This window comes from Mustelus asterias, chromosome 30 (assembly GCF_964213995.1).
Source record: "Mustelus asterias chromosome 30, sMusAst1.hap1.1, whole genome shotgun sequence".
Lineage (NCBI taxonomy): Eukaryota > Metazoa > Chordata > Chondrichthyes > Carcharhiniformes > Triakidae > Mustelus > Mustelus asterias.
The window spans coordinates 19,394,838-19,923,288 of record NC_135830.1 but is presented as its reverse complement, the minus strand read 5'-3'; the positions used below and the strand labels follow the sequence as shown (position 1 = coordinate 19,923,288).

Genomic DNA, 528,451 nt, shown 5'->3' with positions numbered 1-528,451 from the left:
GTGTGGCCTCACCAAGGCCCTGTAGCAGGACATCCCTGCTCCCGTACTGAAATCCTCTCGCTATGAAGGCCAACATACCATTTGCCTTCTTTACAACCTGCTGCACCTGCATGCTTACCTTCAGTGACTGGCGTACAAGGACATTACCCTCTCTCAATGTGTAGCCATCCCAGGAATCAATCTGGTAAACTGTCGCGACACTCCTTCCATCGCAAGAATGCCTTTCCTCAGATAAGGAGACCAAAACTTCATACAATATTCCAGGTGTGGTCTCACCAAGGCCTTGTATAACTGCAGCAAGACATCCCTACTCCCATACTCAAATCCTCTTACTATGAGAGCCAACATACCATTTGCCTTCACCACCTGCTGCACCTGGGTGCTTACTTTCAGCAACTGGTATACAAGGACACCCAAGTCTCGTTGTACATTCCCCTCTCTCAATCTACGGCCGTTCAGTTAACCTGCCTTCCTATCATTGCTACCAAAGTAGATAACCTCACATTTATCCACATTTGCCATACATTTTCCCACTCACTCAACTTGTCCAAATCGCACCGAAGTATCTCTGCGTCCTCCCCACAGCTCACCCTTCCACCCAGCTTTGTATCATCTACAAATTTGGAGGTATTACATTTAATTCCCTCATCTAAATCATGAACAGACATTGTGAATAGCTGGGATGCTCGCACTGGTTCCTGCAGTACCCCATTCATCCCTGCCTGCCTCTTGGAAAAAGACCCATTTATTCCCACTCTGTTTACTGTCTGCCAACCAGTTTTCTCTCCATCTCAATGGACTACCCCCAATCCCATGTGCCAATCCCATTTTACACACTAATCTCTTATGTGGGACCTCGTCGATAGTCTTCTAAACGTTCAAGTAAACCACATCCATTGGCTTCCCCCTCATCAACTCTACTTGTTACACCCTCCTTTTGAAGGGCTCTCCCTCACCTCTGTCATCTCCATCTGCACCTCCAACAACAACTGTGAGGAGATAATAGAGTTTCTTCTGGTCGCTTAGATTGAGGCAATCCAACCAGCTGTCTCTGCTGCTTCCCTCCTTCCCACTATCCCACAGGATTAAACTGTCACTAAAGTGCCCCACCTTTCTAATCACTCATCTTTCTCTGAGACCTGTCTTTTGTCCATCTTCTCACTAAACTGCTGACCATTCAACTTCTCCATGTTCGCTGATGTTAAACATAGAACAGTACAGCACAGAACAGGCCCTTCGGCCCACGATGTTGTGCCGAGCTTTATCTGAAACCAAGATCAAGCTATCCCACTCCCTATCATCCTGGTGTGCTCCGTGTGCCTATCCAATAACCGCTTAAATGTTCCTAAAGTGTCTGACTCCACTATCACTGCAGGCAGTCCATCCCACACCCCAACCACTCTCTGCGTAAAGAACCTACCTCTGATATCCTTCCTATATCTCCCACCACAAACCCTATAGTTATGCCCCCTTGTAATAGCTCCATCCACCCGAGGAAATAGTCTTTGAACGTTCACTCTATCTATCCCCTTCATCATTTTATAAACCTCTATTAAGTCTCCCCTCAGCCTCCTCCGCTCCAGAGAGAACAGCCCTAGCTCCCTCAACCTTTCCTCATAAGACCTACCCTCCAAACCAGGCAGCACCCTGGTAAATCTCCTCTGCACTCTTTCCAGCGCTTCCACATCCTTCTTATAGTGAGGTGACCAGAACTGCACACAATATTCCAAATGTGGTCTCACCAAGGTCCTGTACAGTTGCAGCATAACCCCACGGCTCTTAAACTCCAACCCCCTGTTAATAAAAGCTAACACACTATAGGCCTTCTTCACAGCTCTATCCACTTGAGTGGCAACCTTTAGAGATCTGTGGATATGGACCCCAAGATCTCTCTGTTCCTCCACAGTCTTCAGAACCCTACCTTTGACCCTGTAATCCACATTTAAATTAGTCCTACCAAAATGAATCACCTCACATTTATCAGGGTTAAACTCCATTTGCCATTTTTCAGCCCAGCTCTGCATCCTATCTATGTCCCTTTGCAGCCTACAACAGCCCTCCACCTCATCCACTACTCCACCAATCTTGGTGTCATCAGCAAACATTAGCATTAAAAACTAGAAGCAGGAGTAGGCCATTTGGGTCTTTGAGCCTGCTCTGCCGTTCATTTTGATCATGGTTGATCATCGAATTCAACATCCTGATCCTCCCCGCCCCCATGTTGAAGGTTCTCTCTCTCATTTGGTTCTGTTGCCATCTTCCCATATCCTGAACCAAAAACCTTAATGCCACCGTCTTTGCAACCAACCAACCAACCCATCTCCAACCTCCCTTTCCTCTCCAAATTCCTTGAACTTGATGTCCCCCAAGGCGCTATCCTTTGCCCCTCCTATTTCTGACGTATGTGATGCCACTACCTTTGTTCTCCTCACAAGATGACACAAAGAGTGTGGGTCAGACAGTCATCCAAAAGCACCGTGTTAGTTTTCACATGGACACTGACAACGGCCAGCCCTACCTCACCTCCATCACTCTCCATTCCTCCACTGTTAGTAAATTCTCAAACTGATTATCTGACATCCAGTACTGGAATCAGACAATCCCTAGAGTGCAGTAGGGCGGCACGGTAGCACAGTGGTTAGCATCGCTGCCTCACAGCGCCAGGGACCGGGGTTCGATTCCCGGCTCGGGTCACTGTCTGTGTGGAGTTTGCACATTCTCCCCGTGTCTGCGTGGATTTCCTCCGGGTGCTCCGGTTTCCTCCCACACTCCAAAGATGTGCGGGTTAGGTCGATTGGCCATGCTAAATTGCTCCTTAGTTTTAAGGGGATGTCAGGGGGATTAGCTGGGTAAACACATGGGGTTACAGGGACAGGGTGAGATTGTGGTCGGTGCAGACCTGATGGGCCGAATGGCCTCCTTCTGCACTGTAGTATTCTGTGAGGCCGTTTGGCTCATCGAGCCTGCACTGACTCCGAAAAAGCATCTTACCCAGGTCCTATCCCTGTAACTCCACGTATTTACCCCACTAATTTCCCTTACCTTGGGACACTAAGGGACAAGTAAAGGCCAATGAAACTAACCCGCGAATCTTTGGAGTATGGGAGGAAACTGGAGCACCTGGAAGAGACCCGTGGAGTCACGGGGAAAACTTGCAGACTCCACACAAGCAGTCACTCAAAGCTGGAATTGAACCCAGGTCCCAGGTGCTGTGAGCTCACAGTGCTAACCACTGTGCCAACGTGCCACCTGAAGAGCAGAAATTTCCCTCCAATTAAGAGTTGGGAGGATGAAAGCCATTGATTTCCATCACCCATACAAATTCTGTTCCCTAACTATCGAGTCCATCCCTCTCTTTGGGAACTGTCTGAGGTCGATGCACAGTCTTCACAATATTGGTGTCATCTTGTTGGGAAAACAAAGAATCACAGATTACTACAGCGCAGAAGAGGCCCTTCGACCCATCGAGTTCGCACCGACACATGAAAGGCCCTGACCTGCCCACCTGATCCCACTTGCCAGCCTTGAATGTTATGGTGTGCCAAGTACTCATCCAGGTACTTTTTAAAGGATGTGAGGCAACCCGCCTCCACCACCCTCCCAGGCAACGCATTCCAGACCCTCACCACCCTCTGGGTAAAAAAGGTTTTCCTCAAATTCCCCCCTAAACCTCTCACCCCTCACTGTTAACTTGTGTCCCCTCGCAACTGACCCTTCAACTAAGGGGAACAGCTGCTCCCTATCCACCCTGTCCATGCTCCTCATAATCTTGAACACCTCAATCAGGTCGTCCCTCAGTCTTCTCTTTTCCAACAAAAACAACCCAAGTCTATCCAAACCCTCTTCTTAACTTCAATGTTCCGTCCCAGGCAGCATCCTGGTGAATCTCCTCTGCACCCCCTCCAGTGCTTCCTACAATGTGGCGACCAGAACTGCAAACTAACCCACACTAAAGCTAGCTTTGAGGAATTATGTTTGTACTGGTAAAATTTAAAAATAAGATATCATTTTAAATGGGTTTAATTTAATGTTTCTATGCCTGGGAGGGTAAACGTATTGTTAGATTCATGCTGGACAAAGGTATTTGCATGTGTGGGGGTTGGCTCTGTTCCAACTATGCTTCTATTGTGCTTAGAGGGTGTTACAACACGAAGAGTTGACCATTGTGACCATTCCTTAGCAACTGGGGGCCTTTTAAGGTAGAAAGGCTATTTTGAATTTTGTTTTAGCTGGATACACTGCAGTTGTAGACAGGAGGAAGTCTCACAAAACCAGGTTAAAGTCCAACAGGTTTATTTGGTAGCAAATGCCATAAGCTTTCGGAGCGCTGCTCCTTCGTCAGATGGAGTGGAAATGTGCTCTCAACCAGTGCACAGAGACACAAAATCAAGTTACAGAATACTGATTAGAATGTGAATCCCTACAGCCAACCAGATCTTAAAGGTACAGACAATGTGGGTGGAGGGAGCATTAAACACAGGTTAAAGAGATGTGTATTGTCTCCAGACAGAACAGCTAGTGAGATTCTGCAAGTCCAGCAGGCAAGCTGTGGGGGTTACTGATAATGTGACATAAATCCAACATCCACAACAGCTCCCAGTTGTAGACAGGACCAGGGAGCGAACATCGCTCAACTCTGCCAGAAGAAAGACTGGACAGGGAGCTGCGAAGATGCCGACTTCCCAAAGAACCAGATGCAGTCCAGATAACCAGGTAATTGGGACAGAGAGAATGTCATAGGAAGACTGAAACGTAAGAGAACTGAGACTAAAGTATTGTTCAGAATTCACGGGTGAAGCAGGCTGTGAGCGAAAGAGACAGCTCCAGCAACCTGAACTAAAGTGGTAAAGCAGAGGCAAATCAAAAGTTTGATACCATCTTAATTGACTCTGGGAAAGCAATTACAAACTGTTTGTACAACAGTCGCAGCAAAGAAATCCCGAAGGGGAAGTGGTAAAACCTGGGTTCTGGAAACTTTGTTAAAAGTGGGGTGGAAGCTTTGTTTAAGAGACATTTTGAAAACCTGGAGCAGACTTGGGAAATGCAAACCACTGATGCAAAGCATTATTGTGAAGACGTTAAAACTTGTATTTTTGGGGGCGGAACTCGGAAATTCATGGGGCAATCGTCTGGGGGGGGGGGGATTTTGAGGAGGCACTCAAGACATTCAACTTGGCTTCAGACCACAGCCAGTCTGAGTGCCGAAAGGGACTTTGTGTTCCTGAGACCATTTTCGCTTTAGATGTATATTGTAATCCGTGTTAGCCTCAAAATCTATGTGCATTTGTGAATCTGAGGGGGAAGTAAAGGTGTATTGTATCACAATCCAACTTTTTATGTTTAATAAATGTTTTGTTCTTGTTAAATCTAATTACCGATTCTGTGATTTTGTTCCTCAATGTTTTAAAGAAAAGTAAAGTTAATAAGATATAGGAGCAGAATTAGGCTATTTGGCCCATTGAGTCTGCTCTGCTATTCGATCATGGCTGATATGTTCCCCCTCCATTTTCCTGCCTTCTCCCCATAACCTTTCAACCCATTACCAATTAAAAATCTCTCTAACTCCTTAAATTTATTCACTGTCCCAGCACCGGGACTTGATGGTTTGAGTTATAAGGAGAGGCTGGATAGACTGGGACTTCTTTCTCTGGAGCGTAGAAGGCTGGGGGATGATCTTATAGAGGTCTATAAAATAATGAGGGGCACAGATCAGCTAGATAGTCAATATCTTTTCCCAAAGGTAGGGGGGAGTCTAAAACTAGAGGGCATAGGTTTAAGGTGAGAGGGGAGAGATACAAAAGTGTCCAGAGGAGCAATTTTTCACACAGAGGGTGGTGAGTGTCTGGAACATGCTGCCAGAGGTGGTAGAGGCGGGTACAATTTTATCTTTTAAAAAGCATTTAGATAGTTACATGGGTACGATGGGTATAGAGGGATATGGGCCAAATGCGGGCAATTGGGATTAGTTTAGGGGTTTTTAAAAAAAGGGCGGCATGGACAAGTTGGGCTGAAGGGCCTGTTTCCATGCTGTAAATCTCTGTGACTCCATCCAACGCACATTGGGGTAGTATAAAGGTTACGGTCTTTTGAGCCAGAGTTCCCTTCTGGAGTCTTGCGATCGTAATAATATTTTATCCCAAGATGAGTTTCTGACCACATATCCACACTGTCACGAATGCCAGAGATTTCAGCCCCCATAACATCGCCTGTCTCCGCCCCACCCCAGCTCATTTGCTGCTGAAACTCTCACCCACGCCTATCTCATCTTTAGACTTGACAATTCCAATACATTCCTGACCAGCCTCTCACATTCACTCCATAGAATCATAGAAACCCTACAGTACAGAAAGAGGCCATTCGGCCCATCGAGTCTGCACCAACCACAATCCCACCCAGCTCCTACCCCTGCATATTTTACCCACTAATCCCTCTAATCTACGCATCCCAGGACACTAAGGGGCAATTTTATCACGGCCAATCCACCTAACCCGCCCATCTTTGGACTGTGGGAGGAAACCCACGCAGACAATGTGCAAACTCCACACAGACAGTGACCCGAGCAGGGAATCGAACCCGGGTCCCTGGAGCTGTGAAGCAGCGGTGCTAACCCACTGTGCTACCGTGCCGCCCCAGAGATTTACACCACTTGGAAACTTCAGGAACTGAAAGCTGCAAAGCTCCCAAAGGATGTAGCAACGACTCTTAATCAAGGGTAGGCACAGTGGTTGGCACGGCTGCCTCACGGCGCCAGGGACCCGGGTTCGATTCCCGGCTCGGGTCACAGTCTGTGCGGAGTCTGTATGTTCCCCCTGTGTCTGCGTGGGTTTCCTCCGGGTGCTCCGGTTTCCTCTCATAGCCCGAAACGTTTGCAGGTTAGGGTGCATTGGGCCGTGCTAAATTCTCCCTCAGTGTAACCCGAACAGGCGCCAGAAGTGTGGCGACCAGGGGGATTTTCACAGTAACTCCATTGCAGTGTTGATGTAAGCCTACTTGTGACACTGATAAATAAACTTTAAACTTATAGGGGCGGCACGGTAGCACAGTAGGTTAGCACTGCTGCTTCACAGCTCCAGGGTCCCGGGTTCGATTCCCGGCTCGGGTCACTGTCTGTGTGGAGTTTGCACATTCTCCTCGTGTCTGCGTGGGTTTCCTCCGGGTGCTCCGGTTTCCTCCCACAGTCCAAAGATGTGCGGGTTAGGTTGATTGGCCAGGTTAAAAATTGTCCCTTAGAGTCCTGGGATGCGTAGGTTAGAGGGATTAGTGGGTAAAATATGTGGGGGGAGGGCCTGGGTGGGATTGTGGTCGGTGCAGACTCGATGGGCCGAATGGCCTCCTTCTGCACTGTAGGGTTTCTATGTTTCTATGTTTAATCAGAGGTCTGTCCTGTTGGTTGAGGATGATGTTTTGATTTGATTTATTATTGTCACGTGTATTAGTACACAGTGAAAAGTATTGTTTCTTGCGCGCTATACAGACAAAGCATACCGTTCATAGAGAAGATGTGTATGAAGATTTTAAAACAGGTATTTTGGTGGTGGAGTTTGGAAACTCTCATGGGACAATCATCTGGAGGGATTTTCAGGAGCCATTCAGGCATTCACTTGGGTTCAAAGTGGAGAGTATATTTGACCACAGCTAGTCTGCACGCTTAAAACTCTGCCGACCATGTGTTTTCTCACATCCAGCTCATCCCTGTGCTCACTGACCTACATCAGCTCCGAGAGTCATAGGGGTTTATAGCATGGAAACAGGCCCTTCGGCCCAACTTGTCCATGCCGTCCCTTTTTTTTTAAACCACTAAGCTAGTCCCAATTGCCCGCCTTTGGCCCATATCCCTCTATACCCATCTTACCCATGTCATAGAAATCATAGAAACCCTACAGTACAGAAAGAGGCCATTCGGCCCATCGAGTCTGCACTGACCACAATCCCACCCAGGCCCTACTCTCATATCCCTACATATTTACTCACCAATCCCTCTAACCTACGCATCTCAGGACACTAAGGGGCAATTTTTAGCGTGGCCAATCAACCTAACCCGCACATCTTTGGACTGTGGGAGGAAACCGGAGCACCCGGAGGAAACCCACGCAGACACGAGGAGAATGTGCAAACTCCACACAGACAGTGACCCAAGCCGGGAATCGAACCCAGGTCCCTGGAGCTGTGAAGCAGCAGTGCTAACCACTGTGCTACCGTGCCGCCCCAACTGTCTAAATGCTTTTTAAAAGACAAAATTGTACCCACCTCTACTACTACCTCTGGCAGCTTGTTCCAGACACTCACCACCCTGTGTGAAGAAATTGCCCCTCTGAACCCTTTTGTACCTCTCCCACCTCACCTTAAACCTATGCCCTCTAGCTTTAGACTCTCCTACATTTGGGAAAAGATGTTGACTATCTCACGGTAGCACAGTGGTTAGCACTGCTGTCTCACAGCTCCAGGGACCTGGGTTTGATTCCCGGCTTGGGTCACTGTCTGTGTGGAGTTTGCACATTCTCCTCGTGTCTGTGTGGGTTTCCTCCGGGTGCTCCGGTTTCCTCCCACAGTCCAAAGATGTGCGGGTTAGGTTGATTGGCCATGCTAAAAATTGCCCCTTAGTGTCCTGAGATGCGTAGGTTAGAGGGATTAGCGGGTAAATATGTAGGGATATGGGGGTAGGGCCTGGGTGGGATTGTGGTCGGTGCAGACTCGATGGGCCGAATGGCCTCTTTCTGCACTGTAGGGTTTCTATGATTTCTATCTCCCTTATTTATGCCCCTCATTATTTTATAGACCTCTTTAAGATCACCCCTAAGCCTCCTATGCGCCAGGGGAAAAAATCCCAGTCTATCCAGCCTCTCCTTATAACTCAAACCATCAAGTCCCGGTAGCATCCTAGTAAATCTTTTCTGCACTCTTTCTAGTTTAATAATATCCTTTCTATAATAGGGCGACCAGAATTGCACACAGTATTCCAAGTGTGGTCTTACCAATGTCTTGTACAACTTCAAGAAGATGTTCCAACTCCTGTATTCAATGTTCTGACCGATGAAACCAAGCATGCCGAATGCCTTCTTCACCACTCTGCCCACCTGTGACTCCACTTTCAAGGAGCTATGAACATGTACTTCTAGATCTCTTTGTTCTATAACTCTCCCCAACGCCCTACTATTAACTGAGTAAGTCCTGCCTGGATTTGATCTACGAAAAAGCATCACCTCACATTTATCTAAATTAAACTCCACTAATATTGATCTCCCTCAGTTCTTCCCTCTCACTAAATCTTCCATTCTCCAACATTTCTGGCATCTGATTTGTGTTGTCTTTTGTGAAGACAGAACCAAAGTATGTATTCAGTTGCTCGGCCATTTCTTTGTCCCCTATTATACATTCCCCCATTTCTGTCTGTAGGCGACCCACATTTGTCTTCACCAACTTCTTTCTCTTCCCGTATCTATAGAAACTCTTAGTGTCAGTCTTTATGTTCCCTGCAAGCTTACTTTTGCACTGTATTTTCCCCTTCTTAATCAATCCCTTGGTCCTTCTTTGCTGAATTCTAAACTGCTCCCAATCCTCAGACCTATTATTTTTCTTGGTCAATCTGTGTACTTCTTCCTTAGATCAGATACTCTCTCTAATTTCCTTTGTAAGCCATGGATTGGTCCTCTTACCCATTTTGCTTTGGTGCCAGACAGGAATGAGCAGATGTTGCCCCCAAACAGACACCTCAAGAGTGAAATGACACAGGAGACACGAGACAGAAACAGACCATTGAACACAACCGGTCCAACTCAGTGTTTCATAGAATCGTACAGTGCAAAAGAAGGCCATTCGGTCCATCGAGTCTGCACTGACCACAATCCCACCCAGGCCCCATCCTCACAACCCCATGCATTTGCCCTAGCTAGTCCCCCTGACACTCAGGGGAAATTTAGCATGGCCGATGCACCTAACCGGATAGGGCTAACGGGAGGACTTTGAATAGTGTGGAGGAGCAGAGGGATCTAGGTATATGTGTGCATAGATCCCTGAAAGTTGGGAATCAAGTAGATAAGGTTGTTAAGAAGGCATATGGTGTCTTGGCGTTTATTGGTAGGGGGATTGAATTTAGGAGTCGTAGCGTTATGTTGCAACTGTACACAACTCTGGTGCGGCCGCACTTGGAGTACTGTGTGCAGTTCTGGTCCCCACATTACAGGAAGGATGTGGAGGCTTTGGAGAGGGTGCAGAGGAGGTTTACCAGGATGTTGCCTGGTATGGAGGGGAGATCCTATGAGGAGAGGCTGAGGGATTTGGGATTGTTTTCGCTGGAAAGGCGGCGGCTAAGAGGGGATCTTATTGAAACATATAAGATGATTAGAGGTTTAGATAGGGTGGATAGTGATAGCCTTTTTCCTCTGATGGAGAAATCCAGCACGAGGGGGCATGGCTTTAAATTGAGGGGGGGTAGTTATAGAACCGATGTCAGGGGTAGGTTCTTTACCCAGAGGGTGGTGAGGGATTGGAATGCCCTGCCAGCATCAGTAGTAAATGCGCCTAGTTTGGGGGCGTTTAAGAGATCCGTAGATAGGTTCATGGACGAAATGAAATTGGTTTAGGTTGGAGGGTCACAGTTTTTTTTTTTAACTGGTCGGTGCAACATCGTGGGCCGAAGGGCCTGTTCTGCGCTGTAATGTTCTATTCTATGTTCTATGTTCTATGTCTTTTGGACTGTGGGAGGAAATCGGAGCACCCGGAGGAAACCCGCGCACACACGGGGAGAACGTGCAGACTCCACACAGACAGTGACCCGAGGCCAGAATTGAACCCGGGTCCCTGGCGCTGTGAGGCAGCAGTGCTGACCCAACTGTACCACCGTTTCAGCCCCAAAGGAGCCTCCTCCCATCTTTCCTCATATCATTGTAATCATCTATTCCCTTCTCCCTCTGGTGTTTGCCTAGTTTCCCTCAACTACGTCCATACTGTTCACTTTGCCCACTCCCTGTGGGAGTTCCACATTCTCACCATTCTCTGGGTGAAGTGGTTTGTCTTTCTGCGTTCTGCATTGGGTTTCTCGGTGACTATCTTATATTGATGGCCTCTAGTTTTGCTTTTCCCCACAAGAGAAAACAGTCTCTCTCTTGAAACATTCAATCATTTTAAAGAGCTTAAAAATAGGAACAGGAGGAGGCCATTCTGTCCTTCGAGTTTGCTCTGCCATTTAATGAGATCATGGCTGACAGAAACATAGAAACATGGAAGATAGGAGCAGGAGGAGGCCCTTTGGCCCTTCGAGCCTGCTCCGCCATTCATCACGATCATGGCTGATCACCCAACTCAATAGCCTAATCCTGCTTTTTCCCCATAACCTTTGACCCCGTTTCCCCCAAGTGCTTTATCCATTGAATACATTCAATGTTTTGGCATCAACTCCTTCCTGTGGTAATGAATTCCACAGACTCACCACTCTTTGGGTGAAGAAATGTCTGCTCATCTCTGTCCTAAATGGTCTGCCCTGAATCCTCAGACTGTGACCCCTGGTTCTGAACTCCCCCACCAAAGAACAATACAGCACAGGAACAGGCCCTTCGGCCCTCCAAGCCCGCGCCGCTCATGTGCCCATAGAACAGATGTGGAGATGCCGGCGTTGGACTGGGGTAAACACAGTAAGACGTTTAACAACACCAGGTTAAAGTCCAACAGGTTCATTTGGTAGCAAAAGCCACACAAGCTTCGAAAGCTTGTGTGGCTTTTGCTACCAAATAAACCTGTTGGACTTTAACCTGGTGTTGTTAAACTTCCCATAGAACAGTACAGCACAGAACAGGCCCTTCGGCCCATGATGTTGTGCCGAGCTTTATCTGAAACCAAGATCAAGCTATCCCACTCCCTATCATCCTGGTGTGCTCCATGTGCCTATCCAATAACCACTTAAATGTTCCTAAAGTGTCTGACTCCACTATCACTGCAGGCAGTCCATTCCACACCCCAACCACTCTCTGCGTAAAGAATCTACCTCTGATATCCTTCCTATATCTCCCACCACGAACCCTATAGTTATGCCCCCTTGTAATAGCTCCATCCACCCGAGGAAATAGTCTTTGAACGTTCACACTATCTATCCCCTTCATCATTTTATAAACCTCTATTAAGTCTCCCCTCAGCCTCCTCCGCTCCAGAGAGAACAGCCCCAGCTCCCTCAACCTTTCCTCATAAGACCTACCCGCCAAACCAGGCATCATCCTGGTAAATCTCCTCTGCACTCTTTCCAGCGCTTCCACATCCTTCTTATAGTGAGGTGACCAGAACTGCACACAATATTCCAAGTGTGGTCTCACCAAGGTCCTGTACAGCTGCAGCATAACCCCACGGCTCTTAAACTCCAACCCCCTGTTAATAAAAGCTAACACACTATAGGCCTTCTTCACAGCTCTATCCACTTGAGTGGCAACCTTTAGAGATCTGTGGATATGGACCCCAAGATCTCTCTGTTCCTCCACAGTCTTCAGAACCCTACCTTTGACCCTGTAATCCACATTTAAATTAGTCCTACCAAAATGAATCACCTCACATTTATCAGGGTTAAACTCCATTTGCCATTTTTCAGCCCAGCTTTGCATCCTATCTATGTCTCTTTGCAGCCTACAACAGCCCTCCACCTCATCCACTACTCCACCAATCTTGGTGTCATCAGCAAATTTACTGATCCACCCTTCAGCCCCCTCCTCTAAGTCATTAATAAAAATCACAAAGAGCAGAGGACCAAGCACTGATCCCTGCGGCACTCCGCTAGCAACCTGCCTCCAATCCGAAAATTTTCCATCCACCACCACCCTCTGTCTTTGATCAGATAGCCAGTTACCTATCCAATCGGCCAACTTTCCCTCTATCCCACACCTCCTTACTTTCATCATAAGCCGACCATGGGGGACCTTATCAAACGCCTTACTAAAATCCATGTATATGACATCAACTGCCCTACCTTCATCAACACACTAGACCATTCTTTTGTAACCATTGGGAATATCCTCCCTGCGTTTACCCTGTCTAGTCCGGTTAGAATTTTATAAGTCTCTATGAGATCCCCCCGTCATTTGTCTGAACTCCAGTGAAAACAATCCTAACCTGGTCAATCTCTCCTCATACATCAGTCCCGCCATCCCCGGAATCAGCCTGGTAAATCTTCAGTTTGTTATAGTTCAGGTTAGAACCTACTTTATGGAGACTGCCCAAACCATAAGTTTTGTATCTTGAATTTGGCTAGGATGAGCATGATATGTTTACACTTCAGGTGTGATTCAACAACCCACTAGGGAGCTTTTATCAAACAAAGTTTATTTAAGACTATTGTTAACTTGTATAGAAAAAAAATTAGCAATACCTTTTATCAATTACAAACAACAAAAAGAAGAAAGAAAACAACCTCAATAATGTATTAACCCTTAATTGAACATTGAAGGTGTTCCAACAAACCAAAACCTTTCATAGACAAAACCCTTCTCAAAGGCTTAACACGGCGTAGATTAAAATTTCAATTGACTGGAGTTGAGTCTTTTCGAAGGCTGCACTTTCCTTCCGGAAAGCAAAATGTTGCCTTGAGATAACCAGCAGACTTTCCAAATAGGACAGGGAGATGGAGAGAGAGAGAGAGACTTCAGCTTCTTTCTTGCTTGATGCCCCTGCCAAAACTTAAAAACTAAACTGCAGCCTCAGAACTCTCCAAACTGAAACCTTAAACTCACTGGGGGAAAAAAACTGTCCAAAATCACATGACCCTTTCTCCTAACAATGCAGGATCGTAAAACTGATCCCAGAATAAAGATAAACAACCCCCATTTAAGCTATTGAAGTGGCAATAAAAGGATTCCTCATAGTCAGCCCGGCTAATGACATCATTGAAGCTGTGTCATGTTTTTTTTAAAAAAACCTTTCTTAAAGGAATACTAACATCATGGGTGGCACGGTGGTTAGCATTGTTGCCTCACAGCATCAGGGACCCGGGTTCAATTCCAGTGAGGCCACACCTGGAGTATTGTGTGCAGTTTTGGTGTGCTTATCTGAGGAAGGATGTCCTTGCTACAGAGAGAGTACAGTGAAGATTTACCAGGCTGATTCCTTGGATGGTAGGTCTGTCACATGAGGAGAGACGGGGAAGCACGATGGCACGGTGGTTAGCACTGCTGTCTCACAGCGCCAGGGACCCGGGTTCAATTCTGGCCTCGGGTCATTGTCTGTGTGGAGTCTGCACGTTCTCCCCTTGTCTGCGTGGGTTTCCTCCGGGTGCTCTGGTTTCCTCCCACACTCCAAAGATGTGCGGGTTAGGTTGATTGGCCATGCTAAATTGTCCCTGAGTGTCAGGGGGATACACAGTAAGAAGTTCAACAACACCAGGTTAAAGTCCAACAGGTTTATTTGGTAGCAAAAGCCACACAAGCTTTCGGAGCTCCAAGCCCCTTCTTCAGGTGAGTGGGAATTCTGTTCACAAACAGGGCATATAAAGACACAGACTCAATTTACATGATTAATGGTTGGAATGCGAATACTTACAGCTGATCAAGTCTTTAAGTTACAAACATGGTTAGACAGGGTAGATTCAGAAAGGATGTTCCTAGTGGTGGGGGAGTCCAGAACCCAGGTTCCTGGTGCTGTGAGGCAGCAGTGCTAATCACTGTGCCACCATGCCGCCCTTGTATCTTAAAGACTTGATTAGCTGTAAGTATTCGCGTTCCAACCATTATTCATGTAAATTGAGTCTGTGTCTTTATCTGCCTTGTTTGTGAACAGAATTCCCACTCACCTGAAGAAGGGGCTTGGAGCTCCGAAAGCTTGTGTGGTTTTTGCTACCAAATAAACCTGTTGGACTTTAACCTGGTGTTGTTAAACTTCTGACTGTGTTTACCCCAGTCCAATGCCGGCATCTCCACGTCAGGGGGATTAGCAGGGCAAATGCACGGGGTTATGGGAATAGGGCCTGGGTGGGATTGTCGGTGCAGACTCGATGGGCCGAATGGCCTCCTTCTGCACTGCACAGATTCTACGATCACACTGGTCAAACACTCACTAAGTCTGCTTTCCTGCCTTACCTCTGTAATCCTTAATTCTCTGATGGATAAAAAAACCTATTGATCCCAGCCTCGAAAATGTTCAAGGACTCAGCCTCCACAGCTGGGGGTAAAGAATTCCAAAGATTCACCACTCTTTGAGAGAATAAATTTTTCCTCAAATCCAGCTTAAATGAGCACCCCCTTGTTCTGCGATTATGTCCTCTGATCCGACACTCTCCCATGAGTGGAAACATCCTCCCAACATTTACCCTGTCTAACCCCCTAAGAATCTTCTATGTTTCAATCATAACACCTCTCCTTCTTCTGAACTCTCAAGGAGTACAGACCTAAACTGTTTAATCTTTTCTCATATGGCAGTCCCTCTATACCCGGGATCATCCCAGTAAACCTTCTTTGTAGCTCCTCCAATGACAATATATCTTCCCTTAAATAAGTTTAAAGTTTATTTATCAGTTTTCACAAGTAGGCTTACATTAACATTGCAATGTAGTTACTGTGAAAATCCCCCAGTCGCCACACTCTGGCGCCTGTTCGGGTTACACGGAGAGAGAATTTAGCACGGCCAGTGCACCCTAACCAGCACATCCTTTGGACTGTAGGAGGAAACCAGAGGAAACATGCGCAGACACAGTGACCCAAGCCAGGAATCGAATCAGGGTCCCTGGTACTGTGAGGCAGCAATGCTAACTACTGTGCCGCCGTGTTGTCCCCAGGGACAAAAACTGCACAGTATTCTAAATTCAGTATTCCCGGGTGGCACGGTGGCACAGTGATTAGCACTGCTGCCTCACAGCAGCAGGAACCTGGGTTCTGGACTCCCCCACCACTAGGAACATTCTTTCTGAATCTACCCTGTCTAACCATGTTAGAATTTTCTAAGTTTCTATGAGATCCCCTCTCATAGAAAGAATCATAGAATCATAGAAACCCTACAGTGCAGAAAGAGGCCATTCGGCCCATCGAGTCTACACCGACCACAATCCCACCCAGGCCCTACCCCCATATCCCGACATATTTTACCCACTAATCCCTCTAACCTACGCATCTCAGGACACCAAGGGGCAATTTTAGCATGACCAATCAACCTAACCCGCACGTCTTTGGACTGTGGGAGGAAACCGGAGCACCCGGAGGAAACCCACGCAGACATGAGGAGAATGTGCAAACTCCACACAGACAGTGACCCGAGCCGGGAATCGAACCCAGGTCCCTGGAGCTGTGAAGCAGCAGTGCTAACCACTGTGCTACCGTGCCGCCCACTCTTCTAAACTCCAGTGAATATAATCCTGACTTAGTCTCTCCTCAGATGACAGACCTGCCATTCCAGGAATCAGCCTGGTAAACCTTCGCTGTGCTCCCTCTATAGCAAGGGCATCCTTCCTCAGATAAGGACACCAAAACTGCACACAATACTCCAGGTGTGGCCTCACCAATGCCCTATACAATTGGAGCAAAACATCCCTATCCCTATATTCATATCCTCTCGCTGTGAAGGCCAATATACCATTTACCTTCTTTACTGCCTGCTGTACCTGCATGCCTACTTTCAGCGACTGATGCACGAGGACACTGAGGTCTCGCTGAGTATCCACCTCTCAGCAGATGATGCAGAGTGAATGCTGTTTTCTGCAGCTGGTGGCCCCAGTTTCTACTGAACCGTTAAGGGAGAAAGTATTTCTGCAATATTCCGTAAATTTTGAAGATTTTACAAGTCGACTGTGATTTCTCAGTCCTTTACTAGGGTTGAACTTGTATCCATTCCTGTGCCAAGATTTCTGGACCAAATGGGTGAGGTAACATTTGGAGACTGTGGGATTCTCCACCAATTCCCATTCCCCTTCTTTCTGATGGATAACTGTGGTGTCACTGTATACAATTTGATCTGATTTGATTTATTATTGCCACATGTATTAGGATACAGTGAAAAGTATTGTTTCTTGCGCGCTGTACAAAGCATACCGTTCATTGAGAAGGGAAGGAAAGGAGAGAGTGCAGAATGTAATGTTGCAGTCATCGCTAAAGTTTTTAGTTTATGTAATAGTGTCACAAGTAGGCTCACATTAACACTGCAATAAAGTTACTGTGAAAATCCCCTAGTCGCCACACTCCAGCGCATGTTCGGGTTACACTGAGGGAGACTTTAGCACGGCGAATTCACCTAACCAGCACGTCTTTCGAACTGTGGGAGGAAACTGGAGCACCCGAAGGAAACCCACGCAGACACGGGGAGGATGTGCAGACTCCGCACAGACAGTGACCCAAGCCAGGAATCGAACCCGGGTCCCTGGCGCTGTGAGGCAGCAGTGCTAACCACTGTGTTACCATGTCGCCCCTAGAGTGTAGAGAAAGATCAACTTAATATAAGGTAGGCCCATTCAAAAGTCTGATGGCAGCAGCAGGGAAGAAGCTGTTCTTGAGTCAGTTGGTACGTGACCTCAGACTTTTGTATCTTTCTCTCAATGGAAGAAGGTGGAAGAGAGAATGTCCGGGGTGCGGGGGTCCTTAATTATGCTGGCTGCTTTTCCGAGGCAGCGGGAAGTGTAGACAGAGTTAATGGATGGGAGGCTGGTTTGTGTGATGGGACTGGTTTTCATTCACGACCCTTTATAGTTTCTTGCGGTCTTGGGCAGAGCAGGAGCCATACCAAGCTGTGATACAACCGGAAAGGATGCTTTCTATGGTACAAGTCAGCAAGGATTAATCAGCACTTTCTTAATCGAAGATGTTAATCAATGGAACTTCTCTGACGCTGAATCGTAGAGTTTGTATCAAAGATCACTTTAGAATTGAAAAGTTTACCCAAAGAGTGGTGAGCCCTGTGGAATTCATGACGACAGGAAGTAGTTAAGCATCCGGAAATGGAAGGGTCATCCGGACTCAAAATATTATCTCTCTGCAGATACTGTCAGACCGGCTGGGATTTTCCAGCCATTTTCTGCTTTTGTGTCACATCTTTCCTATAGCTTGGCGACCAGAACTGCACAGCTATGGGCGGCACATTGGTTAGCACTGCTGCCTCACAGCGCCGGGACCTGGGTTCGATGCTTGGGCCACTGTCTGTGTGGAGTTTGCACATTCTGCCCCGTGTCTGCATGGGTTTCCTTCAGGTGCTCCGGTTTCCTCCCACAGTCTGAAAGACGTGCTGGTTAGGTTTATTGGCCATGCTAAATTCTCCCTCAGTGTAACCCGAACAGGCGCCGGAGTGTGGCGACTGGGGGATTTTCACAGTAACTTCACTGCAGTGTTAATGTAAGCCTACTTGTGACACTAATAAAAAAACTTTAAACAGAAGTTGCTGTTGGACTGTATCCCTGAGATCTTGTTTCACAACAATCTCTTATCCCTGGTTTAAAAACAGAAAATGGTGGGAAAATCTCAGCAGGTCTGACAGCATCTGTGGAGGGAGAGAGAGAGAGAGAATAACATTGGCTCTATTCTCTCTCCACAGATGCTGTCAGACCTGCAATTTCCAGCATTTTGTTTCTTTTTCAGGTTCCAGCATCCTGTACCTGGGCGGCACGGTGGCACAGTGGTTAGCACTGTTACCTCACAGTGCCAGAGCTCCGGGTTCAATTCTGGCCTCGGGTCACTGTCTCGTGTGAAGTTTGCACATTCTCCCCGTGTCTGTGTGGGTTTCCTCTGGGAGCTCCGTTTTCTCCCACACGCCAAAGATGTGTAGGTTAGGTTGATTAGCCATGCTAAATTGCCTCTTAGTGTCGGGGATTAGCAGGGTAAAAACATGGGGTTCCAGGGATAGGCTCTGAGTGGGATTGTTGTCAGTGCAGGCTAGATGGGCCAAATGGCCTCCTTCTGCACGGTAGGGATTCTATGATCCCCAGTATTCAGCCTTTTGGCGAAGATTAAGCATCTGATTAAGCGTAAGATGGGGTGCAATGCCTCATCTTGTCAGCTTGGATCTTATTTGTCTCCCTTGTAGCGGCCTTGAATTGGATTCATTTGGATTTTGCATTTGGGTTTTGTGGAGCAAGGAATGGATTTGGGTTTGCCTGGTCATTCTCACCATTGGCTTTGTAACTGGAGTGTAACTGAATCATAGAATCCCTACAGGGCAGAAGGAGGCCATTCGGCCCATCGAGTCTGCACCGACCACAATCCCACCCAGGCCCTACCCCCACATATTTTACCCGCTAATCCCTCTAACCTACACATCTCAGGATTCTAAGGGGCAATTTTTAACCTGGCCAATCAACCTAACCCGCACATCTTTGGACTGTGGGAGGAAACCGGAGCACCCGGAGGAAACCCACGCAGACACGAGGAGAATGTGCAAACTCCACATAGACAGTGACCCGAGCCGGGAATCGAACCCGGGACCCTGGAGCAGCAGTGCTAACCACTGTGCTACCGTGCCGTCCTAGTGAAGTGTTTTGCCTTTATCTCTGCTTTGCTGCTCCCCCCTGTAAGTCATTCATCTGGGTTTGTTTCCCCCCTCCCCTCCTCACGCATGCGCCCTGTCGCTCCCTTGCCGGCAGTAGCGCATGCGCTTTCCTGCCTTGCTCCCAAGATGGCGGCCGGCAACCGCGGGGCCCATTTTGGTAAGAAAGGCCGCGACACGCAGCCCGCTCCGCTTCGTTTAAAAAACGCGGGGGGGGGGGGGACGCCGGATTATTTTTCAGGGGGGGGGGGGGAGTGTATTTACGAAGCTTCGCCACCCACTCTGTCTCCGTTGACGGGTTTTCACTTTCAGGTCCTGGAAGGAGCTTGTGATTCGGTCTCTTGTTCAAAACAACGACCTCCATTTTGAACAAAGCTCGCTCGAGCCGCCTTGACCGCCTGCGCGCATGCTCCGGTTGACAACGGCCCCGGAGCGTGACTGACAGCAGCACCCGACCAATAGGGGAAGGGCTTGAGGGAGGGGGGGGAGGAAACCTGTACGCATGCCTGTAAGGGGGAGGGGGCAGGGATGGAAGAATGCCGACGGGGGGGGGGGTGGGGGAGGGGGACCTGAACGCATGCGCGCGTGGATGGGGACTTGCGCGCGTGGATGGGGACTTGCAACATGGATGGGGACTTGCGCGCATGCGGTGGGGACTTGCGCGCATGCGGAGCGCGGGGGGGGGAACCGGGCTTGAGTGGGGAGGGGACCTCCAGGCATGCGCGGTTCCGCCGTGTTACGAGCATGCGCAGGGTGAGTGCTGGTGTCGGCGAGACTGGGCTTTGTTGCTAGGCGGCCAAGGGGACGGGACGGGACAGGCCGGGACGGGGGAGGTTTGGCCAACACCCGGTTCAGACCGCAAACCCCGGAAGGAACAACCGTAGTTGCCGACGTTTGCAGTTTTCAGGGGTTTCCCCGCCCAGGTTGGGGCGGAGTGGGCGGGGCCTGAGGAGCTCAGTGAGCCACAGTCCGGCACCTGTTCGGGGTTGCACCGAGGGAGGATTTGACACGGCCAATGCACCCTAACCCACAACAAAAACAGACAATGCTGGAAAACCTCAGCAGGTCTGACGGCCTCTGTGGGGGAGCGAATGGAGCCAACACTTCCAGTCTGGATGACCCTTCGGTCAGAGCATCTAGACTGGAAACATTGGCTCTCGTCTCTCCCCCACAGACCTGCTGAGATTTTCCAGCATTTTCTTTTTTTTTTGCTTCAGATTCCAGCATCTGCAGTATTTTACTTTTATCTCGGCACCCAACCTACACATCTTTGGACACTAAGGGGCAATTTAACATGGCCAGTGCACCTAACCAGCATGTCTCGTTAGCCGTGGGAGAAAACCCATGCAGACACGGGGCGAACGTGCAGCCTCCGCACAGACAGTGACCCAAGCCGGGAATTAAACCTGGTTCCCCTGGCTCTGTGAGGCAGCAGCGCTAACCACTGTGCCACCGTGCGCCCCACTTATGAGAGGCATGGACAGTCAGAAGCTTTTTCCCAGGGTTGAAGAGTCAATGACTAGGGGGCATAGATTTAAGGTGCGAGGGGCAAGGTTAAAAGGGCATATGTGAGGGAAGTTTTTTTTACACAGAGAACAAAGAACAGTACAGCATAGGAACAGGCCCTTCGGCCCTCCAAGCCCGCGCCGCTCCCTGGTCCAAACTAGACCATTCTTTTGTATCCCTCCATTCCCACTCCGTTCATGTGGCTATCTAGATCAGTCTTAACCGTTCCCAGTGTGTCCGCCTCCACTACCTTGCCCGGCAGCGCATTCCAGGCCCCCACCACCCTCTGTGTAAAATACGTCCTTCTGATATCCGTGTTAAACCTCCCCCGCCTCCCTCACCTTGAACCTATGACCCCTCGTGAACGTCACCACCGATCTGGGAAAAAGCTTCCCACCGTTCACCCTATCTATGCCTTTCATAATTTTATACACCTCTATTAGGTCACCCCTCATCCTCCGTCTTTCCAGGGAGAACAACCCCAGTTTACCCAATCTCTCCTCATAACTAAGCCCTTCCATACCAGGCACCATCCTGGTAAACCTCCTCTGCACTCTCTCTAAAGCCTCCACGTCCTTCTGGTAGTGCGGCGACCAGAACTGGACGCAGTATTCCAAATGCGGCCGAACGAACGTTCTATACATCTGCAACATCAGACCCCAACTTTTATACTCTATGCCCCGTCCTATAAAGGCAAGCATGCCATATGCCTTCTTCACCACCTTCTCCACCTGTGACGTCACCTTCAAGGATCTGTGGACTGTGAGTGCCTCAAACCCACAGCCGGGGGAGATAGTGGAGCAGATGTGACAGTGACTTTTGAGGGGTTAGTGACTTTTAACATGAATGGGATGGGAATGGAGGGATATGGTCCCAGGAAGAGTAGGGTGTTTTAGTTCAGTTGGGCAGCATGGTCGGTGCAGGCCTGGAAGGCCGAAGGACCTGTTCCTGTGCTGTAATTTTCTTTGTTCTTTGAGAACACACACCAGCCGACTCGAGAACAGCTTCATCCCTGCTGCCATCAGACTTTTGAATGGATCTACCTTATATTAAGCTGATCTTTGTCCACACCCTATCTGTAACTCAACATTATATTCTGCACTCTCTCCTTTCCTTCCCTCGCCCTTTGTACTCTATGAATGGTATGTTTTATCTATATAGCGCACAAGAAACAATACTTTTCACTGTATCCCAAAACATGTGACAATAATACATCAAATCGAAGGAAACTGTGAGGGGAGGAAACAAATGGTGGAGATAGAACATAGAACAGTACAGCACAGAACAGGCCCTTCGGCCCACGATGTTGTGCCGAGCTTTATCTGAAACCAAGATCAAGCTATCCCACTCCCTATCATCCTGGTGTGCTCCATGTGCCTATCCAATAACCGCTTAAATGTTCCTAAAGTGTCTGACTCCACTATCACTGCAGGCAGTCCATTCCACACCCCAAACACTCTCTGCGTAAAGAACCTACCTCTGATATCCTTCCTATATCTCCCGCCACGAACCCTATAGTTATGCCCCCTTGTAATAGCTCCATCCACCCGAGGAAATAGTCTTTGAACGTTCACTCTATCTATCCCCTTCATCATTTTATAAACCTCTATTAAGTCTCCCCTCAGCCTCCTCCGCTCCAGAGAGAACAGCCCCAGCTCCCTCAACCTTTCCTCATAAGACCGACACTCCAAACCAGGCAGCATCCTGGTAAATCTCCTTTGCACTCTTTCCAGCGCTTCCACATCCTTCTTATAGTGAGGTGACCAGAACTGCACACAATATTCCAAAGGTGGTCTCACCAAGGTCCTGTACAGGTGCAGCATAACCCCACGGCTCTTAAACTCCAACCCCCCGTTAATAAAAGCTAACACACTATAGGCCTTCTTCACAGCTCTATCCACTTGAGTGGCAACCTTTAGAGATCTGTGGATATGGACCCCAAGATCTCTCTGTTCCTCCACAGTCTTCAGAACCCTTCCTTTGACCCTGTAATCCACATTTAAATTAGTCCTACCAAAATGGAGTTTGTATTTCAGCACAGAGACCAGGGAGAGTGTATGTGGGATAAGGATTTACGTTTTTGAGGGGAGAATTTACTGCAGATACTTAGAATAGTCTGTTCTGAATTTCTACGCTGTACTTCGTGATGACCTGTGTAACACATTTTATAGGGTTCAAGCTACCAGGGCAGGAATGATCGATTTATTAATCTTATTCTGACTTTGCATACAGAGGCTGGAGAACTGAACTCAGCCAGTATGGACGGGAGGGAGAAAATCTAGAGTGGCGAAAATAAATGGTGGCTATGGTGTGATTGATTTGCTTTTCAGGAGAGGGTATGGGTCTGTGTGAGAGACGGGTTTTACAGCTTTGGGGGAATGAGGGAAGGAAACCTAAGATAAACGCAAAATACTGTGGAATCTGAAACAAAAACAGAAAATGCTGGAAAACCTCAACAGGTCTGACAGCATCGGTGGAGAGAGAATAGAGCCAACGTTTCGAGTCGAGATGACCCCTCGTCAGAGCTGCAGAGGGAGGGAAATTTTCCAGAGCAACTGAAATTGCCTGTTCTGATATTTTTTCCACCTGTACTTAGAGTACTGACTTTTGTTAATGCATTTTACAGGGTGGTTAGAAGGGAAGGATACACAGACAGAAAACTCAAACCAAACAGTACGTCAGCATCTGACAGTCACTTGATTCATCAGGAGCTGAATGTTTGAACGTGGAAGGAGAAACCTTGCTCTGTTGTGTCTCTAACCAGCCTGAAAGAACATCACACCGCAAGAAACTACAAAGGGTCGTGAATGTAGCCCAATCCATCACGCAAACCAGCCTCCCATCCATTGACTCCGTCTACACTTCCCGCTACCTCGGCAAAGCAGCCAACATAATCAAGGACCCCACGCACCCCGGACATTCTCTCTTCCACCACCTTCCGTCGGGAAAAAGATACAAAAGTCTGAGGTCACGTACCGACCGTCTCAAGAACAGTTTCTTTCCATCAGACTTTTGAATGGATCTACCTCGTGTTAAGTTGATCTTTCTCTACACCCTCGCTATACAGTAACACTACATTCTGCACGCTCTCCTTTCCTTCTCTATGTACGGTATGCTTTGTCTGTATAGCGCGCAAGAAACAATACTTTTCACACTAATAATTAAAAGTGTAACAAAGAGCAAAGAAAAGTACAGTACAGGAACAGGCCCTTCTGCCCTCCAATCATGTGCCAATCATGATGCCCTAACTAAACTAAAAACAAATCTTCCGCCCTTACTCAGTCCATATTCCTCTTCCCTCCCTATTGCTAAGGTGCCTGCTTCCACCACCTCCTCTGGCAGTGCGTTCCAGGCATCCACCACTCTCTGTGTGAAAAACTTCCCCCGCACACATCTCCCTTAAACATTCCCCCCCTCACCTTGAACCTGTCCTCCCCCGCCCCTTGTAATTGACACTTCCACCCTGGGAAAAAGCCTCTGACTCCCCACCCCTGTCTACGCCTCTCATACTTTTGTAGACTTCTATCGGGTCTCCCCTCAGCCTCCGTCTTTCCAGTGAAAACAATCCCTTGTTTATTCAACCTCTCTCCTCGTAGCCAACACCCTCGAGACCAGGCAACATCCTGGCGAACCTCCTTTGCACTCTCTCAAAAGCTTCCCTGTCCTTCTGGTGGTGTGGCGACCAGAACTGCACGCAATACTCCAAAATCAAATCAAACCAAAATCACCGCGGGGAGATATCGTACACGTGTTCCGCGTGTGGACAAGACCTTAACTGCGCTGTTCAACCTGGAGAGACACACCGGCACCATGGAGAAACCGTGGAAATGTGAGGACTGTGGGAAGGGATTCAATTATCCGTGCCTCCTGGAAACTCATCGACGCATTCACACCGGGGAGAGACCGTTCACCTGCTCTGAGTGTGGGAAGAGATTCACTCAGTCAGCCGGCCTCATGTTACACCAGCGAATCCATACCGAGGACAGACCGTTCCGCTGCACTTCCTGCGGGAAAAGGTTCCGGCACTCGTCCACCCTCACCGCGCATCGGCGGGTGCACAGCGGGGAGAGACCCTTCACCTGCTCCGTGTGCGGGAAGGGATTCACCCAGTCGGCCGGCCTCATCTTACACCAGAGAATCCACACCGAGGAGAGGCCGTTCAGCTGCTCTTCCTGCAGTAAGAGGTTCAAGTCTCCCTTCAGCCTCACTGTGCACCAGCGAGGGCACACCGGGGAGAGGCCGTTCACCTGCTCCGCGTGCGGGAAGGGATTCACTCAGTCGTCCAACCTGCTGACGCACCGGCGGGTTCACACCGAAGAGAGACCCTTCACCTGCTCCGCGTGCGGGAAGGGATTCACTCAGTCAGCCAGCCTCGCGTTACACCGGCGCGTCCACACCGGGGAGAGGCCGTTCACCTGCTCCGTCTGTGGGAGGCGGTTCACTCAGTTGGCCAGTCTGCTGAGACACCAGCGCGGTCACGCTGAGGAGAAGCCAGTCAGCTGTAATCTCAGTGGAAAGAGGTGCCAGAACTCATCCACCCTGAGCGCACAGCAGTAAGCTCACTCCGGGAAGAGACTAATTCCCTCCCCACCGACTGTGTGTATGAAGTGATTCACTCAGTTACAATATCTGCTGAGATGCCTGCAAGTTTATTAGTGTCACAAGTCGGCTTTCATTAACACTGCAATGAAGTTACTGAGAAAATCCCCCCCCCCCCCCGTCGCCACACTCCGGCGCCTGTTTGGGTAACACTGAGGGGAGAATCTAGCACGGGCCAATGCGTCTAAGCAGCACGTCTTTCGGACTGCGGGAGGAAACCGGAGCATCCGGGAAGAATGTGCAAACTCCACGCAGACGGTGACCCAAGCCGGGAATCGATCAGATCCCCTGTCAGCCTTCTAAACTCCAGCGAGTACAAGCCCAAGCTGTTCATTCTCTCCTCGTTCGTCAACCCCTTCATCCCCGGGAATCAATCTGGTGAATCTCCTCTGAACTGCTCCAGTGCCACCACATCCTTCCTCAAAATATGGAGACCAAAACAGGATACAATACTCCAGATGTGGTCTCACCAACACCCTATACAATGGCAAAAACTCTTCTCTATTTTTATACTCCAGTCCCTCTGCAGTAAATACCAACATTATATTTGCCTTTTTTTATGATGTGTTGCGCTTACATACCAACTTTCAATGAGTCATGAACATTGACACCCAGATCCCTCTACCCAGATGCATTTTGAACATTGGGTCAGTCTACGAATCATAGAATCCCTACCGTGCAGAAAGAGGCCATTCAGGCCATCGCGTCTGCATCCACAACAATCCCACCCAGGCCCTGTCCCCGTAACCCCCCCATTTTTAACCCGCTAATCCCTTTAACCTGTGCATCCCAGGGACACTAAGGGGCAATTTAACATGGCCAGTGCACCTAACCCGCACATCTTCGGACTGTGGGAGGAAACCGGAGCACCCGGAGGAAACCCACGCGGACACGGGAGGAATGTGCAACTGACAGTGACCCAAGATGGGAATTGAACCCGGGTCCTTGGCGTTGTGAGGCAACAGTGCTAGCCACCGTGCCGACCCTATGTCGAGAAATCCAAACTGCCTGTGACGATGATTATGCTATGTATGATGGGATCAAGAGGGCTCTCGGTCCTCCCATCACCAAAGTTGCCCCCCTGAAATTGGCAAATGGTGAAGTTCTCACTGACGGAAGTAAACAGATGTCTCGCTGGGTTGGACATGACTGCGAGCTTTACTCCCGTGAGACGGACATCTCCCAGTCTCTGTTTGACTCTCCTGCAGCTTCTTATCATGGCTAAGTTAGACAAGGAATGCTCATCACTTAAGACCAGTGATGGCGCCGGGCAAGCAAGGAATTCCAGCTGAACTGCTCAGACATGGAGTCCCAGAGACCTGTCATGTCTTCTTGACCACCTCCTCCTCCTCTGGTGACAGGATCAGTTCCACAGGAAATACGTGAGGCAGTCATCATTACAATGTAGAAAAACAGTGGTGATTGCAACAATTACAGGGACCTCTCACTCCTTAGCATCACTGCAAAGGCTTTCACTGGGGTTATGTCGAAAAGACTCCAGCTACTTGGAGTGTATCCAGAAGCACAGTTTGGTTTCTGTGCTGACAAACTCTACAGTCATAGAAATCATAGAAATCCTACAGTACAGAAAGAGGCCATTCGGCCCATCGAGTCTGCACCGACCACAATCCCACCCAGACCCTACCCCCATATCCCGACATATTTTACCCGCTAATCCCTCTAACCTACACATCTCAGGAAACTTAGGGGCAATTTGTAGCATGGCCAATCAACCGAACCCGCACATCTTTGGACTGTGGGAGGAAACCGGAGCACCCGGAGGAAACCCACGCAGACACGAGGAGAATGTGCAAACTCCACACAGACAGTGACCCGAGCTGGGAATCGAACCCGGGTCCCTGGAGCTGTGAAGCAGCAGTGCTAACCACTGTGCTACCCTGAGTGAACATGATCTCCACACACTAGCTATAAGATATAGGATCAGAATTAGGCCATTCGGCTCATCGAGTCTGCCTTGCCATTTGATCATGGCTGATAAGTTTCTCAATCCCATTTTCCCACCTTTTAGAATCCCTACAGTGCAGAAGGAGGCCATTCGGCCGGTCGGGTCTGCACCGACCACAATCCCAACCAGGCCCTATCCCCATAACTCCCAAGCATTTACCCTAGCTAGTCCCCCCCTGACACTAAGGAGCAACGTAGCATGGCCAATCAACCTAACCCGCACATCTTTCGGACTGTGGGAGGAAACCGGAGCACCCGGAGGAAACCCACGCAGACACGAGGAGAATGTGCAAACTCCACACAGACAGTGACCCGAGCCGGGAATCGAACCCGGGTCCCTGGAGCTGTGAGGCAGCAGTGCTAACCACTGTGCTACCGTGCTGCTTCAATCTCCTTACCAATCAAAATCTGTCTCTGTCTTAGAAGACACTCAATGATGTGGCCTCCTCGATGGCAATGAATTCCACAGATTCACCACCTACTGGCTGAAGAAATTCCTCCTCATCTCGGTTCTAAAGGGTCATCCCTTTACTCTGAGGAGGTGAACAATTGGAATTTAATCTAAAATGCTGCCGGCTTCTGCGCTGAGAAAAGTGAAGCATAATTATGGAGTGGAAGTAGACCTTTTGGAGTGAACTACTGTTTACTTGGAACAGTGGTTAGCGCTGCTGCCTCACAGCGCCAGGGACCTGGGTTCGATTCCCAGCTTGGGTCACTGTGGAGTTTGCTCGTTCTCCCCGTGTCTGCGTGGGTTTCCTCTGGGTCCGCCGGTTTCCTCCCACAGCCCAAAGATGTGCAGGTTAGGCGGATTGGTCGTGCTAAATTGCCCCCTTAGTGGCCAAAGATGTGCAGGTTAGAGGGATCGGCCAGGCTAAATTGCTCCTTAATGTCACAGAGGAACTAGCTTGGGTAAATGCATGGAGTTATGGGGACAGAGCCTGGGTGGGATTGTTGTCGGTGGAGACCTGATGGGCCGAATGGCCTCCTGCACCATAGGATTCCATGATTCTATGAATTGGAAAGGGCACTCAAACACTTGATTCCCTGAAGATAATCTTCAGCCTTGAAGTTATGTTTTGAAGCTCAAAACTGATTTGGTTCCAGGAGAAATGAATTAATCCCCAAGATCCTGGAAGGTATAGCGGAACGTTTGGGTCGGAAACGTCGATAGAACAGAGAGCGACCCATCGAGGTTTTGACTGAAAGAATAAGTCTTTACTAATTGTAGTGTTAAGGTAGTACTTGCCATGTTTAATTCTTGTACAGTAAACATTTTTGGTTAAAATACGAAGCTTTTTGGTGCAAATCTTTTAATTATTAGTGTTACAAGTAGGCTTATATTAACACTGCAATGAAGTTGCTGTGAAAATCCCTGAGTCGCCACACTCTGGCGCCTGTTTGGGTACAGTGAGGGAGAATTTAGCACGGCCAATGCACCTAACTAGCACGTCTTTCGGGCTATGGGAGGAAACCGGAGCACCCGGAGGAAACCCACGCAGACACGGGAGAACATGCAGACTCCGCACAGTCACCCAAGCCAGGATTCATAGAACCTTGACAGAAGGGGTTCAGCCCTTTACGTCCGCACTGACAACAATCCCACCCAGGCTCTATCCCTCTAACCCCTCGTAACCCTCCAACACTAAGGGGCAATCCCACCCAGACCTGTTCCCCGTCACCCAAAGTATTTAGCCTGCTAATCCCTCCCCCCCTAACCTACACATCTTGGGACACCAAGGGGCAATTTAGCATGGCCAATCCCACCTAACCTGCACAGTGTGGGATGAAACCGCAGCACCCGGAGGAAACCCACCCAGACACGGGGAGAACGTGCAGACTCCGCACAGACACCGAAGCCGGGAATCGAACCCGGGTTCATAAGAAATAGGAGCAGGAGTAGGCCATCTAGCCCCTCGAGCCTGCCCCGCCATTCAATAAGATCATGGCTGATCTGATAGTGGTTTAGTTCCACTTACCTGCTCCCCATAACCCTTAATTCCCTTAATTCCCGGCCCCGTGAGGCAGCAGCGCAATTGGGATTTCAAATTTCTTTTTGAAAGTTAATAGTCTCTCTTGAGGTCACACCACAATGCCGCATAGATGGGCCGAATAGCCTCTTTCTGTGCTGTAGGGTTTCTAAGATCTAAGACACTAAGCAGTAACCTGTTTGGCCCCTTGAGCGTACTCCACCATCCAATAGCATCATGGCTGATCCGATGATCTTCCTCATGGCCATGTTCCTGCTCTTTTTCCCGTGATCCTTGATTCCCTGTCTGATTAAAAATCTCTTTCTCAGCCTGAGATATAAACAAGACTTTGTCCCCACAGCTCTCTGTGACAGTGAGTTCCAAAGACTCACAACCCTCAGTCAAGAAATTCCTTCTCACCTCAGTCTTAAATATAGATAGATATAGATGGATTGGAGACTTGGGCACAGAAATGACAGATGGGAGTTTAATCCAGACAAGGGCGGCACGGTAGCACAGTGGTTAGCACTGCTGCTTCACAGCTCCAGGGTCCTGGGTTCGATTCCCGGCTCGGGTCACTGCCTGTGTGGAGTTTGCACATTCTCCTCGTGTCTGCGTGGGTTTCCTCCGGGTGCTCCGGTTTCCTCCCACAGTCCAAAGGTGTGCGGGTTAGGTTGATTGGCCAGGTTAAAAATTGCCCCTTAGTGTCCTGAGATGTGTAGGTTAGAGGGATTAGCGGGTAAATATGTGGGGGTAGGGCCTGGGTGGGATTGTGGTCGGTGCAGACTCGATGGGCTGAATGGCCTCCTTCTGCACTGTAGGGTTTCTATGATTTCTATGAAGTGCGAGGTGATGCATTTTTGGAGGATCAAATTTAGGTATGAATTATACTGTAAACGGCAGAACCATAGAAATCATTGAAACCCTACAGCACAGAAAGAGGCCATTCGGCCCATCAAGTCTGCACCGACCACAATCCCACCCAGGCCCTACCCCCATATCCCTACATATTTACCCACTAATCCACACATCTCAGGACACTAAGGGGCAATTTTTAGCATAGCCAATCAACCTAACCCGCACATCTTTGGACTGTGGGAGGAAACCGGAGCACCCGGAGGAAACCCACGCAGACACGAGGAGAATGTGCAAACTCCACACAGACAGTGACCCAAGCCGGGAATCGAACCCTGATCCCTGGAGCTGTGAAGCAGCAGTGCTAACCACTGTGCTACCCTTAGGAACATTAACATACAGAGGGATCTGGGCGTGCAGATCCACAGTTCCCTAAAAGTGGCAACACAGGCGGCCAAGGTGATTAAGAAGGCATATGGCACGCTTGTCTTCATCAGCCGGGGCATTGAGTACAAGAGTTGGGAAATCATGTTGCAGCTGTATGAAACATTGGTTAGGCCACATTTGGAGTATTGCGTGCAGTTCTGGTCACCACACTACCAGAAGCACGTGGAAGTTTTGGAGAGAGTGCAAAGAAGGTTCACCAGGATGTTGCCTGGTCTCGAGGGTGTTGGCTCTGAGGAGAGGTTGGATAAACCGGGATTGTTTTCACTGGAAAGACAGAGGCTGAGGGGAGACCTGATAGAGGTCTACAAAATGATGAGAGGTATAGACAGGGTGGACAGTCGGAGGCTTTTTCCCAGGGTTGAAGTGTCAATTACAAGGGGGGCACAGGCTCAAGGTGAGAGGGGGAAAGTTTAAGGGAGATGTGTGCGGGGGAAGTTTTCCACGCAGAGAGTGGTGGGTGCCTGGAACGCCCTGCCAGGGAAGGTGGTGGAAGCAGGCACATTGGCAACATTTAAGAGGCATCTGGATGGGTGCATGAATAGGGAGGGAATAGAGGGATACGGTCTGAGTAAGAGCAGAAGGTTTTTTTTTAGTTTAGTTAGGACATCATGATCAGCACGGGCTTGGAGGGCCGAAGGGCCTGTTCCTGTGCTGTACTTTTGTTTGTTTGTAAATTGGCGCCCCTTTATTCTGAGACTATGTCCTCTGATCCTCGACTCTCCCATGAGGGGAAACCTCCTCTCAGAATTTATCCTGTCAGGCACCTTTCAATGAGATCAGCGATCATTCTTCTGAATCCCAATTGAGTAAAATCCCAACCTGTTTAACTTTTCCTCATAAGACAATCCCTCCGTAGCAGGGATCAACCTTCTCTGAACTGCCTCCAATGAAGTTGTATCTTTCCTTAAATAAGGGGACCCAAACTGCTCTCAGTACTCCAGATACCTTGTGCAGATGCAGCAAGACTTCCTTACCCTTATTCTCCAACCCCTTTGAAATAAGGGCTAAAATTCCATTGGCCTTCCCAATTTCCTGCTGCACCTGTGTGCTAGCTTTCCGTATTTCATGCACAAGTACATCCAAGTCTCTTTGCATTGCAGCTTTCTGCAGTTTATCTCCATTTAAATAACACTCTTCTTCCGTTCTCCCTTTCAAAGTGAACCACTTCACATTTTCCCACATTATAAGGGTGGCACAGTGGTTAGCACTGCTGCCTCACTGCGCCAGGGACCTGGGCTCAATTCCGGACTCGGGTCACAGTCTGTGTGAAGTTTGCATGCTCTCCCTGTGTCCATGTGGGTTTCTTCCAGATGCTCGGGTTTCCTCCCACAGTCCAAAGATGTGCGGGTTAGAACAAAGAACAATACAGCACAGGAACAGGCCCTTCGGCCCTCCAAGCCCGCGCCGCTCCCTGGTCCAAACTAGACCATTCTTTTGTATCCCTCCATTCCCACTCCGTTCATGTGGCTATCTAGATAAGTCTTAAACGTTCCCAGTGTGTCCGCCTCCACCACCTTGCCCGGCAGCGCATTCCAGGCCCCCACCACCCTCTGTGTAAAATACGTCCTTCTGATATCCGTGTTAAACCTCCCCCCCCACCTCACCTTGAACCTATGACCCCTCGTGAACATCACCACCGATCTGGGAAAAAGCTTCCCACCGTTCACCCTATCTATGCCTTTCATAATTTTATACACCTCTATTAGGTCACCCCCTCATCCTCCGTCTTTCCAGGGAGAACAACCCCAGTTTACCCAATCTCTCCTCATAACTAAGGCCTTCCATACCAGGCAACGTCCTGGTAAACCTCCTCTGCACTCTCTAAAGCCTCCACGTCCTTCTGGGTAGTGTGGCGACCAGAACTGGGCGCAGTATTCCAGTTCCAGGTAGGTTGATTGCCCATGCTAAATTGCCCCTTAGTGTCAGGGGGATTAGCAGGATAACTAGACGGGGTTACAGGGATAGGGCCTGGGTGGGATTGTTGACGATGCAGGCTCGATGGGTCACATGGCCTCCTGCGCTATGGGCTTCTTTGATACCCCATCTGCCAACTTTTTGCCCACTTACTGAACCTATCACTATCTCTTTGTAAACTGTTTGTATTTGTCCTTTATCAGAATATAATGGTTGGACTTTATAAACATCAGCAGCAACAGGCCCCAATGGACATGGTTCAGTTCTGGAATGATAAAAATCAAAATCCAATCAATCCCTGTTATTGTTCATGAACTCGCTGGAGTCTCCGCAAGTCCAATGAAAATGTAAATTTCACCCCGCCATTGATGCTGGTGAATGGCCTCTCCCTAGTGTGAACTCCCTGGTGTTTCACCAGATGGGATGATCGAGTGAATTCCTTCTCACACGCTGAGCAGACGATGGTCTCTCTCCAGTGGGATTTCGCTCGTGTAGAGCGATTTGAGATGATCGCCTGAACCCTGTCCCAGTTTTATTTCAATTCATTCGAGGGACATGTGTGTCACTGGCTGGGCCAACATTTATTGCCCATCCCTAGTTGCCCTTGAGGGGCAGTTGAGAGTCAACCACATTGCTGTGTGGCTCTGGAGTCACATGTAGGCCAGACCAGGTAAGGACGGCAGATTTCCTTCCCTAAAGGACATGAGTGAACCAGATTGGTTTTTCCGACAATTGACAATGGTTTCATGGTCACCAGTAGATTCTTAATTCCAGATATTTTTCATTGAATTCAAATTCCACCAGCTGCCGAGATGGGATTCAAACTCAGGTCCCCAGAACATTAGCTGAGGATCACTTGAGCACATCAGTGAGAGCACCTGAATGGTCTCTCATCAGTGTGAACATGTTCACGGGTCATTAGTTCCCCAGAACCTTTATAGCATTCCTCGCAATCTGGACATTTGAAAGGTTTCTCAGTGTTAGAGCAGGTTGGGTAAATTAGCAAATTCTTTCCCACACACGGAGCAGATGAACGGACCGTGTGACGACGTCGATGGGTTTCCAACTCAAACGGATAATTGCATCTCTTCCCGCAGACACCACACTGATACGGTTGCTCCCCCGGTGTGAGAGCGCTTGTGTCTCGACAGGCTGGACGATTGGCTGAAGCTTCGTCCACACACAGAACACCGTGTACGACCTCTCCCCGCTGCGAATGCTGCTTTTCCCTTCCATGCTCAAAATGCTATGATATTCGGGTTAGGATAAATCAGTCACCTCTGTCAGATCCTGATGAGATCTTCGAGTTTCCTTGTGATATTCCTCAAATGTCCTGCACAAAAATGGGGTGTGAGAGAAAACACAAAGGCGGTTTGTGAAATGGAGCTGAATGAATCTGGTCATTTGTGGGGCCGGCACTGGGAAAAAGTGACCATGAAAACTGCTGGATTGTTGCAAAAACCCAACTGGTTCACTCATGTCCTTCGAGGAAAGGCATCTGCTTCTTGTTTTGGACTCACGTGAATCCCGAGCCTCTATCGGAAGGGAGAGAAAAAGGAAAGGGATTTTATATCTCCACATCTCATAGTCATAGAGTCATAGAACTTTATAGCATGGAAACAGGCCCATTGTCCATGCTGCCCAGTTCTTACCACTAAGCCAGTCCCAATTGCCCGCGTTTGGCCCATATCCCTCAATAGCCATCTTACCCATGTAACTGTCTAACTGCTTTTTAAAATACAAAATTGTACCCTCCTCTACTACTACCTCTGGCAGCTCATTCCAGAGAGTCATCACACTCTGTGTGAAACAATTACCCCTCTGGACCTCTGGGCGGCACGGTAGCACAGTGGTTAGCACTGCTGCTTCACAGCTCCAGGGACCTGGGTTCGAATCCCGGCTCGGGTCACTGTCTGTGTGGAGTTTGCACATTCTCCTCGTGTCTGCGTGGGTTTCCTCCGGGTGCTCCGGTTTCCTCCCACAGTCCAAAGATGTGCAGGTTAGGTTGATTGGCCATGCTAAAAATTGCCCCTTAGTGTCCTGGGATGCGTAGATTAGAGGGATTAGCAGGTAAAATATGTAGGGAAATGGGGGTGGGGCCTGGGTGGGATTGTGGTTGGTGCAGACTCGATGGGCCGAATGGCCTCTTTCTGTACTGTAGGGTTTCTATGATTTCTATGATGACCCTTTTGTATCTCTCCCCCTCTCGCCTTAAACCTATGTCCTCTAGTTTTAGACTCCCCTACTTTTGGGAAAAGATGTTTACTATCTACCTTATCTATGCTCCTCATTATTTTATGGACCTCTGTAACATCACCCCTAAGTCTCCTGCGCTCCAGGGAAAAAAGTCCCAGTCTATCCACAGTAAGTAGTCTCACAACACCAGGTTAAATTCCAATAGGTTTATTTGGTAGCACGAGCTTTCAGAGCGCTGCTCCTTCATCAGGTGAGGCATTCACCTGATGAAGGAGCAGCGCTCCGAAAGCTCGTGTAACCAAATAAACCTGTTGGACTTTAACTTGGTGTTGTGAAACTAGTGAGAGCAAGGGATGAAGTGTGGAAAGATGTGGCACTTCAAAGAGTAGAGAGAAGGCAAGAGAGGAAAATAGTAATGTGGGAAATGGGGGTCAGAGAATGGCAGGAAGGGACAGAGAGGGAAAATAAACCTAAGAATCAAGACTAGGCATTACAAAGGCAACAAAACTAACTAAAGGCTTTGTAGCTGAATGCTCATAGTGTTCATAGTGTTCACAGTGCAGAGGGAAGTGGCAGGTTACAGAGGGACATAGATAAGCTGCAGAGCTGGGCTGAGAGGTGGCAAATGGAGTTTAATGCGGAAAAGCGTGAGGTGATTCACTTTGGAAGGAGTAACAGGAATACAGAGTACTGGGCTAATGGTAAGATACTTGGTAGTGTGGATGAACAGAGAGATCTGGGTGTCCATGTGCATAGATCCCTGAAAGTTGGCACCCAGGTTGATAGGGTTGTTAAGAAGGCGTACGGTGTGTTAGCTTTTATTGGGAGAGGAATTGAGTTTCAGAGCCAGGGGGTCATGCTGCAACTGTACAAAACTCTGGTGCGGCCGCATTTGGAGTATTGCGTACAGTTCTGGTCGCCGTATTATAGGAAAGATGTGGAAGTGTTGGAAAGGGTGCAGAGGAGATTTACCAGGATGTTGCCTGGTATGGTGGGAAAATCGTATGAGGAAAGGCTGAGGGGCTTGAGGTTGTTTTCGTTAGAGAGAAGAAGGTTAAGAGGTGACTTAATAGAGGCATACAAGATGATCAGAGGATTAGATAGGGTGGATAGTGAGAGCGTTTTTCCTCGGATGGTGATAGCTAGCACGAGGGGACATAGCTTTAAATTGAGGGGTGAGAGATATAGGACAGGTGTTAGAGTTAGGTTCTTTACTCAGAGAGTAGTAAGGGTGTGGAATGCCCTGCCTGCAGCAGTAGTGGACTCGCCAACATTAAGAGCATTCAAATGGTTATTGGATAAACATATGGATGATATTGGAATAGTGTAGGTTAGAGGGGCTTTAGATTGGTTGCACTGGTCGGCGCAACATCGAGGGCCAAAGGGCCTGTACTGCGCTGTAATGTTCTATGTTCTATGTACTTACTGTGCCTACCCCAGTCTATCCAGCCTCTCCTTGTAACTCAAACCATCAAGTCCCGGTAGCATCCTGACAAGATCTTCAAGATCTTTTCTGCACACTTTCTTGTTTAATAATACCCTGAACCAGAGGTTGATAGAACATTCCAAACCCTCAACCTCCAAGCACTTAAAAGGACCAGGGTAGCGAGTGTATGTGAACAACATCACCTCCAAGTTCCTCCTCAAGTCACCCGTTGTCCTGATTTAACTGGTGTTCCATATTGATTAAATAGAACTTTCCTCTATTTAAATACAGGGAAGGCTGAAGCCATTGTCCTCAATCCCTGCTACAGACCACAACCTAATCATGCACTTCATCTCATTCCCTGGTAACTGTCTAAGGTTGACATATCTGCTCACAATCCTGGTAAGAAGTCTCACAACGCCAGGTTAAAGTCCAACAGGTTTGTTTGGTAGCAAATACCATAAGCTTTCGGAGCACTGCTCCTTCGTCAGATGGAAATGTTTCCACTCCATCTGACGAAGGAGCAGAGCTCCGAAAGCTTATGGTATTTGCTACCAAACAAACCTGTTGGACTTTAACCTGGCGTTGTGAGACTTCTTACTGTGTTCACCCCAGTCCAACGCCGGCATCTCCACATCATGACAATCCTGGTGTCATACTTCACCTGAGTGTCTGATGAAATATCCACAACATCACAAAAAATGTTTGTTTCCACTTTAGTGACACCGCACAATATTTTCTTAATCAGCTACTTGGTAATGATACCCACAGCCCTAAAATAAATTAAAATATCTGCATATGTAAAATGGATTAAAACCTGAGCAGAAATCCCTGCTTCTGAAAACATATTCTTTTACACTGGAGGGACAATTGTGATGGTACTGCGCCTTTAGGAAATATACATCATGATTCTCACAAGGGGTATGTTTAGAATTCACATGTTTTGCAGGGTGCCAATTTATCTCAGAAAGTTTTAAAACTAATAGCTGGGAACACAGGATAATTATTCATTTTAGACCTGGAGTGTTTGTTTTAAGCTGCACTAATGCATTTGTGTTTACTTGGGTCTCCCCAGGGGGGGGGGGGGGGGTTTCAGTGCAGAGGTTTGATTAGGTTGACTGACAGGGACAGAGTCATGTGCTTAATAGGAGGAGCTAAGGTTGCAGGGAAGACGCACTGTTTTAAGTTGCATTTTCTATAAAATACAAGCAGTTGCTGTTTGGACTGTCAGAAGAACCAGGTGTCTACCTACCTCTCTCTCTCTCTTCAGAGGTGTTCTGAAAGCTCTAGGACTGTTAAGCTGAGACAAGCAAATATACCTGTGTTTTGTTAACTAATTCTAAAGAGAGGTTTTAAGTCTATGAGAGGAATATTGCTTGAATTGGAACTCACAGTGAGAGGTTAGCGGTTAAGAATTGTATCTTGTCTTGCTTAAGTACTGTTCAGTTGTTAAAAGTTATGCTAATTCATTTGTTATTGTTAAACTGTGTTGTCAAATACAATTTGTTTTGATAAAAGCTTCCCAGTGTGTCAGTAGAATTGCACCTGGAGAGAAACATCATATCTGCATAATAATGCCAAAATAGCAAATTGTTGGGGTCACGTCTGACTTCATAATATACTTTTGGGTTTCTAACCTGGTGTCCTAACACAATGTATGTTGAACAACCAGATCTCCCTGAGAATCCACCTTCCCTGTTAGTCCCATACTGGGAATGATGGACCCTGCTACTCTCAACCCAGCGGCTCCTCCTCTATCTCTGACCCAGCTCAGACTGAAACAAAAGAAAATCCTCACTTGAGGCCAGAACTGACTTCCTCATCAACCGTCAGGGCAGCGCGGTGGTCCAGCGGTTAGCACTGCTGCCCCACAGCACCAGGGATCTGGGTTAGATTCCCGGCTTGGGTCACTGTCTGTGCGGAGTCTGCACGTTCTCCTCATGTCTGCGTGGGTTTCCTCCGGATGCTCCAGTTTCCTCCCACAGTCTGAAAGTCGTGCTGTTTAAGTGCATTGGCCGTGCTAAATTCCCCCTCAGTGGAACCCGAACAGGCGCTGGAGTGTGGCAACTAGGGGAAACTTCATTGCAGTGTTAATGTAAGCTGACTTGTGACACGAAAAAGTAAACTTCCTCTCCACTCTGAGACAATCCAGCTCTTAGGTTTCTAGATAAAAGCAAATTGCTACAGATGCTGAAATCTGAAACAGCTCTGTCAAAGGTTCATCCACACTCGAAACATTAATTCTATTCTCTCTCCACAGATGCTGTCAGACCTGCTGGGATTTCCAGCATTTTCTGGTTTTGTGTCTTATGTCTCGAGACTCTGTTCAGTGAGTAATCCCTGCAATAAAACAATAGCAACAAAATGGCAGATAGGGGAATTGGAAGTAAAAAGGATGCAATGCTGGAGTGCCTCAGCAGTTCAGGCAGTATGTGTGTACAGAGAGACAGAGTGAATGTATCAGCTCTCAGTCAGTAACAATCTTCTTCCCTCCAGCCACTGAGGGGCAGTGGGGGGAGGGGGCGGGAGATTTCATAGGAAGCTATAATGTTCTAACAGGACTAGGCAGGGTAGATGCTAAGATATTCTCGATAGTTGGAGCGTCCAGAACCAGGGGTCACAGTCTGAGGATACAGGACAGACTGTTTTGGACAGAGATGAGTAGAAATGTCTTCACCTAGAGAGTGGTCAGCCTGTTGAATTTGCGACCTATCTTTTAGTTTATTTATGAGTCACAATTAGGCGTACATGAACACTGCAGTGAAGTTACTGTGAAATTCCCCGAGTCGCCACACTCCCGCACCTGGGCTCCTGTCAATTGTCCTCCCGCTCGCGGCTCCTGTCTATTGTCCCCCCGCTCAGGGCTCCTGTCTATTGTCCCCCCGCTCAGGGCTCCTGTCTATTGTCCCCCCGCTCAGGGCTCCTGTCTATTGTCCCCCCGCTCAAGGCCCCTGTCTATTGTCCCCCCGCTCAGGGCTCCTGTCTATTGTCCCCCCGCTCAGGGCTCCTGTCTATTGTCCCCCCGCTCAGGGCTCCTGTCTATTGTCCCCCCGCTCAGGGCCCCTGTCTATTGTCCCCCCGCTCAGGGCTCCTGTCTATTGTCCCCCCGCTCAGGGCTCCTGTCTATTGTCCCCCCGCTCAGGGCTCCTGTCTATTGTCCCCGCTCAGGGCTCCTGTCTATTGTCCTCCCGCTCAGGGCTCCTGTCTATTGTCCCCGCTCAGGGCCCCTGTCTATTGTCCCCCTGCTCAGGGCCCCTGTCTATTGTCCCCCTGCTCAGGGCTCCTGTCTATTGTCCCCCCGCTCAGGGCTCCTGTCTATTGTCCCCCCGCTCAAGGCCCCTGTCTATTGTCCCCCCGCTCAGGGCTCCTGTCTATTGTCCTCCCGCTCGCGGCTCCTGTCTATTGTCCCCCCGCTCAGGGCTCCTGTCTATTGTCCTCCCGCTCAGGGCCCCTGTCTATTGTCCCCCCGCTCAGGGCTCCTGTCTATTGTCCCCCCGCTCAGGGCCCCTGTCTATTGTCCCCCTGCTCAGGGCCCCTGTCTATTGTCCTCCCGCTCAGGGCCCCTGTCTATTGTCCTCCCGCTCAGGGCTCCTGTCTATTGTCCCCCCGCTCGCGGCTCCTGTCTATTGTCCCCCCGCTCAGGGCTCCTGTCTATTGTCCCCCTGCTCAGGGCTCCTGTCTATTGTCCCCCTGCTCAGGGCTCCTGTCTATTGTCCCCCCGCTCAGGGCCCCTGTCTATTGTCCCCCCGCTCAGGGCTCCTGTCTATTGTCCTCCCGCTCAAGGCCCCTGTCTATTGTCCCCCCGCTCAGGGCCCCTGTCTATTGTCCCCCCGCTCAAGGCCCCTGTCTATTGTCCCCCCGCTCAGGGCCCCTGTCTATTGTCCCCCCGCTCAGGGCCCCTGTCTATTGTCCCCCCGCTCAGGGCTCCTGTCTATTGTCCTCCCGCTCAGGGCTCCTGTCTATTGTCCCCCCGCTCAGGGCTCCTGTCTATTGTCCCCCCGCTCAGGGCCCCTGTCTATTGTCCCCCCGCTCAGGGCTCCTGTCTATTGTCCTCCCGCACAGGGCTCCTGTCTATTGTCCCCCCGCTCGCGGCTCCTGTCTATTGTCCCCCCGCTCAGGGCCCCTGTCTATTGTCCCCCCGCTCAGGGCTCCTGTCTATTGTCCCCGCTCGCGGCTCCTGTCTATTGTGCCCCCGCTCAGGGCCCCTGTCTATTGTCCCCCCGCTCAGGGCTCCTGTCTATTGTCCCCCCGCTCAGGGCTCCTGTCTATTGTCCCCCCGCTCAGGGCTCCTGTCTATTGTCCCCGCTCAGGGCTCCTGTCTATTGTCCCCCCGCTCAGGGCCCCTGTCTATTGTCCCCCCGCTCAGGGCTCCTGTCTATTGTCCCCCCGCTCAGGGCTCCTGTCTATTGTCACCCCGCTCAGGGCCCCTGTCTATTGTCCCCGCTCAGGGCCCCTGTCTATTGTCCCCCCGCTCAGGGCCCCTGTCTATTGTCCCCCCGCTCAGGGCTCCTGTCTATTGTCCTCCCGCTCAGGGCCCCTGTCTATTGTCCCCCCGCTCAGGGCCCCTGTCTGTTGTCCCCGCTCAGGGCTCCTGTCTATTGTCCTCCCGCTCAGGGCCCCTGTCTATTGTCCCCCCGCTCAGGGCCCCTGTCTATTGTCCCCGCTCAGGGCCCCTGTCTATTGTCCCCCCGCTCAGGGCTCCTGTCTATTGTCCTCCCGCTCAGGGCCCCTGTCTATTGTCCCCCCGCTCATGGGCCCTGTCTATTGTCCCCGCTCGCGGCCCCTGTCTATTGTCCCCTCGCTCGCGGCCCCTGTCTATTGTCCCCCCGCTCAAGGCCCCTGTCAATTGTCCCCCCGCTCATGGGCCCTGTCGATTGTCCCCGCTCGCGGCCCCTGTCTATTGTCCCCGCTCAGGGCCCCTGTCTATTGTCCCCCCGCTCAGGGCCCCTGTCTATTGTCCCCCCGCTCAGGGCCCCTGTCTATTGTCCCTGCTCAGGGCTCCTGTCTATTGTCCCCCCGCTCAGGGCTCCTGTCTATTGTCCCCCCGCTCAGGGCCCCTGTCTATTGTCCCCCCGCTCAGGGCTCCTGTCTATTGTCCCCCCGCTCAGGGCCCCTGTCTATTGTCCCCCCGCTCAGGGCCCCTGTCTATTGTCCTCCCGCTCAGGGCCCCTGTCTATTGTCCCCCCGCTCAGGGCCCCTGTCTATTGTCCTCCCGCTCAGGGCTCCTGTCTATTGTCCCCCCGCTCAGGGCTCCTGTCTATTGTCCCCCCGCTCAGGGCTCCTGTCTATTGTCCCCCCGCTCAGGGCCCCTGTCTATTGTCCCCCCGCTCAGGGCCCCTGTCTATTGTCCCCCCGCTCGCGGCTCCTGTCTATTGTCCCCCCGCTCAGGACCCCTGTCCATTGTCCCCCCGCTCAGGGCCCCTGTCTATTGTCCCCCCGCTCAGGGCCCCTGTCTATTGTCCCCCCGCTCAGGGCTCCTGTCTATTGTCCCCCCGCTCAGGGCTCCTGTCTATTGTCCCCGCTCAGGGCCCCTGTCTATTATCCTCCCGCTCAGGGCCCCTGTCTATTGTCCCCCCGCTCAGGGCCCCTGTCTATTGTCCTCACGCTCGCGGCTCCTGTCTATTGTCCCCCCGCTCAGGGCCCCTGTCTATTGTCCCCCCGCTCATGGGCCCTGTCTATTGTCCCCGCTCGCGGCTCCTGTCTATTGTCCCCCCGCTCAGGGCTCCTGTCTATTGTCCCCCCGCTCAGGGCCCCTGTCTATTGTCCCCCCGCTCAGGGCTCCTGTCTATTGTCCCCCCGCTCGTGGCTCCTGTCTATTGTCCCCCCGCTCAGGGCCCCTGTCTATTGTCCCCCCGCTCAGGGCTCCTGTCTATTGTCCCCCCGCTCAGGGCTCCTGTCTATTGTCCCCCCGCTCAGGGCCCCTGTCTATTGTCCCCCCGCTCAGGGCTCCTGTCTATTGTCCTCCCGCTCAGGGCCCCTGTCTATTGTCCCCCCGCTCAGGGCTCCTGTCTATTGTCCTCCCGCTCAGGGCCCCTGTCTATTGTCCCCCCGCTCAGGGCCCCTGTCTGTTGTCCCCGCTCAGGGCTCCTGTCTATTGTCCCCCCGCTCAGGGCTCCTGTCTATTGTCCTCCCGCTCAGGGCCCCTGTCTATTGTCCCCCCGCTCAGGGCCCCTGTCTATTGTCCCCGCTCAGGGCCCCTGTCTATTGTCCCCGCTCAGGGCCCCTGTCTATTGTCCCCTCGCTCGCGGCCCCTGTCTATTGTCCCCCCGCTCAAGGCCCCTGTCAATTGTCCCCCCGCTCATGGGCCCTGTCTATTGTCCCCGCTCGCGGCCCCTGTCTATTGTCCCCGCTCAGGGCCCCTGTCTATTGTCCCCCCGCTCAGGGCCCCTGTCTATTGTCCCCCCGCTCAGGGCCCCTGTCTATTGTCCTCACGCTCAGGGCCCCTGTCTATTGTCCCCCCGCTCAGGGCTCCTGTCTATTGTCGCCCCGCTCAGGGCCCCTGTCTGTTGTCCCCGCTCAGGGCTCCTGTCTATTGTCCCCCCGCTCAGGGCTCCTGTCTATTGTCGCCCCGCTCAGGGCTCCTGTCTATTGTCCCCGCTCAGGGCCCCTGTCTATTGTCCTCCCGCTCAGGGCTCCTGTCTATTGTCCCCCCGCTCAGGGCTCCTGTCTATTGTCCCCCCGCTCAGGGCTCCTGTCTATTGTCCCCCCGCTCAGGGCCCCTGTCTATTGTCCCCCCGCTCAGGGCCCCTGTCTATTGTCCCCCCGCTCGCGGCTCCTGTCTATTGTCCCCCCGCTCAGGACCCCTGTCCATTGTCCCCCCGCTCAGGGCCCCTGTCTATTGTCCCCCCTCTCAGGACCCCTGTCTATTGTCCCCCCGCTCAGGCCCCCTGTCTATTGTCCCCCCGCTCAGGGCCCCTGTCTATTGTCCCCCCGCTCAGGGCTCCTGTCTATTGTCCCCCCGCTCAGGGCTCCTGTCTATTGTCCCCGCTCAGGGCCCCTGTCTATTATCCTCCCGCTCAGGGCCCCTGTCTATTGTCCCCCCGCTCAGGGCCCCTGTCTATTGTCCCCCCGCTCAGGGCTCCTGTCTATTGTCCTCCCGCTCAGGGCTCCTGTCTATTGTCCTCCCGCTCAGGGCTCCTGTCTATTGTCCCCCCGCTCAGGGCCCCTGTCTATTGTCCCCCCGCTCAGGGCTCCTGTCTATTGTCCCCCCGCTCAGGGCTCCTGTCTATTGTCCCCCCACTCGCGGCTCCTGTCTATTGTCCCCCCGCTCAAGGCCCCTGTCTATTGTCCCCCCGCTCAGGGCTCCTGTCTATTGTCCTCACGCTCGCGGCTCCTGTCTATTGTCCCCCCGCTCGCGGCTCCTGTCTATGGTCCCCCCGCTCAAGGCCCCTGTCTATTGTCCCCCCGCTCATGGGCCCTGTCTATTGTCCCCGCTCGCGGCCCCTGTCTATTGTCCCCGCTCAGGGCCCCTGTCTATTGTCCCCCCGCTCAGGGCCCCTGTCTATTGTCCCCGCTCAGGGCTCCTGTCTATTGTCCCCCCGCTCAGGGCTCCTGTCTATTGTCCCCCCGCTCAGGGCCCCTGTCAATTGTCCCCCCGCTCAGGGCCCCTGTCTATTGTCCCCCCGCTCAGGGCCCCTGTCTATTGTCCTCCCGCTCAGGGCCCCTGTCTATTGTCCCCCCGCTCAGGGCCCCTGTCTATTGTCCCCCCGCTCAGGGCTCCTGTCTATTGTCGCCCCGCTCAGGGCTCCTGTCTATTGTCCCCGCTCAGGGTCCCTGTCTATTGTCCTCCCGCTCAGGGCTCCTGTCTATTGTCCCCCCGCTCAGGGCTCCTGTCTATTGTCCCCCCGCTCAGGGCCCCTGTCTATTGTCCCCCCGCTCAGGGCCCCTGTCTATTGTCCCCCCGCTCGCGGCTCCTGTCTATTGTCCCCCCGCTCAGGGCCCCTGTCCATTGTCCCCCCGCTCAGGGCCCCTGTCTATTGTCCCCCCGCTCAGGGCCCCTGTCTATTGTCCCCCCGCTCAGGGCCCCTGTCTATTGTCCCCCCGCTCAGGGCCCCTGTCTATTGTCCCCCCGCTCAGGGCTCCTGTCTATTGTCCTCCCGCTCAGGGCTCCTGTCTATTGTCCTCCCGCTCAGGGCTCCTGTCTATTGACCCCCCGCTCAGGGCCCCTGTCTATTGTCCCCGCTCAGGGCTCCTGTCTATTGTCCCCCCGCTCAGGGCCCCTGTCTATTGTCCTCCCGCTCAGGGCTCCTGTCTATTGTCCCCCCGCTCAGGGCCCCTGTCTATTGTCCTCCCGCTCAGGGCTCCTGTCTATTGTCCCCCCGCTCAGGGTCCCTGTCTATTGTCCCCCCGCTCAGGGCTCCTGTCTATTGTCCCCCCGCTCAGGGCCCCTGTCTATTGTCCTCCCGCTCAGGGCTCCTGTCTATTGTCCCCCCGCTCAGGGCTCCTGTCTATTGTCCCCCCGCTCAGGGCTCCTGTCTATTGTCCCCGCTCGCGGCCCCTGTCTATTGTCCCCCCGCTCGCGGCTCCTGTCTATTGTCCCCCCGCTCAGGGCTCCTGTCTATTGTCCCCCCGCTCAGGGCCCCTGTCTATTGTCCCCCCGCTCAGGGCTCCTGTCTATTGTCCCCCCGCTCGTGGCTCCTGTCTATTGTCCCCCCGCTCAGGGCCCCTGTCTATTGTCCCCCCGCTCAGGGCTCCTGTCTATTGTCCCCCCGCTCAGGGCTCCTGTCTATTGTCCCCCCGCTCAGGGCCCCTGTCTATTGTCCCCCCGCTCAGGGCTCCTGTCTATTGTCCTCCCGCTCAGGGCCCCTGTCTATTGTCCCCCCGCTCAGGGCTCCTGTCTATTGTCCTCCCGCTCAGGGCCCCTGTCTATTGTCCCCCCGCTCAGGGCCCCTGTCTGTTGTCCCCGCTCAGGGCTCCTGTCTATTGTCCCCCCGCTCAGGGCTCCTGTCTATTGTCCTCCCGCTCAGGGCCCCTGTCTATTGTCCCCCCGCTCAGGGCCCCTGTCTATTGTCCCCGCTCAGGGCCCCTGTCTATTGTCCCCCCACTCAGGGCTCCTGTCTATTGTCCCCCCGCTCATGGGCCCTGTCTATTGTCCCCGCTCGCGGCCCCTGTCTATTGTCCCCTCGCTCGCGGCCCCTGTCTATTGTCCCCCCGCTCAAGGCCCCTGTCAATTGTCCCCCCGCTCATGGGCCCTGTCTATTGTCCCCGCTCGCGGCCCCTGTCTATTGTCCCCGCTCAGGGCCCCTGTCTATTGTCCCCCCGCTCAGGGCCCCTGTCTATTGTCCCCCCGCTCAGGGCCCCTGTCTATTGTCCTCACGCTCAGGGCCCCTGTCTATTGTCCCCCCGCTCAGGGCTCCTGTCTATTGTCGCCCCGCTCAGGGCCCCTGTCTGTTGTCCCCGCTCAGGGCTCCTGTCTATTGTCCCCCCGCTCAGGGCTCCTGTCTATTGTCGCCCCGCTCAGGGCTCCTGTCTATTGTCCCCGCTCAGGGCCCCTGTCTATTGTCCTCCCGCTCAGGGCTCCTGTCTATTGTCCCCCCGCTCAGGGCTCCTGTCTATTGTCCCCCCGCTCAGGGCTCCTGTCTATTGTCCCCCCGCTCAGGGCCCCTGTCTATTGTCCCCCCGCTCAGGGCCCCTGTCTATTGTCCCCCCGCTCGCGGCTCCTGTCTATTGTCCCCCCGCTCAGGACCCCTGTCCATTGTCCCCCCGCTCAGGGCCCCTGTCTATTGTCCCCCCGCTCAGGACCCCTGTCTATTGTCCCCCCGCTCAGGGCCCCTGTCTATTGTCCCCCCGCTCAGGGCCCCTGTCTATTGTCCCCCCGCTCAGGGCTCCTGTCTATTGTCCCCCCGCTCAGGGCTCCTGTCTATTGTCCCCGCTCAGGGCCCCTGTCTATTATCCTCCCGCTCAGGGCCCCTGTCTATTGTCCCCCCGCTCAGGGCCCTGTCTATTGTCCCCCCGCTCAGGGCTCCTGTCTATTGTCCTCCCGCTCAGGGCTCCTGTCTATTGTCCTCCCGCTCAGGGCTCCTGTCTATTGTCCCCCCGCTCAGGGCCCCTGTCTATTGTCCCCCCGCTCAGGGCTCCTGTCTATTGTCCCCCCGCTCAGGGCTCCTGTCTATTGTCCCCCCACTCGCGGCTCCTGTCTATTGTCCCCCCGCTCAAGGCCCCTGTCTATTGTCCCCCCGCTCAGGGCTCCTGTCTATTGTCCTCACGCTCGCGGCTCCTGTCTATTGTCCCCCCGCTCGCGGCTCCTGTCTATGGTCCCCCCGCTCAAGGCCCCTGTCTATTGTCCCCCCGCTCATGGGCCCTGTCTATTGTCCCCGCTCGCGGCCCCTGTCTATTGTCCCCGCTCAGGGCCCCTGTCTATTGTCCCCCCGCTCAGGGCCCCTGTCTATTGTCCCCGCTCAGGGCTCCTGTCTATTGTCCCCCCGCTCAGGGCTCCTGTCTATTGTCCCCCCGCTCAGGGCCCCTGTCAATTGTCCCCCCGCTCAGGGCCCCTGTCTATTGTCCCCCCGCTCAGGGCCCCTGTCTATTGTCCTCCCGCTCAGGGCCCCTGTCTATTGTCCCCCCGCTCAGGGCCCCTGTCTATTGTCCCCCCGCTCAGGGCTCCTGTCTATTGTCGCCCCGCTCAGGGCTCCTGTCTATTGTCCCCGCTCAGGGCCCCTGTCTATTGTCCTCCCGCTCAGGGCTCCTGTCTATTGTCCCCCCGCTCAGGGCTCCTGTCTATTGTCCCCCCGCTCAGGGCCCCTGTCTATTGTCCCCCCGCTCAGGGCCCCTGTCTATTGTCCCCCCGCTCGCGGCTCCTGTCTATTGTCCCCCCGCTCAGGGCCCCTGTCCATTGTCCCCCCGCTCAGGGCCCCTGTCTATTGTCCCCCCGCTCAGGGCCCCTGTCTATTGTCCCCCCGCTCAGGGCCCCTGTCTATTGTCCCCCCGCTCAGGGCCCCTGTCTATTGTCCCCCCGCTCAGGGCTCCTGTCTATTGTCCTCCCGCTCAGGGCTCCTGTCTATTGTCCTCCCGCTCAGGGCTCCTGTCTATTGACCCCCCGCTCAGGGCCCCTGTCTATTGTCCCCGCTCAGGGCTCCTGTCTATTGTCCCCCCGCTCAGGGCCCCTGTCTATTGTCCCCGCTCAGGGTCCCTGTCTATTGTCCCCCCGCTCAGGGCTCCTGTCTATTGTCCCCCCGCTCAGGGCCCCTGTCTATTGTCCTCCCGCTCAGGGCTCCTGTCTATTGTCCCCCCGCTCAGGGCTCCTGTCTATTGTCCCCCCGCTCAGGGCTCCTGTCTATTGTCCCCGCTCGCGGCCCCTGTCTATTGTCCCCCCGCTCAGGGCTCCTGTCTATTGTCCCCCCGCTCAGGGCCCCTGTCTATTGTCCCCCCGCTCAGGGCCCCTGTCTATTGTCCCCCCGCTCAGGGCCCCTGTCTATTGTCCCCCCGCTCAGGGCTCCTGTCTATTGTCCCCCCGCTCAGGGCTCCTGTCTATTGTCCCCGCTCAGGGCTCCTGTCTATTGTCCCCCCGCTCAGGGCCCCTGTCTATTATCCTCCCGCTCAGGGCTCCTGTCTATTGTCCCCCCGCTCAGGGCCCCTGTCTATTGTCCCCCCGCTCAGGGCTCCTGTCTATTGTCCCCCCGCTCAGGGCCCCTGTCTATTGTCCCCGCTCAGGGCCCCTGTCTATTGTCCCCCCGCTCAGGGCTCCTGTCTATTGTCCCCCCGCTCAGGGCTCCTGTCTATTGTCCCCCCGCTCAGGGCTCCTGTCTATTGTCCCCCCGCTCAGGGTCCCTGTCTATTGTCCCCCCGCTCAGGGCCCCTGTCTATTGTCCCCCCGCTCAGGGCCCCTGTCTATTGTCCCCCCGCTCAGGGCTCCTGTCTATTGTCCCCCCGCTCAGGGCTCCTGTCTATTGTCCCCGCTCAGGGCTCCTGTCTATTGTCCCCCCGCTCAGGGCTCCTGTCTATTGTCCTCCCGCTCAGGGCTCCTGTCTATTGTCCCCCCGCTCAGGGCTCCTGTCTATTGTCCCCCCGCTCAGGGCTCCTGTCTATTGTCCCCCCGCTCAGGGCCCCTGTCTATTGTCCCCCCGCTCAGGGCTCCTGTCTATTGTCCCCCCGCTCAGGGCTCCTGTCTATTGTCCCCCCGCTCGCGGCTCCTGTCTATTGTCCCCCCGCTCAAGGCCCCTGTCTATTGTCCCCCCGCTCAGGGCTCCTGTCTATTGTCCTCACGCTCGCGGCTCCTGTCTATTGTCCCCCCGCTCGCGGCTCCTGTCTATGGTCCCCCCGCTCAAGGCCCCTGTCTATTGTCCCCCCGCTCATGGGCCCTGTCTATTGTCCCCGCTCGCGGCCCCTGTCTATTGTCCCCGCTCAGGGCCCCTGTCTATTGTCCCCCCGCTCAGGGCCCCTGTCTATTGTCCCCGCTCAGGGCTCCTGTCTATTGTCCCCCCGCTCAGGGCTCCTGTCTATTGTCCCCCCGCTCAGGGCCCCTGTCAATTGTCCCCCCGCTCAGGGCCCCTGTCTATTGTCCCCCCGCTCAGGGCCCCTGTCTATTGTCCTCCCGCTCAGGGCCCCTGTCTATTGTCCCCCCGCTCAGGGCCCCTGTCTATTGTCCCCCCGCTCAGGGCTCCTGTCTATTGTCGCCCCGCTCAGGGCTCCTGTCTATTGTCCCCGCTCAGGGCCCCTGTCTATTGTCCTCCCGCTCAGGGCTCCTGTCTATTGTCCCCCCGCTCAGGGCTCCTGTCTATTGTCCCCCCGCTCAGGGCCCCTGTCTATTGTCCCCCCGCTCAGGGCTCCTGTCTATTGTCCCCCCGCTCGCGGCTCCTGTCTATTGTCCCCCCGCTCAGGGCCCCTGTCCATTGTCCCCCCGCTCAGGGCCCCTGTCTATTGTCCCCCCGCTCAGGGCCCCTGTCTATTGTCCCCCCGCTCAGGGCCCCTGTCTATTGTCCCCCCGCTCAGGGCCCCTGTCTATTGTCCCCCCGCTCAGGGCTCCTGTCTATTGTCCTCCCGCTCAGGGCTCCTGTCTATTGTCCTCCCGCTCAGGGCTCCTGTCTATTGACCCCCCGCTCAGGGCCCCTGTCTATTGTCCCCGCTCAGGGCTCCTGTCTATTGTCCCCCCGCTCAGGGCCCCTGTCTATTGTCCCCGCTCAGGGTCCCTGTCTATTGTCCCCCCGCTCAGGGCTCCTGTCTATTGTCCCCCCGCTCAGGGCCCCTGTCTATTGTCCCCGCTCAGGGCCCCTGTCTATTGTCCCCCCGCTCAGGGCTCCTGTCTATTGTCCCCGCTCAGGGCTCCTGTCTATTGTCCCCCCGCTCAGGGCCCCTGTCTATTGTCCTCCCGCTCAGGGCTCCTGTCTATTGTCCCCCCGCTCAGGGCTCCTGTCTATTGTCCCCCCGCTCAGGGCTCCTGTCTATTGTCCCCGCTCGCGGCCCCTGTCTATTGTCCCCCCGCTCAGGGCTCCTGTCTATTGTCCCCCCGCTCAGGGCCCCTGTCTATTGTCCCCCCGCTCAGGGCCCCTGTCTATTGTCCCCCCGCTCAGGGCCCCTGTCTATTGTCCCCCCGCTCAGGGCTCCTGTCTATTGTCCCCCCGCTCAGGGCTCCTGTCTATTGTCCCCGCTCAGGGCTCCTGTCTATTGTCCCCCCGCTCAGGGCCCCTGTCTATTATCCTCCCGCTCAGGGCTCCTGTCTATTGTCCCCCCGCTCAGGGCCCCTGTCTATTGTCCCCCCGCTCAAGGCTCCTGTCTATTGTCCCCCCGCTCAGGGCCCCTGTCTATTGTCCCCCCGCTCAGGGCTCCTGTCTATTGTCCCCGCTCAGGGCTCCTGTCTATTGTCCCCCCGCTCAGGGCCCCTGTCTATTGTCCCCCCGCTCAGGGCTCCTGTCTATTGTCCCCCCGCTCAGGGCTCCTGTCTATTGTCCCCCCGCTCAGGGCTCCTGTCTATTGTCCCCGCTCGCGGCCCCTGGCTATTGTCCTCCCGCTCAGGGCCCCTGTCTATTGTCCCCCCGCTCAGGGCTCCTGTCTATTGTCCTCCCGCTCAGGGCTCCTGCCTATTGTCCCCGCTCGCGGCCCCTGTCTATTGTCCCCCCGCTCAGGGCTCCTGTCTATTGTCCTCCCGCTCAGGGCTCCTGTCTATTGTCCCCCCGCTCAGGGCTCCTGTCTATTGTCCCCCCGCTCAGGGCCCCTGTCTATTGTCCCCCCGCTCAGGGCTCCTGTCTATTGTCCCCCCGCTCAGGGCCCCTGTCTATTGTCCCCCCGCTCAGGGCCCCTGTCTATTGTCCCCACGCTCAGGGCTCCTGTCTATTGTCCCCCCGCTCAGGGCCCCTGTATATTGTCCCCACGCTCAGGGCTCCTGTCTATTGTCCCCCCGCTCAGGGCTCCTGTCTATTGTCCTCCCGCTCAGGGCCCCTGTCTATTGTCCCCCCGCTCATGGCCCCTGTCTATTGTCCCCCCGCTCAGGGCTCCTGTCTATTGTCCCCCCGCTCAGGGCCCCTGTCTATTGTCCCCCCGCTCAGGGCTCCTGTCTATTGTCCCCCCGCTCAGGGCTCCTGTCTATTGTCCTCCCGCTCAGGGCCCCTGTCTATTGTCCCCCCGCTCAGGGCTCCTGTCTATTGTCCTCCCGCTCAGGGCTCCTGTCTATTGTCGCCCCGCTCAGGGCCCCTGTCTATTGTCCCCCCGCTCAGGGCTCCTGTCTATTGACCCCCCGCTCAGGGCCCCTGTCTATTGTCCCCGCTCAGGGCCCCTGTCCATTTTCCCCCCGCTCAGGGCTCCTGTCTATTGTCCCCCCGCTCAGGGCTCCTGTCTATTGTCCCCCCGCTCAGGGCTCCTGTCTATTGTCCCCCCGCTCAGGGCTCCTGTCTATTGTCCCCCCGCTCAGGGCCCCTGTCTATTGTCCCCCCGCTCAGGGCCCCTGTCTATTGTCCCCCCGCTCAGGGCCCCTGTCTATTGTCCCCCCGCTCAGGGCTCCTGTCTATTGTCCCCCCGCTCAGGGCTCCTGTCTATTGTCCCCGCTCAGGGCCCCTGTCTATTATCCTCCCGCTCAGGGCTCCTGTCTATTGTCCCCCCGCTCAGGGCTCCTGTCTATTGTCCCCGCTCAGGGCTCCTGTCTATTGTCCCCCCGCTCAGGGCTCCTGTCTATTGTCCCCCCTCTCAGGGCTCCTGTCTATTGTCCCCGCTCAGGGCTCCTGTCTATTGTCCCCCCGCTCAGGGCTCCTGTCTATTGTCCCCCCGCTCGCGGCCCCTGTCTATTGTCCCCCCGCTCAGGGCTCCTGTCTATTGTCCCCGCTCGCGGCCCCTGTCTATTGTGCCCCCGCTCAGGCCTCCTGTCTATTGTCCCCGCTCAGGGCCCCTGTCTATTGTCCCCCCGCTCAGGGTCCCTGTCTATTGTCCCCCCGCTCGCGGCCCCTGTCTATTGTCCCCCCGCTCAGGGCTCCTGTCTATTGTCCCCGCTCGCGGCCCCTGTCTATTGTCCCCCCGCTCAGGCCTCCTGTCTATTGTCCCCCCGCTCAGGCCTCCTGTCTATTGTCCCCGCTCAGGGCCCCTGTCTATTGTCCCCCCGCTCGCGGCCCCTGTCTATTGTGCCCCCGCTCAGGCCTCCTGTCTATTGTCCCCGCTCAGGGCCCCTGTCTATTGTCCCCCCGCTCAGGGTCCCTGTCTATTGTCCCCCCGCTCGCGGCCCCTGTCTATTGTCCCCCCGCTCAGGGCTCCTGTCTATTGTCCCCGCTCAGGGCCCCTGTCTATTGTCCCCCCGCTCAGGGCTCCTGTCTATTGTCCCCGCTCAGGCCTCCTGTCTATTGTCCCCCCGCTCAGGCCTCCTGTCTATTGTCCCCGCTCAGGGCCCCTGTCTATTGTCCCCCCGCTCAGGGTCCCTGTCTATTGTCCCCCCGCTCAGGGCTCCTGTCTATTGTCCCCCCGCTCAGGGCCCCTGTCTATTGTCCCCCCGCTCAGGGCTCCTGTCTATTGTCCCCGCTCAGGCCTCCTGTCTATTGTCCCCCCGCTCAGGCCTCCTGTCTATTGTCCCCGCTCAGGGCCCCTGTCTATTGTCCCCCCGCTCAGGGCTCCTGTCTATTGTCCCCCCGCTCAGGGCTCCTGTCTATTGTCCCCCCGCTCAGGGCCCCTGTCTATTGTCCCCGCTCAGGGCTCCTGTCTATTGTCCCCCCGCTCAGGGCTCCTGTCTATTGTCCCCCCGCTCAGGCCTCCTGTCTATTGTCCCCCCGCTCAGGGCTCCTGTCTATTGTCCCCCCGCTCAGGCCTCCTGTCTATTGTCCCCCCGCTCAGGGCTCCTGTTTATTGTCCCCGCTCAGGGCTCCTGTCTATTGTCCCCGCTCAGGGCTCCTGTCTATTGTCCCCCAGCTCAGGGCCCCTGTCTATTGTCCCCGCTCAGGGCTCCTGTCTATTGTCCCCCCGCTCAGGGCTCCTGTCTATTGTCCCCCCGCTCAGGGCCCCTGTCTATTGTCCCCGCTCAGGGCCCCTGTCTATTGTCCCCCCGCTCAGGGCTCCTGTCTATTGTCCCCCCGCTCAGGGCTCCTGTCTATTGTCCCCCCGCTCAGGGCTCCTGTCTATTGTCCCCCCGCTCAGGGTCCCTGTCTATTGTCCCCCCGCTCAGGGCCCCTGTCTATTGTCCCCCCGCTCAGGGCCCCTGTCTATTGTCCCCCCGCTCAGGGCTCCTGTCTATTGTCCCCCCGCTCAGGGCTCCTGTCTATTGACCCGCTCAGGGCTCCTGTCTATTGTCCCCCCGCTCAGGGCTCCTGTCTATTGTCCACCCGCTCAGGGCTCCTGTCTATTGTCCCCCCGCTCAGGGCTCCTGTCTATTGTCCCCCCGCTCAGGGCTCCTGTCTATTGTCCCCCCGCTCAGGGCCCCTGTCTATTGTCCCCCCGCTCAGGGCTCCTGTCTATTGTCCCCCCGCTCAGGGCTCCTGTCTATTGTCCCCCCGCTCGCGGCTCCTGTCTATTGTCCCCCCGCTCAAGGCCCCTGTCTATTGTCCCCCCGCTCAGGGCTCCTGTCTATTGTCCTCACGCTCGCGGCTCCTGTCTATTGTCCCCCCGCTCGCGGCTCCTGTCTATGGTCCCCCCGCTCAAGGCCCCTGTCTATTGTCCCCCCGCTCATGGGCCCTGTCTATTGTCCCCGCTCGCGGCCCCTGTCTATTGTCCCCGCTCAGGGCCCCTGTCTATTGTCCCCCCGCTCAGGGCCCCTGTCTATTGTCCCCGCTCAGGGCTCCTGTCTATTGTCCCCCCGCTCAGGGCTCCTGTCTATTGTCCCCCCGCTCAGGGCCCCTGTCAATTGTCCCCCCGCTCAGGGCCCCTGTCTATTGTCCCCCCGCTCAGGGCCCCTGTCTATTGTCCTCCCGCACAGGGCCCCTGTCTATTGTCCCCCCGCTCAGGGCCCCTGTCTATTGTCCCCCCGCTCAGGGCTCCTGTCTATTGTCGCCCCGCTCAGGGCTCCTGTCTATTGTCCCCGCTCAGGGCCCCTGTCTATTGTCCTCCCGCTCAGGGCTCCTGTCTATTGTCCCCCCGCTCAGGGCTCCTGTCTATTGTCCCCCCGCTCAGGGCCCCTGTCTATTGTCCCCCCGCTCAGGGCCCCTGTCTATTGTCCCCCCGCTCGCGGCTCCTGTCTATTGTCCCCCCGCTCAGGGCCCCTGTCCATTGTCCCCCCGCTCAGGGCCCCTGTCTATTGTCCCCCCGCTCAGGGCCCCTGTCTATTGTCCCCCCGCTCAGGGCCCCTGTCTATTGTCCCCCCGCTCAGGGCCCCTGTCTATTGTCCCCCCGCTCAGGGCTCCTGTCTATTGTCCTCCCGCTCAGGGCTCCTGTCTATTGTCCTCCCGCTCAGGGCTCCTGTCTATTGACCCCCCGCTCAGGGCCCCTGTCTATTGTCCCCGCTCAGGGCTCCTGTCTATTGTCCCCCCGCTCAGGGCCCCTGTCTATTGTCCCCGCTCAGGGTCCCTGTCTATTGTCCCCCCGCTCAGGGCTCCTGTCTATTGTCCCCCCGCTCAGGGCTCCTGTCTATTGTCCCCGCTCAGGGCTCCTGTCTATTGTCCCCCCGCTCAGGGCCCCTGTCTATTGTCCTCCCGCTCAGGGCTCCTGTCTATTGTCCCCCCGCTCAGGGCTCCTGTCTATTGTCCCCCCGCTCAGGGCTCCTGTCTATTGTCCCCGCTCGCGGCCCCTGTCTATTGTCCCCCCGCTCAGGGCTCCTGTCTATTGTCCCCCCGCTCAGGGCCCCTGTCTATTGTCCCCCCGCTCAGGGCCCCTGTCTATTGTCCCCCCGCTCAGGGCCCCTGTCTATTGTCCCCCCGCTCAGGGCTCCTGTCTATTGTCCCCCCGCTCAGGGCTCCTGTCTATTGTCCCCGCTCAGGGCTCCTGTCTATTGTCCCCCCGCTCAGGGCCCCTGTCTATTATCCTCCCGCTCAGGGCTCCTGTCTATTGTCCCCCCGCTCAGGGCCCCTGTCTATTGTCCCCCCGCTCAGGGCTCCTGTCTATTGTCCCCCCGCTCAGGGCCCCTGTCTATTGTCCCCCCGCTCAGGGCTCCTGTCTATTGTCCCCGCTCAGGGCTCCTGTCTATTGTCCCCCCGCTCAGGGCCCCTGTCTATTGTCCCCCCGCTCAGGGCTCCTGTCTATTGTCCCCCCGCTCAGGGCTCCTGTCTATTGTCCCCGCTCGCGGCCCCTGTCTATTGTCCTCCCGCTCAGGGCTCCTGTCTATTGTCCCCCCGCTCAGGACCCCTGTCTATTGTCCCCGCTCAGGGCCCCTGTCTATTGTCCCCCCGCTCAGGGCTCCTGTCTATTGTCCCCCCGCTCAGGGCCCCTGTCTATAGTCCCCCCGCTCAGGGCTCCTGTCTATTGTCCCCCCGCTCAGGGCTCCTGTCTATTGTCCCCGCTCGCGGCCCCTGTCTATTGTCCTCCCGCTCAGGGCCCCTGTCTATTGTCCCCCCGCTCAGGGCTCCTGTCTATTGTCCTCCCGCTCAGGGCTCCTGTCTATTGTCCCCGCTCGCGGCCCCTGTCTATTGTCCCCCCGCTCAGGGCTCCTGTCTATTGTCCTCCCGCTCAGGGCTCCTGTCTATTGTCCCCCCGCTCAGGGCTCCTGTCTATTGTCCCCCCGCTCAGGGCCCCTGTCTATTGTCCCCCCGCTCAGGGCTCCTGTCTATTGTCCCCCCGCTCAGGGCCCCTGTCTATTGTCCCCCCGCTCAGGGCCCCTGTCTATTGTCCCCACGCTCAGGGCTCCTGTCTATTGTCCCCCCGCTCAGGGCCCCTGTATATTGTCCCCACGCTCAGGGCTCCTGTCTATTGTCCCCCCGCTCAGGGCTCCTGTCTATTGTCCTCCCGCTCAGGGCCCCTGTCTATTGTCCCCCCGCTCAGGGCCCCTGTCTATTGTCCCCCCGCTCAGGGCCCCTGTCTATTGTCCCCCCGCTCAGGGCTCCTGTCTATTGTCCCCCCGCTCAGGGCTCCTGTCTATTGTCCTCCCGCTCAGGGCCCCTGTCTATTGTCCCCCCGCTCAGGGCTTCTGTCTATTGTCCTCCCGCTCAGGGCTCCTGTCTATTGTCGCCCCGGTCAGGGCCCCTGTCTATTGTCCCCCCGCTCAGGGCTCCTGTCTATTGACCCCCCGCTCAGGGCCCCTGTCTATTGTCCCCGCTCAGGGCCCCTGTCCATTGTCCCCCCGCTCAGGGCTCCTGTCTATTGTCCCCCCGCTCAGGGCCCCTGTCTATTGTCCCCCCGCTCAGGGCTCCTGTCTATTGTCCCCCCGCTCAGGGCCCCTGTCTATTGTCCCCCCGCTCAGGGCCCCTGTCTATTGTCCCCCCGCTCAGGGCTCCTGTCTATTGTCCCCCCGCTCAGGGCTCCTGTCTATTGTCCCCGCTCAGGGCCCCTGTCTATTATCCTCCCGCTCAGGGCTCCTGTCTATTGTCCCCCCGCTCAGGGCCCCTGTCTATTGTCCCCCCGCTCAGGGCCCCTGTCTATTGTCCCCCCGCTCAGGGCCCCTGTCTATTGTCCCCCCGCTCAGGGCCCCTGTCTATTATCCTCCCGCTCAGGGCTCCTGTCTATTGTCCCCCCGCTCAGGGCTCCTGTCTATTGTCCCCGCTCAGGGCTCCTGTCTATTGTCCCCCCGCTCAGGGCTCCTGTCTATTGTCCCCCCGCTCAGGGCCCCTGTCTATTGTCCCCCCGCTCAGGGCTCCTGTCTATTGTCCCCCCCGCTCAGGGCTCCTGTCTATTGTCCCCCCGCTCGCGGCCCCTGTCTATTGTCCCCCCGCTCAGGGCTCCTGTCTATTGTCCCCGCTCGCGGCCCCTGTCTATTGTGCCCCCGCTCAGGTCTCCTGTCTATTGTCCCCCCGCTCAGGACCCCTGTCTATTGTCCCCCCGCTCAGGGCCCCTGTCTATTGTCCCCCCGCTCAGGGTCCCTGTCTATTGTCCCCCCGCTCAGGGCCCCTGTCTATTGTCCCCCCGCTCAGGCCTCCTGTCTATTGTCCCCCCGCTCAGGCCTCCTGTCTATTGTCCCCCCGCTCAGGGCTCCTGTCTATTGTCCCCCCGCTCAGGGCCCCTGTCTATTGTCCCCGCTCAGGGCTCCTGTCAATTGTCCCCCCGCTCAGGGCTCCTGTCTATTGTCCCCCCGCTCAGGCCTCCTGTCTATTGTCCCCCCGCTCAGGGCTCCTGTCTATTGTCCCCCCGCTCAGGGCCCCTGTCTATTGTCCCCCCGCTCAGGGTCCCTGTCTATTGTCCCCCCGCTCAGGGCTCCTGTCTATTGTCCTCACGCTCGCGGCTCCTGTCTATTGTCCCCCTGCTCAGGGCCCCTGTCTATTGTCCCCCCGCTCAGGGCCCCTGTCTATTGTCCCCCCGCTCAGGGCCCCTGTCTATTGTCCCCCCGCTCAGGCCTCCTGTCTATTGTCCCCCCGCTCAGGGCTCCTGTCTATTGTCCCCCCGCTCAGGGCTCCTGTCTATTGACCCGCTCAGGGCTCCTGTCTATTGTCCCCCCGCTCAGGGCTCCTGTCTATTGTCCACCCGCTCAGGGCTCCTGTCTATTGTCCCCCCGCTCAGGGCTCCTGTCTATTGTCCCCCCGCTCAGGGCTCCTGTCTATTGTCCCCCCGCTCAGGGCCCCTGTCTATTGTCCCCCCGCTCAGGGCTCCTGTCTATTGTCCCCCCGCTCAGGGCTCCTGTCTATTGTCCCCCCGCTCGCGGCTCCTGTCTATTGTCCCCCCGCTCAAGGCCCCTGTCTATTGTCCCCCCGCTCAGGGCTCCTGTCTATTGTCCTCACGCTCGCGGCTCCTGTCTATTGTCCCCCCGCTCGCGGCTCCTGTCTATGGTCCCCCCGCTCAAGGCCCCTGTCTATTGTCCCCCCGCTCATGGGCCCTGTCTATTGTCCCCGCTCGCGGCCCCTGTCTATTGTCCCCGCTCAGGGCCCCTGTCTATTGTCCCCCCGCTCAGGGCCCCTGTCTATTGTCCCCGCTCAGGGCTCCTGTCTATTGTCCCCCCGCTCAGGGCTCCTGTCTATTGTCCCCCCGCTCAGGGCCCCTGTCAATTGTCCCCCCGCTCAGGGCCCCTGTCTATTGTCCCCCCGCTCAGGGCCCCTGTCTATTGTCCTCCCGCACAGGGCCCCTGTCTATTGTCCCCCCGCTCAGGGCCCCTGTCTATTGTCCCCCCGCTCAGGGCTCCTGTCTATTGTCGCCCCGCTCAGGGCTCCTGTCTATTGTCCCCGCTCAGGGCCCCTGTCTATTGTCCTCCCGCTCAGGGCTCCTGTCTATTGTCCCCCCGCTCAGGGCTCCTGTCTATTGTCCCCCCGCTCAGGGCCCCTGTCTATTGTCCCCCCGCTCAGGGCCCCTGTCTATTGTCCCCCCGCTCGCGGCTCCTGTCTATTGTCCCCCCGCTCAGGGCCCCTGTCCATTGTCCCCCCGCTCAGGGCCCCTGTCTATTGTCCCCCCGCTCAGGGCCCCTGTCTATTGTCCCCCCGCTCAGGGCCCCTGTCTATTGTCCCCCCGCTCAGGGCCCCTGTCTATTGTCCCCCCGCTCAGGGCTCCTGTCTATTGTCCTCCCGCTCAGGGCTCCTGTCTATTGTCCTCCCGCTCAGGGCTCCTGTCTATTGACCCCCCGCTCAGGGCCCCTGTCTATTGTCCCCGCTCAGGGCTCCTGTCTATTGTCCCCCCGCTCAGGGCCCCTGTCTATTGTCCCCGCTCAGGGTCCCTGTCTATTGTCCCCCCGCTCAGGGCTCCTGTCTATTGTCCCCCCGCTCAGGGCTCCTGTCTATTGTCCCCGCTCAGGGCTCCTGTCTATTGTCCCCCCGCTCAGGGCCCCTGTCTATTGTCCTCCCGCTCAGGGCTCCTGTCTATTGTCCCCCCGCTCAGGGCTCCTGTCTATTGTCCCCCCGCTCAGGGCTCCTGTCTATTGTCCCCGCTCGCGGCCCCTGTCTATTGTCCCCCCGCTCAGGGCTCCTGTCTATTGTCCCCCCGCTCAGGGCCCCTGTCTATTGTCCCCCCGCTCAGGGCCCCTGTCTATTGTCCCCCCGCTCAGGGCCCCTGTCTATTGTCCCCCCGCTCAGGGCTCCTGTCTATTGTCCCCCCGCTCAGGGCTCCTGTCTATTGTCCCCGCTCAGGGCTCCTGTCTATTGTCCCCCCGCTCAGGGCCCCTGTCTATTATCCTCCCGCTCAGGGCTCCTGTCTATTGTCCCCCCGCTCAGGGCCCCTGTCTATTGTCCCCCCGCTCAGGGCTCCTGTCTATTGTCCCCCCGCTCAGGGCCCCTGTCTATTGTCCCCCCGCTCAGGGCTCCTGTCTATTGTCCCCGCTCAGGGCTCCTGTCTATTGTCCCCCCGCTCAGGGCCCCTGTCTATTGTCCCCCCGCTCAGGGCTCCTGTCTATTGTCCCCCCGCTCAGGGCTCCTGTCTATTGTCCCCGCTCGCGGCCCCTGTCTATTGTCCTCCCGCTCAGGGCTCCTGTCTATTGTCCCCCCGCTCAGGACCCCTGTCTATTGTCCCCGCTCAGGGCCCCTGTCTATTGTCCCCCCGCTCAGGGCTCCTGTCTATTGTCCCCCCGCTCAGGGCCCCTGTCTATAGTCCCCCCGCTCAGGGCTCCTGTCTATTGTCCCCCCGCTCAGGGCTCCTGTCTATTGTCCCCGCTCGCGGCCCCTGTCTATTGTCCTCCCGCTCAGGGCCCCTGTCTATTGTCCCCCCGCTCAGGGCTCCTGTCTATTGTCCTCCCGCTCAGGGCTCCTGTCTATTGTCCCCGCTCGCGGCCCCTGTCTATTGTCCCCCCGCTCAGGGCTCCTGTCTATTGTCCTCCCGCTCAGGGCTCCTGTCTATTGTCCCCCCGCTCAGGGCTCCTGTCTATTGTCCCCCCGCTCAGGGCCCCTGTCTATTGTCCCCCCGCTCAGGGCTCCTGTCTATTGTCCCCCCGCTCAGGGCCCCTGTCTATTGTCCCCCCGCTCAGGGCCCCTGTCTATTGTCCCCACGCTCAGGGCTCCTGTCTATTGTCCCCCCGCTCAGGGCCCCTGTATATTGTCCCCACGCTCAGGGCTCCTGTCTATTGTCCCCCCGCTCAGGGCTCCTGTCTATTGTCCTCCCGCTCAGGGCCCCTGTCTATTGTCCCCCCGCTCAGGGCCCCTGTCTATTGTCCCCCCGCTCAGGGCCCCTGTCTATTGTCCCCCCGCTCAGGGCTCCTGTCTATTGTCCCCCCGCTCAGGGCTCCTGTCTATTGTCCTCCCGCTCAGGGCCCCTGTCTATTGTCCCCCCGCTCAGGGCTTCTGTCTATTGTCCTCCCGCTCAGGGCTCCTGTCTATTGTCGCCCCGCTCAGGGCCCCTGTCTATTGTCCCCCCGCTCAGGGCTCCTGTCTATTGACCCCCCGCTCAGGGCCCCTGTCTATTGTCCCCGCTCAGGGCCCCTGTCCATTGTCCCCCCGCTCAGGGCTCCTGTCTATTGTCCCCCCGCTCAGGGCCCCTGTCTATTGTCCCCCCGCTCAGGGCTCCTGTCTATTGTCCCCCCGCTCAGGGCCCCTGTCTATTGTCCCCCCGCTCAGGGCCCCTGTCTATTGTCCCCCCGCTCAGGGCTCCTGTCTATTGTCCCCCCGCTCAGGGCTCCTGTCTATTGTCCCCGCTCAGGGCCCCTGTCTATTATCCTCCCGCTCAGGGCTCCTGTCTATTGTCCCCCCGCTCAGGGCCCCTGTCTATTGTCCCCCCGCTCAGGGCCCCTGTCTATTGTCCCCCCGCTCAGGGCCCCTGTCTATTGTCCCCCCGCTCAGGGCCCCTGTCTATTATCCTCCCGCTCAGGGCTCCTGTCTATTGTCCCCCCGCTCAGGGCTCCTGTCTATTGTCCCCGCTCAGGGCTCCTGTCTATTGTCCCCCCGCTCAGGGCTCCTGTCTATTGTCCCCCCGCTCAGGGCCCCTGTCTATTGTCCCCCCGCTCAGGGCTCCTGTCTATTGTCCCCCCCGCTCAGGGCTCCTGTCTATTGTCCCCCCGCTCGCGGCCCCTGTCTATTGTCCCCCCGCTCAGGGCTCCTGTCTATTGTCCCCGCTCGCGGCCCCTGTCTATTGTGCCCCCGCTCAGGTCTCCTGTCTATTGTCCCCCCGCTCAGGACCCCTGTCTATTGTCCCCCCGCTCAGGGCCCCTGTCTATTGTCCCCCCGCTCAGGGTCCCTGTCTATTGTCCCCCCGCTCAGGGCCCCTGTCTATTGTCCCCCCGCTCAGGCCTCCTGTCTATTGTCCCCCCGCTCAGGCCTCCTGTCTATTGTCCCCCCGCTCAGGGCTCCTGTCTATTGTCCCCCCGCTCAGGGCCCCTGTCTATTGTCCCCGCTCAGGGCTCCTGTCAATTGTCCCCCCGCTCAGGGCTCCTGTCTATTGTCCCCCCGCTCAGGCCTCCTGTCTATTGTCCCCCCGCTCAGGGCTCCTGTCTATTGTCCCCCCGCTCAGGGCCCCTGTCTATTGTCCCCCCGCTCAGGGTCCCTGTCTATTGTCCCCCCGCTCAGGGCTCCTGTCTATTGTCCTCACGCTCGCGGCTCCTGTCTATTGTCCCCCTGCTCAGGGCCCCTGTCTATTGTCCCCCCGCTCAGGGCCCCTGTCTATTGTCCCCCCGCTCAGGGCCCCTGTCTATTGTCCCCCCGCTCAGGCCTCCTGTCTATTGTCCCCCCGCTCAGGGCCCCTGTCTATTGTCCCCCCGCTCAGGGCTCCTGTCTATTGTCCCCGCTCGCGGCCCCTGTCTATTGTCCTCCCGCTCAGGGCCCCTGTCTATTGTCCCCCCGCTCAGGGCTCCTGTCTATTGTCCCCCCGCTCAGGGCTCCTGTCTATTGTCCCCGCTCGCGGCCCCTGTCTATTGTCCCCCCGCTCAGGGCTCCTGTCTATTGTCCCCCCGCTCAGGGCTCCTGTCTATTGTCCTCCCGCTCAGGGCTCCTGTCTATTGTCCCCCCGCTCAGGGCCCCTGTCTATTGTCCCCCCGCTCGGCTCCTGTCTATTGTCCTCCCGCTCAGGGCTCCTGTCTATTGTCCCCCCGCTCAGGGCCCCTGTCTATTGTCCCCGCTCAGGGCCCCTGTCTATTGTCCCCCCGCTCAGGGCCCCTGTCTATTTTCCCCCCGCTCAGGGCCCCTGTCTATTGTCCCCCCGCTCAGGGCTCCTGTCTATTGTCCCCCCGCTCAGGGCTCCTGTCTATTGTCCCCCCGCTCAGGGCTCCTGTCTATTGTCCCCCCGCTCAGGGCCGCTGTCTATTGTCCCCCCGCTCAGGGCCCCTGTCTATTGTCCCCGCTCAGGGCCCCTGTCTATTGTCCCCCCCGCTCGCGGCCCCTGTCTATTGTCCCCCCGCTCAGGGCCCCTGTCTATTGTTCCCCCGCCCGCGGCCCCTGTCTATTGTCCCCCCGCTCAGGGCTCCTGTCTATTGTCCCCGCTCAGGGCCCCTGTCTATTGTCCCCCCGCTCGCGGCCCCTGTCTATTGTCCCCCCGCTCAGGGCCCCTGTCTATTGTCCCCCCGCTCAGGGCCCCTGTCTATTGTCCCCGCTCAGGGCCCCTGTCTATTGTCCCCCCGCTCGCGGCCCCTGTCTATTGTCCCCGCTCAGGGCCCCTGTCTATTGTCCCCCCGCTCAGGGCCCCTGTCTATTGTCCCCCCGCTCAGGGCCCCTGTCTATTGTCCCCCCGCTCAGGGCTCCTGTCTATTGTCCCCCCGCTCAGGGCCCCTGTCTATTGTCCCCCCGCTCAGGGCTCCTGTCTATTGTCCCCGCTCAGGGCCCCTGTCTATTGTCCCCCCGCTCGCGGCCCCTGTCTATTGTCCCCCCGCTCAGGGCTCCTGTCTATTGTCCCCCCGCTCAGGGCTCCTGTCTATTGTCCCCGCTCAGGGCCCCTGTCTATTGTCCCCCCGCTCGCGGCCCCTGTCTATTGTCCCCCCGCTCAGGGCTCCTGTCTATTGTCCCCCCGCTCAGGGCTCCTGTCTATTGTCCCCCCGCTCAGGGCTCCTGTCTATTGTCCCCGCTCAGGGCCCCTGTCTATTGTCCCCCCGCTCAGGGCTCCTGTCTATTGTCCCCGCTCAGGGCTCCTGTCTATTGTCCTCCCGGTCAGGGCTCCTGTCTATTGCTCCCGGTCAGGGCTCCTGTCTATTGTCCCCCCGCTCAGGGCTCCTGTCTATTGTCCCCCCGCTCAGGGCCCCTGTCTATTGTCCCCGCTCAGGGCCCCTGTCTATTGTCCCCCCGCTCAGGGCTCCTGTCTATTGTCCCCGCTCAGGGCCCCTGTCTATTGTCCCCCCGCTCAGGGCTCCTGTCTATTGTCCCCCCGCTCAGGGCTCCTGTCTATTGTCCCCGCTCAGGGCTCCTGTCTATTGTCCCCGCTCAGGGCCCCTGTCTATTGTCCCCCCGCTCAGGGCCCCTGTCTATTGTCCCCCCGCTCAGGGCTCCTGTCTATTGTCCCCCCGCTCAGGGCTCCTGTCTATTGTTCCCGCTCAGGGCTCCTGTCTATTGTCCCCCCGCTCAGGGCTCCTGTCTATTGTCCCCCCGCTCAGGGCTCCTGTCTATTGTCCCCCCGCTCAGGGCTCCTGTCTATTGTCCCCGCTCAGGGCCCCTGTCTATTGTTCCCGCTCTCACTGCGCCTGCGCCGAGCCCGGAGCCGCACCGCGCATGGTTGCGAAATGGCGGTGGAGAAACGGCTGTGCTTCGGATGCACGAGCGGTCGGAGGGTCGCGCGGCGCGGCTGGTGCGATGGATCTGACGGATGGACGGGGAAGGTTCCCAAATTCATTGTGTCAAGGGAGAACCCTTAAAAAAAAAGCTACCTTTCCCCCCCCATCCATACCCCGCCTTCGGTTTGCACCAGTCCCAATGTGGGGTTAGAGGTAACGGCCGCCATCTTTTTGGGGGGCAAGGTGCAGAAGAGCGCATGTGTAGCCGGCCCCCTTTATGGGCTATTACGAATGGGTGCGCGTGTGGCGGCCATCTTTGTAGGGGGCAAAGTTGTCAATGAGTGGGAGGGGCTGATCCCTATTGTTCAGAATGGAGACAACTTGTCCATCAACCTTCATCAACCCTCTGAGTCCCAATGTCTTATTGATATGGACAGTAAGAAGTCTCACAGCACCAGGTTAAAGTCCAACAGGTTTATTCGGTAGCACAAGCCACAAGCTTTCGGAGCGCTGCTCCTTCATCAGGTGAGTGGGAGTTCTGTTCACAAACAGGGCATATAAAGACACAAACTCAATTTACAAAATAATGGTTGGAATGCGAGTCTTTACAGGTAATCAAGTCTTAAAGGTACTGACAATGTGATTTGAGAGAGCGTTAAGCACAGGTTAAAGAGATGTGTCTTGTCTCCAGCCAGGACAGTTAGTGAGATTTTGCAAGCCCAGGCAAGTCGTGGGGGGTTACGGATAGTGTGACATGAACCCAAGATCCCGGTTGAGGCCGTCCTCATGTGTGCGGAACTTGGCTATCAGTTTCTGCTCGGCGATTCTGCATTGCTCGTGTGTCGTGAAGGCCGCCCTGGAGAACGCTTACCCGAAGATCAGAGGCTGAATGCCCGTGACTGCTGAAGTGCTCCCCAACAGGAAGAGAACACTCCTGCCTGGTGATTGTCGAGCGGTGTTCATTCATCCGTTGTCATAGCGTCTGCATGGTCTCCCCAATGTACCATGCCTCGGGACATCCTTTCCTGCAGTGTATCAGGGAGACAACGTTGGCCGAGTTGCAAGAGTAGGTACCGTGTACCTGGTGGATGGTGTTCTCACGTGAGATGATGGCATCCGTGTCAATGATCTGGCACGTCTTGCAGAGGTTGCTGTGGCAGGGTTGTGTGGTGTCGTGGTCACTGTTCTCCTGAAGACTGGGTAGTTTGCTGCAGATAATTGTCTGTTTGAGGTTGTGCGGTTGTTTGAAGGCAAGAAGTGGAGGTGTGGGGATGGCATTGGCGAGAAGTTTGTCTTCATCGATGAAGGCTCCGGAGAAGATGTAACTTCTCTGCTCCGAGGAAGTACTGGACGACGAAGGGTACTCTGTCCGCCATGTCCCATGTTTGTCTTCTGAGGAGGTCGGTACGATTTTTCGCTGTGGCGCATCGGAACTGTCGATCGATGTGTCGAGCGCCATATCCTGTTCTTATGAGGGCATCTTTCAGCGTCTGTAGGTGTCCGTTGCGATCCTCCTCATCCGAGCAGATCCTGTGTATTCGGAGGGCTTGTCCCTCGGGGATGGCTTCTTTAATGTGTTTAGGGTGGAAGCTGGAGAAGTGGAGCATCGTGAGGTTATCCGTGGGCTTGCGGTACAGTGAGGTGCTGAGGTGACCGTCCCTGATGGAGGTGCGTGTGTCCAAGAATGCAACCGATTCCGGAGAGTAGTCCATGGTGAGTCTCGGATGTCTCAGCACTCTACACCAACATCCCCCATGATGACGGCATTGCTGCAACGGCCTCAATACTCAACGCCGACAACTGCCAAACTCCAGATGCAATTTTACAACTCATCCGCTTCATTCTGGACCACAATATCTTCACCTTCAACAACCAGTTCTTCATCCAGACACACGGAACGACCATAGGCCCAAATTCGCACCTCAATATGCCAACATCTTCATGCACAGGTTCGAACAAGACCTCTTCACTGCACAGGACCTTCAACTGATGCTATACACTAGATACATCGATGACATTTTCTTCCTTTGGATTCATGGTGAACAATCACTGAAACAACTCTATGATGACATCAACAAGTTCCATCCCACCATCAGACTCACCATGGACTACTCTCCGGAATGGGTTGCATTCTTGGACACACGCATCTCCATCAAGGACGGTCACCTCAGCACCTCACTGTACCGCAAGCCCACGGATAACCTCACGATGCTCCACTTCTCCAGGTTCCACCCTAAACACATTAAAGAAGTTATCCCATACGAACAATCCCTCCGTATACACAGGGTCTGCTCAGATGAGGAGGATCGCAACAGACACCTCCAGACGCTGAAAGATACCCTCATAAGGACAGGATATGGCACTCGACTCACCGATTAACAGTTCCGATGCTGCACCACAGCGGAAAACCGCACCGACCTCCTCAGAAGACAAACACGGGACACAGTGGACAGAGTACCCTTCGTCGTCCAGTACTTCCCCGGGGCGGAGAAGCTACGGCATCTCCTCCGGAGCCTTCAACATGTCATCGATGAAGATGAACATCTCGCCAATGCCATCCCCACACCCCCACTTCTTGCCTTCAAACAACCGCACAACCTCAAACAGACCATTGTCTGCAGCAAACTACCCAGCCTTCAGGAGAACAGTGACCACGACACCACACAACCCTGCCACAGCAACCTCTGCAAGACGTGCCGGATCATCAACACGGATGCCATCATCTCACGTGAGAACATCATCCACCAGGTACACGGTACATACTCTTGCAACTCGGCCAACGTAGTCTCTCTGATACACTGCAGGAAAGGATGTCCCGAGGCATGGTACATTGGGGAAACCATGCAGATGCTATGAAAATGGCACCGCTCGACAATCACCAGGCAGGAGTGTTCTCTTCCTGTTGGGGAAGACTTCAGCAGTCACGGGTCATGAGTCGAGCGCCATATCCTGTCCTTATGAGGGTATCTTTCAGCGTCTGGAGGTGTCTGTTGCGATCCTCCTCATCCGAGCAGATCCTGTGTATACGGAGGGAATGTCCGTATGGGATAACTTCTTTAATGTGTTTAGGGTGGAAGCTGGAGAAGTGGAGCATCGTGAGGTTATCCGTGGGCTTGCGGTACAGTGAGGTGCTGAGGTGACCGTCCTTGATGGAGATGTGTGTGTCCAAGAATGCAACCCATTCCGGAGAGTAGTCCATGGTGAGTCTGATGGTGGGATGGAACTTGTTGATGTCATCATAGAGTTGTTTCAGTGATTGTTCACCATGACTCCAAAGGATCAGCCTCTGGTCTTCGGGTAAGCGTTCTCCAAGGCGGCCTTCACGACACACGACAGCGCAGAGTCGCTGAGCAGAGACTGATAGCCAAGTTCTGCACACATGGGGACGGCCTCAACCGGGATCTTGGGTTCATGTCACACTATCTGTAACCCCCACGAGTTGCCTGAGCTTGCAAAATCTCACTAACTGTCCTGTCTGGAGACAGTACACATCTCTTTAACCTGTGCTTAACACTCTCTCCACTCACATTGTACCTTTAAGATTTGATTACCTCCTGGGTGGGATTGTGGTCGGTGCAGACTCGATGGGCCAAATGGCTTCTTTCTGCACTGTAGGGTTTCTATGATTCTATAACCTGTAAAATCTCGCATTCCAACCATTTTGTAAATTGAGTTTGTGTCTTTATACGCCCTGTTTGTGAACAGAACTCCCACTCACCTGATGAAGGGGCAGCGCTCCGAAAGCTAGTGGCTTGTGCTACCAAGTAAACCTGTTGGACTTTAACCTGGTGCTGTGAGACTTCTTACTGTGTTTACCCCAATCCAACACCGGCATCTCCACATTACTGATATGGCACAGTGGTTAGCACAGCTGCCTCACAGCTCCAGCGACCTGGGTTCGATTCCCGGCTCGGGCCACTGTCTGTGCGGAGTCTGCACGTTCTCCCCATGTCTGTGAGGGTTTCCTCCGGGTGCTCCGGTTTCCTCCCACAGTCCAAAGGTCATGCTGGTTAGGTGCATTGGCCGTGCTAAATTCTCCCTCCGTGTAGCCAAACGGGCATCGGTCGGAGTGTGGCAAATAGGGGATTTTCACAGTAACTTAATTGCAGTGTTAACGTAAGCCTCCTTGTGACAATAATTATTAAACTCCAGAACTTTAAAAAAGAACCAAATTCTGCTCTTCGGATCTCACTTAATCATGGGACATTCTGCCCCCTGTATCCAAACATTTGCGGGTATGATCAGTCGCGAGGAAACTAGAAGCAGGAGGAGGCCATTCGGCCCTTTGAGTCTGCCCTGACGTTCATTTTGATCATGGCTGATCATCAAATTCAATATCCTGATCCCCCCCTCCCCACCATATCCCTGGATCCCTTTACCCCCAAGAGCTAAATTTAATTCTTCCTTGAAATCACAGAACGTTGTGGCCTCGACTACATTCTGTGGTGGTGAATTCCACACATTCACCACCCTCTGGAGAAATTTCTCCCCGCCTCTGAAAGGTTTACCTCTCTCTCCCAATGTCTGACTTCCTCTGTCTGTTATAATGGGTATGTTTTGGCTCTGTTTCATGTTGTTACTTCTGCTGACTTGATTTCCACATTCTGCCTTTGTGTTTTTGTGAGTTCTCTCTCACTCCCTTTTTTTCCTGTTTTAAACCCCAACTTCACAGGCTATTAGAAGGGGAGGGATTGCAGTCAGGAAACTGAAACTGAACGTCACATCAGGATCCGACTGTCACCCGTTTGATCATAACCTGAATATTATGGCATTTTGAACATGGAAGGAAAAAGCACTGTTCACGGTGGGGAGAAACCGTACACGCGCTCCGTGCGTGGACGAGACTTCAACCAATCATCTGACCTGTCGAAACATAAATGTAGTCGCAACGGTGAGCAGCCGTGGAAGTGCCGGGACTGCGGGAAGGGATTCAATTGCCCGTCTGACCTGGAAACCCACCGGCGCAGTCACACCGGGGAGAGGCCGTTCACCTGCCCGGAGTGCGGGAAGGGATTCACTACCTCGTCCCACTTACTGACACACCAGCGAGTCCACACCGGGGAGAGGCCGTTCGCCTGCCCCGAGTGCGGGAAGGGTTTCACCCAGTCCGCCCACCTGCTGACGCACAGGCGCACCCATAGCGGGGAGCGGCCGTTCACCTGCTCCGTTTGTGGGAAGGGCTTCACTGATTCATCCAACCTGCTGACGCACCGGCGATTCCACACCGGGGAGAGGCCGTTCGCCTGCCCCGAGTGCGGGAAGGGGTTCGCCCAGTCCTCCCACGTGCTGAGGCACGAGAGGGTTCACGCGGAGGAGAGGCCCTTTAAGTGCCCGGACTGCGGGAGGTGCTACAAAAGTCCCGGGCAACTGATGTGCCACCGACGTGTCCACACCGGGGAGAGGCCGTTCCGGTGCTCTCGCTGCGGGGCCGGGTTCAAGGAGTCATCGCATCTCGCCGTACACCAGCGCACTCACACTGGAGTGAGGCCGTTCTCATGCACCGTGTGCGGAAAGAGATTCAGTCATGCATGCACCCTGCTGAGACACCAGCAGGTTCACACAGGGGAGAAGCCCTTCGCCTGCACCGAGTGTGGGAAGCGATTTGGTCGACCATCCACCCTGCTGAGACACCAGCGAGTTCACAAGTGACTGCGGTGATTGGATTTTGCTGTTTGACTACAGCAAGGACGGGAACCACATTCACGGCATCTTCTTTAGCTCATGTCAAACTCCAGCCCTGTGATGGTGGTTAACATTCTGGATAAAAATCAAATAAATAAATCAGTTTTGTTTTAATACGGCGTTTCAATGCTTTTTAATATTTATAAGAAATAGGAGCAGGAGTAGGCCATCTAGCCCCTCGAGCCTGCCCCGCCATTCAATAAGATCGTGGCAGATCTGAAGTGGATCAGTTCCACTTACCCGCCTGATCCCCATAACCCCTAATTCCCTTACCGATCAGGAATCCATCTACCGTGATTTAAACACATTCAACGAGGTAGCCTCCACCACTTCAGTGGGCAGAGAATTCCAGAGATTCACCACCCTCTGAGAGGAGAAGTTCCTCCTCAACTCTGTCCTAAACCGACCCCCCTTTATTTTTGAGGCTGTGCCCTCTAGTTCTAGCTCCCTTTCTAAGTGGAACGAATCTCTCCATCTCTACCCTAACCAGCCCCTTCATTATAGAACATAGAACAGTACAGCACAGAACAGGCCCTTCGGCCCACGATGTTGTGCCGAGCTTTGTCTGAAACCCAAATCAAGCTATTTCCTCCCTATCATCCCGAAGTACTCCATGTGCCTATCCAATAGCTTCTTAAATGTTCCTAAAGTTTCTGACTCCACTATCCCTGCAGGCAGTCCATTCCACACCCCAACCACTCTCTGAGTAAAAAACCTACCTCGGACATCCTTCCTATATCTCCCACCATGAACCCTATAGTTATGCCCCCTCGTTACCACTCCATTCACCCGAGGAAATAGTCTTTGAACGTTCACTCTATCCCCCTCATCATCTTATAAACCTCTATCAAGTCTCCTCTCAACCTCCTCCGCTCCAAAGAGAAAAGCCCAAGTTCCCTCAACCTTTCCTCATAAGACCTACCCTCCAAACCAGGCAGCATCCTGGTAAATCTCCTTTGCACTCTTTCCAGTGTCTCCACATCTTTCTTGTAGTGAGGTGACCAGAACGGCACACAATATTCCAAATGTGGTCTCACCAAGGTCCTATACAGTTGCAGCATAACCCCACGGCTCTTAAACTCAAACCCCCTGTTAATGAACGCCAACACACCATGGGCCTTCTTCACGGCTCTATCTACTTGAGTGGCAACCTTCAGAGATCTATGGATATGAATATATATTATTAATTCAATATCTATATTATCTTATAGGTCTCTATAAGATCCCCCCTCAGCCTTCTAAATTCCAACGAGTACAAACCCAATCTGCTCAGTCTCTCCTCATAATTTCTTATCAAGGGAGTCAGGATGGCCGAGCAGTCTAAGGCGCTGCGTTCAGGTCGCAGCCTCCTCTGGAGGCGTGGGGTCAAATCCCACTCCTGACGTTGATTTCGTGGGTTTCCTCTGGGTGCTCCGGTTCCTCCCACAGTCCAAAAGATGTGCGGGTTAGGTCGATTGGCCAAGCTAAATTGCCCCTTAGTGTCCCGGGATGCGTAGATTAGAGGGATTAGCGGGTAAATAGGGTTAGAGAGATTAGCAGGGTAAATATGTCGGGATACGGGGATAGGGCCTGGGTGGGATTGTTGTTGGTGCAGACTCGATGGGCCGAATGGCCTCTTTCTGCACTGTAGGGGTTCTATGGTTCTAAGTTGCTACTTTTTGAAATGCTCTTGCTCTCTTAACAAGCGTGAGGAACTCTTAGAGCTTTTTTTAAACTCATTCCTGGGACATGGGTGTCGCTGGCTGGGCCCAGCATTTATTGCCCATCCCTAGTTGCCCTTCGAGGACAGTTAAGAGTCAACCACATTGCTGTGTGGCCCTGGAGTCACATGTAGGCCAGACCGGGTAAGGACGGTAGATTTCCTTCCCTAAAGGACATTAGCGAACCAGATGGGTTTTTCCGATAATGGTTTCATGGTCATCAGTGATACTTTTTATTGAATTCCAATTCCACCATCTGCCGTGGCGGGATTCGAACCAGAGCATTAACCGAGTTTCTGGATTAATAGTCCAGCCATTATACCACTAGGCCGTCGCCTTTGTCACTAAGATTGAGACAATCTGAGCAGCTGGCTCCCTCTCTTCCACAAGCCCACCTGGGCAAACTGACCTTGGAAGTTCCCCGTTGCCCCCCAGCCCTGAAATCACATCTTTCCCGATTTTCCCCGATGTATCCTCATGCTTCTCAGAGCTCATCTTGTCCATGAGATCCAACTCCTCCCTCGATCCTTTTCCCACTGAACTGCTGATCACTTAACTTGCACTGATGTTCACTGATATTGTTTGTGTGGTTCTCTCAGCTCAGACACCAGGAACAATAGAACATGGAAACTAGGAGTTGTCCACTTGTTCCACTGTGCCTGCTCCACCAATCAATAAGATCATAGCTGATCTGACTGGCCTCAACTTCACTTTCTTGCCTGTCTATGATAACCCTGGATTCCCTTGTAGGTCAAAGGTCTTCTAATTCAGCCATAGAACATAGAACACAGAACTTTACAGTGCAGTACAGGCCCTTCGGCCCTCGATGCTGCGCCGACCTGTGAAACCAATCTAAAGCCCCTCTAATCTACACTATTCCAATATCATCCATATGTTTATCCAATGACCCTTTAAATGCCCTTAATGTTGGCGAGTCCACTACTGCTGCAGACAGGGCATTCCACGTCCTTACTACTCTCTGAGTAAAGAACCTACCTCTGACATCTGTCCTATATCTATCACCCCTCAATTTAAAGCTATGTCCCCTCGTGCTAGCTATCACCATCCGAGGAAAAAGGCTCTCACTGTCCACCCTATCTAATCCTCTGATCATCTTATATGCCTCTATAAAGTCACCTCTTAACCTTCTTCTAACGAAAACAGCCTCAAGTCCCTCAGCCTTTCCTCATAAGACCTTACCACCATACCAGGCAACATCCTGGTAAATCTCCTCTGCACCCTTTCCAATGCTTCCACATCCTTCCTATAATATGGCAACCAGAACTGTACGCAATACTCCAAGTGCGGCCGCACCAGAGTTTTGTACAGCTGCAACATGACCTCCTGGCTCCGAAACTCAATCCCTCGACCAATAAAAGCTAACACTCCGTACGCCTTCTTAACAACCCTATCAACCTGGGTGCCAACTTTCAGGGATCTATGTGCATGGACACCGAGATCTCTCTGTTCATCCACACTACCAAGTATCTTACCATTAGCCCAGTACTCTGCAATCCTGTTACTCCTTCCAAAGTGAATCACCTCACGCTTTTCCGCATTAAACTCCATTTGCCACCTCTCAGCCCAGCACTACAGCTTATCTATGTCCCTCTGTAACCTGCAACATCCCTCCGCACTGTCCACAACTCCACTGACTTTAGTGTCATCCGCAAATTTACTAATCCATCCTTCTACCCCCTCATCCAGGTCATTTATAAAAATGACAAACAGCAGTGGCCCCAAAACAGATCCTTGCGGTACACCACTAGTAACTGAACTCCAGGATGAACATTTCCCATCAACCACCACCCTCTGTCTTCTTACAGCAAGCCAATTCCTGATCCAAACCGCTAAATCACCCTCAATCCCATGACTCCGTATCTTCTGCAATCGATTACCGTGGGGAACCTTATCAAACGCTTTACTGAAATCCATATACACCACATCAACTGCTTTACCCTCATCCACCTCTTTGGTCACCTTCTCAAAGAACTCAATAAGGTTTGTGAGGCACGACCTACCCTTCACAAAACCGTGTTGACTATCCCTAATCAAAGTATTCCTTTCTAGATGATTATAAATCCTATCTCTTATAATCCTTTCCAAAACTTTGCCCACAACAGAAGGCTCACTGGTCTATAATTACCAGGGTTGTCTCTACTTCCCTTCTTGAACAAGGGGACAACATTTGCTATCCTCCAGTCTTCTGGCACTATTCCTGTAGACAATGACGACATAAAGATCAAAGCCAAAGGCTCTGCAATCTCCTCCCTAGCCTCCCAGAGAATCCTGGGATAAATCCCATCCAGCCCAGGGGACTTATCTATTTTCACACTTTCCAGAATTGCTAACACCTCCTCCTGATTAACCTCAATCCCGTCTAGTCCAATAGCCTGTATCTCAGTATTCTCCTCGACAACATTGTCTTTTTCCTGCGTGAATACTGACAAAAAATATTCATTTAGCGCTATCTCTTCAGGCTCCACGCACAACTTCCCACTACTGTCCTTGACTGGCCCTAACCTTACCCTAGTCATTCTTTTATTCCTGACATACCTATAGAAAGCTTTAGGGTTTTCCTTGATCCTACCTGCCAAAGACTTCTCATGTCCCCTCCTGGCTCTTCCTAACTCCCTCTTTAGGTCCTTCCTGGCTAACTTGTAACTCTCAAGCGCCCTAACTGAGTCTTTACGTCTGATCTTTACATGGGTGGCACGGTGACACAGTGGTTAGACCAGCAGGCTGAGAACAGAGAGGCAAGAGTGGGAGTGAGGCGTAGAATTATATTGGAAAATGACTGGAAGTTCGGGGTCAAATTTGTAGAAAAATGGTGCTGCTCCACAAAGCAAAGTTAAAGTTTATTTTTTAGTCACAAGTCAGGCTTACATTAACACCGCAATTAAGTTACTGTGAAATTCCCTTAATTGCCACACTTTGGCGCCTGTTTCGGGTCAATGCTCCTAACTAGTGGTTCGCACTGCTGCCTCACAGTGCCAGGGATCCGGGTTCAATTCCGACCTCGGGTGACTGTGTGGAGTTTGCACATTCTCCCCGTTTGATTTGATTTATTATTGTCACATGTATTGGGATACAATGAGAAGTATTGTTTCTTGCATGCTATACAGACAAAGCATACCGTTCATAGAGAAGGAAAGGAGAGGGTACAGAATGTAGTGTTACAGTCATAGCTAGGGTGTGAAGAAAGATCAACTTAATATAGAATAGAATAGAATCCCTACAGTGCAGAAGGAGGCCATTCGGCCCATCGAGTCTGCACCGACCACAATCCCACCCAGGCCCTACCCCCACATATTTACCCGCTAATCCCTCTAACCTACACAGCTCAGGACTCTAAGGGGCAATTTTTAACCTGGCCCCAATCAACCTAACCCGCACATCTTTGGACTGTGGGAGGAAACCGGAGCACCCGGAGGAAACCCACGCAGACACGAGGAGAATGTGCAAACTCCACACAGACAGTGACCCGAGCCGGGAATCGAACCCAGGACCCTGGCGCTGTGAAGCAGCAGTGCTACCCACTGTATAAGGTAGGTCCATTCAAAAGTCTGACGGCAGCAGGGAAGAAGCTGTTCTTGAGTCGGTTGGTACGTGTCCTCAGACTTTTGTATCTTTTTCCTGTGTCTGTGTGGGTTTCCTTGGGGTTCTCTCGTTTCCTCCCACAGTCCGAAAGGGGTGCTGGTTAGGTGTGTGGCCGCGCTAAATTCTCCCTCAGTGTCCAAAGATGTGTGGGTGAGGTTGATAGGCCATGGTAAATTGCCCCTTAGTGTCAGTGCAAATGGAGGGTTATGGAGATAGGGCCTGAGTTGTGTTGTTGTCGGTGCAGGCTTGATGGACAGAATGGTCTCCTTCTGCACTGTAGGGATTCTACGAATATATTCAGTTATCCAATCTCCACAGCTCTCTCGAGAAGATAATTCTAAAGACTAATAACTCGTTGAGGGGAGAAACCTCCTCATCTCCATTGTCAATGAGAGACTCCTTATTTTGAAACTGTACCCCCTAGCTCTGGCTCAAGGGAAGATAGTGGAGGTGGTGGTACTTTCACTGGACTTGTAATCCACAGACACAGGGTAAAGATCTGGGGACCCAGGTTCGAATCCCACCACGGCAGATGATGATATTTGAATTCAATGAAAAAATCTGGAATTGAAAGTCTAAACATGACCATGAAACCATTGTCGATTCCCCGCTTAGGTCACCGTCTGTGCGGAGTTTGCACGTTCTCCCTGTGTCTGCATGGGTTTCCTCCGGGTGCTCCAGTTTGGGAGGTGAAAGATGTGCTAGTTAGGTGCATTGACCCGAAACAGGCGCCAAAGTGTGGCGACGAGGGGAATTTCACAGTAACTTAATTGCAGTGTTAATGTAAGCCTTACTTGTGACTAATAAATAAACTTTAACTTTGCTTTGTGGAACGGCACCATTTTTCTACAAGCTTGACCCCGAACTTCCAGCCATTTTCCAGTATAATTCTACGCCTCATTCCCACTCTTGCCTCTCTGCCCTTGGCCTTCTGCTCTGTCTCAATGAAACTCAACAGAAGCTCGAGAAACAGCAGCTCATCTTTGATCAGAGACTTTCCAACCTTCCAGACTCAACATTCATTTCAACAATTTCCAATCAGAAAGACCATTCGCTTTTCTTCAAACAATAGGAGCTGGTAAATGTTTGATTTGATTTATTATTCTCACATGTATTAGTATACAGAGAAAAGTATTGTTTCATGCGTGCTATACATGCAAGGCTTCTCGAAAAAGTGAGAGGGCATGGGGTCCAAGGGGCTGCTGCCCTGTGGATCCAGAACTGGCTTACCCAAAGGAGGCAGAGAGTGGGTATAGATGGGTCTTTTTCTAATTGGAGGTCGGTCACCAGTGGTGTGCCCCAGGGATGTTGTTCTGTGGGACCCTTGCTGTTTGTCATTTTCATAAATGACCTGGATGAGGAAGTGGAGGGATGGGTTGGTAAGTTTGCTGACAACACGAAGGTGGGTAGGGCTGTGGATAGTCTGGAGGGATGTCAGAAGTTACAGAGGGACATAGATAGGATGCAAGACTGGGCGGAGAATGGCAGATGGACTTCAACCCAGATAAATGCGTCGTGGTCCATTTTGGCAGGTCAAATGGGATGAAGGAGTACAATATAAAGGGAAGGACTCTTAGTACTGTAGAGGATCAGAAGGACCTTGGGGTCCGGGTCCATAGGACTCTAAAATCGGCCCCGCAGGTGGAGGAGGTGGTTAAGAAGGCGTATGGTGTGCTGGCCTTTATCAATCGAGGGATTGAGTTTAGGAGTCCGGGGATAATGATGCAGCTATATAAGACCCTTGTCAGACCCCACTTGGAGTACTGTGCTCAGTTCTGGTTGCCTCATTACAGGAAGGATGTGGAAAAGATTGAAAGGGTGCAGAGGAGATTTACAAGGATGTTGCCTGGATTGAGTGGCATGCCTTATGAGGATAGGCTGAGGGAGCTCGGTCTTTTCTCCTTGGAGAGACGTAGGATGAGAGGAGACCTAATAGAGGTGTATAAGATGTTGAGAGGCATAGATCGGGTGGACTCTCAGAGGCTTTTTCCCAGGGTGGAAATGTCTGCTACGAGAGGACACAGGTTTAAGGTGCTGGGGTGTAGGTACAGGGGAAATGTTGGGGGGAAGTTTTTCACACAGAGGGTGGTGGGTGAGTGGAATCGGCTGCCGTCAGTGGTGGTGGAGGCAAACTCAATAGGGTCTTTTAAGAGACTCCTGGATGAGTACATGGGACTTAATAGGATGGAGGGTTATAGGTAGGCCTAAAAGGTAGGGATATGTTCGGCACAACTTGTGGGGCCGAAGGGCCTGTTTTGTGCTGTAGTTTTCTATGTTTCTATATTTCTATACAGACAAAGCATTCCGTACATAGAGAAAGAAAGGAGAGGGTGCAGAATGTAGTGTTACTCTTCTGTTCTGGCACAGTGGTTAGCACTGCTGCCTCACAACGCCAGGGACCTGAGTTCGATTCCTGGCTCGGGTCACTGTCTGTGCAGAGTCCGCACGTTCTCCCCGTGTCTGCGTGGGTTTTCTCCGGGTGCTCCAGTTTCCTCCCACTTTCCAAAGACGTGCCGGTTAGGTGTCACTGACCATGTTAAATGTGTGGCACGGTGGCACAGTGGTTAGCACTGCTTCCTCAACTATAAAAGAAGATTTCCCTAAGAGGGGAAGCACCTCCTCAGTCTCTACTCTGTCAAGCCCCTCCAGAATCTCATACGTTTCAATAAGATCATCTCTCACTTTTTTTAAACCCCAGAATGAGTCAGTTCCTGACCCGCCCCACCCTTCCTCACAAGACAAACCCTTCATTCCAGCAATCAGTCCATTGAACTTTCTCTGAACTGTTTCCAATGCAAGTAGGAACATTGAAACAGGAGTAGGCCATTCAGTGCTCTGAGCCTGCTCCATCATTGGCACTATCCTCATATCCTTTTTATGTCATTGGTATTTAGAAATTTGTCAATCTTCGCTTTAAACACATTCAATGACTGGGCTTCTCTGGGCTTCTGGAATGTCGAATTCCAAAGATTTACAACCCTTTGATTTAAAATAAAATCCTCATCTCCATCCTTAATGGTTCCCCCTTATTTTGAAATCGTGGCCCCTGGTTCTAGACTCCCCAACCAAAGGGGAAACATCTTACCTGCATGTACTCTGTTTGATTTGATTTATTATTGTCACATGTATTAACATGCAGTGAAAAGTATTGTTTCTTGCGTGCTATACAGACAAAACATACCATTCATAGAGAAGGAAATTAGAGAGTGCAGAATGTAGTGTTACAGTCATAGCTAGGGTGTAGAGAAAGATCAACTTAATGCGAGGTAGGTCCATTCAAAAGTCTGACAGCAGCAGGGAAGAAGCTGTTCTTGAGTCAGTTGGTACGTGACCTCAGACTTTTGTATCTTTTTCCCAAAGGGAGAAGTGGAAGAGAGAATGTCCGGGGTGCGTGGGGTCCTTAATTATGCTGGCTGCTTTGCCGAGGCAGCGGGAAGTGTAGACAGAGTCAATGGATGGGACGTTGGTTTGCGTGATGGATTGAGCTACATTCACGACCTTTTGTAGTTCCTTGCAGTCTTGCGCAGAGCAGGAGCCATACCGAGCTGTGATACAACCAGAAAGGATGCTTTCTATGGTGCATCTGTAAAAGTTGGTGAGAGTTGTAGCTGACATGTCAAATTTCCTTAGTCTTCTGAGAAAGTAGAGGCGTTGGTGGGCTTTCTTAACTATAGTGTCGGCATGGGGGGGACCAGGACAGGTTGTTGGTGATCTGGACACCTAAAAACTAGAAGCTCTCGACCCTTTCTACATCATCCCCATTGATGTAGACATGGTCTATGTGGGGCATGGTCTCTATCTCATTCTTGTACTCTGTCTCATGATTGTTTGAGATCCGACCCACTACGGTGGGTTGGATCTGTCTATACATTTAAGTATTTTATACATTTCAATGAGGTCACCTCTCATTCTGGAAAGTACAGGGGCAGCGCAGTGGTACAGTGGTTAGCACTGCTGCCTCACAGCGCCAGGGACCCGGGTTCAATTCCAGGCTTCGGCCACTGTCTGTGTGGAGTCTGCACGTTCTCCCCGTGTCTGCGTGGGTTTCCTCCGGGTGCTCCGGTTTCCTCCCACAGTCCGAAAGACGTGCTGGTTAGGGTGTATTGGCCGTGCTAAATTCTCCCTCAGTGTAACCCGAACAGGCGCCGGAGTGTGGCGACTGGGGGATTTTCACACTAACTTCATTGCAGAGTTAATGTAAGCCAACCTGTGACACTAATAAATAAACTTACTAATAACCACCCACATATGCGCACACACACATCCAAATCCCTTGGATCTCTAATTTTGGAAACTTATTGTAGCTTCCACACTGAAGACAAACACAGAGTAATCATTTAGCTTCTCTGCCATCTCTCCTGACTCTACGTGTGATGGACCCACATTCGTCTGAGTCAAGCATTTCCTTATTAGATTGTTACAGAAGCTTTTACAAATGTTTTTTGCTTGTTTACATTCATATTCTATTCTCCATTCCTTTTTCAGTTTGGTTCGTTGGTTGATTAATTTTCACCCCCAATTACTGACACAAACTTATCTCATTATCTTAGACAGGAGCGCAAGACATATTTACAAAGTTTCATACTACCCTGTCGTTTGATATTCTGCAATCAGGTATTCAGATCATTTCAAATTTTGAGGCTAATCAGAGTTTGAAAGCCCTGTTGTCAGTACATTTATCTTCGCTGCACAATCTTTAGAATCCATAGAATCCCCATAGGGCAGAAGGAGGCCATTTGGCCTCTCGAGTCTGCATCGACCCTCTGAAAGAGCACTCCACCCATGCCCACTCCCCCACCCTATCTCCGTAACCCCAATCCACCTAACCTGCACATTTTTGGACACTAAGGGGCAATTTTGCATGGTTAACCCACTGATCCTGCATATCTTTGGACACTAAGGGATAATTTTCCATGGTTAATCTACCTAACCTGCACATCTTTGGACTGTGGGAGGAAACCAGAGCACCCGGAGGAAACCGGGCAAAGAAATGGCAGATGGAGTTCAATCCAGATAAATGCCAAGTGATGCATTTTGGTAGAACTAACGCAGGGGGGAGCTATACGATAAATGGCAGAACCATAAAGGGTGTAGATACGCAGAGGGACCTGGGTGTGCAAGTCCACAGATCCTTGAAGGTGACGTCACAGGTGGAGAAGGTAGTGAAGAAGGCATATGGCATGCTTGCCTTTATAGGACGGGGCATAGAGTATAAAAGTTGGGGTCTGATGTTGCAGTTGTATAGAACGTTGGTTCGGCCGCATTTGGAATACTGCGCCCAGTTCTGGTTGCCGCACTACCAGAAGGACGTGGAGGCTTTAGCGAGAGTGCAGAGGAGGTTTACCAGGATGTTGCCTGGTATGGAGGGGCTTAGTTATGAGGAGAGATTGGGTAAACTGGGGGTGTTCTCACTGGAAAGACGGAGGATGAGGGGTGACCTAATAGAGGTGTATAAAATTATGAAAGGCATAGATAGGGTGAACGGTGGGAAGCTTTTTCCCAGGTCGGTGGTGACGTTCACGAGGGGTCATAGGTTCAAGGTGAGGGGGGGGGAGGTTTAACACGGATATCAGAAGGACGTATTTTACACAGAGGGTGGTGGGGGCCTGGAATGCGCTGCCGGGCAAGGTGGTGGAGGCGGACACACTGGGAACGTTTAAGACTTATCTAGATAGCCACATGAACGGAGTGGGAATGGAGGGATACAAAACAATGGTCCAGTTTGGACCAGGGAGCAGCGCGGACTTGGAGGGCCGAAGGGCCTGTTCCTGTGCTGTATTGTTCTTTGTTCTTTGTTTGAAACCCACACAGTCATGGGGAGAACATGCAAACTCTACACAGACTGTCACTCAAGGCTGGAATCGAACCCGGGTCCCTGGCGCTGAGAGGCAGCAGTGCTAACGACAACTCCTATTGCTGTGTACATAAAGTTGCCACCTTTTACGCATACAGCGATAGGTCTTATATTTTTACAGCAAATAAAACTCAAGTCTTTTACCATAACTACTGATTCATTAATTGTAACTCCGTTAAGGTCACTATTTATTCAATGATCTGTTACTGTTAGCTCATTTAATACAGTAATCTTTAGTCAATACATTTGGTTAACACAAGATGGACTGGTTGAAAAAGACACTTTATGGAAGGTAATACTTTTCTTTCTTACTAATCTTAATTGGATTGAACACTGAGCCTTATTCTTCAGTTGTACTTTGGTTGTAATATGATGTCCTGTAGTTTATCAAAATTAGAAAAGAATTTCTTTCTTTAAACAATTTCTGTCAGCTTTTCACATCCAAAGATGTGCGGGTTAGGTTGATTGGCTATGCTAAAATTGCCCCTTAGTGTCCTGAGATGCGTAGGTTAGAGGGATTAGTGGGTAAATATGTAGGGATATGGGGGTAGGGCCTGGGTGGGAATGTGGTCGGTGCAGACTCGATGGGCAGAATGGCCTGTTTCTGCACTGTAGGGTTTCTATGATTTCTATGATTTCAAGGAACAATTCAGGTTCTACGATGTTAAAGTTTGCAGCAGTAGTGGACTTGTCAACATTGAGAGCATTCAAATGGTTATTGGATAAACATATGGATGATATTGGAACAGTGTAGATTAGAGGGGCTTTAGATTGGTTTCACTGGTCGGCGCAACATCGAGGGCCGAAGGGCCTGTACTGCGCTGTAATGTTCTATGTTCTAAAGTTTATTTCTTAGTCACAAGTCAGCTTACATTAACACTGCAATGAAGTTACTGTGAAAATTCCCTAGTTGCCACACTCCGGCGCCTGTTCGGGTACACTAAGGGACAATTTAGCACGGCCAATGCGTCTAACCCAGACATTTTTGGACTGTGGGAGGAAACCGGAGCACTCGGAGGAAAGACACGGGGAGAACGTGCAAACATCACACGGACAGTGACCCAAGCCGGGAATCGAACCCGGGTCCCTGGCACTGTGAGACAGCATTGCTAACCACTGTGCCACCGTGCCACCCTTAATTCTTAAAATAAAGATCTAGCCTTAATAATATAATTATCTATCACATTGAGTCACTAACTTAATCAAGGTTCATTACTGAAAGGTCATCTGTTCCATATGGGTGGCCATGATGTGGAGATGCCGGCGTTGGACTGGGGTAAACATAGTAAGAAGTCTAACAACACCAGGTTAAAGTCTCAAGTTTAATCTCCCACTCCACCTGACAAAGGGGCAGCGCTCCGAAAGCTCGTGGCATTTGCTACCAAATAAACCTGTTGGAAAGTAACCTGGTGTTGTTAGACTCCTTACCATATGGGTGTCACAGTGGTTAGCACTGCTGCCTCAGAGCACCAGGGACCTGGGTTCGAATCCCGGCTCGGGTCACTGTCTGTGTGGAGTTTGCACATTCTCCTCGTGTCTGCGTGGGTTTCCTCCACGTGCTCCGGTTTCCTCCCACAGTCAAAAGATGTGCGGGTTAGGTGGATTGGCCATGCCAAGTTGCCCCTTAGTGTCAGGGGATTAGCAGGGTAATACATGGGATTATGGGGATAGGGTCTGGGTGGGATTGTGGTCGGTGCCAGCTTGATGGGCCGAATGGCCTCTTTCTGCACTGCAGGAATTCTATGACTGCCTTTTAATATGAAATCAATATCTAGTTAATAAAGATAGACTACAGAATGTGAAAAGGCTGCAATAAGCCAAATGTTCAAAATTTAAAATATCTCCCTTGACCTTGTTACTTATAACAGTGAATATAGTATGTTATGGTTCAGGTTAGAAACTCCAAAATGTTCTATGGAGATCGCCTGAATTGTAAGTTTTGCATTTTGAATTTGGCTAGGATAATGCATGGTATGTTTCACTTCAGGTGTGATTCAAGTGACCCACTAGGGAGCTTTTATCAAACAAAGTTTATTTAAGAATATAGTTAACATGTATCGTAAGAAAATTAGCAAGAACTTTTATCAATTGCAAACAAGAAACAAACAATCACAAAAATGTATAACCCTTAACAAAGATCTCTGCAATGTTCCAATCAAACTAATCCCATAGACAAAAGACCCGTTTTACAGGTTTAACACAGCACAGACTAATGTTCACGTGATACTGAGATCGAGGCCCGTTAGTTGAATTCTGCAGTCAAATGTTCTTGAGACTCAGAACAGTTTAAAGACAAGACAGCTTTCCAAAACACCAGAGACGTTCTGGTCCATCCCCCAACATCCACAGGTTTTCACCCTTCAGGAAGACAAGACCTTGTTTTCAGTTAGGCAACAGAATTTTCAAAACAACAAGGAGAGAGGGAAAACATTTCTTTTTAGCTTGCTGTCCCTTCTAAAACTAAAATCTCAATCCTACAGCTCCAAACTGGAATCCCTGTCACCTGAGCTGTCGTGGAGATGCCGGCGTTGGACTGGGGTAAACTGAGCAGAAACTGATAGCCAAGTTCCGCACACACGCGGACGGCCTCAACCGGGATATTGGGTTCATGTCACACTATTTGTAACGCCCACAGTTGCGTGGACCTGCAGAGTTTCACTGGCTGTCTTGTCTGGAGACAATACACATCTTTTTAGCCTGTCTTGATGCTCTCTCCACTCCCATTGTTTTGTTTCTTAAAGACTTGATTAGTTGTAAGTATTCGCATTCCAACCATTATTCATGTAAATTGAGTCTGTGTCTTTATAAACTCTGTTTGTGAACAGAATTCCCACTCACCTGAAGAAGGGGCTTAGAGCTTCGAAAGCTTGTGTGGCTTTTGCTACCAAATAAACCTGTTGGACTTTAACCTGGTGTTGTCAAACTTCTACCTGAGCTGTCCACAGCTTATTTTCTCTTCCGAACAATGACATCACCTAAGGCTGTGAGCATGAATTTTAAAAAAACTCTTAAATGCACACGAACATCACACGTATGATTAAGATTGATTTTTAAAACTGAGTTTTTTTAAGTTTACTTATTAGTTTCACAAGTAGGTTTACATTAACACTGCAATGAAGTTACTGTGAAAATCCCCTAGTCGCCACACTCCGGCGCCTGTTCGGGTTACGCTGACGGAGAATTTAACACGGCCCAATGCACCTAAACAGCATGTATTTCAGACTGTGGGAGGAAACCGGAGCGCCCGGAGGAAACCCACGCAGACACGGGGGAGAACGTGCAGACTCCACACAGACGGTCACCCAATTCGGGAATCGATCCCGGGTCCCTGGCGCTGTGACACCGAGCCGCCCGGTGAATTTGATTACTCAGGTCTGCAGTTTCCACATTGCATCGGTGACAAAACTATTTTATCAACTGCAAAACACTTCAGGAGGTTCTGTGGTCCTGAGAGGTTTATTAACAATTAACATTTGTTAATAAAACTGTCCACAAATTTGGATATATTGCGACCAAACCCCTGATCAAAATTATCGGTGATGATTGAGTTTTAATTTTGTCTTTGATAGAATTTTAAATGTGAATATCCAAACACATGATATCCTGAATTGTTTGTACAAAACACAGCTTATGTGATTCGGAATTCACTGCCTGAAACTAGTACAAGAAACAGATTTGATTCCATCTTTCAAGGGGGAGCTAGACAGACTCTTGAAAGGAGAAGAAAACTGCCGGGCAACTGCATTAATTGGAATTTCTTCCCCCAAAGGGCCAGCTGCATTATCTATTCATTCATGGGACACGGGCGTCGCTGGCTGGGCCCAGCATTTATTGCCCATCCCTAGTTGCCCCTTGGAGGGCAGTTGAGAGTCAACCACATTGCTGTGTGGCTCTGGAGTCACATGTAGGCCAGACCGGGTAAGGACGGCAGATTTCCTTCCCTATAAAGGACGTTCGTGAACCAGGTGGGTTTTTCCGACAATGATTTCACCGTCATCAGTCGGTTCCAGATTATTTTTATTGAATTCAAATCAAGTGACCCACTAGGGAGCTTTTATCAAACAAAGTTTATTTAAGAATATAGTTAACATCTCTAGTAAGGGGTGGCACGGTAGCACAGTGGTTAGCACTGCTGCTTCACAGCTCCAGAGACCTGGGTTCGATTCCCGGCTCGGGTCACTGTCTGTGTGGAGTTTGCACATTCTCCTCGTGTCTGCGTGGGTTTCCTCCGGGTGCTCCGGTTTCCTCCCACAGTCCAAAGATGTGCGGGTTAGGTTGATTGGCCATGCTAAAATTGCCCTTAGTGTCTTGAAATGCATAGGTTAGAGGGATTAGCGGGTAAAATATATGGGGGTAGGCCTTGGGTGGGATTGTGGTCGGTGCAGACTCGATGGGCCGAATGGCCTCTTTCTGTGCTGTAGGGTTTCTATGATAAGAAAATTAGCAAGAACTTTTATCAATTGCAAACAAGAAACAAACAATCACGAAAATGTATAACCCTTAACAAAGATCTCTGCAATGTTCCAATCAAACTAATTCCATAGACAAAAGACCCTTTTTACAGGTTTAACACAGCACAGACTAATGTTCACGTGATACTGGGATTGAATTCTGCAGTCAAATACTCTTGAGACTCAGAACAGTTTAAAGAGAAGACAGCTTCCCAAAACACCAGAGAGATTCTGGTCCAGACCCCATTTGCCGTGGCGGGATTCGAACCCGGGTCCCCAGAACGTTAGCTCAGTTTCCAGATTAATAGTCTAGCAATAATACCACTTGGTCATCGCCTCCTCGTCCTGGGCATTGAATGTGAACTACAAGGGGACCAAAAAACTTGCAGGCAGATTTGCTAGTGTTATTGGGGAGCATTTAAACTAGATTTGCAGGGGGATGGGAACCAGAGTGCCAGAGCAGAGAGTGGAGCAGGGGTAAAAAGACAGGTTAGTTCAAGCAAAATCACAAATGGAAGGGTAGAGTGTGGTGGAAATAATCTTTTGAGGTGTGTCTATTTCAATGCCAGGAGTATTGTGGGGAAGGCAGATGAGCTGAAGGCGTGGATAGACACGTGGAAATATGACATTATAGCCATTAGTGAACCTTGGCTACAGGAGGGGCAGGACTGGCAGCTCAATGTTCCAGGGTTCCAATGTTTCAGGCAGGATAGAGGCAGAGGGATAAAAAGTGGGGGGGTGGCATTGTTGGTCAGGGAAAATGTTACAGCGGTACTCAGGCAGGATAGATTAGGGAGCTTGTCTACAGAGGCCCTTTGGGTGGAGCTGAGAAACAGGAAAGGTATGACCACATTAATGGGGTTGTATTATAGACCACCCAATAGTCAGCGAGAATTGGAGGAGCAAATCAGCGGAGAGATAGCTGACAACTGCAAGAAACACAAAGTTGTGATAGTAGGGGATTTTAATTTTCCACATATCGATTGGGACTCGCATACTGTTAAAGGTTTAGACGGGGTAGAGTTTGTAAAATGTGTTCAGGAGAATTTTCTACATCAGTATATAGAGGTGCCAATGAGAGAGGATGCGATATTGGATCTCCTATTGGGAAATGAGTTAGGGCAGGTGATGGATGTGAGTGTGAGGGGACACTTTGGATCCAGTGATCATAATGCCATTAGTTTCAACCTGATCATGGATAAGGATAGATCTGGTCCTCGGGTTAAAGTTCTGAACTGGAAAAAGGCCAAATTTGATGAAATGAGAAGGGATCTGGGAAGTGTGGATTGGCACAGGCTGTTCTCTGGTAAGGATGTAAATGGAAAGTGGGAGGCCTTCAAAGGAGAAATTTTGAGAGTGCAGAGTTTGTATGTTCCTGTCAGGATTAAAGGCAAAGTAAATAGGAATAAGGAACCTTGGTTCTCGAGGGAGATTGTAACACTGATTAAGAGGAAGAGAGAGTTGTATGAAATGTACAGGCAGCAAGGAACACATCAGATGCTCGAGGAGTATAAAAAGTGCAAGAAGCTACTTAAGAGGGAAATCAGGAGGGCTAAAAGAAGACATGAGGTTGCTTTGGCAGACAGAGTGAAGGAAAATCCAAAGAGCTTCTATAGGTATGTTAGGAGCAAAAGGATAGTGAGGGATGAAATTGGTCCTCTTGAAGACCAGAGTGGTAGACTGTGTATGGAACCAAAAGAGATGGGGGAGATACTAAATGGTTTCTTTGCATCCGTATTTACTGAGGAAACGGGCATGGAGTCTACGGAAATAGGGCAAACAGGTAGGGAGGTCATGGAACCTTTACAGATTAAAGGGGAGGAGGTGCTCGCTGTTTTGAGGCAAATCAGAGTGGATAAATCCCCAGGACCGGACAGGGTATTCCCACGGACCTTGAGGGAAGCTAGTGTTGAACTTGCAGGGGCCCTGGCAGACATACTTAAAATGTCAGTATTCACGGGGGAGGTGCCGGATGATTGGAGGGTTGCTCATGTTGTTCCGTTGTTTAAAAAAGGTTCCAAAAGAAATCCGGGAAATTATAGGCTAGTAAGTTTGACGTCGGTGGTGGGCAAGTTATTGGAAGGTGTGATAAGGGATAGGATCTACAAATATTTGGATAGACAGGGACTTATTAGGGAGAGTCAACATGGCTTTGTGCGTGGTAGGTCATGTTTGACCAATCTATTAGAGTTTTTCGAGGAGGTTACCAGGAAAGTGGATGAAGGGGCGGCACGGTAGCACAGTGATTAGCACTGCTGCTTCACAGCTCCAGGGACCTGGGTTCGATTCCCGGCTTGGGTCACTGTCTGTGTGGAGTTTGCACATTCTCCTCGTGTCTGCGTGGGTTTCCTCCGGGTGCTCCGGTTTCCTCCCACAGTCCAAAGATGTGCGGGTTAGGTTGATTGGCCATGCTAAAAGTTGCCCTTAGTGTCCTGAGATGCGTAGGTTAGAGGGATTAGTAGGTAAATATGTGGGGATATGGGAGTAGGGCCTGGGTGGGATTGTGGTCGGTGCAGACCCGATGGGCCGAATGGCCTCTTTCTGTACTGTAGGGTTTCTATGATTTCTATGAAGGGAAGGCGGTGGATGTTGTCTACCTGGATTTCAGCAAGGTCTTTGACAAGGTCCCTCATGGGAGGTTAGTTAGGAAGGTTCAGTCGCTAGGTATACATGGGGAGGTAGTAAATTGGATTAGACACTGGCTCAATGGAAGAAGCCAGAGAGTGGTTGTGGAGGATTGCTTCTCTGAGTGGAGGCCTGTGACTCGTGGTGTGCCACAGGGATCGGTGTTGGATCCATTGTTGTTTGTCATCTATATCAATGATCTGGATGATAATGTGGTAAATTGGATCAGCAAGTTTGCTGATGATACAAAGATTGGAGGTGTAGTGGACAGTGAGGAAGGTTTTCAAAGCTTGCGGAGGGATTTGGACCAACTAGAAAAATGGGCTGAAAAATGGCAAATGGAATTTAACGCAGACAAGTGTGAGATATTGCACATTGGAAGGACAAACCAAAGTAGAACGTACAGGGTAAATGGTAGGACTCTGAAGAGTGCAGTTGAACAGAGGGATCTGGGAATACAGGTACAGAATTCCCTAAAAGTGACGTCACAGGTGGATAGGGTCGTAAAGAGTGCCTTTGGTACATTGGCCTTTATAAATCGGAGTATCGAGTATAAAAGTTGGAGTGTTATGGTAAGGTTATATAAGGCATTGGTGAGGCCGAATTTGGAGTATTGTGTACAGTTTTGGTCACCTAGTTACAGGAAGGATGTAAATAAGGTTGAAAGAGTGCAGAGAAGGTTCACAAGGATGTTGCCGGGACTTGAGAAGCTGAGTTACAGAGAGAGATTGAATAGGTTGGGACTTTATTCCCTGGAGCGTAGAAGATTGAGGGGAGATTTGATAGAGGTGTATAAGATTTTGATGGGTATAGATAGAGTGAATGCAAGCAGGCTTTTTCCGCTGAGGCTAGGGGAGAAAAAAACCAGAGGGCATGGGTTAAGGGTGAAAGGAGAAAAGTTTAAAGGGAATATTAGGGGGGGCTTCTTCACGCAGAGAGTGGTGGGAGTGTGGAATGAGCTGCTGGATAAAGTGGTAAATGCACTTTTAACATTTAAGAAAAACTTGGACGGGTTGATGGATGAGAGGGGTGTGGAGGGATATGGTCCAAGTGCAGGTCAGTGGGACTAGGCATAAAATGGTTCGGCACAAACAAGAGGGGCCGAAAGGCCTGTTTCTGAGCTGTAATTTTCTATGCTTCTATGGTTCTAATGATCTGTAACCCACTTCCCATGAGGGTGGTAGAAGTAGAGATGATGGAATGATTTCAAAAAGGAATTGGCTGGACACTTGTGGGGAATAAGCCTATAGCACTGCGGGGATGAAACAGGGCAATGGGACTGACTTGTTTGTTCCAGGGAGCTGGCATGCAATCAATGGGCCAAATGGCCCCATTCCCCACCCTAATGAATCTATGATCCAAAGAAAACACTTTCAGCTGTTCCAGTCTCTCCAACTAACTGTGGTCCCTCATCCCTGGAGACATTCTCAGAAATGTCCTCTGCACCCTCTCTAAGAACTTCACATCTTTCCTAAAGTGTGGAGCCCATATATAGGGTTCCATTCCAGAGGGATAGAATTGAAAAGTAGGGAGGTTATGTTCAACTTGTTTAGAACCAGGGTTAGACTACACTGGGAGCACTGTCAACATTTGTGATCTCCATTTAGAAAAAGGAAATAGAGGCACTGGAGAAGGAGCGACAAAGATTCACAAGAATAATCCCAGAACTGAGAGCATTTAACCCTCAGGAAAGGCTGGGGCTGCTTTTCTCTAGAAAAGAGAAGACTGAAGGGTGACCCGATGGAAGTCTTTGTTAGACAGGGTAGATTCAGAAAGAATGTACCCGACGGTGGGGAGTCCAGAACTAGGGGCTCATAGTTTGAGGACTGAGGTGGGGAGAAATTTCTTCACCCAGAGGGTGGTGAATGTGTGGAATTCACTCCCACAGAAAGTAGCTGAGGCCAAAACGTTGTGTGATTTCAAGAAGAAATTAGATACAGCTCTTGGGGCTAAAGGGATCGAGGGATATGGGAGGAAAGGGGGGATCAGGATATAGAATTTGATGATCAGCCACGATCATAATGAATGGCGGAGCAGGCTCGAAGGGCCGAATGGCCTCCTCCTGCTTCTAGTTTCTATTTTTAAGATTATGAAGGGGTTCAATAATCCAATAGGGATTTCAGTGAGAAACCTCTTTACCCAGCGAGAATGTGGAACTCACGACCACAGCGAGTGGTTGAGGTGAACAGCACGAATACATTGAAGAGGAAGCTGGATACATACATGAGGGAGAAAGGAATAGAAGGATATGCTGATGGGGGGAGAGGAAGAGGGGTGGGTGGAGGCTCATGTGGAGCAGAAATACTGATCATAGAAATCATAGAAACCCTACAGTGCAGAAGGAGGCCATTCGGCCCATCGAGTCTGCACCGACCACAATCCCACCCAGGCCCTACCCCCACATATTTTACCCGCTAATCCCTCTAATCTACGCATCCCAGGACTCTAAGGGGCAATTTTTAACCTGGCCAATCAACCTAACCCGCACATCTTTGGACTGTGGGAGGAAACCGGAGCACCCGGAGGAAACCCAGGCAGACACGAGGAGAATGTGCAAACTCCACACAGACAGTGACCCGAGCCGGGAATCGAACCCGGGACCCTGGAGCTGTGAAGCAGCAGTGCTAACCCACTGTGCTACCGTGCCGCCCGTAACCTAGATGTAGACTAATTCAGCTGATTGGCCTGGCCCTGTGCTGTAGGCTCAATGGAACAGAGATCAGTCTACTTGTGGTCAGAAAAGCACTATTTATTATCCATAAAATAAATCTACTTCATCAACTTCTGTGGGTCATTTCAGTGGAAATGTGCTCTCCCCAGGCTCAAAGAGCATCAGCCCCACTGGAAGGAAAGCTGTGAGACCGGCCAGTCCAGCAGAAAGAAACCCTCCGACCCTCCCACTTCACCTACTGTCAGAATGAACATGGTTCAGTCCTGGATGTGGTCAACAGCAGCAATAACAGCAGAATCTCTTCAGAACTTGTTGCTATCTCTGCAGGCTGGATGAATGAATGAATCCCTTCACACGCTGAGAATAGGTGCTGCCCCCTCCCCACTGTGAACTCGCTGGTGCGTCAGCAACTTGTATGAATGACTGAATCCCTTCCCGCACTCGGAGCAGGCAAGCGGCCTCTCCCCAGAATGGACTCGCCGGTGTCTCAGCAGGGTGGACGAATGTCTAAATCTCTTCCCGCACTCACAGCAGGTGAACGGCCTCTCCCCAGTGTGAACCCGCTGGTGAGTCAGCAGGTTGGATGAATCGCTGAATCCCTTCCCGCACTCGGGACAAGGGAATGGCCTCTCCCCGGTGTGAACCCGCTGGTGTCTCAGCAGGTCAGACAGCTGAGCGAATCCTTTCCCACATTCGGGGCAAGCGAACGGTCTCTCCCCGGTGTGAATTCGCCGGTGCGTCTGCAGGGCAGATGAATGAGTGAATCCCTTCCCGCATTCAGGGCAGGTAAAAGGCCTCTCACCGGCTTGAGCTCGCTGGTGCCTCAACAGGCTGGATAACTGAGTGAAACCCTTCCCACAGTCCGAGCAGGTGAACGGCCTCTCCCCGGTGTGGATTCGCTGGTGTGTCTGCAGGTTGGATAACTGCGTGAATGCTCTCCCACACTCGGAGCAGGCGAACGGCCTCTCCCCGGTGTGGACCCGCCGGTGCCTCAGCAGGGCGGACGAACAAATGAACCTCTTCCCACAGTCGGAGCAGGTGAACGGCCTCTCCCCAGCGTGAACCCGCTGGTGCGTCCGCAGGTTGGAGAAGTGCGTGAATGTTTTCCCACACTCGGAGCAGGCGAACGGCCTCTCACCGGTGTGGCTGCGGCAATGGGTTTTGAGGGCAGAAGGGGACTGGAATCCCTTCCCGCAGTCCCCGCATTTCCATGGTTTCCTCATGGTGTTCGGGTCTTTGTGAGTCTCCAGTTTCAACAATCAGTCTACGTTCAGAACAGATGTAGAGTCTCCAAAGGATGTCAATGGTCTGATGGGTTTGTCAAGTTGTGTAACCGGTTAAAGCTTTCTTCACAGAGAGTGCACTGCAACACTCTCACTTGGGTGTGTGTGTGTGTGTGTGTCACAGTGCTTTTCCAGTCACAATTAAGTTGAAAGCCCTTTGATGCAGACAGAACAGACAAACATTTCTCCTTCTAGATTCATGGACTATATCCACATTGTGATGAACTGAGTGACTCTGCCGATCTTGATGCAATGCTGGTTTTGAGATATGTCTGAAAATCCTCCCCTTCTAATATCCTGCAAAATGAGTTTCCAAAGGTCATCACTCTCAGTACAGGATAGAAATTCAGAACAGACAGATGGATACCCTACAGCGCAGAAAGAGGCCATTTGGCCCATCGAGTCTGCACCGACCACAATCCCACCCAGGCCCTACCCCCATGTCTACCCGCTAATCCCTCTAACCTACGCATCTCAGGACACTAAGGGGCAATTTTAGCACGGCCAATCGACCTAACCCACACATCTTTGGACTGTGGGAGGAAACCGGAGCACCCGGAGGAAACCCACGCATACACGACGAGAATGTGCAAACTCCACACAATTCTAGTTTGCACAGAACATTCTTTTCTCTCTCATTCCCCAAAATCTGTCAGCTGATTCCCATAACCCAACCCTTGTGATCAAAAATCTGAGTGGTTCAGTTTTGAATTAGTGATTGGCACTGATGCCTCACGGCGCCAGGGACCCGGGTTCGATTCCCGGCTTGGGTCACTGTCTGTGTAGAGTTTGCACGTTCTCCCCCCCGCTCCCCCCGTGTCTGCGTGGGTTTCCTCCGGGTGCTCCGGTTTGCTCCCACAGTCTGAAAGACGTGCTGGTTAGGTACATTGGCCGTGCTAAACTCTCCCTCAGTGTAACCCGAACAGGTGCCGGAGTGTGGCGACGAGGGGATTTTCACAGTAACTTCATTGCAGGGTTAATGTAAGCCGACTTGTGACACTAATAAATAAACTTGAAACTTTGAATATATTCAATGACCCAGCTCCATTGCTCTCTGTGGAAGAGAATTCCAAAGACTAACAACCCTCTGAGGGAAGAAATTCCTCCTCATCTCCATCTTCAATGGAAGACTCATTATTTTTAAAATTAGGGCGGCACGGTAGCACAGTGGTTAGCACTGCTGCTTCACAGCTCCAGGGTCCCGGGTTCGATTCCTGGCTCGGGTCACTGTCTGTGTGGAGTTTGTACATTCTCCTCGTGTCTGCGTGGGTTTCCTCCGGATGCTCCTGTTTCCTCCCACAGTCCAAAGATGTGCGGGTTAGGTTGATTGGCCAGGTTAAAAATTGCCCCTTAGAGTCCTGGGATGTGTAGGTTAGAGGGATTAGCGGGTAAAATATGTGGGGGTAGGCCCTGGGTGGGATTGTGGTCGGTGCAGACTCGATGGGCCGAATGGCCTCCTTCTGCACTGTAGGGTTTCTATGATTTCTAGATTCTAGATTTCTCCCAAGAGAGGAAACATGCTCTCCAAAGATGTGCGGGTTACATGAATTGGCAATGCTAAATTGACCCTAGTGCCAGGGGAATTAGCAGGGTAAATGAGGGTTACGGGAATAGGACCCGAGTTGGATTGTGGACAGTACAAACTTGATGGGCTGAATGGCCTCCTTCTGTACTGTAGGGATTCTATGATCCTCCCAGCATCTACCCTGTCAAACCCTCTCAGAATCTTATTTGTTTTGATAAGATCATCTCCCATTCTTCTAAACTGCAACGAGTCAAGGTTCAACCTGCTCAACATTTCCTCACAAGAGGAATTCCTTCTTCCTTTGCATTTGGAATACTGCGTCCAGTTCTGGTCGCCACACTACCCAGAAGGACGTGGAGGCTTTGGAGAGAGTGCAGAGGAGGTTTACCAGGATGTTGCCTGGTATGGAAGGGCTTGGTTATGAGGAGAGATTGGGTAAACTGGAGTTGTTCTCACTGGAAAGACGGAGGATGAGGGGTGACCTAATAGAGGTGTATAAAATTATGAAAGGCATAGATAGGGTGAACGGTGGGAAGCTTTTTCCCAGATCGGAGGTGACGTTCACGAGGGGTCATAGGTTCAAGGTGAGGGGGCGGGGGGAGGTTTAACACGGATATCAGAAGGATGTATTTTACACAGAGGGTGGTGGGGGCCTGGAATGCGCTGCCGGGCAAGGTGGTGGAGGCGGACACACTGGGAACGTTTAAGACTTATCTAGATAGCCACATGAACGGAGTGGGAATGGAGGGATACAAAAGAATGGTCGAGTTTGGACCAGGGAGCGGCGAAGGGCCTCTTCCTGTGCTGTATCGGCGAAGGGCCTCTTCCTGTGCTGCTCCTTGGAGGGCCGAAGGGCCTCTTCCTGTGCTGTATTGTTCTTTGTCCAAAGATGTGGGGGTTAGGGTGATTGGCCATGTTAAATTGCCCCTTAGTGTCAGGGGGATTAGCAGGGTAAATATGTGGGGTTATGGGAATAGGGTCTGGGTGGGATTCTGGTCAGTGCAGACTCATTCTGCACTGCAGGGATTCTGTGATTGGCAGGTCCTCCAACCAATCCGACTGAAAGGGAGGCGGGGCCCGTGGCGCCCCGCCTTCACCGCGCATGCGCCCCGACCGCACACCGCCCTTTACAAGATGGCGGCCGTGAGGACGGAACCGCTGAGCTCTGGAGCAGTGCGAGCAGCAGGTGGGTCAACCGTGCGCGAACGGCAGATCCCTGTTCTGGGGGAGGGAGGGGTTAGGCCCTACAGTGGGTGCTGATGACCTTGCAACTCACCAATTGCGTTCACCAATCCCTGCCGTAACGCTCATAACTTAGTCTTTGTAAAGGCACCGAATCAAGCGGTTGTGCGTCGCCGTCACCCCCAGCGGCGGCACTGCGCATGCTCCGAGTTTTCTGCATCAGCGCCTGCGCCCGGTGCGGAAGCGCGCCTGCGCACTGAATCCTTTCTCTATCATTTGGAATGATAGAACCCCTGCAGTGCAGAAGGAGGCCATTCGGCCCATCGAGTCTGCACCGACCACAATCCCACCCAGGCCCTACCCCCATATCCCTACATATTTACCCACTAATCCCACTAACCAACGCATCTCAGGACACTAAGGCACAATTTTTAGCATGGCCAATCAACCTAACCCTCACATCTTTGGACTGTGGGAGGAAACCGGAGCACCCGGAGGAAACCCACGCAGACATGAGGAGAATGTGCAAACTTCACACAGACAGTGACCCGAGCCGGGAATCGAACCCGGGACCCTGGCGCTGTGAAGCAGCAGTGCTAACCACTGTGCTACCGTGCCGCCCACATTTTTGGAATGTTGGGTGCCCAGCCATCATGGCAGGACACGTGGCTTTTTTTTTTCGCCGTGCAGCTTGGTTAGTTTGGATTGTCAATAAAATCAGGGAAAACATTATCCAGAAACCCAAGTAGATTGAACATTATGCAGTAGAGAGAAGCCATGAGGTGGAGCTGCCGGCACAGGTGAGAAGTCTCACAACACCAGGTTGAAGTCCAACAGGTTTATTTGTAATCACGAGCTTTCGGGGTACTGCTCCTTCATCAGGTGAGTCATTTCAAAAGCTTGTGATTCCAAATAAATCTTTTGGACTTTAGCCTGGGGTGAGACTTCTTAATAGAGAAAGGGAATTGGTCACTGTTTAGTTCTGACTTAGACTCATTGAATCCCTAGAGTGCAGAAAGAGGCCCTCCAGCTCATTGAGTCTGCACTGAATTTCTGGAAGAACATCCCACCCAGGCCTTCCCCCTCCACCCTATCCCCGTAACCCTGTGCATTTATCATGGCTAGCCTTCACATTTTTGGACACTATGAATCATAGAATTCCTACTGTGCCGAAGAAGGCCATTTGGTTCATTGTGTTTGCACAAACTCTCTGACCGAGCATCTTACCAGGCCCATCTCCCACCCTATTCTTGTGCCCCATGCATTTACCCTGCTAATCACCCCCTCGCTTACATATCTTTGGACACTTATGGGCAATTGGCCAATTCACCTAACCTGCACATCTTCAGACTGTGGGATGAAACCGGAGCACCCGGAGGAAACCCACACAGACACAGGGAGAACGTGCAAACTCCACACAGATAGTCACCCAAGGCCGGAATTGGACCTGGGTCCATGGCATTGTGAATTCCTGTCCTAGTTTAACAGTGCTGAGTTTTGTAAATTCCATTTACAGGATATTAAAATCACAAATTTGACGGATGGAAAACTCAAAGCAAGCATCCCATCAAGATCTGACAGTCACTCCATTCATTCAAACCTGAATGTCATCAACCTTTGTGGGAGGAAGGCAAAGGGTTTGTCTGTTCAGTTTGTGGGGAAAGATTTCAGGTAAACATCAGAGTAATGAACTCAGTGGGGTAAGAATGGATCCAAATCAAAAGTTGGCAAGCAAAACTGTAACCGAACAATGGGTTGCTTTTAAAGAAGGTATTGTTTGGATACAGTCGTAGAATGCCTACAGTGCAGAAAGAGGCCATTTGGCCCATCAAGCCAGCACTGACAATAGTCCCACCCAAGCCCTATCCCAGTAACCCCACGTATTTACCCAGTTAGTCTCCCTGACACTAAGGGGCAATTTAGCATGGCCAATTCTTTGGACTGCGGGAGGAAACTGGAGCACCCAGTGGAAGCCCACGCAGACATGGGGAGAACGTGCAAACTCCACACAGACGGTCACCCGAGACTGGACTTGAACCTGGGTCCCTGGCGCTGTGAAGCAGCAGTGCTTGCCTCTGTGCCACAGTGCTGCCCCTTCATATATATTCCCAAGCAGGGGAGCTACTATAAGGCGAATAAGTCTGGGAATGGAGGGATGCAAACGAATGGTCTAGTTGGACCAATGAGCGGCACAGGCTTGGAGGGCCGAAGGGCCTGTCTCCTGTGCTGTATTGTTCTTTGGAACTCCCTCGATGACATAAGAGATAATTGTTAAAATTAAGAAGCGGTCTTATGATCGATATCAGGTAGATAATACAACTGATAACCAGGCTGAATAGATATGGTTCAGGGGGAATTTAAAAAGCAAATAAGAGAAGCAATGTGAGGGTGCAGCTGATTTAAAAGAAAATTAAACATCTTCTACAGGCAGCTAATAGTAAAAGGATGATAAAAGTAGGAGTGAGTGCAATTAGGGGTCAAGAGGGAATTTATACACAGAGGCAATGAGAGTAATTTAGTTATTAAATTAATACTTTGCATCTGTCTTTAACAAGGAATCATAGAATCCCTACAGTAGCACAGTGGTTAGCACGGCTGCTTCACAGCTCCAGGGACCTGGGTTCGATTCCCGGCTCGGGGTCACTGTCTGTGTGGAGTTTGCACATTCTCCTCGTGTCTGCGTGGGTTTCCTCCGTGCTCCGGTTTCCTCCCACAGTCCAAAGATGTGCGGGTTAGGTTGACTGGCCATGCTAAAGTTGCCCCTTAGTGTCCTGAGATGCGTAGGTTAGAGGGATTAGCGGGTAAATTTGTAGGGATATGGGGGTAGGGCCTGGGTGGGATTGTGGTTGGTGCAGACTCGATGGGCCGAATGGCCTCTTTCTGTACTGTAGGGTTTCTACGATTTTTTCTACGATACAGTGCAGAAGGAGGCCATTTGGCCCGTCGAGCCTGCACCTAGAACAATCCCACCCAGGTCGTATCCCCGTAACCCCACGGTTTTAACCTGGTAAGCCCCCTGACACTAAGGAGCAATTTAGCATGGCCAATCCACCTAACCCGCACACTGTGGGAGGAAACCCACGCAGACACGGGGAGAATGTGCAAACTCCACACAGGCAGGCACCCAAGGCTGGAATCGAACTCGGGGGGGGGGGGGTCCCTGACGCTGTGAGGCAGCAGTGCTAACCATTGTGCCGCCCTTAAAGAAGATGCTGCATAGTCCATGAGGAAAGAGGAGGTAGGAAGAGCGAGAGTCCAGACAGGCGTGTTGCCTGCCTGGTGCCAGGCGTGGAAGAAGTGGGTTCTAGTTTGTGGGGCACCTGCACCAGCACTGGGGAAAAGTGGAGGCTGTATTGGTGGGACAGTCTATAGCTGAACCGTCATCATTGAATCAGTATTCTTGTGCACTGCATAACTTGGGAAATGGAGAAAGTTTTAAACTAAATAGTGAGAGCAAGGGATGAAGTGTGGAAAGATGTGGCACTTCAAAGAGTAGAGAGAAGGCAAGAGAGGAAAATAGTAATGTGGGAAATGGGGGTCAGAGAATGGCAGGAAGGGACAGAGAGAGAAAATAAACCTAAGAATCAAGACTAGGTATTACAAAAGCACCAAAAATAACTAAAGGCTTTGTAGCTGAATGCTCATAGTGTTCATAGTGTTCACAGTGTAGAGGGAAGTGGCAGGTTACAGAGGGACATAGATAAGCTGCAGAGCTGGGCTGAGAGGTGGCAAATGGAGTTTAATGCGGAAAAGTGTGAGGTGATTCACTTTGGAAGGAGTGACAGGAATACAGAGTACTGGGCTAATGGTAAGATACTTGGTAGTGTGGATGAACAGAGGGATCTGGGTGTCCATGTGCATAGATCCCTGAAAGTTGGCACCCAGGTTGATAGGGTTGTTAAGGAGGTGTACGGTGTGTTAGCTTTTATTGGTAAAGGGATTGAGTTTCGGAGCCAGGAGGTCATGCTGCAACTGTACAAAACTCTGGTGCGGCCGCATTTGGAGTATTGCGTACAGTTCTGGTCGCCGTATTATAGGAAGGATGTGGAAGTGTTGGAAAGGGTGCAGAGGAGATTTACCAAGCTGTTGCCTGGTATGGTGGGAAAATCGTATGGGGAAAGGCTGAGGGGCTTGAGGTTGTTTTCGTTAGAGAGAAGAAGGTTAAGAGGTGACTTAATAGAGGCATACAAGATGATCAGAGGATTAGATAGGGTGGATAGTGAGAGCCTTTTTCCTCGGATGGTGATGGCTAACACGACGGGACATAGCTTTAAATTGAGAGGTGAGAGATATAGGACAGATGTTAGAGGTAGGTTCTTTACTCAGAGAGTAGTAAGGGCGTGGAATGCCCTGCCTGCAGCAGTAGTGGACTCGTCAACATTAAGAGCATTCAAATGGTTATTGGATAAACATATGGATGATATTGGAATAGTGTAGGTTAGAGGGGCTTTAGATTGGTTTCACTGGTCGGCGCAACATCGAGGGCCGAAGGGCCTGTACTGCGCTGTAATGTTCTATAACAATGTAAATTAATTAATAGTGTGCACTGAAGTAAATAAATATGATCTGATCTGATAGGAGATGTGGCTGTGGGATGTATATCTCCTCTATACAGGAAGGAAGGGAGGCAGAAAACAGGAAACCACAGGCCAGAGAGTTTGATGTCTGTGTGGCAGGAGGTGTGAAAAGTCTTTCTTCAAAGAAGTTATAGCTGGGTACTTAGAAAAACTCAAGGTAATCGGGACAAGTCAGCAGAGTCTTGTGAATGTTTAACCAATTTCTTACAGCTTTTTGAAGGAATAGCGCGTGTTGTGGGTAAAGGGGAACCTGTAGATGTCGAGTACTTCTATTCCCAGAAGGCATTTTGTAAGGTGCCACATCAAAGGCAATTGCAGAAAAGAAAACTAATGGTGTAGGAGGTAACATATTAGCAAACTTAAAGTTGATTTATTATACACCAGTCGGCTTACATTAACATTGCAATGAAGTTACTGTGAAAATCCCCTAGTCGCCACATTCTGGCGCCAGTTCGGGTTACACTGAGGGAGAATTTAGCACGGCCAATGCACCCTAACCAGCACGTCTTTCGGACTGTGGGAGGAAACCGGAGCACCCGGAGGAAACCCACGCAGACATGGGGAGAAAGTGCAGAATGGAGGTCGGTCACCAGTGGAGTGCCCCAGGGATCTGTTCTGGGACCCTTGCTGTTTGTCATTTTCATAAATGACCTGGATGAGGAAGTGGAGGGATGGGTTGGTAAGTTTGCCGACGACACGGAGGTTGGTGGGGTTGTGGATAGTCTGGAGGGATGTCAGAAGCTGCAGCGTGACATAGATAGGATGCAAGACTGGGCGGAGAAGTGGCAGATGGACTTCAACCCGGATAAATGTGTAGTGGTACATTTTGGCAGGTCAAATGGGATGAAGGAGTATAATATCAAGGGTAAGACTCTTAGCAGTGTAGAGGATCAGAAGGACCTTGGGGTCCGGTTCCATAGGACCCTTAAATCGGCCTCGCAGGTAAAGGAGGTGGTTAAGAAGGCGTATGGTGTGCTGGCCTTCATCAATCGAGGGATTGAGTTTAGGAGTCGGGAGATAATGATGCAGCTTTATAAGACCCTCGTCAGACCCCACTTAGAGTACTGTGCTCAGTTCTGGTCGCCTCATTACAGGAAGGATGTAGAAATTATTGAAAGGGTGCAGAGAAAATTTACAAGGATGTTGCCTGGATTGGGTGGCATGCCTTATGAGGATCGGTTGAGGGAGCTCGGTCTTTTCTCCTTGGAGAGACGAAGGATGAGAGGTGACCTGATAGAGGTGTACAAGATGTTGAGAGGTATAGATCGGGTGGATTCTCAGAGGCTTTTTCCCCAGGGCTGAAATGGCTGCTCCGAGAGGACACAGGTTCAAGGTGCTGGGGAGTAGGTACAGAGGAGATGTCAGGGGTAAGTTTTTCACTCAGAGGGTGGTGGGTGAGTGGAATCGGCTGCTGTCAATGGTGGTGGAGGCAAACTCGATAGGATCTTTTGAGAGACTTCTGGATGAGTACATGGGACTTAATAGGATTGAGGGTTATAGGTAAGCCTATATATAAGCCTAGGTAGGTAGGGACATGACCGGCGCAACTTGTGGGCCAAAGGGCCTGTTTGTGCTGTAGTGTTTCTATGTTCTATGCAGACTCCACACAGACAGTAACCCAAGCTGGGAATCGAACCCGGGTCCCTGGGGCTGTGAGGCAGCAGTGCTAACCACTGTGCCACTGTGCTGCCCAGATGCGCCCGTGCCACATGGATAGAAGATTGTTTCCTGTCAGAAAGCTGAGTATGCATAAAGGGGTCTTCTTTTTGGTTGGGAAGGTACGGTCGCTCAATTTGCAGATGACACAAAGTTAGGTAGGAAAGTAGGTTGTGAAAAAGGCATGGGGAGTCTTCAGATGGACATAGGTTGAGTGAGTGGGCAAAAATTTGGCAAATGGAGTATGATGTGGGAAAATGTGAAGTTGTTCACTTTATGGAGGAACAATCAAAAAGCAGAGTATTACTTCGAGGTTAGACCATAAGACCATAAGACATAGGAGCGGAAGTAAGGCCATTCGGCCCATCGAGTCCACTCCACCATTCAATCATGGTTGATTTCAACTCCATTTACCCGCTCTCTCCCCATAGCCCTTAATTCCTCGAGAAATCAAGAATTTATCAATTTCTGTCTTGAAGACGCTCAACGTCTCGGCCTCCACAGCCCTCTGTGGCAATGAATTCCACAGACCCACCACTCTCTGGCTGAAGAAATTTCTCCTCATCTCTGTTCTAAAGTGACTCCCTTTTATTCTAAGGCTGTGCCCCCGCGTCCTAGTCTCCCCTGCTAATGGAAACAACTTCCCTACGTCCATCCTATCTAAGCCGTTCATTATCTTGTAAGTTTCTATTAGATCTCCCCTCAACCTCCTAAACTCCAATGAATATAATCCCACGATCCTCAGACGTTCATCGTATGTCAGGCCTACCATTCCTGGGATCATCCGTGTGAATCTCCGCTGGACCCGCTCCAGTGCCAGTATGTCCTTCCTGAGGTGTGGGGCCCAAAATTGCTCACAGTACTCCAAATGGGGCGTAACCAGTGCTTTATAAAGCCTCAGAAGTACACCCCTGCTTTTGTATTCCAAGCCTCTCGAGATAAATGACAACATTACATTTGCTTTCTTAATTACGGACTCAACCTGCAAGTTTACCTTTAGAGAATCCTGGACTAGGACTCCCAAGTCCCTTTGCACTTTAGCATTATAAAGATTACTCTAAGGTTGACACCTGGAATGAGTGGGTTGTCTTCGGAGGACACGTTGGACAGGCTGGGCTTGTATCTGCTGGAGATTGAAAGAGGGAGGGGTGAATTGATTCTGTCATGTCCAGTATGGTCTTGACAATGTGGACGTGAAAACCCTGTTCCTCTTATGGGTGACTCCAGAACTCGAGGAGAAAGCCGTTAAAATTCAGGGGCGCCCTGTTAGAACATAGAACATAGAACAGTACAGCACAGAACAGGCCCTTCGGCCCACGATGTTGTGCCGACCTTCATCTGAAACCGAGATCAAGCTATCCCACTCCCTACCATCCTGGTGTGCTCCATGTGCCTATCCAATAACCGCTTAAATGTTCCTAAAGTGTCTGACTCCACTATCACTGCAGGCAGTCCATTCCACACCCCAACCACTCTCTGCGTAAAGAACCTACCTCTGATATCCGTCCTGTATCTCCCACCACGAACCCTATAGTTATGCCCCCTTGTAATAGCTCCATCCACCCGAGGAAATAGTCTTTGAACGTTCACTCTATCTATCCCCTTCATCATTTTATACACCTCTATTAAGTCTCCCCTCAGCCTCCTCCGCTCCAGAGAGAACAGCCCTAGCTCCCTCAACCTTTCCTCATATGACCTACCCTCCAAACCAGGCAGCATCCTGGTAAATCTCCTCTGCACTCCTTCCAGCGCTTCCACATCCTTCCTATAGTGAGGTGACCAGAACTGCACACAATATTCCAAATGTGGTCTCACCAAGGTCCTGTACAGTTGCAGCATAACCCCACGGCTCTTAAACTCCAACCCCCTGTTAATAAAAGCTAACACACTATAGGCCTTCTTCACAGCTCTATCCACTTGACTGGCAACCTTTAGAGATCTGTGGATATGGACCCCAAGATCTCTCTGTTCCTCCACAGTCTTCAGAATCCTACCTTTGACCCTGTAATCCACATTTAAATTTGTCCTACCAAAATGAATCACCTCACATTTATCAGGGTTAAACTCCATTTACCATTTTTCAGCCCAGCTTTGCATCCTATCTATGTCTCTTTGCAGCCTACAACAGCCCTCCACCTCATCCACTACTCCACCAATCTTGGTGTCATCAGCAAATTTACTGATCCACCCTTCAGCCCCCTCCTCTAAGTCATTAATAAAAATCACAAAGAGCAGAGGACCAAGCACTGATCCCTGCGGCACACCGCTAGCAACCTGCCTCCAATCCGAAAATTTTCCATCGACCACCACCCTCTGTCTTCGGTCAGACAGCCAGTTGCCTATCCAATCGGCCAACTTTCCCTCTATCCCACACCTTAGAAGAGAGATGAGACTCTGTTTGACTCCAAAGGGTCAGTACGTCACTCTGCCTCAGGCATTAGTGGAAGCGGGTCACTGAATGTTTTTAAGGCAGGGTTTTTTTTTCTTATTTTTATTAGTGTCAAAAATAGGCTTGCATTTACACTGCAATGAAGTTACTGTGAAAGTCCCCGAGTCGCCACACTCAGGCGCCCGTTCGAGCACACTGTGGGAGAATTTAGCACGGCCAGTGCACCTAGCCAGCACGCCTTTCGGACTGTGGGAAGAAATCTGAGCACCCGGAGGAAACCCACGCAGATAAGAACTAGGAGCAGGAGTGAGCCATCCGGCCCCTCGAGCCTGCTCCGCCATTCAATAAGATCATGGTTGATCTTTTCGTGGATTCAGCTCCACTTACCCGCCCGCTCACCATAACCCTTAATTCCTTTACTGTTCAAAAATGTATCTATTCTTGCTTTAAAAACATTCAATGAGGGAGCCTCAACTGCTTCACTGGGCAGGGAATTCCACAGATTCACAACCCTTTGTGTGAAGAAGTTCCTCCTCAATTCAGTCCTAAATCTGCTCCCCCTTATTTTGAGGCCATGCCCCCCCTAGTTCTAGTTTCACCTCCCAGTGGAAACAACTTTCCTGCTTCTAATCTATTCCCTTCATAATCTTACATGTTTCTATAAGATCTCCCCTCATTCTTCTGAATTCCAATGAGTATAGCCCCAATCTACTCAGTCTCTCCTCATAAGCCAACCCTCTCAACTCCGGAATCAACCTCATGAATCTCCTCTGCACCCCCTCCAGTGCCAGTATATCCTTTCTCAAGTAAGGAGACCAAAACTGTCCACAGTGCTCCAGGTGTGGCCTCACCAGCACCTTATACAGCTGCAACATAACCTCGCTGTTTTTAAACTCCATCCCTCTACCAATGAAGGACAAAATTCCATTTGCCTTCTTAATTACCTGCTGCAACTGCAAACCAACTCCTTGAGATTCCTGCACAAGGACACCCAGGTCCCTCTGCTCAGCAGCATGCTGCAATGTTTTACTATTTAAATAATAGTCCATTTTGCTGTTGTTCCTTCCGAAATGGATGACCTCACATTTACCAACATTGTACTCCATCTGCCAGACCCTCGCCCACTCACTTAGACTATCTATATCCCTCTGCAGACTTTCAGTGTCCTCTGCACACTTTGCTCTGCCACTCATCTTAGTGTCATCTGCAAATTTTGACACACTGCACTTGGTCCCCAACTCCAAATCATCTATGTAAAACATAAACAATTGCGGTCCCAACACTGATCCCTGAGGCACACCATTAATCACTGATCGTCAACCAGAAAAACACCCATTTACCCCCACTCTTTGCTTTTTGTTCGTTAACCAGTCCTCTATCCACGCTAATACATACGGTGGAGGTGGGGGGGGGGGGGTGGGGGTGGAGTCGTGCAGACAGTGGCCCAAGCTGGGAATCAAACCTGGGTCACCTGGTGCTGTGACGCAGCAGTGCTGTCTTTTCCCTGACACCTTTCTTAAATGATGTGGAGATGCCGGCGTTGGACTGGGGTAAACACAGTAAGAAGTTTAACAACACCAGGTTAAAGTCCAACAGGTTTATTTGGTAGCAAAAGCCACACAAGCTTTCGGAGCTCCAAGCCCCTTCTTCAGGTGAGTGGGAATTCTGTGAATTCCCACTCACCTGAAGAAGGGGCTTAGAGCTCCGAAAGCTTGTGTGACTTTTGCTACCAAATAAACCTGTTGGACTTTAACCTGGTGTTGTTAAACTTCTTACTACCTTTCTTAAATAACAGCACAACATTTACCACCCTCCAGCTTTCCGACACCTCACCCGTGGCTGTCAATGTTACAAATATCTCCACTGGGGGCCCCACAATTTCTTCCCTGGCTTCCCACCATGTCCTGGGATACACTTAATCAGGTCCCAGGAATTTATCTACCTTTATGCGTTTTAAGACCTCCAGCACCTCCTCTACGGAAATGTGGATGCATTTCGAGACATTCCCAACTACCCCCACTCTGGAATCCCTACAGTGCAGAAGGAGACTATTTGGCCCATCGAGTCTGCACCGACCACAATCCCACCCAGACGCTATATCCTGCATACTTACCCTGCTAATTCCCCTAGTGTCACTGTCATAGCTAGGATGTAGAGAAAGATCAACTTAATGCGTGGTAGGTCCGATCGAAAGTCTGACGGCAGCAGGGAAGAAGCTGTTCTTGAATTGGTTGGTACGTGATTTTTGTATCTTTTTCCCAACGGAAGAAGGTGGAAGAGAGAATGTCCATGGTACTGGCTGCTTTTCCGAGGCAGCGGGAAGTGTAGACAGAGTCAATAGATAGGAGGCTGGTTTGCGTGATGGACTGGGCTACATTCATGACCTTTTGCGGTCTTGGGCAGAGCAGGCGCCATACCGAGCTGTGATACAACCAGAAAGAATGCTTTCTATGGTGCATCTGTAAAAGTTGGTGAGAGTTGTAGTGGACATGCCGAATTTCCTTAGTCTTAGAACAAAGAACAATACAGCACAGGAACAGGCCCTTCGGCCCTCCAAGCCCGTGCCGCTCCCTGGTCCAAGTTAGACCATTCTTTTGTATTCCTCCATTCCCACTCCGTTCATGTGGCTATCGAGATAAGTCTTAAACGTTCCCAGTGTGTCCGCCTCCACCACCTTGCCCGCCAGCGCATTCCAGGCCCCCACCACCACCCTCTGTGTAAAATACGTCCTTCTGATGTCCGTGTTAAACCTCCCCCCCCTCACCTTGAACCTATGACCACTCGTGAACATCACCACCGACCTGGAAGAAAGCTTCCCACCGTTCACCCTATCTATGCCTTTCATTATTTTATACACCTCTATTAGGTCACCCCTCATCCTCCGTCTTTCCAGTGAGAACAACCCCAATTTACCCAATCTCTCCTCATAACTAAGCCCCTCCATACCAGGCAGCATCCTGGTAAACCTCCTCTGCAATCTCTCTAAAGCCTCCACGTCCTTCTGGTAGTGTGGCGACCAGAACTGGGCGCAGTATTCCAAATGCGGCCGAACCAACGTTCTATACAACTGCAACATCAGACCCCAACTTTTATACTCTATGCCCCGTCCTATAAAGGCAAGCATGCCATATGCTTTATTCACTACCTTCTCCACCTGTGACGTCACCTTCAAGGATCTGTGGACTTGCACACCCAGGTCTCTCTGCGTATCTACACCCTTTATGGTTCTGCCATTTATCGTATAGCTCCCCCCTACGTTAGTTCTACCAAAATGCATCACTTCGCATTCATCTGGATTGAACTCCATCTGCCATTTCTTTGCCCAAATTTCCAGCCTATCTATATCCTTCTGTAGCCTCTGACAATGTCCCTCCCTATCTGCAAGTCCAGCCATTTTTGTGTCGTCTGCAAACTTACTGATCACTCCAGTTACACCTTCTTCCAGATCGTTTATATAAATCACAAACAGCAGAGGTCCCAATACAGAGCCCTGCGGAACACCACTAGTCACAGGCCTCCAGCCGGAAAAAGACCCTTCCACTACCACCCTCTGTCTTCTGTGACCAAGCCAGTTCTCCACCCATCTAGCCACCTCCCCCTTTATCCCATGCGATCCAACCTTTTGCACCAACCTACCATGAGGGACTTTGTCAAACGCTTTACTAAAGTCCATATAGACGACATCCACGGCCCTTCTCTCGTCAACCATCCTGGTCACTTCTTCAAAAAACTCCACCAGGTTAGTGAGGCATGACCTCCCTCTCACAAAACCATGCTGACTATCGTTAATGAGTTTATTCCTTTCTAAATGCGCATACATCCTATCTCTAAGAATCCTCTCCAACGACTTCCCTACCACGGACGTCAAGCTCACCGGCCTATAATTTTCCTGGTTATCCTTTCTACCCTTCTTAAATAACGGGACCACATTAGCTATCCTCCAATCCTCTGGGACCTCACCTGTCTTCTGAGAAAGTTGGTGGGCTTTATTGACTATATTGAATTCGAGCACTGTTAGAGAGTTTAAGAGAGTTAGAATAAAGTTTTAGGAGCATAGAACAAGAGTAAAGGATAGAATTAGAGGGTATGCTGGGCACAGCTTGCAAAAGGTCGCCACGCCCCGGCGCCATCTTGAAATCTCTGGAGAATTGCAAACATGGCACCTTTTGCTCAATAACCGGTGCAAAGACAATCCCAGCAGTTTCGGGCCAGTCAGTTCAACCTCGGTGATGGGGGAAGATTCCTGAAACGATAAATTGAGGACAAATTCAATAGTCACTTGAGCAAATGTGGGTTAACTTGGAAAGTCAGCATGGATTTGTTAAGAATGGCTGTCATCTTCATGGAGCAGTGCACATATGTGGCCTTGCCTGCGTCAGCCAGCAGCGCGCACGGGCAGTTGTCCACAGGCCTGGCAGACACGCGCATACGCAATCATCGCTTGCTGTCAGCAGGCGGGGAGAATGTTGGGAACAAAGGAGCAGGAATTGGCCATTCAGCCCATCGAGTCTGGATTGGTTCTAAATTACCCTTTAGTGTCCAAAGATGTGCAAGTTAGGTGGATTGGCCATGCTAAATTGTCCTTTAGTGTCCAAAGATGTGTAGGTTTGGGGGGATTGGCCATGCTAAATTGCCCCTTAGTGTCCAAAGATGTGTAGGTTTGGGGGGATTGGCCATGCTAAATTGCCCCTTAGTGTCCAAAGATGTGTAGGTTTGGGGGGATTGGCCATGCTAAATTGCCCCTTAGTGTCCAAAGATGTGCAGGTTAGGTGGATTGGCCGTGCTAAATTGCCCCTTAGTGTCCAAAGATGTGCAGGTTAGGTGGATTGGCCATGCTAGGGGCGGCACGGTAGCACAGTGGTTAGCACTGCTGCTTCACAGCTCCAGGGACCCGGGTTCGATTCCCGGCTTGGGTCACTGTCTGTGTGGAGTTTGCACATTCTCCTCGTGTCTGCGTGGGTTTCCTCCGGGTGCTCCGGTTTCCTCCCACAGTCCAAAGATGTGCAGGTTAGGTTGATTGGCCAAGCTAAACAAATTGCCCTTAGTGTCCTGGGATGCGTAGGTTAGAGGGACTAGTGGGTAAATATGTAGATATATGGGGGTAGGGCCTGGGTGGGAGTGTGGTCGGTGCAGACTCGATGGGCCGAATGGCCTCTTTCTGCGCTGTAGGGTTTCTAAGATTCTAAGATTTCTTCTAAGAAATTGCCCCTTAGTGTCCAAAGATGTGCAGGTTAGGTGGATTGGCCATGCTAAATTGCCCCTTAGTGTCCAAAGATGTGTAGGTTTGGGGGGATTGGCCATGCTAAATTGCCCCTTAGTGTCCAAAGATGTGTAGGTTTGGGGGGATTGGCCATGCTAAATTGCCCCTTAGTGTCCAAAGATGTGCAGGTTAGGTGGATTGGCCGTGCTAAATTGCCCCTTAGTGTCCAAAGATGTGCAGGTTAGGTGGATTGGCCATGCTAAATTGCCCCTTAGTGTCCAAAGATGTGCAGGTTAGGTGGATTGGCCATGCTAAATTGCCCCTTAGTGTCCAAAGATGTGTAGGTTTGGGGGGATTGGCCATGCTAAATTGCCCCTTAGTGTCCAAAGATGTGTAGGTTTGGGGGGATTGGCCATGCTAAATTGTCCCTTAGTGTCCAAAGATGTGCAGGTTTGGGGGGATTGGCCATGGTAAATGTGTGAACTTACAGGGATAGGGCAGGTGAGAGGTTCTGGCTAAGATACCCTTTCAAAGCCTTGGTGCAGACTTGATGGGCCAAATGGCCTCTTCTGCGCTGCAGGGATTCTATGAATGCCTTTTCCCGCACTATCTCCATATTCCTTTACATCATTTAGAAATCTATCAATCTCTACTTTAAACATACTGAACTTCCACAGCCCTCTGGGACAGAGAATTGTAAAGTTTCACAAAGATTCCCTCTGAGCAAAAGAAAGAAATTCTCATCTTGGTCCGGAGTGGCTCTCCCCTTATTTTGAAATTGTGTCCCCCCGGTTCTGGACTCCCCAGCTTGGGTATCCCCTTTAAATAATTTGTAGGCCTCGGTTAAGAGGGTCTTTCATTCCTCCAAAACTGTGGATGGCACAGTTGTCATAATTTTATAAACTTCTATCAGGGTGGCACTGCTGCCTCACAGCTCCAGGGACCCGGGTTCGAGTCAACCACATTGCTGTGTGTGGCTCTGGAGTCACATGTAGGCCAGACCGGGTAAGGACGGCAGATTTCCTTCCCTCAAGGAATTAGTGAACCAGATGGGTTTTTCCCGACAATGGTTTCACCGTCGTCAGTCGATTCTTAATTCCAGATATTTTTAATTGAATTCAAATTCCACCATCTGCCGTGGGCGGGATTCGAACCCGGGTCCCCCAGAACGTTAGCTGAGTTTCTGGATTAATAGTCTAGCGATAATACCGCTAGGCCATCGCCTCCCCCTGCTGTTGAGGATAATACTGTTAATGAAGTGTACATGGACTTCCAGCTGTCATGAGATAAAATGCTGCACAACATACTTGGGAGTGAAGTTATAACTTGTGGAATAAAAGAAGCAGTAGCAGATGGACACAAAATTGAAGGGGGGGGAGGGGACCCATAGAATTCTGGTTAATGGATGTTTGGGAGTTCTTCGGGAGCTGTTAATACCGTTGTCTTTGTAATGTATGCAAATGACCCAGACCCTGGTATTCGAGTACAGTTTTGAAACTTGTGGGCAGTGTTGTATCGGCAGGTTTCCTGTCCTGGAGGACGTGAGTGATGATGTGGAGATGCCGGCGTTGGACTGGGGTAAACACAGTAAGAAGCTTAAACAACACCAGGTTAAAGTCCAACAGGTTTATTTGGTAGCAAAAGCCACACAAGCTTTCGGAGCTGCAAGCCCCTTCTTCAGGTGAGTGGGAATTCTGTTCACAAACAGAGCATATAAAGACACAAACTCAATTTACATGAATAATGGTTGGAATGCGAATACTTACAACTAATCAAGTCTTTAAGAAACAAAACATGTGAGTGGGGAGAGCATCAAGACAGGCTAAAAAGATGTGTATTGTCTCCAGACAAGACAGCCAGTGAAACTCTGCAGGTCCAGGCAAGCTGTGGGGGATTACAGATAGTGTGACATGAACCCAATATCCCGGTTGAGGCCGTCCTCGTGTGTGCGGAACTTGGCTATCAGTTTCTGCTCAGCGACTCTGCTGTCGTGTGTCGCGAAGGCCGCCTTGGAGAACGCTTACCCGAATGTCAGAGGCCGAATGCCCGTGACCGCTGAAGTGCTCCCCAACAGGAAGAGAACAGTCTTGCCTGGTGATTGTCGAGCGGTGTTCATTCATCCGTTGTCGCAGCTATTAACTTGATTAGTTGTAAGTATTCGCATTCCAACCATTATTCATGTAAATTGAGTCTGTGTCTTTATATGCCCTGTTTGTGAACAGAACTCCCACTCACCTGAAGAAGGGGCTTAGAGCTCCGAAAGCTTGTGTGGCTTTTGCTACCAAATAAACCTGTTGGACTTTAACCTGGTGTTGTTTAACTTCTTACTGGACATGAGTGAACCAGTTGGGTTTTTATGACAATCCACGGTTTCCATGGTCACTTTTCCCCCAGATTCATTCAGCTCCATTTCACAACCTGCCTTTGAACAAGAACAAAGAACAGTGCAGCACAGGAACCTCCAAGCCTGCACCGATCACGTTAACCTATCTAGACCAACCGCCTGTATCACTCCATTCCCCGTCTCTTCATATGTCATAAGAACATAAGAAATAGGAGCAGGAGTAGGCCATCTAGCCCCTCGAGCCTGCCCCGCCATTCAATAAGATCATGGCTGATCTGAAGTGGATCAGTTCCACTTACCCGCCTGATCCCCATAACCCCTAATTCCCTTACCGATCAGGAATCCATCTATTCGTGATTTAAACATATTCAACGAGGTAGCCTCCACCACTTCAGTGGGCAGAGAATTCCAGAGATTCACCACCCTCTGGGAGAAGAAGTTCCTCTTCAACTCCTCAACTGGGCGGCACGGTAGCACAGTGGTTAGCACTGCTGTTTCACAGCTCCAGGGACCTGGGTTCGATTCCTGGCTTGGGTCACTGTCTGTGTGGAGTTTGCACATTCTCCTCGTGTCTGCGTGGGTTTTCTCCGGGTGCTCCGGTTTCCTCCCACAGTCCAAAGATGTGCAGGTTAGGTTGATTGGCCATGCTAAAATTGCCCTTAGTGTCCTGAGATGCGTAGGTTAGAGGGATTAGTGGGTAAATATGTCGGGATATGGGGGTAGGGCCAGGGTGGGATTGTGGTTGGTGCAGACTCGATGGGCCGAATGGCCTCTTTCTGTGCTGTAGGCTTTCTATGATTCTATGATTCTCTGTCCTAAACTGACCCCCCTTTATTTTGAGGCTGTGCCCTCTAGTTCTAGCTTCCTTTCTAAGTGGAAAGAATCTCTCCACGTCTACCCTATCCAGCCCCTTCATTATCTTATAGGTCTCTATAAGATCCCCCCTCAGCCTTCTAAATTCCAACGAATACAAACCCAATCTGCTCAGTCTCTCCTCATAATCAACACCCCTCATCTCCGGTATCAACCTGGTGAACCTTCTCTGCACTCCCTCCAAGGCCAATATATCCTTCCACAAATAAGGGGACCAATACTGCACACAGTATTCCAGCTGCGGCCTCACCAATGCCCTATACAGGTGCAGCAAGACATCTCTGCTTTTATATTCTATCCCCCTTGCGATATAGGCCAACATCCCATTTGCCTTCTTGATCACCTGTTGTACTTGCAGACTATCTATCATGTCTATCCAGATAAGTCTTAAATGTCACTAATGTATCTGCCTCAACCACCTCACTGGGCAGTGCATTCCGGGCCCCCACCACCCTCTGTGTAAAAAACTTCCCCCGCACCTCTCCACTCAACCTTTCCCCCCTCGCCTTGAACTTGTGCCCCCTTGTAATTGTCATTCCCACCCTGGGAGAAAGCTTCCAACTGTTCACCCTATCTATACCCCTCATAATTTTATAAACTCCTTTCAGGTCGCTCCCTCAGCTTCCGTCTTTCCAGGGAGAACAATCCCAGTTTATTCAATCTCTCCCCGTAGCGAATACCCTCCATACCAGGCAACATCCTGGTAAACCTCCTCTGCACTCTCTCCAAAGCCTCCACGTCCTTCTGGTAGTGTGGTGACCAGAATTGGACACAGTATTCCAAATGTGGCCTAACCAACGTTTTATACATAGAAACATAGAAACCCTACAGTACAGAAGGAGGCCATTCGGCCCATCGAGTCTGCACCGACCGCAATCCCACCCAGGCCCTACCCCCACATATTTTACCCGCTAATCCCTCTAACCTACGCATCCCAGGACTCTAAGGGACAATTTTTTACCTGGCCAATCAACCTAACCCGCACATCTTTGGACTGTGGGAGGAAACCGGAGCACCCGGAGGAAAACCCACGCAGACACGAGGAGAATGTGCAAACTCCACACAGACAGTGACCCCGAGCCGGGAATCGAACCCGGGTCCCTGGAGCTGTGAAGCAGCAGTGCTAACCACTGTGCTACCGTGCCGCCCTAATACACAACTCTAATATAATTTGCCAACTTTTATACTCAATGCCTCGTCCAATGAAGGCCAGCGTGCCATATGCCTTCTTCACCACCTTTTCCACCTGTGCTGCCGCTTCTAAGGATCTGTGGACCTGTACTCCCAGATCTGTGTGTGTCTATCACCTGATTGTTCTGCCATTTATTTTATAGCTCCCCCCACCTGAATTGGATCTACCAAAATGCATCACCTCGCATTTGTATTTTTGTGGGCTCTCTCTCTCACACCCCTTTTTTTTCTGCTTTAAATCAATTTCACAGGGTTTTAGAAGGTTTGCAGTTGGGAAAGTGAAACCAAACATCACACCAGGAACTGACGAAAGTTGCCAATTTATCACAGTCCGAATATCGCTGGATTTTGAACATGGAAGGAAAGGCCACCGTTCCCAGTGGAGAGAAGGCAGACGCGTGTCCTGTGTGTGGACGAAGCTTCAGCCAGTCAGCTGACCCGTCGAAACATAAATGCAGTCACAGCAGGGAGAAACCGTGGAAATGCGGAGATTGTGGGAAAGGCTTCAAATCCCCGTCTGACTTGGAAAGTCACCGGCGCAGTCACACCGGGGAGAAACCTTTCTCCTGCTTCCTGTGTGGGAAGGGATTCACCCGATCGTCCTACTTGCTGATACACCAGCGGGTCCACACCGGGGAGAGGCCGTTCACCTGCTCCGAGTGCGGGAAGGGATTCATTCAGTCGTCCAACCTGCAGACACACCAGCGGGTCCACACCGTTGAGAGACCTTTCAAGTGTCCAGACTGCGGGAAGCGCTACAAAGGCTCCATGGAACTGATGCGCCACCGACGCGTCCACACCGACGAGAGGCCGTTCCGGTGCCCTCACTGCGGGCTGGGGTTCAGGTGGTCATCCCAGCTCACTTCGCACAAGCACAGCCACACCGGGGAGAGGCCCTACACTTGCTCGGAGTGCGGGAAGGGATTCACTCAGTCGTCTCACCTGCTGAGACACCAGCATGGTCACAGTGATGAGAGGCCGTTCACCTGCTCGGAGTGCGGGAAGGGGTTCACGCAGCAGTCCCACCTGCAGACGCACCAACGGGTTCACGCGGCCGGGACAGTTTTTAAATGCCCGGATTGTGGAAAGTGCTACAAAGGACCTCGGGACCTGATGCTCCACGAGTGCGTTCAAGCCGACGACGGGTTGATCTGGTGTTCTCGTTGCGGGACTGGGTTCGAGAAGCCGTCTCGACTCGACGTGGGCACCGGAGAGAAGCCAGCCCCCTGCCCTGTGTGCGGGAAGGGAATCGCTCGGTCAGCCGATCCGCTGACAGGTCGACAAGTCCACACCGGGGGGAGGCCGTTCACCTGCTCCGTGTGCGGGAAGGGATTCACTCATCCATCCAATCTCCTGAGACACCGGCGAGTCCACACCGGGGAGCGGCCGTTCACCTGCTCCGTGTGCGGGAAGGGATTCACTCAGTCGTCCAACCTGCTGACCCACCAGCGGGTTCACACCGGGGAGAGACCCTTCGCCTGCTCTGAATGTGGGAGGGGATTTGCGTATTTATCCACGCTGCTGAAACACCAGCGAACCCACAGGTATCTACGACCCCAATCACATTTGGGGGTTAAAACGTGTTGACTGGGGTTTGTTTCTGCTGATAAGCTCCCGATCGTTGGTCGTGGATAATATGGTGGATAACGGTCAAACAAGTAGCTTTTGAACAGGCAGCGTTGCCACCTTTTTGATACCTCTGACACAATTCGGATCCTCTTGAAGGTCTTTCCCTCTCCCTGTCTCCCACGTTGAAAGGATCACGGGAGGCTGCTTCGCTGCTGGTTCCAGAGAAATGCCAAAAAGCTGATAATACGGTGGGGTGGAGGGCACGGTGGTTAGCACTGCTGCCTCACAGCGCCGGGGATCCGGGTCCGATTCCAGCCTCGAGCAGCTAATCTGTGTGGAGTTTTCTCCCCGCATCTGCGTGGGTTTTGGCGTTGGCCATGCTAGATTGACCCTTAGTGTCGGGGGAATTAGCAGGGTAAATATGTGGGGGTTACGGCGATCGGGCCTGGGTGGGATTGTTGTCGGTGCAGGCTCGATGGGCCGAATGGCCGCCTCCTTCAATTAATTCGAACCTTCTATATTCTGTAATCTGTGAGGTAAATTTGCAAATCACTGTTCACATATAGAACTACAACTGTGTTGCAAGTACTTTAATGAACACAAGAGAAGCTGTGTATCACTGTCCAGGGAGTCAGGATGTCAAGAATTACTAGTAATGTGTTAGATGATAGTATAAAGGTTGTTAGCTAACGGTTTGAACATGCGTATGTGCATCCTTTTATGATTGAGTATTTAAATTAGGCAAACTAATCAAGGTAGTGACTGGCTAATTGTACCCACGTGGCATAAAGAAAGTGATCAAAACTATTGTTAGTGATTGGTCGCCTCCGAATGAGTATACAGTTTCCAATCGGCGTATGTTAATTACTTTTTGTTGAGCATAAAGGTATAATTGTCATTGTATTCCTTTGTCTGGGGAGTCTATATGCCATGTGTGTGGAAACAGGTTTCCCTGCTATAGTTTGAATAAAGACCAATTTAAAACTCCGAAAAGCTTTGTCTGGTCTCTCTCTCTCTCTCTCTCTCTCTCTCGAGGGAAGCAAAGTACGAGATAAGTTGTGAACATTCCTCTAACGTCCATCCCTGGCCTCCACAGTGTCCGCACGGCTAGCTCAATCGATAGAGCGTGAGACTCTTAAGCTCAGGGTCGTGGGTTCAAGAACAAAGAACAATACAGCACAGGAACAGGCCCTTCGGCCCTCCAAGCCCGCGCCGCTCCCCGGTCCAGGATTGAATCCTGAATCCAGGATCCCCGCCCAATTTTCCAGCCTATCTACATCCTAATATCCTATCCACCGAGCTGTCCCTCACAGCTACGATGCTTTGTTCATCACTGAACCCCACGTTGGGTGCTGTTGTTTCGTGGGTGGCACAGTGGGTTAGCGCTGCTGCCTCACAGCGCCAAGGGGACCCGGGTTCGATTCCCGGCTCGGGTCACCGTCTGTGTGGAGTTTGCACGTTCTCCTCGTGTCTGCGTGGGTTTCCTCCGGGTGCTCCGGTTTCCTCCCACGGTCCAAAAGCCGTGCTGTTTCGGCGCATTGGGCCGTGTTAAATTCTCCCTCAGTGTAACCCGAGCAGGCGCCGGAGTGTGGCAATTGGGTGATTTTCACAGTAACTTCATTGCAGTGTTAATGTAAGCCTCCTTGTGACACTGATAAATAAACTTTCAAAAAAAGTGTGAGGACCTTCTTTGTCCTAAGATTGAGACAATCCAATCCTTCCACTAGTCCATCCTTGACTTCAATGTCCTTCTTCACCCCTGTCCCAGCTGTCTTTCCAGATTCGTTGTCACCTTCCAAATCTCTGCCCATGTGCCTTGAAGTCCAAAGATGTGCGGGTTAGGTTGATTGGCCATGCTAAAATTGCCGTTAGTGTCCTGGGATGCGTAGGTTAGAGGGATTAGTGGGTAAATATGTAGGGATACACACAGGGCCAGTGTGATCTCCTGGACTCGTTTCGATCGCCTCAGGGGGTCGGAGAGGAATTTCCCAGATTTTTTTTCCCCATATTGGCCCTGGGGTTTTCACTCTGGGTTTTCGCCTCTCCCTGGCGATCACATGGTCTGGAATGGGGGGGTGGGGGTGAGTTAATAGGTTGTGATGAACAAAGCATCGTAGCTGTGAGGGACAGCTCGGTGGATAGGATATTGGTATGTAGATAGGCTGGAAAATTGGGCGGGGATCCTGGATTCAGGATTCAATCCTGGACCGGGGAGCGGCGCGGGCTTGGAGGGCCGAAGGGCCTGTTCCTGTGCTGTGTTGTTCTTTGTTGATAGGGCCTGGGTGGGATTGTGGTCGGTGCAGACTCGATGGGCCGAATGGCCTCTTTCTGCACTGTAGGGTTTCTAAGAATCTCCAAATGTGAATCCCTCCAGTGAAATTCCTGCCACAGTATTGAGACTGCTCTTAGCAAAATCACAAGTTACGTCATGTGTGAGTATGACTGAGGTGAACTATCTCTCGCTGTCCTCCTCAGCCAGTCAGCAGTTACTGACACCATTGACCGAACTATCCTCCTCCAGTGCTGTCCAGCTGGGCGGAGCCGCAACACTTCTGATTCATTTCTGATCTAACTGTAGCCAGAGAACCAGCGGTAGCCGTGATTACTGCACACGAGAGCAAGCGAATGGAGGAAACACAGAGTCAATGGAGAAGAGGTAAGACTCGGTCTGCAAGATCAAAAGAGATGAAGGTTGATAAACAGAGAGAGACAGAGACTGGGGTAGACGCTGGTCCGGAGAAAATAGACTTGTGCTTTTCAGACTTCTTGAGCGATGTGGGAATTCAGGGATTCTTCCTGTGTCCCTGGCTCCTTCACGTGCAGGAAGTGCGTCCAACTGCAGCCCCTGTCAGACCGCTTGACGGCTCTGGAGCTGCAGTTGGATTCACTTTGGAGCATCCACGGTGCAGAGGAAGTCGTGGATAGCCCGTTCAGTGAGTTGGTCACACCGCAGATAAATAGATGACTGAGGGAGATGGGGAATGGGTGACCAACGTACAGAGGAAGGGTAGGAAGGCAGTGCAGGCATCCAAAGAACAATACAGCACAGGAACAGGCCCTTCGGCCCTCCAAGCCCGCGCCGCTCCCCGGTCCAGGATTGAATCCTGAAACCAGGATCCCCGCCCAATTTTCCAGCCTATCTACATCCTAATAATTTTTTTTTTGCTGACAGAAGCTGATGACGATGAGGGTGGATATTTTTCGACTTGGATATCATTTGTAGTGGTGTTCCCCAAGTGGATCCATTTCTCTTCGCAATTTTTCTAAACAATCTTGGTTCAGGTCTAAGGAGCAACATTATGAAGTTTGCAGGTGACACGAAACTCAGTGAAGGTGCACCGTACAACAACAAGGACTTATTTTACATCAAGTAATTCATCTTAAACTTTGAGGATAACTCCATGACCAATCAGGAATCACAAATCGAATTCACTTTTAACCGAATCACCAAATTGTTATCACAGAATCTCTACAGTACAGAAGGAGGCCGTTCGGCCCATCAAGTCTGCACCAACTCTCCGACAGAGTACCTTATATAAGAACATAAGAACTAGGAGCAGGAGTAGGCCAAATGTGAGGTGATGCATTTTGGTAGATTGAACCAGGGCAGGACTTACTCAGTTAATGGTAGGGCATTGGGGAGAGTTACAGAACAAAGAGATCTAGGGATACATGTTCATAGCTCCTTAAAAGTGGAGTCACAGGTGGACAGAGTGGTGAAGAAGGCATTCGGCATGCTTGGTTTCATCGGTCAGAACATTGAATACAGGAGTTGGAATGTCTTATTGAAGTTGTACAAGACATTGGTAAGGCCACACTTGGAATACTGTGTGCAATTCTGGTCATCCTATTATAGAAAGGATATTATTAAACTAGAAAAGAGTTACTAGGATGCGACCGAGACTTGATGGATTGAGTTATAAGGAGAGGCTGGTTTGACTGGGACTTTTTTCTCTGGAGTGTAGGAGGCTGAGGGGTGATCTTATAGAGGTCTATAAAATAATGAGGGGCACAGATCAGCTAGATAGTCAATATCTTTTCCCAAAGGTAGGTGAGTCTAAAACTAGAGGGCATAGGTTTAAGGTGAGAGGGGAAAGATACAAAAGTGTCCAGAGGGGCAATTTTTTCACAGAGGGTGGTGAGTGTCTGGAACAAGCTGCCAGAGGTAGTAGTAGAGGCGGGTACAATTTTGTCTTTTAAAAAACATTTAGATAGTTACATGGGTACGATGGGTATAGAGGGAAATGGGCCAAATGCGGGCAATTGGGATTAGCTTAAGGGTTTTATAAAAAAGGGCGGCATGGACAAGTTGGGCCGAAGGGCTTGTTTCCATGCTGTAAACCTCTATGACTCTAATATCCTATCCACCGAGCTGTCCCTCACAGCTACGATGCTTTGTTCATCACAACCTCTGCGGTCATCCCCCTCCAAAACAGATATACCGTTTTGGATACTGTTGACGGAGATGGCTCACGAGGGGAAGGTGGCAGCAGCCAGGTTCATGGCACCATGGCTGCACAGGAGGGCAGAAAAAAAGTGGCAGAGCTATAATGATAGGGGACTCAATTGTAAGGGGAATAGACAGGCGTTTTTGTGGATGCAAATGAGACTCCAGGATGGTATGTTGCCTCCCTGGTGCAAGGGTCAAGGATGTCTTGGAACAGCTGCAGGGCATTCTGGAGGGGGAAGGTGAACAGCTAGCTGTCATGGTGCATATAGGCACCAATAATATAGGTAAAAAAACGGGATGAGGTCCGACAACCTGAATTTAGGGAGTTAAGGTTAAGCTAAGAAGTAGGACTTTAAAGGTAGTAATCTCAGAATTGCTACCAGTGCTGGTCAGAGTAGGAATGATGTGGAGATGCCGGCGTTGGACTGGGGTAAACACGGTAAGAAGTTTAACAGCACCAGGTTAAAGTCCAACAGGTTTATTTGGTGGCAAAAGCCACACAAGCTTTCGGAGCTCCAAGCCCCTTCTTCAGGTGAGTGAAGGGGCTTGGAGCTCCGAAAGCATGTGTGGCTTTTGCTACCAAATAAACCTGTTGGACTTTAACCTGGTGTTGTTAGACTTCTTACAGAGTAGGAATGTCAGGGTGGCGAAGATGAATACGTGGCTTGAGAGGTGGTGCAAGAGGGAGGGATTCAAATTCCTGGGACATTGGAACCGGTTCTGGGGGAGGTGGGACCAGTACAGATCTGCACCTGGGCAGGACTGGAAGCAATGTCCTCGGGGGAGTGTTTGCTAGTGCTGCTGGGGAGGGTTTAAACTAATTGGGCGGCACGGTAGCACAGTGGTTAGCACTGCTGCTTCACAGCTCCAGGGTCCTGGGTTCGATTCCCGGCTCGGGTCACTGTCTGTGTGGAGTTTGCACATTCTCCTCGTGTCTGCGTGGGTTTCCTCCGGGTGCTCCGGTTTCCTCCCACAGTCCAAAGATGTGCGGGTTAGGTTGATTGGCCAGGTTAAAAATTGCCCCTTAGAGTCCTGAGATGCGTAGGTTAGAGGGATTAGCAGGTAAATATGTGGGGGTAGGGCCTGGGTGGGATTGTGGTCGGTGCAGACTCGATGGGCCAAATGGCCTCCTTCTGCACTGTAGGGTTTCTATGATTCTATAATGTGGCAGGGGGATGAGAACCGATGTGGCAAGTAAAGTGGGGACAGAAATAAAGGGCAGGTAAGGGGAAAAGTGGAAGGCTGAGAAACCAAAGACAAAAATCAAAAGGACTCTAAAATCGGCCGAGGAGGTGGTTAAGAAGGCGTATGGTGTGCTGGCCTTTATCAATCGAGGGATTGAGTTTAGGAGTCCGGGGATAATGATGCAGCTATATAAGACCCTCGTCAGACCCCACTTGGAGTACTGTGCTCAGTTCTGGTCGCCTCATTACAGGAAGGATGTGGAAAAGGTTGAAAGGGTGCAGAGGCGATTTACAAGGATGTTGCCTGGATTGAGTGGCATGCCTTATGAGGATAGGCTGAGGGAGCTCGGTCTTTTCTCCTTGGAGAGACGTAGGATGAGAGGCGACCGAATAGAGGTATATAAGATGTTGAGAGGCATCGATCGGGTGGACTCTCAGAGGCTTTTTCCCAGGGTGGAAATGACTGCTGCGAGAGGACACAGGTTTAAGGTGCTGGGGGGGGTAGGTACAGGGGAGATGTTAGGGGGAAGTTTTTCACACAGAGGGTGGTGGGCGAGTGGAATCGGCTGCCGTCAGTGGTGGTGGAGGCAAACTCAATAGGGTCTTTTAAGAAACTCCTGGATGAGTACATGGAGCGTAATAGGATGGAGGGTTATAGATAGGCCTAAAAGGTAGGGATATGTTCGGCACAACTTGTGGGGCCGAAGGGCCTGTTTTGTGCTGTAGTTTTTCTATGTTTCTAAAAAGGGCCACAGTACAGAGTACACAGACTGGAGTACCTCAGTGAATGGGTCCAGTAAGGCTGAGAGAAATAAAACAAAGGGAGAGTGTGCAAACCATGACAGGACACATGGTCTGAGAAAGCAGAGCAGAGAGCAAGGGAAGTCCAGATTAAACTGCATTTATTTCAATGCAAGAGGCCTGATGGACAAGACAGATGAACTCAGGGCATGGATGGGTACAGGGGACTGGGATATTATAGCTATTTCTGAAACTTGCCTAAGGAAGGGGCAGGACTGGCAGCTCAATGTTCCAGGGTACAGATGCGATAGGAAAGATAGAACGATAGCTCCAAGAAAAATAAGTTGGTAATAGTAGGAGACTTTAGCTTTCCCAACATTGATTGGGACAGCCATAGTATTAGGGGTTTGGATGGAGAGAAATTTGTTGAGTGTATTCAGGAGGAATTTCATGTTCAGTATGTGGATGGCTCGACGAGAGAGGGGACAAAACTTGATCTCCTCTTGGGAAATAAGGAAGGACAGGTGACAGAAGTGTTATAGTGAGGGATCACTTTGGGACCATAGAAACATAGAAGATAAGAGCATGAGGAGGCCATTCAGCCCTTCGAGCCTGCTCCGCCATTCATCACGGCTGATCGTCCAACTCAACGGCCTAATCCTGCTTTCTCCCCATAACCTTTGATCCCATTCGCCCAAGTGCTGTATCCAGCCGCCTCTTGAATACATTCAATATTTTGGCATCAACTATAGCAATTATTTGGCACGGTAGCACAGTGGGTTAGCACTGCTGCTTCACAGCTCCAGGGTCCCAGGTTCGATTCCCGGCTCGGGTCACTGTCTGTGTGGAGTTTGCACATTCTCCTCGTGTCTGCGTGGGTTTCCTCCGGGTGCTCCGGTTTCCTCCCACAGTCCAAAGATGTGCGGGTTAGGTTGATTGGCCAGGTTAAAAATTGCCCCTTAGAGTCCTGGGATGCGTAGGTTAGAGGGATTAGCGGGTAAAATATGTGGGGGTAGGGCCTGGGTGGGATTGTGGTCGGTGCAGACTCGATGGGCCAAATGGCCTCCTTCTGCACTGCAGGGTTTCTATGATTTCTATGAACTACTTCCTGTGGTAATGAATTCCACAGGCTCACTACTCTTTGGGTGAAGAAATATCTCCTCATCTCCGTCCTAAATGGTCTACCCCGAATCCTCAGATTGTGACCCCTGGTTCTGGACTCCCCCCATCATCGGGAACATCCTCCCTGCATCTACCCTGTCTAGTGCTGTTAGAATTTTATAAGTCTCTATGAGATCTCCCCTCATTCATCTGAACTTCAGCAAAAACAATCCTAACCCAGTCAATCTCTCCTCATACGTCAGTCCCGCCATCCCCGGAATCAGCCTGGTAAACCTTCGCTGCACTCCTTCGAGAGCAAGAACATCCTTCCTCAGAAAAGGAGACCAAAACTGCACACAATATTCTAGGTATGGCCTTATCAAGGCCAATTGCAACAACACATCCCTGCTCTTGACCATAATTTCATTTGTTTTAAGATGGTTATGGAGTATGATAGTCTGGCCCAAAAGTTAAAATTCTAAATTGGGGTAAGGCTAATTTTGGTTGTATTAGACAGGAACTTTCAAAAGTTGATTGGGGAAAGTCTGTTGGCAGGCAAAGGGACGTCTGGTAAGTGGGAGGCTTTCAAAAGTGTGTTAACCAGGGTTCAGGGTAAGCACATTCCTTTAAGAGTGAAGGGCAAGGCTGGTAGAAGTAGGGAACCCTGGATGACTCGTGATATTGAGGCCCTGGTCAAAAATGAGGCATATGACATGCAGCTGGGATCAAGTAGATCCCTTGAAGAGTATAGAGGTTGTCGGAGTAGGGTTAAGAGAGAAATAAGGAGGGCAAAAAGGGGACATGAGATTGCTTTGGCAGATCAGGCAAAGGAGAATCCAAAGAGCTTCTACAAATACATAAAGGGTAGAAGAGTAGCTAGGGTGAGAGTAGGGCCTCTTAAGGATCAATAAGGTCATCTATGTGCAGATCCACAAGAGATTGGTGAGATTCTAAATGAATATTTCTCACCGGTATTTACTGTTGAGAAAGGCATGGATGTTGGGGAACTTGGGAAAATAAATAGTGATGTCTTGAGGAGTGTGCATATAACAGAGAAGGAAGCGCTGGAAGTCTTAAAGCACATCGAGGTAAATAAATCCCCGGGACCTGATGAAGTGTATCCCAGGACATTGTGGGAGGCTAGGGGGGAAATTGTGGGCCGAATGGCCTCTTTCTGTACTGTAGGGTTTCTATGATTTCTATGATTCTACCCCTTAATCACTTCAGACAGCCTAATCACTTTAGACTCCAAGCAGGGAAAACATAGACAATGGCTCAACTGATTAGATTATGCAAGAAGCTCAAAACACTCCAGAAAGAAATCAGCCCAGGGAAATGGGTTCACATCATCATCAGCCACAGATCAATTCCACCTATCTATAATGGCTTTTTAACATCCTGCTATTGTGCCACTGCTTTGTGTTATTAGCAGGCACCGATCACGTAACTGGTAGTAAATGATGAGCCTATTACCATAGGTTTGACGCGAAGTTCAAAACCCGATAAATTGTAAAGCGCACAATGGCCAGGCAGAGCAGCTGACTAGCAGCTGTCTCTCCCCAAACCAGCCTCCCATCCATTGACTCTGTCTACACTTCCCGCTGCCTCAAGGCCCCCACGCACCCCGGACGTTCGCTCTTCCACCTTCTTCCGTCAGGGAAAAGATACAAAAGTCTGAGGACACGTACCAACCGGCTCAGGAACAGCTTCTTCCCTGCTTCCATCAGACTTTTGAATGGACTTACCTTGTATTAAGTTGACCTTTCTCTACACCTCAGTTATGACTGTAACACTACATTCTGCACCCTCTCCTTTCCTTCTCTATGTATGGTATGCTTTGTATAGTGAGCAAGAAACAATAATTTTCACTGTATACTAATACGTGTGACAATAATAAATCAAATCCTTCTCCCCTGTGTACTCTATGAACGGTATGCTTTGTCTGTACACAGCGCAAGAAACAATACTTTTCACTGTATCCCAATACATGTGACAACAGTATATCAAATCAAATCAGCCATTGAATGGCTGAGCAGGCTTGAAAGGCTGACTTTGTGTGGCACGGTGGCACAGTGGTTAGCACTGCTGCTTTACAGCTCCAGGGTCCTGGGTTCGATTCCCGGCTCGGGTCACTGCCTGTGTGGAGTTTGCACGTTCTCCCCGTGTCTGCGTGGGTTTTCCTCCAGGTCCTCCGGTTTCCTCCCACAGTCCAAAGATGTGCGGGTTAGGTTGATTGGCCACGCTAAAAATTGTCCCTTAGTGTCCCAGGATGCATAGGTTAGCGGGATCAGCAGGGTAAGATATGTAGGGATACAGTAATAGGGCCTGGGTGGGATTGTGGTCGGTGCAGACTCGATGGGCCGAATGGCCTCTTTCTGCACTGTAGGGTTTCTATGATATTCTATGATTGTCTACTTCTGCTAATACTCCTACGTTCCTAGGTTTACGTTCAAAACTAATAAAACTTGGTATTGGAAGGTGGCTTCATGTGCGTCTAGAAAGTTTTAGGGTTAAAAGATATTTTCTTGAGGACAGTTCAGTGGGAGAAAATAGGAATTGTGAGTCTTTTTATAAAGTAAAGGTGTGCCGTGATACAGGAAAGGTTGGGAAAGACTGGTGAAAAGTTCTGGGAACGGTACCTTACAAAGGATAAACATTGACTTTTAAACTTTCAAAGGAGCCACATTGATGGGGTTGGTGGGATTTGGAAATTGAAAATTGTACATCCCGCAACTTGAGGCACTGTTTCACCTCACTGTTCACTACCTGTTCATGTCAGATACACTGGATACTGTTATTGATTGAACAAGTCTTCTGTGCTTTGATTAAACATGCTTTTATACAGCACTCCCTCTTCTGCCATGGACCATATAAAAGTTACAGCACAGAAAGAGAACAGGGGGGTAGATACAGGGGAAATGTTCGGGGGAAGTTTTTCACACAGAGGGTGGTGGGTGAGTGGAATCGGCTGCCGTCAGTGGAGGCAAACTCGATAGGGACTTTCAAGAGACTCCTGGATGAGTACATCATAGAAAGAATCATAGAAACCCCACAGTACAGAAAGAGGCCATTCGGCCCATCGAGTCTGCACCGACCACAATCCCACCCAGGCCCTACCCCCACATCCCTTACACATTTTACCCGCTAATCCCTCCAATCTACGCATCCCGGGACACTAAGGGGCAATTTTTAGCATGGCCAATCAACCTAACCCGCACATCTTTGGACGGTGGGAGGAAACCGGAGCACCCGGAGGAAACCCACGCAGACACGAGGAGAATGTGCAAACTCCACACAGACAGTGACCCCGAGCCGGGAATCGAACCCGGGTCCCTGGAGCTGTGAAGCAGCAGTGCTGACCACTGTGCTACCGTGCCGCCCCAGTCTTTTTATAAATAATGTAAAGGTGTGCCCAACCTTGGAGCTTAACAGGATGGAGGGTTATAGGTAGGTCTAGAAGGTAGGGATGTGTTCGGCACAACTTGTGGGGCCGAAGGGCCTGTTTGTGCTGAAGTTTTTCTATGTTTCTACGTTTAAAGAGGCCATTCGGCCCACCTTGTCCGCGCCAGCCTGAGGATGTCCAGATGCCCTTTCTAAATTTGGAATACTGCGTCCAGTTCTGGTCGCCACACTACCAGAAGGACGTGGAGGCTTTGGAGAGAGTACAGAGGAGGTTTACCAGGATGTTGCCTGGTATGGAAGGGCTTAGTTATGAGGAGAGATTGGGGAAACTAGGGTTGTTCTCCTTGGAAAGATGGAGGATGAGGGGAGACTTAATAGAGGTGTATAAAATTATGAAAGGCATAGATAGGGTGAACGGTGGGAAGCTTTTCCCCGGGTCGGTGGTGACGTTCACGAGGGGTCAAGAACAAAGAACAAAGAACAATACAGCACAGGAACAGGCCCTTCGGCCCTCCAAGCCCGCACCGCTCCCCGGTCCAGGATTGAATCCTGAATCCAGGATCCCCGCCCAATTTTCCAGCCTATCTACATACCAATATCCTATCCACCGAGCTGTCCCTCACAGCTACGATGCTTTGTTCATTACAACCTATTAATTCACCCCCACCCCCCCATTCCAGACCATGTGATCTCCAGGGAGAGGCGAAAACCCAGAGTGAAAAACCCCAGGGCCAATATGGGGAAAAAAAATCTGGGAAATTCCTCTCCGACCCCCTGAGGCGATCGAAACGAGTCCAGGAGATCACAATGGCCCCGATCGGAAAATGCTTCCCAACCCTATTCATTTCCACTTCCACGAACACCATCTGAATTCCCTGCCCCCGAGACAGGTTCCCAACTATCCGCAGTCTCACTCTGTACTGGCACCAGCAAGATGATCATAGAATGAAGCCTTGAAACGAGAAACCAGGAACAATTAGCCCGCGCCGCTCCCTGGTCCAAACTAGACCACTCTTTTGTATCCCTCCATTCCCACTCCGTTCATATAGCTGTCTAGATAAGTCTTAAACGTTCCCAGTGTGTCCGCCTCCACCACCTTGCCCGGCAACACATTCCAGGCCCCCATGACCCTCTGTGTGAAATATGTCCTTCTGATATCTGTGTTAAACCTCCCCCCCTTCACCTTGAACCTATGACCCCTCGTGAACGTCACCACCGACCCAGGGAAAAGCTTCCCACCGTTCACCCTATCTATGCCTTTCATAATTTTATACACCTCTATTAAGTCTCCCCTCATCCTCCGTCTTTCCAAGGAGAACAACCCCAGTTTCCCCAATCTCTCCTCATAACCAAGCCCCTCCATACCAGGCAACATCCTGGTAAACCTCCTCTGTACTCTCTCCAAAGCCTCCACGTCCTTCTGGTAGGGTCATAGGTTCAAGGTGAAGGGGGGAGGTTTAACACAGATATCAGAAGGACATATTTTACACAGAGGGTCGTGGGGGCCTGGAATGTGTTGCCGGGCAAGGTGGTGGAGGCGGACACACTGGGAACGTTTAAGACTTATCTAGACAGCTATATGAACGGAGTGGGAATGGAGGGATACAAAAGAGTGGTCTAGTTTGGACCAGGGAGCGGCGCGGGCTAATTGTTCTTTGTTTCTCGTTTCAAGGCTTCATTCTATGATCATCTTGCTGGTGCCAGTACAGAGCGAGACTGCGGATAGTTGGGAACCTGTCTCGGGGGCAGGGAATTCAGATGGTGTTCGTAAAGCAGAAGAGGAAATGAATAGGGTTGGGAAGCATTTTCTGATCAGGGCCAGTGTGATCTCCTGGACTCGTTTCGATCGCCTCAGGGGGTCGGAGAGGAATTTCCCAGATTTTTTTTTTCCCCATATTGGCCCTGGGGTTTTCACTCTGGGTTTTCGCCTCTCCCTGGAGATCACATGGTCTGGAATGGGGGGGTGGGGGGGAGTTAATAGGTTGTGATGAACAAAGCATCGTAGCTGTGAGGGACAGCTCGGTGGATAGGATATTAGGATGTAGATAGGCTGGAAAATTGGGCGGGGATCCTGGATTCAGGATTCAATCCTGGACCGGGGAGCGGCGCGGGCTTGGAGGGCCGAAGGGCCTGTTCCTGTGCTGTATTGTTCTTTGTTCTAAAGTAAGTAAAGTTTATTTATTAGACACAAATAAGGTTCACATTAACACTGCAATGAAGTTACTGTGAAATTCCCCTAGTCATCACACATCAGCGCCTGTTCGGATCAATGCACCTAACCAGCAGAATGTGGGAGGAAACCGGAGCACCCGGAGGAAACCCACGCAGACACGGGGAGAATGTGCAAACTCCACACAGACAGTGACCCAAGGCCAGGAATCAAACCGGGGTCCCTGGCGCTGTGAGGCAGCAGTGCTGGCCACTGAGCCATCCACCTAATCCCACCTTCCTGCACCCGGCCCATAGTCCTGTAATTTACAGCACTTAAGGTGCAGATCCAGGTAATTTTTCAAAATAGTTTAGGGTCTCTGCCGCCAACACCTCAGGGAGTGGATTCCAGACATGTTGGCATTGCTGCCTCAAAGCAATGTTAATGTAAGCCGACTTGTGACACGAATAAATAAAGTTTAAACTGGTCTAATCTCTATGGGAGGAGGAGAGAGAGAGAGAGAAAGTGGGCGAAGAGGGGATGATTGCGAGAGTCAGGGTGCGAAGGTGAGGGATTTTATATGTCTACCACTGAAAGCAAAATTTGACATAAACACCTAAATTCTTAACCTCCACCACCCGGGGGGGTGGCACAGTGGTTAGCACTGCTGCCTCACAGCGCCAGGAACCTGGGTTCAGTTCCCAACTTGGGTCACTGTCTGTGTGGAGTTTGCACATTCTCCTCGTGTCTGCGTGGGTTTCCCTCCGGGTGCTCCAGTTTCCTCCCACAGTCCGAAAGACGTGCTGGTTAGGGTGCATTGGGCCGTGCTAAATTCTCCCTCAGTGTAACCCGAACAGGCGCCGGAGGGTGGCCACCAGGGAGATTTTCACAGTAACTTCACTACAGTGTTAATGTAAGCCTACTTGTGACGAATAAATAAACTTTTATTTTACGAGAAGGACCAGAGTAGCTGGTGTCTGTGACATCATCCCCTCCAGGTTACGCACCAACTCACACAACAGCCTTACAACCAGTACTGGATGGGCAGATTTTACCTGCATTTTAATATTGGGAAGACTGAAATCAGTACCTTCAATTCACTCTCTAAACTCCTCTCCCGAGCCACCCAGTCCACCCGTCTCTCCATTAACTGTCAGAATCAGACCTGACTCTTATCTTCTCAGCTGGGCTTTCACAGGAAGTGAAGACCAGATAGCTGGAGTTGCTCTAATCTGTGATTTACAATGACACATTCCCTGGTTCCCAGCAGTTATCTTTCTTCACAAATTCTCCAAGGATTTGGGGGGGGCACAGTGTTTACATAGAAAGATAGGAGCAGGAGGAGGCCATTCGGCCCTTCTAGCCTGCTCCGCCATTCATCACGATCATGGCTGATCGTCCAACTCAATAACCTAATCCTGCTTTCTCCCCATAACCTTTGATCCCATTCGCCCCAAGTGCTGTATCCAGCCGCCTCTTGAATATATTCGATGTTTTGGCATCAACTACTTCCTGTGGTAATGAATTCCACAGGCTCACCGCTCACATCCAAAGATGTGCGGGTTAGGTTGATTGGCCAGGTTAAAAATTGCCCCTTGGAGTCCTGAGATGCGTAGGTTAGAGGGATTAGTGGGTAGATATGTGGGGGTGGGGCCTGGGTGGGATTGTGGTCGGTGCAGACTCGATGGGCCGAATGGCCTCCTTCTGCACTGTAGGGTTTCTATGATTCTATGATTTGGGTGAAGAAATGTCTCCTCATCTCCGTCCTAAATGGTCTACCCCGAATCCTCAGACTGTGACCCCTGGTTCTGGGCTCCCCCACCATCAGGAACATCCTCCCTGCATCTACCCTGTCTAGTGCTGTTAGAATTTTATAAGCCCCTCATTCGCCTGGTTAGCACTACTGCCTCACAGCTCCAGGGACCTGAGTTCAATTGCCTGTGTGGGAGTTTGCATGTTCTCCCCTTGTCTGCATGGGTTTCCTCTGGGTGCTCTGGATTCCTCTCACAGTCCAAAGATCTGCAGATTAGGTGGATTGGCCATGCTAAAACAGGGGAGGCAATAGCCTTGTGGTATTATCGCTCGACTATTAATCCAGAAACTTAGCTAATGTTCTGGGGACCCAGGTTCAAATCCTGCCACGGCAGATCATAGAAATCATAGAAACCCTACAGTGCAGAAACAGGCCATTCGGCCCATCGAGTCTGCACCGCCCACAATCCCACCCAAGCTCTACTCCCATATCCCTATGCATCCCTCTAACCTACACATCTCAGGACATTAAGGGGCAATTTTAACACGGCCAATCAACCTAACCCGCACATCTTTGGACTGTGGGAGGAAACCGGAGCACCCGGGAGGAAACCCACGCAGACATGAGGAGAATGTGCAAACTCCACACAGACAGTGACCCAAGCCGGGAATCGAACCCAGGTCCCTGGAGCTGTGAAGCAGCAGTGCTAACCACTGTGCTACCGTTTCTGGATGGTGAAATTTGGATTCAATTAAAAATATCTGGAATTAAGAATCTACTGATGACCATGAAACCATTGTCGATTGTCAGAAAAACTCACGTGGTTCATTGACATCCTTTAGAGAAGGAAATCTGCCGTTGTTACCCGGTCTGGCCTACATGTGGCTCTAGAGCCACAGCAATGGGATTGACTTTTAACTATCCCTTTGTGAAGTTGTACGAACTAAGGAATAGCATGATGGGAAAATTGGTCAGCTATTTGGTACAAAATAAGCAAAGCTGACTCCGCCTAACTTTAAGACTCTATGAGTAAATAAAACAAGATAAGGTCAGGGATGAGGGAGTCACCGACCTTCTCCTGTTCCATCAAAGGACAAGATAAGGGTATGAATGATGAGACAAAGAGTTCTCGGAGGTCAGAAAGTTATGACATGATTAATGACATTGCTTATGATTCTATCTTTATGCTTTATGATGCTTTATGATTCTATGAAGCTTTTCCCCAGGTCGGTGGTGACGTTCACGAGGGGTCATAGGTTCAAGGTGAAGGGGGGGAGGTTTAACACAGATATCAGAAGGACATATTTTACACAGAGGGTGGTGGGGGCCTGGAATGCGCTGCCGGGCAAGGTGGTGGAGGCGGACACGCTGGGAACGTTTAAGACTTATCTGGATAGCCACATGAACGGAGTGGGAATGGAGGGATACAAAAGAATGGTCTAGTTTGGACCAGGGAGCGGCGCGGGCTTGGAGGGCCGAAGGGCATGTTCCTGTGCTGTATTGTTCTTTGTTCTTATTACTAATCGAATTCCTGAATATGCTCTGGTCACGTAAACTGATAATGATTATGTATAAATATTGAACTGATTCTCTGTGTAATTGCGGACTTGTGGAAGAATCAGCAGTTGTACCAACTGCTCTCTGAACTCAAGTTTCAGCCAGATACTGCATGCGGTCTTTCAGAAATAAAGACTAAGTTGTTTTGTTGGAACAAATTTTGTTGAGTCTTTCTATCACAGTCAAGAAGCAGGAAAGTTTCCACTTCAACATTTGGCCCTCCGAAGCAGAAACCAATACCCTGAGTGAATTCCACGGGGGACTAAAGAAGTGATCGAGCCACAACCTGGAGGGAAGAGACGGACGCCGGCACAAGGTAAGATTCACCTTGGTCTCTCTCTCTCTCGGATTGGTGCTACGAACCCTCGTCCCTGACGGAGGACACTAACAGGTGATGGTATTCGAATCTAAATTGGGCTGTGAGTAGGGTATTTAGGGTCAGGGACCCGATAGAGTGTTTAGGGTCAGGGACCCGATTGTGGATAGCCTAAGGTCAGGGACCCCTTGATCTCATTTTACATCCGGATCAGGGTTGCGCAGGCTTAGTTTGAGTCAGGGACCCTGTGATTTGAATAGTTTGGGTCAGGGACCCTGTGATTTGAATAGTTTGAGTCAGAGACCCTGTGATTTGAATAGTTTGGGTCAGGGACCCTGTGATTTGAATAGTTTGAGTCAGAGACCCTGTGATTTGAATAGTTTGAGTCAGAGACCCTGTGATTTGAATAGTTTGGGTCAGGGACCCTGTGATTTGAATAGTTTGGGTCAGGGACCCTGTGATTTGAATAGTTTGGGTCAGGGACCCTGTGATTTGAATAGTTTGAGTCAGAGACCCTGTGATTTGAATAGTTTGGGTCAGAGACCCTGTGATTTGAATAGTTTGGGTCAGAGACCCTGTGATTTGAATAGTTTGGGTCAGAGACCCTGTGATTTGAATAGTTTGGGTCAGAGACCCTGTGATTTGAATAGTTTGAGTCAGAGACCCTGTGATTTGAATAGTTTGGGTCAGAGACCCTGTGATTTGAATAGTTTGGGTCAGGGACCCTGTGATTTGAATAGTTTGGGTCAGGGACCCTGTGATTTGAATAGTTTGAGTCAGAGACCCTGTGATTTGAATAGTTTGAGTCAGGGACCCTGTGATTTGAATAGTTTGAGTCAGAGACCCTGTGATTTGAATAGTTTGGGTCAGGGACCCTGTGATTTGAATAGTTTGGGTCAGAGACCCTGTGATTTGAATAGTTTGAGTCAGAGACCCTGTGATTTGAATAGTTTGAGTCAGGGACCCTGTGATTTGAATAGTTTGGGTCAGAGACCCTGTGATTTGAATAGTTTGAGTCAGAGACCCTGTGATTTGAATAGTTTGGGTCAGGGACCCTGTGATTTGAATAGTTTGAGTCAGAGACCCTGTGATTTGAATAGTTTGAGTCAGAGACCCTGTGATTTGAATAGTTTGAGTCAGAGACCCTGTGATTTGAATAGTTTGAGTCAGAGACCCTGTGATTTGAATAGTTTGGGTCAGAGACCCTGTGATTTGAATAGTTTGGGTCAGGGACCCTGTGATTTGAATAGTTTGGGTCAGGGACCCTGTGATTTGAATAGTTTGGGTCAGGGACCCTGTGATTTGAATAGTTTGGGTCAGGGACCCTGTGATTTGACTTTGGTACCAGGAATTCTTTTTATTAACGCTTTTGCCAGGGGCACAGTATACTGACGTTATGGGACAGAGTTTAGACAAAACAGGGGGCAATTCTCCTTTGCTTTTTACGTGTTTTGAGTCCCCCGCTCAGGAACGTAATGTACGTCGATTAAGTGCCGCATTAAACAGTAAAGTAGGTAATGATATTTGGCCACTAGGTGGCACATGGAACTTAGAAAATTGCGCTGCAGCAGAAAAAGCTATTTGGAAAACAAAATGCAGGTTCCAAGTGGAAAACTTTAATTTCAAAATGGAAAAAAGAGTGGACTAGGCGCCACGAACAATCGTCATTAATGAGTTGGAGGGATAACGCCCGTAAAAGAGGAATTGATGAATGTGTGGACGGGAAATCAAAGGATTGGGAAACTTTAAAATTGGAATGTGAACTTTGGGATAGGAAGCATCAGCTGTTCTCTTTATATATTAACGATCTAGATGACGGGACTGGGGGCATTCTGGCCAAGTTTGCCGATGATACAAAGATAGGTGGAGGGGCAGGTAGTATTGAGGAGGTGGAGAGGCTGCAGAAAGATTTAGACAGTTTAGGAGAGTGGTCCAAGAAGTGGCTGATGAAATTCAACGTGGGCAAGTGCGAGGTCTTGCACTTTGGAAAAAAGAATAGAGGCATGGACTATTTTCTAAACGGTGACAAAATTCATAATGCTAAAGTGCAAAGGGACTTGGGAGTCCTAGTCCAGGATTCTCTAAAGGTAAACTTGCAGATTGAGTCCGTAATTAAGAAAGCAAATGTAATGTTGTCATTTATCTCAAGAGGCTTGGAATACAAAAGCAGGGATGTACTTCTGAGGCTTTATAAAGCACTGGTTAGGCCCCATTTGGAGTACTGTGAGCAATTTTGGGCCCCACACCTCAGGAAGGACATACTGGCACTGGAGCGGGTCCAGTGGAGATTCACACGGATGATCCCGGGAATGGTAGGCCTGACATACGATGAACGTCTGAGGATCGTGGGATTGTATTCATTGGAGTTTAGGAGGTTGAGGGGAGATCTAATAGAAACTTACAAGATAATGAACGGCTTAGATAGGATGGACGTAGGGAAGTTGTTTCCATTAGCAGGGGAGACTAGGACGCGGGGGCACAGCCTTAGAATAAAAGGGAGTCACTTTAGAACAGAGATGAGGAGAAATTTCTTCAGCCAGAGAGTGGTAGGTCTGTGGAATTCATTGCCACAGAGGGCTGTGGAGGCCGAGACATTGAGCGTCTTCAAGACAGAAATTGATAAATTCTTGATTTCTCGAGGAATTAAGGGCTATGGGGAGAGAGCGGGTAAATGGAGTTGAAATCAACCATGATTGAATGGTGGAGTGGACTCGATGGGCCGAATGGCCTTACTTCCGCTCCTATGTCTTATGGTCTTATGAGACAAAACGACAGGGTAGGAATAAGAAAGCATCGGGTGATAGGCAGGCTGGGCTAGCCCATCAGGTTAAACAGGAGGATCCTCCCAGTTGCTCTGGCATGCCGCTGTTTCCCTATTCAGGCGATACGGAGGAAGAGGAGGAGTTAAAAATCTCCTCGATGCTGTTCAGCTTCCTTGTCAATTGGCTGTTATAAAGTCTGCTGTGCGCGCACGAAGGGGCACACTCCTGTGCAATTAGGGAATGCCCGTGCTGATTCAGCTGCTAAGGCGGCAGCTGTATCGGCCTCTGTGATTGTTCCCACTGGAGGTATTCAGGCTCTAAATCGGGGACCTGCATTAGGGACGAAGGGCATGCCAGAGATGACTGAGGTTCAACAATTACAGAGGGACGCCTCTGATTCTGAGCGCACGCTATGGAAGTCAATGGGGTGTTCGCACTCCTTGGCACGGGACCTCTGGCTTACTCCAGTCGGTCAAGTTTGTATCCCGGATTCTTTATTGCCGGTACTTATTGACTATTTGCATTCTTGTACCCATCTCGGCAAGGAGGGAATGGTACAGCTACTTCTAAAGACTTGGTGGCACCCAGATTTGAATACAGCAGTGCAAACGCGGCTGGATCGATGCCTCATTTGCATGAGAAATAATATGGGTAAAGGCACAAAATGCCCTCCCGGAACCACTCCCTTGCCACATGGTCCTTTTGCCTGTATACAGCTTGATTTTATTGAATTACCAAAAGTAAATTGCTATAAATATTGTTTAGTAATAATCGATGTGTTTAGTAAATGGATTGAAGCCTTCCCCACCACGAATTGTACTGCACATACGGTGGTGAAGTTATTGTTGAACCATAGAACCATAGAAAATTACAGCTCAGAAACAGGCCTTTTGGCCCTTCTTGTCTGTGCCGAACCATTTTTTGCCTCATCCCACTGACCTGCACTTGGACCATATCCCTCCACACCCCTCTCATCCATCAACCCGTCCAAGTTTTTCTTAAATGTTAAAAGTGACCCCGCATTTACCACTTTATCCGGCAGCTCATTCCACACTCCCACCACTCTCTGCGTGAAGAAGCCCCCCCCCTAATATTCCCTTTAAACTTTTCTCCTTTCACCCTTAACCCATGCCCTCTGGTTTTTTTCTCCACTAGCCTCAGCGGAAAAAGCCTGCTTGCATTCACTCTATCTATACCCATCAAAATCTTATACACCTCTATCAAATCTCCCCTCAATCTTCTACGCTCCAGGGAATAAAGTCCCAACCTATTCAATCTCTCTCTGTAACTCAGCTTCTCAAGTCCAGGCAACATCCTTGTGAACCTTCTCTGCACTCTTTCAATCTTATTTACATCCTTCCTGTAACTAGGTGACCAAAACTGTACACAATACTCCAAATTCGGCCTCACCATTGCCTTATATGACCTTACCATAACACTCCAACTTTTATACTCATTGACAGAAGTTATTCTCCGTTTTGGGGTACCCAAAATGGTGAGCTCAGATAATGGACCACATTTTGTGGCTCGGATCAAGACTGAATTGTGCGAAGCGCTCGTAATTAAACAACAACTGCACTGCGCGTATCACCCTCAGGCAGCAGGAATTGTGGAAAGAGCCAACCGGACTTTAAAAGAAAAATGATCTAAATTGACTGAAGAAACTGGGTTAAATTGGCTAAAGGTGTTGCCCTTTGCACTGTTTCACACGCGGGTGACTCTCCATTCGCGGACCGGACTGTCAGCTGCAGAGATAGTCTACGGTCGGCCAATGAGGACTCCCTGGGATGCCCATGAAAAACCCCTGGAAGGAGTAGACCTCCATGTGATGGGGGAACAGATGCAGAATTATTTGAAGCAATTAACACTTTCTCTGAAGTTTCTCCACTCACAGGTGAAACAGGCACACCTCCCAGTGACAGCAAGGACAGCCACCCCTCGATATCCAGTGATCGAACCCGGAGACTACGTATTGGTGAAGAACTGGGATAGAAAGAAGCTGGGACAACACTGGAGCGGACCTTTTCAAGTACTACTGACCACCCCGACTTCCGTCAAGCTTGAAGGACGTTCAAGTTGGATTCACCTATCCAACTGCAAGAAGATAGTCTCCAACCCAGATACGAACACAGGATGAAGATCTTCATGATATTTTTTGGACATTCTGGACTATTTGGCCTTAATGGCCACTCGGTAGTGAAAGAGCGAACTACCCGGGGACTGCATGCCAATACCTATCTATATATTTATACTGAAAAATTGAATGTAAGCAAGTGTTGGGTTTGTACCCACATCCCCGTCCATTCGAGGGAAGGAATTCCTCTCCAATCCCTCCCATTCCACATAGGAGAGACAGTTGAATGGATTCTTATGGCCTCAGCATTGGAACAACTGGCAAACGTAACAGCGGCAGAAGCCAGGGCAACTGGACAGGCACTGGCCGAGGTCTCGGCTGAGCTGGTGGCTGTCCGGACCGTGGCCATACAGAATCGACTGGCTTTGGATTATCTGTTAGCCTCGCAGGGAGGAATGTACGCCATTGTAGGTCAGGAATGCTGTACTTATATCCCAGACGCCTCTGAAAATATCACCAACCTGGCCGACCATATTAAGAGACAGGCTGATCAAATTCAAGAGGTTGACCGTGAATTTCATCATTATGACCCACCGGGTTGGTTAGGATGGCTGGGTCACGGATTATTTGATTGGATCTTTAAGGCCTTCATGTTACTACTACTACTGCTACTGGGGATAGGGTTGCTTGGCTGCTTGTGCAAATGCATTTTTAATCGGGTCTTGGATCTACCTATTTAATTAGTTGTCATGATATGACAAAAGGAGGGAATGTGAAGTTGTACGAACTAAGGAATAGCATGATGGGAAAATTGGTCAGCTATTTGGTACAATATAAGCAAGGCTGACTCCGCATAACTTTAAGGCTGTGTGAGTAAATAAAACAAGATAAGGTCAGGGATGACGGAGTCACCGACCTTCTTCTGTTCCATCAAAGGACAAGATAAGGGTATGAATGATGAGACAAAGAGTTCTAGGAGGTCAGCAAGTTATGACATGATTAATGACATTGCTTATGATTCTATTACTAATCGAATTCCTGAATATGCTCTGGTCACGCAAACTGATAAGACTGTTCTCTTCCTGTGGGGGAGCACTTCAGCAGTCACGGGCATTCAGCCTTGGATCTTCAGGTAAGCGTTCTCCAAGGCGGCCTTCACGACACACGACAGCGCAGAGTCGCTGAGCAGAAACTGATAGCCAAGTTCCGCACACATGAGGACGGCCTAAACCGGGATGTTGGATTTATGTCACATTATCAGTAACCCCCACAGCTTGCCTCCTGGACTTGCAGAATTCCACTAGCTGTTCTGTCTGGAGACAATACACATCTCTTTAACCTGTGTTGAATGCTCCCTCCACCCACATTGTCTGTACATTTAAGACCTGGCTGGCTGTAGAGATTTGCATTCTAATCAGTATTCTGTAATTTGATTTCTGTGTCTGTTTGAGAACAGATATCCACTCCATCTGACGAAGGAGCTGTGCTCCGAAAGCTTATGGTATTTGCTACCAAATAAACCTGTTGGACTTTAACCTGGTGTTGTGAGACTTCTTACTGTGCCCACCCCAGTCCAACACCGGCATCTCCACCTCATTGATGTCGACAGGGACATGTTCTCCTTTACGCTTCCTGAAGTCGATGACAATCTCCTTCGTTTTGTTAACATTGAGGGAGAGATTAATGTTGCCGCAGACATATATCAGACATTCAGTGCCATTCAACCCTTTAAATGTGTGAGACATACTGTCTCAAAGCACATCTCACCACGTGCACACTGAGAATCCTAGGGTGGAGAACTGGGACATTCTGTCTCCCAAACTGTTTTGCATGTTGGGGCATGCCCCTTTAGGAGAATGGGTCAGGTGACTCAGGACACAAGCTCCACCTCGGGTGGAGTTTACCATGCCAGTCTTAGAATCATAGAATTCGACAGTGCAATAGGAGGCCATTCGTCCCATGAAGTCTGCACCGACCACAATCCCACCCAGGTCCTATCTCCATAACTCCAGGCATTTACCCTAGCTCGTCCCCCTGACACTAAGGGACAATTTAGCACGGCCAATTCACCTAACCTGCACATCTTTGGATTTTGGCAGGAAACCGGAGCACCCGGAAGAAACCCACGCAGACACGGGGAGAACGTGCAAACTGCACACAGACAGTGACCCAAGCTGGGAATCGAACCTGGGTCCCTGGCACAGTGCTAACCACTGTGCCACCGTGTTGCCCCTTATGCTGACTGTGCTCGAGAATAGACGTGTTAATCAACAGTTTTAGTTGGTTTACTCCCACCTATCTCGTGGTCTTTTATTGGTCCATTTTAGACCTCATAGATAAGATGAAAACATCCAACACTGTTCACACTGAGAATCCAAGGGTGGAGAACTGGGACATCCTGTTTCCAAACATATCCCACCCTGCTCACACTGAGAATTCCAGGGTGGATAATTCTCACATCCATTTATCCATGTGCAAAAATTAATCTACGTCTGTGATAAAAGAGATATTAGGGGTTCACTGGTTAGTTTAACACAGAGAGTACCTGGTAGAGTTTGAACCAATATTTTAAACATCTCACATACGCCAGGAACATTTAAAATGGTCATGTTACCCAATGTGTCCCCAATGTGATAGATCAGATGGATTTGGAAATTCAGAGTAAATACTTTATTATCCTGCAAACCCTCACAACGACCAATTGGCTGGGTTTTGCAATATAAAGAACCATCGAATCCCTACAGTGCAGAAGGAGGCCATTCAGCCCATCAAACCTGCACCGACAATAATCCCACCCAGGCCCTTAACCCCTGCTAGTCCCCCTGATATTAAGGGGCAATTTAGCATGGTCAACCAACCCAACTCCCACATCTTTTGGACTGTGGGAGGAAACTGGAGCACCCGGATGAAACCAGGCAGACAGGGAGAGAACGTGCAAACTCCACACAGTCATAGAATCATAGAAACCCTACAGTGCGGAAGGAGGCCATTCGGCCCATCGAGTCTGCACCGACCACAATCCCACCCAGGCCCTATCTCCACATATTTACTTGCTAATCCCTCTAACCTACGCATCCCAGGACTCTAAGGGGCAATTTTTAACCTGGCCAATCAACCTAACCCGCACATCTTTGGACTGTGGGAGGAAACTGGAGCACCCGGAGGAAACCCACGCAGACACGGGGAGAATGTGCAAACTCCACACAGACAGTGACCCGAGCCGGGAATCGAACCCGGGACCCTGGAGCTGTGAAGCAGCAGTGCTAACCGCTGTGCTACCGTGCCGCCCTGAGGGCCTGAATCGAACCCGGGGTCCCTGGCGCTGTGTGGCAGCAGTGCTAACTGCTGTGCTGGACCCTCTGATTTGTAATGTGGAGCTGCCTGTGTCCAGCGGATTGCATGCCTGCAAATTATGGGCCTTCAGATTGAGGTACGATGTATTTACTCATCGTGTGGAGCAGTTTGGATGGAGATATTACTGGTTTATGCACAACAGGTGAAAAGGGGAGTTTTCCCCGAATTTCTGAATGATTTGGTTTATAATTTTATTGATTTCCAAAGCCCCTGACCCCCATTTCCAGATCTTAGCCAACAGAAGGCTTTCCATTGCAGGGAGATTACCCAGCATCCTGCAGTGGTGCATGTCCTGCACCCACACCATGGGGGAGAGGTGCGCAGGCGCAGTGGTGCCCAGTGTTGGGAGCATGCGCACTGATGGCGATGCTGAGCTTCTGGTCCGTCCGATCTCCTCAATGGTGAGGATGCGGAATCGCGGAGGGAGCCGTGGAGCCGGCGGCGGTACGGGGAAGGTTCCTAAACGCAGGGCGAAGGCCTCCAACCCCGAATCCGAACCTACGGCTCCCTCCTTCGCCACTATGGGTCTTTGTCCCGGGGAAAGACCCGGACTGACGGCCGCCATCTTGGTTCAGCGGGGCGCGGGGCGCATGCGCTACACTGGCAGTGACGTCACCCAGTGGGTGGGACTTCGGGGTCCTAGTGTCCGGCTGAGGTTTCCCCGCCTCGTTGGGTCCGTGGGACATGTTTATTTTCAGTGTGAGAGGTTGCAGCTCCTCTGTAGCTACTTGAAGGAGCTGCTGCTCAATGTTTGGTTACACTTCAGCTGCTAAGTTGTACTTGAAATTCAGCTGCTTGAAGTTGTACAACGTAAGAGTTTTAACAACACCAGGTTAAAGTCCAACAGGTTTATTTGGTAGCAAATACCATTAGCTTTCGGAGCGCTGCTCCTTCGTCAGATGGAGTGGAAATGTGCTCTCAAACAGGGCACAGAGACACAAAATCAAGTTACAGAATACTGATTCGAATGCGAATCCCTACAGCCAGCCAGATCTTAAAGATACAGACAATGTGGGTGGAGGGAGCATTAAGCACAGGTTAAAGAGATGTGTATCGTCTCCAGACAGGACAGCCCGCAAGTCCAGGAGGCAAGCTGTGGGGGTTACTGATAATGTGACATAAATCCAACATCCCGGTTTAGGCCGTCCTCATGTGTGCGGAACTTGGCTATCAGTCTCTGCTCAGCGACTCTGCGCTGTCGTGTGTCGTGAAGGCCGCCTAGGAGAACGCTTACCTGAAGATCCGAGGCTGAATGCCCGTGACCGCTGAAGTGCTCCCCCACAGGGGAGTTGTACAAGACATTGCTAAGACAAGAAGTTGTACAAGACATTGCTAAGGCCACACTTGGAATACTGTGTGCAATTCTGCTCACCCTATTATAGAAAGGATATTATTAAACTAGAAAGAGTGCAGAGAAGATTTACTAGGATGCGAATGGGACTTGATAGTTTGAGCTGTAAGAAGAGCTAGATAGACTGGGACTTTTTTCTCTGGAGCGTAGGAGGCTTAAGCGTGATCTTATAGAGGTCTATAAAATAATGAGGGGCACAGATCAGCGAGATAGTCAATATCTTTTCCCAAGGGTAGGGGAGTCTAAAACTAGAGGGCATAGGTTTAAGGTGCGAGGGGAGAGATACAAAAGTGTCCAGAGGGGCAACTTTTTCATGATGTGGTGTGCCGGCGTTGGACTGGGGTGAACACAGTAAGAGTTTTAACAACACCAGGTTAAAGTCCAACAGGTTTATTTTGTAGCAAACACCATAAGCTTTCGGAGCGCTGCTCCTTCGTCAGATGGAGTGGAAATGTGCTCTCAAACAGTGCACAGAGACACAAAATCAAGTTACAGAATACTGATTAGAATGCGAATCCCGACAGCCAACCAGGTCTTAAAGATACAGACAATGTGAGTGGAGGGATCATTAAATACAGGTTAAAGAGATGTGTATTGTCTCCAGACAGGACAGCCTGCAAGTCCAGGAGGCAAGCTGTGGGGGTTACTGATAATGTGACATAAATCCAACATCCCGGTTTAGGCCATCCTCATGTGTTCGGAACTTGGCTATCAGTCTCTGCTCAGCGACTCTGCACTGTCGTGTGTCGTGAAGGCCGCCTTGGAGAACACTTACCTGAAGATCAGAGGCTGAATGCCCGTGACCGCTGAAGTGCTCCCCCACAGGAAGAGAACAGTCTTGCCTGGTGATTGTCGAGTGGTGTTCATTCATCCGTTGTCGTAGCGTCTGCATGGTTTCCCCAATGTACCATGCCTCGGGACATCCTTTCCTGCAGCGTAACTTTTTCACACAGAGGTTGGTGAGTGGAACAAGCTGCCAGAGGTAGTCATTGAGGGGGGACGGGGTGGTATTTTGTCTTTTAAAAAGCATTTAGACAGTTACATGGGCAAGATGGGTATAGAGGGATATGGGCTAACTGGGACTAGCTTAGTGGTTAAGGAAAGGGGCAGCATGAACAAGTTGAGCCAAAGGGCTTGTTTCCATGCTTAAACTGTATGACCCGATAATCTTTGGCTGCCCAGTGCAGAGGAGGTTGAGTAAGTCAGAGGATCTTCCCACAGACTTGCACTTGGTTAAAACAGCAACTTGTAGATCCATGATGGGTAAGGCAGCAGGTAAACTCTGGCTGTCGGCCTCTCCTACTGTGGTCTTTTCTGTGGCCTAAGAGAGCAGCATGCAATTTTCAAAAAAGTTTTAAAGTGTATTTATCAGTGTCACACAAGTAGGTTTACATTAACACTGCAATGAAGTGACTGTGAAAATCCCCCAGTCGCCACACCCCGGTGTCTGTTCGGGTTACACTGAGGGAGAATTTAGCATGGCCAATGCACCCAACGCTCGGCCTTTTGGCTAAGATCAAGTGTAGTATGGATCGCCTGCACTTGGTTGAGGTCATTAGGTTACACTGAGGCTTCATGTGTTTCATATGAAGCAATTTTTAAAAGCGGCATCTCGGCCTTTTGGCTAAGATGCAAATGAGCTCAAGTCTTGGAGGAGGATCCTCCCCCTTCTCCAATCAGCTTGACTCATGTAGATCAGGCCCAGGACCATAAGACCATAAGACATGGGAGCGGAAGTAAGGCCATTCGGCCCATCGAGTCCACTCCACCATTCAATCATGGTTGATTTCAACTCCATTTACCCGCTCTCTCCCCATAGCCCTTAATTCCTCGAGAAATCAAGAATTTATCAATTTCTGTCTTGAAGACGCTCAACGTCTCGGCCTCCACAGCCCTCTGTGGCAATGAATTCCACAGACCTACCACTCTCTGGCTGAAGAAATTTCTCCTCATCTCTGTTCTAAAGTGACTCCCTTTTATTCTAAGGCTGTGCCCCCGCGTCCTAGTCTCCCCTGCTAATGGAAACAACTTCCCTACGTCCACCCTATCTAAGCCGTTCATTATCTTGTAAGTCTCTATCAGATCTCCCCTCAACCTCCTAAACTCCAATGAATATAATCCCACGATCCTCAGACGTTCATCGTATGTCAGGCCTACCATTCCTGGGATCATCCGTGTGAATCTCTGCTGGACCCGCTCCAGTGCCAGTATGTCCTTCCTGAGGTGTGGGGCCCAAAATTGCTCACAGTACTCCAAATGGGGCCTAACCAGTGCTTTATAAAGCCTCAGAAGTACATCCCTGCTTTTGTATTCCAGGATGGTTTTGGTCTCCCGTCCTGTCTTGTCAGCCTGGGTCTGAAATGTCTCAACTTGTTGAGACTCTGAATTGGATTTGATTTGATTGAATTGGAAAAGTATATTTAAAAAAAATGCACCCAACGCGCACGCATTTCGGACTGTGGGAGGAAACCGGAGCACCCGGAGGAAACCCGCGCAGACACGGGGAGAACGTGCAGACTCCACACAGACAGTGACCTGAGCCGGGAATCGAACCCGGGTCCCTGGTGCTGTGAGGCAGCAGTGCTAACCCCTGTGCCGCCGTATAAAGGTATCCACCGATACCTTTAACGCATTCCACAACCGATGGGCGGCGCCGTGGTTAGCACAGCCGCCTCACAGCAGCAGAGACCCGGGTTCAATTCCAGCCTCGGGTCACTGCCTGCGTGGAGTGTGCACATTCTCCCCGTGTCTGCATGGGTTTCCTCCCTCAGTCGGTAGGGTGGCACGGTGGCACAGTGGGTTAGCACTGCTGCCTCACAGCGCCAGGGACCCGGGTTCGATTCCCGGCTTGGGTCACTGTCTGTGTGGAGTTTGCACATTCTCCCCGTGTCTGCGTGGGTTTCCTCCGGGTGCACCGGTTTCCTCCCACATTCTGAAAGACGTGCTGGTTAGGGTGCATTGACCCGAACAGGCGCCAGACTGTGGCGACTGGGGGAATTTCACAGTAACTTCATTGCAGTGTTAATGTAAGCCTTACTTGTGACTGATAAATAAACTTTTACTTTAATTTATTTAAGGGCGGCACGGTAGCACAGTGGTTAGCACTGCTGCTTCACAGCTCCAGGGTCCCGGGTTCGATTCCCGGCTCAGGTCACTGTCTGTGTGGAGTTTGCACATTCTCCTCGTGTTTGCGTGGGTTTCCTCCGGGTGCTCCGGTTTCCTCCCACAGTCCAAAGATGTGCGGGTTAGGTTGATTGGCCAGGTTAAAATTGCCCCTGAGATGCGTAGGTTAGAGGGATTAGCGGGTAAATATGTGGGGGTAGGGCCTGGGTGGGATTGTGGTCGGTGCAGACTCGATGGGCCGAATGGCCTCCTTCTGCACTGTAGGGTTTCTATGATTCTATGTGGGTTAGGTGGATCAGCCATGCTAAAATAGCCCTTAGTGTCAGGGGGATTAGCAGGGTAAATATAGGGCCTGGGTGGGATTGTTGTCGGTGCAGGCTGGATGGGCCGAATGGCCTCCTTCTGCACTGTATGAAATCTATGATCCTATGTTACGGGGATAGAACAGAGCAATGAGACTGACTGGTTTCCCCTCCAGATAGCATGAAATGGATGGGCCAAATGACCTCATTCTCTACCCTAATGCCTCTATGATCTATACAGAACAATTTCAGCTCCTCCAATCTCTCCAACTGTGTGGGTTTCCTCCGGGTGCTCCGGTTTCCTCTCACACTCCAAAGATGTGTGTGTTAGGTGGATTGGCCGTGCTAAATTCCCCCTTAGTGTCAGGGTAAATGCGTAGGGTTAAGGGAATAGGGCCTGGGTGGGATTGTTTCCGCCGTAGACTTGATGGGCTGAATGGCGTCCTTCTACACTGTCGGGATTCTACGATGGGCAGCTCAGGGTACAGAGTGTTTCATTGATACTGGGAACAACAATCTGTTTTAGTTAGAAAGGTTCTCTTAACCATTGTTTGGACTTTGGTGTGAATTTTCACTGATTTTAACTTCAGGCTGTTTGAGCCACATCTTTGTGGAAGCAAAATAAGGAAGAATGTCCCCTGGAGAGTGCAAAATCCTACCAACCATCCTGGCTTGTGACAATTCACACCTCTTTAACCTGTGATTATCCCTCTCTCCATGCACACGGTTCGTACCTGTAAAGACTCTTTGGAGGTTTTGAAGAGGATACGAAAAAGATTTACCAGGATGTTGCCTGGTATGGAGGGCATTAGCTATGAAGGGAGGTTGGAGAAACTTGGTTTGTTCTCGCTGGAGCGACAGAGGTTGAGGGGAGACCTGATAGAAGTCTACAAGATTATGAGGGGCATGGACAGAGTGGATAGTCAGAAGCTTTTTCCCAGGGTGGAAGAGTCAATTACTCGGGGGCACAGGTTTAAGGTGCGAGGGACAAGGTTTAAAGGAGATGTACGAGGCAAGTTTTTTACACAGAGAGTAGTGGGTGCCTGGAATTTGCTGCTGGGGGAGGTAGTGGAAGCAGATACGATAGTGACTTTTAAGGGGCGTCTTGACAAACACATGAACAGGATGGGAATGGAGGGATATGGTCCCCGGAAGGGTAGGGGGTTTTATCTCAATCAGGCAGCATGATCAGCACAGGCTTGGAGGGGCCGAAGGGCCTGTTCCTGTGCTGTAATTTTCTTTGTTCTTTGACTCACACTCTAACCATTCTTCACATTCCAATCTGTAATTGTTTTGCAATTGCGTCTTTGTCTACCTCTCCACTCACCTGGTGAAGGAGCAGTGCTCCGAAAGCTCGTGATTCCAAATAAACCTATTGGACTTTAACCTGGTGTTGTGAGACTTCTTACTGTGCGCATAGAGACTAGCATTGTCTGTTCTGAACTTTGATCCTGTGCTGAGAGTGACACTGACTCTGTCTATTCCTTTTACAAACATTAGATTAGGATTTGAAAAACTTCCTGGCGATCTGACGTAATCACTGGATTCATCAGGACCTCGGTATCATCGGCCTTTGGATGTTGAAGGAGATATTTCCGTCTCTCCTGTGTAGAAAAACTTCAGACATCCGTGTGACTGGGAAAGCACCAAGACTCTCACACATATACACACACACACCCAAGTGAGAGTGTTCCCATAGAACCATAGAAACTTACAGCTCAGAAACAGGCCTTTTGGCCCTTCTTGTCTGTGCCGAACCATTTTATGCCTAGTCCCACTGACCTGCACTTGGACCATATCCCTCCACACCCCTCTCATCCATCAACCCGTCCAAGTTTTTCTTAAATGTTAAAAGTGACCCCGCGTTTACCACTTTATCCGGCAGCTCATTCCACACTCCCACCACTCTCTGCGTGAAGAAGCCCCCCCTAATATTCCCTTTAAACTTTTCTCCTTTCACCCTTAACCCATGCCCTCTGGGTTTTTTTCTCCCCTAGCCTCAGCGGAAAAAGCCCGCTTGCATTCACTCTATCTATACCCATCAAAATCTTATACACCTCTATCAAATCTCCCCTCAATCTTCTACGCTCCAGGGAATAAAGTCCCAACCTATTCAAGCTCTATCCCGGTGCGGGTGACTGTGGAAACACTGTAACAAGTCGCACAACCTGACAAAACCATCACAGCGCGGAGAAACTGTACACGTATTCAGTGCGTGTGGGTGGACAAGGCCTCAGCTGATCATCCAATTGGAGAGACTCAAGGAAACCGACGCCACGGAGAAACCGTGGAAATGTGGGGACTGTGGGAAAGGATTCCGATCCCCGTCTGTGCTGGAAACCCACCGGCGCAGCCACACTGGGGAGAGGCCATTCGGCTGCTCAGTGTGTGGGAAGGGATTCGCTCAGTCGTCCAGTTGGCGTAAACACCAGACAACTCACACCGGGGTGAGACTGTTCGCCTGCTCCACGTGCGGGAAGGGATTCACTCAGCAAACCCACCTTACCGCGCACCAGCTTGTTCACTCTGACACGAGGCCTTTTAAGTGCCCCGGCTGCGAGAAGAGCTTCAAAAGCAAAAAGAATCTGCTGACGCACCAGCGGGTTCACACCGGGGAGAGGCCGTACGCCTGCCCCGAGTGCGGGAAGGAATTCACTCAGTTGTCCAGCCTCCTGACCCACCAGCGAGTTCACACCGGGGAGAAACCGTTCACCTGCCCCGAGTGCGGGATGGCATTCACTCAGTTGTGCAACCTGTTGGACCACCAGCGAGTTCACACCGGGGAGAGGCCCTTCACCTGCTGTGTGTGCGGGAAGGGATTCGCTCAGTCATCCACCCTGCTGAGGCACAAGCGCATTCACACCGGCGTGAGGCCGTTCACCTGCTCCCAGTGTGGGAAGGGATTCACTCAGTCTGCCCACCTCACCTCGCACCAACGCGTCCACTCTGACGCCAGACCGTTCAAATGTTCAGACTGCGAGAAGAGCTTCAAAGGCAAAATGGATCTGCTGATTCACCAGCGGGTCCACACCGGGGAGAGGCCGTTCACCTGCTCCGTGTGCGGGAAGGGGTTCACTCAGCATTCCCTGCAGGTGAAACACCAGCGCACTCACGCCAGGGAGACGCTATTCATCTGCTCCGCGTGTGGGAAGGGATTCTCCAGTCCATCTACCCTGCAGACGCACCAGCGAGTTCACAAGTTGCAGGAGTTGGATTCTGCTGTTGTTGCTGCTGTTAGTCACAGCCAGGACTGAACCAAATTCTGACAGTCGGAGTTTCTTTGGGTTGCTGTTAATAATCACTGTGACTGGACTGGAGTTTAATATTCTCGATATGGGTTAATTAAATCAGCTTTGAGTGTTTGAGGCCTTGATTTCTCTGTATTGCCACTTTTAGGGAACTGTGGATCTGCACGCCCAGATCCCTCTGTATGTTAATGTTCCTAAGGGTAGCACAGTGGTTAGCACTGCTGCTTCACAGCTCCAGGGATCTGGGTTCGATTCCCGGCTTGGGTCACTGTCTGTGTGGAGTTTGCACATTCTCCTCGTGTCTGCGTGGGTTTCCTCCGGGTGCTCCGGTTTCCTCCCACAGTCCAAAGATGTGCGGGTTAGGTTGATTGGCTATGCTAAAAATTGCCCCTTAGTGTCCTGAGATGTGTAGGTTAGAGGGATTAGCGGGTAAGTATGTAGGGATATGGGGGTAGGGCCTGGGTGGGATTGTGGTCGGTGCAGACTCGATGGGCTGAATGGCCTCTTTCTGCACTGTAGGGATTCTATGATTCCTATGATTTCTCAAAGATTAAAGGAGACTGACTGATGTCCTGTTACCGACTGTTCCACTGTTGGGTCTTTTCTCTTCTGTTAATGGGAAAACCTGTATTTAAATCGCGCCTGTCGCAACTTCGAGAGGTCCCAAAGTGCTTTACAGCCAATGGAGTTCTTCTGAGGCGTACTTGCTGCTGTAATGTAAGAAATGCAGTGGCCAAATTATGCACAGCAGGATCCCATGAATCGAAATGTGATTGTGACCAGGGAATCTATTTAGTGATGTTTGTTGAGGGATAAATATTAAGTGGTAAACCAGGGGGAACTCCCCGGCTCTTTGGAATAACCTCATGGGGACTTTTACACCCGATCGGGAGGACAGATGGGGCCATGATTGATGGTTTCATCTGGAAGATGGGACCTGTGACAGTGCAGTGTTCCTTCAGTACTGGGTTTAACATTTCGTCCCTCATACCTTGAGTTACTCTTATGGACAAGTGTAAGATTTTAGTTCTCTTCGTTCTTAGAAGACACAAAAAAGTGGTTGAAGTCATTGCTAATTTTAAAGCATTTTATTAAGAAGCAACACCTTAGATACGATACACAGGGTAAATAGGCAGAAGACATACAACTTGTAACAGGCGTGAGGATGCATCTTTGCTTATTTTGGGGGAACACTGTGTTAGCTCTATGTGTAGAAGATTTAATTATATTGGGCAATGATTAATGGAGACAACTTGTCTGGGAGAACTGAGAGTTTAGGTCGAGCTGCTAAATGCATGTATTTGTAATGAAGTAAAGTGGATTTATGAGTAACTGTAGAGTTTGGAAATTTGCATTAGGGGATAGACAGAGACTTGACTTCTAACTTGTTAAATTTCAAAGGGGTGTAAAATACTTCTACAGCTTGCAGATGGACTCATTAGTGAACAAGTGAAGGTTATTGCATTTTATTTAACTCAAAAGGGGAGGCAGTAGGGAAAACAGAGAATGTTTATATTTTGGAAAAGTTAAGTTCAAAGCGGGACTAAGTACAATGGAATTGAAGAGAAAAGGGGGAAGAAAATGATATTTAAGAAAAGATTCAGAGTTGCATTGGCTGTGTGAAGAAGACCTTGTGGGAAGAGCTCTCTGCTCCGAGAATGTGTGAGGTTTGAATCAGCCAAGCAAGAAAAAGAAAAGTGGTCTTGTTTCTCTATATTCTTGGATTTCCACAGCAGGGTGAAATCAAGTGAGGCGTCGTCTGCCGTACAAATACTAAAATCACAGTAGTTTTGGCTTGGGTAATATTACTGGATTTTTAAGAGTTAAAAATCAATAATGTTGTCAGAAATCTGTTTGTTTTTGTGAGGAATGTTGGTAAACTATGTTTATTGTGTATATGTAATCTTGTGTGCTTAAGTTTTCTGTTCTCATCAATAAACCCTATTAATTTCTTAAATCCCAAAAGTGTTGCTGGAATTCTATGCTGCTGGGCTCAGTGGGTTTCTCTTATTCTCAGAATACAATTTAAAAGGTTGTGATCATTGAGTCAGGTTTCCCCCTTTGGGATTTGGCTTGTTCAACAATTAAAATCTGCTGAGGCCGTAACACAGGAGTGCGCGCTTTACTGATCCCAGATTGGACACATGGATGGCGAGAAGCAGGAGGATGCTGATCCCTGTGGCTGGACGTATCAGTTCCTTTGGAATGGTTTCCTGAGAAAAAATGTTAGGCCAAATCCAGGATGGATCACATTGAGAAGCTATTTTTGCCTTTAGTAATTTGTCCTCTTTTAAGATCTTTCATATCCCTTATTTATTTTGTCAATCACTTATTCAATTATCCAGGCATTTCCACATGTTAATTACACGACACTTAATATATCACATCTGCACACTTACCGCGGTATCCCAGTATCAGGCCCTGTAGACGGAGGCTTCCTTTCGAGGCTATGTGTAGCTACGGCACGGTAGCACAGTGGTTAGCACTGCTGCTTCACAGCTCCAGGGACCTGGGTTCGATTCCCGGCTCGGGGTCACTGTCTGTGTGGAGTTTGCACATTCTCCTCGTGACTGCGTGGGTTTCCTCCGGGTGCTCCGGTTTCCTCCCACAGTCCAAAGATGTGTGGGTTAAGTTGATTGGCCATGCTAAAATTGCCCCTTAGTGTCCTGAGATGTGTAGGTTAGAAGGATTAGCGGGTGGATATGGGGGTAGGGCCTGGGTGGGATTGTGGTCGGTGCAGACTCGATGGGCCGAATGGCCTCTTTCTGCACCGTAGGGTTTCTATGATTCTAAAGCTAATACAAAGACTCAAAATACAGTGCACTGATGTTGAAGATGTGACTTTATTTAACCAAACGATCGAATGGGAGAATGATATGAGGAAGCCGTGCACTCAAGGTACAGAATGCGGGCAGCCGGATATCAGTCTGAAGAACAATTGTGAAGACAATTATACATTCCCAAAATCATATTCCAGTAAACATTAACACAAATCAGTCAATAATCATCCTGTCATAATAATCAACAATAATCAACTCCAGCCAATAACAACACACATCATGACCCCATGGGTTGTCATTCATTACGAACATTATCTCCCTTCTGTTGCCCAGCAACATGGGACGCTGAACAGTGAAATGATTCCCACCGAATTGAACCCACGTGACTCTCGTCTGACCCTGAGAGATTCTTCATGTCTGCTCGCCAGCTGCATTATCTCTCGGAGTTGTATGACCCTATTCACAGGGCTAACATTGGTAGCCATCTTGTTCCCGTCCATTGCTGATAGCAATTACTTTTTTTAGTGAATCTATTGTTCCTTCCCTCTCCCTGTATTTTGTCACTGAATGAAGTTTCACAAAATGTAATCAAAAGCAAAGCACATGCATCTTGTAAATTCATAATACATGTTTTATACGAGAAATATTTGTTAATTATGCAGAGCTGTCTTCTATGGCAACAGCCCTGGCTGGCTTATGTTCCCATGATCCAAGATCATTTATTCTAAAGTTAGTGTCGTGTTAGTGTTCTTAAATCCATTATGTGTTTATCAGCCTAATTCGCCTCCCTATATCAGTTCCCCCTTTTGGCCATTGGCCAAGGAACAACTAAGGCTACTAAATTGATGAGTCTAAGTAACTAATCTTAGTCCTTACTAAGTGTTTCAACTTTCAGATTCTCTTCTTCTTTACCCTACCTGGAGAGCTGATGCCGTTCCTCCTGTGTGGACTTAGAAAGTTGTGCACTTCCATATTTGATCAGGTATACAATGACTACTAACACCAGGATCACCATGAAAATAATATAATCTCTTCCAGGGTCAACGTTCCCGGTGAGCCAATCCAACCTGAGAGCCAACCACCCAAGGTAAATGGTTCAGGGTCTTTGAGTTTCTCCACCTCCTTCTTGATGTGTACAACCAGATTAGTTAGGTTTACTGAACTGTCTGGTATGAAAGTGCAACACACTGATCTAATTACTGCACATGTCCCTCCCCTTGCTGCCAAGACGCAATCCAATGCCATTATAATCCCTCTGTATGCATGGCAACCATCTCGCCATTGATCATCGCAAGGGCAACTTCTGTATTGGCAACTTGTTCCCAATGGAGCACACAATAATCTCTCACATTGTTCTAACTACTCCATATTGGGTAAATATCATGCCGAAAACCATTCTCCTTCTGTCATAGCTCACCAGCGTCTTGGCAGGCAAGGGAGTTTATACACATGGTCGGCTTATGAAGAAAGTAAGGATGTGTGGGATAGAGGGAAAGTTGGCCGATTGGATAGGTAACTGGCTATCTAACAGAATAAGAAGTTTAACAACACCAGGTTAAAGTCCAACAGGTTTATTTGGTAGCAAAAGCCCCTTCTTCAGGTGAGTGGGAATTCTGTTCACAAACAGAGCATATAAAGACACAGACTCAATTTACATGAATAATGGTTGGAATGCAAATACTTACAACTAATCAAGTCTTTAAGAAACAAAACAATGTGGGTGGAGAGAGCATCAAGACAGGCTAAAAAGATGTGTATTGTCTCCAGACAAGACAGCCAGTGAAACTCTGCAGGTCCACGCAACTGTGGGAGTTGCGTGGACCTGCAGAGCAACTCCCACAGTTGTGTGGACCTGCAGAGTTTCACTGGCTGTCTTGTCTGGAGACAATACACATCTTTTTAGCCTGTCTTGATGCTCTCTCCACTCACATTGTTTTGTTTCTTAAAGACTTGATTAGTTGTAAGTATTCGCATTCCAACCATTATTCATGTAAATTGAGTCTGTGTCTTTATAAGTTCTGTTTGTGAACAGAATTCCCACTCACCTGAAGAAGGGGCTTAGAGTTCCGAAAGCTTGTGTGGCTTTTGCTACCAAATAAACCTGTTGGACTTTAACCTGGTGTTGTTAAACTTCTTACTGTGTTTACCCCAGTCCAACGCCGGCATCTCCACATCATATCTAACAGAAGACAGAGGGTGGTGGTGGATGGAAAATTTTCAGACTGGAAACCGGTTACCAGCGGAGTGCCACAGGGATCAGTGCTTGGTCCTCTGCTATTTGTCATTTTTATAAATGACTTGGAGGAGGGGGCTGAAGGGTGGATCAGTAAATTTGCTGATGACACCAAGATTGGTGGAGTAGTGGATGAGGTGGAGGGCTGTTGTAGGCTGCAAAGAGATATAGATAGGATGCAGAGCTGGGCTGAAAAATGGCAAATGGAGTTTAACCCTGACAAATGCGAGGTGATTCATTTTGGTCGGACAAATTTAAATGTGGATTACAGGGTCAAAGGTAGGGTTCTGAAGAATGTGGAGGAACAGAGAGATCTTGGGGTTCATATCCATAGATCTCTGAAGGTTGCCACTCAAGTGGATAGAGCCGTGAAGAAGGCCTATAGTGTGTTGGCATTCATTAACAGGGGGTTTGAGTTTAAGAGCCGTGGGGTTATGCTGCAACTGTACAGGACCTTGGTGAGACCACATTTGGAATATTGTGTGCAGTTCTGGTCACCTCACTATAAGAAGGATGTGGAGACACTGGAAAGAGTGCAAAGGAGATTTACCAGGATGCTGCCTGGTTTGGAGGGTAGGTCTTATGAGGAAAGGTTGAGGGAACTTGGGCTTTTCTCTTTGGAGCGGAGGAGGTTGAGAGGAGACTTGATAGAGGTTTATAAGATGATGAGGGGGATAGATAGAGTGAACATTCAAAGACTATTTCCTCGGGTGAGTGGAGCGGTAACTAGGGGGCATAACTATAGGGTTCATGGTGGGAGATATAGGAAGGATGTCCGAGGTAGGTTTTTTACTCAGAGAGTGGTTGGGGTGTGGAATGGACTGCCTGCAGTGATAGTGGAGTCAGACACTTTAGGAACATTTAAGAAGCTATTGGATAGGCACATGGAGTACTTCGGGATGATAGGGAGGAAATAGCTTGATCTGGGTTTCAGACAAAGCTCGGCACAACAACGTGGGCCGAAGGGCCTGTTCTGTGCTGTACTGTTCTATGTTCTATGTTCTACCTCTGGAAGTTTCTTTAGGGGAACAAGATCCCTTCCATCCAACAGGGAGCCAAGCACAGGCTCTATCTCCACGAATCCAATGTCCCATTTTTAAGTTGGATATTATGGTTCACTGAAGTAATATGATGTATTACACGACTGGTCATTACTGGGTGGGTTCAGGCATAGCATACTCCTTGGGCTTATTGTATAATCACTTTCACTTACCCCTAAGTTTTCCCAGAACCTCCCAACTTCTCTGTGCAATAGATTTCTCTCGGTGTAGGTGCTGCTTTAAATCTAGACTAGGAACTGATCCTACTAAATTATAAACAAGTGTGTACCTCTACGTACAGTTAGCCTTCCTGCACAGGCCCCACTGTTGTGAAACTACTCCTTTACCTCCTAACTTAAAAATCCTAATATGTAATATTCTCCAGTGTGTGCCAAATATAAGTATTAACCTATGTTTCCTGATGAAGATGCTGAATGATCTTAGATGCTGGTCCCTTTTGAGCCAATATCTGCATATTCAGTACTAGAAAAAATGGAAACACATATATTCATTATAAAAATTGCCACAATTCTCCCTTTACACAAATTTTGACTGCTGGTCAATGTTAAACGAGCAAAATTCAATTATATCCCACATTACAATCACGGTACACTTGATGTGGTCTTCTCGTCATCAATGTTGGGGGTTGTCCCATTGTCCTGCCGCTGGGATATGGACTTGGGCTTGGCTTGTCTTTTTTCAAGAGCTTTCACAACTCTATAAAACATAAGATTTAAGACTTATCTAGACAGCCATATGAACGGAGTGGGAATGGAGGGATACAAAAGAATGGTCTAGTTTGGACCAGGGAGCGGCGCGGGCTTGGAGGGCCGAAGGGCCTGTTCCTGTGCTGTATTGTTCTTTGTTCTTTGTTCTTTGTTCTATAAGCCTGATGCCTCACAGCATTAAGTTAGTTCCTTATCAATTCAATCATTCCTGTCTCTTCCCCTCTAATACCACCCTGATTCTTTTGCACTATTATCTGACTTAACCTAATTTGCTCATCTACAATTTCAAATTACTCCAGCAAAGTTCTCAAGCTACTCCAAGAGCCATTATTACCCCCTGTTCAGGCGGATTATAAATCCACTAGGGCGATCTATTGATACTTACCCCTTCAGGATTATTTATTGAGATAAGGTTTTAACTGAGTCCAGTGTCGCCACCACGGCCTGTGTTTCTCATCAATGAGGACACATGTTTGTCCGGCAATTGAGGACCTCCCCACTTGACTCCCAAACCTTTCCTGTCTGCCATAAGTTTCAGCATTACCCTATCCCCTCGTGTAAGTAACTTAGGAGTTTTCTCCTCTGCTAGTTTTGTCCAGTCTCTGTGCTGCTAAAGGGTAACCACATGTACTTTAAGAGAAAATAAGTGATCAATTAATTCTCTAATGCACTGAAACACTGCACTTCGGCTGATAAGTTCTCCCCCTCCGATATCACATCCCCTGGGAGGCGCATTGCTCTTCCCCTCATCAGTTCAAAAGGGGTTAACCCTGTTCCTCGAGAAGGAGTAACTCTTTGTCGTAACAATATTGCAGGCGAAGCTCGCATCCAATTGTTTTCTTCCTGTAAAATAGCCTTGGTTAGATTGTTCTTTAACATCCTGTTCAACCGTTCTACCATTCCTGAACTCTGGGGGTTGTATGTAAATGAAATCTTTGCTTTATTCCCAATAGTCTACAGGCTTCTCTGAAAGCTTTCCCTGTAAAATGGGTCCCCTGGTCTGAGTCTAACTGAGAAGGCAAAACCCCATCTGGGTATTATCTCATTTGCCAATATCAAAGCCACTGTTTTGGCTGCAGCCTCTTTGCATGGGAATGCCTCCATCCACCGGGTTAGCTGATCAATAATTACCAGGCAATAAGTCTTTCCTTGCACTCTGGATAAAGGCGCTGTAAAAATCCATAACTTTTCCCATGGTCCTTTAGGCCGTGGTTGATGACCCATCTTGACCTTGCAGGGACAACCTGATTCCACTAGGGTGCACTGCAGGCACCTTTGACAAGCTTGTACATGCAGTCCCTGCCCGTGTGTGCTTAATCCATGATATGCCTCCAATAAGGTCTGCTGTATTACTTCTGGGGATATTTTACCTTCCCTTCTCCGTACGCCATCTTGACCTCTTTGTCCTCCATGTTATTCCCATTCCTGTTTTTCTCTTCCTCTGACGCCTGTTCCTGTATCTGTTTCACATTAATGCCTGCGATTCCCTGGCTTGTGCTTCTGCCACACTTGCTGTTTGGATACCTTCCAAATTCTGTTGTGACAGGTTTTTAGTTGCCTTATCTGCTCTCCTGTTTTCTTCTTGGGCCTGGGTAGAAATCAGCTGATAGAAACATAGAAAAACTACAGCACAAACGGACCCTTCGGCCCCACAAGTTGTGCCGAACACATCCCTACCTTCTAGGCCTACCTATAACCCTCCATCCTATTAAGCTCCATGTACTCATCCAGGAGTCTCTTAAAAGTCCCTATTGAGTTCGCCTCCACCACCCCTGACGGCAGCCGATTCCACTCGCCCACCACCCTCTGTGTGAAAAACTTCCCCCTAACATCTCCCCTGTAGCTACCCCCCAGCACCCTAAACCTGTGTCCTCTCGTAGCAGACATTTCCACCCTGGGAAAAAGCCTCTGAGAGTCCACCCAAAAGAACAAAGAACAAAGAACAGTACAGCACAGGAAACAGGCCCTTCGGCCCTCCAAGCCTGTGCCGCTCCTTGGTCCAACTAGACCCGATCTATGCCTCTCAACATCTTATACACCTCTATTAGGTCTCCTCTCATCCTTCGTCTCTCCAAGGATAAAAGACCGAGCTCCCTCAGCCTATCCTCATAAGGCATGCCACCCAATCCAGGCAACATCCTTGTAAATCTCCTCTGCACCCTTTCAATCTTTTCCACATCCTTCCTGTAATGAGGCGACCAGAACTGAGCACAGTACTCCAAGTGGGGTCTGACGAGGGTCTTATATAGCTGCATCATTATCCCTGGACTCCTAAACTCAATCCCTCGATTGATGAAGGCCAGCACACCATACGCCTTCTTAACCACCTCCTCCACCTGCGGGGCTGATTTCAGAGTCCTATGGACCCGGACCCCAAGGTCCTTCTGATCCTCTACAGTACTAAGAGTCTTTCCCTTTATATTGTACTCCTTCATCCCATTTGATGGGCCTGTATTTTGATCACAGCAGCTTCTAAGGGAACGTGAGCAGCCTGAAGTAAATTGCTGATTAGATGTTCATGGTGGGTATGTCCCCGCTAAATGTCACAAATCCCTTTCTTCCCCAAACTGTCATGTAGTCATGGACCACTCCAAAGACATATCAGCTGTCTGTGAACACATTTTCCTTTACCCCCCATTCTAAAGCATTGGTCAAAGTTAACAACCTCTGCAGCTTGTGATGAACTGCTCCCTGGGATTTATTCTCCTGCAATCACTGTTCCTTCATCATTCACCACCACCCATGCCATGCAGGGTTGGCCATTGACATACTGTGGTGAACCATCGTTGGTTCCCACTGGATAGTGCTGAGCTAGGGGCTTGGCCAGTACTACAAGGATGTACATAGGTTACTGTTGGATTGTACTATTATTGCTGTTGGGTTAGGGTGGAGTTGTTACACCTTTGTACTGTAGTGTTGTGGCACATCCCAGTCGGGCTCCACCTCCTGGGAGAGGTATAAGAGTCCCTGCTCTGGCCGGGACCCCTTCAGTCTGGGATAGTGTACATAAGTTCTGATAGCTTCATTAATAGTAAATAAAAGCCTTCATTTACTGAGCTTCGAGCCTCGTGTCTAAATTGATGTGCATCACATACCTCCTGGCTCCACCTACTTACAGATTAATCACTCCCTCCCCGGTGAGTGGTTCCTTTGCTAACCCCCCTTCACTCGCTCCTTCTGTCACTTCCGCTATACATCCTTGCTCTGTTCCTTGCACTGTTAACCCTCCTGCAGGATTTTCTCTTACATCCCTGCTGATCTCTACATGTTTGTCTCCTGGCAAAAGATATGCTTCCCACTTTAAACGTCTTCCGTCAGATATTCTTTTTAATCTCCCTGCTTCTAAAAGCTGAATGCTTGTGCGTGGGCTGCAGAGAATTATTCTTCCTATCAAGGTAAGTGGCTTGTTCACTCTCATGGCCCAGGAGGCACATGCTAAAGCCCTTACACGTGATGCGTGTTATCACACACGAGGCTTGAGAAGCTCAGGAAATAAAGGCTTTTATTTGCTGTTACAACGAAGCTACTAACTATATACACGATCCCAGACTGAGGAGTCCCAGACAGAGCAGTGACCTTTATACCTCTCCCAGGAGGCGGAGCCCGACTGGGATGTACCACAATAACTATAATACAAGGTGTAACAGCCCAACCCTAACCCCAACAGCAACAAGTAGAACAACCCATCCCTAACCCCAACAGTAACATATATACATACTTGCAGTACTGGCCAGACCCTGGCTCAGTACTACCTAGTGGGAACCAACGATGGTTCACCACAACACGTTGATGCATTCTCCTGGCTACTGCATTTATCTATCCATCTATCCCCATGCCGTTGGGTTACTGCTGCAGCTTGCATTCCATCACTCTCCTGACAAAAAATGTGAAATAGCTTGGTAAAATCCGGTAGACCCAGGGCTGGGGCCCTTGCCATGGCTTGTCTTAAATCTGAAAAGGCTTGTGCTTCCGTGTCTCCCTATACTACTTCCTCACTACTCACCTTTCCTCCTTTAATCAGGTTCTGTGAAGGTTTGGCAAGTACAGCATAATCCTCCACAAAATTCCTGCAAGTTAAAAGGCTCCAACATTTGTCTTACCCCTTCCTAATGAGAAGTCTTTGCACATAAAAATCCTCCACTAGTCAATACATTTCTTAAGATTTTACAAGGTAATTGGACAGTGTTTTCTTTTAGAACACCTATTCTAGAGAATCTTGACTTTTCTAAACTGATGTCTATCCAACCCAGCTATTTCTAAGCTATGGACTCTATTGTTCTTTGTTCTACCATCTTCCTGCTCCGTCCCTATATCCCTTAATCGCCTTAGAACCTCCAAATCAGTCGATCCCTACTTATCTGGAGAGACACATGAACAGACGGGGAATAGAGGGATACAGGCGGTTGGTTTAGATAGGACAATGTGATCGGTGCAGGCTTGGAGGGCCGAAGGACCTGTCCCTGTGCTGCACTGTTAAAACAAAGAACAAAGAACAATACAGCACAGGAACAGGTCCTTCGGCCCTCCAAGCCCGCGCCGCTCCCTGCTCCAAACTAGACCATTCTTTTGTATCCCTCCATTCCCACTCCGTTCATGTGGCTATCTAGATAAGTCTTAAACATTCCCAGTGTGTCCGCCTCCACCACCTTGCCCGGCAGCGCATTCCAGGCCCCCACCACCCTCTGTGTAAAATACGTCCTTCTGATATCCGTGTTAAACCTCCCCCCCCACCCTCTCACCTTGAACCTATGACCCCTCGTGAACATCACCACCGACCGGGGAAAAAGCTTCCCACCGTTCACCCTATCTGTGCCTTTCATAATTTTATACACCTCTATTAGGTCACCCCTCATCCTCCGTCTTTCCAGTGAGAACAACCCCAGTTTACCCAATCTCTCCTCATAACTAAGCCCCTCCATACCAGGCAACATCCTGGTAAACCTCCTCTGCACTCTCTCTAAAGCCTCCACGTCCTTCTGGTAGTGTGGCGACCAGAACTGGGCACAGTATTCCAAATGCGGCCGAACCAACGTTCTATACATCTGCAACATCAGACCCCAACTGTTATACTCTATGCCCCGTCCTATAAAGGCAAGCATGCCATATGCCTTCTTCACCACCTTCTCCACCTGTGCCGTCACCTTCAAGGATCTGTGGACTTGCACACCCAGGTCCCTCTGCGTATCTACACCCTTTATGGTTCTGCCATTTATCGTATAGCTCCCGCGTACGTTAGTTCTACCAAAATGCATCACTTCGCATTTATCTGGATTGAACTCCATCTGCCACTTCTTTCTTTCTTTGTTCTCCTCATTTCTTAATGACATATCATGGATAACAAACTAAAGAATTATCAGCTTCGGGAACACAAACTCTTGAGCTGCCACGAAGATAAACATAAAAACCTTTCCACTAAAATCATAGAATCCCTACAGTGCAGAAGGAGGCCATTCGGCCCATCGAGTCTGCACCGACCTCAATCCCACCCAGGCCCTACCCCCACATATTTACCCGCTAATCCCTCTAACCTACGCATCCCAGGACTCTAAGGGGCAATTTTTTTAACCTGGCCAATCAACCTAACCCGCACATCTTTGGAGTGTGGGAGGAAACCGGAGCACCCGGAGGAAACCCACGCAGACACGAGGAGAATGTGCAAACTCCACACAGACAGTGACCCGAGCATCGAACCCTTGACCCTGGAGCTGTGAAGCAGCAGTGCTAACCACTGTGCTACCGTGCCGCCCATAAAAATGCACAAACCATCAACTGAGATTCATCCTCCTCACCCGCAGATTATGTCACACAATTCTAAATTATTAGCATGTTGTAAATACATCTGGTTCAGACAAAGAACAGAGCACAGTACAGCACAGGAACAGGCCCTTTGGCCCTCCAAGCCTGTGCCGATCACATTGTCCTATCTGGACCAACTGCCTGTATCCCTCTATTCCCCGTTTGTTCATGTGTCTATCCAGATAAGTCTTAACTGTCGCCAACGTATCTGCCTCAACCACCTCACTTGGCAGCGCATTCCAGGCCCCCACCACCCTCTGTGTAAAAAACATCCCCCGCACATCTCCACTCAACCTTTCCCCCCCTCACCTTGAACTTGTGCCCCCCGGTAACTGTCATTCCCACCCTGGGAAAAAGCTTCCAACTGTTCACCCTATCTACACCCCTCATAATTTTATAAACTCCTATCAGGACACCCCCTCAGCTTCTGTCTTTCCAGGGAGAACAATCCCAGTTCATTCAATCTCTCCCCATAGCTAATACCCTCCATACCAGGCAACATCCTGGTAGACCTTTTCCGCACTCTCTCCAAAGCCTCCACATCCTTCAAACTAAAGTTCATGCACGTAATTTAAAGGTTCTGCAGCTCTTTGTTCACGTTGTGGACATTTCCCAACGACTGATTGTATATCCCTCTCAGCTTTGATTTCTTGAAAACTTGAAAGTTCCATGGGCGGCACGGTAGCACAGTGGTTAGCACTGCTGCTTCACAGCTCCAGCGACCTGGGTTCGATTCCCGGCTCGGGTCACTGTCTGTGTGGAGTTTGCACATTCTCCCTCGTGTCTGCGTGGGTTTCCTCCGGGTGCTCCGGTTTCCTCCCACAGTCCAAAGATGTGCGGGTTAGGTCGATTGGCTATGCTAAAAATTGCCCCTTAGTGTCCTCAGATGCGTAGGTTAGAGGGATTAGCGGGTAAATGTGTAGGGATATGGGGGTAGGGCCTGGGTGGGATTGTGGTCGGTGCAGACTTGATGGGCCGAATGGCCTCTTTCTGCACTGTAGGGATTCTATGATTTCTCAAAGATTAAAGGAGACTGACTGATGTCCTGTTACCGACTGTTCCATTGTTGGGTCTTTTCTCCTTTCTTGATGGGAAGACTTGTATTTATATAGAACCATAGAAAATTACAGCTCAGAAACAGGCCTTTTGGCCCTTCTTGTCTGTGCCGAACCATTTTTTGCCTCATCCCACTGACCTGCACTTGGACCATATCCCTCCACATCCCTCTCATCCATCAACCCGTCCAAGTTTTTCTTAAATGTTAAAAGTGACCTCGCATTTACCACTTTGTCCGGCAGCTCATTCCACACTCCCACCACTCTCTGCGTGAAGAAGCCCCCCCTAATATTCCCTTTAAACTTTTCTCCTTTCACTCTTAACCCATGCCCTCTGGTTTTTTTCTCCCCCAGCCTCAGCGGAAAAAGCCTGCTTGCATTCACTCTATCTATACCCATCAAAATCTTATACACCTCTATCAAATCTCCCCTCATTCTTCTACGCTCCAGGGAATAAAGTCCTAACCTATTCAATCTCTCTCTGTAACTCAGCTTCTCAAGTCCCGGCAACATCCTTGTGAACCTTCTCTGCACTCTTTCAACCCTATTTACATCCTTCCTGTAACTAGGTGACCAAAACTGTACACAATACTCTAAATTCGGCCTCACCAATGCCTTATATAACCTTGATGTGGAGACATTTCCACTCCATCTGACGAAGGAGCAGTGCTCCGAAAGCTTATGGTATTTGCTACCAAATAAACCTGTTGGACTTTAACCTGGTGTTGTGAGACTTCTTACCTTATATAACCTTACCATAACACTCCAACTTTTATACTCGATACTCCAATTTATAAAGGCCAATGTACCAAAGGCACTCTTTACGACCCTATCCACCTGTGACGTCACTTTTAGGGAATTCTGTACCTGTATTCCCAGATCCCTCTGTTCAACTGCACTCTTCAGAGTCCTACCATTTACCCTGTACGTTCTACTTTGGTTTGTCCTTCCAAAGTGCAATATCTCGCACTTGTCTGCGTTAAATTCCATTTGCCATTTTTCAGCCCATTTTTCTAGCTGGTCCAAATCCCTCTGCAAGCTTTGAAAACCTTCCTCACTGTCCACTACACCTCCAATCTTTGTATCATCAGCAAATTTGCTGAACCAATTTACCACATTATCATCCAGACCATTGATATAGATGACAAACAACAATGGACCCAACACCGATCCCTGCGGCACACCACTAGTCACAGGCCTCCACTCAGAGAAGCAATCCTCCACAACCACTCTCTGGCTTCTTCCATTGAACCAGTGTCTAATCCAATTTACTACCTCTCCATGAATACCCAGCGACTGAACCTTCCTAACTAACCTCCCATGAGGGACCTTGTCAAAGGCCTTGCTGAAATCCAGGTAGACAACATCCACCGCCTTCCCTTCATCCACTTTCCTGGTAACCTCCTCGAAAAACTCTAATAGATTGGTCAAACATGACCTACCACGCACAAAGCCATGTTGACTCTCCCTAATAAGTCCCTGTCTATCCAAATATTTGTAGATCCTATCCCTTATCACACCTTCCAATAACTTGCCCACCACCGATGTCAAACTTACTGGCCTATAATTTCCCGGATTTATTTTGGAACCTTTTTTAAACAACAGAACAACATGAGCCACCCTCCAATCATCTGGCACCTCCCCCATGAATACTGACAGTTTAAGTATGTCTGCCAGGGCCCCTGCAAGTTCAACACTAGCTTCCCTCGAGGTCCGTGGGAATACCGTCCGGTCCTGGGGATTTATCCACTCTGATTTGCCTCAAGACAACAAGCACCTCCTCCCCTTTAATCTGTAAAGGTTCCATGACCTCCCTACCTGTTTGCCCTATTTCCGTGGACTCCATGCCCGTTTCCACAGTAAATACGGATGCAAAAAACCCATTTAGTATCTCCCCCATCTCTTTTGGTTCCATACACAGTCTACCACTCTGGTCTTCAAGAGGACCAATTTTATCCCTCACTATCCTTTTGCTCCTAACATACCTATAGAAGCTCTTTGGATTTTCTTTCACTCTGTCTGCCAAAGCAACCTCACGTCTTCTTTCAGCCCTCCTGATTTCCCTCTTAAGTAGCTTCTTGCACTTTTTATACTCCTCGAGCATCTGATCTATTCCTTGCTGCCTGTACATTTCATACAACTCTCTCTTCCTCTTCATCAGTGTTACAATCTCCCGCGAGAACCAAGGTTCCTTATTCCTATTTACTTTGCCTTTAATCCTGACAGGAACATACAAACTCTGCACTCTCAAAATTTCTCCTTTGAAGGCCTCCCACTTTCCATTTACATCCTTACCAGAGAACAGCCTGTGCCAATCCACACTTCCCAGATCCCTTCTCATTTCATCAAATTTGGCCTTTTTCCAGTTCAGAACTTCAACCTCAGGACCAGATCTATCCTTATCCACGATCAGGTTGAAACTAATGGCATTATGATCACTGGATCCAAAGTGTTCCCTCACACTCACATCCATCACCTGCCCCAACTCATTTCCCAATAGGAGATCCAATATCGCATCCTCTCTAGTTGGCATATATAGTACCTTTCACAACCTTAGGATGTCCAGAAATGCTTTACAGCCAATGGACTTCTTTTGAAGTGCACTCACTGCTGTAATGTACAAAATGCAGTCGCCAAATCATGCACAGCACAATCCCACTAATCGAAATGTGATTGTGACCAGGAATCTGTTCAGTGATGCTTGTTGAGGGATAAATATTAAGTGGTAAACCAAGGGGGAACTCCCCGGCTCTTTGGAATAGCCTCATGGGAACTTTTACACCCGATCGAGAGGACAGATGGAGCCATGATTGATGGTTTCATCTGGAAGATGGGACCTGTGACAGTGCAGTGTTCCTTCAGTAATGGATTTAAATTTAATTTCACATACCTTCAGTTACTCTTATGGACAAGCATAAGATTTTAGTTCTCTTCGTCCTTTGACTCACAGATGACCCAAAAAAGTGGTTGAAGTCATTGCTAATTTTAAAACATTTTATTAAGAAGCAACACCTTGGATACGATACACAGGGTAAATAGGCAGAAGACATACAACTTGTAACAGGCGTGAGGATGCATCTTTACTTATTTTGGCGGAACACTGTTATTCGCTAAAGAAAGCTGTGTGTGTAAGAGATTTAATTATATTGGGGAATGGTTAATGAAGACTAAATATCTGCGAGAGTTGAGAGATAAAATAGGTTGAGCTACTAAATGCATGTATTGGTAATGAAGTAAAGTGGATTTATGAGTAAATATGTAGAGTTTAGAAATTTGCAGTAGGAGATAGGCAGGGACTTGACTTTTTACTTGTTAAATCTCAAAAAAGGGGAGTAAAATACTTCTACAGCTTGCAAATGATTCACGAGCAGACAAGGGAAGGTTATTGCATGTTATTTAACTCAAAAGGGAAGGCAGCGAAAAACAGAAAATGTGTTTACGTTTTGGAAAGGTTAAGTTCAAAAAGTGAGAGCAAACACAATGGAATTGAAGGCTAAAGGGAAAAAGGATATTTAAGGAAAGATGCTTGGCGGGGGATGACCTTGTGGAAAGAGCTCTCTGCTGTGAGAAGGTGCAGAGTTTGAATCAGCCATTCAGTCAAGCAAGAAATGTCTATGTTACATAAAGCAATCTTGTTTCTCTACATTCTTGGATTTCCGCAACAGAGTGGAAGAAAGCGAGAAGCCGTCTATGATGAAGCCGTCCGCTATACAAGTACTAAAAATCACAGTAGTTTTCTCTTGGGTAATATTACTTAGATTTTTAATTCTTAAAAATCCAAAAGGTTGCCACGAAGGTGTTTACTTCAAGGTTCTGACCAAGTGTTTGCGTCAGGAATGTTTTGTAACCCACGTTTATTGTGTAACTGTAATCTTGTGTGCTTAAGTTTCCTATTCTTTGTCAATAAATCATATTATTTATTTATTTTTTAAATCCCAGAAGTGTTACTGGAATTCTACGCTGCTGGGCTCAGTGGGTTTCTCTTATTCTCAGAACACAACTTAAAGGGCTATGATCGGTGAGTCAAGTTTCCCCCCCCCCCTGGGATTTGGCTTGTTCAACAAGTAACATCCGCTGCGGCCATAAACACAGGAGTGCGCGCTTTACTGATCCCAGATTGGACAAAATGGATGGCGAGAAGCAAAGGGACCCTGATCTCTGTGGCTGGAGGGAACAATCTCTCCGGATTGGTTTACTGGTCCCGGATCGGGGAGATCCTGGCCGCCATGTCCGAAAATGGTAGTTCAACTCTTTTCTTAAGCAAAAGATCTTTCATATCCCTTCTTTATTTTGTCAATCGCTTATTCAGTTGCCCATTAGAAAAGAGGCAGATATTCAAGGCAGTCCCTCTTACTTCCATCGGCCATCCATTAAGTCACTTTGTTGTCTATTGCTTGCAACGACATCCTGTTTAAAATGTACTCAGTCTGTAGGTTTTTCTGTGGGTCACGAGATTTCCCCCACCGGATCTGGTTTCAGGGTCTGTGCTCGAGCTGTGTCTTTGGCAGATATAACAGACATAAACTGTCCCGTATTTGTCTTTTCAGGAATATTTTTTAATTAGGGGGAAGTGGGGTGGGGGGGGGGGGGGGGGGGGAAAGGAGATATTCCTCGAATATTCAATACATTTCTTAAGATTTCACCAGGTAATTGGACTTTTCGACTTCTCCAAACTGATTTCTATCGAACCCAGCTATTTCTAAGCTATGGTCTTATTTTTCTAATTTCTCGATGACATATCAGAGATAACAAACTAAAGAATGATCAGGAAAAAAAAAAATAATCGGCAAAAAACAAACCTTTGAGCTGGCCACCAAGAATAAGTGTAAAAACCTTTCCAGTAAAATGTACAAACCATTGACTTAAGATTCATCCTCCTCACCCGCAGATTAATCGCACACAATTCTAAATTATTAGCATGTCGTAAATACATCTGGTTCAAACAAAAGTTCATGCATGCATTTTAAAGATTCTCCAGCTCTCGGTTCACCTTTATCCACCCTGTGGATGTTTTCCAACTCCTGACTGTCTATCCATCCCTCTTTACTTTAATTTTACTCCCTCTGATAAGATACCAGTGCGTTTAGTTCTGTCCTGACTGTTTTAAACTCAGTCTCCCTATGGTGCATGTTCCAATACCTTGGTGATTTTTAACTGCTGTCCCACTCCACGGACCACATTATTCACTCAACGCTGTTCTGTTGTCGGGTAGCTGGGTGTGTCTGGGACCCATTCATCAGTGCACCTTCACCAGGCATTTCCACATGCTAACTTGCACCATACATAATACATTACATCTGCACAGTTACACCGGTATCTCAGTATCAGGCTCCATGTGCCATCTGATACAAGCCACTCACGCGCTTTCAGATCATCTTACCAAAAGCTCAGGGGGGGGGGGGGGGGGGGAAGTCTCTTTCTGAAGATCTTTACTTCTCTTCCCCCCCCGCCCTCTTGCATGGTTCCAACGTTTCAGGTGGTGGCCAGGTCATTAAATTCAGTTTTGTTTTTCCAAAAACACAATTGTCTCCAAGAGGAAGCTATCAATTTGCTCATCCACACTTTTTCACTAGAACGTACATAGATATCAGGTTGATCTATTGAGCTATACCCAGGGTGAGATATTCCAATTCCTATTTGGTGATGTGATTTTTTTATTTTTGTCCAGCTTGTATTCCGAATGGAACATCCCAATAAATCTCATTCAGGAGCCCTGGAGAAACTATGCTATCCGATTCAATATTCACAATATTTGCAGATCAGAGACGGGAGTATTTGCAATCAGTCTGGAGATAACTCCCACATCTCCCGTTTGTCTCGGAAAAAAAGGTAAGAGATGGGAAAAAGCCACAGCTCTAAAAGACAAAGTCTTTCATTCAAATCGTCACTGCGCCGTCAGTGGAAAGGGTCGGCTTTCTCTGCTTGCTTTCAAAAGGGGTCGGAGCAAACATTCTCAGTTGTACAGACTTAACATAACTTTTCTTTTCCGATCAATGATGAACCAACACCATTTTTTAAAAAAAAAACTTTGTTTCTCCGATTCTTGTGTTTTCAGTTTTGATCAATTGTCATTTCTTTACCCCCCCCCCCCTGTCCCCCCCACCTCCTTTCTCTTTCAGGCACCTTTCCAAATGACTGGAATAAAACTAAAGAAAAATGATTTTTAAAAAACAAAAAACGTTAGCTTTCACAGGCAAACTTCAACCCCAAAAAGAGCTAAAGAGGGTGGAGCCTCCCACAGATTGTGAGCTCCGAAGGACAAGGTTGAAGTTTATCTTCAGGGAACCAAACATATTAGGTGCCTTTTCCAAGTGTACAAGTAAATTGTGATTGACACTGAAAGATTTACTTTCACTCAGTAACTAGAACATTTCCGTTTTCTCAGCACAGGAACTGGCAGCATTTTAGATTCAATACCAATTGTTCACTTCTCTTGTAGCTGGTGTGTGGAGAAGGATCATGTTCACTGTAGATCTGTCAGCACAGAAACCGCACGCTGTGCTTCTGGATACACTCAGTCTGCAAGGAGCTGGAGTCTTTTAAACCTGACCCTGGTGAAGGCCTTCCCTGTGACGCTAAGGAGTGAGATGTCCTTATAATTGTTGCAATCTCCTCTGTCACTGCTGGTCTTTTGAATATTGCGATGCTTTTTGCTTTTTCACGGTTGCGGAATGGTGCCTGCCTCCCAGCAGGGGAGGAGGTGGGGACAACAGGTGGGACTTTACGTTTCTGAGCAGTTTGCTGGGTCCTTGCTGGGAGCCTTTCTGCTTGCTCAGCAATCAATGGCCTTTCCCAGCTCGGCTGATGAGGGTTCCTTATCCAACCTTTAACATGACAGGAAGCTGCAGGAGAGAGAGTGTCAAAACACAAGAGACTGGGGAGATGTCTGGTCTCACACGGGAGTACAGCTCACAGTCGTGTTCAACCCAGTGGGACATCTGTTTACTTCTGGTCGGTGAGAAGGTCACCATCTGGTGATTTCAGGAGGGCAACCCTGGTGCCGGTACGACCCAATACCCTCTTGATCCCACCACACGTAGTAAGTACTTAGATATCCCTTGTCAATGCAGTCTGGATTTACTGATGTAAGACAATCCACTGTTTATATGTAAAGTAGCTTCTGTTTCCCCCCCCCCCCCCCAAAAGGCAACTTTCAAGTGTTGCGGTGTTCCAGCGTTGGGTTTATGTTGTACGTCAGGCAGGCTTTGCTCTTTTTTTTTTGCTACAATTACAGATGTCACCTCTGCTGAGTGGGTCGCAAACCAGTCTTTTGTCGCGGGCTCCACCTTCACCAAATGTTGCGGCCGCTGCGTCAGAAATGATCGAACTCCCAGTTTCACCAATAATCAAATGTTGATTGTGGAAGCCTTTACGGTGTGCCTGCGAAATAGTTCACTCTTTTTTTTGTTAAGGCTCCTTCACAATTATAAATCCCTAATGTGTAGCAGTTATCAGCAAGAATTAAATCTAGCGCTTTCTAAGCGGAGGTGTTTTACTAGCGGAACCTTTCGGACAAGTAGATTATGCATTAAAGATCAATTTTGGTTGAAGTCAAAAGGTTCAGAGTTTCATTGTAAGCAAGTTTTCTGTTGAGAGTTCTTGAAGGAGAAAGATCACAGGTGGAGCTTTTTTCTTTTTTTAAAACAAAAGGGACACTGCCGTCCCGAAAAACCAGTGATATCTCCAGAATATGAAATTCCAGTTAGTTACAGAGTTGTTATCAGCAAAAATCAAACCAATATTGTCAAGACTATCAATCCTGGACGTGATTCGCAGCGGCAAATTGCAATCACTTGTGAATCCGCTGGTGTCTCAGCAGGTGCTGTGACTGAGTGAATCCAGCCCCACACACAGAGCAGGTGAACGGTCGCCCCCCGGTGTGAACCCGCTGATGTGACAACAGCTGGGACGACCAAGGGAATCCCTTCCCGCACACGGAGCAGGTGAACGGCTTCTCCCCGGCGTGAGTGTGGAGGTGCTCGTTGAGGTCGGTCGACTGCCGGAAACTCTTGCCGCAGGCGGCGCACCGGAACGGATCCTCCTTGGTGTGTACTCGGTGGTGCGACTGGATGGCCAGTATCTGGGTGAATCCCTTGCCGCACACAAAGCAGATGAACGGCTTGGCGCCCGTGTGAATCCGCTGGTGTTCGGTGAGGAGCGCCGAAGTCTTGAACTTCTCTCCGCAGGTCGCGCAGCCGAATGGCTTCTTCGTGTGAACCCGCTGGTGTAACCGGAGGCCGGATGACTGAGTGAATGTCCTCTCGCACACGGAGCAGGTGAAGGGCTTCTCCCCGGTGTGAACGCGTCGATGGATTTCCAGCCGGGTCGAAGAGTTGAATCCTTTGCCACAATCCTCACATTTCCACGGTTTCTCCATGGTGCCGGCTTCCTTGTCTCCCTCTCTCTCTCTAGATGAGGCAATCAGTTGAAACTCTGTTCACACGCACAGAACACACGTACAGTTTCTCCCCGCTACCAATGGTGTGATTTTTAAAAAAAAAATACAGGCTGTTTAACTGGTTAAAGCTCTTTCCACAGTCAGTTCACTGCAACACTCTCATTCCAGTAAATGTCTTTTAAGGTTTTTTTGCAGTCACACTGATGTTTGAAATGCTGTCACACAGACAGAACAAATATTTCTCTTTCCAAATTCAGACTGTTGTAACGGAGGCCGTAATGCTCAGTTTATGCTTCCCTCTACCCTGGAAATAAGCCCTGGAAGAGAGAGATTACAAACTGTAAATAGAGAAGAGAAATTCTGAACATGCAACTATTTTCCATGAAACATCTTTTGCACACTTGTGCCTTCAAAACAGTAAATCCTAATAGAATCCCGACAGTGCAGAAGGAGGCCACTTGGCCCATCAAGTCTACACTGACCACAATCCCACCCAGGCCCTACTCCCAAAACGCCACACATTTACCCTGATAATCCCCGACACTAGGATCAATTTAGCACGGCCAATCCGCCTAAGCTGCACATCTTTGGAGTGTGGGAGGAAACCGGAGCACCCGGAGGAAAGCCACGCAGACGCGGGGGGAATGTGCAAACTCCACACAGACAGTGACCCGAGGCTGGAATTGAACCTGGGTCCCTGGCGCTGTGAGGCCAGCAGTGCTAACCACTGTGCCGCCAACTCTCTCACTGTGCCATCACCTACTCTCCACCTCCCTGCGCTGGAATAAAAACCCCCATGGTCACTAACCATCCAGTTTTTTTCAGGATTGTCCCGTGTTAGAGACTACTATCTGAGGTTGGATGCAGTTTGTCCTGTAAATTAGACCTCTTTAGTTTTTAGGTGTCCAGATCACCAACCACCTGTCCTGGTCCCTCCCATGCTGACACTACAGTTAAAAAAGCCCACCAACTCCTCTACTTTCTCAGAGGACTCAGGAAATTTGGCATGTCTGCTACGACTCTCACCAAACGTTTACAGATGTATCATAGAAAGCATTCTTCCTGGTCGTATTACAGCTCCTGCCCCGACCAAGACCGCAAGAAACTACAAAGGGCAGTGAATGTAGCCCAATCCATCACGCAAACCAGCCTTCCATCCATTGACACTGTCTACACTTCCCGCTGCCTCGGGAAAAGCAGCCAGCATAATTAAGGACCCCACGCACCCTGGACATTCTCTCTTCCACCTTCTTCCGTCGGGAAGAAGATACAAAAGTCCGAGGTCACGTACCAACCAACACAAAAACAGCTTCTTCCCTGCTGCCATCAGACTTTTGAATGGACCTAACTCGCACTAAGTTGATCTTTCTCTACACCCTAGCTATGACTGTAACACTACATTTTCCACTTTCTCCTTTCCTCCCCTATATATGGTGTGCTTTGCCTGTATAGCGTGCAAGAAACAATATTTTTCACTATATACTAATACATGTGACAATAATAAATCAAATCAAGTTCTGGTTGCATGGAACCATGTCCCCCACTGTTTCTGTATTCTGACAGCTGTGACGGACAAAGCCACCAAACAGCTTTAGCAGCACCCCATCCACCACTCATATGGACTCCCAGGGCAGGCTGGGGCTTCCTTTTCACCATAAGAGTCAGCCAGCCTGTCAAAACTATCATACTATCTTTATAATTCAAGTTGGCACCGGAGCATGGGGGCTTCTTGCGAGCTGTCCACAGAATACCCTCTAAATCTATCTTTCAGACTTGTTTTATGCTTTTAAAACCGTACTCACAACTCACAAACAATGACACCCTGGCTATGGCCACAACACTGCATTCTGCACCCTCGCCTTTCCCTCTCCCCATTGTACTCGATGAACAGTATGCTCTCTCTGTATAGCGCAAGAAACAATACTTTTCTCTCCACCCCAATACATGTGACAATAATAAATCATATAATAAATCATTGGTTAGTACTGGTGCCTCACAGCGCCAGAGACCCGGATTCTATTCCTGGGTCACTGTGTGTGTGTGTGGAGTTATAGAATCATAGAAACCCTACAGTACAGAAAGAGGCCATTTGGCCCATCGAGTCTGCACCGACCACAATCCCACCCAGGCCCAACCCCCATATCCCTACAAATTTACCCACTAATCCCTCTAACCTACGCATTTCAGGACACTGAGGGCAATTCTCTTTTAGCACGGCCAATCAACCTAACCCGCACATCTTTGTGGACTGTGGGAGGAAACCGGAGCACCCGGAGGAAACCCACGCAGACACGAGGAGAACGTGCAGACTCCACACAGGCAGGTGACCCGAGCCGGGAATCGAACCCGAAGGTCCCCGGAGCTGCGAAGCAGCAGTGCTAACCAGCGCGCCGCCAGAGTCTGCACGTTCTCCCCGTGTCTGCGCGGGCTTCCTCCGGAGGCTCCGGTTTCCCTCCCGCAGTCCGAAAGACGCGCTGGTTCGGTGTGCCTGCCATACTAAGTTCCCCCCCCTGGGTGTACCCGAACAGGCGCCGGGAGGATTCCCACAGTAACTTAATTGCAGTGTTGATGCGAGCCTACTTGTGACGTTAATAAATAAACTCTTAAGTAAATCAGATCATTCCTTTCCTTGCAATTTTTCTCCACCCCACCTCACCTCCCTCCCTCCTTGTCCAGCTGCATTTAGTTCTCTGTCCCCTTTGTGAAGCTTGTGAATAACGTCCTAGACTCCCTTACAGGGCAGAAGGAGGGCCCATCGAGTCTGCACCGACCACAATCCCACTCAAGCCCCTATTCCCACACAACCCCACACAAATTTACCCTGCCAATCTCCCTGACACTGGGGCCAATTTATCAATCAACCCAAGTCGCACATCTCTCGACAGCAATGAATGATCCTATCCTCCTGGTCACTTGGCAGCCTGAAGCCCCGCCCCTGTCTTTGTTTCTTCACCAAGATGGCCGCGCAGATGAAGCCCCCAAAATCACCGCAGCGGCAAACCCGGGGAAGCTGACGATGACGCAGAAGGGTTCGCTGCGCGTCACAATGCCCGGGGACTGATTGACGGGCAGCTCCCCGACCAATAGGAAGAAGGGGCGGGGGGCTGGACGACTGAGCAAACAACCTCCAAAGCCTCCATTGAACGTGGGGGAAGCGAGGCTGGGAGGACCGGCCGGTCCTCCAACCAATCCGAGTGAACGAGGAGGGGGGAGCGGGGAGGCGCGCGGGCTGCGCCTGGAGCTCCCTCGGTCTGCGCGCATGCGCGGCACGCATCTACCCGGCCCGCACACTGGAATATGGCGACCGTGCATCCGGGCCTGTCTCTCGCGGAGCGAGGAGGAGGAGAGGGGGGGGGGGGGGAGGGGGTGGTGGAAAAAAAAAACCCCCCGAGCGGGGCCTTCGCCGGTTCGAAATGTCGCGGCGGCGCATCGTAAATCGGTGCTAGGGGGGGGGGCCGACGGGAGGTGTTTACGAAGCCTCGCCGGCTCCATCCCCTCCCTCGCCACTCACCTCGGCGGTCTCCGAGCCGCGCACGATTTCCACCCCGCCGTCCCAGCGCTGGGCTGTTAGTGGCACTGCGCATGCTCCTGATCACAATGCCCGGAGACTGATTGACGGGCGCCTCCGGACGAATGAGAGGAAAGGGTGGGCGGGGCTGGAGGACCGGGCTGGTCCTCCGACCAATCACTTGGCCCAGTCTTGTCAATAGACTGGTGCCTGGAGTGAAATCTATCCCCACATTAATGCCCAAAAATAGCAAATTGTGGGGATCCAGCCTGACTCCACAGTATGCATTGGGGTTTCTGATCTATAATCCTAACACTGAATGCTAAATTCTATCAGGCACTAAATTCTACACTCACCTCAGGGCTCCTTTTTGCTCTGAGATTGTTTTATTAAACCCGCCTTATTACACCTTGTCAGATGCAAAATTAGCCTGATCCCTACTTGGATCCAGAAAACATTGTTCGAGGAACCCTGTTCTGAATACAAATTATTCCTCATGGCTATCCGCCAAATTGATTTTCCCAATCCACACACAATCCCTCCGATGCAGGCCCCTATGGCCCATTGAGCCTGCACCGACAACAATCCCACCCAGACCCCTATCCCCGCAACCCCACATATTTACCCGGCTCATAGTCCCTGACACTAAAAGGGGTCATGATGTGGCCTGTGCCCTGTTTGAGAGCACATTTCCACTCCCATCTGACGAGGGAGCAGCGCTCCGAAAGCTAATGGTATTTGCTACCAAATAAACCTGTTGGACTTTAACCTGGTGTTGTTAAAACTCTTACTAAAAGGGGTGGCAGGGTGGCACAGTGGTTGGCACTGCTGCCTCACAGCGCCAGGGACCCAGGTTCGATTCCCGGCTGAGGTCACTGTGTGAAGTTTGCACGTTCTCCCCGTGTCTCCGTGGGTTTCCTCCGGGTGCTCCGGTTTCCTCCCACAGTCTGAAAGACGTGCTGGTTAGGTGCATTGACCCAAACAGGCGCCAGGTTGTGGCGACTAGGGGGAATTTCACAGTAACTTAATTGCAGTGTTAACGTAAGCCTTACTTGTGACTAATAAATAAATAAACTTTAATTTAGCATGGCCAATCGACCTAACCCGCACATCTTTGGACTGTGGGAGAAAACCGGAGCACCCGGAGGAAACGGCACGGTAGCACAGTGGTTAGCACTGCTGCTTCACAGCTCCAGGGACCTGGGTTCGAATCCTGGCTCGGGTCACTATCTGTGTGAAGTTTGCTTTTGGAGCGCTGCTCCTTCGTCAGATGGAGTGGAAATGTGTCACACATTTCCACTCCATCTGACGAAGGAGCAGCGCTCCAAAAGCTGATGGTATTTGCTACCAAATAAACCTGTTGGACTTTAACCTGGTGTTGTGAGACTTCTTACTGTGTTCACCCCAGTCCAACGCCGGCATCTCCACATTATAAGATTGTGGCCATTAACCTCAGTTTGCGCTGTTAATTCATTTATATTATGCCAAATAAGTGCATTTAAGTAAAGAACCATTAATTTTGCCTTTTTACCATTATTACCTCTTTGATCCTATCTGCTGCACTTTCTTATGTCAGCACGGTGGCACAGTGGTTAGCACTGCTGCCTCATAGTGCCAGGGACCCGGGTTCAATTCCGGCCTCAGGTCTGTGTGGAGATTGCATGTTCTCCCTGTGTCTGCGTGGGTTTCCTCCCACACTCCAAAGATGTGTGGGTTAGGTGGATTGGCCATGCTAAATTGCCCCTGAGTGTCAGGGGGGATTAGTGGTATAATACTTGGGATTACAGGGATAGGGCCTGGGTGGGATTGTTGTCTCAAATCTGGCACAGTTGCAGGCAGGCTTGATGGGCTGAATGGCCTCCTCCTGTACTGTTGGGATTCTATGTCTGTATTTTCTGTCCCTTCCTGTCACACACTGGGGTATCATTACCTAAATAGCTGCCATGAAATGTTGCCATGTCCTTTTGCTTTGTAAGCCTACCTGTCCCCTCTCCAGAACCACCTCCCCTCACCCCGCCGCCACCACCTATTTAGTTTAAAGTCCTCTCTACTCCTGTAGTTATGAGGTTTGCAAGAATACTTGTCCCAGCATGGCTCAGATGGAGGCCAGTCCCCAGTACTGATGCCAGTGTCCTAAAAAACAAAACCCACTTTTTTCCACACCGGTCTTTGAGCCACTTATTAATCTCTCTAATTTTATGCATCCTATTGTTATTTACTTGTGGGTCGGGTAATAATCCAGTGATTATAACCATGGAGGCCCTGTTGTTTAATACATGGCTCCTCAAATGGGCTTGAGCCAATTTCAGCTATGAAGAGACGTTTGTTAGGCTGCGATTGTTTGCTTTGGGGCAGAGAAGGCTGAGGGGGACATGATTGGGGCGTACAAGATTATGAGGGACATTGAATGGACTATTTTCTAAACGGTGACAAAATTCATAATGCTAAAGTGCAAAGGGACTTGGGAGTCCTAGTCCAGGATTCTCTAAAGGTAAACTTGCAGGTTGAGTCCGTAATTAAGAAAGCAAATGTAATGTTGTCATTTATCTCGAGAGGCTTGGAATACAAAAGCAGGGATGTACTTCTGAGGCTTTATAAAGCACTGGTTAGGCCCCATTTGGAGTACTGTGAGCAATTTTGGGCCCCACACCTCAGGAAGGACATACTGGCACTGGAGCGGGTCCAGCGGAGATTCACACGGATGATCCCAGGAATGGTAGGCCTGACATACGATGAACGTCTGAGGATCGTGGGATTATATTCATTGGAGTTTAGGAGGTTGAGGGGAGATCTGATAGAAACTTACAAGATAATGAACGGCTTAGATAGGATGGACGTAGGGAAGTTGTTTCCATTAGCAGGGGAGACTAGGACGCGGGGGCACAGCCTTAGAATAAAAGGGAGTCACTTTAGAACAGAGTTGAGGAGAAATTTCTTCAGCCAGAGAGTGGTGGGTCTGTGGAATTCATTGCCACAGAGGGCTGTGGAGGCCGAGACGTTGAGCGTCTTCAAGACAGAAATTGATAAATTCTTGATTTCTCGAGGAATTAAGGGCTATGGGGAGAGAGCGGGTAAATGGAGTTGAAATCAACCATGATTGAATGGTGGAGTGGACTCGATGGGCCGAATGGCCTTACTTCCGCTCCTATGTCTTATGGTCTTATGGTATATAGGAAGAAACCTTTCCCCTTCGTAGGGAGATCGATAACCAAGGGGCATCAATTAAAGGTAACGGGCAGGAGATTTATAGGAGATTTGAGGAAAGAATTTTTCACCCAGAGGATAGTGGAAATCTGGAATCTCCTGGAATTCCCTCCCTAACGGCATTGTGGGTCAACCCACAGCACATGGACTGCAGCGATTCAAGATGGCGCCTCACCACCACCTTCTCAAGGGCAACTAGGGATGGGCAATAAATGCTGGGCCAGCCAGCGACGCCCATGTCCCATGAATGAATTTTTAAAAAAAATCTGGAACTCATTGCCTGAAAGGGAGGTAGAAGCAAGAACCCTTACAGCATTTAAGCAACAGTGGAAATGGCACAGTGTACAGGGCCACGGGCTCAGTGCTGGAAAATGGGATTACAATAGCTTGCTGACCTGTTGCGGTGGTAGGTGAACCGCAGTGGATCCAGACAATCTGGGAGACCGGAGTTGATGCATGCCACGACTAACCTTTCAAAGCACTTCATAAAGATGGATGTCAGGGCCACTGGGCAGTAGTCATTAAGAAGTTTGTCTCAAACTCCAGGAGAAAACTGGACCTTTCTGTTTGTGGCTTTAAACAGATGGAGGCCCTGTGGGTGCGGAGCAAACACATCAACATTTGTCACTGAGATGGGTTCGTTCAGCATAGACAGCAGGGGATTATTCCAGTAAGAATCTGGCACAGTGGTTAGCACTGCTGCCTCACAGCACCAGGGTCCTGGGTTCAATTCTGGCCTTGGATGAATGTCTGTGTGGAGTTTGCACATTTTCTCCCCGTGTCTGCGTGGGTTTCCTCCGGGTGCTCCGGTTTCCTCCCACAGTCCAAAGATTTGCAGGTTAGGTGGATTGGCCATGCTAAATTGTGCCTTAATGTCCAAAGATGTGAAGGTTAGGGGGATTAGCGGGGTAAATATGTGGAGTTACAGGGATCGGGCCTTGGTAAGATGCTTTTTTGGAGAGTTGCTGCAGACACGAAAAGCCGGATGCCCTCCTTCTGCACTGTAGGGATTCTACGTTGCATTTCTGAATAGTATCATTTAGAGATTAGCATAAAACTGACATAATTTGCACGCTGGCACAGTGGTTAGCACTGCTGCCTCACAACGCCGGGGACCAGGGTTCAATTCCCGGCTCGGGCCACTGTCCATGTGGAGACTGCACGTTCTCCCCGTGTCTGCGTGGGTTTCCTCCGGGAGCTCTGGTTTCCTCCCACGGTCCGAAGATGTGCCGGTTAGTTTGATCGGCCATGCTAAATTGCCCCTAGTGTCGGGGGTATTAGCAGGGTAAATATGTAGGGATATGGGAGTCGGGCCTGGGTGGGATTGTGGTCGGTGCAGACTCGATGGGCCGAATGGCCTCCTTCTGCACTGTAGGGATTCTATGAAGCTTCTATGAAGACTAGATCGGTTAGGGTGATATTCATTGGAGTTCAGGAGAGTAAGAAGGGGTTTCAGAGAAATCTATAAAATTCTAACAGGGTTAGGCAGGGTAGATTCAGAGAATGTTCCCGATGGTGGGGTGAGTCCAGAACTAGGGGGTCATAGTTTGAGGGTAAGGGGTAAATGTTTTTAGGACTGAGATGAGGAGAAAATTCTTCAGCCAGAGGGTGGTGAATGTGTGAAATTCATTACCATAGAAAGTAGTTGAGGCCAAGACATTGTCTGATTTCAAGAAGAAATTAGATACAGCTCTTGGGACTAAAGGGATCGAGGGATTATGGGGGAGGAAGGGGGATCAGGATATTGAATTCGATGATCAGCCATGATCAAAATGAATGGTAGAGCAAGCTCGAAGGGCCGAATGGCCTACTCCTGCTTCTAGTTTCTATGTTAGATGGACAACACCATCCAACCTGATTAAAGTGTTTAAAATATTAGTGTCTTTAAGAATCATAGAATCCCTACAGTGCAGAAAGAGGCCATTCGGCCCATCGAGTCTGCACCAACCACAATCCCACCCAGGCCCTACCCCCTTATCCCTACACATTTACCCACTAACCCCTCTAACCTATGCATCCCGGGACACTAAGGGGCAATTTTAGCATGGCCAATCAACCTAACCCACACATCTTTGGACTGTGGGAGGGAACCGGAGCACCCGGAGGAAACCCACGCAGACACGAGGAGAATGTGCAAACTCCACACAGACAGTGACCCGAGCCGGGATTCGAACCCGGGACCCTGGAGCTGTGAAGCAGCAGTGCTAACCACTGTGCTACCGTGCCGCCCAAGGCCACAATGTTGCAGAAATTCAGGTAAACGGGCTACAAGAAGAATATAATGGAGATCGGGCTGGTACAGTGGCTAGCGCTGCGGCCTCACAGCGCCAGGGACCCGGGTTCGATTCCAACCTCGGGTGTTTGTCTGCGGAGTTTGCACGTTCTCTCCATGTCTGCGCGGGTTTCCTCCGGGTGCTCCTGTTTCCCCCCCACACTTCCAAAGTTGTGAGAGTTCGGTGGATTGGCCATGATAAATTGACACTTGGCGTCAGTTGGGTTAGCAGGGTAAATACGTGAGGTTACGGGGTTAGGGCCTGGGTGGATCGTGGTCGGTGCAGACTCAATGCACCGAATAATGGCCTCCCTCTGCACTGTGGGGATTCTATGATGATATTCTACGAAATGTTTGCACTGATAAGAGAAAAGGTTTAAAGCAGTGGTTCGCAGTGCTGCCTCATAGCACCAGGGACCCGGGTTCGATTCCCGGCTCGGGTCACTGTCTATGTGGAGTTTGCACATTCTCCTCGTGTCTGCGTGGGTTTCCTCCGGGTGCTCCGGTTTCCTCCCACGGTCCGAAAGACATGCAGGTTAGGTGGATTGGCCGTGCTAAATTGACCCTAGAGTCAGGGGGAATTAGCAGGGTAAATGAGGGTTACGGGAATAGGGTATGGGTGGGATTGTGGTCGGTACAGACTCGATGGGCCGAATGGCCTCCTTCCGTACCACAGGGATTCTATTCTATGATTCCACAGAAGGAAGAATTTTCTTGAGCCTCAAGGTGAGGAATGTAGACAGAGGGAGGCCAGCCAGAGAAGATTTGAATAATTTTATTAAACATTGTTCAACAGTAATGCCACTTACACATGTTAAAACTAAAGGACCTGCAATAGCTGCAGGTTTTCAGAAGTAATACTGAGGATAAAATTAGACATCAATTGATGAATGATCTGAAAGGACTGACAATGTACTTTTGTCAACGCTGAGGCAGAGGGTCAGGAGATGGGCTGAATGCAAAGACATTGCTAAGTCATAGGAACAGGAGTGGGCCATTCGGCCCACCAAGCCTGTTCTACCAGTTTTTTTAATACATTCGTGGGACATTGGTGCGGCTGGCCAGCATCCATTGCCCTTTAGAGGGCAGTAGAGAGTCAAACACATTGCTGTGTGGCTCTGGAGTCACATGTAGGCCAGACCGGGTGAGGACGGCAGATTTCCTTCCCGAAAGGGACATTAGTGAACCAGATGGGTTTTTCCGACAATGGTTTCACCGTCATCAGTAGATTTGATTTCTAAGATTCTTAATTCCAGATATTTTTTATTGCATTAAAATTCCAGCATCTGCTGAGGCGGGATTTGAACCCAGTTTTCTAGATTAGATGAGTTTCTGGATTAATAGTCTAGCGATAATATCACTAGGCCATCGCCTCCCCGCAAATGTGATCATGGTTGATCTGTGGCCTAACTCCATATACCTGCCTTTGACCCATATCCCTTAATAACTTTGCTTAACAAAATATTATCTACCTTAGATTTAGACATAGCAACTGATCTGGAATCAGCTGCCAGTTGTGGAAGAGAGTTCCAAACCTCTACCATCCTTTGTGTGTAGGAGTGCCTCCCAACATCTGTCCTGAATGATCTGGTCCTAATCTTTAGACTATGCCCACTAGTTCTAGAGTCTCCAACCATTGGAAAGTTATCTCCATCTACCCTGTCTTTTCCTGTTAGAACATAGAACATTACAGCACAGTACAGGCCCTTCGGCCCTCGATGTTGCGCCGACCAGTGGTACCAATCTAAAGCCCCTCTAATCTACACTATTCCAATATCATCCATATGTTTATCCAATAACCACTTGAACGCTCTCAACGTTGACGAGTCCACCACTGCTGCAAGCAGGGCATTCCACGCCCTTACTACTCTCTGAGTAAAGAACTCAGTATCAGATGTTAGTATCTTGAAGACTTCAATCAGGTCACCCCTTAACCTTTTTGAATTCTAGAGAAAACAAGTCTAATTTATATAATCTCTCCTCGCAACTTCTCCACTGAAATCCAGGTAACATTTTTGTAAACCGCCACTCCTGTCCCTCCAAAGCCAAAACATCCTTCCCAAGTATTTCAGAATGAGATAAGATATTCGGGTAAAAACAATGGGAAAAGCAATGAGAATAACACAGACTCACTGAAGACGATTACATCATTTACCAGATGAATTAATGGGTTAATGTGTTCCATTTTGATAAACAAATAACCAGAATGTGTTGACATTTTATCATCAAGTGAACAAGACGTTACTAAAGTTAAGACGGATGAATACACAAAAGCTCAGGGTCCTTGGCCAGGTCTACCTTTGACCAGACTAATCATAGAATCCCTACAGTGCAGAAGGAGGCCATTCGACCCATTCGAAGGCATATGGCATGCTTGCCTTTATAGGACGGGGCATAGAGTATAAAAGTTGGGGTCTGATGTTGCAGATGTATAGAACGTTGGTTCGGCCGCATTTGGAATACTGCATCCAGTTCTGGTCGCCACACTACCAGAAGGACGTGGAGGCTTTGGAGAGAGTACAGAGGAGGTTTACCAGGATGTTGCCTGGTATGGAGGGGCTTAGTTATGAGGAGAGATTGGGTAAACTGGGGTTGTTCTCCCTGGAAAGACGGAGGATGAGGGGAGACTTAATAGAGGTGTATAAAATTATGAAAGGCATAGATAGGGTGAACGGTGGGAAGCTTTTTTCCAGGTCGGTGGTGACGTTCACGAGGGGTCATAGGTTCAAGGTGAGGCGGGGGGAGGTTTAACACGGATATCAGAAGGACGTATTTTACACAGAGGGTGGTGGGGGCCTGGAATGCGCTGCCGGGCAAGGTGGTGGAGGCGGACACACTGGGAACGTTTAAGACTTATCTAGATAGCCACATGAACGGGAGTGGGAATGGAGGGATACAAAAGAATGGTCTAGTTTGGACCAGGGAGCGGCACGGACTTGGAGGGCCGAAGGGCCTGTTCCTGTGCTGTATTGTTCTTTGACCCATCAAGGCTGCACCAACAACAATCCTGCCCAGGCCCCATCCATGTAACCCCATTTACCCTGCTGATCCCCCTGACACAAAGGGGCAATTTAGCACGGCCAATCAACCTAATCCACAATCTTTGGAGTGTGGGAGGAAACGGGAGCACCCGGAGGAAAGCCACGCAGACACGGGGACAATGTGCAAACTCCACACAGACAGTGACCCAAGGCTGGAATCGAACCCAGGTTCCTGGTGCTGTGAGGCAGCAGTGCTAACCACTGTGCCAGATTCTTCCTGCAAGAGTCCCTGATGTCCCTGCTGAATGAATCCATTTCAGCCACCCTCAGATTAGAATAATGTGCTCACAACTCCATCTGATGAGTCCTCCTGTAAGTGGCGGGGAGGCGATGGCCTAGTGGTATTAGCGCTAGACTATTAATACAGAAACTCAGCTGACGTTCTGGGGGGACCCGGGTTCGAATCCCGCAGATGGTGGAATTTGAATTCAATTTAAAAAAAGCTGGAATTAAGAATCTACTGATGACGGTGAAACCATTGTCGGAAAAACCCATCTGGTTCACTAATGTCCTTTAGGGAAGGAAATCTGCCGTCCTTACCCGGTCTGGCCTACATGTGACTCCAGAGCCACACAGCAATGTGGTTGACTCTCAACTGCAATGGTCCAGCAAGCCACTCAGTTCAAGGGCAACTAGGGATGGGCAATAAATGAAGGCCAGCCAATGTCCCACGAATGAATAAAAAGGTTAATTCTGTAAAAACACAAAAGTATTTTAATTTTTAAGAAGCAATGATCTGTAACAATTTGAAATGAATTCCAGGATCTCGGATAAGTATGAAGTCCGTTTTCAGGAAATGAGTTTCCAAACAGGAAACAGCTGAATAGCTCCGCTCTCCACTTTGTAATTGACATTTTTACAGTTGTGATGATGATCAAATCCTTTGACACAGACAAACACCCTCGATACACGCGCGGAGCACTAGCACAGTGGTCAGCACTGCTGCCTCACAGCGCCAGAGGCCCCGGGCTTGGGTCACCGTCTGTGCCGAGTCTGCACATTCTCCACGTGTCTGCGTGGGGCTCCCTCCAGTTTCCTCCCACGGTCTGTAAAACGTGCTGGTTAGGGTGCGCTGGCCGTGCGAAATTCTTGTCGGGAAACCTTTTTGCCCAGAGGGTGGCGACAGTCCGGAATGCAGAGGGTGGCAGAGGCGGGTTGCCTCACATGCTTTAAAAAAAAAAGTATCTGGAGAAGCACTTGGCACGACATAATATTATCATAGAAATCCTACAGTGCAGAAGGAGGCCATTCGGCCCATCGAGTCTGCACCGACCACAATCCCACCCAGGCCCTACCCCCACATATCTACCCGCTAATCCCTCTAACCTACACATCTCAGGGGCAATTTTTAACCTGGCCAATCAACCTAACCCGCACATCTTTGGACTGTGGGAGGAAACCGGAGCACCCGGAGGAAACCCACGCAGACACGTGGAGAATGTGCAAACTCCACACAGACAGTGACCCGAGCCGGGAATCGAACCCGGGACCCTGGAGCTGTGAAGCAGCAGTGCTAACCACTGTGCTACCGTGCCGCCCTGTTTCAGGGCTAAGTGCTGGTAAATGGGATTAGGTGGGAGGTCAGGTGTCGGTGCTGACTCGATGGGCCGGAGGGCCTCTTGTGTGTTGTGTGATTCTATAGTTACGTGCATGGACCATGTTAAGTTCTCCCTCAGTGTACCCAAAACAGGCACCAGAGTGTGGCGACTAGGGGATTTTCACAGTAACTTCATTGCAGTATGAATGTAAGATGACTTGTGACACTAATAAATAAGTAACTTTAAACGCAGCATGAGTCAGAAGTTTAAAAGACTAAATTCTTTCCCACATGCAGAGGTGAACAGTCCCAGCGCGAACTGGCTGGTTGTGTCCAGAGATTGGATTCATTAATACATCCAATCTCACATTCATATGACCTGCGGAGCTTTTTCCCCCAGTGTGAACATGTTGATCCAGTCATCAGTCAGTTGAAACATTTCCACACTCGGGGCAAATGAATGAATGTCCAACAGCAAACTGTCTGACAGTGAATTCTGACCCTTCCCCAGTGTGATATCACTGCTGTCTCAGACGGGTGCATGTCCGACTGACTCTCTGCTCAAACTCAAAGCAGCAGACACCCCCTCTCCAGTGTGCGTGCGCTGGTGCGTCAGCAGGTTGGATGACTGAGTGAATCCCTTCCCGCACTCGGAGCAGGTGAACGGCCGCTCCCCGGTGTGGACGTGCTTGTGGGTGAGCAGGTGGGACGACTGAGCGAATCCTTTCCCGCACATGGAGCATACGAACGGCCTCTCCCCGGTGTGAACTCGCTGGTGTATCAGCAGGTAGGAGGAGGTGGCGTATCCCTTCCCACACTCGGAGCAGCTGAACGGCCTCTCCCGGGTGTGGCTGCGTTGATGCACCGTGAGGTCGGACGATCGCCTGAAGCCAGTCCCGCAGTCAGGGCACCGGAACGGTCGCTCGTCGGTGTGAACACGCTGATGGGACATCAGTTCCTCTGAACTTTTATAGCACTTCCCACAGTCTGGGCATTTAAAAGGTCTGTCCTCACTGTGAACTCGCTGGTGCCTCCGCAGGTTGGAGGAGTGGGCAAATCCCTTCCCGCAGTTGGAGCAAATGAATGGCCTCTCCCCGGTGTGAATTCGCTGGTGGGTCTGTAGGTGTGAGGAACAAGTGAATCCCTTCCCACACCTGCAGCAGCCGAACGGCCTCTCCCCGGTGTGAGTGCGCCGATGCGTCAGCAGCTGGGACGAGGTACTAAATCCCTTTCCACACTCAATGCAGGTGAACAGTCTCTCCCCGGTGTGAACTCGCCGATGTCCCAGGAAGCTACATCTCTGAGTGAATCTCTTCCCGCAGTCCGAGCAGGTGAACGGCCTCTCCCCAGTGTGAACCCACTGGTGCCTCCGCAGGTTGTGTGAGTGAGTGAACCCCTTCCCACACTGGGAGCAGGTGAACGGCCTCTCCCCAGTGTGAACTCGCTGGTGTCTCAGCAAGTAGGATGTACAAATAAATCCCTTTCCACACTCGGAGCAGGTGAATGGTTTATCCCCAGTGTGGATGCGCTGGTGAGTCAGCAGGTTGGATGACTGAGTGAATCCCTTCCCACACTGAGAGCAGGTGAATGGTCTCTCCCCGGTGTGAACTCGCTGGTGCGTCTGCAGGTGGGATGACTGAGTGAATCCCTTCCCGCACTCGGAGCAGGTGAATGGCTTCTCCCCAGTGTGAATGCACTGGTGTGTCAGCAGGTAGGAAGAGGTAATGAATCCCTTCCCACACTCAGCGCAAGTGAACGGCCTTTCCTTAGTGTGACTGCGTTGATGCACCGTGAGGTCGGACGATCGCCTGAAGCCAGTCCCGCAGTCAGGGCACCGGAACGGTCTCTCGTCGGTGTGAACACGTTGATGGGACATCAGTTCCTCTGAACTTTTATAGCACTTCCCACAGTCTGGGCATTTAAAAGGTCTCTCTGCAGTGTGAACTCGCTGGTGCCTCCGCAGGTTGGAGGAGTGGGCAAATCCCTTCCCGCAGTTGGAGCAAATGAATGGCCTCTCCCCGGTGTGAATTCGCTGGTGGGTCTGTAGGTGTGAGGAACAAGTGAATCCCTTCCCACACCTGCAGCAGCCGAACGGCCTCTCCCCGGTGTGACTGCGCCGATGCGTCAGCAGTTGGGACGAGGTACTAAATCCCTTTCCACACTCAATGCAGGTGAACAGTCTCTCCCCGGTGTGAACTCGCCGATGTCCCAGGAAGCTACATCTCTGAGTGAATCTCTTCCCGCAGTCCGAGCAGGTGAACGGCCTCTCCCCAGTGTGAACCCACTGGTGCCTCCGCAGGTTGTGTGAGTGAGTGAACCCCTTCCCACACTGGGAGCAGGTGAACGGCCTCTCCCCAGTGTGAACTCGCTGGTGTCTCAGCAAGTAGGATGTACAAATAAATCCCTTCCCACACTCGGAGCAGGTGAATGGTTTATCCCCAGTGTGGATGCGCTGGTGAGTCAGCAGGTTGGATGACTGAGTGAATCCCTTCCCACACTGAGAGCAGGTGAACGGCCTCTCCCCGGTGTGAACTCGCTGGTGCGTCTGCAGGTGGGATGACTGAGTGAATCCCTTCCCACACTCGGAGCAGGTGAATGGCTTCTCCCCAGTGTGAATGCACTGGTGTGTCAGCAGGTAGGAAGAGGTAATGAATCCCTTCCCACACTCAGCGCAAGTGAACGGCCTTTCCTTAGTGTGACTGCACTGATGCACCGTGAGGTCGGACGATCGCCTGAAGCCAGTCCCGCAGTCAGAGCACCTGGACGGTGGTGTCATGTCAGTGTGAACACCTTGATGGGACATCAGTTCCCCAGGACCTTCATACCACTTTCCACAGTGTGGCTACTTAAAAGGTCTATCCCCAATTTGAACCCACTGGTGCCTCAGAAAGTTGGGTGAGCGAGCAAATTCGTATTCGCACTCAGAGCAGCTGAATGATCTCTTCCAAGTGTGAACTCATTGGTGTGCCAATAGGCGAGATGAAATAGTGAATGTCTTCCCACAGTCAGAGCAAGTGTCACAATTAAATTTCCACTTCAATGGGTAATAGCATCCCTTCCCACGGTCCACGCCTTTCCACCTTTTCTCCCTGCTGCAACTGCGTTCGTCTTGACAGGGCAGACGACTGGCTGAAGTCTCATCCACAGGCACGACGCACGCAGCTTCACGCCGCTATGAATGGTGTTTTTCTTTTCCTCTCATGTTCAAAATCCGAGGATGAACTGGGCGACTCTGTAAAGTTCTGAGGTGATGTTGGGTTTCAGTTTCCCCGGTATCTCATCTCCTGTGAAATTGACTGAAGACAGAAGAAAAGGGAGTGAGAGAGTGGAATTGAGCCGAATGAATTGGCAACTTGAGGGGCGAGCCCGAGGAAAAAGTGACCATGAAAGCTGCTGGGATCGTCACAAAAACCCAACTGATTCACAAATGTCCTTCAGGGAGTGGAACCCGATACCTGGTCAGAGCCTGGACGAGATTCTGACTTCTACGGGAGGAGGAGAGAGAGAGAGAGAGGTGGGAGAGGCAGGCAATGAAAGAAAGGATTTTTATATATCTACAACTTGACTATTAAGGATATTCATAGAAATCATAGAAACCCTACAGTGCAGAAGGAGGCCATTCGGCCCATCGAGTCTGCACCGACCACAATCCCACCCAGGCCCTACCCCCACATATTTTACCCGCTAATCCCTCTAACCTACACATCCCAGGACTCTAAGAGGTAATTTTTTTTTTAACCTGGCCCATCAACCTAACCCGCACATCTTTGGACTGTGGGAGGAAACCGGAGCACCCGGAGGAAACCCACGCAGACACGAGGAGAATGTGCAAACTCCACACAGACAGTGACCCGAGCTGGGAATCGAACCCGGGACCCTGGAGCTGTGAAGCAGCAGTGCTAACCACTGTGCTACCCCATATATTATCAAACCACAGTGCTACCGTGCCGCCCCATATATTATCAAACTATAAAAGAGTGCAGAAAAGATTGACTGGGATGCTACCGGGACTCGATGGTTTGGGTTATAAGGAGAGGCTGGAGAGACTGGGAATTGTTTCCCTGGAATGTCAGAGGCTGAGGGGTGACCTTATAGAGGTCTATAAAATAATGAGGGGCACAGACCAGCTAGATAGTCAATAATTTTTTCCCAAAGGTAGGGGAGTCTAAAACTATAGGTTTAAGGTGAGAGGGGGAGAGATACAAAAGGGTCCAGTGGGGCAATTTTTTCACACAGAGGGTGCTGAGTGCCAGGAACGAGCTGCCAGAGGTAGTAGTAGAGGCGGGTACAATTTTGTCTTTTTAAAAGCATTTACTTGGGTAAGATGAGTATAGAGGGGTAAGGGCCAAACATGGGCAATTGGGACTAGCTTAATGGTAAAAACTGGGTGGCATGGACAAGTTGGGCCGAAGGGCCTTTCTCCATGCTGTAAACCTCTACGGCTAGAGGAATGACAGAATCTCCCAAACCCCTGACCTCCACGACTCAAAATGACATTGGGTAGCATATGTATGAGAATGCTATCATCTATAAATTCTTCTCCAAGCCACACATTCTCCTGACACTTAGTACTGGATGAGCAGAAATTTTCTGCATCTAAATCATAGAAATCATCATAGAAACCCTACAGTGCAGAAGGAGGCCATTCGGCCCATCGAGTCTGCACCGACCACAATCCCACCCAGGCCCTACCCCCACATATTTTACCCGCTAATCCCTCTAACCTACACATCCCAGGACTCTAAGAGGTAATTTTTTTTTTAACCTGGCCCATCAACCTAACCCGCACATCTTTGGACTGTGGGAGGAAACCGGAGCACCCGGAGGAAACCCACGCAGATACGAGGAGAATGTGCAGACTCCACACAGACAGTGACCCGAGCCGGGAATCGAACCCGGGACCCTGGAGCTGTGAAGCAGCAGTGCTAACCACTGTGCTACCGTGCCGCCCCATTATTGCAATAAAAAAAGGCATTGCCTTCAGTCCCCACTACAAACTCCTCAGTACTGGCTCCAACCCTCTCCCTGACAACTGAGGCTGAATCCTGGTTTACATCCATCCCAAAATATCTTGTCCCAAGATGAGCTTCCAGCCGCATATTCACATCATCACCAAGGTCCCCAATTTCCACCCCAGCAACATGGCCCAGCTCCGCCCTAGTCTCAGCTCACCTGATGCTGAAAGCATCACCCATTCCTTTGTTACCACTGGGCTTAACTATCCTAAGACCATAAGACATAGGAGCGGAAGTAAGGCCATTCGGCCCATCGAGTCCACTCCACCATTCAATCATGGTTGATTTCAACTCCATTTACCCGCTCTCTCCCCATAGCCCTTAATTCCTCGAGAAATCAAGAATTTATCAATTTCTGTCTTGAAGACGCTCAACGTCTCGGCCTCCACAGCCCTCTGTGGCAATGAATTCCACAGACCTACCACTCTCTGGCTGAAGAAATTTCTCCTCATCTCTGTTCTAAAGTGACTCCCTTTTATTCTAAGGCTGTGCCCCCGCGTCCTAGTCTCCCCTGCTAATGGAAACAACTTCCCTACGTCCATCCTATCTAAGCCGTTCATTATCTTGGAAGTTTCTATCAGATCTCCCCTCAACCTCCTAAACTCCAATGAATATAATCCCACGATCCTCAGACGTTCATCGTATGTCAGGCCTACCATTCCTGGGATCATCCGTGTGAATCTCCGCTGGACCCGCTCCAGTGCCAGTATGTCCTTCCTAAAGCACTCCCGGTTGGCCTCCCAGTTTTTTGGATAACTTGAAGTTATCCAATATTCCAGATAACTTTAAGTTACCCAAAATTCCGCTGCTCAGTGCTTAATCACACCAAGTTTTGTTCATGATGCCCTTGTAGTCTTCTCCATGCTCTTGTCTCGCTTACTCTCTGCAATCTCCTCCGTGCCTTTGTCTCTCCGTCTGTGTAATCTCCAAGTATAGGTTTAAGTTGAGGGGGGAGAGATACAAAAGAGACCAGAGGGGCATTTTTTTCATTCAAGAGGGTGGCGAGTGTCTGGAACGAGCAACATGGTGGTACAATGGTTAGCAGGGTAAGTGTGTGGGGTTATGAGAATGGGGCTTGGGTGGGATTGTGGTTGGTACAGACTCGATGGGCCGAATGGTCCTCCAACCAATGGGAGTGAATGAAGGGGCGGGACTGGAGGACGGTGCGGGCGCGGCTGTACTGTAGGGATTCCATAGGGATAGGGATGTTTTCCTGCAATTGTATAGGGCATTGGTGAGGCCACACCTGGAGTACTGTGTGCAGTTATTGTGCAGTTCTTATCTGAGGAAGGATGTCCTTGCTATAGAGGGAGCACAGCGAAGGTTTACCAGCCTGATTCCTGGGATGGCAGGTCTGTCACATGAGGAGAGACCAAGTCGGTTCGGATTATATTCATTGGAAGAATGAGAGGGGATCTCGTAGAAACTTATTAAATTCTAACAAGGTTAGACAGGGTAGATTCAGAAAGATTGTCCCAACTGGGGGGGCAGGAGGGAGGAAAGAGTCCAGAACTGGGGGTCATAGTTTGAGGATTAAGGGGTAGCTCTTTCGGCAGAGGATTAAGGGGTAAACTTTTAAGAAACTGAGGCAAAGAGAAATTTCTTCACCCAGAGGGTGGTGAATGTGTGGAATTCTCTACCACAGAAAGTAGTTGAGGCCAAAATGTTGTCTGATTTCAAGAAGAAATGAGATAGAGCTTGAGGGGCTAAAGGGATCAAAGGATATGGCGGGGGGAGGAAGGGGGATCAGGATATTGAATTCGATGATCAGCCATGATCAAAATAAATGGTGGAGCAGGCACGAAGGGCCGAATGGCCTACTCCTGCTTCTAGTTTCTATGTTCTTGTCTCTCTCGGTCTCTGCAATCTCCTGCAGCTTCACGGTAGCACAGTGGTTAGCACTGCTGCTTCACAGCTCCAGGGTCCCGGGTTCGATTCCCCGGCTTGGGTCACTGTCTGTGTGGAGTTTGCACATTCTCCTCGTGTCTGCGTGGGTTTCCTCCGGGTGCTCCCGTTTCCTCCCGCGGTCCAAAGATGTGCGTGTTAGGTTGATTGGACATGCTAAAAATTGCCCCTTAGTGTCCTGAGATGTGTGGGTTAGCGGGGGGGATATGGGGGTAGGGCCTGGGTGGGATTGTGGTCGGTGCAGACTCGATGGGCCGAATGGCCTCTTTCTGTACTGTAGGGTTTCTAAAAGTTTCTAAACCTCCAAGGTCTCTGCACTCCTCTCATTCTGGCTTCCTGAGTATTCCCGATTTTAATCGCTCCGTGTTTGGTGTCCATGCCTCGAGCTAAGGCCATAAACTTTGGAATTTCCTCCCTGAACCTCTCGTCTGCGCTATCTTCCTTTCCTCCTTTGAGCTACTCCATAAATCCTGCTCTTTGAACAAACCTTTGGCCAAGTGCCCTCATATATCTCCTGTCAAACATTGCTTGTTGACGCACCTACAAGACAATTCAGAATGCTCCTTCACATGGAAGGTGCTACATTAATACAAATTGTTATTGTTGATTTGGAGATATATTGCTGTTCCTCCATCATCACTGGGTGAATAACCAGTATTTCCTTACCTGGCAGCGTTGTGGGAGCACCTTTACCACACGGACTGCAGCAGTTCAAGAAGGTCAAACATCTTCTTCTCCACAGGCAACTTTGGGTGGGGAGTATTTGCTGCTGGGTCTTGTCTGTGGAAGGGCAGGGGGGGAGGGTGGGAGGAGCTGATTTGCTCTTGCAGAGAGAGCTAGCACAGGCAGGACGGGCTGAATGGTCTCAGTCTGTGAGGAGCTGGTTTGCTCTTGCAGAGAGAGCTAGCACAGGCAGGACAGGCTGAATGGCCTCAGTCTGTATGTATTGCAATGATTCAATGATAAAGGAGCGGATATGGAGACCAGCCAGCAGCCTGTGTAACCTATGGCCAACCTGATACAAAGTGGCTCTTCATTGAGCTGGGAGCTGCGGCCCCGCTCAGCGGGGAGGGGGGGAAGGGCTCAGTTGATTCCCGGGGGGGGGGGGGGGTTTGCGCCTTGCACAACATGTTCCCAAATCCACTCCGTCAATCATCCCCCCCCGCTCTTTGCCCATTGTGGACCCGTCCGCCCACCCCACCACCCCGCACTGCGCATGCTTCACTCACCGCCCGGCCCCACCACTCATTCTCCTCCCATTGGCTGGAGGACCAGCCGCGCCCGCACAGCCCCCGCCCCTCCATTCACTCCCATTGGTTGGAGGACCAGCCGCGCCCGCACAGCCCCCGCCCCTTCATTCACTCCCATTGGTTGGAGGACCAGCCGCACCAGCTCGGTCCTCCAGCCCCCCCGCCCCTTCATTCAGTCCCATTGGCTGGAGGACAAGCCGCGCCCCCTCGGTGCTCCCCCCGCCCCCCAACCCGGTCCGGGCCCCGCCCCTCACTTCACACCTGCCGCTCGGAGCGGGCTGCGATGGGAGCATGCGCTTTGCGGGCTCCAGCCTGAGCATTAACTGTGTGGACTCCAACTGGAGCATGCGCGGTATGGGTTGCCACTGGAGCTGGAAGGAGAGACAAGGAATGGTGAGTGGTGAGGAACTGGAGGGAGCAGAATGGGAGGCTTCATAAACTCCCATTGGAGCACTTAAATCCCCAGGGCGTTATATGCAATGTCATAAACTGGAAATGTTTCAGAGGTGAATATTTCATAGAAATCATAGAAACCCTGCAGTGCAGAAGGAGGCCATTCGGCCCATCGAGTCTGCACCGACCACAATCCCACCCAGGCCCTCCCCCCATATCCCTACATATTTTACCCACTAATCCCTCTAACCTGCGCATCTCAGGACATTAAGGGGCAATTTTTTAGCATGGCCAATCAACCTAACCCGCACATCTTTGGACTGTGGGAGGAAACCGGAGCACCCGGAGGAAACTCACGCAGACACGAGGAGAATGTGCAAACTCCACACAGACAGTGACCCCGAGCCGGGAATCGAACCCAGGTCCCTGGAGCTGTGAAGCAGCAGTGCTAACCACTCAAAGTTCTTCTTGAGTTTTGCTTATACAAAATCCTTTTCCTTCACACCCCTTCCTTTCCCATCTCTCTCGATCTGCTCCCCTTGTGTACAGAGTCTTGTGTAGGTCCAGACTGAGCGGCAGGTTCCCTTCCCTCAAGGACATCAGTTTTTTTTAAGTTTAAGTTTTTAAGTTTATTTATTATCAGTGTCACAAGTATATTAACACTGCAGTCATAGAATAGAATCATAGCATCCCTACAGTGCAGAAAGAGGCCATTCGGCCCATCGAGTCTGCACCGACCACAATCCCACCCAGGCCCTATTCCCGTTATCCCACACATTTATCCTGCTAATTCCTCTGACACCAGGGGTCAATTTAGCATGGCCAATCAACCTAACCCACATGCACATCTTTGGACTGTGGGAGGAAACCGGAGCACCCGGAGGAAACTCACGCAGACACGGGGAGAATGTGCAAACTCCGCACAGACAGTGGCCCGAGGCCGGAATTGAACCTGGGTCTCTGGCACTGTGAGGCAGCAGTGTGCCATTGTGCTGCCCCGGTGAATCAGTGAATCAGTCCAAAGATGTGCGGGTTAGGTTGATTGGCCATGCTAAAATTGCCCCTTAGTGTCCTGAGATGCGTAGGTTAGAGGGATTAGTGGGTAAAATATGTAGGGATATGGGGGTAGGGCCTGGGTGAGATTGTGGTTGGTGCAGACTCGATGGGCCGAATGGCCTCTTTCTGTACTGTAGGGTTTCTATGATTCTATGAACCACTTATGCTCCTATCCGGCAACTTTCATTGTTACTTTTCCCTGGCCCCGGTAATTACCAGATTCATTCATTTAGTTCAATTTCACCATCTACCTTTGTGTTTTTTGTGGGTTCTCTTTCATTCCCTATTTTCTGTTTTAAATTAATTTCACAGCATGTTAGAAGGTGAGGATTTGCAGTTGGGAAACTCAAACAAAACACTCTCATCAGGACCTGACGGAGTCAGCCAATTCGTTATATCATTCGATTTTGAACATGGACGGAAAAAGCACCGTTAATAGTGGAGAGAAACTTTACACGTGTTCTATGTGTGGACAAGACTTCGGCCAGTCATCTGGCCTGTCAGCGCATAAATGCAGTCACAATGGGAAGAAACTGTGGAAATGTGGAGATTGTGGGATTTACCCATTCAAAGTGGGAATTCATCGGGGCAATCTTAGTGGGGAGAGGTCATTCACCTGCTCCGTGTGCGGGAAGGGATTCACTACCTCATCGAACCTACTCAAGCACCAGCGCAGTCTCACAGCAGAGAGGCTGTTCCCCTGCTCTGTGTGTGGGAAGGGATTTGCTCGCTCATCCAACCTGCTGAGACACCAGCGAGTTCACACCGACGAGAGACCTTTCAAATGCCTGGACTGCGGGAAGTGCTTTAAAAGTAGCCAGGAACTGACGTCCCATCAACTTGTTCACACGGACGAGAGACCATTCGGCTGTCCTCACTGTGGGACTGGGTTCAAACAGTCATCTGACCTCACTAAACACCAGCGGGTTCACACTGGAGAGAGGCCGTTCACCTGCTCCAAGTGTGGGAAGGGATTCACTCACTCCTCCAACCTGCAGAGACACCAGCGGGTTCACACTGACGAGAGACCTTTTAAATGCCCAGATTGTGGAAAACGCTTTAAAAGTTCCCAGGAACTGATGTCCCATCAACATGTCCACACTGATGAGAGGCCGTACAGGTGCTCTCAGTGTGGGACTGGGTTCAGGCAATCATCTGCCCTGTTGAGACACCGGCGAGTTCACACCGGGGAGAGACCATTCACCTGCTCCCAGTGTGGGAAGAGATTTTCTCACTCATCCAATCTGTTGACACACCAGCGAGTTCACTCTGGGGAGAGACCTTTTAAATGCTCGGACTGCGGGAAGTGCTATAAAAGCTCTGGGGAACTGATGTCCCATCAACGTGTCCACACCGACGAGAGACCATTCCGGTGCCCTCACTGCGGCACCGGGTTCAGGCGATCGTCTGACCTCCTTGTACACAAGCATAGTCACACTGGGGAGAGACCGTTCACCTGCTCTGAGTGTGGGAAGGGTTTCACTACCTCATTCTACCTGCAAACACACCAGCGAGTTCACACTGGGGAGCGGCCGTTCACCTGCCCTGAGTGCGGGAAGGGATTCGCTCGGACGTCCCACCTGCTGATACACCGCCGCACCCACACTGGGGAGAGGCCATTTAATTGCTCTGAGTGTGGGAAGGGGTTCGCTACTTCATCCCAGTTGCAGACACACCAGCGAATTCACACTGGGGAGAGGCCATTCAGCTGCTCCAAGTGTGGGAAAAGATTCACTTGTTTATCCCACCTACTGATGCACCAGCGAATCCACTCTGGCGAGAGGCCATTTGTTTGCTCCAAGTGTGGGAAGGGATTTGCTCATTCATCCAACATGCGGAGACACCAACGAGTTCACACTGAGTAGAGGTCTTTTAAATGCTCTGACTGTGGGACGTGCTGTAAAAGTTCCAGGCAACTGATGTCCCATCAAGATGTTCAGAGCAACTAGAGACTGTTCAGGCACTCTCACTGCAGCACTGGGTTCAGGTGATCATCTAATGCACTCCACATCACTGCACCCACACAGGAGAGAAGCGATTTACCTGCTCTGAGCGCAGGATGGGATTCGCTTGTCTATCCCACTTGCAGACGCACCCCAACAAGTTACCGGGAGCAGTTGGGCAGGCTAGGACATTATTCCTTGGAGTGTAGGAGAATGAAGGGTGACCTTATTGAGGTGTATAAAATCATGAGCGACATAGATAGGATGAACACACACATAGCCTTTTCCCCAGGGAAGGGGAATTGAAAACTAGAGGGCATAGGTTTAAAGTGGGAGGGTAAAGATTTAAAAGGGAGTTGAGGGGCAACTTCGTCAGGCAGAAGGTGGTGCGTATATGGAATGAGCTGCCAGAAAAAGTGATTGAGGCAGGTACAATAGCAACATTTAAAAAGCATTTGGGATAGGGGCCAAATGTGGGCAAGTGGGCCTAATTGGGAGGGAACCATGTTCGGCATAGACCGTGCTGTATTGTTCTAATTCACACTAGAGGAAGGCCGTTCATCTGCTCCAAGGGTGGGAAGGGATTGACTTGACTATCCAACCTACTGAGTCACGAACAAGTTCACAACTGACTGTAGTGATTGAATTCTGCTGTTATTCACACCCAGGACTGAATCATGTTCATTTGGGTCTGTTTTTCTTGATGTTAATAAATTCAAATCCCGTGATGTGTTAATACTCTGGTCAAAAGACAAATAAACCAGCTTTGCGTCAAACAAAGGATCTGGAAGAGATGTTAAAAGTGTGTCGAATCTTTTAACATCTCCAACACCTTTCAGACCCTTTTGAAGGCCTCTCTCTTTCCCCAGTCTCCTCTATCCTCACCTCCAACGACAAGTGTGAGGAGCTCATGAGCTTCTTCTGAACTCCAGCGAGTATTCACTCAATCTCTGCTTATACGTCAGCCCTGCAATCCCAGGAATCAGCCTGATAAACCTTCGCTGCACTCCCTCTTATCCTTCCTCAGATAAGGAGACCAAAACTGCACACAATATTCCAAGTGTGGCCTCACCAAGGCCCTGTACGATAGCATCAAGACACCCCTGCTCCTGTACTCGAATCCTCCCACTATGAAGGCCAACATACCATTGGCCTTCTTTAATTTTTCCCAAACCACCCTCATGCCTATTTCAGCTAAAGCTCGGCACAACATCGTGGGCCGAAGGGCCTGCTCTGTGCTGTACTGTTCTATGTTCTATGCCCATCTTGTCCATGAAACGCACCTTCTCCCTCAAGCCTATTCCCACTAAACTGATTACCACCCAACTTCCCCATCTTCACTGATAATGTTCACAGTTCCCTTGCCTGAGATACTAGGAAAAGAAAGAACATTTAACTAGGAGTAGGCCATTTAGCCCATCAAGCCTGCTCCGCCCTTCAATGAACTGGCCATCATAGTCTTCTGTGACAATAAATTCCACAGATTCACCACCCTCTGGCTGAAGCAATTCCTCCTCATCTCGGTTCTAAAGGGCTGTCCCTTTACTCTGAGGCTGTGGCCTCAGATCCTAGTCTCTCCTACTAAAGGAAACATCTTCTCAACATCCACTCTATCCAGTCCTTTCAGTATTCTGTGTGTTTCAATGAGATCCCCCCTCATTCTTCTAAACTCCATCGAGTACATAGAACAGTACAGCACAGAACAGGCCCTTCGACCCACGATGTTGTGCCGAGCTTTATCTGAAACCAAGATCAAGCTATCCCACTCCCGATCATCCTGGTGTGCTCCATGTGCCTATCCAATAACCGCTTAAATGTTCCTAAGGTGTCTGACTCCACTGTCACTGCAGGCAGTCCATTCCACACCCCAACCACTCTCTGAGTAAAGAACCTACCTCGGACATCCTTCCTGTATCTCCCACCACGAACCCTATAGTTATGCCCCCTTGTAATAGCTCCATCCACCCGAGGAAATAGTCTTTGAACATTCACACTATCTATCCCCTTCATCATTTTATAAACCTCTATTAAGTCTCCCCTCAGCCTCCTCCGCTCCAGAGAGAACAGCCCTAGCTCCCTCAACCTAGGACGCGGGGGCACAGCCTTAGAATAAAAGGGAGTCACTTTAGAACAGAGATGAGGAGAAATTTCTTCAGCCAGAGAGTGGTGGGTCTGTGGAATTCATTGCCACAGAGGGCTGTGGAGGCCGAGACGTTGAGCGTCTTCAAGACAGAAATTGATAAATTCTTGATTTCTCGAGGAATTAAGGGCTATGGGGAGAGAGCGGGTAAATGGAGTTGAAATCAACCATGATTGAATGGTGGAGTGGACTCGATGGGCCGAATGGCCTTACTTCCGCTCCTATGTCTTATGGTCTTATGGTCTAACCTTTCCTCATAAGACCTACCCTCCAAACCAGGCAGCATCCTGGTAAATCTCCTTTGCACTCTTTCCAGCGCTTCCACATCCTTCTTATAGTGAGGTGACCAGAACTGCACACAATATTCCAAATGTGGTCTCACCAAGGTCCTGTACAGTTGCAGCATAACCTCACGGCTCTTAAACTCTTAAATTATACAGACCCAGAGTCCTCGAACACACCTCGTGTGTCAAACCTTTCATTCCCGGGATCATTCTTGGGAATCTCCTCTGGACGCTCTCCAAGGCCAGCACATCCTTCCTTAGATATGGGGTCCAAAACTGCTCACAGTATTCCAAATGTGGTCTGACTGGTGCCTTATACAGCCTCAGCTGTACATCCCTGCTCTTGTATTCTGGTCCTTTCAAAATGAATCCTAAGATTGCATTTGCCGACCTAACTGAACCTGCAAGTTAACCTTAAGAGAATCCTGAACTAGGACTCTCAAGTCCTTTTTTTGCTTCTGATTTCTGAATTCACTCCCCATTTAGATACCACACTGGAAGTTCAGATACCACATTGGAAGTATGGAGCTCAACTTAAAAATAAAGTTAAAGTTTATTTATTAGTCGCAAGTCGGCTGACATTAACACTGCAATGAAGTTACTGTGAAAATCCCCTAGTCGCCACACTCTGGCGCCTGTTTTGGATACACTGAGAGAGAATTTAGCACGGCCAATGACACCCTAACCAGCACATCTTTCGGACTGTGGGAGGAAACCGGAGCACCCAGAGGAAATGCATGCAAATACAGGGAGAATGTGCAAACTCCACACAGGCAGTGACCCAAGCCGGGAATCGAGCGTGGGTCCCTGGCGCTGCGAACCTGTTCTGTAAATCACTGTCTCAAATTTACCCTTTATCTATAAGTTTGTCCGACCTTTATCTTAATGAAGCTGCTCTCCAACTTACCTTTATTGTCGCTTCCAATCCTGTTGTAACAGGTCCAATCTGAACAACGCATGAGTTAGAGACCTATAAGATAATGAAGGGGCTGGATAGGGTCGAGGTGGAGAGATTCTTTCCACTTAGAAAGGAAACCAGAACTAGGGGGCACAGCCTCAAAATAAAGGGGGGGTCAGTTTAGGACAGAGTTGAGGAGGAACTTCTTCTCTCAGAGGGTGGTGAATCTCTGGAATTCTCTGCCCACTGAAGTGGTGGAGGCTACCTCGTTGAATATGTTTAAATCACGGATAGATGGATTCCTGATCGGTAAGGGAATTAGGGGTTATGGGGATCAGGCGGGTAAGTGGAACTGATCCACTTCAGATCAGCCATGATCTTATTGAATGGCGGGGCAGGCTCGAGGGGCTAGATGGCCTACTCCTGCTCCTATTTCTTATGTTCACACCAGGGAGATGCTGCTTCTGTGCTCCATACGTGGGAATAGATTCACTTGTGTACCCAGTCTTGTTGCCTGTCAAGCTGCTCATTCTGATAAGAAACCATTTAATTGTTCTCAGTCTGTGAAGAGTTTTAAAGACACTAATGATCTGATGAAATATCAACTGAGGCACAGTGGTTAGCACTGCTGCCTCACAGCGCCAGGGACCTGGGTTCAATCCCCGGCTCGGGTCACTGTCTGTGTGGAGTTTGCACGTTCTCCCTGTGGGGGTTTCCTCCGGGTGCTCCGATTTCTTCCGGGTGCTCCCAGTTTCCTCCCACAGTCCGAAAGACGTACTGGTTGGGTGCATTGACCCGAACAGGCGCCGGAGTGTGGCGACTAGAACATAGAACAGTACAGCACAGAACAGGCCCCTCGATGTTGTGCCGAGCTTTATCTGAAACCAAGATCAAGCTATCCCACTCCCTATCACCCTGGTGTGCTCCATGTGCCTATCCAATAACCGCTTAAATGTCCCTAAAGTGTCTGACTCCACTATCACTGCAGGCAGTCCATTCCACACCCCAACCACTCTCTGCGTAAAGAACCTACCTCTGATATCCTTCCTATATCTCCCACCACGAACCCTATAGTTATGCCCCCTTGTAATAGCTCCATCCACCCGAGGAAATAGTCTTTGAACGTTCACTCTATCTACCCCCTTCATCATTTTATAAACCTCTATTAAGTCTCCCCTCAGCCTCCTCTGCTCTAGGGGAATTTCACAGTAAGTTCATTGCAATGTTAATGCAAGCCTTACTTGTGACTAATAAATATACTTTTACTTAGAGAAAGCATTCATCTGCACTGAGCGTGGGAAGGGATTCATTCAGCTAGTTGACTAACCAACCATCCTGCCAATGGAGACAATTAATTCCTCCCAATGTCAATGGAAACTGACATATAAAAAAAAACCATTTCAACATCTCTGTTAAATCACTCCTTTCTCTGCCGTGGGGTAAAACAATCCCAGCTTCTCTCTCCCACAGAACTGAAACCCCTCATCCCTGATACTATGGGAATTTTTTCCCGCCCCCTCTCCAAGCCCTGGACATCTTTCGCAAAGTGTGGTGCTCAGAATTGAACGTTTCAGCTGAGGAATAAACAGTAATTCACTCCAACTAACTTGCTTTTGTATTCCGTGTCTCCAATAATAAACCAAGGACCCCGTTAGATTTTTATGAGCAATTTGATCAGCCTGTCCTGATGGATTTTGAGATTTGTGTACAACCACTCCCTGGTCATTCTGTTCCTGAATTCTGTTTAAAATGGTCCCATTTAGTTTATCCTGCCTCTCTTCATTCTTCCAACGCCTCTACTTTCTCAGAAGACTAAGGAAATTTGGCATGTCAGCTATCACCCTAACCAACTTTTACAGGTGAACCATAGAAAGCATTCTTTCTGGTTGTATCACAGCTTGGTATGGGCTCCTGCTCTGCCCAAGACCACTAGAAACTACAAAAGGTTGTGAATGTAGCCCAGTCCATCACGCAAACCAGCCTCCCATCCATCGACTCTGTCTACATTTCCCGCTGCCTCAGAAAAGCAGCCAGCATAGTTAAGGACCCAACACACAACGGACATTCTTCCACTTTCTTCCGTCGAGAAAAAGATACAAAAGTCTGGGGTCTAGTACCAACCGACTCAAGAACAGCTTCTTCCCTGCTGCCATCAGACTTTTGAATGGACCTACCTCGCATTAAGTTGATCTTTCTCTACACCCTAGCTATGACTGAAAGACTCCATTCTGCACTCTCCTCTATGAAAGGTGTGCTTTGTCTGTATAACGTACAAGAAACAATACTTTTCACTGTATACTAAACATATGGGACAATGATAAATCAAATCCTTCTCCCCTCTGTACTCTATGAACGGTATGCTTTGCCTGTATAGCGTGCAAGAAACAACACTTTTCACTGTATCCCAATACATGCGACAATGATAAATTGGTCTGCTACGAGAGGACACAGGTTTAGGGTGCTGGGGGGTAGGTACAGGGGAGATGTGCGGGGGAAGTTTTTCACTCAGAGGGTGGTGGGCGAGTGGAATCGGCTGCCGTCAGTGGTGGTGGAGGCGAACTCAATAGGGTCTTTTAAGAGACTCCTGGATGAGTACATGGAAGGTAATAGGATGGAGGGTTATAGGTAGTCTAGAAGGTAGGGATGTGTTCGGCACAACTTGTGGGGCTGAAGGGCCTGTTTGTGCTGTAGTTTTTCTATGTTTCTAAATCAAATCAAATCAAATCCAAAATCTATCATTGACTGTGAATCACTGAGGGATGTTCTGAGGGAGTGAAAGGTTCCAAATCAACACAAGAACTTTCTTTCTCTTTTACAGCTGATGTAAAGTTTTAGATTTTGCTCCAAACATTAAATCGGGATTGACATTCAAAGTTAATTATTTGACTGACTGATCAGGAACAACTTCAGCTGTAAGTCAGTGAATTAAGAGGAAAGATCCCAGACAGCGGGGTCTTAACGACAAAAACAGAAAGCACTGGAAAATCTCAGCAGGTCCAACAGCATCAGTGGGGAGAGAATAGAGCCGACGTTTCGAGTCTGGATGTTCATAACTGTGTCTCCCCACAGATAGTGTCAGATCTGCTGAGATTTTCCAGCATTTTCTGTTTTTTCAGATTCCAGCATCCGCAGTATTTTGCTTTTTTATATCAGCGGGTTCTTCAAGGTACACCTCAGGCCCGACAGTTCGACCAGATCCACTCTTAGCTCAGGACAGCTCAATAACTCCACGTACTCTCCACAGGGGTGTTCTCCTGCTGTAGTGGCACCAACATTCCTGTTTCAACTAAACACCACCATAAAAACTGGATTAAGAACATAAGAAATAGGAGCAGGAGTAGGCCATCTAACCCCTCGAGCCTGCCCCGCCATTCAATAAGATCATGGCTGATCTGAAGTGGATCATAGAAATCATAGAATTCCTACAGTGCAGAAGGAGGCCATTCGGCCCATCAAGTCTGCACCGACCAGAATCCCACCCAGGCCCTACCCCCACATATTTACCCACTAATCCCTCTAACCTACGCATCCCAGGACTCTAAGGGGCAATTTTTAACCTGGCCAATCAACCTAACCCGCACATCTTTGGACTGTGGGAGGAAACCGGAGCACCCGGAGGAAACCCACGCAGACACGAGGAGAATGTGCAAACTCCACACAGACAGTGACCCGAACCGGGAATCGAACCCGGGACCCTGGAGCTGTGAAGCAGCAGTGCTAACCACTGCGCCACCATGCCGCGATCAGTTCCACTTACCCGCCTGATCCCTATAACCCCTAATTCCCTTACCGATCAGGAATCCATCTATCCGTGATTTAAACATATTCAACGAGGTAGCCTCCACCACTTCAGTGGGCAGAGAATTCCAGAGATTCACCACCCTCTGAGAGAAGAAGTTCCTCCTCAACTCTGTCCTAAACTGACCCCCCTTTATTTTGAGGCTGTGCCCTCTAGTTCTGGTTTCCTTTCTAAGTGGAAAGAATCTCTCCACCTCTACCCTATCCAGCCCCTTCATTATCTTATAGGTCTCTATAAGATCCCCCCTCAGCCTTCTAAATTCCAACGAATACATTACGATTAGTCATCTGATAGCTGTTTGTGGAATCTTATTATGCACAAAATGAGTGCCAATAAACAGTAACACACGTTTATAATCACACATTTAATGTAATAAAACATCCCAAGATGTTTCAGAGAAGTTTCAAAAAGAGAAAAATTGACATGAGTCACATAGGATGATAATATGATGGATGGTCAAAAGCTTGATTAGAGAAGCTGATTTTAACAAACGTCTTTAAGGAGAAATGGAGGAGTTTAGAGGGGGGGGGGGGAATTTCAGTTTCATGACTGGACACAGCCACAAACGGTGATGGAGTTAAAATCAGGGGTGCTAAAGAAACCAGAATGAGGTGAGTGCGGATACATTTTGATTTGATTTGATTTATGATTGTCACATGCTTTCTCTGGGTGCATCTGTAAATGTTGGGCGGCACGGTAGCACAGTGGTTAGCACTGCTGCTTCACAGCTCCAGGGTCCCGGGTTCGATTCCTGGCTCGGGTCACTGTCTGTGTGGAATTTGCACATTCTCCTCGTGTCTGCGTGGGTTTCCTCCGGGTGCTCCGGTTTCCTCCCACAGTCCAAAGATGTGCGGGTTAGGTTGATTGGCCAGGTTAAAAATTGCCCCTTAGAGTCCTGAGATGTGTAGGTTAGAGGGATTAGCAGGTAAAATATGTGGGGGTAGGGCCTGGGTGGGATTGTGGTCGGTGCAGACTCGATGGGCCGAATGGCCTCCTTCTGCACTGTAGGGTTTCTATGATCATAGCGGATATGCCAGATTTCCTTAGCCTCTTGAGAAAATTTGATTTTATTATTGTCACTTGTATTAGTATACAGTGAAAAGTATTGTTTCTTGCACACTATACAAAGCTTACTGTTTATAGAGGAGAGGGTGCAGAATGTACTGTTACAGTCACAGCTAGGGTGCAGAGAAAGATCAACTAAAGTTGATCCATAAAGTAGGTCCATTCAAAAGTCTGATAGCAGCAGGGAAGAAGCTGTTCTTGAGTCCGATGGTACGTGTCCTCAGACTTCTACATCTTTTTCCCGATGGAAGAAGGTGGACAGAGTATGTCCGGGGTGCGCGGGGGTCTTGATTATGCTGGCTGCTTTCTCGAGGCAGCAGGAAGTGTAGACAGAGTCAAAGGGTAGGATGCTGGTTTGCGTGATGGACTGAGCTTCATTCATGCCCCTTTGGGGTGGCATGGTGGCACAGTGATTAGCACTGCTGCTTCACAGCTCCAGGGTCCTGGGTTCGATTCCCGGCTCGGGTCACTGTCTGTGTGGAGTTTGCACATTCTCCTCGTGTCTGCGTGGGTTTCCTCCGGGTGCTCCGGTTTCCTCCCACAGTCCAAAGATGTGCGGGTTAGGTTGATTGGCCAGGTTAAAAATTGCCCCTTAGAGTCCTGAGATGCGTAGGTTAGAGGGATTAGTGGGTAAAAATATGTGGGGGTAGGGCCTGGGTGGGATTGTGGTCGGTGCAGACTCGATGGGCCGAATGGCCTCCTTCTGCACTGTAGGGTTCCTATGATTCTATGATTCACAGCGCCAGGGACCCGGGATTGATTCCCGACTTGGGTCACTGTCTGTGAGGAGTTTGAACGTTCTCCCTCTGTCTGCGTGGGTTTCCTCTGGGTACTCCGGTTTCCTCCCACAGTCTGAAAGATGTGCGGGTTAGGTGCATTGGCCATGCTAAATTCTCCCTCAGTCGCCACCTCCCAAACAGGTGCCGGAGTGTGACGACTAGGGGATTTTCACAGTAACTTCATTGCAGTGTTACTGTAAGCCTATTGTGATTAATAGATAAACTTTCATTTTACTTTTAAGTTGAGCTCCATGCTTCCAGTGTGGTATCTAAGTGGGGAGTGAATTCAGAAATCAGAAGCACAAAAGGACTTGAGAGTCCTCGCTCAGGATTCTCTTAAGGTTTACTTGCAGGTTCAGTTGGTAGTTAGGAAGGCAAATGCAATGTTAGTATTCATTTTGAGAGGACTAGAATACAGAAGCAGGGATGTGCTGCTGAGGTTTTATAAGGGCGTGTGATGGACTGGGCTGCGTTTACAACCCTTTGTGACTTCTTGCGGTCTTGGTCAGAGCAGGAGCCATACCAAGCTGTGATACATCCGGAGAGAATGCTTTCTTTGGAGCATCGGTAAAAATTAGTGAGAGTCATCAGAGGCTGCGCGTGGCTGGAGCGAAGGAGTGACAGGACCATGGAGACATTTGAAAAGAAGGGTGCAACTTTTAAGATAAAGGCAAAATACTGCGGATGCCGGAACCTGAAATGAAAACAGAAAATGCTGCAAAATCTCAGCAGGTCTGACAGCAACTGTGGAGAGAGAATAGAGCCAACGTTTAGGATAACTCTTTGTCCATTGCACTGATTCGATTTAGAACCATAGAACCCGACAGTGCAGAAAGAGGCCATTCGGCCCATCGAGTCTGCACCGACCACAATCCCACCCAGGCCCTATCCCCATATCCTTACATATTTTACCCGCTAATCCCTCTAATTACGCATCTCAGGACACTAAGGGGCAATTTTAGCACGGCCAATCAACCTAACCCGCACATCTTTGGACTGTGGGAGGAAACCGGAGCACCCGGAGGAAACCCACGCAGACACGAGGAGAATGTGCAAACTCCACACAGACGGTGACCCGAGCCGGGAATCGAACCTAGGATTCCCTGGAGCTGTGAAGCAGCAGTGCTAACCACTGTGCTACCGTGCCGCCCGATTTGATTTATTATTGGTCGGGGCGGTTATTATTGGGGCGGCACGGTAGCACAGTGGTTAGCACTGCTGCTTCACAGCGCCGGGGTCCCGGGTTCGATTCCCGGCTCGGGTCACTGTCTGTGTGGAGTTTGCACATTCTCCTCGTGTCTGCGTGGGTTTCCTCCTGGTGCTCCGGTTTCCGTCCACAGATGTGCGGGTTAGGTTGATTGGCCAGGTTAAAAATTTCCCCTCGAGTCCTGGGATGTGTAGGTTAGAGGGATTAGCGGGTAAATATGTGGGGGTAGGGCCTGGGTGGGATTGTGGTCGGTGCAGACTCGATGGGCCGAATGGCCTCCTTCTGCACTGTAGGGTTTCTATGATTGTCATGTGTATGAGGACACGGTGCAAAGTATTGTTTTTTTTTGCGCGTTCTGCAAAGCATACCGTTCATAGAGAAGGAAAGGAGAGAGTGCAGAATGTAGTGTCACAGTCATGGCCAGGGTGCAGCTATAACTAAACATAGATGTAACTATGTGTGTAACTGGGAGTGGAGGCACTGCTCTATGCAAACCCAGAATCTCGTTTTGGGAGGTTTGCCGTCTACACAACATGTTTAGAAAGTCTCCCATCCACCCGCCGTATTCAATTCGCCCCCCCTGCGCCCTGTTGCCCATTGTGGCTTCCAAAGACCCATCTCCCCATCCACCTGGAGCACCCTCGGAGCATGCGCGGGTGAGGCGGCCGACTCGGAGCGTGCGCGGTGAGGCTCCAGGCTGGGCGCAGGCGCAATGAGAGCGAATGTGTGCTCCCAGCGGCCGCGAGGCGTGGGTGGGAACAATAGACAGGGAGCCGCGAGCGGGGACAATAGACAGGGAGCCGCGAGCGGGGACAATAGACAGGGGGCCGCGAGCGGGGACAATAGACAGGGAGCCGCGAGCGGGGACAATAGACAGGGGCCGCGAGCGGGGGCGGACAGTAGACAATATTGAGGGTGGCACAGTGGTTAGCGCTGCTGCCTCACAGCACCAGGAGACCCAGGTTCGATTCCCAGCTCGCGTCACGGTCTCTGCAGGAGTCTGCACTTTGTCCCCGTGTCTGCGTGGGTATCCTCTGGTTTCGTCCTACAGCCCGAAAAAAAATGCTGGTTAGGGTGCATCGGCCACTGCTAAATTCTCCCTCAGTGTAACCCGAACAGGCGCCGGATTGTGGCGACTAGAGGATTTTCACAGTAACTTCATTGCAGTGTTAATGTAAGCCTACTTGTGACACTAATAAATAAATTTAGAAACCATTAAAAACTTTATTCCTGGGATTACCCACAGAACCAAGTCGAGAAGCACAAGCAACAAAAAAACCCCCAGAAAATGCTGGAAAATCTAAGCAGGTCTGACAGCATCTGCGGGGAGAGAACAGGGCTAACGTCTTAAATCTAGATGACCCTTTGTCAGTTCTTTGTCTTTGAGAAGAGCCGGTTTGCATTAGGTTGGGAGGTTGGGTGAAGAAGTCGCTCCCTGGCCTCCTGTGTGGGTTTTACTTGTTTCAGCTTGACCTGGACCCAGAGGCAGAGGAGAGGTTTCTGGGTTTAACCTCCAGCGCTGTTTGAGAGTAGCCGGGCCCATCAATTTCCAATGTGGGATTATCAGGGACGGTGGATTCTCACGGAGATCGGGGTTGTTCAATAGACATTGTCCATTCAGTCATAGAATATCTTCAGAAACAGGTAATTCTATGGAGGTTTTAATCTATATATGTAGATATTTTAATGGGCTTGTGGGTATCATTTACTGGGAGGTGATGGCCTAGTGGTATTATCGCCAGACTATTATTCCAGAAGCTGTTAAAGTTCTGGGGACCCGGGTTCGAATCCCGCCTCGGCAGATGGTGGAATTTGAATTCAATAAAAAAAATCTGGAATTAAGAATCTACTGATGACGGTGAAACCATTGTCGGAAAAACCCATCTGGTTCTTTAAGGAAGGAAATCTGCCGTCCTTACCCGGTCTGGCCTACATGTGACTCCAGAGCCACACAGCAATGTGGTTGACTCTCAACTGCCCTCCAAGGGGCAACTACGGATGGGCAGTAAATGCTGGGCCCAGCCAGCGACGCCCATGTCCCACAAATGAATTTAAAAACCTTAACAAGATAAGATGTCCTGTTAATTCCCTCAGTGGCTAATTGTAAATATGTTGATGGAGCTTCTTGAAGCACAGCGAAGAAGATGCTGATGTTAAATAAGGAGTTACTGGATTCCCCCCACCCCTCACCCGTGGTGATGAAGGGTCAGTAACATGTGCCCACGTTAACAATGTCAACTCACTGTTATTGTGCCTGTGACACTGATTCTAAATCAGCAAGCGTTTTTGAATTTTTTATTTCATGGGATTTTATTTACTATTTCATAGGATTATTTCGTGGATGAAGGGACGGTGATGCATGTCCCGGTCAAGGACATCAGCTTGCATTTCTATAGCGCCTTTGACGCAGCTTCCTTCGTCAGCAAGGTTTTAAAAAATTATTTGATTTGACTTGATTTGATTTGGGCGGCACGGTAGCACAGTGGTTAGCACTGCTGCTTCACAGCTCCAGGGACCTGGGTTCGATTCCCAACCCCGGTCACTGTCTGTGTGGAGTTTGCACATTCTCCTCGTGTCTGCGTGGGTTTCCTCCGGGTGCTCCGGTTTCCTCCCACAGTCCAAAGATGTGCGGGTTAGGTTGATTGGCTGTGCTAAAATTGCCCTTAGTGTCCTAGGATGTGTTGGTTAGAGGGATTAGTGGGTAAATATGTAGGGATATGGGGGTAGGGCCTGGGTGGGATTGTGGTCGGTGCAGACTCGATGGGCCGAATGGCCTCCTTCTGTACTGTAGGGTTTCTATGATTTCTTTCTATGATTTGTTACTGTCACATGTATTGGGGTACAGTGAAAAGTATTGTTTCTTGTGTGCTACACAGACAAAGCATACCGTTCATAGAGTACATAGGGGAGAAGGAAGGGAGAGGGTGCAGAATATAGTGTTACAGCCACAGCTAGGGTGTAGAGAAAGATCGACTTAATATAAGATAAGTCGATTCAAAAGGCAGCAACGGAAGAAGCTGTTCTTGAGTCGGTTGGTATGTGACCTCAGACTTTTGTTATTTTTTTCCCGATGGAAGAAGGTGGAAAAGGATATGTCAGGGGTCCTTAATTATGCTGGCTGTTTTTCCGAGGCAGCGGGAAGTGTAGACGGAGTCAATGGATGGGAGGCTGCTTTGAGTGATGGATTGGGCTACGTTCACGACCCTTTGTAGTTTTTTGCAGTCTTGGGCAGAGCAGGAGCCCCATACCAAGCTGTGATACAACTAGAAAGAATGCTCTCTATGGTGCATCTGTAAAAGTTGGTGAGAGTCATAGTGGACATGCTGAATTTCCTTGGCCTCCTGAGAAAGTTGAGGCGTTGGTGGGGCTTTCTTAACTATAGCGTCGGCGTGGAGGGACCAGAACAGGTTGTTAGTGATCTGGACACCTAAAATCCTGAAGCTCTTGACCATTTCCAGATATTCAGTCCCCCTGTCTCCAAATGCAAACAAGATCAGCTAAAACTAAATGCAAAAGCTTTTCGACCTCAGAAGGGCCTCCAATTACTAACTTCAGACAGTCATCAGGGCATGAGATGGAGTGGGTGATTAGGGAGTGGAGTGTGTAGCAGGGATTGCGGATGGTGGCTTTTGTCTCAACATCCATTCATTTATTTATTTATTAGTGTCACAAGTTGGCTGACATTAACACTGCAATAAAGTTATTGTGAAAATCCCTTAGTTGCCACACTCTGGCTCCTGTTCGGTTACACTGAGGGAGAATTTAGCATGGCCAATGTACCTACCCAGCATGTCTTTAGGACTGTAGTAGGAATCTCGAGCACCCGAAGGAAACCCATGCAGACATGGGGGGAACATGCAGACTCCGCACAGACAGTGATCCAAGCCAGGAATTGAACCCGGGTCCCTGGCGCTGTGAGGCAGCAGCGCTAACCACCGTGCCCCCCATAGAGAAAAATTACACTTTTCCAGTACTGAACATGAGACAGATCAGGACAATGTGCGACTTGAAGAGGAACCTGGAGGTATGGTGTTCACGTACACTTGCTACCCTGGTCCTTCTCAGTGCTCGAGGTTGAGGGGATGAGAGTCTCCAGCAAGTCCTGGTTTAGTTACATAGATTTAAATTTACTCTCCCCTTGCCCCTCCCTCTATTGTTTTCTCTCTCTTCCTACGGAGGTCAGAGTCTTGTGGGGGCCCAGACCGGATGGCAGGTTCCCTTCGCTGAAGGACATGAGTGAACCAGTTGTGTTTTTGCAACAATCCAGCAGTTTTCATGGTCACTTTTTCCCAGTGCGGCCCCACAAATGACCAGATTCATTCAGCTCAATTTCACAAAGCGCCTTTGTGTTTTCTCTCACATCCCATTTTTGTGCAGGACATTTGAGGAATATCACAAGGAAACTCGAAGATCTCATCAGGATCTGACAGAGGTGACTGATTTATCCTAACCCGAACATCATAGCATTTTTGAACATGGAAGGGAAAAGCAGCATTCGCAGCGGGGAGAGGTCGTACAGGTGTTCTGTGTGTGGACGAAGCTTCAGCCAATCGTCCAGCCTGTCGAGACACAAGCGCTCTCACACCGGGGAGCAACCGTATCAGTGTGGTGTCTGCGGCAAGAGGTGCAATTATCCGTTTGAGTTGGAAACCCATCGACGCAGTCACACCGGGGAGAGGCCGTTCACCTGCTCCGTGTGCGGGAAGGAATTTGCTAACTTACCCAACCTGCTGCAGCACCAGCGCAGTCACTCTGACGAGAGACCTTTCAAATGTCCAGACTGCGAGAAACGCTACAAAAGCTCCGGCGAGCTGATGACGCATCAGCGCGTTCACACCGATGAGAGACCGTTCCGGTGCTCTGACTGCGGGACTGGGTTCAAGCGATCTTCTCAACTCACTGTGCACCAGCGGACACACACCGGAGAGAGACCGTTCACCTGCTCAGTGTGCGGGAAGGGATTCACTCGATCGTCCTGTCTGGTGAGACACCAGCGGGTTCACACCAGGGAGAGGCCGTTCACCTGCAGTGATTGTGGGGTGAGATTTACTTTTTCCTCCAACCTGCTGAGACACCAGCGAGTTCACGAATAATGACAGAAATTGGATGTTGCTCATTTGTTGCATCCAGGACTGAACCATGTTCACCGGGGCTTGTTTCTACTGATAATAAACTCCAACCTTTATATTCTGGTGAAGGTCCAGTTTCTTTTTTGTCTCAGAAACTTCAAGATCTTTTATGCTGTCAGCCTAGCCTCAATTTTGTACTTTGAATTTTGGCGCAGGGGATCATGCGATGTTTCACTCTGGGTATGATTCAAACGACCCACTAGGGAAGTTTTATCAAACAAAGTTTATTTAACACATGGAAAGAAAATTAGCAATAACTTTTTACCAATTACAAGCAAGAAAAAAGCAACCGTGTATTCCAGCCAAACAAACACACCCGCCCTAGGTTTCGCACAGAAAAAAATAAGTATTCTCGCGTGTTGCCGGATCTTGCAACTTTCCAAAACCCCTCTTGTGGTTTACTCCTTCGAATGGTGAGTTGAAAACGCTAAGGCCCTTCCGACCCTGGTACTTTCAGCACACTTCCAAGAGACAGGGGCACGCCTTGCCTCAGCTAGTCAGCCACCGGGAGCTAAATTTCCAGGGAGAGAGACAGAAACACACTGCTTTTCAGTCTGGATTCCAAATAGCTTCTCACGAGCCGAACTGGAAGTAACAATGGATTTCCCTATGAAGGAACCACCTGACCCTTGGCCTGTCAAATCAGTGGCAAACCAGACATTTCAAAAGGGTTGTAAACTCAGGACACTGCGTTAGGCCCAAATTAACAATAAAAAAGGCCCATTACATGCCTTTTAGCAGCAATAAAAGGATAGACAGCTCAGTGCCTGCTTATAACTGCGGATATAACATGCGTAAAACACTTCTTAAAGTTGTGTCACAGCAGGATTGTTGGTGCAGGCTTGATGGGCCGAATAGCCTCCCTCTGCACCGTAGGGATTCAATTCTATGAAATGATATCCGATGTGACTGTGACAAAGGCATCTCAATCGCTGCAGCTTTTTAACCACATGATCATTTTACCATTTCTCGCAGCGGTTTGTTGGTCTCTGGAATTCTCTTCCCCCCAGCACAGGGGCGGCACGGTAGCACTGTGGTTAGCACTGCTGCTTCACAGCTCCGGGGACCCGGGTTCGATTCCCGGCTCGGGTCACTGTCTGTGTGGAGTTTGCACATTCTCCTCGTGTCTGCGTGGGTTTCCCTCCGGGTGCTCCGGTTTCCTCCCACACTCCAAAGATGTGCGGGTTAGGTTGATTGGCCATGCTAAAGTTGCCCCTTAGTGTCCTGAGATGTGTAGGTTAGAGGGATTAGCGGGTAAAATATGTAGGGATATGGGGGTAGGGCCTGGGTGGGATTGTGGTCGGTGCAGACTCGATGGGCCGAATGGCCTCTTTCTGTACTGTAGGGTTCCTATGATTGTCACAGTGGTGGCTGGGTTATTAAATATTTTTAAGGCTGAATTAGATAGATTCTTTACAAATCTTTTCTTACTCCCATGTTTAATTCAATTCTGAAACCTTCAGCTACAAGTCCCACCTCCCCCAAACCTGACACTGAATTTTCTTTCTCACTGCCCTGCTTAATCTCACGATTAATCTCAGATGTTGTCTTGTGCTGAATGGATGAAATTCAGTAACAAATGAAAAAGAACAAAAAGCAAGACAGTACAGGCCCTTTGGCCCATCAAGCCTGCGCTGACACATGATGCTGACACACATGGCGGCACAGTGGCTGCCTCACAGCGCCAGGGACCCAGGTTCGATTCCCGGCTCGGGTCACTGCGTGGAGTTTGCACGTTCTCCCCGTGTCGGCGTGGGTTTCCTCCGGGTTTCCTCCCACAGTCCGAAAGACGTGCCGGTTAGGGTGCATTGGCCGTGCTAAATTCTCCCTCAGTGTAACCCGAACAGGCACAGGAGTGTGTGGTGACTCGGGGATTTTCACAGTAACTTCATTGCAGTGTTAATGTCAGCCGACTTGTGACATAAATAAACGAACTTAAAAAAACTTTTGCCTCTATGTGGTCCGTATCCCTCGATTCCCTACCTTTACACGTATCTGTCAAAATGCCTCTTAAACGTTACTCTTGTATCTGCTTCTACCACCTTCTCTGGCACCTCATTCCAAGCAGCAACCACCCTCTGTATAAAAAACCTGCCTCTCACATCTTTTAACTTTCCCCCTTTTACTGTAAACCTATGTAGAACATAGAAAAACTACAGTACAAACAGGCCCTTCGGCCCCACAAGTTGTGCCGAACACATCCCTACCTTCTAGACCTACCTATAACCCTCCATCCTCTTAATTCCCATGTACTCATCCAGGAGTCTCTTAAGTCCTATTGGGTTCGACTCCACCACCACTGACGGCAGCCGATTCCACTCGCCCACCACCCTCTGTGTGAAAAACTTCCCCCTAACATCTCCCCTGTACCTACCCCCCAGCACCTTAAACCTGTGTCCTCTCGTAGCAGACATTTCCACCCTGGGAAAAAGCCTCTGAGAGTCCACCCGATCTATGCCTCTCAACATCTTGTACACCTCTATTAGGTCTCCTCTCATCCTTCGTCTCTCCAAGGAGAAAAGACCGAGCTCCCTCAGCCTATCCTCATAAGGCATGCCACTCAATCCAGGCAACATCCTTGTAAATCTCCTCTGCACCCTTTCAATCTTTTCCACATCCTTCCTATAGTGAGGCGACCAGAACTGAGCACAGTACTCCAAATGGGGTCTGACGAGGGTCTTATATAGCTGCATCATTATCCCCGGACTCCTAAACTCAATCCCTCGATTAATAAAGGCCAGCTCACCATACACCTTCTTAACCACCTCCTCCACCTGCGGGGCCGATTTCAGAGTCCTATGGACCCGGACCCCAAGGTCCTTCTGATCCTCTACCGTACTAAGAGTCTTTCCCTTTATATTGTACTCCTTCATCCCATTTGACCTGCCAAAATGGACCACTACGCATTTATGTGGGTTGAAGTCCATCTGCCACTTCTCCGCCCAGTCTTGCATCCTATCTATGTCCCTCTGTAACTTCTGACATCCCCCCAGACTATCCACAACCCCACCAACCTTCGTGTCGTCGGCAAACTTACCAACCCATCCCTCCACTTCCTCATCCAGGTCATTTATGAAAATGACAAACAGCCCTCTTTGTCCCTTAATAATTGACATTTCTACCCTGGGAAAAAAGACTCCCAATTCTCCATTCTATTCATGCCTCTCACGATTTTGAACTTCTATCGGGTTGCCCCTCAGCCTGTGATGTTCAAGCGAAAACAAAGCAAGTTTGGCTCACCTCTCCTCATAGCCCGGTACTCCAGACGGCACCCTCGCGAACCTTTTCTGTACCCTCTCCAAAGCCTCCACACCCTTCTGGTAGTGTTGTGACGGGAACCGCACGCAATATTTCAAATGTGGACTAACTCAAGTGCTCAACCACTGCAATATGACTTGCCAATTTTTATACTCTACGCTCCAGCCGATGAAGGCAAGTGCCCTCTGACCACTTTATCCACTTGTGTTGCCACTTTCAGGGAACTGTGGGGCTGTACGCCCAGATCCCTCTGTATGTAACTTGTAATTCACACTGAAAGGTTTACTTTCAGCAATTATAACATTCCACTTTTCTCAGCACAGGCGACTATGGGATTTTCACAGTAACTTCACGGCACAGGTGGAGAAGGTGGTGAAGAAGGCATATGGCATGCTTGCCTTTATAGGACGGGGCATAGAGTATAAAAGTTGGGGGTCTGATGTTGCGGCTGTATAGAACGTTGGTTCGGCCGCATTTGGAATACTGCGTCCAGTTCTGGTCGCCACACTACCAGAAGGACTTTAGAGAGAGTGCAGAGGAGGTTTACCAGGATGTTGCCTGGTATGGAAGGGCTTCGTTATGAGGAGAGATTGGGTAAACTGGGGTTGTTCTCACTGGAAAGACGGAGGATGAGGGGCGACCTAATAGAGGTGTATAAAATTATGAAAGGCATAGATAGGGTGAACGGTGGGAAGCTTTTTCCCAGGGTCGGTGGTGACGTTCACGAGGGGTCATAGGTTCAAGGTGAAGGGGGGGAGGTTTAACATGGATATCAGAAGGACGTATTTTACACAGAGGGTGGTGGGGGCCTGGACTGCACTGCCGGGCAAGGTGGTGGAGGCGGACACACTGGGAACGTTTAAGACTTATCGAGATAGCCACATGAACGGAGTGGGAATGGAGGGATACAAAAGAATGGTCTAGTTTGGACCAGGGAGCGGCGGGGGCTTGGAGGGCCGAAGGGCCTGTTCCTGTGCTGTATTGTTCTTTGTTCACTGATTAGTGTATCCTATTAGTGTAAGCCTACTTGTGACACTAATAAATAAACTTTAAAAACTTTTATTGCTGGTGAATGGAGAACATCTGGTTCACTATAGGAAGTGCAGGGAGAAAGTGAATAAGGAAATCAAAGAGAGGGCATGAAAGAAGATTAACAAGTAAAGGTAAAGAAAAGCCAATGATGTTTTACCAAGATATATTATAGTAAAAGATTAGTTCAGGAAAAAGTGGGACCTATCAGAGATGAAGAAGGGAACTTGTGTGTAGATGTAGAGGCTGTGGGAAGGGTAGATGAATATTTTGTCTCCATGTTTAGAAAGGAAAGGGATGATGCAGATGTGGTAGTCCAGGAGGAACACTGGGATAATAGCTCCCTGAGCCACATAAGTAGATAGGGTGGTAGAGAAGGCACATGGCATGCTTGCCTTTATTGGTTGGGGCACTGAGAAGAGTCAGGATGTCATGTTGCAGCTTTATAAAATTTTGGTTAGGCTGCACTTGGAGTATTGCGCTCAATTCTAGTCACCACATTACAGGAAGGATATGGAGGCTTTGGAGAGGGTGCACAAGAGGTTTACCAGGATGCTGCCTGGATTAAAATTATAGAAACCTACAGTGTAGAAGGAGGCCATTCAGCCCATCGAGTCTGCACCGACCACAATCCCACCCAGGCCTTATCCCCATAACCATGCATTTATCCTAGCTAGTCCCCCTGACACTGAGGGGCAATTTTAGCATGGCCAATCCACCTAACCCGCACATCTTTGGACTGTGGGGGGGGAAACCGGAGCACTCGGAGGAAACCCACGCAGACACGGGGAGAATGTGCAAACTCCACACGGTGAGCTAAGCTGGGAATCGAACCCGGGTCCCTGGCGCTGTGAGGCAGAAGTGTGAATGACTGTGCCGTCCAGGTATGAGCTATAAGGAGAGGCTGGACAAGCGAGGGCTGTTTTCTCTGGAGACTGAGGGGAGATTTGATCGATGTCTATAAAATTATGAGAGGAATAGATAGGGTTGACAGTCAGAATCCTTTTCCAGAGTTGAAGTGTCTCATACTAAGGTGCACTTAAGGTGAAGGGGGAAAGTTCAAAGGAGATCTGAGCGGCAGGTTTTTTACGCAGAAAGTGGTAGGTGTCTGGAACGCGCTGCCAATGGTGGCGGTGGAGGCAGATACAACAGGGGCATTGAAGGGCTTTTAGGTAAGCACACAAATATGCAAAGAATATGCAAAGGATATGGACCAAGGGCAGGCAGAAGGGATTAGTTTAATTTAAAGTTTATTTATTATTGTCACAAATGCATTACATTAACACTTCAATGAAGTCTGAAAATCCCCTGGTCGCCACACTCCGGCGCCTGTTCGGGTACACAGAGGGAGGATTTAGCACGACCAATGCACCTAAGCAGCACGTCTTTCAGACTGTGTGAGGAAACCTGGAGGAAACCCACGCAGACACGGGGAGAACATGCAGACTCCACACAGACAATGGCCCAAGCTGGGAATCGAACCCGGGTCCCTGGCGCTGTGAGGCAGCAGCGCGAACCACTGTGCTACCGTGCCGCCCTTTTGACGTCATGTTTGGCACAGCATCATGGGCTGAAGTGCCTGTCCCTGTGCTGTACTGTTCTATGTTCTGTAATCATAAAAAGGGTTGGAAAATTGAATATTCACCAGGATCAGATGGACCCCGTTCCCCTGGCTAGCGAAGGAGGTCAGGAAGGAGATAGCAGAAGCTCCGAGGATGATTTTCAAATCCTCACTAGCTACAGGAGAGGTACTGGAGGACTTGCAGATAGCGAAGAGCATTGTCGGGCAATACAGCAGGATATAGAAAGGCTGGAAAATTGGGCGGAGAGGTGGCAGATGGAGTTTAATCCGGATAAATGCGAAGTGATGCATTTTGGAAGAAATAATGTAGGGAGGAGTTATACAATAAATGGCAGAGTCATCAGGAGTATAGAAACACAGAGGGACCCAGGTGTGCAAGTCCACAAATCCTTGAAGGTGGCAACACAGGTGGAGAAGGTGGTGAAGAAGGCATATGGTATGCTTGCCTTTATAGGACGGGGTATAGGGTATAAAAGCTGGAGTCTGATGATGCAGCTGTATAGAACGCTGGTTAGGCCACATTTGGAGTACTGCGTCCAGTTCTGGTCACCGCACTACCAGAAGGACGTGGAGGCGTTAGAGAGAGTGCAGAGAAGGTTTACCAGGATGTTGCCTGGTATGGAGGGTCTTAGCTATGAGGAGAGATTGGGTAAACTGGGGTTGTTCTCCCTGGAAAGATGGGAGAATGAGGGGAGATCTAATAGAGGTGTACAAGATTATGAAGGGGATAGATAGGGTGAACAGTAGGAAGCTTTTTCCCAGGTCGGAGGTGACGATCACGAGGGGTCACGGGCTCAAGGTGAGAGGGGCGAAGTATAACTCAGATATCAGAGGGATGTTTTTTACACAGAGGGTGGTGGGGGCCTGGAATGCGCTGCCAAGTAGGGTGGTGGAGGCAGGCACGCTGACATCGTTTAAGACTTACCTGGATAGTCACATGAGCAGCCTGGGAATGGAGGGATACAAACGATTGGTCTAGTTGGACCAAGGAGCGGCACAGGCTTGGAGGGCCGAAGGGCCTGTTTCCTGTGCTGTACTGTTCTTTGTTCTTTGACTGGAAAAATGCGAACATAGTTCCATTTTTAAAAAAGTGATCGAAGGAAATACCAAACAATTATAGACCAGTTAGTCTTACATCGGTGGTGGACAAATTAGTAGAATCAATCCTGAGTGATAGGATTAACTGTCACGTAGAAAGGTATGACTTGTCAGGGATGGTCAGTGTGGATTTCTTAAAGGAAGGTCTTGCCTTATAATCTTGACTGAATTCTTTGAGGAAGTGACAAAAAGGGTCGATGAAGGTAGTGCAGTGGATGTTGTGTACATGGATCTTGGGACGTTGTTTGACAAAGGTCTCACGTGGCAGTGGTCAAAATGGTAAAAAGCCCGTGGGATACAGGGTAATGAGGCAAACTGGATCAAAAGTTGGCTTCGTAACAGGAAGCAAAGGTCGATGTATGCCTTTGCAAATTGAAAGTTGATTCAGGCGGTGTTCCACAGGAATCGATGTTGGGATCCTTGCTGTTTGTGTTATATATTAATAATTTGGACGTGAACGTGGGGGACACGATTGGAAAATCTGCAGACAACACAAAGATTGGCCAGGTAGTAGGTAGTGCAGAGAATAGCTATAATCTACAAAACAGTATCGATGTGTTGGTGGAGTGGGCAGTAGTGTGGCAGATGGATTTTAACATAGAAAAGTGTGAGGAAATAAAGTTCATAAGATATAGGAGCAGAATTAGGCCATTCGGCTCATCAAGTCTGCTCTGCCATTCGATCATGGCTGATATGCTCCTCATCCCCATTTTCCTGCCTTCTCCCCATAACTCTTCAACCCGTTACCAATTTAAAAATGTCTAACTCCTCCTCAAGTTAACTCACTGTCCCAGCATCTACTGCACCTTGGGGTAGCGAGTTCCACAGATTCACAGCCCTTTGGGAGAAGTAGTTTCTCCTCAACTCTATTTTAAATTTGCTGCCCCTTATCCTAAGACTATGACAATGAAGACTATGTATTCGTTGGAATTTAGAAGGCTGAGGGGGGATCTTATAGAGACCTATAAGATAATGAAGGGGCTGGATAGGGTAGAGGTGGAGAGATTCTTTCCACTTAGAAAGGAAACTAGAACTAGAGGGCACAGCCTCAAAATAAAGGGGGGTCAGTTTAGGACAGAGTTGAGGAGGAACTTCTTCTCTCAGAGGGTGGTGAATCTCTGGAATTCTCTGCCCACTGAAGTGGTGGAGGCTACCTCGTTGAATATGTTTAAATCACGGATAGATGGATTCCTGATCGGTAAGGGAATTAGGGGTGATAGGGATCAGGCGGGTAAGTGGAACTGATCCACTTCAGATCAGCCATGATCTTATTGAATGGCGGGGCAGGCTCGAGGGGTGAGATGGCCTACTCCTGCTCCTATTTCTTATGTTCTTATTAACCTTTCTATGCTTTGGGCAAATGTATCAAAGACGGCAAACAAGGCTAAGAAGGACATGGAGGGAGAGGTTACCTTTGTCACATTCACAAGGTCATCTGTGGAGCCACAGAAGGTGGGCAAGTTCCGAAATGAATATTTCTCATCAGAAAGACATGGAAGCTAGGGAACCTGTGGGAGTAAATAGTGAAGTATTGAAAAGCGGCCACATTACACAAGAGGAGGGGCCGGAGGTCTTAAAATGCACAAAGATAGATAAACCCCTGGGACCTGATCAAGTGTATCCCCGGACATTGTGGGAAGGTTGAGAAGAATTTGCGGGGCCCCTAGCAGAGATATTTGTATCAACAACCACACATGAGATGCTGGAAGACTGGAGGGAGGCAAATGTTGTACTGTTATTTAAGAAATGCGGCAGGGAAAAGCCAGGGAACTACAGACTGGTGAGCCTAACGTCAGTGGTGGGTAAGTTGTTGGGAGGGGATTCTGAGAGACAGGATTTACATGCACTGAGAAAGGCAAGGACTGATTAGGGATAGTCCGCATGGCTTTATGAATGGGAAATTGCACTTACAAAATTTGATAAAAGTTTTTTGGAGGGTGACCAAGAAAATAGCTTAGGTCAGTGCGGTCGAGGTTGTCGACATGGACTTTAGCAAGGCCTTTGACAAGGTACCGCATGTAGACTGGTCAGTAAGGCGAGATCACATTGGATCCAAGGAGAACTAGCCAATTGGATACAAAATTGGCTTGCCGGTAGGAGACGGAGGGGATTGTTTTTCAGACTGGAGGCCTGTGACCAGTGGTGTACATGATGTGGAGATGCCGGCATTGGACTGGGGTAAACACAGTAAGAAGTTTAACAACACCAGGTTAAAGTCCAACAGGTTTATTTGGTAGCAAAAGCCACACAAGCTTTCGGAGCGCTGCTCCTTCTGTAAGTTTAACAACATCCTGGTGTTGTTAAACTTCTTACCAGTGGTGTGCCACAGGGATCAGTGCTGGGCCCACTGTTGTTTATCATTTATATAAATGATTTAGATGAGAGTATAGCAGGCATGGTAAGTTTGCGGATGACACCAAAATTGGTGTAGTGGACAGTGAAGAAGGTTATCTAAGACTACAATGGGATCTTGATCAACTGGACCGAGGAATGGCAGATGAAGTTTAATTCAGGTAAATCAAAGTGTTGCATTTTGGGAAGACAAACCAGGAGTTACACAGTTAATGGTAGGGCCCGGGGAGTGTTGTTGAACAGAGAGACACATAGTTTCTTGAAAGTATCATCACAGGTAGACAGGGTGGTGAAGAGGGCATTTGGCACACTTGCCTTCATCGATCAGAGCATTGAATAAAGGAGTTGGGACATTATTTTACAAGTGTACAAGGCATTGGTAAGGTCACATTTGGCGTAATGTGTTCACTTCTGGTTGCCCTGCTGTGGGAAGGTTGCTGTTAAACTGGAGAGGGTGCAAAAAAGATTTACAAGGATGTTACCAGGACTGGAAGGTTTGAATTATGAGGAGAGGCTGGATAGGCTGGGGCTTTTTTCCCTCGAGCGTAGGAGGATGAGGGGTGATCTTATTGAATTTTATAAAATCATGAGGGGCATAGATAAGGTGAATAGCCAAGGTCTTTTCCCCAGTGTAGGGGAGTCCAAAACTAGAGGGCACAGGTTTAAGATGACAGCGGCACGATAGCACAGTGGTTAGCACTGCTGCTTCACAGCTCCAGGGTCCCGGGTTCGATTCCCGGCTCGGGTCACTGTCTGTGTGGAGTTTGCACATTCTCCTCGTGTCTGCGTGGGTTTCCTCCAGGTGCTCCGGTTTCCTCCCACAGTCCAAAGATGTGTGGGTTAGGTTGATTGGCCATGCTAAAATTGCCCCTTAGTGTCCCGAGATGTGTAGGTTAGAGGGATTAGCGGGTAAAATATGTGGGGGTAGGGCCTGGGTGGGATTGTGGTCGGTGCAGACTCGATGGGCCGAATGGCCTCCTTCTGCACTGTAGGGTTTCTATGATTTCTGTGAGGTGAAAGATTTAAAAGGGACCTGACAGGCAAAACTTTTCCACACCGAGGGTGGTGCTTGTACGGAATGAGCTGCCAGAGGAAGTGGTAGAGGCGGCTGGTCCAATGACAACATTGAAAAGACAATTGGACAAGTACATGGATGGGAAAGGCTTAGAGGGATAGGGGCCAAAGACAGGCAAATGGAACTAGTTCAATCATAGAAATCATAGAAACCCTACAGTGCAGAAGGAGGCCATTCGGCCCATCGAGTCTGCACCGCCCACAATCCCACCCAGGCCCTACATATTTTACCCGCTAATCCCTCTAACCTACACATCTCAGGACACTAAGGGGCAATTTTAGCATGGCCAATCAACCTGACCTGCACATCTTTGGACTGTGAGAGGAAACCAGAGCACCCGGAGGAAACCCACGCAGACACGAGGAGAATGTGCAAACTCCACACAGACAGTGACCCGAGCCGGGAATCGAACCCAGGTCCCTGGAGCTGTGAAGCAGCAGTGCTAACCACTGTGCTACCGTGCCACCAATGTCGGAAACCTGGTCGGCATGGATGAGTTGGGCCGAAGGACCTGTTTCCGTGCTGTATATCTCTTATGATTCTATGGGACATAATTTGTGGCTTTGGTAAGAGCTGTTTTGATACTGCGGCAAGGACAGCAATTCCCGTGGAGGGATTCATACATGGAGTTTTGGAAAAGATGAGTCTGGGTTGTGGAGGAGACAAGGCATTCGCGAGGAAAGGGAGGTTAGAGGTGGAGGTGGGGATTTGCAAGGACACTGGGGGTCAAGGATGGTCCAGAGAATGGGAGAAAAGCAGCAGAGACATCGAATTGGATTGCCTCAGGTCTTTGTGACAAGGGTTCTTCGCACTTGTTGGAGGCGAGGATGGAGGAGACAGTGGGGAGAAGAGCACTTCAAAAGGAACTGACTGGTGTTCGAGATATTACAAAGACCGGAAACAGTGTTGAACATCAAGTTGATTTGTTTGATCCCCTTTCCACAATATCAAGACCGATGAATGGGCTGGAGCTTAGTATGAATTTGTTGGTGAGATTAACATGCTTGCCTGAACCCGGTTCTGCAGTGAGGGCACTTGAACGCTCTCTCGTCAGTGTGGACAAGCTGAAATCATAGAATCATAGAAACCCTACAGTACAGAAAGAGGCCATTCGGCCCATCGAGTCTGCACCGACCACAATCCCACCCAGGCCCTACCCCCATATCCCTACATTTTCTACCTATTAATCCCTCTCACCTATGCATCTCAGGACACTAAGGGGCAATTTTTAGCATGGCCAATCAACCTAACCCGCACATCTTTGGCACATCAGTTCCCTGGACCTTTTATAGCACTTCCCGCAGTCCGAGCATTTAAAAGGTTCCTCCTCGGTGTGAACTCGCTGTTGTGACAGCAGGTCAGGTGACTGAGTAAATCCCTTCCCACACTCGGGAGCGTCAGCAGAAGAACAGCCAAACAAACATGCTCAGTCCTGGGGATGTGATTCCCAGTAAAATCTAATCATCGCAGTTACTTGTGAACTCGCTGGTGTCTCAACAGGGCGGATGACTGAGTGAAACTCTTGCCGCACACAGAGCAGGTGAACGGCCTCTCCCCAGTGTGAACCCGCTGGTGCGTCAGCAAGTGGGGCGAAGTAATGAAGCCCTTCCCACACTCAGAGCAGGTGAACGGCCTCTCCCCGGTGTGGACCCGCTGGTGCGTCTGCAGGTGAGATGAATTAATGAAGCCCTTTCCACACTGGGAGCAGGTGAACGGCCTCTCCCCGGTGTGAACCCACTGGTGCGTCAGCAAGTTGGACGCGCTGACGAAGCCCTTGCCGCACTCGGAGCAGGCGTATGCCCTCTCGCCAGTGTGAATCCGTTGGTGCGCAGTGAGGTGGCATGCTTGCCTGAACCCGGTGCCGCAGTCAGGGCACCGGAACGGTCTCTCGTCGGTGTGGACACGTTGATGGCGTATCAGTTCCCTGGAACTTTTATAGCACCTCCCGCAGTCTGAGCATTTGAAAGGCTTCTCCCCGGTGTGAACCCGTCGGTGTGACAGCAGGTCAGACGACTGAGTGAAACCCTTCCCACACTCGGAGCAGGTGAACGGCCTCTCCCCGGTGTGAGTGCGCCGGTGCGTCAGCAGGTGGGAGGACCGAGTGAATCCCTTCCCGCATTCGGAGCAGGTGAACGGCTTCTCGCTCGTGTGAACCTGCTGGTGCACTGTGAGATGACATGCTTGCCTGAATCCAGCCCCACAATGCAAGCAGGTAAACGGCCTCAGGTCGACGTGAACACGTTGATGGGTCAACAGGTTCCCAGAACTTTTAAAGCACTTCCCGCAGTCTGGGCATTTAAAAGGCCTCTCGTCGGTGTGAACCCGCTGGTGTTTCAGCAGGGTGCTTGACTGAGTGAATCCCTTCCCACACTGGGGGCAGGTGAATGGCCTCTCTCCAGTGTGATTGCGATGATGGGTTTCCAGCTCTGATGGGTAATTAAATCCCTTCCCACAATCACTGCACTTCCATGGCTTCTCCCCAGTGTGACTGCTTTTATGTTCTGAAAGGCCAGATGATCGGCTGAGGCTTTGTCCGTACACGGAGCAAAGGATGCTTTTTCCTTCCATGTTTAAAATCCCGAAAATGTGCAGGTTGCAATAAATTGGGTGACTGTCAAACACTGGTGAGGTTTGGTTCGAATTTCATGACTGCAAATCTTCCCTCCTGCTATCCTGCGAAACTGATTTAAGAAAGAAATAAGGGTGTGAGAAAGTATCCACAAAAACCCAAAGGCAGATTACAAACCTTGTACACCTATGACAGTGTGGCCAAATCCCCCTCCAACTCGATTCTCAAGTTTGCTGATGACACCGCGTAGTGGGTCAGATGTCAAACAATGATGAGACAGGGTACAGGAATAGGACAGAGAATCTGGTGAACCGGTGCGACAACAATAATCTCTCCCTCAATGTCAACAAAATGAAGGAGATAGTCATCGACTTCAGAAAGCGTAGAGGAGAACATGCCCTCTACATCAATGGGACGAAGTAGAAATGGTCGAGAGCTTCAGGTTTTTAGGTGTCCGGATCACCAACCTGTCCTGGTCCCCCCCATGCCGACACTACAGTTAAGAAAGCCCACCAACGCCTCTACTTTCTCAGAAGACTAAGGAAATTTGGCATGTCCGTTACGACTCTCACCAACTTTTACAGATGCACCACAGAATGCATTATTTCTGGTTGTATCACAGCTTGGTATGGCTCCTGCTCTGCCCAAGACCGCATGAAACTACAAAGGGTCGTGAATAAAGCCCAGTCCATCACGCAAACCAGCCTCCCATCCATTGACTGAATACATTTCCCACTGCCTCAGAAAAGCAGCCAGCATAATTAAGGACCCCACGCACTCCGGACATGCTCTCTTCCACCTTTTTCCGTTGGGAAAAAGATACAAAAAAGTCTGAGGCCACGTACCGACTGACTCAAGAACAGCTTCTTCCCTTCTGCCACCAGATTTTTGAATGCACCTACGTCATACCAAGTTGATCTTTCTCTACACCCTCGCTATGACTGTAATACTACATTCTGCACGCTCTTCTTTCCTACTCTATGAACGGTATGGTTTGCCTCTATGGCGTGCAAGAAATAATACTTTTCACTGCATACGAATACATGTGACAATAATAAATCAAATCAAATCAAATCAAAACTGATCTGATTGAATCAACTCAATTTAAAATTCTCAGTTCTGACGAAGGGTCATATGGACTCAAAATGTTAACTCTGTTTCTCTCTCCACAGATGCTGCCAGACCTGCTGAGTTAATCCAGCATTTTCTGCTTTTATTTAAAATTTTCATCATTCTTTTCTAAGATTAAAGTTTGCTTTAAAGTTTATTTATTTGTCATAAGTAGGCTTACATTCACACTGCAATGAAGTTACTGTGAAAATCTAGTTGCCACATTTTGGCATCTGTTCGGGTAACACTGATGGAGAATTTAGTACGGCCAATGCACCTAACCAGCGCGTCTTTGGGACTGTAGGAGGAAACACATGCAGACACTCGGAGGGGTGGGTGACCCCGGGTCCCTGGCACTGTGAGGCAGCATTGGTAACTCCTGCGCCACCATGCTGCCCTATGAAAATAATATGGACTCGAAACATTAACTGTGTTTCTCTTCACAGATGCTGTCAGACCTGCTGAGTTAAAGCAGCATTTTCTGTTTTTATTTGAAATATTTATTTAAAATATTGCCCTTCCCTATTTCCAGTCACAGTGATCTTTGAAATGTTTTCCACAGACACACTAACATTCAGATCCTGATGGATCCGATGACTCTGTCAGATTTTGATCTGATGTTTAGTTTGAGTGTCCCGCCTTCAAGTTCTGCTAATCTAATGTTCTGTACAAAATAAAGTAATCACTGTCCAGGAATTAAAATTAAGAGACAAACATGGTTTAAATCCATAGAGCTACTTTCAAGAGCGAGGTGACTTCTTGCGAGCTGTCCCCAGCATACCCTCTAGTTCTATTTTTTTCTTTTATTCATTCGTGGGACATGGGCATCTCTGGCTCACCAGCATTTATTGTCCATCTTTAGTTGTCCTTGAACTGCCCTTCACTACTCGGCCATTTCAGAGGGCAGTTGGGAGTCAACCACATTGCTGTGTGGCTCTGGAGTCACTTGAAGACCAGACCAGGTAAAGACGGCAGATTTCCTTCCCTAAAGGACATTAGTGAACCAGATGGGTTTTTCCGACAATCGACTATGGTTTCATGGTCATCAATGGATTCTTAATTCCAGATACATTTTTAATGAATTCAACTTCCACCGTCTGCCGTGGCGGGATTCGAACCTGGGTCCCCCGAACATTAGCTGAGTTTCTAGATTTAATAGTCTGGTGATAATACCACTAAGCCATCGCTTCCCCTTTCACTCTCGTTCTATGCTTTTAAAACTTAGCTCTAACTCTCTTAAACTCTCTAACAACGCTCTACACCCCAGCTGCAACACTACATTCTGCATCCTCTCCTATGTACTCTATGAACAGTATGCTTTGTCTGTTTAACGCGCAAGAAACAATACTTTTCACTGTATACCAATAAGTGTGACAATAATAAATCAAATCAAATCAAAAAAAGTGAAACCCTCCCCTTCTAACACCCTGTGAAAGGAGTTTCCAAAATCTATCATTGTCAATCCAGGATAGAAAAGCACCACATTCTCGCCGCGCATGCGCACGTAGTACTGGAAGGATGTCCATTGCTGCACCTTGTCCTGGATGAAGATGGAAGCCGCGCGTGCGCATTGCTGCACTCGGGCCTGGCTGCAGATGGAGGCCACGCATGCGCCTTCGTTCCCCTTGCCCCCTATAAAGATGGCGGCCATTAACTGCGGCCTGGCGGCGGAGACGGGACCCCGTAATTACCTCCCAGCCTGATGCGGCAACAGGACCGGGAGGCTCTCACTCGGGGCTGAACGCCTCCACTACACTTTGCAAGTCTTCCCACCCACTTCGCCGGCTCCATTACCCACCGAAAACTGGCCGTTTCACCTCCTCCGCGGAGCCCTCACTACCGCCTCTCCGCAGCTGGCTGCGCCAATGCCGCGCATGCTCAGTAAGAGACCGCAATGCGCATGTCCAATTCACAACTTGCTGCTCAGAATTATAGAATTCGTACAGTGCAGAAGGAAGCCATTCGGCCCGTCATGGGATTGTTGTCGGTGCAGGCTCGATGGGCCAAATGGCCGCCTTCTGCACTGTAGATTCGATGGTTCTATTAAGTCTGCACCGACCACAATCCCACCCAGGCCCTATCCCCTTAACCCCACGTATTTACCCTGCTATTCTCCTGACACTATGTGGCAATTTACCATGGCCAACCAACTTAACCCGCACAAAGAAACCCTACCCTACAGTACAGTACAGTACAGAAAGAGGCCATTCGGCCCATCGAGTCTGCACCGACCACAATCCCACCCAGGCCCTACCCCCATATCCCTACATATTTTACCCACTAATCCCTCTAATCTACGCATCCCAGGACACTAAGGGGCAATTTTAGCATGGCCAATCAACCTAACCCGCACATCTTTGGACTGTGGGAGGAAACCGGAGCACCCGGAGGAAACCCACGCAGACACGAGGAGAATGTGCAAACTCCACACAGACAGTGACCCAAGCCGGGAATCGAACCCAGGTCCCTGGAGCTGTGAAGCAGCAGTGCTAACCACTGTGCTGCCGTGCCGCCCCTATATCAAATTATAAAATAGATTGATATAGTAGCCAAAGAGCACAGTCCTTCAACCATAGTCCTATGGTATCATTGCGAGACTATTAATCTAGAAGCTCAGGAATATGTAGAGCAAACACTCCAAATAGAACAATGTCTTTGATGCAAAGCTGAAAGCGTCCAAGTGGTGGATGTAAGCCATGGGCTCAGAAAGTAGAGAAGGGGAAAATCTGCCAATATCTGAAGAATAACTCTAGACCAGGAAAAAAGGCCTATCAGAAATCATGGGTATTTCTGAGACGAGGTTACTGAATCAGAATGCAGTGAAACCCACACTTGAACTGGAGTGTCCACATTGAAAAGCATAATCACAAAATATTTAAATAAAAATTCTTAATGGAACCTCACACTTTCTCTTATAACCTCCCTAGAAAGTGTTAACATAGAAACATAGAAACATAGAAACCCTACAGTGCAGAAGGAGGCCATTCGGCCCATCGAGTCTGCACCGACCACAATCCCACCCAGGCCCTCCCCCTACATATTTTACCCGCTAATCCCTCTAACCTACGCATCCCAGGACTCTAAGGGACAATTTTTAACCTGGCCAATCAACCTAACCCGCACATTTTTGGACTGTGGGAGGAAACCGGAGCACCCGGAGGAAACCCACGCAGACACGAGGAGAATGTGCAAACTCCACACAGACAGTGACCCGAGCCGGGAATCGAACCCGGGACCCTGGAGCTGTGAAGCAGCAGTGCTAACCACTGTGCTACCGTGCCGCCCCGTGTCTACTTATTGGGCTCTTCAAATTTCCTTTCCCTCCTGAGACCAAACCAAAGTGCCACAAGTATTCATAGTGTTTTCCACAAGTATTCACCGTGCCACAAGTATTCACCGTGTCTACTTATTGGGCTCTTCAAATTTCCTTTCCCTCCTGAGACCAAACCAAAGTGCCACAAGTATTCATAGTGTTCTTGCTATCCTCTGAGGTATGACCTTAATTGGGCTCTTCCACCAGGCTCCAGCTAAACAAACCTCCACCATCCCTTAAGCACCTCACAATCGTGGACACTTTCAGCTTCAAATCCAAAGACCATCTGGAAAAAGTCCAGACAATTTCCTGGAATTCCCACCAATGCTTCACCCTGAATCACACATCTCTATGGTAACAGAGGTTAGTTCAGATGTCCAATAGATAATAACATTAAATAACATTTTACCTTCAAAACCAAACCAACCTCCTGATCCTGAGGTCTGTATAAATCATTCACCTCTTTATTATATGCAGGACAATAGCTCACAAACTCCAATTCCAGTTTCCTACCTGGAAGAGCCCACCTGCTCTTTCATATCTTACTCTCTCTCTTATACTGGCCCTATTAAACAAGCACGGCTCAACCTTTGAATTAACATTTGAGATGTCCAGTAATACCCAGAAATGTAATTCCCCTCACCCTATAGTTCACTAATTTTCTTTAGGGAAGGAAATATGCTGTCCTTGTCACCCACATCTAAATCCAGTTCCACAGGTAGATGGCTGGCTCTTAGTTTCCTTCTGAAATGGCTGAACAAGGCATTTATTTTAGTTATTATTTATTAGTCACAAATAAGGCTTACATTAACACTGCAATGAAGTCACTGTTCCCCTAGTCACCACATTCCGGCGCCTGTTCGGGTCAATGCACCCTAACCAGCATGACTTTCGGACTGTGGGAGGAAACCGGAGCACCCGGACAGAACCCATGCAAACACGCGGAGAAAGTGCAAACTCCACAGAGACAGCGGCCCAAGCTGGGAATCGAACCCGGGCCCCAGACGCTGTGAGGCAGCAGTGCTAGCCACTGTGCCCGCCCATTTAGTTCATCGACAATTAGTTTTGGGCAGGAGCTGGCCTTGACGGCGACACCCACATCCCATGAAAAAGTATGAAAATTGAGAAATGAACGTTTTATTCTGAAAATGCTGGGAAAATCTCTGCAGGTCTGACAGCATCTGTCAGGGGAGGGAATAAGAGCCCACGTTCCAAGTCAGGATGACCTTCGTCAGGACCTCTCGTCCTCGCTTCGCGGGCGGTCTGCGCAGGCGCAATTGGATATGGCGATCTGTGCATTGTCGGCTCCGAAAGTCGCATGCGCAGTCTGGGTGCGGCGGCCGCATTCGCAGCGTGGATATGGTAGCCCGCATGCGCACTGTGTAGCTGGGGCAACGGCATGCGCAGTGTCAGCTCCGACAGCCGCATGCGCAGTGTCAGCTCCGACAGCCGCAGGGAGGGGGCATGGTTTGATTCTTGCTTATTATAGAGAAACGACCGTTATTAAGAAGGTAATGGAGGCGCCAGAATGGGTGGGGAGACTTCGTAAACACCCAGTGGAGGACTCAAAACCCAAATAAGACCCGATCGGTCCCGCGTTCGCTCCAATCGAAGCAGAAATAATTTTAACTTTTTAAAAAAAACAATGGGCAGCAGTGCGCATGCGCACTCCTGTCAACAGGCTGATCATAGAATTCCCACAGTGCAACAGGAGGCCATTCTGCCCATTGAGCCTATACCCACTCTGACAGAGCAACTTACCCAGGCCCTATCCCTGTAACCGCAAACATTTACCATGGCTAATCCATCAAACCTGCACATCGTTGGACACTAAGGGGCAATTTAGCACGGCCAATCCACCTAACCTGCACATCTTTGGACACTAAGGGGCAATTTAGCACGGCCAATCCACCTAACCTGCACATCTTTGAACGCCAAGGGGCAATTTAGCATGGCCAATCCACCTAACCTGCACATCTTTGGACACTAAGGGGCAATTTAGCATGGCCAATCCACCTAACCTGCACATCTTTGGACACTAAGGGGCAATTTAGCATGGCCAATCCACCTAACCTGCACATCTTTGGACACTAAGGGGCAATTTCGCACGGCCAGTCCACCTAACCTGCACATCTTTGGACTGTGGGAGGAAATCCATGATGTGGAGATGCCGGCGTTGGACTGGGGTAAACACAGTAAGAAGTTTAACAACACCAGGTTAAAGTCCAACAGGGTTATTTGGTAGCAAAAGCCACACTGTGGTGACTAGGGTGGCATTTGCTACCAAATAAACCTGTTGGAGGAAATCCATGCAGACGTTGGGAGAACGTGCAAACTCCACACGCCGGAATTGAACCTGGGTCTCTGGCACCGTGAGGCAGCAGTGCTAACTACTGTGCCACCCGTAGGAGAGAATGTTGTGAATTTCTATCCTGGAATGACAGTGATGTATTTTGGAAACACCTTTTACGGGGAGTTAGAAGGGGAAGATTTGCACACACAAAACCGAAACCAAGAGAAATGTTTGCCTCTTCTGAATTTTTATTCTTGGACTGATAGTGGCGACTTTTGTTTTCTCCGCAGAACATTGCAGGAGCAGAATTTGAAGGTGGAAAACTCAAAACAAAAATCAGATCAAAATCTAACAGAGTCACTCTAGTCATCAGGACCTAAATGTAAGTATGTCCGTGGGAAAAAGATTCAAACAAATACTCAAGTCTCGGGGTAATAAAAGAATGGATGAGAGCTTCAGAAACATGAGACAGGAGCAAGTGGGGTCCTGATGTTGCAGATGTATAGAACGTTGGTTCGGCCGCATTTGGAATACTGCATCCAGTTCTGGTCGCCACACTACCCGAAGGACGTGGAGGCTTTGGAGAGAGTACAGAGGAGGTTTACCAGGATGTTGCCTGGTATGGAGGGGCTTAGTTACGAGGAAAGATTGGGTAAACTGGGGTTGTTCTCCCTGGAAAGACGGAGGATGAGGGGAGACTCCTCGTGTCTGCGTGGGTTTCCTCCGGGTGCTCCGGTTTCCTCCCACAGTCCAAAGATGTGCGGGTTAGGTTGATTGGCCAGGTTAAAAATTGTCCCTGAGATGTGTAGTTAGAGGGATTAGCGGGTAAATATGTGGGGGTAGGGCCTGGGTGGGATTGTGGTCGGTGCAGACTCGATGGGCCGAATGGCCTCCTTCTGCACTGTAGGGTTTCTATGTTTCTAATAGAAGTGTATAAAATTATGAAAGGCATAGATAGGGTGAACAGTGGGAAGCTTTTCCCCAGGTCGGTGGTGACGTTCACGAGGGGGTCATAGGTTCAAGGTGAGGCGGGGGGGGGGGAGGTTTAACACGGATATCAGAAGGACATATTTTACACAGAGGGTGGTGGGGGCCTGGAATGCGCTGCCGGGCAAGGTGGTGGAGGCGGACACACTGGGAACGTTTAAGACTTATCTAGACAGCCACATGAACGGAGTGGGAATGGAGGGATACAAAAGAATGGTCTAGTTTGGACCAGGGAGCGGCACGGGCTTGGAGGGCCGAAGGGCCTGTTCCTGTGCTGTATTGTTCTTTGTTCAAGTCAGGTGATGTGAATGAGATGGAAGCTCATTCTAGGAGATGGCAGGGACATGCGTTCAGAAACTCAGTTGACGGCTGTAAAGAAGTTATACCGATTCAGAATGTTAACTCTGTTTCTTCCTCCACAGATGATGCCAGACCTGCTGAGTTCATCCAACATTTTCTGTTTTTAATTTCAGATTTCTAGGAGCATTTTGCTTTTATTTTCGTGCAATATTTGTCCGTGGTTCTGGTTCAGCCTCAGACAGTTGTCAGGGAGAGTGATGGAGTCAGTGTCTAGGTTGCAGAGCGTAGACTGCAAAAAATGATTTCAGTCTGCCAACATTGGAATGAAGGACATTTCTGAACATCCAATACTCAATGTCAGATAGATCAGGACAGGGTGTTAGTTGGATGGAAACTTGGAGGTGATGCTGTTCACGCACACATGCCATCCTGGTCCTTCAAGGTGGTAGAGGTTGAGGATCTGGGAGATTCTGTCACGTTTTGCCTGAGTTTTAGATATACACAATCAATCACCATTGTGCTCACAGCTCTTTCTCTCTCTCTCTCCTCCAATAGAGGCTAGTGTCTTGTATAGGCATAGATGTGATGGAAGTGTACAAATAATATGTAATGTACATTGTGTGTTATGTTTCAGAAGAATGTTTTAAAGTTCAGCTTTTTTTCTAGATGGCATGTCTGGAAGTAATACAGCCTGGATGCTAGGAGAGCAGAATAATTACTCATTTCAACCTTGCAAGTGTTTACGTTAAGTAGAATTAATTGAATTTTCACTGAGGTTCCGAAGGGATTTCAGAGTAGGTTGATTGACAGGGTCATGTGATAATGTGGTTTATGAGCAGAGAGAAACAGGCGAAGGCAAGGAAAGGAGTTGGCTGTTCTGGTTGAAGTTAGGAGAAATTTTGCAGGCTTTTGGAAGCTCTATCTCTCTCTAAAAACTCCAAAGCTGCCTACACTCATTATAGCAAGTATATTTGTGATTGCGAACTATATTTTAAATGGGTTTTAAATCTGTAAGAAGAATGTTGCTTATTTGGAACTGAAATAGTGATGTTAAAAATTAGAGTGGTTTCTGTTCATGTTTAAAGCTTGTTCAACTGTTAAGAGTTACGCTGCTTTGTTTTGTTAAGAGTTATACTAAAACTGTGTTATGCATAAAGCTTGTTTTTGATTTTAAAGAAGACCCCTAATTTGTCAGTAGAATTGCTCCTGGAGCGAAGCATCCTTTCCTCATATTAATGCCAAAATAGAAAAATTGTTGGGGTCTAGTCTGGCTTCATAATGCACTTGGGGTTCTAGTCCAGAATCCTAACACAGACCAGTTGGCAAGTTCCCTTTCCTGAAGGACATTAGTGAACCGGTTGGGTTTTTACGATAATTCGGCAGTTTTCACGGTCATATTTTCCCATAGTTGGCCCCACAAATGACCAAGATTCATTCAGCTCAATTTCGCAACCTGCCTTTGTGTTTTTGTGGTTTCACTTTTACTCCTTTTTTCACTTTTCCAACAGGAAACTGAAACCAAACATCACATCGAGATTTGACAGTCACCCAATTTATTGTAACCTGAATATGATCGAAATTTGAAGATGGAAGGAAAAAGCACTGTTCACACTGTGGAGAAACTATGGAAATGTGGAGACTGTGGGAAGGGATTTATTTACCCATCTGCACTGGAAAAGCATCGACGCGTCCACACTGGAGAGAGGCCGTTCATCTGCTCAACGTGTGGAAAGGGATTCACTGATTCATCGACCCTGCTGACACACCAGCAAATTCACACTGACAAGATGTCATTTAAATGTCCGGACTGCGGGAAGTGCTTCAAAGGTTCCAGGAATCTAATGCTCCATCAACGCGTTCACACCGACGAGAGACCGTTCCGGTGCCCTCACTGCGGGACTGGGTTCAGGCGATCATCACAACTCACGGTGCACCGGCGAATTCACACCGGGGAGAGGCCGTTCGCCTGCTCGGAGTGTGGGAAGGGGTTCACTCAGTCATCCGATCTGCTGAGGCACCAGCGGGTTCACACCGGGGAGAGGCCGTTTAAATGCCCAGACTGCATGAAGTGCTACAAAACTTCTGAGGAACTAATGCGCCATCAACGTGTTCACACCGATGAGCGACCCTTTCGGTGCTCTCATTGTGGGACTGGATTCAGGCAATCGTCTGAGCTCACTGTACACCAGAGAATTCACACTGGGGAGAGGCCATTCACCTGCTCCAATTGTGGAAAGAGATTCACTCAGTCATTCAACCTGCTGAGACACCAACGAGTTCACAAGTAACGACAGTGGTTGGGTTAATCACAGCCAGGACTGAACCATATTCATTGGGGTCTGTTTCTGCTGATGTTAGTAAACTCCAGCTCAGTTATCGGGGTTAATATTTTGCATGAAGCCAAATAAATCAGCTTTGTGTTAAACAGTGTGTCGAGTATATTTACTATTCTAACACGTAAGTTCCTTTTTGAAGTGCTTTTTCCCCATCCCCCGTCTCCTCCATCCTCACCTCCAATAACAAATGTGAGGAGTTTCTTTGTCACGAAGATTGAAACAATCTGATCAGCTGCCTCTGCCGATTCCCTCCCTTCCATTAGGGATCTGGTCGTGCAGGTCCGCAGTTCCCTAAAAGTTTGCAACACAGTTGGCCAAGGCACGCTGGCCGTCATCGGCCGGGGAATTGAGTACAAGAGTTGGCAAATCACGTTGCAGCTGTACAAAACCTTGGTTAGGTCGCATTTGGGGTATTGTGTGCAGTTCTGGTCGCCACACTACCAGGAAATCATAGAAATCATAGAAACCCTACAGTGCAGAAGGAGGCCATTCGGCCCATCGGGTCTGCACCGACCACAATCCCACCCAGGCCCTACCCCCACATATTTACCCGCTAATCCCTCTAACCTACACATCTCAGGACTCTAAGGGGCAATTTTTAACCTGGCCAATCAACCTAACCCGCACATCTTTGGACTGTGGGAGGAAACCGGAGCACCCGGAGGAAACCCACGCAGACACGAGGAGAATGTGCAAACTCCACACAGACAGTGACCCCGAGCCGGGACTCGAACCCGGGACCCCTGGAGCTGTGAAGCAGCAGTGCTTCAGGAGGAGGTGGAAGCTTTGGAAAGAAGGTTCACCAGGATGTTGCCTGGCGAGGAGAGGTTGGATAAACTAGGATTGTTTTCACTGGAAAGGCGGAGGTTGAGGGGAGACCTGATATAGGTCTACAGAATTATGAGTGGCATAGACAGGGTGAATAGTCAGAGGCTTTTTCCCAGGGTCAGTTACAAGGAGGCACAGGTTCAAAGTGAGAGGGGGAAAGTTTAAGGGAGATGTGCAGGGGAAATTTTTCACGCAGAGAGTGGTGGGTGCCTGGAACGTGCTGCCAGGGAAGGTGGTGGAAGCAGGCACATTAGCAACACTTATGAGGAAATCTGGATGGGTTCATAGATAGGGAGGGAATAGAGGGATAGGGACTGAGTAAGAGCAGAAGTTCTTTTTGGTTGAGTTAGGGCATCATGATAGGCACAGGGTCGGAGGGCTGAAGAGCCTGTTCCTGTGCTGTACTTTCCTTCGTTCTTTCCTCATTTTCGCCCAAATGTTTTTATTTCTTCTTTCTTCAAGTGTCTTTACAAATAACTGTAATAACTCATGAAAAATGAAACTTAAAAAGTTACAGTTTTCACAGGTAAACTTCGACCTTCTTGGACCAAAAAGAGGTAAAGGGAGTGACAGAGGGAAAGTTTAGAATCATAGAAACCCTACAGTACAGAAAGAGGCCATTCGGCCCATCGAGCCTGCACCGACCACAATCCCACCCAGGCCCTACCCCCATATCCCTACATATTTTACCCACTAATCCCTCTAACCTACACATCTCAGGACACTAAGGGGCAATTTAAGCATGGCCAATCAACCTAACCCGCACATCTTTAAGGGAGATGTGCGGGGTAAGTTTTCCACGCAGGTGGGTGTCTGGAATGTTTGCCAAAAGAGGCATCTCGATTAGAACATAAGAACATAAGAAATAGGAGCCGTAGGCCATCTAGCCCCTCGAGCCTGCCCCGCCATTCAATAAGATCATGGCTGATCTGAAGTGGATCAGTTCCACTTACCCGCCTGATCCCTATAACCCCTAATTCCCTTACCGATCAGGAATCCATCTATCCGTGATTTAAACATATTCAACAAGGTAGCCTCCACCACTTCAGTGGGCAGAGAATTCCAGAGATTCACCACCCTCTGAGAGAAGAAGTTCCTCCTCAACTCTGTCCTAAACTGACCCCCCTTTATTTTGAGGCTGTGCCCTCTAGTTCTAGCTTCCTTTCTAAGTGGAAAGAATCTCTCCACCTCTACCCTATCCAGCCCCTTCATTATCTTATAGGTCTCTATAAGATCCCCCCTCAGCCTTCTAAATTCCAACGAGTACAAACCCAATCTGCTCAGTCTCTCCTCATAATCAACACCCCTCATCTCTGGTATCATCCTGGTGAACCTTCTCTGCACTCCCTCCAAGGCCAATATATCCTTCCGCAAATAAGGGGACCAATACTGCACACAGTATTCCAGCTGCGGCCTCACCAATGCCCTGTACAGATGCAGCAAGACATCTCTGCTTTTATATTCTATTCCCCTCGCGATATAGGCCAACATCCCATTTGCCCTCTTGATCACCTGTTGCACCTGCAGACTGGGTTTTTGCATCTCATGCACAAGGACCCCCAGGTCCCTTTGCACAGTAGCATGTTGTAATTTTTTTCCATTTAGATAATAATCCAATTTGCTATTATTTCCTCCAAAGTGAATAACCTTGCATTTGTCAACGTTATACTCCATCTGCCAGATCCTCGCCCACTCACTCAGCCTGTCCAAATCTCTCTGCAGACCTTCTACGCCCTCCACACGATTCACTTTTCCACCAATCTTTGTGTCGTCTGCAAGCTTTGTTACCCTACACTCAGTCCTCTCCTCCAGATCGTCTATATAAATGGTAAATAGTTGAGGCCCCAGTACCGATCCCTGCGGCACGCCACTAGTTACCATCTGCCAACCAGAAAAGCACCCATTTATTGCGACTCTTTTGGTAGAAATAATGTAGGGAGGAGCTATACGATAAATGGCAGAACCATAAAGGGTGTAGATACGCAGAGGGACCTGGGTGTGCAAGTCCACAGATCCTTGAAGGTGACGTCACAGGTGGAGAAGGTGGTGAAGAAGGCATATGGCACGCTTGCCTTTATAGGACGGGGCATAGAGTATAAAAGTTGGGGTCTGATGTTGCAGTTATACAGAACGTTGGTTCGGCCGCATTTGGAATACTGCGTCCAGTTCTGGTCGCCACACTACCAGAAGGACGTGGAGGCTTTGGAGAGAGTACAGAGGAGTTTTACCAGGATGTTGCCTGGTTGGAGGGGCTTAGTTATGAGGAGAGATTGGGTAAACTGGGGTTGTTCTCCCTGGAAAGACGGAGGATGAGGGGAGACTTAATAGAGGTGTATAAAATTATGAAAGGCATAGATAGGGTGAACGGTGGGAAGCTTTTCCCCAGGTCGGTGGTGACGTTCACGAGGGGTCATAGGTTCAAGGTGAAGGGAGGGAGGTTTAACACAGATATCAGAAGGACATATTTTACACAGAGGGTGGTGGGGGCCTGGAATGCGCTGCCGGGCAAGGTGGTGGAGGCGGACACACTGGGAACGTTTAAGACTTATCTAGAGAGCCATATGAACGGAGTGGGAATGGAGGGATACAAAAGAATGGTCTAGTTTGGACCAGGGAGCGGCACGGGCTTGGAGGGCCGAAGGGCCTGTTCCTGTGCTGTATTGTTCTTTGTTCTTTTTGTTCTCTGCTTCCTGTCGGATAGGCAATCCCCAATCCACGCTAACACCCTACCCCCAACTCCGTGTGGCCCAATCTTCTTCAGCAACCTTTTGTGAGGCACCTTATCAAGTAGTTCATGAATAGGGAGGGAAGAGGGGGATATGGTCTGAGTCAGGGCAGAAGGATTCCTGTGCTGCACTTTTCTTTGTTCTAGCCCACCGAATGAGACATTTTTCTGAGCCCTGAACTCACACCTTTCTCCAGTTTCTCTCCCATCTTCTCCCTTGCCCTCTCAGTGCTCATCTGGCCCACGAGACCCATGATTGACCACATTCCCACTGAACTACTGATCACTCAACTTCCCCATGTTAGCTGGTAATGTCAACGGGTCTCTCTGTTTTCTGGTACTGTCCCGCTTACCTTTAAATCCAGCGTCATCACCCTACCTCTAGAAAGGATCTATCCTTCGCCCCTTCTATTCTCACCTCCATGCTGATGGGTAACATCTTCCAAGAGCACCGTGTTAGTTTACACATGCACACTGGCCACACCCAGCTCTCCCTCACCCCCATCCCTCTCCATTCCTCCACTGTTACTAAATGATCAAACTGCTCATCCCAGATCCAGTCCTGGATGAGGAGAAATTTCCTCAAATAAAAATTGGGAAGACTAAAGTCATTGCCTTCAGTCACCAATATAAAGTCTGTTCCCTAACTACAGAGTCCATCCCTATGAGGTAAGATTGGGATAAGTTTCCTTGCGTTTGTAAAGCCAGGAATTTTTAGTCCGAAGCGAAAGAGAGAGACACACACACACATATCTATTCTTATATTGTTCAATACATGTCTGAAGATTTTATTGGCTTATTAGACAGAAATTTCTAACAGTTCTCCCCATCTTTGAGAAAGGAATATCCTTACTGACTTCTCACGAATTGATTGCTGATTAACCCAGCTATTTCTAAGCTACAAGTTTGTTTCCTTGATTACATACCATGGATAACTTAGTAAAGCTACGATAATGATCAGAATCAGCATTGTAAACCCTTGAGCTGCCGCCAAGAAAACAAGTAAACACTTTGCCAGTAAAATGTGATAGCTATCGATCTTGATTCATTCCCTACCCGCCCTCCCTCCACCAATCTGCAGATCATCTCACACAATTCTAAAATATTGACGTCGTAAATACATCTGGTTCAGACAAAAGTGCATGCACGGATTTTTATAGGTTCTACAGATCTCTGTTCGCCCGTATCCACCTTGTGGATATTTTGAAAATCCACATTCTGGATCCTACTTCACTTTAATTTTACTCCCTCTGATAGATACCAGTGTGTTTAATTCTATCCTGTTTGTTTTAAGGGCAGTTTCTCTGTGCAAGATAGTCCAATGATTTTAAATGCTCTCTCATTCTACTGACCGCGTTAAGCACTCAATGTTGTTCTGTGAAATCATAGAAACCCTACAGTACAGAAAGAGGCCATTCAGCCCATGGAGTCTGCACCGACCACAATCCCACCCAGACCCTACCCCCATATCCCTACATATTTTACCCGCTAATCCCTCTAATCTATGCATCTCAGGACACTAAGGGGCAATTTTTAGCATGGCCAATCAACCTAACCCGCACATCTTTGGACTGTGGGAGGAAACCGGAGCACCCGGAGGAAACCCACGCAGACATGAGGAGAATGTGCAAACTCCACACAGACAGTGACCCGAGCCGGGAATCGAACCCAGGTCCCTGGAGCTGTGAAGCAGCAGTGCTAACCACTGTGCTACCGTGCCGCTAAATGCGATGTGGTTGAATAGCTGAGCATGTCTGGCACCTGTTCTTCAGGATGTGGAGATGCCGGCGTTGGACTGGGGTAAACACAGTAAGAAGTCTCACAACACCAGGTTAAAGTCCAACAGGTTTATTTGGTAGCAAACACCTGTTCTTCAGCGCAGGGTCACCATGTGTTTGCACAAGTTACTCACACTACGTAACATCACATCTGCACACTCACAGCTGTATCCCAAAAGGATGCTCCGTGTACATGCCACTTGTGGATTTTCAAGTGATCTCAAGGTGGTGTCAATATGAAGATGTTTGCTTATCTCTCTCTGCACGGTCCTGGTGTCTTCAGCTACTGGCCAGACTATCAGATGCAGTTCGCTTTTAAGTTCAGAAGCAAGGATATAAACATCTCCATTAGATCAAAAGATATAGGGGCAGAATTAGATCATTCGACCCATCGAGTCTGCAAAGCCATTCGATCGTGGCTGATGAGCGGCACCAGTGGCACAGTGGTTAGCGCTGCTGCCTCACAGCGCCAGCGACCCGGGTTTGATTCCCGGCCTGGGTCACTGTCTGTGTGGAGTTTGCACATTCTCCTCGTGTCTGCGTGGGTTTCCTCCGGGTGCTCCGGTTTCCTCCCACAGTCCAAAGATGTGCGGGTTAGGTTGACTGGCCAGGTTAAAAAAAAATTGCCCCTTAGAGTCCTGAGATGCGTAGGTTAGAGGGATTAGCGGGTAAATATGTGGGGGTAGGGCCTAGGTGGGATTGTGGTCGGTGCAGACTCGATGGGCCGAATGGCCTCCTTCTGCACTGTAGGGATTCTATGATTTCACATTTCGATTTCGCATTTACCTCTTCGAAAAACTCTAAAATATTTGTCAGACCTGACTTCCCGTGCTGACACGGGAAGTGCATGGGCGGCACGGTAGCACAGTGGTTAGCACTGCTGCTTCACAGCCCCAGGGACCTGGGTTCGATTCCCGGCTCGGGGTCATTGGCTGTGTGGAGTTTGCGCATTCTCCTCGTGTCTGCGTGGGTTTCCTCCGGGTGCTCCAGTTTCCTCCCACAGTCCAAAGATGTGCGGGTTAGGTTGACTGGCCATTGTAAAATTGCCCCTTAGTGTCCTGAGGTTTGTAGATTAGAGGGATTAGCGGGTAAATATGTAGAGATATGGGGGTAGGGCCTGGGTGGGATTGTGGTCGGTGCAGACTCGATGGGCCGAATGGCCTCTTCCTGCACTGTAGGGTTTCTATGATTTCTATGTCTGCTTGGGTTTCATCCGGGGGCTCCGGTTTCCTCCCACAGTCCAAAGATATGCAGGTTAGGTGATTGGCCATGCTAAATTTGGCCTTATTGTTCTGAAATGCATAGGTTAGAGGGATTAGCGGGTTTAATATGTGGGGTTATGGGAATAAGGCCTGGGTGCGTTTGTTGCTGGTGGGGACTTGATGGGCCGAATGGCCTCCTTCTGCACTGTAGGGTTTCTAGGATTTTCTATAAGTTTCTCAACTCCATTCTCCTGCCTTTTCCCCATAACCTTTGATCCCCTTACCAATCAAGAACCTGTCTATCTCTGTCTTAAATACACTCAATGACCTGGACTCGACAGCCTTCTGTGGCAATGAATTCCATAGATTCGCCACCCTCTGGCGTAAGAAATTCCTCCTCATCCCAGTTCTAAAGGGTCCTCTTTTCACTCTGAGGCTCTGCCCTCAGATCCCAGTCTCTCCGACTTATGGAAACATCTTCCCCATGACCGCTCTATCCAGGCCTTTCAGTATTCTGTAATTTTCAATGAGATCCCACCCTCATACATCTGAACTCCAGTGAGTATAGACCAGGAGTCCTCAGACATTCCTCATATGTCAAGCATTTAATTCCCAAGATTATTCTCGTGAACCTCCCCTGGACGCTCTCCAAGGCCAGCACAGCCCCAGGGATCTGTTCTGGGACCCTTGCTGTTTGTCATTTTCATAAATGACCTGGATGAGGAAGTGGAGGGATGGGTTGGCAAGTTTGCCGACGACACGAAGGTCGGTGGGGTCGTGGATAGTCTGGAGGGATGTCAGAAGTTACAGAGGGACATAGATAGGATGCAAGACTGGGCGGAGAAGTGGCAGATGGACTTCAACCCAGATAAATGCGTCGTGGTCCATTTTGGCAGGTCAAATGGGATGAAGGAGTACAATATAAAGGGAAAGGCTCTGAGTACTGTAGAGGATTAGAAGGACCTTGGGGTCCGGGTCCATAGGATTCTAAAATCGGCCCCGCAGGTGGAGGAGGTGGTTAAGAAGGCGTATGGTGTGCTGGCCTTTATCAATCGAGGGATTGAGTTTAGGAGTCCGGGGGTAATGATGCAGCTATATAAGACCCTCGTCAGACCCCACTTGGAGTACTGTGCTCAGTTCTGGTCGCCCCATTACAGGAAGGATGTGGAAAAGATTGAAAGGGTGCAGAGGAGATTTACAAGGATGTTGCCTGGATTGAGTGGCATGCCTTATGAGGATAGGCTGAGGGAGCTCGGTCTTTTCTCCTTGGAGAGACGTAGGATGAGAGGAGACCTAATAGAGGTATATATGTTGAGAGGCATAGATCGGGTGGACTCTCAGAGGCTTTTTCCCAGGGTGGAAATGGCTGCTACGAGAGGACACAGGTTTAAGGTGCTGGGGGGTAGGTACAGGGGAAATGTTAGGGGGAAGTTTTTCACACAGAGGGTGGGTGGGCGAGTGGAATCGGCTGCCGTCATTGGTGGTGGAGGCAAACTCAATAGGGTCTTTTAAGAGACTCCTGTATGAGTACATGGGACTTAATAGGATGGAGGGTTATAGGTAGGCCTCGAAGGTAGGGATATGTTCGGCACAACTTGTGGGGCCGAAGGGCCTGTTTTGTGCTGTAGTTTTTCTATGTTTCTTTCCTTCCTTAGATACAGGGCCCAAAATTGCTCGCAATACTCTAAATGTGGTCTGACGAGAGCCTTATTTGCGGAAGGATATATTGGCCTTGGAGGGAGTGCAGAGAAGGTTCACCAGGTTGATACCAGAGATGAGGGGTGTTGATTATGAGGAGAGACTGAGCAGATTGGGTTCGTGCTCGTTGGAGTTTAGAAGGCTGAGGGGGGATCTTATAGAGACCTATAAGATAATGAAGGGGCTGGATAGGGTAGAGGTGGAGAGATTCTTTCCACTTAGAAAGGAAATTAGAACTAGAGGGCACAGCCTCAAAATAAAGGGGGGTCAGTTTAGGACAGAGTTGAGGAGGAACTTCCTCTCTCAGAGGGTGGTGAATCTCTGGAATTCTCTGCCCACTGAAGTGGTGGAGGCTACCTCGTTGAATATGTTTAACTCACGGATAGATGGATTCCTGATCGGTAAGGGAATTAGGGGTTATGGGGATCAGGCGGGTAAGTGGAACTGATCCACTTCAGATCAGCCATGATCTGATTGAATGGCGGGGCAGGCTCGAGGGGCTAGATGGCCTACTCCTGCTCCTATTTCTTATGTTCTTATAAAGCCTCAGCAGTACATCCCTGTGTTTGTATTCTCGTCCTCTCGAAATGAATGCTAACGTTGTATTTGCCTTCCTAACTACCAAGTCAACCTGCAAGTTAACTTTCAGAGAATCCTGAGCTAAGGCTACCAAGTCCCTTTGCACTTCCGATTTCTGAATTCTCTCCCCATTCCGAAAATGGTCTATGTCCCTATTCTTCTGATGTGGAGATGCCGGCGTTGGACTGGGGTGAACACAGTAAGAAGTCTCACAACACCAGGTTAAAGTCCAACAGGTTTATTTGGTAGCAAATGCCACGAGCTTTCGGAGCGCTGCTCCTTCGTCAGGTGGAGTGGAGAAATGCCTTTTCTGTGGAGAATGCATTTCTCCACTGCACCTGACGAAGGAGCAGAGCTCCGAAAGCTTGTGTGGCTTTTGCTACCAAATAAACCTGTTGGACTTTAACCTGGTGTTGTTAAACTTCTTACTCTATTCTTCTGACCAAAGTTCATAAGCTCACCCTTTTCTCCAAGAAAAACTGTCAATTACTTGTCTCATCTGAACTTTCCTTAATTCCACTCGAAAGTCCAGGGCTAGCCAGTTCATCTATTCCATTGAACTGTAGTTTGAGTTAATTTTATTGTCACAATTAAGCTTACATTAACACTGCAATGAAGTTACTGTGAAAATCCCCCAGTCGCCCACACTCCGGCAAATTTAGCATGGCCCAACGCACCGAACCAGCACGTCTTTTGGACTGTGGGAGGAAACTGGAGCACCCGGAGGAAACCCCTGCAGACACGGGGAGAATGTGCAGACTCCGCACAGACAGTGACCTGGGTTCAATTCCGACCTCGGGTGACTGTCTGTGTGGAGTTTGCACTTTCTCCCTCCGTTTGCGTGGGTTTCCATTGGTTTCCTCCCACAGTCCAAAGATGTGGGGGTTCGGTTGATTGGCCATTCCAAATTGACCCTTCGTGTCAGGGGGATTAGCAGGGTAAATGTGTGGGGTTATGGGGATAGGGCCTGGGTGGGATGTGGTCGGTATAGACTTGATGGGCCAAATGACCTCCTTCTGTAGTGTAGGGATTCTATGATTCAAAGCCGGGAATCGAACCCGGATCCCTGGCACTGTAAGGCTCCCCCACTTCTTACCTTCAAACAACCGCACAACCTCAAACAGACCATTGTCAGCAGCAAACTACCCAGCCTTCAGGAGAACAGTGACCACGACACCACACAACCCTGCCACTGCAACCTCTGCAAGACGTGCCAGATCATCGACACGGATAGCATCATCTCACGTGAGAACACCATCCACCAGGTACACGGTACATACTCTTGCAACTCGGCCAACATTGTCTACCTGATACGCTGCAGGAAAGGATGTCCCGAGGCATGGTACGTTGGGGAGACCATGCAGACGCTACGACAACGGATGAATGAACACCGCTCGACAATCACCAGGCAAGAGTGTTCTCTTCCTGTGGGGGAGCACTTCAGCAGTCACGGGCATTCGGCCTCTGATCTTCGGGTAAGCGTTCTCCAAGGCAGCCTTCACGACACACGACAGCGCAGAGTCGCTGAGCAGAGACTGATAGCCAAGTTCCGCACACATGGGGACGGCCTCAGCCGGGATCTTGGGTTCATGTCACACTATCTGTAATCCCCACGACTTGCCTGGGCTTGCAAAATCTCACGGGCTTGCAAAATCTCACTAACTGTCCTGTCTGGAGACAATACACATCTCTTTAACCTGTGCTTAACCCTCTCTCCACTCACATTGTCTGTACCTTTGAGACTTGATTACCTGTAAAGACTCGCATTCCAACCATTATTTTGTAAATTGAATTTGTGTCTTTATATGCCCTGTTTGTGAACAGAACTCCCACTCACCTGATGAAGGAGCAGCGCTCCGAAAGCGAGTGGCTTTTGCTACCAAATAAACCTGTTTGGACTTTAACCTGGTGTTGTGAGACTTCTTACTGTGTTCACCCGAGTCCAACGCCGGCATCTCCCCATGACTGTAAGGCAGCAGTGCTAACCATTGTGCCACCCCAAGCATTCGGAAATGTTTCCACCTGGACCTTCCACGTGAGGCGAATGTGATAACCACTACACTACAGTTTTTGGTCCCCTTATTTGAGAAATGATTTCGTGGCGTTGGAGGCAGTTCAGATAAGGTTCAGTAGATCGATTCCAGAGATGAGGGGGTTTGTCGTATGGAGAGAGATTGAACAGTTTAGGCCTCTGCTCTCTGGAATTTAGAAGAATGAGGGGAGATAAAATTGAGGTACATATGATGGTAAAAGGTTTGGGTAAAGTAGACGTGGAGCGGATGCTTCCTCTTGTGGGGCATTCTAGGACGAGAAGTCATAATCTTAGGATAAGGGGCAGCAAATTTAAAACAGAGCTGAGGAGAAACTACTTCTCCCAAAGGGTTGTGAATCTGTGGAATTCGCTACCCCAAAGGATGCTGGGACGGTGAGTAAATTTAAGGAGGAGTTAGACAGATTTTTAATTGGTAATGGGGTTGAAGGGTTATGGGGAAAAGGCAGGAAAATGGGGACGAGGAGCATATCAGCCATGATCGAATGGCGGAGCAGACTTGATGGGCCGAATGGCCTAATTCTGCTCCTGTACCTTATGAACTCATGAGTTTAATCCGGACAAATGTGAGGTTATCTGAGGAAGGAGGTCCTTGCTATAGAGGGAGCACAGTGAAAGTTTACCAGGCTGATTCCTGGGATGGCAGTTCTGTCATAGAGTCATAGAGGTTACAGCATGGAAACAGGCCCTTTGGCCCAACTTGTCCATGCTGGCCTTTTTAAACCACTAAGCTAGTCCCAATTGCCCGCATTTGACCCATATCCCTCTATACCCATCTTACCCATGAAACTGTCTAAATGCTTTTTAAAAGACAAGATTGTACCGCCTCTACTACTACCTCTAGCAGCTTGTTCCAGACACTCTCCACCCTGTGTGTGAAAAAATTGCCCCTCTGGACACTTTTGTATCTCTCCCCTCTCACCTTAAACCTGTGCCCTCTAGTTTTAGACTCCCCTACCTTTGGGAAAAGATATTGACTATCTAGCTGAACTGTACCCCTCATTATTTTATAGACCTCTATAAGATCACCCCTCAGCCTCCTACGCTCCAGGGGAAAAATGTCCCAGTCTATTCAGCCTCTCCTTATAACTCAATCCATCAAGTCCCGGTAGCATCCTAGTAAATCTTTTCTGCACACTTTCTAGTTTAATAATATCCTTTCTATAATAGGGTGACCAGAACTGCACACAGTATTCCAAGTGTGGCCTTACTAATGTCTTGTACAACTTCGAAAAGATGTCCCAACTCCTGTATTCAATGTTCTGACCACTGAAACAGAGCATGCCGAATGCCTTCTTCGCCACTCTGTCCACCTGTGACTCCACTTTCAAGGAGCAATGACCCTGTACCTCTAAATCTCTTTCTTCTATAAGTTTCCCCAGCGCCCTATCATTAACTGAGTAAGTCCTACCCTGGTTCGATCGACCAAAATGCATCACCTCGCATTTATCTAAATTAAATTCCATCTGCCATTCGTCAGCCCACTGGCCCAATTGATCAAGATCCCATAGCAATCCTAGATAACCTTCTTCACTGTCCACTATGCCATCAATCTTGGTGTCATCTGCAAACTTACTAACCATGCTGACTAAATTCTCATCCAAATCATTAATATAAATGACAAATAACAGTGGACCCAGCACCGATCCCTGAGGCACATCGCTGGTCACAGGCCTCCAGTTTGAAATACAACCCTCTACAACCACCCTCTGTCTTCAGTCATCAAGCCAATTTTGTATCCATTTGGCTACCTCACCCTGGATCCCGTGAAATTTAACCTTATGCAACAACCTACCATGCGGTACCTTGTCAAAGGCCTTGCTAAAGTCCATGGAGACAACATCAACTGCACTGCCCTCATCTACCTTCTTGGTTACCCCTTCAAAAAACTCAATCAAATTTGTGAGACATGATTTTCCACTCACAAAGCTATGCTGACTGTCTCTAATCAGTCCTTGCCTCTGTAAATGCATGTAGATCCTGTCTCTCAAAATATATTCTCAGAACTTACCCACCACAGATATGAGGCTCACCGGCCTGTAGTTCTCAGGCTTTTCCCTGCAGCCCTTCCTAAACAAAGGCACAACATTTGCCACCCTCCAATCTTCAGGCACCTCACCCGTGACAATCGATGATTCAAATATCTCTGCTCGGGGACCCGCATTTCCCCCCTAGTCTCCCACAATGTCCTGGGATACACTTCATCAGGTCCCGGGGATTTATCTACCTTGATGCGCTTTAAGTCTTCCAGCACCTCCTTCTCTGTAATATGTACACTCCTCAAGACATCACTATTTATTTCCCCAATTTCCCTAACATCCATGCTTTTCTCAACAGTGAATACTGATGAGAAATATTCAGTTAGGATCTCACCCATCTCTTATGGATATGAAGAGAGATTAAGTTGGTTAGGAGATAATAAAGAAAGTGAATGGAATATTGGTATTTATAGCTAAAGGAATAGATTATAAAGGTCAGGAAGTATTGTTGCAACTATACAAGGTATTGGTGAGACCGCACCGAGAGTATCGTGAACAGTTTTGGTCCCCCTATTTGAGGAAAGATGTAGTGGCATTGGAGGCAGTTCAGAGGAGGTTCACCAGATTGATTCCAGAGATGAGGGGTTTGTCGTATGACGAGAGATTGAACAGTTTAGAATTTAGTCTGGAATTTAGAAGAATGAGGGGAGATCAAATTGAGGTATACAAGATGAGGAGTGGATGCTTCCTCTTTTGGGCATTCTCGGACGAGAGGTCATAGTCTTAGGATAAGGGATGGCAAATTTAAAACAGAGTTGAGGAGAAACTACTTCTCCCAAAGGACTATGAATCTGTGGAATTGGCTACCCAAAAGTGTGGTAGATGCTGGGACAGTATTTAAGGAGGAGTTAGACAGATTTTTAATGTAATGGGTTGAAGGGTTATGGGGAGAAGGCAGGAAAATGGGGATGAGGAGCATATCAGCCATGATCGAATGGCGGAGTTGGCTCGATGGGCTGAATGGCCTAATTCTACTTCTATGTCTTATGAACTTACAGAAACACGACCCAGACTGAATTATTCCAATTCCCAATCGCTGGTGTGAATTTGTTCTACCTTTGATTCTGTTTCAGGAGACTGCGAAAATGTTACTGTCCAGTTAAACACTCACATAATGAGGTACTTGAAGATCAGAGACAGAAGTACAGATAGTTGTAACTGTAATGTAATGGGATGTTGGCCTACATCGCAAGGGGGATAGAATATAAAAGCAGAGATGTCTTGCTGCATCTGTACAGGGCATTGGTGAGGCCGCAGCTGGAATACTGTGTGCAGTATTGGTCCCCTTATTTGCGGAAGGATATATTGGCCTTGGAGGGAGTGCAGAGAAGGTTCACCAGGTTGATACCGGAGATGAGGGGTGTTGATTATGAGGAGAGACTGAGCAGATTGCGTTTGTACTCGTTGGAATTTAGAAGGCTGAGGGGGGGATCTTATAGAGACCTATAAGATAATGAAGGGGCTGGATAGGGTAGAGGTGGAGAGATTCTTTCCACTTAGAAAGGAAGCTAGAACTAGAGGGCACAGCCTCAAAATAAAGGGGGGTCAGTTTAGGACAGAGTTGAGGAGGAACTTCTTCTCTCAGAGGGTGGTGAATCTCTGGAATTCTCTGCCCACTGAAGTGGTGGAGACTACCTCGTTGAATATGTTTAAATCACGGATAGATGGATTCCCGATCGGTAAGGGAATTAGGGATTATGGGGATCAGGCGGGTAAGTGGAACTGATCCACTTCAGATCAGCCATGACGGGCGGCACGGTAGCACAGTGGTTAGCACTGCTGCTTCACAGCTCCAGGGACCTGGGTTCGATTCCCGGTTTGGGTCACTGTCTGTGTGGAGTTTGCACATTCTCCTCGTGTCTGCGTGGGTTTCCTCCGGGTGCTCTGGTTTCCTCCCACAGTCCAAAGATGTGCGGGCTAGGTTGATTGGCCAGGCTAAAAAAAAAATTGCCCTTAGTGTCCTGAGATGTGTAGGTTAGAGGGATTAGTGGGTGGATATGGGGGTAGGGCCTGGGTGGGATTGTGGTCGGTGCAGACTCGATGGGTCGACTGGCCTCTTTCTGTACTGTAGGGTTTCTATGATTCAATCTTATTGAATGGCGGGGTAGGCTCGAGGGGCTCGATGGCCTACTCGTGCTCCTATTTCTTATGTTCTTATGTATCGGTTCGGGAGGGGGGGGAAATCGAGCTGACATCCCCCATTCTCAGGAACCTTGTCTTCACGTTAACAAATGGGATGAAGTCAAATCTTCAAGAAAACAGAACTTGAAATTGTCACCGCGCTGCTTGATTGTAAAAGGGCGAAGCAAACATTCACCAATGTGCTCAATTGTGTTAACTTTACGTTCAGCTCAAAGATGGAGGGTTATAGGTAGGCCTAAAAGGTAGGGATATGGTCGGCACAACTTGTGGGGCCGAAGGGCCTGTATTTGTGCTGTAGTTTTTCTATGTTTCTATGAACCAAACACCATTTGTTTTTCCAGTTATTTTGGCATTTTTGGCAAATCACATTGCAGCTATATAAAACCACGGTCAGGCCACATTTGTTTAAGGTTCACCAGGATGTTGCCTGGTCTCGAGGGCGTTGGCTATGAGGAGAGGCTGAATAAACCAGGATTGTTTTCACCAGAAAGACGGAGGCTGAGGGGAGACCTGATAGAGGTCCACAAAATTATGAGAGGCGTAGACAGGGTGGATAGTCAGAGCCTTTTTCCCAGGGTGGAAGTGTCAATTACAAGGGGGGCACAGGTTCAAGCTGAGGGGAATTTAAGGGAGACCTGCGGGGGAAGTTTTTCATGCAAGAGAATGGAGGGTGTCTGGAACACACTGCCAGAGGAGGTGGTGGAAGCACGCACATTATTTAGGAGGCATTTGGATCGGTACATGAATAGGGAGAGAATTGAGGGATACGATCTGAGTCAGGGCAGGATTAGTTTAGTTAGGGCATCGTGATCAGCACGGGCTTGGAGGGCCTGTTCCTGTTTTGATTAATTTGTAGGACACGGGTGTCACTGGCTGGCAGCATTTATTGCCCATCCCTAGTTGCCCCTTGAGAAGGTGGTGGTGAGCCGCCATCTTGAATCGCTGCAGTCCATGTGCTGTGGGTTGACCCACAATGCCGTGAGGGAGGGAATTCCAGGATTTTGACCCAGCGACTGCGAAGGAATGGCGATATATTTCCAAGATGTGGAGATGCCGGCATTGGACTGGGGTAAGCACAGTAAGAAGTTGAACAACACCAGGTTAAAGTCCAACAGGTTTATTTGGTAGCAAATACCATAAGCTTTCGGAGCAGAGCTCCTTCGTCAGATGGAGTGGAAATCTGTGATTGTAAAAGAGCTCTGCTCCGAAAGCTTATGGTATTTGCTACCAAATAAACCTGTTGGACTTTAACCTGGTGTTGTGAGACTTCTTACTGTGAATATATTTCCAAGTCAGGATGGTGAGTGGCTTGGAGGGGAACTTGCAGGTGGGGGTGTTCCCATGTATCTGCTCCCCTTGTCCTTCTAGATGGAAGGGGTCATGGGTTTGGAAGGTGCTGTCTCAGGATCTTTGGTGGAGTGCTGTGTTGTACTTTTCTGTTATTTTCTCAGATCTTTTTATTTCTTCAAGTGTCTTTACAAATAACTGTTATAACTCATGAAAATTGAAACTTAAAAACATTACTTTTCACAAGTAAACTTCAATCTTCTTAGGCTAAAAAGAGCTCCCCACAGATTGTGAGCTCCGAAACATGACTGCAAGGTTGAAGTTTATCTTCAGGGAATCAAACATTTTGGTGTCGTTTCCAATTGGACAAGTAAATTGGAGTTCACACTGAAAGGTTCACTTTCACTCAGTAATTAGAACATTTCAGTTTTCTCAGCACAGGAGCTGGCAGCATTTTAGATTCAATACCAATTGTTCACTCCTCTTGTAGCTGGTGTGTGGAGAAGGATCATGTTCACTGTAGATCTGTCAGCACAGAAACCGCACGCTGTGCTTCTGGATACACTCAGTCTGCAAGTAGCTGGAGTCTTTTAAACCTGACCCTGGTGAAGGCCTTCCCAGTGACGCTCAGGAGAGAGATCATAGAAGAATAGAATTCCTACAGTATAGAAGACCATTCGGCCCATCAAATCTGCACCGACAACAATCCCACCAGGCCCTATCCCCATAACCTCCATGCATTTACCCTAGCTAGTCCCCCTAACACTAAGGGGTAATTTAGCACGGCCAATCCACCTGACCCGCACATCTTAAGAATGTGGGAGGAAACCGGAGCGTCCGAAGGAAACCCACACAGGCACGGGGAGAATGTGCAAACTCCACACAGTTGACCCAAGGTTGGGAATCGAACCCGGGTCCCTGGCGCTGTGAGGCAGCAGTGCTAACCACCGTGCTGTCCTGTATGTCTCACTGGCTGTCCTGTCTGGAGACAATACACATCTCTTTAGCCTGTCTTGATGCTCTCTCCACTCACATTGTTTGTATCTTAAAGACTTGATTAGCTGCAAGTATTCGCATTCCAACCATTATTCGTGTAAATTGAGTCTGTGTCTTTATATGCCCTGTTTGTGAACAGAATTCCCACTCACCTGAAGAAGGGGCTTAAGGCTCCGAAAGCTTGTGGGTGGCTTTTGCTACCAAATAAACCTGTTGGACTTTAACCTGGTGTTGTTAAACTTCTTACTGCCCTGTATGTGCAGATGTCCCCTGTAGTTGTTACAATCTCCTCGATCACCTTTACTTTTGTATGTTGTAATGGTTTTTTGCGTCACCCATCTCCTGTGGAACAGGTCCTACCTCCCAACAGAGAATCAGGAGGTCATGAAGGTGTGGCAGGCGATGGGACTTTGTGTCTGAGCAGTTCAGCTGGAACTCCATCCTTGCTGGGGGCCTTTCTGGTGGCTCAGCAATCAATGGCCTTTCCCAGGTCAAGTGATGAGGGTTCCTCGTCCAACTCAACCATGACAGGAAGCTGCAGTAGAGTCAAACAGAGACTGGGAGATGTCCCGTCTCATGGGAGTATGGCTCACAGTCATAGTAACACAGAAAATAGAAGCAGGAGACCATTCAGCCCTTCAAACTTGCTCCGCCATTCATTTTGATCATCGAATTCAATATCCTGATTCCTCCCGCACCCCAGCCCCCTCCCCAATAGCCCTCGATTCCTTCAGCCCAAAGAATTATATCTAATTTCTTCTTGAAATCAGACAACGTTTTGGCCTCAACTACTTTCTGTGGTAGTGAATCCCACACCCTCCAGGTGAAGAAATTTTTCCTCACCTCAGTCCTAAAAGGTTTACACCTTATCTTCAAACAATGACCCCTAGTTCTGGACTCCCCCACCATCAGGAACATTCTTTCTGAATCTACCCTGTCTAACCCTGTTAGAATGTTATAAGTTTCTATGAGAACCCCACTCAGTCTTCTAAACTCCAGTGAATGTAATCCTAACTGACTTTGTCTCTCCTCGTATGACAGACCTGCCATCCCAGGGAATCTGCTTGGTTAAACTTTTGCTTTACTTCCTCGACAGCAAGGGCATCTTTTCTCGGATAACTGGTGTTTTAGAAGAGTGAGAAGGGATCTCATAGAAACTTATGAAATTCTAACAGGGTAGATTAAGAAAGAATGTTTCCAATGGTGGGGGGAAGGGGGGTCCAGAATTAGGGGGTCATAGTTGGAGGATAAAGGGGTAAACCTTTTAGGACTGAGTTGAGGAGAAATTTCTTCACCCAGAGGGTGGTGAATGTGTGGAATTCACTCCCACAGAAAGTAGTTGAGGCCAAAATGTTGTTTGATGTCAAGGAATTGGATATAGCTCTTGGGGCTAAAGGGATCTTGCGGAGGGGGGGGGGGGAGGAAAGAGGGGATCAGGATATTGAATTTGATGATCAGCCATGATCAAAATGAATGGCGGAGCAGACTCGAAGGGCCGAATGGCCTACTCCTGCTTCTAGTTTCTATAAGGACACCAAAACTGCACACAACACTCCAGGTGTGACCTCTACAGTTGCAGTAAAGCAACCCTATTCCTAAACTCAAATCTTCAACCCAGTGGGATACCTGTTTACTTCTGTCGGTGAGAACATCATCATCTGCCAATTTTAGGAGGACAACTTTGGCGATAGTTGGACCAAGTGTCCTCTTAACCTCATCACACACATAGCATGTAGATTTAGTTTGTCACAGTCTGTAGTGATACAAGCTGCATCACAGAACCACTACAGTGCACAAGGACACCATTCTGCCCATCGGACCTACACTGACAGCAATCCCACCCAATTCGGTGCCAGGGCGGCACAGTGGTTAGCACTGCTGCCCACAGCGCTAGGGACCTGGGTTCGATTCCCGGCTTGGGTCACTGTCTGTGTGGAGTCTGCACGTTCTCCCCGTGTCTGTGTGGGTTTCCTCCGGTTTCCTTCCACAGTCCAAAAGATGTGCTGGGGATGTCAGGAAAATCCTATTCACCCAGAGATTGGTGACGGTCTGGAATGCGCTGCCTGGGAGGGTGGTGGAGGCGGATTGCCTCACATCCAAGGAAAAGTATCTGGATGAGCACTTGGCACATCATAACATTCAGGGCTATAGGCCAAGTGCTGGTAAGTGGGATTAGGTGGGAGTTCAGGTCATAGAAATCATAGAAACCCTACAGGGCAGAAAGAGGCCATTCGGCCCATCGAGTCTGCACCGACCACAATCCCACCCAGGCCCTACCCCCATATCCCTACATATTTTACCCGCTAATCCCTCTAACCTACGCATCCCAGGACACTAAGGGGCAATTTTAGCATGGCCAATCAACCTAACCCGCACATCTCTGGACTGTGGGAGGAAACCGGAGCACCTGGAGGAAACCCACGCAGACACGAGGAGAATGTGCAAACTCCACACAGACAGTGACCCAAGCCGGGAATCGAACCCGGGACCCTGGAGCTAGTGTTTCTAATGTGTCGGTGTGGACTCAATGGGCCGAAGGGCCTCTTCTGCACTGTAAGATTCTATGGTTCGGTGCATTGGGCCGTGCTAAATTCTCCCTCAGTTGTACCCAAACAGGCGCCGGAGTGTGGCAACAAGGGGATTCTCACAATAACTTTGTTGCAGTGTTAATGTAAGCCGACTTGTGACACTAATAAAAATGAACTATTCCTGTAGCCCTACGTACTTACCCTGCTAGTCCCCTTGCCACTTGGGGTCAATTCAGCATGGCCAATCAACCTAACCCCGCACATTTTTGCTCTGTGGGAGGAAACTGGACACCCAGAGGGAACCCACGCAGACACGAGGAGAACGTGCAAACTCCGAGGCCAGGACAAAGATGTGCGGGTTAGGTTGATTGGCCATGCTTAAATTGCCCCTTCGTGTCCTGAGATGTGTAGGTTAGAGGGATTAGTGGGTAAAAGATGTAGGGATATGGGGGTAGGGCCTGGGTGGGATTGTGGTCGGTGCCGTCTCGATGGGCCGAATGGCCTCTTTCTGTACTGTAGGGTTTCTATGAACCCAGGTCCCTGGCGCTGTTAGGCAGCAGTGCTAACCATTATGACATCATGCTGCCACAGTGCTTCAGGTAGGCTTTGCTTTTTGCTTCAATGACAGATGTGTGAGGTGATTCACTTTGGAAGGAGTGACAGGAATACAGAGTACTGGGCTAATGGTAAGATACTTGGTAGTGTGGATGAACAGAGGGATCTGGGTGTCAATGTGCATAGATCCCTGAAAGTTGGCACCCAGGTTGATAGGGTTGTTAAGAAGGCGTACGGTGTGTTAGCTTTTATTGGTAGAGGGATTGAGTTTCGGAGCCAGGAGGTCATGCTGCAACTGTACAAAACTCTGGTGCGGCCGCATTTGGAGTATTGCGTACAGTTCTGGTCGCCGCATTATCGGAAGGATGTGGAAGTGTTGGAAAGGGTGCAGAGGAGATTTACCAGGATGTTGCCTGGTATGGTGGGAAAATCGTATGAGGGAAGACTGAGGGGCTTGAGGTTGTTTTCGTTAGAGAGAAGAAGGTTAAGAGGTGACTTAGTAGAGGCATACAAGATGATCAGAGGATTAGATAGGGTGGATAGTGAGAGCCTTTTTCCTCGGATGGTGATGGCTAGCATGAGGGGACATAGCTTTAAATTGAGGGGTGAGAGATATAGGACAGATGTTAGAGGCAGGTTCTTTACTCAGAGAGTAGTAAGGGCGTGGAATGCCCTGCCTGCAGCAGTAGTGGACTCGTCAACATTAAGGGCATTTAAAGGGTCATTGGATAAACATATGGATGATATTGGAATAGTGTAGATTAGAGGGGCTTTAGATTGGTTCCACTGGTCGGCGCAACATCGAGGGCCGAAGGGCCTGTACTGCGCTGTAATGTTCTATGTTATCTCTGCTGAGTGGGTCTCAAACCAGTCTTTGTTGTGGGTTCCACCTTTACCAAATGTTGCTGCCGCTGTGTCAGAAATGACACAGCAGTAGCAACTTCAGGAAGCATAAAGGAGAACATGTTCCTGTCTACAGCAACGGGGACGAAGTAGAAAGGGTCGAGAGCTTCAGGTTTCTTGAGCCAGATCACCAACAACCTGTCCTGGTCCCCCCCATGCCGACACTATAGTTAAGAAAGCCCCACCAATGGGGCTTTACTTTCTCAGAAGACTAAGGAAATTTGGCATGTCAGCGACGACTCTCACCAACTTTTACGGATGCATAATTGAAAGCATCCTTTCTGGTTGTATCACAGCTCGGTATGGCTCCTGCTCTGCCCAAGACCGCAAGAAACTACAAAAGGTCATGAATGTAGCCCAATCCATCACGCAAACCAGCCTCCCATCCATTGACTCTGTCTACACTTCCCACTGCCTCGGAAAAGCAGCCAGCATAATTAAGGACCCCGGACATTCTCTCTTCCACCTTCTTCCGTCGGGAAAAAAATACAAAAGTCTGAGGACACGTGCCGACCGACTGAAGAACAGCTTCTTCCCTGCTGCCGTCAGGCTTTTGAATGGACCTACCTTATATTAAGTTGATCTTTCTCTGCACCCTAGTTATGACTGTGACACTACATTCTGCACCCTCTCCTTTCCTTCTCTATGAATGGTATGCTTTGTATGGTGCGCAAGAAACAATACTTTTCACTGTATGTTAATACATGTGACAATAATAAATCAAAGTGATTGAATTCAGCATCGATGTTGATTGATGAACCTGTAAAATATTTCACTGTTTTATTTCATATTACTTGATGAATCATGTGGTAGTCAGAATGAATTGTCAGCAAGGGTTCATCAGAACTCTCTAATTGGAGATGTTGAGAATTGGAGCAAGGTGTAAAATAAAGGGGGGAGGCGAGAAAACTCTGCCAGTCAAATGCCAAAAATGCCCATTAAAAGTCACCACTGGGGTGACCACTGAATCATAGAATCCCTCCAGTGCAGAAGGAGGTCATCAAGTCTACACTGACCACAATCTCACCCAAGGTTTATTCTCATAACCCCACATATTTACCTGCTAATCCACCTGACATTAGGGTCAATTTATCATGGCCAATCAACCTAACCCGCACATCTTTGGACCGTGGGAGGAAACCGGAGCACCCGGAGGAAACCCACGCAGACACGGGGAGAACATGCAAACTCCACATAGACAGTGACCCAAGCCGGGACTCGAACCCGGGTCCCGAGAGCTGTGAGGCCGCAGTGCTAACCACTGGGCCACCGTGCCGCCCCAAAGGAAGACTTGAAAGAAGACTCGCCCCCGAATGTCGGAGAGATAGAATCGGTGAAACAGCTCCCGCAATCAGATTTGGTCTCTCCCCATCTTGCTGCTCTTCCAGTTCAGTCCAGGACGTGATTAACATCAAAACCCAATCACTGCAGTCACTTGTGAACTCGCTGGTGTCTCAGCAGAGTGGACAACCGACCAAAGCTCTTCCCGCACACAGAACAGGTGAAGGGCCTCTCCCCGGTGTGAACTTGCTGGTGTCTCAGAAGGGTACATGTCTGATTGAATCTCTTCCCACACACGGTGCAGGAGAACGGCCTCTCCCCAGTGTGAGTGCGCCGGTGCACGGTGAGGTCGGACGACTGCTTGAACCCAGTTCCGCAGAGGGAGCACCTGAAGGGTCTCTCGTCGGTGTGGACGCGTTGGTGGGACATCAGCTCCCCGGAACTTTTGTGGCCCTTCCCGCAGTCCGGGCACTTGAAAGGCCTCTCGTCCGTGTGAACTCGCTGGTGTCTCAGCAGGTGGGCTGAAATAGTGAAGCCCTTCCCGCACTCGGAGCAGGCGAACGGCCTCTCCCCGGCATGCATGCGCTGGTGGGTCAGCAGGTTGGACGACTGAGTGAATCCCTTCCCGCACTCGGGGCAGGTGAACGGCCTCTCCCCGGTGTGAACTCGCTGGTGAGTCAGCAGGTGGGACGAGGTACTGAACCCCTTCCCGCACTTGGGACAGGTGAAGGGCCTCTCCCCGGTGTGAATCCGCCGATGAATTTCCAGCCTAACTGGATAATCAAATCCCTTCCCGCAGTCCCCACACTTCCACAGCTTCTCCTCAGTGCGACTGTGCCTGTGGTTCGACAGGCCAGATGGGTTGATGTCTTGTTCACACACAGAAGACGTGTTCTGTTTCTCTTCACTGTCAACGGTGCTTTTTCCTTCCATGTTCAAAATCTAATGGTATTCAGGTTATGATAAATTGGATGACTCTGTCAGATCCTGATGCAATGTTTGGTTTCCAATTTCCCAACTGCAAATCTTCCCCTTCTAATACCCTGTGAAATTGATTTAAAACACAAAACATTGTTTCTGAGGTCACGTACCAACCGACACAAGAACAGCTCCTTCCCTGCTGCTGTCAGACCTTTGAATGGATCTACCTGAATGAACGGAGTGGGAATGGAGGGATACAAAAGAGTGGTCTAGTTTGGACCAGGGAGCGGCGCAGGCTAATTGTTCTTTGTTTCTCGTTTCAAGGCTTCATTCTATGATCATCTTGCTGGTGCCAGTACAGAGCGAGACTGCGGATAGTTGGGAACCTGTCTCGGGGGCAGGGAATTCAGATGGTGTTCGTAAAGCAGAAGTGGAAATGAATAGGGTTGGGAAGCATTTTCTGATCAGGGCCAGTGTGATCTCCTGGACTCGTTTCGATCGCCACAGGGGGTCGGAGAGGAATTTCCCAGATTTTTTTTTCCCCATATTGGCCCTGGGGTTTTCACTCTGGGTTTTCGCCTCGCCCTGGAGATCACATGGTCTGGAATGGGGGGGGTGGGGGTGAGTTAATAGGTTGTGATGAACAAAGCATCGTAGCTGTGAGGGACAGCTCGGTGGGTAGGATATTAGGATGTAGATAGGCTGGAAAATTGGACGGGGATCCTGGATTCAGGATTCAATCCTGGACCGGGGAGCGGCGCGGGCTTGGAGGGCCGAAGGGCCTGTTCCTGTGCTGTATTGTTCTTTGTTCTACCTTGCATTAAGTTGATCTTTCTCTACACCCTAGATATGACTGTAACACTACATTCTACACTCTCTCCTTTCCTTCTCTATGCACGGTACGCTTTGTCTGTATAGTGCGCAAGAAACAATACTTTTCACTGTATACCAACACATGGCGGCACGGTAGCACAGTGGTTAGCACTGCTGCTTCACAGCTCCAGGGACCGGGGTTCGATTCCCGGCTCGGGTCACTGTCTGTGTGGAGTTTGCACATTCTCCTCGTGTCTGCGTGGGTTTCCTCCGGGTGCTCCGGTTTCCTCCCACAGTCCAAAGATGTGCGGGTTAGGTTGATTGGCCATGCTAAAATTGCCCCTTAGTGTCCTGAGATGTGTAGGTTAGAGGGATTAGTGGGTAATATGTGTATGGGAGCAGGGCCTGGGTGGGATTGTGGTCGGTGCAGACTCGATGGGCCGAATGGCCTGTTTCTGCACTGTTGGGTTTCTATGATTTCTATGTGACAATAATGAATCAAAAGTTTAGTTTATTAGTATCACAAGTAGGCTTACATCAACACTGCAGTGAAGTTACTGTGAAAATCCCCTAGTCGCCACACTCGGGCACGTTTTCGGGGGACACGGAGGGCGAATTAAGCACGGCCCAAATGCATCTAACCTGCACGTCTTTCGGACTGTGGGAGGAAACCGGAGCACCAGGAGGAAACCCACGCAGACACGGGGAGAATGTGCAGACTCCGCACAGACAGTGACCCAAGCTGGGGAGGGAGTGAGAGAGCCTACGAAAACATAAATTGAGCTGAATGAATCTGGTCATTTGTGGGGTCGAGACAGTGGGCAGGGAGACAGATTTTTATATTTATGTAATATATAGACACACAATTGACCAGAACTTTGTCAGAACCTCCCAAAGTCTCACTTGTCCCACCTTAAAGGACTGGGTCAGCAGGTCTGTGAACACCATCACCTGCAAATGACTCTCCGAGTTACACACTGTCCCACAGACATAGTCTATCTAGACTTCCAGAAGGCGTTTGACAGCATAGGGGGAAGTTGTTGGAGAGGATTCTTAGAGATAGGATGTATGCGCGTTTAGAAAGGAATAAACTCATTAACGATAGTCAGCATGGTTTTGTGAGAGGGAGGTCATGCCTCACTAACCTGGTGGAGTTTTTTGAAGAAGTGACTAGAATGGTTGACGAGGGAAGGGCCGTGGATGTCGTCTATATGGACTTTAGTAAAGCGTTCGACAAAGTCCCTCATGGTAGGTTGGTGCAAAAGGTTGGATCTCATGGGATAAAGGGGGAGGTGGCTAGATGGGTGGAGAACTGGCTTGGTCACAGAAGACAGAGGGTGGTAGTGGAAGGGTCTTTTTCCGGCTGGAGGCCTGTGACTAGTGGTGTTCCGCAGGGCTCTGTACTGGGACCTCTGCTGTTTGTGATTTATATAAACGATCTGGAAGAAGGTGTAACTGGGGTGATCAGTAAGTTTGCGGACGACACGAAATTGGCTGGATTTGCAGATAGTCAGGAACATTGTCAGAGGCTACAGATGGATATAGAAAGGCTGGAAATTTAGGCAAAGAAATGGCAGATGGAGTTCAATCCAGATAAATGCGAAGTGATGCATTTTGGTAGAACTAACGTAGGGGGGAGCTCTACGATAAATGGCAGAACCATAAAGGGTGTAGATACGCAGAGGGACCTGGGTGTGCAAGTCCACAGATCCTTGAAGGCGACGTCACAGGTGGAGAAGGTGGTGAAGAAGGCATATGGCATGCTTGCCTTTATAGGACGGGGCATAGAGTATAAAAGTTGGGGTCTGATGTTGCAGTTGTATAGAACGTTGGTTCGGCCGCATTTGGAATACTGCGCCCAGTTCTGGTCGCCGCACTACCAGAAGGACGTGGAGGCTTTAGAGAGAGTGCAGAGGAGGTTTACCAGGATGTTGCCTGGTATGGAAGGGCTTAGTTATGAGGAGAGATTGGGTAAACTGGGGTTGTTCTCACTGGAAAGACGGAGGATGAGGGGTGACCTAATAGAGGTGTATAAAATTATGAAAGGCATAGATAGGGTGAACGGTGGGAAGCTTTTTCCCAGGTCGGTGGTGACGTTCACGAGGGGTCATAGGTTCAAGGTGAGGGGGCGGGGGGAGGTTTAACACGGATATCAGAAGGACGTATTTTACACAGAGGGTGGTGGGGGCCTGGAATGCGCTGCCGGGCAAGGTGGTGGATGCGGACACACTGGGAACGTTTGAGACTTATCTCGATAGCCACATGAACGGAGTGGGAATGGAGGGATACAAAAGAATGGTCTAGTTTGGACCAGGGAGCGGCGGGGGCTTGGAGGGCCGAAGGGCCTGTTCCTGTGCTGTATTGTTCTTTGCTAAGGTCACAAGCTCCGGAATTTCCTCCTTAACCCTCTCTGCGTCTCTACCTCACTTTCCTCTGTTAAGATAATTAAAACCGACTTCTTCGATGAAACTTTTGTTCACCTGCCCTAACATCTCATGCGGTTCAGTGTGAAATTTTGCCTTGTAACATTTCTGTGAAACAATTTAGAACACAGTGGCCAGGGACCCGGGTTCGATTCCCGGTTGGGTCTGTGTGGAGTTTGCACGTTTGGGATTATTATCGAAATGGAAATAAATGACAACATGCTACTGTGCAAAGGGACCTGGGGGTCCTTGTGCATGAGACGCAAAAACCCAGTCTGCAGGTGCAACAGGTGATCAAGGCGGCAAATGGGACGTTGGCCTATATCGCAAGGGGGATAGAATATAAAAGCAGAGATGTCTTGCTGCATCTGTACAGGGCATTGGTGAGGCCGCGGAAGGATATACTGGCCTTGGAGGGAGTGCAGAGAAGGTTCACCAGGTTGATACCAGAGATGAGGGGTGTTGATTATGAGGAGAGACTGAGCAGATTGGGTTTGTATTCGTTGGAATTTAGAAGGCTGAGGGGGGATCTTATAGAGACCTATAAGATAATGAAGGGGCTGGATAGGGTAGAGGTGGAGAGATTCTTTCCACTTAGAAAGGAAACTAGAACTAGAGGACACAGCCTCAAAATAAAGGGGGGTCAGTTTAGGACAGAGTTGAGGAGGAACTTCTTCTCTCAGAGGGTGGTGAATCTCTGGAATTCTCTGCCCACTGAAGTGGTGGAGGCTACCTCGTTGAATATGTTTAAATCACGGATAGATGGATTCCTGATCGGTAAGGGAATTAAGGGTTATGGGGATCAGGCGGGTAAGTGGAACTGATCCACCTCAGATCAGCCATGATCTTATTGAATGGCGGGGCAGGCTCGAGGGGCTAGATGGCCTACTCCTGCTCCTATTTCTTATGTGTCTGCATGGGTTTCCTCCATGTGCTCCACTTTCCTCCCACGGTCTAAAGATGTGCAGATTAGGTTAATTGGCTGTACTAAATTGGCCCTTGGTGTCAGGGGGACTGGGTAAATATGAAGGGTTATGGGGTAGGGCCTGGGTGGGATTGTTGTCGGTGCAGGCTCGATGGGCCGAATGGCCTCCTTCTGCACTGTAGGGATTCTAAGACAAGATTACATTAAAAGTATGATATAAATACAAATTAATGTAGTTATCCTGAGCATATATCGGTGTTCCCAAAGAGAGACAATGCTGGAAAATCTCAGCAGGTCTGGCAGCATCTGTAAGGAGAAAAAAGAGCTGACGTTTCGAGTCCAGATTACCCTTTGTGAAAGCTCTTTTGTCTCCTTTGTCAAAGGGCTTTGACAAAGGGTCATCTGGACTCAGAACATCAGCTCTTTTCTCTCCTTACAGATGCTGCCAGACCCGCTGAGATTTTCCAGCATTTTCTCTTTTGGTTTCAGATTCCAGCATCCGCAATAATTTGCTTTTATATATCGGCGTTCCTTCAGCATCACTGGGTGAATAGCCTGTAAGTCCTTACCTGACAGTATTGTCAGAGCGCCTCACCACACGGACTGCAGCGGTTCAAGAAGGTCCAGCATCATCATCTCCACGGGAAACTGGGAATTGGCAATGTGTGCTGGAATCTGTGGAGAGATCTGTGGAGAGAAACAGAATTAATCTTTCCAGTCTGCGCGACTTCTTCAGAGATCCTGCTTTAATAAAGTACTAAACATACTTGAAATAACACCTGTTATCAGAGTCGGGAGGAGTCACAAGACAGCAGAGGGTGCTCCAGGAGAGCAGAGGTGAAACAGAGCAATGGACAGATGTGGATTCAGATCCACAGTAAAAGGAGCCGCACCAGCCTCAGAGCCATCATGAATCCCTCACAGGTAACTGAGCACAACCAAGAATAGCGGCCTCTGAAGCAATGTTAGTTTTTAATCTTAAAATCGCCAGTTGGAGACTGCAGCTGGAAAGATGTCAGAAGCACTGGAGTTAGAGGAAAATCTCTCAGCTGAGGAAATACCCGGGACCAGGGGTGATGTTACCGCGCAATTGTCGGTGTGTGAGATGACGTTACAGACAGGAGCACAGAACATCTGGGTCTGTGCAAACCAGTGATCACAGTAAGCGTTTTAACAACACCAGGTTAAAGTCCAACAGGTTTATTTGGTAGCAAATAGCTTTCGGAGTGCTGCTCCTTCGTCAGATGGAGTGGAAATCTGCTCTCAAACAGGGCACAGAGACACAAAATCAAGTTACAGGATACTGATTAGAATGCGAATCCCTACAGCCAGCCAGATCTTAAAGATACAGACAATGTGAGTGGAGGAGAGAGCATTAAGCACAGGTTAAAGAGATGTGTATTGTCTCCAGACAGGACAGCCAGCAAGTCCAGGAGGCAAGTTGTGGGGGTTACTGATAGTGTGACATAAACCCAACATCCCGGTTTAGGCCGTCCTCATGTGTGCGGAACTTGGCTATCAGTGATCACCACACGTCAGAGAGGATGTGAGGCTCCTTGAGAGGATGCAGAGGAGATTTAGAATCATGGAATCCCTACAGTGCAGAAAGAGGCCATTCAACCCATCGGGTCTGCACCGGCTCTCCGACAGAGCATCTTATCCTGCTGTTCACCCCTGTCCTATCCCCGTAACCCTACACATTAACCCCACTAATCCCCCTAACCTACACATCTTTGGACACTAAGAGGCAATGTAGCATGGCCAATCTACTTAATCTGTGTATCTTTTGGACTGCGAGAGAAAAGCGGGGCACCCGGAGGAAACCCACCAAAACACAGGGAGAATGTTCAAACTCCACACTGAAAGTGACCCGGGGTTGTAATGGAACCCGAATCCCAGGCGCTGTGAGGCAGCAGTACTAACCACCAACGTTTACAGATGCACCATAGGAAGCATTCTTTCTGGTTGTATCACAGCTCGATTTGGTGCCTGCTCTGTCCAAGACTGCAAGAAACTATTAAGAGTCGTGAACGAAGCCCAGTCCATCACGCGAACCAGCCTCCCATCCATTGACTCTGTCTACACTTCCCGCTGCCTCAGGACCTGAAGAAGGGGCTTGGAGCTCCGAAAGCTTGTGTGGCTTTTGCTACCAAATAAACCTGTTGGACTTTAACCTGGTGTTGTTAAACTTCTTACTCAGGAAAAGCAGCCAGCATAATCAAGGACCCCACGCACCCCGGACATTCTCTCTTCCACTTTCTTCCATCGGGAAAAAGATACAAAAATCTGAGGTCACGTACCAACCGACTCAAGAACAGCTTCTTCCCTGCTGCCATCAGACTTTTGAATGGACCTACCTTATATTAAGTTGATCTTTCTCTGCACCCCAGCTATGACTGTAACACTACATTCTGCACCCTCTGCTTTCCTTCTCAATGAACAGTACGTTTTGTCTGTATAGCACGCAAGAAACAATACTTTTCACTGTATACCAATACAAAGAACAAAGAACAGGAACAGGCCCTTCGGCCCTCCAAGCCCGCGCCGCTCCCTGGTCCAAACTAGACCATTCTTTTGTATCCCTCCATTCCCACTCCGTTCATGTGGCTATCGAGATAAGTCTTCAACGTTCCCACTGTGTCCGCCTCCACCACCTTGCCCGGCAGCGCATTCCAGGCCCCCACCACCCTCTGCGTAAAATACGTCCTTCTGATATCCGTGTTAAACCTCCCCCCCCCTCACCTTGAACCTATGACCCCTCGTGAACGTCACCACCGACCTGGGAAAAAGCTTCCCACCGTTCACCTTATCTATGCCTTTCATAATTTTATACACCTCTATTAGGTCACCCCTCATCCTCCGTCTTTCCAGTGAGAACAACCCCAGTTTACCCAATCTCTGCTCATAACTAAGCCCTTTCATACCAGGCAACATCCTGGTGAACCTCCTCTGCACTCTCTCTAAAGCCTCCACGTCCTTCTGTGGCAATAATAAAAATCAAATCAAAAAATGTGACAATTAATTAAATCAATGTACTCTATGAACAGTATGTTTTGTCTGGATAGCGTGCAAGGAACAATACTTTTCACTGTATCCCAATACATGCGATAATAATAAATCAAATCCTTTTCCTTCTCCCCACTGTACTCTATGAATGGTATGCTTTGTCCGTATAGCACGCAAGACACAATACTTTTCACTGTATCCCAATATGCGTGACAATAAATCAAATCCTTCTCCCCTATGTACTCTATGAATGGTATGCTTTGTCTGTACACCGCGCAAGAAACAATACTTTTCACTGTATCCCAATACATGTGACAATAATAAATCCAATCCCAGAATGATTCCAGGGATGAAGAATTATAGTTACAATGTTAGGCTGGAGTAACTGGGGGGTTGTTCTCCTTGCAGCAAAGTAGATTGAGGGCAGATCTGATAAAGAAATTCATGACCAATGAATGTCCTTCCTGAAGCCACATTTGTCCAGTGGGGCCTGGCCCCGGGAGGAAGCGCTGCAGCTGCCGTTTGTGTTGGGTGTGGAGGCGGTGCCGCTAGTTCCTTATTGGGGGGGGGTGTTGAAGCCTCCACTGGGTGTGTGGAGCCTCCCCTCCCACCCACTGCCCCTAACGCTGCCTCCGCTTATCCGCCTCCTCCCCGCCTGGAGATCAGACAAACAAGCGCCGGTCCCTGGGACAGGAGCCGCACTGCGCGTGCCCAACGTCACAATGCCCCCGGGGACTGATTGACAGCAGCTCCCGGCCCAGTAGGAAGAGGGGGCGGGGCTGGAGGACCGAGCGGCAGCGGCTGGTCCTCCAACCAATCGGAGCCAACGAAGGGAAGGCGGAGCTGCGCGTCGATTTAAAGCATGCGCAGTGCGAGTCATGGGGAGGCAGCTCAGGGTTTGTCCCTCGGATTGGCAAACGGTAAGAGAAAAATGGCGGCGATCAGGGAGCGGTGAATCTGGAGGGTGATGAGGAAGGCTTTATAAGCATGTTGTACAAGCCCAGACCCCGAAAAAGAGTCTCCCCATGTCGTGCCTGCCCCACAGCTCCAATCTTCACTCCTGCATTAACGGCCGCCATCTTAATTGGACGCGATGTGCAGGCGCAGCGGCCATCTTTCGTGGGGCCATGTGCAGCAGTGCGCACGCGCGCGGCCGCCATCTTTGTCGGGCAATGTTGTGGATGGGTGGGAGAAAATGGTTGCCCACTGTTCTGAATGGAGAGAACTTGCCCTTCAAACTGCATCAACCCTCTGAGTCCCAATGTCTTATTGATGAGGCAGGAAAGGAAAGTAAAAGGAAGGAAACCCTGCTCTCTGGATCCTCATGTGTCCCAACGTTCTGGGGTTTGTTCAGTCGCATGGCGGAAACTCAGGACCCCGAATAGATGTCATTCCCCAAGTGAGGGGCGGGTGTGAGAATGAGGGGCACACTGCGACAGCGAGCTTAAGCAGATATTCTGAGCCAAGAAGCAGGAGGACATTTTCGAAACTCCTTTTACGGGGAGGGGGGGGAGATCATAGAATCCCTACAGTGCAGAAGGTCATTTGGCCCAATAAGCCTGCACCAATAACAATCCCGCCCAGCCCTATCCTCGTAAACTCATGCATTTACCTGACTACGGTAAGAAGTCTCACAACACCAGGTTAAAGTCCAACAGGTTTATTTGGTAGCAAATACCATAAGCTTTCGGAGCACTGCTCCTTCGTCAGATGGAGTGGAAATGTGCCCGCAAACAGACAAAATCAAGTTGCAGAATACTGATTAGAATGCGAATCCTACAGCCAGCCAGGTCTTAAAGGTACAGACAATGTGGGTGGAGGGAACATTAAACACAGGTGAAAGAAGTGTGTATTGTCTCCAGACAGAACAGCTAGTGAGATTATACAAGCCCAGGAGGCAAGCTGTGGGGGTTACTGATAATGTGACATAAATCCAACATCCCGGTTTAGGCCGTCCTCATGTGTGCGGAACTTGGCTATCAGTTTCTGCTCAGCGACTCTGCGCTGTCGTGTGTCGTGAAGGCCGCCTTGGAGAACGCTTACGTGAAGATCCGAGGCTGAATGCCCGTGACTGCTGAAGTGCTCCCCTACAGGAAGAGAACAGTCTTGTGGTTGTCGAGCGGTGTTCATTCATCCGTTGTCGTAGTGTCTGCATGGCTTCCTGACTAATCATAACAGAAATAGAATACTGAAGGGCCTGAATAGAGTGGTTGTGTCGCAATATCTGTATTGCTGTATCGCTGTATCCCCCTTGCGATACAGCAATGGATGGAATATAAAAGCAGAGATGTCTTGCTGCATCTGTACAGGGCATTGGTGAGGCCGCAGCTGGAATACTGTGTGCAGTATTGGTCCCCTTATTTGTGGATGGATATATTGGCCTTGGAGGGAGTGCAGAGAAGGTTCACCAGGTTGATACCAGAGATGAGGGGTGTTGATTATGAGGAGAGACTGAGCAGATTGGGTTTGTACTCGTTAGAATTTAGAAGGCTGAGGGGGGATCTTATAGAGACCTATAAGATAATGAAGGGGCTGGATAGGGTCGAGGTGGAGAGATTCTTTCCACTTAGAAAGGAAACTAGAACTAGAGGGCACAGCCTCAAAATAAAGGGGGGGTCAGTTTGGGACAGAGTTGAGGAGGAACTTCTTCTCTCAGAGGGTGGTGAATCTCTGGAATTCTCTGCCCACTGAAGTGGTGGAGGCTACCTCGTTGAATATGTTTAAATCACGGATGGACGGATACCTGATCGGTAAGGGAATTGGGGGTTATAGGGATCAGGCAGGTCAGTGGAACTGATCCACTTCAGATCAGCCATGATCTTATTGAATGGCGGAGCAGGCTCGAGGGGCTAGATGGCCTACTCCTGCTCCTATTTCTTATGTTCTTATGTGGGGGAAGATGTTTCCATTAGTGAGAGTAGGGATAGAGGGGTCTTTTTCAGAATGGCAGCCGGTGACTAGTGGTGTGCCTCAGGGGTCAGTGCTGGGACCACAACTTTTCACAATATATATTAATGATTTGGAAGAAGGAACTGAAGGCACTGTTGCCAAGTTTGCAGATAATACAAAGATATGTAGAGGGACAGGTAGTATAGAGGAAGCAGGGGGGCTGCAGAAGGATTTGGACAGGTTAGGAGAGTGGGCAAAGAAGTAGCAGATGGAATACAGTGTGGAAAAGTGGGAGGTTATGCAGTTTGGAAGGAGGAATGGGGGCATAGACTATTTTCTAAATGGGAAAATACTTAGGAAATCAGAAACACAAAGGAACTTTGGAGTCATTGTTCAAGATTCTCTTACGGTTAACATTCAGGTTCAGTCGGCAGTTAGAAAGGCAAATGCAATGCTAGCATTCATGTCGAGAGGGCTAGAATACAAGAGCAGGGATGTTCTGAGGCTGTATAAGGCTCTGGTCAGACCCCATTTGGAGTATTGTGAGCAGTTTTGGGCCCCATATCTAAGGAAGGATGTGCTGGCCTTGGAAAGGGTCCAGCAAAGATTCCCACGAATTATCACTGGAATGAAGAACTTGTCGTATGAGGAATGGTTGAGGACTCTGGGTCTGTACTTGTTGGAGTTTAGAAGGATGAGGGGGGATCTCATTGAAACTTACAGGATACTGCGAGGTCTGGATAGAGTGGATGTGGAGAGGATGTTTCCACTAGTAGGAAAAAATAGAACCAGAGGGAACAACCTCAGGGTAAAAGGACAATCCTTTCAAACCAAGATGAGGAAGTTCTTCAGCTAGAGAGTGGTGAATCTGTGGAACTCTTTGCCGCAGAAGGCTGTGGAGGACAGGTCATTGAGTGTCTTTAAGACAGAGATAGATAGGTTCTTGATTATTTAGGGTATATGGGGAAAAGGCAGGAGAATGGGGATGAGAAAAATACCAGCCATGATTGAATGGCGGAACAGACTCGATGGACCGAGTGGCCTAATTCTGCTCCTATGTCTTATGACCTTATAGTAGGAGAGACTTGGATTCAAGGGCACAGCCTCAGAGTAAAGGGACAACCCTGAGATGAGGAGAAATTTCTTCAACCAGAGAGTGGTGAATCTGTGGAAATCATTGCCACAGAAGGCTGTGTAGACCAGGTCATTGAGTGTATTTTAGATAGAGATCAATGGTTACGGGGAAAAGGCGGGAAAATGGGGTTGGGAAACTTATCAGCCATGGTTGAATGGTGGAGCAGACTAATGGGCCGAATGGTCTAATTCTGTTCCCATATCTTATGGTCTAGTTTTTTGAAGGGTATCCAAGAAGGTAGATGAGGGCAGTGCAGTCAACATTGTCTACATGGACTTTAGCAAGGCCTTTGACGACGTACCACATGGTAGGTTGTTGCATAAGGTTAAATCTCACGGGATCCAGGGTGAGGTAGCCAATTGGATACAAAATTGGCTTGACAACAGAAGACAGAGGGTGGTTGTGAGGGTTGTTTTTCAAACTGGAGGCCTGTGCCCAGCGGTGTGCCTCGGATTGGTGCTAGGTGCACTGTTATTTAATATTTATATTAATGATTTGAATGAGAAGTTAGGAGGTATGGTTAGCTTGCAGATGACACCAAGATTGATGGCATAGTGGACAGTAAGAAGGTTATCTAGATTGCGACTGGATCTTGATCAATGGGTCGATGAATGGTAGATGGAGTTTAATTGAGATAAATATGAGGTGATGCATTTTGGTAGATCGAATCAGGCCAGGACTTACTCAGTTAATGGTAGGGCGTTGGGGAGAGTTATAGAACAAAGAGATCTAGGGGTACAGGTTCATAGCTCCTTGAAAGTGGAGTCACAGGTGGACAGAGTGGTGAAGAAGGCATTCGGCATGCTTGGTTTCATTGGTCAGAACATTGAATACAGGAATTGGGATGTCTTGTTGAAGTTGTACAAGACATCAGTAAAGCCACACTTGGAATACTGTGTACAGTTCTGGTCACCCTATTATCGAAAGGATATTATTAAACTAGAAAGAGTAACAGAAAAGATTTACTAGGATGCTACCGGGACTTGATGGTTTGAGTTATAAGGAAAGGCTGGATAGACTGGGACTTTTTTCCCTGGAGCGTAGGAGGCTGAGGGGTGATTTTATAGAGGTCTATAAAATAATGAGGGGCATAGATAAGTTAGACAGTCAACATCTTTTCCCACAGGTAGGGGAGTCTCAAACTAGACGGCATAGGTTTAAGGTGAGAGGAGAGAGATGCAAAAGGGTCCGGAGGGGCAATTGTTTTAAACACTGGGTGGTGAGTGTCTGGAACAAGCTGCCAGAGGTAGTAGTAGAGGCGGGTACAATTTTGTCTTTTAAAAATCATTTAGACAGTTATATGGGTAAGATGGATATAGAGGGATCTGGGCCAAATGCAGGCAATTGGAACGAGCTTCATGGTTAAAAAGTGGGCAGCATGAACAAGTTGGGCCAAAGGGCCTGTTTCCATGCTGTAAACCTCTATGACTCTAATCCCCCTAACAGTGAGGGGCAATTTAGCTTGGTCAAACAACCTAAGGGGAGGATTTGCACACTGCAAAATCAAACCAAGGGAAGTATTTGTCTGAATTTCATTTCTGGACTGACAGAGATGGTTTTATAAACTTTTGCAGGGTGTTAGAAGAGGATTTGCAGATAAGAAACTCAAACTAAACCTCACGTATAAATCTGACAGCATCACTCGATTCATCAAGACTTGGATATTATTGGTCTTTGAACGTGAGAATTGAGTTCCAACTCATTACCACTCACTGTGTAAAGTTTTTTTTTACCTCAACTCTCCCCATCGATCCTGCTCATGATTTTTAAATCTGAGCCTGGAATCGTTTTACAACTAGCTGAGGGGAACTTTATCTACCTGATCGAGACCAATCATCACTCGTACACTTCTATCAAATCTCCCCTCAGTTTCCTTTGCTCCAAGGCTAGGATAGGATAGGATAGCGATGGCCTAGTGGTATTATCGTGAAACTCAGCTCATGTTCTGTGGACCCGGGTTCGAATCCCACCACGGCACACGGTGGAATTCGAATTTCATAAAAAATATCTGGAATTAAGAAGCTACTGATTTTCCATGAAACTATTGTTGATTGTCAGAAAAACCCACCTGGTTCCAGGGAAGGAAATCTGCCGTCCTTACCCGGTCTGGCCTACATGTGACTCCAGAGCCACACAGCAATGTGGTTGGTTCTCAACTGCCCTCTGAACAAGGGCAACTAGGGATGGGCAATAAATGCTGTAAGAGTTTTAACAACACCAGGTTAAAGTCCAACAGGTTTATTTGGTAGCAAATACCATTAGCTTTCGGAGAGCTGCTCCTTCGTCAGATGGAGTGGAAATGTGCTCTCAAACAGGGCACAGAGACACAAAAATCAAGTTACAGAATACTGATTAGAATGCGAATCCCTACAGCCAACCAGATCTTAAAGATACAGACAAAGTGGGCGGAGGGAGCATTAAGCACAGGTTAAAGAGATGTGTATTGTCTCCAGACAGGACAGCCCGCAAGTCCAGGAGGCAAGCTGTGGGGGTTACTGATAATGTGACATAAATCCAACATCCCGGTTTAGGCCGTCCTCACGTGTGCGGAACTTGGCTATCAGTTTCTGCTCAGTACACATCTCTTCAACCACATTTGGAGGTGAGTTTTGTAGGAATAATGGTGTTGAAGGCTGAGCTGTAGTCAATAAATAGGAGTCTGACATATCCAGGTCCTGTCTGGAGACAATATACATCTCTTTAACCTGTGCTTAATGCTCCCTCCACCCACATTGTCTGTATCTTTAAGATCTGGTTGGTTTACTTAGAACTTAGAAACCCTACAGTGCAGAAAGAGGCCATTCGGCCCATCGAGTCCGCACCGGCCACAATCCCACCCAGGCCCTACCCCCACATATTTACCCACCAATCCCTCCAACCTACGCATCCCAGGACACTAAGGGGCAATTTTTTAGCATGGCCAATCAACCTAACCCGCACATCTTTAGACTGTGGGAGGAAACCGGAGCACCCGGAGGAAACCCACGCAGACACAGGGAGAATGTGCAAACTCCACACAGACAGTGACCCGAGCCGGGAATCGAACCCAGGTCCCTGGAGCTGTGAAGCAGCAGTGCTAACCACTGTGCCACCGTGCCGTTGGTTGTAGGGATTCGCATTCTAATCAGTATTCTGTAACTTGATTTTTGTGTCTCTGTGCCCTGTTTGAGAGCAGATTTCCACTCCATCCGACGAAGGAGCAGCGCTCCGAAAGCTAATGGTATTTGCTACCAAATAAACCTGTTGGACTTTAACCTGGTGTTGTTAAAACTCTTACTGTGTTCACCCCAGTCCAACACCAGCATCTCCACACAATAAATGCTGGCCAGTTAGCGATGCCCATGTCCCATGAATGAATAAAAACATTTCTGCCTGTTAACCTTTTCAATTAATATTCTCCATTTAAAAACTTATTTTAACATTTCCTCTGCACCCTCTCAAAGAGACTCATCCATCACAATGTGTGGTGATCACAGGTTTGCACTGATCCAGATGTCCTGTCTGTGATGTCATCACATACCCACAATTCCACAGTGACGTCACCCCCCGCTCCCCAGGGATTTCCTCAACTGGGAGATTTTTCTCAGACTCCAGTGTTTCTGACATCTTCCCAGCCGCAGCCTCCAGGAGGAGATTTTAAAAGTGAAAACAGAGAAATTGTTTCGGAAGTGAGTATTTGTGACCATTCACCCACAATTTTAAGCGCTGGGCTCTGTAATCTGCTACCTTGGTGAGACCACATTTGGAATATTGTGTGCAGTTCTGGTCACCTCACTATAAGAAGGATGTGGAAGCGCTGGAAAGAGTGCAGAGGAGATTTACCAGGATGCTGCCTGGTTTGGAGGGTAGGTCTTATGAGGAAAGGTTGAGGGAGCTAGGGCTGTTCTCTCTGGAGCGGAGGAGGCTGAGGGGAGACTTAATAGAGGTTTATAAAATGATGAAGGGGATAGATAGAGTGAACGTTCAAAGACTATTTCCTCGGGTGGATGGAGCTATTACAAGGGGGCATAACTATAGGGTTCGTGGTGGGAGATATAGGAAGGATATCAGAGGTAGGTTCTTTACTCAGAGAGTGGTTGGGGTGTGGAATGGACTGCCTGCAGTGATAGTGGAGTCAGACACTTTAGGAACATTTAAGCGGTTATTGGATAGGCACATGGAGCACACCAGGATGATAGGGAGTGGGATAGCTTGATCTTGGTTTCAGATAAAGCTCGGCACAACATCGTGGGCCGAAGGGTCTGTTCTGTGCTGTACTGTTCTATGTTGGAGGCAGCACAGTGGTTAGCACTGCTGCTTCACAGCGCCAGGGACCCGGGTTCGATTCCCGCTTGGGTCACTGTCTGTGTGGAGTTTGCACGTTCTCCCCAAGTCTGCGTGGGTTTCCTCCGGGTGCTCTGGGTTTCCTCCCACAGTCCAAAAAGATTTGCGGGTTAGGTTGATTGGCCATGCTAAATTGACCCTTAGTGTCAGGGGGACTAGCTATAGCTACAGGGTAAACAAATGGGGTTGTGGGGATGGGCCCTGGGTGGGATTGCGGTCGGTACAGACCTGATGGGCCGAATGGCCTCCTGCTGCACTGCAGGATTCTGTGATCTGTGCTCTGGTTCCATGTCTCTGGGACTGGAGTGACTCCCTTACTGTGGATCTGAATCCATGTCCATCCATTGCTCAGTTTCACCTCTGCCCTCCCTGATCAGCTCTCTCCGATTGTTTAACTTCTGTCTCTGATAATGGGTGTATTTTAATTCTGTTTAGGCACATTGATTGGCACTGCACTCTTCCAGTGCCAGGAACCTGGGTTCGATTCCTGGCCTTGGGTCACTGTATATGTGGAGTCTGCACGTTCTCCCCGCGTCTGCATCCACAGTCCGAAAGATGTCCTGGTTAGGCATCGGCCATGCTAAATTCTCCCTCCGTATACCTGAACAGGCGCTGGAATGTGGCAATTAGGGGATTTTCACAGTAACTTCATTGCAGTGTTAATGTAAGCCTACTTAGAACAAAGAAAATTACAGCACAAGAACAGGCCCTTTGGCCCTCCAAGCCTGCACCGATCATGCTATCCGACTTAACTAAAACCCCCTACCCTTCCGGGGACCATATCCCTCTATTCCCATCCTATTCATGTATTTGTCAAGACGCCCCTTAAGAGCCACTACCGTATCCGCTTCCACTACCTCCCCCGGCAGCGAATTCCAGGCACCCACCACCCTCTGTGTAAAAACTCTGCCTCGTACATCTCCTTTAAACCTTGCCCCTCGCACCTTAAACCTGTGCCCCCGAGTAATTGACTCTTCCACCCTGGGAAAAAGCTTCTGACTATCCACTCTGTCCATGCCTCTCATAATCTTGTAGACTTCTATCAGGTCTCCCCTCAACCTCCGTCATTCCAGTGAGAACAAACCAAGTTTCTCCAACCTCTCCTCATTGCTAATGTCCTCCAGACCAGGCAACATCCTGGTAAATCTTTTCTGTTACCTCTTCGAAGCCTCCACATCTTTCTGGTAGTGTGGTGACCAGAATTGAACACTATATTCCAAGTGCGGCCTAACTAAGATTCTACAAAGCTGCAACATGACTTGCCAATTTTAAAATTCAATGCTCCGGCCGATGAAGGCAAGCATGCCGTATGCCTTCTTGACTACCTTCTCCACCTGCGTTGCCAATTTCAGTGACCTGTGTACCTGTACACCCAGATCCCTTTGCCTATCAATACTCTTAAGGGTTCTGCCATTTACTGTATATTTCCTAATCTTATTAGATCTTCCAAAATGCATTACCTCACATTTGTCCAGATTAAACTCCATCTGCCATCTCTCCGCCCAAGTCTCCAACTGATCTATATCCTGCTGTATCCTCTGATGGTCCTCATCATCATCTGCAAATCCACCAACCTTTGTGTCATCCGCAAACTTACTAATCAAACCAGTTACATTTTCCTCCAAATCATTTATGTATATTACAAACAGCAAAGGTCCCAGCACTGATCCCTGAGGAACACCACTTATCACAGCCCTCCATTCAGAAACACACCCTTCCACTGCTACCCTCTGTCTTCTTTGACCGAGCCAGTTTTGTATCCACCTTGCCAGCTCACCTCTGATCCCATGCGACTTCACCTTCTGCACCAGTCTGCCATGAGGGACCTTGTCAAAGGCCTTACTGAAATTCATGTGGACAACATCCACTGCCCTACCCTCATCAATCATCTTTGTCACTTCCTCGAAAAACTCGATCAAGTTAGTGGGACACGACCTCCCCTTCACAAAACCATGTTGCCTCTCACTAACACGTCCACTTATTTCCAAGTGGGAATAAACCCTGTCTCGAAGAATCCTCTCCAATAATTTCCCTACCACTGATGTAAGGCTCACCGGCCTGTAATTACCTGGATTATTCTTGCTACCCTTCTTAAACAAAGGAACAACATTGGCTATTCTCCGATCCTCTGGGACCTCCCCTGTACCCTGTGAGGATACAAAGATTTCTCTCAAGGCCCCAGCAATTTCCTCCCTTGCCTCTCTCAGTATTCTGGGGTATATCCCATCAGGCCCTGGGGACTTGTCTACCTTAATGTCTGTCAAGAACCCCAATACCTCCTCCTTTTTGATCTCAACGTGACTCAAACTATCTACACACCCTTTCCCAGACTCATCATCCACCAAGTCCTTCTCTTTGGTGAATACTGATGCAAAGTACTCCTTTAATACCTCGCCCATTTCCTCTGGATCCACGCATAGATTCCCTCCCTTGTCCTTGAGTGGGCCAACCCTCTCCCTGGCTACCCTCTTGCTCTTTCTATATGCATAAAAAGCCTTGGGATTTTCCTTAATCCTGCTGGCCAAGGCTTTTTCATGACCCACTTTAGCCCTTTATTCTCCTTGCTTAAGTTTCTTTCTACTTTCCTTCTATTTCACACTTGCTTCGTGTGTTCACAGCCTCCTTGCCTTGACAAATGCTTCCTTTTTCTCTTTGACTAGGCTCACAATATCTCTCGTTATCCAAGGTTCCCAAAACTTGCCATACTTATCAACAAAGAACAATACAGCACCGGAACAGGCCCTTCGGCCCTCCAAGCCCGCGCGGCTCCCTGGTCCAAACTAGACCATTCTTTTGTATCCCTCCATTCCCACTCCGTTCATGTGGCTATCTAGATAAGTCTTAAACGTTCCCAGTGTGTCCGCCTCCACCACCTTGCCCGGCAGCGCATTCCAGGCCCCCACCACCCTCTGCGTAAAATACGTCCTTCTGATATCCGTGTTAAACCTCCCCCCCTCCCTTCACCTTGAACCTATGACCCCTCGTGAACGTCACCACCGACCTGGGAAAAAGCTTCTCGCCGTTCACCCTGTCTATGCCTTTCATAATTTTATACACCTCTATTAGGTCACCCCTCATCCTCCGTCTTTCCAGTGAGAACAACCCCAGTTTACCCAATCTCTCCTCATAACTAAGCCCTTCCATACCAGGCAACATCCTGGTAAACCTCCTCTGCACTCTCTCCAAAGCCTCCACGTCCTTCTGGTAGTGTGGCGACCGGAACTGGGCGCAGTATTCCAAATGCGGCCGAACCAACGTTCTATACAACCGCAACATCAGACCCCAACTTATATACTCTATGCCCCGTCCTATAAAGGCAAGCATGCCATATGCCTTCTTCACTACCTTCTCCACCTGTGACGTCACCTTCAAGGATCTGTGGACTTGCACAGCCAGGTCCCTCTGCGTATCTACACCCTTTATGGTTCTGCCATTTATCGTATTGCTCCCCCCACGTTAGTTCTACCAAAATGCTTCATCCTTACAGGAACGTGCTGGTCCTGAATCCCTATCAACTTACACTTGAAAGCCTCCCACATGCCAGATACTTGTGACAATATTAAATAAACTTCAATTAAACTTTACTTTGCAGTGTTGCCTATGAAATATTCTATGGAGACACTTGTATTACTCAAAACACATTTACCCAGGTGTTCTTACCTTATGAGACCAGACAAAGGTCAAATAATCTAGAAGCAGGAGTAGGCCATTTGGCCCTTCATGCCTGTTCCACCATTGATTTTGATCATGGTTGATCATCGAATTCTATATCCTGATTTTTTCCCCCCCCCCCTTTCCCCCATATCAGCGGTTCAAACTTAGTTTGAATAAAAACACTTGCAAGTTTTGAAAAACCAACTCTTACACCATAAATTAAATTAACCATTCCCCAAACTAGGCTGACTGCCTGAAAAACACACACACTACCGGTTGTGGTGAACTTGGCCGGGCTGTTGGATTCAGTTCACTGAGCTCGCGCTGACAAATGAACCCCGGGCTTTCTTGGTATGAAGATGGATCTTGCGCGTCCTCTTCCATCACCGTGGGTCACAGTAGTTGAATTTGCGCTAGTGTTTGTCTTGAGGTGTTGTTTTTAATCCTCTCCGAGCCCTTCTGGAATGTTCTCTGGGCTTCAGCCAATGGGGTGACAGGGCAGGGGTCACAGCACCCAATGAGGGTTGGCCAGGCATCCTAGGTGCACATATCTCCTTTTATAAGTTGAGATAGAAGCAGGGAGGTTATTCCCACTGGCAGGTGAAACCAGAACTCGGGGGGCATAGTCTCAAAATAAGGGGGAGCAGATTTAGGACTGAGTTGAGGAGGAACTTCTTCACCCAAAGAATTGTGAATCTGTGAAGTTCCCTGCCCAGTGAAGCAGTTGAGGCTACCTCGTTGAATGATATTAAGGCAAAGATATATTTTTGAGCAGCAAAGGGGTGGCACAGTGGCGAGCACTGCTGTCTCACAACGCCAAGGACCCAGGTTCAATTCCGGCCTCTGTCTGTGTGGAGTTTGGACATTCTCCCCCGTGTCTGCGTGGGTTTCCTCCTGGTGCTCCAGTTTCCTCCCACAGTCCAAAGATGTGCGGGTTCGGTTGAATTGCCCCTTTCATGTCACAGGGATTAGGAGGGTAAATATGTGGAGTTACAGGGATGGGACCTGGGTGGGATTGTTGTCGGTGCAGGCTCGATGGGCCAAATGGCCTCCCCCTGCACTGTCGATTCTGTGAAAGGAATTCAGGGTTATGGTGAGCGGGCGGGTAAGCGGAGCTGAGTCCACGAAAAGATCAGCCATGATCTTATTGAATGGCAGAGCAGACTCGAGGGGCCAGATGGCCTACTCCTGCTCCAAGTCCTTATGTTCCTTCAAGATATGGTTAATAGTAGGGAGTCTGGCTGAAATTGGGGAATACACAAATATAATATATTTTTCTATCCTTGCGGCTGAGTACCTCTTGATGGGCTGAATGGCCTCCTTCTACACGTAGGGAGTCTATCTATGAGACACTGAGAACGTGGAGCAGGGGAAGGGAGAGGGGGGGCATGTTTTGGGCCCTGTATCTAAGGAAGGATCTGCTGGCCTTGGAAAGGGTCCAGAGGAGGTTCACAAGAATGATCCCTGGAATGAAGAGCTTGTCGTATGAGGAACAGTTGAGGACTCTGGGTCTGTACTGGTTGGAGTTTGGATCATGATGACTCCTCCATTGTTAAGGCCAAGCACCTCTGGTCAATATGCAAGACAGGTCTGGGCTGGTCCCTGTTGGCTTTTGACCTGTGGTAACCCTGTTCCTTCAGGCTTTTTGCTTGTCGAAACAGTTTAGCTGTATGTTAATTTAAAGTGTCTAATTTTATGTTGGACCTAGTTGCTCAGGCTGTTGGCCACTTAGCTACAACTCCTGCCAACTATGTCTAAGTGAGGCTCCCACTGTTGCCCATCCCTGGAGCATGTGTCTGCTGGCTTACCAGCTTTATCCACCCACCACATCGGGAGAGGCAGTGGTATTGTCAATGGACTAGTAATCCAGAGACTTCTGGGAGCCTGATTTCGAATCCCACCATGGCAGATAAAGTTTAAGTTCATTTATTAGTGTCACAAGTAGACTTACATGAACACTGCAATGAAATTACTGTGAAAATCCCCGAGTTGCCGGTGCCTGTTCGGGTACACTGAGGGAGAATTTAGCACTGCAAATGCATCTAACCAGCACGTCTTTCGGACTGTGGGAGGAAACTGGAGCACCCGGAGGAAACCCATGCAGACAAGGGGAGAACGTGCAAACTCCACACAGACAGTGACCCAAGGTGGGAATCAGACCCGGGTCCCTGCGCTGCGAGGCAACCACAGTAAGAAGTTTAACAACACCAGGTTAAAGTCCAACAGGTTTATTTGGTAGCAAAAGCCACGAGCTTTCGGAGCGCTGCTCCTTCGTCAGGTGAGTGGGAATTCTGTTGAGGTCAGGTGAGTGGGTCTGGATTGTTGTCGGTACAGGTTTGATGGGCTGAATGGCCTCCTACACGTAGGGAGTCTATCTATGAGACACTGAGAACGTGGAGCGGGGGAGGGGAGAGGGGGGGCATGTTTTGGGCTCTGTATCTAAGGAAGGATCTGCTGGCCTTGGAAAGGGTCCAGAGGAGGTTCACAAGAATGATCCCTGGAATGAAGAGCTTGTCGTATGAGGAACAGTTGAGGACTCTGGGTCTGTACTGGTTGGAGTTTGGAAGGATGAGGGGGGGGATCTTATTGCAACTTACAGGATACTGCAAGGTGTGGAAAGAGTGGACGTGGAGAGGATGTTTCCACGAGTAGGAAAAACTAGAACCAGAGGGCACAACCTTTAGGCTAAAGGGACGATCCTTTAAAACAGAGATGAGGAGGAATTTCTTCAGCCAGAGAGTGATGAATCTGTGGAACTCTTTGCCGCAGAAGGCTGTGGAGGCCGGGTCATTGAGTGTCTTTAAGACAGAGATGGATTGGTTCTTGATTAATAAGGGGATCAGGGGTTATGGGGGAAAAGGCAGGAGAATGGGGATGAGAAAAAAATCAGCCATGATTGAATGGTGGAGCAGACTCGATGGGCCGAGTGGCCTCATTCTGCTCCTATGTCTTATTGTCTTAGGGTGTACAGGGACATTCGAACCCTCAGTCCTGACCCGTCAGGCCATAAAATCACGACTGGTCATAGCCCAAGCATGCTCAAACTCACACACACACACACTCTCTCTTTCTAACACACACACTCACACTAGTTATGACTGTAACAATACATTATGCATCCTCTTCTTTCCTTATCACTAATGTACTCTGTGAACGGTATGCTTTGTCTGTGCAACGCGTAAGGAACAATATTTTTTACTGTATCCCAATACATGTGACAATAATAAATCAAATGAAGAGGGAGTCTCTCTGTCAATGACCCCCTTTGAAAGAGGGAGTCTCTCGGTCAATGACCCCCTTTGAAAGAGGGAGTCTCTCTCTCTCTCTGTGGCTGGGACCTCCCCGATCAGTAATTAAATCAAGAGAATGCAGGGTTCAAAATATTTTGCGACATTTAATTTAATCTTTTGTCTGGGTCTGAGTTTGAAACAAATGTTGACGCTGGGGTAAAAGACAGGACAGTAGCTGTCATTAATACAATAGCGAGTGATGATAATCCTCATGAGATGATGTATCTGAGTGCAGGACCAGGTCCAACGTCAAGAGATACCTGAAGAATTCTTCATCCCAGCTCCGTCGCTTAATTCCTCTATGTAAGCTCCAAACCTCCTTTCAACCTATATCTGGGGAGGTCTCTCTAACCCCCCTCTCTCTCACACTCCTGTATCTGGGGAGGTCTCGGTAAACCCCCTTCTCTCTCTCTCCTATATCTGGGGAGGTCTCGGTAAACCCCCTTCTCTCTCTCTCCTATATCTGGGGAGGTCTCTCTAACTCCCTCTCTCTCACACACTCCTGTATCTGGGGAGGTCTCTCTAACCCCCTCTCTCACACACTCCTGTATCTGGGGAGGTCTCTCTAACCCCCTCTCTCTCTCACACTCCTGTATCTGGGGAGGTCTCTCTAACCCCCCTCTCTCTCACACTCCGGTATCTGGGGAGGTCTCTCTAACCCCCTCTCTCTCACACTCCTGTATCTGGGGAGGTCTCTCTAACCCCCCTCTCTCTCACACACTCCGGTATCTGGGGAGGTCCCTCTAACCCCTCTCTCGAACTCCTGCATCTGCGGACGTCTCTCTAACCCCCTCTCTCTCTCTCACACTGTTGTATCTGGGGAGGTCTCTCTAACCCCCTCTCTCTCACACACTCCTGTATCTGGGGAGGTCTCTCTAACCCCCTCTCTCGAACTCCTGCATCTGCGGACATCTCTCTAACCCCCTCTCTCTCACACACTCCTGTATCATGTATGTCCAAATCACCATCTTCAGCTGCTTCATCAGTGACCTTTCCTCCGTCACAAGGTCAGAAGTGGGGATGTTCGCCGATGATTGCGCAATGTTCAGCAGCTTTTGCGACTCTTCAGATACTGAAGCAGTCCAAATGCGACAAATCTGGACAATATCCGGGGCTGACAAGTGGCAAGTAACATTCGCGCCACACAAATGCCAGGCAATGACCATCACCAATAAGAGACACCCTAACCACCGCCCCTTGACATTCAATGGTGTAACCATCACTGAATCCCCCACTGTCAACATCCTTGGGGTTACCACTGACCAGAAACTCAACTGGACTCACCACATAAACACAGTGGCTACAAGAGCAGGTCAGAGGCTAGGGGCGGCACGGTAGCGCAGTGGTTAGCACTGCTGCTTCACAGCTCCAGGGTCCCGGGTTCGATTCCCGGCTCGGGTCACTGTCTGTGTGGAGTTTGCACATTCTCCTCGTGTCTGCGTGGGTTTCCTCCGGGTGCTCCGGTTTCCTCCCACAGTCCAAAGATGTGCGGGTTAGGTTGATTGGCCAGGTTAAAAATTGCCCCTTAGAATCCTAAGATGCGTAGGTTAGAGGGATTAGTGGGTAAATATATGGGGGTAGGGCCTGGGTGGGATTGTGGTCGGTGCAGACTCGATGGGCCAAATGGCCTCCTTCTGCACTGTAGGGTTTCTATGATTTCTATGAATACTGCGGCGAGTAACTCACCTCCTGACTACCCAAAGCCTGTCCACCATCTACAAGGCACAAGTCAGGAGTGCGATGGAATACTCCCCACTTGCCTGGATGGGTGCAGCTCCAACAACACTCAAGAAGCTTGAAACCATCCAGGACAAAGCAGCCCCGCTTGATTGGCACTCCATCCACAAACACCCACTCCCTCCACCACCGACGCTCAGTAGCAGCAGTGTGTACCATCTACAAGATGCACTGCAGCAATTCACCAAAGATCCTTAGACAGCACCTTCCAAACCCACGGCCACTTCCATCTAGAAGGACAAGGGCAGCAGATAGATGGGGAACACCCCCACCTGCAAGTTCCCCTCCGAGCCCCACTCACCATCCCGACCTGGAAAATTATCGGCCGTTCCTGTGCAGTCGCTGGGTCAAAATCCTGGAATTCCCTCCCTAACGGCATTGTGGGTCTGCAGTGATTCAAAAAGGCGGCTCACCATCACCTTTTAAAGTAAAGGCGGCACGGTAGCACAGTGGTTAGCACTGCTGCTTCACAGCTCCAGGGTCCTGGGTTCGATTCCCGGCGTGGGTCACTGTCTGTGTGGAGTTTGCACATTCTCCTCGTGTCTGCGTGGGTTTCCTCCCGCAGTCCAAAGATGTGCGGGTTAGGTTGATTGGCCAAGCCAAAAATTGCCTCTTAGTGTCCTGGGATGCGTAGGTTAGAGGGATTAGTGGGTAAATGTGTCGGGATATGGGGATAGGGCCTGGGTGGGATTGTGGTCGGTGCAGACTCGATGGGCCGAATGGCCTCTTTCTGTGCTGTAGAGATTCTAAGATTTCTGAGAAAAGTTTATTTATTAGTCACAAGTAAAGCTTACATTAACACTGCAATGAAGTTACTGTGAAATTCCCCGAAGGGCAAATCGGGATGGGCAATAAATGCTGGCCAGCCAGTGATGCCCATGTCCTGTGAATGAATAAAAAAGGATCACTTTTATAATCATGTTGTTTTTTATTTATAAAGCCAGCTTTTGTATATTAGACTTTCCCAGGAGTCGACACCAGGAACCATTTGTAGATCAGCAAGCACGGGGGCGATGGGTGAACAAGACTTGGTGCGAATAAGCAAACAGGCAGCAGAATTTTGGATGACCTCAAGATTTCAGGGAGATCGAGTGTGTGAGGGTCGTAAAGTCCAGAGGTAACAAGAAATGGGTGACGGTTTCAGCAGCAGAATCATAGAAACCCTACAGTGCAGAAGGAGGCCATTTGGCCCATCGAGTCTGCACCGACCACAATCCCACCCAGGCCCTACCCCCACATATTCTTTACCCGCTAATCCCTCTAACCTACGCATTTTAGGATTCTAAGGGGCAATTTTTAACCTGGCCAATCAACCTAACCCGCACATCTTTGGACTGTGGGAGGAAACCGGAGCACCCGGAGGAAACCCACGCAGACACGAGGAGAACGCGCAAACTCCACACAGACAGTGACCCGAGCCGGGAATCGAACCCAGGACCCTGGAGCTGTGAAGCAGCAGTGCTAACCACTGTGCTACCGTGCCGCCCAGAAGCATCGGTGATGCTACTGAGATGGAAGTGGACAGTCTTGATGATTATGCAGGTATTGGACACCGGTGCGGCACGGTGATACAGCAGTTAGCACTGCTGCCTCACAGCGCTTAGGGACCCGGGTTCGATTCTCTGCTCGAGTCCCTGTCTGTGCAGAGTTTGCACGTTCTCCCCTGTGTCTGCGTGGGTTTCCTCCGGGTGCTCCGGTTTCCTCCCACAGTCCGAAAGACGCGCTGGTTAGGGTGCATTGACCCGAACAGGGTGCCAGAGTGTGGTGACTAGGGGAATTTTACAGTAACTTCATTGCAGTGTTAATGTAAGCTTTACTTGTGACAAATAAATAAATTTTTACTTAACTTTTTGGACAGGAGCTCAGTTTGGAGTTGGATGACACGGAGGTTGTGAACAGTCTGATTTCGAGATTATGGTGCTAATGCTCCTCTTCTTAGTGTGGAGGTTGAGGTTTAGAATCATAGAATCCCTACAATGCAGAAGGAGGCCATTTGCCCATCGAATCTGTACTGACCGCAATCCCACCCACGTCCGATTCCCATAACCCCACATATTCACCCTGCTAATCTCGGGTTAATTTAGCATGGCCAATCAACCTAACCCACACACCTTTTGGACTGTGGGAGGAAGCACCCGGAGGAAACCTACGCTGAGAATGTGCAAACTCCACACAGACAGTGACCCAAGGCTGGAGTCGAACTTGGATCCCTGGCGCTGTGAGGCAGCAGTGCTAACCACCCCTAGATATTCATTTCGGCTTTCCGCAGCGCTTAGTTCTTTGAGTCGTCAAAGTTCTCATTGAGTTGTAGATAATGTAAAATCACCTTTTCTTTGCCCCTGTTTCGCTCTCTTTCTCTCCTCTCTTAGAGGTCAGAACTTTGCATAGATCCAGACCAGGTGGCAGGTTCCCTTCCCTGAAAGACATTCTCTGAAGTGACCCGGGCTTGAGTCGCTGTCTGTGTGGAGACTGCACATTCTCCACGTTGTCTGCGTTGGTTTCCTCCCACAGTCCGAAAGACGTGCTGGTTAGGTGGATTGGCCATGCTAAATTCACCCTCAGTGTAACCCGAACAGGCGCCAGAGTGCAGCAACGAGGGGATTTTCACACTAACCTCATTGCAGTGTTAGTGTAAGTCTACTTGTGACACAAATAATCTTTTAAAAACTTTAAATTATCGACACTAATAAATAAACTTTAAATTGGTGAATCAGTTGGGTTTTCATGACGATCCAGCAGTTTCCATGGTCACTTTCTTCTTGTGCCGGCCCCAGATTCATTCAGCTCCATTTCACAACCTGCCTTTGTGCTTTTGTACGTTCTCTCTCTCACTCCCTTTTTTTCTGTTTTAAATTAAATTCGCAGGGTTTTAGAAGGGGAGGATTTGCAGTCAGGAAACTCAAATTAGTCTGATGGAGTTGCCCAGTTTATCATAAGCTGAATATCAGTGGCTCTTGAACATGGAAGGAAAAAGCACCCTTTCCAGTGGGGACAAACCGTACGCGTGTTCCGTGTGCGGACGAGGCTTCAGCCAGTCGTCCGGCTTGTCGCGACACAAGCGCAGTCACACCGGGGAGAAACCGTGGAAATGTGGGGATTGTGGGAAAGGATTCATTTCCCCATGTGAGTTGGAAAAACACCGGCGCAGTCACACCGGGGAGAGACCGTTCCCCTGCTCCAAGTGCGGGAAGAGTTTTGCCATCGCGGCCAACCTGCTGAGGCACCAGCGGGTTCACACTGAGGAGAGACCTTTCAAATGTTCAGACTGCGGGAAGTGCTACAAAAGCTCCCAGGAACTGATGCTCCATCAGCGCGTTCACACCGACGAGAGGCCGTTCCGGTGCCCTCACTGCGGGACTGGCTTCAGACGATCGTCACAACTCACGGTGCACCGGCGAATTCACACCGGGGAGAGGCCGTTCGCCTGCTCCGAGTGCGGGAGGGGATTCACCCAGTCGTCCGACCTGCAGACGCACCAGCGAATTCACACCGGGGAGAGGCCGTTCACCTGCTCTGAGTGCGGGAAGGGATTCACTCAGTCATCGCAGATGCTGACACACCAGCGGGGTCACACCGGGGAGAAGTCGTTCGCCTGCTCTGTGTGTGGGAAAGGATGCAGTACTTTGTCCACCCTGCAGAGACACCAGCGAGTTCACACCGACAAGAGACCCTTTAAGTGTTCAGACTGCGGGAGGTGCTTTAAAAGCTCCTGGGAACTGATGTACCACCAACGCGTTCACACTGACGAGAGACCATTTCGGTGCCTCCAGTGCGGGACTCGGTTCAAGCGATCGTCTCAACTCGCCGACCACCGGCGAGTTCACACCGGGGAGCGGCCGTTCACCTGCTCCGTGTGCGGGAAGGGATTCACTCAGTCATCCAACCTGCTGACGCACCAGCGGGTTCACACCGGGGAGAGGCCGTTCACCTGTCCTGAGTGTGGGAAGGGATTCACTACCTCATCCAGCCTGCTGAGGCATCAGCGAGTTCACAAGCAACTATGGTGATTGTGCTCTGCTGTTAATCACACCCAGGACTGAACCATAATCATTGGGGTTTGTTTCTGCTGATGTTAAAGTGCATCTCATTGACAGGAAGAATATTCCGACCCATCGTCAAATAAATTAACTTTGTGTTAAACACACTGTGTTGGGTCTTTTTTTTTATAGAACCCCTACAGTGCAGAAAGAGGCCATTCGGCCCATCGAGTCTGCACCGACAACAATCCCACCCAGGCCCTATCCCCGTATCCCTACATATTTACCTGCTAATCCCTCTAACCCTCATATTTACCCACTAATCCCTCTAACCTACGCATCCCGGGACACTAAGGGGCAATTTAGAATGGCCAATGAACCTAACCCACACATCTTTGGACTGTGGGAGGAAATGGGTGCACCCGGAGGAAACCCACGCAGACACGGGGAGAATGTGCAAACTTCACACAGACAGTGACCCGATCCGGGAATCGAACCCAGGTCCCTGGAGCTGGTGTTTCTAATGTGTCGGTGTGGACTCAATGGGCCGCTTCTGCACTGTAAGATTCTATGGTTCGGTGCATTGGCCATGCTAAATTCTCCCTCAGTTGTACCCAAACAGGCGCCGGAGTGTGGCAACAAGGGGAGTCTCACAATAACTTTGTTGCAGTGTTAATGTAAGCCGACTTGTGACACTAATAAAAATGAACTATTCCTGTAGCCCTACGTACTTACCCTGCTAGTCCCCTTGCCACTTGGGGTCAATTCAGCATGGCCAATCAACCTAACCCCGCACATTTTTGGACTGTGGGAGGAAACCGGAGCACCCGGAGGAAACCCACGCAGACACGGGGAGAATGTACAAACTCCACACAGACAGTGACCCGAGCCGGGAATCAAACCCAGGTCCCTGGAGCTGTGAAGCAGCAGTGCTAACCACTGTGCTACCGTGCCACCCACGTCTTTTTACTATCTGTAACACAAGTTTGTTACTTTTGAAGTGCTCCCCCTCTCTTCATCCTCTCCATCCTGAAAATGAGCCCGGGAATGAAAGGTTACGTTTACAACCAATCTGTTAGTATATAACACAAACAACAAGGATCCCAACATCGAAACCTGTGGAACACCACTTGAAACAACTTTCCATTTGCAAGGGGCATCCATTGACCATTAACCTTTGTTTCCTGTTACTAAGCCAATTTTTGATCCAGTTTGCCACATTATCCTATAACCCATGGGCTTTTTACTTTTTTTGACCAATATGCCACGTGGGACCTTGTCAAACACCTTCCTAAAGTCCATGTACACAACATTCATAGAATCATAGAAACCCTACAGTACAGAAAGAGGCCATTCGGCCCATCGAGTCTGCACCGACCACAATCCCACCCAGGCCCTACCCCCATATCCACCCACTAATCCCTCTAACCTACGCATCTCAGGACACTAAGGGCAATTTTTAGCATGGCCAATCAACCTAACCTGCACATCTTTGGACTGTGGGAGGAAACCAGAGCACCCGGAGGAAACCCACGCAAACACGAGGAGAATGTGCAAACTCCACACAGACAGTGACCCAAGCCGGGAATCGAACCCAGGTCGCAGGAGCCGTGAAGCAGCAGTGCTAACCACTGTGCTACCTTCATCGACCCTTTTTTGTCATTTCCTCAAAGAATTCATTCAAAGTTATAAGGCAAGATCTTCCTTTAACAAATCCGTGCTGACCATCTCTGACAAGTCCATGTCTTTCTACATGATAATCCTATCTCTCAGGATTTATTCTACTGATACGCCCACCGCCAATGTAAAACTAACTGGCTTATAATTGATGGTATTTTCTTTCATCCTTTTTTTAAACAATGGAACTACATTTCTCCAAAGGAATTGCATTAATCCAGTCCTCTGGTACCTCCCATGTATCTAATGAGGATCGGAAAATCATCCTCAAAGCATCTGCGATCTCCTCCCCGACCTCCTTCAGCAGCCTTGGAAACAGTCTATCTGACCCTGACAACTTATCAATTTTCAAGGGTTCCAACCTTTCATAGAAACCCTACAGTACAGAAAGAGGCCATTCGGCCCATCGAGTCTGCACCGACCACAATCTCCACCCCGGCCCTACCCCCATGTCCCTACATATTTTACCCACTAATCCCTCTAACCTACACATCTCAGGACAATTTTTTTAGCATAGCCAATCAACCTAACCCGCACATCTTTGGACTGTGGGAGGAAACCGGAGCGCCCGGAGGAAACCCACGCAGACACGAGGAGAATGTGCAAACTCCACACAGACAGTGACCCGAGCCGGGAATCGAACCCAGGTCCCTGGAGCTGTGAAGCAGCAGTGCTAACCACTGTGCTACCGTAAAAATAAAAGGAAGTACTTTCGAGTACTTCCTTTTATTTTTATGATTATCCCATCCGATATCCCACGGTGTTCCTCCTAGACTACTACATCTACATCTTCCCTTTGTAAACACAGAGACAAAATATTCATTTAATACCTCCCACAGCCTCTGCATCTACTCACAGGTTCCCTTCATCATCTCTGATAGGTCTCACTTTTTTCCTTAACTAGCTGTTTACCATTAATATATTGGGCAGCACGGTGACACAGTGGTTAGCACTGCTGTCTCACAGTGCCAGGGACTCGGGTTCAAATCCCGGCTCGGGTCACTGTCTGTGTGAAGTTTGCACATTCTCCTCGTGTCTGCGTGGGTTTCCTCCGGGTGCTCCGGTTTCCTCCCACAGTCCAAAGATGTGCAGGTTAGGTATATTGGCGATGGTAAATTGACCCTAGTGTCAGGGGGATTAGCAGGGTAAATATGTGGGGTTACAGGGCCTGGGTGGGATTGTGGTCGGTGCAGACTTGATGGGCCGAATGGCCTCCTTCTTCACTGTAAGGATTCTATGATATTATTAAAGCATCTTTGGGTTTTCTTTAATTTACTTACCAATCTTTCTTCATGCCCTCTCTTTGATTGCCTTATTTTATTTTTTACTTCGTCCCTGCACTTTTTTTAAAGTTTAAAGTTTATTTATTAGTGTCACAAGTAGGCTTACTTCTGCAATGAAGTTACTGTGAAAATCCCCGAGTCGCCGCACTCCGGCGCCCGTTCGGGTTACAGTGAGGGAGAATTTAGCACGGCCCAATACACCCTAACCAGCACGTCTTTCAGACTGTGGGAAGAAACCGGAGCACCCGGAGGAAACCCACACGAACACGGGGAGAATGTGCAAACTCCGCACAGACAGTGGCCCGAGGTGGGAATTGAACCCAGATCCCTGGTGCTGTGAGGCAGCAGTGCTAACCACTGTGCCACCCTAAATGATCCAGCCTAGGCCTCCTTTTAATTCTCAGTAACATGACCCCACAAGACAATCTGAAAACACTGTGAATTAGAAATAGAAACCCTACAGTACAGAAAGAGACCATTCGGCCCATCGAGTCTGCACCGACCACAATCCCACCCAGGCCCTACCCCCATATCGCTACATATTTTACCCACTAATCCCTCTAACCTACGCATCCCAGGACACTAAGAGGCAACTTTAGCATGGCCAATCAACCTAACCCGCACATCTTTGGACTGTGGGAGGAAACCGGAGCACTTGGAGGAAACCCACGCAGACACGAGGAGAATGTGCAAACTCCCACGCAGACAGTGACCCGAGCCGGGAATCGAACCCAGGTCCCTGGAGCTGTGAAGCAGCAGTGCTAACCACTGTGCTACCGTGCCGCATTTGTCACATTTACACTGACAGCTCCCAGCTCTACCTCACCACCACCACCACCACCTCTCTTGCCTTCTCCACGTTTGTTAAGTTCTCAGACTGTTTGATATCCAGTGGCGGATGTGCAGAAATTTCCTCCAATTAAATACTGGGAAGACTGAAGTCATTGCTTTCATTCCCAGCTTCCCAACTCCATTCCTCTCCCTGGTAACTGAGACAAAACTGGACCTTGTGCAGACTAGATGTCAAAATGAGCTTGCAACCCATGTGTGAGTGTGTATGTATTGTGTGTGTGTGTATATCCTGGTGACTTTTCACTCAGAATGAAGGACATGATAGAACCACTTGGTGTTCACAAAATTTAGGTAGAATCCTGGGGCCCTATTTTACCATTTTGATTCTGAGTGTTGGGCGGACTTGAAACGGGGGGTGTTTCAGATCTGACTTTTAGACCCGATCTCTGGCGCCCCCATAAGCACTCTGCCTGATAAAATATCAGCAATTCTGAATTGCGCTGCAGAAGCTTGTGGGCGGGGCACAACTCACCCGAAATCTCGCAGCTCCAATCGGCACCTCCAACCGTGCAAGTGCAGGAAAAAAAAATGATAAGTATGCGGCTCCCCTGCCGCATTGTTCCCAGGCCGGATAATGCCTCCCCCTGGCCTGCACTGACATTGCCCCACCCCCACAACATTACTGACTAGCTTAACCCCACACCCTCCCGCCACCCAGACTGATTGCGGACCCCTGCCTTCCCCTCCCCGATCTCGGGCAGTGGCAGCGGACCCCCCCCCCCCTTCCCCCTCGCTGATCTCAGGCAGAGTGGCAGCGGACCCCCCCCTTCCCCCTCGCTGATCTCGGGCAGTGGCAGTGGACCCCCCTTCCCCCTCGCTGATCTCAGGCAGAGTGGCAGCGGATCCCCCCCTTCCCCCCCCCCCCCCCCACCACCATCCCAACATCGATCTCCAGCAGAGAGTCATCGGACGCTCGGCACCTACCTACCTCACAAACTGGAGCGCCCGTCTCAGACTTTTGTGGAGCGTGCCTGTTGCGTGCCGATTCTGGATGGGCGAACGCGGCGGTAAAGGGGGAAGTGCCAGTCAGGTTGGGCGCGCAGCCCGTTAAGTCGATTTAAATGCATTCAAGAGGCGGGCGTGGATCACCCTCCTCGTCTCGCGCCCAACTTTACCAAGTTTCCGCACCCAAAAAAAACGGGCGCAACTTGATGGTAAAATGGGGCCCGTGGAGTCAGAGTTTACAGCACAAGAAAGAGCCTTTCGGCCCATCATGTCTGTGCCGGCCATCAAACACCTACCTATTCTAATCCCATTTTCCAGCACTCGGTCCGTAGCCTTGTATGTTATGGAGGTTCGAGTACACTGAGGGAGAATTTAGCACGGCCAATACACCTAACCAGCACATCTTTCGGACTGTGCGAAGAAACCGGAGCACCCGGAGGAAACCCACGCAGACACGGGGAGAACGTGCAAACTCCACACAGACAGTGGGGCGGCACGGTAGCACAGTGGTTAGCACTGCTGCTTCACAGCTCCAGGGTCCCGGGTTCGGTTCCCGGCTCGGGTCACTGTCTGTGTGGAGTTTGCACATTCTCCCCGTGTCTGCGTGGGTTTCCTCCGGGTGCTCCGGTTTCCTCCCACAGTCCAAAGATGTGCGGGTTAGGTTGATTGGCCAGGTTAAAAATTGCCCCTTAGAGTCCTGAGATGCATAGGTTAGAGGGATTAGTGGGCAAAATATGTGGGGATAGGGCCTGGGTGGGATTGTGGTCGGTGCAGACTCGATGGGCCGAATGGCCTCCTTCTGCACTGTAGGGTTTCTATGATTTCTATGACAGGGGCCTGAGGTGAGAATTGAACCCAGATCCCTGAATGCTGGTTAAATTGTGAGGGTTACCATCATCCTTTCAAGCAGTGGGTTTCATGATCATTAACAACACGGGCATTTTTAGATCAGATTGATTAATTCATTGAAGCAATGCCTTTCGTTGTATCCCAATACAAGTGACAATAATAAATCAAATAGTGAGTTATCAGATCCCACTGAACTTTGACACAAAGCTGGATCTATTTGAGTTACATTAACACAGACTCATTCATAGAATCCCGATAGTACAGAGAGGGCATTCGGTCCATCGAATCTGTACCCGTCCAGGCCCTATCCCGTAACTCCACATATTTACCCTGTTAATCCCCCTGACACCAGGGTCAATTTAATCATGGCCAATCAACCTAACCCGCACATCTTTGGACTGTGGGAGGAAACCGGAGCAAACCCACGCAATCACAGGGAGAAAGTGCAAACTCCGCACAGACAGTGACATGAGGCTGGAATTGAACCTGGGTTCCCTGACGCTGTGAGGCAGTAGTGCTAACCACTGTGTGCCACCCAGTGAGTAATCAGCTCTCACTGAACTATGACAAGAATATTCCAATCATTCTCACACAGACTGTGTTTTTATAGACCATCTGGTTCACTGGTTTCGGGAAGGAAATCTGCCAACCTTACCTGGTATGGCCGAAATATGACTCCAGAAGGCGACATGGGGTCTCACAATGGTTAGCACTATTGCTTCACAGCGCCAGGGACCCGGGTTGGGGGTCACTGTCTGTGTGAGAGTTTGCAAGTTCTCCCCGTGTCTGCGTGGGTTTCCTCCGGGTGCTCCGGTTTCCTCCCACGGTCCAAAGATGAGCAGGTGAGGTGCATTTGCCATGCTAAATTGCCCCTTAGTGCCCCAAGATGTGTAGGTTAGGGAGATCAGTGCGGTAAATATGTGGGGTTACCGGGACAGGGCCTGGGTGGGATTGTTGTCGATGTAGACTCAGTGGGCCGAATGGCCTTTTTGCATTGTAGGGATTCTGTGATCAATTTGGTTGATTATTAAATACCCTCTGAACTGGCCTCATATTCAGTTCTCGGGCAATAAATGTTAGCCCAGACAGCGATGTCCGCATCCCCTGAATGAATTAAAAAAACACCAGCCTTTTGGCACCAGACTGACTGTGAAGGTTGACTTATTGTCAACACCACAGGGTTACAATACAACAAAGATCAAGTCATTCCTGTTAAGATAAAGCTCGAGGAACAATGAGTCTTGGTCTGTTGTAGACATTCATCGAATCCCTACAGTGCAGAAGGAGGCCATTCGGCCCATCGAGTTGGTACCGATCATAATCCCATCCAGGCCCTATTCCCGTAACCCCACGCATTTACCCTTCTAAGCCCCCTGGCACTAGGGCCAATTTAGCATAGCCAATCAACCTAACCCGCACAGCTTTGGACTGTGGGAGGAAACCGGAGCACCCGGAGAAAACCCCACACAGACACGAGGAGAATGTGCAAACTCCGCACAGACAGTGACCCAAGGCCGGAATTGAACCCCGGGTCCCTGGCGCTGTGAAGCAGCAGTGCTAACCACTGTGCCCCCATGCCGCCCTTGATACAGATTAGGTGTCAGGCTGGATTAACAAAATGCTGTGACGGAAAGAGCTGGAATTTGGTCATTGTACTTTTGCAATCCCCGTGTTAGCAGAATCTCATCCTAAAATAAGATAAGATTATCCTAAAATAAGATTAGATTATCCTAAGATAATGAAGGGGCTGGATAGGGTAGAGATGGAGAGACTCTTTCCACTTAGAAAGGAAACTAGAACTAGAGGGCACAGCCTCAAAATAAAGGGGGATCGGTTTAGGACAGAGTTGAGGAGGAACTTCTTCTCTCAGAGGGTGGTGAATCTCTGGAATTCTCTGCCCACTGAATTGGTGGAGACTACCTCGTTGAATATGTTTAAATCACGGATAGATGGATTCCTGATCGGTAAGGGAATTAGGGGTTATAGGGATCAGGCGGGTAAGTGGAACTGATCCACTTCAGATCAGCCATGATCTTATTGAATGGCAGGGCAGGCTCGAGGGGCTAGATGGCCTACTCCTGCTCCTATTTCTTATGTTCTTACTCCTCCAGATTCAGACAAAGATTAAACTTTGGCTTGGCCTTTAATGGTGGCTAGATTACCCAGCACTCTGTGCTCCTTAGAAACTGCTCTATCTGCCGTGAAACATCTGGGTGGCTGGTGCATGCTTGGAGGGAGCTGCCCTCTTTATTGGAGGTTGTTTGTGGGGTGAAGCCGGAATTGGTGGATAGTGAGAGTGGAGAATGTTCATTGTTTCACATCTGGTATTTGGAACCACCCCCAACACTGACCGCAGGGTGGCACAGTGGTTAGCACTGCTGTCTCACAGCACCAGGGCTTGGGTTCAATTCCGGGCTTGGGTCAACTGTGAGAAGTTTGGACGTTCTACTCGTGTCTGCGTGGGTTTCATAGAATCCCTACAGTACAGAAGGAGGCCCTTCGGCCCATCAAGTCTGTACCGACCACAATCCCATCCAGGCCCTATTCACGTAACCCCACGCATTTACTCTGCTACTCCCCTAACACTAGGGTCAATTTAGCATGGCATATCAACCTCACCCGCACATCTTTGGAGTGCGGGAGGAAACCGGAGCACCCGGAAGAAAGCCACGCAGACACGGGGAGAACATGTAAGCTCCACACAGTGACCCGAGGCCGGGATTGAACCTGGGACCTTGGCGCTGCGAGGCAGCAGTGCTAACCACTGTGCCACCACGCCTCCCAGTGCATCGGTTTCCTCCCACACTCCAAAGATGTGTGGGCCGGGTGGATTGGCCGTGTAAATGGACCTTTAATGTCAGGGGGATTAGCAGGGTAAAGATGTGGGATTACGGGAATGGGGACCGGGTGGGATCGTTGGTGGTGCGGGCCCAATGGGCTGAATGGCCTCCTTCTGCACTGAAGAGATTCTATGATACCATAACCTCTCACCTGACACCCTCACAATGCCTGGACCAAGAGGAAGACTGGGGTGGGACTGGAGGATGGAGCTGGATCTCAGATGAGACTGAGGGGCTTTGGTGGACAGTCATTTTCTCCAAAATCTTGTCAAATTCTGCCCTGTTGACGGTATGAAATTCCTTAGTGAGATCTATGGAAGGTGAGGAAACATAGAAAATTGAAACAGGCATTGGCCCTGTTCCATGGCTGATCATCGAATTCAATATCTTGATCCTGTCTTCCCCATATCCCTCGATTCCTGGAGCCCCAAAAATCATAGCATCATAGAATCCTACAGTGCAGGAGGAGGCCATTCGGCCCATCGAGTCTGCACCAACCACAATTCCACCCAGGCGCTATTCCCCCATAACGGGAGGACTTTGAATAGTGTGGAGGAGCAGAGGGATCTAGGTGTATGTGTGCATAGATCCCTGAAAGTTGGGAATCAAGTAGATAAGGTTGTTAAGAAGGCATATGGTGTCTTGGCGTTTATTGGTAGGGGGATTGAATTTAGGAGTCGTAGCGTTATGTTGCAACTGTACACAACTCTGGTGCGGCCGCACTTGGAGTACTGTGTGCAGTTCTGGTCCCCACATTACAGGAAGGATGTGGAGGCTTTGGAGAGGGTGCAGAGGAGGTTTACCAGGATGTTGCCTGGTATGGAGGGGAGATCCTATGAGGAGAGGCTGAGGGATTTGGGATTGTTTTCGCTGGAAAGGCGGCGGCTAAGAGGGGATCTTATTGAAACATATAAGATGATTAGAGGTTTAGATAGGGTGGATAGTGATAGCCTTTTTCCTCTGATGGAGAAATCCAGCACGAGGGGGCATGGCTTTAAATTGAGGGGGGGTAGTTATAGAACCGATGTCAGGGGTAGGTTCTTTACCCAGAGGGTGGTGAGGGATTGGAATGCCCTGCCAGCATCAGTAGTAAATGCGCCTAGTTTGGGGGCGTTTAAGAGATCCGTAGATAGGTTCATGGACGAAAAGAAATTGGTTTAGGTTGGAGGGTCACAGTTTTTTTTTTTTTACTGGTCGGTGCAACATCGTGGGCCGAAGGGCCTGTTCTGCGCTGTAATGTTCTATGTTCTATGTTCTATGTTCTATTTAACCTAGCTCGTCCTCCTGACACTAAGGGGCAATTTAGCATGACATCTTTGGAGTGTGGGAGGAAACCGGAGCACCCGGAGGAAACCCACGCAGACACAGGGAGAATGTGCAAACACCACACAGACAGTGACCCGAGCCAGGAATCGAATCCAGATCCCTGGCGCTGTGAGGCAGCATGTACCATCATGCCGTCCCTCAAGAGCTATAGAAACAGAAGCAGGTATGTCCTGTTCTCTACACTTCTCTTGTAAGACTTCTAAAATGGTTAACCTCAGCAAAAAGATAAGAAATGCATCCACAATATTAACAATCCTATTTGTTGGGATGTTAAAAACAAACACCCAATAATTAAACTCTATGGCTAGGGTTTTACCGCAGAACGGCATTCTCAGTTGGTCTTGGGAGGGATCTTACCTGCCTCGGGCGGGCAAGGCACTGGGCGGCACGGTAGCACAGTGGTTAGAACTGCTGCTTCACAGCTCCAGGGTCCCGGGTTCGATTCCCGGCTCGGGTCACTGTCTGTGTGAAGTTTGCACATTCTCCTCGTGTCTGCGTGGGTTTCCTCCGGGTGCTCCGGTTTCCTCCCACAGTCCAAAGATGTGCGGGTTAGGGTGATTGGCCAGGCTACAAATTGCCCCTTAGAGTCCTGAGATGCGTAGGTTAAAGGGATTAGCGGATGGATATGGGGGTAGGGCCTGGGTGGGATTGTGGTCGGTGCAGACTCGATGGGCCAAATGGCCTCTTTCTGCACTGTAGGGTTTCTATGATGATTTCTAAAATTCCCGCTTATGACTCTAAATCAACAGGACTATGCCACAACATTGTGCTTTCTGACAAAGAAATACAAACTTTATTGTATTTTTAAAAAATTAAACAAGCAGTATTAACACTACAGGTTTATAACATGTTATGCATTCAGTTTCACTCCTTGCTTCCCCAAAGAATTCTCCTTATAAGACCTAGTAATCTTAAAGCCTTCAGAGACGACCCATAAGTATGCCACAGCCATCTGGAATTTACTTTTAATTCTCCTCAGTTTGAGCTGTTCATTTGGACAAGCTTCTTTGTTTAATATCTCTCGACTGCGGACGCCTCAGTTCTTGTTATCTTTTCAATGCTTCCCGCTAATTATGTTGATTGATTTATTTGCCACAAGGCTCTGTGAGAAACACTGTCAATCTTCAACTAGCTGCAAGCGAGGCAATCTTTCAGCTCTGTTTCCCCCATGAATTGCAAGCTGTGAATGAAGAAGTTAGCTTTTCCTCTGCTTACAGTGCAGGACGAACAACCTGTCAGTTCCTTTGGCCATCATCTCTCACTGAACTGTAAACTACACACAGCGGATCCGAACTACAACAGTGGCACAGTGGTTAGCACTGCTGCCTCACAGCGCCAGGGATCCGGGTTTGATTGCCGGCTTGGGTCACTGTCTGTGCGGAGTTTGCACGGTCTCCCCGTGTCTGTGTGGGTTTCCTCCGGGGTGTTCTGGTTTCCTCCCACAGTCCGAAAGACGTGCTGTTGAGGTGCATTGGCCGTGCTAAATTACCCCTCAGTGTACCAGAACAGGCACCAGCTTCAAGTGGCGTCTAGGGGATTTTCACAGTAACTTCATTGCAGTGTTAACGTAAGCTGACTTGTGACACTAATAAATAAACTGAAAACTAAAACCAGCAGCAAACACCCAGATAAATTGAAACCACTTTTCCTAAGGTCCACCATCTTGAAGACAATGTGACACGAATGGCCTGTTCCCAGGTAGAAACACATATTAACTACGCACATAACTATTCATAGAAATCATAGAAACCGTACAGTACAGAAAGAGGCCATTCAGCCCATCGAGCCTATAGCAACCACAATCCCACCCAGGCCCTACCCTCATATCCCTACATATTTTACCCACTAATCCCTCTAATCTACGCATCCCAGGACACTAGAATCATAGAAATCATAGAAACCCTACAGTGCAGAAGGAGGCCATTCGGCCCATCGAGTCTGCACCGACCACAATCCCACCCAGGCCCTCCCCCCACATATTTACCCGCTAAGCCCTCTAACCTACGCATCTCAGGATTCTAAGGGGCAATTTTTTTTTTTTTTTAACCTGGCCAATCAACCTAACCCGCACATCTTTGGACTGTGGGAGGAAACCGGAGCACCCGGAGGAAACCCACGCAGACACGAGGAGAATGTGCAAACTCCACACTAAGGGGCAATTTTAGCATGGCCAATCAACCTTAATTCTGGAAAATTCACTGAAAAACTTATCCTTTTACCGGAAAAACTGTAGAAGACATATCTCTATGCCACGCTACCAGAAGGATGTGGAGGCTTTGGAGAGGGTACAGAAAAGATTTACCAGGATGTCGCCTGGTATGGAGGGCATTAGCTGTGAGGAGAGGTTGGAGAAGCTTGGTTTATTCTCAGTGGAACAATGGAGGTTGAGGGGGCGACCTGATAAGACGTCTACAAGATTATGAGGGGCATGGACAGAGTGGATAGTCCGAAGCTTTTTCCCAGGGTGGAAGAGTCACAATTACGAGGGTCATAGGTTTAAAGGAGGTGTACGAGGCAAGTATTTTTACACAAAGGGTGGTGGGTGCCTGGAACTCGTTGCCGGGGGAGGTAGTGGAGGCAGATACGATAGTGAGTTTTACGGGGCGTCTTGACAAATGCATGAACAGGATGGGAATAGAGAGATATGGTCCCCGGAAGGATAGGGGGGGTTTTAGTTCAGACGGACAGCATGGTTGGTGCAGGTTTGGAGGCATGAAGGGCCTGGTTCTGTGCTGTAATTTACTTTGTTCTATCTCCAGTTGTTTACCTAAATAAGTCCAGCTTACCTATCTTTCGCTGACAAAAGATCATCTAGACTCTATTCTCTCTCTACAGATGCTATCAGACCTGCTGAGATTTTCCAGCATTTTCTTTTTGTTACCTATCTTTCAAACTGTTAAGTTTGTAAGTCAACACAGCCCCAACCTTTTAAATGGAATAAATACCAAGCTTGTTTGAAGTGCATTTAGATCAGGATGCTTTCTCACATTTTCAATTGATAACTTTAATTCCTCAAGCTATAATTTAAAAAAATTATTGTCACATGTATTGGAAGACGGTGAAAGATACTGTTTCTTGCGCGCTATACATGCAAAGCATACTGTTCACCGAGAAGGAAAGGAGAGGGTGGAGAATATAGTGTTACAGTCATAGCTACGGTGTAGAGAAAGATCAGCTTAATGCGAGGTAGGTCCATTTCAAAGCCTGATGGCAGTAGGGAAGAAGCAGGGCGGCACGGTAGCACAGTGGTTAGCACTGCTGCTTCACAGCTCCAGGGACCTGGGTTCAATTCCCGGCTCAGGTCACTGTCTGTGTGGAGTTTGCACATTCTCCTCGTGTCTGCATGGGTTTCCTCCGGGTGCTCCGGTTTCCTCCCACAGTCCAAAGATATGCGAGTTAGGTTGATTGGCCATGCTAAAAATTGCCCTTAGTGTCCAGAGATGCGTAGGTTAGAGGGATTAGTGGGTAAATATGTAGGGATATGGGGGTAGGGCCTGGGTGGGATTGTGGTCGGTGCAGACTCGATGGGCCGAATGGCCTCCTTCTGTACTGTAGGGTTTCTATTATTCTAAGAAGCTGCTCTTGCGTCGGTTGGTACGTGACCTCAGACTTTTGTATCTTTTTCCTGACGGAAGATGATGGAAGAGAGAATGTCCGGGGTGCGTGAAGTCCTTGATTATGCTGGCTGCTTTTCCCCGAGGCAGCGGGAAGTGTAGACGGAGTCAATGGATGGGAGACTGGTTTGCGTGATGGATTGGGCTACATTCACAACCTTTTGTAGTTTCTTACGGTCTTGGTCAGAGCAGGTGCCATACCGAGCGGCAATACAACCAGAAAGGATGCTTTCTTTGGCGCATCTGTAAAATTTGGTGAGTCTCAGGAGACATGCCAAATTTCTTTGGCCTCCTGAGAAATTAGGGGTGTTGGTGGACTTTCTTAGCTATCGTGTCGGCGTGGAGGGACAGAGAATACATTCAACATTTGAATGATGAATTAGATGTTCACAACACTATTACTGGATAGAATAGAATAGAAATAGAAACCCTACAGTGCAGAAGGAGGCCATTCGGCCCATGGATGGAACTTAACATTGGCAGAAACAAACCAGGTAGTTTCAATCAATCCTGGTCACATTTAACAGCAGCAATAAGAGTGGAATCTAACTCCTGGAGACACTTATGAGCCCGCTGATGTGCCAATAGATTAGATGACTGAGTGAAACCCTTCCCACATCCAGAGCAGGTGAACGGCCTCTCTCCAGTGTGAGTCCGTTGGTGTATCAGCAGGGTGAAAGACTTTGTGAATCTCTTCCCACACTGGGAGCAGCTAAACGGTCTCTCCCCAGTGTGAACCCGCTGGTGTACATTGAGGTCCGAAGTCTGTCTGAACCCCTTTCCACAGAAAGTGCAGCCGAACGGTCTCTCCTCTGTGTGAATTCGCTGGTGCTTCTGGAAGCTGGATGACCCAGTGAATCCTTTCCCACACACGGAGCAGGTGAATGGTCTCTCCCCAGAGTGAACTCGCTGGTGCTCAACGAGGCTGGACGAACGCGTGAACCTCTTTCCACAGGAAACGCAGCTGAATGGCTTCTCCTCATTGTGAGCTTGCTGGTGCGACCGGAGGCCGGATGACCAAGTGAATCCTTTCCCACACACGGGGCAGGTGAATGGCTTCTCTCCAGTGTGGACTCGCTGGTGCTCAGTGAGGCTGGACGACTGCCTGAACCGCTTTCCACAGGAGGCGCAGCTGAACGGCTTGTCTTCAGTGTGGATTTGCTGATGTGCAGTCAGATGGGACGACTGCCGGAACCTCTTTCCGCAGTGAGTGCAGCTGAAGGGCCTCTCCTTGGTGTGGGTTTTCTGGTGTGACAGGAGGCAGGTTGACTGAGTGAATCCCTTCCCACACACAGAGCAGGTGAACGGCTTCTCCCCGGTGTGACTGCGTCGGTGGATTTCCAGCAGTGATGGATAATAAAATCCTTTGCCACAGTCCTCACATTTCCAAGGTTTTTCCACAGTGCCAGCCCCAACATGACTGCGCTGATGGATTTCCAGCTGGGATGGATAACTGAATCCTTTACCACAGTTCTCACATTTCCATAGTTTCTCCATGGTGCGGGTGGCCTTGTGCCTCTCCAGGAGGGATGATCAGTTAAACCCTTGTCTTGACTCCGCATAAAACAGGGCAGCTTCTCCTCGTTGTGAATGGTGCAATGCTCTTCTCGGCTGTGTCACTGGTTAAAGCTATTTCCAGCCAGTGTACTGGGACACTTTCACTTCAGTGTGTGTATCCCAATGTTTTTAGAACAGAATAAAACTATATAAAGGTTGCAGCACAGGAGGAGGCAGTGACGCTGAAGTTAGAAATCATTCCTCGGAAACAGAACAGGCCAACATTTTTCCTTCTCCCTTCAAAGGCTGATGATAATCAGGTCCCGATAAATCGAGTGACTCTGCCAGATCCTGATGGAGAATTCACTTTCTGTGAAGAGAATTTTAAAAAGTCATTCACTGTAAGTACAAGATAGACAGTCAGATTGGACATTTGTAGTTTCTACATAAGTGTCTTCCTCTCTTGATCCCCTGCAGCTGTTGAGGCTCATCTCATACATTCTCCAACCACATCCCTCTGATTAAATCCAAACCTGCTGCAGATTCTACACCATTTACTTACGCTACTCCAGTTTTATTTCCCTCCCTCCCTTTATTCTAGCTTGATTCAATTCTCCAGCCCCTTGTGTGTGTGCGTGACAATGACAGGGCAGCACGGTGCCTCAGTGGTTAGCACTGCTGCCTCAGAGCGCCAGGGACCTGGGTTTGATTTCCAGCTTGGGTCACCGTCTGTACGCAGTCTGCACGCTCTCCCCGTGTCTGCGTGGGTTTCCTCCGGGTGCTCCGGTTCCCTCCCACAGTCTGAAAGACGTGCTGGTTAGGGTGTCATTGGCCGTGGTAAATTCTCCCTCAGTGTAACCCGAACAGGCGCTGGAGTGTGGCGACTCGAGGATTTCCACAGTAACTTCATTGCAGTGTTAATATGAGCCTACTTGTAACACTAATAAATGAACTTTAACATAAACTTGACCTGTAATCAATGAATCAGTGGTTTCCCCTCCTGGTCACTGGGACCCTGAAGCCCCGCCCACTCTGTCCCCAAAATGGCGGCGTTCTTCCCTCCACTGAAAACAAATGGCGGCCATTACACTGGGTCTGCTCTCCGGAAATTAAAAAGAAGCCCCGGAGCTGCAAGTTGTTTTATTCGGGATTTCCGGCCTTTACCGAGTGTTACTGAACCCTCAAGGTCGGGCCCCCCCCGGGTTGCCATCCTCCGGCTCCTCCTCTTCCCTTGTGAACTGAACGGTAAACAACTCACTCCGCACCGCCAGCCTGCGCATGCTCGGAGCACCCCGATCGGGACAGTCCCTGTGCCGCTGGGAAGACCTCCCAACTTGGTCCTCCAGCCCCGCCCCCCTCCCTTCTCCGTTCACTCCGATTGGTTGGAGGAGACCAACCGCTCCGGCTCCGTCCTCCAGCCCCCGCCCCCTCCCCTCTCCATTCACTCCGATTGGTTGGAGGAGACCAATCGCTCCGGCGCCGTCCTCCAGCCCCCGCCCCCCCCCCCGCCTCTTCCTATTGGTCTGGAGCCGCCGTCAATCACTCGCCGGGCATTGTGATGTGGAGCATGCGCAGAGCGACTGCTTGAGCTGGACGCCGGCGCCGTGTCCAAGAGGTGAAGAGCTCTGCGCAGTGTCAAAGAGTTTGGAGCATGCGCAGTGTGAGTAAGGGCCTGGGCGCTTGTTTGTCCCGGGGAAGCCGGAGTCAGCGTTAGGCGGTGGCTAGGGGGAGGATTTGGAAACACTTTGTGGATCCGCAAACCCTTCAGAATCATTGCATCAGCTCCCTGGTTTGCAGCTGCGGGGCTTCTCCCTCACTCCCTCCCGGGAACAGGCCAAGGTTAACGGCCCCATCCTGGCTCAGCCACTGGAGGATGGTTCACATCAGAGGATGGGGGAGGGGGGACAGTAAATAAGAGGTTACACTTTGACCTCAAATCAATGAGGACTCTGATCTCTGGGAAGGAAGGAAACCCTGGGAGGTGGGCGGGGAGGATTCACCAACACCCTCTGGAGGCCCCAACACCCCCAGTAAGACCCACTGGTTTTATTGTCAGTCTGCAGAGAGGAGCTGGAGAACTGAACCCAGACAGAGGAGAGGGAGGGAGAAAACGGGGAGTGGAGGAAAGAAATGGTGAGATGGGGTTTGGATTTCAGTCCAGGGAGGAGGGAGAGTGTGTGGGACGGGGATTTACACATTTGGAGGAACAAGCACAGTGGTTAGCACTGCTGCTTCACAGCCCCCAGGGACCTGGGTTCGATTCCCGGCTCGGGTCACTGTCTGTGTGGAGTTTGCACATTCTCCTCGTGTCTGCGTGGGTTTCCTCCGGGTGCTCCGGTTTCCTCCCACAGTCCCAAAGATGTGCGGGTTAGGTTGATTGGCCATGCTAAAAATTGCCCCTTAGAGTCCTGAGATGTGTGGGATTAGTGGGTAAATATGTAGGGATATGGGGGTAGGGCCTGGGTGGGATTGTGGTCGGTGCAGACTCGATGGGCCGAATGGCCTCTTTCTGTACTGTAGGGTTTCTATGATTTCTATGAAGAGAGGAAAAAATGTTCCAGAGAAACTAGAATTGTCTGTTCAAAATTTCTAGTCTGCATTGAAATTAACGGTTTTGTAAATTCTTTTTACAGGGTATTTTTCAGCTTGAATTGTCACATCAAGATCGGCAATTTCCTTCATCAGGACTTGCATTTCACTGGGCTTTGAATTTAGAAGGAGAAATGGTTGTCTGTTGATTGTGGGAAAAGATTTCAAACATCAGTGTGGAGAGCTCCAAGAAACAGACATCCTAATCCATCGCAGTTAGTCAACTGGGACAGAGCTTTAATCGATCTCACAGCCTGAAAATATACTGCGCCATTTCCATCAGGGCGAAACCATTCCCGTGTTGGCTCTGTGGGCAAGGCTTCAACTGATCATCCAACCTGGAGAGACACAGGAACACCGGCACCATGGAGAAACCATGGAAATGTGGAGACTGTGGGAAGGGATTCAGTTATCCTTCTGAGTTGGAAACCCACCGACGCACTCACACCGGAGAGAGACCTTTTACCTGCTCTGTGTGTGGGAAGGGATTCACTCAGTCATCCAGTCTGTACACACACCAGCACGTCCATACTGGCGAGAGGCCATTCACCTGTCTTGAATGCGGGATGGGATTTAATGCTTTATCAACCCTCCGGACTCACCATCTGGTTCACTCTGATCAGAGACCGTTTCAATGTTCTGACTGTGACAAGAGCTTTAAAAGCAGGAAGGATTTACTGATACACCAGCGCACTCACACTGGGGAGAGGCCGTTCATCTGCAAAGTGTGTGAGAAGGGATTCACTCAGTCGTCCCACCTCCTGACACACCAACTGGTTCACACGGCTCAGAGACCTTATAAATGTTCTGATTGTGAGAAGACATTTAAAAGTAAAAAGGATTTACTAAACCATGAGCGCACTCACACTGGGGAGAGGCCGTTCACCTGCTCCGTGTGTGGGAAGGGATTCACTTGTTCATCCCACCTCCTGACACACCAGTTTGTTCACACTGATCTGCGACCTTTCAATTGTTCTGAATGTGAGAAAAAATTTAAAAGCAAGAAGGATCTTCTGAAACACCAGCACACTCACACTGGGGAGAGGCCGTTCACCTGCTCTATCTGCGGGAAGGGATTCACTCGGTTAGCCCACCTTTTGAGACACCATCGAGTTCACACTGGGGAGAGGCCTTACACCTGCCCTGTGTGTTGGCAGGAATTTATTGATTCATCCGACCTCCTGATACACCAGCGGGTTCACACTGGGGAGAGACCGTACGTTTGCCCCGTGTGTGGGAACAGATTCACTCAGTCATCCCACCTGACTACACACCAGCTTGTTCACACTGATCAGAGACCTTTTGAATGTTCTGACTGTGAGAAGAGATTTAAAAGTAAACAGAAACTGCTGGCACACAAGCGAGTTCACACTGGGGAGAGGCCTTTCAACTGCTTTGCCTGTGGGAAGGGATTCGCTCAGTCCAACAACCTGCTGAGACACCAGCAAGTTCACATGAGACAGCAGGGGTTGGATTCTGCTGCTACTACTGCTGCTAATCAGATCCAGGACTGAATGTTGTCTGGATGCTTGTTTCCAGTGGGAGTTCCGCAGTTTTGTGGTATATATTCAACAATTTAGACGATGGAAAATGATTACAAAGTTTGCAGATGATACAAAAGTTGCTCCGATGGTTGACAATGAGGAATAAAGCCATGGACAGCAGGAAGGGAAAGGACTGGGTCAGGTGGACGGACAAGTGGCAAAATAGAATTCAATCTAGAGCAGTGAGAGACGAATTTTGGACGTTAAAAAAGACATGGGAATGAACAATAAATAGGATGATGTTGAGAATTATGGAGGAACAGAAAGACCTTGGAGTGTTTGTCCAAAGATCCCTGAAGATGGCTGGACAGGTAGATCATGTGGTCAAAAAGGCATTGGGACATTTTCCTTTTTTTGTCTTAGGCTTAGAATATAAGAGCAGGAAGATTATACTGGAACTTTATAAAACACTAGTTAGAACACAGGTAGAGTACTCAGACCATTCACCTGCTCTATCCGTGGGAAGGGATTCACTCGGTTAGCTCACCTATTGAGACACCATCGAGTTCACACTGGGGAGAGGCCTTACAGCTGTCCTGTGTGTTGGCAGGAATTTATTGATTCATCCGACCTTCTGATACACCAGCGAGTTCACACTGGGGAGAGACCGTACGTTTGGTCACTGCATGAGTAAACTAAAAAATAAGACATGATTCATTAATTAGTGTAAAACAAGTTAAATTGATAATTTATGATATAATTGCAGTTATTTAATTGATTAAACCGAGGAGCTAGATAAAACTAACTAACAAAGCTTCAACATTGAATAAGTCTTAATATTGCATTAAATTAAAATCTGCTTAAATAATATGGGTTAAGAAAGTCATTTCATTAACTCCCTGTAAAAATAAGGTGACTTCGGGAAAATGGAAAAGGGTGATCGGTGAGCAGCTGACGAATCTTTATTTTGATCTTAAGTTTATTTTTTGTCAAGTCCTTTCAATAATTAGATTAATAAAGACACAGTCGGACATACCAGTCCAGTGGAGTGCGCATCCTGTTCCACGTGGGAAAAGCAGGACAATTCTCACATGCTGGGCAACCACAAGTGTAGGAAGTGCTTTCATCCGGACCAGCAGAAAGCAAAGGGGGGAATGGTCGCGATTCCATGCTTTTATATGTGTTACATATCAATGATTTAGACTTTAACATGGGGGCATGATTAAGACATAGGCAGTCTTGTGTTTGACAGTGAGGAAGAAAGCTGTAGACTGCGGAAAGATATTAGGAGACTGATCGGATGGGCCGAAAAGTAACAAATGGACACCAATCTGGAGAGGTGTGAGATAATAAATATGTTTGGTGAGGATAAATAAGGCAAAGATTGGTGGAGTAGTGGATGAGGTGGAGGGCTGTTGTAGGCTGCAAAGGGACATAGATAGGGTGCAAAGCTGGGCTGAAAAATGGCAAATGGAGTTTAACCCTGATAAATGTGAGGTGATTCATTTTGGTAGGACTAATTTAAATGTGGATTACAGGGTCAAAGGTAGGGTTCTGAAGACTGTGGAGGAACAGAGAGATCTTGGGGTCCATATCCACAGATCTCTAAAGGTTGCCACTCAAGTGGATAGAGCTGTGAAGAAGGCCTACAGTGTGTTAGCTTTTATTAACAGGGGGTTGGAGTTTAAGAGCCGTGGGGTTATGCTGCAACTGTACAGGACCTTGGTGAGACCGCATTTGGAATATTGCGTGCAGTTCTGGTCACCTCACTATAAGAAGGATGTGGAAGCGCTGGAAAGAGTGCAGAGGAGATTTACCAGGATGCTGCCTGGTTTGGAGTGTCGGTCTTATGAGGAAAGGTTGAGGGAGCTAGGGCTGTTCTCTCTGGAGCGGAGGAGATTGAGGGGAGATTTAATAGAGGTTTATAAAATGATGAAGGGGATAGATCGAGTGAACGTTCAAAGACTATTTCCTCGGGTGGATGGAGCTATTACGAGGGGGCATAACTATAGGGTTCATGGTGGGAGATATAGGAAGGATATCAGAGGTAGGTTCTTCACGCAGAGAGTGGTTGGGGTGTGGAATGGACTGCCTGCAGTGATAGTGGAGTCAGACACTTTAGGAACATTTAAGCGGTTATTGGATAGGCACATGGAGCACACCAGGATGGTAGGGAGTGTGATAGCTTGATCTTGGTTTCAGATGAAGGTCGGCACAACATCGTGGGCCGAAGGGGCTGTTCTGTGCTGTACTGTTCTATGTTCTATGTTCTAAAGGGAAAACATATTAATGGTATAATAGTGAGACATGTAGAGGAACAAGAGGGTCGTTGGGGTGCATGTCCACAGATTTCAGAAGGTGACAGGAGAGGTCGATAAGGCGATCGAAAAGGCAGACAGGATGCTTTCTGTTATTCACTGAGACATAGATTACAAGAACAGGGAGTGTTTCCAGAATTTTCTGTTCATAGAATCCCTACAGTGCAGAAGGAGGCTATTCGGCCCATCGAGTCTGCACCGACCACAATCCCACCCAGGCCCTACCCCCACATATTTTACCCGCTAATCCCCCCTAACCTATGCATCTCAGGAGTCTAAGGGGCAATTTTTAACCTGGCCAATCAACCTAACCCGCACATCTTTGGACTGTGGGAGGAAACCGGAGCACCCGGAGGAAACCCCCGCAGACACGAGGAGAATGTGCAAACTCCACACAGACAGTGACCCGAGCCGGGAATCGAACCCGGGACCCTGGAGCTGTGAAGCAGCAGTGCTAACCACTGTGCTACCGTGCCGCCCCGCAGGGTAGCATCTGTGTTGATGAAAGGGTACAAAACTGAAACTCATTTCTCTCCACGGGTGCTGTTTAGAATAAAGAACAATAAAGCACAGGAACAGGCCCTTCAGCCCCCTCCCAAGCCTGCATCGATCACGTCCTGTCTAGACCAACCGCTTCTATCCCTCCATACCCTGCCTGTTCATGTGTCCATCCAGATAAGTCTTAAAGGTGGCTAACGTATCTGCCTCAACCACCTCACCTGGCAACGCATTCCAGGCCACCACCACCTCTGTGTCAAAAAATGTCTTCCGCACATCTCCACTGAACTTTCCCCCCTCATCTTGAACTTGTACCCCCTTTTGTAATTGTCATTTCTGCCCTGGGGAAAAAGCTCCCAACTGTTTACCTTATACCCTTCAGAATTTTATAAACTTCTCTCAGGCCATAGAAAGAAACCCTACAGTACAAAAAGAGGCCATTCGGCCCATCGAGTCTGCACCGATCACAATCCCACCCAGGCCCTACCCCCCATATCCCTACATATTTACCCACTAATCCCTCTAACCTACACATCTCGGGACACTAAGGGGAATTTGTTTAGCATAGCCAATTGACCTAACCCACACATCTTTGGACTGTGGGAGGAAACCGGAGCACCCGGAGGAAACCCACGCCGACACGGGGAGAACATGCAGACTCCGCGCAGACAGTGACCCAAGCCGGGAATCGAACCCAGGTCCCTGGAGCTGTGAAGCAGCAGTGCTAACCACTGTGCTACCGTGCCGCCCCCTCAGCCTCCGTCTTTCCAGGGAGAACAATCCCAGCCCATTCAATCTCTATTTCCAGCATTTTCTGTTTTTTTAATTACAAGATCAGGCAGGTTATTCTAAAGCTGCCTAAAGCACTAGTTAAAGCCACAGCTAGATTGCTGAGTAAAGTTCCGATCACCACATTACAGGGAGGGTGTGCTCACACCAGAGAGGAGGTTTGCCAGGATGTTGCCAGGACTGGGGACTTTTAATTATGAGGAAGGATTGATTAGGCTGAGTGTGTGGAACAGAGAGGGGGGGGTGAGGTGAGGTTTAACTGAGGTATATGAAATTATGAGGGCTCAGATGGAGTGAGTAGGAAGGATCTATTTCATTAACAGTGAGATAAGTAACCAAGGCTTTAGTTTTAAGGTAATTATTAGAGGATTGGGAGGGATTCACTAAACCATCCCGTCTGCTGAGACGTAGAATCATAGAAACCCTACAGTGCAGAAAGAGTCCATTTGGCCCATCGTCAGCAAGTTCCTTTTTTAAAAATTCGTTCTTGGGACATGGGTGTTGCTGCTAGGCCAGTATTTGTTACCCATTCTTAATTGCCCTTGAACTGAGTGGCTTGCTAGATATTTCGGAGGGTAATTAAGAGTTAACCACGTTGCAGTGGGTCTGGAGTTATGTAGGCCAGACCAGGTAAGGACGGCAGATTTCCCCTTCCCTAAAGAACATCCGTGAACCAGATGGGGTTTTTCCGACAATCGTCAATGGTTTCACGGTCATCGTTAGACTTTTAATTCCAGAATCTTATTGAATTCAAATTTCGTCATCTGCCATGGCGGGATTCGAACCCAGGTCCCAGAGCATGGCCCAGTGACAATTATCACTACGCGACCACCTCCTCTCACACTCGGGTGAACCTGTTCACCTGCTGTGTGTGCGGGAAGGGAGAACACAAGAACTAGGCACAGCAATTCAACCCCTCGAGCCTGTTCCGCCATTCAATACGATCATGGTTGATCTTGCCTTGGCCTCAACAACACTTTCCTGCCCATTCTCCAGACTCCTTCAACCCATTACTCATTAAAAATCTGCCTATCTCCTCCTTAAATTTACTTACTGTCTCGGCATCCACTGCAATCCGGGGCGGTGAACTCCACAGATTCACAACCCTTTGAGCAAAGTAGTTCCTCCTCAACTCGTGTTTTAAATCTCCCATCCTAAAACGATGACTTCTTGTTCTAGATTGTCCCACAAGCGGAAACATCCTCTCTACGTCTACTTTGTCAATACCTTTTATAATCTTATACCTCTCAATTAGATCTCCTCTCATTCTTCTGAACTCTGGAGTATAGACCTAAACTGCTCAATCTGTCTTCAAACTGCAAACCCCTCATCTGTGGAATCAATCGAGTGAACCTCCTCTGAATTGCCCCTGATGCCACTACATCCTTCCTTCAATAAGGGGACCTAAACTGTGCACAGGTGCAGTCTCGCCAATGCCTCGTATGGCTGCAGCAACACTTCCTTACTTTTATACTCTATTCCATTCGTTATAAATGCCAAAATTCCATTTGCTTTCCTCATTAACCGCTGTACCTGCATACCAGCCTCCTGTGACTTTGCACGAGGACACTCAGATCCCTCTGCACCAAAGCACCCCGAAGTGTCTCCATTTAGAATAGAATAGAATAGAACAGTACAGCACAGAACAGGCCCTTCGGCCCACGATGTTGTGCCGAGCTTTATCTGAAACCAAGATCAAGCTATCCCAAAATAGATAAGCCTTTCGATTTTTCTGACCAAAATGGATAACCTCACACTTGTCCACGTTAAACTCCATCTGCCATATTCTCACCTAACCGATCTGTATAGAATCATCGAATTTTACAGCACAGAGAAAGGCCACTTGACCCGTTGTGTTTGCACTGGCTCACAAGAGAGTCACCCATAGAACATTACAGCGCAGTACAGGCCCTTCGGCCCTCGATGTTGCGCCGACCAGTGGAACCAATCTAAAGCCCCTCTAATCTACACTATTCCAATATCATCCATATGTTTATCCAATAACCATTTGAATGCTCTTAATGTTGACGAGTCCACTACTGCTGCAGGCAGGGCATTCCACGCCCTTACTACTCTCTGAGTAAAGAACCTACCTCTAACATCTGTCCTATATCTCTCACCCCTCAATTTAAAGCTATGTCCCCTCGTGTTAGCCATCACCATCCGAGGAAAAAGGCTCTCACTATCCACCCTATCTAATCCTCTGATCATCTTGTATGCCTCTATTAAGTCACCTCTTAACCTTCTCTCTAACGAAAACAACCTCAAGCCCCTCAGCCTTCCCTCATACGATGTTCCCACCATACCAGGCAACATCCTGGTAAATCTCCTCTGCACCCTTTCCAACACTTCCACATCTTTCCTATAATACGGCGACCAGAACTGTACGCAATACTCCAAATGCGGCCGCACCAGAGTTTTGTACAGTTGCAGCATGACCTCCTGGCTCCGAAACTCGATCCCTCTACCAATAAAAGCTAACACACCGTACGCCTTCTTAACAACCCTATCAACCTGGGTGCCAACTTTCAGGGATCTATGCACATGGACACCCAGATCCCTCTGTTCATCCACACTACCAAGTATCTTACCATTAGCCCAGTACTCTGTATTCCTGTTACCCAGTCGTCCCATTCTCCAGCCCTATCAATATCAATCACTTTCAAATATGTATCCGGCTCTCTTTTGAAACCCTCTATGGAATCTGCCTCAGCCACACTCCCAGGCAGCACATTCCAAATCCTAACAACTCTCCGAGTAAATAAGTTTCTCCTCATCTCACTCCTAGCTCTCTTGCTGACCCTCTTGAATTTGTGATCCCTCGTCACTGACATACCAAATAGTGGAAACAGAATAGTCTTCTTTCGGGGGGGGGGGGGGTGGCAATGGCCTCGTGGTATTATCGCGAGACTATTAATCCAGAAAGTCAGCTAATGTTCTGGGGGACCCGGGTTCGAATCCCGCCCACGGCAGATGGTGGAATTTGAATTCAAATAAAAATATCTGGAATTGTAAATCCAATGATGACCATGAAACATGGTGGCCATCAGTTGATTGTCGAAAAAACCCATCTGGTTCACCAATGTGCTTTAGGGAAGGAAATCTGCAGTCCTTACCCGGTCTGGCCTACATCTGACTCCAGAGCCACACAGCAATGTGGTTGACTCTTAACTGCCCTCCAAGGGCAACTAGGGTTGGGCAGTAAATGCAAGCCAGCCAGCAACGCCCATGTCCCACAAATAAATAAAGAAATCCTGTCAAAATTATTCATAATAATTATTCATTTGTAAATTTCTTATTTCCTCATTGCAACTTAGAATCCCATCAGTTTTAGTGTCATCTGCAAATTTGGCTACAGTACCTTCATTCCCTGTATCCGAGTCATTAATATAGATTGTCAGTAGTTGTTGCCGAGGATAGAACTCACCCCACTATTACATCTTGTCAGCCCAAAGAAGACCCATTTATTCCGACTCTCTGCCTTCTGTCAGTTATGATGTGGAGATGCCGGCGTTGGACTGGGGTAAACACAGTAAGAAGTTTAACAACACCAGGTTAAAGTCCAACAGGTTTATTTGGTAGCAAAAGCCACACAAGCTTTCGGAGCTGCAAGCCCCTTCTTCAGGTGAGTGGGAATTCTGTTCACAAACAGAGCTTATAAAGACACAGACTCAATTTACATGAATAATGGTTGGAATGCGAATATTCATGTAAATTGAGTTTGTGTCTTTATATGCTCTGTTTGTGAACAGAATTCCCACTCACCTGAAGAAGGGGCTTGGGGCTCCGAAAGCTTGTGTGGCTTTTGCTACCAAATAAACCTGTTGGACTTTAACCTGGTGTTGTTAAACTTCTTATTCTGTCAGTTAGCCAGTCTTATTTTTTTTATTTTATTAGTGTCACAAGTAGGCTTACATTCACACTGCAATGAAGTTACTGTGAAAATCCCCTAGTCGCCGCACTCTAGCGCCTGTTCGGGTTACACTGAGGGAAAATGTAGCACGGCCAATGCACCCTAACCAGCACGTCTTTGGACTGTGGGAGGAAAGTGGAGCACCCGGAGGAAACCCACACAGACATGGGGAGAAAGTGCAAACTCCTCACAGGCAGTGACCCGAGCCGGGAATCGAACCCTTGTCCCTGGCGCCGTGAGGCAGCGGTGCTAACCACTGTGCCACCCGTGCTGCCCTGAATCCACGCTAATAAATTAACACTAACCCCTGGTGGTCTTCACTTTTGTATTCACTTTCTGCGTGCTACCTTATCAAATGCCTTCCTGAAGTCCAGATATGCTGCACCTACAGGATCCCCATTATCCAGTCGGCTTGTTACACCTTTGAAAAACTCTTGTAAATTATATCGCGATACTGTGCCTTCAAGAAGTGCATTTGTGTCATGTGAAGGGAATGTCCTCATCTTCAGATCTGATTATGGTGCCAATTTGTCTGCAACCAGCCGCCCACATGCTGAGCATACAAAAGAATAATTGCTTCAAGTTAATGGGGATTTGTTGCATTTTTGTTTTTTTTTTAGGGTTGTCTCCTGGGGTTTCAGAGTGGGATTTAATTAGGTTGAGTGACAAGAGAAGGTCATGTGAATGGGTGGGGCTAAGCTTACAGCGAGACAAGCAACCAGCTGCTGTTTGAATTTGAAAGGAACAGCTCTTTCTCTCTCTCTTTCTCCCTCTGGGAATTGAAGTTTGGGACCTGCTAGAAAATAGGCATCTCTCTCCAGAGGTCTGCAAAAGGTGAGAGGTGTTTTCTCCCTCTCTCTGGAGTTCTGTTGTTTGAACTCATGTTTTTCCCTGGAAGGAAAGCAGAAGGAGGATGCGTTAGTTGTTATAACTCAGCTTGAAGAAATAAATCCAGATGGTCCTGACTTTGACTCTGCTCAAATTAGATCAGATTGGATAATGATGAAATTATCTGAAATTGGAATAATTTATTGAGTTACCTTCTGGGGGAAAATCAAAATAACCTGAAAGAGTTATTACAATCACATGTGGGAATGAACTGGGAGGTACTAAACTAATTGTGCATGAGGTAGAAGTAGAAAATGATATTCCAATTGAGCAATATCCGTATAGACTTCATCCACTCAAGTTGGCACAGGTTCAGAAGGAGAAGCTGACGTTTGCTGGGTTTGAGATGCAGCAGCCAAAAGTTGCGTCCAAACACTAACAAGAGCTGGTGGATAGTTACAACTTCCAGATAATGAAGACACAGATGTAGACAGATGGGTGCAATGTAAAACTGGTGAAGGCAGAAAAGGAGAACCAGTTACTGAACAATTATGTGAATAAGGAATGTGAGCAGGTGCAGAGAGAGATGCAAGAAATGCTGACTGATCTGGAATCCGTTCCTGAGTTGTTGAAATTACCTGAGCGTACACTGCAAGATTGTCAACAACGGCTCTCATCATTTATGAGATGAAAATTGTCGATCAATCAGCAGTCACGTGTGACCTCAAAAACGGGAGATTGTGGAGCAGTAATATTTTACTACGCGGACAAAAGAAAAGGACAACAACGTGAAGTAAGACTGTTTGGTGAAACTGTTCCATAATTCCAAATGAACTGCTGGAATAATGAATCTACATAGCTTGCACAGATGTGGATACCAAGAGAAAGAGTACGGTTCATAGCTGGTGTTCGAGTAAATTACAATGGTTTTCGCAACAGCATGACCGCCACGATGATCGCTAAAACCATAACTGCAACAAATTTTGACATCAAGGAAGCCAATCTGCTATATATCTTTGCCAAAGAATATGCAGGAAAAGCTGATGAAGATCCAGAACAAACAAAGGAATTGATAAACTGCATTGGAACAGAAAGATATACGACTGGAGATGCTGGAAAAGGTTTTGAGGGTGTCATTTTGCAACAGAATGTGGAGTTGGACTGCCTGTCAGAGGATCTAAGGCCAGTTAACAAGAAAGGGGGCAGAGATAAAGTGATCTTTCTGAATGGCCCTGACTGCACAAGTGAAGTTGAGAAAGCAAGCAAAGGGGCAGGTTCTCTTTGACAAAGTCTGTGAGCAAGTTCAACCTTCTAGGAAAAGATTACTTCATTTTGACAATTGAGAATCCGAAGATCAAAAGAACTGCGTGGTCTCAGCAAAGGAAATTAGAAATCAAATTCAAAATGGTTTGTATCCAACGTAAAGTTTTATCTTCCTGATCCTGCCTAGCCCTCTGAGGACATTGCCAGAGCTGATTTAGAATCATGACAACGACATTGGGCTTGGATTTGGAATCGGAGCAGGATCAAGGACTGAAGGAGGTCTTTAAAAAAGAAGGAAGAAGCAGCTGAACAACTATCAGCGTGTTGAGGAAAGAAGGACGAGGGAATGTGATTGCCGATGCTTCATCACGACTTGGGGAGGCGATGGCCCAGTGGTATTATCGCTAGGTTATCCAAAAACTCAGCCAATGTTCTGGGGATCTGGTTTTGAATCCCGCCACGGCAGATGGTGGAATTTGAATTTAACACAAAAAGATCTGGAACTAAGAATTTACTGCTGACCGTGAAGCCATTATTGTTTGTCAGGAAAAACCCGTCTGGTTCACTAATGTCCTTCAGGGAAGGAAATCTGCCGTCCTTACCTGGTCTGGCCTACGTGTGACTCCAGAACCACAGCAATGTGGTTAAAGTCTCAACTGCCCCTCAGGCAACTAGGGATGGGCAATAAATGCTGGCCAGCTAGTGATGCCCATGTCCCACGAATGAATAAAAAAAACTTTGATGGAAAAAAAAGGAATGTTCAACGTTGGAAGAGAAGGACTGAACTGGACGATACTACTATGTTTGCATGCTTAGATTTAATAAAATGTGTGTGTGTGTATATATATATATATAGTAGAGTACCAATGGTGTGAAACTAGAGGTTTCAAAAAATGAAGCCATCTTTGCATATTGACGGTTCATTTTGTAAGAGGGGAGGTGTGATGATACTGTGCCTTTAAAAAGTGCATTTGTGTCATGCTTCTTATGGAGGGAATGTTTTAAACGTCAGCCCTGATTACGGTGCTGAATACCTGCAACTGGCAGCCCACATGCTGAGCGTGCAGAAGAATAATTGCTCCTAGTTAATCTGAGCCCATACATATTTGTTATTTTTAGGGTTGTCCCCAGGGGTTTCAGAGTAGGGTTGAATTAGGCTGACAAGAAAAAGTCACGCGAATGGGCGGGGCAATGCTCACAGAGAGACAAGCAGGCAATTGCTGTTTGGATTCGAAAGGAACAGTTTCTCTCTCTCTGGAAATTGAAGATTTAGACCTGCGAGGAAATAGGTAACTCTCTCCAAAGTTCTGCAAAAGGCATGAGGTGTCTTCTCCCTCTCTGGAGTTCTGCTGTTTGAAGACAGCTCTTTCTCTGGAGGCTGCTGTCTGAGTGTCAGAGGACAGGTGCGTCTTTGTATCTCAGTCCACAGAGGTTAAAAGGCTGGACGACTGGCAACTCGCATAAGCCTGTGTGATTTCCTAACTGCTTCTGATGATGAGTTTGTCTGAGGTATGTTGTTTAAATTGGAACTAATAGAGATGGCTAGCAGTTAAGAATTGTACCTTGTCATGTTTAAGTATTTCAATTGGTAAAACTTATGCTAATTCTTTGTTACAGTTAAACTGCATTGTTAAATAATGTTTGCTTTAATGAAAGCTTCCTCGTGGGTCAACACATGCATTGAAACCCCTTATGCTCAGGCTAATGGCAAAATCAAAAACAGGTGGGGTCTAGACTAACTTCATAACATACCTTGGAGATATATTCCTCCGAGAACCATCTGATCTAACCCCCAACAATTAGTCATACAATTTACCCTTCATAAATCCACACTGACTGACGGATTACATTTTGACTTTACAAATGTCCTGTTATTACTTCCTTAAGAATGGACTCTAATAATTTCCCAGCATAGCAGGACTAGGCCATTTAGCCCTTTGAGTTTGCTCCACCATTCATTTTGATCATGGTTGATCATCGAATTCAATATTCTGATCCTTTTAGCCCCGAGAGCTATAGCTAATTTCTTCTTGAAATCAGACAATGCTTTAGCCTCGGCTACTTTCTGTGGTAGTGAATTCCCACACATTCTCTACCCTCTGGGTGAAGAAATTTCTCCTCACCACACGGTTTTTCCTCTTCTCCGTAGCTTACTACTTTCTGCCTCCCTCTCTTTTTGAATAAGGGCATTGCACTTGCATTTTTTTCCCAATCCATTGGAACCTTCCCAAGGTGAAATGGTTAATATTCACACAAGTTTAGAAATCACATAAGCTGCGAGCTGTATCTCAGTCACACAGGGAAAGCTATGCGAAAACCACAGGTCTTGATTAAAGCAGACTGGGGGTAGAGGGATACAAACGGATGGTCTAGTTAGGAACACATGATCGGTGCAGGCTTGGAGGGCCGAAGGGCCGGTTCCTCATAGAAAATCATAGAAACCCTACAGTGCAGAAGGAGGCCATTCGGCCCATCGAGTCTGCACCGACCACAATCCCACCCAGGCCCTACCCCCACATATTTACCCGCTAATCCTACGCATCTCGGGGGCAATTTTTAACCTGGCCAGTCAACCGAACCCGCACATCTTTGGACTGTGGGAGGAAACCGGAGCACCCGGAGGAAACCCACGCAGACACGAGGAGAATGTGCAAACTCCACACAGACAGTGACCCGAGCCGGGAATCGAACCCGGGACCCTGGAGCTGTGAAGCAGCAGCGCTAACCACTGTGCTACCGTGCCGCCTGTGCTGTATTGTTCTTTGTTCAGACCCAGATGAGAGTCAAGAACCATTTAATCGAACAGTGTGCAGCTGCAGCTCCTGTTTGCCCACTGGAACGAGGAACAATGGAAAGAGAGGTTGACATACCATTGGTCAGAGATATAGCTATGATTGCTTGATGATATAATTAGGGATACATACAGAAGTTAGAATTGGACATCCTTATTATATCCTTATGAATTATATCCTTATGTATGCATGATGTAGCCTTATTCAATATTGTCAGTGGATAGAGAGAATTCCTATACTTTGGTATATGCTAATTACTTGTACTCAAATTTGAAACTATAATTGCTTGTGTATTTCTGAATTTAGCAGTCTGACCGGCCTTAACAATTTGGTCAGTGTCCTGTAGCTGGAGTTAATCAATAAATCATCTTAAACCACTCTGCGACTTTGTCTGGCTACTTGAGGGGAACAATAGTTTTAACTACAACTGCAAGAAAAACATTCCATAACACAGGGAAATTTGGAATTTTATAACGAATGGATCGATATCTCTACTGCCACTTCCTTTAATACCCTAGGATGTAGGCCATCAGACTCTGGCGACTTGTCTGCCTTCAATCCAAATAGTTGAGTACTATTTCCCTATTGGTGATGATTGTCCTAAGTTCCTCCCTTTTTATTACCTTTGCATTGCCTGTTGCTATTGGAATGGTACTAGTATCCTCCACCATGAAAACTGAGGCAAAATATTGATACACCGTTTCTGCCATTTCTCTGTTCCCCATTATTAACTCCCCAATGTCAACCTCGAAGGAATCTTCACTTTAGCTACTCTCTTCCCTTTAATATACTTTTGCTTTTAAAAAATAATTTGTACTAGTTTTCTTCCGTAATTTACCTTTGCTCTTTTTATTATCTTTTTAGTAGCCCTTTATTGATCTTTGAAAGTTTCCAGTCTTCCAGCCTGTCACTGGCCTTTGCAATATAGTATGCCTTAGTTTGTTTTTATGTTGTCTTTAAATTCCTTGCTTTGACATTGATGTTTTTTTCCCCATCTTACAATCTTTCTTCCTCTCTGGAGTATATTTTAGCAGGGAGGAATTGAATTTCTCCTTAAACAATTACCACTGGTCGCCGCACTACCAGAAGGACGTGGAGGCTTTAGACAGAGTGCACAGAAGGTTTACCAGGATGTTGCCTGGTATGGAGGGTCTTAGCTATGAGGTGAGGTTGGGTAAACTGGGCTTGTTCTCCCTGGAAAGACGGAGAATGAGGGGAGATCTAATAGAGGTATACAAGATTATGAAGGGTATAGATAGGGTGAACAGTGGGAAGCTTTTTCCCAGGTTGGAGGTGACGATCACGAGGGGTCACGGGCTCAAGGTGAGAGGGGCGAGGTATAACTCAGACATCAGAGGGATGTTTTTTTACACAGAGAGTGGTGGGGGCCTGGAATGCGCTGCCAAGTAGGGTGGTGGAGGCAGGCACGCTGACATCGTTTAAGACTTACCTGGATAGTCACATGAGCAGTCTGGGAATGGAGGGATACAAACGATTGGTCTGGTTGGACCAATGAGCGGCACAGGCTTGGAGGGCCGAAGGGCCTGTTTCCTGTGCTGTACTGTTCTTTGTTCACTGCTCACCAATCGTCCTACCTTTTACCCTTCCTTTCTAGTCAATTAGAGCCAAGTCTCCTGTCATCGTGCCTTTGTAATTACCTTTGTTCAGCTCCAGAATGTGAGTGTGGACTCCAGTTTCTCTCCCTCAAACTGAATTTTGAATTCTTTCATACTTTTGTGATGATACTGTGCCTTAAAGAAATGTATTTTTTATCATGTTTCTTCTGAGCGGTGTGTTTATAATTCAGCTCTGTTTACATGGTGCCGATTCATCTGCACCAGGCAGCTCAAATGCTGAGAATGCAGACTAATAATTGGTCTTAGCTAATGGGGTTTTTGTTTTCATCTGGGTTTATGTATTTTTATTTATTTTTGGTTTTCCCCCAGGGGTTTCAGAGTAGAGTTTGATTAGGTTGATTGTCAAGAGACAGGCTCATGTGCTATGGGGAAGAGCGAAACTTACAGGGAAAAGCAGGCTGTTTCTGCCTGGATTTGAAAGAAGCAAGAGGTCTCTCTCTCTCTCTCTCTGCAGGCTGCTGGTTGGGACTTGCTAAGAGAAACAGGTCTCTCTCTCTCTCCAGAGATGTTCTGGAGACTTGAGGACCAGCAGCCCAGGTACCAGCACATAAGTCGTGTTGTTTGCTGACTGGTTTTGAAAGGAATATTGCTTAAATTGGAAATAATGGAGATAGATTAGCAGTAATATTTGTATCTCGTCATGTTTAAGTATTTCAATTGGTAAAAGATAAGCTAATTCATTTGTTATAGTTGAACTGTATTGTTAAAATAAAGTTTGTTTCGATAAAAGCTTAGTTTTTAGTTGAGTTTATTTATTAGTATCACAAGTAGGCTTACATCAACATTGCAATGAAGTTACTGTGAAAAGCACCTATTTGACACTCTCCAGCACCTGTCTGAGTACGCTGAGGGAGAATTTAGCACGGCCAATGCACCTAACCAGCACGTCTTTCAACTGTGGGAGGAAACGCATGCAGACAAGGGGAGAACGTGCAGACTCCACACAGACTGTGACCCAAGCCAGGAATAGAACCTGGGTCTCTGACACTGTGAGGCAGCAGTGCTACCCACTGTGCCACGTACGTCCTAGTGTGTCAATGAAATCACACCTGGAGTGAAACACTTTATCCTCACACTAATGCCAAAATCAAAACAAAGTTGTGGTCTAGTCTAACTTCACAATACCTTGGGTTTCTGATCTGGTCCATCACAAAATTGAGGGCTCTTGCAGGATAAGAAAGTGCCACAGGGTTCAGTCCTTGGGGCCCCAGCTATTTACAATCTATATTATGACATGGATACGGGGATAGAAGGCTCTATAGCCAAATTTGCAGATGATACAAAAACAGGGGGACAGTAAGTTGCAATGAGGAAATAAGAACCTTACAAATGGATGTAGATAGGTTAGGAGAGTGGGCCAAAATGTGGCAGATGGAGTTTAACGTGGATGAGTGTGATGTCATGCATTTTGGTCGGAAAAATGGGAAGGCGACTTATTATCTCAATGGGGAGAGACTTCGGGCTGCTCCAGTGCAGAGGGATCTGGGTGTCCTCGTTCATGAGTCACAGAAAACTAACATGCAGGTACAGCAGATAATAAAGGAAGCGAATTGAATGTTGGCATTTATAGCTAAAGGAATAGATTATAAAGGTAAGGAAGTTTTGTTGCAACTATACAAGGTATTGGTGAGACCGCACCTAGTGTATTATTCATAGTTTTGGTCCCCTTATTTGAGGAAAGATGTAGTGGCATTGGAGGCAGTTCAGAGGAGGTTCACTAGATTGATTCCAGAGGTGAGGGGTTTGTCGTATGAAGAGCGATTGAACAGTTTAGGCCTATACGCTCTGGAATTTAGAAGAATGAGGGGAGATCAAATTGAGGAACACAAGATGGTAAAAGGTATGGATAAAGTAGATGTGAAGCAGATTCTTCCTCTTTTGGGCATTCCAGGACGAGAGGTCATAGTCTTAGGATAAGGGATAGCAAATTTAAAGCAGAGTTGAGGAGAAACTACTTCTCTCAAAGGGTTGTGAAATCTGTAGAATTCACGGCCCCAAAGTGCCGTGGATGCTGGGACAGTGAGTAAATTTAAGGAGGAGATAGATTTTTAATTGGTAATGGGTTATGGGAAGAAAGCAGAAAATGTGGATGAGGAGCATACCAGCTTTGGTCGGATCGCGGTGCGGACTCAATGGGCCAAATGGCCTAATTCTGATCCTATACCTTATGAACTAGAAACTATAATTCCTTGTTTTTCTCAGGATTATTGAACTCAAAGACAGTGGGTGTTGAGTATTGGTGTTTTCTTTTCAGGTGTTGTATTCAGTTAATTTAAATAGGGGTTGCTTGTGGAAAAATGGCCATATCAGTGGCTAAAATAGGGTGGCTCGGTAGCACAGTGGCTATACGATAAATGGCAGAACCATAAAGGGTGTAGATACGCAGAGGGACCTGGGTGTGCAAGTCCACAGATCCTTAAAGGTGACGTCACAGGTGGAGAAATTTCCGGCTTGGGTCACTGTCTATGTGGAGTTTGCACGTTCTCCCCGTGTCTGCGTGGGTTTCCTCCGGGTGCTCCAGTTTCCCCCCTACAACCCGAAAGACATGCTGGTTAGGTGCGTTGGCCGTGCTAAATTCTCCCTCAGTGTACCCGCCACAGTGTGGTGACTAGGGGATTTTCACTGTAACTTCATTGCAGTGTGAATGTAAGCCTACTTGTGGCACTAGTAATAAATAAACCGGAAAACTTTAAATTTTTCCTGGGTGTATGATGCACCATCAATCGAGCAAAGACTAGTTTGTGTGCAAGAACAAACAAGCTTTTATTAGCAAAAGACTTGGAGCACACCCATGCCGATGAACTGGTCCAGACTGAGGCAGGGGGGTGGGGAGCAGTCGCCTTTATACCTGGACCAGGGGGGAGGGGAGGAGCCTCGGGTAGGGCCGGCAGGGATGTGTCCAGGCATGTCACATATACAGGTAATAAGCTAACAGTGGATTACCACAGTGTGCAAGAAGTCACTCGGAGTGGTGTAGAAAAGGTGGTGAAAACAAAGCTTTTGGCAAACAAGCTGGAGTTGACTTTACCTGAAGGAGCGAGGGAAGCTGAGATAATTGGAGTGATAGCCCTGCATTTAAAGTTGCCAGAAACACAGTCTGCTTTGGAATTGGCTAGAATACAATTAGAAGTTTAACAACACCAGGTTAAAGTCCAACAGGTTTATTTGGTAGCAAAAGCCACACAAGCTTTCGGGGGGAAGGGGCTTAGAGCTCCGAAAGCTTGTGTGGCTTTTGCTACCAAATAAACCTGTTGGACTTTAACCTGGTGTTGTTAAACTTCTTACTGTGTTTACCCCCGTCCAACGCCGGCATCTCCACATCTAGAATACAATTAGCAGTGAAACAGCTTGAATTAGAGGCAATGGCAAGGGAAAAACAAAGACAACATGATTTAAAACTGTTCGAACAGGAAAAAGAAATGAAACAATTTGAGTTGTGTTTAAAAGCAGAGGAAAGGGGGGGGAAAGAAAGAATAGTCCTGGCAGAACGAAAGAAGAAGATTGAATAGCCCTGGTGGAACAAACAGAAAAAGAGAGAGAATTAGAACTTCAGGAACTGGAAAGAAAATTTAAACTGGAAACGGCAGAAGTGCAAAAGTTTAAAACTGCAAGATTAGCAGCAAAATTGGCAGATGATTTTGCATTGGTTCATGAATCAAAGTTTGGTTTTCAACATCAATTTCAAACTGCGAGGGATGGAAACTGGGAAAAAGAGAAATCCTCAGGAGGGTAAAAGCAAAGGGGATCTCGTTGGAGATAGCAAAGATAGTTTACCTCAGGTTAAAAAGGAAACATATGAAGGTGGAAGAGAAATAACAAGCCTCGGATGTTCTCACTGTAATAAAGTTGGACACTCAAAGTCGAAGTGTTGGCGGTTTAAGAAACACACTGCAAAGACAGATGTGCTAAAACAGGATAAGCCAGTGGTGTTTGTTAAAGTGGTAAAGGAAACCATGGTTAAAGCTAAAGAGGTACAAATGAACGTACAACCTGTTCAGTGCAGAAGGAGGACATGCAGCCCATTGACATTCTGCACCAACAACAATCCACTCAGGCCCTATCCCCGTAACCCTACATATTTACTCTGCTAATCCCCCAATACTAAGTTTTAAAGTTTAAAGTTTTATTTATTAGTGTCACAAGTAGGGTTACATTGCACTGCAATGGTACAGGTGGCTGGTGTGGCGACTATGGGATTTTCACAGTAACTTCATTGCAGTGTTAATGTAAGGCTACTTGTGAGACTATAAATAAACTAAACTAAAGTTACTGTGAAAATCCCCTAGTCGCCACACCAGCCACCTGTACCATTGCAGTGAAGCTCCACTTGGTGAGGGGGCCACTTTGACACCCGTTCACTCCCCCTCCCCTGACCTTGTCCACCCTCCCCTGCTCGTTGATGTACATAGAGTCATTGCGTTTCATCTGTTCGGGTTACACTGAGGGAGAATTTAGCACAGTCAATGCAACTAACCAGATGTCTTTCGGACTGTGGGAGGAAACCAAAGCACCCGGAGGAAACCCACGCAGACACGGGGAGAACATGCAGACCCCGCGCACGCACAGTGACCCAAACCGGGAATCGAAGCCAGGTCCCTGGCGCTGTGAGGCAGCACTGCTAACCACTGTGCCATGATGTGGAGATGCCGGCGTTGGACTGGGGTAAACACAGTAAGAAGTTTAACAACACCAGGTTAAAGTCCAACAGGTTTATTTGGTAGCAAAAGCCACACAAGCTTTCGGAGCTCCAAGCCCCTTCTTCAGGTGAGTGGGAATGGCACAGCCACCATGCTGTCCCGGGTGCCACATCTCTTTAAATAATTTATTGCAGTGGGTATGGTTTACTCGTGTACCAGGAGGATGAGGTCAAGAAGTTAAGATTTTAAGGGATATGGAAGCAAGTCAATATTTAATGTTGAGAGATGAGGAGATATGTAGTTTGGAAGGAGTATTGCCAGAAAAGGTGGAAATACTGAACATTAATTTACTCTGCTAATCCCCCAATACTAAGTTTTAAAGTTTAAATTTTTTTTTGGTTAGCACTGCTGCTTCACAGCTCCAGGGACCCGGGTTCGATTCCCGGCTCGGGTCACTGTCTGTGTGGAGTTTGCACATTCTCCTCGTGTCTGCGTGGGTTTCCTCCGGGTGCTCCGGTTTCCTCCCACAGTCCAAAGATGTGCGGGTTCGGTTGATTGGCCATGCTAAAATTGCCCCTTAGTGTCCTGAGATGTGTAGATTAGAGGGATTAGCGGGTAAAATATGTGGGGGTAGGGCCTGGGTGGGATTGTGGTCGGTGCAGACTCGATGGGCCGAATGGCCTCTTTCTGTACTGTAGGGATTCTATGATTTCTATGATTAATGGGTGAATAGATTAGTATTCCATTATGTAAGGTAAGGTTGGAGAGTCCGGTGAAAAGTGGTGAAGTGGTGTTCAGAGTAATAGAGAAAGTACTTTTTTCCGGGATACAGTTTGTTCTGGGTGACGATTTGGCTGGATCAGATGTGGGAGTAATGTTTACTGTGGTTGAAAGGCCAGTGGAAAATCGAACACCTGAAGTATTGCAGGAAGTATATCCTGGGATATTTCCTGACTGTGTGGTAACAAGATCACAAAGCCACAGGTTGAGACAAGAGGAGGAAACAAAGAGCAAAGATAAGGAGTCGGAGCTTCAGTAATCAGAAACAACTTTTGACCAGATAGTTGAGAAAGAACAAGCACAGGTGGAGGATGAAGCAGATACCTCCAGTTCAGGAAAGTTCATAGAAACCCTACAGTGCAGAAGGAGGCCATTCGGCCCATCAAGTCTGCACCGACCACAATCCCACCCCACATATTTACCCACTAATCCCTCTAACCTACGCATCCCAGGACTCTAAGGGGCAATTTTTAACCTGGCCAATCAACCTAACCCGCACATCTTTGGACTGTGGGAGGAAACCAGAGCACCTGGAGGAAACCCACGCAGACATGAGGAGAATGTGCAAACTCCACACAGACAGTGACCCGAGCCGGGAATCGAACCCGGGACCCTGGAGCTGTGAAGCAGCAGTGCTAACCACTGTGCTACCGTGCTGCCCACAGTTGACAGAATTGCAACAGAAGAATGTAGAGATAAAACAGTTGTATTAGAAAGAATACACAGAAGAAGAATCTGAGTGCATACCAGAGTTTTTTACATTCAAAATGATGTCTAAATACGGAAGTTGGGACCTTTACATATTCAGGCGGATGAAAATGGGCGGAAGTTCATCAAGTTGTATTACCGATGAGTTATAGAAGGAAGGTGTTGCAGGTATTGCATTAGGTAATAGTAGGAGGTCGTTCAGGAGTCAGGAAAACTCAAGCAAAAATCTTTTCTATTGGCCTTGACTGCATAAGGATGTAGTTGAATTTTGCTGTACATGCCATACAAGTCAAGTAATAGGAAAGCCTCAAGTGGTAATCAACCCAGCACCATTAATAGCCATTCCGGCATTTGTGGAGCCTTCTACAAAGTTCCTTATAGATTGTGTGGGACCCCTCCCGAAAACGAAAAGTAGGAATCAGTATTTGTTGAACATAATGGGTGTGTCTGCTAGATTTCCAGAGGCCATTTCCGAACATAATATTACAGATAAAAGGTTGTAGAGGAGCTACTTAAAATTTTTACCAAATACAGACCACTCACAGCAGTACAATCAGATCGAGGATCAAATTTTACATCAAAGTTATGGATAGCTTAGAAATAAATCAATTTAAATCAACTGCGTACCATCCCAGAATTGCAGGGAGCGTTGGAATGGTGGCATCAAACTTTACAGATCATGTTGAGGGCCAAAAATCAAGATTATCCAGAGGATTATCCAGAGGATTATCCAGAGGGCGGCACGGTAGCACAGTGGTTAGCACTGCTGCTTCACAGCTCCAGGGTCCCGGGTTCGATTCCCGGCTCGGGGTCACGGTCTGTGTGGAGTTTGCACATTCTCCTCATGTCTGCGTGGGTTTCCTCCGGGTGCTCCGGTTTCCTCCCACAGTCCAAAGATGTGCGGGTTAGGTTGATTGGCCATGGTAAAATTGCCCTTAGTGTCCTGGGATGCATAGATTAGTGGGTGGGTGGGATTGTGGTCGGTGCAGACTCGATGGGCCGAATGGCCTCTTTCTGTGCTGTAGGGATTCTAAGATTGGGATAAAGGAATTCTATTTATACTTTTTGCAATTAGAAACATAGAAACATAGAAAACTACAGCACAAAACAGGCCCTTCGGCCCCACAAGTTGTGCCGAACATATCCCTACCTTTTAGGCCTACCTATAACCCTCCATCCTATTAAGTCCCATGTAATCATCCAGGTGTCTCTTAAAAGACCCAATTGAGTTTGCCTCCACCACCACTGACGGCAGCCGATTCCACTCACCCACCACCCTTTGTGTGAAAAACTTCCCCCTAACATCTCCCCTGTACCTATCCCCCAGCACCTTAAACCTGTGTCCTCTCGTAGCAGCCATTTCCACCCTGGGAAAAAGCCTCTGAGAGTCCACCCGATCTATGCCTCTCAATATCTTATATACCTCTATTAGGTCTCCTCTCATCCTACGTCTCTCCAAGGAGAAAAGACCGAGCTCCCTCAGCCTATCCTCATAAGGCATGCCACTCAATCCAGGCAACATCCTTGTAAATCTCCTCTGCACCCTTTCAATCTTTTCCACATCCTTCCTGTAATGAGGCGACCAGAACTGAGCACAGTACTCCAAGTGGGGTCTGACGAGGGTCTTATATAGCTGCATTATTATCCCCGGACTCCTAAACTCAATCCCTCGATTGATAAAGGCCAGCACACCATACACCTTCTTAACCACCTTCTCCACCTGTGGGGCCGATTTTAGAGTCCTATGGACCCGGACCCCAAGGTCCTTCTGATCCTCTACCGTACTATTGTACTCCTTCATCCCATTCGACCTGCCAAAATGGACCACTACGCATTTATCTGGGTTGAAGTCCATCTGCCACTTGTCCACCCAGTCTTGCATCCTATCTATGTCCCTCTGTAACTTCTGACATCCCTCCAGACTATCCACAACCCCACCAACCTTCGTGTCGTCGGCAAACTTACCAACCCATCCCTCCACTTCCTCATCCAGGTCATTTATGAAAATGACAAACGGCAAGGGTCCCAGAACAGATCCCTGGGGCACACCACTGGTGACCGACTTCCAATTAGAAAACGACCCAGCTATACACACTCTCTGCCTCCTTTGGGCAAGCCAGTTCTGGATCCACAGGGCAGCAGCCCCTTGGATCCCATGCCCTCTCACTTTTTCGAGAAGCCTTGCATGGGGGACCTTATCGAACGCCTTGCTGAAATCCATATAAACCACATCTACCGCTTTCCCTTCCTGAATGTGTTTAGTCACATTTTCGAAGAACTCCACCAGGCTCGTAAGGCACGATCTGCCTTTGACAATGTGTACTGTCTCCAGACAGGACAGCCAGTGAGACTTTGCAAGTCCAGGCAAGTTGTGGGAGTTGTGGTAGACAACGTTGGCTGAGTCACAAGAGTATGTACCGTGTACCTGGTGGATGATGTTCTGATGTGAGACGATGGCATCCGTGTCGATGATCCAGCACGTCTTGCAGAGGTTGCTGTGGCAGGGTTGTGTGGTGTTGTGGTCACTGTTCTCCTAAAGGCTGGGTAGTTTGCTGCGGACAATGGTCTGTTTGAAGTTGTGCGGTTGTTTGAAGGCAAGAAGTGGAGGTGTGGGGATGGCCTTGGCGAGATGTTCGTCTTCATCGATGACATGTTGAAAGCTCCGGAGAAGATATCGTAGCCTCTCTGCTCTGGGGAAGTACTGGACGATGAAGGGTACTCTGTCCGCCGTGTCCCGTGTTTGTCTTCTGAGGAGGTCGGTGCGGTTTTTCGCTGTGGCGCGTTGGAACTGTCGATCGATGAGTCGAGCGCCATATCCTGTTCTTATGAGGACGTCTTTCAGCGTCTGTAGGTGTCTGTTGTGATCCTCCTCATCCGAGCAGATCCTGTGTATACGGAGGGCTTGTCCATAGGGGATGGCTTCTTTAACGTGTTTAGGGTGGAAGCTGGAGAAGTGGAGCATCGTGAGGTTATCCATGGGCTTGCGGTACCAAGTGCTGAGGTGACCATCCTTGATGGAGATGTGTGTGTCCAAGAATGCAACCGATTCCGGAGAGTAGTCCATGGTGAGTCTGATGGTGGGATGGAACTTGTTGATGTCATCATAGAGTTGTTTCAGTGATTGTTCACCATGAGTCCAAAGGAAGAAAATGTCATCGATGTATCTAGTGTATAGCATCGGTTGAAGGTCCTGTGCAGTGAAGAGGTCTTGTTCGAACTTGTGCATAAAGATGTTGGCATATTGAGGTGTGAATCTGTTCCCCATGGCTGTTCCATGCTGAGAATCCCAGGATGGAGAACTAGGCCATCATGTCTCAAAACACATCTCACAATTCTCACACTAAGAGGCGGCACGGTAGCACAAAGGGCGGCACGGTAGCACAGTGGTTAGCACTGCTGCTTCACAGCTCCAGAGACCTGGGTTCAATTCCCGGCTTGGGTCACTGTCTGTGTGGAGTTTGCACATTCTCCTCGTGTCTGCGTGGGTTTCCTCCGGGTGCTCCGGTTTCCTCCCACAGTCCAAAGATGTGCGGGTTAGGTTGATTGGCCATGCTAAAATTGCCCTTAGTGTCCTGGGATGCGTAGGTTAGAGGGATTAGTGGGTAAATATGTAGGGATATGGGGGTAGGGCCTGGGTGGGATTGTGGTTGGTGCAGACTCGATGGGCCGAATGGCCTTTCTCTGTGCTGTAGGGTTTCTAAGATTTCTAAGAACCTGAGGGTAGATAATGCTTACACACATTCATCCCTGTGGAAAAGTCAATCTATCTGTGGTTAGCACTGCTGCCTCACAGCTCCAGGGACCTGGGTTGGAATCCCGCCTGGGTCACTGTCTGTGCGGAGTTTGCACATACTGCCCGTGTCTGTGTGGGTTTCCTCTGGGTGCTCTGGTTTCCTCCCACAGTCTAAAAAAGGTACTGGTTAGGTGCATTGGCCAGGCTAAATTCCCCCTCAGTATAGCCAAACAGGCGTCGGAGTGTGGCAACTGGGGGATTTTCACAGTAACTTCATTGGAGCCTACTTGTGACACAAATAAATAAACTAAAACTAAACTTAAAAGATAATAGGAGGTCACTGAATGATTAAGCACAAAGTCTTTGATCCAATAATTCTGCACATTTCACACACGCCAGTGACATTATTCATAAAGGGAGTGTCCCAATGTGATAGAGTAGATGGGTCAAGAAATTACAATGTAAAGACATAATTATCCTGCAATCTCCCCACTACCAATTTGCTGGGATGAAGAAGTTTCACATATTGATAAGGTGAAGAGGCCCATGCCTACACGTTACTGCACCTCTGACTGAGAAAGGGCACATTCACCCACGAGGAACGTTGTGGGCAGAATGTTACCGAATACGGTTCTGATGCATCACCATCGTCGAAAAATAGAAGAACGTAAAACAAAAAACGTTATCAAATTTTATTATGTATTGGTGTCAAGCAAAATTACAATCTTAATTGCAAATATTTTTATTTGAATTTCAATACCATACTTTATACACAATGAACAAAGAACAATACAGCACAGGAACAGGCCCTTCGGCCCTCCAAGCCCGCGCCGCTCCCTGTTCCAAACTAGACCATTCTTTTGTATCCCTCCATTCCCACTCCGTTCACGTGGCTATCTAGATAAGTCTTAAACGTTCCCAGTGTGTCCGCCTCCACCACCTTGCCTGGCAGCGCATTCCAGGCCCCCACCACCCTCTGTGTAAAATACGTCCTTCTGATATCCGTGTTAAACCCCCCCCTCACCTTGAACCTATGACCCCTCGTGAACGTCACCACCGACCTGGGAAAAAGCTTCCCACCGTTCACCCTATCTATGCCTTTCATAATTTTATACACCTCTATTAGGTCACCCCTCATCCTCCGTCTTTCCAGGGAGAACAACCCCAGTTTACCCAATCTCTCCTCATAACTAAGCTCTTCCATACCAGGCAACATCCTGGTAAACCTCCTCTGCACTCTCTCGAGAGCCTCCACGTCCTTCTGGTAGCGTGGTGACCAGAACTGGGCGCAGTATTCCAAATGCGGCCGAACCAACGTTCTATACAACTGCAACATCAGACCCCAACTTTTATACTCTATGCCCCGTCCTATAAAGGCAAGCATGCCATATGCCTTCTTCACCACCTTCTCCACCTGTGACGTCACCTTCAAGGATCTGTGGACTTGCACACCCAGGTCCCTCTGCGTATCTACACCCTTTATGGTTCTGCCATTTATCGTACACATGTCATGTTTCTTTAATTGTATTTCCCAAATTAGATTAATGGCCTTGTATTATTTTTGCCTCGGAGCCCCTGACTTCTAACATTGTAACAATGCTAAAATGGTTGGAAAGTGGAACAACTCTTCAAAGGTCTTTCATGTTCCGGTGAAGCCCAGCATAAACTGGAGGAACAGCATCTCATCTCCCAAGTCAGCACTTTATAGCCTTCCAGACTGACCATTGAGTTCAACAACCTCAGAGCACAAACTCTCTTATCCACTTCCACTTCCCAGTTATTTTAATTTTTAAAAACTTTTATTTCTTCTTTTTTTCAATTTCACTTCTTCTCATCTTATTCATCCACTTTTATTGCTTTATATTCTTATTTTGATTTTTCTACTTCTAAAATCTCACTTTCCATCTCGTTTCCTCCATCCCACTCCCCCACCCCACTCGGGCCAACCACCACCTTCATACACTCTGCACAAACATGTCGGTGTTTGTTCAAAATATAGAGCTTGATATCTCCTCAATTTGTATGTATTTCTGACATTTAACTGAAGAATGTTGCACTTTTCTGCCCTTTCAGTCATCAAGGTAACACTTAAGTAAAATTCTGATGCCTCCAGCCTTTAAAATTCCGAGTGTCCTGTTTAAATCCCTCCATAGCTCAGGAAGCACTCAATCACCCTTGTACACAAACTGAAACATAGAAACTAGAAGGAAACTAGAAGCAGGAGGAGGCCATTCGGCCCTACGAGCCTGCTCCGCCATTCATTTTGATCACGGCTGATCATCAAATTCAATATCCTGATCTCCCCTTCCCCCCCCCCCCAATCCCTTGATCTTCTTGAAATCAGACAACGTTTTGGCCTCAACTACTTTCTCTGGTAGTGAATTCCACACATTCACCATCCTCTGGGTGAAGAAATTTCTCCTCGCCTCAGTTCTGAAAGGTTTACCCCCTTATCCTCAAACTATGACCCCTAGTTCTGGACTCACCCCACCATTGAGACCATTCTTTCTGAATCTACCCTGTCTAATCCTGTTAGAATTTTATAAGTTTCTATGAGATCCCCTCTCACTCTTCTAAACCCCAGTGAATATAATCCTAACCAACTTAATCTCTCTTCATATGACAGACCTGCCATCCCAGGAATCAGCCTGCTAAATTCATGCCAGATTCCTGACCTGGGAGCATGAGAAGACCCACGGATAGAAAGAACTGCTAGTTAATGCACAAAAGATGAAAAGAAAGTTTTACCAAAACAGAAAATGCTGGAAAATCTCAGTAGGTCTGACAGCATCTGTGGAGAGAGAATAGAGCCAATGTTTCGAGTCAGGATGACCCTTCAACAGAGCTGAAGATAAGGAAAATCAGAAACTGGGGACAAGGAAAACTTTGAGATAGAGTGAGTAAAGCTGGAGAGAGAGAGAGATATCAAGTCTGTGCCTATGGCGGGACATGGGACCGAGCGTGGATCTCAGGATGCAGTGAGAACAGCAGTCCGAGGAGCATTGTATGTCCTGGAGAAACCTGTAATCCTGGTGGATTCGAAGGATGAGGGATGGAACTTCAGTTTGAATCCACATGGGGTAAATCGGAGATGGAGACAGTTGCCGAGGAAACCAATACCAATACTTTAGTAAAGCGTTTGACAAAGTCCCTCATGGTAGGCTGGTGAAAAAGGTTGGATCTCATGGGATAAAGGGGGAGGTGGCTAGATGGGTGGAGAACTGGCTTGGTCACAGAACAGTAAGAAGTCTCACAACACCAGGTTAAAGTCCAACAGGTTTATTTGGTAGCAAATACCATAAGCTTTCGGAGCGCTGCCCCTTCGTCAACTCCATCTCATGGTCAGAGATTGTATCACAGTGTCAGAGAGGAGGTTTGATGAGGACTTATCTGTTGAGGTAGTATGGGCGGAGATTAGAAATAGGAGAGGAGAGGTCACCCTGTTGGGAGTCTTTTATAGACCTCCTAAAAGTTCTAGAGAGGTTGAGGAAAGGATTGCGGAGTCAATCCTGCTTAGGAGTGAAAGTAATAGGGCAATTGTTATGGGGGATTTTAACTTGACTAATATTGACTGGAATTGTTATAGCTCTAGCTCGTTAGAGGGGTCAGTTTTTGTTCAAAGCGTGCAGGAAGGTTTTTTGACTCAGTATGTAGACAGGCCAACTAGAGGTGAGGCTATATTGGATCTGGTGCTGGGAAATGAGCCAGACCAGGTGCTAGACTTGGAAGTTGGTGTGCATTTTGGTGATAGTGACCACAATTCGGTTACGTTCACCTTAGTGATGGAAAGGGATAGGCATGAACCTCGGGCCAGTGGTTTTAGCTGGGGGAAGGGTAATTATGAGGCTATTAGGAGAGAATTAGGAAACATAGGTTGGACTAGGAGATTACAGGGACTGGGAACGTCCGACATGTGGAGTTTTTTCAAGGAGCAGCTACTGCGAGTCTGTGATAGGTATGTCCCTGTCAGGCAAGGAGGAATTGGTAGGGCTAGGGAACCGTGGTGCACCAAAAAAGTTTCTTTGTTGGTTAAAAAGAAAAAGGAGGCTTATGTTCGGATGAGACGTGAGCACTCGGGTAGTGCACTAGAAAGCTTTAGATTGGCTAAGAGGGAGTTGAAGAGCGAGCTTAGAAGGGCTAAAAGGGGACATGAGAAGACTTTGGCGGATAGGGTTAAAGAGAATCCTAAGGCGTTCTATAGGTATGTCAAGAACAGAAGGTTGGTTAGGGCAAGTTTAGGGCCAGTTATAGATGGCAGAGGGAAGTTATGTGTGGAACCGGAGGAGATTGGTGAAGCATTGAACCAATATTTCTCTTCGGTGTTCACGCAAGGGGACATGAATATAGCTGAGGAGGACACTGGGTTGCAAGGGAGTAGAATAGACAGTATTACAGTTGATAAGGAGGATGTGCAGGATATTCTGGAGGGTCTGAAAATAGATAAATCCCCTGGTCCGGATGGGATTTATCCAAGGATTCTCTGGGAGGCAAGAGAAGTGATTGCAGAGCCTCTGGCTCTGATCTTCAGGTCGTCGTTGGCCTCTGGTACAGTACCAGAAGATTGGAGGTTAGCGAATGTTGTCCCATTGTTTAAGAAGGGGAACAGAGACTTCCCCGGGAATTATAGACCGGTGAGTCTCACTTCTGTTGTCGGCAAGATGTTGGAAAAAATTATAAGGGATAGGATTTATAGTTATTTGGAGAGTAATGAATTGATAGGTGATAGTCAGCATGGTTTTGTGGCAGGTAGGTCGTGCCTTACTAACCTTATTGAGTTTTTTGAGAAAGTGACCAAGGAGGTGGATGGGGGCAAGGCAGTGGACGTGGTATATATGGATTTTAGTAAGGCGTTTGATAAGGTTCACCATGGTAGGCTTCTGCAGAAAATGCAGATGTATGGGATTGGGGGTGATCTAGGAAATTGGATCAGGAATTGGCTAGCGGATAGGAAACAGAGGGTGGTGGTTGATAGTAAATATTCATCATGGAGTGCGGTTACAAGTGGTGTACCTCAGGGATCTGTTTTGGGGCCACTGCTGTTTGTAATATTTATTAATGATCTGGATGAGGGTATAGTTGGGTGGATTAGCAAATTTGCTGATGACACCAAAGTCGGTGGTGTGGTAGACAGTGAGGAAGGGTGTCGTAGTTTGCAGGAAGACTTAGACAGGTTGCAAAGTTGGGCCGAGAGGTGGCGGATGGAGTTTAATGCGGAGAAGTGTGAGGTAATTCACTTTGGTAGGAATAACAGATGTGTTGAGTATAGGGCTAACGGGAGGACTTTGAATAGTGTGGAGGAGCAGAGGGATCTAGGTGTATGTGTGCATAGATCCCTGAAAGTTGGGAATCAAGTAGATAAGGTTGTTAAGAAGGCATATGGTGTCTTGGCGTTTATTGGTAGGGGGATTGAATTTAGGAGTCGTAGCGTTATGTTGCAACTGTACACAACTCTGGTGCGGCCGCACTTGGAGTACTGTGTGCAGTTCTGGTCCCCACATTACAGGAAGGATGTGGAGGCTTTGGAGAGGGTGCAGAGGAGGTTTACCAGGATGTTGCCTGGTATGGAGGGGAGATCCTATGAGGAGAGGCTGAGGGATTTGGGATTGTTTTCGCTGGAAAGGCGGCGGCTAAGAGGGGATCTTATTGAAACATATAAGATGATTAGAGGTTTAGATAGGGTGGATAGTGATAGCCTTTTTCCTCTGATGGAGAAATCCAGCACGAGGGGGCATGGCTTTAAATTGAGGGGGGGTAGTTATAGAACCGATGTCAGGGGTAGGTTCTTTACCCAGAGGGTGGTGAGGGATTGGAATGCCCTGCCAGCATCAGTAGTAAATGCGCCTAGTTTGGGGGCGTTTAAGAGATCCGTAGATAGGTTCATGGACGAAAAGAAATTGGTTTAGGTTGGAGGGTCACAGTTTTTTTTTTTAACTGGTCGGTGCAACATCGTGGGCCGAAGGGCCTGTTCTGCGCTGTAATGTTCTATGTTCTATGTTCTATGAAGGGGCAGCGCTCCGAAAGCTTATGGTATTTGCTACCAAATAAACCTGTTGGACTTTAACCTGGTGTTGTGAGACTTCTTACTGTGCTTACCCCAGTCCAACGCCGGCATCTCCACATCTTGGTCACAGAAGACAGAGGGTGGTAGTGGAAGGGTCTTTTTCCGGCTGGAGGCCTGTGACTAGTGGTGTTCCGCAGGGCTCTGTATTGGGACCTCTGCTGTTTGTGATTTATATAAACGATCTGGAAGAAGGTGTAACTGGGGTGATCAGTAGGTTTGCGGACGACACAAAATTGGCAGGACTTGCAGATAGGGAGGAGCATTGTCAGAGGCTACAGAAGGATATAGATAGGCTGGAAATTTGGGCAAAGAAATGGCAGATGGAGTTCAATCCTGATAAATGCGAAGTGATGCATTTTGGTAGAAATAATGTAGGGAGGAGCTATACGATAAATGGCAGAACCATAAAGGGTGTAGATACGCAGAGGGACCTGGGTGTGCAAGTCCACAGATCTTTGAAGGTGACGTCACAGGTGGAGAAGGTGGTGAAGAAGGCATATGGCATGCTTGCCTTTATGGGACGGGGTATAGAGTATAAAAGTTGGGGTCTGATGTTGCAGATGTATAGAACGTCGGTTCGGCCGCATTTGGAATACTGCACCCAGTTCTGGTCGCCACACTACCAGAAAGACGTGGAGGCTTTAGAGAGAGTACAGAGGAGGTTTACCAGGATGTTGCCTGGTATGGAGGGGCTTAGTTATGAGGAGAGACTGGGTAAACTGGGGTTGTTCTCCCTGGAAAGTCGGAGGATGAGGGGAGACTTAATAGAGGTGTATAAAATTATGAAAGGCATAGATAGGGTGAACGGTGGGAAGCTTTTCCCCAGGTCGGTGGTGACGTTCACGAGGGGTCATAGGTTCAAGGTGACGGGGGGGAGGTTTAACACGGATATCAGAAGGACATATTTTACACAGAGGGTGGTGGGGCCTGGAATGCGCTGCCAGGCAAGGTGGTGGAGGCGGACACACTGGGAATGTTTAAGACTTATCTAGATAGCCACATGAACGGAGTGGGAATGGAGGGATACAAAAGAATGGTCTAGTTTGGACCAGGGAGCGGCACGGGCTTGGAGGGCCGAAGGGCCTGTTCCTGTGCTGTATTGTTCTTTGTTCTTTGTTGGCTGTGAAATCAAGTTTTGGTAAACACCTTGTCGAACATCAGGAGGAAAATGGAAAGCGATGAAAGTGAACAGGGTAAAAGATTCAAACGGAAATTCTGTCGAAGAGAAGGGCAGTACTTCTGCTTGAGTATTTCCGCTGCGGATGTAACAAGCAAAGTGGATAAGGAGGATCCTGCAGGTGTAGTATATCTGGACTTTCGGAAGGCTTTGATAAGGTGCCACACAAAAGGTTAATTCACAAGGTTATATCACATTGGATTAGGTGTAATTTATTCGCTTGGATAGGTGACTGGCTGATGGACAGAAGACAGAGAGTCAGGATAAATGGGTCTTTTTTTGGGTGGCAAGAAGTCACTAGTGGGGTGCCACAGGGTTCAGTCCTTGGGCCCCAGCTGTTTACAATCTAGATTAATGACCTGGATACAGGGATAGAAGGCTCTATACCCAAATTTGCAGATGACACAAAAATAGACAGGACAGTAAGTTGCAATGAGGAAATAAGAACCTTACAAATGGAGACAGACAGGTTAGGAGAGTGGGCCAAAATGTGGCAGATGGAGTTTAACGTGGATAAGTCTGAGGTCATGCATTTTGGTCGGGAAAATGGGAAGGCGACTTATTATCTCAATGGGGAGAGACTTCGGGCTGCTCCAGTGCAGAGGGATCTGGGTGTCCTCGTTCATGAGTCACAGAAAACTAACATGCAGGTCATAAAGAAAGCCAATTGAATGTTGGCATTTATAGCGAATGGAATAGAATATAAAGGTAAGGAAGTATTGTTGCAACTTTACAAGACATTGGTGAGGCCGCACCTGGAGTGTTGTGCACAGTTTTGGTCCCCTTCTTTGAGGAAAGATGTAGTGGCATTGGAGGCAGTTCAGAGGAGGTTCACTAGATTGATTCCAGAGATGAGGGGTTTGCCGTATGAAGAGAGATTGATCAGTTTAGGCCTCTACTCTCTGGAATTTAGAAGAGGGGAGATCAAATTGAGGTATACAAGATGATAAAAAGTATGGATAAAGTAGACATGGAGTGGATGTTTCCGCTAGTGGGGCCTTCCAGGACGAGAGGTCATAGTCTTAGGATAAGGGGTAGTAAATTTAAAACAGGGTTGAGGAGAAACTACTTCTCCCAAAGGGTTATGAATCTTTGGAATTCGCTACCCCAAATGCGGTGGATGCTGGGACAGAGAGTAAATTTAAGGAGGTGCTAAATAGATTTTTAATTGGCAATGGGTTGAGGGGTTATGGGGAGCAGGAAGGAAAATGGGGATGAGGAGCATATCAGCTGTTATGGCGAAATCAAAGTGATGGACACAAAATGGTTACCTGGCACACAAAATGGACTCTGGGAAGGGACATTAAGGGGCACTGACTTTGGACACAGACATTACACAAAGAGTTAAAACCTGCAGTGTCTAAATTGCTGCAGGAAACTGGTCAGACCTTGAGGCACCTGAAGTCTTGAGATAAGAGCAGGCCCAGAACAATGAGTTTGATAACAAGATCTGCCACTGATGGGGACATAAATACATAAATGTATATATGTCGAAACCAGTCATTGATAGAGGACACAACTGCATAAATGTATCTACTCTATGTACAATGATGTGATAACTGTCGATGTCAGTATCTGTCTACTCATAGAACATAGAACAGTACAGCACAGAACAGGCCCTTCGGCCCACGATGTTGTGCCGAGCTTTATCTGAAACCAAGATCAAGCTATCCCACTCCCGATCATCCTGGTGTGCTCCATGTGCCTATCCAATAACCGCTTAAATGTTCCTAAAGTGTCTGACTCCACTATCACTGCAGGCAGTCCATTCCACACCCCAACCACTCTCTGCGTAAAGAACCTACCTCTGATATCCTTCCTATATCTCCCACCATGAACCCTATAGTTATGCCTCCTTGTAATAGCTCTATCCACCCAAGGAAATAGTCTTTGAACGTTCACTCTATCTATCCCCTTCATCATTTTATAAACCTCTATTAAGTCTCCCCTCAGCCTCCTCCGCTCCAGAGAGAACAGCCCTAGCTCCCTCAACCTTTCCTCATAAGACCTACCCTCCAAACCAGGCAGCATCCTGGTAAATCTCCTCTGCACTCTTTCCAGCGCTTCCACATCCTTCTTATAGTGAGGTGACCAGAACTGCACACAATATTCCAAATGTGGTCTCTCCAAGGTCCTGTACAGTTGCAGCATAACCCCACGGCTCTTAAACTCCAACCCCCTGTTAATAAAAGCTGACACACTATAGGCCTTCTTCACAGCTCTATCCACTTGAGTGGCAACCTTTAGAGATCTGTGGATATAGAACATAGAACATAGAACATAGAACATTACAGCGCAGAACAGGCCCTTCGGCCCACGATGTTGCACCGACCAGTTAAAAAAAAAAACTGTGACCCTCCAACCTAAACCAATTTCTTTTCGTCCATGAACCTATCTACGGATCTCTTAAACGCCCCCAAACTAGGCGCATTTACTACTGATGCTGGCAGGGCATTCCAATCCCTCACCACCCTCTGGGTAAAGAACCTACCCCTGACATCGGTTCTATAACTACCCCCCCTCAATTTAAAGCCATGCCCCCTCGTGCTGGATTTCTCCATCAGAGGAAAAAGGCTATCACTATCCACCCTATCTAAACCTCTAATCATCTTATATGTTTCAATAAGATCCCCTCTTAGCCGCCGCCTTTCCAGCGAAAACAATCCCAAATCCCTCAGCCTCCCCTCATAGGATCTCCCCTCCATACCAGGCAACATCCTGGTAAACCTCCTCTGCACCCTCTCCAAAGCCTCCACATCCTTCCTGTAATGTGGGGACCAGAACTGCACACAGTACTCCAAGTGCGGCCGCACCAGAGTTGTGTACAGTTGCAACATAACGCTACGACTCCTAAATTCAATCCCCCTACCAATAAACGCCAAGACACCATATGCCTTCTTAACAACCTTATCTACTTGATTCCCAACTTTCAGGGATCTATGCACACATACACCTAGATCCCTCTGCTCCTCCACACTATTCAAAGTCCTCCCGTTAGCCCTATACTCAACACATCTGTTATTCCTACCAAAGTGAATTACCTCACACTTCTCCGCATTAAACTCCATCCGCCACCTCTCGGCCCAACTTTGCAACCTGTCTAAGTCTTCCTGCAGACTACGACACCCTTCCTCACTGTCTACCACACCACCGACTTTGGTGTCATCAGCAAATTTGCTAATCCACCCAACTATACCCTCATCCAGATCATTAATAAATATTACAAACAGCAGTGGCCCCAAAACAGATCCCTGAGGTACACCACTTGTAACCGCACTCCATGATGAATATTTACTATCAACCACCACCCTCTGTTTCCTATCCGCTAGCCAATTCCTGATCCAAGATGGACCCCAAGATCTCTCTGTTGTACTCAACTTGTAACAATGTGCTAACGGCTAACGTCCGTAGTGTCTATTATCTAAAAAGTATAAAAGATGCTCAACTACCATTGTGTAGTTGAGGTGGTGACTGCCTGCACCGCGGAGTGCCAGCGCTTCTCCCAAAGCTTTGTCCGAATAAAACTGTTTGTTGAACCTCCAAGTCCGACTCCGAAGTGGTGAATTTCCCACAACACAGCCATGATCGAATGGTGGAGCGGACTTGATGGGCCGAATGGCCTAATTCTGCTCCTATATCTTACGAACATATGAACTTCTCTTTATGGATGCTCTTAACACCATCAGGGGAGACTTGGGTGAAGAGATTTCAAATGGAGCCTTTATCATCGCCATTTACATTCCCTCAGCCTTTTTGGGGTGGCATGGTGGCACAGTGGTTAGCACCGATGCATCACAGCCACAGGGACCCAGGGTCAATGCTGTCCTCGGGTGACTGTTTGCGTGGAGTTTGCACATTCTCCTCGTGTCTGCGTGGGTTTCCTCCGGGTGCTCCGGTTTCCTCCCACAGTCCAAAGATGTGCGAGTTAGGTTGACTGGCCGTGCCAAATTGCCCCTTAGTGTCAGGATAAATACATGGGGTTAAGGGGTAGGGCCTGGGTGGGATTGTGGTCGGTGCAGGCTCGATGGGCCAAATGGCCACCTTCTGCACTGCAGGGATTCTATGATTCTATTCCATGATTTTGTCTAAGCCATTGCTATCAATTACAACCCTCTCCGACATCTGCCTACCCTCTTCGTATAAATCTTGTGCAATTTTCCTTGTCTTCAGCTCTGCCGAAAGGTCACCCTGACTCAAAACGTTGGCTCTATTCTCTCTCGACAGATGCTGTCAGACCTGCTGAGGTTTTCCAACATTTTCTGTTTTTAAGAACAAAGAAAATTATGGCACAGAAACAGGCCCTTCGGCCCTCCAAGCCTGCACCGATCATGCTGCCTGACTGAGCTGAAACCCCCTACCATTCTGGGAACCATATCCCTCCATTCCCATCCTATTCATGTATTTGTCCAGTCGCCCCTTGCAAGTCACTATCACTGCTTCCACTACCTCCACCGGCAGCGAGTTCCAGGCACCCATCACCCTCTGTGTAAAAAAACTTGCCTTGTACATCTCCTTTAAACCTTGCCCCTCGCACCTTAAACTTATGTCCCCTAGTAATTGACTCTTCCACCCTGGGAAAAAGCTTCCGACTATCCACTCTGTCCATGCTTCTCATAATCTTGTAGACTTCTATCAGGTCGCCCCTCAACCTCCGTCGCTCCAGTGAGAACAAACCAAGTTTCTCCAACCTCTCCTCATAGCTAATGCCCTACATACCAGGCAACATCTTGGTAAATCTTTTCTGTACCCTCTCCAAAGCTTCCACATCCTTCTGGTGGTGTGGCGACCAGAATTGAACACTATATTCCAAGTGCGGCCTAACTAAGGTTCTATAAAGCTGCAACAGACTTGCCAATTTTTAAAATTAATGCCCTAGCCTATGAAGGCAAGCGTGCCGTATGCCTTCTTGTCTACCTTCTACAGTGATCTGTGCACCTGTACACCCAGATTCCTTTGCCTATCAATACTCTTAAGGGTTCTGCCATTTACTGTATATTTCCTATCTGTATTAGACCTTCCAAAATGCATTACCTCACATTTGTCCGAATTAAACTCCATCTGCAATCTCTCCGCCCAAGTCTCCAACCGATTTATAACCTGCTGCATCCTCTGATGGTCCTCATCGCTATCTGCAAATCCACCAACCTTTGTGTTGTCCACAAACTTACCAATCAAACCAGTTACATTTTCCTCCAAATCATTGATATATAATTACAAACAGCAAAGGTCCCAGCACTGATCCCTGAGGAACGCCACTTGTCACAGCCCTCCATCCAGAAACGCACCCTTCCACTGCTACCCTCTGTCTTCTATGACTGAGTCAGTTTTGTATCCACATTGCCAGCTCACATCTGATCCCATGCAACTTCACCTTCTGCACCAGTCTGCCATGAGGGACCTTGTCAAAGGCTTTACTGAAGTCCATGTAGACAACATCCACTGCCCTACTCTCAGGTATCATCTTCATCACTTCCTCGAAAAACTCGATCAAGTTAGTGAGACACGACCTCCCCTTCACAAAACCATGTTGCCTCTCACTAATACGTCCACTTATTTCCAAGTGGGAGTAAATCCTGTCTCGAAGAATCCTCTCCAATAATTACTCTGCCACTGACGTAAAGCTCACCGGCCTGTAAATACCTGGATTATCCTTGTTACCCTTCTTAAATGATGGAACAACATTGGCTATTCTTCAGTCCTCTGGGACATCCCCTGTAAGAAGTCTCAGAACACCAGGTTAAAGTCCAACAGGTTTATTTGGTAGCACAAGCTTTCAGAGTGTCACTCCTTTTTCAGGTGAGTGAGAAGTTGTGTTCACAAACAGGGCATATACAGACACAAACTCAATTTACAAGATAATGGTTGGAATGTGAGTCTTTACAGGTAATCAAGTCTTAAAGGTACAGACAATGTGAGTGGAGAGAGGGTTAAGCACAGGTTAAAGAGATGTGTATTGTCTCCAGACAGGACAGCTAGTGAGATTTTGCAAGCCCAGGCAAGTCGTGGGGGTTACAGATAGTGTGACATGAACCCAAGATCCCGGTTGAGGCCGTCCTCAAGTGTGCGGAACTTGGCTATCAGTTTTTGCTCAGCGACTCTGCGCTGTCGTGTGTCGTGAAGGCCGCCTTGGAGAACGCTTACCTGAAGATCAGAGGCTGAATGCCCGTGACTGCTGAAGTGTTCCCCGACAGGAAGGGAACACTCCTGCCTGGTGATTGTCGAGCGGTGTTCATTCATCCGTTGTCGTAGCGTCTGCATGGTCTCCCCAATGTACCATGCCTCGGGACATCCTGTCCTGCAGCGTATCAGGGAGACAATGTTGGCCGAGTTGCAAGAGTATGTACCGTGTACCTGGTGGATGGTGTTCTCACGTGAGATGATGGCATCCGTGTCGATGATCCGGCACGTCTTGCAGAGGTTGCTGTGGCAGGGTTGTGTGGTGTCGTGGTCACTGTTCTCCTGAAGGCTGGGTAGTTTGCTGCAGACAATGGCCTGTTTGAGGTTATGCAGTTGTTTGAAGGCAAGAAGTGGGGGTGTGAGGATAGCCTTGGCGAGATGTTCGTCTTCATCGATGACATATTGAAGGCTCCGGAGAAGATGTCGTAGCTTCTCCGCTCCGGGGAAGTACTGGAACGACGAAGGGTACTCTGTCCGCCGTGTCCCGTGTTTGTCTTCTGAGGAGGTCGGTGCGGTTTTTCACTGTGCTGCGTCGGAACTGTCAATTGATGAGTCGAGCGCCATATCCTGTTCTTATGAGGGCATCTTTCAGCGTCTGTAGGTGTCTGTTGCGATCCTCCTCATCCGAGCAGATCCTGTGTATACGGAGGGCTTGTCCGTAGGGGATGGCTTCTTTAATGTGTTTAGGGTGGAAGCTGGAGAAGTGGAGCATCGTGAGGTTATCCGTGGGCTTGCGGTACAGTGAGGTGCTGAGGTGACCATCTTTGATGGAGATGCGTGTGTCCAAGAATGCAACCGATTCCGGAGAGTAGTCCATGGTGAGTCTGATGGTGGGATGGAACTTGTTGATGTCATCATATAGTTGTTTCAGTGATTGTTCACCATGACTCCAAAGGAAGAAAATGTCATCGATGTATCTAGTGTATAGCATCAGTTGAAGGTCCCGTGGGGTGAAGGGGTCTTGTTTGAACCTGTGCATGAAGATATTGGCATATTGAAGTGCAAATTTGGTCCCCATGGCTGTTCCGTGTGTCTGGATAAAGAACTGGTTGTTGAAGGTGAAGATGTTGTGGTCCAGGATGAAGCAGATGCATTGTAGAATTGCATCTGGAGATTGGCACTTGACGACATTGAGTGCTGAGGCAGTTGCCGCAATGCCGTCATCGTGGGGTATGCTGGTCTTGAGTGCCGAGACATCTATTGTGACGAGGAGCGCTCCTGGTTCCAACTGCTCCGTGTGTGCTGAGTTTCTGTAGGAAGTCCGTAGTGTTGCAACAGAAGCTGGGGGTTCTTTGTACAATGGGTTTCAGGATGCCCTCGACGTAGCTGGAGAGGTTCTCACACAGGGTCCCATTGCCCAATATGATGGGACGGCCGGGTGTGTTGGCCTTGTGTAGCTTCGGGAGGCAGTAGAGATCTCCAACGCGGGGAGTACGTGGGATGAGAGCACGGAGGATGCTCTGAAGGTCCGGATCAAAGGTCTTGATCGGTCTGTTGAATTGACAGGTGCATTCTTTGGTTGGATCTGCAGGTAACTGTCTGTAGTATTCCTCGTTGTTCAGTTGTCAGTACACTTCTTTGCAGACGCCACAACCTGGAAACCGGGATAGAGTCCATATTCTCAACTTGCGCTCAGGACGCAGACCAGCTGCGAAACTCTGCCAAGCAGACGAGACAATGGAGCTACACCATCTACATGCACACCAAGACCAGGAAACTTGAGAAACTCGGCATCACCTCCAGCAGCAACCAAGCCTCTCCCGGTACCACAGTAGAAAACAGTACCACCGCAGGGAAGTCCATTGTCAACTTGTCGGACTACACACTTCAACCAGACAAAATCGAAGTTCTCAGCCGAGGGCTCAATTTCTGCCCTGGCACCAAAATGGACCCCATCAGTCTCGCAGCGGACACAGAGGAATTCATCAGGTGAATGAGGCTGTGGAAGTTCTTCCACAAAACCCAAGAGGCCAACAGCAAACACAATGAGACAGCCAATGAACCAGAACAGCTGACAGAGAGATCCGTGGTGCAGCAACCGAAGAGGAAAGAGTCAAATTGGACTCCTCCGGAAGGCCGCTGCCCTCGACTCGACATGTATGCCCAAGCCATCAAGAGGTGCATCAATGCCAGATTCATCAGCCGCACTCACAAGACACCCCCGAACATTACCCAAGGACAACAGAATGCAATCCGTGCTCTCAAGACCAACCGCAACATTGTCATCAAACCAGCAAAGGAGGGGCCACGGTCATACTGAACAGAACAAATTACTGCAAAGAAGTGTACCGTCAACTGAACAACGAGGAACACTGCAGACAGTTACCGCAGATCAACCAAAGAACACACCCATCAACTCAACAGACTGATCAAGACCTTTGATCCGGATCTTCAGAGCACCCTCCGTGCTCTCATCCCACGTACTCCCCGCGTTGGAGATCTCTACTGCCTCCCGAAGATACACAAGACCAACACACCCGGCCATCCCATCGTATTGGGCAATGGGACCCTGTGCGAGAACCTCTCCGGCTATGTCGAGGGCATCCTGAAACTCATTGTCCAAAGAACCCCCAGCTTCTGTCGAGACACTACGGACTTCCTACAGAAACTCAGCACTCATGGAGCAGTTGGAACCAGGAGCGCTCCTCGTCACAATGGATGTCTCGGCACTCTACACCAGCATCACCCATGATGACGGCATTGCTGCAACTGCCTCAGTATTCAACGCCAACAACTGCCAATCTCCAGGTGCAATTCTACAACTCATCCGCCTCATCCTGGACCACAACGTCTTCACCTTCAACAACCAATTCTTCATCCAGACACACGGAACAGCCATGGGGACCAAATCCGCACCTCAATATGCCAACATCTTAACGCACAGGTTAGAACAAGACCTCTTCACCACACAGGACCTTCAACCGATGCTATACACTCGATACATCGATGACATTTTCTTCCTTTGGACTCATGGCGAACAATCACTGAAACAACGATATGATGACATCAACAAAATCCATCCCACCATCAGACTCACCATGGACTACTCTCCGGAATCGGTTGCATTCTTGAACAGACACATCTCCATCAAAGATGGTCACCTCAGCACCTCACTGTACCGCAAGCCCACGGATAACCTCATGATGCTCCACTTCTACAGCTTCCACCTTAAACACGTTAACGAAGCCATCCCCTACGGACAAGCCCTCCGTATACACAGGATCTGCTCGGATGAGGAGGATCGCAACAGACACCTACAGACACTGAAAGATGCCCTCATAAGAACATGGTCCTCATAAGATATGGCGCTCAACTCATCAATCGACAGTTCCAACGGGCCACAGTGAAAAACCGCACCGACCTCCTCAGAAGACAAACACAGGACACGGCGGACAGAGTACCCTTCGTCATCCAGTACTTCCCCAGAGCGGGGAAGCTACGACATCTTCTCCGTAACCTTCAACATGTCATCAATGAAGACAAACATCCCCACACCCCCACTTCTTGCCTTCAAACAACCGCACAACCTCAAACAGACCATTGTCCACAGCAAACTACTCAGCTTCAGGAGAACAGTGACCACGACACCACAAAACCCTGCCACAGCAACCTCTGCAAGATGTGCCGGATCATCGACACGGATGCCATCATCACACGTGAGAACACCATGCATCAGGTACACGGTACATACTCTTGCAACTCGGCCAAAATTGTCTACCTGATACGTTGCAGGAAAGGATGTCCTGAGGCATGGTACACTGGGGAGACCATGCAGATGCTACAACAATGGATGCATGAACACCGTTCAACAATCACCAGGCAGGATTGTTTTCTTTCTCTCGAGGAACACTTCAGGAATCACGGGCATTCAGCTTCTGATCTTCGGGTAAGCGTTCTCTGAGGCAGCCTTCACGACACACGACAACGCAGAATCGCTGAGCAGAAACTGATAGCCAGGTTCTGCACACATGAGGACAGCCTCAACTGGGATCTTGGATTCATGTCACACTATCTGTAGCTCCCATGACTTGACTGGGCTTGCAAAATTTCACTAACTGTCCTGGCTGGAGACAATACACATCTCTTTAACCTGTGCTTAACCCTCTCTCCACTCACATTGTCTGTACCTTTAAGGCTTGATTACCTGGAAAGACTCGCATTCCAACCATTATCTTGTAAATTGAGTTTGTGTCTGTATATGTCCTGTTTGTGAACACAACTCCTCACTCACCTGAAAAAAGAGTGACACTCCGAAAGCTTGTGCTACCAAATAAACCTGTTGGACTTTAACCTGGTGTTGTGAGACTTCTTACTGTGCTTAGCCCAGTCCATCGCCGGCATCTACACATCACACCTCCCCTGTAGCCAGTGAGGATACAAAGATTTCTCTCAAGGCCCCAGCAATTTCCTCCCTTGCCTCTCTTAGTATTCTGGGGTATATTCCATCAGGCCTTGGGGACTTGTCTGCCTTCACGTTTCTCAAGACCCACAATACGTCCTCCTTTTTGATCGCAACATGACTCATAGAACATAGAAAAACTACAGCACAAACAGGCCCTCGGACCACAAGTTGCGCCGGTCATGTCCCTACCTACCTAGGCTTATATATAGGCTTACCTATAACCCTCAATCCTATTAAGTCCCATGTACTCATCCAGAAGTCTCTTAAAAGACCCTATCGAGTTTGCCTCCACCACCACTGACGGCAGCCGATTCCAGTCACCCACCACCCTCTGAGTGAAAAACTTACCCCTGACATCTCCTCTGTACCTACTCCCCAGCACCTTAACCCTGTGTCCTCTCGTAGCAGCCATTTCAGCCCTGGGAAAAAGCCTCTGAGAATCCACCCGATCTATACCTCTCAACATCTTGTACACCTCTATCTAACTATCTACACACCCTTCCCCAGACTCATCATCCACCACGTCCTTCTCTTTGGTGAATACAGATGCACAGTACTCATTTAATACCTCGCCCATTTCCTCTGGCTCTACACATAGATTCCCTCCTCCGTCCTTGAGTGGGCCAACCCTCTCCCTGGCTACCCTTGTTGTTGTTTCAGATTCCAGTATCCAGCGGCATGGTAGCACAGTGGTTAGCACTGCTGCTTCACAGCTCTAGGGTCCTGGGTTCAATTCCCGGCTCGGGTCACTGTCTGTGTGGAGTTTGCACATTCTCCTCGTGTCTGCGTGGGTTCCCTCCGGGTGCTCTGGTTTCCTCCCACAATCGAAAGATGTGCGGGTTAGGTTGATTGGCCAGGTCAAAAATTGCCCCTTAGAGTCCTGGGATGCGTAGGTTAGAGGGATTAGTGGGTCAATATGTGGGGATAGGGCCTGGGTGGGATTGTGGTCGGTGCAGACTCGATGGGCCGAATGGCCTCCTTCTGCACTGTAGGGTTTCTAGTATTTTGCTTTTATCTTAAAGGAAAATTTTATTTAGGTGTTCGCATAATTTGGCTCGGGATTTTAGTGTTTCCGCCCCAGCTGGCCCCATGATGGCAAAAAAAATCACTCTTCACTGGTTTGGACATTCAATGGTGGAAACACTACCCAGCATTCCCCGCGCTGATGAATGCCCTCTATCCAGACCACAGGACCGCAGTGCTCAGGCGCCGCACCGCCCAGTGTGGGGAGCATGCGTAGTGATGGCAACGGCGAGCCTGCTGTCTGTCGTCTCCCCAAACCGGTGAGGATACGGGACACGCGGAGGGGGCAACGGAGCCGGCGGATGGACGGGGAGGGTTTCTGAACAGACGGTGAAGGCCTCCCACCCCGAATCCGTACCCACGGGTCCCTCGTTTGCTTCTCCGGGTCTTTGTCCCGCAAAAAGGCCAAGGTTACCGGCCGCCATCTTGATTGAACGGCGAGGACGCGCATGAGCCGGGCTCTCGGTGACAGAGAAACATGGAGGGCGGGGCTTCAGAGTCCCGGCTCCCACCCGGGTCCTAGTGCCCCGCGTCTCCATGCAGCCCCAAATTTCCTTCCTCCACCTGGTGGTGAACTCAGGCAGATTTTCCTCTGTTTCCAGAGCTAACTCATTCCCTGGTCGAACGTCTCCCTGGTCTCAAATCCACCTCCCCACCTGCTCCCCCCATATCCCTTTATCCCGTTTTTAAATGAGAAATATATCAATCTCCTTCTTGAAACCATTTAATTGCATAGTAACTTCGTTGCAGTGTTAATGTCAGCCGACTTTGGACTAATAAATAAACTTTTACTTTATTTAATGATTCAGTCTCCACCGCGCTATGGGGCAGCAGGTTCCACAGATTCACCACCCTCTGCGAGAAGTAGTTTTTCCTCATCTCGGTTTTAAATCTACTGCCTCGCAACCTCTACCTGTGACCTCTTGTTCTAGATTGCCCACAAGGGGAAACATTTGGTCTACGCTTACTTTATCAATCCCTTTCGGTGGAATTATATACCTCGACCAGATCCGCTCTCATCCTTCTAAACTCCATCAAGTACAAGCCCCAAACTGTTCAATCTCTCCTCATACCTCAACCCCTTCATCCCGGGGATCAATCTGGTGAATCTCCTCTGAACTGCCTCCAATGCCACCACATCCTTCCTCAAATAAAGAGACCAAAACTGGACACAATACTCCAGATGTGGTCTCACCAACACCCTATACAATTGCAGCAACACTTCTCAACTTTTATACGGCACGGTAGCACAGTGGTTAGCACTGCTGCTTCACAGCTCCAAGGACCTGGGTTCGATTCCCGGCTTGGGTCACTGTCTGTGTGGAGTTTGCACATTCTCCTCGTGTCTGCGTGGGTTCCCTCCGGGTGCTCCGGTTTCCTCCCACAGTCCAAAGATGTGCGGGTTAGGTTGATTGGTCATGCTGAAAGATTGCCCCTTAGAGTCCTGAGATGTGTAGGTTTGAGGGATTAGCGGGTAAAATATGTAGGGATATGGGAGTAGGGTCTGGGTGGGATTGTGGTCGGTGCAGACTCGATGGGCCGAATGGTCTCCTTCTGCACTGTAGGGTTTCTGTCTATGATCCTATACCCCAGTCCTGTGGCAATAAATGCCAACATCCCATTTGCCTTTTTTATTATGCGCTGCACCTGCGTATCGACTTTCTGGGATTCATGAACAAAGACATCCAGATCCTCTGGACGCATTTTGAATGTTTTCCATTTGGAGAATAATGTGCCTTTCTATTTTTTTCTGCCAAAATGGATAACCTCACACTTATCCACATTAAACTCCATCTGCCAAATTTCGGCCCAATTATGACATACTGATTATGAGCTGTTAGGTCAAGGCAAGTGCCCGAGAAATGGTCAACAGCGAATGCGGTTCCTGTCTTTGAACAGGTGTGGAGATGCCGGCGTTGGACTGGGGTAAACACAGTAAGACGTCTAACAACACCAGGTTAAAGTCCAACAGGTTTATTTGGTAGCAAAAGCCACACAAGCTTTCGGAGCTCTAAGCCCTTTCTTCAGGTGAGTGGGAATTCTGTTCACAAACAGAGCATATAAAGACACGGACTTGTTTCTTAAAGACTTGATTAGTTGTAAGTATTCGCATTCCAACCATTATTCATGTAAATTGAGTCTGTGTCTTTATATGCCCTGTTTGTGAACAGAATTCCCACTCACCTGAAGAAGGGGCTTGCAGCTCCGAAAGCTTGTGTGGCTTTTGCTACCAAATAAACCTGTTGGACTTTAACCTGGTGTTGTTAAACTTCTTACTTTGGACAGGTGGACAGGACAAGACTGTGGAAACAAGAGGAAGGCAACACAATGGTTAGCACTGCTGCCTCACAGCGCCAGGGTCCCGGGTTCGATTCCCGGCTCGGGTCACTGTCTGTGTGGAGTTTGCACATTCTCCTCGTGTCTGCGTGGGTTTCCTCCGGGTGCTCCGGTTTCCTCCCACAGTCCAAAGATGTGCGGGTTAGGTTGATTGGCCAGGTTAAAAATTGCCCCTTAGAGTACTGTGATGCGTGGGTTAGTGGGATTAGCGGGTAAAATATGTGGGGGTGGGGCCTGGGTGGGATTGTGGTCGGTGCAGACCCGATGGGCCGAATGGCCTCCTTCTGCACTGTAGGGTTTCTATGATTTCTGTGACCTGGAGTCATTCTTACTGCCAGCCATTGGCGTGTTGCCAGGTTTATATTCAATTTGTTTGGTCGCATTATGAACGCAGCTTCCTTGGTCATCAAGTCCTGGGGTGGGACTCAAACTCAGATGCTTCTAGCTCGGAGGTAGGGGATGCTACCCGCTGCGCCACAAGACCGTCCTAGTCTATTCGTCAGGCTGCAGGCTACTTGACATCAACTTCAAGTATTCCACGGACCATGTATACCTTCAGTGTGAGAGCTTGTGGCCCCTGTAGATTTACTGAAATGGTGGCTCCTCAGTGTTTGGTTGCACTTCAGCCACATGTTGCTAACTTTGGCTGCACAGTGTGGAGGAGGGAGGGTCATCTTCCCCTGGATCTAAGTTTTTTTTAAAAAGTTTATTTAATTAGTGTCACAAGTAGGCTCACACTGCAATGAAGTTACTGTGAAAATCCCCGAGTCACCACCCTCCGGCGCCCGTTCGGGTTACACCGAGGGAGAGTTTAGCATGATCCAATGCACCCGACCAGCACGTATTTTGTGGGAGAAAACCGGAGCATCCGGAGGATACCCATGGAGACACGGGGAGAACGTGCAGACTCTGTACAGACAGTGACCCAAGCCGGAAAGCGAACCCGGGTCCCTGCCGCTGTGAGGAAGCAGTGCTAACCACTGTGCCACCGTGCTGTCCGCTTTGTTGCCTATTTTGGGCTCTTTTGGTTTGACTGGACAACATGTTTGGGAAAATAAGAAAGAATATTCCATAGTAACGAGAATGATCTGTTCTGAATTTTTATGCTGTACTGACAGTGATAATGGGCGGCACGGTAGCACAGTGGTTAGCACTGCTGCTTCACAGCTCCAGGGTCCCGGGTTCGATTCCCGGCTCGGGTCACTGTCTGTGTGGAGTTTGCACATTCTCCTCGTGTCTGCGTGGGTTTCCTCCGGGTGCTCCGGTTTCCTCCCACAGTCCAAAGATGTGCAGGTTAGGTTGATTGGCCAGGTTAAAAATTGCCCCTTAGAGTTCTGAGATGCGTGGATTAGCGGGTAAAATATGTGGGGGTTGGGCCTGGGTGGGATTGTGGTCGGTGCAGACTCGATGGGCCGAATGGCCTCCTTCTGCACTGTAGGGTTTCTATGATTTCTATAATGTTTGCAAACTCTGTTTACAGGATATTAAATGGAGACGATCTGCAGGTGGAAATTCAAACCAAACATCACCCTAAGATGTCAGAGTCACTCGATTCATCAGGACCTCAATATCATCACACTTTGAATGTGGAAGGAGAAACGTTTGTGTGCTCCGTTTGTGGGAAAAGATTTCAAACATCGGTGTGACTGGAAAAGTGCTGAGACACACACAGCTGAGTGAGTGTGTTCCAGTGAACTGAGTGTGGAAAGAGCTTCAACCAGTTACACAGCCTGAAAAAACATCGCAGCGTTCACAGCGGGGAGAGACTGTACCTGCGTTCTGTGTGTGGACGAGGCTTCAACTGATCATCCAACCTGGAGAGACACAAGGGCACCGGCACTACGGAGAAACCGTGGAAATGCGTCGACTGTGGGAAGGGATTCATTTGCCCATCTCAGCTGGAAGCTCATCGACGCATTCACACCGGGGAGAGACCGTTCACCTGCTCGGTGTGTGGGAATGGATTCACTCTGATGTCCAGCCTTCAGCTGCACCTGCGAGTTCACACCGACGAGAGGCCTTTTAAATGCTCCGACTGCGGGAAGTGCTTTAAAATCTCACCGGACCTGATTAAACACCAGTTTGTTCACACCGACGAGAGACCGTTCGGTTGTTCTCGGTGTGAGAAGCGGTTCAGACAGTCGTCCCACCTCATTCAACACCAGCGCATTCACACCGGGGAGAGGCCCTACACCTGCTCCGTGTGTGGCAAGGGGTTCACTTCATCGTCCAACCTGGTGACACACCAGCGGATTCACACAGGGGAGAAGATATTCACCTGCTCTGTGTGCGGGAAGGGTTTTTCCCAGTCATCCAACCTGCTGACACACCAGCAAGTTCACACCGGGGAGAGGCCGTTCACCTGCTCCGTGTGCGGGAAGAGATTTGCTCGGTCGTCTCACTTGCTGACCCACCAGCGGGTTCACAAGTGAATTGCAGAGGTCAGATTCTGCTGTTAATCACATCCTTTGTCTCTGTTGCTGTTAGCAACCCCTGTTTGGATCAGTAAATTTGCTGATGACACCAAGATTGGTGGAGTAGTGGATGAGGTGGAGGGCTGTTGTAGACTGCAAAGAGATAGGATGCAAAGCTGGGCTGAAAAATGGCAAATGGAGTTTAACCCTGATAAATGTGAGGTGGTTCATTTTGGTAGGACTAATTTAAATGTGGATTACAGGGTCAAAGGTAGGGTTCTGAAGACTGTGGAGGAACAGAGAGATCTTGGGGTCCATATCCACAGATCTCTAAAGGTTGCCACTCAAGTGGATAGAGCTGTGAAGAAGGCCTATAGTGTGTTAGCTTTTATTAACAGGGGGTTGGAGTTTAAGAGCCGTGGGGTTGTGCTGCAACTGTACAGGACCTTGGTGAGACCACCTTTGGAATATTGTGTGCAGCTCTGGTCACCTCACTATAAGGAGGATGTGGAAGCGCTGGAAAGAGTGCAGAGGAGATTTACCAGGATGCTGCCTGGTTTGGAGGGTAGGTCTTATGAGGAAAGGTTGAGGGAGCTAGGGCTGTTCTCTCTGGAGCGGAGGAGACTGAGGGGAGACTTAATAGAGGTTTATAAAATGATGAAGGGGATAGATAGAGTGAACGTTCAAAGACTATTTCCTCGGGTGGATGGAGCTATTACAAGGGGGCATAACTATAGGGTTCGTGGTGGGAGATACAGGAAGGATATCAGAGGTAGGTTCTTTACGCAGAGAGTGGTTGGGGTGTGGAATGGACTGCCTGCAGTGATAGTGGAGTCAGACACTTTAGGAACATTTAAGCAGTTATTGGATAGGCACATGGAGCACACCAGGATGATAGGGAGTGGGATAGCTTGATGTTGGTTTCAGATAAAGCTCGGCACAACATCGTGGGCCGAAGGGCCTGTTCTGTGCTGTACTGTTCTATCTATGTTCTATGTAACTGGGCCAGAGTTTAATATTCTGGATACCTGTTAAATAAATCAGTGTTGGTGAAAGCTGGTTAGACGGGCAGAACAGTGGCAAATGGAATTAACCATCCAGAGTATGAGGTGATGCATTTGGGAGTACTGACAAGAGAAGGGAATTCATAATGAACCGTCAGGTGCTCAGAAGTACAGAGGAGCAGAGGGACCTTGGGGTGCATGTCCAAAGATCCCCAAGGGCAGCAGAGAGATTGATAAAGTAGTCCTTGCCTTTATCAACTGAGGCATGGAATATAATGGCGGTACGGTGGCACAATGGTTAGCACTGCTGCCTCACAGCGCCAGAGATGTTGATTCGATCCCCGGCTTGGGTCACTGTCTGTGTGGAGTCAGCACGAGCTTGTCGTATGGGGAACGGTTGAGGACTCTGGGTCTGCACTCGTTGGAGTTTAGAAGGATGAGGGGGGGATCTTAACATAGAACATAGAACAGTACAGCACAGAACAGGCCCTTCGGCCCACGATGTTGTGCCGAGCTTTGTCTGAAACCAAGATCAAGCTATTTCCTGCCTGTCATCCCGAAGTACTCCATGTGCCTATCCAATAGCTTCTTAAATGTTCCTAAAGTGTCTGACTCCACTATCACTGCAGGCAGTCCATTCCACACCCCAACCACTCTCTGCGTAAAGAACCTACCTCTGACATCCTTCCTATATCTCCCACCATGAACCCTATAGTTATGCCCCCTTGTAATAGCTCCATCCACCCGAGGAAATAGTCTTTGAACGTTCACTCTATCTATCCCCCTCATCATCTTATAAACCTCTATCAAGTCTCCTCTCAACCTCCTCCGCTCCAAAGAGAAAAGCCCAAGTTCCCTCAACCTTTCCTCATAAGACATACCCTCCAAACCAGGCAGCATCCTGGTAAATCTCCTTTGCACTCTTTCCAGTGTCTCAACATCCTTCTTGTAGTGAGGTGACCAGAACTGCACACAATATTCCAAATGTGGTCTCACCAAGGTCCTGTACAGTTGCAGCATAACCCCGCGGCTCTTAAACTCAAACCCCCTGTTAATAAAAGCTAACACACTATCGGCCTTCTTCACAGCTCTATCCACTTGAGTGGCAACCTTCAGAGATCTATGGATATGGACCCCAAGATCTCTCTGTTCCTCTACAGTCTTCAGAATGTTTCTTATTGAAACATTCAGTTTCTTATTGAAACTTACAGGATACTGCGAGGCCTGAATAGAGTGGACGCGGAGAGGATGTTTCCACGAGTAGGAAAAACTAGAACCAGAAGGAACAACCTCAGGCTAAAGGGACGATCCTTTAAAACAGAGATGAGGAGGAATTTCTTCAGCCAGAGAGTGGTGAATCTGTGGAATTCTTTACCGCAGAAGGCTGTGGAGGCCAGGTCACTGAGTGTCTTTAAGACAGAGATAGATTGGTTCTTGATTAATAAGGGGATTAGGGGTTATGGGGAGAAGGCAGGAGAATGGGGATGAGAAAAATATCAGCCATGATTGAATGGCGGAGCAGACTCGATGGGCCGAGTGGCCTAATCCTGCTCCTATGTCTTATGGTCTTATGCTCCGATTTCTTCCCACAGTCCAAAGATGTGCTGGTTAGGTGGATTGGCCATGCTAAGTTGCCCCTTAGTGTCACAGGGATTAGCTCGGGTAAGTGCATGGGGTTATGAGGATAGGCCTGGGTAGGATTGTGGTCGGTGCAAACTCGATGGGGCGAAAGGCCTCCTTCTGCACTGTAGGATTCTATGGTAAGAGGAGGGAGGTTAAGTTTTAAGTTTATTTAATTTAGTGTCACAAGTAGGCTTACATTAACATTGCAACGAAGTTACTGTGAAAATCCCCTAGTCACCACACTCTGGCGCCTGTTCGGGTACACTGAGGGAGAATTTAGCATGGCCAATGCACCCTAACCAGCATGACTTTCAGACTGTGGGAGGAAGCCGGAGCACCCGGAGGAAACCCACGCAGACACGGGGAGAACGTGCAGACTCCGCACAGACAGTGACCCAAGCCGGGAATCGAACCTGGGTCCCTGGCGCTGTGAGGCAGCAGCGCTAACCACCGTGCCCAATGATGGTGCTGTATAAAATACTTGTGAGGTGACAGCGAGAGTGCGCAGTTCTGGTCGCAAAACCACAGGATGTGATTACGTTTCAGCTGTGGAGAGAGGCTGGTTCGGCTGGGGTTGTTTTCCTTCGAGCAGAGATGGCAGATGGGGGGGAACCTGATTGAGGTGGACAAGATGATGAGGGACATAGATAGGATAAACAGGAAGTAACTTTCCCCCTGAGTTGAGGGGTCAGTACCCAGGGGGCATAGATTTCAGGTAAATGGAGGAGATTGAGAGGGGATTTGAGGAGATACTTTTTCACCCAGAGGGCGACGGGAATCTGGAACTTGCTGCCTGAAAGGGTGGTCGAGACAGGAACCCTCACAACATCAAAGAAACATTTAGATGAGCATATGAAATAAGACAATAAGATAGAGGGGCAGGATTAGCCATTCAGCCCATTAAGTCTACCCCGTCCTTCGATCATGGCTGATAAGTTTCTCAACCCCATTCTCCCGCCTTTTCCCAGTAACCTTTGATTCCCTCACCAATCAAGAACCTACCTATCTCTGTCTTTCGTACATTCAATGACCCGGCCTCCACAGCCTTCTGTGGCAATGAATTCCACAGATTCACCATCCTCTGGCTGAAGAAATTCCTCCTCATCTCGCTTCTAAAGGATCGTGCAAACTCGATGGGGCGAATGGCCTCCTTCTGCACTGGAGGGATCCTATGACAAGAGGAGGGAGGTTAAGTTTTAAGTTTTTAGTGTCACAAGTAGGCTTACATTAACATTGCATTGAAGTTACTGTGAAAGTTCCCTAGGAGAGTGGTCCAAGAAGTGGCTGATGAAATTCAACGTGGGCAAGTGCGAGGTCGTGCACTTTGGAAAAAAAAAAGAATAGAGGCATGGACTATTTTCTAAACGGTGACAAAATTCATAATGCTAAAGTGCAAAGGGACTTGGGAGTCCTAGTCCAGGATTCTCTAAAGGTAAACTTGCAGGTTGAGTCCGTAATTAAGAAAGCAAGTGTAATGTTGTCATTTATCTCAAGAGGCTTGGAATACAAAAGCAGGGATGTACTTCTGAGGCTTTATAAAGCACTGGTTAGGCCCCATTTGGAGTACTGTGAGCAATTTTGGGCCCCACACCTCAGGAAGGACATACTGGCACTGGAGCGGGTCCAGCGGAGATTCACACGGATGATCCCGGGAATGGTAGGCCTGACATACGATGAACGTCTGAGGATCGTGGGATTATATTCATTGGAGTTTAGGAGGTTGAGGGGAGATCTGATAGAAACTTACAAGATAATGAACGGCTTAGATAGGATGGACGTAGGGAAGTTGTTTCCATTAACAGGGGAGACTAGGACGCGGGGGCACAGCCTTAGAATAAAAGGGAGTCACTTTAGAACAGAGATGAGGAGAAATTTCTTCAGCCAGAGAGTGGTGGGTCTGTGGAATTCATTGCCACAGAGGGCTGTGGAGGCCGAGACGTTGAGCATCTTCAAGACAGAAATTGATAAATTCTTGATTTCTCGAGGAATTAAGGGCTATGGGGAGAGAGCGGGTAAATGGAGTTGAAATCAACCATGATTGAATGGTGGAGTGGACTCGATGGGCCGAATGGCCTTACTTCCGCTCCTATGTCTTATGGTCTTATAGTCTCCACACGCCGGCATCTGTTTGGGTTACACTGAGGGAGAATTTAGCATGGCCAATGCACCCTAACCAGCACGTCTTTCAGACTGGGAGCTTCCTCTGAGGCGGTGCCCTCAGATCCTCGTCTCTCCTCCTAATGGAAACATCTTCCCCACGTCCACTCTATCCAGGCCTCGCAGTACCCTGCAAGTTTCAATGAGATTCCCCCCCCCCCCCCTCATCCTTTTAAACTCCATCGAGTACAGACCCAGAGTCCTCAAACGTTCCTCGTACGTCAACTTTTCATTCCTGGGATCAATCGCATGAGCCTCCTCTCGACCCTCTCCAAGGCCAACACATTCTTCCTTAGATACAGGGCCCAAAATCGCTCGCAATATTCCAAATGTGGTCTGACCAGGGCCTTACACAGCCTCAGCAGGACATCCCTGCTCTTGTATTTAAGCGGTTATTGGATAGGCACATGGAGCACACCAGGATGATAGGGAGTGGGATAGCTTGATCTTGGTTTCAGATAAAGCTCGGCACAACATCGTGGGTCGAAGGGCCTGTTCTGTGCTGTACTGTTCTATGTATTCTAGTCCTCCATATCTCTGAGGTGATGGCCCAGTTGTCGTTATTTGTTCTATATCTTATTTGTGGAGTAGTGTCCTTTCTCCTGAATTCCATTTCACATTTAGTATTCTTAATTTGGTTTGATTGGGGCGGCACGGTAGCACAGTGGTTAGCACTGCTGCTTCACAGCTCCAGGGACCTGGGTTCGATTCCCGGCTCGGGTCACTGTCTGTGTGGAGTTTGCACATTCTCCTCGTGTCTGCGTGGGTTTCCTCCGGGTGCTCCGGTTTCCTCCCACAGTCCAAAGATGTGCGGGTTAGGTTGATTGGCCGTGCTAAAATTGCCCCTTAGTGTCCTGGGATGCGTAGATTAGAGGGATTAGTGGGTAAAATATGTAGGGATATGGGGGTAGGGCCTGGGGGGTGGTCGGTGCAGACTCGATGGGCCGAATGGCCTCTTTCTGCACTGTAGGGTTTCTATGATTTGATTTTGATTTGATTTATTATTGTCTCATGTATTGGGATACAGTGAAAAACATTGTTTCTTGCGCGCTATACAGACAAAGCATACCGTTCATAGGGAAGGAAAGGAGAGAGTGCAGAATGTAGTGTTACAGTCATAACTCTTGTCGAGTTAAGTGCCAATGGGAGGTGTGATTCAAGAGTTTTCTAACCAAGCCCAGACAGATAGAGAAAGATCAACTTAATACGAGGTAGGTCCATTCAAAAGTCTGATGGCAGCAGGGAAGAAGCTGTTCTTGAGTCATGTTGGCACGTGACCTCAGACTTTTGTATCTTTTTCCCGATGGAAGAAGGTGGAAGAGAGTATGTCCGGGGTGCGTGGGGTCTTTGATTATGCTGGCTGCTTTTCCGAGGTAGCGGGAAGCGTAGATGGGAGTCAAAGGATGAGAGGCTGGTTTGCGTGATGGACTGGGTTTTGTTCACGGCCCTTCGTAGTTTCTTGCAGTCTTGGGCAGAGCAGGAGCCATCCCAAGCTGTGATACAACCAGAAAGAATGCTTTCTATGGTGCATCTGTAAAGGTTGGTGAGAGTCATAGCTAACATGCCAAATTTCCTCAGCCTCCTGATAAAGTAGAGGCGTTGGTGAGCTTTCTTAACTATAGTGTCGGCATGGAGGGGGGAACCAGGACAGGTTGTTGGTGATCTGGACACCTAAAAACTTGAAGCTCTCGACCATTTCTACTTTGTCCCCATTGATGTAGACAGGGGCATGTTCTCCTTTACGCTTCCTGAAGTCGATGACAATCTCCTTCATTTTGTTGGCATTGAGGGAGAGATTATTGTTGCCGCACCAGTTCACCAGATTCTCTATCTCATTCTTTTTCTTTTGGAGTTAAGTGCCAATGGGAGGTGTGATTCAAGAGTTTTCTAACCACGTCCAGACAGATATTTTCCCCCATTTCAGTAGGAAACACATATTGAGATGATTGATTGTGTAACGTTTTATTTAAGTCATGAATGTAGTGAATGATCAAAAGTTGCTATTTCTATTTTATAGGGCGGCACGGTGGCACAGTGGTTCGCACTGCTGCCCCACAGCGCCAGGGACTCAAGTTCAAATCCGGCCTTGGGTCACTGTCTGTGTGGAGTTTACACATTCTCCCCGTGTCTGTGTGGGTTTCCTCCGGGTGCTCCGGTTTCCTCCCACAGTCCAAAGATGTGCGGGTTAGGTTAATTGCCCAAGCTCAATTGACCCTGGTGTCAGGAGGATTAGCAGGGTAAATATGTGGGGTTACAGGAAGAGGGCCTGGGTGGGATTGTGGTTGGTGCAGACTTGATGGGCCGAATGGCCTTCTTCTGCACTGGGGATCGATGATTCTATGATTCTATTTGTACAAATTTGTTAAACGGCTACAGAAAATAACCCAACACTTTATTTGAATTTCAGCCAGGGAGGAGAGAGAGTGTGTGAGACGGGGATCTACAGCTGTAGTGGAACAAGAGAGTGTTATAGTTCAGGTGAGAAACTCTAAAGTGTTTTAGGAAGACCACCTGAACCATATGTTTTGCATCTTGAATTTGACTAAGATGAGATGTGCATGAGACGCAAAAACCCAGTCTGCAGGTACAACAGGTGATCAAGAAGGCAAATGGGATGTTGGCCTATATCGCGAGGGGGATAGAATATAAAAGCAGAGATGTCTTGCTGCATCTGTTCAGGGCATTGGTGAGGCCGCAGCTGGAATACTGTGTGCAGTATTGGTCCCCTTATTTGCGGAAGGATATATTGGCCTTGGAGGGAGTGCAGAGAAGGTTCACCAGGTTGATACCGGAGTTGAGGGGTGTTGATTATGCGGAAAGACTGAGCAGATTGGGTTTGTACTCGTTGGAATTTAGAAGGCGGAGGGGGGATCTTATAGAGACCTATAAGATAATGAAGGGGCTGGATAGGGTAGAGGTGGAGAGATTCTTTCCACTTAGAAAGGAAGCTCGAACTAGAGGGCACAGCCTCAAAATAAAGGGGGGTCAGTTTAGGACAGAGTTGAGGAGGAACTTCTTCTCTCTGAGGGTGGTGAATCTCTGGAATTCTCTGCCCACTGAAGTGGTGGAGGCTACCTCGCTGAATATGTTTAAATCACGGATAGATGGATTCCTGATCGGTAAGGGAATTAAGGGTTATAGGGATCAGGCGGGTAAGTGGAACTGATCCACTTCAGATCAGCCATGATCTTATTGAATGGCGGGGCAGGCTCGAGGGGCTAGATGGCCTACTCCTGCTCCTATTTCTTATGTTCTTATGTTTCACTTCAGGTGTGATTCAGCAACCCAGCAGGGAGCTTTCATTAACATGTATAAAAAGAAAGTTAGCAATACCTTTTATCAGTTCCAAACAGATAGCCAGGAAGAAAACAATCACAATAATGCATTGACCCTCAATCGAAGCGGTTCCAACAAACCAAAACCTTTCCCAGACAAAACCCTTCTCACAGGTTTAACACAGCGTAGATTAAAATCTCAATTGACTAACAAAACCCAGTCCATCACGCAAACCAGCCTCTCATCCTTTTCGAAGGCTGCACTTTCCTACCGGAAAGCAAAACTTTGCCTTGAGATAACCAGCAGAATTTCCAAATAGAACAGGGAGATGGAGAGAGAGAGAGAGAGACTTCAGCTTCTTTCTTGCTTGATGCCCCTGCTAAAACTTAAAAACTAAACTGCAGCCTCAGGATTCTCGAAACTGAAACCTTAAACTCACTGGAAAGAAAAGAAACTGTCCAAAAACATATGACCTTTTCTCCTAACAAATGCAGGATCATAAAACTAATCCCGGAGTAAACACAAACAACCCCATTTAAGCCACTTAAGAAGCAATTAAAGGACAATTCCAGTCAAGTCAGCAACAAAGACATCACTGACACTGTGAGCTAAGAAACCACTCAAACTGTGAAAGCTGCAGAAATTGTGATTTTTTAAAAAACCTTTCTTAGAACATAGAATCATAGAAACCCTACAGTACAGAAAGAGGCCATTTGGCCCATCGGGTCTGCACCGATCACAAACCCACCCAGGCCCTACCCCCATATCCCTACATATTTTACCCACTAATACCTCGAACCTACACATCTCAGGACACTAAGGGGCAATTTTAGCATGGCCAATCAACCTAACCCGCACATCTTTGGACTGTGGGAGGAAACCGGAGCACCCGGAGGAAACCCACGCAGACACGAGGAGAATGTGCAAACTCCACACAGACAGTGACCCGAGCCGGGAATCGAACCCAGGGCCCTGGAGCTGTGAAGCAGTAGTGCTAACCACTGTGCTACCGTGCCGCCCCTATAGAATAGTACAGCACAGAACAGGCCCTTCGGCCCACGATGTTGTGCCGAGCTTTATCTGAAACCAAGATCAAGCTATCCCACTCCCTATCATCCTCGTGTGCTCCATGTGCCTATCCAATAACCGCTTAAATGTTCCTAAAGTGTCTGACTCCACTATCACTGCAGGCAATCCATTCCACACCCCAACCACTCTCTGCGTAAAGAACCTACCTCTGATATCCTTCCTATATCTCCCGCCATGAACCCAATAGTTATGCCCCCTTGTAATAGCTCCATCCACCCGAGGAAATAGTCTTTGAACGTTCACTCTATCTATCCCCTTCATCATTTTATAAACCTCTATTAAGTCTCCCCTCAGTCTCCTCCGCTCCAGAGAGAACAGCCCTAGCTCCCTCAACCTTTCCTCATAAGACCTACCCTCCAAACCAGGCAGCATCCTGGTAAATCTCCTCTGCACTCTTTCCAGCGCTTCCACATCCTTCTTATAGTGAGGTGACCAGAACTGCACACAATATTCCAAATGTGGTCTCACCAAGGTCCTGTACAGTTGCAGCATAACCCCACGGCTCTTAAACTCCAACCCCCTGTTAATAAAAGCTAACACACTACAGGCCTTCTTCACAGCTCTATCCACTTGAGCGGCAAAGGTTCTTAAAGGTTCTTAAAGGGACACTAACATCACAAAAGGAAAGAAATGTTCCACAGAAACTAGAATGGTCTGTTCTGAATGTTACCCTGTACTGATAGTGATGACTCTAATAATCTCCTTTTACAGGGTATCAGAAAGGGAGGATTTGCAGATGGGGTAACTTGAACCAATCACCATGTCACGACCTGCCAGTCACTCGATTAATCAGGACTGAATATCATTAGTCTTGAATGTGAAGGAGAGATGTTCGTTTGCTCTGCTGTGGGAAAAGATTTCAAACATCAGTGTGAGTGGAAAAGCACCGAGACACACACACACACCCGAGTGAGAGTGTTCCGATGAAATGACTGTGGAAAGAGCTTTAACCAGTTACACAGCCTGAAAATACATCGCAGCATTCACAGCGGGGAGAGACTGTATCAGGGTTTTGTGTGTGGATCAGGGTCCAACGGATCATCCAACCTGGAGAGACACACCGGCACCATGGAGAAACCGTGGAAATGTGGGGACTGCGGGAAGGGATTCAATTACCCGTCCCAGCTGGAGATCCATCGACGCAGCCACACCGGGGAGAGGCCGTTCGCCTGCTCCGTGTGTGGGAAGGGATTCACATTGTCATCCAGCCTACACATACACCAGAGGACCCACACCGGGGAGAAGCCGTTAACCTGCTTGGCGTGCGGGAAGGGGTTCAGCTTCGTGTCCCAGCTGCTGAGGCACCAGTTGGTCCACGTTGACGAGAGGCTGTTCGGCTGCTCGGAGTGTGAGAAGAGCTTTAAGAGACGCGAGGACCTGGCCAAGCACCGGCTCGCTCACGCCCAGAGGCGGTTCAGCTGCTCTCACTGCGGGAAAGCGTTCCGACAGTCGCTGAACCTCTTGAAGCACCAGCGGGTTCACACCGGGGAGAGGCTCCTGACCTGCCCCGTGTGTGGGAAGGGCTTCGCTCGACTCTCCCAGCTCAGTTCACACCGGCTGGTTCACACCGATGACAGGCCTTTCAAGTGTCCCGAGTGCGAGAAGGGCTTCAAAACCGCAGGTGACCTGCTGAGACACCAGCGCATTCACACCGAGGAGAGACCCTTCACCTGCTCCACCTGTGGGAAGGCATTTATCTGTCTGAACAACCTCAAGCTGCACCAGCGGGTCCACTCCGATCAGCGACCTTTCGAGTGTCCTGACTGCGGGAAGAGCTTTAAAACGATGAGGGACCTGCTGATGCACCAGCGCCTCCACACGGGGGAAAGGCCTTTCGCCTGCCCCGTGTGTGGGAAAGGCTTCACCCGCTCGTCCCACCTCCTGACCCACCAGCAGGTCCACACCGGGGAGAGACCATTCAGCTGCCCAGCGTGCGGGAAGGGTTTCACCCGGCTGGCTCACCTCAATTCACACCAGTTGGTTCACACCAACAACAGACCTTTCAAATGTTCTCAGTGCGAGAAGAGCTTCAAAAGCGCGGATGTTCTGCTGAGGCACCGGCGGGTTCACTCTGGGGAGAAACCGTACACCTGCTGTGCGTGCGGGAAGGGGTTCACACGTTCGTCCCACCTCCTAACTCACCAGCAAGTTCACAAGTGACCGCAGGGGGGGGGGCTGGACTCTGCTGTCACTGCTGCTGTTGATCTCATCCAGGACTGATCCACGTTCATTCCGACATGTGGGGGTTTGTTTCTGCTGAGTCAGTAATGATGTTATTAACAGGGGTGGCACAGTGGTTAGCACTGCTGCCTCACAGCGCCAGGGACCTGGGTTCGATTCCCGGATTGGGTCACTCTCTGCGTGGAGTCGGCACGGTGGCACAGTGGTCAGCACTGCTGCCTCACAGCGCCAGGGACCTGGGATCGATTCCCGGCTCGGGTCACTGTCTGCGTGGAGTCTGCACGCTCTCCCCGTGTCTGCGTGGGTTTCCTCCGGGTGCTCCGGTTTCCGCCCACAGTCTGAAAGACGTGCTGGTTACATAAGAACATAAGAAATAGGAGCAGGAGTAGGCCATCTAGCCCCTCGAGCCTGCCCCGCCATTCAATAAGATCATGGCTGATCTGAAGTGGATCAGTTCCACTTACCCGCCTGCTCCCCATAATCCTTAATTCCCTTACCGATCAGGAATCCATCTATCCGTGATTTAAACATATTCAACGAGGTAGCCTCCACCACTTCAGTGGGCAGAGAATTCCAGAGATTCACCACCCTCTGAGAGAAGAAGTTCCTCCTCAACTCTGTCCTAAACTGACCCCCCTTTATTTTGAGGCTGTGCCCTCTAGTTCTAGCTTCCTTTCTAAGTGGAAAGAATCTCTCCACCTCTACCCTATCCAGCCCGTTCATTATCTTATAGGTCTCTATAAGATCCCCCCTCAGCCTTCAAACTCCAACGAGTACAAACCTAATCTGCTCAGTCTCTCCTCATAATCAACACCCCTCATCTCTGGTATCAACCTGGTGAACCTTCTCTGCACTCCCTCCAAGGCCAATGTATCCTTCCGCAAATAAGGGGACCAATACTGACTACAGTATTCCAGCTGCGGCCTCACCAATGCCCTGTACAGATGCAGCAAGACATCTCTGCTTTTATATTCTATCCCCCTCGCGATAAATGCCAACATCCCATTTGCCTTCTTGATCACCTGTTGCACCTGCAGACTGGGTTTTTGCGTCTCATGCACAAGGACCCCCAGGTCCCTCTGCACAGCAGCATGTCGTAATTTTTTTACCATTTAAATAATAATCCAATTTGCTATTATTTCTTCCAAAGTGAATAACCTCGCATTTGTCAACGTTATACTCCATCTGCCAGATCCTCGCCCACTCACTCAGCCTGTCCAAATCTCTCTGCAGACCTTCCGTTTCCTCCACGCAATTCACTTTCCCACTTATCTTCGTGTCGTCAGCAAACTTTGTTACCCTACACTCAGTCCCCTCCTCCAGATCGTCTATGTAAATGGTAAACAGTTGAGGCCCCAGTACCGATCCCTGCGGCACGCCACTAGTCACCATCTGCCAACCAGAAAAGCACCCATTTATTCCAACTCTCTGCTTCCTGTTGGATAGCCAATCCCCAATCCACGCTAACACCCTACCCCCAACTCCGTGTACTTTAATCTTCTGCAGCAACCTTTTGTGAGGCACCTTATCGAACGCCTTTTGGAAATCCAAAAACACCACATCTACCGGTTCCCCTCCGTCAACCGCACTCGTCACATCTTCATAAAAATCCAGTAAGTTCGTCAAACACGACTTTCCCTTCATGAATCCATGGTTAGGTGCATTGGGCCGTGCTAAATTCTCCCTCAGTGTAACCCGAACAGGCGCCGGAGTGTGGCGACTAGGGGATTTTGACAGTAACTTCATTGCAGTGTTAATGTAAGCCTACTTGTGACACTAATAAATAAACTTTACCACAATTGAGCTTGAATGTGACGAATCTGAAAATATTCCTGTTGTTTGAAGCAGTGAGTTGGGGCCATACTTTTCTCTGCGATAAGAGAAGAAAAGTTGATGTCGTGTCACTGTTGTATTTTTGAGCATTTTTTTTTCCTTTTTAATTTTCGATGATTTCAGTTCTTGTACCTTCAGTACTCTCCTGGACAAGTCCCAGCTCCCCACACCTTTCAGAGTTGTAGAGGAGCTACTTAAAATTTTTACCAAATACAGACCACTCACAGCAGTACAATCAGATCGAGGATCAAATTTTACATCAAAGTTATGGCTAGCTTAGAAATAAATCAATTTAAATCAACTGTGTACCATCCCAGAATTGCAGGGAGCGTTGGAATGGTGGCATCAAACTTTACAGATCATGTTGAGGGCCAAAAATCAAGATTATCCAGAGGATTGGGATAAAGGAATTCTATTTATACTTTTTGCAATTAGAAACACAGAAACATAGAAAACTACAGCACAAAACAGGCCCTTCGGCCCCACAAGTTGTGCCGAACATATCCCTACCTTTTAGACCTACCTATAACCTTCCATCCTATTCAGTCCCATGTACTCATCCAGGAGTCTCTTAAAAGACCCTATTGAGTTCGCCTCCACCACCACTGACGGCAGCCGATTCCACTCGCCCACCACCCTCTGTGTGAAAAACTTCCCCGCTAACATTTCCCCTGTACCTACCCCCCAGCACCTTAAACCTGTGTCCTCTCGTAGCAGCCATTTCCGCCCTGGGAAAAAGCCTCCGAGAGTCCACTCGATCTATGCCTCTCAACATCTTATACACCTCTATTAGGTCTCCTCTCATCCTACGTCTCTCCAAGGAGAAAAGACCGAGCTCCCTCAGCCTATCCTCATAAGGCGTGCCACTCAATCCAGGCAACATCCTTGTAAATCTCCTCTGCACCCTTTCAATCTTTTCCACATCCTTCCTGTAATGAGGCGACCAGAACTGAGCACAGTACTCCAAGTGGGGTCTGACGAGGGTCTTATATAGCTGCATCATTATCCCCGGACTCCTAAACTCAATCCCTCGATTGATAAAGGCCAGCGCACCATACGCCTTCTTAACCACCTCCTCTACCTGCGGGGTGGAGGAGGTGGTTAAATAAACTTTATGAACCTTAAACCTCTCCCTTGTCTCCTCCATCCTCAGCTATCTAAGGTTATTGTTCAGGAATCACGGATTATCTAAAAAAAAGGATGGAGTTCATAAAGTAATTTATTAATTACGTAGTTTATTAAGAAGAAACTGTTTAAATATGATGGACAGAGAATAATATATTAAGTATTTTCAAGGCTGAGACAGACAGATTTTAAATCAGCAACGGAATCACAGCTTATGGGGATAAGGCAAGAAAGTGAAGTCAAAGATTGTCATATTAGATTAGTAATTAGCTCAGTGAATGGTAGAACAGACTCGATGGGCCAAATGGCCTACTTCTGCTCCTCTGTATTATGGTCTTAACGTACGAGCGGCACGGTAGCACAGTGGTTAGCACTGCTGCTTCACAGCTCCAGGGACCCGGGTTCGATTCCCGGCTCGGGGTCACTGTCTGTGTGGAGTTTGCACATTCTCCCCGTGTCTGCGTGGGTTTCCTCCGGGTGCTCCGGTTTCCTCCCACAGTCCAAAGATGTGCGGGTTAGGTGGATTGGCCAGGTTAAAAATTGCCCTTAGTGTCCTGGGATGCGTAGGTTAGACGGATTAGCGGGTAAAATATGTAGGGATTGGGGGTAGGGCCTGGGTGGGATTGTGGTCGGTGCAGACTCGATGGGCCGAATGGCCTCTTTCTGTACTGTAGGGTTTCTATGATTCTAAGATACGACTCGTGACAGGTGAGAGCAGTTTTCTTGTCCAATGTCTGCAGTCACCTCTTTTGTTCTGTCTTCTCTGAGGGGTCAGGAAGTTAGGAAGTTTTATTTATTAAAGTTTATTTATTAGTGTCACAAGTAGGCTTACATTAACACTGCAATGAAGTTACTGTGAAAATCCTCCAGTTGCCACACTCCGGCGCCTGTTCGGGTTACGCTGAGGGAGAATTTAGCACGGCCCAATGCACCCTAACCAGCACGTCTTTCAGACTGTGGGAGGAAACCGGAGCACCCGGAGGAAACCCACGCAGACACGGGGAGAATGTGCAGACTCCACACAGACAATGACCCGAGCTGGGAATTAAACCCGGGTCCTTTGCACTGTGAGGCACAGTGGCAAGCACTGCTGCCTCACCCCGTGTCTGCATGGGTTTCCTCCGGGTGCTCCGGTTTCCTCCCACAGTCCAAAGATGTACAGATTAGGTGGCTTGACCATGCTAAATTGCCCCTTAGTGTCAGGGGGACTAGCTAGGATAAATGCATGGGGTTATGAGGATAGGGCCTGGGTGTGATTGTGGTCGGTGAAACTCACGCAGACACTGGGAGAACGTGCAAACTCCACACAGGCAGTGACCCGAGCTGGGAATCGAACCCGGATCCCTGGCGCTGTGAGGCAGCAGTGCTAACCACCGCGCCACAGTGTCGCCCAGGTTCCTTGTTCCTGCGGATGAGGACTGGAGCACTTTATCTCCAAGCACCCATTAATAAACTTCATTACTCGGGGCTGGTAGTTTACCCAATGTCACTCACCTATTCAATCCCCGTCCGACCAATGATTAGAGAAGAGACACCCATGGTGCTGCTCCCCCTGTCCAACACTTTGCCTGGAAGTCATCTTGCAGCTTATCTCAAGCTTCGTGGCAGCCGTCTAGACGTTTGTCCAGGAATTAGGAGCAGGCATAGGCCATTCAGCCCCTCAAAGCCTGCTCTTATCACTCAACTAGATCCACTAGATGTGGAGGACATTCCTCTGTCTGCATCAACAGTTATGAAGTGGCGATGGTCGAGAGATAGAGAATCTGGTGAACTGGTGCGACGACAATAATCTCTCCCTCAATGTCAACAAAACGAAGGAGATAGTTCGACTTCAGGAAGCGTAAAGGAGAACATGTTCCTGTCTACATCAACGGGGACGAAGTAGAAATGGTCGAGAGCTTCAGGTTTCGAGGTGTTCAGATCATTAAAAATCTGCCCTGGTCTCCCCATGACACTATAGCTAAGAAAGCCCACCAACGTCTCTACTTTCTCAGGAGGCTGAGGAACTTTGGCATGTCAGCTATGACTCTCACCAATTTTTACGGATGCACCATGGAAAGCATTCTTTCTGGTTGGAGCACAGCTTGGTATGGCTCCTGCTCTGCCCAAGACCGCAAGGAACTACAAAGGGCCGTGAATGTAGCCCAATCCATCACTCAAACCAGCCTCCCATCCACTGACTTGTGTCTACACTTCCCGCTGCCTCGGCAAAGCAGCCAGCATAATCAAGGACCCCACGCACCCTGGACATTCTCTCTTCCACCTTCTTCCGTCGGGAAAAAGATACAAAAGTCTGCGGTCACGTACCGACCGACTCAAGAACAGCTTCTTCCCTGCTGCCGTCAGATTTTTGAATGGTCCTATTACATATTAAGCTGATCTTTCTCTTCACCCTATTGATAACTGCAACACTATATTCTGCACCCTCTCCTTTCCTTCTCCCCTATGTACTCTATGAGTGGTATGCTTTGTCTGAATAGTAGAAATCATAGAAATCATAGAAACCCTACAGTGCAGAAGGAGGCCATTCGGCCCATCGAGTCTGCACCGACCACAATCCCACCCAGGCCCTACCCCCACATATTTACCCGCTAATCCCTCTAACCTACGCATCCCAGGACTCTAAGGGGCAATTTTTAACCTGGCCAATCAACCTAACCCGCACATCTTTGGACTGTGGGAGGAAACCGGAGCACCCGGAGGAAACCCACGCAGACACCAGGAGAATGTGCAAACTCTACACAGACAGTGACCCGAGCCGGGAATCGAACCCGGGACCCTGGAGCTGTGAGGCAGCAGTGCTAACCACTGTGCTGCCCCAACTCCTTCTATCAAGCAGTCTCATACTTGTGGTCAGAGAGCCGACTACAACAATGATTTCAGCAACAGTAACGGAAATATTAGCCGGAAGAGCAATCGTGACAATGAGAGTCAAGCATGCTGGAATTTGTGGCCGATATATAATCAAAAATGGACGCAAGTCATAAAGTTGCTGCAAGCTGTGACCTGGCCTGTGGACTGTGACCTGACACTTCCTGTGCTGACCAAATAAGGATAGTTGTTTAGACACGGCGGAGCCATGCCCATATATGGGCGAAGGCTACTAATGGCCTAGATGCCATTTAAATTAATCATTGTGAAGTTGTCTGTGGAGTAACTCCCATTTGCCCTGGTTGAACAATGTGACCGGTTTCCCGTTACACCATTGGCTGAGTGCCAAGGAACATTCTGGAAGATTGGGACAGTTTGAGGATAAAGACACATGTTTCAGCTCTTTGTCTCCAGCGATAACTCGGAGATCAACTGTCGCAACTGTGCCTTGAAAGAACATCTTCAGGGAAGGCAAAGCACCACATGAAAAGTCTACATCGGGAACGGACTTGGCCATTTTGTTCTGAACCGGGTTCTATTCATTTCAGTTAAAGAGTTAGAGTTCAGTGTAAGAGTTAGAGTTTAAATTAACGAGTTAAGAGTTTCAGGTAAAGAGTTAAGAATTAATGTTGGAAGTGTAAAAGTTAAAATGTTGCAAATATTGTAAGTTTGGAACCTAAAGTATTGAATAAACAAAAGTTTCTTCAAGAGAATTTGAGTCGACTGCTGCCCTTTTAGTTTACGTAGGAACTAGGAGCAGAAGTAGGCAATTCAGCCCTTCAAACCTGCTCCACCATTCAATCAGATCCTGGCTGATCTCTCCCTGGTCTCAAATCCACCTCCCCACCTGTTCCCCATATCCTTTTCACCAGTTCTTCAATCAAAAATATATCCATCTCCTTCTTGAAACCATTTAATGATTCAGTCTCCACCGCGCCATGGGACAGTGAGTTCCACAGATTCACCGCCCTCTGCGAGAAGGAGTTCCTCCTCATCTCAGTTTTAAATCTACTGCCTCTCAACCTTGACCTGTGACCTCTTGTTCTCGATCATAGAATCCTACAGTGCAGAAAGAGGCCATTCGGCCCATCGAGTCTGCACCAACCACAATCCCACCCAGGCCCTATCCACATATCCCTGCATATTTACCCACTAACCCCTCTAACCTATGCATCCCGGGACACGAAGGGGCAATTTAGAATGGCCAATCAACCTAGCCCGCACATCTTTGGACTGTGGGAGGAAACCGGAGCACCCGGAGGAAACCCACGCAGACACAAGGAGAATGTGCAAACTCCACACAGACAGTGACCCCGAGCCGGGAATCGAACCCAGGTCCCTGGAGCTGTGAAGCAGCAGTGCTAACCACTGTGCTACCGTGCTGCCCCGCAAGGGGAAACTTATCCCACAAGGGGAAACATTTGACCTACGCTTACTTCATCAGTCCCTTTCATCAGAGAAGAAATCATAGAAACCCTACAGTGCAGAGAGAGAGGCCTTTCGGCCCGTCGAGTCTGCACCGACAACAATCCCATCTAAGCCCTATTTCCGTAACCCCGCTGGGCGGCACGGTAGCACAGTGGTTAGCACTGCTGCTTCACAGCTCCAGGGTCCCGGGTTCGATTCCCGGCTTGGGTCACTGTCTGTGTGGAGTTTGCACATTCTCCTCGTGTCTGCGTGCGTTTCCTCCGGGTGCTCCGGTTTCCTCCCACAGTCCAAAGATGTGCGGGTTAGGTTGATTGGCCAGGTTAAAAATTGCCCCTTGGAGTCCTGAGGTGTGTAGGTTAGAGGGATTAGCGGGTAAAATATGTGGGGGTAGGGCCTGGGTGGGATTGTGGTCGGTGCAGACTCGATGGGCCGAATGGCCTCCTTCTGCACTGTAGGGTTTCTATGATTCTATGATATATTTACCCTGTTAATCCCCCCTGATAATCAGGAGCAATTTAACCTGGCCAATCACCCTAACCTGCACATCTTTGGACTATGGGAGGAAACCGGAGCACCCGGAGGAAACCCACGCAGACACGGGAGGGGGAATGTGCAAACTCCACACAGGCAGTGACCTGAGGCCGGAATTGAACCCAGGTCCCTGGCACTTTGAGGCAGCAGTGCTAACCAGTGTGGATAAACATATGGATGATATTGGAATAGTGTAGGTTAGAGGGGCTTTAGATTGGTTCCACTGGTCGGCGCAACATCGAGGGCCGTAGGGCCTGTACTGCGCTGTAATGTTCTATGTTCTACTGTGCCGCCCTTTAAGTATTTAATATACCTCGATCAGACCCCCTTTCATCCTTCTAAACTTCAGCGAGTACAAGCCCCAAACTGTTCAACCTCTCTTCATACGTCAACCCTTTCATCCCTGGAATCAATCTGGTGAACCTGCTCTGAACTCCTCCCATGCCACCACATCCTCCCTCAAATACGGAGACCAAAAATGGAGGCAATACTCCAGATGTGGTCTCACCAACACAATTGCAACAACACTTCTCTACTTTTACACTCCAGTCCCTTTGCAATAGAAATCATAGAAACCCTACAGTGCAGAAAGAGGCCATTCGGCCCATCGAGTCTGCACCGACCACAACCCCACCCAGGCCCTACCCCCTTATTCCTACACATTTACCCGCTAATCCCTCTAACCTACACATCTCAGGACACTAAGAGGCAATTTTTAGCACGGCCAATCAACCTAACCCGCACATCTTTGGACTGTGGGAGGAAACCGGAGCACCCGGAGGAAACCCACGCAGACACGGGGAGAATGTGTAAACTCCACACAAACTCATAGAGTCATAGAAACCCTACAGTACAGAAAGAGGCCATTCGGCCCATCGAGTCTGCACCGACCACAATCCCACCCAGGCCCTACCCCCATATCCCTACATATTTTACCCACTAATCCACGCCTCCCAGGACACGAAGGGGCAATTTTAGCATGGCCAATCAACCTAACCCGCACATCTTTGGACTGTGGGAGGAAACCGGAGCACCCGGAGGAAACCCACGCAGGCACGAGGAGAATGTGCAAACTCCACACAGACAGCGACCCGAGCCGGGAATCGAACCCGGGTCCCCTGGAGTTGTGAAGCAGCAGTGCTAGCCACTGTGCTTTCCTACACTCTTCACAAACACGCACGCGCACACACACGCTTCCCTCGAAGATGCCTAATTACCACACATTGAAATAGACCGACTGCTTATAATTGTGTCAGGAGAAATGTTAAGCACAATGTAAATTATAACATTTAAAATGTAAACAGCCCATGGACAAAAGCAGCAGTACTCATTTGCAGCCTGCCCAGTACAGGGGAATAATGTTAACATAAGCACCGGGTGCTCCGGTTTCCTCCCACAGTCCAAAGATGTGCGGGTTAGGTTGATTGGCCAGGTTTAAAAATTGCCCCTTAGAGTCCTGAGATGTGTAGGTTAGAGGGATTAGCGGGTAACATATATAGGGATATGGGGGTAGGGCCTGGGTGGGATTGTGGTCGGTGCAGACTCGATGGGCCGAATGGCCTCCTTCTGCACTGTAGGGTTTCTATGATTCTATGATTCTATGGAAGGTAGTCTAGGTTCAGAGCTGAACTATATTTGCTAATTCGACAATGCCACAATATTCTTCGGGATACATTTCTTGCAGGTCACCCTTTAACAAGGAAATAGCCTTATTGACTTTTCACGAATGATTTCAAGTTATCCTAATTATTTCCACACGAGAGCTCATTTAACAACAAAAAACGAAGAGCGGTACAGCACAGGAACAGGCCCTTCAGCCCTCCAAGCCTGCGCCGATCACAATGCCTGTCTAAACTAAAACCGTATGCACTTACGGGGCCCATATCCCTTCATTCCCATCCTATTCATGTATTTGTCTCGTTGCCCCTTAAATGCCGCTCCCACCACCTCCCTGGGAAGCGCTTTCCAGACATTCACCACCCTCTGTGTAAAACACTTGCCTTGCATATCTCCTCTAAACTTTTCCCCACCTTAAACCTATGTCCTCTAGTACTTGACTTTTTTACACTAGGAAAGACCATCTGACTATCCACCCTGTCCATGCCACTCATAATCTTGTAGGCCTCTATCAGGTCAACTTGTCGGACTACACACCTCAAGCAGCCGAAATTGAAGTTCTCAGCTCAATTTCTGCCCCACCACCAAAATGGACCCCCGTCAGTCTCGCAGCGGACACAGAGGAATTCATCAGGCGAATGAGGTTCCAGGAGTTTTTCCACAAACCCCAAGAGGCCAACAGCGAACCCGATGAGACAGCCAATGAACCGGAACAGCTGACAGAGAGATCCGCGGTGCAGCGACCGAAGAGGAAAGAGTCGAATTGGACTCCTCCGGAAGGCCGCTGCACTCGACTTGACATGTATGCCCAAGCCGTCAGGAGGTGCGTCAACACCGAATTCATCAGCCGCACTCACAAGACAGCACCGAACGTCACCCAAGCACAACGCAACGCCATCCACGCTCTCAAGACCAACTGTAACATTGTCAACAAACCAGCAGACAAAGGAGGGGCCATCGTCATACTGAACAGAACGGATTACTGCAAAGAAGTGTACCGACAACTAAACAACGAGGGACACTACAGACAGTTACCCACAGATCCGACCAAAGAACACACCGGTCAACTCAACTGACTGATCAAGACTTTTGATCCGGACCTTCAGAACACCCTCCGTGCTCTCATCCCACGTACTTTTTGGAAGAAATAATGTAGGGAGGAGTTATACAATAAATGGCAGAGTCATCAGGAGTATAGAAACACAGAGGGACCTAGGTGTGCAAGTCCACAAATCCTTGAAGGTGGCAACACAGGTGGAGAAGGTGGTGAAGAAGGCATATGGTATGCTTGCCTTTATAGGACGGGGTATAGAGTATAAAAGCTGGAGTCTGATGATGCAGCTGTATAGAACGCTGGTTAGGCCACATTTGGAGTACTGCGTCCAGTTCTGGTTGCCGCACTACCAGAAGGACGTGGAGGCATTGGAGAGAGTGCAGAGAAGGTTTACCAGGATGTTGCCTGGTATGGAGGGTCTTAGCTATGAGGAGAGATTGGGTAGACTGGGGTTGTTCTCCTTGGAAAGACGGAGAATGAGGGGAGATCTAATAGAGGTATACAAGATTATGAAGGGGATAGATAGGGTGAACGGTGGGAAGCTTTTTCCCAGGTCAGAGGTGACGATCACGAGGGGTCACGGGCTCAAGCTGAGAGGGGCGAAGTATAACTCAGACATCAGAGGGACGTTTTTTACACAGAGGGTGGTGGGGGCCTGGAATGCGCTGCCAAGTAGGGTGGTGGAGGCAGGCACGCTGACATCGTTTAAGACTTACCTGGATAGTCATATGAGCAGCCTGGGAATGGAGGGATACAAACGATTGGTCTAGTTGGACCAAGGAGCGGCACAGGCTTGGAGGGCCGAAGGGCCTGTTTCCTGTGCTGTACTGTTCTTTGTTCTTTGTTCTTTGTACTCCCCGCGTTGGAGATCTCTACTGCCTCCCGAAGACATACAAGGCAAACACACCCGGCCATCCCATCGTGTCCATAAGACCATAAGACCATAAGACATAGGAGCGGAAGTAAGGCCATTCGGCCCATCGAGTCCACTCCACCATTCAATCATGGTTGATTTCAACTCCATTTACCCGCTCTCTCCCCATAGCCCTTAATTCCTCGAGAAATCAAGAATTTATCAATTTCTGTCTTGAAGACGCTCAACGTCTCGGCCTCCACAGCCCTCTGTGGCAATGAATTCCACAGACCTACCACTCTCTGGCTGAAGAAATTTCTCCTCATCTCTGTTCTAAAGTGACTCCCTTTTATTCTAAGGCTGTGCCCCCGCGTCCTAGTCTCCCCTGCTAATGGAAACAACTTCCCTACGTCCATCCTATCTAAGCCGTTCATTATCTTGTACGTTTCTATTAGATCTCCCCTCAACCTCCTAAACTCCAATGAATATAATCCCACGATCCTCAGACGTTCATCGTATGTCAGGCCTACCATTCCTGGGATCATCCGTGTGAATCTCCGCTGGACCCGCTCCAGTGCCAGTATGTCCTTCCTGAGGTGTGGGGCCCAAAATTGCTCACAGTACTCCAAATGGGGCCTAACCAGTGCTTTATAAAGCCTCAGAAGTACATCCCTGCTTTTGTATTCCAAGCCTCTTGAGATAAATGACAACATTACATTTGCTTTCTTAATTACGGACTCAACTTAATTACGGACTCAACCTGCAAGTTTACCTTTAGAGAATCCTGGACTAGGACTCCCAAGTCCCTTTGCACTTTAGCATTCTGAATTTTGTCACCGTTTAGAAAATAGTCCATGCCTCTATTCTTTTTTCCAAAGTGCAAGACCTCGCATTTGCCCACGTTGAATTTCATCAGCCACTTCTTGGACCACTCTCCTAAACTGTCTAAATCTTTCTGCAGCCTCCCCACCTCCTCAATAGTACCTGCCCCTCCACCTATCTTTGTATCATCGGCAAACTTGGCCAGAATGCCCCCAGTCCCGTCATCTAGATCGTTAATATATAAAGAGAACAGCTGTGGCCCCAACACTGAACCCTGCGGGACACCACTTGTCACCGGTTGCCATTCTGAGAAAGAACCTTTTATTTTTGAGAAATACTTTAGAACGACGTACATAAACAAGATAAGGTCGGAGGTGACGGAGTTACCGAACCATTTTGTTTTTTCAAAGGACAAGATAATGTTATTATTGATAAGACCGAGGGGCCTCGGAAGTCACGGTGAGATGCCACTTGTATTGACGTTGCTACTAATTGGTTTATTGCTCATTTTCCCTCGTAAGCCTTTGTCACAAAACCTGATACTGATTTTGTATAAATTGTGGACTGTTTCTGGGGCTAGGCGCGGACTTGGTGGAGGAATTAGCAGCTGTACCAACTGCTCTCTGACCTCAAATCTTAGCCACCTTCTGCCTGCCGAGCTTCGTTATTAAATGCTTGTTATTTTGACGAGAACGAATTTGGAGAGTCTGTCTTTTACAAGTAATTCGCAGGAAAAAAGTTACACTTCAACATTTCCTCATGGATTCTGACATGCTGCTTCCAGAAGCACACTCTCGTATACTTCCGGGCCCGTCAAGTCCCACAACGCCGAGTAAAACTCAGCCGGTAAGCCGTTGCTTCCGGGCATCTTACCCTTCTGAAAGGACTCGACATCCTTCGTCAGCTCGTCCAGTGATAACACTCTATCCAGGCTCTCCCGCTCGCCGTCGTCTAAGACCTGCGTGATAGACGACAGGAAAGACTGGGAGGCTGTCTGTTGGCTTCAGGTCATACAGTCCGGCATAGAAGGATTTGCAGATCCTCAGGATGTCAGACTGCGATGACCTTACAGAGCCATCTTCTTCCTTCAGGCTACTGTTCCGCATCTCCTGGAAGAAGAAATGCAAGCACGTTTCATCCTGCTCCGCGGAGCGGACCCTGGATCAGAAGATGACCTTGGAGGCCTCCGAGGCAAAGAGCGAGGCTTAAGAACATAATAAGAACTCAGAAATAGGAGCAGGAGTAGGCCATCTCGCCCCTCGAGCCTGCCCCGCCATTCAATAAGATCATGGCTGATCTGAAGTGGATCAGTACCACTTACCCGCCTGATCCCCATAACCCTTAATTCCCTTACCAATCAGGAATCCATCCATCCGTGATTTAAACATATTCAACGAGGTAGCCTCCACCACTTCAGTGGGCAGAGAATTCCAGAGATTCACCACCCTCTGAGAGAAGAAGTTTCTCCTCAACTCTGTCCTAAACCGACCCCCCTTTATTTTGAGGCTGTGCCCTCTAGTTCTAGTTTCCTTTCTATGTGGAAAGAATCTCTCCACCTCTACCCTATCCAGCCCCTTCATTATCTTATAGGTCTTATGCTTATGCTGGCTCTTCACCTCCTGGAGATCCTCCTTGACATCAACCCCCATCGACTGCAGTTGGAGCAGATTCTGCATGCTTTTCTGGAGTCATAGAAATCATAGAAACCCTACAGCACAGAAAGAGGCCATTCGGCCCATCGAGTCTGCACCGACCACAATCCCACCCAGGCCCTACCCCCATATCCCTACATATTTTACCCGCTAATCCCTCTAATCTACGCATCCCAGGACACTAAGGGGCAATTTTAGCATGGCCAATCAACCTAACCCGCACATCTTTGGACTGTGGGAGGAAACCGGAGCACCCGGAGGAAACCCACGCAGAAACGAGGAGAATGTGCAAACTCCGCACAGACAGTGACCCGAGCCGGGAATCGAACCCAGGTCCCTGGAGCTGTGAAGCAGCAGTGCTAACCACTGTGCTACTGTGCTGCCATCGGGACATTTCCCCCCGTCTCTCCCTGGCCTTCTGAACCCCTTTGCGGATGAAGAACCTCTTGATGTTGCCCTTGATGGTTACCCACCAGAGCGGTGGAGACTCAAAGAAGGGTTTCACGGTTCTCCAACCCTTCTGAGTTCCTCGAGGTTCTCTGGGGTCAACAGTTCTACATTAAGCTTCCAGGACCCCCTGCCCACTTTCTGGTTTTCCTCCAGCTGACAGTCTGCCAGCAGGAGGCAGTGGTCAGAGAAGAACACCGGCTGGACGTCAGTGGACCTGACCGTGAGCGCGCGGGATACAAACATGAAGTCGATCCTGGAGCGGACAGACCCGTCTGGCCGCGACCACGTGTAACTACGCTGCACTCCGTCTGCTGGGTTGCTGAAGGCGTCGAGCAGCTTGGCATCTTTGACTGTTTCCAGCAGGAGTCTGGACTTAGCGTCCCCCATAAATACAAACGATTGGTCTAGTTGGACCAAGGAGCGGCACAGGCTTGGAGGGCCGAAGGGCTGTTTCCTGTGCTGTACTGTTCTTTGTTCTTAATGTCACTCATGTCCTTTCGGGAAGGAAGTTTAAAGTTGATTTATTCGTGTCACATGTAGACTTACATTAACACAGCATTGAAGTTACTCTGAAAATCCCCTGCCATCTGCCCTGAATCCTTTGAAATCTGCCATCCTTACCTGGTCTGGCCTACATGTGACTGCAGGGCCACAGCAATGTGGTTGACTCTAAACTGCCCTCCAAGGGCAACGAGGGATGGGTAATGAATGCTGAGCCCAGCCAGCGACGCACGTGTCCCACGAATGGATTAAAAATAAATGTAATTGGGTTTGGGCAGTACAGGGATCAAACCCAGGACCTTGGCATTATTGGCACTGTGCTCTAACCATCTGAGCTAACCAGCCAACTCCTTGTCTTGGAAGATAAGAAATGGCCTGAATGGTTAAATCCCATTATCTGATTTTATTTTATTCATTGAACGAGGCCAGAATTTATTCCCTGTCCTTAATTGCCCTTGAACTGAGCGGCCATTTCAGAGGGATCTGGAGTCATGCATCGGCAGATTTCCTTCCATAAGGCGAACCAGATGGGTTTTTTTAACAATAATCATTCCATGGTCATCACTAGATGATTTAAACTCAAATTTCACCATCTGCCACGATGGGATTTAAACCGGATCACCAGAGCGACACACTGGATTTCTGGATTACGAGTCCACCAACATTATCACAATGCCACCACCTTCTCCTGAGAAAGGAAAAGCCTTTCGTCCAAATTACCACCAGGGCGATGTTGGGATGAAACTAATATGGAACACTTCAAAATCACTTTGCTGTTGTGTCTGAATGGCCTGCAGAGATTTAACTTGTGTGCAGTTCTGGTCACCTCACTATAAGAAGGATGTGGAAGCGCTGGAAAGAGTGCAGAGGAGATTTACCAGGATGCTGCCTGGTTTGGAGGGTAGGTCTTATGAGGAAAGGTTGAGGGAGCTAGGGCTGTTCTCTCTGGAGCGGAGGAGGCTGAGGGGAGACTTAATAGAGGTTTATAAAATGATGAAGGGGATAGATAGAGTGAACGTTCAAAGACTATTTCCTCGGGTGGATGGAGCTATTACAAGGGGGCATAACTATAGGGTTCGTGGTGGGAGATACAGGAAGGATATCAGAGGTAGGTTCTTTACTCAGAGAGTGGTTGGGGTGTGGAATGGACTGCCTGCAGTGATAGTGGAGTCAGACACTTTAGGAACATTTAAGCGGTTATTGGATAGGCACATGGAGCACACCAGGATGATAGGGAGTGGGATAGCTTGATCTTGGTTTCAGATAAAGCTCGGCACAACATCGTGGGCCGAAGGGCCTGTTCTGTGCTGCACTGTTCTATGTTCTAATATGCTGAAAGATCTTTTTTTATTCATTCGTGGGGCATGGGTGTCCCTGGCTGGCCAGCATTTATTGCCCATCCCTCGTTGCCCTTGAGAAGGTGGTGGTGAGCTGCCTTCTTGAATCGCTGCAGTCCACGTGCTGTGGGTTGACCCACAATGCTGTTAGGAAGGGAATTCCAGGATTTTGACCCAGCGACAGTGAAGGAACGGCTGATATATTTCCAAGTCAGGATGGTGAGTGGCTTGGAGGGGAACTTGCAGGTGGTGGTGTTCCCCATGTATCTGCTGCCCTTGTCCTTCAAGGTGGTGGGTTTGGAAGGTGCTGTCTAAGGATCTTTGGTGAATTGCTGCAGTGCTTCTTGTAGATGGTACACACTGCTGCTACTGAGCGTCGGTGGTGGAGAGATTGAATGTTTGTAGATGTGGTGCCAATCAAGTGGGCTGCTCTGTCCTGGATGGTGTCAAGCTTCTTGAGTGTTGGAGCTGCACCCATCCACGCAAGTGGAGTATTCCATCACACTCCTGACTTGTGCCTTGTAGATGGTGGACAGGCTTTGGGGAGTCAGGAGGTGAGTTATTCACCGCAGTATTCCTAGCCTTTGACCTGCTCTTGAAGCCACTGTGTTTATGTGGTGAGTCCAGTTGAGGTTCTTGTCAATGGTAACCCCAAGGATGTTGACAGTGGGGGATTCAGTGATGGCAACACCATTGAATGTCAAGGGGGGTGGGGGGTGCGAGGGGGAGGGGGTGTGGTTAGAGTGTCTCTTATTGGTGATGGTCATTGCCTGGCATTTGTGTGGCGCGAATGTTACTTGCCACTTGTCAGCCCCGGATATTGTCCGGGACTTGTTACATTTGAACATGGACAGACTTCAGTAACTGAGGACTCGCGAATGGTGCTAAACATTGTGCAATCATCGGCAAACATCCCCACTTCTGACCTTATAGAATCATAGAAAACCTACAGTGCAGAAAGAGGCCATTCGGCCCATCGAGTCTGCACCGACCCACAATCCCACCCAGGCCCTACCCCCATATCCCTACATATTTACCCGCCAATCCCTCTAACCTACGCATCCCAGGACACTAAGGGGCAATTTTAGCATGGCCAGTCAACCTAACTCGCACATCTTTGGACTGCGGGAGGAAACTGGAGCACCCGGAGGAAACCCACGCAGACACGAGGAGAATGTGCAAACTCCATACAGACAGTGACCTGAGCCGGGAATCGAACCCAGGTCCCTGGAGCTGTGAAGCAGCAGCGCTGACCACTGTGCCACCCGTGACGGAAGGAAGGTCATGACGGAGGGAAGGTCATTGATGAAGCAGCTGAAGATTGTTGGGCCTAGGACACTACCCGGAGGGACTCTAGATTGATCTTCAATCCAGGCTTGGAATAGAAAAGCAGGGATGTACTTCTGAGGCTTTATAAAGCACTGGTTAGGCCCCATTTGGAGTACTGTGAGCAATTTTGGGCCCCACACCTCAGGAAGGACATACTGGCACTGGAGCAGGTCCAGCGGAGATTCACACGGATGATCCCGGGAATGGTAGGCCTGACATACGCTGAACGTCTGAGGATCGTGGGATTGTATTCATTGGAGTTTAGGAGGTTGAGGGGAGATCTAATAGAAACTTACAAGATAATGAACGGCTTAGATAGGATGGACGTAGGGAAGTTGTTTCCATTAGCAGGGGAGACTAGGACGCGGGGGCACAGCCTTAGAATAAAAGGGAGTCACTTTAGAACAGAGATGAGGAGAAATTTCTTCAGCCAGAGAGTGGTAGGTCTGTGGAATTCATTGCCACAGAGGGCTGTGGAGGCCGAGACGTTGAGCGTCTTCAAGACAGAAATTGATAAATTCTTGATTTCTCGAGGAATTAAGGGCTATGGGGAGAGAGCGGGTAAATGGAGTTGAAATCAACCATGATTGAATGGTGGAGTGGACTCGATGGGCCGAATGGCCTTACTTCCGCTCCTATGTCTTATGGTCTTAAGCAAACCTGATGTTTTGGTTCAAGTTGTTTTTTTTGACAATGCTGGGATTTTCTGTGGCCGAGCTGGCCTGTAACTTACCAAAGGACACAAGTGCAGGAATTTTACCGGCACGCCCACCCTGGAACGGCGAGGCTCGCAAAACGGCATTCTCCATTGGCCTCGGGTGAAATCTTACGAGCCTCAGGTGGGCGAGGCGGTAAAACTCCGGCAAAGGTGTGAGATGTAACAGCTTGTCCTCGGCAGGAAGGAGTTGTTTACAGATGTTTGGTGCCAGTGTTCCTTATATGGGCACTGGAATGTAATATATGCACCTAAGGCCTAAACATGATGGAGTCTGGAGTCACCAGTTCCTCTGTCCTGGCTCTATTTGATTGTCATGATGTGGAGATGCCGGCGTTGGACTGGGGTAAACACAGTAAGAAGTTTAACAACACCAGGTTAAAGTCCAACAGGTTTATTTGGTAGCAAAAGCCACGGTCTTTTGCTTCCAAATACGCTTTTGCTACCAAATAAACCTGTTGGACTTTAACCTGGTGTTGTTAAACTTCTTACTCTATTTGATTGGCCGAATCCAATTGAGTTTCTGATCAATTGAGGGGGGCTCGGTGGCTAGCACTGCTGCTTCACAGCGCCACGGATCCAGGTTCAATTCCGCCCTCGGGTCACTGTCTGTGTGGAGCCTGCACATTCTCCCCGTGTCTGCGTGGGTTTCCTCCGGGTGCTCCGGTTTCCTCCCACACTCCAGAGATGTGCTGGTTGGGTTGATTGGCTGTGCTAAATTGCCCCTTAGTGTCAGGGGGGGCCAGGAGGGTAAGTGCATTGGGTTATGGGGATGGGGCCTGGGTGGGATTGTGGTCGGTGCAGACTCGATGGGCCAAATGGCCTCCTTCTACATTGTCGGGATTTTATGATTCTTCTATGAATTCATTGGCTGGTTGACAAGGAACTTTTGAGCTTTAACGATGCGAACTCAAAGGGCTTGGGACATTATGAGGAACCCGGGGGACCAAAGCTCACAGAAGAATCCACGTCTGGAATGAAGAAGACTGATTCCATGCGGCAAAATCCTGGCCAGGTTTCATATGCAAGTGGAAAGTGGTAAGTTCAGTAAAGTAACAGGTATTTGTGAGTATTTGATGCAGTGAGTATTTGGTTTATGCATTGCAAGTATTTTCTGTTGTTCAAGTCGCTGCAGAATAAAGGAAATTATGTTTAAGTATTTAAAGTCGACTTTGTGTCTTTATTCGCACGTTGAGGTTAAAACACACAAGTTTGTAGAACACTAAGATATTTTTTCCTTCTCAAGTAGGCCGCACGGTGGTTAGCACTGCTGCCTCACAGTGCCAGGGACCCAGGTTCAATTCCGGCCTCGGGTGACAGTCATAGCTAAGGTGTTGAGAAAGATCAACTTAATGCGAGGTAGGTCAAGTCAAAAGTCTGACAGCAGCAGGGAAGAAGCTGTTCTTGAGTCGGATGGTACGCAACCTCAGACTTCTGTATCTTTTTCCCGATGGAAGAAGGTGGGAGAGAGAATGTCCGGGGTGCGTGGGGTCCTTAATTATTCTGGCTGCTTTTCCCGAGGCAGCGGGAAGTGAGTCAATGGATGGGAGGCTGGTTTGAGTGATGGACTGGGCTTCGTTCACGACCCTTTGTAGTTTCTTGTGGTCTTAGCAGCCATACTGAAGGTGACGTCACAGGTGGAGAAGGTGGTGAAGAAGGCATATGGCACGCTTGCCTTTATAGGACGGGGCATAGAGTATAAAAGTTGGGGTCTGATGTTGCAGATGTATAGAACGTTGGTTCGGCCGCATTTGGGATACTGCGTCCAGTTCTGGTCGCCACACTACCAGAAGGACGTGGAGGCTTTGGAGAGAGTACAGAGGAGGTTTACCAGGATGTTGCCTGGTATGGAGGGGCTTAGTTATGAGGAGAGATTGGGTAAACTGGGGTTGTTCTCCCTGGAAAGACGGAGGATGAGGGGAGACTTAATAGAGGTGTATAAAATTATGAAAGGCATAGATAGGGTGAACGGTGGGAAGCTTTTCCCCAGGTCGGTGGTGACGATCACGAGGGGTCATAGGTTCAAGGTGAAGGGGGGGAGGTTTAACACGGATATCAGAAGGACATATTTTACACAGAGAGTGGTGGGGGCCTGGAATGCGCTGCCAGGCAAGGTGGTGGAGGCGGACACACTGGGAACGTTTAAGACTTATCTAGATAGCCATATGAACGGAGTGGGAATGGAGGGATACAAAAGAATGGTCTAGTTTGGATCAGGGAGCGGCACGGGCTTGGAGGGCCGAAGGGCCTGTTCCTGTGCTGTATTGTTCTTTGTATACCAAGCATACAACCAGAAAGGATGCTTTCTATGGCGCATCTGTAAAGGTTCGTGAGAGTCGTAGCTGACATGCCAAATTTCCTTAGTCTTTTGAGAAAGCAGAGGTGTTTAGAGGCGTGATGGTTTGCAAACAATCAATGATGGGTTCATTGTCACCATTAACTGAGACCCGCTTTATATTCCAGGTTCAGGAGCTGAGTTTAGTTTCTGCCAGTTGTTATGTTGGGATTTGAAACCAACGCCAGAGGGTTAGTCGGGGTCTCTGGATTGCTATGCCAGTGGCATTACCATGGTGCCACCATCTCCCCCAAGATAGGACTGGACATCAGCAGCAACAAACTCAATCGACCAGAATGAACATGATTAACGGCAGAATTAACAAAATAATGCAATCTCTGAGGTCACTTGTGAACTCGCTCATGCGTCAGCAGGTTGGCTAACTGAGTGAATCCCTTCCCGCACTTGGAGCAACTGAATGGCCTCTCCCCTGTGTGAACCCGCTGGTGCGTCAGCAGGGCAGACGACTGAGCAAATCTCTTCTCACACAGGGAGCAGGGGAATGGCCTTTCGCCAGTGTGGACCCGTTGGTGCTTCCGCAGCAGGGACGACTGAGTGAACCTACTCCCGCAAAGGGAGCAGGCGAATGGTCTCTCCCCGGTGTGACCTCGTCGGTGGACAGTGAGGGCCGACGATTGACTGAACGCCTTTCCACAGAACGTACAGCCGAACGGCTTCTCCTTCGTGTGAGTCCGCCGGTGTGACTGGAGGACGAACAATGCGGCGAATCCCTTCCCACACGCGGTGCAGGTGAACGGCCTCTCCCCGGTGTGACTGCGCCGATGAGTTTCCAGCTCCGATGGGTAATTGAATTCCTTCTCACAGTCCCCGCATTTCCAAGGTTTCCCCATGGTGTGGCTGCGTTTGTGCCTGGACAGGCCGGATGAATGGCTGAAGCCTCGTCCACACACAGAACATGCGTACGCTTTCTCGCTCTTGTGAGTGGTGCTTTGTGGTTCCATGTTCCAGTTCCTATGATAGTCAGGTTAGGATAAATCGAGCCCCTTCAAAGCTTGGAATTACATTTCCGGCTGCAAATCCCTGCGCAATAGTTTTAAAAGAGAAAACAAGGATTAAAGAACTGTAAAGAGACCTGTAAATCTACATCCCGTAACAGTCCGCCTCCTCCCTGGGCTGAAATCCAAAGTAAGAAGTTTAACAACACCAGGTTAAAGTCCAACAGGTCCAAAGCACCACAAAGCTGAAATCCAAACCCATCTCACCATCTCCATCATTTCTTTCCTCCACTCCCAGTTTTCTCCCTCCCTCTCCTCTGTCTGGGTTCAGTTCTGATGTGGAGGAGCCGGCGTTGGACTGGGGTGAACACAGTAAGAGTTTTAACAACACCAGGTTAAAGTCCAACAGGTTTATTTGGTAGCAAATACCATTCGCTTTCGGCGCGCTGCTCCTTCGTCAGATGGAGTGGAAATCTGCTCTCAAACAGGGCACAGAGACACAAAATCAAGTTACAGCATACTGATTAGAATACGAATCCCTACAACCAGCCAGGTCTTAAAGATACAGACAATGTGGGTGGAGGGAGCATTAAGCACAGGTTAAAGAGATGTGTATTGTCTCCAGACAGGACAGTGAGATTCTGCAAGTCCAGGAGGCAAAGCTGTGGGGGTTACAGACAGTGTGACATTAATCCAACATCCCGGTTTAGGCCGTCCTCGCGTGTGCTTGTCACATGTGTGCTTAGGGTGTGCTTAGGGTGGCACGGTAGCGCAGTGGTTAGCATTGCAGCTTCACAGCTCCAGGGTCCCGGGTTCGATTCTGACTCAGGTCACTGTCTGTGTGGAGTTTGCACATTCTCCTCGTGTCTGCGTGAGTTTCCTCCGGGTGCTCCGGTTTCCTCCCACAGTCCAAAGATGTGCGGGTTAGGTTGATTGGCCAGGTTAAAAATTGCCCCTTAGAATCCTAAAATGCGTAGGTTAGAGGGATTAGCAGGTAAATATGTGGGGGTAGGGCCTGGGTGGGATTGTGGTCGGTGCAGACTCGATGGGCCGAATGGCCTCCTTCTGCACTGTAGGGTTTCTATGAAAATGCTGGAAAATCTCAGCAGGTCTGACAGCATCTGTGGGCAGAGAATAGAGCCAACGTTTCAGGTGACCCTTCATCAGAGCTGAGAGCAAAGAGAATCGGTGGAGATTTATACTATTGGGGTGGGTTGGGAGGGAAACTGGGATTGGACAAAGGGAATGTAAATGAGGATACACAAGGCTGAGAAGGTGCTAAGAGTGTCCATTAAGTGATCAGAATGTGAGAATGACAGAACACTGAAAGGGGGTGGAGGGGGGCAGGGGTGGAAAGGAGAGCTTGAATAGAGAAGTGGAAAAATAGAAGTGGGAAAGAAAGATGATAAAATGGATGAATGAAATGAAAAAGAATAAATGGAAATGCGGTGAAGGTGGAGGAGAGAGTTCATCCTCTTAAGTTGTTGAACTCAATGTTCAATCCAGAAGGTTATAAAGTGCCCAATCGGAAGATGAGCTGCCAGTGGGTAGAACTCAGTGGTAGAGCATTTGACAGCAGATCAAGAAGTACTCGGCTCAAATCCGAGTGCCCCTTTCAGTGTTCAACTAACACTTTCACTCTCTGAGGACCAACCCAGCATTCCCCCTCCACTTGGACCCCTCCCTGCTCTTGATCTTTTCCTTGAGAACTGTCGTCGTGATAGCAGCCATCTCAATTTCTCCGCTTCTCTCAACCACTTTGACTTTGTCTCCTTCCGAGCTTGCTGCACTTTGCTCTCTTAGGACAAACCGCCTGCACCACCCCCCCCGCCCCCCTCCCAACTCAAACTGGAGGAACAGTACCTCATCTTCCGACTGGGCATTTTACAGGATTCTGGACCGAAGATTGAGTGCAACAACTTCAGAGCATGAACTCTCTCTTCCACCTTCACCCCATTTCCATGTATTTTATTTCATTTATCAATTTTATCATTCTTCTTTCTTACTTCCATTTTTCCACTATTCCATTCCAGCTCTCCTTCTTTCCACACTCTTTGCTCCCTTTTCAGGGCAACTGCCACATTCCTCAGGCAGTCCTTTAACAATCTGTACCTCTGTTCTGCCATTCTGATCACTTAATGGACACTCTTAGCACCTTCTCAGCCTTCTGTATCTTTGTTTACATTGCCTTTGTCCAATTCCACACCCACCCCCCCAATAGAAACCATAGAAACCCTACAGTGCAGAAAGATTCCATTCGGCCCATCGAGTCTGCACCGACAACAATCCCACCCAGGCCCTATCCCTACATATTTACCTGCTAATCCCTCTAACCTTCATGTTTACCCACTAATCCCTCTAATCTATGCATCCCGGGACATTAAGAGGCAATTTTAGCATGGCCAATCAACCTAACCCGCACATGTTTGGACTGTGGGAGGAAACCGGAGCACCCGGAGGAAACCCACGCAGACACGGGGAGAATGTGCAAACTCCGCACAGACAGTAACCCGAGCCGGGAATCGAACCCAGGTCCCTGGAGCTGTGAAGCAGCAGTGCTAACCACTGTGCTACCGTGCCGCCCTAATAGTGTAAATCTTTTCTGATTCTCTTTGCCCTTAGCTGTGACGAAGGGTCACCTGGACTCCAAACGTTGGCTCTATTCTCTCCCCACAGATGCTGTCAGACCTGCTGAGATTTTCCAGCATTTTCTGCTTTTGTTTTGGATTCCAGCACCCGCAGTATTTTGCTTTTCATAGAAACCCTACAGTGCAGAAGGAGGCCATTCGGCCCGTCGAGTCTGCATCGACCACAATCCCACCTCGGCCTTATCCCCATGCATTTACCCGAGCTAGTCCCCCTGAGACGAAGGGACAATTTAGCACGGCCAATCCACCTAACCCACACATCTTTGGACTTATATCATAGAATAAAACCAATGGGTCTTACTGGGGGTGTTGGGGCCTCCAGCAGGTGTTTGTGAATCCTCCCCGCCCACCTCCCAGGGTTTCCTTCCTTCCCAGAGATCAGAGTCCTCATTGATTTGAGGTCAAAGTGTAACCTCTTATTTATTGTCCCCCCTCCCCCATCCTCTGATGTGAACCATCCTCCAGTGGCTGAGCCAGGATGGGGCCGTTAACCTTGGCCTGTTCCCGGGAGGGAGGGAGAAGCCCCGCAGCTGCAAACCAGGGAGCTGATGCAATGATTCTGAAGGGTTTGCGGATCCACAAAGTGTTTCCAAATCCTCCCCTAGCCACCGCCTAACGCTGACTCCGGCTTCCCCGGGACAAACAAGCGCCAAGGCCAGCAATGACACTGCGCATGCTCCACATCACAATGCCCCGGGGGGGACTGATTGACGGCAGCTCCGGACCAATAGGAAGGGGGGGCGGGGCTGGAGGACCGAGCGGGAGCGGCTGGTCCTCCAACCAATCGGAGTGAATGAGGGGCGGGACCAGGCTGCGTGATCGGTGATAGTCAGGCGGTGGTGAGCCTGGGAGCCTCGCAGGTGCACTCTGAGCATGCTCAGTGTCAGTCATGGTGGGTGAGTGAGGGGTGGGGGGGAAGGAAGAGATGAGCACAGGGAAACCCCGGCTGCACTGGAAACGGCACCAACTCCTGGCCCAGGCCGCAGGCCCAGGGGCCCACTGACAGCCGTCTTGCGAGCGGGAGTCAGGGCTTGAACAGGGAGTCTGTGTTAGGGAGCCCCTTGTTCAGGGCTTCCTCCCCGATGACAAGCCCGGGTTACCCAGGCAACCGCCCACCACCTCTTTTGGGAGAGGAAGGCGGGTTCTGGTTCTGATGTCCCCGCACGGGCGGCCATCTTGGTAAGGGAAGAGAGAGAGTTGCCAGACGCGGGTTACCCTGGCAACCGGCCGCCGCCATTTTAGAGTCCAGGGTTCAGATCTTTCCCTGAGAGACTGGGATTGACAGATTGGGGGAGAGAATATTCCAGAGAAACTGGAATTCTCTGCTCTGAATTTCTATCCTGCACTCACTGAGTACTCTTTTCAAACCCTTCTCCAGAGGAGGATTTACAGACAGAAAAGCAAATCAAAATTAGCATCAAAATCTGAGAGACTCATCAGGGTCTGAATATCATCAACCTCTGCATGTGGAAGGAGAAATGTTCTGAATTTCTATCCTATACTCGCAGTGAGGGAGGCGACAGCCTAGTAGTATCATCGCTAAACTCTTAATCCAGAAACTCAGCTAATGCTCTGAAGATAAAAGCAAAATACTGCGGGTGCTGGAATCTGAAACAAAAATCAGACAGTGCTGGAAAATCTCAGCAGGTCTGACAGCATCTGTGGGGAGAGAAGAGAGCCGACGTTTCGAGTCTAAATGACCCTTCGTCAGAGCGCAATGTTCTGGGGAACCCGGGTTCGAATCCCGCCACGGCAGATGGTGGAATTTGAATTCAATGAAAAAATCTGGAATTAAGAATCTACTGCGGACGGTGAAACCATTGTCGATTGTCGGAAAAACCCATCTGGTTCACTAATGTCCTCCAGGGAAGGAAATCTGCCGTCCTTGCAAGGTCTGGCCGACACGTGACTCCAGAGCCACACAGCATTGTGGTTAATTCTCAACTGCCCGCCAAAGGGCAACTAGGGATGGGCAATAAATGCCAAATGGGCAATAAATATACCAAATAAACCTGTTGGACTTTAACCTGGTGTTGTTAAACTTCTTACTGTGTTTACCCCAGTCCAACGCCGGCATCTCCACATCAATAAATGCTGGCCAGCCAGCGACAGCCATGTCCCATGAATGAATTAAAAAAAAGACTATTTTAAAATCCTTTTCTAGGGAGGATATGTAGATAGAAAACCAAATCAAATTAAACATTACGTCAAAATCTGACAAGAGATTCCTCAGGATCTGAATATCATTGACCTTTAAATGTGGACCTTTGAATGTGGAGGAAGAAATGTTTGAAAAAAGATTTCAAATATAAGTGTGACCGAAAAAGCACTGAGACATTCACCAGAGTGAATGTTCCATTGAACTGTCTGTGGAAAGAGCTTTAACCAGTTACACAGCCTTAAAAAGACATCACACCATTCACAGCGAGGAGAGACTACAGTGTGTGAATCAGGCTACAACTGATCATCCAACCTGGAGAGACACAAAGATACCAACACCATGGAGAAACCGTGGAAATGTAAGGACTGTGGGAAAGGATTTAATTATCCATCCCTGCTTGAAATCCATCACCGCAGTCACGTTGGACCCAACGCCATGGAGAAACCATGGAAATGTGAGGACTGTGGTAAGGAATTTTATTATCCATCCCAGTTGGAAAACCATCGACGCAGCCACACTGGGGAGAAACCCTTCACCTGTTTTGTGTGTGGGAAGGGATTTACTCAGACAACCTGCCTCATGTCACACCAGCGAACTCACACTGAGGAGAGGCCGTTCAGCTGCGCTTCCTGTGGAAAGCAGTTCAGGTGTTCATCCAGCCTGACTGCGCACCAGCGACTTCACACCGGGGAGAAGCCATTCACCTGCTCTGTGTGTGGGAAGGGATTCACTCATGCATCCGGCCTGTGGTCACATGAGCGAATTCACACTGAGGAGAGGCCGTTCGGCTGTACTTCCTGCGAACAGAGATTCAGGAGTTCGTCCAGCCTCATTGAACACCAGCGAGTTCACACCGGGGAGAGGCCATTCGTTTGTTCCGCTTGTGGGAAGGGATTCACTCGGTCATCTACCTTACTGACACATCAGCGAGTTCACACCGGGGAGAGGCCGTTCAGCTGCAGCTCCTGCGCAAAGAGGTTCAAATGTTCATCTGACCTCCGTGCACACAAACGAGTTCACACCGGGGAGAGACCGTTCACCTGCTCTCAATGCGGGAAGGGATTCACTCAGTCTGCCATCCTGCAGACACACCAGCGCACCCACACTGGGGAGAAGCCGTTCACCTGCTGTGTGTGTGGGAAGGGATTCACTCAGTCATCTAACCTGCTGTCACATCAGCGGGTTGGAAAATGTCTGCAGGGGTTTAATTCTAATGCTAATCCTGTCCAGGATTGACAGTCTGACAATATTTGGTTCGTTTCTGCCGATGGTAACAATTACTATTAATTACAGAAATGTTATATTCTGGACGTGTTGCTGAATTTTGGAGCAGCAGTGCCCCTTTTTCAAAGCACCATCTATGATTTCTCTCCCTTCAAGAACTCTGAACAGGAATCATCATAAAATCCTACAGGGCAGAAAGAGGCCATTCATCCCATCGAGCCTGGATCAACAACAAACCCACCCAGGGCCTAACCCCTTAACCCTACATATTGACCCTGACGCTGAGAGGCAACTTATCATAGCTAAATTGGCTCATATCCACCTAACCTATCACATGAGCGAATTCACACTGGGGTATGTGTTCCACACACACTGACTCTCACTGGGGTATGGGTCCCACACACAGACTCTCACTGGGATACGGGTTCCACACACACTGACTCTCACTGGGGTACGGGTCCCACACACTGACTCTCACTGGGGTACGGGTACCACACACACTGACTCTCACTGGGGTACGGGTCCCACACACACTGACTCTCACTGGGGTACGGGTCCACACACATGACTCTCACTGGGATATGGGTTCCACACACACTGACTCTCACTGGGGTACGGGTCCCGCACACACTGACTCTCACTGGGGTATGGGTCCCACACACAGACTCTCACTGGGGTACGGGTCCCACACACAGACTCTCACTGGGATACGGGTTCCACACACACTGACTCTCACTGGGGTACGGGTCCCACACACTGACTCTCACTGGGGTACGGGTCCACACACATGACTCTCACTGGGATATGGGTTCCACACACACTGACTCTCACTGGGGCACGGGTACCACACACACTGACTCTCACTGGGGTATGGGTCCCACACACACTGACTCTCACTGGGATACGGGTTCTACACTCACTGACTCTCACTGGCGTATGGGTCCCACACACCCACTGACTCTCACTGGGGTACGGGTTCCACACACACTGACTCTCACTGGGGTACAGGTACCACACACACTGACTCTCACTGGAGTACAGGTTCCACACACACTGACTCTCACTGGGGTACGGATTTCAGACACACTGACTCTCACTGGGGTACGGGGTCCCACACACACTGACTCTCACTGGGGTATGGGTCCCACACACACTGACTCTCACTGGGGTACGGTTCCACACACACTGACTCTCACTGGGGTACAGGTTTCATACACACTGACTCTCACTGGGGTATGGGTCCCACACACACTGACTCTCACTGGGGCACGGGTTCCACACACACTGACTCTCACTGGGGTACGGGTTTCATACACACTGACTCTCACTGGGGAACGGATTTCACACACATGGAGTGTGGGAGGAAACCGGAGCACCTGGAGGAAACCCACGCAGACACGGGGAGAACGTGCAAACTCCACACAGACAGTGACCCAAGCCGGGAATCGAACCTGGGTCCCTGGCGCTGTGAGGCAGCAGTGCTAACCACTGTGCCGCCCCTATTTTAATAATAAAATTATGAACTTTTGCTTCAATCCTAAATTGCTTTTGGTGCAAAATTCAGTGTCTGATCAATCATTTCTGACACAGCAACATTTGGTAACGGTGGAACCCACAACAAAGACGAGTATGAGACCCGCTCGGCAGCGATGTCATCTGTCCTTGAAGCAAAAGCAAAGTCGACCTGATATACAACATTAACCCAACAGCTGGAACACTGCATCAGTTGGAAGTAGCCAGGACAGACATAAGCAGGACAGGGAGATACTTATGCCAAGGAATCCAACCTGCCTACAAAACCTATGTGTCACGTATGATGGGATTGTTGTGAAGTTGGTGTTTGTAAAATTATGAAAAAACTTCTGAAATGCCAAGAGTTGTAAAATTTTATGGTTCGGTTAGAAAAGGTTTTTTTTTTGTACTTGAGAGAAGCAGGTACATGCTGTATGTATCCAGACTGAAACAATATATCGGAGGCAAAAACAGCCGGGCCGCTTTGGGAACAGGCTTCAGGCATTCGAATCAGAACATGTTTTTGAATTTTAACCAACCATTTTGAAATAGGCATTTGAGTAACACAGCCTATCAGATTTGAATTTGATGTTTTGATAACCGGTAAACCAATCCTCGGGCGGGGATTTTTGGGTATGTCTTCAGGGGTACAAAAGCCACAGCTCCCAGCTCCAGAATGCCAGCCAGCCACATCCAGACAGCCAGCATCTGCCACAGATCACAGCTTGAGAGAGAGAGACACACAGACAACAACTGTCTGTAGCAGCGTAATAGCCACATTTATGTCTTAAAAGAGCCTCATCTCAATCGTAAAGGTACCAACAAAAGATAGTGAAACAGAAGATAAAGAAGATAGAAGATTCCGGAAGATGACAACCCCGGTTGATGTTTTGAGAGCGACTAAAATTCTATTTCTTTTTGTTAATAAGTGGGAATTGTATTTATCTAAAGAGCATTCCATTAGAATAGTGTTTTATTGGGTTTGTTAATAGTTTAGTGAACCTGTTTACTGTTAGTTAGATAAATAAAGTGTTACTTGCTTTTTTTTTAGAAGGAGTCTCAGGTAGTTATTTTGATTTGACCACTAAAACCAACCTCCCATCCATTGACTCTGTCTACACTTCCCGCTGCCTCGGCAAAGCAGCCAGCATAATCAAGGACCCCACGTACCCCGGACACTCTTCCACCTTCTTCCTTTGGGAAAAAGATACAAAAGTCTGAGGTCACGTACCAACCGACTCAAGAACAGCTTCTTCCCTGCTGCTTTCAGACTTTTGAATGGACCTACCTCGCATTAAGTTGATCTTTCTCTACACCCTAGCTATGACTGTAACACTACATTCTGCACTCTCTCCTTTCCTTCTCTATGAATGGGATGTTTTCTCTGTCGAGCGCGCAAGAAACAATACTTTTCCACTGTATGTTAATACATGTGACAAGAATAAATCAAATCAAATCAAAAGTTGTTGAAGTGCAGATAATCCCCCTTCTCACACACTTTAACAAGATTATGAAGGGAGGTACTTTTCTTTGAGTGGTCAAAGGTTGGTTCTCAGAGAGGAGATCAACCTTCCCCTTCGTAACTGGATCAAAATGGCGCTTCTTGCCCCCCTGAGATCTGCAGATTCTCACCAACGGAAGTAAACAGATGTCCCACTGGGTTGAACACGACTGTGAGCTGTATTCCCCTGAGATGGACATCTCCCAGTCTCTGTTTTGACTCTCCTGCAGCTTCCTGTCATGGTTGAGTTGGACGAGGAACCCTCATCACTTGAGCTGGAAAAGGCCATTGATTGCTGAGCCACCAGAAAGGCCCCCAGCAAGGATGGAGTTCCAGCTGAACTGCTCAGACACGGAAACTCCCATGGACTGTCACACCTTCATGGCCTCCTGATTCTCTGTTGGGAGATAGAATCTGTTCTACAGGAGATGTGTGATGCAAAAAAACCCATCAAAATACACAAAAATAAAGGTGATAGCCGAGAGTGAAACAACAACAGGGGACATCTGGACATACAGTGGTGAGCACTGCTGTCTCACAGCGCCAGGGACCTGGGTTCGATTCCTGGTCTTGGGTCACGGTCTGTATGGAGTTTGCACGTTCTCTCCATGTCTGCGTGGTTTCATCCCGGTGCTCCGGTTTCCTCCCACACTCCAAAGATGTGCGGGTTCGGTGGATTGACCCCGCTAAATTGCCCCAGAGTGTCAGGGGGATTAGCAAGGTAAATGTGTGGGATCATGGGAATAGGGCATGGGTGGGATTGTGGTCAGTGCAGACTTGATGGGCCAAATACGGAAAGTCCCATCAACTGCCACACCTTCCTGATGTCCTTCTTCTCAGCAGCTAAGTTCTGTTCCACAGGATGTATTGATTGAAAAATGATCTCGGTTTGCAAAACAATCTACTGCCGCACCTTGCTAACCACTTCCCTCTCTGTTCCAAAGACCCATGGATTGCCAGGCTGATCCCTGTAACTGATTCTCCCCTTGTACAAAACATCGATTTTCATCTGGGAGACACGAGCCACTGACAGAGGAAAATGGTCCAGCCAGTGTGTATCGCAGTGGCAAACAGCGGTTTGGTAACCGGCACCAACATTGAAAATAACAACCCACAACCCACATCTGAAAACCGCTTCATAAGAGGGTGGCACGGTGACCCAGTAGTTAGCACTGCTGCGTCACAGCGCCAGGGACCCGGGTTTGATTCCCGGCTTGGGTCACTGTCTGTGTGGACTCTGCACATTCTCCCTGTGTCTGTGTGGGTTTTTTCCGGGTGCTCCGGTTTCCTCCCACAGCCCGAAAGACGTGCAGGTTAGGAGCAATGGCCGTGCTAAATTCTCCCTCAGTGTACCCGAACAGGCGCCAGAGTATGACGAGCGGATTTTCACATTAACTTCATTGCAGTGTTAATGTCAGCCTACCCCGACACTAATTAATAAACAACTTGTGGCAGAGCTTGCCTCTCTGGGATTGATCTTTTTAACCATCAGTAAAAGTAAACTATATGAACTTCCTTCTATCCCCAGCAGATTTGTTTTGCTGCATGTACATCATCTTAGTCAGTGGAAGATGTCAACGACGATTCCACTGCAGTACAGAGGGAACACAACAACATCTATAAAAGAGTAGGGCTGGAATGAAAATAGGAATTAAGGAATAAGATAGGACAAATCATAGAGAGATAGCACAAATACTAAATCATTGTTTCTTTCAGTATTTATGAGGGAGATAGAACAGGAAGTTGAGTCATTGAATGATGGCATGAGTTTTCAGATAAGTACAGGTAATGTACTTATAATCCCCTAGTACTTATAAATCTCCTGGTATGAATGGATTACATCCAAACATTTTAAAAGAACCGAGGGAAGAGATAGCAGAGACATTACTGCTCATATTTAATAACTCACTAAAAATGAGGCCCAGGGCTCAGCTCCTCCCTCTGTGACTGGATCCTAGGCTTCCTAACCCACAGACCGCAATCAGTAAGGATAGGCAACAACATCTCCTCCACGATACGGTGGCGCAGTGGTTAGCACTGCTGCCTCACAGTGCCAGGGACCCAGGTTCGATTCCCGGCTTGGGTCCCTGTCTGTGCGGAGTCTGCATGTTCTCCCCGTGTCTGCGTGGGTTTCCTCCGGTTGCTCCGGTTTCCTCCCACAGCCCGAAGATGTGCTGGTTAGGATGATTGGCCGTGCTAAATTCTCTCTCAGTGTACCCGAACAGGTGCCGGAGTGTGGTGACTGGGGGATTTTTCACAGTAACTTCATTGCAGTGTGAATGTAAGCCTATTTGTGATGAATAAATAAATAAATATACTCCTTATGCACCTCTGACTGTGTGGCCAAATTCGCCTCCAATCCAATTTTCAAGTTTGCTGACGACACCACCGTAGTGGGTCGGATCTCAAACAATGACGAGACAGAATACAGGAAAGAGATAGAGAATCTGGTGAAAAGGTACAACAACAATAACTTCCTTCAATGTCAGGAAGCGGAGAGGAGGGCATATCCCTGTCCACATCAATGGGGATGAAGGATAAATGCTGGAGAGCTTCAAGTTTCTAGGTGTCCAGATCACCAACAACTTGTCCTGGTCCCTCCACACCGACACTATAGTTAAGAAAGCCCACCAACGCCTCTACTTTCTCAGGAGGCTAAGGCAATTTGGCATGTCTGCTACGAGTTGTAGATTTTGTTTTGAAGATTCAATAGAGGTTGATATTCATAAGAACATAAGAAATAGGAGCAGGAGTAGTCCATCTAGCCCCTCGAGCCTGCCCCGCCATTCAATAAGATCATGGCTGATCTGACGTGGATCAGTACCACTTACCCGCCTGATCCCCATAACCCTTAATTCCCTTACCGATCAGGAATCCATCCATCCGCGCTTTTAACATATTCAGCGAGGTAGCCTCCACCACCTCAGTGGGCAGAGAATTCCAGAGATTCACCACCCTCTGGGAGAAGAAGTTCCTCCTCAACTCTGTCCTAAACTGACCCCCCTTTATTTTGAGGCTGTGCCCTCTAGTTTTAACTTCCTTGCTAAGTGGAAAGAATCTCTCCGCCTCCACCCTATCCAGCCCCTTCATTATCTTATAAGTCTCCATAAGATCCCCCCTCATCCTTCTAAACTCCAACGAGTACAAACCCAATCTCCTCAGCCTCTCCTCATAATCCAAACCCCTCATCTCCGGTATCAACCTGGTGAACCTTCTCTGCACTCCCTCCAAGGCCAATATATCCTTCCTCATATAAGGGGACCAATACTGCACACAGTATTCCAGCTGCGGCCTCACCAATGCCCTGTACAGATGCAGCAAGACATTTCTGCTTTTATATTCTATCCCCCTCGCGATATAGGCCAACATCCCATTTGCCATTTGCCTTTCAAAGTTAACTATTTTACTGCAGAACAACTTCAGCTGGGAGTCAGTTAATTAAGAGGAAGGATCCCAGACAGCGGTTTTTCAAGGTACACTGCAGGTCTGAGAGCTCAATCAGATCTCTCAGCTCAGGAGAGCTCAACAATTCCACACACTGTCCACAGGGGAGTTCCCCACTGCTGCAGTGGGACCAACATCCATGCTTGAAGACCATAAGGAACAGGAACAGCAGTAGGCTGTTTGGCCCCTCAAGCCTGCTCCACCATTCAATGGCTGATCTGACATTCCTCACATCCACTTTCCTGTCCTTTTGCCCCGTTACGGGGAAAACCATTTTATCCATTACTGATAAAAAAAAATCTATCTCAGCTTTAAATTTACAGAAGAACTCTGCCCCTCTCTGTGGCAAGGAGTTCCAAAGATTTACAACCCTCTGAGAGAAGAAATTCCCCCTCATCTCAGTTTTAAATTGGCGCCCTTTTATTCTGAGACCGTGCCCTCTGGTCCCAGACTCCCCCATGGGGAGAAACATCCTCTTTACACTGTCAAGCCACTTAAGAATCCTAGAATCATAGAAACCCTACAGTGCAGAAGGAGGCCATTCGGCCCATCGAGTCTGCACCGACCACAATCCCACCCAGGCCCTACCCCCACATATTTACCCGCTAATCCCTCTAACCTACGCATCACAGGACTCTAAGGGGCAATTTTTAACCTGGCCAATCAATCTAACCCGCACATCTTTGGACTTGGTTGGCACGGTAGCACAGTGGTTAGCACTGCTGCTTCACAGCTCCAGGGACCTGGGTTCGATTCCCGGCTCGGGGTCACTGTCTGTGTGGAGTTTGCACATTCTCCTCATGTCTGCGTGGGTTTCCTCCGGGTGCTCCGGTTTCCTCCCACAGTCCAAAGATGTGCGGGTTAGGTTGATTGGCCATGCTAAAATTGCCCCTTAGTGTCCTGAGATGTGTAGGTTCGAGGTATTAGTGGGTAAAATATGTAGAGATATGGGGGTAGGGCCTGGGTGGGATTGTGGTCGGTGCAGACTCGATGGGCCGAATGGCCTCTTCCTGCACTGTAGGGTTTCTATGATTCTATGATATGTTCCAATTCGATAACTTCTCATTCTACTAAATTCCAATGAATACAGTCCCAACCCGTTTAACGTTAATACCTCCATCATAATATCATAGAATCCCTACATTGAAGAAGGAAGCCATTTGGCCTATCGAGTCTGCATCGACCACAATCCCACCCAGGCCCTATCCCCATAACCCCACATATTTACCCTACTAGTCCCCCTGACACTAAGTGGCAATTTAGCATGGCCAATCAACCTAACCTGCACATCTTTGGACACTAAGGGACAATTTAGCACGGCCAATCAACCTAACCTGCACATCTTTGGACTGAGAGGAAACCGGAGCACCCGGAGGAAACCCACGCAGACACGAGGAGAATGTGCAGACTCCACACAGACAGTGACCCCGAGCCAGAAATCGAACCCGGGTCCCGAGCGCTGAGGCAGCAGCGCTAACCACTGTGCCACCCCCATACCGGGGATCATCTTGGAGAACCTTCATTGAACAGCCTTCAATGATATACAGTCTTTCCTTAAACAAGGGGACCAAAACTGCTCACAGTGCTCCAGATGTGGTCTCACCTGTACCTTGTATAGTTGCAGCAAGATTTCCCTCTTATACTCCAACCCCCTTGACTAACGTTTGGTGACTAACATCACCAAAGAAGCTGGTCACGGGTTTGATTGCTGTTTGTGGAATCTTACTGTGCTCAAACTGGTTGCTGTGAAAATGTAACAACTTGTATTTATAGAAAAGGTTGAATGTAATAAAACATCCCGAGGTGCTTCAGAGGAGTTTCAGAATGGGAAATTTGACACCGAGTCACAGAGGGTGATATTTGAACAGATAACCAAAAACTTAAATTTCAGTTTATTTATTAGTGTCACAAGTAAAGAATCATAGAATCATACGATGCAGAAGAGGCCCTTCGGCCCATCGAGTACTGTGAGCAATTTTGGGCCCCACACCTCAGGAAGGACATACTGGCACTGGAGCGGGTCCAGCGGAGATTCACACGGATGATCCCGGGAATGGTAGGCCTGACATACGATGAACGTCTGAGGATCGTGGGATTATATTCATTGGAGTTTAGGAGGTTGAAGGGAGATCTGATAGAGACTTACAAGATAATGAACGGCTTAGATAGGATGGACGTAGGGAAGTTGTTTCCATTAGCAGGGGAGACTAGGACGCGGGGGCACAGCCTTAGAATAAAAGGGAGTCACTTTAGAACAGAGATGAGGAGAAATTTCTTCAGCCAGAGAGTGGTGGGTCTGTGGAACTCATTGCCACAGAGGGCTGTGGAGGCCGAGACGTTGAGCGTCTTCAAGACAGAAATTGATAAATTCTTGATTTCTCGAGGAATTAAGGGCTATGGGGAGAGAGCGGGTAAATGGAGTTGAAATCAACCATGATTGAATGGTGGAGTGGACTCGGGTCGAATGGCCTTACTTCCGCTCCTATGTCTTATGGTCTTATGGAGTCTGCACCAACACATTAGAAACACCTGAATTCCCACCTAATCCCATCTGCCAGCATTTGGCCCATAGCCTGAATGTGATGATGTGTCAGGTGCTTTTTAAAGTGCCAGGTACTTTTTAAAGGATGTGAGGCAACCCGCCTCCACCACTCTCCCAGGCAACGCTCTCCAGACCGTCACCACCCTCTGGGGTAAAAAGGTTTTTCCTCACATCCCCCCTGAACCTCCTGTCCCTCACCTTGAACCTATGTCCCCTCATGACTGATCCTTCAACTAAAGGGAACAGCTGCTCCATATCCACTCTGTCTATGTCTCTCAATCTTGTACACCCCAATCAGGTCACCCCTCAGTCTTCTAGGGGCGGCACGGTAGCACAGTGGTTAGCACTGCTGCTTCACAGCTCCAGGGACCTGGGTTCGATTCCCGGCTTGGGTCACTGTCTGTGTGGAGTTTGCACATTCTTCCTGTGTCTGCGTGGGTTTCCTCCGGGTGCTCCGGTTTCCTCCCACAGTCCAAAGATGTGCGGGTTAAGTTAATTGGCCATGCTAAATTGCCCCTTAGTGTCCCGTGATGCATATGTTAGAGGGATTAGCGAGTAAATATGTTGGGATATGGGGATAGGGCCTGGGTGGGATTGTGGTCGGTGCAGACTCGATGGGCCGAATGGCCTCTTCCTGCACTGTCGGGTTTCTATGATTCTATGATATGTTCCAATTCGATAACTTCTCATTCTACTAAATTCCAATGAATACAGTCCCAACCCGTTTAACGTTAATACCTCCATCATAATATCATAGAATCCCTACATTGCAGAAGGAAGCCATTTGGCCTATCGAGTCTGCATCGACCACAATCCCACCCAGGCCCTATCCCCATAACCCCACATATTTACCCTACTAGTCCCCCTGACACTAAGTGGCAATTTAGCATGGCCAATCAACCTAACCTGCACATCTTTGGACACTAAGGGACAATTTAGCATGGCCAATCAACCTAACCTGCACATCTTTGGACACTAAGGGACAATTTAGCATGGCCAATCAACCTAACCTGCACATCTTTGGACACTAAGGGACAATTTAGCATGGCCAATCCACCTAACCTGCACATCTTTGGACACTAAGGGACAATTTAGCATGGCCAATCAACCTAACCTGCACATCTTTGGACTGAGAGGAAACCGGAGCACCCGGAGGAAACCCACGCAGACACGAGGAGAATGTGCAGACTCCACACAGACAGTGACCCCGAGCCAGAAATCGAACCCGGGTCCCGAGCGCTGAGGCAGCAGCGCTAACCACTGTGCCACCCCCATACCGGGGATCATCTTGGAGAACCTTCTTTGAACAGCCTTCAATGATATACAGTCTTTCCTTAAACAAGGGGACCAAAACTGCTCACAGTGCTCCAGATGTGGTCTCACCCGTACCTTGTATAGTTGCAGCAAGATTTCCCTCTTATACTCCAACCCCCTTGACTAACGTTTGGTGACTAACATCACCAAAGAAGCTGGTCACGGGTTTGATTGCTGTTTGTGGAATCTTACTGTGCTCAAACTGGTTGCTGTGAAAATGTAACAACTTGTATTTATAGAAAAGGTTGAATGTAATAAAACATCCCGAGGTGCTTCAGAGGAGTTTCAGAATGGGAAATTTGACACCGAGTCACAGAGGGTGATATTTGAACAGATAACCAAAAACTTAAATTTCAGTTTATTTATCAGTGTCACAAGTAAAGAATCATAGAATCATACGATGCAGAAGAGGCCCTTCGGCCCATCGAGTACTGTGAGCAATTTTGGGCCCCACACCTCAGGAAGGACATACTGGCACTGGAGCGGGTCCAGCGGAGATTCACACGGATGATCCCAGGAATGGTAGGCCTGACATACGATGAACGTCTGAGGATCGTGGGATTGTATTCATTGGAGTTTAGGAGGTTGAGGGGAGATCTGATAGAGTGTGACAGTTGGTGTCTCACTGTGGGAGTGCTGCTCGGGCTGCAGTAGAGTGTGACAGTTGGTGTCTCACTGTGGGAGTGCTGCTCGGGCTGCAGTAGAGTGTGACAGTTGGTGTCTCACTGTGGGAGTGCTGCTCGGGCTGCAGTAGAGTAATTAATTTATTTAATTATTTTTCAGTTCAATTAGTGAAAAAAATCGGAGGTTTTTTTTTTTCTAAACAGGAAATAGGCCCAGCAGCAGCCTGGGAAGATTTTGGAGGGTTTAAAAGTAGGCCGCACCTTTGAGCGGGCAGCGTCGTTAGCGGGCAGTGGAGTGAGCAGGGGACAGAGTGAGAGCTAAAAGGGCTTTGACTCACAGGGCTTCGGCGAGGAAGGTTGTTTGTTTGTTTTTCTTCGGTTACACCCCCTTTTTGTTTTATCCCCAAAACTAAAAAGGACATGGCTGGTATGAGTGGGAGGCCAGTATACTGCATTCGGTGTGGGATGTGGGAGTTCCTGGAGACAACTTGCCTCCCGGAAGTCCATATCTGTGCCAGATGTGTGGAACTGCATCTCCTGAAGGATCGTGTAAGGGAGCTGGAGCTGAGGCTTGATGAACTCAGTTTAGTTAGGGAAAATGAGAGAGTCATAGATAAAAGTTATAGTCAGGTAGTGACACCAGGGTCTCGGAAGGAAGACACGTGGGTCACGGTTAGGAGGGGTAATAGTCAGAAGGGTGATGTGCCAGAAAGCACCCCAGTAGCAGTCTCCCATAAGAGAAAGGGATGGGCAACAGATGGGAGAAGGGAAGGGAGTGAGCAGTCTGTGGAGAGATCCCCTGTGGTTGTCCCCCTCCACAATAGGTATATTGTTTTGGATTCTGTGGAGGGGGATGACCCTCCAGGGGTAAGCCACGAGGACCAGATCGCCTCCACGGGGACAGGCTCAGGGGTCCGGAAGGGAAAGAAGGGGTTTAGGAGAGCGATAGTTGTGGGGGACGCAATAGTTAGAGGCACGGACAGGCGCTTCTGTGGGACTGAACGAGAATCCAGGATGGTAGTCTGCCTCCCTGGTGCCGGGGTACTGGATGTCTCCGAGAGGGTAGGAAGCATATTTAAAAAGGAAGGTAGTCAAACGGATGTGATTGTACACATTGGGGGAAATGATGTAGGTAGGAAGAGCAGGGGGGTCATACGAGAGAAATTCAGGGAGTTGGGTGCTAGGCTAAAAAGTAAGACCTCCAGTGTAGCAATCTCTGGACTGCTCCCGGTGCCTAGTGCAAGTGAGGCTCGGAACAGGGAGATTCTACAGTTGAACGCGTGGCTAAAGGACTGGTGCAAGAGGGAGGGTTTTAAATTCATAGATAACTGGGAAATCTTCAAGTCAGGATGGCAACTGTACAGAAAGGATGGGTTACACCTTAACTGGAAGGGAGCAAATATCCTGGCTGGGAGTTTTGCTCGAGTGTTTCGGCAGGATTTAAACTAGTGTGGCAGGGGGGTGGGGAACAAAACAGGAGGTCAGTAAATACTGAGGCTGGGGTCGAGCTGGGGGCCAGGGCAAGGCTAGCTAAGAAGAGGAGCACTCTGGAGGAGGAGGACCTGACTGGGCCTGGAGGTCTGGAGTGCATCTGCTTCAATGCGAGGAGTGTAACGGGTAAAACAGACGAACTTAGGGCCTTAATGCTTGTGCGGAATTTGGATGTGGTTGCGGTGACGGAAACTTGGTTAAAAGAAGGACAGGACTGGCAGCTGAATATTCCGGGGTATCAGTGTTTTAGGCGAGACAGAGGAGGGGCTAAAAAAGGTGGGGGAGTAGCGATATTAGTTAAGGAGCATATTACCGCGGTGCAGAGGGTAGACAACTTAGAGGGGTCATGTACTGAGTCGCTGTGGGTGGAACTCAGAAACAGGAAGGGTGCAGTCACTATGCTGGGGGTGTACTACAGACCACCCAACAGCCCACGGGAAGTGGAGGAAAGGATATGTCAGGAGATTCTGGATAGGTGCAGAAAACATAGGGTTGTTGTAGTGGGGGACTTTAATTTCCCTGGCACAGACTGGAAAGTGCTTAGAGCTGGGGGACCGGACGGGGAGGAATTTGTAAAATGCATACTGGAAGGTTCTTTGGAACAGTATGTAGATAGCCCGACTAGAGAGGGGGCTATACTGGACCTAGTTCTGGGAAATGAGCCCGGTCAGGTCGTCAAAGTTTCGGTAGGGGAACATGTGGCAAATAGTGACCACAACTCTGTTAACTTTAGGATAGTAATGGACAAGGATGAGTGCTGTCCTACGGGCAGGGTGCTAAATTGGGGGAAGGCTGACTATAGCCGGATTAGGCAGGAATTGGTGGATGTTGATTGGGAGAGGATGTTCGAGGGTAAGTCCGCGTCTGGCATGTGGGAGTCTTTTAAGGAACTATTGATAAGGCTGCAGGATAGGCATGTGCCTGTAAAAAGGAAAGATAGGAAAGGTAGGATTCGAGAGCCGTGGATAACCAGGGAAATTGAGGATCTGATTAAAATGAAAAGGGAGGCGTACGTTAAGTCCAGGCAACTGAAAACAGATGGAGCTCTGGAGGAATACAGAGAGAGTAGGAAAGATCTCAAACGGGGAGTTAGAAGGGCAAAAAGAGGGCACGAGATGTTCTTGGCAGGCAGGATTAAGGAGAATCCTAAGGCATTCTATTCATACGTTAGGAACAAAAGAGTTGTCAGGGAGAAAATCGGACCTCTCAGGGACAAAGGAGGGGAATTATGCTTAGAACCCAAGGGAATAGGGGAGATCCTAAATGAATACTTTGCATCGGTATTCACGAAGGAGAGGGGCGTGTTAACCGGGAGTGTCTCGGAGGGAGGTGTTGACCCGTTAGAGAAAATCTCCATTACGAGAGAGGAAGTGTTAGGTTTTTTAGGGAACATTAAAACTGACAAAGCCCCAGGGCCTGATGGCATCTAACCTCGACTGCTCAGGGAGACGAGAGAGGAAATTGCTGGGCCTCTGACGGAAATCTTTGTCGCTTCTTTGGACACGGGTGAGGTCCCTGAGGATTGGAGGATAGCGAATGTGGTCCCGTTGTTTAAGAAGGGTAGCAGGGATAACCCAGGAAATTATAGGCCGGTGAGCTTGACGTCCGTGGTAGGGAAGTTGTTGGAGAGGATTCTTAGAGACAGGATGTATGTGCATTTAGAACGGAACAATCTCATTAGTGACAGACAGCATGGTTTTGTAAGAGGGAGGTCGTGCCTTACAAATTTGGTGGAGTTTTTTGAGGAAGTGACAAAAACGGTTGATGAAGGAAGGGCCGTGGATGTCGTCTATATGGATTTCAGTAAGGCATTTGACAAAGTCCCACATGGCAGGTTGGTTAAGAAGGTTAAGGCTCATGGGATACAAGGAGAAGTGGCTCGATGGGTGGAGAACTGGCTTGGCCATAGGAGACAGAGGGTAGTGGTCGAAGGGTCTTTTTCCGGCTGGAGGTCTGTGACCAGTGGTGTTCCGCAGGGCTCTGTACTGGGACCTCTGCTATTTGTGATATATATAAATGATTTGGAAGAAGGTGTAACTGGTGTAATCAGCAAGTTTGCGGATGACACAAAGATGGCTGGAATTGCGGATAGCGAAGAGCATTGTCGGGCAATACAGCAGGATATAGATAGGCTGGAAAATTGGGCGGAGAGGTGGCAGATGGAATTTAATCCGGATAAATGCGAAGTGATGCATTTTGGAAGAAATAATGTAGGGAGGAGTTATGCAATAAATGGCAGAGTCATCAGGAGTATAGAAACACAGAGGGACCTAGGTGTGCAAGTCCACAAATCCTTGAAGGTGGCAACACAGGTGGAGAAGGTGGTGAAGAAGGCATATGGTATGCTTGCCTTTATAGGACGGGGTATAGAGTATAAAAGCTGGAGTCTGATGATGCAGCTGTATAGAACGCTGGTTAGGCCGCATTTGGAGTACTGCGTCCAGTTCTGATCGCCGCACTACCAGAAGGACGTGGAGGCATTGGAGAGAGTGCAGAGAAGGTTTACCAGGATGTTGCCTGGTATGGAGGGTCTTAGCTATGAGGAGAGATTGGGTAGACTGGGGTTGTTCTCCTTGGAAAGACGGAGAATGAGGGGAGATTTAATAGAGGTATACAAGATTATGAAGGGTATAGATAGGGTGAACAGTGGGAAGCTTTTTCCCAGGTCGGAGGTGACGATCACGAGGGGTCACGGGCTCAAGCTGAGAGGGGCGAAGTATAACTCAGACATCAGAGGGACGTTTTTTTACACAGAGGGTGGTGGGGGCCTGAAATGCGCTGCCAAGTAGGGTGGTGGAGGCAGGCACGCTGACATCGTTTAAGACTTACCTGGATGGTCACATGAGCAGCCTGGGAATGGAGGGATACAAACGATTGGTCTAGTTAGACCAAGGAGCGGCACAGGCTTGGAGGGCCGAAGGCCTGTTTCCTGTGCTGTACTGTTCTTTGTTCTTTGTTCTTTGAAGGGGGGGAGGTTTAACACAGATATCAGAAGGACATATTTCACACAGAGGGTCGTGGGGGCCTGGAATGTGTTGCCGGGCAAGGTGGTGGAGGCGGACACACTGGGAACGTTTAAGACTTATCTAGACAGCTATATGACCGGAGTGGGAATAGAGGGATACAAAAGAGTGGTCTAGTTTGGACCAGGGAGCGGCGCGGGCTAATTGTTCCTTGTTTCTCGTTTCAAGGCTTCATTCTATGATCATCTTGCTGGTGCCAGTACAGAGCGAGACTGCGGATAGTTGGGAACCTGTCTCGGGGGCAGGGAATTCATATGGTGTTCATGGAAGTGGAAATGACTAGGGTTGGGAAGCATTTTCCGATCAGGGCCATTGTGATCTCCTGGACTCGTTTCGATCGCCTCAGGGGGTCGGAGAGGAATTTCCCAGATTTTTTTTTTCCCCATATTGGCCCTGGGGTTTTTCACTCTGGGTTTTCGCCTCTCCCTGGAGATCACATGGTCTGGAATAGGGGGGTGGGGGTGAGTTAATAGGTTGTAATGAACAAAGCATCGTAGCTGTGAGGGACAGCTCGGTGGATAGGATATTGGTATGTAGATAGGCTGGAAAATTGGGCGGGGATCCTGGATTCAGGATTCAATCCTGGACCGGGGAGCGGCGCGGGCTTGGAGGGCCGAAGGGCTTGTTCCTGTGCTGTATTGTTCTTTGTTCTTCTTTGTTCTTTGAGACTTACAAGATAATGAACGGCTTAGATAGGATGGACGTAGGGAAGTTGTTTCCATTAGCAGGGGAGACTAGGACGCGGGGGCACAGCCTTAGAATAAAAGGGAGTCACTTTAGAACAGACTTGAGGAGAAATTTCTTCAGCCAGAGAGTGGTGGGTCTGTGGAATTCATTGCCACAGAGGGCTGTGGAGGCCGAGACGTTGAGCGTCTTCAAGACAGAAATTGATAAATTCTTGATTTCTCGAGGAATTAAGGGCTATGGGGAGAGAGCGGGTAAATGGAGTTGAAATCAACCATGATTGAATGGTGGAGTGGACTCGATGGGCCGAATGGCCTTACTTCCGCTCCTATGTCTTATGGTCTTATGGAGTCTGCACCAACACATTAGAAACACCTGAATTCCCACCTAATCCCATCTGCCAGCATTTGGCCCATAGCCTGAATGTGATGATGTGTCAGGTGCTTTTTAAAGTGCCAGGTACTTTTTAAAGGATGTGAGGCAACCCGCCTCCACCACTCTCCCAGGCAACGCTCTCCAGACCGTCACCACCCTCTGGGGTAAAAAGGTTTTTCCTCACATCCCCCCTGAACCTCCTGTCCCTCACCTTGAACCTATGTCCCCTCATGACTGATCCTTCAACTAAAGGGAACAGCTGCTCCTTATCCACTCTGTCTATGTCTCTCAATCTTGTACACCCCAATCAGGTCACCCCTCAGTCTTCTAGGGGCAGCACGGTAGCACAGTGGTTAGCACTGCTGCTTCACAGCTCCAGGGACCTGGGTTCGATTCCCGGCTTGGGTCACTGTCTGTGTGGAGTTTGCACATTCTTCCTGTGTCTGCGTGGGTTTCCTCCGGGTGCTCCGGTTTCCTCCCACAGTCCAAAGATGTGCGGGTTAGGTTAATTGGCCATGCTAAATTGCCCCTTAGTGTCCCGGGATGCATAGGTTAGAGGGATTAGCGAGTAAATATGTTGGGATATGGGGATAGGGCCTGGGTGGGATTGTGGTCGGTGCAGACTCGATGGGCCGAATGGCCTCTTTCTGCACTGTAGGGTTTCTATGATTCTATGATTCTCTGCTCCAACGAAAACAACCCAAGCCTATCCAACCTCTCTTCATAACTTCAATGTTCGATCCCAGGCAGCATCCTGATGAATCTCCTCTGCACCCCCACCACTGCAATCACATCCTTCCAATAATATGGCGACCAAAACTGCACACTGTACTCCAACTGTGGCCTCACCAAAGTTCTATGCAACTCCAACATGGCTTCCCTGCTTTTGTGATCTATGCCTCGATTGATAAAGGTAAGTGTCTATATGCCTTTTTCACCACCCGACTAACATGCCTTCTGCTTTCAGAGGTCGGTGGACAAACAAGGTCCCTTTGTTCCACAGAACTTCCTCGTGTCCTGCCTTTCATTGAAGGGGCTGGATAGGGTAGAGATGGAGAGATTCTTTCCACTTAGAAAGGAAACTAGAACTGGAGGGCACAGCCTCAAAATAAAGGGGGGTCAGTTTAGGACAGAGTTGAGGAGGAACTTCTTCTCTCAGAGGGTGGTGAGTCTCTGGAATTCTCTGCCCACGGAAGTGGTGGATGCTACCTCGTTGAATATGTTTAAATCACGGATAGATGGATTCCTGATCGGTAAGGGAATTAGGGGTTATAGGGATCAGGCGGGTAAGTGGAACTGATCCACTTCAGATCAGCCATGATCTTATTGAATGGCGGGGCAGGCTCGAGGGGCTAGATGGCCTACTCCTGCTCCTATTTCTTATGTTCTTTTGTACTTTCTTGTCAAATTACTCCATCCAAAGTGTGTCACCTCACAGTAGGCTGATATTAACACTGTAATGAAGTTACTATGAAAATCCCCTAGTCGCCACACTCTGGCGCCTGTTTGGATACACTGAGGGAGAATTTAGCACGGCCAATGCGCCGAACCAGCACACCTTTTGGTCTGTGGGAGGAAACCGGAGCACCCGGAGGAAACCCACGCAGACACGGGCAGAAGGTGCAAACTCCGCACAGATAGTGACCCAAGCCAGGAATCAAACCCGGGGCGCTGTGAGGCAGCCGTGCTAGCCACTGTGCCACACCTTGATTGGAGAGGCAGTTTTTAACAAGAATCGGCACGGTAGCACAGTGGTTAGCACTGCTGCTTCACAGCTCCAGGGCCCCGGGTTCGATTCCCGGCTCGGGTCACTGTCTGTGTGGAGTTTGCACATTCTCCTTGTGTCTGCGTGGGTTTCCTCCGGGTGCTCCGGTTTCCTCCCACAGTCCAAAGATGTGCGGGTTAGGTTGATTGGCCAGGTTAAAAATTGCCCCTTAGAGTCCTGGGATGCGTAGGTTAGAGGGATTAGCGGGTAAAATATGTGGGGGTAGGGCCTGGGTGGGATTGTGGTCGGTGCAGACTCGATGGGCCGAATGGCCTCCTTCTGCACTGTAGGGTTTTCTATTTCTATGACTTCTAGGAGAGAGCTGGAGGTCTAGGGAAGGAATGTCAGATCTTTGGATCACGGCCACTGACGGTGGAGTTTTTAAAATCAGTGATGTTCCAGGATAATTGATCGAGAGGAGTGCAGATATTTCACAGGGTGCGCGACTGGAAATTAGAGATTGGGAGGGTTGGGGGCATGAAGCAATTTGAAAACAAGGATGCAAACTTTAAAACCATAATTTGATCAGAACCAAATTTTAATGAGGAGCAAAAGTGAGAACAGGGGGGGATGGCTGAAGAGGAGTTGGTGTGAGAAAAGACATGGGCACAGAGTTTCGGGTAATTTCATGTTTCTGTGTGGGGATGGGGTGAATGTGAGAGGCTGATCAGGAATGCATTGGAATCATCCAGTTTAAAGGTAACATGGGTATGGATGAGGGTTTCAGCAGCAGATGGGGTGAAGACAGGTGACATTATGGAGATTGAGATATCTGGTGTGAGTGATGGTATGGATATAGAAACATAGAAACATAGAAACCCTACAGTGCAGAAGGAGGCCATTCGGCCCATCGAGTCTGCACCGACCACAATCCCACCCAGGCCCTACCCCCACATATTTTACCCGCTAATCCCTCTAACCTACGCATCCCAGGACTCTAAGGGACAATTTTTAACCTGGCCAATCAACCTAACCCGCACATCTTTGGACTGTGGGAGGAAAGCGGAGCACCCGGAGGAAACCCACGCAGACACGAGGAGAATGTGCAAACTCCACACAGACAGTGACCCGGGCTGGGAATCGAACGCGGGTCCCTGGTGCTGTGAAGCAGCAGTGCTAACCCACTGTGCCGCCCAGACAATTGCTGGAAATTAAAAGACAATTGTTGAAATTCTACCACGTCGGCTGCCCGAGGCTCGTAAGATCCCACCCGAAGCCAATGGAGGATGCTGTCCTGCGAACCTCGCCCGCCTCGATTCCAGGGCGGGAGTGCCGGTAAAATTCCGGCAAATGGCTTTGGTCGACCCAATTTTCAATTGGAGGAAATGCCTGCTCACCCAGATAAGCAATTTGATAATCCCTTCCGAGCAGCAGGGTGGGTGTACCCACATCGCAAGGACTGCAGCAGTTTAAGGAAGGTGGCACACTACCATCTTCTCCAGGATCACTCGAAGGAATAAAGGGAGTTAGGAGTGACACTAAAGGGCGGCACGGTAGCACAGTGGGTTAGCACTGCTGCTTCACAGCTCCAGGGTCCCGGGTTCGATTCCCGGCTCGGGTCACTGTCTGTGTGGAGTTTGCACATTCTGGGGCGGCACGGTAGCACAGTGGTTAGCACTGCTGCTTCACAGCTCCAGGGTCCCGGGTTCGATTCCCGGCTCGGGTCACTGTCTGTGTGGAGTTTGCACATTCTCCTCGTGTCTGCGTGGGTTTCCTCCGGGTGCTCCGGTTTCCTCCCACAGTCCAAAGATGTGCGGGTTAGGTTGATTGGCCAGGTTAAAAATTGCCCCTTAGAGTCCTGGGATGTGTAGGTTAACTGGATTAGCGGGTAAATATGTGGGGTAGGGCCTGGGTGGGATTGTGGTCGGTGCAGACTCGATGGGCCGAATGGCCTCCTTCTGCACTGTAGGGTTTCTATGATTCTAGGATATGGGTTCAAAATAGGGCTGGGAAGATCTTTAGAGACAGTCTGGGCAAGTGAACTCGTGGAATGGAGGGCAACAGCAGAGGCAGCTCATCTTAGTCATAAAGAAGCTCCATGAGCTCCTCACACTTGTTGTTGGGGGTGAGGATGGAGGAGACAGGGGAGAGGGACAGCCCTTCAAGAGGATTACTTTGTGTTAGACATATTAAAAAGGTTCAACAGACTGTTTAATGCAAAGCTTGTTTATTTGGTTTTCGTCCAGTATATTCACCATCACAACTGGACTGGAGCTTATTGACATCAGGAGAATCAGATTCCAATGAACATGGTTCTGTCCTGAATGCGATTGATGTCAAAATCCAATCACTGTTGTTACTTGTGAACTCGCTGGTGATTCAGCAGAGTGGAGGAGGTAGTGAATCCCTTCCCACACTCAGAGCAGGTGAACGGCCTCTCCCCAGTGTGAATTCGCTGGTGATTCAGCAGGCTGGATAACTGAGTGAATCCCTTCCCACATTTGGAGCAGGGGAACGGTCTCTCCCCAGTGTGAGTGCGCTGGTGTACAGTGAGTTGCTCTGATCGCCTGAACCCAGTCCCACAGTGAGGGCATCTGAACGGTCTCTCATCAGTGTGGACCTGCTGGTGGGACGTGAGTTCCCCAGAACTTTTATAGCACCTCTCACAGATTGCGCATCTAAAAGGTCTCTCCTCAGTGTGAACTCGCTGGTGTGACAGCAGATGGGATGACTGAGTGAATGCTTTTCCACACTGGGAGCAGGTGAACGGTCTCTCCCCGGTGTGAACTCGCTGGTGCTCCGACAGGTTGGATAACTGAGTGAATCCCTTCCCGCACGCAGAGCAGGTGAATGGCCTCTTCCCAGTGTGATCTCGCAGGTGTTTCAGCAGACTCGATGACTGAGTGAATCCCTTCCCACACATGGAGCAAATGAATGGTCTCTCCCCGGTGTGACTGCGTCGATGAGTTTCCAGCTCCGATGGGTAGTTGAATCTCTTCCCACAGTCCTCACATTTCCAGGGTTTCTCCCCGGCATGGCTGCGCTTGTGTCTGGACAGGCCAGATGATTGTCTGAAGCCTCGCCCACACACAGAACACATGTACAGTTTCTCCTCATGATGGAAGGTGCTTTCCCCTTCCATGTTCAAAACTCTGATGATGTTCAGGTCACGATAAATGGGGCGACTCTGGCAGACCCTGGCGTGATGTTTGGTTTCAGTTTCCCAACAGCAGATGTCCCCTTCTAACAACCTGCAAAATTGATTCAAGACAGAAAAAGGGAGCGGGAGAGATTGTGAAATTGAGCTGAATGAACCTAGTCATTTGTGGGGTCATCACAAGGAACAAATGATTATGTAAACTGTCAGATTGTCGTATAAAAAGGTTCACTGATGTCCATCAGGGAAGGGAACCTGTCACCTGGTCTGGAGTTACAAAGAACAAAGAACAGTACAGCACAGGAAACAGGCCCTTCGGCCCTCCAAGCCTGTGCCGCTCCTTGGTCCAACTAGACCATTCGTTTGTATCCCTCCATTCCCAGGCTGCTCATGTGACTATCCAGGTAAGTCTTAAACGATGTCAGCGTGCCTGCCTCCACCACCCTACTTGGCAGCGCATTCCAGGCCCCCACCACCCTCTGTGTAAAAAACATCCCTCTGATATCTGAGTTATACTTCGCCCCTCTCACCTTGAGCCCGTGACCCCTCGTGATCGTCACCTCCGACCTGGGAAAAAGCTTCCCACTGTTCACCCTATCTATCCCCTTCATAATCTTGTACACCTCTATTAGATCTCCCCTCATTCTCCGTCTTTCCAGGGAGAACAACCCCAGTCTACCCAATCTCTCCTCATAGCTAAGACCCTCCATACCAGGCAACATCCTGGTAAACCTTCTCTGCACTCTCTCTAACGCCTCCACGTCCTTCTGGTAGTGCGGCGACCAGAACTGGACGCAGTACTCCAAATGTGGCCTAACCAGCGTTCTATACAGCTGCATCATCAGACTCCAGCTTTTATACTCTATACCCCGTCCTATAAAGGCAAGCATGCCATATGCCTTCTTCACCACCTTCTCCACCTGTGTTGCCACCTTCAAGGATTTGTGGACTTGCACACCTAGGTCCCTCTGTGTTTCTATACTCCTGATGACTCTGCCATTTATTGTATAACTCCTCCCTACATTATTTCTTCCAAAATGCATCACTTCGCATTTATCCGGATTAAACTCCATCTGCCACCTCTCCGCCCAATTTTCCAAGTTACACCAGAACCTGATCTGTATATGGGAGAAGACAGCAAGAAAGAGAAAGGGCAGGACAGGCAAGGGGTGAAGGAGAGGGTTTTCATTTATCGACAACTTAAAAAGAATTTTGACGGACCCTCATTCTCCACCACCCAGAAGACAGGCCAGATGATTGTCTGAAGCCTCGCCCACACACAGAACATGCGTATAGTTTGTCCTCATTGTGGAGGGTGCATCAAAAGGTAGTGGGTGCATGTGAAAACCATTACCTCCAAGCTCCCCTCCAACTCACACACCGTTAAAGTTAATCTATTAGTCACAAGTGAGGCTTACATTAACACTGCAATGAAGTTACTGTGAAATTCCCCTAGTTGGCACAGTCCGACGCCTGTTCGGGTCAGTGCACCTAACCAGCGCGTCTTTCAGAATGTGGGAGGACACCGGAGCACCCGGAGGAAACCCACGCAGACACGGGGAGAATGTGCAAACTCCGCACAGACAGTGACCCAAGCCAGGAATCGAACCCGGGTCCCTGGCGCTGTGAAGCTGCAGTGCTAACCACTGTGCTACCGTGCCATCCTAACTTGTCTGACAATCAGTACTGGATGATCAGAAATTTCCTCCATTTAAATATTGGGAAGAACAATATCAGTCCTCACCAGAAACTCCACTGAAACATAGAATAGAATTCCTCCAGTACAGAAGGATGCCATTCGGCCCATCGAGTCTGTACCGATCATAAACGCACCCAGGCCCTGTTCCCGTAACCCCACATATTTACCCTGTTAATCCCCCTGACACTAGGGTCAATTTAACATGGCCAATCAACCTAACCTGCACATCATTGGAATCATAGAATCATAGAATCCCTACAGTACAGAAGGAGGCCATTCGGCCCATCGAGTCTGCACCGACCACAATCCCACCCAGGCCCTACCCCCACATATTTACCCGTTAATCCCTCTAACCTACACATCTCAGGACTCTAAGGGGCAATTTTTAACCTGGCCAATCAACCTAACCCGCACATCTTTGGACTGTGGGAGGAAACCGGAGCACCCGGAGGAAACCCACGCAGACACGGGGAGAAAGTGCAAACTCCACACAGACAGTGACCCAAGGCCGGAATTGAACTTGGGTCCCCTGGCGCTGTGAGGCAGCAATGCTAACCACTGTGCCACCCTGCTGCCCATTCCTCCCCCCTGGAAATTGTGTGAGACTTTCTTAAGACCATAAGACATAGGAGCGGAAGTAAGGCCATTCGGCCCATCGAGTCCACTCCACCATTCAATCATGGTTGATTTCAACTCCATTTACCCGCTCTCTCCCCATAGCCCTTAATTCCTCGAGAAATCAAGAATTTATCAATTTCTGTCTTGAAGACGCTCAACGTCTCGGCCTCCACAGCCCTCTGTGGCAATGAATTCCACAGACCCACCACTCTCTGGCTGAAGAAATTTCTCCTCATCTCTGTTCTAAAGTGACTCCCTTTTATTCTAAGGCTGTGCCCCCGCGTCCTAGTCTCCCCTGTTAATGGAAACAACTTCCCTACGTCCATCCTATCTAAGCCGTTCATTACCTTGTAAGTTTCTATCAGATCTCCCCTCAACCTCCTAAACTCCAATGAATATAATCCCACGATCCTCAGACGTTCATCGTATGTCAGGCCTACCATTCCTGGGATCATCCGTGTGAATCTCCGCTGGACCCGCTCCAGTGCCAGTATGTCCTTCCTGAGGTGTGGGGCCCAAAATTGCTCACAGTACTCCAAATGGGGCCTAACCAGTGCTTTATAAAGCCTCAGAAGTACATCCCTGCTTTTGTATTCCAAGCCTCTTGAGATAAATGACAACATTACATTTGCTTTCTTAATTACGGACTCAACCTGCAAGTTTACCTTTAGAGAATCCTGGACTAGGACTCCCAAGTCCCTTTGCACTTTAGCATTATGAATTTTGTCACCGTTTAGAAAATAGTCCATGCCTCTATTCTTTTTTCCAAAGTGTACGACCTCGCACTTGCCCACGTTGAATTTCATCAGCCACTTCTTGGACCACTCTCCTAAACTGTCTAAATCTTTCTGCAGCCTCCCCACCTCCTCAATACTACCTGCCCCTCCACCTATCTTTGTATCATCGGCAAACTTGGCCAGAATGCTCCCAGTCCCGTCATCTAGATCGTTAATATATAAAGAGAACAGCTGTGGCCCCAACACTGAACCCTGCGGGACACCATAGGATTCATGGGAGTCACTGGCTGTCCATCCCTAATTGCCCTCCATTTCAGAGTCAACCACATTGCTATGGACCTGGAATCACATGTAGGCCAGGCCAGGTAAGGATGGCAGATTTCCTTCGCTCAAGGACATTCGTGAGCCAGATGGGTTTTTTATGACATGGTTCCATCATTAGACTTCTCGTTCTAGATTTTTTATTGAATTCAAATTTCACCATCTACCATGGTTGGGATTTGAACCCGGTACCCCAGATCTTGCCCTGGGTCTCTGGATTACTAATCCAGTGACAATACCACTACCTCCTCAGAGGCTCAGAATCAAACTGTTTACGACCACGACAAAATATTCCAGCCCACCTTACCTTCCAGTCACATATCCACATTATCATTATTACTGCCTTCTTCCAGCTCATTAACATCACCCAACTCTGTCTGAGTTTCAGCACGTCCGTTGCTGAAACTGTCAATCATTCTTTTGATATCTCTGACTTAGCTATCCTCCTGCACTCCCAGCCGGACTCTAACCATCGCTGTCGGTCAAGGGTAGAAATTTACAACATTCTCTTCGCCAGCTTCCTGTTCCAGGATGGACACGCACACTCCCTGCTGCACTTTCCCCCTTGTGGTCGTCATAGAGGTTTACAGCATGGAAACAGGCCCTTCGGCCCAACTTGTCCATGCCGCCCCTTTTTTAAACCCCGAAGCTAGTCCCAATTTCCCGCGTTGGGGCCCATATCCCTCTATACCAACCTTACCCATGTGACTGTCTGAATGCTTCTAAAAGACAAAATTAAGACCATAAGACATAGGAGCGGAAGTAAGGCCATTCGGCCCATCGAGTCCACTCCACCATTCAATCATGGTTGATTTCAACTCCATTTACCCGCTCTCTCCCCATAGCCCTTAATTCCTCGAATAAATTGTACCTACCTCCACTACTATCTCTGGCAGCTTGTCCCAGACACTCACCTCTCCCTGTGTGAAAAAATTGCCCGCCTGGACACTTTTGTATCTCCCCCCTCTCACCTGAAACCTATGCCCTCTAGTTTTAGATTCCCCTACCTTTGGGAAAAGATATTGGCTATCTAACTGATCTATGTCCCTCATTATTTCATAGACCTCCATAAGATCACCTTAGCCTCCGATGCTCCGGAGAAAAGAGTCCCAGTCTTTCCAGCCTCTCCTTATAACTCAAACCATCAAGTCCCAGTAGCATCCTAGTAAATCTTTTCTGCACTCCTTCTAATTTAATAATATCCTTTCTATAATAGGGTGACCAGAACTGTACACAGTATTCCTAGTGTGGCCTTACCAATGTCTTGTACAACTTGAACAAGACGTCCCAACTCCTGTATTCAATGTTCTGACCAATGAAACCAAGCATGCCGAATGCCTTCTTCGCCACTCTGTCCACCTGTGACTCCACTTTCAAGAAGCGATGAATCTGTACCTCTTTGTTCTATAACTCTCCCAACGCCCTACCATTAACTGAGTAAGTCCTAGAATCATAGAATCATAGAAACCCTACAGTGCAGAAGGAGGCCATTCGGCCCATCGAGTCTGCACCGACCACAATCCCACCCAGGCCCTACCCCCACATATTTACCCGCTAATCCACGCATCCCAGGACTCTAAGGGGCAATTTTTAACCTGGCCAATCAACCTAACCCGCACATCTTTGGACTGTGGGAGGAAACCGGAGCACCCGGAGTAAACCCACGCAGACACGAGGAGAATGTGCAAACTCCACACAGACAGTGACCCGAGCCGGGAATCGAACCCGGGACCCTGGAGCTGTGAAGCAGCAGTGCTAACCACTGTGCTACCGTCCTGCCCTGGTTCAATCTACCAAAATGCATCACCTCGCATTTATCTAAATTAAACTCCATCTACCATTCGTCAGCCCACTGGCCCACTTGATCAAGATTCCGTTGCAATCTGTATTAACTCCACGGAGGTGAAAGTCCTGTCACCAAGTGACTTTATTTACACCATACACCTGTACACAGCCAACTCGCCAGTTGCTCCCTGCTGAATGCAGCCTGGGAATCTGACATACCTGCTTTAAATAGGGAGCATGAGGCTCTCTGATTTAACCATCAATTAGGACAAGCCAACCTCATTAGCCTGGCTGAAGTCATCACACAATCCGAGATAACCTTCTTCACTGTCCACTATGCCACCAATCTTGGTGTCATCTGCAAACTTACTAACCATGCCTCCTAAATTCTCATCCAAATCATTAATACAAAATGACAAATAAAAGTGGACCCAGCACCGATCCCTGAGGCACACCGCTGGTCACAGGCCTCCATTTTGAAAAACAACCCTCTGCAACCACCCTCTGTCTTCTGTCATCAAGCCAATTTTTTATCCATTTGGCTACCTCACCCTGGATCTCGTGAGATTAACCTTATGCAACAACCTATCATGCAGTACCTTGTCACAGGCCTTGGTAAAGTCCATGTAGACAACATCAGCAGCCCCTTGATTTGAGCTTGATATCTACTCGGGGTTGAGAGTTTCTACCATGGGGCTTCATGTGACTGAACTGAGCTGCAGATCTTTGGACACATGGGGCAGGATGACAAGAGTCAATGGGGGAATCCAGAGATCAGGATTTGCTTCTCTGGCGTTACTCTGGCTTGTTAATTAGATATCTGGTTCTGTGCAAACCAGCGTGTAATTAGAGTGTCTAATTACCCCAGGTCAAGGGGTGATGCAGCTTCATAGGAACATAGGAATTAGGAGCAGAAGTAGGCAATTCTGCCCTTTGAATGGTGGAGCAGGTTCAATCAGATCATGGCTGATCTCTCCCTGGTCTCAAATCCACCTCCCCACCTGTTCCCCATATCCCTTTAGCCTGTTTTTAAAAAAATCGGAAATATTGCCTACGTCCTTCTTGAAACCATTCAATGATTCAGACTTCAGCCCGCTATGGGGTAGTGAGTCCCACAAATGCAACACCCTCTGCCCCCTCTCAACGGATACCTGTGACCTCTTGTTCTAGATTGCCCCACAAGGAGAAACATTTGGTCTACGTTTACTTTATCAATCGTTTTTAGTATTTTATATACATGCCGTGGGGCGGCATGGTAGTACAGTGGTTAGCACTGCTGCTTCACAGCTCCAGGGACCAGGGTTCGATTCCCGGCTCGGGTCACTGTCTGTGTGGAGTTTGCACATTCTCCTCGTGTCTGCGTGGCTTTAGAACCATAGAAAATTACAGCTCAGAAACAGGCCTTTTGGCCCTTCTTGTCTGTGCCGAACCATTTTTTGCCTAGTCCCACTGACCTGCACTTGGACCATATCCCTCCACACCCCTCTCATCCATGAACTCTTCCAAGTTTTTCTGAAATGTTAAAAGTGACCCCGCATTTACCACTTTATCCAGCAGCTCATTCCACACTCCCACCACTCTCTGCGTGAAGAAGCCCCCCCTAATATTCCCTTTAAACTTTTCTCCTTTCACCCTTAACCCATGCCCTCTGGTTTTTTTCTCCCCTAGCCTCAGCGGAAAAAGCCTGCTTGCATTCACTCTATCTATACCCATCAAAATCTTATACACCTCTATCAAATCTCCCCTCAATCTTCTACGCTCCAGGGAATAAAGTCCCACCTATTCAATCTCTCTCTGTAACTCAGCTTCTCAAGTCCCGGCAACATCCTTGTGAACCTTCTCTGCACTCTTTCAACCTTATTTACATCCTTCCTAGGTGACCAAAACTGTACACAATACTCCAAATTCGGCCTCACCAATGCCTTATATAACCTTACCATAACACTCCAACTTTTATACTCGATACTCCGATTTATAAAGGCCAATGTACCAAAGGCACTCTTTACGACCCTATCCACCTGTGACGTCACTTTTAGGGAATTCTGTACCTGTATTCCCAGATCCCTCTGTTCAACTGCACTCTTCAGAGTCCTACCATTTACCCTGTACGTTCTACTTTGGTTTGTCCTTCCAATGTGCAATATCTCACACTTGTCTGCGTTAAATTCCATTTGCCATTTTTCAGCCCATTTTTCTAGTTGGTCCAAATCCCTCTGCAAGCTTCGAAAACCTTCCTCACTGTCCACTACACCTCCAATCTTTGTATCATCAGCAAACCTGCTGATCCAATTTACCACATTATCATCCAGATCATTGATATAGATGACAAACAACAATGGACCCAACACCGATCCCTGCGGCACACCACTAGTCACAGGCCTCCACTCAGAGAAGCAATCCTCAACAACCACTCTCTGGCTTCTTCCATTGAGCCAGGGTCTAATCCAATTTACTACCTCCCCATGTATACCTAGCGACTGAACCTTCCTAACTAACCTCCCATGAGGGACCTTGTCAAAGGCCTTGCTGAAATCCAAGTAGACAACATCCACCGCCTTCCCTTCATCCACTTTTCTGGTAACCTCCTCGAAAAACTCTAATAGATTGGTCAAACATGACCTACCACGCACAAAGCCATGTTGACTCTCCCTAATAAGTCCCTGTCTATCCAAATATTTGTAGATCCTATCCCTTATCACACCTTCCAATAACTTGCCCACCACCGACGTCAAACTTACTGGCCTATAATTTCCCGGATTTCTTTTGGAACCTTTTTTAAACAACGGAACAACATGAGCCACCCTCCAATCATCCGGCACCTCCCCCGTGAATACTGACATTTTAAATATGTCTGCCAGGGCCCCTGCAAGTTCAACACTAGCTTCCCTCAAGGTCCGTGGGAATACCCTGTCTGGTCCTGGGGAATAATCCACTCTGATTTGCCTCAAGACAGCGAGCACCTCCTCCCCTTTATTCTGTAAAGGTTCCATGACCTCCCTACCTGTTTGCCCTATTTCCGTAGACTCCATGCCCATTTCCTCAGTAAATACGGATGCAAAAAAAACATTTAGTATCTCCCCCATCTCTTTTGGTTCCATACACAGTCTACCACTCTGGTCTTCAAGAGGACCAATTTTATCCTTCACTATCCTTTTGCTCCTAACATACCTATAGAAGCTCTTTGGATTTTCCTTCACTCTGTCTGCCAAAGCAACCTCATGTCTTCTTTTAGCCCTCCTGATTTCCCTCTTAAGTAGCTTCTTGCACTTTTTATACTCCTCGAGCATCTGATCTGTTCCTTGCTGCCTGTACATTTCATACAACTCTCTCTTCCTCTTAATCAGTGTTACAATCTCCCTCGAGAACCAAGGTTCCTTATTCTTATTTACTTTGCCTTTAATCCTGACAGGAACATACAAACTCTGCACTCTCAAAATTCCTCCTTTGAAGGCCTCCCACTTTCCATTTACATCCTTACCAGAGAACAGCCTGTGCCAATCCACACTTCCCAGATCCCTTCTCATTTCATCAAATTTGGCCTTTCTCCAGTTCAAAACTTCAACCCGAGGACCAGATCTATCCTTATCAATGATCAGGTTGAAACTAATGGCATTATGATCACTGGATCCAAAGTGTTCCCTCACACTCACATCCATCACCTGCCCTAACTCATTTCCCAATAGGAGATCCAATATCGCATCCTCTCTCGTTGGCACCTCTATATACTGATGTAGAAAATCCTCCTGAACACATTTTACAAACTCTACGCCGTCTAAACCTTTAACAGTATGCGAGTCCCAATCTATATGTGGAAAATTAAAATTCCCTACTATCACAACTTTGTGTTTCTTGCAGTTGTCAGCTATCTCTCCGCTGATTTGCTCCTCCAATTCTCGCTGACTATTGGGTGGTCTATAATACAACCCCATTAACGTGGTCATACCTTTCCTGTTTCTCAGCTCCACCCATAGGGCCTCTGTAGACAAGCTCCCTAATTTATCCTGCCTGAGTACCGCTGTAACATTTTCCCTGACCAACAATGCCACCCCCCCACCTTTTATCCCTCTGCCTCTATCCCGCCTGAAACATTGGAACCCTGGAACATTGAGCTGCCAGTCCTGCCCCTCCTGTAGCCAAGGTTCACTAATGGCTATAATGTCATATTTCCATGTGTCTATCCACGCCTTCAGCTCATCTGCCTTCCCCACAATACTCCTGGCATTGAAATAGACACACCTCAAAAGATTATTTCCACCACACTCAACCCTTCCATTTGTGATTTTGCTTGAACTAACGGGTTTCCTCCGGGTGCTCCGGTTTCCTCCCACAGTCCAAAGATGTGCGGGTTAGGTTGATTGGCTATGCTAAAAATTGCCCCTTGGAGTCCTGGGATGCGTAGGTTAGAGGGATTAGCGGGTAAATATGTAGGGATATGGGGGTAGGGCCTGGGTGGGATTGTGGTCGGTGCAGACTCGATGGGCCAAATGGCCTCTTTCTGCACTGTAGGGTTTCTATGATTCTATGATCAATCAGATCCCCTCTCATCCTTGACAACAAGTTGTCTCCATTCTGAACAGTGGGGAACTAACTCCACCCACTCATTGACGACATTGCCCCCTGCAAAGATGGTGATCACGCATGCGCACAGCTGCACATTGCCCCCAACAAAGATGGCGGTAGTTAATGCAGGCCGATCATTCGACCTTTTGGCCCCTCTCGGTGCGAACCGGGGAACCAGAAAGTCTTTTTTCAGGATATAGGCTTGAACAATATGTTTACAAAAACTCTCCACCCACCCGCCAGATTAATCGCTTCCCGGGGTCCGCAATTTTCCGCTTACCGTTTGTGGATCGGAGAAGGAACCGTCACCACATCTCCATCACCCTCATTGCGCATGCTTCACTCCCAGCCCGGTCCCGCCCCCCCCACACGTTCACTCCCATTGGTTGGAGGACCAGCAGCTCCCACCCGGTCTTCCAGCCCCGCCCCTCTCTTCCTATTGGTCCGGAGCTGCCGTCAATCAGCCGGGCATTGTGACGGTTTTAGATGGTGGGCGTGGCCACAGACTCAGGCTGACTTGCTGATTATTGGCAGCATTTCCTGTTTGGGAATTAGAGGCAGAGATGGATGGTCAGTTCCCCTCTGTCCGGGGCTGGGGGATTCACACTCATTTCCCCAGGACACTCATTATCACAGCAACTTTACAGGAGAAATGATGTCTCATCCTTTAAAGCCTCCTTCTTCACCTTTGAACAGGTAACGGTAAGTGAGAGAAAATTGATCCACAGTGACCTCAAACCGAGATACTGCAGATCTCAAAAGGCCAGCAGGCCATCTGGACTCGAAACGTCAGCTCTTATCTCTGCCAGACCTGCTGAGATGTTCCAGCATTTTCAGATTCCAGCATCTGCAGTAATTTGCTTTTATATATTGATGAGATATTAGTTCTCCACAACATTTATAGCAATTTCCACAGTCTGGGCGTTTAAAAGATCTCTCCCCAGTGTGAAACCGGGCTGTTGGCGGGGTGGTGACACAATGGTTAGCAATGCTGCCTCACAGCACCTCCACTCACCTGATGAAGGAAGAGTGCTCCTAAAGCTCGTGCTACCATATAAACCTGTTGGACTTTAACTTGGTGTTGTGAGACTTCTTACTGTGCTCACAGCGCCAGGGGACTCGGGTTCAATTCTGGCCTTGGGTCACTGTCTGTGGAGTTTGCGTGTTCTCCCCATGTCTGTGTGGGTTTGCTCCGGGTGATCCGGTTTCCTCCCATAGTCTGAAATACGTGCTGGTTAGGTATACTGGCCATGCTAAATTCTCCCTTAGTGTACCTGAACAGGCGCTGGAGTGTGGCGACTAGGGGATTTTCACAGTAACTTCATTGCAGTGTTAACGTAGTAGTAAAAAAATCTGAATGGTCTCTCAGTGTGAATACATTGACGAAACATCAGTTCTCCATAACTTTTATAGCAATTTCCATTTAAAAGGCCTCTCTTTAGTGTGAAACTGGGGTGTTAGCAGGATGGATGATTGAGTGAATCTCTTCTGTTAGGCTCCTCGACCAGAACCCTTAAATTATGTTAGGAAGCCAGATTAGACCCCAACAATTTTTCTATTTTGGCATAAATGTGAGGATAGGATGTTTTGCTCCAGGAATGATTCCACTGACAAATTAGGGATCTCTTATAGTAAAACAAACTTTATTTTATCATATAGCATCTCAATTGTTCCAATTTAAAGCAATACCCCACAGACATACACCCTTCTTCAGAATTAGTTCGCACAATAAACAAATATGCTCACATGGTAAGTGATTTCCAGCTTCTGGACAGAGAGCCAGACATCAGTTTCCAGAGAAAAATATATCTTCAAAAGGCAAAACTCCAGAAAAGTAAATCTAGTCTCTATCAGCTCCCGGTCTCCAGACTTCAGAGACAGAAAGGGATACCTCTCTTTCTCTGCAGCTTCCAAAACAGCAACTCTTGAGAAAGGTCCGCTCTCATAAAGCAGAATCTCCGAGAAAGAGACTTATCTCCGGGCAGATTCCAGCCTCCAACTTCAGAGAGGGGGAAGGGAGGCACTGCTCTCTCTCTCTCAACTCAAAAGCAGCATCTGAACAGCAAGCAGGCTGGAATTCTCTTTGTACGCCTAGCTCCACCCAGTCATATGACCATAACTAATAACCTTAACAAGCTAATCAAGCCCTACTGTGCAAAACCCCAGGGAACACTAAGAACACCAGAACAGCGTTAGTCCAGACTAAAACAAACTTTCTAGCAATTAGAAGCAATTATGCTGCTGTAGTAACAATACAGTACTGGTTTATACAGACAAATTGGCACCAATAATAAAACAAATTGCCAAAACAGATCCTGCTGAAGAAACATGACACAAAAACATTTCTTAAAGGCACAATAACGTTATGCACAATAGTTACTTGTGAACTTGCTGGTGTCTCAGCAGATTGGCTGAGGTGACAAATCCCTTCCCACACTGGGAACAGGTGAACGGCCTCTCCCCAGTGTGAATTCGCTGGTGTGTCCGCAGATGGGATGACTGAGTGAATCCCTTTCCACATTGGGAGCAGATGAACGGCCTCTCCCCAGTGTGAACACGCTGGTGTGCCAGCAGATGGGATGACTGATTGAATCCCTTTCCACACTGGGAACAAGTGAACTGCCTCTTCCCAGTGTGACTTGGCTGGTGTCTCAACAGATTGACTGAGCAAGTGAATCCCTTCCCACACTGGGAGCAGGTGAATGGCCTCTCCCCAGTGTGAACCCGCTGGTGTATCAGCAGAGTGGATGACTGAGTGAATCCCTTCCCACACACAGAGCAGGTGAACGGCTTCTCCCCAGTGTGAACCCGCTGGTGTATCAGCAGGTGAGATTGGTTAGTAAAACCCTTCCCACACGGGGAGCAGGTGAATGGCCTCTCCCCAGTGTGAATTCGCTGGTGTGTCAGCAGGTGAGATTGGTTGGTAAATCTCTTCCCACACACAGAGCAGGTGAATGGCCTCTCCCCAGTGTGAATTCTCTCGTGTCTCAGCAGATTGGTGGAGTGAGTGAATCCCTTCCCGCACTGGGAGCAGGTGAACGGTTTCTCCCCAGTGTGAATTCGCTGGTGTATTGCTAAGTGAGATGGCCTATTGAATCCTTTCCCACACACAGAGCAGGTGAACGGCCTCTCCCCAGTGTGAATGCGTCGATGGATCTCCAGCTGGGAGGGGAAATCGAATCTCTTCCCACAGTCCTCACATTTCCATGCCATCTCCCTGTTGTGATTGCAATTATGTTTCAAAGGGCCCGATGATTGGTTGAAGTCTTGTCCATGCACAGAACACAGAACAGTACAGTTTCTCTCCACTGTGAAAAGTGCTTTTGTCTTCTATATTCAAAATAGAATTATATTTAAGTTACGATAAACTGGCCAACTCCATCAGGTTCCAATATCATGTTTGGTTTCCGTTTCCAACTGCAAATCCTCCTCTTCTAAAACCCTGTGAAATTGATTTAAAACAGAAAAAAGAGAGTATGAGAGAACCCACAAAAACAGATTGCGAAATTGAGCTGAATGATTCTGGTAATTTGTGGAGCCGGCACAAGGAAAAACAATTCCTGACGATGAATGATTCCTGACGTGGGATGATAAATTTGGCAAACTAGTAGCACATGGTTGGGAAATGGGCAGCAGTGGAAACGTCATTTAGACACCGTCAGCAGAAGTAACAGAATAATATTAAACATGGCTAAAATACAGTCTTCATCAGAGGCAGAGGAAGTTCGACAATGAGAGAGAGCTGATCAGGGAGGGCAGAGGTGAAACAGAGCACTGGATGGACATGGATTCATGAACCTCAGCAGATAATGGACAGTGTTTGCATTGAGATTTCGGGATAATTTGGTCCTCAATTTGTTGCCCTAAGTTTCACATCAAAGCACAAAGTGACTTAACTGAATAGGATCTTAAATGGCGGTGACATTACCCAGCATTCCCCGCGGTGGTGACTGTCCCCTAACTGCACCAGAGGGAGCAGTGCGCAGGCGCAGTACCGAACATTGTTTGGAGCATGCGCGATGTTGGTGATGGCGACGGGCAGAGAGGATCCTTTGTCTCATTCGCAGCCGGTAAAGATGTGGAAACGCAGGAGGGGGGACAGATGGAGCCGGCGGGTGAACGGGAAGGGTTTCTAAATACCTGCAGAAAGCCTCAAACCGCGAATACGAACCTGCAGGTCCCGCGTTTGCAGCTCCGTGTTGTTTTCCCAGGGCGCGGTCCTGGTTAGCGGCCACCATTTTAGTTCAGCGGGGAGCAGAGCGCATGCGTCTTCGTCTTGGTGCCGCCCATTGTGGCACAACAGAGGGGGCGGGGCCTCGGAACTTCTGTTCTCAACCTGGGTCCTAGTGTCCGAGGAGAACCCAGAGAGTTGTTCAGAGGGACTGGTAATAACTTTCTGGTTCAGTTAGGAAAGTTCCCTTTGCTTTTGTTGTGACTTGAACAAGAACATAGAACATTACAGCGCAGTACAGGCCCTTCGGCCCTCGATGTTGCGCCGACCAGTGGTACCAATCTAAAGCCCCTCTAATCTACACTATTCCAATATCATCCGTATGTTTATCCAATAACCACTTGAACGCTCTCAACGTTGACGAGTCCACCACTGCTGCAGGCAGGGCATTCCACGCCCTTACTACTCTCTGAGTAAAGAACCTACCTCTAACATCTGTCCTATAATCTCTCACCCCTCAATTTAAAGCTATGTCCCCTTGTGCTAGCCATCACCATCCGAGGAAAAAGGCTCTCACTATCCACCCTATCTAATCCTCTGATCATCTTGTATGCCTCTATTAAGTCACCTCTTAACCTTCTCTCTAACAAAAACAACCTCAAGCCCCTCAGCCTTTCCTCATACGATTTTCCCACCATACCAGGCAACATCCTGGTAAATCTCCTCTGCACCCTGTCCAACACTTCCACATCTTTCCTATAATACGGCGACCAGAACTGTACGCAATACTCCAAATGCGGCCACACCAGAGTTTTGTACAGTTGCAGCATGACCTCCTGGCTCCGAAACTCAATCCCTCTACCAATAAAAGCTAACACACCGTACGCCTTCTTAACAACCCTATCAACCTGGGTGCCAACTTGGTTGTTGATTTTCGTCTTTCAGTTTGATTGGACCATGGGGTTTGGGGGAACAAGAAAGGAAAGAATAAGTTCATAAGATATAGGAGCAGAATTAGGCCATTCGGCCCATTGAGTCCACTCTGCCATTTGATCATGGCTGATATGCTCCTCATCCCCATTTCCCTGCCTTCCCCCCATAACCTTTCAACCCATTACCAATTAAAAATCTGTCTAACTACTTCTTAAATTTACTCTCTGTCCCAGCCTCCACCGCACTTGGGCATAGCGAATTCCACAAGTTCACAACCCTTTGGGAGAAGTCGTTTCTCCTCAACTCTGTTTTAAATTTGCGACCCTTTATCCTAAGATTATGACCTCTCGTCCTCGAGTGCCCCACCAGCGGAAGCATCCACTCCACGTCTACTTTATTCATACCTTTTATCATCTTGAATACCTCAATTTGATCTCCCCATATTCTTCAAAGAATGTTTAATCGAAACTAGAATTGTCTTCTGAATTTCTACCTTGTATTTACATCAATGACTTCTGTAAACTTTTACAGGGGATGAGACAGATGGGAATCTTAAATCAAACATCACATTAAGATCTGATACAGTCAGTCGATTCATCAGGAGCTGAATATCATCAACCTTTGAATGTGGAAGGAGAAATGTTTGTCTGTTCTGTCTGTGGGAAACAATTTCAATCATCAGTGTGGCTGGAAGAGCACCGTGACACACACACACACCCGAATGAGAGTATTCCATTGAACTGACCGTGGAAGGAGCTCTAACCAGTTGCACACCACACCATTCACAGTGAGGAGAAACTGTACATGTGTTCTATTTGTGGACGAGGCTTCAGCTGATCATCCAACTTGGAGCGACAACCAGCACCATGGAGAAACCGTGGAAATGTGGGGACTGTGGGAAGGGGTTCATATCCCCGTCTGTGCTGGAAATTCATCGGCGCAGTCACACTGGAGAGAGGCCGTTCACCTGCACCGAGTGTGGGAAGAGATTCACCCGACTAACGCACCTCACTGAACACCAGCTTGTCCACTCTGACACGAGACCTTTTAAATGTTCCGACTGTGAGAAGAGCTTCAAAAGAAAAGAAAATCTGCTGACGCACCAGCGGGTTCACACCGGGGAGAGGCCGTACGCCTGCACTGAGTGTGGGAAGAGATTCACTCAGTTGTCCAGCTTTCTGTTACACCAGCGAGTTCACACCGGGGAGAAACCGTTCACCTGCCCCGAGTGCGGGACTGCGTTCACTCAGTTATGCAAAATGTTGGACCACCAGCGGGTTCACACCGGGGAGAGGCCCTTCACCTGCTGTGTGTGCGGGAAGGGATTCACTCAGTCATCCACCCTGCTGAGGCACAAGCGCATTCACACCGGCGTGAGGCCGTTCACCTGCTCCCAGTGTGGGAAGGGATTCACTCAGTCCGCCCACCTCACCTCGCACCAACGCGTCCACTCTGACGCCAGACCGTTCAAATGTTCAGACTGCGAGAAGAGCTTCAAAGGCAAAATGGATCTGCTGATTCACCAGCGGGTCCACACCGGGGAGAGGCCGTTCACCTGCTCCGTGTGCGGGAAGGGGTTCACTCAGCAGTGTCTCCGGCTGAAACACCAGCGCAGTCACACCAGGGAGGGACCATTCATCTGCTCCGTGTGTGGGAAGGGATTCTCCCGTTCATCCACCCTGCAGACGCACCAGAAGGTTCACAAGTTGCAGGAGTTGGATTCTGCTGTTGTTGCTGCTGTTAATCACAGCCAGGACTGAATTTATTCGTTTTGACGTGAGGAGTTTATTGATGTTGATAATCCCTGTAACAGAGCTGGAGTTTAATATTCTGGATATAGGATCTGTGTCAGACATGGTGGCACAGTGGTTAGCACTGCTGTCTCATAGCACCAGGGGACCCGGGTTCAATTCCGGCCTCGGGTCACTGTCTGTGTGGAATTTGCTCGTTCCCCTCCGTATCTGCGTGGGTTTCCTCCGGGTGCTCCGGTTTCCTCCCACACTCCAAAGAAATGCGGGTTAGGTTGATTGGCTATGCTAAATTGACCCTAGTGTCAGGGGAATTAGCAGGGTAAATGCATGGGGTTGCGGGAATAGGGCCTGGGTGGGATTGTGCTCGATGGGCCGAATGGCCTCCTTTTGTACTGTTGGGATTCTATAATTCTATATACTGTTCAAGCCCTAGATTTGTACACTTGTTACCGCCTGTTGCCTCATTGGAACTTTTCTCCTTTGTTAATGGAAGGCTTGTCATAATTTAGCACCTTTCGCAACTTCAGGATGTCTCAAAGTGCTCGACAGACAATGAAGTTTTTTTGAAGCGTAATCGTTGTGGTGATGCAGTCACCAATCTGTGCATAGCAGGATCTCACAATGAGATTGTGACCAGAGAATCTGATATAATTGAACTGGAGGAAGTTCAATGGAGAAAACTTGTCTGGGAGATGTCATGACTTTAATCAGGCCATTGAAGTTGGCCTATTCGAATACAAAACTCCCTGATTAAGAGGCCAATTGATGGACCAACCAGGGAGACCTTACTTTGTATATAACCGGGAGCGCCAGTTCCTCTGGGACTCCCGAAGGTTGACTGACAGCACTCTGTATACTGCTGTTGGAATTGTAAATAAAGGGGTTCTGGTGAAGGGGCCTGTTGCCTCCATGAACGTTTCACAGAGAGATGAGGGATAAAACGGGAAGAGGAACTAAGTGCATGCGTTTGTAAGAAGTTTAATAAAGTGGATTTATCAGTGAATAAGTAGGGTTTAGAACTTTGTAGTAGGAGATAGATAGGGACTTAATTGTTACATTTCAAAGGGGAGTTTTACAAATTGCAAAGCTTTCATCGTAAACGAGGGAAGGTTATTACATTTTATTCAAACCGAAAGGAGAGGCAACAGGAAAAACTTGGGAGATGTTTTATGTTTTGGAAAAGGTAAGTTCACAGCGGTGCTGAGGACAACGGAATTGAAGATGAAAGAAAGAAAGATATTTAAGGAAAGATGTCGAGCTGGATCGCGTTGGTTGTGTGGGGAAGACCTTGTGAGAATAGCTCTCTGCTCTGAGAAGGTGCGAAGATTGAATCAGCCATCCTGTCAAGTCGGAAAAGTGTTTGTTCGATAAAGCAGTCTTGTTTCTAAATACTTTTGGATTTCCACAGCAGAGTGGAAGTGAGTGAGAAGTTGTCTGGTCCACCGATACTAAAATGACAGTAGTTTTGACTTAGATAATATCACAGAGTTTTTAAGAATTAAAGTTTGTAAGAAAATGTTGCCAAGAAGGTGTTTAGTTTTGGATTCTAACCAAGTTTCTTTTTGTGAGTGAAGTTTTGTAAGAGTATTTTTCCTGTGTAACTGTAATCTTACGTGCTTAAGTTTTCTTGTGAATAAATCCTTTAATTTTTAAAACACCAGCAGTGTTACTGTAATACTATGCTGCCGGACTCAGTAGTTTTCTCCTTATTTTCAGAATATAAAGGGTTATGATCAGTGAGAAGTGTACACCCCTCCCCACACAACCCCCAGGAGTTGCAACCTCAGCAAATAGTATCTGCTTTAAAATCATTCACGCGATGTGGGCTTTGCCAGCTCGGCCAGCGTTTGCTGCCCATTCCTAACTCCCCTCCATTTCAGAGGGCATTTGGGATCAACTGCATTGCTGTGGATCTGGAGTCACACGTAGGCCAGACCAGGTAAAGGTGGCAGATTTCCTTCCCTAAAGGACATGAGTGAACCAGATGGGTTTTAACAACAATGGTTTCGTGGTTATCATCAGAATTTTAATTCCAGAGTTTTATTTCATTCAATTTTCACAATCATAGTGGCGTTTGAACCCAGGTCCCCAGATTTTAAACATAGAAATATAGGAAACAGGAGGAGTAGGCCATTTATTATGATTATGGTTGATCATCCAACTTAATAGTCTGATCCCGCCTTCCTCCCATTTCCTTTTGATCCCTTTTGCCTCAAGTGCTATATCTAACTGCTTCTTGAAAACATTCAATGTTTTGGCCTCAACTACTTCCTGTGGTAGCGAATTCCACAGGCTGACCACTCTCCAGATGAAGGGATTTCTCAACTCTGTCCTAAACAGTCTATCCTGTATCCTCAAAGACTGTGAACCCTGGTTCTGGACACACTCCCACCATTGGGAACATCATCTTTGCATTTACCCTGTTTAGTCCTTGCCCTGGGTGTCTGGATTATGAGTCCAGTGACAATACCACTACACGTGTTGTCGTAACACAGGAGAGCGCGGTTTACTGGTTCTAGATTGGATAAGTGGGCAGGTGGAAGCTGATCTCCGCGGCTGGAGTTGGCGGTCTCCTCGGAATGGTTTATCCCAATAGCAGCTACAAGGCACGATTGACTGTTACGCAAACTCTAAAAAGATCAGGGGTATAGGGGGCAGTGATGTGCATCTCAAGATCTTGGTTTATCTCTCTACCACTACCTCCCTCGCCCACCCCCTCAACACCAATACCGTGGGCGGCACGGTAACACAGTGGTTAGCACTGCTGCTTCACAGCTCCAGGGTCTTGGGTTCGATTCCCGGCTCGGGTCACTGTCGGTGTGGAGTTTGCACATTCTCCTCGAGTCTGCGTGGGTTTCCCTCCGGGTGCTCCGGTTTCCTCCCACAGTCCAAAGATGTGCGGGTTAGGTTGATTGGCCATGCTAAAAATTGCCCCCGAGTGTCCTGGGATGCGTGGATTAGCGGGTAAAATATGTAGGGATGTGGGGGTAGGGCCTAGGTGGGATTGTGGTCGGTGCAGACTCGATGGGCCGAATGGCCTCTTTCTGTGCTGTAGGGTTTCTATGATTGACCTCAGATAGCAGGCAGATTGTCAAAGACAGTTTTCTTAAAAAGTGCAGAGGCAAAGGTACAAACATCACCAAGAGATTTCCTATTTTCATCTATACTTTCACTGGAATGTACCTGGGTGTCAAGTTTATTTTGAAATGTATTTTAGTGAGATGTGACCATCCTTAACTGACTGTGTGGTCAAATTCCCCTCCAATTCGATTTTCAAGTTTGCTGATGACACCACCGTAGTGGGTCGGATCTTAAACGAGACAGAGTACTGAGATAGAGATAGATGAGGTAGAGAATCTGGTGAACTGGTGCGACAACAATAATCTCTCCCTCAATGTCAACAAAACGAAGGAGATTGTCATCGACTTCAGGAAACGTAGTGGAGAACATGCCCCTGTCTACATCAACGGGGACGAATTAGAAATCATTGAGAGCTTCAAGGTTTTAGGTGTCCAGATCACCAACAACCTGTCCTGGTCCCCCCCCATGCCGACGCTACAGTTAAGAAAGCCCACCAACACCTCTACTTTCTCAGAAAACTAAGGAAATTTGGCATGTCCGCTATGACTCGCACCAACTTTTACAGATGCAACATAGAAAGCATTCTTTCTGGTTGTGTCACAGCTCGGTCTGGCTCCTGCTCTGCCCAAGACCGCAAGAAACTACAAAGGGTCGGGAATGTCGCCCAATCGATCACACAAACCAGCCTCCCATCCTTTGACTCTGTCTACACTTCCCGCTGCCTCAGAAAAGCAGCCAGCATAATCAAGGACCCCATGTACCCCGGACATTCTCTCTTCCACCTTCTTCCGTCGGGAAAAAGATACAAAAGTCTGAGGTCACGTACCGACCGACTCAAGAACAGCTTCTTTCCTGCTGCTGTCAGACTTTTGAATAGACTGACCTTGCATGAAGCTGATCGTTCTCTACACCCGAGCTATGGCTGTAACACTACATTCTGCACTCTCCCCTTTCCTTCTCGATGAACGGTGTGCTTTGTCTGTATAGCGCGCAAGAAACAATACTTTTCACTGTCGACTAACACGTGACAATAATAAATCAAATCAAAAAATCGAAAGGGGCGGCACGGTAGCACAGTGGTTAGCACTGCTGCTTCACAGCTCCAGGGTCCCGGGTTCGATTCCCGGCTCGGGTCACTGTCTGTGTGGAGTTTGCACATTCTCCTCGTGTCTGCGTGGGTTTCCTCCGGGTGCTCCTGTTTCCTCCCACAGTCCAAAGATGTGCAGGTTAGGTTGATTGGCCAGGTTAAAAATTGCCCCTTAGAGTCCTGAGATGCGTAGGTTAAAGGGATTAGCGGGTAAATATGTGGGGGTAGGGCCTGGGTGGGATTGTGGTCGGTGCAGACTCGATGGGCCGAATGGCCTCCTTCTGCACTGTAGGGTTTCTATGTTTCTATGAAAGGCCATTTCAGAGTCAACCATATGACTGAGGATCTGGTCAGGCCTGGTGAGATCGGCAGATGCATTAGTAAACCACCCTGGTAACCGAGAGGAGCATCTATTCATTGAATTTAAATTCCACCAGTGTCTCTGATGGGATTTGAACCCATATCTCCAGGCCTGCGCCGACTAGTGACTTTACTATGACTCCATCATCTCCCCCAGAAAGACTGACCTATTCCATTGAACAAACCCAGGCTGAGTTATTCCAATTCCCATATAGTGGTGTGAGTTTTCTCTTTCTTGTAAGTGGGACATCCCATTAATTACCGTTCTATCTCATTCAGGAGCCCCGGAAAAACGTTATCTAATTCAATATTCACATAATATGACCTGGATCAGTGGTATTTATGGTTTGGAGATAACATTTCCCGTTCTCTAACACTTTGTCTTGAAAGATGACGAATGGGATGAAATCAAATCTTTAAAAGGCAAAATCTTGAGTTCAAACCATCACCCGTGCTGTCAATGGAAAGGGTTAACTCTCTGCTTGTTTTCAAAGGTTTATTTGGAATCACGGGGAGGCGATGGCCTAGTGGTATCATCGCTGGACCATTAATCCAGAAATTCAGCTAATGTTCTGGGGGACCCGGGTTCGAATCCCGCCCACGGCAGATGGTGGAATTGGAATTCAGTGAAAAATATCTGGAATTAAGAATCTACTGATGACGGTGAAACCATTGTCGGGAAAAACCCATCTGGTTCACTAATGTCACTTTAGGGAAGGAAATCTGCCGTCCTTACCCTGTCTGGCCTACATGTGACTCCAGGGCCACACAGCAATGTGGTTGACTCTCAACTGCCCTCCAAGGGGCAACTAGGGATGGGCAATAAATGCTGGTCCCAGCCAGCGACGCCCATGTTCCACGAATGAATAAAAACCACACGAGCTTTCAGAGCGCTGATCCTTCATCAGGTGAGTGATGAAGCAGCGTTCCAAAAGCTCATGATTCCAAATAAACCTGGTGTTCTGAGACTTCTTAATGTGCCCACCCCAGTCCAACGTCGGCATCCCATGCCTCACAGCACCAGGGACTCGGGTTCGATTCCCGGCTCGGGACACTGTCTGTGTGGAGTTTGCACGTTCTCCCCGTGTCTGCGTGGGTTTCCTCCGGGCGCTCCGGTTTCCTCCCACAGTCCAAAGTTTGCTGGTTAGGTGAACTGGCCGTGCTAAATTCTCCCTCAGTGTAACCCGAACAGGCGCCAGAGTGTGGCGACTCGGGGATTCTCACGGTAGCTTCATTTCAGTATTAATGTAAGCCCACTTGTGACCAATAAATAAACTTTACTTTACTTTCCATATCATGTTTTCAAAGGGAGGGCGCAAACATTCACAAAGCTTCACCAGATTGTGAGCTCCAAAACACAACTTCAAGGTTGAAGTTTATCTTCATAGTATCAAACGTTTTCGCACTTTTTCCAAGTGTACAAGTAAATTGTGATTCATACTGAAAGATTTACTTTCACTCAGTAATTAGAACATTTCAGTTTTCTCAGCACAGGAGCTGTTTCAGATTCAATACCAATTGTTCACTTCTCTTGTAGCTGGTGTGTGGAGAAGATCGTGTTCACTGTAGATCTGTCAGCACAGAAACCGCACGCTGTGCTTCTGGATACACTCAGTCTGCAAGGAGCTGGAGTCTTTTAAACCTGACCCTGGTGAAGGCCTTCCCAGTGACGCTCAGGAGTGAGATGTCCCTGCGGTTGTTGCAATCTCCTCTGTTGCCATTGCTTTTGTTCCTGATGGTTGCATCACACTTGTTCTGTGGACCAGTCTTATACCCCAAACATAGAAAATAGTTTAAGTATATTTATTCGTGACACAAGTAGGCTTACATTAACACTGCAAAGAAGTTACTCTGAAAATCCCCCAGTCGCCACATTCCGGCGCCTGTTCGGGTTACACTGGAGGGAGAATTTAGCACGGTCAATGCACCCTAACCAGCACATCTTTTGGACCGCAGGAGGAAACCGGAGCACCCGGAGGAAACCCACACAGACACGGGGAGAACGTGCAGACACCACACAGGCAGTCACCCGAGCCGGGAATCGAACCCAGGTCCCTGGCGCTGTGAGGCAGCAGTGCTAACCGCTGTGCCACCCTGGTAGATAGGTGCAGGAGTAGGCCATTCGGCCCTTCGAGCCTGCAGCACCATTCAATATGATCGTGGCTGATCATGCACTTTCAGTATCCCACTCCTGCTTTCTCTCCATACCCCTGGGTCTCTTTGGCCGTAAGGGCTACATCCAACTCCCTCCTGAACATACCTAACAAACAGGCCCCCAACAGCTTTCCGCGGTAGAGAATTCCACAGGTTCACAACTCTGAGTGAAGAAGTTTTTCCTCATCTCAGTTCTAAATGGCTCATCCCTTATTCTGAGACTGTGGCTCCTAGTTTTGGACTTCCCCAACATTGGGAACATTCTTCCCGCAGCAGCCTCATCAGGATTTTATATGTTTCGATGAGATCCCCTCTCATTCTTCTAAATTCCAGTGAGTACAAGCCCAGTTAGTCCAGTCTCTCTTCATATGTCAGTCCTGCCATACCAAGAATCAATCTGGTGAACCTTCACTGGACTCCTTCAATAGCAAAAATGTCCTTCCTCAGACTGGACCAAAACTGCGCACAATACTCAAGGTGTGGCCTCATCAAAGCCCTGTGTAACTGCAGCAAGACCTCCTTATTCCTATACACAAATCCTCTTGTTATGAAGGCCAGCATACCATTAGCTTACATCACTGCCTGCTTAGAAACTTAGAAACCCTACAGCACAGAAAGAGGCCATTCGGCCCATCGAGTCTGCACCGACCACAATCCCACCCAGGCCCTACCCCCATATCCCTACATATTTACCCACTAATCCCTCTAACCTACGCATCTCAGGACACTCAGGGCAATTTTAGCATGGCCAATCAACCTAACCCGCACATCTTTGGACTGTGGGAGGAAACCGGAGCACCCGGAGGAAACCCACGCAGACACGAGGAGAATGTGCAAACTCCGCACAGAGAGTGACCCGAGCCGGGAATCGAACCCAGGTCCCTGGAGCTGTGAAGCAGCTAACCACTGTGCTACCGTGCCGCCCAAAACCGTACCATAACCGTGCTGTACCTGCATGCCAACTGGTAGAGAATTGTAAAACACTCTTGAGATTTAAAACACTAAATGAGACTACTAAAAAACTGAGTGGATTAACTTTGGATAAGAATCACAGACTACCTTAAATATATTACAGAAGATACTGTCCGCACAGAAACACATATAACCAGTTAAAAGATTTAAACATGTATTTTGGATTTAAGGTATTTCAGATTTATTTTTTGTACACTTTGGCCAAAATGCAGGCTGCCCCGAGGCATAATGGGATGGGAGTTAGCGAAGAAAAACCGCATTCTTTCAGATCAATGCAGTCTTTGAGTACAATTTTTACAAATGTAGGTCAGGGAAAGTACAGATTCCCAGACTCTAAAATGAATAGGATTATTCATTTTTTCTGATAAAGGTAGCTCACCAGATCAGTGAAAACAGGAGCTTTTGACCCTATGATTAGTGTTATAGAAGTTGCTAGGAGACAAGAGGGTAGAAGCTTCTGGATTTTACGGACCAATGATTCCCATGGTGTCAGAGGGTAGGATGCAGTTGGCTATGACATTTATTAACAATGACTGACCTGTCCCGCAGATGATTGATTCACACCGGGGTAGGGATGAACTAGGAGGCGGGACAAGTGATTTTGGAGATGGGTAATAATGTTAGCAAATGTAATGTAAATTCGGAGAGGCATCAGCCTGCCTGAAGTCTTCTCCCATCGTACGTCGGTCAATAAAGAACATCTTTCACTGGGATATTACTGTGCCGCGAATCTTTGTATCAGCTAAAGCTTTTGGCAATACTTAGTCTCTGAAAGGAACCCTGGCTGCACCAACCTTCAGCGACTGTTCCACCATGACACCCAGGTCACGTCGCACTTCCCCTTTTCCTGAGCTGTCACCATTCAGATAATAATCTTCCTTCCTGTTTTTGCCACCAAAGTGGATAACCTCACATTTATCCACATTCTATTTCATTTGCCAAGTATTTGCCCACTCAGCCAGCTGCCCAAGTCTCTTAGCATCCTCCTCACAGCACACCCTGCCACCCAACTTAGTTTCGTCCGCAAATTTTGAGATACTGCATTCAATTCCTTCGTCCAAATCATTGACGTATATTGTGAATAGCTGGGGTCCCAGCAATGAGCCCTGCGGTACCGCCACTAGTGGCTGCCTGCCACTCCGAAAAGGACCCGTTTATTCCCACTCTCTGCTCCCTATCTGCCAGTAAGAAGTTTAACAACACCCGGTTAAAGTCCAACAGGTTTATTTGGTAGCAAGAGCCACACGGTGTGGCTTTTGCTACCAAATAAACCTGTTGGACTTTAACCTGGTGTTGTTAAACTTCTTACTGTGTTTACCCCAGTCCAACGCCGGCATCTCCACATCAGTCCTATCTGCCAACCAGTTCTCTATCCACGTCAATACATTATCCCCCCAATACCATGAGCTTTAATTTTGCTCACTAATCTCTTGTGTGGGACCTTGTTAAAAGAGTTTTGGAAGCCCAGATACGCAACATGCACTGGTTCACCCTTGTCCACTCTGCTGGTCCCATTCAAAAAATTCCAGAAGATTTGTCAAGCACAGTGAATCCATGCTGACTTGGACCGGTCCTGTCACTGCTTTCCAAATGCTCAGTTATTACATCCTTAATAATTGACTCCAGCATCTTCCCCACAACTGATGGCAGGATAACTGGTCTATAATTGCCCATTTTCTCTCTTCCTCTTTTTTTAAAAAGCGGGGTTACGTTAGCTACCCCTCCAATCCATTGGAACTCTTCCAGAGTCTATAGAATGCTGGAAAATGATCACCAATGTGTCCACTATTTCTCGGGCTACTTTCTTGAGTACTCTGGGATGCAAAGCATCAGGCCCTTAGAAACCATAAAAATCATAGAAACCCGACAGTGCAGAAAGAGGCCATTCGACCCATCGAGTCTGCACCGACCACAATCCCACCCAGGTCCTGCTCCCATATACCTACACATTTACCCACTAATCCCTCTAACCTATGCATCTCAGGACACGAAGGGGCAATTTTTAGCATGGCCAATCAACCTAACCCGCACATCTTTGGACTGTGGGAGGAAACCGGAGCACCCGGAGGAAACCCACGCAGACACGGGGAGAATGTGCAAACTCCACACAGACAGTGACCCAAGCCGGGAATCAAACCCAGGTCCCTGGAGCTGTGAAGCAGCAGTGCTAACCACTGTGCTACCGTGCCGCCCTTGGGGTTTTATTCCCAGCAATTTCCCCAATACAATTACCTGACTAATACAGATTTCTGTCAGTTCCTCCTTCATGCTATACCCTCCGTCCCCTAGTTTTTCTGTAAGATTATTTGTGTCCTCCTTAGTGAAGACAGATCCAAAGTATTTGATCAGCTGGTCTGCCATCTCTTTGTTGCCCATTATAAATTCACCTGATTCTAATTGTAAGGGACCTACATTTGTCTTCATCAGTCTTTTTCTTCTCACTCGGGCGGCACGGTGGCACAGTGGTTAGCACTGCTGCTTCACAGCTCCAGCGGCCTGGGTTCGATTCCCGGCTTGGGTCACTGTCTGTGTGGAGTCTGCACGTTCTCCTCGTGTCTGCGTGGGTTTCCTCCGGGAGCTCCGGTTTCCTCCCACAGTCCAAAGATGTGCGGGTTAGGTTGATTGGCCACGCTAAAAAAAATTGCCCCTTAGTGTCCTGGGATGCGCAGGTTAGAGGGATTAGTGGGTACATCTGTAGGGATATGGGGGTAGGGTCTGGGTGGGATTGTGGTCGGTGCAGACTCGATGGGCCGAATGGCCTCTTTCTGTACTGTAGGGTTTCTATGATTTCTATATCTATAGAAGCTTTTGCAGTCAGTTTTTTCTGCAAGCTTATTCTCGTATTCTATTTTCCCCTTCCGAAATAAACCCTTTGCCCTCCTCTGCCGGATTTTAAATTTTTCCCAGTCCTCAGGTTTGCTGCTTTTTCTGGCCAGTTTATATACCTCCTCTTTGGCTTTAACACTATCCCTGATTTCCCTTGTTAGCCGTTTTACTCTTCCCCAATACACTTTTACACCAGAACAGGGATGTACAGTTTGTTGAAGTTCATCTGTGTGTTCTTTAAATGTCTGCCATTGTTTATCCACTGTCAACCCCTTAAGTATCCTTTGCCATCTTATCCTAGCTAATGCATGTCTCAAATCATCAAAGTTAGCTTTCCTCAAGTTCAGGACCCTCGTCTCAGACTTAACTGTGTCACTCTCCACCTTCATGAAGAATTCTACCATATTATGGTCACTCCTCCCCAAAGGATCACCACAAGGTTGCTAATTAATCCTCTCTCGTTATACAATACCCAGTCTAGGATGGTCTACTCTCTAGATGGTTCCTCAACATCTTGGTTGAGAAAACCATTCCTTATACATTCTAAGAAATCCTCCTCCATCGCATTGCTAACAGTTTGGTGAACCCAATCAATATGCAGATTGAAGTCACCCATGGTAACTGCTGTACCCTACTGCACGCATCTCTAATTTCCAGTTTGATGCCATCCTCAGCCTCACTACAACAGCTTTAAAGACTTATCTCGACAGCTATATGAACGGAGTGGGAATGGAGGGATACAAAAGAGGGGTCTAGTTTGGACCAGGGAGCGGCGCGGGCTAATTGTTCTTTGCTTCTCGTTTCAAGGCTTCATTCTATGATCATCTTGCTGGTGCCAGTACAGAGCGAGACTGCGGATAGTTGGGAACCTGTCTCGGGGGCAGGGAATTCATATGGTGTTCGTGGAAATGGAAATGAATAGGGTTGGGAAGCATTTTCCGATCGGGGCCAGTGTGATCTCCTGGACTCGTTTCGATCGCCTCAGGGGGTCGGAGAGGAATTTCCCAGATTTTTTTTTCCCCATATTGGCCCTGGGGTTTTCACTCTGGGTTTTCGCCTCTCCCTGGAGATCACATGGTCTGGAATGGGGGGGGTGGGGGTGAGTTAATAGGTTGTGATGAACAAAGCATCGTAGCTGTGAGGGACAGCTCGGTGGATAGGATATTAGGATGTAGATAGGCTGGAAAATTGGGCGGGGATCCTGGATTCAGGATTCAATCCTGGACCTGGGAGCGGCGCGGGCTTGGAGGGCCGAAGGGCCTGTTCCTGTGCTGTATTGTTCTTTTTGTTCTTTGTGGTCTGTACACTGCTCCCACTAGCTTTTTATGTCCTTTGGTGTTACACAGCTCCACCCATTAAGATTCCACATCGCCCGGGCTAATGCCCTTCCTTACTATTGCATTAATCTCCTTTTTAACCAGTGATGCTACCCTCCCAATCCCCTTTCCATCTATCTTTCCTGAATATTGAATAGCCCTGGATGTCGAGTTCCCATCCCTGGTCACCCTGGAGCCAGGTCTCCGTGATCCCAATTACATCATATCCGTTAATGACTGTCTGCGCAGCTAATTCATCCACCCTATTACAAATGTTCCTCACATCGAAACACAGAGCCTTCGGGCTTGTTTTTTTTGGCAAAAGAGGAGGAGATCATGAAAGTCAGACAGTCGATGGGACTTTCCGTGTCGGAGCAGTTCAGTTGGAATTCCATCCTTGCTGGGAGCCTTTCTGGTGGCTCAGCAATCAATGGCCTTTCCCAGCTCAAGTGATGAGGGTTCCTCGTCCAACTCGACCATGACAGGAAGCTGCAGTAGAGTCAGAGACTGGGAGATGTCCGTCTCACGGGAGTACAGCTCACCGTCGTGTTTAACCCAGTGGGACATCTGTTTACTTCCGTCAGCGGGAACTTCACAATCCACGATTACAGGCAATATTGGTGATGAGAAGACAAAGCGCTGTTTTGATCCCATCATACACACAGCACGCAGATGGTAATTGTCACAGGCAGTTTGGAATCATTGACATAGGCCGATCCAGTGCTTATTTGCACTGTATCAGGGCGGCCTAGTGGTTAGCACTGCTGCCTCACAGCACCAGGAACCCGGGTTCAATTCCGGCCTTGGGTGACTGTCTGTGTGGAGTTTGCACATTCTCCCCGTGTCTGCATGGGTTTCCTCCGGGTGCTTCAGTTTCCTCCCACGGTCCAAAGATGTGCGGGTTAGGTTGATTGGCCAGGTTAAAAATTGCCCCTTAGAATCCTAAAATGCATAGGTTAGAGGGATTAGCGGGTAAATATGTGGGGGTAGGGCCTGGGTGGGATTGTGGTCGGTGCAGACTCGATGGGCCGAATGGCCTCCTTCTGCACTGTAGGATTCTAATGATCTCCCTGCTTTTTACACATCTGGCGTTGACTACTTTCAAGTGTTGTAGTGTTCCAGCTGTTGGGTTTTTGTTGTACATCAGGCAGGCTTTGCTTTTTGCTTCAATGACAGATGTTATCTCTGCTGAGTGGGTCTCAAACCAGTCTTTGTCGTGGGTTCCATCTTCACCAAATGTTGCTGCCGCTGCGTCAGAAATGATTGAACTCAGCGACTTCCCAGTTGCATCAATATCAATACTGATTTTTGTTGGAAGCTTTTACTGATGAGCCTCTAAAATGTTTCACGATTGTGTTGAACGTTCCTTGATAGTTTATTTTCAAAATGGAGGTGTCACTGTACGTAATGTGCAAGTCAGCAAGGATTACTCAGCACTTTCTAATAGGAGATGTCAATCGGTGGAATCTCTCAGACACTGAATTGTAGATTTTGCAAAGATCAATTTACGATGAAAGTAAAAATTGATTATTTTAATGAAAGTAAGTCTCTGTCGTGAGTTCCTGAATTGATACCAGACTCTGAAAATTAGTGATGTCTCCAGAATATTAAACTCCAGCCAGTTATAGGGTTATTACCATCAACAGAAACAAATCTAACATTGTCAGACTATCATTGCTGGATGCAATTAATAGCAGGATCCAACCACTACAGACGCTTATGGACTCTCTGGTGTGTCCGCAGATTGGCTGACCGAGTGAATCCCTTGCCACACACAGAGCAGGTGAACGGCCTCTCCCCAGTGTGAACCCGCTTGTGTACGTTGAGATCAGATGAAGATCTGAAACTCTTTCCACAGTGAGTGCAGCCGAACGGCTTCTCCCCAGTGTGAACTCGCTGGTGTGACCAGAGACCGGACGACTGGGTGAATCCCTTCCCACACACGGAGCAGATGAATGACCTCTCCCCAGTGTGGATTCGCTGGTGTGAAGTGAGGTCGGAAGACTGCCTGAATTTCTTTCCGCAGTGAGTGCAGCTGAACGGCCTCTCCTCAGTGTGAATTCGCTGGTGTAACATGAGGCTGGCTGACTGAGTGAATCCCTTGCCACACACGGAGCAGGTGAACGGTCTCTCCCCGGTGTGAGTGCGTTGGTGCGCAGTGAGGGTGGATAACTGCCTGAAGCTCTTTCCACAGGAGGTGCAGCTGAATGGCTTCTCCTCAGTGTGGATTCTCTTGTGCACCACCAGGTTGGCCGACTGAGTGAACCCCATCCCACACTCGGAGCAGGTGAATGGTTTCTCCCCTGCGTGAACACGCTTGTGCGCACTGAGGTTGGATGAAGACCTGAACCTCTTTCCACAGGACGTGCAGCTGTAAGGCTTCTCCCCAGTGTGATTTCTCTGGTGTGTCAGCAGGGCTGATAACTGAGTGAATCCCTTCCCACAGAGAGAGCAGGTGAACGGCCTCTCCCCAGTGTGATCTCGCTGGTGTGTTGAAAGGCCGGATGACTGAGTGAATCCTTTCCCGCATATGGAGCAGGTGAACGGCTTTTCCCCAGTGTGAGTGCGTTGATGTATCAACAGGATGGAGGACTGGGTGAATCTCTTCCCACACACAGAGCAGCTGAATGGTCTCTCCCCAGTGTGAATTCGCTGATGTGCAGTGAGGGTGGATGACTGCTTAAACCTCTTTTCACAGTAAGTGCAGCGATATGGTCTCTCCTCAGTGTGAATTCGCTGGTGTGACACGAGGCTCGCCGACTTAATAAATCCCTTCCCACACACAGAACAGGTGAATGGCTTCTCCCCGGTGTGGCTGCGTCGGTGGATTTCCAGTAGGCATGGATAATAGAATCCTTTACCACAATCCTCACATTTCCACGGTCTCTCTGTAATGCTGGTCCCAGTGTGAATGCGTCGATGGATTTCCAGCCGGGATGGATAATTGAATCCCTTCCCACAGTCCCCACATTTCCACGGTTTCTCCATGGTGCCGGTGTCCTTGTGTCTCTCCAGGTTGGGTAATCAGTTGAATCCTTATCCACACGCCGAACACGAGGTTTCTCCCCGCTGTGAATGCTGCAATGTTTTTTCAGGCTGTGTAACTGGTTAAAGCTCTTACCGCAGTCAGTTCAATGGAACACTCTCACTTGGCTATGTGTGTGTCTCGGTGCTTTTCCAGTCACGCTGATGGTTGAAATCTTTTCCCGCAGACAGAACAGAGAAACATTTCTCCTTCCACATTCAAAGGTCGATTAAATTCAGATCCTGATGAATCGAATAATTCAGTTAAATCTTGATGTAATGTTTGGTTGGAGTTTTTTTGTCTGCAAATTCTCCCCTGTGAACACCCTGCAAAACAAATTAAGGAAAATGATGACAAAGTCCAGGATAAAAATTCAGAACAGACAACTCTGGGAACGGTGGGAAGCTTTTCCCCAGGTCGGTGGTGACGTTCACGAGGGGTCATAGGTTCAAGGTGAAGGGGGGGAGGTTTAACACAGATATCAGAAGGACATATTTTACACAGAGGGAGGTGGGGGCCTGGAATGCGCTGCCAGGCAAGGTGGTGGAGGCGGACACACTGGGAACGTTTAAGACTTATCTAGATAGCCACATGAGCGGAGTGGGAATGGAGGGATACAAAAGAATGGTCTAGTTTGGACCAGGGAGCGGCACGGGCTTGGAGGGCCGAAGGGCCTGTTCCTGTGCTGTATTGTTCTTTGTTCTAGTTTCTCAGCAATATTTTTTCCTCTCTTGTTCCCCCAAGTCAACTTTTACAGATGCAGTATAGAAAGCATCCTTTCTGGTTGTATCACGGCTTGGCATGGCTCCCGCTCTGACTGAGATCGCAAGAATCTACAAAGGGTTGTGAATCGATGCCCAGTCCATCACGCAAACCAACCTCCCACCCATTGACACTGTCTACACTTCCCACTGCCTCGGAAAAGCAGCCAGCATAATTAAGGACCCCACGCACCCCGGACATACTCTCTTCCACCTTCTTCCGTCAGGGAAAAAGATACAAAAGTCTGAGGACACGTACCAACGAGGGAGCGGCACGGTGGCACAGTGGTCAGTACTGCTGCCTCACAGCACCAGGGACCCGGGTTCAATTTCCGGCTTGGGTCACTGTCTGTGCGGAGTTTGCATGTTCTCCCAGTGTCTGCACGGGTTTCCTCCGGGTGCTCTAGTTTCCTCTCACGGTCCGAAAGACGTGCTGGTTCAGTGCATTGACCCGAACAGGCACCGGAGTGTGGCCTCTTTTTAGGTCAAACCAAATAAACAAACTCAGATTAAGTCAGGACAAAGCAAAAGGGGCAGCTCCCCAAAAGGAGGGGGGAACAGCCCGAACAAAAATCAAAGTACAAAGGAAACTTAAAAACATCAAATTATAATGTGATTGTCAGGGTCAATAATGCACCCCAACCCCTGCGGTGCCCAACGGGCGCGGAAGGCGTCAACCAGGCCCGTGGACACCGCATGCTCCCTCTCCAGGGACACCTGGCCGCGAACGTAACCGCGGTAGAGGGGCAGAGAATCAGGATGGACGGCCCCCTCGATCGCCCGCTGCCTGGACCGGTAAATGGCGCGTTTCGCCAGGCCCAGGAGCAGGTTCACGAGGAGGTCGCCATCCCTCCCCTCCCCTCACCGGGTGTCCGTAGATCAGGAGCGTGGGACTGAAGTGCAATCAAAACATCAACAAAAAGGGAGTGCAGCCTAAGACACTAGGAGAATTTCACAGTAACTTCATTGTAAGCCTTGCTTGTGAGGAATAAATAAACTTTACTTTAACCGACTCAAGAACAGCTTCTTCCCTGCTGCCGTCAGACTTTTGAATGGACCCTACCTCGCATTAAGTTGATCTTTCTCCGCACCCTAGCTGTGACTGTGACACTACATTCTGCACCCTCTGCTTTCCTTCTCTATGAATGGTATGCTTTGTCTGTAAAGCATGCAAGAAACAATACTTTTCACTGTGTCCCAATACATGTGACAATAATAAATCAAATCACACACTGTCCCTCCTCCCTGGACTGAAATCCAAACCCATCTCACCATCTCTTTCCTCCACTCCCAGTTTTCTCCCTCCCTCTCCTCTGTCTGGGTTCAGTTCTCCAGCTCCAGTCTGCAGACTGACAATAAAACCAATGGCTCTGACTCTATCAGGAGCCTTGAATATCCGGTCATTACCACATTTTCCAAGTTTGACCTTCGACCTGAAGTTGTTCGAACCGGAAGTGGCTGATTGAGATTCCGGACCAATAGCGGGAGAGGAAGACCGAGCGGAAGCAGCTACTAGTCCTCCAGACGGTCAGAGTGGAATGAGGGGGCGGGGCTGGAGGACCGGGCGGGGAGCGGGCTGGTCCTCCAACCAATCAGAGTGAATGAGAGGCGGGAGCGGGCTGGTCCTCCAACCAATCAGAGTGAATGAGAGGCGGGGGCTGGAAGACAGGGTGGGGAGCGGGCTGGTCCTCCAACCAATCGGAGTGAATGAGAGGCGGGGGCTGGAGGACCGGGTGGGGGGGCGGGCCGGTCCCCCAACCAATCGGAGTGAATGAGAGGCGGGAGCGTGCTGGTCCTCCAACCTATCAGAGTGAATGAGGGGCGGGAGCGGGCTGGTCCCCCAACCTATCAGAGTGAATGAGGGGGCGGGGCTGAAGGACAAGGGCGGGGAGCGGCCTGGTCCTCCAACCTATCGGAGTGAATGAGAGGCGGGAGCGTGCTGGTCCTCCAACCTATCAGAGTGAATGAGGGGGCGGGGGCTGGAGGACCGGGCGGGGGGGGGGGCGGGCTGGTCCCCCAACCAATCGGAGTGAATGAGAGGCGGGAGCGGGCTGGTCCTCCAACCTATCAGAGTGAATGAGGGGGCGGGGCTGAAGGACCGGGTGGGGAGCGGGCTGGTCCTCCAACCAATCAGAGTGAATGAGAGGCGGGAGCGGGCTGGTCCTCCAACCTATCAGAGTGAATGAGGGGGCGGGGGCAGGAGAATCGCGCGGGGGGGCGGGGGGGGGTGGGGTGGCGGCTTGAAGCTCCCACCTATCAGAGTGAATGAGGGGGCGGGGCTGGAGGACCGGGCGGGGGGGGGGGGGGGAGCGGGCTGGTCCTCCAACCACCGCGCAGGCGCGGGTCGGGGCTGTGACAGGAGCATGCGCAGTGCCGCTGCCAGGATCGGGACAAGAGGAGCTGGTGCGGAATATCTGCGGGCGGGATGGCCAATCCGCCTCCATTCAGCATGGCCAATGCGGCGAACCTGCACATCTTCGGGCTGTGGGAGGAAACCCGCGCGGACGCGGGGAGAACGTGCAAACTCCACCCAGGCAGCGACCCGAGGCCGGAATTGAGCCCGGATCCCTGGTGCTGTGAGGCTGCGGTGCTGAGCGCTGTGCCACCGTGCCGCCAGGCAGGTGAGGAACATCCCCGGACGGGGTGGGGAAAATGCAGTCGCTGCAGGACTCTCGGAAGATGTATTTGCAATTTATGTTGGCTTTTAGACTTGAATAAAAATCCTGCCCGTTCCAGGTTTTGGCCAAGCGGAGGTTTTTTTTTTGATGACAGACCCAGGATAACGGCCAACATCTTGATTGCACACTGATTTAATTTGATTTATTATTGTCACATGGACTGGGATACAGTGAGCAGTATTGTTTCTTGTGTGCTGGGCAGACAAAGCATACCATTCATAAGAGTACATCGGGGAGAAGAATTTGATTTGATTTATTATTGTCACATGTACTACCATACAGTGAGAAGTATTGTTTCCTGCGTGCTACACAGACAAAGCATACTATTCATGGAGTACATCGGGGAGAAGGGAAGGGAAGGGTGCAGAATATAGTGTTGCAGTTACTGATAGGGTGAAGAGAAAGGCCAGCTTAATGTGTGATCGGACCATGCAAAAGTCAGCAGGGAGGAAGCTGTTCTTGAGTCTGTTGGTACATAGAATCATAGAAACCCTACAGTGCGGAAGGAGGCCATTCGAGTCTGCACCGACCACAATCCCACCCAGGCCCTACCCCCACATATTTACCCACTGATCCACGCATCCCCAGGACTCTAAGGGGCAATTTTTAACCTGGCCAATCAACCTAACCCGCACATCTTTGGACTGTGGGAGGAAACCGGAGCAAACCCACGCAGACACGAGGAGAATGTGCAAACTCCACGCAGACAGTGACCCGAGCCGGGGAATCGAACCCGGGACCCTGGAGCTGTGAAGCAGCAGTGCTAACCACTGTGCTACCGTGCCGCCCAACTTTCTATTAGGTTGATCTTTCTCTGTACCCTAGCTATGACTATAACACTATATTCTGCACTCTCTCGTTTCCTATCATAGAATCATAGAAACCCTACAGTGCAGAAGGCACATGTTTTCAGACTTTTGTATTTTTTTTTCCCCAACGGAAGAAGGTGGAAGGGAATGTGTCCGGGGTGCGTGGGGTCCTCGATTATGCTGACTGCCTTCCCAAGGCAGCGGGAAGTATAGACAGAGTCAATGGGTGGGAGGCTGGTTTGCGTGATAGACCGGCTACTTTCACAACCCTTCTTGTGGATTTGGTCAGAGCAGGAGCCATATTCTGATGCATCCGGAAAGGATGCTTTCTATGGTGCATCTGTAAAAATTGATGAGTGTCGTAGGGAAATGCTGAATTTCTGGGTACTACGCCTTAAAAAGACAAACTGTGTTGGCCTTGGAGGAGGTGCAGATTTATCTCAGTGATATAACAGCCAAAATCCTCAAAAAAACTCAGCAGCTCTGGCAGCATCTTTGGAGTGAGAAACAGAGTTAAAGTTTTGAATATTTTGATATGACTCTTTTGTTCCAGCATTTTCTGTTTTTATTTACCTCAATGATATCTGACCAAGCTCACACTGGGGAGAGACCATTCACTTATTCTGAGTGTGGAAAGAGATTTACTCAGTCATCCACCCTGCTGAGACACCAGCAAGTTCACAAGTAACTCCAGTGGTGGAATTTTGTGACTGAACCATGTTCATTGGAACAATCAAGCCAGCCTAATTTTTTTCCTTCACAACCTCTCCCTCACTTTGCCTCTGTCTCTCCTGCCATGGAGGTCAGAGTCTGGTGTAGGTCCAGACTGAGTGGCAGGTCACCTTCCTTGAAGAATCATAGAATCCCTACAGTGCAGCAGGAGGCTATTCGGCCCATTGAATCTACACCGACCACAATCCCACCCAGGCCCCACAACCCCATGCATTTACCCTAGCTAGTCCCCCAGACGCTAAGAGGCAATTTAGCATGGCCAGTCTAGCTAACCCGCACATCTTTGGACTGTGGGAGGAAACCGGAGCATCCAGAGGAAACCCACGCAGACACGGGGAGAACGTGCAAACTCAACCCAAGCCGGGAATCGAACCCGGGTCCCTGGCTCTGTGAGGCCGCAGTGACATTAGGAAGGGCATTAGTGAACCAGTTGTGTTTTTTATGACAATCCTGCACCGTTGATGATAGCTTTTTCTTATTTTAAATTCGTTTTACAGGGTATTTGGACGTAGAGGATTTGAAGGTGGGGAGCTCAAATCAAACATCAAATCAAGTCTTGACAGAGATGTTCAATTCATCAGGACCTGACGATCATTGGCCTTTGAACATGGAAGGAGAAAGCAACATTCACAGTGCTGAGAAACCGTACATGTGTTTTGGGTGTGGACGAGGATTCCGCCAATCGTCCGACCTGTTGAAACACAAGTGCAATCACACTGGGCAGAAACCATGGAAATGTGGGGAATGTGGGAAAGGATTCAGTTACCCATCAGTGCTGGAAATTCACCGACGCAATCACACTGGGGAGAGGCCATTCACCTGTCCTGACTGTGGGAAGGGATTTACTAGTTCATCTACCTTACTGACACACCAGCGAGTTCACACTGAGGTGAAACCATTCATCTGCACTGAGTGTGGGAAGGGATTCACCCGGTCAACCTTCCTGCTGAAACACCAGCAAGTTCACACTGGGGAGAGACCTTTTAAATGCCCAGACTGTGAGAAGTGCTACAGAAGCTCTTGGGACCTGAGGCGTCATCAACTTGTTCACACTGATGAGAGACCATTCAGATGCTCTCACTGCGCATCAACGTTCAGACGATTAACCGAACTCACTGTCCATCAGCGAATTCACACTGGGGAGAGGCCGTACACCTGCTCCGAGTGTGGGAAGGGATTCACCCAGTCCTCCCACCTGCTGACTCACCATTTATTTCACACTGGGGAGAGGCCGTTCACCTGCTCCGAGTGTGGGAAGGGGTTCACTTGTTCGTCGCACCTGCAGACGCACCAGAAAGCTCACACTGGGGAGAGGCCGTTCACTTGCTCTGTGTGCGGGAAGGGATTCACTCAGTCATCCACCCTGTTGAAACACCAGCGAGTTCACACTGGGGAGAGGCCGTTCACCTGTTCCGAGTGTGGGAAGGGATTCACTCAGTCATCCAACCTGCTGACGCACCAGCGAGTTCACACTGGGGAGAGGCCGTTCACCTGTTCCCAATGTGGGAAGGGATTCACTCAGTCTGCCAACTTGCTGAGACACCAGTGTGTTCACACTGGGCAGAGGCTCTTCACCTGCCCTATGTGTGGGAAGGGGTTCACTCAGTTATCCAACTTGCTGACACACCAGCAAGTTCACACTGGGGAGAGGCCATTCACTTGTTCTATGTGGGAGGAGATTTATTCAGTCATCCTCCCTGGTGAGACACCTGGAAGTTCACAGGTAACTCCAGTGGTGGAATTTTGTGACTGAACTATGTTCACTGAGATCTGTTTCTGCTGATGCGATTGCATAGAAACGTATAAAACTCTGACAGGACTAGACAGGGTAGATGTAAGAAAGATGTTCCCGATGGCTGTAGTGTCCAGAACCAGGGGTCACAGACTGAGGATACAGGGTAGACTGTTTAGAGATGAGGAAAACAAAATCACCCAAAGTGTGGGTCAGCCTATGGAATTTGCTACCATGAGAAGTAGTTGAGGCCAAAATATTGAACGTTTTCTTGAGGTAGTTAGATATAGCTCTTGGTTCGAAGGGGATCAAAGAATATGGGGGAAGGCGGGGATCAGACTATTGAGTTGGATGATCAACCATGATCGTGATGAATGGAGGAGCAGGCCTGACCTCTCCTACTCCTATTTTCTATGTTTCTATGTTAAATTAGAAAGGGCGTTTTGGACATATTAAGTTCAGCCAATGTCTTTCTTTCTCTTTGAGTGATATTTGATTCCGGGGTTGAATATATTTTCTGCCCGTGCCCACTGGGTGGAGCGAAATTTATGTATTCATTTCATTTTTTTGTTATTCCAAATACACTTTTCCAGGATTGGGGTGATGAACTGTTACCAACTCCTGGAATTTCCCAGATTCTGTGCCCAGCCTGTTCAGAGACACGTTTCGCTCTACAGGACACCCACAAGCAACCGTCCGGGCAACTGCTGCCTCTGTATATTTTCAGTATTATTGATATTTGCAACACACACTCCATGCTAGACATGGAAGCCGAGAGATACAGCAGCAGTATCAATGGGAATCTCCAGCCAAAACATTCAATATTTCACAGACTGAATCTGTTTGCAGGCGAATATTGGGTTTTCTTCACAAACAGTTTCTGGCTGTGAAAGAACAGTTTCAGTATTACCGAATAAAGAGTCCTCCTGTCGTAGCTCATCGCCTTCTGTTCAGTAGGGCAGATCCCAGAATAGCCAATTTTGACGGGAACACTTTACACTGACTGAGTGAGAATTTCAAATTGACTTTCTCTCTGTTGGCCACGCCCAGCTCTGACGTCATGAATAAGAGAACATAGAATCCGTGAGCTGATTGGATGATTGAAGAACAATGGATCTGACAGTTGATTGGCTGTCAACTGTCAGGAGCGATCCAATTGGACGAAAGGCCAGATGTTAGTCAAGCTCCGCCCAGATCTTGACTAAAAACAGTTTCAGGTGGAGCTAGTGCTCTTCAAACACCCATCACCTCTGTGTGAACATGTTCACAGTTGCTTATTCCTTAATTGCTGCAGTTGTCTTAACTGGTGAGTTCAAATGTTATTTAACTTCACGCTCCACATCTGCCTCATACTTTATATTTAATCGGTTAGTACAGGGAACACAAAAATATCAACACTGATCCAAAGAAAAACACTCAGACCGATCCTGAACTTAAGACTGTAAACTTATTTTGAAATTGGACAGTCCCCCGTCATTATACCCCAACCTCACCCCGCTGGAAAGTGCTGAAAGTTGATCGAAGGTAGTTTTTATTCAGCACACCAAGCACATTCTCCTTGCACCACAGGCTGGAAGGAATATCTTTCTGTTAAGACCACTAAAGTAGTTCCTGGGTAACGTTGGGTGTAACTGATTGATAATGGGGAGAAACATGGTGAAGTGACATTGTGTGTTTTAATATCGCCCTGGGCTCTTGCAGGACACTGTCGAGGAGACTTGGTTTTACAGTGACCGGCTGAAATCTCAGTGAATGAAGGAGATGATATTCAATTGTTCTGTAATTACGCATCTACAAGCAGCGACGTTCTGTACCTAGACTGGCACCGCCAGTATCCCAGCGGATCCTTCGAGTACTTGCTGCAGAGAACCAGATACAAAGGGTTGAGAACGTAGCCAAGTCCATCACAAACCAGCCTCCCGCTCATTGAGACTGTCTGCCCTTCCCGTTGCCTCAGAAAAGCAGCCTGCATAATCAAGGACTACTTGAACCCTTCTTCCACCTTCTTCCATCGGTAAAAGATACAAAAGTCTGAGGACACATACCAACCGACTCAAGAACAGCTTCTTCCCTGCTGCTGTCAGACTTTTGAATGGACCTACCTCGCAATAACTTAATCGTTCTCTAGCTATGACAGTAACACTGCATTCTACACTCTCTCCTTTCCTTCTCTATGAACGGTATGCTTTGTCTGTATGGTGCGCAAGAAACAATACTTTTCACTGTATACTAATACATGTGACAATAATAAATCAAATCAAAGATATGGGGAGAACACAGAGAAATTTCCAGAGAACCGTGTTTCAGTGAAGCTCAATGAAGCTCATCGAACCTTCCCGCTGAAAGTCTCTAAGGCACAGCTGATAGACTCCAGGGTGTATTACTGCACATTGAGACCCACAGAGACAAAAAAATGGCTGAACCTGTACAAAAACTGTCATAAAGTCAATCAGCATATCAATGGATGCATCAATGTTATGCTTCATGGGTATCTAAGTACCACCCCCTGCACAGAATCTATCAAATTTGATTGAACGTTTTGAGCATGCAGCCAAGTGTGTGGATGAGGGGTAGCGCGGTTGATGTAGTTTACATGGATTTCAGCAAAGCCTTTGACAAAGTCCCACATGGGAGACTTATTAAGAAGGTAAATGCACACGGGATACAGTGTGATCTGATAAGGTGGATTCATAATTGGCTTAGCAGTCGGAGACAGAGGGTGATGGCAAACGGCTGCTTTAGTGACTGGAGGCCAGCGACCAGTGGCGTACCACAGGGATCCGTGCTGGCCCCCTTTTGGTTGTCTTATATAATAATGACATAGATGACTACGTGGGGGGGGGGGGGGGGTAGGATCAGTAAGTTTGCCGATGACACAAAGGTTGGCCGGATGGTTAACAGTGAGGTTGAGTGTCTTGGGTTACAGGAAGATACAGATGAGATGGTCAAAAGGACGGAGAAATGGCAGATGGAATTTAACCCTGAGAAGTGTGAGGTGATGCACTTTGGAAGGAGTAATTTGACAAGGAAGTATACGATGAAAGGTCTGACACTGGATAGTGAGAAGAAGAAAGGGACCTTGGCGTGTTTGTCCATTGATCTCGGAAGGCAGAAAGGCGGGTTAATAGGGTGGTGAAAAAGGCACACTCACCTTTATCAGTCAGGGTATAGATTACAAAAGTAGAGCGGTCATGATGGAGTTGTATAGAACATTGGTGAGGCCACAGCAGGAGCACTGTGTGCAGTTCTGGTCACCACATTATAGGAAGAATGTGAACACACTGGAGAGGGTGCAGAGGAGATTCACCAGGATGTTGTCTGCGAGGCAACATTTAAGTTATAAAGAGAGGTTGGATAGGCTTTTATTGTTTTCTCTGGAGCAGAGAAGACTGAGGGGTGACCTGATTGAGGTGTTCAAGGGCATGGATGGGGTGGCTAGGGAGCAGCTGTTACCCTTACTTGAAGGGTCAGTTACGAGGGGACACAAGTTAAAAGTGAGAGGTTTGGGGGTGGATTTGAGGAAAAACCTTTTTACTCCAGAGGAAGGTGATGGTCTGGAATGCGTTGCCTGGGAGGGTGGTGAAGGAGGGATGCCTCACATCCTTTAAAAAGTACCTGGATGAGTACTTGGCACACCATAACATTCAGACCTATGGGCCAAGTGCTGGCAAGTGGGATTAGGTGGGCAGGTCAGGGCCAATTATGCGTTGGTGCAGACTCGATGGGCCGATTCTGTGCTGTAGTGTTCTGTGATTCTGTGATGATACCTTCATGCTTATTTCTAATAAATGGATTGTTGTACTATGAAAATAATTAATGTTACTTATTAATGTCAAAATATATAAATGCAGTTATCGGTGTAGAAGTTTATTATCAACAAAGTCAAACAACTGAATAGCATTTGCACAGAGGAATGCAGTGGGTGAGGATGGAGTTGGGGGGTGGGGGGAGCGGGCTGGTGGTTGCTAGCGGGGGACATGTGGACAGCCTGGAAACTGGGCTGAAAGATCACCACGAACTGGGCCAGTTGAACGGACAGGAAATGAAGGTGAGTGTGCATGTGGGTTGTGACTTAACATTCCTCATTGTGCAGCTCAGAATGGGAAAGAACCTGTGGACAGAAGCAACGAATTTCCAATCTTCAAGTTATTTAACAATTGTTTTATCTCCTGATAATCAGACGCTGGAGACAATACCGGAGATAATCCGATTTTCTGTTTTTTTTACCCTTTGGTATTGATGTTCTGATGATATCCACCAGAGGGCGCGCTGGTCTCATGGGTCTCTGCTCCCATAAGGCCACAAGACATAGAGGCAGAATTAGGCCACTCGGCCCATCGAGTCTGCTCCGCTATTCACTCATGGCTAATAGATTACTCATCCCCATTCTTCTGCCGCTTCCCCATGACCCCGATCCCCTTATTAATCAAGAACCTATCGATGGTTATCTATCAGTGGTTAGCACTGCTGCTTCACAGCTCCAGGGACCCGGGTTCGATTCCCGGCTTGGGTCACTGTCTGTGTGGAGTTTGCACATTGTCCTCGTGTCTGCGTGGGTTTCCTCCGGGTGCTCCGGTTTCCTCCCACAGTCCAAAGATGTGCGAGTTAGGTTGATTGGCCACGCTAAATTTGCCCTTAGTGTCCTGAGATGCGTAGGTTAGAGGGATTAGTGGGTAAATATGTAGGGATATGGGGTAGGGCCTGGGTGGGATTGCAGCCGGTGCAGACTTGATGGGCCAAATGGCCTCTTTCTGTGCTGTAGGGTTTCTATGATTCTATGATTCTATCTCTGTCTTAAAGACACTCAATGACCTGGCCTCCACAGCCTTCTGCGGCAAAGAGTTCCACAGATTCACCACTCTCTGGCAGTAGAAATTCCTCCTCATCTCTGCATTAAAGGATCGTCCCTTTAGCCTGAGATTGTGCCCTCTGGTTCTAGCTTTTCCTACCAGTGGAAACATCCTCTGCATGTCCACTCTATCCAGGCCTCGCAGTTTCCTGTAAGTTCAATAAGATACCCCCTCATCCTTCTAAACTCCCAACAAATACAGACCCAGTGTCCTCAACCATTCCTCATACAAGCTTTTCATTCCAGGGATCATTCTTGTGAACCTCCTCTGGACACTTTCCAAGGCCAGCACACCCTTCCTTAGATACAGGACCCAAAACTGCTCACAACACTCCAAATGGGGTCTGACCAGAGCCTTTTACAGCCTCAGAAGTACATCCCTGCTCTTGTATTCTAGCCCTCTCGACATGAATGCTAACAGTGCATTTGCCTTCCCTCAAGAATCATTCCTCCTCTTCCTGATCTGTGGAAAACCATCAACCTTTGAAATCGCTTTATATTTGTGATTGTGATAGTCAACCAAATGTTACCACTGCCATCACTTGCTTGCCTCCCCCTCTCCCCCCCACTATTGCGAGGTGATGCGATTTGGAAGGTCTACTGCAGAAGGAAAGTATACAGTAAATAGTAGAGCCCTTAAAAATATTAGCATACTGAGGGATCTCGGCACAGTTCCCTGAAGGTGACAACTCAGGTGGACAAGGTGGTCAAGAAGGCACATGGCATGCTGGCCTTCATCGGCCGAGGCATTGAGTATAGGAATTGGAAAATCATGTTGCAGCTGTATAATACTTTAGTTGGGCCGCATTTGGAGTATTGTGTACAATTCTGGTTGCCACACTACCAGAAGGATGTTGATGCATCGGAAAGGAGATTTACCAGGAGATTGCCTGGGTTGGAGGATAGGGACTATGAAGAAAGGTTGAACAAACTTGGATCTTTTTCATTGGAGCGTCAGAGGATGAGGAGAGACCTGATAGACGTTTACATGATTATGACGGATTACTCGAGGGCATAAGTTGAAAGTGAGTGGGGGAAAGTTTAAAAGAGATATAAGGGGCAGGTTTTTCACACAGTGAATGCCTGGGATGTGCTGCTGGGGGAGGTGGTAGAAGCGGATTCTACAGCAAAATTCAAGACAGGAGGAGCTGGGGAGCATTCATTTCCAACACCAATGTTACAGTAGAATTACGTTAATGCTCTCCTGAAAACTTTCAAATAATCATCCGCTGACCCTACAAAATTTCGAGGAATACAATCCTCATTTATCTTATTTCACCACCTTGTGATTTAACCCTTGCTATCCTGGTGTCATTCTGGTAAATCTACACTGCACACAAATGGATGGACCGGTGCTACATCAGAGGACCTCCAGCTCTCCAGTCCATTTGGGTCGATATTTATCAGTTACAATTGCTATCAGACTATGAATGCTTTGCCCATGCTGAAATCCTGAAGAAATTTAGACTTGTATCTTTGGTAGTTTGATAGAAGTACTTTTGAGGAATAATTTTCAGTATTGAACTCGGAAATGAAGGACACATTGATGGAGACAAAATTGTAATCCTTGTGAAGGATTATTACAAATCATAATGTTATTATCACTGGTATTTGAGCCCAATATTTTAGTTCAGGCATTTCCTTTAGAGTCATCGTTATAGAGTCATGGAGCTTTTCAGTTTTGGTCCACCTTGTTGGCATGGCCATCAATCAACCATCAATTATAATCCAATCTTCCAGCACTTACTCCCTAGCCTTGAATGCTATGGCATTTCAAGTGCTCAACTTCATGCTGCCATAGACAAGGGGAATGTTTTCTCTAGGCTCTCTCTGGAAAACGTCACTGAAAGTTGTTTTAGATTAATGTGCCAGGTCACCATTCCATTCAGAATAAGTGCCAAATGGAATCAAGAGCACAGTGCAGATGCTTCAATATAAACACCAATGTTGCAGTAGAATTACGTTAATGCTCTCAATTATTCACCCCAACGTCATGTTCTCCCCGTGTTTGCGTGGGGTTTCTTGCCACTATCCAAAGATGTGCGGGTCAGGTGGATTGGCCGTGTTAAATTGACCCTAGAGTCAGGAGATTAACAGGGAAATATGTAGGGTTACGGGAATAAGGCCTGGGTGGGATTGTGGTCGGTGCAGACCCGATGGGCCGAATGGCCTCTTCTGCACTGTAGGGATTCCATGGATTCTATGAAATAAACTAGCATTCAGCAAAGTGAAGATTGGACATAATCGTGCAAATATGCAATGCTGAATATCTCATCAAGGCAGAATCACAGAATTGCTACAGTGCAGAAGAGGCCCTTCGGCCCATCGTGTCTGCAACGATGCATGAAATGCCCTGACCTGCTCACCTAATCCCACGTGCCAGCACTTGGCCCACAACCTTGAATATTGTGGCATGCCAAATTCTCATCCAGGTATCTTTTAAATGATGTGAGGTATCCCGTCTCCACCACCCTCCCAGGCAGTGTACTCCAGACCGCCACCACCTCTGAGTAAAAACGTTTTTCCTCAAATCCTCCCTTAACCTCCCACCCCTCACTTTTAACTTGAGTCCCCTCGTAACTGACACTTCAACTAAGCGGAACAGCTGCTAACTATTCACCCTGTCCATGCCCCACATAATCTTGAACACCTCGATCAGGTCGCCCCTCAGTCTTCTCTACTGCAACGGAAACAACCCAAGGCTATCCAACCTCTCTTCATAACTTAAATGTTCCATTCCAGATTGTGGGCCAGTGGCGCAATGGATAACGCGTCTGACTATGGATCAGAAGATTCCAGGTTCGACTCCTGGCTGGCTCGGTGCGATAATTTATGGGCGGCACGGTAGCACAGTGGTTAGCACTGCTGCTTCACAGCTCCAGGGACCTGGGTTCGAATCCCGGCTCGGGTCACTGTCTGTGTGGAGTTTGCACATTCTCCTCGTGTCTGCGTGGGTTTCCTCCGGGTGTTCCGGTTTCCTCCCCCACAGTCCAAAGATGTGCAGGTTAGGTTGATTGGCCATGCTAAAATTGCCCCTTAGTGTCCTGGGATGCGTAGATTAGAGGGATTAGCGGGTAAAATATGTAGGGATATGGGGGTAGGGCCTGGGTGGGATTGTGGTCGGTGCAGACTCGATGGGCTGAATGGCCTCTTTCTGTACTGTAGGGTTTCTATGATTTCTCAGATAGCATCCTGGTAAATCTGTGATCCGAACTGCACACAGTACTCCTGCTGTGGCCTCACCAAAGTTCTACACAACTCCATCTTGACCTTTCTGCTTTTGTAATCTATACCCTAATTGATAAAGGTGAGTGTGCCATGTGCCTTTTTCACCACCTTTTTAACCTGCCTTTCCACCTTCAGAGATCAATGGACAAACACGCCAAGGTCCCTTTGTTCTTCAAAACTTCCCAGTGTCAGACCTTTCATCGTATACTTCCTTGTCAAATTACTCCTTCCAAAGTGCATCACCTCACTCTTTTCAGGGTTAAATTCCATCTGCCATTTCTCCGTCCTTTTGACCATCTCATCTGTATCTTCCTGTAACCCAAGACACTCAACCTAACTGTTAACCACCCGGCCAACCTTTGTGTCATCGGCAAACTTACTGATCCTACCCCCCCCACGTAGTCATCTATGTCACTTATATAAATGACGAATAATAGAGGGCCCAGAATGGATCTCTGTGGTACGTCACTGGTTACTGGCCTCCAGTCACTAAAGCAGCTGCCTGTCACCACACTCTGTCTCCTACCGCTAAGCCAATTATGAATCCACCTTGTCAGATCACCCTGTATCCCATGTGCATTAGCCTTCTTGATAAATCTCCCGTAGGGAACTTTGTCAAAGGCTTTGCTGAAATCCATGTAAACTACACCAACCAGAGCAGTGTCTGAAGTTATTATGTGGCTGGTTTCTCAGTCCCATACTTTATGCTGGTGCCGTCAGTATGTATAGAGTCACAGGGCTTTACAGCATGGAAACAGGCCCTTCAGCCCAACTTGTCCATGCCGCCTAGTTTTTAACACTATGTTAGTCCCAAATGCCTGCATTTGGCCCATATCCCTCTATACCCATTTTACCCATGTAACTGTCTAGGTGCTTTTTAAAAGACAAAATTGTACCCACCTCCACTACTACCTCTGCCAGCTCATTCCAGACATTCACCGCCCTCTGTGTGAAAGAAGTGCCTCCCTGGACCCTTTTGTATCTCTCCCCTCCTACCTTAAACCTATGCCCTCTAGTTTTAGACTCCCCTACCTTTGGGAAAAGCTGTTGACTATGTAACTGATCTGTGACCTTCATTATTTTATAGACCTCTATAAGTTCTCTCCTAAATCTCCTACGCTCTGGGGAAAAGAGTTCCAGTCTATCCAGCCTCTCCTTATAACTCAAACCATCAAGTTTCTGTAGGTCATGAATGTAGCCCAATCCATCACGCAAACCAGCCTCCCATCCATTGACTCTGTCTGCACTTCCCTCTGCCTCGGCAAAGCAGCCAGCATAATCAAGGACCCCCCCACGCACCCCGGTCATTCAGTCTTCCACCTTCTTCCGTCAGGAAAAAGATACAAAAGTCTGAGGTCACGCACCAACCGACTCAAGAACAGCTTCTTCCCTGCTGCTGTCAGACTTTTGAATGGACCTATCTTGCATTAAGTTGATCTTTCTCTACACCCTAGCTATGACTGTAACACTACATTCTGCACTCTCTCATTTCCTTCTCTGTGAACGGTATGCTTTGTCTGTATAGCACGCAAGAAACAATACTTTTCACTGTGTGTTAATACATGTGACAATAATAAATCAAATCAAATCAAACCATCCTAGTAAATCGTTTCTGCATTCTTTCTCATTTAATAATATGCTTTCTATAATCGCATGAAACAATCCATTATTGTTTGCAAAATGGTGATAATGGCATATTAGTAGATTAAAACCATTTTATCTTTCCTCTTACTTACAACATGTTTTGAATCTAAATTTTAATCTCCTGCCTGTTTGATCTTTCAACATTGGAGCATCTCACACAGATCTGAGTCATTGAGATCCTGTCAGCAGCTGCTGTCCTGAGGAGTCAAGACGGAAGGAGAAGTGGTGGCTTTAAACTATATCTATGCTACTGATAGCCAAGTTCCGCACACATGAGGACGGCCTAAACTGGGATGTTGATTTATGTCACATTATCAGAAACCCCCACAGCTTGCCTCCTGGGCTTGCAGAATCTCACTTGCAGTTCTGTCTGGAGACAATACACATCTCTTTAACCTGTGTTTAATGTTCCCTCCACCCACATTGTCTATACCATTAAGACCTGGCTGGCTATAGGGATTCACATTCTAATCAGTATTCTGTAAGTTGAATTTGTGTCTCTGTGCCCTGTTTGAGAGCACATTTCCACTCCATCTGATGAAGGAGCAGCGCTCTGAAAGCTTATGGTATTTGCTACCAAATAAACCTGTTGGACTTTAACCTGGTGTTGTGAGACTTCTTACTGCAGCTAACGACAGCTATAATTTATATTGCTACCGGCAATGACCTGAAATACAGCCAGAGTTTATTCTGATATAAAAATGAGCAGTTCAGTGCTGAAACAGGTTTTGCCAAAGACTTTTTTTCACGACAGTTCAACAGCTTGACCAGAAAAAAGAAGCGTTACCGATCTCTGGGCTGTAACTGAGAGACTGTGCAGTTACTTGCTGCTCCCAGTGATAACAACAGTTAAATCCATGGAAAGGAATTCTCGCCTCTTTGCCCGAGAGAAGCTGCTCCTGCCAACGTCTGTTGTAGCACCAATCAATTGTGAAGAACAAAGATAAATAATTATTCCTGCAATTTGTCATTTCATAGAAATCGTAGAAACCCTACAGTACAGAAAGAGGCCATTCGGCCCATCGAGTCTGCACCAACCGCAATCCCATCCAGGCCCTATCCCCAATCCCTACATATTTTACCCGCTAATCCCTCTAATCCAAGCATCCCAGGACACTAAGGGGCAATTTAAGCATGGCCAATCAACCTAACCCGCACATCTTTGGACTGTGGGAGGAAACCGGAGCACCCAGAGGAAACCCACGCAGACACGAGGAGAATGTGCAAACTCCACACAGACAGTGACCCAAGCCGGGAATTGAACCCAGGTCCCTGGAGCTGTGAAGCAGCAGTGCTAACCACTGTGCTACCGTGCCACCCTTTGCTTGCATTAATTTACAATTTCAGCATTTCTGAGGCGATGGCCTATGGTATTATCACCAGACTATTAATCCAGAAACTCAGCCAATGTTCTGTGGTCCTGGGTTCGAATCCCGCCACGGCAGGTGGTGGAATTTGAATTCAATTAACGAGATCTGGAATTAAGAATCTGCTGATGACCATGAAACTATTTCCAATTGTTGGAAAACCCCATCTGGTTCACGGTGGTGCAGTTGTTAGCACTGCTGCCTCACAGCACCAGGGATCCTGGCTTGATTCCCGGCTTGGGTCAGACTCTGTGCAGAATCTGCACGTTCTCCCTGTGTCTGCGTGGGTTTCCTCCGGGTGCTCTGGTTTCCTCCAACAGTCTGAAAGACGTTCTGGTTAGGCGCATTGGAGATGTTAAATTTTCCCTCAGTGTACCCGAACAGGCGCCGGTGTGTGGTGACGAGGGGAATTTCACAGTAACTTAATTGCAGTGTTAATGTAAGCCTACTTGTGACTAATAAATAAACTTGATTTGATTTGATTTATTATTGTCACATGTATTAATGTACAGTGAAATGTATTGTTTCTTGCATATTGTACAGACAAAGAATGCTGCTCATAGAGAAGGAAAGGAGAGAGTGAAGAATGTAGTGTTACAGTGATAGCTAGGGTGTAGAGAAAGATCAACTTAATGCAAGGTAGGTCCATTCAAAGGTCTGATGGCAGCAGGGAAGAAGCTGTTCTTGAGTCAGTTGGTACATGACCTCAGACTTTTGTATCTTTTTCCCGACGGAAGAAGGTGGAAGAGAGAATGTCCGGGGTGCGTGGGGTCCTTGATTATGCTGGCTGCTTTTCCAAGGCAGCAGCAAGTGTAGACAGAGTCGCTGGATGGGAGGCTGATTTGCGTGATGGACTGGGCTTCATTCATGACCCTTTGTAGTTCCTTGTGGTCTTGGGCAGAGCAGGAGCCACACCAAGCTGTGATACAGCCAGAAATAATGCTTTTTATGGTGCATCTGTAAAAGTTGGTGAGAGTCGCAGCTGATGTGCCAAATTTCCTTAGTCTCCTGAGAAAGTCAAGGCAATGTTGGGCTTTCTTAACTATATAGTGTCGACATGCCCTTTAAGGAAGGAATGTGCCGTCCTTACCTGCTCTGGCTTACATGTGACTCCAGAGGCACAGCAATGTGGTTGACTCTCAACTGCCCTCAGGCATCTAGGGAATGGCAATAAATGCTGGCCAACCAGTGACGCCCATGCCCTATGAATAAATAAAAGAAAATTGGTGCAAATTACCCCGAGTTGTCCACTTATTCCGAATTCATTTCAGAAAATTTAGAAGCACTTGCCAGCAGTTGGAAGGAGGAGTTTGATTGTCGGAATGGGTCACTGTTTGAGTGTTTCCTCGGTAGCACAGTGGTTAGCACTGCTGCTTCACAGCTACAGGGTCCCGGGTTCGATTCCCGGCTCGGGTCACTGTCTGTGTGGAGTTTGCACATTCTCCTCGTGTCTGCGTGGGTTTCCTCCGGGTGCTCCGGTTTCCTCCCACAGTCCAAAGATGTGCAGGTTAGGTTGATTGGCCAGGTTAAAAAAAAATTGCCCCTTAGAGTCCTGGGATGTGTAGGTTAGAGGGATTAGTGGGTAAATATGTGGGGGTAGGGCCTGGGTGGGATTGTGGTCGGTGCAGACTCGATGGGCCGAATGGCCTCCTTCTGCACTGTAGGGTTTCTATGATTTCTATGATTTAATCTTTGATAAAAGTGAATGTTATTGGGAAGGCCAGCATTTGCTGTGCATCACAAATGACCCTTGAGAAGCCGGAGGTGAGCTGCCTTCTTGAACAACAGCAGTCATGTTGTGTAGGTCCCCCCACAGTGGGCTGCACGGTAGCACAGTGGTTAGCACTGCTGCTTCACTGCTCCAGAGACCTGGGTTCGATTCTCGGCTCGGGTCACTGTCTGTGTGGAGTTTGCACATTCTCCTCGTGTCTGCGTGGGTTTCCTCCGGGTGCTCCGGTTTCCTCCCACAGTCCAAAGATGTGCGGGTTAGGTTGATTGGCTATGCTAAAAACAGATTTGCCCCTTAGTCTCCCGAGATGCGTAGGTTAGAGGGATTAGTGGGTAAAATATGTAGGGATATGGAGGTAGGGCCTGGGTGGGATTGTGGTCGGTGCAGACTCGATGGGCCGAATGGCCTCTTTCTGCACTGTAGGGTTTCTACGAGTGCTGTTAGAGTTACAAGATGTTTGCCGAAAAACAGTGAAAGGAACACCATATGGTTCTAAGTCAGGATGGCATGCTTAGCGCAGCATGTGGCACAGTGGTTAGCACTGCTGCCCCACTGTGGCAGGGACCTGGGTTCGATTCCCAGCTTGGGTCACTGTCTGTGTGGGGTTTCTCTCGGTGCTCTGATTTCCTCTCACACTCCAAAGATGCGCGGGTTAGGTGGATTAGCCACGCTAAATTGTCCCTTAGTGTCAGGAGGACAAGGTAGGGTAAATGCATGTGGCTGTGGGGACAGGGCCTGGGTGGGATTGTGGTCGGTGCAGACTTGTTGAGCCAAATGTCTCCTTCTGCCCTGTAGGATTCTATGAAATTTATTGGAGGGGAACATACAGGTGCTGATGATCCGAGGCGTCAGCTGGTGGAAGAGATTGTGGGTTTGGGAGGTGCAGTCAAAAGATGCATGACCTGATTATTTACTTAATTTTAAATTTGGAAATCGATATCAAGTGGATGTCTATGGTTAGGATGGTTAAGCAATAAATTACCGTGAACACAGTTATTTTTATTATAAGTGTGCTTGAATATTTCTGATGACTAACCAATCGAAGATCGCTGGGTCAATGCGTTGTCTGCTCACTCCCATTCTATTCATATCCATCAAACAATCACCCCATCCCCGTTACTATATAATTCATTCATTTTGTATCGAAATCTCTGAGGACGCAGTGGCCGCTTGTATCGGCTGTGGGATGTAACAGAGTCAGAGAGCAGCTCTTTTAATTGGGGGGTTTTGGCTTTCCTATCGGAACAACATTTATTGTTTTCCTTCTCTGTCAAAGGACTAACTTTGTGTCTATCCCTCAGAAAGTACTCAGTTTAAAATGTTTCTTTGCCCCTCGCCGAGGGTAGGAATTGAAAATCCAAAGAATTTGATACAATTGATTGAATAGAACATTAAGAGCATTCAAATGGTTATTGGATAAACATATGGATGATATTGGAATAGTGTAGATTAGAGGGGCTTTAGATTGGTTTCACTGGTCGGCGCAACATCGAGGGCCAAAGGGCCTGTACTGCGCTGGAATGTTCTATGTTCTAGAAGACAAAGATATTTGAAGATAATTGAATGTCAATTGATGACGCTGTTGGCAATGAACCAATCAGCAGAGTGCTGGGTGTTACTCACCCGCTTCTCAACTCTTGAGTGAAACAATTTGAGCTTCAGCCCATTGCTGTTATCTATGCCAGGAGCTCTCTGCAGACATGTCTCCCGTTACTTTGTCTCTAATCCTCACAGCGGCAGCTCTGTTAACCGGTAAGTTCACAAGTTGCACAACACTGTATTTCACATCTGAAGTTTATTTATTAGTCTCAAGTAAGGCTTACATTAACACTGCACTGAAGTTATTGTGAAAATCATCCAGTCGCCTGTTCGGATCAATGCACCTAACCAGCATGTCATTCAGACTGTGGGAGGAAACTAGAGCACCCGGAGGAAACGCAAACAGACACGTGGAGAACGTGCAAACTCCACACAGACAGTGATCCGAGGCCGTGAATCGAACCCGGGTCCTTACAGTCAATAACCGTAAGTTATCTGAGAGGGCAGTGGGTGCCCGCGATTTAATATCACATCCAAAATTTGGCAACTCTCACAATTCAGCATCCTGTAATTTACAGCTGCCACCGTCACAGCGGTGAACTTTGGATAGATGCAGTTTTGGTCAAACATAAGGTCTTGCAGAGCCACCTAGTGGAATATTCTCTATAAACATTTATTCTCGAATATTGCATCATGAAGGAAGCAGAGATAATCTAGGAAATTGTAGCCGGTGAGCCTGACATTAGTGGTGGGGAAGTTTTTGGAGAAGATACTGAGGGACGGGATAGATGCACATTTGGAGGAAAATGGACCTGTTCGTGACAGGCAACATGTTATTTTATGGGAAATGTCAGGTCTCACCAACTTGATGAGATTTTTGAAGATGTGACAAAGAAAATTGATGATGGAAGGGCTGTGGATGTAGTTTATATTGACTTTAGTAAGGCGTTGGACAAGGTCCCTCATGGCAGACTGGTACAAAAACTAACATCATATGGGATTCGGGGTGGGCTTGGTAGATGGATACAGAACTGGCTTGATTATACAAGTCTCACAACACCAGGTTAAAGTCCAACAGGTTTATTTGGCAGCACTAGCTTTCGGAGCCTCAAGCTCATTCTTCAGGTGAGTGAGGACTTGTGTTCAGAAACAGGGAATATGAAGACACAAACTCAATTTACAAGATAACGGTTATCTTGTAACATTGTAACATTATCTTGTAAATTGAGTTTGTGTCTTTATATGCCCTGTTTGTGAACACAAGTCCTCACTCACCTGAAGAAGGAGCTTAAGGCTCCAAAAGCTAGTGCTGCCAAATAAACCTGTTGGACTTTAACCTGGTGTTGTGAGACCTCTTACCGTGCTTACCTCAGTCCAACACCGGCATCTGCATATCTTGATTATACAAGGCAGAGAGTCGCGATGGAAAGGTGTTTTTCAGAATGAAGATTTGTAGCTAGTCCACAAGGATCAGTGCTGGGGTCTCTGTTATTTGTTGTGTCTATAAATGATCTGGAGGAAAATGTGGGTGACCTGATTAGTAAATTTGTGGATGATATGAAGATTGGCGGAGTTGCTGATAGTGATGAGGCTTGTCAGAGGATGCAACAGGATATAGATAGATTGGAGACTTGGGCGCAGAAATGGCAGATGGAGTTTAATTCGAGGTGATGCATGCTGGAGGATCAAATTGAGATACGAATTATACTGTAAATGGCAGAACCCTGAGTAACATTAACATACAGAGGAATCTGGGCATGCAGGTCCACAGTTCCCTCAAAGTGGCAGCATAGGTGGCCAAAGTGATTAAAACGGCATATGGCATGCTTGCCTTCATCAGCCGGGGCACTGAGTAATGGATTTGGCAAATCATGTTGCAGCTGTATAAAACCTTGGTTCGGCCGCATTTGGAGTATTGCGTGCAGTTTTGGTCACCACACTACCAGAAGGACGTGGAAGCTTTGGACAGAGTGCAAAGAATGTTCACCAGGAGGTTGCCTGATCTCGAGGGTGTTGGCTATGAGGAGAGGTTGAATAAACTAGGATTGTCTTCACTGGGAAGACGCAGGCTGAGGGGAGACCTGATAGAGGTTTACAAAATCATGAGAGGCATAGCAGGGTGGATAGTCAGAGGCTTTTTGCCAGGGGTGGAAGAGTCAATTTACAAGGGGGCAGAGGTTCAAGGTGAGAGTGGGTAAGTTTAAGGGAGATGTGTGGGGAAGTGTTTCACGCAGCAAGTGGTGGGTTCCTGGAACGCGCTGGCAGAGGAGGTGGTGGAAGAAGGCACATTAGTAACATTGAAGCGGCATCTGGACCTTGCATTAAGCTGATCTTTCTTTACACCCGAGCTATGACTGTAACACTACATTCTGCACTCTCTCCTTTCCTTCTCTATGAACAGTATGTTTTGTCTGGAAAGCGCCAAGAAACAATACTTTTCACTGTATGTTAATGCATGTGACAATAATGGATCAAATCAAATCAAATCAGGATGGGTACATGAATAGGGAGGGAATAGAGGGATATGGACCAGGTAAGGACAGAAGGTTTTATTTTTCGTCAGGGCATCATGATCGGCACGGGCTTGGAGGGGCTGACGGTCCTGTTCCTGTGCTGTACTTTTCTTTGTTCTATGATGTTACTGAAATATTGTTATGCCAGTTAACAATGGACCTTATTGCTTTGATTTTATCATTCCTGCTGCTTAAGGCTTTCTCATTGTTTTGCTTTTGTCACGTTTACTACTTAGTAATAATTCCGACATTACCCTTCCTTGTTTGCTGGCATTCCAAAGTAACCAATAGAGTACATATTGCTGTATAAATATATGGACGTTAATTGACTCATAGATCTACAACTGATAAGATTGGATTCCTCATTTCTCCCGTTTTTCCGAAATTTCAGAGTGTCGAAAATCCAATTTCTTCAGGTCTCCCCGCTTCAAAGCATCAGGGACCCGGGTTCAATTCCGGCCTCGGTCGACAGTCTGTGTGGAGTTTGCACGTTCTTCCCGTGTTTGCGTGGGTTTCCTCCGGGTGCTCCGGTTTCCTCCTACAGTCTTTCACCAAGTCCCCTGGGATATTACACTAAACAAAGAGCATCGTCAGGGTTTAAAATAAAGATGGAATTAACTCTCATGCATACGTTCATTGCAATACATGTAATAACAGTATGTTCACGAATAATGCGACATAATCATCCAACAACATTCTGCAAGAAGTTGAGAATTTGGTTATTTTACTGGAAATGGCCATTTACCTCAGATCGCCACCAGAGCGAGCTGCCTCACTTTGTGTGTTTGCTGCAGCGGATACGGGAACAATAACATTGTGGTTCTACTGCTGGTCTAATATTCCAGAGGGACAAGCGGCTCTGGGAAATCACCCTTTCTTATCACATGCTTTGTTATATTATGTTATTTTTATTTCTCCTCCTGGGATTTCTGATTCAATTTCGGATATTGCTTTTCTCACTGCGCCCCTTTGTTTCTATCACAGACTCTCTTTTACTCGTGTTCTCTGTCCACTTATCTCTCTTCATTGCTCCATCTGTATTGTCCGCAATTACCTACACCTTTTCCCCTCACTATTTGTTCGCCGTCCCTTCTCAGTCAGACACCACATCAGACAGCAGCACCAGTTGTAGGGCATCACACAGTTACCCTTTGACCCGCCTGCCCTGATGTCTGCTAGTGGAGAGTTTGTTATCGCTATTTCCTGGTTGCCATCAGTTGGGTCAGCGGTGATGTAGGTGGGGATCTCTTTTTGCTTTGGCAGAGGAGTTGACGGTCTGCAACTACAGACAACGGGAGCGACATTTGGACCTATCTCTTGCCATTCCTGATGACTCTATGATAACTCAGCATTTCCCCCCCGAATCCATTCGCTCCCTAATCGCACGAAACAATCTATTATTGTTTGTAAAATGGTGGTAATGGCGATATTGTCGGCTTAAAAACGTTTGACTATCCTACGATTTCCAACAGGTTTTGAAGCTGAATTTTAAACTCCCGCCTGTTTGATCTTTCACCATTGAAACATCTATTTCAGATCTTAGTGATGGAGATCCTGTCAGCAGCTGCTGTCCTCAGGCATTAAGACGGAAGGCGAAGCTGTGACTTTAAAATATATTTGTAATACTATCATTACCCCTGGCAGCCCTGCTCCCTGCCTCTATTCGCTGCTCTCATTCGGACCCACCTTTCCTGCCCTGTATTTTTGGGAGGGAACACTGCATCTGTACTGGAACTGTAAGCAGGAGGGACGTTTTTGTACAGTGACTGCCGCCTTTCCTCTCAGTGTGGATTCTGTCTTACAGTAATAAACAGCGGAATCCCCACTCTCCGTATTTTCAATAACCAATTTGCCCCATTTTTCCGCAGTGGGAAGTTCCAATTCGAATCAGTCCTTTCTCTCTTTGCCAGTTGAGACTCGCTTTATCACCCACTCCAGTCGCTGACCGGATTTCTGTCTGTACCAATGCAGGATGTAAATGCTGGATATCTCATAGCTGCAATTTATCCGCACCGAACTCCTGCTCGGGACTGTCCGAGAAGCTGGAGACTGGAACACGCCGCCCGAGAGACATCGACCTGTGAGACCATAATGAAACACAGGAGCAAAGAATAAACTCTGCGAGTTATTGAATACAACTCCAGTGCCTACATGTTAGCAGCACCAGAATGACGAATAATAGATTCACTTCTTGCGGATAATACATCTTCCAATTCACATGTGAAAAGAAAACGGTGCACATACTGAGTGAACGCACTGAACTTTCGCATAATTAGAGACAGAGCCATCCAATCAAAGTCTCTGTCAAGTGGGATGCTGCTTTTGGATTGGTTGTAAATGGGCATTCGTCACCTGCAATGTAAGTTTGTTGATTCTCTGCTCCCTTCACCGGCAGTTCACATCAGAACGTTAGTTGTATAAAAGCCAGTAGGTTCTTCTCGTTCCTGGGAAGCTACGCGAGGGGAACAGAATCCCTTTGGGTTGTGCCTCTCAAAATGGACTTTCCTGGCCCTGGGTGCTTGAATCCAGTAAAAGCATTTCCGACCGAATGAGTGGAACATGGTTCGCTGTACCTCACGAAATAATGCAACACATTCAGCACAGCCTGAATAATGCTTTCATTTTAGAATGGCATGATCTGCACCTCATCATTTCAAGAAGTCAACACGTTCAGGAGAGTATGAGAAACCTTTCGTTTAGAAGCCTGTGCATCTCACCTTATTTGATTCGCGGCATTTGCGAGGGTGAATTAAGTATGTCGAGATTGTGAGATCGGAAGCTGGAGTAGATATTGTATTGGGGCGCTCAGTCTTTGTCTCACAGTGCCTCACTGCACAGTGATACACTCCAGCGTCTGACATTGCCGTGCTGTCAATGCCGAGAATGTTATAACTTCTTGTTGGGTCAATAAAGAGCGTGAACCGCCCGTCAGTGGCGTTGCCGCTAATAGCCGATAGGATGAATTTCGGACCATGATTCCTTAGATGTCTGTACCAATGGATGCTTTCGGTGCCGCTGGTACTTGCATTGCACGGGATTTCAATCGATTGTCCCTCTTGTGCATGTATCAGCTGTGGTTGGTGAATCGCCGCCTCTCCGCCGATAACTGTTGAGAAAAGGGGGAACAAAAATGTGATACACAAAATAAAAAGATGGAACTCCGATTGCCTGCACAAAACACTCACCTAAAATCAATAAACTGAGAGCAATTATTTTATTCATTGCGTTTTCCTGTTTATTGCGCTCAGTGGATCAGAAATATTGCAGGGATTTGATTACGTTTGGGATGATTCTGGTGTGCAATTTGATGATGTTATCTTCTGCCTGCTGTGAGGCAGGTTTGTCTTATATTTCCACCCAGTGTCGGAGAGCATCCAATGCTGAGGCTCTCGGCTCACTAACACGCCCCCTGGTGGCCGCATTTATCATCTGATGAATCAAATAGTTATTGTCACTGAGAACGAACAGAAGATAATGACGTTGGAGTCAGACATTTGTCTTTTGAGAATCTTAGCTCTGGAGTGAAATCCAATCCTGGTGGATTATCGGCAATGCTTTTGATGAAGAACTGAATAGGGCAATGGGACCTACACTGGCCTTTATCATTTTTAAATTCAGTGGTGGGACATAGCTGGCCAGAATTTATTGGTACTCATGATGTGGAAATGCCGGCGTTGGACTGGGGTAAACACAATAAGGAGTCTAACAACACCAGGTTAAAGTCCAACAGGTCTCTGTGCCCTGTTTGAGAGCAGATTTCCATTATGTGTGGAACCGGAGGAGATTGGTGAAGCATTGAACCAATATTTCTCTTCGGTGTTCACGCAAGGGGACATGAATATAGCTGAGGAGGACACTGGGTTGCAAGGGAGTAGAATAGACAGTATTACAGTTGATAAGGAGGATGTGCAGGATATTCTGGAGGGTCTGAAAATAGATAAATCCCCTGGTCCGGATGGGATTTATCCAAGGATTCTCTGGGAGGCAAGAGAAGTGATTGCAGAGCCTCTGGCTCTGATCTTCAGGTCGTCGTTGGCCTCTGGTATAGTACCAGAAGATTGGAGGTTAGCGAATGTTGTCCCATTGTTTAAGAAGGGGAACAGAGACTTCCCCGGGAATTATAGACCGGTGAGTCTCACTTCTGTTGTCGGCAAGATGTTGGAAAAAATTATAAGGGATAGGATTTATAGTTATTTGGAGAGTAATGAATTGATAGGTGATAGTCAGCATGGTTTTGTGGCAGGTAGGTCGTGCCTTACTAACCTTATTGAGTTTTTTGAGAAAGTGACCAAGGAGGTGGATGGGGGCAAGGCAGTGGACGTGGTATATATGGATTTTAGTAAGGCGTTTGATAAGGTTCACCATGGTAGGCTTCTGCAGAAAATGCAGATGTATGGGATTGGGGGTGATCTAGGAAATTGGATCAGGAATTGGCTAGCGGATAGGAAACAGAGGGTGGTGGTTGATAGTAAATATTCATCATGGAGTGCGGTTACAAGTGGTGTACCTCAGGGATCTGTTTTGGGGCCACTGCTGTTTGTAATATTTATTAATGATCTGGATGAGGGTATAGTTGGGTGGATTAGCAAATTTGCTGATGACACCAAAGTCGGTGGTGTGGTAGACAGTGAGGAAGGGTGTCGTAGTTTGCAGGAAGACTTAGACAGGTTGCAAAGTTGGGCCGAGAGGTGGCGGATGGAGTTTAATGCGGAGAAGTGTGAGGTAATTCACTTTGGTAGGAATAACAGATGTGTTGAGTATAGGGCTAACGGGAGGACTTTGAATAGTGTGGAGGAGCAGAGGGATCTAGGTGTATGTGTGCATAGATCCCTGAAAGTTGGGAATCAAGTAGATAAGGTTGTTAAGAAGGCATATGGTGTCTTGGCGTTTATTGGTAGGGGGATTGAATTTAGGAGTCGTAGCGTTATGTTGCAACTGTACACAACTCTGGTGCGGCCGCACTTGGAGTACTGTGTGCAGTTCTGGTCCCCACATTACAGGAAGGATGTGGAGGCTTTGGAGAGGGTGCAGAGGAGGTTTACCAGGATGTTGCCTGGTATGGAGGGGAGATCCTATGAGGAGAGGCTGAGGGATTTGGGATTGTTTTCGCTGGAAAGGCGGCGGCTAAGAGGGGATCTTATTGAAACATATAAGATGATTAGAGGTTTAGATAGGGTGGATAGTGATAGCCTTTTTCCTCTGATGGAGAAATCCAGCACGAGGGGGCATGGCTTTAAATTGAGGGGGGGTAGTTATAGAACCGATGTCAGGGGTAGGTTCTTTACCCAGAGGGTGGTGAGGGATTGGAATGCCCTGCCAGCATCAGTAGTAAATGCGCCTAGTTTGGGGGCGTTTAAGAGATCCGTAGATAGGTTCATGGACGAAAAGAAATTGGTTTAGGTTGGAGGGTCACAGTTTGTTTTTTTTAACTGGTCGGTGCAACATCGTGGGCCGAAGGGCCTGTTCTGCGCTGTAATGTTCTATGTTCTATGTTCTATTCCATCTGACGAAGGAACAGCGCTCCGAAAGCCAGTGACGTTTGCTACCAAATAAACCAGTTGGACTTTAACCTGGTGTTGTGAGGCTCCTTACAGAATTTATTGCCCATCCCGAGATGTCCGAGGGCAGTTGAGAGTCATGCACAGAGCAGACCGGGTAAAGACTGCAGTGGGGGATTTCCTTCCTTCCCTAAAAGGACATTAATGAACCAGGTGGGGTTTTGTGACAATCGACAATGGTTTCACTGTAATCAGTAGATTCTTAATTCCAGATATCTATATTGAATTCAAATGGAGTGGCACGGTTGCAAAGTGGTTAGCACTGCTGCCTCACAGCACCAAGGACCTGGGATCGATTCCCAGCTTGGGTCACTATCTGTGCGGAGTCTGCACATTCTCCCCGCGTCTGCCTCGGTTTCTTGCGGGTGCTCCAGTTTCCTCTCGCAGTCTGAAAATGTGCTGATTATGTTGTGTGGCCATGCTAAATTGCCCCGTAGTGTCAGGAGAACTAGCTAGGGTAAATGTATGGGGAGAGGGAACGGTGCAGTGTCGATGGGCAGAATGACCTGCACTGTAGGATTATATGATTCTCGTTCCACCATCTGCCACAGCGGGATTCGAACCAGGGTCCCCAGAACATGAGTGGAGTTACCGGATTAAGTCTGGCAAGAATACCACTCGGCCAGCGCCTTCCCTTTAACCAGCACCGATTCGGTTTGAAACTAGGGAGAAACAAAGAGCGGCTTGATATTCTGTAGAAGGGTCATATGGACTCGAAACGTTAACACTGTTTCTCTCTCCACAGATGCTGCTGAACGTTTATTTGAATATTTGGAAGCTGCCACACTAATTGCAATGTTGGCAACACAAGGGTAAATTTAGTTAAATGTCATAGAAATCATAGTAATGTCAACAAAAAGGATGTTTCCATATCTGCTCGTTTGATGACATTTTGTTTAATAAAGTTACTGAACACTGTTGTGCGTCTGGAACCCCTCCCGACATCGAACGCAAACAGCCCCCTCAGCGCCCTCTGGCGGCAGCGACATGACATGCAAGGTGCAGCGTCCAAGCATTTTAACCTTCAGGACTCAAGATTGCTTTCAACAATCACCGATCCTACTTTCTTTGCATTTTAGACTGCATCTTTTGGTGACGAATTTGTTTTTCGTGAGTAGATCGCCGTCACGATTATTAATTGTTTCTTAACTTGTCCCACTACCTCATTTTTCCCTTGCTCCATCATCCCCTTTGACATTTAACCTTTCCTGCATTCCACTGAATTACTGACCTGCCATTTTGCTCTTTCTGCCTTCCCGCCTTTACCTGCCACTGCAAATGCTTAAAACCTGTCACCTGTCATTTCGGATAAACACAATAGTTTAAAATGTTCAGTCTATTTCCATCTTCAAAGCTCCCGTCAGTCCTGCTCAAGTATCTCCAGAATTTCCCGTTTACAGTTCAGACACGATACTGGTCCTGGTGTATTCCAGTCCATGTGATCATTGGGAATGATTTTTTGTATCATTCCCATTTTGTATCAATAATTCTGAAATTTCGCAACTCCCTCGAACAATGTTCTTCCAAACATCTCCTTAAACTATCTAAAGGTCCAGTAATCTTTCATTCCAGCCGGAAATTTAGTTCACACTTTTAGCACTTTTAGCGGGATTAAGATGGATTTCTCGACATTATCTGATAATTATTTTTCAGACTATAAACCCGTGTCCCGGTATAAGTCTCAACATTTCAATTCGCAGTAAAATTGCAGCATATGTTTTCAATACATGATGCATCTGATATTGCTGTAGGTGCCGCTCAGGGAGTTGGTTCGGGTTCTGATTGAAAGAAGTGCGTCTTTCTGCAGCGGGTCACAACAGCCAGAATCTGTCTTCTTGGGATGATTTATTCCACACAAACAAGGAAAGTATAACTTCGGTCGAAAGTGAGAAAATGTATCGCAGACAGACACCACATAGGACAGCAGCGCTCGTTGTAGGGTCTCAACAGTTTCCCTTTGACCCGCCTGCCCTGATCTCTGCTAGTGGAGAGTTTGCTATCGCTATTCCCTGGTTGCCATCAGGTAGTCATGATGTGGAAATGCCGGCGTTGGACTGGGGTAACCACAGTAAGGAGTCTAACAACACCAGGTTAAAGTCCAACAGGTTTATTTGGTAGCACAAGCCACTAGTTTTTGGAGCGCTGCTCCTTCGTCAGATGGTTCTTCGTCAGATCCATCTGACGAAGGAGCAGCGCTCCGAAAGCTAGTGGCGTTTGCTACCAAATAAACCTGTTGGACCTTAGCCTGGTGTTGTTCGACTCCTTACTGTGCCATCAGGTAGGTCAGCAGTGCTGGAGGTGGGGATCTGCATTTGCTGCGACAGAGGGGTTAATGGCCTGTTGCTACAGTCAACAGGAGCGACATTTGGGACTATCTCTTGCGATTCCTGATGACTCTATGACACCTCAGTAGTTCCGCCCTAATAAAAATCCATTCGCTCCCTCATCACACGAAACAATCTGTTCTTGTTTGTAAAATGGTGGTAATGACGTGTTTGGCGGGTCCAATACGCTTGACTTTCCTACGATTTCCAACATGTTTTGAATCTGAATTTTAAACTCCCGCCTGTTTGATCTTTCACCATTGGAGATCCTGTCAACAGCTGCTGTCCTCAGGAGTTAAGACGGAAGGCAAAGCTGTGACTTTAAAATGTATCTGTAGTACTATCATTACCCATGGCAGCCCTGCTCGCTGCCTTTGTTCACTGCTCTCATTCTGACCCACCTTTCCTGCCCTGTGTTTTTGGGAGAGAAGGCTGCAGCTGATCAGAACTGTCAGCAGGAGGGAGGTTTTTGTACAGTGACTGCCGCCTTTCCTCTCAATGTGGGTTCTACCGCACAGTAATACACAGCGGTATCCGCGCTCTCCGTATTTTCAATAATCAACTGGCCCCATTTTTCCGCAGTGGAAAGTTCCAATTTGAATCGGTCCTTTCTCTCTTTGCCAGCTGAGACTCGCTTTATCACCCACTCCGGTCGCTGACCGGATTTCTGTCTGTACCAATGCAGGGCGTAAATGCTGGAGATCTCATAGCTGCAGTTTATCCGCACCGAATATGCGTTCGGGACTGTTCTAGCAGCTGGAAACTGGAACACTCCGCCCGAGAGGCATCGACCTGTAAGACCGTTCAAATAATGAAACACAGGAGCAAAGAATAAACACTGCGAGTTATTGAATACAATTCCTGTACCTACATGCTAGCAGCGCCAGAATGACGAATGATAGATTCACTTCTTGCAGATAATACATCTTCCAATTCTTATGTGAAAAGGAACCGTTGCACACAGATCACAGGAAGAGCACATACTGAGTGAACGCACTGAATTTTCGCCTAATTAGAGACAGTCATCCAATCAAAGTCTCTGTCACGTGAGATGCTGCTTTTGGATTGGCTGTAAATGAACATTCGTCACCTACGATGCAAGTTTGTTGATTCTCTGCTTCCTTCACCGACAGTTCACATCAGAACGTTAGTTATATAAAAGGCAGTAGAGTTTTCTTCTCCCTGTGAGTGGATGTGAAGGGAACAGAATCCTTTTAGGTTAGCGCATCTCAAAATGAACTTTCCTGGCCTTGGTGCTTGAATCCAGTAAAATCATTTCCTGCCGATTAGTGGGACGTGTTTCACTGCTTCTCACAAAATGATTCAACACATTCAGCACAGCCTGAATAATCCTTTCGTTCCAGAATGACATGATCTGCACCGCATCCCTTAAAGAAGTCAACACATTCAGGACAGTCTGAGAAACCTTTCGCTGAGTGAATGGACGAAGCCTGTGGACCGATACCCCTTATTTGAGTCGCAACATTTGAGAGAGAGAGGTTGATGTGCAGAGATTGTCTGATGGGAAGCTGCAGTAGATATTGTATTGGGGAGCTCAGTCTTTGTCTCACAGTGCCTCACTGCACAGTGATACACTCCAGCGTCTGACATTGCCGTGCTGTCAATGCCGAGAATGTTATAACTTCTTGTTGGGTCAATAAAGAGCGTGAACCGCCCGTCAGTTGTGTTGCTGCTAAAAGCCGATAGGATGAATTTCGGACCACGATTCCTTAGATGTCTGTACCAATGGATACTGTCCATGCTGCTGGTAGTTGCATTGCACCGGATTTCAATCGATTGTCCCTCTTGTGCATGCATCAGCTGTTGTTGGTGGATCACAGCCGCTTCGCCAATAACTGTTGAGAAAAGGGGGAATGGAAATGAAAAATACAAAACAAAAAGATGGAACGACGATTGCCTGCTCAAAACACTCACCGAAAATCAATAAATTGAAAGTTATTATTTCATTCATTGTGTTTTGCTGTTTATTGCGCTCAGTGGATCAGAAATATTGCAGGGAATTGATTCGTTTGGGATGATTCTGATGTTCAATTGATGATGTTTTACTCTGCCTGCTATGAAGGCAGGTTTCTCTTATATATACACCGAGGGTCGGGGAGCATTGAAACGCTGAGGTTCTCGGCTCACTGACACGCCCACTGGTGGTCATGTTTATAATCCGATGAATCAAACAGTTCTGGTCTCGGAGAACGAGCAGGAACTAATGACGTTGCAGTCAGACATTTGTCCTTTCAGAATCTTCGGCCTGGACTGATATCCAACCCTGGCAGAGTGTGGTCAAGGTGTCTGATGAGGAACTGAGTCGGGCAATGGGACAGACGTTTGGCCTTTAACCAACATCGAATCGATTTGAAACTCAGTGGAGAAGCATACTGTGGGTATATAATCTGTAGAGTGGTCGTACAGTCTCGAAATGACACGGTGGCACAGTCGTTGGCACTGCTGCCCCACAGCACGAGGGACCCTGGTTCGATCCCTGGCTTCGATTCCTGGTCACGCTGTCTTCAGAGGCTGCATGTTCTCCCCGTGTCTGCGTGGGTTTCCTCCGCGTGCTCAGGGTTCCTCTCACATTCTGAAAGGCATCTGGTAAGGTGCATTGATCCAAACAGGCGTCGGTATGTGGCGACGAGGGGAATTTCACAGTAACTTCATTGCAGAGTTAATGCAAACCTTACTTGTGATGAATAAATAAACTTTATTTGATTTGAATCATTATAGTCACATGTATTAGTATACAGTGAATATTGTATTAGTATACAACCAGAACGAATGCTTTCTATCGTGTATCTGTAAAAGTTGGTGAGAGTCATAGTTGACACGCCAAATTTATTAATCTTCTGAGAAAGTAGAGGCATTGGTGGTCTTTCTTACCTTTCGTGCCGGCATAACCTTTAGGAAGGAAATCTGCCTACATGTGACTCCAGAGTCATAGCAATGTGGTTGACTCTCAACTGCCCTCTGGCATCTAAGGATGGGCAATAAATGCTGGCCAGCCAGCGACCCCCGATGCCCCACAAATGAATAAACAAAATCGGGCAAATTACGACGAATCTATGTGGAGTTTGCACGTTATCCCTGTGTCTGCGTGGGTTTCCTCCGGGTGCTCCAATTTCGTCTCGCAGTCCAAAGATGTGCGGGTTAGGTGGATTGGCTATGCTAAATTGCCCGTTAGTGTCAGGGGGACTAGCCAAGGGGAAATGCATGGGGCCGTTGATTGACATCGTTTGAATTGATGTTACTCTGTACTCTTCCGGGACATTGTGGAGGAGACTCTGTTACACAGACACCGGCTGCAGTCACCGTGAGTGAAGGAGATGATGTTCAGTTGTTCTGTAACTTTGAAGCTACAACCAGCGACATCCCTCATCTATTCTGGTACCGTCAGCATTCCAGCGGGTCCCTGGAGTTTCTGCTGCAGAGACATAGATACAGCGGGAACAGAGAGATATTCCCAGGGGACCGCTTATCTGCCGAGTTTGATTTTGTGAATATCACCGTCCCGTTGAAAGTGTCTGAAACAGAGCTGATTGACTCAGGGGTAAATTACTGCGCACTGAGACCCACAGAGACACAGAGCAGAGCTGAACCTGAACAACAACTGTCAGAGCCTCACTCAATAGGTTGGGCAGTTGAGTGAATGATAGTCGTGTATTTATATGATGCCTTCCTTGGTGTCCCATAGTGTGTTCACTGTCACTGTGTTAGTGGACTGAAGAAGAATTTTGCCCCCACGTGATCCTTCAAACAACAACATTTTAATGGATAATCTGTTTTAGGATGTTTATTGTTGGGTAGTTACTGACGAGAGCAATTCCACAGCTCTTCTTCGAAATAGCGTCTTTCCGGTCAATAACCCTCATCTGAGGCGGAGCCCCCGATTTAATATCTCATCCAAAATTCGCTACTCTCACAATTCAGCATTGCACTAGGTCTGCACTGAATGGATCCTCCGACTGGAGTCTCTGGAGAGAGACTGGGATTCTGAAAACTTCTGCTTCACAGGCGAGAGAGCGAACACCAGAACCTCGCCTGGCAACTGGTGTTTGGAGATTAACACTTGTACTGTTAATTCTGAGACATTTGCACCATTTTGACAATGAATATATAGTTCATATTTACACATGCAGATAGATTAGTGTAAAGCTTTATAGAGGTGATCAGGTTAATAAATGAGGTTTAGAATGGAAGCAGCCTCTTGGTGCCTCAGTCACCCGCTCTCCCTGTACAGGCGGTCAGTTTCCATCAGGTTCACACAATAGCCGCTCAGATTGTTTTTACTGAAAGAATCCGATTGTCCCGTGGAGAGAAAACAAAAATCTCACATCAAACTGGAGATTGAATCCTGGAAATCCCGGGAGGGATTGTGCATCAAGCCAATCATTGAAAACATGGATTCAAACAAAGAAACTGAAATTTCAAAGCAACAGCCTATGCTGCCTCTGATGGAAACAGCTGGACCATAAGTTTAACCCTTGAATCAATTATTACTCCGTGAGAGAAAGAAACATTTTAACTGATTAAGCGGCCTTCATGGATTCAGGAGATCAGAAAGTATTTTACAAACGATGGAAGTTCATTTCCAGTGTAGCCGCTGTTGTGCTGTTTGAAATATTATTCATACAGAGGACAGAGGGCATTGTAGATCTCTGCCAGAAAGACTTGTCACACTGACTCTCATAGGGGAGTGAAGAGATTTGCGAGTCCCGGTATTTTTTGGATATTTTGATCTATAGTAACCAAAATCTTACGTCACGAGAAGAGGGACTAATCCCCCGTTTTTACCCCTCGCTTTCGTTCCCCCCCCTCTCTCTCTCCCTCTCTCTCACACACACATACACAGACACTCACACACACAGAGACACACAGCAGACACGTACACACACACACACACACACACACTCACATACACACAGACTAGCACACACTCACACACACACACACACAGACACACAGTCACACACAAACTCACACGCATACAGACACACAGACACACACACGCACATGCATACACAAGCACACACTCTCGCACACACACACACACATTCCCTCTCTGCTTTCTTATCAACGCTATTAATTAGAAACATTGGGTGAATATTTTCTTTGGATCAACCTGTGATATCGGACCATTAATATTATAGTTTTTACAGTTCATTCTCTACGTTTCCTGTGCCATAACTTTGGCAACTTAGAAACATAGAAAGCAGAAACAGGAGTAGGCCATTCAGCCCTTCGAGCCTGCTCCGTCATTCATAGAAATCATAGAAACCCGAGTGTAGAAAGAGGCCATTCGGCCCATCGAGTCTACACCGACCACAATCTCACCCAGGCCCTACCCCCATATCCCTACATATTTACCCGCTAATCCCTCTAACCTACCCATCTCAAGACACTAAGGGGCAATTTTAGCACGGCCAATCAACCTACCCCGCACATCTTTGGACTGTGGGAGGAAACGGAGCACCCGGAGGAAACCCACGCAGACACGAGGAGAATGTGCAAACTCCACACAGACAGTGACCCAAGCCGGGAATCGAACCCAGGTCCCTGGAGCTGTGAAGCAGCAGTGCTAACCACTGTGCTACCGTGCCGTACCGTACCGATTCATTCTGATCATGGCTGATCAACAAATTCAATATTCTGAAACCCTTTCCCCAATATCCGTGAACCTTTCAGCCCCAAGAAATATATCTAACCTCGTCTTGAAATTAGACAACATTTTAGAAACATACAAACCAGAAATTTATATGCAGGTGCTTGTCCGATATATACCATTGTTCACAGTGAAATGTCACATTGCAAAATTAAATCCTGTAATTTACAGCTGTCACAGCGGTGAACTGTGGTGTTATGCAGCTTTGGTCAAACATAAGGTCTTGCAGAGCCACCTAGTGGAATATTCTCTGTAAACACATTTATTCTCGAATATTGCATCATGAAAGAAATAGGAGTAACCTAGCAAATTATAGGTCGGTGAGCCTGACATCAGTGGTGGGGAAGCATTTGGAGAAGATACTGAGGGACGGGATATATGCATATTTGGAGGAAAATGGACCTGTTAGTGAGAGGCAGTATGGTTTTCTCTCACCAACTTGACGCGCTTTGTGAAGAGGTGACAAAGAAAATCGATGGTGGAAGGATTGTGGATATTGACCAAGGTAAGGCGTTTGACAAAGAACCAAATGGGAGACTGGTACAAAAACTAAAATCAAATGGGATTCGTGGAGGGCTTGCTCGATGAATGCAGAACTGGCTTGATTATACAAGGCAGAGAGTAGCGCTGCAAGGGTGTTTTTCAGAATGGAGATGTGTAGCTAGTGGTGTTCCGCAGAGATCAGTGCTGGGACTTCTGTTATTTGTAGAGTACATAAATGAACTGGAGGAAAATGTGGGTGGTCTGATTAGTAAGTTTGTAGACCACACAAAGATTGGTGGAGTTGCTGATAGTGCCGAGGATTGTCAGAGCATGCAGCAGGATATAGTTAGATCGAAGACTTGGGCACAGAAATAGCAGATGGAGTTTAACTCGGACAAATGCGAGGTGATGCATTTTGGAGCGTCACATTTAGGTATGAATTATACTGTAAGTGGAAGAACCCTTAGTAACATTAACATACAGAGGAATCTGGGCCTGCAGGTCGACATTCCTTAAAAATGGCAATACAGGTGACTAAGACGATTAAGAAGGCATATAGCATGCTTGCCTTCATCAGCCGGGACATTGAGTACAGGAGTTGGAAAATCATGTTGCAGCTATATGAAAGCTTGCGTAGGCAGCATTTGTGTGCAGTTTTGATCACCACATTATCAGAAGGACGTGGAAGCTTTGGAGAGAGTGCAAAGAAAGTTCACCAGGATGTTGTCTGGTCTTGAGGGCGTTGACTATGAGGAGAGGTTGAATAAACCAGGATTGTTTTCACTGGAAAGACGGAGACTGAAGGGAGACCTGATAGAGGTCTACAAAACTATGAGAGGAAAATATAGGGTGGATAGTCAGAGGCTTTTTTCCAAGGGTGGAAGTGTCAATTACAAGGCGGGCGGGGGTGGGTGGGGGGTGCACAGGTTCAAGGTGGGAGGGGGAAAGATTAAGGGAGATGTGTGGGGGAGGTTTTTCACGCAGAGAGTGGCGGGTTCATGGAACGCGCTGCCAGAGGAGGTGATGGAAGCAGGCACATGAGCAACATTTAAGAAGTATCTGGAAGGGTACATGAATAGGAAGGGAATAGAAGGATACGGACCGAATCAGGACAGAAGGGTTTGTTTTTAGTTTAGTCAGGGTATCATGATTGGCACAGGCTTAGAGGGCCGAAGGGCCTGTTCCTGTGCTGTACTTTTCTTTGCTAAAGGATTGTAATGCCAGTTAACAAAGGAGCTTATTGCTTTGATTTTATTATTCCTGCTTCTTAAGCCTTTCTCATTGTTTTGATTTTGTCACGTTTACTGCTTAATATTAATTCCAACATTATTTTTCCTTGTTTGCTGGCATTCCAGAGTAACTAACAGAGAACATATTGCTGTGTAGAAATATATGGACGTCGCTTAATTGACTTATAGATCTGCAACTGATGAGGTTGGATTACTCGTTTCTCCCGTTTTCCCGAAGGTTCAGAGTGTCGAAAATCTAATTTCTCCAGGTCTCCTTACTTTAAAGCGTCAGGGACCCGGATTCAATTCCTACCTCGGGTCACTGTCTGTGTGGAGTTTGCACGTTCTCACCGTGTCTGCTTGGGTTTCCTCTGGGTGCTCCGGTTTCCTTAAGGACATAAGAACGAGGAGCAGGAGTAGGCCATCTGAACCCTCGAGTCTGCTCCGCCATTCGATAAGATCATGGCTGATCTTTCTGTGGGTTCAGCTCCACTTACCCGCCCGCTCACCATAACTCTTAATTCCTTTACTGTTCAAAATTTATCTATCCTTGCCTTAAAAACATTCAATGAGGTAGCCTCAACTGCTTCACTGGGCAGGGAATTCCACAGATTTACAACCCTTTGTGTGAAGAAGTTCCTCCTCAACTCAGTCCTAAATATGCTCCTCCTTATTTTGAGGCCTTGCCCCCTAGTTCCAATTTCACCCGTCATTGGAAACAACTTCCCTGCTTCTATCTTATCTATTACCTTCATAATCTTATATGTTTCTATAAGATCTCCCCTCATTCTTCTGAATTCCAATGAGTATAGCCCCAGTCTACTCAGTCTCTCCTCATAAGCCAACCCTCTCAACTCTGGAATCAATCTAGTGAATCTCCTCTGCACCCCCTCCAGTGCCAGTATATCCTTTCTCAAGTAAGGAGATCAGAACTGTACACAGTACTCCAGGTGTGGCCTCACCAGCACCTTATACATCTGCAACATAACTTCTCTGTTTTTAAACTCCGTCCCTCTAGCAATGAAGGACAAAATTCCATTTACCTTCTTAATTACCTGCTGCACCTGCAAACCAATTCCTTGAGATTCCTGCACAAGGACACCCAGGTCCCTCTGCACAGCAGCAGCCTGCAATCTTTTACATTTAAATAATAGTCAATTTTGCTGTTATTCCTACTAAAATGGATGACCTCACATTTACCAACATTGTACTCCATCTGCCAGACCCTCGCCCACTCACTTAGACTATCTATATCCCTTTGCAGACTTTCAGCGTCCTCTGCACACTTTGCTCTCCCACTCATCTTAGTGTCATCTGCGAATTTTGACACAATACACTTGGTCCCCAACTCCAAATCATCCATGTAAATCGTAAACAACTGTGGTGCCAACACTGAACCCTGAGGCACACCACTAGTCACTGATCGCCAACCAGAAAAACACCCATTTACCCTCCACTCTTTGCTTTCTATTAGTTAACCAATCCTCTATCCATGCTAATACATTACCGGTAACACCGTGCACCTTTATCTTGTGCAGCAGCCTTTGGTGCGGCACCTTGTCAAACGCTTTCAGGAAATCCCGATACACCACATCCACAGGTTCCCCATTGTCCACTGCGCATGTAATGTTCTCAAAGAATTCCACCAAATTAGTCAAACATGACCTGCCCTTCATGAACCCATGCTGCGTCTTACCAATGGGACAATTTATATCCAGATGCCTCGCTATTTCTTCCTTGATACTAGATTCAAGCATCGTCCCTACTACAGAAGTTAAACTAACCAGCCTACAGTTACCCGCCTTTTGTCTACCGCCTTTTCCACAGACTTTCACCAGGATGGCTAGGATATTACACTAAACAAAGAAGATCGTCAGGGTTTGAAATAAAAGTGGAATTAACTCTCATGCATACGTTCACTGCGTTACAGCAATAACAATATGGTCACGAATAATGCGAAAGAATCATGTCAAAGCAATCTTCAGGAACTTGAGACTTCGGTGATTTTCCAGGAAATGGCCATTTTCCTCTGATCACCACCAGAGGGCACTGCCTCACTATGTTTGTATGTTTGCTGCAGCGAGTACGGGAACAATAGCATTGTGGTTCTGCTGCTGGTCTCGTATCCCAGAGGGACAAGCGGCTCTGGGAAATCACCCTTTCTTATCACGTGCTACGTTATATTATGTTATTTCTATTTCTCCTTCCTGGATTCCGCATTCCATTTTGGATATTGCGTATCTCCCTGCGTTTCTTTGTTTCCCTCACTGACTATATCTCTGTTTCTCGTGTTCTGTAACGCTTGCCTCTCTTCGCTCTTCCATCTGTATTGTCCCCAATTATCCGCGTCTTTTCCCCTCATTCTTTCTTCACCGCCTCTTCATCTAATTCCATTCCAACCTCCGTCTCTCCCTCTTTCTTCTCCCTGCTTGTCCCACTATTTAACTCCCGCTTTCTCCCTCATTTCACTTTCCTCTTGTCTATCTCTCCGAATCTCAATCTGTCTCTCCCTATCAATGCCTCTATATCCACCACGGTCTCTGCCTTTGATTCATTCCCTCTCTTTCCATCTGTTTATCTTAATTTATTATGTCATATTTCCCGTGTTACAAGTCAGGCTGCATGAAAGTGAGAAAAATGTGATAATGTATCTCAGTCAGACACCACATAAGACAAGCCTGTTGTAGGGCCTCATACAGTTACCCTTTGACCCGCGTGCCCTGATCTCTGCGAGTGGAATGTTTGCTATCGTCATTTCCTGGTTGCCATCAGTTGGGTCAGCAGTGCTGTCAGTGGTGATGTGTATTTGCTGTGGCAGAGCAGTTGATGGTTTGCAGTTACAGACAATGTTAGGTGGGTTAGGTTGGGTTGGGTGCATTGGCCCGAACAGGTGTCGGACTGTGGCGACAAGGGAATTTCACAGTAACTTCATTGCAGTGTTAATGTAAGCCTTACTTGTGACTAATAAATAGACTTTAAACTTTACTTTAAAATGGGAGCGACATATGGGACTATCTCGTGCTATTCCTGATGACTCTATGATATCTCAGTATTTCCTCCCGAGTAAAAATCCATTCGCTCCCTAATCGCACTAAACAATCTATTATTGTCTGTAAAATGGTGCTAATGTCGACTGTGGCGGGTCAAATACGTTTGACTATCCTACAGTTTCCAACATGTTTTGAATCTGAATTTTAAACTCCCGCCTGTTTGATCTTTCACCATTGAAACATCTTTTTCCGATCTTAGTCATGGAGATCCTGTCAGCAGCTGCTGTCCTCAGGAGTTAAGACGGAAGGCTGTGACTTTGAAATGCATCTATAACATTGCTCACGGCAGCTCTGCTCATTGCCTTTGTTCGCTGCTCTTATTCTGAACCATGTTTCTTGCCCTGTGTTTTTGAGAAAGATTACTGGAGCTGTTCGGAACTGTAAGCAAGAGGGAGGTTTTTGTTCAATGACTGCCGAATTTCCTCTCAATGTGGGTTCTATCGCACAGTAATACACAGCGGTATCCCCGCTCTCTGTGTTTTCAATAGCCAATTCGCCCCATTTTTCCGCAGTGGAAAGTTCCCATACAATTCCGTCCTTTCTCTCTTTGCCTTGTTGGAACTCGCTTTATTATCCACTCCAGTCGCTGACCGGAGTTATGTCTGTACCAATGCGGGGGTGTAAATGCTGGATAGCTGCAGTTTATCCGCACCGAATCCCCGCTCGGGACTGTTCTAGAAGCTGCAGACTGGAACACTCCACCCGAGAGACATCGAGCTGTTAGACCGTTCAAAGACTGAAACACAGGAGCAAAGAATAAACACTGCGAGTTATTGAATACAACTCCTGTACCTACATGCTAGCAGCGCCAGAATGACGAATGATAGTTTCACTTCTTGCCGATGATACATCTTCCAATTCACATGTCGAAAGGAAAACGGTGCACACAGATCACCGGAAGAGCACATACTGAGTGAACACACCGAATCTTCGCATAATTGGAGACAGAACCATCCAATCAAAGTCTGTCACGTGGGTTTGTTGCTTTTGGATTGGTTATAAATGAACATTCGTCACCTGCGATGCAAGTTTGTTGATTCTCTGCTCCCTTCACCGGCAGCTCACATCAGAACGTTAGTTGTATAAAAGCCAGTAGGTTCTTCTCCCTGTGAGGGGAGGTGAGGAATACAGAATCCCTTTGGGTTAGTGCCTCTGAAAATGGGCTTTCCTGGCCCTAGGTGCTTGAATCCAGTAAAATCATTTCCTACCGTAAGAGTGGGACATGTTTCACTGTACCTCACTGAGTGAACACATTCAGCACAGCTCGAATAATCCTTTCGTTCTGGAACGACAAGATCTGCACTCCATCCCTTCAAGACGTCAACAATTCAGGGCAGTCTGAGAAACCTCTCCCTGAGAGAATGGGCGAAGCCTGTGGACCCATGCCCCTTATTTGAGTCGCAGCATTTGGGAGAGAGAGGTAGATGTGTAGAGATTGTCTGATCGGAAGCTGCAGTAGATATTGTATTGGGGCGTTCAGGCTTTGTCTCACAGTGCCTCACTGACTCCACAGTAATACGCTCCAGCGTCTGACATTGCCGTGCTGTCAATGCCGAGTATGTTATAACTTCTTGTTGGGCCAATAAAGAGCGTGAACCGCCCGTCTGTGATGTTGCCGCTGTAAGCCGATAGGATGAAGTTCGGACCTCGATTCCTTAGTTGTCTGTACCAATGGATACTGTCCGTGCCGCTGGTACTTGCATTGCACCGGATTTCAATCGATTGTCCCTCTTGTGCATGTATCAGCTGTGGTTGGTGGATCGCTGCCTCTCCGCCGATAACTGTTGAGAAAAGGGAGAACAAAAAAATGAGAAACACAAAGCAAACAGGTGGAACTCCGATTGCCTGCACAAAATACTCACCTAAAATCAATAAATTGAAAGTTATTATTTCATTCATTGCGTTTTCCTGTTTATTGCGTTCAGTGGATCAGAAATATTGCAGGACAATTGATTCCCTTTGGGATGATTCTGGTGTGCAATTGATGGTATTATCCTCTGCCTGCTATGAACGTACGTTTCTCTTATATATGCAAGAAGGGTCGGAGAGCATTGAAGTGCTGAGGGTCTCGGCTCACACACGCCCTCTGGTGTTCACCTGATGATCTGATGAATCAAAACATTTTTGGTCTCTGAGAACTGGCAGAAACTAATGACGTTGGAGTCAGACTTTTGACCTTTCAGAATCTTAGACCTGGACTGAAACCCAACCCTGGCAGAGTGTGGTCAAGGTGTCCGATGAGGAACTGAGTTGGGCGATGGGGCAGACATTTAGCCTTCAACCAGGATCTAATCGATTTGAAACTCAGTGGAGAAACATACAATGGGTTTATAAGGTTTATAAGTCGTACGGACTCGAAACATTAACACTCTTTCTCTCTCCACAGATGCTCTCAGACCTGCATTTATTCGAATGTTTGCAGTAACAGTAATTGTAACATTGGCAACGCATAACAATAAATTTAGTTAAATATCTTAAAAATCACAGTAATGTCAAGTTAATAGGATGTTTCCATATCTGCTGGTTTGATGACATTTTCTTTAACAAAGTTACTGGACATTGTTGTGTATCTGGAACTCCTCCCGACGTTGAACGCAAACAGCCCCCTCAGCCCCCTCTGGTGGCGGCGACATGAAATGCAAGGTACAGCGCCCAAGCAATTTAACCCTTGGGATTCAAGATTGCTTTCAACAATTACCGATCCTAAATTCTACAACAGTTTTTAAATGGTTTTCCTTTGCATTTTCCTCGGCATCTTTTGATGACGAACCTCCTTTTCATGAGTAGACCGCCCGATTATTAATTGTTTCCTAACTTGTCCCACAACCTCATTTTTCCCTCGCTCCATCATCCCCTTTGACATTTAACCGTTCCTGTATTCCACTCAATTACTGATCTATAGAAACCCTACAGTGCAGAAGAGGGCATTCGGCCCTTCAAGACTGCACCGACAACAATCCCACCCCAGGCCCACTCACCTACACATCCCAGGGCAATTTAGCATGGCCTATCAATCTTTGGACTGTGGGAGGAAACCGGAGCACCCGGAGGAAACCCAGGCAGACACGGGGAGAACATGCAGACTCCGCACAGACCGTGACCCAAGCTGGGAATCGAACGGGTCCCTGGCGCTCATGAGGCAGTAGTGCTAAACACTGCGCCACCGTGCTGCCCAGTCTACCTGTCCTGAGGCTCGGTGCCCCACCTCCGCTCCCGGCACTCCAGGAGCGGTCGAATGGGGCCTTTGAGTTGTTAACTGTCGGTCCTCACTGCCGACCTGCTCTTTTGCTCTTTCTGCTTTCCCGACTTTATCTGCCACTGTAAATGCTAAAAACTTATTACGCCTGTCACTTTTTTCTCGAGTTCGGATAAAAACAATGTTTTAAAATGTTCAGTCTATTTCCAACTTGAAAGTCAGTCCAGCTGAGTATCTTCAGAATTTCCCGTTTACAGTTCTGACACTATACCGCTCCTAGTGTATTCCAGTTCAGGTGATAATTGGGAATGAGGCAGGTCATGCGGCCAATTTTGTATCAATAATTCGGCCTTGTCCTCTTCCGTTCCATCCGGAAATTTATTTCCGCCGCTTAGCACTTCCTGTAAAATGGGTTTCTCGATATTGTCTGATAATTATTTTTCATGCTTTAAACCCGTGTCGTGGTGTATGTCCCAACAATTCAATTTGGAGTAAAATTGTCGGACATGTTTTCAATCCATGATGCATCTGATATTGCTGTAGATGCCGGTCAGGGAGATTTTAAAAATTTGGTTTGATTTACTATTGTCACATATATTGGGATACAGTGAAAAGTATCGTTCCTTGCGCGCTAACAGACAAAGCATACCGTTCATAGAGAAGGAAAGGAAAGAGTGCAGAATACAATGTTACAGTCATAGCTAGGGTGTAGAGAAAGATCAACTTAATATGAAGTAGTTCGTTCAAACGTCTGATGGCAGCAGGGAAGAAGCTGCTATTGAATCAGTTGGTACGTGCCCTCAGGCTTTTATATCTTTTTCCCGACTATAAGAAGGATGTGGAAGCGCTGGTAAGAGTGCAGAGGAGATTTACCAGGATGCTGCCTGGTTTGGAGAGTAGGTCTTATGAGGAAAGGTTGAGGGAGCTAGGGTTGTTCTCTCTGGAGCGGAGGAGGCTGAGGGGCGACTTAATAGAGGTTTATAAAATGATGAAGGGGATAGATAGAGTGAACGTTCAAAGACTATTTCCTCGGGTGGATGGAGTTATTACAAGGGGGCATAACTATAGGGTTCATGGTGGGAGATATAGGAAGGATATCAGAGGTAGGTTCTTTACGCAGAGAGTGGTTGGGGTGTGGAATGGACTGCCTGCAGTGATCGCGGAGTCAGACACTATAGGAACATTCAAGCGGTTATTGGATAGGCACATGGAGCACACCAGGATGATAGGGAGTGGGATAGCTTGATCTTGGTTTCAGATAAAGCTCGGCACAACATCGTGGGCCGAAGGGCCTGTTCTGTGCTGTACTGTTCTATGTTCTATGTTGTATGAAGAAGGTGGAAGAGAGAATGTCCGAGGTGCGTGGGGTCCTTAATTATGCTGGCCGCTTTGCCGAGGCAGCGGGAAGTGTAGACAGAGTCAATGGATGGGAGGCTGATTTGAGTGATGGATTCGGCTTTGTTCACGACCCTTTGTAGATAGGGTACTGTCTGAAACAAGAATATGAAACAAAAATTCATTATTGTTTGCAAAATGGTGGTAAGGACGATATTAGCGGATTAAAAACATTTTATCTTTCCTTTTACTGATATAAACGATCTGGAAGAAGGTGTAACTGGGGTGATCAGTAAGTTTGCGGACGACACGAAAATGGCTGGACTTGCAGAAGGATATAGATAGGCTGGAAATGTGGGCAAAGAAATGGCAGATGGAGTTCAATCCAGATGAATGCGAAGTGATGCATTTTGGTAGAACTAACGTAGGGGGGAGCTGAACGATAAATGGCAGAACCCATTTATACTGCTACCGGCAATGCGCAGAGGGACCTGGGTGCGCAAGTTCACAGATCCTTGAAGGTGACGTCACAGGTGAAGAAGGTAGTGAATAAGGCATATGGCATGCTTGCCTTTATAAGAGGGGCATAGAGTATAAAAGGGGTCTGATGTTGCAGTTGTATAGAACGCTGATTCGGCCGCATTTGGAATACTGCGTCCAGTTCTGGGCGCCACACTGCCAGAAGGACGTGGAGGCTTTAGAGAGAGTGCAGAGGAGGTTTACCAGGATGTTGCCTGGTATGGAGGGGCTTAGTTATGAGGAGAGATTGGGTAAACTGGGGTTGTTCTCACTGGAAAGACGGAGGATGAGGGGTGACCTAATAGAGGTGTATAAAATTATGAAAGGCACAGATAGGGTGAACGGTGGGAAGCTTTTTCCCAGGTCGGTGGTGACGTTCACGAGGGGTCAAGGTGAGCGGGGAGGGGGGGGGGGAGTGGGAATGGAGGAATACAAAAGAATGGTCTAGTTTGGACCAGGGAGCGGCGCGGGCTTGGAGGGCCGAAAGGCCTGTTCCTGTGCTGTATTGTTCTTTGTTCTTTGTACTTCCAACATGCTTTGAATCTAAATTTTAAACTCCCGCCTGTTGGATCTTTCAACGTTGGAACATCTTATACAGATCTGAGTCATGAAGGTTCTGTCGCTCGCTGCTGTCCTCAGGAGTTAAGACAGAAGGAGAAGCGGTGGCTTTCAACTATATCTATGCTACTGCAACTAACGCCAGCTATAATTTATACTGCTACCGGCAACATCCCGAAACAGAGCCAGAGTTTATTCTGACAAAAAGACGAGTGATTCAGCGATGAAACAGGTTCGGCCAAAGCCTTTTTTTTAACGACAACTCAACAGCTTGACCGGAAAAAAAGAATCTTTACCGATCTCCGGGCTGTAACTGAGAGGCACTGCAGTTTATTGCTGCTCCCTGAGAATGCAGTGATAATAGTTGACTCCACGGAAAGGATCTCTCCCCTCTTTGCCCGACAGAAGCTACTCCTGCCAATGTCTGTTGCAGCAATGATCAATTGCGAACAACAAAGATAACTAATTATTCACACAATTTGTCATTTGTTTGCGTTAATTTACAATTCCAGCTTTTCCAAATGATGACCGAGTGGTTGTATCGCTAAACTATTAACCCAGAAACTCAACTAATGTTCTGGGGTCCCGGGTTCGAATCCCGCCACGGCAGATGGTGGAACTTGAATTCAATAAAGGAGATCTGGAATTGAGAATCTACGGATGACAATGAATCTATTGCCAATCATCGGAAAACTCTATCTGTTTCACGGTGGCACAGTGATGAGCACTGCTGCCTCACAGCGCCAGGGACCTTGGTTCAATTCCCAGATTGGGTCCGGGAAAGGTCTGTGTGGGGTTTGCACGTTCTCCCATGCCTTCATGGGTGTCCTCCAGTTTCCTCCCACAGCCTGAAAGACGCGCTGGTTAGGTGCAATGGACATACTAACTTCTCCCTCAGTGTATCCAAACATGCCCCGGTGTGTGGCGACGAGGGGAATTTCACAGTAACTTAATTGTAGTGTTAATGTAAGCCTTTCTTGTGACTAATAAATAAATTTAATTTGATTTATTATTGTCACATGTATTAGTATACAGTGAAAAGTGTTGTTTCTTGCATGTTGGAGAGACGAAGAATACCGTTCATAGAGAAGGAAAGGAGAGAGTTCCGAATGTAGTGTTATAGTCATAGCTAGGCTATAGAGAAAGATCAACTAAATGCGAGGTAGGCCTATTCAAAAGTCTGATGGCAGCAGGGAAGAAGCTGTTCTAGAGTCTGTTAGTACGTGACCTCAGACTTTTGTATCTTTTTCCCAACGGAAGAAGGTGGAAGAGAGAATGTCCGGGATGCGTCGGGTCCTTGATTATGCTGCCTACTTTTCCGAGGCAGCGGGAAGTTTAGACAGAGTCAATACATGGGAGGCTGGTTTGCGTGATGGTCTGGGCTTCATTCACGACCCTTTGTGCTTTCTTGCAGTCTTGGACAGAGCAGGAGCGATACCAAGCTTTGATACAACCAGAAACAATGCTTTCTCTGGTGCATCTGTAAAAGTTGGCGAGAGTCGTAACTGACATGCCAAATTTCCTTCGTCTTCTGAGAAAGTAGAGGCGTTGGTGGGCTTTCTTAACGATAGTGTTGGCATGCCCCTTCGGGAAGGAAATGTGCCGTCCTTACGTGGTCTGGCCTATATATGACTCGAGAGCCACAGAAATGTGGTTGACTCTCAACTGCACGCGGACATCTAGGAATGGGCAGTAAATGCTGGCTAGTCCCCCTGACACTAAGGGGCAATTTAACATGGCCAATCCACCTAGCCCTCACATCTTTGGATTGTGGGACGAAACGGGAGCACCCGGAGGAAACCCACGCAGACACAGGGATAACGTGCAAACTCCACATAGATTCGGGGTAATTTGCCCGATTTTCTTCATTCATTTGTGGGGCATTGGGGGGTCGCTGGCTGGCCAGCATTTATTGCCCATCCTTAGATGCCAGAGGGCAGTTGAGAGTCAACCACATTGCTATGGCTCTGGAGTCACATGTAGGCAGATTTCCTTCCGAAAGGTTATGCCGGCATGAAAGTTAAGAAAGACCACCAATGCTTCTACTTTCTCAGAAGATTAATAAATTTTGGCATGTCAACTATGACTCTCACCAACCTTTACAGATGCATGATAGAAAGCATTCGTTCTGGTTGTATCACAGCTTGGGATGGCTCCTGTTCTGCCCAAGGCCGCAAGAAACTACAAAGGGTCGTGAATGAAGCCCAGCCGTCACGCACACCAACCTCCCATCCATTGACTCTGTCTACACTGGCCGCTGCCTCGGAATAGCTGTCAGTATAATTAAGAACCCTACGCTCCCTGGACATACTCCCTTCCACCTTCTTCTATCAGGAAGAAAATACAAAAGTCTGAGGTCACATACCAACCGACTCAAGAACAGCTTCTTCCCTGCTGCCATCAGACATTTGAATGGACCTATCTCGCACTGATTTGATCTTTCTCTACACCCTAGCTTTGACTGCAACACTACATTCTGCACCCTCTCCTTTTCTTCTCTATGAACGGTATTCTTTGACTGTACAACATGCGAGGAACAATACTTGTCACTGTATACTAATACATGTGACTATAATAATTCAAATCAAATAAAGTTTATTTATTAATCACAAGAAAGGCTTGCATTAACACTGCAATGAAGTTCCTGTGAATTTCCCCTCGTCGCCACACACCGACGCCTGTTTGGGTCAATGCACCTTACCAGATGCCTTTCAGAATGTGAGGGGAACCCGGAGCACCCGGAGGAAACCCACGCAGACACGAGGAGAACATGCAGCCTCTGAAGACGGTGTGACCAGGAATCGAAGCCAGGAATCGAACCAGGGTCCCTGATGCTGTGGGGCAGCAGTGCTAACCACTGTGCCACCGTGTCATTTCGAGTCTGTACGACCACTCTACAGATTATATACCCACAGTATGTATCTCCACTGAGTTTCAAATCGATTAGATGCCGGTTAAAGGCCAAATCTGTCCCATTGCCCGACTCAGTTCCTCATCAGACACCTTGACCACACTCTGCCAGGGTTGGATATCAGTCCAGGTCTAATATTCTGGAAGGACAAATGTCTGACTCCAACGTCATTAGTTCCTGCTCGTTCTCCGAGACCAGAACTGTTTGATTCATCGGATTATAAACATGACCACCAGTGGGCGTGTCAGTGAGCCGAGAACCTCAGCGTTTCAATGCTCCCCGACCCTCGGTGTATATATAAGAGAAACCTGCCTTCATAGCAGGCAGAGGAAAACATCATCAACTGCACATCAGAATCATCCCAAACGAATCAATTCCCTGCAATATTTCTGATCCACTGAGCGCAATAAACAGGAAAACGCAATGAATGAAATAATAACTTTCAATTTATTGATTTTCGGTGAGTGTTTTGTGCGGGCAATCGTAGTTCCATCTTTTTGTTTTGTATTTTTCATTTCTATTCCCCCTTTTCTCAACAGTTATCGGCGAAGCGGCTGTGATCCACCAACCACAGCTGATACATGCACAAGAGGGACAATCGATTGAAATCCGGTGCAATGCAAGTACCCGCAGCACCGACAGTATCCATTGGTACAGACATCGAAGGAATCGTGGTCCGAAATTCATCCTATCGGCTATTAGCGGCAACACCACTGACGGGCGGTTCACGCTCTTCATTGACCCAACAAGAAGTTATAACATTCTCGGCATTGACAGCACGGCAATGTCAGACGCTGGAGTGTATCACTGTGCAGTGAGGCACTGTGAGACAAAGACTGAGCGCCCCAATACAATATCTACTGCAGCTTCCGATCAGACAATCTATGCACATCTACCTCTCTCTTCCAAATGTTGCGACTCAAATAAGGGGTATCGGTCCACAGGCTTCGTCCATTCTCTAAGCGAAAGGTTTCTCAGACTGTCCTGAATGTGTTGACTTATTTAAGGGATGCGGTGCAGATCATGTCATTCTGGAACGAAAGGATTATTCAGGCTGTGCTGAATGTGTTGAATCATTTTGTGAGAAGCAGTGAAACATGTTCCACTTGTTCGGCAGGAAATGATTTTACTGGATTCAAGCACCCAGGGCCAGGAAAGTCCATTTTGAGACGCGCTAACCCAAAAGGATTCTGTTCCCTTCACCTCCCCTCACAGGGAGAAGAAAAACCTACTGCCTTTTATATAACTGACGATCTGATGTGAACTGCCGGTGAAGGAAGCAGAGAATCAACAAACTGACATCGTAGGGGACGAATATTCATTTACAGCCAATCCAAAAGCAGCATCTCACGTGACAGAGACTTTGATGAGATGACTCTGTCTCTACTTATGCGAAAATTCTGTGCGTTCACTCAGTATGTGCTCTTCCTGTGATCTGTGTGCAACGTTTCCTTTTAACCAAAGAGTTGGAAGATGCATTATCCGCAAGAAGTGAATCTATCATTCGTCATTCTGGCGCTGCTAGCATGTAGGTACAGGAATTGTATTCAATAACTCGCAGTGTTTATTCTTTGCTCCTGTGTTTCATTACGTGTACGGTCTTCCAGGTCGATGCCTCTCGGGTGGAGTGTTCCAGTCTCCAGCTTCTCGAACAGTCCCAAGCGCATATTCGGTGCGGATAAACTGCAGCTCTGAGATATCCAGCATTTACGGCCTGCATTGGTACAGACAGAAATCCGGTCAGCGACTGGAGTGGATAATAAAGCGAGTCTCAGCTGGCAAAGAGAGAAAGGACCGATTCAAATTGGAACTTTCCACTGTGGAAAAATGGGGCCAGTTGATTATTGAAAATACGGAGAGCGCGGATACCGCTGTGTATTACTGTGCGATAGAACCCACATTGAGAGGAAAGGCGGCAGTCACTGTACAAAAACCTCCCTCCTGCTTACAGTTCCGAAGAGCTGCAGCGATCTCTCTCAAAAACACAGGGCAGGAAAGGTGGGTCAGAATGAGAGCAGTGAACAAAGGACCATCTGCCAGTTGAAGATGAACAAAATCTCGTTGTTTCTTTCATCCGGCGCCGAGGGTAGGAACTGAAGAGCCAAGGAGTTTGACATCATTGGTTGAATGGAAGACAAAGAAGTTTTAATATGATTGAATGTCAACCGATGACGCTGTCGGCAATGAACCAATCAGCAGAGTGCTCGGTGTTACTCTTCCCCTCCTCAACTCTTGAGTGAAATAATTTGAGCTTCAGCCCATTGCTATTAACTGTGCCAGGAGCTCCCTGCAAACATGTCTCCTATTATTTTGTGTTCATTCCTCACAGCGGCTGTTCTGTTAACCGGTAAGTTCACAAGTTACACAGACCTGCAGGTCACTTCTTTACCACACATGACATTAACACATGGGTAACAATGGATTCATCGAAGATTAGTAAATTAACCCTTTGCAATTTGTAATCACACGCCCTGTGACAAACACTGTAGTTTAAAATCTATGGACAGTTTTCAATTTGCCCTTCAAATTGCAGGAAACACAGGAGGGGAATTGATCTCGATAGACACTAAATGTGCTGTCAAATGTTCTTGAAGGGCGGCACCGTGGCACAGTGGTTAGGCACTGCTGTCTCACAGCTCCAGGGACCTGGGTTCGATTTCCGGCTTCGGTCAATATCTGCCTGGAGTTTGTACGTTCTCCCCATGTCTGCGTGGGTTTCCTCTGGGTGCTCCAGTTTCCTCCCACAGTCCAAAAATGTGCAGGTTAGGTAGATTGGCCATGCTAAATTGCCCTTAGTGTCTCGGGATGCAAATGTTAGAGGGACTAGCGGGCTAAATAGGTGGGATTACGGCGCTGGGGCATGCGTGGGATTGTTGTCCGGTGCAGACCGGATGGGCCGAATGGCCTCCTCCTGCACTGTAGGGGATTCTATGATTTATTATTCGATCCAAACACCTTCGCGTTACAGTCCCTTACCGAGGGAAATACATTTAATTTTAATGGCGCCGAACTATATATCGGGATGTTACTCAGGGCAAAAAGCCGATTCTGAGAGAAAGACGTAGTTGAATGTCATCGTTTGAATTGATGTTACTCTGGACTCTTACAGGACATTGTGGAGGAGACTCTGTTCGGCAGACGCCGACTGCAGTCGCAGTGAGCGAAGGAGATGATGTTCAGTTGTTCTGTAACTTTACAGCTACAACCAGCGACTATCCTGACATATTCTGGTATCGTCAGCATCCCAGCGGGTCCATGGAGTTTATACTGCAGAGAAATCGATACAGCGGGAACTCAGAGGGCCGTTTCTCCGCCGAGTTTGATTTTGTGAACAGCACAGTCCCGCTGAAAGTGTCTGAAACAGTGCTGAGAGACTCCGGGGTGTATTACTGCGCACTGAGACCCACAGAGACAGGCAGCTGGCCTGAACCTGTACAAAAACTGTCAGGACCTCACTCAATGTACAGATGTGGGCGGTTGAGTGAATGAGAAGGGAGTATTTTTATGGCGCCGTTCTTGGTGTGCCACAGTGTGTTCACAGTCATTGTTATAATGAACGGAGAGGGCACAGCAGCCAATTTGGCCCCTGCATGATCCTTCAAACAACATTTTAATGGATAACCTGATTCACGGCGTTTATTGTTGGGTAGTTATGGACGAGAGCTCTTCTTCAATATAGTTTCCTTACAATCGATAACTCCCTTCCGAGGGGGCATTCGGCGCCCCGATTGAACATCTCATCCGAAAGCCGGCGCCTCTGACAATTCACCATTCCCCGAGAACTGAACTGCCGCATCTGAATGGATTCTGGAAAAGGAGTCTCTGGAGAGAGACTGGAGTTTTGAAAACTTTTTGTATCAGAGGCAAGAGAGCGAACAACTGAACCTCGCCTGGGAGCTTGAATTTGTCGGGCAGCGCGATGGCACAGTGGTTAGCACTGACTGCCTCACAGCCCCAGGACCCAGGTTCAATTCCCGCCTTGGTGACTGTCTGTGTGGGATTCGCACATTCTGCGCGGGTTTTCCTCTGAGCTTTCTGGTTTCCTCCCACAGTCCAAAGATGTGCGGGGTAGGTTAATTGGCCAGATTCATTTGACCCTTCGTGTCAGGTTGATCAGCAGGGTATAGGGAATATGGCCTGGGTTGGATGGGCCGAATGGCGTCCTTCTGCACTGTAGGGATTCTCTGATTAGCGCTTGTACTGTTAATTCTGAGATATTTGTACCATTTTGACAATAAATATATAATTTATATTTACAAGTGCAGGTAGATTCGTGTAAAGCTTTATAGAGACGATCAGGTTAATAACTGAGTCTTAGATAGGAAGCAGCCTATTGTTTTCTCAGTCTCCCGCTCTCCTTGAGCAGGAGGCCAGACTCCATTGGAGTCACAGAACAGCTACTCAGATTGTTTTTCCTGAAGTAATCCGAGGCTCCTGTAAAATATCTCATAACAGACTGGAGACTGGAAATCCCGGGAGGTGGTGACTGTTCGTGAACCCAATCATTGAAAACATGGTTTCAAATGAAGAAATTGAAATCTAAAAGCAGCAACCTTAACATTTCCGATGGAGACAGCCGGACAATAAGCTTAACTCTTGAATCAACTATTACTCCGCAAAATAAGTAAAGTTTTTAACTTATTTAGCGCCATTTATGGATTCTGGAGATCTGAAAGTATTTTACGAAGGATGGAAGTTCATTCCCAGTGTAGCCGCGGTTGTGCTGTTTGAAAACTTATTTACTCAGAGGACACGGGGCATTGTGGATCTCTGCCAGAAAGACTTGTCGTGCTGACGTGGAGTGAAGAGATTTGCGAGTCCCGCTATATTCTGGACACCTTGATCTATAGTAACTAAAACCTTTCGTCACGAGAGGAGCGACGAATCCCTCTCCCCCACTCCTCGCTCTCTCGCTCAGTCACTCTCTCTTTCTCTCTCTCTGTCTTCCACCCCACACACATGCACACTCTTTTCTGATCAACGCTATTATTTAGAAACATTGGGCGAGTATATTCTTCGGACTAGCCTGTGATATTGGACCAGGAAATACAATGGTTGATACAGTTCACTCTCCAAGTCTCCTGTGCCATAACATTGGCAATTTAGAAACATAGAAACCAGAAACAGGAGTAGGCCATTCGAGCCTGCTCTGTCATTGATTCTGATCATGGCTGATCCACAAATTGAATATCCTGAACCCCCTCTCCTCCATTTCCTTGCTCCCTTTAACCCCAAGAGATATAACTAATTTATTGTTGAAATCAGACAACGTTGTAGGAACATAGAAAACAGAAATTCACCTGCAGGTGCTTATCCGATATATCCGGTTGTTCACAGTGAAGTGTCACATCGCAAAATTAAATCCTGTAATTTACAGCTGTCAGCTGTCACAGCGGTGAACTGTGGTGTTATGCAGGTTTGGTCAAACATGAGGTCTTATAGAGCCACCTAGTGGAATATTCTCTGTAATCACATTTATTCTCGAATATTGCATCATGAAGATGATGGAATAATCTAACAAATTATAGGTCGGTGAGCCTGACACCGGTGCTGGGGAAGCATTTGGAGAAGACACCGAGGGACGAGATATATGCACATTTTGAGGAAAACGGACTAGTTAGTGACAGGCAGCATGGTTTTGTACGGGGAAGGTCATGTCTCACCAAATTGATGAGTTCTTTTGAAGAGGTGACAAAGATAATTGATGATGGAAGGGTTGTGGATGTAATTTATATTGACTTTCGCAAAGCGTTTGACAAAGTCCCTCATGGCAGACTGGTAGAAACACCACAATCACATAGGATGCAGGGTGGGCTTGCTAGGTGGATACCGAACTGGCTTGGTTATACAAGGCAGAGAGTAGCGGTGGAAGTGTATTTTTTAGAATGAGATCTGGAGCTAGTGATGGGACTTCTGTTATCTGCAGGGGTATAAATGACCTGGAGGAAAATCTGGGTGTTCTGTGATTCTGTGATGATATTGTCATGCTGATTTCTAATCAATGGATTGTTGTACTTTGAAAACAATTTATGTTACTTATTCATGTCAAAATATATAAATGGAGTTCTCAATGTAGAAATTTATTATCAACAAAGAGAATGAATTGAATAGCATTTACATAGAGGGATGCAGTGGGTGAGGATGGGGGAGGCTGGTGGGGGACATCTGGACAGCCTGGAGACTGTGCTGAAAGATCACTCTAATCTGGACCAGTTGAACGGACAGGAAATGAATGTGCATGTGGGTTGTGGCGTAACGTTCCTCAGTGTGCAGCTGAGAAAGGGAAAGAACCTGTAGACAAAAGCGAATTTCCAATCTTCAATTCATTTAATAATTGTCTATCTCCTGATAATCAGACGCTGGAGACATTGCCGGAAATTATCCGATTTTCTGTTTTCTTTTCTCTTGCATTGAACTGAAATGTTCTGATGAAATCCACCAGAGGGCGCGCATGTCACATGTTTCCCTGCTCCCTCAAGACTCATTTTTGTTCTTCCTGATGTGTGGAAAACCATCAACCTTTGAAGTCGCTTTATATTTGTGGTTGTGATAGTCAACCAAATGCATCCACTGCCGCCACTTCGTTGCCCCCCCCCCAACATCCCTCCCCTTCGCCCCGTTTCCCCCCCCCCTCCCCCCGCACCCCCGCCACACACACAAACACACACAATATTGTGAAGTGATGCTCTTTTGGAGGTCCACTGCGGAAGCAAAGTATACAGTAAATGTTAGAGCCCTTCGAAATATCAGCATGCAGAGTGAAGTAGGCTTGCAGATCCGCAGTTCCCTGAAGGTGGCAACTCAGGTGGACAAGGTGGTCAGGAAGGCGTGTGGCATGCTCGCCTACATCGTTCGGGGTGTTGAATATAGGAATTAGAAAATCATGTTGCAGCTGTATAAGATTTTGGTTAGGCCGCATTGGGAATATTGTGTTCAATTCTGGTCGCCACACTGCCGGAAGGATGCTGATGCATTAGAAAGGGTGCAGAAGAAATTTACCAGGATGTTGCCTGGTTCGAAAGATATAGACTATGAAGAAAGGTTGAACAAACTTGGATTGTTTTCATTGGAGCATTGGTGGATTGGGGGGGGGGGGGATCTGATAGACGTTTACATGATTATTTAAGAAAGGATATATTAGCTTTGGAGGGGGTACAGAGAAGGTTCAGCAGGTTGATTCCAGAGATGTCGGGGTTAGCTTATGAGGAGAGACTGAGTAGACTGGGCCTGTACTCATTGGAGTTTAGAAGGTTGAGGGGAGATCTTATAGAGACATTTAAGATAATGAAGGGGCTAGACAGGGTAGAAGCAGCGAGGCTATTTCCACTTACAATGGAAACAAGAACTAGGGGGCATAGCCTCCAAATACGGGGGAGTCAATTTAGAACAGAGTTGAGGAGGAACTTCTTCTCCCAGAGGGTAGTGAATCTTTGGACTTCTCTGCCCAATGAAGCAGTAGAGGCTACCTCGTTAAATGTGTTTAAGTCACAGAGAGATAGATGTTTAACCATTAAGGGAATGAAGGGTTATGGGGAACGGGCGGCTAAGTGGAACTGAACCCACTATCAGATCAGCCATAATCTCATTGAATGGCGGGGCAGGCTTGAGGGGCCAGATGGCCTACTCCTGCTCCTATTTCTTATGTTCTTATGATTATGATAGACTTGGGCGGCACGGTGGCCCAGTGGTTAGCACTGCTGCCTCACAGCACCAGGGACGCAGGTTCAATTCCGGTCTCGGGTAAGTGTCTGTGTAAAATTTATACTTTCTCCCCGTGTTTGCGTGAGTTTCCTCTGGGTGCGCTGGTTTCTTCACACATTCCAAAGATGTGCGGGTTCGGTTGATTGGCCATGCTAAATTGACCTTAGTGTCAGGGGGAATAGCAGGGTAAATGTGTGGGGTTACAGGAATAGGGGGAATAGGTTACGTGGGATTGTGGTCAGACTTGATGGACCGAATGGCCTCCTTCTTTACTGCAGGTATTCTATGCTTCTATGACAGGCTGGCTAGAATGGATAGTCAGAGTCTTTTTCCCAGGGTTGAAGGGTAAATTACACGAGGGCATAGGTTGAAAGTGGGAAGGGCAAAGTTTAAAGGAGATATAACGAGCAGGTTTTTCACTCGGAGAGTGGTGAATATCTGGGACGTGCTCCCGGAGGAGGTGGTGGAATCAGATTCTACAGTAAAGCTCAAGACAGGAGGAACTGGAGAGGATCCATTTACAACGCAACCAGTTTCCTTCATTCTCCTGTAAACTTTCAAATAATTATCCCCGATCCTGCGAAATTCCGGGGAATACAATCCTCATTTGTGTTGTTTCACCACCTTGTGATTTAACCCTTGCTATTCTGTTGTCATTCTGGTAAATCTACACTGCACACAAATGGATGGACCGGTTCTACACCAGGAGCCCTCCATCCCTCCATTTGGTTAGGTATTTATCAGTTACACTTGCTACCAGACAATGAATACTTTGTCCGTGCTGAATTCCTGAAGAAATTTAGGCTTGTGTCTTTGGTAGTTTGCTGGAAATACTTTCAAGGAATAGTTTTCAGCATTGAACTCTGAAATGAAAGGCACATTGGTGGAGACAAAATTGTAATTCTTGTGACGGATTATTACTAATGATAGTGTTCTTACCCCTGGTACCTGAGCCCAATATTTTAGTTCAGGCTTTTCCTTTAGAGTCATAATTATAGAGTCACAAATGTTTTCATTTTTGGCCCGCTTTGTCGGCATGGGCTATGAATCAATTATCAATTCTAATTCAATTTTCCAGCACTTACTCCATAGCCGTGGACTGCACGGTGGCACAATGGTTGGCACTGCTGCCTCACAGCGCCAGGGACATGGGCTCGATTCCCGGCTTGGGTCACTGTCTGTGTGGAGTTTGTACATTCTTCCCGTGTCTGCGTGGGTTTTCTTCGGGCGCTCCCTGTTTCCTCCCATAGTCTGAAAGACGTGTTGATTATGTGCAGTGACCCGAACAGACGCTGGAGTGTGGCGACTAACGGAATTTCGCAGTAATTTCATTGCAGTGTTAATGTAAGCCTTACTTTTGAGTAACCAATAAAGTTTACTTCAACTTTTAGCCTTGAATGCTATGGCATTTCAAGTGCTCAACTTTATGCTGCCATACAGAAGGGAAATGTTTTCTATCTCTGGAAAACTTCGCGAAATGTTGTTTTAGATCAACGTGTTAGGTCACCATCTCGTTTCAAATAAGTGCCAAATGAAATCAAGAGCACAGTGCAGATACTTCAATATAAACACCAATGTTACAGTAGAATTATGTTAATTCTCTCAATTACTCACCCCACCACCATGAAATAAACCAACATTCAGCAAAGTGAAGTTTGGACATCATCCCAAAAATATGCAATGCTGAATCTCTCATCAAGGCACAGTCTGAAGTTAGTATGTGGTTTCTCGGTCCCATGCTTCATGCTGGTGCCGTCAGCATGTTTCGAGTCATAGAGGTTTACAGCATGGAAACAGGCTCTTCGGCCCAACATCTCCATGCTGCCCAGTTTTTAACCACAAAGCTCGTCCCAATTGTCCGCATTTGGCCTCTATCTCTCTACACCCATCTGACCCATGTAACGGTCCAAAAGCTTTTTAAAAGACAAAATTGTAGTCGCCTCTACTACAGCCACTGGGCTCGTTCCAGACACTCACCACTCTCTGAGTGAAACAAAATGCCCCACTGGACCCTTTTGTATCTCTCCCCTCTTACCTTATGCCTCTGCCCTCTAATTTTAGACTCCCCTGACTCTGGGACAAGATGCCGACTATCTACCTCATCTATGCCCCTCATTATTATATAGACCTCTATAAGATCACCCCCAAGCCTCCTATGCTCCAGGGAAAAGAGTTCCAGCCTCTCCAGCGTCTCCCGCCTCCCCTTATAACTGAAACCATCAAGTCCCTGCAGCATCCTAGTAAATATTTTCTGTACTCTTTCTAGTTTAATAATATCCTTTCTATAATAAAGTGACCAGACTGCACACGACATTCCAAGTGTGACCATCCTAATGTGTTGTACATCTTCAACAAGCCGTACCAACTCCTGTATTCAATGTTCTGACCAATGAAACCAAGCATGCTGAATACCTTCTTCACCACCTTGTCCACCTGTGACTCCACTTTCAAGGAGCTATCAACCTGTACCCCTAGATCTCTTCGTTCTACAACCCTCCCCAGTGCCCTATGATAAACCTTTTCATCGAATGGGAGTGACAGAGATAAATCTTGCAATATCATTACCCACGGCAGCCCTGGCTCATCGCCTTTGTTCGCTGCTCTCATTCTGACCCAGCTTTCCAGCCCTGTGTTTCATTGAGAGAGACTACTGAGGCTGTTCCAGAACTGTAACTATAAACAGGGGGGAAGATATTGTACCGTGACTGCCATCTTTCCTCTCAGTGTGGACTCTGTCGCACTTTAATACACAGCGGTATCCGTGCTCTCTGTGTTTTCAATAACCAACTGGCCCCATTTTTCCGCAGTGGAAAGTTCCAATTCGAATCGGTCAGAACATTCAATATAGGAGTTCATAGAAATCATAGAAACCCTACAGTGCAGAAGGAGGCCATTCGGCCCATCGAGTCTGCACCGACCACAATCCCACCCAGGCCCTACCCCCACATATTTACCCACTAATCCCTCTAACCTACGCATCTCAGGACTCTAAGGGGCAATTTTTAACCTGGCCAATCAACCCAACCCGCACATCTTTGGACTGGGGGAGGAAACCGGAGCACCCCGGAGGAAACCCACGCAGACACGAGGAGAATGTGCAAACTCCACACAGACAGTGACCCGAGCCGGGAATCGAACCCAGGACCCTGGAGCTGTGAAGCAGCAGTGCTAACCACTGTGCTACCGTGCCGCCCTTCAAGTTGGGACGTCTTGTTGAAGTTGTACAAGACATTGGTAAGGCCACACTTGGAATACTGTGTGCAATTCTGGTCACCCTATTATAGAAAGGATTGTATTAAACTAGAAAGAGTGCGGAAAAGATTTGCTAGGATGCTACCAGGACTTGATGGATTGAGTTATAAGGAGAGGCTGAATAGACTGGGACTTTTTTCTCTGGAGCGTTGGAGGCTGAGGGGTGACCTCATAGAGGTCTATAAAATAATGAGGGGCATCGACAAGGTAGATAATCGATATCTTTTCCCAAAGGCAGGGGAGTCTAAAACTAGAGGGCATAGGTTTAAGGTGAGAGGGGAGAGATACAAAAGTGTTTTCTGAGGGGCAATTTGTTCACACAGAAGGTGGTGAGTGTCTGGAACAAGCTGCCAGAGGTAGTAGTAGAGGCGGGTACAATTTTATCTTTTAAAAAGCATTTAGATAGTTACATGGGTACGATGGGTATAGAGGGATATGGGCCAAATGCGGGCAATTGGGATTAGCTTAGGGGTTTTTAAAAAAAATAAGGGCGGCATGGACAAGTTGGGCCGAAGGGCCTGTTTCCATGCTGTAAACCTCTATGACTCTATGAATCGGTCCTTTCTCTCCTTGCCAGCAGAGACTCGCTTTATCACCCACTCCAGTCGCTGACCGGATTTCTGTCTGTACCAGTGCAGGGTGTAAATGCTGGACATCTCATAGCTGCTGTTTATCCGCACCGAATCCCCTCCAGTGACTGTCCGAGAAGCTGGAGACTGAGAGACATCGATCTGTAGGACCGCTTCAAAGAATAAAACACAGGAACATAGAACACACACTGCAAGTTATTGCATACAACTCCTGTGCCTACATGCTAGCAGGACCAGAATGACGAATGATAGATTCACTCCTTGCGGATAATACATCTTCCAATTCTTCTGTCAAAAGAAAACGGTGCACACAGATGACAGGAAGAGCACACACTGAGTGAGTGCACTGAATGTTCGCATAATTAGAGACATAATCATCCAATCAAAGTCTCTGTTACGTGGGTTGCTGCTTTTGGATTGGTTGTAAATGCACATTCGTCACCTGAGATGTAAGTTTATTGATTCTCTGCTCTCTTCACCGGCAGTTCGCATCAGAACGTTACTTCTATAAAAGGCAGTGGGTTCTTCTTCTCCCTGTGAGGGATTGTGAGGGGAACAGAATCCCTTTGGGTTGTGCCTCTCAAAATGCACTTTCCTGGCCCAGGGTGCTTGAATCCAGTAAAACCATTTCCTACCGAACGAGTGGAAGATGTTTCACTGTACCTCACGAAATAATTCAACATTTCAGCACAGCCTGAAAAATCCTTTCCTTCGAGAAAGATATGATCTGCACTCCATCAACTAAAGAAGCCAACACATTCAGGGCGGTCTGAGAAACCTTTCGCTTAGAGAATGGGCGACGGCTGTGGATCGATACCCCTTATTTGAGTCACCAAATTTGGGAGAGAGCAGTAGATGTGTAGAGATTGCCTGATGGGAAGCTGCAGTAGATATTGTATTGGGGCGCTCAGTCTTTGTCTCACGGTGCCTCATTACACAGTGATACACTCCAGCGTCTGACATTGCCGTGCTGTCGATGCCGAGAGTGTTCTAACTTCTTGTTGGGCCAATAAAGAGCGTGAACCGCCCGTCAGTGGCGTTGCCGCTAATAGCCGATAGGGTGAATTTCGGACCGCGATTCCTTAGATATCTGCACTGTCGGTGCTGCTAGTACTTGCATTGCACCGGATTTCAATCGATTGTCCCCCTTGTGCATGTATCAGCTGTGGTTGGTGGATCGCAGCCTCTCCGCTGATAACTGTTGAGAAAAGAGGGAACAAAAAAATTAGAAACACAAAACAAAAAGATGGAAATACGATTGCCTGCACAAAACACTCACCTAAAATCAATAATTTGAGAGTCATTATTTCATTCATTGCGTTTTCCTGTTTATTGCGTTCAGTGAGTCAGAAATATTGCAGGAAAATTGATTCCATTTGGGATGATTCTAATGTACACTTGATGATGTTATCCTCTGCCTTGCTATGAAGGCAGGTTTCTCTTATATATACACAGAGGGTCGGGGAGCATTCCAATGCTGAGGTTCTCGGCTCACTGACACGCCCTCTGGTGGTCATACTTATCATCTCCTGACTCAAAACAGTTATGATCTCTGGGATTTAGCAGAAGATAATGATGGAGAGTCAGACGCTTGTCCTTTGAGAGCGTTGGACCTGGAATGAAATCCAACCGTGGCAGAGTGTGGTCAATGTTTTTGATGAGGAACTGAGTAGGGCAGTTGGGCATACACTGGCTCTTATCATTTTTAAATTCATTCGTGTGACAGAGCTGGCCAGAATTTATTGCCCATCCCTAGTTGTCCGAGGACAGTTCAGAGTCAACAACAGAGAGTCACACATAGACCAGAGCGGGTAACGGCAGGTCTCCTCCCCTAAGTAATGTTAGTGAACCAGATGAAGTTTTCTGACAATCGACAATGGTTTCACAATCATCAATAGATCCTTAATTGTAGATAAAAGCAAATTACTGCGGATGCTGAAACCAAAAGAGAAAATGCTGGAAAATGTCAGCAGGTCTGGCAGCATCTGTAAGGAGAGAACAGAGCTGACGTTTCGAGTCCAGATGACCCTTTGTCAAAGGGTCTAGATATTAATTCTAGATATTTTGATTGAATCCAAATGGGGCGGCACAGTAGCACATTTGTTAGCACAGCTGCCTCACAGCGCCAGAGACTCGGGTTCGGTTCCCGGCTTGGGTCACTGTCTCTGCGGAGTCTGCACATTCTCCCATGTCTCCGTGAGTTTCCGTTTTCCGGTTTCCTCCCACAGTCCAAAAATGCGCTGATTGGCCATGCTAAATTGTCCCTTAATGTCAGGGGGACTAGCTCGGGTTAATGTATGGAGTTATGGCCCGGTGCAGGCTCGAAGGGCTTAATGGCGTCCTTCTGCACTGTGGGGATTATTTAAATCTAATTCGACCCCGGGTCCCCAGAACATTAGCTGAGCTTCTGGATTAATAGTCTGGCGATAATGCCACGAGGTCATTACCTCCCCTTTAACCAGCACCGATTCTGTTTGAAACGCAGGGGAGAAACAAAGAGCAGCTTTATATTCTGTATAAGGATCATACGGACTCGAAATGTTAACACTGTTTCCCTCTGCACAGATGCTGCCAAATGTTTACTTGAATATTTACAAGCTGCCAACAGTAATTGCAATATTGGCAACACATAAGAATAAATTGAGCTAAATATCATAAAAAACATACTTAACTTAAATTAATGGTTTGTTTCCGTCTCTGTTCGTTTTATGGCTTTTTCTTTAATAAAGTCACTGAACACAGGTGTGTCTGGAATTCCTTCCAACATTAAACGCAAACAGTCCCCACTGCCCTCTAGTGGCGGCGATATGAAACGCAATGAGCAGCGCCCAAGTATTTTAACCTTCAGGATTCAAGATTGCTTTCAACAATAACTGATTCTAAACTGTATTCCCGTTTTTAAATGTTTTCCCTTTGAATTTTAGACGGCACCTTGTGGTCACCAATCTGTTTTTCATGATAGACCATGGTCACGATTATTAATTGCTTACTAACTTGTCCCACGACCTCATCCTTCCCTTGCTCTATCATCTGCTTTGCCATTTAACCATTCCTGCATTCCACTCAATCGCTGACCTGCTTTTTTGCTCTTTCTGCTTTCCCGCTTTTACCTGTCACTGCAAATGCTTAAAGCCTGTTCCGCCTGTCACTGTTTACTCCAGTTCGGAGATACACGATAGTTTAAAATGTTCAGTCTATGTCCATCTTTAAATCCCCCGCTAGTCCTGTCGAATATCTCCAGAGCATCCCGTTTACAGTTCAGAGACGACACCGTTTCTGGTGTATTCCAGTTCACGTGATTTCTCGATATTATCTGTTAAGTATTTTTCATGCTTTGAACTCATGTCCCGGTGTACGTCTCAACAATTCAATTTGGAGTAAAATTGTAGGACATGTTTTCAATACATGATGCATCTGATATTGGTGTAGGTGCCGGTCAGGAAGATTTTTGATTTGGTAGGATTCGATTTATTATCGTCACATGTATTGGTTTACAAAGTATTGTTTCTTGCGCGCTATACAGACAAACATACCGTTCATAGAGAAGAAAACGAAACAGTGCCAAATGTAGTGTTACATGCATAGCTAGGGTGTAGAGAAAGATCAACTTACTATGAGGAAGTCCGTTCAAACGTTTGATGGCAGCAGGGAAGAAGCTATTCTTGAGTCGGTTGGTGCGTGATCTCAGACTTTTGTATCTTTTTCTTGACGGAAGAAGTGGAAGAGAGAATGTCCAGGGTACGTGGGTCCTTGATTATACTGGCTGTTTTTCCGAGGCAGCGGGAAGTGTAGACGGAGTCAATGGATGGAGGGCATGTTTGAGTGATGGACTGGGCTCTGTTCACGTGCTTTGCAGATAGGATGTGGAGATGCCGGCGCTGGACTGGGGTGGGCACAGTGGGAAGTTTCACAACACCACGTTAAAGTCCAACAGGGTTATTTGATAGCACAAGCTTTCGTAGCTTCCCCGTACTGCGTCCAGTACTCCCCCCGAGTGGAGAAGCTACGACATCTTCTGCAGAGCCTTCAGCTTGTTATGGATGAAGACGAACATCTCGCTAAGGCCATCCCCACACCCCCACTACTTGCCTTCAAACAACCGTGCAATCTCAAACAGACAATTGTACGCAGCAAACTACCCAGCATTCAGGAGAACAGTGACCACGACACCACACAAACCTGCCACAGCAACCTCTGCAAGACGTGCCGGATCATCGAAGCGGATGCCATCATCTCACGTGAGAACACCATCCACCAGGTACACGGTACCTACTCTTGCGACTCGGCCAGCGTTGTCTACCTGATACGCTGCAGGAAAGGATGTCCTGAGGCATGGTACATCGGCGAGGCCATGCAGGCGTTACGACAATGGATGAATGGACGCTGCTCGACAATCACCAGGCAGGAGTGTTACCTTCCTGTCGGGGAACACTTCAGTAGTCAAGGGCATTCAGCCTCTGATCTTCGGGTAAGCGTTCTCCAAGGCGGCCCTCAAGACACACGACAGCGCAGAATCGCCGAGCACAAACTGATAGCCAAGTTCCACACACATGAGGACGGCCTCAACTGGGATCTTGGGTTCATGTCACACTATCTGTAACCCCCGCGACTTGCCTGGGCTTGCAAAATCTCACTAACTGTACTCGCCTGAGATAATTCACACCTCTTTAACCTGTGCTTAACCCTCTCTCCACTCGCATTGCCTGTACCTGCTAAGACTCGCATTCCAACCATTATCTTGTAATTGACTTTGTGTCAATATATGCCCTGTTTTTGAACCCAACTCCCACTCACCTGAAGAAGGAGCAGCGATCCAAAAGCTCGTGCTGCCAAATAAACCTGTTGGACTTTCACCTGGTGTTGTGAGAATTCTTACTTTGTAGATAGAGTACTGATTGAAACAAAAACACGTCCTTCTGCAGCGGATCACTGCGGCCGGAATCTGTCTCCTTGGGATTATTTGTTTCACAGAAATAAGGAAGGGATCACTGAGATAGGACTTGAGAAAAGTCTGATAATTTGCCGCAGACAGATACCACATTGATCAACGCCACCAGTTGTAGGATCCGCCTGCCGTCATATCTGCTCACGGCGATTTTGCTGCCCCTCTTTGCCAACGGTTGGGTCAGCAGTGCTGTGGGTAAGGACCTGTACTTGCTGTGACAGATGAATTCCTGTTCTGCAGTTACAGACATGGAGGGCGACATTCTGAACAATTTCTCACTCTTCCTGTGGCCCATGACGTATTTCCTCCTCAGCTAAAAAGAATCATTCGCCCCCTAATTATAGAATCATAGACGTTTGCAGCATGGAAACTGGGCCTCCAGCCCAACTTGTCTGTACCGCCCTTTTTCAACCACCAACGTAGTCCCAATTGCCCATACTTGGCCCATATCACTCTATAACCATCCTACCCATGAAACTGTCTAAATTCTTTTTAAAAGACAAAATTGTACCCGCATCTACGACTGTCTCTGGCAGCTCGTTCCAGACACTCAATGCTCTCTGTGTGAAAAAAGTGCCCCCTGGACCTTTTGTATCTCTCCCATCTCATCTAAAACCTGGGCCCTCAAGCTTTAGACTCCCCTACCTTTGGAAAACGATGTTGATTGTCGAGCTGATCTATGCCTCTCTTTGTTTTATAGACCTCTAGAAGATCATCCCTAAGTCTCCTACGCTCCAAAGAAAATAGTCCCAGTCTATCCAGCCTCTGCTTATAACTCAAACCATGGAGTCCCGGAAGCATCCTAGTAAATCTTTTCTGCACTCTTTCTTGTTTAACAATATCCTTTCTATAATTTCATCTGGACAATCCATTACTGTTTGCAAAACGGTGGTGGTGACGATCTTAGAGGAGTAAAAACATTTTACTTTTCCTCTTACTTTCAACACGTTTTGAATCTCAATTTTAAACTCCCGCCTGTTGGATCTTTCAATGTTCGAACATCTGACTCATGAAGGTTCTGTCGCCAGCTGCTGCCCTCAGGAGTTAAGACAGAAGGAGAAGCGGTGGCTTTAACCTCTATCTCTACTACTGCAACTAACGACAGCTGTAATTTATACTGCTACCGGCAACAACCAGAAACACAGCCAGCGTTTACTCTGATCAAAACACGAACGGTTCAGAGATGAAACAGGTTTTGCCAAATCTTTTTTTTATATAACAACTCAAAAGCTTGACCAGAAAAAAGAAGTGTTATCTGGGCTGTAACTGAGAGACACTGCAGTTACTTGCTGCTCCCTGAGATTACACTGATAACAACAGTTGAATCCACGGAAAGGAACTCTCGCCTCTTTGCTTGACGGAAGCGGCTTCTGCCAACGTCTGTTGTAGCACTGATCAATTGGGAAGAAGAAAGATAACTAATTATTCGTACAATTTGTTATTTGTGTGTGTTACTTTATAATTTCAGCTTTTTTTAGGCGATGACCTGGTGGTATTATCGCTCGACTATTAATCCAGAAACTCTGCTAAGGTTCTGGGATCCCGGGTTCGAAACTCGCCACAGAGGTTGTGGAATTTGAATTCAATAAAAGAGATCTGGAATTAATAGTCGATTGATGACCATGACTCATTGCTAATTATTGGAACACTCCATCTGGTTCATGGTGGCACAGTGGTTAGCACTGCTGCCTCACAGCGCCAGGGACCAGGGCTCGATTTCCAGCCCGGATCACTGTCTGTGCAGAATCTCTACGTTCTCCCCCCCGCATGTCTGCGTGGGTTTCCTCCGAATGTTCCGGTTTCCTCCCACAGTTTGAAAAACGTGCTGGTGAGGTGCATTGGCCATGCTAAACTCTCCCTCACTTAACCCGAACAGGCGCCGTTTTGTGGCAACTAGGAGAATTTCACAGTAACTTCATTGCAGTGTTAATGTAAGCCTTTCTTGTGACTAATAAATAAACTTTATTCGATTTGATTTGATTTATTATTGTCACATGTATCAGTATAGCGTAAAAGGTTTTGTCTCTTGCGCGCTGTACAGACAAGGCATATCGTTCATCGAGATGTAAATCATAGAATCATAGAAACCCTACAGTGCAGAAGGAGGCCATTCGGCCCATCGAGTCTGCACCGACCACAATCCCACCCAGGCCCTACCTCCACATATTTACCCGCTAATCCCTCTAACCTACGCATCACAGGACTCTAAGGGGCAATTTTTAACCTGGCCAATCAACCTAACCCGCACATCTTTGGACTGTGGGAGGAAACCGGAGCACCCGGAGGAAACCCACGCAGACACGAGGAGAATGTGCAAACTCCACACAGACAGTGACCCAAGCCGGGGAATCGAACCCGGGACCCTGGAGCTGTGAAGCAGCAGTGCTAACCACTGCGCTACCGTGCCGCCCGTAAAGGAAAGGGTGTAGAATGTAGGTTTGCAGTCATAGCTAGGATGCAGGGAAAGGTCAACTTAATATAAGGTAGGTTCAATCACAGGTCTGATGGCAGCAGGGAAGAAGCTGTTCTTGAATCGGTTGGTATGTGACCTCAGACTGTTGTATCTTCTTCCCGACGGGAGAAGGTGGAAAAGAGTATGTGTCCGGGGTGCCTGGGGTCCTTAATTATACTGGTTGCTTTTCCGAGGCAGCGGGCAGTGTAGACAGAGTCAATGGATGGTTTGCGTGGTGGACTCGGCTTCATTCTCGAATCTTTGCAGTTTCTTGCGGTCTTGGGCAGCGCAGGAGCCAAACCAAGCTGTGATACAATCAGAAAGAATGTTTTCTGTGGTGCATCTGTAAAGGTTGGTGAGAGTCATAGCTGACATTCCAAATTTCCTTAGTCTCCTGAGAAAGTCGAGGCATTGGTGGACTTTCTTAACTATAGTGTCTGCAAGGGAAGGAAATGTGCCGCCCTTACCTGCTCTGGCTTAATGTGACTCCAGAGCCGCAGCAGTGTGGTTGACTCTCAACTGCTCTCGGGCACCTAGGGATGGGCAATAAATGCTGGGCAGCGAGTGACGCCCATGTCTCACAAATGAATAATAAAAAAATCAGTGCAAGTTACCCCGAGTCGCCCATTTATTCTGAATTCGGTTCATAAAGTTTAGAAGCACTCGCCAGCAGGTGGGCGAAGGAGGTTGGTTCCGTTGTTGGTTTGATTGTCGGAATGGTTACTGTTTGAGTGTTTCCTTTAATCTTTGATAAAACCTGAACGTTATTGTTAAGGCCAGCATTTATTGCGCAACATTAATTACCCTTGAGAAGCTGGTGGCGAGCTGCCTTCTTGAGCCACAGCAGTAATGTCTTGTAGGTTCACCCACAGTGCTGTTAGAGAGTGAGTCCCACGACTTTGACCCCAGAACAGTGAAAGGAACGCCATATATTCTAAGTCAGGATGGCGTGTTTCTTGAAGGGGAACATGCATGTTGCCTGGCCTGGGTGGCATTAGCTATGAGGGGAGTTTGGATAAACTCGGCTTGTTCTCACTGGAGCGATGGTGGTTGAGGGCCGACCTGATAGATGTTTACAAGATTATGAGGGGCATGGACAGAGTGGATAATCAGACGAATACATTTTTGAACAGTAAAGGAATTGAGGGTTCTGGTGAGTGGTCGGGTAAGTGGAGCTGAGTCCATGGAAATATCAGCCATGATCTTATTGAATGGCGGAGCAAGCTCGAGGGGCCAAATGGCCTACTCCTGCTTCTAGTTATACTCTTTATTAGGCTAGAAAAGTCAAGTACCAGGGGACAGAACCCTTAGTAACATTAACATACAGAGGGATCTGGGAGTGCAGGTACATGATTTCCTAAAAGTGGCAGCAGAGGTGGCCAATGTGATTAAAAAGGCATATAAGATGCTTGCCTTCATCAGCCGGGCATTGAGTAATGGAGTTGTGAAATCATGTTGCAGATATATAAAACCATGGTTAGGCGACATTTGGAGTATTACGTGCAGTTTTGGTCAGCTTTGGAGAGAGTGCAAATAAGGTTCACCAGGATATTGCCTAAACTTGAGGGCGTTGGCTATGAGGAGAGGTTGAATAAACCAGGATAGCTTTCACTGGAAAGACGGAGGCTGAGGGGAGACCTGATTGAGGCCTACAAAATTACGAGAGGCATGGACAGGGTGGATAGTCAGAGGCTTTTTTCCAAGGGTGGAAGTGTCAATTAAAAGGCGGCACAGTTCAAGGTGAGAGGGGGAAAGTTTCAGGCAGATGCATGGGGACGTTTTTTACGGAGAGAGTGGTGGGTGCTTGGAACGCGCTGCCAGAGGAGATGATGGAAGGAGGCACGTTAGCAAACTTAAGAAGCATCTGGATGGGTACATGAATAGGGAGACAATAGAGGGATACGGACCGAGTAAGGGCAGGTTTCTTTTCATTTAGGGCATCATGGTCGGCACAGGCTTGAAGGGCCGAAGAGCCTGTTCCTGTGCTTTACTTTTCTGTGTTCTATGATGTTAGTGAAATATTATTATGCCAAATTATTACGGGCAATATTGCTTTGATTTTATTATTGCCGCTGCTTAAGCCGATCTCATTGTTTTGTTTTTGTCACGTTTGCTACTTAATATTAATCCGACATTATTTTTGTTGTTTGATGGCATTCCAAAGTAACTAACATAGAACATATATTACTGCGTAGAAATATATGGACGTTGCTTAATTGACTCATGGATCTACAACTGATGAGGTTGAATTACTTGATGAGGTTGAAGTTCAGAGTGTCAAAAATCCAATTTCGACAGGTCTCCCCGCTTCAAATCGTCAGGGACCCGGGTTCAATTCCGGCCTTGGGTGACTGTCTGTGTGGAGTTTGCACGTCCTTACCGTGTCTGCGTAGGTTTCCTCCGGGTGCTCCGGTTTCCTCCCACAGTCTTTCACCAGGTCTGCTGGGATATTACACTAACCGAAGATCGTCAGGATTTAAAATAAAGGTGAAATTATCTCTCATGTATAAGTTCAGTGCGTTACAGTAATGACAATACGTTCACGAATAATACGACATCATAGTATCACAACAGTCTTCAGGAACGTGAGAATTTGGTGATTTTCCTGGAAATTGCCATTTACCTCCGACAGGGAGGGAATCCCTAGAAATCCCCAGGCCGCAGCAAACTACAAACGTTCTTGAACGTTACGGCACGGTAGCACAGTGGTTAGCACTGCTGCTTCACAGCTCCAGGGTCCCGGGTTCGATTCCCGGCTCGGGTCACTGTCTGTGTGGAGTTTGCACATTCTCCTCGTGTCTGCGTGGGTTTCCTCCGGGTGCTCCGGTTTCCTCCCACAGTCCAAAGATGTGCGGGTTAGGTTGATTGGCCAGGTTAAAATTGCCCCTTAGAGTCCTGAGATGCGTAGGTTAAGAGGGATTAGCAGGTAAATATGTGGGGGTCGGGCCTGGGTGGGATTGTGGTCGGTGCAGACTCGATGGGCCGAATGGCCTCCTCCTGCACTGTAGGGTTTCTATGATTTCTATGAATGTAGCCCAATCCATCACGCAATTCAGCTTCCCATCCATTGACTCTGTCAACACTTCCCGGTGCCTCTGAAAAGCAGCCAGCATAATCAAGCATTCTCTCTTCCACCTTGCTCCGTCGGGATAAAGATACAAAAGTCTGAGGTCACGCACCAACTCACTCAAGAACAGCTTCTTCCCTGCTGCCGTCAGAATGTTGAATGGACCTCCCTTGCATTAAGTTGATCTTTCTCTACACTCTAGCTATGACTGTAACACCACACTCTACACTCTCGTTTCCCTCTCTATGAACGGTGTGCTTTGTCTATATCGCGCGTATGAAAAAATACTTTTCACTATATACTAATACATGTGATAATAATAAATCAAATCAAATCCGATCGCCACGAGAGGGAGCTGCCTCACCACGTTTGCATGTTTACTGCAGCGGGTACGGGTACAATAGCATTGTTCCCCTCTTGTATTCCAGAGGGACAAGCGGCTCTCGGAAATCATCCTTTCTTATCACGTTCTTATCAGGTACAACTGTCTCTGGTCGAATAGCTGAAATCAATGGCTATCGATTCTACTTCAAACTTCTTTTTTCCTGATACCTAACACTTGATTGTGGACCTGTACCAGTTTTTGTAAGAGGGCCATGGGAGCCTCATTCACTGTCTGTCTCAGTGCACAGTGATACACGGCGCTGTCTCTTATCTTCAAGTCTTTCATGGACAAGTGAAAAGTGCTTTGTATTTGGTTGAGATTCCCGCTGAAGTGTTCAAAGCCGGGAGCCGCATCGGTAAACCCAAAACAATTGGCTTTGAGCAGATACTGAGGAGCTCGGTGTGGATACTGGCGATCCCAGAACAGGTCATGTTGTACAGCTGAACTCGACGCAGAGTAACTGCAGGGTATTGCTGAATCTTCACCCTCTGCTACTTCAACTCCTGGTTCTGACTGGGAGACTGAGTCTCCGTTACTCATCTCTGGAAATAAACAGCGGACACACAGTGGGTTAGGAGGCAGAAGAAGACAGTAGTCACAGAGAGATGGGAAAGGGAAATAGCACAAGGTTTGCAACATACTTTGCAATATGTGATCAGAATCACTGACCTGTGATCAGAACAATAACCAGAGTCAGGAACATTTTCACTGCGAGCCTTCCAGTCTGAGCTCCAGAAACAGAAACAATGATTTCCGCCTGTACCGGACCTGGAATGTGAGAAATTGAAAGAATCAACAAGGCGTGATGCGACTGGCTGGGATTTATTTCCCCCGCCCATTTTTATATCTGCAAATAGTCACTCTCTGCAGAAGGCGACTGTGATGTTTGGTAAGCGACCAGAGAGAGCCCTCCCGTGGACAGTACAACCGCATTGTAAACAGATGCAGAACCAAGCGCCGAGATATATACACGCCGAGAAATACAAAGCCCCAGAAATATCCAGTACAGCTACAACACGGCACGAGTAACCATCCGCTCCACATCCTCACCGTTAATATCCTTTAGGGTTTTAAAGGTTTCAATAAAGTTATCTCTGAATCTTCGAAACTCCATTGGATACAAAGCCAGCATCAGTATCCTTTCCGCTGATACAGGTAACCCGCTCATACCTGGTAATACTATTGCAAACCTTCTCTGAACGTTTTCTAACGCATTATCATCTTTCTATCGATAAGGAAAAAGTATTGTGCAAAATGCTCCAGATGTGGTCTCACCAATGCCCTGTACAACGGAAAGATACCGGAATTTAGAAGAATGGGGGGGGGGGGGGGGGGGAGAGATCAAATTGAGGTAGACAAGATGATGAAAGATATGAATAAAGTAGACGTGAAGCCGGTGCTTCCTCTTGTGGGGCATTCTAGTTCGAGAGGTCATAGTCTTAGGATAAGGATAGCAAATTTAAAAGAGTTGAGGAGAAACTACTTCTCCCAAAGTGTTGTAAATCTGTGGAATTCGCTACTCCAAAGTGCGGTGGATGGTGGAACAGTGAGTAAATTTAAGGAGCAGTTAGGCAGATTTTTAATTGGTAATTGGAGGGTTATGGGGAGAAAGCAGGAAAATGGGGATGAGAGGCATATCAGCCATGATCGAATGGCGGAGCGGACTCAATGATCGAATGGCCTAATTCTGCTCCTATATCTTATGAATCTTTACCTTCCTATTTAATAATACATTCCCTCGTAATAAATGGTAACATTTTATGACATTTCTAATTAATTGCTATACCTGCACAGTAGCCCCTCTTGGTTCACGCCCGAGGATAGCCAAATCCCTCAGTACCTCAGAAATTTGTGATGTCTCACTATTTAGAGATTAAGTGTATTTTATATTCATCATGCCAAAATGGACATTTCCGCATTTATAATCAATTTGGCGGAGCTTTGCCAATTCATTTAACCTATTTATGTCCCTTTATCGCCTCCTTACATCCTCTTCACCATTTATTTTCCTATCTATCTTTGTGTCGTCAGTAAACTTAGCACCCATATCTGCTCTGTTAAATATCACTGTGTAATCCAGGAACTAATCCAGTTCTCCTGGATTTCTGCGCCTTAACATATCATTGTGTAATCCAACAATTAAATCAGGTATCCTCCATTACTGTTCTTTATCATTTTACTGTGTAATCCAACAATTCATCCAATACTCCTGGATTATGGCTCCCGATCATATCGGTATGTGATGAAACCCGCTCCCGATACAGGGAACACAACAACACGGTGAAGAGGCTCCGTCTGGTGGTGATGTGAGGTAAATGGCCTCTTCTCGGGAGATTAGTGAATTCTCAGATTACTGAAAGATCTTGTTCCACGATTATGCGGCTGTACTTTTTCTTGTTCCTATTGTTCCTATTTATACTTAAATTCAGGTGGACCCATGCGCGGAACTAATGCGAACTTCAGTTTGAATCCTCATCAATTGCTTTGTCTGCTTTGAATGTCCCAGGCTTTTCTGTTAAACTATACTCGTGTTACACAATTTGAAACCAGAGCAATACAGATACGATTCAAACTCTTAATAAAGTTCTGTCCACACGCCCAGAGGATGTAAATGTGACACCGAACTCACATTTGTCTGATAGAATGTCAGATTTCAGTATACCTGCTTCAATTTTAAACTTTTCTCAGAGTTGTCGTTATTATATTTTGTCCAATATATCAGCTATCCCCTAATGGGTCTTGGGGAATTTATTGAAATGGGAGACTGGGAGAGATTGCATGTTCTACATTCTGCACTTTCTTGGAACAGGGTTGAGGGAGAGAGGTGCTCTGAGACACAGAGAGAGGAGACAGACAGTAGTGGCCAAACGATTGAGAGTGCAGGATGAACCGATTCGAACAGAGAACCGGAAGCGCAGAGAAAGGCGGACAGGAGCAGACAGAGAAACAGTCAGATAAAGTCATTGGGCTACAGCCAACGTTGTTCGGTGGCCAAGTCTTGACAACGCTGAGAAACAAGCCAACCCTGTAATTGGACAACGCTCCTTGGTTTCCCAATAAATGAGGCCTGCCCATGATATAAAATTACTTCTTCACATCAGAGTACAAGAGTTGGCATATTTTTACAATTCTGCTGATTTTGTGGAACCCTTAAGCAGAAAGCATGTTCTCCCAATTTTCTTTGCTAATACTGTTGGTTTTTCTGCCCGGTGAGCCTGTGTTTAAATAGCCACTGTCTGTTCCCAGCGTTCACGACCAGAGTTTTAATAAATTCTGTAATTTGTTGCAGGAACCAATGGCAAAGATGAAGTGTCCCAAGATCCCCCTGAATTGACGGTTCAGGAAGGACAGACCATAACACTGGACTGCAGTTACTCGACAGCTGGTGCTCCGACTCTGTTCTGGTACATCCAATCTCCCAGGGAAGCTCCGAAATATTTATTGAATATATATGGCACGGGAGACACGTCTGAAAATTCTTCGGATAGATTTTCTGCTGCTTTGCACAAAGGAAACAAAACGGTCCTTTTAAATATCACAGAAATCATAGAAACCCTACAGTACAGAAAGAGGCCATTCGGCCCATCGAGTCTGCATCGACCACAATCCCACCCAGGCCCTACCCCCATATTCCACCGCTAATCCCTCTAATCTACGCACCCCAGGACACTAAGGGGCAATTTTAGCATGGCCAATCAACCTAACCCGCACATCTTTAGACTGTAGGAGGAAACCGGAGCACCCGGAGGAAACCCACGGAGACACGAGGAGAATGTGCAAACTCCACACAGACAGTGACCCAAGCCGGGAATCGAACCCAGGTCGCTGGAGCTGTGAAGCCGCAGTGCTAACCACTGTGCTACCGTGCCGCCCAACATTCCAGCCTTAATTCCAAATGTTTATCCCTACCATGGTGGGATTCGAACCCAGGCCTCCAGTGCATTATCCTGGGTCTCCCAATTACTAATCCAGTGACAATACCACTATACCACCACCGGATATCGTCGGAATGCTTCTGTCTGACAGCGCCGTGTACTTCTGTGCCATGAAGCCCACATTGGTGCAGAGATAAAGAGAACCCCGGACAAAAACTGGAGGCTGGGGGTTCCAGTTAGTGATCAGCAGCTCAGTGATAAGCTGAAACAATTACTTCGTCTGTGAGAGTTCAGCACCGTTACTAATATATCACAACACAACATTCAAAAAGAACAGGTGAACAGCAACTGAAGAATTGTATTAGGTAGGTTTTGACTTTCATTTGGGCTGGAAAATAATTTCGTAAAACAATATATTATGCGCTCACTCACGTTTTGTATTTTCATGATCTTTTCATGTCTATCAGAATTAAGGAGCAACAGAATCTCAACCTCTACTCTCTGTGTCCCATTTATCACAGCCAGTGCATAGTGTCTATATGATTAGAACGTGTTGCTGGATGGGACAGAGTTTGTAGAAAATTAATACGTTTCACAATGTACCGATTACACTCTTTAGTTACATCAATGTTTATTTTCCTTTCGACTGAATGTTTTCTGACACAATTGACAGCCCAGTGTTTTTGGCTTAAAGTAACCAGGCTTTAACCATAAGACCTTATGAAATAGGATCAGGATAAAGCCTCTCGGCCTCTCGAGCCTGCTCTGTCATATAATGGAATCGTGGCTAATCCAACATTCCTCACCTTCACTTTCCTGCCCTTTCCCTGTGACCCTTGATTCACTTATTGATCAAAAATCTATCTATCTCAGCCTTAAATATACACAATGACTCTACCACCACAGTTCTCTGGAGCAATGAGTTCCAAAGACTCACGACCCTCAGAAAGAAGAAATTGCTCCTCATCTATAAATATGTGAAGAGTAAAAGGATGAGATGTGAAGGAATAGGACCTATAAAATGTGAAGGTGAGAAAGTCTGTACAGAACCGGAAGAAATAGCAGAGGTGCTTAATGAATATTTTACCTCGGTATTCACGGTGGAAAAAGACCTGGGTGGTTGTACTACAGGATTGCGGTGGACTGAAAAGATTGAGTATGTGGACATTAAGAAAGAGGATCTGTTGGAAATTTCGAATAGCATCAAGATAGATAAGTCGCCGGGACCGGTTGGGATGTACCCCAGGGTACTGTGGGAGGCGAGGGAAGAGATTGCAGAGCCTCTGGCGATGATCTTTGCGTCGTCGATGGAGGCGGGAGAGGTTCCGGAGGATTGGAGGACTGCGGATGTGGTTCCTATATTCAAGAAAGGGAATAGAGATAGCCCAGGACATTATTGACCGGTGAGTCTAACCTCAGTGGTTGGTAAGTTGATGGAGAAGATCCTGAGGGATAGGATTTATGAACATTTAGTGAAGTTTAGTATGCTCAAAAGCAGTCAGCACGGCTTTGTCAAAGGCAAATCGTGCCTTACGAGCCTGGTGGAGTTCTTTGAAAATGTGGCTAAACACATTGTTGATGTAAAAGCGGTAGATGTGGTTTACATAGACTTCAGCAAGGCGTTCGATAAGGTCCCCCATGCAAGACTTCTCGAGAAAGTGAGAGGGCATGGGATCCAAGGGGCTGTTGCCTTGTGGATCCAGAACTGGCTTGCCTGCAGAAGGCAGAGAGTGGTTGTAGATGGGTCTTTTCCTGAATGGAGGTCGGTCACCAGTGGAGTGCCCCAGGGATTTGTTCTGGGACTATTGATGTTTGTCATTTTCATAAATGACCTGGATAAGGAAGTGGAGGGATGGGTTGGTAAGTTTGCCGACGACACGAAGGTTGGTGGTGTTGTGGATAGTTTGGAGGAATGTCAGAAGCTGCAGCGTGACATAGATAGGATGCAAGACTGGGCGGAGAAGTGGCAGGGGGACTTCAATCTGGATAAATGTGTAGTGGTCCATTTTGGCAGGTCAACTGGGATGAAGGAGTATAATATCAAGGGTAAGACTCTTAGCAGTGTAGATGATCAGACGGACCTTGGGGTCCGGGTCCATAGGACTCTTAAATCGGCCTCGCAGGTAGAGGAGGTGGTTAAGAAGACGTATGGTGTGCTGGCCTTCATCAATCGAGGGATTGAGTTTAGGAGTAGGGAGATAATGATGCAGCTTGATTAGACCCTCGTCAGACCCGACTTAGAGTACTGTGCTCAGTTCTGGTCGCCTCATTACAGGAGGGATGTGGAAATTATTGAAAGGGTGCAGAGAAGATTTACAAGGATGTTGCCTGGATTGGTTGGCATGCCTTATGAGGATAGGTTGAGGGAGCTCGGTCTTTTTTCCTTGGAGAGACGAAAGATGAGAGGTGACCTGATAGAGGTGTACAAGATGTTGAGAGGTATAGATCGGGTGGATTCTCGGAGGCTTTTTCCCAGGGCTGAAATGGCTGCTGCGAGAGGACACAGGTTTAAGGTGCTGGGGAGTAGGTACAGAGGAGATGTCAGGCGTAGGTTTTTCATTCAGAGGGTGGTGTGTTCGTGGAATCGGCTGCCGTCAGTGATGGTGGAGGGAAACTCGATAAGGTATTTTAAGAGACTGCTGGATGAGTACATGGGACTTAATAGGATTGAGGGGTATAGGTAAGCCTATATATAAGCCTAGGTAGGTAGGGACATGACCGGCGCAACTTGTGGGCCGAAGGGCCTGTTTGTGCTGTATTTATTTCTATGTTCTATCTCAGTTTTCAATTGGCATCCCTTTATTCTGAGACTGTTCCCTCTGGGCCTGGATTCTCCCAATAAGGGAAACATCCTCTCAGCATGTACCCTGTCAAGCCCCTCAATAATCCTATATATTTCAATGAGATCACCTCTCATTCTTTTAAATTCCAGTGAGTAGAATACTTCCTGTTGAACCATTCCTCATAAGACCATCCCTCCATACTGGGGATCATGCTTGTAAACCTTCCCTGAATTTTCTCCAATGTATTAACCTATGTCCTTAACTAAGAGGCCCAAAACTGGTGACGGTATTCCAGATGTGGTCACATCAGTATCTTGAAGGGGCTCCCGTATGAGGAGCGGTTTAGTAGCTTGGCCTTATACTCGCTGGCGTACTGAAGAATGAGGGGGAGATTTGCTTGAGATATATAAAACACTCAACGGGATTGGGAAAGTAAATGTTGGTCAAATGTTTCCCCTTCTAGAACAGTCTAGGTCAAGAGGTCATAGTTGTAGATAAGGGATGGGAGGGTGGGGTGGGAGGTTCGAGACAAAGATTAGGAGAAGCTACTTCTCACAGAGGGTTGCGGATCTATGGAACTCACTGTCCCAGAGTGCAGTGGATGCAGAATGCATCAATGGATTCAAGAAAGAGACAGATTGACCAAAAGCGGGATAAATGGCTATGGGGAAAAGGCAGGGAAGTGAAGTTAGGAGGAGATGGAGATAGGCCATGATCATATAGATTGGCGGAGGGGTCTGGAAGGGCTGAATTGCCTACTCTTACTCCTAATTCCTATGTTCTTATAATGGGATGCAATGCCTTATCTTGTCAGCTTGGATATGTCTTTTCTCTCTTGTGGAAACCATGAATTGAATTCAATTTTATTTTAAATTTGTTTTTTTTGAGCAAGCAAGGAATGGATGACTCCTCTTAATAAAGCCATGCTGACTATTCGTGATTAATCTCTGCCTCTCCAACTGCCGATGAATTCCTTTTATCAGAATTGCTTCCAATTGTTTTCCATCACTGAAGCTGGACAGACATGCCTGGCGTTTCCTGATTTATCCTTTCCTCCGGTCAGGAATAATGATACCACATGACTGTCCTCCAGTCCTCCGGCACCTCCCTGTGGCCATGATAAACCATGATGTGGAAGTGCCGGCGTTGGACTGGGGCAGATTTCCACTCCATCTGACGAAGGAGCAGCTCTCCGGAAGCTAGTGGCGTTTGCTACCAAATAAACCTGTTGGACTTTAACCTGGTGTTGTTAGACTCCTTACTGCCATTATAAACCGACAGGTCATTATAAAATTCGTGATTGGTCTGTCATACAGGGCTCACATTGGACGTTGTGCTGTCTCTGGTACATCATAACCGTGACAGTCAAATACTTCCGGGCATCAAGAAAAACGCTCTATAAATTGTCTATGTTCATTAAACAACTGGCCAATTCGCATCGATGTGTTTTGTCATGACATATTTAGAACAACTGAAAGTACGTATTAGAATTAAAAATACTAGATACCATTGCAATTCATACGCATCCCTGATCACAATGTTTGCCTCACGCTCTGTTATGTTGAGTGAGGCTCTGGCAGTTTTTGTACAGGTTCAGCCCAGCTCTGTGTCTCTGTGTGACTTAGCGCGCAGTAATATACCCCGGAGTCTGACAGTTCTGTGCTCGACAATTTCAGCAGAATGGCGCTCGTTGTATCATTGAGCTCCGCTGAAAAACGGTCCCCTGGGAATCTCTCTGTGTTCCCGGTGAATTTGTTTCTCTTCAGCAGATACTCCATGGAACCGCTGGGATACTGACGGTACCAGAATAGATAATAATTCTCAATGATTATAGCTGTATAATTACAGAATAGCTGAACATCATCTCCTTCACTCGTTGTGACTGCAGCTGGTATCTGTGAGACCGAGTCGCCTCCACTATGTCCTGTAAGAACCAAGAGTCATGTTAAATTAAACGATGTCAGGTCACTTTGGTTAATAGCCGGATTTGGCCCGTCACCCTGGCCAATAATCTGGGAAATCAACCGGGTCGAAGCAGAAATATATTTGCCACAACACACAGGTTGTAACGGGAACGTATTAGGAGCGGTTACATGAAACTCCGTTAAATGAACACCTTCTAAGGAGATCAGATCCTCGCCTTCGTTTCATGTAATTTGACGGGGAAACTAAACTGTCTGTGGGTTTAGAGATCTCGTGTTGGTCAAGGTCCCTCACTGGCTGCGACGGGGCCTGCAATCCCATCTTAACTCTTCACTCTCATTCACCTGGGGAATTGTGCCTCCTCCTTTGCTGAGACAAAATGGATCCGGGTGATTTACTCGTTTAGAATTAATATATATTTTACCAGTGTGTTAATGGAACTGCTCAACTGATTGCAGTGAATGGTAAAAACGTGAACACAGAGTTTGCAATTTATGAACCTACCGGTTAATAGAGCTGCCACTGTGAAGAATAAGCAAAGAGTCACAGGAGACATGTTTGCAGCGAGGTCAAAGGGGATGTGAGCAGAGCGTGTTGAAGCTGAAATTTTAATTGTCAAGAGCTGGGAAGAAGTTGAGTCACGTCCGGGCCCCAGTTGATTGGTTCATGGTTGACAGCATCATTCATTCACATCCAAGCTTAAAATTCCAGTGTCTTCAAGTCAACCAATCAGCGCACGTCTCCTTTGGCTGTCAGCGCCAGGAGAAAGGAACTTAATGAGTTGTTTGTCCTCTCGGGGACCTGGACAGAGATTAAACAGGGAAAATTAACCAGGCGCCAAATGCATTCTTCGGGTTCAGTTCAGTGCCGTGTTCCTTTGAACTAACAACAGGAGGCGGGTTCTCCTTTAACCACCCACACTGAGCGTTTCACACTGACACCAGCTCACACGACCTCTGAGCACTCACCTGACCCGCCCAGATTAAATATTTCTCATGCCTCTGCTGGTGTATACTGGTAATTGCAGGGTGCAATCTTTCACTTGGACTGTCGACAAGTTGCAATTCACAAGAGAGTTACAAATGAAAACAGATGTCCATTTAATCGCTTCAATTTATAAGGCGAAGAAAGAACAGGAAATCGGTTAATTTTATTTAATTTTTAACTGTTCTCTAACTTTTATTTCTTTGTTGTCTTTCTTTAAACCACCCCCCACTCTTTCCCCCATTTTATCATCCTTCTCTTACCTTTTCTCTCTCTTTGCTTCCCTTTTCCCCCTTTCTCGCAATTTTATCTGTCTCCCACCTCACCCCCACGTTTTCATCTGTCACAACTTGCCCTCTGATTTCAGCTTGTCTGCCGTTTGGCTATTCACACCTTCTATTCTCTGTATGGGCTGCCAGTCGCAGCCTTTCCCCTTGTTTTCGTGGCAATGACTCATTTTTCATTCCCTCACCGAAGAGCAGAAATATCTCCCACTTTCTATGCCTTTTAGCTTTGGCAAAGGGTCATCTGGACTCGAAACGTCAGCTCTTTTCTCTCCTCACAGATGCTTCCAGACGTGTTGAGATTTTCCAATATTTTCTCTTTCGGCTTCAGATTCCAGCATCCGCAGTGATTTGCTTTTATTTTTAAATCAGGCAATGTTGTTCCTGGATCATAACCAGAACCCAAATTAAAAGAGCTGCTCTCTGACTGTGAAAGCTCCCCGTCGCTGATGCAAGAGGACACTGAGTCATCCTTTAAATCGGATAAATGGATGGATGGAACTGGCTGTTTAATAGATTTACGCAGTGTGAGAGTGGGTGGACTCCGCATGTCGTCCCTGATACTTCATACTGGGGAAAGTGTATGATCGGCAATTGTTGGAAACAATCTTGTTTCCAAAAGTGGAGCAGGTTGTTTGAAAGTTGTAAATTGCAGTGCCTTTTGACCCCAGGAGAGGGCAGAAGGACACTGAATTAAGTTCAATGTTGGAGTGAGTGTCTTTATTGAAGAAAATTTGTTTGAAGGAACAAATGAGGAAACGGAAACATAATTATAACACTGATATCCAACTTGTTACTTTAAAAAATATTCTTATGAGTTTTCAATGTTGCCATTCCTGTGGTTATGTAACAAATATTCGATAGATAGACCAGTTCCCATTACACAAGTTCCCAAATTATTGGAACGATATTTTAGGACTAACATCTGGGCCTCCTTCTTGTCACACCGGGACTGGTCACAGTGTGGAATAAAACTTAAGCAAGAATGAGAGGGGAAAATATCTTGCAATCGTTGGATAGTAGAATAAACGAGAGTTGTAAGCTCTCCCGCAATAAAAGGTCTATAACAGGAAAGAGTAAACAACTGTTCTCATTTGCAACTATCTTGTGAATTGCAACTTGTCGACAGTCCAAGTGAAGAATTGCACCCTGCAATTACCAGTATGCACCGGCAGAGAGCAGTGTGAGGCATGAGAAATATTTAATCTGGGCGGGTCAGGTGAATGCTCAAAGGCGATGTGAGCTGGTATCAGTGTTAAGCGCTCAGTGTGGATGGTTAAAGGAGAACCCGCCTCCTGTTGTTAGTTCAACAGAAACACGGCACTAAACTGGACACGAAGAAAGCATTTGCCTCCCGGTTAACTTTCATCTCCTGGTTCTCAGCTGATCTCCGTGCTGCGTGTTAACTGAGAATGCTCAAGATTTGCATCGACTTTTTGTTGTTTTTCACTCTGATCTGTACGGGGGTGACCGGAGAAGATGAGTTGCTGCAGTTCCCTCCACGGATGGTTGTCAATGAAGCGGGAAATGTATCCATGAACTGCACCGGCTCCATTACGTTTCAGACCCTGCATTGGTACAAACAGCTCCCGAATCAGTCACCCCAGCATCTGGTGATGGCCACAAGAGGAACGGATCAACATGGGAGGATCACTGCTTCGATCGTTGAAAGCAACAAACTCAGCATCCTGACCGTGAGAGACGTACAGGTTTCAGACGCTGCCACCTATCTTTGCGCCGAGAGGCACACTGTTGCAAACACAGGGAGATCTCGTACAAAAACCTGCACCGTTTTCAAAACACGCTCCGCCATGCCTGAAACACCAGCAATTTATGAATCGCGGTATTAAATCCCCAGGGTAAGGGGAAAGAGCAAAACATAACTTGCATCAGAATATTTTAAAAAGATTAAAACGAAGAGAGCTGAAACTGCTTTTGAAGAAAATGGAAGCGGTTACATGTAAGTCAGAATGAGTGGGCGGCACGGTAGCACAGCAGTTACTACTGCTGCCTCACAGCAATATCTCCCACTTTCTATGCCTTTTATCTTTGGCAAAGGGTCATCTGGACTCGAAACGTCAGCTCTTTTCTCTCCTCACAGATGCTTCCAGACCTGTTGAGATTTTCCAGCATTTTCTCTTTCGGCTTCAGATTCCAGCATTCGCAGTGATTTGCTTTTATTTTTAAATCAGGCAATGTTGTTCCTGGATCATAACCGGAACCCAAATTAAAAGAGCTGCTCTCTGACTGTGAAAGCTCCCCGTAGCTGATGCAAGAGGCCACTGAGTCCTGAGGGAATTGACTATAACAATGCGGTAAATAGCCAAACATCATCCTTTAAATCGGATAAATGGAGGGATGGAACTGGCTGTTTAATAGATTTACGCAGAATGAGAGTGGGTGGACTCCGCATGTAGTCCCTGATTTTAGAATCTTGATCACTTGCAATTTTCGCAGCATTCTTATTCAAACCACCGTGTTCACGGTAACGGATTGGTTAGCCCAGATAGCCTTCACATCTGCTCGCCCTTACATTTGACCGCTGTCGGCTGGGGATTTGATCTACAAAGCTGGGGAAGTACCTGTACCAGGGTTCAACTGGTTTCCAACGCTGTGAGAGATTGGACGCAGGATTAAGCGACAGCTTTGCTCAGCTGCAGCCCAGAATTGGCGAACATAATGGTGTTTTTTCAAAATGTTGGGATGCGAAGAAGTCGGTTTTGGCAAACTGCTTGATCATCACAATCAATCGTGTATTTTGTCAGAATTAACACTGCTGTATTGCAAGCTGTTAGACCCAGTTACCAATATCCCCCCCAACTCGCATCTTGTATTGGAAGGAGATTTTAATGTGATCTATTTTCCATTTACCTCAACTCCTGAGGAAAGAGGCGGAGTGACACAATATCCATGACTCAGCTCTGAGGAAAATGTGGGAACACCGGATGATCAATGAGTTGCAATAATGAAAGTCAGGTTCGATACCACCAGGCGCATTGGAAAAGAAGAAAAATGAAAAATATACTTTATACTGGGGAAAATGTATGATCGACAATTGTTGCAATCAATCTTGGTCCCAGAAGCGGAGCAGGTTGTTTCAAAGTTGTATATTGTAGTGACTTTTTCCCCCAGTAGAGGGCAGAAGGACGCTGAATTAAGTTCAATATCGGAGCGAGTGTCTTTATTGAAGAAAATTTGATTGAAGGAACATATGAGGAAACAGAAACATAATTACAACACTGATATCAAACTTATTATGTTAAAAAAATATTCTCATGAGTTTTCAATGTTGCCATTCCTGTGGTTATGTAACAAATATTCGATAGATAGACCAGTTCCCATTACAAAACTTCCCAAATTATCGAACGCTATTTTAGGACTAACATCTGGGCCTTCTTCTTGTCACACCGGGACTGGTCACAGTGTGGAATAAAACTTCAGCAAGACTGAGAGGGGAAAATGCATTGCAATCGTTGGATAGTAGAATAAACGAGAGTTGTAAGCTCTCCCGCAATAAAAGGTCAAATACAGGACAGAGGAAACAACTGTTCTCATTTGCAACTATCTTGTGAATTGCAACTTGTCGACAGTCCAAGTGAAGAATTGCACCCTGCAATTACCAGTATGCACCGGCAGATAGCAGTGTGAGGCATGAGACATATTTAATCTGGGCAGGTCAGGTGAGTGCTCAAAGGCTATGTAAGCTTGTATCAGTGTTAAGCGCTTAGTGTGGATAGTTAAAGGAGAACCCGCCTACTGTTGTTAGTTGAACAGAAACACGGCACTAAACTGGACACGAAGAAAGCATTTGCCTCCCGGTTAA

General features: G+C 48.5%; 15 protein-coding genes, 1 long non-coding RNA gene, 2 other non-coding genes and 1 gene segment (V, D, J or C); 14 read left to right on the top strand and 5 right to left on the bottom strand.

Moving 5' to 3' along the window:
• Positions 1-19,537: 19,537 nt before the first annotated feature.
• On the top strand, positions 19,538-25,485 carry LOC144480821 (uncharacterized). The gene is made up of 2 exons (XM_078200438.1): positions 19,538-19,582; positions 23,555-25,485. Exon 2 carries the CDS (start codon positions 24,739-24,741, stop codon positions 25,483-25,485), a length of 747 nt encoding a protein of 248 aa, XP_078056564.1. The 5' UTR covers positions 19,538-19,582; positions 23,555-24,738.
• A 3,133-nt stretch (positions 25,486-28,618) lies between these two features.
• On the top strand, positions 28,619-69,106 carry LOC144480798 (uncharacterized). Of its 3 annotated transcripts, none has more exons than XM_078200402.1 (2): positions 28,619-28,727; positions 67,983-69,106. In XM_078200402.1, the coding sequence occupies exon 2, from the start codon at positions 68,090-68,092 to the stop codon at positions 68,957-68,959; it is 870 nt and encodes a 289-aa protein (XP_078056528.1). In that variant the 5' UTR covers positions 28,619-28,727; positions 67,983-68,089; the 3' UTR covers positions 68,960-69,106. The 3 variants fall into 3 exon arrangements, with proteins under 3 accessions (XP_078056528.1, XP_078056526.1, XP_078056527.1); XM_078200400.1 differs by lacking the exon at positions 28,619-28,727 and adding an exon at positions 63,292-63,523; XM_078200401.1 differs by lacking the exon at positions 28,619-28,727 and adding an exon at positions 63,292-63,553.
• Positions 69,107-70,293: 1,187 nt separating this feature from the next.
• trnal-cag (transfer RNA leucine (anticodon CAG)) lies at positions 70,294-70,376 on the top strand. Its single transcript has one exon. It is a non-coding gene; the product is annotated as a tRNA-Leu (tRNA).
• A 19,867-nt stretch (positions 70,377-90,243) lies between these two features.
• Positions 90,244-172,152, bottom strand: LOC144480946 (uncharacterized). The gene is made up of 3 exons (XM_078200561.1): positions 172,091-172,152; positions 168,053-168,896; positions 90,244-91,111 (listed from the first exon to the last, which is right to left on the bottom strand). Exons 2-3 carry the CDS (start codon positions 168,556-168,558, stop codon positions 90,244-90,246), a joined length of 1,374 nt encoding a protein of 457 aa, XP_078056687.1. The 5' UTR covers positions 168,559-168,896; positions 172,091-172,152.
• LOC144480693 (uncharacterized) lies at positions 93,842-149,685 on the top strand. Its single transcript, XM_078200288.1, has 8 exons — positions 93,842-93,887; positions 95,400-95,554; positions 112,365-113,699; positions 116,261-116,338; positions 116,506-116,615; positions 138,733-139,144; positions 145,532-146,445; positions 149,663-149,685. Exons 3-8 carry the CDS (start codon positions 112,468-112,470, stop codon positions 149,683-149,685), a joined length of 2,769 nt encoding a protein of 922 aa, XP_078056414.1. The 5' UTR covers positions 93,842-93,887; positions 95,400-95,554; positions 112,365-112,467.
• A 10,262-nt stretch (positions 172,153-182,414) lies between the features above and the next one.
• Positions 182,415-300,223, bottom strand: LOC144480944 (uncharacterized). Its single transcript, XM_078200559.1, has 7 exons — positions 299,844-300,223; positions 297,884-299,243; positions 255,051-255,839; positions 227,599-227,869; positions 221,721-222,040; positions 220,873-221,552; positions 182,415-184,840 (listed from the first exon to the last, which is right to left on the bottom strand). Exons 2-7 carry the CDS (start codon positions 298,871-298,873, stop codon positions 182,671-182,673), a joined length of 5,220 nt encoding a protein of 1,739 aa, XP_078056685.1. The 5' UTR covers positions 298,874-299,243; positions 299,844-300,223; the 3' UTR covers positions 182,415-182,670.
• Positions 192,174-193,625, top strand: LOC144480766 (uncharacterized). Its single transcript, XM_078200342.1, has 2 exons — positions 192,174-193,093; positions 193,160-193,625. Exons 1-2 carry the CDS (start codon positions 192,174-192,176, stop codon positions 193,623-193,625), a joined length of 1,386 nt encoding a protein of 461 aa, XP_078056468.1.
• On the top strand, positions 204,519-209,076 carry LOC144480833 (uncharacterized). Its single transcript, XM_078200455.1, has 2 exons — positions 204,519-205,519; positions 208,253-209,076. The coding sequence occupies exon 2, from the start codon at positions 208,351-208,353 to the stop codon at positions 208,966-208,968; it is 618 nt and encodes a 205-aa protein (XP_078056581.1). The 5' UTR covers positions 204,519-205,519; positions 208,253-208,350; the 3' UTR covers positions 208,969-209,076.
• Positions 227,808-232,395, top strand: LOC144480824 (uncharacterized). The gene is made up of 3 exons (XM_078200441.1): positions 227,808-227,901; positions 228,974-229,065; positions 231,479-232,395. The coding sequence occupies exon 3, from the start codon at positions 231,557-231,559 to the stop codon at positions 232,256-232,258; it is 702 nt and encodes a 233-aa protein (XP_078056567.1). The 5' UTR covers positions 227,808-227,901; positions 228,974-229,065; positions 231,479-231,556; the 3' UTR covers positions 232,259-232,395.
• On the bottom strand, positions 257,265-263,687 carry LOC144480860 (uncharacterized). The gene is made up of 3 exons (XR_013495720.1): positions 263,353-263,687; positions 260,549-260,666; positions 257,265-257,394 (listed from the first exon to the last, which is right to left on the bottom strand). It is a non-coding gene; the product is annotated as an uncharacterized LOC144480860 (long non-coding RNA).
• On the top strand, positions 263,818-284,762 carry LOC144480781 (uncharacterized). Of its 9 annotated transcripts, none has more exons than XM_078200368.1 (4): positions 263,848-263,905; positions 269,463-269,611; positions 280,954-281,130; positions 282,879-284,762. In XM_078200368.1, exon 4 carries the CDS (start codon positions 282,974-282,976, stop codon positions 284,018-284,020), a length of 1,047 nt encoding a protein of 348 aa, XP_078056494.1. In that variant the 5' UTR covers positions 263,848-263,905; positions 269,463-269,611; positions 280,954-281,130; positions 282,879-282,973; the 3' UTR covers positions 284,021-284,762. The 9 variants fall into 9 exon arrangements, with proteins under 9 accessions (XP_078056497.1, XP_078056493.1, XP_078056492.1 ...); XM_078200372.1 differs by lacking the exon at positions 269,463-269,611 and adding an exon at positions 270,453-270,677 and having other exon boundaries at positions 263,859-263,905; positions 280,972-281,130; XM_078200371.1 differs by lacking the exon at positions 269,463-269,611 and having other exon boundaries at positions 263,818-263,905; positions 280,972-281,130.
• A 296-nt stretch (positions 300,224-300,519) lies between the features above and the next one.
• Positions 300,520-350,751, top strand: LOC144480777 (uncharacterized). Of its 3 annotated transcripts, none has more exons than XR_013495713.1 (3): positions 300,520-301,006; positions 301,507-304,350; positions 350,569-350,751. XR_013495713.1 is itself a non-coding variant. In XM_078200359.1 (2 exons), the coding sequence occupies exon 2, from the start codon at positions 301,828-301,830 to the stop codon at positions 302,974-302,976; it is 1,149 nt and encodes a 382-aa protein (XP_078056485.1). In that variant the 5' UTR covers positions 300,520-301,006; positions 301,507-301,827; the 3' UTR covers positions 302,977-310,137. The 3 variants fall into 3 exon arrangements, 1 of the variants encoding a protein (XP_078056485.1); XR_013495712.1 differs by lacking the exon at positions 350,569-350,751 and adding an exon at positions 308,252-310,137 and having other exon boundaries at positions 301,507-308,151; XM_078200359.1 differs by lacking the exon at positions 350,569-350,751 and having other exon boundaries at positions 301,507-310,137.
• Positions 350,752-357,622: 6,871 nt separating this feature from the next.
• LOC144480779 (uncharacterized) lies at positions 357,623-365,106 on the top strand. Its single transcript, XM_078200364.1, has 2 exons — positions 357,623-357,695; positions 360,294-365,106. Exon 2 carries the CDS (start codon positions 360,651-360,653, stop codon positions 361,740-361,742), a length of 1,092 nt encoding a protein of 363 aa, XP_078056490.1. The 5' UTR covers positions 357,623-357,695; positions 360,294-360,650; the 3' UTR covers positions 361,743-365,106.
• A 15,937-nt stretch (positions 365,107-381,043) lies between these two features.
• Positions 381,044-386,500, bottom strand: LOC144480834 (uncharacterized). Its single transcript, XM_078200456.1, has 3 exons — positions 386,122-386,500; positions 383,440-383,646; positions 381,044-383,257 (listed from the first exon to the last, which is right to left on the bottom strand). Exon 3 carries the CDS (start codon positions 383,176-383,178, stop codon positions 382,561-382,563), a length of 618 nt encoding a protein of 205 aa, XP_078056582.1. The 5' UTR covers positions 383,179-383,257; positions 383,440-383,646; positions 386,122-386,500; the 3' UTR covers positions 381,044-382,560.
• Positions 386,501-386,762: 262 nt separating this feature from the next.
• Positions 386,763-428,757, top strand: LOC144480852 (uncharacterized). Its single transcript, XM_078200474.1, has 3 exons — positions 386,763-389,163; positions 412,208-412,212; positions 426,263-428,757. The coding sequence occupies exons 1-3, from the start codon at positions 388,321-388,323 to the stop codon at positions 427,158-427,160; spliced, it is 1,746 nt and encodes a 581-aa protein (XP_078056600.1). The 5' UTR covers positions 386,763-388,320; the 3' UTR covers positions 427,161-428,757.
• LOC144480851 (uncharacterized) lies at positions 409,648-444,079 on the bottom strand. The gene is made up of 4 exons (XM_078200473.1): positions 444,006-444,079; positions 440,701-442,298; positions 422,677-423,477; positions 409,648-410,373 (listed from the first exon to the last, which is right to left on the bottom strand). Exons 2-4 carry the CDS (start codon positions 441,933-441,935, stop codon positions 409,776-409,778), a joined length of 2,634 nt encoding a protein of 877 aa, XP_078056599.1. The 5' UTR covers positions 441,936-442,298; positions 444,006-444,079; the 3' UTR covers positions 409,648-409,775.
• Positions 444,080-445,245: 1,166 nt separating this feature from the next.
• Positions 445,246-449,317, top strand: LOC144480774 (uncharacterized). The gene is made up of 2 exons (XM_078200357.1): positions 445,246-445,354; positions 447,450-449,317. Exon 2 carries the CDS (start codon positions 447,518-447,520, stop codon positions 448,703-448,705), a length of 1,188 nt encoding a protein of 395 aa, XP_078056483.1. The 5' UTR covers positions 445,246-445,354; positions 447,450-447,517; the 3' UTR covers positions 448,706-449,317.
• Positions 449,318-456,280: 6,963 nt separating this feature from the next.
• trnah-aug (transfer RNA histidin (anticodon AUG)) lies at positions 456,281-456,353 on the top strand. Its single transcript has one exon. It is a non-coding gene; the product is annotated as a tRNA-His (tRNA).
• Positions 456,354-526,040: 69,687 nt separating this feature from the next.
• On the top strand, positions 526,041-526,478 carry LOC144480943 (T cell receptor alpha variable 36/delta variable 7-like). The segment is given in 1 exon segment: positions 526,041-526,478. A coding segment is annotated over 1 exon segment (438 nt).
• The last annotated feature ends 1,973 nt before the right edge of the window (positions 526,479-528,451 follow it).

What these genes read in the sequence shown, in the direction of transcription:
- LOC144480852 (XM_078200474.1), top strand. Translation starts at nt 388,321, where the DNA reads ATGGAGAAACCGTGGAAATGTAAGGACTGTGGGAAAGGATTTAATTAT.
- LOC144480821 (XM_078200438.1), top strand. Translation starts at nt 24,739, where the DNA reads ATGGAGAAACCGTGGAAATGTGAGGACTGTGGGAAGGGATTCAATTAT.
- LOC144480824 (XM_078200441.1), top strand. Translation starts at nt 231,557, where the DNA reads ATGGAAGGAAAAAGCACTGTTCACACTGTGGAGAAACTATGGAAATGT.
- LOC144480766 (XM_078200342.1), top strand. Translation starts at nt 192,174, where the DNA reads ATGGACGGAAAAAGCACCGTTAATAGTGGAGAGAAACTTTACACGTGT. An exon ending in AAAAGCTCTGGGGAACTGAT is followed by an intron (nt 193,094 to 193,159) that starts GTCCCATCAACG and finishes CACCGGGTTCAG; the next exon opens with GCGATCGTCTGACCTCCTTG.
- LOC144480851 (XM_078200473.1), bottom strand. Translation starts at nt 441,935, where the DNA reads ATGGAGAAACCGTGGAAATGTGGGGACTGTGGGAAGGGATTCAATTAT. An exon ending in TGTGGCAAGGGATTCACTCG is followed by an intron (nt 423,478 to 440,700) that starts GTCAGCCAATCT and finishes CTGTGGGAAGAG; the next exon opens with ATTCGATTTCCCCTCCCAGC. An exon ending in AGACACCAGCAAGTTCACAA is followed by an intron (nt 410,374 to 422,676) that starts GTAACTATTGTG and finishes TCATCGACGCAG; the next exon opens with TCACACCGGGGAGAGACCAT.
- LOC144480774 (XM_078200357.1), top strand. Translation starts at nt 447,518, where the DNA reads ATGTTCAATTCATCAGGACCTGACGATCATTGGCCTTTGAACATGGAA.
- LOC144480834 (XM_078200456.1), bottom strand. Translation starts at nt 383,178, where the DNA reads ATGGAACCACAAAGCACCACTCACAAGAGCGAGAAAGCGTACGCATGT.
- LOC144480779 (XM_078200364.1), top strand. Translation starts at nt 360,651, where the DNA reads ATGGAGAAACCGTGGAAATGTGGGGACTGCGGGAAGGGATTCAATTAC.
- LOC144480693 (XM_078200288.1), top strand. Translation starts at nt 112,468, where the DNA reads ATGGAAGGAAAGGCCACCGTTCCCAGTGGAGAGAAGGCAGACGCGTGT. An exon ending in TTGGGGGTTAAAACGTGTTG is followed by an intron (nt 113,700 to 116,260) that starts ACTGGGGTTTGT and finishes ATCTAACTGTAG; the next exon opens with CCAGAGAACCAGCGGTAGCC. An exon ending in ACTGGCAGTGACGTCACCCA is followed by an intron (nt 139,145 to 145,531) that starts GTGGGTGGGACT and finishes TGGGTGGACAAG; the next exon opens with GCCTCAGCTGATCATCCAAT.
- LOC144480777 (XM_078200359.1), top strand. Translation starts at nt 301,828, where the DNA reads ATGGAGAAACCATGGAAATGTGGAGACTGTGGGAAGGGATTCAGTTAT.
- LOC144480798 (XM_078200402.1), top strand. Translation starts at nt 68,090, where the DNA reads ATGGAAGGAAAAAGCACTGTTCACGGTGGGGAGAAACCGTACACGCGC.
- LOC144480946 (XM_078200561.1), bottom strand. Translation starts at nt 168,558, where the DNA reads ATGGAGAAACCGTGGAAATGTGAGGATTGTGGCAAAGGATTCAACTCT. An exon ending in CAGCGGGTTCACACCGGGGG is followed by an intron (nt 91,112 to 168,052) that starts GCGACCGTTCAC and finishes GAACACCATGAG; the next exon opens with GAAACCATGGAAATGCGGGG.
- LOC144480781 (XM_078200371.1), top strand. Translation starts at nt 282,974, where the DNA reads ATGGAAGGAAAAAGCACCCTTTCCAGTGGGGACAAACCGTACGCGTGT.
- LOC144480833 (XM_078200455.1), top strand. Translation starts at nt 208,351, where the DNA reads ATGGAAGGGAAAAGCAGCATTCGCAGCGGGGAGAGGTCGTACAGGTGT.
- LOC144480944 (XM_078200559.1), bottom strand. Translation starts at nt 298,873, where the DNA reads ATGGAGAAACTATGGAAATGTGAGAACTGTGGTAAAGGATTCAGTTAT. An exon ending in CCCTGCTGAAACACCAGCGG is followed by an intron (nt 221,553 to 221,720) that starts GTTCACACCGAC and finishes GTGCACCAGCAG; the next exon opens with GTTCACACGAGCGAGAAGCC. An exon ending in AGACACCAGCGAGTTCACAA is followed by an intron (nt 184,841 to 220,872) that starts GTAACTGCGATG and finishes GCATCAGTGCAG; the next exon opens with TCACACTAAGGAAAGGCCGT.